A 461,569-nucleotide genomic window follows, 5' to 3' on the forward strand; every position below is an offset into this window, starting at 1 on the left:
GCGACTAATTCCACCGTTTTTTCCGTGCCAAAGTGCCCGGCCGTGGGTGCGTCGTGCAACTGCTGCAGTACCTTGGCGCGAAGTTCATCTCCAGGCACGTAGATGGCCCCTTTACGTAAGAGCAAGCCGTCCCGTATCTGGAACTCGTCGCTCTTCGCCGTGCCCTTGTGCACCTCGGCCATCTTCGCCTGCGCGAATGAGTCGTCCTGCAACGCCCGCCGCACCGCCTCCAGGTCTACTGTGGCTGAAGCGCACGCCCACGCTGTTGGCGCGAAGATGTGCATGGCTGCCGCTGGCGTCGCCTCTTCGAGGTATTGCGGTTTTCGGGACAGTGCATCCGCCATGATGTTGGTGTCGCCTGGGACGTACTCTATTCGGAAATCGAAGTCAGCAAAGAACTCCGCCCAACGTATCTGCCTCTGGTTCAGGAACTTCGCCGTGCGCCAGTGCTCCAGATTCTTGTGGTCCGTGCAGACCTGCACCGTGTGCTTGGCGCCAATCAGGAAGTGCCTCCATGCTTTGAATGCTGCATGAATGGCAAGCAACTCCCTGTCCCAGATGGTGTAGTTCTGCTCCGACTTGCTGAGCTTTCTGGAGTAGAACGCTCCCGGTCTCCAGACCCCCTGTGGGTCCCTCTGCAGCAGGACAGCTCCCACTGCTCTATCGGACGCGTCTGTCTCTACCCGCATCGGTCTGCTGGGGTCGATATGCAGCAGTTGCTCTTCCGACGCGAAGAGACGCTTGAGTGCCTGAAAGGACTGCTCTGCCTGCTCCGTCCAGATGAATTTCTTTTTCTTGGAGCTTAGCGTGTCCGTAATAGCCGCCGTCTGCATCGCGAACCCTTTGATAAACTTGCGATAGAAGTTGGCGAAGCCGACAAACCGCTGGACCTCCTTCCGGTTGCGCGGGCTCTTCCAATCCAACACCGCTCGCACCTTGGCGCTGTCCATGGCTAGCCCCTTGTCCGACAACTTGTAACCCAAGAAATCCACCTCCGTCGTGTCGAACTGGCACTTCTCCAGTTTGGCGTACAGCCTATGCTGCTGCAACCTCTCCAGCACCTCCCGAACGTCTTGGTCATGCGCTTGCTGCGACTCGGAGAATATCAGGATGTCATCCAGAAAGCAGACGCACTTCTTGTAGAGGAGTCCCGCCAACACATGATGCATGAAAGCTTGAAAACAGTGAGAACCGTTTTGCAATCCAAACGGCATCACTCTGTACTCGTAGGTGCCCAGAGGCGTGAACATGGCTGTCTTCCACTCATCGCCCTCCCTCATGCGGATGAGATTGTACGCCCCTCGCAGGTCCAACTTGGTAAACACGCGTCCCTTGCGCACCGTCGCCAGTAGGTCGTCAATCCTGGGCATGGGGAAATCAGAGGGCTTGGTCATCTTGTTCAAGAGGCGAAAATCCACCACCAGCCTCTTTTGGGGCGTGTCCTTCTTCTTCACAAAGAAAACAGGACTGCCCCCTACTGCCCTGGACTCCCGGATGAAACCGCGCTCCAAATTGTGATCTATGAACTGTTTGAGTTCCTGTAGTTCATCCTCAGACATGGAATACAGCCTCCCCTTCGGTAGCGTCGCCCCTGGTAGGAGGTCAATCTTGCAGTCATATTGCCTGTGCGGTGGTAACTTGTCTGCCTCCTTCTCGCAGAAGACCTCCAGAAAGTCTGCGTATTTGTGGGGGACTGCTTGCAACGTTCCCAACTGCAGTTGTGATTCCTCCTCCTCTCCCTCCTGTCCGGGCAGGATGCAGTGTTCTGCACAGTAAGAGGAGCCGAAGATCAGCTGTCGCTGGTACCAAGCCAGTGTCGGACTGTGCCTGTCCAGCCAACTCATGCCCAACACAATGGGTGTGTCCGACAGTCATGTGACGTTAAAACTGATGACTTCCCTGTGGTTGCCAAGGCGCATCACCATTGGCGGCGTTTGCTTCACCACCTGCCCCCCCAGCAACTCTCTGCCATCCACTGTGACGACTTGCAGGGGCAGAGTGGCCGGTAATAGCTGTATAGCGTGCTGCTCCACAAAATCCTGTGCTATAAAGTCTGCGTTGCTTCCAGAATCCACAGAAAGCGGGACTTCGATAGTGACGCCATCGGGCAGCTGGAGAGATGCTGTGAGTTGCACTACTGGTTTGGGTGGGAGGGGGTCTGTGGGTTGCAAGATCGCTGGGGACTGCTTCAGTGATGCGTCTGGCTGGGCCCCAGTGCCTCTGTCTCCAGCCAGACATCGTCGTTTCCCTGCTGGTGTTCGCTGTGTTGCGTGGCCGCTTTCACCGTTGCGGAGGCTGCAGTGTGCTTGGAGCTCCTCTGGGGACACTCTTTCGCCAAGTGTTGAGAGCTGTCGCATATATAACACTTCCTGGTCCCTCTAGGAGGTTTAGTCTTGACTGCCGCCGGTGCAGGGGCTCTGGTAGCTGACTGAGCCCTGGCTCCTCCCACCTCCATAGGTTCCACTCCCCCTCCTGGCGGAGGTGTAGATTGTGCACGCGTAGCGTCCCTGGGAACGAAAGAGAAACTTCTCGCTGCTTCGCGCCCTCCACGTCCTTCGTCTCTGCACCACGGACGTTCTTCCAGCCTCACCCCCACAGTCAGCGCCCTTTGGACCACCTCCTGCGTGCTCCGGGGCCTCTCCCCCCTCGCAATTTCGTCTTTAACAGCACTGCTTAATCCCTCCCAGAAGAGGTCTCTGACTGGGGGCGAATCCCGGTCCCATTCCAAGGCACTGACCAGCGCAAAAAAGCGGGCGTGATACTGGCGTACGCTCGCCCTTCCTTGTTTCAGTCCATGAATCTCCCGTCGGGCAAGATCCACGTCAATGGTAGATAAAAAGCACGCATCCATCGCTTTGATAAAGGCATCTGCATTCTGAAGCGCCGGATCTTTATCCCTCCACAAATTGCGTAGCCACGCTTTAGCATCCCCATGCAAATGGGATAGTATAAACCCCACTTTCTCTTCCTCATCCCTAAAGTCTTTCGCCAGCAGTTGCAGTGCGCACATTACGTCTGCTCGAAAATTGGGGTACTGTTGTAAATTCCCATCGAAGTGAGCCACAAGCCCTCCTGCTCTCCGTGCCAACCCAACCCCCTCCGGTCTGGGTCCTGGCTGCCCATGCTTAACCAATGCTTCAAACCTGGCGTGGAGATCTCTGTAGGCGGCTGCCGCATCCTCCTCCCTTTTCTTGGATGCCTGTACCTCCGCGTTCAATTGGGTCACTGCCTGTTGCAGCGCTGAAATTTTCTCTGCTTCCGTCATCTCTGCCAACCGTTGTGAGCTCGCTCCCAAACACCAATTTCCTCCTCTCGCTGCTTCTGCCTCCGCTGCGAGGTATCAGGTGTCCGAAGCTTAAATGAGACGGGTCTTACTGTCAGGGCTGCCACTCAGTCCCAGCTCACATAGGACCACGTTAGCCAGCGTTCAGGTTAAAAGAGTCTTTATTGGATTACAGCTTCCATTTCCAAACTGCAATATGCAGCCCTACTTCTTCTAGGTCAGACCGGCGAAGACCCGTCTGAGTCTCCGCCTCTAGCACACCAGCTTAATACCCTAGCCTTGCTCCACCTCCTGCGCCTTTCCCTCCGTCTCTGGGTCCTTCTGCCCCCCGGGGTCTCCTTTTTCCTACTCTCTTCTGACGCGGACCCCCCTGACCCTTCCGCCTCCTTGCGGCGGGCTTTGGGACCTGGTTCACTCTCTGGGCTGCTTACTGCGCCAGCTTCCGCTACATTTGAACTTGGCGCGCGCGCCCAACTCTCAACCTTCCTCTTGATCGTTTCGTCGCTCCCCGAGGTGGGCGTAACTACTCCTGACTCATGCCCTCCCTCCTTCTGAAAGCCTCCGGAACCCGATATCTGGTCCCCTTTCTCCCCGCTGTTCCCGTCTGGGTACGTGGGTCCCGATCTCCAACTGCTGCTCTCTGATTCCTCTCTGGACCCTTCTTCCTGGGGTGTCCCCCTGCTTTCCCCCCTTGCTCTGACTGCTGGCGCTCCCTTCTGGGAATCCTCGGACTCACTGGATAAGCTCGGCGATCTCGGTTCGTCATCCCCACTCATCTTTCCTTCGTATTCCTCCCCCTCGCTCTCTGTCTCCTCCCTTCTCTGCGTCTCTGCTTCTGAACCCCTGACAGCACCAAAAATGTAAAGTCATTTTAAGAGTGGTAAAATGAGAAACTGCAGAAAGTTGTGCCATTCACAAGGGTGGGTGTGTTTACCCTCCCCCTGATTAGATTACCCAAGCCTTTTTTGCCTGCACATGTCCTAGGTGAATTAGGGAGCTATTATTGAAATCACAACATCATTGTGGATACACACACTCCATTGCCAGAAATGCCCCGTCTATTTTGATCTGTTTTCAAATGGACACAGGCCGCATTCACACCATATACTATACAATTTTAAACAGTCATGGCTTCCCCTGAAGAATTATGCAATCTTTAGTTTGTTAAGACTGCTGGGAGAGACCCCTTTCAGAATTAGAATTCCCAGAATGGTTTTACACTGTTATGTACTAAGCTTGGGTTGTCTAATGACTCAGAGCTCTCAGAAATCTTTGGGAGAAGCCATGACTTTTGGCGTCATAGAGCTTTAAATGTATGAGTGTGAATGTGGCCTTACTGCAGGGCAATGCAGAATCAAACTGCAAATAAGCTTTTGTTTTTGGAATGAAGCTAGTTTCTCAAGAAACACTTTTCAGGGGCAAAACAATGTGCAATGGATCTCAGTTGTGTGTGGATTGCATAGAAAGCACAAGTGCTCAGTTCACTTTGATTCTAGAATGAAAAGTCTGTATCCAACCCCTCTCTGCCTCCCACATTGTATGGGGGGGAGGGGGCTCATTTAATTTCACTGCACACAGGTGGTGTAGTGACAATAAAGGTTTATTTATTTGTTTGTTTATTATTATTATTATTATTGTTGTTGTTGTTGTTGTTGTTGTTGTTGTTACTACTACTACTACTACTACTACTACTACTACTACTACTACAGGCAGTGCCACAGGTGGTTAATGGCATGCTTCAGCCTGACAATAGAATCCTGGAAGAAGCACTGCAGGATGTGGCAAGCAGTCTCAGAGACATGGCCAGGGTGTTGAAGAAAATGCATGGTAAGCTTGATATTTCCCACTTTCATTCACAAACTATTGCTCAGCCATTCATAGCACAAGGACAGAAAAGGTAGAAAGCTGGAGAAAATAGCATAAAAGTGATATGCACTCTAAAATGGGAGTAGCAAATGCCCTCCAGATGTTGTTGGACACAACTCTCATCATCCCTGACTATTGCCCATGTTGGGTGGGGTTGATAGGAAATTGAGTCCAAAGACCCCTGAAGAACCACAGGCTGGCTATCTAAAAGACAACAGTTGTGTGTGTAGACTAAGATTGTGCAGAAATATGGAAAAGTCTCATGATGTGATCCTGACAACAGAATTCAACTTCCTGAGCATATTACTGCCCTGTGAAAAAGAAAGTGCAGATTCAGCTACTCAAAGTAGTTCCACTGAAATGAATGAACCTAAGTTAGTAATGGGTTTGCTCTGAGTAGAACTAGCACTGGATAGGATCAGCACGGGAAACCCAATGAAGCCACTGAGGGTTGCCTGCTTGGCAGTGACCTGTCCACATGACTTTCTTGGTGAAACGTTCATTTGTGGAATGCCCTCCATTGTGAGGTGTGTCAGTCTCCCTCATTATTAGCTTTTAGGAGAAATTTTAAAACACTCCTGTTTACCCAAGCATTTGAGAGCTGAAAGTCCTGCCCCTGGCACCCCTGAATTTATTAATTTGAGAATAAGAGCAGTTTTTTGGCAGTTTTAGAATATTGTTTTCAACTGTTTCAAGAAATCTCACTAGTCTTGTTTTGGTATTGATGTGTTTTCTGCATGGACTCCTTTGGAGAAAGGGTGTTGTCAGGGGTTCAGGAGCAGAGGCAAGGGCAAGGGAGGAAACAGAGAGCGAAGGGGAGGAGGCAGAAGAAAAGATGAGTGATGACGACGACCCGAGATCTCCGAGTCTTTCCAGTGAATCAGAAGATTCACAGAAAGGAGCACCAGTGGCCAGGGCAAGAGGGGAGCATAGGGGGACACCCCAGGAAGATAGAGCCAGAGGGGACCCAGAGGAGAACAGTCAGGCGGAAAAGGTGGAGCAGGGCTAGGATATTAAGTTGGTGCACAAGGGGCGGAGACTCAGACGGAGCTTTGCCGATCTAACCACTAGACGTAGAGTTGCACGCAGCAGCTTGAGAATGGAAACTGTAACCCAATAAAGACTTTTACTCAATGATCGCTGGCTAGCGTGATCCTCTGTGAGCTAGGATCTGGAAGCAGCTCTGACAGTAAGCTCCGTCTCTTGATTGTGGGCATCTACGGCCTCAAGGAGAGGAGAGAAAACGGGTGCCTACTAGCGAGCTCACGAACGGCAGACAACATGACGGCTGAGCAGCAGATAGCGGAACTCAGAGAAGCAGTGTCACAACTGAATGCCGAGGCTCTCGCATCCAGGAAGAGAGAGGAGGAGGCAGCTGCCGCCTACAGGGATCTCCAGGTCAGGTTGGACATGCTTACGAAGCAAGGGCAACTGACCCCCAAACAGGAGGGAATTGGGTTGGGGAAACGAACAGGCGGTCTGGTCTCTCACTTCGATGGGAACCTGCAACAGTACCCCAACTTTAGAGCAGATGTAATGTGTGCACTGCAACTGCTGAACAAAGACTTTAGAGATGAACTAGAGAAAGTGGGATTCATCATGTCCCATTTGCATGGAGATGCTAAAGCATGGCTGCGCAATTTGTGGAGGGATAAGGATCCGGCGCTCCAAAATGCGGATGCCTTTATTAAAGCGATGGATGGGTGCTTTTTATCAAGCATTGACGTGGATCTTGCTCGGCAGCAGATACATGGACTGAAGCAAGGGAGGGCCAGCGTAAGGCAGTACCATGCCCGCTTTTTCGCTTTGGTCAGTGCCCTGGAATGGGACAGAGATTCGCCTCCGGTGAGAGACCTGTTTTGGGAGGGATTGCACGGCTCGGTTAAAGATGAAATTGCGAGGGGGGAGAGACCCCGGACCACGCAGGAGATCGTGCAGAGGGCGCTGGCAGTGGGGGTGCGGCTGGAAGAACGTCCGTGGAGCAGGGACGAAGGGCGCGGTGGGCGCGAACCAGCCAGGGGCCCCTCCTTCCTTCCCAGAGAAGCAGCGCGTGCGCAATCCACGCCTCCGTCTGGAGGAGGGACGGAACCTATGGAGGTTGGAAGTGCAAGGGCTCAGTCAGCAGCCAGAGCCCTAGCACCGGCAGCAGTGAAAGCGAAGCCTCCTAGAGGGAACAGGAAGTGTTACATCTGCGAGGATCCGCAGCATATGGCGAAAGAGTGTCCCCGGAGGCTCCACCAGCACACTGCAGCCTCAGCAACGGTGACTGCAGCAACGCAGCAGGGAAACGATGGAGTCTGGCTGGAGGAAGAGGCACTGGGGCCCAGCCAGACGTGTCAGTGAAGAAGTCCCCAGAGATTCTACAGCCCATGGACCCCCTCCCGCCCAAACCAGTAGTGAGGCTCACCGCATCGCTCCAGCTGCCCAATGGCATCACCATGGACGTGCCAATCACCATTGACTCAGGAAGCAATGCGGACTTTATAGGGCAGGACTTTGTCGACCGGCACGCTATACAGTTGCTGCCTGCCACGCTGCCCCTGCAGATTGTCACGGTGGATGGCAGGGAGCTGCTAGGGGGGCAAGTGGTGAAGCAGACGCCACCAATGGTGATGCGACTTGGGAATCACAGGGAAATCATCAGCTTCAACGTCACTCAACTATCGGACACGCCCATTGTATTGGGCATGAGTTGGCTGGACAAGCACAGCCCAACGCTGGCTTGGTACCAGAGGCAGCTGACCTTCGGATCTTCCTTTTGTGCTGAACACTGCATCGTGCCCCGGCAGGAAGGAGAGGAAGAGGAGTCACAGCTGCAGCTAGGCACGCTGCAAGCGGTTCCCCACAAGTACGCAGAATTTTTGGAGGTTTTCTGCGAGAAGGAGGCGGACAGGCTACCCCCCCACAGACCATATGACTGCAAAATTGACCTGCTGCCGGGGGCGGTGCTGCCCAAAGGGAAGCTGTATTCCATGTCTGAGGACGAACTGCAGGAACTCAAAGAGTTCATAGATCACAATTTGGAGCGCGGCTTCATCCGAGAGTCCAAGGCAGCGGGAGGCAGTCCTGTTTTCTTTGTTAAGAAGCGGGACACGGCCCAAAAAAGGCTGGTAGTGCACTATCACATCTTAAACAGTATGACCAAGCCATCGGACTTCCCCATGCCCCGAATCGACGACCTACTCGCAAAGGTACGGAAGGGCAGCGTGTTCACCAAGTTGGACCTGCGAGGGGCATACAACCTCATTCGCATGAGGGAAGGAGATGAGTGGAAGATAGCCATGTTCACGCCCCTGGGCACCTACGAATATAGAGTTATGCCTTTTGGATTGCAAAATGGCTCCCACGTTTTTCAAGCGTTCATGCATCACGTGTTGGCCGGGCTCCTCTACAAGACGTGCGTCTGTTTCTTGGATGACATCCTGATCTTTTCGGAATCGCAGCAGGAGCATGACAGACACGTCAAGGAAGTGCTGAGCAGGCTACAAGTGCCAATTCGACGTGACGGAGGTGGATTTCCTGGGCTACAAGTTGTCTGACAAGGGGCTCGCCATGGACAGCGCCAAGGTTCGAGCAGTGTTGGATTGGAAAAGCCCACGCAACCGGAAGGAGGTCCAACGGTTTGTCGGCTTCGCGAACTTCTATCGCAAGTTTATCAAAGGCTTTGCCATGCAGACAGCGGCCATCACGGACACGCTCAGCTCCAAGAAAAAGAAGTTCATCTGGACGGAGCAGGCGGAGCAGTCCTTTCAGGCACTCAAGCGTCTCTTCGCGTCGGAAGAGCAGCTGCTTCATGTCAACCCCAGCAGGCCGATGAGGGTGGAGACAGACGCTTTGGACAGAGCCGTGGGAGCAGTCCTGCTGCAGAAAGACCCGCAGGGGGTTTGGCGGCCGGGAGCGTTTTACTCCAGGAAGCTCAGCAAGTCCGAACAGAACTACACCATCTGGGACCGGGAGTTGCTGGCCATTCATGCAGCGTTCAAAGCGTGGAGGCACTTCCTGATCGGCGCCAAGCACACGGTGCAGGTCTGCACGGACCACAAGAATCTGGAGCACTGGCGCACGGCACAGTTCCTGAACCAGAGGCAGATACGTTGGGCTGAGTTCTTTGCAAACTTCGACTTCCGAATAGAGTATGTCCCGGGGGACACCAACTTCATGGCGGATGCTCTCTCCCGTAAGCCGCAGTATCTGGAGGAGGCAACGCCAGCGGCCGCCATGCACATCTTCGCACCAACAGTGTGGGCGTGCGCTGCGGCAACAGTTGACCTGGAGGCGGTGCGACGAGCGTTGCAGGATGACTCCTTCGCGCAAGCGAAGATGGCAGAGGTGCAAAGGGGCACGGCAGCGACCGACGAGTTCCAGCTGCGAGATGGATTGCTCATCCGTAAAGGGGCCATCTACGTGCCGGGAGACGAACTTCGCGCCAAGGTACTGCAGCAGCTGCACGACGCGCCCACTGCCGGGCACTTCGGCAAGGAGAAGACGGTGGAATTAGTCGCCCGAGACTTCTGGTGGCCCGGAATGAGAGGGGAAGTCGCGGACTACGTGGCGAGGTGCGACACCTGCCAGAGGGCCAAACCAGTGCACAGACCGCCGGCCGGACTGTTAGAACCGCTGCAAACTCCGGTCGAACCATGGGAGAGAGTGGCCCTGGACTTTGTCACGGATCTGCCCAGCTCGAGGGGCAAGACGGCCGTGCTGGTGGTGGTGGACTTGTTCTCCAAGATGGCACATTTCATTCCGTGTGCTAAGGTGGCCATGGCGGAACAAACCGCCAAACTGTTCATAGACCACGTGTTCAAGGTTCACGGTCTGCCACGGTCTATTCTGTCCGACCGGGGGCGACAGTTCATCTCGAATTTCTGGCAGAAGCTGATGGGCTTCCTGAACGTCAAGATCAACCTGGCGTCGGCTAGACACCCGCAGACCAACGGGCAAGCGGAGCGGGTCAATGCCATCATGCAGCAGTACCTGAGATGTTATGCGAATCAACAGCCTGCGACGTGGGTGGATTACCTGCCTCTCGCCGAGTTTGCCTACAACAACACGAAGCACGTGTCCACGGGGGTCACGCCGTTCTTCGCCAACAACGGGAGGCACCCCAGAACCTTCCCGGGACTGGAAAGAATGGGGGAGGGGGAGCCGCAGACAGCAGATGTGTTCGCGTCGGAGTTGCAGGAGGTCCACGATCAGCTGCGGCGGCACCTGGAGCTGGCCAAACACGCATACAAGGTACAAGCGGACAAACACAGGAGGGTTGGCGAAGAGATCCATGTGGGAGACTGGGTCTGGTTAGCAGCCCACGCAGTGCCGGCCAGGTCGTTGGCGAAGAAGAAACTAGGGCATAAGCAACTGGGGCCCTACCAGGTCGAAGAGCAGGTCAACCCGGTGGCTTTCAGGCTGGCGCTTCCGGAGGGTTCCAGGATGCATCCGGTGTTCCACAGATCGGTGCTCACTCCCTACAAGGCACCGCACAGGTTTCAGGAACCAGGAACGGCACCGAGTCCGCTCAGAGAAAGAACAGGGCACGCGGGAGTGGCACAGGAGGAGCGCATCAACGAAGTCACGGAGATTTTGGACTCCAGATGGGGGGAAGAGGGGGTAGAATACCTTCTCGCCAAGGAGGGCACCCCGGCAGGTGCAAACAGCTGGGTGCCGGGCTACGCTTTGGACGAACCTCTGCTCAAAGACGAGTTTCATGCCCTCTTTCCACATAGGCCAATGCCAGAAGACTTTTTTGACGACTGGCTTTTCACGCCCACGCTTTCAGCCAGCACGTTCCGGGGGTTCGACTCGGAGGAGGAACCGATGCGAGACGCCCGTTCCCCGGAGGGGTCACCGGAGGGATCTGCCTCAGAACCCTCGTATTGGTGGGACGATAGACCAGAGGAGCAGTGGCGCAGAAAATGGCTGGAGGGTCCAGGACGAGCAACGCCGCCAGAAGGAAGCGAGGGAGAGACGGACATGGACGTTTTCGGGGACGACCCAGGTTTCGAGCACGGCGGCACAGAGATGGAAGCGGAGGTGACCGTCGTCGACGAGAGCAGGGAGGAAGAACCGGCAGACTTCAGAGGGAGGCCCGCCACGGGAAGCGAACTGTATCCGACATTCGTCCCCCTGACACAGCAGCACCCAGCTCCAGCACCGGAAGGAGGGGAGGGGGGAACGGGGGGCTTCGAGGGGGGGATGGATGTCAGGGGTTCAGGAGCAGAGGCAAGGGCAAGGGAGGAAACAGAGAGTGAAGGGGAGGAGGCAGAAGAAAAGATGAGTGATGACGACGACCCGAGATCTCCGAGTCTTTCCAGTGAATCAGAAGATTCACAGAAAGGAGCACCAGTGGCCAGGGCAAGAGGGGAGCATAGGGGGACACCCCAGGAAGATAGAGCCAGAGGGGACCCAGAGGAGAACAGTCAGGCGGAAAAGGTGGAGCAGGGCTAGGATATTAAGTTGGTGCACAAGGGGCGGAGACTCAGACGGAGCTTTGCCGATCTAACCACTAGACGTAGAGTTGCACGCAGCAGCTTGAGAATGGAAACTGTAACCCAATAAAGACTTTTACTCAATGATCGCTGGCTAGCGTGATCCTCTGTGAGCTAGGATCTGGAAGCAGCTCTGACAGGTGTAATATAAATTTAATAAAATAAATAAATAAACTGACTTCACCAGTTTTGGAAATGTGAAATTTATTTTTGATCCAGTTTTGTTTTTGTTTTTATGCTTCACTTCCTAGATTACGTGGATCCTGCAATATTCTACGGCACAGGTGTCAAACACAAGGCCCGCGGGCCGAATCCGGCCCGCCAGACCTTGTCATGTGGTCCGTGTAGCCGCCGTTCTCGCTGCTGTTCTCGCCCGTCCAGTGCACCATCGCCTGGTTGTGCGCCGCGTCGCCTTTCAGCACGAAGGAGGTGGGGAGCAGAGAGGCCGCCTCCGGAGGTCCCCCACCGGCGCGACCCCGCAGGCCGCCCGGCTCATCCCACGGGCTGCCGCGTCCCTGGCGGCGGCTCTGGTCCGTTGGGCGCACCGCCCAGGAGGCGCCCAGCGCGAGCAGCAGCAGCAAGCGGAGCGGAGCTGCCCGGCCGGACGCTCCTCCGCGCGCTCCAGCAGCTGCTGCTGGCACCATGCTCGGCCTCCGCTGCGCCGCCGCCGCCGGGCAGGGATGTGAGTCTGGCAGGCGAGGCGCGGAGGACGGGAGGGAGCGAGCCGAGATGGAGGCGGGAGCTCGGCGCGGACGCGCGGCGTGGGAAACGACGTCCCAGCAGGGCTTCCACTCCCAGGCGAGGCGCAGCGCCGCCCTCTGCCGGCGGGCCCCACCGAGCCCCAGAGCCCGGCCGGCCGCCTTCCCCGATGGCTGCTGGCAGCAGGGCTGCAGCAGGCGCGCCGGAGCAAGTGGACGGGAGCCCGGCGCCTGGGCAAGCGAACGTCCCCCTCAGCCTCGGCTTACCTCGGCCCGTCGTGGAAATGTGCTTCCTCCACCAGTGCCAGATTTGGGGCCATGTGGGCGCCTCACCCGCCCTGAGCCAAGGGAGCACAAAATAATGATAATGATGCCTATTTATTCTATGGGGGGGCACCAAATTTTGTCCTCACTCAGGGTGGGTGCCATATTACCAAAGTCGGCCCCTGCCCCCCCAATGGGATTTGAAATCCAGGGATTTGAAATCCAATAAATTCCTAGGAGTGCCCGTGTCCGTACTGAGTAAGCCCCTCAGCCCCTAAAAGCGGACGATACCAACTTTTCAACATTGTGATAGTGATGTTGTGATATGGTAGTGTTGAAAAGCAGAGGGAGGAACAAGCAGCATTGGCCCCCGTCAGAAACTGGGGTGCAACCGGCACATCTCCCCCCCCCCCCACCAGCGCCTGGCACAGGGAGGAGGCAGCAACAGGCGGAGAAGGAAGAGAAGGCGCAGACAAGCCCCAGCCACAAGACACAGTCCAGTAAAGGTGCCCTCAGACTGGGCATGCACAATGTTATGATACATCACCACAGGGGCAGACTTTAGTAATCTTTCATAACAGGGGTGTCAGCCTGAATAAAATATTGAGGGGGGACAGGTAGGCCCCACCTCACATCATCATCATCATCATCATCATCATCATCATCATCATCATCATTTATTACTGGTCAAAGACCAGCTCGAACCTCACATCATTTATCACATGCCACACACACCCCATTTAAATGTAAAAGCCCATCAACTTCAGGGGTCTCAGCCTGCTCAAATATTTTAGGCTGATAAAACCCCTGACACGGCCCTTTGCTGATGCGGCCCCCGATGAATTTGAGTTTGACACCCCTGTTCTACGGTGTGATACAGATCTTCTTTTCTGGGTAAGTACAGCATGTATGCTTTTTGCTCTCTAAACGTTTTCCAAGTAGGAGTAGAGGGACAAGCAGGGGTACACTCTTGAGAAAATCCGCGCTCTAGAAACAGCCACACATGCTGCTCTTATTTCTTTATGCATTTGATTCCATTTATGCATCATTTCCTGTAAAATAAGTTGAGGTGAGTTCACAGTGAAAACATCAAGGATAACTTTTTATTTCATTTATGAATTGCTTCCCACAAGGCATCTTGAAATTATTTAAAATGCAATAAAAGCATATGCAAAACAATTGTATGCATTGTATAAAAGCGGCTAAAACATTAAAAACATTAAAACAACAAAATAAAAAAATTCCTTCCAGTAGCACCTTAAAGACCAACTAAGTTAGTTCTTGGTATGAGCTTTCGTGTGCATGCACACTTCTTCAGATACACACACGAAAGCTCATACCAAGAACTAACTTAGTTGGTCTTTAAGGTGCTACTGGAAGGAATTTTTTTATTTTGACTATGGCAGACCAACACGGCTACCTATCTACTATTAAAACAACAACATATACATAAAATCGATTCTAATCCATTACAGATGGATTGCCTCAGTCTTCTCCGATAAAGAAAACAATGCCCGACCTGAAGAATTTGGAGCAAATGATTCAGCAAAGGAAACACAGCCCAGAATAACTAAGGAGATAGTACAAGAATACTTGGCTAGTTTAGATGTATTCAAGTCTCCAGGGCCAGATGAACTGCATCCAAGAGTATTAAAAGAACTGGCAGATGTGATCTCAGAACCACTGGCAGTCATCTTTGAGAATTCCTGGAGAACAGGCGAAGTCCCGGCAGACTGGAGGAGGGCAAATGTTGTCCCTATTTTCAAAAAGGGCAAAAGAGAGGACCCAAATAATTACCGCCCAGTCAGTCTGACATCAATACCAGGGAAGATTCTGGAGCAGATCATTAAGCAAACAGTCTGTGAGCATCTAGAAAGGAATGCTGTGATCACCAATAGTCAGCATGGATTTCTGAAAAATAAGTCATGTCAGACTAACCTGATCTCGTTTTTTGACAGAATTACAAGCCTGGTAGATGAAGGGAACGCAGTGGATGTAGCCTACCTTGATTTCAACAAGGCATTTGACAAGGTGCCCCATGATATTCTTGTAAAGAAGCTGGTAAAATGCGGTCTTGACTATGCTACCACTCAGTGGATTTGTAACTGGCTGACTGACCGAACCCAAAGGGTTCTCATCAATGGTTCCTCTTCATCCTGGAGAAGAGTGACTAGTGGGGTGCCACAGGGTTCTGTCTTGGGCCCGGTCTTATTCAACATCTTTATCAACGACTTGGATGATGGACTTAAGGGCATCCTGATCAAATTTGCAGATAACACCAAACTGGGAGGGGTGGCTAACACCCCAGAGGACAGGATCACATTTCAAAATGACCTTGACAGATTAGAGAACTGGGCAAAAACAAACAAGATGAATTTTAACAGGGAGAAATGTAAAGTATTGCACTTGGGCAAAAAAAAATGAGAGGCACAAATACAAGATGGGGGACACCTGGCTTGAGAGCAGTACATGTGAAAAGGATCTAGGAGTCTTGGTTGACCATAAACTTGACATGAGCCAACAGTGTGACGCGGCAGCTAAAAAAGCCAATGCAATTCTTGGCTTCATCAATAGGAGTATAGCATCTAGATCAAGGGAAGTAAAGTGCCACTGTATTCTGCTCTGGTCAGACCTCACCTAGAGTACTGTGTCCAGTTCTAGGCACCACAGTTCAAGAAGGACACTGACAAACTGGAACGTGTCCAGAGGAGGGCAACCAAAATGGTCAAAGGCCTGAAACAATGCCTTATGAGGAACGGCTAAGGGAGCTGGGCATGTTTAGCCTGGAGAAGAGGAGGTTAAGGTGTGATATGATAGCCATATTCAAATATATAAAAGGATGTCACATAGAGGAGGGAGAAAGGTTGTTTTCTGCTGCTCCAGAGAAGCGGACACGGAGCAATGGATCCAAACTACAAGAAAGAAGATTCCACCTAAACATTAGGAAGAACTTCCTGACAGTAAGAGCTGTTCGACAGTGGAATTTGCTGCCCAGGAGTGTGGTGGAGTCTCCTACTTTGGAGGTCTTTAAGCAGAGGCTTGACAACTATATGTCAGGAGTGCTCTGATGGTGTTTCCTGCTTGGCAGGGGGTTGGACTCGATGGCCCTTGTGGTCTCTTCCAACTCTATGATTCTATGAGATACTAACTGGGATAAAAAATCTCAACCTAAAAGGCTTGTTGAAAGAGGAATGTCTTTAACAGGCCCCAAAAGACTGGTAAATGCCACCGGATTCTTCCTCTTCCCTGCTAGAAAGGGGAGTGGAAAATTTCATACCAATGGCCTTAGTGTCTCCAAACATCCAAATCACTGAATTTATTTATTTTTAAATTTATTTTTATTAATTTTCCATTAAAGGTAAAGGTAAAGGTACCCCTGCCCAAACGGGCCAGTCTTGACAGACTCTGGGGTTTGTGCGCCCATCTCACATCTATAGGCTGGGGGCCAGCGCTGTCCGGAGACACTTCCGGGTCACGTGGCCAGCGTGACAAAGCCGCATCTGGCGAGCCAGCGCAGCACACGGAACGCCGTTTACCTTCCCGCTGGTAAGCGGTACCTATTTATCTACTTGCACCCGGGGGTGCTTTCGAACTGCTAGGTTGGCAGGCGCTGGGACCGAGCAGCGGGAGCGCACCCCGCCGCGGGGATTCGAACCGCCGACCTTTCGATCGGCAAGCCCTAGGCGCTGAGGCTTTTACCCACAGCGCCACCCGCGTCCTTGCAATTTTCCATTAAGAACCTCCAATTTATAACAAATCAAATCATAATCCAATTCAAAAATTAAAATTAAATTAAAAAAACAACCAAATTACAATCTGAATTGTTAATTATTAAATTTCACATGGACTTCCCATATTCTGGACCTCTGAAGAACTCATCTCAGATAGTTATATTTCTTCCCTCTTGTTGTTTTCATATTTTCCACATTCTGATCGTAAACTCTCAAAGTCTTCAGTCCCTGGCTGATCGATTCTCAGTCATGTTAAACAATCATATATCCAGTTTAATTTATGTATGCGTATTTCCTGCTGCCCGCCTGCCACCCACCCTCTCCATCCATGGCCGCACCAGGTTTACCTCAGCGTGCAGACAGCGAGGCTCTGGATTGGCTGCAGGAACTTCCTGCAGCCAATCTGAAGCCGTGCCAGTGTCGCTGCCCTGCTTCCCCATAACAGGCACCCCTTGTGGGCCGACAGTTCATGTTTGTGGGTTGTGTAGCCGGCAAATTCTGGCCTGGGGCTGCTGCTGGGCCATCCCCTCCACACCCAGTCCAGGACCCGGGAAATGACCCTATCTTTCTTGGAATGGTGTGCAACTTCTTGTGCCTGAATGGGGCGGTCAGGAAGCAGCTCCAGGCTCATAACCTCTTGTGCAGGTGCTGGGTCGGGGCCTGTTTCCGGTAGTGGTAGCCTGCTGAGGGCGTCCGCATGGCCCATCGCCTTCCCAGGGCGGTAAATCAGTGCATACTGGTAGCTGGCAAGGAAAATTGACCACCTGAGGACACGAGGAGACAGCACTTGGGGGGGGGGTCTGCTTTTCGGGGGCAAACAAGCCAAGCAACGGCTTATGGTCAGTCACCACGGTAAAGGGCCGCCCGTACAAGAAATCACGGAATTTTTTTACTCCCTTCACGATTGCCAAACCCTCCTTGTTGATTTGCGAGTAGTTCCGCTCGGTTGCGTTGAATGTCTGGGGAAAGTATGCCACCGGTACCTCTCTTCCATCCAGGAGTTGGTGTCTCAGGACAGTGCTGATGCCATACGGTGAGGCGTCGCATTCTAGCACCACTGGCAGCCTCTCGTCGAAGTGTGCCAAGACAGAGTTTGAGACAAGCAAGTCCTTGACTGCCTGGAATGCGGCCTCCTGGCGCTGGCCCCACCCCCAAGGGGCCCGCTTGTCCAGGAGTCTGTGTAGGGGCTCCGCTACCGCCGCCTTGTGGGGAAGGAAGGAATGGTAAAAGTTCAATAGTCCCAAGAAGGCCTGAAGTTCAGTCTTGCTCTTGGGCGCTGGGGCATCACAAATGGCCCGTACCTTGTCCCCAGTTGGGTGGACCCCTTCTGCGTCCACCATAAATCCCAGAAAGTCCACCTGAGGCACTCCTAGTAGACATTTTTCCCGCTTCACCTTGAGACCCGCCGTATGGAAACGGTGCAGAACGGTGCGGAGGCGGTCCTCAAACTCCTCTGGTTTGGGCCCAGCAATCAACACATCATCGAAGAAGGGGGTGACGCCAGGAATCCCTTTAAGGAGAGAGTCCATTAGATTCTGGAATATGCCTGGTGCCACGCTGACACTGAATTGCAGCCGCTTTACCCTGAACGCTCCTCTATGCGTCACAATCGTCTGTGCCTCTGCTGTGGCCTCATCTACTGGCAGCTGTTGATATGCTTGGGCCAAGTCCAGCTTGCCAAAAAAAATTGACCCAGCCAGGGTGGCAAGGACATGGCTGACCACTGGCACTGGGTATGCGTGGGCCGAACCATTAGGCTTGACGGGTGTGATGATTGGGGTTTCCCAGGGGGCATTAGGTACAGGCTCCAGCACTCCTTGCTCCACGAGCCGGTCCAATTCCTCGTCTATACGGGGTTTCAGGGCAAACGGAACCCGGCGAGCCTTGAGCCTGACAGGTCGTACTGCGGGGTCAAGCTGTAGAGCAATGGGGGGCCCCATATACTGTCCCAATTTCCCATTGAAAACCCCCGGAAATTCTTTGCAGATGGTGTCCACGTCCACTTGTAAGCTAGTGTGGTTCACCCCGGTGACGGCTAGCCCCAGTGGTCCAAACCATGCCAATCCCAGTAAGCTAATGTAGGGGCCCTTGACCACGAGCAAGTCCAGTTGCCGCGTCCGCCCTCGATATTGCACCCTGAAGGTCCCCACCCCCATTGTGGGGACCTTACGTTTCTGGAAGTCCCGGAGGGTGAATGGGGCCGGCCTGAGTTTGGGACCTCGAGTAGGACACAGTTTCCTTAAGGTCCTTGCCGAGATTATGGATAGAGTTGAACCCGTGTCAAGTTCCATGCGGCACGGGGCCCCCTCTATCTGTACCTCTACATAAATTTTCTCTACGTTGGGGTGGGGCAACTGGTATACCTGGAAGTCCCTGAGCTCCGTCGAGTTGCCTTGGTGCGTTGGGCCCTGGGATTCTTGGATCGGTCATCTGATGCCTGGCGTCGGGTGGGCTGAGCCCGACATACCCGAGCGATGTACCCCAATTTTCCGCACTGCCTGCACTCTGCGTTGCGGAAACAGCAGGTCCTCCTCTCGTGGCTCTCGCCGCAGCTCGCGCAGTTCCCTCCTTCTCGTCAAGGCAGCCGTGGTCTGTGCGCTGCTTGAGTGTGCTGCTGTACTCGGCGCACCTCCTCCCTGTCAGATCCTGAGTCATCGGTGAGGTCTTCGTGGTGGACCCTTGGTTGGGACGACAGGCTTGGCCATGCCTCTTGCGTCGACCTCTTGGCAGCTTCTCTTACCAGGGCCTCCTCCAGGGCGACCTGGAACGTTAGGTCCTTCTTAGCGTAGAGGCGTCGTTGCAGCGTCTCATCCTTTAGGCCACCGACGAGGCGGTCACGAAGCATGTTCTCCAATTCTGAGAAGTTGCAGAACTGGGCGGCTTGGCGGAGAGAGGTCACAAACCCAGTTATGGTTTCCCCAGGGGCTTGCCACTTTGCGTAGAAGGCATTTCGACAAGCCACCACTGAGGGCTGCGGCGAAAAATGCCCCTTCAGCCGTTCCATTATTGTTTTGTAAGGAACGGTAGCGCCGTCTTCAGGTGCAAGGAGAGCCTGGGCGATTTCAAATATCTCCTCTCCACAGACGCTGAAGAATATCGCCCTCTTCTTGGCATCTTCTTCGTCAGTGACCCCTTTGGCTTCTAGGAGGAAGGTGAAACGGGAGGCATACGCTTCCCAGTCTCCGGATGCTGGGTTGAACGGCGAGAAGCTGCTGTCGGTTGCCATTCTGAGTTCCTTGGGTCCCAGAGCTGAAGCCTGGCTACATGGTGCGAGGCAGCGGTGCGGAAGGTGGCGGTGCTGCAGTGCTGTGTGTGGCAGTCAGCTCAGCGGGATCCCACCTTCGTCGCCAGTGAAATATACTCAGAGTGGATTTCATGCTCTTTATTCAGCTCATAGTGGTGAGGAGGGAATGAAAATCCCCTCAAAGTATCTGCTTTATATACATTATTTACACAATGGGCTCTTAAAATAAACAACTTATTAATATTGAACAAAACTATTAAACTGGCAGTTTTCTTTCTTTCTTTCTATATGCCCCCCCCATTTTGCATACAAATTTTGCTGCGTTCTTCCCTCCGATGTCACTCCAGCGCCTGGTGACCCCAGCACATGCACTTTTACACCCACCCACCCCACTAGCAAATTGTCCTTTATTTGCTCTTCTAAATATGGCAACCCTAACCTAAACTTAAGCTGGCTAGGTTATATAGCAGCCATAAAGATGTCCATACTCCCCCAATTCCTGTTCTTGTTTCAGACCTTACCTGTACTTATCCCCCTTTCCCAACTGTCTCACTGGCATCACTTACTTAACAATTCTATTTTTGGAAGGAGAAGCAGAGTGACATGTCAAGACTTTATATTGTCCCAAGACCAATGGAGGTCTCAGGGCCCCAGGTCTTAGGCAATTAAAGCAAATGGTGCACACAAGCCTTGCCTTTTCTTAAAACTTCCTGTGCACACACCACAAAAATAAAGAATCAATTTTTACAACTAACTCCAAAGAAGCAATTAAATATACGTGATGTTAATAGGAATATCAGCTTCCTAACAATTATAAATCTATTTAACACTGGGTTATCTCCATAATGTACACTCAGGATCACTTAAAACAACGCTTTGCAGATTAATTTTTAATTCTAACTTTTTCTAGCATGGTGTTTGGAAGAGAGAAAAACAGTGATGTTTGAACTCTAAATAAAATGTTCTTTCCCCTGTTAATATTTATTTACATTTTTTTATTTCATAGATTAATTTTAGGTCATTTAAGAACAAAAGAACTGCTAAGTGCTAAAAGTTCCCACAATACAGTACCATTTCACAGTACCATATACATAAAAAAGGTAAAGGACCCCTGACAGTTAAGTCCAGTCACAGACGACTCTGGGGTTGTGGAACTCATCTCGCTTTATAGGCCGAGGGAGCCGGTGTTTGTATGCTGTCAGGGAACTGACATCGGAGCAGAGTGGAGAGGCTAGGCTCCCAGATTCTGCAGGAGAGGGAACTAGTAAGGGAAGAGAGAGAACGTCCTCTGGGGAAAGAAGTCCAGGTGACACCAGGAAGAAGGGAGAGGCAGAGAGCACTTCGGAGGGGAGGCTCCGAGACTCTTCCAGTGAAGTCAGTGAGGAGAGTGGAGGACCACCGCTTGGCACGCCCACTCTGCGCAGAAGGCTTCCGCACAGAGAGGCGAGGCGAAGGTTGTCCGTTAAGGAATTCTTATGCTGGAGGAAATTTAGGAGACACCCACTGACGGATTCTGCCAGCGACTGAGCAGCAGCGCAAAAGGGCTGCTCAGCCAGGGAAAGACGCAACCACCCCAAGCAGTTGGGAACGGCTGGAGTTTTACACACAAGCAACCCCAATTCCCATGATATATGCAGACAGTTTTTCCGGGTCATGTGGCCAGCATGACTAAGTCACTTCTGGCAAAACCAGAGCAACTCATGGAAACGCTGTTTACCTTCCCACCGGAGCGGTACCTATTTATCTACTTGCACTTTTTGCAGTGCTTTCGAACTGCTCGGTTGGCAGGAGCTAGGACCGAGCAATGGGAGCTCACCCTGTCACAGGGATTCGAATTACCGACCTTCTGATCAGCAAGCCCAAGAGGCTCAGTGGCTTAGACCATATACATATATGTATACAAATTTGCAAAGTTTTTACCTTGCCTCTCGTGAACACTGAACTGAAGGGAAATGAGACCCACCCAACATGAAGCAAAAATAAAAGTCAGGAACCAACACTGTATTTCAAGTATTAGAAGAAATATAGTGCTACTTTTAAATAACAATTATAATTACAATAATAAAATATTCTAACTAGAATGAATCCCTGTAGCCCATAGGAAGAAATATAACTTCTGCAGTAAATGGAGTTTTATTATTCTCACTTGAGTGGTCTCCATTTTGCATTTGTGTGGCCTCCATCGAATGAGATTTAAATATTACAGAGCATTGCTTTATCCTCATGCAAATTTATCTTACTTGTTAAAAAGCATAATGGCATCCACTTCCATGAGAAAAGTTATTACCAGATCCATTGCAGTACTTTTCATCAAGCAATAAGATTATTCCCATTCAAACAACAATAATTTTATATAAGTTGGAATGTAGATACAAATGTCTGTAAGTTTCTTATCACAATAAATGCAATAGAAATGTGCTTAAAAATGGGTTGATTTGTTTTGGTTAACTGTTCGTATCTGCTGCTTGGTGAATGTGCTTATATGTAACATTGATGCAAATTCATGATTGCGCAGAAGGGGCTTTGGGTTGCATTCAGGAACATTTCCTTGAGCTTGGTATGGTCAAACATCCACAGATGAAGTTTCATAGATACCCATACATACATACAGGGAACATTGTGTTGACAATGCAATATTGTGAACTGGCCTTTAGAATTTAGAGAAAACACAAAGCTGTTTTCTCTGTGCATGCAAATATCCATGTCAATTTATAATAAAATAGCTGTTTTTCTGCAAGTAGTTTCCATATCCCCTCCCTTAGAAGATGTGATTGTTGAGTACAGAAAGAAGGGAAATCTTTCGACTTCAAACAACATTTGCATATCCTCTACTATTTGATCCACTGCAAGTAGATAGCTCCTTTTCATGAAGCTGCTCTTAACTGTTCTGTGGAAGCAGATTTTCATATTTCCTAAAACTAGAATAAGCCCCTAAAATAAATAAGAAGAAAATTACCATTGGCCATGATAACTGAGGCTGATCATCTGGAGTGAACCATATTGCTTACCCCCATCCTATGCTGTATTTTGCTATGGTTGTTGGGAGTGGGGGGGGGGGAAAGGGCTATTCTTATACCTTGAAATACTGTTAACTTTCACAATAGGTTTATACAGCTCTGGGATCTTCCTCTCGATCATTGGTCTGAGGTTCTCTTTCAACTTCTTGTAGTTCCTTTTTCAATTCTTGTTGATATTCCCTTTGGTCAGCAGTAAGCAGGCACTTATTTTTCCCCATTGCTTCACCACATCTGTTCCCAAAAAATGAAGAAAACAATTCACACTGATAAATTACACCACGGTATTGGACCATAAAGTTTTGTTTTTGTCTGGCACCAAGCGTGACTTAGGTGGGGCAAGTGAAGGAAAAGCCACCAAAATTTAGAGGGTGGATGTGGAATTCAGCATCTGGGTAACCTAGGGTTTCATTTCAACAAAAGGATTCTAGCAAAAGAAGAGCCTTCAAAGCGTGTGCAAAATAACTGATGAAATCTCAGGCACCAGAAAGTGGGTCAGCAACCATGGGGAGGGACTCATAGAATCATAGAATTGTAGAGTTGGAAGGCACCCCAAGGGTCATGTAGTGCAGTGCAGGATTCGCAACTGAAGCTTCCATATAGAATCAATAGTTCTGTGCATTTCCCCATGACCAACAAAAGCAGAATATGGCTGTCGTTTTATATACACTCCTAGGCAAGTCCTACTAAACTTAAGTTTTACTCCTGAGTAAACATGCACTGCAAATCATGTGAATTCTTAATTTATAGAGAAGTTTTTAAAATGTACAATTTGGATTGGAATAAGTGGGCAGCAGAATAGGACAAAGTATTTATTCATGCTGTGCATAATGAATGCATGGTACTAAAAAGCCACAGGATGTGCTCATGGTCACTGGCTTATAGGAGAATCATAGAATCATAGAATCATAGAATCATAGAGTTGGAAGAGACCACAAGGGCCATCGAGTCCAACCCCCTGCCAAGCAGGAAACACCATCAGAGCACTCCTGGCATATGGTTGTCAAGCCTCTGCTTAAAGACCTCCAAAGTAGGAGACTCCACCACACTCCTGGGCAGCAAATTCCACTGTCGAACAGCTCTTACTGTCAGGAAGTTCTTCCTAATGTTTAGGTGGAATCTTCTTTCTTGTAGTTTGGATCCATTGCTCCGTGTCCGCTTCTCTGGAGCAGCAGAAAACAACCTTTCTCCCTCCTCTATGTGACATCCTTTTATATATTTGAACATGGCTATCATATCACCCCTTAACCTCCTCTTCTCCAGGCTAAACATGCCCAGCTCCCTTAACCGTTCCTCATAAGGCATCGTTTCCAGGCCTTTGACCATTTTGGTTGCCCTCTTCTGGACACGTTACAGTTTGTCAGTGTCCTTCTTGAATTGTGGTGCCCAGAACTGGACACAGTACTCCAGGTGAGGTCTGACCAGAGCAGAATACAGTGGCACTATTACTTCCCTTGATCTAGATGCTATACTCCTATTGATGAAGCCAAGAATTGCATTGGCTTTTTTAGCTGCCGCGTCACACTGTTGGCTCATGTCAAGTTTGTGGTCATGGAGGAGTGGTCTGCCCAAAGGAGAAGTGATAGATCCTTGTACAAAGGCAGTATGTCTCTGAATTCTAGTTGCTGGGGAGCAACAATTGGGGAGGGCTGTTGCTGGCTTTCCTGGAGGCATCTGATTGGCTACTGGAGGAAGAAAGGCTCTTGGCTTTTGGTCTGACCCAGCAGGAGGTTTCTTGGCTTCTTATAGCACATAATTTGTAAATCACATTTGCACCCCCAACCCCCCACCCCGGTTTTAGCCTTATTCACTTATTTGGTCTTCTGTTCTTGCTCAAATACTATGTGGTATCTGGCCACCCTACTACAAAGTAGTACTACAAAATCACACATTACAAAGATCACTAATTTTCTATACTGTGTATAGAGATTTATTTATTTGGAACATTTGTGCCTCGCTGTTCAGCCAACAAGACCACCAGACAACTTAAATGCAATCAAAGCAAGATGGTCCCTGGCAGGGAGGGAAGAGGAATATCAAATCTCAGTCACAAATCACTAAACGGTTGTTCCTCTGTTGACCAGCTGGCACAGTTCAGGGGCTGGAGGTGCCTGAAGGAGCTGGGCCTCCAGCAAAGCTCTCCCACTGATGGCTGCCCCAGATAACAGTTGTGGGGAGAGGAGGCCTGAGGGAGCTGTCCTGTCACAGCAGAGCCAGTGGAGGGAGCTCTGCTTCACAGCTCTCACGGAAGTACTGTAGTTTGGATACTACGGGCTCCTCTGCAAAGCTGAAAGCAATTGCTCTGTGAAATAAATAAAAAATTCAGCGTGTAGAAATCCTTTCACTATGTGTCTGTTTTGTATTTAAAGCTTCACAGCCACCAAGTGCTAATCAGCTTGAAGCATGCTACAAGTCTTTCATAACATTATTGATATAAGTAAAGAAACATCTCATGTGGGAAAAATAGACACAATGTTTCCTTAAGAATTAAAAATTCCAGCACTCTCCATATGCAGCAGAATGAGGTGGCCAAATGGACCATACTACTTCAAGATACAGGTGGGGAATAACACTTCTATGCGTAAAAACCAAAGCCTAGCACATCATAGAGAAGGTACTTGTCAATTAAAAAAGCTAGCCTTTCCCCTGCTTTGCTGGCTTTCTAGTTGCAGGGAACTTTTAGTGTGTGAAAGCAATTTTCCATTGCTGCTCTTGCAGTTTATTCGACAGTTTCAGATGTCTTTGTGTTGTTGTAAACAAAATCTGCCCTTATTCCTTTATTGGAGAACCTTGTAGGTTCTCCATCGGCAGGAGAAAATAACAGAGGCCAACCAGAGAATATTGAGAAGCAAAGCAGCTAGTAAGCCTGATCTTTATTAAACTGTTGCAACAGGGTGCTCCTCTCACACGCAGGAGAGGGGAGGAGGACCGCGAACAATGTGTGCTTGCCATTTTGAAATTCCCTGCCCTGGAGCTCAAGACCACCCCCACAAACATCATACCTACATCACAGAAAAGGGAAATTTCTACAATAGAAATTTGAATGTTGTTTTTCCTGTCTGCCAGGTTATCTGATAATGCCTTATCTGATTGCCTTTCCTGGTAGTCTGGCCATTCCTTTGAGATGGTAATTACCCAATTCCTGAGACAATGGGAAGCAAAGACAGACCACTGAATACATAACAGTGAAAATACATTATTCCTTTCCACTTGTGATAATCTTGCCATAAATGCCCAAAACTAGCCTGACTAAGGAGTGGTGGAGAGGTATACTTCTGAATATTCAATAATTCTATAACATTTGCAGTATCAGATTGAGGTCTGCTGCTTCACATCAACAAGCTGAAAGGATTTACTCTATGACTTTATACTTTCCTTAATGGTAAATATTAAGTAGGGTAGACAAATTGCAGCATTGAGCTATTGTAGTTCCCATGCCAATATTGTGTTGTTTAGTCGTTTAGTCGTGTCCGGCTCTTCGTGACCCCATGGGCCAGAGCACGCCAGGCACTCCTGTCTTTCGCCATTTAAAATTCCTTCTTGCTCCCTGTCAGTGGAGGCTCATCCTTAAGGGGGACTGGGGCACTGCTCCACCAAGCTCAATTGCTTCTCTGCTGTCCTCCAACAGCCTGCTTCTTTCTTACATCCTCTCTAGGGTTGGCATGAGCAGTGAGCTCTTTCCTCCTCAGTCTCAGGCTGCCTTTGCAGAACTCAACGAGGGGAGAGGGGCATGCCCCACATGTCCAGGGGAGGAGAGGGGCAGGGAAGCTGCTGCTCAGGCTCCTTGAGTGCGCCAGGTCAGACGTGACCCGGAGGCGGAGCTGCTGCTGTGACTGGGAGCGAGGTGCACTGCGGCCACCCACCCTCCTGCTCTCTTCCCTGGGTCAGGCCTAACCTAAGGACAGAACTCTGGCCAGCAGAAGCAAAGCAGCTTAGGTCAGCTCCTTCTCACACAGAGCCAGGCACCAATGAGGGAGCCTGCTTTGGGGGCACCTGTTTGTGCCCCCTGCCACAAATTTGTGCCCCCACGGCCCACACATGCTACACTGTAGTTGGCTTCATCCATGGGCATAGCCAGCATTTTTGTTAGTGGGGGCAGGCCTTTTGTTAGGGGGTGAGAACCTCAGTTAGCTATGTATTTTTATTTATTTTTATTTAGTTGGCCCCCCTTGGCCACATCCATGGCTCCATCTATCATAACATTTTGGAAATGCCCTGACCCACCCACCCCAACACTGATGTTGATTTTCTGAGATATCAGGCGCTCAAGCACAAGATTCCACCTAAACATTAGGAAGAACTTCCTGACAGTAAGAGCTGTTCGACAGTGGAATTTGCTGCCCAGGAGTGTGGTGGAGTCTCCTTCTTTGGAGGTCTTTAAGCAGAGGCTTGACAACCATATGTCAGGAGTGCTCTGATGGTGTTTCCTGCTTGGCAGGGGGTTGGACTCGATGGCCCTTGTGGTCTCTTCCAACTCTATGATTCTATGATTCTAAGTCAAACATAAAGAATCGCTGCTGTTTCTTTTTGTGTAGCCTGTTTAGACTGGAAATTTGCCTCAGTTTTTTATTCTCTAAGGAAGGTTCTGTAAAGTGCAGGATAAAGTAGTAGCTCACAGCATGGCAGGATGATCCCAAGAAGCTCAGTTAGTTGGGGACATGGGCATAACCAGGGGGTGAAGCGGCCACCCCTAAATCAAGTAAATAAATAAAAATACAGAGAGTCTGATATTCCAGATGCAACCACACTTCTTCCTTAGGGCAGCCTCCTATTCATTTATTTCTTGTTGAAAGATAAAGAAGTGTTTTGCAGTGTAGCAGGAACCCCCCCCACCCCAATCATTCTGTTTGTACAAACTTCACACACACTCACACTCACACACTACATACGCCACATTTCTGTTATAAATTCATAGAAAATCAACCATACATCGGATTTGCACTGTTCCATTTTATTTTACTCCATGTGACAAAGACTATCAAAGGGGGTGGCTTGGTTCTGGTCAGCCATAATCCCTTCACCATCCCAGCACATCCACAGGAGCCCTGCCCAGTTGCTATGTCAACCCTGATAATCCCAGACAGAAGACAATCAAAATCACAAAGAACAGTGGATGGATTCAGCACAGACTGAAACAAAGGACAATAATCAGATTTTCCCTCTGGGGGCAGGAAACTGCAAACTCCCCTTTGTCACCTGGAAAGTACTCATGGGGAGGGGGAAAGGAGGAACCAGCCAGGTGACAGGACACTCAGGTTACCACCACAACTCCTCCTTCAACCCCTCCTTATACATCGGATTTGCACTGTTCCATTTTATTTTACTCCATGTGACAAAGACTATCAAAGGGGGTGGCTTGGTTCTGGTCAGCCATAATCCCTTCACCATCCCAACGTAGTTGGTCTTTAAGGTGCTACTGGAAGGAATTTTTTTTATTTTGACTATGGCAGACCAACACGGCTACCTATCTACTACCCTCCTTTCTGTAATGTATGCATGATGTCAACCCCTTCTGTAATGTATGCATGATGTCAACCCCTTCTGTAATGTATGCATGATGTTTATGGGGGTGGGCTTGACCTAGAGGAGGGGAATTTCAAAAGTTTTTATAGGGTCTTGCAGGCCATTGTTCTGGGTCTTTCCTCTCTCTTGCAAGTGAAGGGAATACCCTGTTGCAACAGTTCAATAAAGGCCAAGCCTACAGGCTGCTGTTTTGCTCCAAGTTATCCTGGTTGGTGTCTTTGCTTTTTGTCCAAGGGAGCCCTCAGATTTTTCCGTTAACAGCAGAAACTAGCAACAACCTTATATATCAAGAAGACACATATAGTTCATAGTAACTGTCTTTCAGGGCAGTTTGTCTAGGAACAAAATCAAGTGTTGCTATGAACAGTGACTAGTCACTAGAATAATAAAATGAAAGCTGGAGGTGGGGTTCGGGGTGGGGTTAGTCTTTCTTTAAACAAACATGTAAGTATGGATGCTAAGCAGAAGAAGAAGTAAGACAAGCGTTTCTGTGGGGGAGGGAGTTTATTGACTGCTCAGATATAAGACTCACAACATCATTTTATAACCAAAGAAAGTGCCTTTATGTGACCATTAAAACAAATCAACTGGAATTACCGGTATATTCACAGAAAGCCTTTAGCAGAATCATTTCCTGTCCTCGGAATCCAGCTGGAAGTGTTGGGCGAGCCAACTGCATAATCAAAAAGGCCAGTAAGTTACTGTGAGACAAACAGAGGAAGCTGTGTTCCTTTTCAAATCTGTCTGTCAACAGTCACAGACACCAAGCAAAAGCCACCCATAACAGACGTTTTCCTTGATAAATGGGAGAACTGTCTGATAATCAACAACCATATCATTTTATCCAGTAGTATTAGTTTGATCTGACGGAAACTGCACATTTCCCGAGAAGCACTGAAAGAATGCTTCATTTAACTACAAAACCCCAAATCTGGGATCCCATCACAACTGATGTTTGGTAAATGTTTTGCAGCAAAACCCCCACATTTTGTAACACCCCATAGAGTAATTGATACATCAAACTGGGGTTCATAATTAATATCCAAAACCCAACATTGTCCGGTTCACTCCAAACTGGTGCCAAAGTCTGGCAAAAGTTTTGTAGCATTTTGTAGAATTTTTTTAGCATTTTGCCCGACAAACCAAGTAAGTGACAGGGGTCATAAGGTCACCCCAAGACCCAACATTGCCTGATTCACTCCAAATCAAGGCCAAAGTCTGGCAAAATGTTTGCAGTAAAAAACGCATGTTTTGCAGTGCCCCCCAAACGGAGTGGTTCCTAGCACATCAGGAGGAAGAGTCAAGACAACCAAAAATGGATAAATAGGTTGTATTTATTAAATATAACAACTTGAGGATCGGCAAAACTAGTCAGATTCGACCAATGTAACCAAATCAAATTACTGGTAAGTCTGGGCAGGTGTGCTTGTTCACCTCCACCCACAAACACGCAAGTGCTCAAACAGAGCTCTTTGCAGATCCTTAAGAATCATGTCACAACCCAAATCAGAAAGATGCATACCACCAGGTCTATACAACTGTGGGGCACAGAACATAATTCTGCCATGAGGGATATAAGCACCCACATTTTCAAACACAAACATCGTTGTAGAATGATTAGCTTTATGTCTTGCCCATCCACCTTCTTAGGAAGGCTGCCCCCACTCCATAAGCACCTCTACAACATTCCAAACCAAACTATGATAAACTCAGGGATGAGGAAGCACAGCTGATATTTAGTGATCTCAACTGAATTTACCTCACCAGATTGTTAGCCCCAAGATGGATGACCAGAATATCAGGGTTAGGGTTAGAGCTAGGGCAGGGGATAGGTGGACGTTCAGGGTTAGGGTTAGTGCCTGGGGTTTTTTTCCCCATGCTTTTTAAGCTTCTAATGATATTGCTTCATTTTTATGAGACTGGATAATTCCAAAAAGTAAGCAAACTACCTGAAACGTAGCAAAACAAAGAGAAATGTGAAAACCAAAAGTGAGATACCAGAAACCCAACAAGGAAGGAATTCATGAAAAAGGAAAATTGCCAGACAGAGACTTTAATCAAATCATTACCAAATTCACCAGAATCCCAAAACCAATTGAAAAGAAGCAGAAATGTGAGAAGCAGAAGAAATACCACCAGAAACCCCCCAAAAGAGGGGGAAAGTAAATTGCGCAGAAACCCCAAAGCCAGTTAAACCTTAGTTTTTCATGGTGTGGGGGTGATTTTGCTTTTCCCTGAGATGTTTACTGCGTGAGTTTCTTGAATTTCTATTCAATTGGTTTTCTCATCTTTGGTGGATGTGGTTTGTTTCTGTTGTTTCTGGTTTGTTTTTGGGATTATGTTGAATTTTTTCGGTGGTTTTCGTTTCATAGATTCTTTTATATAAATTACAATTGTGAAATATACTCAGAGTCTTGTATGTATTTCATGCTCTTTATTGCCCCCCCCCCAACCTCAGGCTTTTATATACATTATTTACACAATGAGTCCCGTCTGACTGGCTAACTCTGCTTCCCTCTTGGAGCCTGATTGGCCTGCAGGAAAAGACCAATCAGTTGTTGCATTCTAGGATCCAAGGTTAGTACATAACAGATTGGGTGCTGGATTTATGGTGAGTTTGCTTCATTTCTAGGTTTTTTGGGTTTTGCACCTTTGAGAATATTAATTTGTATGAGATCTGATAATCCCAAGAATAAAAGGAAAACCACCAGAAATGAAGCAAAACCACCAGAAATGTCTAATGACCATTCCAACAATGAAGTCAACCACTAAAAACACAAAAACCTACTGAAAAGAAGCAGAAGAACCATGTAAAAGCAACATCAATGGAAACTGACAAAGAAGCCAACCAACCCCAAACAAAGCAGATTCACCAGAAACCCCCCAAAGCATTCAAAAGTATTACCACCAGAATGCAAAAACAAGAAAACTTCTCAAAAGAAGCAATAAAGCAAAAGTCCAAAAAACAAGCTAAACCAATGGAAAAGAAATGAAGCCAGCTGCAAACGAAGCACATTCACCAGAAACCCAAGACTAAGTGAAAACTAGTATGCTGTGTTGGTTAATTTCTGTTGCTTGAAGTGCTTTTGGACTCCCACAAATTGCATGCTTGTTGAGTTTCTGGTTTTGCTTTTTAAAAACTGGTTTCCAGTTTCTTGTGGCATTGCTTTGTAATTGGTGGCTTTACTGCTTTTTTGTTTTCTGCTGATTTGTTTAATTTGGGGTGGTTTTGCTTGTTTTTTGCATTTAATTGTTTTGCTTCTTTTACTTTGAATGGTTCTGCGGTTTTGGGTGAGATTGTTTCTTTTCCATTGATTTGGCTTGGTTTTCATGTCTCCTGGTTTTGCCTCATTTTGGGAATATTTCTTGGTTTTTGTGCTTCTGGTGGTATGTCTTCAATTTTTTGGCATAACCAAGCCAAAACACCAGAAACACGGAAACAAATCATAAAGAAGCAGAGCTACCAGAAATCCAAAGCAAATTAATCAGAAATCCAAACAACCTATGAAGATGATGCAATACCAAAAGAAACACAAAAGCCCATTAAAAAACTGCTAAATGAAGCAACACCACAAGAAACAAAGAAAGCCTCATGACCTACGAAATGAAGCAATAACACAAAACACCACAAAAAGAAGCAAAGCGTTTAGGATTAGGTTTGGGTAAAGGTTAGGGTTACAGTGAGAGTTGGGTTTGAGTTGGATTAGGATTAGGAGTTAAAGTTGGGGTTGAGTTACGGTAAGAGAAGAACAGCAGAAGGAGAAATATAATTTTATTACTTAGGGTTAGGGTTAAATTAGGTTTAGACTGAGGCTTAGGTTTGGGTTAAGTTTAGGGTTAGAGTGAGGATTAGGTTTGAGTTAGGGTGAGCACTAGGGTTAAGGTTTGGTATTGGGTTGGATGTGAGTTAGGGTAAGAGAAGAACAGCAGCAGGAGCAGTATAATTTTATTATTTATACTCCACCCAAGTCACTTGTGGCCGCTTTCAATAAAAAGTAAAAACATGAGCGCACTCTAAGTGAATGCTCATGAATGTAGAAACTCTTACTTCCCATAGAATTCCCAAAGAAGACCTGGGAATTGTAGCTCTGAGCTTCTTTGCAGAGGGTTGGACTAGATGACCCTTGGGTTCCCCTTCCATCTCTACTAGGATGCTCCCTGTCTCACTCTCACTCACTCACTCACTCACTCACTCACTCCTCCTCTCCTTTTCCTGGCAGTTTCACCTTTTTCTGCACTCCTAGATCGGAAGGGCAGAAGAGCCTGTGCTGCCGCCATCTTGGGCGAGGGCAGGGGTACCGGAAGGAGATGCCACCGGAGGAGAGGCAAGAGGACAGGAAGGGGAGGGAAACGGGCGGAAGAGCCTGTGCTGCCGCCATCTTGGGCGAGGGCAGGCGTACCGGAAGAAGGTGCCCGGGAGGAGAGGCAAGAGGACAGGAAGGGGAGGGAAACGGGCGGAAGAGCCTGTGCTGCTGCCATCTTGGGCGAGGGCAGGGGTACCGGAAGGAGGTGCCACCGGAGGAGAGGCAAGCTGACAGGAAGGGGAGGGAAACGGGCGGAAGAGCCTGTGCTGCGACGTTGGGCCAGCAGAGACGTGCCGAGCCAGGCTGGCCCTCTCTCTTTCTCCCGCCCACTCTCTCTCGACCCCGCTCTCCCCAGGGGGCAGCCCTGCCCCCCGCCCCGCCCTCACCTGCCTTTCTCCCCCAGTGGCCTTCCTCTCGTGCCCCTTGGCGGAGGGATGGGGCGGGTGGGCCGCGGAAGTTTATATACAAGAATATACATACCTAGATATAGGTGTCCGTTTGTAAATAAATAAAAATAAAACGGATATATGTATATGTGTGTGTATATATGCAGTGCTTCTTTTCTAAAAAAAATGATTGGGGGTACTCTCATTTTGACTCAAGAAAATCGCCATTTTTTAGTTCAAACCGGGAAAAATAAATACAGTAAATGGACAAAAGTACATTCACAAAATGTTTTATGCATTCCTCTGTGCCCCCCCCCCCAGAAAAAAGCACTGTATATGTTCTGCCAAGGGCAGGGTTATTTCTGGATCTGGAGCCAATAAGCACACCAGTGGATGAAGAATAAGCAATGCTTTATTTGCATAAGGTTTTTTTTTGTTTTTTTTTAATAAAAATTTTTATTGATTTTCCATGCAATTATACATTTTTATCCAAAATACAACCAATTATCTCCTTTTTTGAACTTCCTTCAGCGTCTCTGATAATCATCCATATTTATAACTTTAATTACACATTCCCTTCTTTCGTATTGCCATTATACCTCCCTTCCCCCACTATTTCATATTAACAATATTTCTCTATTTTTACAGTGCCTCTTGAAATCCCACTAGAGTTGTGTTCACGCCACATACGTTTTTCAGATAATCTACGAACTTTCCCCAGTCTTCGATGAACTTTTGGTCTTTGGTGTATCTGATTTTCCCAGTTAATTTGTCCAATTCCGCATAATCTGTCAATTTCAGTCTCCATTCTTTTATCGTCGGTATTTCCTCTTGCTTCCATTTCTGGGCCAACAAGATTCTGGCTGCCGTTGCTGCATATTGAAAGAGTTTACAGTCTTTTCTTCTTATGTCCTTTCCTAAGATCTCTAAAAGAAAAGCCTCCGGTTTTTTTGCAAAAGTCAGTGGCGTAGCGTGGGTTGTCAGCACCCGGGGCAAGGCAAGTAATTTGCGCCCCCTAACCCGTGGATTTGCGCACCCTAACCCCCAGATGTTGCGCCCGGTGCGGCCGGCCCCCCCTGCACCCCCCACGCTACGCCACTGGCAAAAGTATATCTTAACAGTTTTTTCATTTTATTGTATATCATTTCCCAAAAGCTTTTCACTTTCTTATTCCCACCACACATGAAAGAACGTCCCTTCTTTTTCTTTACATTTCCAACATTTGTTACACGTCTTATACATCTTTGCTAACTTTACAGGTGTGATGTACCATTTGTAAAACATTTTCATAACATTTTCTTTCAGTGCCGTGCATGCAGTAAATTTTATATTCTCTTTCCACAATTTTTCCCATTCATCAAATTGAATATTATACCCAAAATCTTTGGCCCACTGTATCATTACCGATTTAACCTCTTCATCTTTCGTATGCCATTCCAACAATATCTTATACATTTTTGACCGAGTTTTATATTAATTGTTTATTATGTCTATTTGAAATTTAGATTCTTTTTCTACATAACCCCTTTCTTTTAAGTCTTTATTAAATATTTCATTTACTTGAAAGTAATGCAACCAATCATATACATAATCTTTAACTTGTTCAAATGGTTTCAATTTCCATTTTCCTCCTTCTTTAATTACCAATTCACCATATGTACTCCAATTACCTCTCATATTAATTTTCTTAACACTCATTACCTCCAGCGGAGATAGCCAATAAGGGACTTTTGGCTCCTGTCAGGGCTGCCACTCAGTCCCAGCTCACATAGGACCACGCTAGCCAGCGTTCAGGTTAAAAGAGTCTTTATTGGATTACAGGTTCCATTTCCAAACTGCAATGTGCAGCCCTACTTCTTCTAGGTCAGACCGGCGAAGACCCGTCTGAGTCTCCGCCTCTAGCACACCAGCTTAATACCCTAGCCTTGCTCCACCTCCTGCGCCTTTCCTTCCGTCTCTGGGTCCTTCTGCCCCCCGGGGTCTCTTCTTTCCTACTCTCTTCTGACGCGGACCCCCCTGACCCTTCCGCCTCCTTGCGGCGGGCTTTGGGACCTGGCTCACTCTCTGGGCTGCTTACTGCGCCAGCTTCCGCTACATTTGAACTTGGCGCGCGCGCCCAACTCTCCACCTTCCTCTTGATCATTTCGTCGCTCCCCGAGGTGGGCGTGACTACTCCTGACTCATGCCCTCCCTCCTTCTGAAAGCCTCCGGAACCCGATATCTGGTCCCCTTCCTCCCCGCTGCTCCCGGCTGGGTAAGTGGGTCCCGATCTCCAACTGCTGCTCTCTGATCCCTCTCTGGACCCTTCTTCCTGGGGTGTCCCCCTGTTTTCCCCCCTTGCTCTGACCGCTGGCGCTCCCTTCTGGGAATCCTCGGACTCACTGGATAAGCTCGGCGATCTCGGTTCGTCATCCCCACTCATCTTTCCTTCGTATTCCTCCCCCTCGCTCTCTGTCTCCTCCCTTCTCTGCGTCTCTGCTCCTGAACCCCTGACATCCATCCCCCCCTCGAAGCCCCCCCTTCCCCCCTCCCCGCTTTCAAGGGTGGTTGCTGGGTGCTCCATCATCACAGGAGTGAATGCCGGATACAGTTCGCTCCTCGTCGCTGGCCGCCAACTGAAGATCTCCGAGTCTTCCTCCTCGCATTCGTCAACGTTGAGCTGCTCCGCCTCCATTTCAGTGCCGCCGTGCTCGAAACCGAGATCCTCCCCGCACACGTCCATGTCAGTCTCTGCGTCGGTCGCTTGACCTGGCATCTCCAGCCACCTCTGGCGCCACTGCTCCTCTGGCCGATCGTCCCACCAATACGAGGTGTCGGACGCCGAACCCTCCGGTGACCCCTCTGGGGAACGTGTGCGCTGTGCGGGCTCCCCGTCCGAGTCGAAGCCATGGAACGTGCTGGAGGAAAGTGTGGATGTGAACAGCCAGTCGTCGAAGAAGCCTGCTGGCATGGGTCTGTGTGGGAAAAGGGCATGAAACTCGTCCTTGAGCAGGGGTTCCTCCAAAGCGTAGTCCGGCACCCAGCTATTAGCACTGGCCCGGGTGCCCTCTCTGGCTAGGAGGTATTCCACTCCATCTTCCCCCCATCTGGAGTCCAAAATCTCCGTGACTTCGTTGATGGGGTCCTGCTGTGGCAATCTCCCCGCCTCCGTCCGCTCCTGAGACGGACTCGGTGCTGTTCCTGGTTCCTGGAACCTGTGAGGTGTCCTGTAGGGAGTGAGCACCGACCTGTGGAACACCGGATGCATCCTGGAACCCTCCGGTAGCACCAGCCTGAAAGCTACTGGGTTGATCTGCGCTTCGACTTGGTATGGACCGAGTTGCTTGTGCCCCAACTTCTTTTTGGCTAACGATCTGGTCGGCACTGCGTGGGCTGCCAACCAGACCCAGTCTCCCACTCGGATCTCTTCGCCAACCCGCCTGTGCTTGTCCGCTTGCACCTTGTAAGCGTGCTTCGCTAGCTCCAGCTGCCGTCGGAGTTGATCGTGGACCTCCTGCAACTCAGACGCGAAAGCGTCCGCCGTCTGCGGTTCCCCTTCCCCCACTCTGTCCAGTCCCGGGAAGGTTCTGGGATTCCTCCCATTGTTGGCGAAGAACGGCGTCACCCCTGTGGACACGTGCTTCGTGTTGTTGTAGGGGAACTCGGCGAGCGGCAGGTAATCCACCCACGTCGCAGGCTGTTGATTGGCATAGCATCTCAGGTACTGCTGCATGATGGCATTGACCCTCTCCGCTTGCCCGTTGGTCTGCGGGTGTCTCGCTGATGTCAGGTTGATCTTGACGTTCAGGAAGCCCATCAGCTTCTGCCAGAAATTCGAGATGAACTGGCGACCGCGGTCGGACAGTATAGACCGCGGCAGCCCGTGCACTTTGAACACGTGATCTATGAACAGTTTGGCTGTTTGTTCTGCCGTGGCCACCTTCGCACACGGTATGAAGTGTGCCATCTTGGTGAACAAGTCCACCACCACTAGTACAGCTGTCTTGCCTCTCGAGCTGGGGAGATCCGTGACAAAGTCCAGGGCCACCCTCTCCCACGGTTCAAACGGCGTTTGCAGCGGTTCCAGCAGTCCCGCCGGTGGTTTGTGCACCGGTTTGGCCCTCTGGCAGGTGTCGCACCTCGCGATGTAGTCCGCGACTTCCCCTCTCAGTCTGGGCCACCAAAAGTCCCTTGCGACTAATTCCACCGTTTTTTCCGTGCCAAAGTGCCCGGCCGTGGGTGCGTCGTACAACTGCTGCAGTACCTTGGCGCGAAGTTCATCTCCCGGCACGTAGATGGCCCCTTTACGTAAGAGCAAGCCGTCCCGTATCTGGAACTCGTCGCTCTTCGCTGTGCCCTTGTGCACCTCGGCCATCTTCGCCTGCGCGAATGAGTCGTCCTGCAACGCCCGCCGCACCGCATCCAGGTCTACTGTGGCTGAAGCGCACGCCCACGCTGTTGGCGCGAAGATGTGCATGGCTGCCGCTGGCGTCGCCTCTTCGAGGTATTGCGGTTTTCGGGACAGTGCATCCGCCATGATGTTGGTGTCGCCTGGGACGTACTCTATTCGGAAATCGAAGTCAGCAAAGAACTCCGCCCAACGTATCTGCCTCTGGTTCAGGAACTTCGCCGTGCGCCAGTGTTCCAGATTCTTGTGGTCCGTGCAGACCTGCACCGTGTGCTTGGCGCCGATCAGGAAGTGTCTCCACGCCTTGAAGGCTGCATGAATGGCAAGCAACTCCCTGTCCCAGATGGTGTAGTTCTGCTCCGACTTGGTGAGCTTTCTGGAGTAGAACGCTCCCGGCCTCCAGACCCCCTGTGGGTCCCTCTGCAGCAGGACAGCTCCCACTGCTCTATCGGACGCGTCTGTCTCTACCCGCATCGGTCTGCTGGGGTCGATATGCAGCAGTTGCTCTTCCGACGCGAAGAGACGCTTGAGTGCCTGAAAGGACTGCTCCGCCTGCTCCGTCCAGATGAATTTCTTTTTCTTGGAGCTTAGCGTGTCCGTAATAGCCGCCGTCTGCATCGCGAACCCTTTGATAAACTTGCGATAGAAGTTGGCGAAGCCGACAAACCGCTGGACCTCCTTCCGGTTGCGCGGGCTCTTCCAATCCAACACCGCTCGAACCTTGGCGCTGTCCATGGCTAGCCCCTTGTCCGACAACTTGTAACCCAAGAAATCCACCTCCGTCGTGTCGAACTGGCACTTCTCCAGTTTGGCGTACAGTCTATGCTGCTGCAACCTCTCCAGCACCTCCCGAACATCCTGGTCATGCGCTTGCTGCGACTCGGAGAATATCAGGATGTCATCCAGAAAGCAGACGCACTTCTTGTAGAGGAGTCCCGCCAACACATGATGCATGAAAGCTTGAAAACAGTGAGAACCGTTTTGCAATCCAAACGGCATCACTCTGTACTCGTAGGTTCCCAGAGGCGTGAACATGGCTGTCTTCCACTCATCGCCCTCCCTCATGCGGATGAGATTGTACGCCCCTCGCAGGTCCAACTTGGTAAACACGCGTCCCTTGCGCACCGTCGCCAGTAGGTCGTCAATCCTGGGCATGGGGAAATCAGAGGGCTTGGTCATCTTGTTCAAGAGGCGAAAATCCACCACCAGCCTTTTTTGGGGCGTGTCCTTCTTCTTCACAAAGAAAACAGGACTGCCCCCTACTGCCCTGGACTCCCGGATGAAACCGCGCTCCAAATTGTGATCTATGAACTGTTTGAGTTCCTGTAGTTCATCCTCCGACATGGAATACAGCTTCCCCTTCGGTAGCGTCGCCCCTGGTAGGAGGTCAATCTTGCAGTCATATTGCCTGTGCGGTGGTAACTTGTCTGCCTCCTTCTCGCAGAAGACCTCCAGAAAGTCTGCGTATTTGTGGGGGACTGCTTGCAACTTTCCCAACTGCAGTTGTGATTCCTCCTCCTCTCCCTCCTGTCCGGGCAGGATGCAGTGTTCTGCGCAGTAAGAGGAGCCGAAGATCAGCTGTCGCTGGTACCAAGCCAGTGTCGGACTGTGCCTGTCCAGCCAACTCATGCCCAACACAATGGGTGTGTCCGACAGGCGGGTGACGTTAAAACTGATGACTTCCCTGTGGTTGCCAAGGCGCATCACCATTGGCGGCGTTTGCTTCACCACCTGCCCCCCCAGCAACTCTCTACCATCCACTGTGACGACTTGCAGGGGCAGAGTGGCCGGTAATAGCTGTATAGCGTGCTGCTCCACAAAATCCTGTGCTATAAAGTCTGCGTTGCTTCCAGAATCCACAGAAAGCGGCACTTCGATAGTGACGCCATCGGGCAGCTGGAGAGATGCTGTGAGTTGCACTACTGGTTTGGGTGGGAGGGGGTCCGTGGGTTGCAAGATTGCTGGGGACTGCTTCAGTGATGCGTCTGGCTGGGCCCCAGTGCCTCTGTCTCCAGCCAGACATCGTCGTTTCCCTGCTGTTGTTCGCTGTGTTGCGTGGCCGCTTTCACCGTTGCGGAGGCTGCAGTGTGCTTGGAGCTCCTCTGGGGACACTCTTTCGCCAAGTGTTGAGAGCTGTCGCATATATAACACTTCCTGGTCCCTCTAGGAGGTTTAGTCTTGACTGCCGCCGGTGCAGGGGCTCTGGTAGCTGACTGAGCCCTGGCGCCTCCCACCTCCATAGGTTCCACTCCCCCTCCTGGCGGAGGTGTGGATTGCGCACGCGCAGCTTCCCTGGGAACGAAAGAGAAACTTCTCGCTGCTTCGCGCCCTCCACGTCCTTCGTCTCTGCACCATGGACGTTCTTCCAGCCTCACCCCCACAGTCAGCGCCCTTTGGACCACCTCCTGCGTGCTCCGGGGCCTCTCCCCCCTCGCAATTTCGTCTTTAACAGCACTGCTCAAACCTTCCCAGAAGAGGTCTCTGACTGGGGGCGAATCCCGGTCCCATTCTAAGGCACTGACCAGCGCAAAAAAGCGGGCGTGATACTGGCGTACGCTCGCCCTCCCTTGTTTCAGTCCATGAATCTCCCGTCGGGCAAGATCCACGTCAATGGTAGATAAAAAGCACGCATCCATCGCTTTGATAAAGGCATCTGCTTTCTGAAGCGCCGGATCTTTATCCCTCCACAAATTGCGTAGCCACGCTTTCGCATCCCCATGCAAATGGGATAGTATAAACCCCACTTTCTCTTCCTCATCCCTAAAGTCTTTCGCCAGCAGTTGCAGTGCGCACATTACGTCTGCTCGAAAATTGGGGTACTGTTGTAAATTCCCATCGAAGTGAGCCACAAGCCCTCCTGCTCTCCGTGCCAACCCAACCCCCTCCGGTCTGGGTCCTGGCTGCCCATGCTTAACCAATGCTTCAAACCTGGCGTGGAGATCTCTGTAGGCGGCTGCCGCATCCTCCTCCCTTTTCTTGGATGCCTGTACCTCCGCGTTCAATTGGGTCACTGCCTGTTGCAGCGCTGAAATTTTCTCTGCTTCCGTCATCTCTGCCAACCGTTGTGAGCTCGCTCCCAAACACCAATTTCCTCCTCTCGCTGCTGCTGCCTCCGCTGCGAGGTATCAGGTGTCCGAAGCTTTAAAGAGACGGGTCTTACTGTCAGGGCTGCCACTCAGTCCCAGCTCACATAGGACCACGCTAGCCAGCGTTCAGGTTAAAAGAGTCTTTATTGGATTACAGGTTCCATTTCCAAACTGCAATGTGCAGCCCTACTTCTTCTAGGTCAGACCGGCGAAGACCCGTCTGAGTCTCCGCCTCTAGCACACCAGCTTAATACCCTAGCCTTGCTCCACCTCCTGCGCCTTTCCTTCCGTCTCTGGGTCCTTCTGCCCCCCGGGGTCTCTTCTTTCCTACTCTCTTCTGACGCGGACCCCCCTGACCCTTCCGCCTCCTTGCGGCGGGCTTTGGGACCTGGCTCACTCTCTGGGCTGCTTACTGCGCCAGCTTCCGCTACATTTGAACTTGGCGCGCGCGCCCAACTCTCCACCTTCCTCTTGATCGTTTCGTCGCTCCCCGAGGTGGGCGTGACTACTCCTGACTCATGCCCTCCCTCCTTCTGAAAGCCTCCGGAACCCGATATCTGGTCCCCTTCCTCCCCGCTGCTCCCGGCTGGGTAAGTGGGTCCCGATCTCCAACTGCTGCTCTCTGATCCCTCTCTGGACCCTTCTTCCTGGGGTGTCCCCCTGTTTTCCCCCCTTGCTCTGACCGCTGGCGCTCCCTTCTGGGAATCCTCGGACTCACTGGATAAGCTCGGCGATCTCGGTTCGTCATCCCCACTCATCTTTCCTTCGTATTCCTCCCCCTCGCTCTCTGTCTCCTCCCTTCTCTGCGTCTCTGCTCCTGAACCCCTGACAGCTCCAATATATTTTTGTATCTATCCCATACTTCTATTAAAGAACTCCTGAAAATGTGGTTTCCCGCTCAGGCTTGTGCGATTTTGAATATGACACCTGAAGCTGGAGGATGCCCCATGGCGATTGGTGGAGCTGGGATTGGGCTGAGGTGGGTGATGAAGGTGGGGCTCACACAAGGCACCCCTAAGTGTCCGGGTCAGGAGGGATGACCATTGAGTGCCTCCAGCTCACAACCCTGTGTGGTGGGCTGAGGGGATGGGAATGAATCATCCCAATAACAATTTACACCCAGCTGGGTGTGAACGGAGCTGATTCAGCCCTCTCTTTCTCTCCCGAAAAGTATTTTCTATTTTCTAGGGTGCTAGTCTCCGTCCAGGTGGGCCCCGTGCCACCCGCCTCGCAAGCGAGACTCTTCCGCTACCACTACCAGCTTTCCAGGGAGAAAGTGGCAAGTCAGGGTTTGCTTGGGCCAATGGAACTCCCTGCCAAAGGAAGAGCCTCCGGCACTTGAATCCACTGCCCACCTGACTCTTCTTTTCATCTCTCAGCTGGCACCGAGTTCTGGTTGGGCCTGGCAAGAGGAGAAGCTTCTGGTCGACAGCGGTGGCAAGTTTCAGGCAAGCCTTCTCCGAAAGTTTGGGGGCTGTGGGACTGCCTGCCACTGGAGTTGCTATAATAATGAATTTTCCTTATGTTATTCCTGTTAAACTCCTTTTAAAGGTGACAGTGTTTGTCCACTTTTGGGACTGCCTGCCACTGGATGCCCTATAAAGATATGGGGCTTTTCAGCATGAAAAAGAAATCCCAATGACCCCTTTGGGACTCACTGCTACAGTACCGGGGGGGCTTTGGAACTCCCTGCCACTTTGAAATGCCTCTCTGGGCGAGGCGTTCAGCAGGTGGTGGGTTCGAATTCCTCCCTGGCAGGAATGCAGACTTAAAGCTGCTAGTCTGAACCCGTGTCTTGCGGTGGACAATATAGCGTACGCAGCCGGAGGTGGGTGCGAGGAGCAGTGCCAGGGGAGCAGCAAGGAAGGTGAAGAAGCCCAGCAATTGGTGGATCCAGGGTTTGAGAGACAGTATTTTTGCACGGCTTCTTTCCGGCCAGAGCAAAGAAAAGTGACCATGAGAGTAGAGATAATTTATTAAATTTATCTGCTTTATCTGGTTCAATAATTATAATAATTATAATTATTATTTAATTATATATTCTAATTTTAATAATTACAATTACAATAAGAAAAGTAATCAAAATTACAATAAGAAAAATTGCAATCATTATTATAATTATAATCACGATAGCAATTTTTCTTTCTAAACACACAGACACAGGTAGAAGCCCAGAATGGTAGAGCTAGAAGGGACCCTGGTGGTCATCCAGTCCAATCCCCTGCAATGCATAGACACACAGGCACATACTTTCTGCCCCCAGGGAGCAGAGGCCCCACCCTGCCTTGGGGGGTGCCGTCACTTTGCATTTGTAGGACCGGGTCTGGATTGCGGAGCTGCCCGTTGGTGGACTAACAGGCTCGCTCCCTTCTCCCAAGAAGCCTGCCCAGAAAAGAGAAGTCTGCCTCAGAGATAGTAGTCTGCCCAGAGACAGCCTGTTGGTTGGTTAACAGTAAAGGTAAGGTGAAGTATAATAAGCCTAAAGAAAGCAAAACAGGTTGTTTTGGGTTCCGTCTACATAGAAAGAAGAATCTTGGATTTTGCTTATTAAAAAGTCGTGTTCTTTGGTGTTAATGCACATTTACCCAAAAATCGCAAAGTGAATGTAATGCGACCAAAATAAAGAAACACCATATTTCCTCTTCCATATGCTTCTTCCAGAAGACGAATAAGCTTCGAGAGGGCTTATTTGAATTTGCATGGTGTTTTTTGGGTTTGCACTAGAATCACACAACCAAAGCAAAAAGAATGCTGTCAGAGCTGCTTCAAGATCCTAGCTCACAGAGGATCACGCTAGCCAGCGGTCATTAAGTAAAAGTCTTTATTGAGTTACAGTTTCCATTCCCAAGCTGCTGCGTGCAACTCTACGTCTAATGGCTAGATCGGCGAAGCTCCGTCTGAGTCTCCGCCCCTTGTGCACCAACTTAATATCCTAGCCCTGCTCCACCTTTTCCGCCTGACTGCTCTCCTCTGGGTCCCTCTGCCCCCCGGGGTCTCTTCCTTCCGGGATTCTTCTGACGCCGACCCCCCGGAACTCCCTGTCTCCTTGCGCCGGGCTTTAGGACCTGGCTCCCTTTCCTGGCTGCCTACTGCGTCACTTTCCTGTGCATTTGAACTTGGCGCGCGCGCCCAACCTTCCACTTTCCGTCTGACCGTTTCTTCGCTCCCCGATGGAGGTGTGGCCACTCCTGACTCGTGCCCTCCCCCCTGTTGCGAGCTGCCAGCGCTTGATCCCTGGCGCCCTTCCTCTTCCCTGCTCTCTGGCGGTGACGCTGGTCCCGATTTCCAACTGCTCCCCTCTGAGTCCCCTCTGGCTCTATCTTCCTGGGGTGTCCCCCTAGGCTCCCCCCTTGCCCTGGCCACTGGTGCTCCTTTCTGTGAATCTTCTGATTCACTGGAAAGACTTGGAGATCTCGGGTCGTCGTCATCACTCATCTTTTCTTCTGCCTCCTCCCCCTCGCTCTCTGTTTCCTCCCTTGCCCTTGCCTCTGCTCCTGAACCCCTGACAACGTCTATGTTTGATTTGGGCTGATAACACACATTTCGCTCTGTGATTTTTGGTTGAATGTGCATCTAACCCAAAAAACACCAATGAGAGCATTATCATCTTCTTTTTATGTAGATGGAACCCAGAACACCTTTTTGCTTTGGTCGTGTGATTCTGGTGCACACCCAAAAAAACACCATGCTAATTCCACCTATGATTCTATGAATTGAAATAAGCTCAATCGAAGCTTATTCGTCTTCTTTCTACTCATATGGAAGCGGAAATATGTCGTTTTGTTATTTTGGTCTCATTACATACACTGCAATTTGTGGGTAAATGTGCATTAACTCCAAAGAACATGATTTTGAAATAAGCGAAATCCAAGATTCTTCTTTCTATGCAGATGGAACCGAATACAACCTGTTTTGCTTTCTTTAGGCTTATTACACTTTGCTTTGTTATTTGTGGGTGAATGAACACCGAAAGAGCAATCCAAGCTTATTCGTTCTCTTTCTATTGAGATGAATTTAAACACCTATGGTTGATTTTGGCTGATAAAAAACATTTCACTCTGCGATTTTTGGTTGAATGTGTATTCTTTTTGCTTTGGTTGTGTGATTCTAGTGCAAACCCAAAAAACACCCTGTGAATTGAAATAAGCCTCGAAGCTTATGCGTCGAAGCTTATGCGTCTTCCATATGCGGAGAAAGAAGCGGAAATATGGTTGTCAGGGCTGCTTCCAGACCCTAGCTCACAGAGGATCACGCTAGCCAGCGTTCACTTTATAAAAGTCTTTACTGAGTTACAGTTTCCAATTCCAAGCTGCAGCGTGCAGCCCTACGTCTTATCAGCTAGACCGGCGAAGCTCCGTCTGAGTCCCCACCTCCTGTACACCAACTTAATACCCTAGCCTTACTCCACCTTTTCCGCCTTTCCTTTCTTCTCTGGGTCCCTCTGCCCCCCGTGGTCTCTTCCTTCCGGGACTCTTCTGACGCTGACCCCCCGGACCCTTCTGTCTCCTTGCGGCGGGCTTTAGGACCTGGCTCCCTTTCCGGGCTGCTTACTGTGCCGCCTTCCTGTGCATTTGAACTTGGCGCGCGCGCCCAACCTTCCACTTTCCGCTTGACCGTTTCTTCGCTCTCCGATGGAGGTGTGGCCACTCCTGACTCATGCCCTCCCCCCTGCGGCGAGCCGCCGTATCCCGATGCCTGGCGCCCTTCCTCCCCACTGCGCTCTGTTGGGGACGTTGGCCCCGATTTCCAACTGCTGCTCTCTGAACCCCCTTTTGTCCCTTCTTCCTGGGGTGTCCCCCTAAGCTCCCCCCTTGCTCTGGTCACTGGCGCTCCTTTCTGTGAATCTTCCGATTCACTGGAAAGACTCGGAGATCTCAGGTCGTCGTCATCGCTCATCTTTCCTTCGGACTCCTCCCCCTCGCTCTCTGTTTCCTCCCTTGCCCTCGCCTCTGCTCCTGAACCCCTGACAATGGTGTTTTGTCATTTTAGGCTCATTAGACTCACTTGGCGATTTGTGGGTCAATGTACATTAGAACCAAAGAACACGACTTTGAAATAAGTGCAATCCAAGATTCTTCTTTCTATGTAGATGGTATCCAAAACAACCTGTTTTGCTTTGTTTATGCTTATGACACTTCGATTTGCAGTTTGTGGGTAAATGAATACCGAAATGCAATCCAAGCTTATTCGTCCTCTTTCGATTGAGATTAAGTTAAACAACCTATGTTTGATTTTGGCTGATAACAAACATTTCACTGCGATTTTTGGTTGAATGTGCATTCTTTTTGCTTTGGTTGTGTGATTCTAGTGCAAACCCAAAAAACACCATGCAAATTCAAATAAGCCCTCTCGAAGCTTATTCGTCTACTGGAAGAAGCATATGGAAGAGGAAATATGGTGTTTCTTTATTTTGGTCGCATTACATTCACTTTGCGATTTTTGGGTAAATGTGCATTAACACCAAAGAACACGACTTTTTAATAAGCAAAATCCAAGATTCTTCTTTCTATGTAGACGGAACCCAAAACAACCTGTTTTGCTTTCTTTAGGCTTATTATACTTTATCTTACACCTACTGTTAACCAACCAACAGGCTGTCTCTGGGCAGACTACTATCTCTGAGGCAGACTTCTCTTTTCTGGGCAGGCTTCTTGGGAGAAGGGGGCGAGCCTGTTAGTCCACCAACGGGCAGCTCCACAATCCAGACCCGGTCCTACAAATGCAAAGTGACGGCACCCCCCAAGGCAGGGTGGGGCCTCTGCTCCCTGGGGGCAGAAAGAATCCATTAGTATGTGCCTGTGTGTGCATTGCAGGGGATTGGACTGGATGACCACCAGGGTCCCTTCTAGCTCTACCATTCTGGGCTTCTACCTGTGTCTGTGTGTTTAGAAAGAAAAATTGCTATCGTGATTATAATTATAATAATTGTCAGGGGTTCAGGAGCAGAGGCAAGGGCAAGGGAGGAAACAGAGAGCGAGGGGGAGGAGGCAGAAGAAAAGATGAGTGATGACGACGACCCGAGATCTCCGAGTCTTTCCAGTGAATCAGAAGATTCACAGAAAGGAGCACCAGGGCCAGGGCAAGGGGGGAGCCTAGGGGGACACCCCAGGAAGATAGAGCCAGAGGGGACTCAGAGGAGAGCAGTTGGAAATCGGGACCAGCGTCACCGCCAGAGAGCAGGGAAGAGGAAGGGAGCCAGGGATCAAGCACTGGCAGCTCACAACAGGGGGGAGGGCATGAGTCAGGAGTGGCCACACCTCCATCGGGGAGCGAAGAAACGGTCAGACGGAAAGTGGAAGGTTGGGCGCGCGCGCCAAGTTCAAATGCACAGGAAAGTGACGCAGTAGGCAGCCCTGAAAGAGAGCCAGGTCCTAAAGCCCGGCGCAAGGAGACAGGAGGGTCCGGGGGGTTGGCGTCAGAAGAATCCAGGAAGGAAGAGACCCCAGGGGGCAGAGGGACCCAGAGGAGAACAGTCAGGCGGAAAAGGTGGAGCAGGGCTAGGATATTAAGTTGGTGCACAAGGGGCGGAGACTCAGACGGAGCTTCGCCGATCTAGCCATTAGACGTAGAGTTGCACGCAGCAGCTTGGGAATGGAAACTGTAACTCAATAAAGACTTTTACTTAATGACCGCTGGCTAGCGTGATCCTCTGTGAGCTAGGATCTTGAAGCAGCTCTGACAGGTATTGTCAGGGGTTCAGGAGCAGAGACGCAGAGAAGGGAGGAGACAGAGAGCGAGGGGGAGGAATACGAAGGAAAGATGAGTGGGGATGACGAACCGAGATCGCCGAGCTTATCCAGTGAGTCCGAGGATTCCCAGAAGGGAGCGCCAGCGGTCAGAGCAAGGGGGGAAAACAGGGGGACACCCCAGGAAGAAGGGTCCAGAGAGGGATCAGAGAGCAGCAGTTGGAGATCGGGACCCACGTACCCAGCCGGGAGCAGCGGGGAGGAAGGGGACCAGATATCGGGTTCCGGAGGCTTTCAGAAGGAGGGAGGGCATGAGTCAGGAGTAGTCACGCCCACCTCGGGGAGCGACGAAACGATCAAGAGGAAGGTGGAGAGTTGGGCGCGCGCGCCAAGTTCAAATGTAGCGGAAGCTGGCGCAGTAAGCAGCCCAGAGAGTGAGCCAGGTCCCAAAGCCCGCCGCAAGGAGGCGGAAGGGTCAGGGGGGTCCGCGTCAGAAGAGAGTAGGAAAGAAGAGACCCCGGGGGGCAGAAGGACCCAGAGACGGAAGGAAAGGCGCAGGAGGTGGAGCAAGGCTAGGGTATTAAGCTGGTGTGCTAGAGGCGGAGACTCAGACGGGTCTTCGCCGGTCTGACCTAGAAGAAGTAGGGCTGCACATTGCAGTTTGGAAATGGAACCTGTAATCCAATAAAGACTCTTTTAACCTGAACGCTGGCTAGCGTGGTCCTATGTGAGCTGGGACTGAGTGGCAGCCCTGACAGTAAGACCCGTCTCATTAAAGCTTCGGACACCTGATACCTCGCAGCGGAGGCAGAAGCAGCGAGAGGAGGAAATTGGTGTTTGGGAGCGAGCTCACAACGGTTGGCAGAGATGACGGAAGCAGAGAAAATTTCAGCGCTGCAACAGGCAGTGACCCAATTGAACGCGGAGGTACAGGCATCCAAGAAAAGGGAGGAGGATGCGGCAGCCGCCTACAGAGATCTCCACGCCAGGTTTGAAGCATTGGTTAAGCATGGGCAGCCAGGACCCAGACCGGAGGGGGTTGGGTTGGCACGGAGAGCAGGAGGGCTCGTGGCTCACTTCGATGGGAATTTACAACAGTACCCCAATTTTCGAGCAGACGTAATGTGCGCACTGCAACTGCTGGCGAAAGACTTTAGGGATGAGGAAGAGAAAGTGGGGTTTATACTATCCCATTTGCATGGGGATGCGAAAGCGTGGCTACGCAATTTGTGGAGGGATAAAGATCCGGCGCTTCAGAATGCAGATGCCTTTATCAAAGCGATGGATGCGTGCTTTTTATCTACCATTGACGTGGATCTTGCCCGACGGGAGATTCATGGACTGAAACAAGGGAGGGCGAGCGTACGCCAGTATCACGCCCGCTTTTTTGCGCTGGTCAGTGCCTTAGAATGGGACCGGGATTCGCCCCCAGTCAGAGACCTCTTCTGGGAAGGTTTGAGCAGTGCTGTTAAAGACGAAATTGCGAGGGGGGAGAGGCCCCGGAGCACGCAGGAGGTGGTCCAAAGGGCGCTGACTGTGGGGGTGAGGCTGGAAGAACGTCCATGGTGCAGAGACGAAGGACGTGGAGGGCGCGAAGCAGCGAGAAGTTTCTCTTTCGTTCCCAGGGAAGCTGCGCGTGCGCAATCCACACCTCCGCCAGGAGGGGGAGTGGAACCTATGGAGGTGGGAGGCGCCAGGGCTCAGTCAGCTACCAGAGCCCCTGCACCGGCGGCAGTCAAGACTAAACCTCCTAGAGGGACCAGGAAGTGTTATATATGCGACAGCTCTCAACACTTGGCGAAAGAGTGTCCCCAGAGGAGCTCCAAGCACACTGCAGCCTCAGCAACGGTGAAAGCGGCCACGCAACACAGCGAACAACAGCAGGGAAACGACGATGTCTGGCTGGAGACAGAGGCACTGGGGCCCAGCCAGACGCATCACTGAAGCAGTCCCCAGCAATCTTGCAACCCACGGACCCCCTCCCACCCAAACCAGTAGTGCAACTCACAGCATTGCGCCAGCTGCCCGATGGCGTCACTATCGAAGTGCCGCTTTCTGTCGATTCTGGAAGCAACGCAGACTTTATAGCACAAGATTTTGTGGAGCAGCACGCTATACAGCTATTACCGGCCACTCTGCCCCTGCAAGTCGTCACAGTGGATGGTAGAGAGTTGCTGGGGGGGCAGGTGGTGAAGCAAACGCCGCCAATGGTGATGCGCCTTGGCAACCACAGGGAAGTCATCAGTTTTAACGTCACCCGCCTGTCGGACACACCCATTGTGTTGGGCATGAGTTGGCTGGACAGGCACAGTCCGACACTGGCTTGGTACCAGCGACAGCTGATCTTCGGCTCCTCTTACTGCGCAGAACACTGCATCCTGCCCGAACAGGAGGGAGAGGAGGAGGAATCACAACTGCAGTTGGGAACGTTGCAAGCAGTCCCCCACAAATACGCAGACTTTCTGGAGGTCTTCTGCGAGAAGGAGGCAGACAAGTTACCACCGCACAGGCAATATGACTGCAAGATTGACCTCCTACCAGGGGCGACGCTACCGAAGGGGAAGCTGTATTCCATGTCGGAGGATGAACTACAGGAACTCAAACAGTTCATAGATCACAATTTGGAGCGCGGTTTCATCTGGGAGTCCAGGGCAGTAGGGGGCAGTCCTGTTTTCTTTGTGAAGAAGAAGGACACGCCCCAAAAAAGGCTGGTGGTGGATTTTCGCCTCTTGAACAAGATGACCAAGCCCTCTGATTTCCCCATGCCCAGGATTGACGACCTACTGGCGACGGTGCGCAAGGGACGCGTGTTTACCAAGTTGGACCTGCGAGGGGCGTACAATCTCATCCGCATGAGGGAGGGCGATGAGTGGAAGACAGCCATGTTCACGCCTCTGGGAACCTACGAGTACAGAGTGATGCCGTTTGGATTGCAAAACGGTTCTCACTGTTTTCAAGCTTTCATGCATCATGTGTTGGCGGGACTCCTCTACAAGAAGTGCGTCTGCTTTCTGGATGACATCCTGATATTCTCCGAGTCGCAGCAAGCGCATGACCAGGATGTTCGGGAGGTGCTGGAGAGGTTGCAGCAGCATAGACTGTACGCCAAACTGGAGAAGTGCCAGTTCGACACAACGGAGGTGGATTTCTTGGGTTACAAGTTGTCGGACAAGGGGCTAGCCATGGACAGCGCCAAGGTGCGAGCGGTGTTGGATTGGAAGAGCCCGCGCAACCGGAAGGAGGTCCAGCGGTTTGTCGGCTTCGCCAACTTCTATCGCAAGTTTATCAAAGGGTTCGCGATGCAGACGGCGGCTATTACGGACACGCTAAGCTCCAAGAAAAAGAAATTCATCTGGACGGAGCAGGCGGAGCAGTCCTTTCAGGCACTCAAGCGTCTCTTCGCATCGGAAGAGCAACTGCTGCATATCGACCCCAGCAGACCGATGCGGGTAGAGACAGACGCGTCCGATAGAGCAGTGGGAGCTGTCCTGCTGCAGAGGGACCCACAGGGGGTCTGGAGGCCGGGAGCGTTCTACTCCAGAAAGCTCACCAAGTCGGAGCAGAACTACACCATCTGGGACAGGGAGTTGCTGGCCATTCATGCAGCCTTCAAGGCGTGGAGACACTTCCTGATCGGCGCCAAGCACACGGTGCAGGTCTGCACGGACCACAAGAATCTGGAGCACTGGCGCACGGCGAAGTTCCTGAACCAGAGGCAGATACGTTGGGCGGAGTTCTTTGCTGACTTCGATTTCCGAATAGAGTACGTCCCAGGCGACACCAACATCATGGCGGATGCACTGTCCCGAAAACCGCAATACCTCGAAGAGGCGACGCCAGCGGCAGCCATGCACATCTTCGCGCCAGCTGCGTGGGCGTGCGCTTCAGCCACAGTAGACCTGGATGCGGTGCGGCGGGCGTTGCAGGACGACTCATTCGCGCAGGCGAAGATGGCCGAGGTGCACAAGGGCACAGCGAAGAGCGACGAGTTCCAGATACGGGACGGCTTGCTCTTACGTAAAGGGGCCATCTACGTGCCGGGAGATGAACTTCGCGCCAAGGTACTGCAGCAGTTGCACGACGCACCCACGGCCGGGCACTTTGGCACGGAAAAAACGGTGGAATTAGTCGCAAGGGACTTTTGGTGGCCCAGACTGAGAGGGGAAGTCGCGGACTACGTCGCGAGGTGCGACACCTGCCAGAGGGCCAAACCGGTGCACAAACCACCGGCGGGACTGCTGGAACCGCTGCAAACGCCGTTTGAACCGTGGGAGAGGGTGGCCCTGGACTTTGTCACGGATCTCCCCAGCTCGAGAGGCAAGACAGCTGTACTAGTGGTGGTGGACTTGTTCACCAAGATGGCACACTTCATACCGTGTGCGAAGGTGGCCACGGCAGAACAAACAGCCAAACTGTTCATAGATCACGTGTTCAAAGTGCACGGGCTGCCGCGGTCTATACTGTCCGACCGCGGTCGCCAGTTCATCTCGAATTTCTGGCAGAAGCTGATGGGCTTCCTGAACGTCAAGATCAACCTGACATCAGTGAGACACCCGCAGACCAACGGGCAAGCGGAGAGGGTCAATGCCATCATGCAGCAGTACCTGAGATGCTATGCCAATCAACAGCCTGCGACGTGGGTGGATTACCTGCCGCTCGCCGAGTTCGCCTACAACAACACGAAGCACGTGTCCACAGGGGTGACGCCGTTCTTCGCCAACAATGGGAGGAATCCCAGAACCTTCCCGGGACTGGACAGAGTGGGGGAAGGGGAACCGCAGACGGCGGACGCTTTCGCGTCTGAGTTGCAGGAGGTCCACGATCAACTCCGACGGCAGCTGGAGCTAGCGAAGCACGCTTACAAGGTGCAAGCGGACAAGCACAGGCGGGTTGGCGAAGAGATCCGAGTGGGAGACTGGGTCTGGTTAGCAGCCCACGCAGTGCCGACCAGATCGTTAGCCAAAAAGAAGTTGGGGCACAAGCAACTCGGTCCATACCAAGTCGAAGCGCAGATCAACCCAGTAGCTTTCAGGCTGGTGCTACCGGAGGGTTCCAGGATGCATCCGGTGTTTCACAGGTCGGTGCTCACTCCCTACAGGACACCTCACAGGTTCCAGGAACCAGGAACATCACCGAGTCCGTCTCAGGAGCGGACGGAGGCGGGGAGATTGCCACAGCAGGACCCCATCAACGAAGTCACGGAGATTTTGGACTCCAGATGGGGGGAAGACGGAGTGGAATACCTCCTAGCCAGAGAGGGCACCCGGGCCAGTGCTAATAGCTGGGTGCCAGACTACGCTTTGGGGAACCCCTGCTCAAGGACGAGTTTCATGCCCTTTTCCCACACAGACCCATGCCAGCAGGCTTCTTCGACGACTGGCTGTTCACACCCACACTTTCCTCCAGCACGTTCCATGGCTTCGACTCGGACGGGGAGCCCGCACAGCGCACACGTTCCCCAGAGGGGTCACCGGAGGGTTCGGCGTCCGACACCTCGTATTGGTGGGATGATCGGCCAGAGGAGCAGTGGCGCCGGAGGTGGCTGGAGATGCCAGGTCAAGCGACCGACGCAGAGACTGACATGGACGTGTGCGGGGAGGATCTCGGTTTCGAGCACGGCGGCACTGAAATGGAGGCGGAGCAGCTCAACGTTGACGAACGCGAGGAGGAAGACTCGGAGATCTTCAGTTGGCGGCCAGCGACGAGGAGCGAACTGTATCCGGCATTCACTCCTGTGATGATGGAGCACCCAGCAACCACCCTTGAAAGCGGGGAGGGGGGAAGGGGGGGCTTCGAGGGGGGGATGGATGTCAGGGGTTCAGGAGCAGAGACGCAGAGAAGGGAGGAGACAGAGAGCGAGGGGGAGGAATACGAAGGAAAGATGAGTGGGGATGACGAACCGAGATCGCCGAGCTTATCCAGTGAGTCCGAGGATTCCCAGAAGGGAGCGCCAGCGGTCAGAGCAAGGGGGGAAAACAGGGGGACACCCCAGGAAGAAGGGTCCAGAGAGGGATCAGAGAGCAGCAGTTGGAGATCGGGACCCACTTACCCAGCCGGGAGCAGCGGGGAGGAAGGGGACCAGATATCGGGTTCCGGAGGCTTTCAGAAGGAGGGAGGGCATGAGTCAGGAGTAGTCACGCCCACCTCGGGGAGCGACGAAACGATCAAGAGGAAGGTGGAGAGTTGGGCGCGCGCGCCAAGTTCAAATGTAGCGGAAGCTGGCGCAGTAAGCAGCCCAGAGAGTGAGCCAGGTCCCAAAGCCCGCCGCAAGGAGGCGGAAGGGTCAGGGGGGTCCGCGTCAGAAGAGAGTAGGAAAGAAGAGACCCCGGGGGGCAGAAGGACCCAGAGACGGAAGGAAAGGCGCAGGAGGTGGAGCAAGGCTAGGGTATTAAGCTGGTGTGCTAGAGGCGGAGACTCAGACGGGTCTTCGGCGGTCTGACCTAGAAGAAGTAGGGCTGCACATTGCAGTTTGGAAATGGAACCTGTAATCCAATAAAGACTCTTTTAACCTGAACGCTGGCTAGCGTGGTCCTATGTGAGCTGGGACTGAGTGGCAGCCCTGACAGGTATTGTCACGGGCTGCCTCTGGTCTCAGCTCACAAAAGACCAACGCCAAGCTCTTCTTATATACAAGGATGTTTATTGCAGTTCATTATTGGTTCCACAACCGAGGCGTGCAGCCCCGAGTGTCTAACGTCAGACATTTGAAGTCCCCTCTGACTCGGTCCCGCCCCTGCACCAACTTATGAGGCTTGTGCTAGACCACCGCTTCCTGTCTTTCCTTTTCCGCAGGGTCTTTCTGCCCCCCTGGGTTCCTTCCCTCCTGCTCTCTCCCGAAGCGGATTCCTGAGATCCCTGTTCCCCCCTCCTTCGTGCTTTGGGGCTGGGCTCCTCCTCCGGGCTTTCTCCATTTCCGCGCGCCTCCACATTTGAACTTGGCGCGCGCTCGCTACCCCTGACCTTCCTTTTGACACTGACACTACTCCCTGTACTACTCTCCCCCTCTTCCGGCAGGACGTTCTCCCCAGATCTCCTTCCCCTGTCTCTTTCCTGCTCCGCTCCGTGTGTGACACTGGGAACCCCCCTCTCTTCCCTTCGTTCCTGCTGGGAAGCCGGCCCCGATCTCCCACTCCCGCTCGGGGTTTCCCTGCTGCTTCCCTGCTCCTGGCAGGTCCCCCCTGTGACCCCCCTTGTCCTGACTAGGGGCGCCCCCTCCTGAGAATCCTCCGATTCACTTGAGAGACTCATGGAAGATCTCAAGTCATTGTCATCCTCTTCCTCACTGTCCTGGGATTCTTGCTCGTCGCTCTCCGTCTCCTCCCTCACCTGTGCCTCTGTCTCTGAACCCCTGACATCCATCCCCCCCTCGAAGCCCCCCCTTCCCCCCTCCCGCTGCTCGGGCGCAGGTTCCGGGGGCTCCGTCGTTGCGGAGGTCGCTGCCGGACACAGGTCGTCGACGTCGATCTCCTCTGCTTCCAGTTCATTGTTTGTGTACTCGAACCCATTGTCCTCTCCCAACATGTTCACGTCCTCCCCTCCCCCTGTTGCCTGGGTGGGGTCTGCTTGCCAAGGACCCACCCGCCACCTCATGCACCAGTCCTCTTCTGGTTGGTCGTCCCACCAGTAAGAAGGGTCGGTGTCCACCCCCGAACACGATCCCCTTGGAGGGCTCGACTCTGGCGTCGTCTCCTCTGCGGAGGAGAACCCTCGGAAGGTGCTGGCGGAAAGTGTGGGCGTAAAAAGCCAATCGTCGAAAAACTGTGCTGGCATGGGCCTGTGTGGGAAAAGGGCATGGAACTCGTCCTTGAGGAGGGGTTCGTCCAAAGCGTAGTCTGGCACCCAACTGTTGGTGCTGGCTGGGGCGCCCTCCCTGGCGAGAAAATATTCTACTCCCTCTTCCCCCCATCTTGAGTCCAGAATCTCTGTGACCTCGTTGACTGGTTCGTCCTTAGGTGACCTCCCCCTCTTGGGCGACTCCCTGCTTGGTTCTGGTGCCGTCCCTGACTCCTGAAATCTGTGTGGGGCCTTGTAGGGGGTGAGCATCGACCTATGAAAGACCGGGTGCATTCTGGAACCCTCGGGGAGGGCCAATCGAAACGCTACGGGATTGATCCTGGCCTCAACTTGGTACGGCCCTAGTTGCCTGTGTCCTAGCTTCTTTTTAGCTAACGACTTGGCCGGCACCGCTTGGGCCGCTAACCATACCCAGTCTCCCACCTGGATGTCTTCCCCCTCCCTCCTGTGTTTGTCCGCCTGCACCTTATAGGCTTGTTTAGCTAGCTCTAAATGTCTCCGTAGCTCGTCGTGCACCTCTTGCAATTCTGCTGCGAAATGGTCGGCTTCCTGTGGCTCCCCCTCCCCCGTCGTTACGAGCCCCGGGAAGGTTCTGGGATGCCTTCCATTGTTAGCGAAGAACGGCGTCACCCCCGTAGACGCGTGCTTTGTGTTGTTGTAGGCAAACTCAGCCATCGGCAGGTAATCCACCCAAGCCGCGGGTCGCTGATTGGCGTAACATCTCAGGTACTGCTGCATGATCGCGTTGACCCTCTCTGCTTGGCCGTTGGTCTGCGGATGTCTCGCCGACGACAGGTTGATTTTGACGTGCAGGATCCCTAGGAGCTTCCGCCAGAAACTGGACACAAACTGGCGCCCCCTGTCGGACAGAATGGACCGTGGCAACCCATGCACCTTGAACACGTGGTCGATGAACAGTTTGGCTGTCTGCTCAGCTGTCGCCACCTTCGCGCAAGGAATGAAATGCGCCATCTTGGTGAACAGGTCTACAACCACAAGCACCGCCGTCTTGCCTCGCGAACTGGGCAGATCAGTGACAAAGTCCAGCGCCACCCTCTCCCACGGTTGCAGTGGCGTTTCCAGCGGTTCCAGCAGTCCCGCTGGCTTCTGGTGCACTGGCTTGGACCTTTGGCACGTGTCACACCTGGCGACGTACTCCGCGACCTCCCCTCGCATCTGTGGCCACCAAAAGTCTCTGGCCACTAATTCTGTTGTCTTTTCCTTGCCGAAGTGGCCAGCGCTGGGTGCGTCGTGCAACTGCTGCAGAACTTTCGCGCGGAGATCGTCTCCCGGAATGTAGAGAGCACCTTTACGGGTCAGCAGGCCGTCGCGTATCTGGAACTCGTCGTCCTTCGCTGTGCCCCTCCGCACCTCTTCCATCTTGGACTGTGCGAACGGATCCGCCTGCAACGCGTGACGCACCGCCTCCAGGTCCACGGCGGCTGAAGCGCACGCCCACGCCTGCGGTGCAAAAATGTGTTTGGCTGCCACCGGTGCCGCTGCCTCGAGATACTGCGGTTTCCTGGAGAGCGCATCTGCTATGACATTGTTGTCGCCTGGGATGTACTCTATCCTGAAATCGAAATCCGCAAAGAACTCCACCCAGCGTATGTGCCTCTGGCTCAGTAGCTTCGCCGTGCGCCAGTACTCTAGGTTCTTGTGGTCCGTGCGGACTTGCACGGTGTGCTTGGCTCCGATGAGAAAGTGCCTCCACGCCTTGAAAGCTGCGTGTATGGCCAGCAACTCCCTGTCCCAAATGGTGTAGTTCTGCTCCGACTTGCTGAGCTTTCTGGAGTAGAAAGCACAGGGCCTCCAGTTTCCCTGCGGGTCTTCCTGTAAGAGGACGGCCCCCACCGCTCTGTCAGATGCGTCAGTCTCCACCCTCATGGGCCTGCCAGGATTCACGTGTAGCAGCTGTTCTTCGGACGCGAAGAGACTCTTAAGTCTCCTGAAGGACTGCTCCGCTTCGTCCGTCCAGGTGAACTTCTTCTTCTTGGAGCTGAGAGTGTCCGTGATAGCTGCCGTCTCCTTGGCGAAACCCCTGATGAACTTGCGGTAAAAGTTGGCGAAGCCGACGAACCTCTGGACCTCTTTCCGATTTCGCGGGCTCTTCCAGTCCAACACCGCGCGGACCTTGGCACTGTCCATGGCTAGTCCCCTGTCGGATAGCCTATAGCCCAGAAAATCCACCTCCGTCACGTCGAATTGGCACTTCTCCAACTTGGCGTAGAGCCTGTGCTCCCGTAGCCTCTGCAGGACCTCCTTCACGTCGCTCTCGTGAGCCTCCGGCGATTCTGAGAAGATCAGAATGTCGTCGAGGAAACATACTGTCAGGGCTGCCACTCAGTCCCAGCTCACATAGGACCACGTTAGCCAGCGTTCAGGTTAAAAGAGTCTTTATTGGATTACAGCTTCCATTTCCAAACTGCAATATGCAGCCCTACTTCTTCTAGGTCAGACCGGCGAAGACCCGTCTGAGTCTCCGCCTCTAGCACACCAGCTTAATACCCTAGCCTTGCTCCACCTCCTGCGCCTTTCCCTCCGTCTCTGGGTCCTTCTGCCCCCTGGGGTCTCCTTTTTCCTACTCTCTTCTGACGCGGACCCCCCTGACCCTTCCGCCTCCTTGCGGCGGGCTTTGGGACCTGGTTCACTCTCTGGGCTGCTTACTGCGCCAGCTTCCGCTACATTTGAACTTGGCGCGCGCGCCCAACTCTCAACCTTCCTCTTGATCGTTTCGTCGCACCCCGAGGTGGGCGTGACTACTCCTGACTCATGCCCTCCCTCCTTCTGAAAGCCTCCGGAACCCGATATCTGGTCCCCTTTCTCCCCGCTGTTCCCGTCTGGGTACGTGGGTCCCGATCTCCAACTGCTGCTCTCTGATTCCTCTCTGGACCCTTCTTCCTGGGGTGTCCCCCTGCTTTCCCCCCTTGTTCTGACTGCTGGCGCTCCCTTCTGGGAATCCTCGGACTCACTGGATAAGCTCGGCGATCTCAGTTCGTCATCCCCACTCATCTTTCCTTCGTATTCCTCCCCCTCGCTCTCTGTCTCCTCCCTTCTCTGCGTCTCTGCTTCTGAACCCCTGACATCCATCCCCCCCTCGAAGCCCCCCTTCCCCCCTCCCCACTTTCAAGGGTGGTTGCAGGGTGCTCCATCATCACAGGAGTGAATGCCGGATACAGTTCGCTCCTCGTTGCTGGCCGCCAACTGAAGACCTCCGAGTCTTCCTCCTCGCGTTCGTCAACGGTGAGCTGCTCCGCCTCCATTTCAGTGCCGCCGTGCTCGAAACCGAGATCCTCCCCGCACACGTCCATGTCAGTCTCTGCGTCGGTCGCTTGACCTGGCATCTCCAGCCACCTCCGGCGCCACTGCTCCTCTGGCCGATCGTCCCACCAATACGAGGTGTCGGACGCCGAACCCTCCGGTGACCCCTCTGGGGAATGTGTGCGCTGTGCGGGCTCCCCGTCCGAGTCGAAGCCATGGAACGTGCTGGAGGAAAGTGTGGGCGTGAACAACCAGTCGTCGAAGAAGCCTGCTGGCATGGGTCTGTGTGGGAAAAGGGCATGAAACTCGTCCTTGAGCAGGGGTTCCTCCAAAGCGTAGTCTGGCACCCAGCTATTAGCACTAGCCCGGGTGCCCTCTCTGGCTAGGAGGTATTCCACTCCATCTTCCCCCCATCTGGAGTCCAAAATCTCCGTGACTTCGTTGATGGGGTCCTGCTGTGGCAATCTTCCCGCCTCCGACCGCTCCTGAGACGGACTCGGTGCTGTTCCTGGTTCCTGGAACCTGTGAGGTGTCCTGTAGGGAGTGAGCACCGACCTGTGGAACACCGGATGCATCCTGGAACCCTCCGGGAGCACCAGCCTGAAAGCTACTGGGTTGATCTGCGCTTCGACTTGGTATGGACCGAGTTGCTTGTGCCCCAACTTCTTTTTGGCTAACGATCTGGTCGGCACTGCGTGGGCTGCCAACCAGACCCAGTCTCCCACTCGGATCTCTTCGCCAACCCGCCTGTGCTTGTCCGCTTGCACCTTGTATGCGTGCTGCTCCACAAAATCCTGTGCTATAAAGTCTGCGTTGCTTCCAGAATCCACAGAAAGCGGGACTTCGATAGTGACGCCATCGGGCAGCTGGAGAGATGCTGTGAGTTGCACTACTGGTTTGGGTGGGAGGGGGTCTGTGGGTTGCAAGATCGCTGGGGACTGCTTCAGTGATGCGTCTGGCTGGGCCCCAGTGCCTCTGTCTCCAGCCAGACATCGTCGTTTCCCTGCTGGTGTTCGCTGTGTTGCGTGGCCGCTTTCACCGTTGCGGAGGCTGCAGTGTGCTTGGAGCTCCTCTGGGGACACTCTTTCGCCAAGTGTTGAGAGCTGTCGCATATATAACACTTCCTGGTCCCTCTAGGAGGTTTAGTCTTGACTGCCGCCGGTGCAGGGGCTCTGGTAGCTGACTGAGCCCTGGCTCCTCCCACCTCCATAGGTTCCACTCCCCCTCCTGGCGGAGGTGTAGATTGCGCACGCGTAGCGTCCCTGGGAACGAAAGAGAAACTTCTTGCTGCTTCGCGCCCTCCACGTCCTTCGTCTCTGCACCACGGACGTTCTTCCAGCCTCACCCCCACAGTCAGCGCCCTTTGGACCACCTCCTGCGTGCTCCGGGGCCTCTCCCCCCTCACAATTTCGTCTTTAACAGCACTGCTTAAACCCTCCCAGAATAGGTCTCTGACTGGGGGCGAATCCCGGTCCCATTCCAAGGCACTGACCAGCGCAAAAAAGCGGGCGTGATACTGGCGTACGCTCGCCCTCCCTTGTTTCAGTCCATGAATCTCCCGTCGGGCAAGATCCACGTCAATGGTAGATAAAAAGCACGCATCCATCGCTTTGATAAAGGCATCTGCATTCTGAAGCGCCGGATCTTTATCCCTCCACAAATTGCGTAGCCATGCTTTCGCATCCCCATGCAAATGGGATAGTATAAACCCCACTTTCTCTTCCTCATCCCTAAAGTCTTTCGCCAGCAGTTGCAGTGCGCACATTACGTCTGCTCGAAAATTGGGGTACTGTTGTAAATTCCCATCGAAGTGAGCCACAAGCCCTCCTGCTCTCCGTGCCAACCCAACCCCCTCTGGTCTGTGTCCTGGCTGCCCATGCTTAACCAATGCTTCAAACCTGGCGTGGAGATCTCTGTAGGCGGCTGCCGCATCCTCCTCCCTTTTCTTGGATGCCTGTACCTCCGCGTTCAATTGGGTCACTGCCTGTTGCAGCGCTGAAATTTTCTCTGCTTCCGTCATCTCTGCCAACCGTTGTGAGCTCGCTCCCAAACACCAATTTCCTCCTCTCGCTGCTTCTGCCTCCGCTGCGAGGTATCAGGTGTCCGAAGCTTAAATGAGACGGGTCTTACTGTCAGGGCTGCCACTCAGTCCCAGCTCACATAGGACCACGTTAGCCAGCGTTCAGGTTAAAAGAGTCTTTATTGGATTACAGCTTCCATTTCCAAACTGCAATATGCAGCCCTACTTCTTCTAGGTCAGACCGGCGAAGACCCGTCTGAGTCTCCGCCTCTAGCACACCAGCTTAATACCCTAGCCTTGCTCCACCTCCTGCGCCTTTCCCTCCGTCTCTGGGTCCTTCTGCCCCCCTGGGTCTCCTTTTTCCTACTCTCTTCTGACGCGGACCCCCCTGACCCTTCCGCCTCCTTGCGGCGGGCTTTGGGACCTGGTTCACTCTCTGGGCTGCTTACTGCGCCAGCTTCCGCTACATTTGAACTTGGCGCGCGCGCCCAACTCTCAACCTTCCTCTTGATCGTTTCGTCGCACCCCGAGGTGGGCGTGACTACTCCTGACTCATGCCCTCCCTCCTTCTGAAAGCCTCCGGAACCCGATATCTGGTCCCCTTTCTCCCCGCTGTTCCCGTCTGGGTACGTGGGTCCCGATCTCCAACTGCTGCTCTCTGATTCCTCTCTGGACCCTTCTTCCTGGGGTGTCCCCCTGCTTTCCCCCCTTGCTCTGACTGCTGGCGCTCCCTTCTGGGAATCCTCGGACTCACTGGATAAGCTCGGCGATCTCGGTTCGTCATCCCCACTCATCTTTCCTTCGTATTCCTCCCCCTCGCTCTCTGTCTCCTCCCTTCTCTGCGTCTCTGCTTCTGAACCCCTGACACATACGCACTTCTTGTAGAGGAGTCCCGCTAGCACATGATGCATAAAAGCTTGGAAAAAGTGGGAGCCATTTTGGAGACCAAACGGCATAACTCTGTATTCGTAGGTGCCCAATGGCGTGAACATGGCCGTCTTCCACTCATCACCCTCTCACACGCGTATGAGATTGTAAGCTCCGCGGAGATCCAACTTGGTGAAGATCTTCCCTTTCCGCACCGTCGCGAGCAGGTCGTCGATCTTGGGCATGGGAAAGGCCGCGGGCTTTGTCTTTGAGTTTATGAATCTGAAGTCTACGATCAGTCTCTTTTGGGGCGTGTTTTTCTTCTTCACAAAAAACACAGGACTGCCCCCTACAGCCTTCGATTCTCGGATGAATCCCCGCTGTAGATTGTGATCTATGAATTCCCGGAGCTCCTGCAGCTCCTCCTCGGACATGGAATACAGCCTCACAGGCGGCAGCGTTGTCCCTGGCAAGAGGTCAATAGCGCAATCGTAGGGCCGGTGAGGTGGCAACTGGTCAGCCTCCTTCTCGCAGAAAACCTCCAAAAACCCCTTGTACTTGAGGGGTACTGCTTGCGCCATGCTGAGACGTAGCTGCTGCCCCTCCTCTTGGCCCTCCTCCTCCTGACCGGTCTGGATGCAATGCTGCGCGCAATAGGACGAGCCGAAGGTGAGCTGTCGCTGGTACCACGCCATGGTCGGGCTGTGCCTATCCAGCCAACTCATGCCTAACACTATAGGCGTGTCTGAAAGGCGGGTGACGTTGAAACTGATGACTTCTCGGTGATTGCCAATCTGCATCACCATGGGCGGCGTCTGTTGTACCACTTGCCCCCCCAGCAGCTTCCTGCCATCCACTGTGACGACGTTCAATGGCAGCGTGGCTGGTAGGAGCTCTATGCGATGCTGCTTGACGAACTGCACCCCCACGAAGTCTGCGTTGCTCCCACTGTCAATTGTGATGGGGACCTCCAGGGTGCGTCCATTAGGTAGCTGGAGGGTTGCAGTGAGCTGCACTACAGGTTTGGGTGGCAGGGGGTCTGTAGGCTGCAAAGGCGCTGGGGACTGCTCTATTGACTTGCCTGGCTGTGCCCCAACATTGCTGATTCCAGCCAGGCATTGTCGTTTCCCTGACACAGCTCTTCATGTTGTGCTGCTGCATTTACTGTCGCCAAGGCTGCAGTGTGCTGCCGGAGCCTCTGGGGACACTCTTTGGCCATGTGCGTTGCACTGTCACAGACGTAACACTTCCTGTTCCCTCTAGGAGGCTTCTTCTTGACTGTTCCGGACGCTGGGGCTCCGGCCACTGACTGAGCCTTTGCACTCCCCAGTTCCATAGGCTCCTCCCCTGGCCGCAGCTGAGGGGAGAGACGCGGACGTCCTGGATCTCTGGGAAACAAAGGAGGCACTCTAGACGGTGCGTGAAGCTGGCTACCCCCCTCATTGTGCCAAGGGCGTTCTTCCTGGCGCACTCCAATGGCAAGCGCACGCTGCACCACGTCTGCCAGGGTTTTAGGTCTGTCACCCCTAGCCAATTCGTCCTTCACCGGGCCAGAGAGCCCCTCCCAAAATAAGTCTCTGACAGCCAGAGAATCTTTCTCCCATCGCAGCACATTCAGCAAGGCGAAAAAGCGAGCATGGTACTGACGCACGGAAGCCTTGCCTTGCCTTAAACCATGGAGCTGCTGGCGTGCCACATCCACATCCACACTAGACTGGAAACAAGCGTCCATGCATTTGATAAATTCATCAGAGTCCCTTCGAGCAGGGCAATCCTCGCGCCACAGATTGCGCAGCCAAGCCCTCGCTTCCCCATGCAAGTGGGACACAATGAAACCCACTTTTTCCTCTTCATCTTTAAAGTCGTCGCGAAGCAAATGCAACGCATATTCTACGTCTGCCTTAAAACTGGGGTATTGCTGCAGGTTCCCATCGAAGTGGGCTACTAAGTTGCCCCCTCTTCTGCCCAGTGCTACTCCAGCAGCTTTGGTCCCCGGGAACCCCACTTGGCATGCATGATCCCACCTGGCTTGCAGATCTTGGCACCGCTTTCCCGCCTCTTCCCCCCTCTTCTGGGAGATCGTTACCACAGTGGTAAGCTGGGAGACTGCGTCGCGTAGCTCAGCTATCTGCTGGTCCATACTCATGGCTGCCAAACTTCGTGAGCTTTGCAAAAAAAAAAAAAAAATTGCATAGTTTTGGAGGGGACTTACTGTCACGGGCTGCCTCTGGTCTCAGCTCACAAAAGACCAACGCCAAGCTCTTCTTATATACAAGGATGTTTATTGCAGTTCATTATTGGTTCCACAACCGAGGCGTGCAGCCCCGAGTGTCTAACGTCAGACATTTGAAGTCCCCTCTGACTCGGTCCCGCCCCTGCACCAACTTATGAGGCTTGTGCTAGACCACCGCTTCCTGTCTTTCCTTTTCCGCAGGGTCTTTCTGCCCCCCTGGGTTCCTTCCCTCCTGCTCTCTCCCGAAGCGGATTCCTGAGATGCCTGTTCCCCCCTCCTTCGTGCTTTGGGGCTGGGCTCCTCCTCCGGGCTTTCTCCATTTCCGCGCGCCTCCACATTTGAACTTGGCACGCGCTCGCTACCCCTGACCTTCCTTTTGACACTGACACTACTCCCTGTACTACTCTCCCCCTCTTCCGGCAGGACGTTCTCCCCAGATCTCCTTCCCCTGTCTCTTTCCTGCTCCGCTCCGTGTGTGACACTGGGAACCCCCCTCTCTTCCCTTCGTTCCTGCTGGGAAGCCGGCCCCGATCTCCCACTCCCGCTCGGGGTTTCCCTGCTGCTTCCCTGCTCCTGGCAGGTCCCCCCTGTGACCCCCCTTGTCCTGACTAGGGGCGCCCCCTCCTGAGAATCCTCCGATTCACTTGAGAGACTCATGGAAGATCTCAAGTCATTGTCATCCTCTTCCTCACTGTCCTGGGATTCTTCCTCGTCGCTCTCCGTCTCCTCCCTCACCTGTGCCTCTGTCTCTGAACCCCTGACAGGTATAATATTCAATTTGATGAATGGGAAAAATTGTGGAAAGAGAATATAAAATTTACTGCATGCACGGCACTGAAAGAAAATGTTATGAAAATGTTTTACAGATGGTACATCACACCTGTAAAGTTAGCAAAGATGTATAAGATGTGTAACAAATGTTGGAAATGTAAAGAAAAAGAAGGGACGTTCTTTCATGTGTGGTGGGAATAAGAAAGTGAAAAGCTTTTGGGAAATGATATACAATAAAATGAAAAAACTGTTAAGATATACTTTTGCCAGTGGCGTAGCGTGGGGGGTGCAGGGGGGGCCGGCCGCACCGGGCGCAACATCTGGGGGTTAGGGTTAGGGGGCGCAAATCCACGGGTTAGGGGGCGCAAATCCACGGGTTAGGGGGCGCAAATTACTTGCCTTGCCCCGGGTGCTGACAACCCACGCTACGCCACTGACTTTTGCAAAAAAAACCGGAGGCTTTTCTTTTAGAGATCTTAGGAAAGGACATAAGAAGAAAAGACTGTAAACTCTTTCAATATGCAGCAACGGCAGCCAGAATCTTCTTGGCCCAGAAATGGAAGCAAGAAGAAATACCGACTGTCAGAGCTGCTTCAAGATCCTAGCTCACAGAGGATCACGCTAGCCAGCGGTCATTAAGTAAAAGTCTTTATTGAGTTACAGTTTCCATTCCCAAGCTGCTGCGTGCAACTCTACGTCTAATGGCTAGATCGGCGAAGCTCCGTCTGAGTCTCCGCCCCTTGTGCACCAACTTAATATCCTAGCCCTGCTCCACCTTTTCCGCCTGACTGCTCTCCTCTGGGTCCCTCTGCCCCCCGGGGTCTCTTCCTTCCGGGATTCTTCTGACGCCGACCCCCCGGAACTCCCTGTCTCCTTGCGCCGGGATTTAGGACCTGGCTCCCTTTCCTGGCTGCCTACTGCGTCACTTTCCTGGGCATTTGAACTTGGCGCGCGCGCCCAACCTTCCACTTTCCGTCTGACCGTTTCTTCGCTCCCCGATGGAGGTGTGGCCACTCCTGACTCGTGCCCTCCCCCCTGTTGCGAGCTGCCAGCGCTTGATCTCTGGCGCTCTTCCTCTTCCCTGCTCTCTGGCTGTGACGCTGGTCCCGATTTCCAACTGCTCTCCTCGGAGTCCCCTCTGGCCCTATCTTCCTGGGGTGTCCCCCTAGGCTCCCCCCTTGCCCTGACCACTGGTGCTCCTTTCTGTGAATCTTCTGATTCACTGGAAAGACTCGGAGATCTCGGGTCGTCGTCATCACTCATCTTTTCTTCTGCCTCCTCCCCCTCGCTCTCTGTTTCCTCCCTTGCCCTTGCTTCTGCTCCTGAACCCCTGACATCCATCCCCCCCTCGAAGCCCCCCGTTCCCCCCTCCCCTCCTTCCGGTGCGGGAACTGGGTGCTGCTGTGTCAGAGGGACGAACGTCGGATACAGTTCGCTTCCCGTGGCGGGCCTCCATCTGAAGTCTCCCGGTTCTGCCTCCCTGCTCTCGTCGACGACGGTCACCTCCGCTTCCATCTCTGTGCCGCCGTGCTCGAAACCAGGGTCGTCCCCGAAAACGTCCATGTCCGTCTCTCCCTCACTTCCTCCTGGCGGCGTTGCTCGTCCTGGACCTTCCAGCCACTTCTTGCGCCACTGCTCCTCTGGTCTATCGTCCCACCAATACGAGGGTTCTGAGGCAGATCCCGAGGGTGACCCCTCCGGGGAACGGGCGTCTCGTATCGGGTCCTCGTCCGAGTCGAACCCCCGGAACGTGCTGGCAGAAAGCGTTGGCGTGAAAAGCCAGTCGTCGAAAAAGTCTGCTGGCATTGGTCTATGTGGGAAGAGGGCATGAAACTCGTCTTTGAGCAGAGGTTCGTCCAAGGCGTAGCCCGGCACCCGGCTGTTCGCACTGGCCGGGGTGCCCTCCTTGGCGAGAAGGTATTCTACCCCTTCTTCCCCCCATCTGGAGTCCAAAATCTCCGTGACTTCGTTGATGCGTTCCTTCTGTGCCACTCCCGCGTGCCCGGTTCCTTCTCTGAGCGGATTCGGTGCCGTTCCGGGTTCCTGAAACCTGTGCGGTGCCTTGTAGGGAGTGAGCACCGATCTGTGGAACACCGGATGCATTCTGGAACCCTCCGGAAGCGCCAGCCTGAAACCACCGGGTTGACCTGCTCTTCGACTTGGTAGGGCCCCAGTTGCTTATGCCCCAGCTTCTTCTTGGCCAACGACCTGGCCGGCACTGCGTGGGCTGCTAACCAGACCCAGTCTCCCACATGGATCTCTTCGCCAACCCTTCTGTGTTTGTCCGCTTGCACCTTGTATGCATGTTTGGCCAGCTCCAGGTGTCGCCGCAGCTGATCGTGGACCTCCTGCAACTCCGACGCGAACGCATCTGCTGTCTGCGGCTCCCCCTCCCCCATCCTTTCCAGTCCCGGGAAGGTTCTGGGGTGCCTCCTGTTGTTAGCGAAGAACGGCGTGACCCCGTGGACACGTGCTTCGTGTTGTTGTAGGCAAACTCGGCGAGCGGCAGGTAATCCACCCACGTCGCAGGCTGTTGATTCGCATAACATCTCAGGTACTGCTGCATGATGGCATTGACCCGCTCCGCCTGCCCGTTGGTCTGCGGGTGTCTCGCCGACGCCAGATTGATCTTGACGTTCAGGAAGCCCATCAGCTTCTGCCAGAAATTCGAGATGGACTGTCGCCCCCGGTCGGACAGAATAGACCGTGGCAGACCGTGAACCTTGAACACGTGGTCTATGAACAGTTTGGCGGTTTGCTCCGCCGTGGCCACCTTGGCACACAGAATGAAATGTGCCATCTTGGAGAACAAGTCCACCACCACCAGCACGGCCGTCTTGCCCCTCGAGCTGGGCAGATCCGTGACAAAGTCCAGGGCCACTCTCTCCCATGGTTCGACCGGAGTTTGCAGCGGTTCTAACAGTCCGGCCGGCAGTTTGTGCACCGGTTTGGCCCTCTGGCAGGTGTCACACCTCGCCACGTAGTCCGCGACCTCCCCTCATTCCGGGCCACCAGAAGTCCCTGGCGACTAATTCCACCGTCTTCTCCTTGCCAAAGTGCCCAGCAGTGGGCGCGTCGTGCAGCTGCTGCAGTACCTTGGCGCGAAGTTCGTCTCCCGGCACGTAGATGGCCCCTTTACGAATGAGCAATCCATCTCTCAGCTGGAACTCGTCGGTCGCTGCCGTGCCCCTTTGTGCCTCTGCCATCTTGGCTTGCGCGAAGGAGTCATCCTGCAATGCTCGCCGCACCGCCTCCAGGTCCACTGTTGCCGCAGCGCACGCCCACACTGTTGGTGCGAAGATGTGCATGGCGGCCGCTGGCTTGGCGTCCTCCAGATATTGTGGCTTACGAGAGAGAGCGTCCGCCATGATGTTGGTGTCCCCCGGGACATACTCTATTCGGAAGTTGAAGTTCGCAAAGAACTCAGCCCAATGTATCTGCCTTTGGTTCAGGAACTGTGCCGTGCGCCAGTGCTCCAGATTCTTGTGGTCCGTGCAGACCTGCACCGTGTGCTTGGCGCCGATCAGGAAGTGTCTCCATGCTTTGAATGCTGCATGAATGGCCAGCAACTCCCTGTCCCAGATGGTGTAGTTCTGTTCGGACTTGCTGAGCTTCCTGGAGTAAAACGCTCCCGGCCGCCAAACCCCCTGCGGGTCTTTCTGCAGCAGGACTGCTCCCACGGCTCTGTCCGAGGCGTCTGTCTCCACCCTCATCGGCCTGCTGGGGTCGACATGCAGCAGCTGCTCTTCCGACGCGAAGAGACGCTTGAGTGCCTGAAAGGACTGCTCCGCCTGCTCTGTCCAGATGAACTTCTTTTTCTTGGAGCTAAGCGTGTCCGTGATGGCCGCTGTCTGCATAGCGAAGCCTTTGATAAACTTGCGATAGAAGTTCGCGAAGCCGACAAACCGTTGGACCTCCTTCCGGTTGCGTGGGCTCTTCCAGTCCAACACCGCTCGAACCTTGGCGCTGTCCATGGCGAGCCCCTTGTCAGACAATTTGTAGCCCAGAAAATCCACCTCCGTCACGTCGAATTGGCACTTCTCCAGCTTGGCGTAGAGCCTATGCTGCTGTAGCCTGCTTAGCACTTCTTTGACGTGTCTGTCATGCTCCTGCTGCGATTCCGAAAAGGTCAGGATGTCATCTAAGAAACAGACGCACGTCTTGTAGAGGAGCCCTGCTAACACGTGATGCATGAATGCTTGAAAAACGTGGGAGCCATTTTGCAATCCAAAAGGCATAACTCTATATTCGTAGGTGCCCAGAGGCGTGAACATGGCCGTCTTCCACTCATCCCCTTCCCGCATGCGAATGAGGTTGTACGCCCCTCGCAGGTCTAACTTGGTGAACACGCTGCCCTTCCGTACCTTTGCGAGGAGGTCGTCGATTCGGGGCATGGGGAAGTCCGATGGCTTGGTCACACTGTTTAAGATGCGATAGTCCACCACAAGTCTTTTTTGGGGCGTGTCCCGCTTCTTAACAAAGAATACAGGACTGCCCCCCTAGCAGTTCCCTGCCATCCACCGTGACCACCTGCAGGGGCAGCGTGGCCGGCAGCAACTGTATGGCGTGCCGGTCTACAAAGTCCTGCCCTATAAAGTCCGCATTGCTTCCCGAGTCAATGGTAAGCAGCACGTCCATGGTGATTCCATTGGGCAGCTGGAGCGATGCGGTGAGCCTCACTACTGGTTTGGGCGGGAGGGGGTCCATGGGCTGTGAAATTTCCGGGGACTTCTTCACTGACACGTCTGGCTGGGCCCCATTGCCTCTTCCTCCAGCCAGACATCGTCGTTTCCCTGCTGTGGTCCTCCTTGTTGCGTTGCAGCAGTTACCATTGCTGAGGCTGCAGTGTGCTTGTGGAGCCTCCGGGGACACTCTTTGGCCATATGCCCTGGATCCTCGCAGATGTAACACTTCCTGTTCCCTCTAGGAGGCTTCGCTTTCACTGTTGTCGGTGCTAGGGCTCTGGCTGCTGATTGAGCCCTTGCACTTCCAACCTCCATAGGTTCCACCCCTCCTCCTTGTGGAGGCGTGGATTGCGCACGCGCTGCTTCTCTGGGAAGGAAGGAGGAGCCCCTGGCTGGTTCGCGCCCTCCACGCCCTTCGTCCCTGCTCCACGGACGTTCTTCCAGCCGCACCCCCATGGCTAGCGCCCTCTGAACGATCTCCTGCGTGGTCCGGGGTCTCTCCCCCCTCGCAATTTCATCTTTAACAGAGCCGTGCAATCCCTCCCAAAACAGGTCTCTTACAGGAGCCGAATCCCTGTCCCATTCCAGAGCACTGACCAAAGCGAAAAAGCGGGCATGATACTGCCTTACGCTGGCCCTCCCTTGTTTCAGTCCATGTATCTGCTGCCGAGCAAGATCCACGTCAATGCTTGATAAGAAACACCCATCCATCGCTTTAATAAAGGCATCCGCATTTTGGAGCGCCGGATCCTTATCCCTCCACAAATTGCGCAGCCATGCTTTAGCTTCCCCATGCAAATGGGACATGATGAACCCCACCTTCTCTTGCTCATCTCTAAAGTCTTTTTGCAGCAGTTCCAGTGCGCACATTACATCTGCTCTAAAGTTGGGGTACTGCTGCAGGTTCCCATCGAAGTGAGAGACCAGACCGCATGTTCGTCTCGCCAACCCAATTCCCTCCTGTTTGGGTGTCAGTTGCCCGTGCTTCGTAAGCATGTCCAACCTGACCTGGAGATCCCTGCAGGCGGCAGCTGCCTCCTCCTCTCTCTTCCTGGATGCGAGAGCCTCGGCATTCAGTTGTGACACTGCTTTTCTGAGTTCCTCTATCTGCTGCTCAGCCGTCATGTTGTCTGCCGTTCGTGAGCTAGCTAGTGGGCACCTGCTTCTCTCCTCTCCTCGAGGCTGTAGATGCCCACAATTGAGAGACGGAGCTTACTGTCAGAGCTGCTTCAAGATCCTAGCTCACAGAGGATCACGCTAGCCAGCGGTCATTAAGTAAAAGTCTTTATTGAGTTACAGTTTCCATTCCCAAGCTGCTGCGTGCAACTCTACGTCTAATGGCTAGATCGGCGAAGCTCCGTCTGAGTCTCCGCCCCTTGTGCACCAACTTAAGATCCTAGCCCTGCTCCACCTTTTCCGCCTGACTGCTCTCCTCTGGGTCCCTCTGCCCCCCGGGGTCTCTTCCTTCCGGGATTCTTCTGACGCCGACCCCCCGGAACTCCCTGTCTCCTTGCGCCGGGCTTTAGGACCTGGCTCCCTTTCCTGGCTGCCTACTGCGTCACTTTCCTGTGCATTTGAACTTGGCGCGCGCGCCCAACCTTCCACTTTCCGTCTGACCGTTTCTTCGCTCCCCGACGGAGGTGTGGCCACTCCTGACTCGTGCCCTCCCCCCTGTTGTGAGCTGCCAGCGCTTGACCCCTGGCGCCCTTCCTCTTCCCTGCTCTCTGGCGGTGACGCTGGTCCCGATATCCAACTGCTCTCCTCTGAGTCCCCTCTGGCTCTATCTTCCTGGGGTGTCCCCCTATGCTCCCCTCTTGCCCTGGCCACTGGTGCTCCTTTCTGTGAATCTTCTGATTCACTGGAAAGACTCGGAGATCTCGGGTCGTCGTCCTCACTCATCTTTTCTTCTGCCTCCTCCCCCTCGCTCTCTGTTTCCTCCCTTGCCCTTGCCTCTGCTCCTGAACCCCTGACATCCATCCCCCCCTCGAAGCCCCCCGTTCCCCCCTCCCCTCCTTCCGGTGCGGGAGCTGGGTGCAGCTGTGTCAGGGGGACGAATGTCGGATACAGTTCGCTTCCCGTGGCGGGCCTCCCTCTGAAGTCTGCCGGTTCTTCCTCCCTGCTCTCATCGACGACGGTCACCTCCGCTTCCATCTCTGTGCCGCCGTGCTCGAAACCTGGGTCGTCACCGAAAACGTCCATGTCCGTCTCTCCCTCGCTTCCTTCTGGCGGCGTTGCTCGTCCTGGACCCTCCAGCCATTTTCTGCGCCACTGCTCCTCTGGTCTATCGTCCCACCAATACGAGGGTTCTGAGGCAGATCCCGAGGGTGACCCCTCCGGGGAACGGTCGTCTCGCATCGGTTCCTCCTCCGAGTCGAACCCCCGGAACGTGCTGGCTGAAAGCGTGGGCGTGAAAAGCCAGTCGTCGAAAAAGTCTTCTGGCATTGGCCTATGTGGGAAGAGGGCATGAAACTCGTCTTTGAGCAGAGGTTCGTCCAAAGGGTAGCCCGGCACCCAGCTGTTTGCACCTGCCGGGGTGCCCTCCTTGGCGAGAAGGTATTCTACCCCCTCTTCCCCCCATCTGGAGTCCAAAATCTCCGTGACTTCGTTGATGCGCTCCTCCTGTGCCACTCCCGCGTGCCCGGTTCTTTCTCTGAGCGGACTCGGTGCCGTTCCTGGTTCCTGAAACCTGTGCGGTGCCTTGTAGGGAGTGAGCACCGACCTGTGGAACACCGGATGCATCCTGGAACCCTCCGGAAGCGCCAGCCTGAAAGCCACCGGGTTGACCTGCTCTTCGACCTGGTAGGGCCCCAGTTGCTTATGCCCTAGTTTCTTCTTCGCCAACGACCTGGCCGGCACTGCGTGGGCTGCTAACCAGACCCAGTCTCCCACATGGATCTCTTCGCCAACCCTCCTGTGTTTGTCCGCTTGTACCTTGTATGCGTGTTTGGCCAGCTCCAGGTGCCGCCGCAGCTGATCGTGGACCTCCTGCAACTCCGACGCGAACGCATCTGCTGTCTGCGGCTCCCCTTCCCCCATTCTTTCCAGTCCCGGGAAGGTTCTGGGGTGCCTCCCGTTGTTGGCGAAGAACGGCGTGACCCCCGTGGACACGTGCTTCGTGTTGTTGTAGGCAAACTCGGCGAGCGGCAGGTAATCCACCCACGTCGCAGGCTGTTGATTCGCATAACATCTCAGGTACTGCTGCATGATGGCATTGACCCGCTCTGCTTGGCCGTTGGTTTGCGGGTGTCTAGCCGACGCCAGGTTGATCTTGACGTTCAGGAAGCCCATCAGCTTCTGCCAGAAATTCGAGATGAACTGTCGCCCTCGGTCGGACAGAATAGACCGTGGCAGACCGTGAACCTTGAACACGTGGTGTATGAACAGTTTGGCGGTTTGTTCCGCCGTGGCCACCTTCGCACACGGAATGAAATGTGCCATCTTGGAGAACAAGTCCACCACCACCAGCACTGCCGTCTTGCCCCTCGAGCTGGGCAGATCCATGACAAAGTCCAGAGCCACTCTCTCCCACGGTTCGACCGGAGTTTGCAGCGGTTCTAACAGTCCGGCCGGCGGTCTGTGCACTGGTTTGGCCCTCTGGCGGGTGTCGCACCTCGCCACGTAGTCCGCGACTTCCCCTCTCATTCCGGGCCACCAGAAGTCTCTTGCGACTAATTCCACCGTCTTTTCCTTGCCGAAGTGCCCGGCCGTGAGGGCGTCGTGCAGCTGCTGCAGTACCCTGGCGCGAAGTTCGTCTCCCGGCACGTAGATGGCCCCTTTACGGATGAGCAATCCATCTCGCAGCTGGAACTCGTCGGTCGCTGCCGTGCCCCTTTGCACCTCTGCCATCTTTGCTTGCGCGAAGGAGTCATCGCACCGCTCGTCGCACCGCCTCCAGGTCAACTGTTGCCGCAGCGCACGCCCACACTGTTGGTGCGAAGATGTGCATGGCGGCCGCTGGCGTTGCCTCCTCCAGATACTGCGGCTTACGGGAGAGAGCATCCGCCATGATGTTGGTGTCCCCCGGGACATACTCTATTCGGAAGTTGAAGTTTGCAAAGAACTCAGCCCAACGTATCTGCCTCTGGTTCAGGAAGTGTGCCGTGCGCCAGTGCTCCAGATTCTTGTGGTCCGTGCAGACCTGCACCGTGTGCTTGGCGCCGATCAGGAAGTGCCTCCACGCTTTGAACGCTGCATGAATGGCCAGCAACTCCCGGTCCCAGATGGTGTAGTTCTGTTCGGACTTGCTGAGCTTCCTGGAGTAAAACGCTCCCGGCCGCCAAACCCCCTGCGGGTCTTTCTGCAGCAGGACTGCTCCCACGGCTCTGTCCAAAGCGTCTGTCTCCACCCTCATCGGCCTGCTGGGGTTGACATGAAGCAGCTGCTCTTCCGACGCGAAGAGACGCTTGAGTGCCTGAAAGGATTGCTCCGCCTGCTCCGTCCAGATGAACTTCTTTTTCTTGGAGCTGAGTGTGTCCGTGATGGCCGCTGTCTGCATGGCAAAGCCTTTGATAAACTTGCGATAGAAGTTCGCGAAGCCGACAAACCGTTGGACCTCCTTCCGGTTGCGCGGGCTTTTCCAATCCAACACTGCTCGAACCTTGGCGCTGTCCATGGCGAGCCCCTTGTCAGACAACTTGTAGCCCAGGAAATCCACCTCCGTCACGTCAAATTGGCACTTCTCCAGCTTGGCGTAAAGCCTATGCTGCTGTAGCCTGCTCAGCACTTCCCTGACGTGTCTGTCATGCTCCTGCTGCGATTCCGAAAAGATCAGGATGTCATCCAAGAAACAGACGCACGTCTTGTAGAGGAGCCCAGCCAACACGTGATGCATGAACGCTTGAAAAACGTGGGAGCCATTTTGAAATCCAAAAGGCATAACTCTATATTCGTAGGTGCCCAGGGGTGTGAACATGGCTGTCTTCCACTCATCTCCTTCCCTCATGCGAATGAGGTTGTATGCCCCTCGCAGGTCCAACTTGGTGAACATGCTGCCCTTCCGTACCTTTGCGAGGAGGTCGTCGATTCGGGGCATGGGGAAGTCCGATGGCTTGGTCATACTGTTTAAGATGCGATACTCCACTACCAGCCTTTTTTGGGGCGTGTCCCGCTTCTTAACAAAGAAAACAGGACTGCCTCCCGCTGCCTTGGACTCTCGGATGAAGCCGCGCTCCAAATTGTGATCTATGAACTCTTTGAGTTCCTGCAGTTCGTCCTCAGACATGGAATACAGCTTCCATGGAATACAGCGCCGCCCCCGGCAGCAGGTCAATTTTGCAGTCATATGGTCTGTGGGGGGGTAGCCTGTCCGCCTCCTTCTCGCAGAAAACCTCCAAAAATTCTGCGTACTTGTGGGGAACCGCTTGCAGCGTGCCTAGCTGCAGCTGTGACTCCTCTTCCTCTCCTTCCTGCCGGGGCACGATGCAGTGTTCAGCACAAAAGGAAGATCCGAAGGTCAGCTGCCTCTGGTACCAAGCCAGCGTTGGGCTGTGCTTGTCCAGCCAACTCATGCCCAATACAATGGGCGTGTCCGATAGTTGAGTGACGTTGAAGCTGATGATTTCCCTGTGATTCCCAAGGCGCATCACCATTGGTGGCGTCTGCTTCACCACTTGCCCCCCTAGCAGCTCCCTGCCATCCACCGTGACAACCTGCAGGGACAGCGTGGCAGGCAGCAACTGTATAGCGTGCCGGTCGACAAAGTCCTGCCCTATAAAGTCCGCATTGCTTCCTGAGTCAATGGTGATTGGCACGTCCATGGTGATTCCATTGGGCAGTTGGAGCGATGCGGTGAGCCTCACTACTGGTTTGGGCGGGAGGGGGTCCATGGGCTGTAGAATCTCTGGGGACTTCTTCACTGACACGTCTGGCTGGGCCCCAGTGCCTCTTCCTCCAGCCAGACTCCGTCGTTTCCCTGCTGCGTTGCTGCAGTCACCGTTGCTGAGGCTGCAGTGTGCTGGTGGAGCCTCCGGGGACACTCTTTCGCCATATGCTGCGGATCCTCGCAGATGTAACACTTCCTGTTCCCTCTAGGAGGCTTCGCTTTCACTGCTGCCGGTGTTAGGGCTCTGGCTGCTGACTGAGCCCTTGCACTTCCAACCTCCATAGGTTCCGTCCCTCCTCCAGACGGAGGCGTGGATGCGCACGCGCTGCTTCTCTGGGAAGGAAGGAGGGGCTCCTGGCTGGTTCGCACCCTCCGCGCCCTTCGTCCCTGCTCCACGGACGTTCTTCCAGCCGCACCCCCACCGCCAGCGCCCTCTGCACGATCTCCTGCGTGGTCCGGGGTCTCTCCCCCCTCGCAATTTCATCTTTAACCGAGCCGTGCAATCCCTCCCAAAACAGGTCTCTCACCGGAGGCGAATCTCTGTCCCATTCCAGGGCACTGACCAAAGCGAAAAAGCGGGCATGGTACTGCCTTACGCTGGCCCTCCCTTGCTTCAGTCCATGTATCTGCTGCCGAGCAAGATCCACGTCAATGCTTGATAAAAAGCACCCATCCATCGCTTTAATAAAGGCATCCGCATTTTGGAGCGCCGGATCCTTATCCCTCCACAAATTGCGCAGCCATGCTTTGGCATCTCCATGCAAATGGGACATGATGAATCCCACTTTCTCTAGTTCATCTCTAAAGTCTTTGTTCAGCAGTTGCAGTGCACACATTACATCTGCTCTAAAGTTGGGGTACTGTTGCAGGTTCCCATCGAAGTGAGAGACCAGACCGCCTGTTCGTCTCCCCAACCCAATTCCCTCCTGTTTGGGTGTCAGTTGCCCTTGCTTCGTAAGCATGTCCAACCTGACCTGGAGATCCCTGTAGGCGGCAGCTGCCTCCTCCTCTCTCTTCCTGGATGCGAGAGCCTCGGCATTCAGTTGTGACACTGCTTCTCTGAGTTCCGCTATCTGCTGCTCAGCCGTCATGTTGTCTGCCGTTCGTGAGCTCGCTAGTAGGCACCCGTTTTCTCTCCTCTCCTTGAGGCCGTAGATGCCCACAATTAGGAGACGGAGCTTACTGTCAGAGCTGCTTCCAGATCCTAGCTCACAGAGGATCACGCTAGCCAGCGATCATTAAGTAAAAGTCTTTATTGAGTTACAGTTTCCATTCTCAAGCTGCTGCGTGCAACTCTACGTCTAGTGTTTAGATCGGCGAAGCTCCGTCTGAGTCTCCGCCCCTTGTGCACCAACTTAATATCCTAGCCCTGCTCCACCTTTTCCGCCTGACTGTTCTCCTCTGGGTCCCTCTGCCCCCCGGGGTCTCTTCCTTCCGGGATTCTTCTGACGCCGACCCCCCGGAACCCCCTGTCTCCTTGGGCCGGGCTTTAGGACCTGGCTCCCTTTCCTGGCTGCCTACTGCGTCACTTTCCTGTGCATTTGAACTTGGCGCGCGCGCCCAACCTTCCACTTTCCGTCTGACCGTTTCTTCGCTCCCCGACGGAGGTGTGGCCACTCCTGACTCATGCCCTCCCCCCTGTTGTGAGCTGCCAGCGCTTGACCCCTGGCGCCCTTCCTCTTCCCTGCTCTCTGGCGGTGACGCTGGTCCCGATTTCCAACTGCTCTCCTCTGAGTCCCCTCTGGCTCTATCTTCCTGGGGTGTCCCCCAATGCTCCCCTCTTGCCCTGGCCACTGGTGCTCCTTTCTGTGAATCTTCTGATTCACTGGAAAGACTCGGAGATCTCGGGTCGTCGTCATCACTCATCTTTTCTTCTGCCTCCTCCCCCTCGCCCTTGCCTCTGCTCCTGAACCCCTGACAGGCGTGAACACAACTCTAGTGGGATTTCAAGAGGCACTGTAAAAATAGAGAAATATTGTTAATATGAAATAGTGGGGGAAGGGAGGTATAATGGCAATACGAAAGAAGGGAATGTGTAATTAAAGTTATAAATATGGATGATTATCAGAGACGCTGAAGGAAGTTAAAAAAAGGAGATAATTTGTTGTATTTTGGATAAAAATGTATAATTGCATGGAAAATCAATAAAATTTATTATTAAAAAAAACAAAAAAAAAACCCTTATGCAAATAAAGCATTGCTTATTCTTCATCCACTGGTGTGCTTATTGGCTCCAGATCCAGAAATAACCCTGCCCTTGGCAGAACATATACAGTGCTTTTTTCTGGGGGGGGCACAGAGGAATGCATAAAACATTTTGTGAATGTACTTTTGTCCATTTACTGTATTTATTTTTCCCGGTTTGAACTAAAAAATGGCGATTTTCTTGAGTCAAAATGAGAGTACCCCCAATCATTTTTTTTATAAAAGAAGCACTGCATATATACACACACATATACATATATCCGTTTTATTTTTATTTATTTACAAGCGGACACCTATATCTAGGTATGTATATTCTTGTATATAAACTTCCGCGGCCCAGCCGCCCCATCCCTCCGCCAAGGGGCACGAGAGGAAGGCCACTGGGGGAGAACGGCAGGTGAGGGCGGGGCGGGGGGGGGAGGGCTGCCCCCTGGGGAGAGCGGGGTCGAGAGAGAGTGGGCGGGAGAAAGAGAGAGGGCCAGCCTGGCTCGGCACGTCTCTGCTGGCCCAACGTCGCAGCACAGGCTCTTCCGCCCGTTTCCCTCCCCTTCCTGTCAGCTTGCCTCTCCTCCGGTCGCACCTCCTTCCGGTACCCCTGCCCTCGCCCAAGATGGCAGCAGCACAGGCTCTTCCGCCCGTTTCCCTCCCCTTCCTATCCGCTTGCCTCTCTTCCGGTGGCACCTCCTTCCGGTACGCCTGCCCTCGCCCAAGATGGCGGCAGCACAGGCTCTTCCGCCCGTTTCCCTCCCCTTCCTGTCCTCTTGCCTCTCCTCCGGTGGCACCTCCTTCCGGGTACCACTGCCCTCGCCCAAGATGGCGGCAGCACAGGCTCTTCCGCCCGTTTCCCTCCTCTTCCTGTCCGCTTGCCTCTCCTCCGGTGGCACCTCCTTCCGGGTACCCCCTGCCCTCGCCCAAGATGGCGGCAGCACAGGCTCTTCCGCCCGTTTCCCTCCCCTTCTGTTTGCACCAGAATCACACTACCAAAGCAGAAAGGTCTTCTGCATTCCATCTACATAGGAAGAAGATGAAAACGCTCTGATTGGGCTTATTTCAAATAAGTGTTTTTGGGGTTACAATCCACATTCAACCAAAAATCGCAGAGCAAAATGTATGTTATCAGCCCAAAGCAAGCATGGGTGTTTTGGTTCATCTCAATTGAAAGAGGGAGAAGAAGCTTGGATTGCACTCGGTTTTCATTCACCCACAAATAGAAAATCGAAGTATCATAAGCATAATCAACGCAAAACAGGTTGTTTTGGGTTCCGTCTACATAGAAAGAAGAATCTTGGATTTCGCTTAATAAAAAGTATTGTTCTTTGGTGTTAATGCACATTTACCGCAAAATGGCAAAGTGAATGTAATGCGACCAAAATAAAGAAACACCATTCCTCTTCCATATACTTCTTCCAGAAGACGAATAAGCTTCGAGAGGGCTTATTTGAATTTGCATGGTGTTTTTTGGGTTTGCACTAGAATCACACAACCAAAGCAAAAAGAATGCACATTCAACCAAAAATCGCAGTGAAATGTTTATCAGCCAAAATCAACCATAGGTGTTTAAGTTAATCTCAATCGAAAGAGGACAAATAAGCTTGGATTGCATTTCGGTATTCATTTACCCACAAACTGCAAATCGAAGTGTCATAAGCATAAACAAAGCAAAACAGGTTGTTTTGGATACCATCTACATAGAAAGAAGAATCTTGGATTGCGCTTATTTCAAAGTCGTGTTCTTTGGTTCTAATGTACATTGACCCACAAATCGCCAAGTGAGTGTAATGAGCCTAAAATGACAAAACACCATATTTCCGCTTCCATATGCGGAGAAAGAAGACGCATAAGCTTCGAGGCTTATTTCAAGTCACAGGGTGTTTTTTGGGTTTGCACTAGAATCACACAACCAAAGCAAAAAGAATGCACATTCAACCAAAAATCGCAGTGAAATGTTTTTTATCAGCCATAATCAAGCATATAGGTGTTTAAGTTCATCTCAATAGAAAGAGAACGAATAAGCTTGGATTGCTCTTTCGGTGTTCATTCACCCACAAATAACAAAGCAAAGTGTAATAAGCCTAAAGAAAGCAAAACACGTTGTATTCGGTTCCATCTACATAGAAATAAGAATCTTGGATTTCGCTTATTTCAAAGTCGTGTTCTTTGGTATTAATGCACTTTTACCCAGAAATCGCAAAGTGTATGTAATGAGACCAAAATAACAAAACGCCATATTTCCGCTTCCATTTGCGTAGAAAGAAGACGAATAAGCTTCGAGAGGGGTTATTTGAATTTGCATGGTCTTTTTTGGGTGTATACCAGAATCACCCCCAAAGAAAGCAATAAAGTATTTTGCGTTCTATCTACGTAGGAAGAAGATAAAAACGCTCTGATTTGGATTATTTCAAATAGCTGTTTTTGGGGTTAGAATGCACATTCAACAAAAAAATCACTGAGCGAAATGTTTGTTATCAGCCCAAATCAACCATAGGTGTTTATGTTCATCTCAATAGAAAGAGAACGAATAAGCTTGGATTCCTCTTTCGTTGTTGTTCATTCACCCACAAGCTGCAAAGCAAAGTGTCATAAGCATAAACAACGCAAAACAGGTTGTTTTGGTTTCCATCTACATAGAAAGAATAATCTTGGATTTCGCTTATTTCAAAATCGTGTTCTTTGGAGTTAATGCACATTTACCCAGAAATCGCAGTGTATGTAATGAGACCAAAATTACAAAACGACATATTTCCGCTTCCATATGAGTAGAAAGAAGACGAATAAGCTTCGATTGGGCTTATTTCAATTCATAGAATCATAGAATCATAGAGTTGAAATTAGCGTGTTTTTTGGGTGTGCACCAGAATTACCTAACCAAAGCAAAAAGGTGTTCTGGGTTTGAAATAAGCGAAATCCAAGACTCCTCTCTATGTAGATGGAAACCAAAACAAAATGTTTTGCTTTCTTTCGGCTTTGGAATTTGTGGGTGAATGAACACCTAAGGAGCAATCCAAGCTTATTCGTCCTCTTTCTATTGAGATTAACTAAAACGTCTATGCTTGATTCGGGCTGATAACAAACATTTCGCTCTGCGATTTTTGGTTGAATGTGCATTCTAACCCCCAAATAATCCCAATCAGAGCGTTTTTATCTTCTTCCTACGCAGATAGAACGCAAAATATTGCTTTCTTTGGGGGTGATTCTGGTATACACCCAAAAAACACCATGCAAATTCAAATAAGCCCTCTCGAAGCTTATTCGTCTTCTTTCTACCCATGTGGAAGCGGAAATATGGTGTTTCTTTACTTTGGTCGCATTACATTCACTTTGTGATTTTTGGGTAAATGTGCATTAACACCAAAGAACACTACTTTTTAATAAGCGAAATCCAATATTATTCTTTTATGCAGATGTTAGCCAAAAGACCTTTTTGCTTTGGTTGTGTAATTCTGGTGCACACCCAAAAAACACCACGCTAATTTCAACTATGATTCTATGATTCTATGAATTGAAATAAGCCCAATCGAAGCTTATGTTAACCAAAAGACCTTTTTGCTTTGGTTTTGTGATTCTGGTGCACACCCAAAAAACACCACGCTAATTTCAACTCTATGATTCTATGATTCTATGAATTGAAATAAGCCCAATCGAAGCTTATTCGTCTTCTTTCTACTCATATGGAAGCGGAAATATTGCTGTCAGAGCTGCTTCAAGATCCTAGCTCACAGAGGATCACGCTAGCCAGCGGTCATTAAGTAAAAGTCTTTATTGAATTACAGTTTCCATTCTCACGCTGCTGTCTGCAACTCTACGTCTACTAGCTAGATCGGCGAGGCTCCGTCTGAGTCTCCGCCCCGTGCGCACCAACTTAATATCCTAGCCTTGCTCCACCTTTTCCTCCTGACTGTCCTCCTCTGGGTCCCTCTACCCCCCGGGGCTTCTTCCTTCCGGGATTCTTCTGACGCTGACCCGGACCCTTCTGCCTCCTTGCGCCGGGCTTTAGGACCCGGTTCCCTTTCGGGGCTGCTCACTGCGCCGCCTTCCTCTGCATTTGAACTTGGCGCGCGCGCCCAACCTTCCACTTTCCTCTTAACCGTTTCTTCGCTCCCCGATAGAGGTGTGGCCACTCCTGACTCCTGCCCTCCCTCCTGTGGTGAGCTGCCAGCGCTTCCCCCCTGGCTCCTTTCCTCTTCCCTGCTTCCTGGCGGTGACGCTGGTCCCGATTTCCAGCTGCTCTCCCCTGAGTCTCCTCTGGCTCTATCTTCCTGGGGTGCCTCCCTAGACTCCCCCCTTGCCCTGGCCACTGGTGCTCCTTTCTGTGAATCCTCTGATTCACTGGAAAGACTGGGAGATCTCGGGTCGTCGTCATCACTCATCCTTTCCTCTGTCTCCTCCCCTTCGCTCTCTGTTTCCTCCCTTGCCCGTGCCTCTGCACCTAAACCCCTGACATCCATCCCCCCCTCGAAGCCCCCCAGTCCCCCCTCCCCTCCTTCCGGTGCTGGAACTGGGGGCTGCTGTTGCAAAGGGACGAACGTCGGATATCGGTCGCTTCCCGTGGCAGGCCTCCAGCGGAACTCTTCCAGGTCTTCCTCTCTGCTCTCGTTGACGACAGTCACCTCCTCTTCCATCTCTGTGCCGCCGTGCTCGAAACCAGGGTCGTCCCCGAAAATGTCCATGTCCGTCTCTCCCGCACTACCTCCAGGCGGCGTTGCTCGGCCGGAACAGTCCAGCCACTTCCTGCGGAACTGCTCCTCCGGCCTATCGTCCCACCAATACGAGGGTTCTGAGACAGATCCCGAGGGTGACCCCTCCGGGGAACGGACGTCTCGTGTTGGTTCCTCGTCCGAGTCGAACCCCCTGAACGTGCTGTCCGAAAGCGTGGGCGTGAAAAGCCAGTCGTCGAAAAAGTCTGCTGGCATCGGTCTATGCGGGAAGAGGGCATGAAACTCGTCTTTGAGCAGAGGTTCGTCTAAAGCGTAGCCCGGCACCCAGCTGTTCGCACTGGCCGGGGTGCCCTCCCTGGCGAGAAAGTATTCTACTCCCTCTTCCCCCCATCTGGAGTCCAAAATCTCCGTGACTTCGTTGATGCGCTCCTCCTGTGCCACTCCCGCGTGCCCCGTTCCTTCTCTGAGCGGACTCGGCGCCGTTCCGGGTTCCTGGAACCTGTGCGGTGCCTTGTAGGGAGTGAGCACCGATCTGTGGAACACCGGATGCATTCTGGAACCCTCCGGAAGCGCCAGCCTGAAAGCCACCGGGTTGACCTGCTCTTCGACTTGGTAGGGCCCCAGTTGTTTATGCCCTAGTTTCTTCTTGGCCAACGACCTGGCCGGCACTGCGTGGGCTGCTAACCAGACCCAGTCTCCCACGTGGAGCTCTTCGCCAACCCTTCTGTGTTTGTCCGCTTGTACCTTGTATGCGTGTTTAGCCAGCTCCAGGTGGCGCCGCAGCTGATCGTGGACTTCCTGCAGCTCCGACGCGAACGCATCTGCTGACTGCGGCTCCTCTTCTCCCCTGCATTCCAGTCCCGGAAAGGTTCTAGGGTGCCGCCCGTTGTTGGCGAAGAACGGCGTGACGCCCGTGGATACGTGCTTCGTGTTGTTGTAGGCAAACTCTGCAAGCGGCAGGTAATCCACCCACGTCGCAGGCTGTTGGTTTGCATAACATCTCAGGTACTGCTGCATGATGGCATTGGCTCGCTCCGCTTGCCCGTTGGTCTGCGGGTGTCTCGCCGACGCCAGATTGATCTTGACGTTCAGGAAGCCCATCAGTTTCTGCCAGAAGTTCGAGATGAACTGCCGCCCGCGGTCGGACAGAATAGACCGTGGCAGACCGTGAACCTTGAACACGTGGTCTATGAACAGTTTGGCGGTTTGCTCCGCCGTGGCCACCTTAGCACACGGAATGAAATGCGCCATCTTGGAGAACAGGTCCACCACCACCAACACTGCCGTCTTGCCCCTTGAGCTGGGCAGATCCGTGACAAAGTCCAGAGCCACCCTTTCCCAAGGTTCGACCGGAGTTTGCAGCGGCTCCAACAGTCCAGCCGGCGGTTTGTGCACCGGCTTTGCCCTCTGGCAGGTGTCACACCTCGCTACGTAGTCTGCGACCTCCCCTCTCATTCCAGGCCACCAGAAATCCCTGGCTACTAATTCCACCGTCTTCTCCTTGCCAAAGTGCCCGGCCGTGGGTGCGTCGTGCAGCTGCTGTAGCACCTTGGCTCGAAGTTCGTCACCCGGCACGTAGATGGCCCCTTTACGGATGAGCAAGCCATCTCGTAGCTGGAAACCGTCGGCCGCTGCCTTGCCCCCTTGCACCTCTGCCATCTTCGTTTGTGCGAAGGAGTCCCCCTGCAACGCTCGCCGCACCGCCTCTAGGTCCACGGTCGCCGCGGCGCACGCCCACACTGTCGGTGCAAAGATGTGCATGGCGGCCGCTGGTGTCGCGTCCTCCAGATACTGTGGCTTGCGGGAGAGAGCGTCTGCCATGATGTTGGTGTCCCCCGGGACATACTCTATTCGGAAGTCGAAGTCCGCAAAGAACTCAGCCCAACGTATCTGCCTCTGGTTCAGGAACTGTGCTGTGCGCCAGTGTTCCAGATTCTTGTGGTCCGTGCAAACCTGCACCGTGTGCTTGGCGCCGATCAGAAAGTGCCTCCACGCCTTGAACGCTGCATGAATGGCCAGCAACTCCCTGTCCCATATGGTGTAGTTCTGCTCGGACTTGCTGAGCTTCCTGGAGTAAAACGCTCCCGGCCGCCACACGCCCCGCGGGTCCTTCTGCAGCAGGACCGCCCCCACTGCTCTGTCCGAAGCGTCTGTCTCCACCCTCATCGGCATGCTGGGGTTGACATGAAGCAGCTGCTCTTCCGACGCGAAGAGACGCTTGAGGGCCTGAAAGGACTGCTCCGCCTGCTCTGTCCAGATGAACTTCTTCTTCTTGGAGCTAAGGGTGTCAGTGATGGCCGCCGTCTGCATCGCGAAGCCCTTGATAAACTTGCGATAGAAGTTCGCAAAGCCGACAAACCGTTGGACCTCCTTCCGGTTGCGTGGGCTCTTCCAATCCAACACTGCTCGAACCTTGGCGCTGTCCATGGCGAGCCCCTTGTCAGACAGCTTGTAGCCCAGAAAATCCACCTCCGGCACGTCAAATTGGCACTTCTCCAGCTTGGCGTAGAGCCTGTGTTGCTTTAGCCTGCCCAGCACTTCCTTGACGTGCTTGTCATGTTCTTGCTGCGACTCCGAAAAGATCAGGATGTCATCCAAGAAACAGACGCACGTCTTGTAGAGCAGTCCCGCCAACACGTGATGCATAAATGCTTGAAAAACGTGAGCGCCATTTTGCAGTCCAAAAGGCATAACTCTGTATTCGTAGGTACCCAGTGGCGTGAACATGGCTGTCTTCCACTCATCACCTTCCCGCATGCGAATGAGGTTGTACGCCCCCCGCAGGTCCAACTTGGTGAACACCTTTCCCTTCCGTACCTTCGCCAGGAGGTCGTCGATGCGGGGCATGGGGAAATCCGACGGCTTGGTCACACTGTTCAAAATCCTGTAATCCACTACGAGTCTTTTTTGGGGCGTGTCTCGCTTCTTAACAAAGAATACAGGACTGCCCCCCACTGCCTTAGACTCCCGGATGAAACCGCGCTCCAAATTATGATCGATGAAGTCTTTGAGTTCCTGCAGTTCGTCCTCAGACATGGAATACAGCTTCCCTTTAGGCAGCGCCGCCCCCGGCAGCAGGTCAATTTTGCAGTCATATGGTCTGTGAGGGGGTAGCCTGTCCGCCTCCTTCTCGCAGAAAACTTCCAGAAATTCTGCGTACTTGTGGGGAATCGCTTGCAGCGTGCCTAGCAGCAGCTGTGACTCCTCTTCCTCTCCTTCCTGCCTGGGTACGATGCAGTGTTCAGCACAAAAGGAAGAGCCGAAGACCAGCTGCCTCTGGAACCAAGCCATCGTTGGGCTGTGCTTGTCCAGCCAACTCATACCCAATACAATGGGCGTGTCAGACAGTTGAGTGACGTTGAAGCTGATGACTTCCCTGTGATTCCCAAGTCGCATCACCATTGGTGGCGTCTGCTTCACCACTTGCCCCCCTAGCAGCTCCCTGCCATCCACCGTGACAACCTGCAGGGGCAGTGTGGCCGGCAGCAACTGCACAGCGTGCCTGTCGACAAATTCCTGCCCTATAAAGTCCGCGTTGCTGCCGGAGTCGATGGTGATTGGCACGTCCATGGTGATTCCATTGGGCAGCTGGAGAGATGCTGTGAGCCTCACTACTGGTTTGGGCGGGAGGGGGTTCACTGGCTGTAAAATTTCTGGGGACTGCGTCACTAACACGTCTGGCTGGGCCCCAGTGCCTCTTCCTCCAGCCAGACATCGTCGTTTCCCTGCTGTGGTCCTCCCTGCTGCGTTGCTGCAGTCACCATTGCTGAGGCTGCAGTAAGCTTGTGGGGCCTCTGGGGACACTCTTTCGCCATATGCCCTGGCTGCTCACAGACGTAACACTTCCTGGTCCCTCTAGGAGGCTTCGCCTTCACTGCTGCCGGTGCTAGGGCTCTGGTTGCTGACTGAGCCCTTGCACCTCCAACCTCCATAGGTTCGGCTCCTCCTCCTGGCGGAGGCGTGGATTGCGCCCGCGCTGCTTCTCTGGGAAAGAAGGAGGGGCCCCCGGCTGGTTCGCGCCCTCCACGTCCTTCGTCCTTGCTCCACGGACGTCCTTCCAGCCTCACCCCCACGGCCAGTGCCCTCTGAACGACCTCCTGGGTGGTTCGGGGTCTCTCCCCCCTCGCTATCTCATCTTTAATCGAGTTGTGCAGTCCCTCCCAAAAGAGGTCTCTTACAGGAGCCGAATCTCTGTCCCATTCCAGGGCGCTGACCAAGGCGAAAAAGCGGGCATGATACTGTCTGACGCTGGCCCTCCCTTGTCTCAGCCCATGCACCTCCTTCCGTGCAAGATCAATGTCAATACTTGATAAGAAACACCCATCCATCGCTTTAATAAAGGCATCCGCATTCTGGAGCGCCGGATCGTTATCTCTCCATAAATTGCGCAACCATGCTTTCGCCTCCCCATGCAGATGGGACATGATGAACCCCACTCTCTCCTGTTCATCTCTAAAGTCTTTATGCAACAGTTGCAGTGCGCACAGTACGTCGGCTCTAAAGTTGGGATACTGTTGCAGGTTCCCATCGAAGTGAGAGAGCAGCCCGCCTGTCCGTCTCGCCAACCCAATTCCCTCCTGCCGGGGTGGTTGCTTTGCCAGTACGTCTAACCTGACCTGGAGATCCCTGCAGGCGGCAGCTGCCTCGTCCTCTCTCTTCCTGGATGCGAGAACCTCGGCGTTCAGTTGTGCCACTGCCTTTCTGAGGTCCTCTATCTGCTGCTCAGCCGTCATGTCTCCTGCCGTTCGTGAGCTCGCTAGTGGGCGCCTGTTTCTCTCCCCTCCTCGAGGCTGCAGATGCCCACAATGTGGAGACGGAGCCTACTGTCAGAGCTGCTTCAAGATCCTAGCTCACAGAGGATCACGCTAGCCAGCGGTCATTAAGTAAAAGTCTTTATTGAATTACAGTTTCCATTCTCACGCTGCTGTCTGCAACTCTACGTCTACTAGCTAGATCGGCGAGGCTCCGTCTGAGTCTCCGCCCCGTGCGCACCAACTTAATATCCTAGCCTTGCTCCACCTTTTCCTCCTGACTGTCCTCCTCTGGGTCCCTCTACCCCCCGGGGCTTCTTCCTTCCGGGATTCTTCTGACGCTGACCCGGACCCTTCTGCCTCCTTGCGCCGGGCTTTAGGACCCGGTTCCCTTTCGGGGCTGCTCACTGCGCCGCCTTCCTCTGCATTTGAACTTGGCGCGCGCGCCCAACCTTCCACTTTCCTCTTAACCGTTTCTTCGCTCCCCGATAGAGGTGTGGCCACTCCTGACTCCTGCCCTCCCTCCTGTGGTGAGCTGCCAGCGCTTCCCCCCTGGCTCCTTTCCTCTTCCCTGCTTCCTGGCGGTGACGCTGGTCCCGATTTCCAGCTGCTCTCCCCTGAGTCTCCTCTGGCTCTATCTTCCTGGGGTGCCTCCCTAGACTCCCCCCTTGCCCTGGCCACTGGTGCTCCTTTCTGTGAATCCTCTGATTCACTGGAAAGACTGGGAGATCTCGGGTCGTCGTCATCACTCATCCTTTCCTCTGTCTCCTCCCCTTCGCTCTCTGTTTCCTCCCTTGCCCGTGCCTCTGCACCTAAACCCCTGACAATTGCGTTTTGTTATTTTGGTCTCATTACATACACTGCGATTTCTGGGTAAATATGCATTAACTCCAAAGAACACGATTTTGAAATAAGCGAAATCCAAGATTCTTCTTTCTATGTAGATGGAAACCAAAACAACCTGTTTTGCGTTGTTTATGCTTATGACACTTTGCTTTGCAGCTTGTGGGTGAATGAACACCAAAAGAGCAATCCAAGCTTATTCGTTCTCTTTCTATTCAGATAAACATAAACACTTATGGTTGATTTGGGCTGATAACAAACATTTGGCTCTGTGATTTTTTTGTTGAATGTTCATTCTAACCCCAAAAACAGCTATTTGAAATAATCCAAATCAGAGCGTGTTCATCTTCTTTCTACGTAGGTGGAACGCAAAACACCTTATTGCTTTGTTTGGGGGTGATTCTGGTGCTCACCCAAAAAACACCATATAAATTCCAACTATGATTCTATGATTCTATGAATTGAAATAAGCCCAATCGAAGCTTAATCGTCTTCTTTCTACGCATATGGATGCGGAAATATGGCGTTTTGTTATTTTGGTCCCATTACATACACTGCGATTTCTGGGTAAAAGTGCATTAATACCAAAGAACACGACTTTGAAATAAGCGAAATCCAAAATTCTTATTTCTATGTAGATGGAACCGAATACAACCTGTTTTGCTTTCTTTAGGCTTATTACACTTTGCTTTGTTATTTGTGGGTGAATGAACACCGAAAGAGCAATCCAAGCTTATTCGTTCTCTTTCTATTGAGATGAACACCTATATGGTTGATTTTGGCTGATAAAAAACATTTCTGCGATTTTTGGTTGAATGTGCATTCTTTTTGCTTTGGTTGTGTGATTCTAGTGCAAACCCAAAAAACACCCTGTGAATTGAAATAAGCCTCGAAGCTTATGCGTCTTCTTTCTCTGCATATGGAAGCGGAAATATGGTGTTTTGTCATTTTAGGCTCATTACACTCACTTGGCGATTTGTGGGTCAATGTACATTAGAACCAAAGAACACGACTTTGAAATAAGCGCAATCCAAGATTCTTCTTTCTATGTAGATGGTATCCAAAACAACCTGTTTTGCTTTGTTTATGCTTATGACACTTCGATTTGCAGTTTGTGGGTAAATGAATACCGAAATGCAATCCAAGCTTATTTGTCCTCTTTCGATTGAGATTAACTTAAACACCTATGGTTGATTTTGGCTGATAAACATTTCACTGCGATTTTTGGTTGAATGTGCATTCTTTTTGCTTTGGTTGTGTGATTCTAGTGCAAACCCAAAAAACACCATGCAAATTCAAATAAGCCCTCTCGAAGCTTATTCGTCTTCTGGAAGAAGTATATGGAAGAGGAATGGTGTTTCTTTATTTTGGTCGCATTACATTCACTTTGCCATTTTGGGGTAAATGTGCATTAACACCAAAGAACAATACTTTTTATTAAGCGAAATCCAAGATTCTTCTTTCTATGTAGACGGAACCCAAAACAACCTGTTTTGCGTTGATTATGCTTGTGATACTTCGATTTTCTATTTGTGGGTGAATGAAAACCGAGTGCAATTCAAGCTTCTTCTCCCTCTTTCAATTGAGATGAACCAAAACACCCATGCTAGATTTCGGCTGATAACATACATTTCGCTCTGCGATTTTTGGTTGAATGTGGATTGTAACCCCAAAAACACTTATTTGAAATAAGCCCAATCAGAGCGTTTTCATCTTATTCCTATGTAGTTGGAATCGAGAAGACCTTTCTGCTTTGGTAGTGTGATTCTGGTGCAAACAGAAAGGGAGGGAAACGGGCGGAAGAGCCTGTGCTGCCGCCATCTTGGGCGAGGGCAGGTGTACCGGAAGGAGGTGCCACCGGAGGAGAGGCAAGCGGACAGGAAGGGGAGGGAAACGGGCGGAAGAGCCTGTGCTGCCGCCATCTTGGGCGAGGGCAGGGGTACCCGATAAAATCTGCCACCGGAGGAGAGGCAAGAGGACAGGAAAAGGAGGGAAACGGGCGGAAGAGCCTGTGCTGCCGCCATCTTGGGCGAGGGCAGGGGTACCGGAAGGAGATGCCACCGGAGGAGAGGCAAGAGGACAGGAATAGGAGGGAAACGGGCGGAAGAGCCTGTGCTCCCGCCATCTTGGGCGAGGGCAGGTGTACCGGAATAAGGTGCCACCGGAGGAGAGGCAAGCGGACAGGAAGGGGAGGGAAACGGGCGGAAGAGCCTGTGCTGCCGCCATCTTGGGCGAGGGCAGGGGTACCCGGAAGGAGGTGCCACCGGAGGAGAGGCAAGAGGACAGGAAGGGGAGGGAAACGGGCGGAAGAGCCTGTGCTGCCGCCATCTTGGGCGAGGGCCGGCCTACCGGAAGGAGGTGCCACCGGAGGAGAGGCAAGCGGACAGGAATGGGAGGGAAACGGGCGGAAGAGCCTGTGCTGCCGCCATCTTGGGCGAGGGCAAGGGTACCGGAAGGAGGTGCCACCGGAGGAGAGGCAAGCTGACAGGAAGGGGAGGGAAACGGGCGGAAGAGGCGCTGCGACGTTGGGCCAGCAGAGACGTGCCGAGCCAGGCTGGCCCTCTCTCTTTCTCCCGCCCACTCTCTCTCGACCCCGCTCTCCCCAGGGGGCAGCCCTGCCCCCCGCCCCGCCCTCACCTGCCTTTCTACCCCAGTGGCCTTCCTCTCGTGCCCCTTGGCGGAGGGATGGGGCGGGTGGGCCGCGGAAGTTTATATACAAGAATATACATACCTAGATATAGGTGTCCGTTTGTAAATATATAAAAATAAAACGGATATATGTATATGTGTGTGTATATATGCAGTGCTTCTTTTCTAAAAAAAATGATTGGGGGTACTCTCATTTTGACTCAAGAAAATCGCCATTTTTTAGTTCAAACCGGGAAAAATAAATACAGTAAATGGACAAAAGTACATTCACAAAATGTTTTATGCATTCCTCTGTGCCCCCCCCCCCCCAGAAAAAAGCACTGTATATGTTCTGCCAAGGGCAGGGTTATTTCTGGATCTGGAGCCAATAAGCACACCAGTGGATGAAGAATAAGCAATGCTTTATTTGCATAAGGTTTTTTTTGTTTTTTTTTAATAATAAATTTTATTGATTTTCCATGCAATTATACATTTTTATCCAAAATACAACAAATTATCTCCTTTTTTTTAACTTCCTTCAGCGTCTCTGATAATAATCCATATTTATAACTTTAATTACACATTCCCTTCTTTCGTATTGCCATTATACCTCCCTTCCCCCACTATTTCATATTAACAATATTTCTCTATTTTTACAGTGCCTCTTGAAATCCCACTAGAGTTGTGTTCACGCCGCATACGTTTTTCAGATAGGAACTTTCAGTAGGAACTTTCCCCAGTCTTCGATGAACTTTTGGTCTTTGCTGTATCTGATTTTCCCAGTTAATTTGTCCAATTCCGCATAATCTGTCAATTTCAGTCTCCATTCTTTTATCGTCGGTATTTCCTCTTGCTTCCATTTCTGGGCCAACAAGATTCTGGCTGCCGTTGCTGCATATTGAAAGAGTTTACAGTCTTTTCTTCTTATGTCCTTTCCTAAGATCTCTAAAAGAAAAGCCTCCGGTTTTTTTGCAAAAGTCAGTGGCGTAGCGTGGGTTGTCAGCACCCGGGGCAAGGCAAGTAATTTGCGCCCCCTAACCCGTGGATTTGCGCCCCCTAACCCGTGGATTTGCGCCCCCTAACCCTAACCCCCAGATGTTGCGCCCGGTGCGGCCGGCCCCCCCTGCACCCCCCACGCTACGCCACTGGCAAAAGTACATCTTAACAGTTTTTTCATTTTATTGTATATCATTTCCCAAAAGCTTTTCACTTTCTTATTCCCACCACACATGAAAGAACGTCCCTTCTTTTTCTTTACATTTCCAACATTTGTTACACGTCTTATACATCTTTGCTAACTTTACAGGTGTGATGTACCATCTGTAAAACATTTTCATAACATTTTCTTTCAGTGCCGTGCATGCAGTAAATTTTATATTCTCTTTCCACAATTTTTCCCATTCATCAAATTGAATATTATACCCAAAATCTTTGGCCCACTGTATCATTACCGATTTAACCTCTTCATCTTTCGTATGCCATTCCAACAATATCTTATACATTTTTGACCGAGTTTTATATTAATTGTTTATTATGTCTATTTGAAATTTAGATTCTTTTTCTACATAACCCCTTTCTTTTAAGTCTTTTTTAAACATTTCATTTACTTGAAAGTAATGCAACCAATCATATACATAATCTTTAACTTGTTCAAATGGTTTCAATTTCCATTTTCCTCCTTCTTTAATTACCAATTCACCATATGTACTCCAATTACCTCTCATATTAATTTTCTTAACACTCATTACCTCCAGCGGAGATAGCCAATAAGGGACTTTTGGCTCCAATATATTTTTGTATCTATCCCATACTTCTATTAAAGAACTCCTGAAAATGTGGTTTCCCGCTCAGGCTTGTGCGATTTTGAATATGACACCTGAAGCTGGAGGATGCCCCACGGCGATTGGTGGAGCTGGGATTGGGCTGAGGTGGGTGATGAAGGTGGGGCTCACACAAGGCACCCCTAAGTGTCCGGGTCAGGAGGGATGACCATTGAGTGCCTCCAGCTCACAACCCTGTGTGGTGGGCTGAGGGGATGGGAATGAATCATCCCAATAACAATTTACACCCGGCTGGGTGTGAACGGAGCTGATTCAGCCCTCTCTTTCTCTCCCGATAAGTATTTTCTATTTTCTAGGGTGCTAGTCTCCGTCCAGGTGGGCGCCATGCCACCCGCCTCGCAAGCGAGACTCTTCCGCTACCACTACCAGCTTTCCAGGGAGAAAGTGGCAAGTCAGGGTTTGCTTGGGCCAATGGAACTCCCTGCCAAAGGAAGAGCCTCCGGCACTTGAATCCACTGCCCACCTGACTCTTCTTTTCATCTCTCAGCTGGCACCGAGTTCTGGTTGGGCCTGGCAAGAGGAGAAGCTTCTGGTCGACAGCGGTGGCAAGTTTCAGGCAAGCCTTCTCAGAAAGTTTGGGGGCTGTGGGACTGCCTGCCACTGGAGTTGCTATAATAATGAATTTTCCTTATGTTATTCCTGTTAAACTCCTTTTGAAGGTCCAAATAAAAAAATTCCTTCCTGTAGCACCTTAAAGACCAACTAAGTTAGTTCTGGTATAAGCTTTCGTGTGCATGCACACTTCTTCAGATACACAGATTCCTTTTGAAGGTGACAGTGTTTGTCCACTTTTGGGACTGCCTGCCACTGGATGCCCTATAAAGATATGGGGCTTTTCAGCATGAAAAAGAAATCCCAATGACCCCTTTGGGACTCACTGCTACAGTGCCGGGGGGGGGGGCTTTGGAACTCCCTGCCACTTTGAAATGCCTCTCTGGGCGAGGCGTTCAGCAGGTGGTGGGTTCGAATTCCTCCCTGGCAGGAATGCAGACTTAAAGCTGCTAGTCTGAACCCGTGTCTTGCGGTGGACAACATAGCGTACGCAGCCGGAGGTGGGTGCGAGGAGCAGTGCCAGGGGAGCAGCAAGGAAGGTGAAGAAGCCCAGCAATTGGTGGATCCAGGGTTTGAGAGACAGTATTTTTGCACGGCTTCTTTCCGGCCAGAGCAAAGAAAAGTGACCATGAGAGTAGAGATAATTTATTAAATTTATCTGCTTTATCTGGTTCAATAATTATAATTGTCAGAGCTGCTTCCAGATCCTAGCTCACAGAGGATCACGCTAGCCAGCGGTCACTTGTAAAAGTCTTTTATTGAGTTACAGTTTCCATTCTCAAGCTGCTGCGTGCAACTCTACGTCTTAAGGGTTAGACCGGCGAAGCTCCGTCTGAGTCTCCGCCCCCTGTACACCAGCTAAGTACCCTAGCCTTACTGCACCTTTTCCGCCTGACCGTTCTTCTCTGGGTCCCTCTGCCCCCCGTGGTCTCTTCCTTCCGGGACGCTTCTGACGCTGACCCCCCGGACCCTCCTGTCTCCTTGCGTCGGGCTTTAGGACCTGGCTCCCTTTCCGGGCTGCTTACTGCGCCACCTTCCTGTGCATTTGAACTTGGCGCGCGCGCCCAACCTTCCACTTTCCGCCTAACCGTTTCTTCGCTCCCCGATGGAGGTGTGGCCACTCCTGACTCCTGCCCTCCCTCCTGCTGCGAGCTGCCAGAGCTCGATACCTGGCGCCCTTCCTCTCCACTGCGTTCTGTTGGTGATGCTGGTCCCGATTTCCAACTGCTGCTCTCTGAGCCCCCTCTGGACCCTTCTTCCTGGGGTGTCCCCCTAGGCTCCCCCCTTGCCCTGGCCACTGGTGCTCCTTTCTGTGAATCTTCTGATTCACTGGAAAGACTCGGAGATCTCGGGTCGTCGTCATCACTCATCTTTTCTTCTGCCTCCTCCCCCTCGCTCTCTGTTTCCTCCCTTGCCCTTGCCTCTGCTCCTGAACCCCTGACAGGTGTCATATTCAAAATCGCAGAAGCCTGAGCGGGAAACCACATTTTCAGGAGTTCTTTAATAGAAGTATGGGATAGATACAAAAATATATTGGAGCCAAAAGTCCCTTATTGGCTATCTCCGCTGGAGGTAATGAGTGTTAAGAAAATTAATATGAGAGGTAATTGGAGTACATATGGTGAATTGGTAATTAAAGAAGGAGGAAAATGGAAATTGAAACCATTTGAACAAGTTAAAGATTATGTATATGATTGGCTGCATTACTTTCAAGTAAATGAAATGTTTAAAAAAGACTTAAAAGAAAGGGGTTATGTAGAAAAAGAATCTAAATTTCAAATAGACATAATAAACAATTAATATAAAACTCGGTCAAAAATGTATAAGATATTGTTGGAATGGCATACTGTCAGGGGTTCAGAAGCAGAGACGCAGAGAAGGGAGGAGACAGAGAGCGAGGGGGAGGAATACGAAGGAAAGATGAGTGGGGATGACGAACCGAGATCGCCGAGCTTATCCAGTGAGTCCGAGGATTCCCAGAAGGGAGCGCCAGCAGTCAGAGCAAGGGGGGAAAGCAGGGGGACACCCCAGGAAGAAGGGTCCAGAGAGGAATCAGAGAGCAGCAGTTGGAGATCGGGACCCACGTACCCAGACGGGAACAGCGGGGAGAAAGGGGACCAGATATCGGGTTCCGGAGGCTTTCAGAAGGAGGGAGGGCATGAGTCAGGAGTAGTCACGCCCACCTTGGGGAGCGACGAAACGATCAAGAGGAAGGTTGAGAGTTGGGCGCGCGCGCCAAGTTCAAATGTAGCGGAAGCTGGCGCAGTAAGCAGCCCAGAGAGTGAACCAGGTCCCAAAGCCCGCCGCAAGGAGGCGGAAGGGTCAGGGGGGTCCGCGTCAGAAGAGAGTAGGAAAAAGGAGACCCCGGGGGGCAGAAGGACCCAGAGACGGAGGGAAAGGCGCAGGAGGTGGAGCAAGGCTAGGGTATTAAGCTGGTGTGCTAGAGGCGGAGACTCAGACGGGTCTTCGCCGGTCTGACCTAGAAGAAGTAGGGCTGCATATTGCAGTTTGGAAATGGAAGCTGTAATCCAATAAAGACTCTTTTAACCTGAACGCTGGCTAACGTGGTCCTATGTGAGCTGGGACTGAGTGGCAGCCCTGACACATACGAAAGATGAAGAGGTTAAATCGGTAATGATACAGTGGGCCAAAGATTTTGGGTATAATATTCAATTTGATGAATGGGAAAAATTGTGGAAAGAGAATATAAAATTTACTGCATGCACGGCACTGAAAGAAAATGTTATGAAAATGTTTTACAGATGGTACATCACACCTGTAAAGTTAGCAAAGATGTATAAGACGTGTAACAAATGTTGGAAATGTAAAGAAAAAGAAGGGACGTTCTTTCATGTGTGGTGGGAATAAGAAAGTGAAAAGCTTTTGGGAAATGATATACAATAAAATGAAAAAACTGTTAAGATGTACTTTTGCCAGTGGCGTAGCGTGGGGGGTGCAGGGGGGGCCGGCCGCACCGGGCGCAACATCTGGGGGTTAGGGTTAGGGGGCGCAAATCCACGGGTTAGGGGGCGCAAATCCACGGGTTAGGGGGCGCAAATTACTTGCCTTGCCCCGGGTGCTGACAACCCACGCTACGCCACTGACTTTTGCAAAAAAACCGGAGGCTTTTCTTTTAGAGATCTTAGGAAAGGACATAAGAAGAAAAGACTGTAAACTCTTTCAATATGCAGCAACGGCAGCCAGAATCTTGTTGGCCCAGAAATGGAAGCAAGAGGAAATACCGACGATAAAAGAATGGAGACTGAAATTGACAGATTATGCGGAATTGGACAAATTAACTGGGAAAATCAGATACAGCAAAGACCAAAAGTTCATCGAAGACTGGGGAAAGTTCCTACTGAAAGTTCCTATCTGAAAAACGTATGCGGCGTTGTCAGGGGTTTAGGTGCAGAGGCACGGGCAAGGGAGGAAACAGAGAGCGAAGGGGAGGAGACAGAGGAAAGGATGAGTGATGACGACGACCCGAGATCTCCCAGTCTTTCCAGTGAATCAGAGGATTCACAGAAAGGAGCACCAGTGGCCAGGGCAAGGGGGGAGTCTAGGGAGGCACCCCAGGAAGATAGAGCCAGAGGAGACTCAGGGGGGAGCAGCTGGAAATCGGGACCAGCGTCACCGCCAGGAAGCAGGGAAGAGGAAAGGAGCCAGGGGGGAAGCGCTGGCAGCTCACCACAGGAGGGAGGGCAGGAGTCAGGAGTGGCCACACCTCCATCGGGGAGCGAAGAAACGGTTAAGAGGAAAGTGGAAGGTTGGGCGCGCGCGCCAAGTTCAAATGCAGAGGAAGGCGGCGCAGTGAGCAGCCCCGAAAGGGAACCAGGTCCTAAAGCCCGGCGCAAGGAGGCAGAAGGGTCCGGGTCAGCGTCAGAAGAATCCCGGAAGGAAGAAGCCCCGGGGGGTAGAGGGACCCAGAGGAGGACAGTCAGGAGGAAAAGGTGGAGCAAGGCTAGGATATTAAGTTGGTGCGCACGGGGCGGAGACTCAGACGGAGCCTCGCCGATCTAGCTAGTAGACGTAGAGTTGCAGACAGCAGCGTGAGAATGGAAACTGTAATTCAATAAAGACTTTTACTTAATGACCGCTGGCTAGCGTGATCCTCTGTGAGCTAGGATCTTGAAGCAGCTCTGACAGTAGGCTCCGTCCCCACATTGTGGGCATCTGCAGCCTCGAGGAGGGGAGAGAAACAGGCGCCCACTAGCGAGCTCACGAACGGCAGGAGACATGACGGCTGAGCAGCAGATAGAGGACCTCAGAAAAGCAGTGGCACAACTGAACGCCGAGGTTCTCGCATCCAGGAAGAGAGAGGACGAGGCAGCTGCCGCCTGCAGGGATCTCCAGGTCAGGTTAGACGTACTGGCAAAGCAACCACCCCGGCAGGAGGGAATTGGGTTGGCGAGACGGACAGGCGGGCTGCTCTCTCACTTCGATGGGAACCTGCAACAGTATCCCAACTTTAGAGCCGACGTACTGTGCGCACTGCAACTGTTGCATAAAGACTTTAGAGATGAACAGGAGAGAGTGGGGTTCATCATGTCCCATCTGCATGGGGAGGCGAAAGCATGGTTGCGCAATTTATGGAGAGATAACGATCCGGCGCTCCAGAATGCGGATGCCTTTATTAAAGCGATGGATGGGTGTTTCTTATCAAGTATTGACATTGATCTTGCACGGAAGGAGGTGCATGGGCTGAGACAAGGGAGGGCCAGCGTCAGACAGTATCATGCCCGCTTTTTCGCCTTGGTCAGCGCCCTGGAATGGGACAGAGATTCGGCTCCTGTAAGAGACCTCTTTTGGGAGGGACTGCACAACTCGATTAAAGATGAGATAGCGAGGGGGGAGAGACCCCGAACCACCCAGGAGGTCGTTCAGAGGGCACTGGCAGTGGGGGTGAGGCTGGAAGGACGTCCGTGGAGCAAGGACGAAGGACGTGGAGGGCGCGAACCAGCCGGGGGCCCCTCCTTCTTTTCCAGAGAAGCAGCGCGGGCGCAATCCACGCCTCCGCCAGGAGGAGGAGCCGAACCTATGGAGGTTGGAGGTGCAAGGGCTCAGTCAGCAACCAGAGCCCTGGCACCGGCAGCAGTGAAGGCGAAGCCTCCTAGAGGGACCAGGAAGTGTTACGTCTGTGAGCAGCCAGGGCATATGGCGAAAGAGTGTCCCCAGAGGCCCCACAAGCTTACTGCAGCCTCAGCAATGGTGACTGCAGCAACGCAGCAGGGAGGACCACAGCAGGGAAACGACGATGTCTGGCTGGAGGAAGAGGCACTGGGGCCCAGCCAGACGTGTTAGTGACGCAGTCCCCAGAAATTTTACAGCCAGTGAACCCCCTCCCGCCCAAACCAGTAGTGAGGCTCACAGCATCTCTCCAGCTGCCCAATGGAATCACCATGGACGTGCCAATCACCATCGACTCCGGCAGCAACGCGGACTTTATAGGGCAGGAATTTGTCGACAGGCACGCTGTGCAGTTGCTGCCGGCCACACTGCCCCTGCAGGTTGTCACGGTGGATGGCAGGGAGCTGCTAGGGGGGCAAGTGGTGAAGCAGACGCCACCAATGGTGATGCGACTTGGGAATCACAGGGAAGTCATCAGCTTCAACGTCACTCAACTGTCTGACACGCCCATTGTATTGGGCATGAGTTGGCTGGACAAGCACAGCCCAACGATGGCTTGGTTCCAGAGGCAGCTGGTCTTCGGCTCTTCCTTTTGTGCTGAACACTGCATCGTACCCAGGCAGGAAGGAGAGGAAGAGGAGTCACAGCTGCTGCTAGGCACGCTGCAAGCGATTCCCCACAAGTACGCAGAATTTCTGGAAGTTTTCTGCGAGAAGGAGGCGGACAGGCTACCCCCTCACAGACCATATGACTGCAAAATTGACCTGCTGCCGGGGGCGGCGCTGCCTAAAGGGAAGCTGTATTCCATGTCTGAGGACGAACTGCAGGAACTCAAAGACTTCATCGATCATAATTTGGAGCGCGGTTTCATCCGGGAGTCTAAGGCAGCGGGGGGCAGTCCTGTATTCTTTGTTAAGAAGCGAGACACGCCCCAAAAAAGACTCGTAGTGGATTACAGGATTTTGAACAGTGTGACCAAGCCGTCGGACTTCCCCATGCCCCGCATCGACGACCTCCTGGCGAAGGTGCGGAAGGGAAAGGTGTTCACCAAGTTGGACCTGCGGGGGGCGTACAACCTCATTCGCATGCGGGAGGGTGATGAGTGGAAGACAGCCATGTTCACGCCACTGGGTACCTACGAATACAGAGTTATGCCTTTTGGACTGCAAAATGGCGCTCACGTTTTTCAAGCATTTATGCATCACGTGTTGGCGGGACTTCTCTACAAGACGTGCGTCTGTTTCTTGGATGACATCCTGATCTTTTCGGAGTCGCAGCAAGAACATGACAAGCACGTCAAGGAAGTGCTGGGCAGGCTAAAGCAACACAGGCTCTACGCCAAGCTGGAGAAGTGCCAATTTGACGTGCCGGAGGTGGATTTTCTGGGCTACAAGCTGTCTGACAAAGGGCTCGCCATGGACAGCGCCAAGGTTCGAGCAGTGTTGGATTGGAAGAGCCCACGCAACCGGAAGGAGGTCCAACGGTTTGTCGGCTTTGCGAACTTCTATCGCAAGTTTATCAAGGGCTTCGCGATGCAGACGGCGGCCATCACTGATACCCTTAGCTCCAAGAAGAAGAAGTTCATCTGGACAGAGCAGGCGGAGCAGTCCTTTCAGGCCCTCAAGCGTCTCTTCGCGTCGGAAGAGCAGTTGCTTCATGTCAACCCCAGCATGCCGATGAGGGTGGAGACAGACGCTTCGGACAGAGCAGTGGGGGCGGTCCTGCTGCAGAAGGACCCGCAGGGCGTGTGGCGGCCGGGAGCGTTTTACTCCAGGAAGCTCAGCAAGTCCGAGCAGAACTACACCATATGGGACAGAGAGTTGCTGGCCATTCATGCAGCGTTCAAGGCGTGGAGGCACTTTCTGATCGGCGCCAAGCACACGGTGCAGGTTTGCACGGACCACAAGAATCTGGAACACTGGCGCACGGCACAGTTCCTGAACCAGAGGCAGATACGTTGGGCTGAGTTCTTTGCGGACTTCGACTTCCGAATAGAGTATGTCCCGGGGGACACCAACATCATGGCAGACGCTCTCTCCCGCAAGCCACAGTATCTGGAGGACGCAACACCAGCGGCCGCCATGCACATCTTTGCACCGACAGTGTGGGCGTGCGCCGCGGCGACCGTGGACCTAGAGGCGGTGCGGCGAGCGTTGCAGGGGGACTCCTTCGCACAAACGAAGATGGCAGAGGTGCGAGGGGGCAAGGCAGCGGCCGACGGTTTCCAGCTACGAGATGGATTGCTCATCCGTAAAGGGGCCATCTACGTGCCGGGTGACGAACTTCGAGCCAAGGTGCTACAGCAGCTGCACGACGCACCCACGGCCGGGCACTTTGGCAAGGAGAAGACGGTGGAATTAGTAGCCAGGGATTTCTGGTGGCCTGGAATGAGAGGGGAGGTCGCAGACTACGTGGCGAGGTGTGACACCTGCCAGAGGGCAAAGCCGGTGCACAAACCGCCGGCTGGACTGTTGGAGCCGCTGCAAACTCCGGTCGAACCTTGGGAAAGGGTGGCTCTGGACTTTGTCACGGATCTGCCCAGCTCAAGGGGCAAGACGGCAGTGTTGGTGGTTGTGGACCTGTTCTCCAAGATGGCGCATTTCATTCCGTGTGCTAAGGTGGCCACGGCAGAGCAAACCGCCAAACTGTTCATAGACCACGTGTTCAAGGTTCACGGTCTGCCACGGTCTATTCTGTCCGACCGCGGGCGGCAGTTCATCTCGAACTTCTGGCAGAAGCTGATGGGCTTCCTAAACGTCAAGATCAATCTGGCGTCGGCGAGACACCCGCAGACCAACGGGCAAGCGGAGCGAGCCAATGCCATCATGCAGCAGTACCTGAGATGTTATGCAAACCAACAGCCTGCGACGTGGGTGGATTACCTGCCGCTTGCAGAGTTTGCCTACAACAACACGAAGCACGTATCCACGGGCGTCACGCCGTTCTTCGCCAACAACGGGCGGCACCCTAGAACCTTCCCGGGACTGGAATGCAGGGGAGAAGGGGAGCCGCAGTCAGCAGATGCGTTCGCGTCGGAGCTGCAGGAAGTCCACGATCAGCTGCGGCGCCACCTGGAGCTGGCTAAACACGCATACAAGGTACAAGCGGACAAACACAGAAGGGTTGGCGAAGAGCTCCACGTGGGAGACTGGGTCTGGTTAGCAGCCCACGCAGTGCCGGCCAGGTCGTTGGCCAAGAAGAAACTAGGGCATAAACAACTGGGGCCATACCAAGTCGAAGAGCAGGTCAACCCGGTGGCTTTCAGGCTGGCGCTTCCGGAGGGTTCCAGAATGCATCCGGTGTTCCACAGATCGGTGCTCACTCCCTACAAGGCACCGCACAGGTTCCAGGAACCCGGAACGGCGCCGAGTCCGCTCAGAGAAGGAACGGGGCACGCGGGAGTGGCACAGGAGGAGCGCATAAACGAAGTCACGGAGATTTTGGACTCCAGATGGGGGGAAGAGGGAGTAGAATACTTTCTCGCCAGGGAGGGCACCCCGGCCAGTGCGAACAGCTGGGTGCCGGGCTACGCTTTAGACGAACCTCTGCTCAAAGACGAGTTTCATGCCCTCTTCCCACATAGACCTATGCCAGCAGACTTTTTCGACGACTGGCTTTTCACGCCCACGCTTTCGGACAGCACGTTCAGGGGGTTCGACTCGGACGAGGAACCAACACGAGACGTCCGTTCCCCAGAGGGGTCACCCTCGGGATCTGTCTCAGAACCCTCGTATTGGTGGGACGATAGGCCGGAGGAGCAGTTCCGCAGGAAGTGGCTGGACTGTTCCGGCCGAGCAACGCCGCCTGGAGGAAGTGCGGGAGAGACGGACATGGACATTTTCGGGGACGACCCTGGTTTCGAGCACGGCGGCACAGAGATGGAAGAGGAGGTGACTGTCGTCAACGAGAGCAGAGAGGAAGACCCGGAAGAGTTCCGATGGAGGCCTGCCACGGGAAGCGACCGATATCCGACGTTCGTCCCTTTGCAACAGCAGCCTCCAGCTCCAGCACCGGAAGGAGGGGAGGGGGGAATGGGGGGCTTCGAGGGGGGGATGGATGTCAGGGGTTTAGGTGCAGAGGCACGGGCAAGGGAGGAAACAGAGAGCGAAGGGGAGGAGACAGAGGAAAGGATGAGTGATGACGACGACCCGAGATCTCCCAGTCTTTCCAGTGAATCAGAGGATTCACAGAAAGGAGCACCAGTGGCCAGGGCAAGGGGGGAGTCTAGGGAGGCACCCCAGGAAGATAGAGCCAGAGGAGACTCAGGGGGGAGCAGCTGGAAATCGGGACCAGCGTCACCGCTAGGGAGCAGGGAAGAGGAAAGGAGCCAGGGGGGAAGCGCTGGCAGCTCACCACAGGAGGGAGGGCAGGAGTCAGGAGTGGCCACACCTCCATCGGGGAGCGAAGAAACGGTTAAGAGGAAAGTGGAAGGTTGGGCGCGCGCGCCAAGTTCAAATGCAGAGGAAGGCGGCGCAGTGAGCAGCCCCGAAAGGGAACCAGGTCCTAAAGCCCGGCGCAAGGAGGCAGAAGGGTCCGGGTCAGCGTCAGAAGAATCCCGGAAGGAAGAAGCCCCGGGGGGTAGAGGGACCCAGAGGAGGACAGTCAGGAGGAAAAGGTGGAGCAAGGCTAGGATATTAAGTTGGTGCGCACGGGGCGGAGACTCAGACGGAGCCTCGCCGATCTAGCTAGTAGACGTAGAGTTGCAGACAGCAGCGTGAGAATGGAAACTGTAATTCAATAAAGACTTTTACTTAATGACCGCTGGCTAGCGTGATCCTCTGTGAGCTAGGATCTTGAAGCAGCTCTGACAGGCGTGAACACAACTCTAGTGGGATTTCAAGAGGCACTGTAAAAATAGAGAAATATTGTTAATATGAAATAGTGGGGGAAGGGAGGTATAATGACAATACGAAAGAAGGGAATGTGTAATTAAAGTTATAAATATGGATTATTATCAGAGACGCTGAAGGAAGTTAAAAAAAAGGAGATAATTTGTTGTATTTTGGATAAAAATGTATAATTGCATGGAAAATCAATAAAATTTATTATTAAAAAAAACAAAAAAAACCTTATGCAAATAAAGCATTGCTTATTCTTCATCCACTGGTGTGCTTATTGGCTCCAGATCCAGAAATAACCCTGCCCTTGGCAGAACATATACAGTGCTTTTTTCTGGGGGGGGGGCACAGAGGAATGCATAAAACATTTTGTGAATGTACTTTTGTCCATTTACTGTATTTATTTTTCCCGGTTTGAACTAAAAAATGGCGATTTTCTTGAGTAAAAATGAGAGTACCCCCAATCATTTTTTTTAGAAAAGAAGCACTGCATATATACACACACATATACATATATCCGTTTTATTTTTATATATTTACAAACGGACACCTATATCTAGGTATGTATATTCTTGTATATAAACTTCCGCGGCCCACCCGCCCCATCCCTCCGCCAAGGGGCACGAGAGGAAGGCCACTGGGGTAGAAAGGCAGGTGAGGGCGGGGCGGGGGGCAGGGCTGCCCCCTGGGGAGAGCGGGGTCGAGAGAGAGTGGGCGGGAGAAAGAGAGAGGGCCAGCCTGGCTCGGCACGTCTCTGCTGGCCCAACGTCGCAGCGCCTCTTCCGCCCGTTTCCCTCCCCTTCCTGTCAGCTTGCCTCTCCTCCGGTGGCACCTCCTTCCGGTACCCTTGCCCTCGCCCAAGATGGCGGCAGCACAGGCTCTTCCGCCCGTTTCCCTCCCATTCCTGTCCGCTTGCCTCTCCTCCGGTGGCACCTCCTTCCGGTAGGCCGGCCCTCGCCCAAGATGGCGGCAGCACAGGCTCTTCCGCCCGTTTCCCTCCCCTTCCTGTCCTCTTGCCTCTCCTCCGGTGGCACCTCCTTCCGGGTACCCCTGCCCTCGCCCAAGATGGCGGCAGCACAGGCTCTTCCGCCCGTTTCCCTCCCCTTCCTGTCTGCTTGCCTCTCCTCCGGTGGCACCTTATTCCGGTACACCTGCCCTCGCCCAAGATGGCGGGAGCACAGGCTCTTCCGCCCGTTTCCCTCCTATTCCTGTCCTCTTGCCTCTCCTCCGGTGGCATCTCCTTCCGGTACCCCTGCCCTCGCCCAAGATGGCGGCAGCACAGGCTCTTCCGCCCGTTTCCCTCCTTTTCCTGTCCTCTTGCCTCTCCTCCGGTGGCAGATTTTATCGGGTACCCCTGCCCTCGCCCAAGATGGCGGCAGCACAGGCTCTTCTGCCCGTTTCCCTCCCCTTCCTGTCCGCTTGCCTCTCCTCCGGTGGCACCTCCTTCCGGTACACCTGCCCTCGCCCAAGATGGCGGCAGCACAGGCTCTTCCGCCCGTTTCCCTCCCTTTCTGTTTGCACCAGAATCACACTACCAAAGCAGAAAGGTCTTCTCGATTCCAACTACATAGGAATAAGATGAAAACGCTCTGATTGGGCTTATTTCAAATAAGTGTTTTTGGGGTTACAATCCACATTCAACCAAAAATCGCAGAGCGAAATGTATGTTATCAGCCGAAATCTAGCATGGGTGTTTTGGTTCATCTCAATTGAAAGAGGGAGAAGAAGCTTGAATTGCACTCGGTTTTCATTCACCCACAAATAGAAAATCGAAGTATCACAAGCATAATCAACGCAAAACAGGTTGTTTTGGGTTCCGTCTACATAGAAAGAAGAATCTTGGATTTCGCTTAATAAAAAGTATTGTTCTTTGGTGTTAATGCACATTTACCCCAAAATGGCAAAGTGAATGTAATGCGACCAAAATAAAGAAACACCATTCCTCTTCCATATACTTCTTCCAGAAGACGAATAAGCTTCGAGAGGGCTTATTTGAATTTGCATGGTGTTTTTTGGGTTTGCACTAGAATCACACAACCAAAGCAAAAAGAATGCACATTCAACCAAAAATCGCAGTGAAATGTTTATCAGCCAAAATCAACCATAGGTGTTTAAGTTAATCTCAATCGAAAGAGGACAAATAAGCTTGGATTGCATTTCGGTATTCATTTACCCACAAACTGCAAATCGAAGTGTCATAAGCATAAACAAAGCAAAACAGGTTGTTTTGGATACCATCTACATAGAAAGAAGAATCTTGGATTGCGCTTATTTCAAAGTCGTGTTCTTTGGTTCTAATGTACATTGACCCACAAATCGCCAAGTGAGTGTAATGAGCCTAAAATGACAAAACACCATATTTCCGCTTCCATATGCAGAGAAAGAAGACGCATAAGCTTCGAGGCTTATTTCAATTCACAGGGTGTTTTTTGGGTTTGCACTAGAACCACACAACCAAAGCAAAAAGAATGCACATTCAACCAAAAATCGCAGAAATGTTTTTTATCAGCCAAAATCAACCATATAGGTGTTCATCTCAATAGAAAGAGAACGAATAAGCTTGGATTGCTCTTTCGGTGTTCATTCACCCACAAATAACAAAGCAAAGTGTAATAAGCCTAAAGAAAGCAAAACAGGTTGTATTCGGTTCCATCTACATAGAAATAAGAATTTTGGATTTCGCTTATTTCAAAGTCGTGTTCTTTGGTATTAATGCACTTTTACCCAGAAATCGCAGTGTATGTAATGGGACCAAAATAACAAAACGCCATATTTCCGCATCCATATGCGTAGAAAGAAGACGATTAAGCTTCGATTGGGCTTATTTCAATTCATAGAATCATAGAATCATAGTTGGAATTTATATGGTGTTTTTTGGGTGAGCACCAGAATCACCCCCAAACAAAGCAATAAGGTGTTTTGCGTTCCACCTACGTAGAAAGAAGATGAACACGCTCTGATTTGGATTATTTCAAATAGCTGTTTTTGGGGTTAGAATGAACATTCAACAAAAAAATCACAGAGCCAAATGTTTGTTATCAGCCCAAATCAACCATAAGTGTTTATGTTTATCTGAATAGAAAGAGAACGAATAAGCTTGGATTGCTCTTTCGGTGTTCATTCACCCACAAGCTGCAAAGCAAAGTGTCATAAGCATAAACAACGCAAAACAGGTTGTTTTGGTTTCCATCTACATAGAAAGAAGAATCTTGGATTTCGCTTATTTCAAAATCGTGTTCTTTGGAGTTAATGCATATTTACCCAGAAATCGCAGTGTATGTAATGAGACCAAAATAACAAAACGCAATATTTCCGCTTCCATATGAGTAGAAAGAAGACGAATAAGCTTCGATTGGGCTTATTTCAATTCATAGAATCATAGAATCATAGAGTTGAAATTAGCGTGGTGTTTTTTGGGTGTGCACCAGAATCACAAAACCAAAGCAAAAAGGTCTTTTGGTTAACATAAGCTTCGATTGGGCTTATTTCAATTCATAGAATCATAGAATCATAGTTGAAATTAGCGTGGTGTTTTTTGGGTGTGCACCAGAATTACACAACCAAAGCAAAAAGGTCTTTTGGCTAACATCTGCATAAAAGAATAATATTGGATTTCGCTTATTAAAAAGTAGTGTTCTTTGGTGTTAATGCACATTTACCCAAAAATCACAAAGTGAATGTAATGCGACCAAAGTAAAGAAACACCATATTTCCGCTTCCACATGGGTAGAAAGAAGACGAATAAGCTTCGAGAGGGCTTATTTGAATTTGCATGGTGTTTTTTGGGTGTATACCAGAATCACCCCCAAAGAAAGCAATATTTTGCGTTCTATCTGCGTAGGAAGAAGATAAAAACGCTCTGATTGGGATTATTTGGGGGTTAGAATGCACATTCAACCAAAAATCGCAGAGCGAAATGTTTGTTATCAGCCCGAATCAAGCATAGACGTTTTAGTTAATCTCAATAGAAAGAGGACGAATAAGCTTGGATTGCTCCTTAGGTGTTCATTCACCCACAAATTCCAAAGCCGAAAGAAAGCAAAACATTTTGTTTTGGTTTCCATCTACATAGAGAGGAGTCTTGGATTTCGCTTATTTCAAACCCAGAACACCTTTTTGCTTTGGTTAGGTAATTCTGGTGCACACCCAAAAAACACGCTAATTTCAACTCTATGATTCTATGATTCTATGAATTGAAATAAGCCCAATCGAAGCTTATTCGTCTTCTTTCTACTCATATGGAAGCGGAAATATGTCGTTTTGTAATTTTGGTCTCATTACATACACTGCGATTTCTGGGTAAATGTGCATTAACTCCAAAGAACACGATTTTGAAATAAGCGAAATCCAAGATTATTCTTTCTATGTAGATGGAAACCAAAACAACCTGTTTTGCGTTGTTTATGCTTATGACACTTTGCTTTGCAGCTTGTGGGTGAATGAACAACAACGAAAGAGGAATCCAAGCTTATTCGTTCTCTTTCTATTGAGATGAACATAAACACCTATGGTTGATTTGGGCTGATAACAAACATTTCGCTCAGTGATTTTTTTGTTGAATGTGCATTCTAACCCCAAAAACAGCTATTTGAAATAATCCAAATCAGAGCGTTTTTATCTTCTTCCTACGTAGATAGAACGCAAAATACTTTATTGCTTTCTTTGGGGGTGATTCTGGTATACACCCAAAAAAGACCATGCAAATTCAAATAACCCCTCTCGAAGCTTATTCGTCTTCTTTCTACGCAAATGGAAGCGGAAATATGGCGTTTTGTTATTTTGGTCTCATTACATACACTTTGCGATTTCTGGGTAAAAGTGCATTAATACCAAAGAACACGACTTTGAAATAAGCGAAATCCAAGATTCTTATTTCTATGTAGATGGAACCGAATACAACGTGTTTTGCTTTCTTTAGGCTTATTACACTTTGCTTTGTTATTTGTGGGTGAATGAACACCGAAAGAGCAATCCAAGCTTATTCGTTCTCTTTCTATTGAGATGAACTTAAACACCTATATGCTTGATTATGGCTGATAAAAAACATTTCACTGCGATTTTTGGTTGAATGTGCATTCTTTTTGCTTTGGTTGTGTGATTCTAGTGCAAACCCAAAAAACACCCTGTGACTTGAAATAAGCCTCGAAGCTTATGCGTCTTCTTTCTCCGCATATGGAAGCGGAAATATGGTGTTTTGTCATTTTAGGCTCATTACACTCACTTGGCGATTTGTGGGTCAATGTACATTAGAACCAAAGAACACGACTTTGAAATAAGCGCAATCCAAGATTCTTCTTTCTATGTAGATGGTATCCAAAACAACCTGTTTTGCTTTGTTTATGCTTATGACACTTCGATTTGCAGTTTGTGGGTAAATGAATACCGAAATGCAATCCAAGCTTATTTGTCCTCTTTCGATTGAGATTAACTTAAACACCTATGGTTGATTTTGGCTGATAAACATTTCACTGCGATTTTTGGTTGAATGTGCATTCTTTTTGCTTTGGTTGTGTGATTCTAGTGCAAACCCAAAAAACACCATGCAAATTCAAATAAGCCCTCTCGAAGCTTATTCGTCTTCTGGAAGAAGTATATAGAAGAGGAATGGTGTTTCTTTATTTTGGTCGCATTACATTCACTTTGCCATTTTGGGGTAAATGTGCATTAACACCAAAGAACAATACTTTTTATTAAGCGAAATCCAAGATTCTTCTTTCTATGTAGACGGAACCCAAAACAACCTGTTTTGCGTTGATTATGCTTATGATACTTCGATTTTCTATTTGTGGGTGAATGAAAACCGAGTGCAATCCAAGCTTCTTCTCCCTCTTTCAATTGAGATGAACCAAAACACCCATGCTTGCTTTGGGCTGATAACATACATTTTGCTCTGCGATTTTTGGTTGAATGTGGATTGTAACCCCAAAAACACTTATTTGAAATAAGCCCAATCAGAGCGTTTTCATCTTCTTCCTATGTAGATGGAATGCAGAAGACCTTTCTGCTTTGGTAGTGTGATTCTGGTGCAAACAGAAGGGGAGGGAAACGGGCGGAAGAGCCTGTGCTGCCGCCATCTTGGGCGAGGGCAGGGGGTACCCGGAAGGAGGTGCCACCGGAGGAGAGGCAAGCGGACAGGAAGAGGAGGGAAACGGGCGGAAGAGCCTGTGCTGCCGCCATCTTGGGCGAGGGCAGTGGTACCCGGAAGGAGGTGCCACCGGAGGAGAGGCAAGAGGACAGGAAGGGGAGGGAAACGGGCGGAAGAGCCTGTGCTGCCGCCATCTTGGGCGAGGGCAGGCGTACCGGAAGGAGGTGCCACCGGAAGAGAGGCAAGCGGATAGGAAGGGGAGGGAAACGGGCGGAAGACCCTGTGCTGCTGCCATCTTGGGCGAGGGCAGGGGTACCGGAAGGAGGTGCCACCGGAGGAGAGGCAAGCTGACAGGAAGGGGAGGGAAACGGGCGGAAGAGCCTGTGCTGCGACGTTGGGCCAGCAGAGACGTGCCGAGCCAGGCTGGCCCTCTCTCTTTCTTCCGCCCACTCTCTCTCGACCCCGCTCTCCCCAGGGGGCAGCCCTCCCCCCCCGCCCCGCCCTCACCTGCCGTTCTCCCCCAGTGGCCTTCCTCTCGTGCCCCTTGGCGGAGGGATGGGGCGGGTGGGCCGCGGAAGTTTATATACAAGACCTAGATATAGGTGTCCGCTTGTAAATAAATAAAAATAAAACGGATATATGTATATGTGTGTGTATATATGCAGTGCTTCTTTTATAAAAAAAATGATTGGGGGTACTCTCATTTTGACTCAAGAAAATCGCCATTTTTTAGTTCAAACCGGGAAAAATAAATACAGTAAATGGACAAAAGTACATTCACAAAATGTTTTATGCATTCCTCTGTGCCCCCCCCAGAAAAAAGCACTGTATATGTTCTGCCAAGGGCAGGGTTATTTCTGGATCTGGAGCCAATAAGCACACCAGTGGATGAAGAATAAGCAATGCTTTATTTGCATAAGGGTTTTTTTTTTGTTTTTTTTATAATAAATTTTATTGATTTTCCATGCAATTATACATTTTTATCCAAAATACAACAAATTATCTCCTTTTTTTAACTTCCTTCAGCGTCTCTGATAATCATCCATATTTATAACTTTAATTACACATTCCCTTCTTTCGTATTGCCATTATACCTCCCTTCCCCCACTATTTCATATTAACAATATTTCTCTATTTTTACAGTGCCTCTTGAAATCCCACTAGAGTTGTGTTCACGCCTGTCAGGGGTTCAGGAGCAGAGGCAAGGGCGAGGGGGAGGAGGCAGAAGAAAAGATGAGTGATGACGACGACCCGAGATCTCCGAGTCTTTCCAGTGAATCAGAAGATTCACAGAAAGGAGCACCAGTGGCCAGGGCAAGAGGGGAGCATTGGGGGACACCCCAGGAAGATAGAGCCAGAGGGGACTCAGAGGAGAGCAGTTGGAAATCGGGACCAGCGTCACCGCCAGAGAGCAGGGAAGAGGAAGGGCGCCAGGGGTCAAGCGCTGGCAGCTCACAACAGGGGGGAGGGCATGAGTCAGGAGTGGCCACACCTCCGTCGGGGAGCGAAGAAACGGTCAGACGGAAAGTGGAAGGTTGGGCGCGCGCCAAGTTCAAATGCACAGGAAAGTGACGCAGTAGGCAGCCAGGAAAGGGAGCCAGGTCCTAAAGCCCGGCGCAAGGAGACAGGGGGTTCCGGGGGGTCGGCGTCAGAAGAATCCCGGAAGGAAGAGACCCCGGGGGCAGAGGGACCCAGAGGAGAACAGTCAGGCGGAAAAGGTGGAGCAGGGCTAGGATATTAAGTTGGTGCACAAGGGGCGGAGACTCAGACGGAGCTTCGCCGATCTAACCACTAGACGTAGAGTTGCACGCAGCAGCTTGAGAATGGAAACTGTAACTCAATAAAGACTTTTACTTAATGATCGCTGGCTAGCGTGATCCTCTGTGAGCTAGGATCTGGAAGCAGCTCTGACAGTAAGCTCCGTCTCCTAATTGTGGGCATCTACGGCCTCAAGGAGAGGAGAGAAAACGGGTGCCTACTAGCGAGCTCACGAACGGCAGACAACATGACGGCTGAGCAGCAGATAGCGGAACTCAGAGAAGCAGTGTCACAACTGAATGCCGAGGCTCTCGCATCCAGGAAGAGAGAGGAGGAGGCAGCTGCCGCCTACAGGGATCTCCAGGTCAGGTTGGACATGCTTACGAAGCAAGGGCAACTGACACCCAAACAGGAGGGAATTGGGTTGGGGAGACGAACAGGCGGTCTGGTCTCTCACTTCGATGGGAACCTGCAACAGTACCCCAACTTTAGAGCAGATGTAATGTGTGCACTGCAACTGCTGAACAAAGACTTTAGAGATGAACTAGAGAAAGTGGGATTCATCATGTCCCATTTGCATGGAGATGCCAAAGCATGGCTGCGCAATTTGTGGAGGGATAAGGATCCGGCGCTCCAAAATGCGGATGCCTTTATTAAAGCGATGGATGGGTGCTTTTTATCAAGCATTGACGTGGATCTTGCTCGGCAGCAGATACATGGACTGAAGCAAGGGAGGGCCAGCGTAAGGCAGTACCATGCCCGCTTTTTCGCTTTGGTCAGTGCCCTGGAATGGGACAGAGATTCGCCTCCGGTGAGAGACCTGTTTTGGGAGGGATTGCACGGCTCGGTTAAAGATGAAATTGCGAGGGGGGAGAGACCCCGGACCACGCAGGAGATCGTGCAGAGGGCGCTGGCGGTGGGGGTGCGGCTGGAAGAACGTCCGTGGAGCAGGGACGAAGGGCGCGGAGGGTGCGAACCAGCCAGGAGCCCCTCCTTCCTTCCCAGAGAAGCAGCGCGTGCGCATCCACGCCTCCGTCTGGAGGAGGGACGGAACCTATGGAGGTTGGAAGTGCAAGGGCTCAGTCAGCAGCCAGAGCCCTAACACCGGCAGCAGTGAAAGCGAAGCCTCCTAGAGGGAACAGGAAGTGTTACATCTGCGAGGATCCGCAGCATATGGCGAAAGAGTGTCCCCGGAGGCTCCACCAGCACACTGCAGCCTCAGCAACGGTGACTGCAGCAACGCAGCAGGGAAACGACGGAGTCTGGCTGGAGGAAGAGGCACTGGGGCCCAGCCAGACGTGTCAGTGAAGAAGTCCCCAGAGATTCTACAGCCCATGGACCCCCTCCCGCCCAAACCAGTAGTGAGGCTCACCGCATCGCTCCAACTGCCCAATGGAATCACCATGGACGTGCCAATCACCATTGACTCAGGAAGCAATGCGGACTTTATAGGGCAGGACTTTGTGGACCGGCACGCTATACAGTTGCTGCCTGCCACGCTGTCCCTGCAGGTTGTCACGGTGGATGGCAGGGAGCTGCTAGGGGGGCAAGTGGTGAAGCAGACGCCACCAATGGTGATGCGCCTTGGGAATCACAGGGAAATCATCAGCTTCAACGTCACTCAACTATCGGACACGCCCATTGTATTGGGCATGAGTTGGCTGGACAAGCACAGCCCAACGCTGGCTTGGTACCAGAGGCAGCTGACCTTCGGATCTTCCTTTTGTGCTGAACACTGCATCGTGCCCCGGCAGGAAGGAGAGGAAGAGGAGTCACAGCTGCAGCTAGGCACGCTGCAAGCGGTTCCCCACAAGTACGCAGAATTTTTGGAGGTTTTCTGCGAGAAGGAGGCGGACAGGCTACCCCCCCACAGACCATATGACTGCAAAATTGACCTGCTGCCGGGGGCGGCGCTGTATTCCATGGAAGCTGTATTCCATGTCTGAGGACGAACTGCAGGAACTCAAAGAGTTCATAGATCACAATTTGGAGCGCGGCTTCATCCGAGAGTCCAAGGCAGCGGGAGGCAGTCCTGTTTTCTTTGTTAAGAAGCGGGACACGCCCCAAAAAAGGCTGGTAGTGGAGTATCGCATCTTAAACAGTATGACCAAGCCATCGGACTTCCCCATGCCCCGAATCGACGACCTCCTCGCAAAGGTACGGAAGGGCAGCATGTTCACCAAGTTGGACCTGCGAGGGGCATACAACCTCATTCGCATGAGGGAAGGAGATGAGTGGAAGACAGCCATGTTCACACCCCTGGGCACCTACGAATATAGAGTTATGCCTTTTGGATTTCAAAATGGCTCCCACGTTTTTCAAGCGTTCATGCATCACGTGTTGGCTGGGCTCCTCTACAAGACGTGCGTCTGTTTCTTGGATGACATCCTGATCTTTTCGGAATCGCAGCAGGAGCATGACAGACACGTCAGGGAAGTGCTGAGCAGGCTACAGCAGCATAGGCTTTACGCCAAGCTGGAGAAGTGCCAATTTGACGTGACGGAGGTGGATTTCCTGGGCTACAAGTTGTCTGACAAGGGGCTCGCCATGGACAGCGCCAAGGTTCGAGCAGTGTTGGATTGGAAAAGCCCGCGCAACCGGAAGGAGGTCCAACGGTTTGTCGGCTTCGCGAACTTCTATCGCAAGTTTATCAAAGGCTTTGCCATGCAGACAGCGGCCATCACGGACACACTCAGCTCCAAGAAAACGAAGTTCATCTGGACGGAGCAGGCGGAGCAATCCTTTCAGGCACTCAAGCGTCTCTTCGCGTCGGAAGAGCAGCTGCTTCATGTCAACCCCAGCAGGCCGATGAGGGTGGAGACAGACGCTTTGGACAGAGCCGTGGGAGCAGTCCTGCTGCAGAAAGACCCGCAGGGGGTTTGGCGGCCGGGAGCGTTTTACTCCAGGAAGCTCAGCAAGTCCGAACAGAACTACACCATCTGGGACCGGGAGTTGCTGGCCATTCATGCAGCGTTCAAAGCGTGGAGGCACTTCCTGATCGGCGCCAAGCACACGGTGCAGGTCTGCACGGACCACAAGAATCTGGAGCACTGGCGCACGGCACACTTCCTGAACCAGAGGCAGATACGTTGGGCTGAGTTCTTTGCAAACTTCAACTTCCGAATAGAGTATGTCCCGGGGGACACCAACATCATGGCGGATGCTCTCTCCCGTAAGCTGCAGTATCTGGAGGAGGCAACGCCAGCGGCCGCCATGCACATCTTCGCACCAACAGTGTGGGCGTGCGCTGCGGCAACAGTTGACCTGGAGGCGGTGCGACGAGCGTTACAGGATGACTCCTTCGCGCAAGCAAAGATGGCAGAGGTGCAAAGGGGCACGGCAGCGACCGACGAGTTCCAGCTGCGAGATGGATTGCTCATCCGTAAAGGGGCCATCTACGTGCCGGGAGACGAACTTCGCGCCAGGGTACTGCAGCAGCTGCACGACGCCCTCACGGCCGGGCACTTCGGCAAGGAAAAGACGGTGGAATTAGTCGCAAGAGACTTCTGGTGGCCCGGAATGAGAGGGGAAGTCGCGGACTACGTGGCGAGGTGCGACACCCGCCAGAGGGCCAAACCAGTGCACAGACCGCCGGCCGGACTGTTAGAACCGCTGCAAACTCCGGTCGAACCGTGGGAGAGAGTGGCTCTGGACTTTGTCATGGATCTGCCCAGCTCGAGGGGCAAGACGGCAGTGCTGGTGGTGGTGGACTTGTTCTCCAAGATGGCACATTTCATTCCGTGTGCGAAGGTGGCCACGGCGGAACAAACCGCCAAACTGTTCATAGACCACGTGTTCAAGGTTCACGGTCTGCCACGGTCTATTCTGTCCGACCGAGGGCGACAGTTCATCTCGAATTTCTGGCAGAAGCTGATGGGCTTCCTGAACGTCAAGATCAACCTGGCGTCGGCTAGACACCCGCAAACCAACGGCCAAGCAGAGCGGGTCAATGCCATCATGCAGCAGTACCTGAGATGTTATGCGAATCAACAGCCTGCGACGTGGGTGGATTACCTGCCGCTCGCCGAGTTTGCCTACAACAACACGAAGCACGTGTCCACGGGGGTCACGCCGTTCTTCGCCAACAACGGGAGGCACCCCAGAACCTTCCCGGGACTGGAAAGAATGGGGGAAGGGGAGCCGCAGACAGCAGATGCGTTCGCGTCGGAGTTGCAGGAGGTCCACGATCAGCTGCGGCGGCACCTGGAGCTGGCCAAACACGCATACAAGGTACAAGCGGACAAACACAGGAGGGTTGGCGAAGAGATCCATGTGGGAGACTGGGTCTGGTTAGCAGCCCACGCAGTGCCGGCCAGGTCGTTGGCGAAGAAGAAACTAGGGCATAAGCAACTGGGGCCCTACCAGGTCGAAGAGCAGGTCAACCCGGTGGCTTTCAGGCTGGCGCTTCCGGAGGGTTCCAGGATGCATCCGGTGTTCCACAGGTCGGTGCTCACTCCCTACAAGGCACCGCACAGGTTTCAGGAACCAGGAACGGCACCGAGTCCGCTCAGAGAAAGAACCGGGCACGCGGGAGTGGCACAGGAGGAGCGCATCAACGAAGTCACGGAGATTTTGGACTCCAGATGGGGGGAAGAGGGGGTAGAATACCTTCTCGCCAAGGAGGGCACCCCGGCAGGTGCAAACAGCTGGGTGCCGGGCTACCCTTTGGACGAACCTCTGCTCAAAGACGAGTTTCATGCCCTCTTCCCACATAGGCCAATGCCAGAAGACTTTTTCGACGACTGGCTTTTCACGCCCACGCTTTCAGCCAGCACGTTCCGGGGGTTCGACTCGGAGGAGGAACCAATGCGAGACGACCGTTCCCCGGAGGGGTCACCCTCGGGATCTGCCTCAGAACCCTCGTATTGGTGGGACGATAGACCAGAGGAGCAGTGGCGCAGAAAATGGCTGGAGGGTCCAGGACGAGCAACGCCGCCAGAAGGAAGCGAGGGAGAGACGGACATGGACGTTTTCGGTGACGACCCAGGTTTCGAGCACGGCGGCACAGAGATGAAAGCGGAGGTGACCGTCGTCGATGAGAGCAGGGAGGAAGAACCGGCAGACTTCAGAGGGAGGCCCGCCACGGGAAGCGAACTGTATCCGACATTCGTCCCCCTGACACAGCTGCACCCAGCTCCCGCACCGGAAGGAGGGGAGGGGGGAACGGGGGGCTTCGAGGGGGGGATGGATGTCAGGGGTTCAGGAGCAGAGGCAAGGGCAAGGGAGGAAACAGAGAGCGAGGGGGAGGAGGCAGAAGAAAAGATGAGTGAGGACGACGACCCGAGATCTCAGAGTCTTTCCAGTGAATCAGAAGATTCACAGAAAGGAGCACCAGTGGCCAGGGCAAGAGGGGAGCATAGGGGGACACCCCAGGAAGATAGAGCCAGAGGGGACTCAGAGGAGAGCAGTTGGAAATCGGGACCAGCGTCACCGCCAGAGAGCAGGGAAGAGGAAGGGTGCCAGGGGTCAAGCGCTGGCAGCTCGCAACAGGGGGGAGGGCACGAGTCAGGAGTGGCCACACCTTCGTCGGGGAGCGAAGAAACGGTCAGACGGAAAGTGGAAGGTTGGGCGCGCGCGCCAAGTTCAAATGCACAGGAAAGTGACGCAGTAGGCAGCCAGGAAAGGGAGCCAGGTCCTAAAGCCCGGCGCAAGGAGACAGGGGGTTCCGGGGGGTCGGCGTCAGAAGAATCCCGGAAGGAAGAGACCCCGGGGGGCAGAGGGACCCAGAGGAGAACAGTCAGGCGGAAAAGGTGGAGCAGGGCTAGGATATTAAGTTGGTGCACAAGGGGCGGAGACTCAGACGGAGCTTCGCCGATCTAACCACTAGACGTAGAGTTGCACGCAGCAGCTTGAGAATGGAAACTGTAACTCAATAAAGACTTTTACTTAATGATCGCTGGCTAGCGTGATCCTCTGTGAGCTAGGATCTGGAAGCAGCTCTGACAACGCCGCATACGTTTTTCAGATAGGAACTTTCAGTAGGAACTTTCCCCAGTCTTCGATGAACTTTTGGTCTTTGCTGTATCTGATTTTCCCAGTTAATTTGTCCAATTCCGCATAATCTGTCAATTTCAGTCTCCATTCTTTTATCGTCGGTGTCAGGGGTTCAGGAGCAGAAGCAAGGGCAAGGGAGGAAACAGAGAGCGAGGGGGAGGAGGCAGAAGAAAAGATGAGTGATGACGACGACCCGAGATCTCCGAGTCTTTCCAGTGAATCAGAAGATTCACAGAAAGGAGCACCAGTGGTCAGGGCAAGGGGGGAGCCCAGGGGGACACCCCAGGAAGATAGGGCCAGAGGGGACTCCGAGGAGAGCAGTTGGAAATCGGGACCAGCGTCACAGCCAGAGAGCAGGGAAGAGGAAGAGCGCCAGAGATCAAGCGCTGGCAGCTCGCAACAGGGGGGAGGGCACGAGTCAGGAGTGGCCACACCTCCATCGGGGAGCGAAGAAACGGTCAGACGGAAAGTGGAAGGTTGGGCGCGCGCGCCAAGTTCAAATGCACAGGAAAGTGACGCAGTAGGCAGCCAGGAAAGGGAGCCAGGTCCTAAAGCCCGGCGCAAGGAGACAGGGAGTTCCGGGGGTCGGCGTCAGAAGAATCCCGGAAGGAAGAGACCCCGGGGGGCAGAGGGACCCAGAGGAGAGCAGTCAGGCGGAAAAGGTGGAGCAGGGCTAGGAACTTAAGTTGGTGCACAAGGGGCGGAGACTCAGACGGAGCTTCGCCGATCTAGCCATTAGACGTAGAGTTGCACGCAGCAGCTTGGGAATGGAAACTGTAACTCAATAAAGACTTTTACTTAATGACCGCTGGCTAGCGTGATCCTCTGTGAGCTAGGATCTTGAAGCAGCTCTGACAGTAAGCTCCGTCTCTCAATTGTGGGCATCTACAGCCTCGAGGAGAGGAGAGAAGCAGGTGCCCACTAGCTAGCTCACGAACGGCAGACAACATGACGGCTGAGCAGCAGATAGAGGAACTCAGAAAAGCAGTGTCACAACTGAATGCCGAGGCTCTCGCATCCAGGAAGAGAGAGGAGGAGGCAGCTGCCGCCTGCAGGGATCTCCAGGTCAGGTTGGACATGCTTACGAAGCACGGGCAACTGACACCCAAACAGGAGGGAATTGGGTTGGCGAGACGAACAGGCGGTCTGGTCTCTCACTTCGATGGGAACCTGCAGCAGTACCCCAACTTTAGAGCAGATGTAATGTGCGCACTGGAACTGCTGCAAAAAGACTTTAGAGATGAGCAAGAGAAGGTGGGGTTCATCATGTCCCATTTGCATGGGGAAGCTAAAGCATGGCTGCGCAATTTGTGGAGGGATAAGGATCCGGCGCTCCAAAATGCGGATGCCTTTATTAAAGCGATGGATGGGTGTTTCTTATCAAGCATTGACGTGGATCTTGCTCGGCAGCAGATACATGGACTGAAACAAGGGAGGGCCAGCGTAAGGCAGTATCATGCCCGCTTTTTCGCTTTGGTCAGTGCTCTGGAATGGGACAGGGATTCGGCTCCTGTAAGAGACCTGTTTTGGGAGGGATTGCACGGCTCTGTTAAAGATGAAATTGCGAGGGGGGAGAGACCCCGGACCACGCAGGAGATCGTTCAGAGGGCGCTAGCCGTGGGGGTGCGGCTGGAAGAACGTCCGTGGAGCAGGGACGAAGGGCGTGAAGGGCGCGAACCAGCCAGGGGCTCCTCCTTCCTTCCCAGAGAAGCAGCGCGTGCGCAATCCACGCCTCCACAAGGAGGAGGGGTGGAACCTATGGAGGTTGGAAGTGCAAGGGCTCAATCAGCAGCCAGAGCCCTAGCACCGACAACAGTGAAAGCGAAGCCTCCTAGAGGGAACAGGAAGTGTTACATCTGCGAGGATCCAGGGCATATGGCGAAAGAGTGTCCCCGGAGGCTCCACAAGCACACTGCAGCCTCAGCAATGGTAACTGCTGCAACGCAACAAGGAGGACCACAGCAGGGAAACGACGATGTCTGGCTGGAGGAAGAGGCAATGGGGCCCAGCCAGACGTGTCAGTGAAGAAGTCCCCGGAAATTTCACAGCCCATGGACCCCCTCCCGCCCAAACCAGTAGTGAGGCTCACCGCATCGCTCCAGCTGCCCAATGGAATCACCATGGACGTGCCGCTTACCATTGACTCGGGAAGCAATGCGGACTTTATAGGGCAGGACTTTGTAGACCGGCACGCCATACAGTTGCTGCCGGCCACGCTTGCCCCTGCAGGTGGTCACGGTGGATGGCAGGGAACTGCTAGGGGGGCAGTCCTGTATTCTTTGTTAAGAAGCGGGACACGCCCCAAAAAAGACTTGTGGTGAACTATCGCATCTTAAACAGTGTGACCAAGCCATCGGACTTCCCCATGCCCCGAATCGATGACCTCCTCGCAAAGGTACGGAAGGGCAGCGTGTTCACCAAGTTAGACCTGCGAGGGGCGTACAACCTCATTCGCATGCGGGAAGGGGATGAGTGGAAGACGGCCATGTTCACGCCTCTGGGCACCTACGAATATAGAGTTATGCCTTTTGGATTGCAAAATGGCTCCCACGTTTTTCAAGCATTCATGCATCACGTGTTAGCAGGGCTCCTCTACAAGACGTGCGTCTGTTTCTTAGATGACATCCTGATCTTTTCGGAATCGCAGCAGGAGCATGACAGACACGTCAAAGAAGTGCTAAGCAGGCTACAGCAGCATAGGCTCTACGCCAAGCTGGAGAAGTGCCAATTCGACGTGACGGAGGTGGATTTTCTGGGCTACAAGTTGTCTGACAAGGGGCTTGCCATGGACAGCGCCAAGGTTCGAGCGGTGTTGGACTGGAAGAGCCCACGCAACCGGAAGGAGGTCCAACGGTTTGTCGGCTTCGCGAACTTCTATCGCAAGTTTATCAAAGGCTTCGCTATGCAGACAGCGGCCATCACGGACACGCTTAGCTCCAAGAAAAAGAAGTTCATCTGGACAGAGCAGGCGGAGCAGTCCTTTCAGGCACTCAAGCGTCTCTTCGCGTCGGAAGAGCAGCTGCTGCATGTCGACCCCAGCAGGCCGATGAGGGTGGAGACAGACGCCTCGGACAGAGCCGTGGGAGCAGTCCTGCTGCAGAAAGACCCGCAGGGGGTTTGGCGGCCGGGAGCGTTTTACTCCAGGAAGCTCAGCAAGTCCGAACAGAACTACACCATCTGGGACAGGGAGTTGCTGGCCATTCATGCAGCATTCAAAGCATGGAGACACTTCCTGATCGGCGCCAAGCACACGGTGCAGGTCTGCACGGACCACAAGAATCTGGAGCACTGGCGCACGGCACAGTTCCTGAACCAAAGGCAGATACATTGGGCTGAGTTCTTTGCGAACTTCAACTTCCGAATAGAGTATGTCCCGGGGGACACGAACATCATGGCGGACGCTCTCTCTCGTAAGCCACAATATCTGGAGGACGCCAAGCCAGCGGCCGCCATGCACATCTTCGCACCAACAGTGTGGGCGTGCGCTGCGGCAACAGTGGACCTGGAGGCGGTGCGGCGAGCGTTGCAGGATGACTCCTTCGCGCAAGCCAAGATGGCAGAGGCACAAAGGGGCACGGCAGCGACCGACGAGTTCCAGCTGAGAGATGGATTGCTCATTCGTAAAGGGGCCATCTACGTGCCGGGAGACGAACTTCGCGCCAAGGTACTGCAGCAGCTGCACGACGCGCCCACTGCTGGGCACTTTGGCAAGGAGAAGACGGTGGAATTAGTCGCCAGGGACTTCTGGTGGCCCGGAATGAGGGGAGGTCGCGGACTACGTGGCGAGGTGTGACACCTGCCAGAGGGCCAAACCGGTGCACAAACCGCCGGCCGGACTGTTAGAACCGCTGCAAACTCCGGTCGAACCATGGGAGAGAGTGGCCCTGGACTTTGTCACGGATCTGCCCAGCTCGAGGGGCAAGACGGCCGTGCTGGTGGTGGTGGACTTGTTCTCCAAGATGGCACATTTCATTCTGTGTGCCAAGGTGGCCACGGCGGAGCAAACCGCCAAACTGTTCATAGACCACGTGTTCAAGGTTCACGGTCTGCCACGGTCTATTCTGTCCGACCGGGGGCGACAGTCCATCTCGAATTTCTGGCAGAAGCTGATGGGCTTCCTGAACGTCAAGATCAACCTGGCGTCGGCGAGACACCCGCAGACCAACGGGCAGGCGGAGCGGGTCAATGCCATCATGCAGCAGTACCTGAGATGTTATGCGAATCAACAGCCTGCGACGTGGGTGGATTACCTGCCGCTCGCCGAGTTTGCCTACAACAACACGAAGCACGTGTCCACGGGGTCACGCCGTTCTTCGCTAACAACGGGAGGCACCCCAGAACCTTCCCGGGACTGGAAAGGATGGGGGAGGGGGAGCCGCAGACAGCAGATGCGTTCGCGTCGGAGTTGCAGGAGGTCCACGATCAGCTGCGGCGACACCTGGAGCTGGCCAAACATGCATACAAGGTGGAAGCGGACAAACACAGAAGGGTTGGCGAAGAGATCCATGTGGGAGACTGGGTCTGGTTAGCAGCCCACGCAGTGCCGGCCAGGTCGTTGGCCAAGAAGAAGCTGGGGCATAAGCAACTGGGGCCCTACCAAGTCGAAGAGCAGGTCAACCCGGTGGTTTCAGGCTGGCGCTTCCGGAGGGTTCCAGAATGCATCCGGTGTTCCACAGATCGGTGCTCACTCCCTACAAGGCACCGCACAGGTTTCAGGAACCCGGAACGGCACCGAGTCCGCTCAGAGAAGGAACCGGGCACGCGGGAGTGGCACAGAAGGAACGCATCAACGAAGTCACGGAGATTTTGGACTCCAGATGGGGGGAAGAAGGGGTAGAATACCTTCTCGCCAAGGAGGGCACCCCGGCCAGTGCGAACAGCTGGGTGCCGGGCTACGCCTTGGACGAACCTCTGCTCAAAGACGAGTTTCATGCCCTCTTCCCACATAGACCAATGCCAGCAGACTTTTTCGACGACTGGCTTTTCACGCCAACGCTTTCTGCCAGCACGTTCCGGGGGTTCGACTCGGACGAGGACCCAATACGAGACGCCCGTTCCCCGGAGGGGTCACCCTCGGGATCTGCCTCAGAACCCTCGTATTGGTGGGACGATAGACCAGAGGAGCAGTGGCGCAAGAAGTGGCTGGAAGGTCCAGGACGAGCAACGCCGCCAGGAGGAAGTGAGGGAGAGACGGACATGGACGTTTTCGGGGACGACCCTGGTTTCGAGCACGGCGGCACAGAGATGGAAGCGGAGGTGACCGTCGTCGACGAGAGCAGGGAGGCAGAACCGGGAGACTTCAGATGGAGGCCCGCCACGGGAAGCGAACTGTATCCGACATTCGTCCCTCTGACACAGCAGCACCCAGTTCCCGCACCGGAAGGAGGGGAGGGGGAACGGGGGGCTTCGAGGGGGGGATGGATGTCAGGGGTTCAGGAGCAGAGGCGAGGGCAAGGGAGGAAACAGAGAGCGAGGGGGAGGAGGCAGAAGAAAAGATGAGTGATGACGACGACCCGAGATCTCCGAGTCTTTCCAGTGAATCAGAAGATTCACAGAAAGGAGCACCAGTGGTCAGGGCAAGGGGGGAGCCTAGGGGGACACCCCAGGAAGATAGGGCCAGAGGGGACTCCGAGGAGAGCAGTTGGAAATCGGGACCAGCGTCACAGCCAGAGAGCAGGGAAGAGGAAGAGCGCCAGAGATCAAGCGCTGGCAGCTCGCAACAGGGGGGAGGGCACGAGTCAGGAGTGGCCACACCTCCATCGGGGAGCGAAGAAACGGTCAGACGGAAAGTGGAAGGTTGGGCGCGCGCGCCAAGTTCAAATGCACAGGAAAGTGACGCAGTAGGCAGCCAGGAAAGGGAGCCAGGTCCTAAATCCCGGCGCAAGGAGACAGGGAGTTCCGGGGGGTCGGCGTCAGAAGAATCCCGGAAGGAAGAGACCCCGGGGGGCAGAGGGACCCAGAGGAGAGCAGTCAGGCGGAAAATGTGGAGCAGGGCTAGGAACTTAAGTTGGTGCACAAGGGGCGGAGACTCAGACGGAGCTTCGCCGATCTAGCCATTAGACGTAGAGTTGCACGCAGCAGCTTGGGAATGGAAACTGTAACTCAATAAAGACTTTTACTTAATGACCGCTGGCTAGCGTGATCCTCTGTGAGCTAGGATCTTGAAGCAGCTCTGACAGTCGGTATTTCTTCTTGCTTCCATTTCTGGGCCAAGAAGATTCTGGCTGCCGTTGCTGCATATTGAAAGAGTTTACAGTCTTTTCTTCTTATGTCCTTTCCTAAGATCTCTAAAAGAAAAGCCTCCGGTTTTTTTGCAAAAGTCAGTGGCGTAGTGTGGGTTGTCAGCACCCGGGGCAAGGCAAGTAATTTGCGCCCCCTAACCCGTGGATTTGCGCCCCCTAACCCGTGGATTTGCGCCCCCTAACCCTAACCCCCAGATGTTGCGCCCGGTGTGGCCGGCCCCCCCTGCACCCCCCACGCTACGCCACTGGCAAAAGTATATCTTAACAGTTTTTTCATTTTATTGTATATCATTTCCCAAAAGCTTTTCACTTTCTTATTCCCACCACACATGAAAGAACGTCCCTTCTTTTTCTTTACATTTCCAACATTTGTTACACATCTTATACATCTTTGCTAACTTTACAGGTGTGATGTACCATCTGTAAAACATTTTCATAACATTTTCTTTCAGTGCCGTGCATGCAGTAAATTTTATATTCTCTTTCCACAATTTTTCCCATTCATCAAATTGAATATTATACCTGTCAGGGGTTCAGAGACAGAGGCACAGGTGAGGGAGGAGACGGAGAGCGACGAGGAAGAATCCCAGGACAGTGAGGAAGAGGATGACAATGACTTGAGATCTTCCATGAGTCTCTCAAGTGAATCGGAGGATTCTCAGGAGGGGGCGCCCCTAGTCAGGACAAGGGGGGTCACAGGGGGGACCTGCCAGGAGCAGGGAAGCAGCAGGGAAACCCCGAGCGGGAGTGGGAGATCGGGGCCGGCTTCCCAGCAGGAACGAAGGGAAGAGAGGGGGGTTCCCAGTGTCACACACGGAGCGGAGCAGGAAAGAGACAGGGGAAGGAGATCTGGGGAGAACGTCCTGCCGGAAGAGGGGGAGAGTAGTACAGGGAGTAGTGTCAGTGTCAAAAGGAAGGTCAGGGGTAGCGAGCGCGCGCCAAGTTCAAATGTGGAGGCGCGCGGAAATGGAGAAAGCCCGGAGGAGGAGCCCAGCCCCAAAGCACGAAGGAGGGGGGAACAGGCATCTCAGGAATCCGCTTCGGGAGAGAGCAGGAGGGAAGGAACCCAGGGGGGCAGAAAGACCCTGCGGAAAAGGAAAGACAGGAAGCGGTGGTCTAGCACAAGCCTCATAAGTTGGTGCAGGGGCGGGACCGAGTCAGAGGGGACTTCAAATGTCTGACGTTAGACACTCGGGGCTGCACGCCTCGGTTGTGGAACCAATAATGAACTGCAATAAACATCCTTGTATATAAGAAGAGCTTGGCGTTGGTCTTTTGTGAGCTGAGACCAGAGGCAGCCCGTGACAGTAAGTCCCCTCCAAAACTACGCAAATTTTTTTTTTTTTTTTGGAAAGCTCACGAAGTTTGGCAGCCATGAGTATGGACCAGCAGATAGCTGAGCTACGCGACGCAGTCTCCCAGCTTACCACTGTGGTAACGATCTCCCAGAAGAGGGGGGAAGAGGCGGGAAAGCGGTGCCAAGATCTGCAAGCCAGGTGGGATCATGCATGCCAAGTGGGGTTCCCGGGGACCAAAGCTGCTGGAGTAGCACTGGGCAGAAGAGGGGGCAACTTAGTAGCCCACTTCGATGGGAACCTGCAGCAATACCCCAGTTTTAAGGCAGACGTAGAATATGCGTTGCATTTGCTTCGCGACGACTTTAAAGATGAAGAGGAAAAAGTGGGTTTCATTGTGTCCCACTTGCATGGGGAAGCGAGGGCTTGGCTGCGCAATCTGTGGCGCGAGGATTGCCCTGCTCGAAGGGACTCTGATGAATTTATCAAATGCATGGACGCTTGTTTCCAGTCTAGTGTGGATGTGGATGTGGCACGCCAGCAGCTCCATGGTTTAAGGCAAGGCAAGGCTTCCGTGCGTCAGTACCATGCTCGCTTTTTCGCCTTGCTGAATGTGCTGCGATGGGAGAAAGATTCTCTGGCTGTCAGAGACTTATTTTGGGAGGGGCTCTCTGGCCCGGTGAAGGACGAATTGGCTAGGGGTGACAGACCTAAAACCCTGGCAGACGTGGTGCAGCGTGCGCTTGCCATTGGAGTGCGCCAGGAAGAACGCCCTTGGCACAATGAGGGGGGTAGCCAGCTTCACGCACCGTCTAGAGTGCCTCCTTTGTTTCCCAGAGATCCAGGACGTCCGCGTCTCTCCCCTCAGCTGCGGCCAGGGGAGGAGCCTATGGAACTGGGGAGTGCAAAGGCTCAGTCAGTGGCCGGAGCCCCAGCGTCCGGAACAGTCAAGAAGAAGCCTCCTAGAGGGAACAGGAAGTGTTACGTCTGTGACAGTGCAACGCACATGGCCAAAGAGTGTCCCCAGAGGCTCCGGCAGCACACTGCAGCCTTGGCGACAGTAAATGCAGCAGCACAACATGAAGAGCTGTATCAGGGAAACGACAATGCCTGGCTGGAATCAGCAATGTTGGGGCACAGCCAGGCAAGTCAATAGAGCAGTCCCCAGCGCCTTTGCAGCCTACAGACCCCCTGCCACCCAAACCTGTAGTGCAGCTCACTGCAACCCTCCAGCTACCTAATGGACGCACCCTGGAGGTCCCCATCACAATTGACAGTGGGAGCAACGCAGACTTCGTGGGGGTGCAGTTCGTCAAGCAGCATCGCATAGAGCTCCTACCAGCCACGCTGCCATTGAACGTCGTCACAGTGGATGGCAGGAAGCTGCTGGGGGGGCAAGTGGTACAACAGACGCCGCCCATGGTGATGCAGATTGGCAATCACCGAGAAGTCATCAGTTTCAACGTCACCCGCCTTTCAGACACGCCTATAGTGTTAGGCATGAGTTGGCTGGATAGGCACAGCCCGACCATGGCGTGGTACCAGCGACAGCTCACCTTCGGCTCGTCCTATTGCGCGCAGCATTGCATCCAGACCGGTCAGGAGGAGGAGGGCCAAGAGGAGGGGCAGCAGCTACGTCTCAGCATGGCGCAAGCAGTACCCCTCAAGTACAAGGGGTTTTTGGAGGTTTTCTGCGAGAAGGAGGCTGACCAGTTGCCACCTCACCGGCCCTACGATTGCGCTATTGACCTCTTGCCAGGGACAACGCTGCCGCCTGTGAGGCTGTATTCCATGTCCGAGGAGGAGCTGCAGGAGCTCCGGGAATTCATAGATCACAATCTACAGCGGGGATTCATCCGAGAATCGAAGGCTGTAGGGGGCAGTCCTGTGTTTTTTGTGAAGAAGAAAAACACGCCCCAAAAGAGACTGATCGTAGACTTCAGATTCATAAACTCAAAGACAAAGCCCGCGGCCTTTCCCATGCCCAAGATCGACGACCTGCTCGCGACGGTGCGGAAAGGGAAGATCTTCACCAAGTTGGCTCTCCGCGGAGCTTACAATCTCATACGCGTGCGAGAGGGTGATGAGTGGAAGACGGCCATGTTCACGCCATTGGGCACCTACGAATACAGAGTTATGCCGTTTGGTCTCCAAAATGGCTCCCACTTTTTCCAAGCTTTTATGCATCATGTGCTAGCGGGACTCCTCTACAAGAAGTGCGTATGTGTCAGGGGTTCAGAAGCAGAGACGCAGAGAAGGGAGGAGACAGAGAGCGAGGGGGAGGAATACGAAGGAAAGATGAGTGGGGATGACGAACCGAGATCGCCGAGCTTATCCAGTGAGTCCGAGGATTCCCAGAAGGGAGCGCCAGCAGTCAGAGCAAGGGGGGAAAGCAGGGGGACACCCCAGGAAGAAGGGTCCAGAGAGGAATCAGAGAGCAGCAGTTGGAGATCGGGACCCACGTACCCAGACGGGAACAGCGGGGAGAAAGGGGACCAGATATCGGGTTCCGGAGGCTTTCAGAAGGAGGGAGGGCATGAGTCAGGAGTAGTCACGCCCACCTCGGGGAGCGACGAAACGATCAAGAGGAAGGTTGAGAGTTGGGCGCGCGCGCCAAGTTCAAATGTAGCGGAAGCTGGCGCAGTAAGCAGCCCAGAGAGTGAACCAGGTCCCAAAGCCCGCCGCAAGGAGGCGGAAGGGTCAGGGGGGTCCGCGTCAGAAGAGAGTAGGAAAAAGGAGACCCCGGGGGGCAGAAGGACCCAGAGACGGAGGGAAAGGCGCAGGAGGTGGAGCAAGGCTATGGTATTAAGCTGGTGTGCTAGAGGCGGAGACTCAGACGGGTCTTCGCCGGTCTGACCTAGAAGAAGTAGGGCTGCATATTGCAGTTTGGAAATGGAAGCTGTAATCCAATAAAGACTCTTTTAACCTGAACGCTGGCTAACGTGGTCCTATGTGAGCTGGGACTGAGTGGCAGCCCTGACAGTAAGACCCGTCTCATTTAAGCTTCGGACACCTGATACCTCGCAGCGGAGGCAGAAGCAGCGAGAGGAGGAAATTGGTGTTTGGGAGCGAGCTCACAACGGTTGGCAGAGATGACGGAAGCAGAGAAAATTTCAGCGCTGCAACAGGCAGTGACCCAATTGAACGCGGAGGTACAGGCATCCAAGAAAAGGGAGGAGGATGCGGCAGCCGCCTACAGAGATCTCCACGCCAGGTTTGAAGCATTGGTTAAGCATGGGCAGCCAGGACCCAGACCAGAGGGGGTTGGGTTGGCACGGAGAGCAGGAGGGCTTGTGGCTCACTTCGATGGGAATTTACAACAGTACCCCAATTTTCGAGCAGACGTAATGTGCGCACTGCAACTGCTGGCGAAAGACTTTAGGGATGAGGAAGAGAAAGTGGGGTTTATACTATCCCATTTGCATGGGGATGCTAAAGCGTGGCTACGCAATTTGTGGAGGGATAAAGATCCGGCGCTTCAGAATGCAGATGCCTTTATCAAAGCGATGGATGCGTGCTTTTTATCTACCATTGACGTGGATCTTGCCCGACGGGAGATTCATGGACTGAAACAAGGGAGGGCGAGCGTACGCCAGTATCACGCCCGCTTTTTTGCGCTGGTCAGTGCCTTGGAATGGGACCGGGATTCGCCCCCAGTCAGAGACCTATTCTGGGAGGGTTTAAGCAGTGCTGTTAAAGACGAAATTGTGAGGGGGGAGAGGCCCCGGAGCACGCAGGAGGTGGTCCAAAGGGCGCTGACTGTGGGGGTGAGGCTGGAAGAACGTCCGTGGTGCAGAGACGAAGGACGTGGAGGGCGCGAAGCAGCGAGAAGTTTCTCTTTCGTTCCCAGGGACGCTACGCGTGCGCAATCTACACCTCCGCCAGGAGGGGGAGTGGAACCTATGGAGGTGGGAGGAGCCAGGGCTCAGTCAGCTACCAGAGCCCCTGCACCGGCGGCAGTCAAGACTAAACCTCCTAGAGGGACCAGGAAGTGTTATATATGCGACAGCTCTCAACACTTGGCGAAAGAGTGTCCCCAGAGGAGCTCCAAGCACACTGCAGCCTCCGCAACGGTGAAAGCGGCCACGCAACACAGCGAACACCAGCAGGGAAACGACGATGTCTGGCTGGAGACAGAGGCACTGGGGCCCAGCCAGACGCATCACTGAAGCAGTCCCCAGCGATCTTGCAACCCACAGACCCCCTCCCACCCAAACCAGTAGTGCAACTCACAGCATCTCTCCAGCTGCCCGATGGCGTCACTATCGAAGTCCCGCTTTCTGTGGATTCTGGAAGCAACGCAGACTTTATAGCACAGGATTTTGTGGAGCAGCACGCATACAAGGTGCAAGCGGACAAGCACAGGCGGGTTGGCGAAGAGATCCGAGTGGGAGACTGGGTCTGGTTGGCAGCCCACGCAGTGCCGACCAGATCGTTAGCCAAAAAGAAGTTGGGGCACAAGCAACTCGGTCCATACCAAGTTGAAGCGCAGATCAACCCAGTAGCTTTCAGGCTGGTGCTCCCGGAGGGTTCCAGGATGCATCCGGTGTTCCACAGGTCGGTGCTCACTCCCTACAGGACACCTCACAGGTTCCAGGAACCAGGAACAGCACCGAGTCCGTCTCAGGAGCGGTCGGAGGCGGGAAGATTGCCACAGCAGGACCCCATCAACGAAGTCACGGAGATTTTGGACTCCAGATGGGGGGAAGACGGAGTGGAATACCTCCTAGCCAGAGAGGGCACCCGGGCTAGTGCTAATAGCTGGGTGCCAGACTACGCTTTGGAGGAACCCCTGCTCAAGGACAAGTTTCATGCCCTTTTCCCACACAGACCCATGCCAGCAGGCTTCTTCGACGACTGGTTGTTCACGCCCACACTTTCCTCCAGCACGTTCCATGGCTTCGACTCGGACGGGGAGCCCGCACAGCGCACACATTCCCCAGAGGGGTCACCGGAGGGTTCGGCGTCCGACACCTCGTATTGGTGGGACGATCGGCCAGAGGAGCAGTGGCGCCGGAGGTGGCTGGAGATGCCAGGTCAAGCGACCGACGCAGAGACTGACATGGACGTGTGCGGGGAGGATCTCGGTTTCGAGCACGGCGGCACTGAAATGGAGGCGGAGCAGCTCACCGTTGACGAACGCGAGGAGGAAGACTCGGAGGTCTTCAGTTGGCGGCCAGCAACGAGGAGCGAACTGTATCCGGCATTCACTCCTGTGATGATGGAGCACCCTGCAACCACCCTTGAAAGTGGGGAGGGGGGAAGGGGGGCTTCGAGGGGGGGATGGATGTCAGGGGTTCAGAAGCAGAGACGCAGAGAAGGGAGGAGACAGAGAGCGAGGGGGAGGAATACGAAGGTAAGATGAGTGGGGATGACGAACTGAGATCGCCGAGCTTATCCAGTGAGTCCGAGGATTCCCAGAAGGGAGCGCCAGCAGTCAGAGCAAGGGGGGAAAGCAGGGGGACACCCCAGGAAGAAGGGTCCAGAGAGGAATCAGAGAGCAGCAGTTGGAGATCGGGACCCACGTACCCAGACGGGAACAGCGGGGAGAAAGGGGACCAGATATCGGGTTCCGGAGGCTTTCAGAAGGAGGGAGGGCATGAGTCAGGAGTAGTCACGCCCACCTCGGGGTGCGACGAAACGATCAAGAGGAAGGTTGAGAGTTGGGCGCGCGCGCCAAGTTCAAATGTAGCGGAAGCTGGCGCAGTAAGCAGCCCAGAGAGTGAACCAGGTCCCAAAGCCCGCCGCAAGGAGGCGGAAGGGTCAGGGGGGTCCGCGTCAGAAGAGAGTAGGAAAAAGGAGACCCCAGGGGGCAGAAGGACCCAGAGACGGAGGGAAAGGCGCAGGAGGTGGAGCAAGGCTAGGGTATTAAGCTGGTGTGCTAGAGGCGGAGACTCAGACGGGTCTTCGCCGGTCTGACCTAGAAGAAGTAGGGCTGCATATTGCAGTTTGGAAATGGAAGCTGTAATCCAATAAAGACTCTTTTAACCTGAACGCTGGCTAACGTGGTCCTATGTGAGCTGGGACTGAGTGGCAGCCCTGACAGTATGTTTCCTCGACGACATTCTGATCTTCTCAGAATCGCCGGAGGCTCACGAGAGCGACGTGAAGGAGGTCCTGCAGAGGCTACGGGAGCACAGGCTCTACGCCAAGTTGGAGAAGTGCCAATTCGACGTGACGGAGGTGGATTTTCTGGGCTATAGGCTATCCGACAGGGGACTAGCCATGGACAGTGCCAAGGTCCGCGCGGTGTTGGACTGGAAGAGCCCGCGAAATCGGAAAGAGGTCCAGAGGTTCGTCGGCTTCGCCAACTTTTACCGCAAGTTCATCAGGGGTTTCGCCAAGGAGACGGCAGCTATCACGGACACTCTCAGCTCCAAGAAGAAGAAGTTCACCTGGACGGACGAAGCGGAGCAGTCCTTCAGGAGACTTAAGAGTCTCTTCGCGTCCGAAGAACAGCTGCTACACGTGAATCCTGGCAGGCCCATGAGGGTGGAGACTGACGCATCTGACAGAGCGGTGGGGGCCGTCCTCTTACAGGAAGACCCGCAGGGAAACTGGAGGCCCTGTGCTTTCTACTCCAGAAAGCTCAGCAAGTCGGAGCAGAACTACACCATTTGGGACAGGGAGTTGCTGGCCATACACGCAGCTTTCAAGGCGTGGAGGCACTTTCTCATCGGAGCCAAGCACACCGTGCAAGTCCGCACGGACCACAAGAACCTAGAGTACTGGCGCACGGCGAAGCTACTGAGCCAGAGGCACATACGCTGGGTGGAGTTCTTTGCGGATTTCGATTTCAGGATAGAGTACATCCCAGGCGACAACAATGTCATAGCAGATGCGCTCTCCAGGAAACCGCAGTATCTCGAGGCAGCGGCACCGGTGGCAGCCAAACACATTTTTGCACCGCAGGCGTGGGCGTGCGCTTCAGCCGCCGTGGACCTGGAGGCGGTGCGTCACGCGTTGCAGGCGGATCCGTTCGCACAGTCCAAGATGGAAGAGGTGCGGAGGGGCACAGCGAAGGACGACGAGTTCCAGATACGCGACGGCCTGCTGACCCGTAAAGGTGCTCTCTACATTCCGGGAGACGATCTCCGCGCGAAAGTTCTGCAGCAGTTGCACGACGCACCCAGCGCTGGCCACTTCGGCAAGGAAAAGACAACAGAATTAGTGGCCAGAGACTTTTGGTGGCCACAGATGCGAGGGGAGGTCGCGGAGTACGTCGCCAGGTGTGACACGTGCCAAAGGTCCAAGCCAGTGCACCAGAAGCCAGCGGGACTGCTGGAACCGCTGGAAACGCCACTGCAACCGTGGGAGAGGGTGGCGCTGGACTTTGTCACTGATCTGCCCAGTTCGCGAGGCAAGACGGCGGTGCTTGTGGTTGTAGACCTGTTCACCAAGATGGCGCATTTCATTCCTTGCGTGAAGGTGGCGACAGCGGAGCAGACAGCCAAACTGTTCATCGACCACGTGTTCAAGGTGCATGGGTTGCCACGGTCCATTCTGTCCGACAGGGGGCGCCAGTTTGTGTCCAGTTTCTGGCGGAAGCTCCTAGGGATCCTGCACGTCAAAATCAACCTGTCGTCGGCGAGACATCCGCAGACCAACGGCCAAGCAGAGAGGGTCAACGCGATCATGCAGCAGTACCTGAGATGTTACGCCAATCAGCGACCCGCGGCTTGGGTGGATTACCTGCCGATGGCTGAGTTTGCCTACAACAACACGAAGCACGCGTCTACGGGGGTGACGCCGTTCTTCGCTAACAATGGAAGGCATCCCAGAACCTTCCCGGGGCTCGTAACGACGGGGGAGGGGGAGCCACAGGAAGCCGACCATTTCGCAGCAGAATTGCAAGAGGTGCACGACGAGCTACGGAGACATTTAGAGCTAGCTAAACAAGCCTATAAGGTGCAGGCGGACAAACACAGGAGGGAGGGGGAAGACATCCAGGTGGGAGACTGGGTATGGTTAGCGGCCCAAGCGGTGCCGGCCAAGTCGTTAGCTAAAAAGAAGCTAGGACACAGGCAACTAGGGCCGTACCAAGTTGAGGCCAGGATCAATCCCGTAGCGTTTCGATTGGCCCTCCCCGAGGGTTCCAGAATGCACCCGGTCTTTCATAGGTCGATGCTCACCCCCTACAAGGCCCCACACAGATTTCAGGAGTCAGGGACGGCACCAGAACCAAGCAGGGAGTCGCCCAAGAGGGGGAGGTCACCTAAGGACGAACCAGTCAACGAGGTCACAGAGATTCTGGACTCAAGATGGGGGGAAGAGGGAGTAGAATATTTTCTCGCCAGGGAGGGCGCCCCGGCCAGCACCAACAGTTGGGTGCCAGACTACGCTTTGGACGAACCCCTCCTCAAGGACGAGTTCCATGCCCTTTTCCCACACAGGCCCATGCCAGCACAGTTTTTCGACGATTGGCTTTTTACGCCCACACTTTCCGCCAGCACCTTCCGAGGGTTCTCCTCCGCAGAGGAGACGACGCCAGAGTCGAGCCCTCCAAGGGGATCGTGTTCGGGGGTGGACACCGACCCTTCTTACTGGTGGGACGACCAACCAGAAGAGGACTGGCGCATGAGGTGGCGGGTGGGTCCTTGGCAAGCAGACCCCACCCAGGCAACAGGGGGAGGGGAGGACGTGAACATGTTGGGAGAGGACAATGGGTTCGAGTACACAAACAATGAACTGGAAGCAGAGGAGATCGACGTCGACGACCTGTGTCCGGCAGCGACCTCCGCAACGACGGAGCCCCCGGAACCTGCGCCCGAGCAGCGGGAGGGGGGAAGGGGGGGCTTCGAGGGGGGGATGGATGTCAGGGGTTCAGAGACAGAGGCACAGGTGAGGGAGGAGACGGAGAGCGACGAGGAAGAATCCCAGGACAGTGAGGAAGAGGATGACAATGACTTGAGATCTTCCATGAGTCTCTCAAGTGAATCGGAGGATTCTCAGGAGGGGGCGCCCCTAGTCAGGACAAGGGGGGTCACAGGGGGGACCTGCCAGGAGCAGGGAAGCAGCAGGGAAACCCCGAGCGGGAGTGGGAGATCGGGGCCGGCTTCCCAGCAGGAACGAAGGGAAGAGAGGGGGGTTCCCAGTGTCACACACGGAGCGGAGCAGGAAAGAGACAGGGGAAGGAGATCTGGGGAGAACGTCCTGCCGGAAGAGGGGGAGAGTAGTACAGGGAGTAGTGTCAGTGTCAAAAGGAAGGTCAGGGGTAGCGAGCGCGCGCCAAGTTCAAATGTGGAGGCGCGCGGAAATGGAGAAAGCCCGGAGGAGGAGCCCAGCCCCAAAGCACGAAGGAGGGGGGAACAGGCATCTCAGGAATCCGCTTCGGGAGAGAGCAGGAGGGAAGGAACCCAGGGGGGCAGAAAGACCCTGCGGAAAAGGAAAGACAGGAAGCGGTGGTCTAGCACAAGCCTCATAAGTTGGTGCAGGGGCGGGACCGAGTCAGAGGGGACTTCAAATGTCTGACGTTAGACACTCGGGGCTGCACGCCTCGGTTGTGGAACCAATAATGAACTGCAATAAACATCCTTGTATATAAGAAGAGCTTGGCGTTGGTCTTTTGTGAGCTGAGACCAGAGGCAGCCCGTGACAATACCTGTCAGGGCTGCCACTCAGTCCCAGCTCACATAGGACCACGCTAGCCAGCGTTCAGGTTAAAAGAGTCTTTATTGGATTACAGGTTCCATTTCCAAACTGCAATGTGCAGCCCTACTTCTTCTAGGTCAGACCGCCGAAGACCCGTCTGAGTCTCCGCCTCTAGCACACCAGCTTAATACCCTAGCCTTGCTCCACCTCCTGCGCCTTTCCTTCCGTCTCTGGGTCCTTCTGCCCCCCGGGGTCTCTTCTTTCCTACTCTCTTCTGACGCGGACCCCCCTGACCCTTCCGCCTCCTTGCGGCGGGCTTTGGGACCTGGCTCACTCTCTGGGCTGCTTACTGCGCCAGCTTCCGCTACATTTGAACTTGGCGCGCGCGCCCAACTCTCCACCTTCCTCTTGATCATTTCGTCGCTCCCCGAGGTGGGCGTGACTACTCCTGACTCATGCCCTCCCTCCTTCTGAAAGCCTCCGGAACCCGATATCTGGTCCCCTTCCTCCCCGCTGCTCCCGGCTGGGTACGTGGGTCCCGATCTCCAACTGCTGCTCTCTGATCCCTCTCTGGACCCTTCTTCCTGGGGTGTCCCCCTGCTTTCCCCCCTTGCTCTGACCGCTGGCGCTCCCTTCTGGGAATCCTCGGACTCACTGGATAAGCTCGGCGATCTCGGTTCGTCATCCCCACTCATCTTTCCTTCGTATTCCTCCCCCTCGCTCTCTGTCTCCTCCCTTCTCTGCGTCTCTGCTCCTGAACCCCTGACATCCATCCCCCCCTCGAAGCCCCCCCTTCCCCCCTCCCCGCTTTCAAGGGTGGTTGCTGGGTGCTCCATCATCACAGGAGTGAATGCCGGATACAGTTCGCTCCTCGTCGCTGGCCGCCAACTGAAGACCTCCGAGTCTTCCTCCTCGCGTTCGTCAACGTTGAGCTGCTCCGCCTCCATTTCAGTGCCGCCGTGCTCGAAACCGAGATCCTCCCCGCACACGTCCATGTCAGTCTCTGCGTCGGTCGCTTGACCTGGCATCTCCAGCCACCTCCGGCGCCACTGCTCCTCTGGCCGATCATCCCACCAATACGAGGTGTCGGACGCCGAACCCTCCGGTGACCCCTCTGGGGAACGTGTGCGCTGTGCGGGCTCCCCGTCCGAGTCGAAGCCATGGAACGTGCTGGAGGAAAGTGTGGGTGTGAACAGCCAGTCGTCGAAGAAGCCTGCTGGCATGGATCTGTGTGGGAAAAGGGCATGAAACTCGTCCTTGAGCAGGGGTTCCCCAAAGCGTAGTCTGGCACCCAGCTATTAGCACTGGCCCGGGTGCCCTCTCTGGCTAGGAGGTATTCCACTCCGTCTTCCCCCCATCTGGAGTCCAAAATCTCCGTGACTTCGTTGATGGGGTCCTGCTGTGGCAATCTCCCCGCCTCCGTCCGCTCCTGAGACGGACTCGGTGATGTTCCTGGTTCCTGGAACCTGTGAGGTGTCCTGTAGGGAGTGAGCACCGACCTGTGGAACACCGGATGCATCCTGGAACCCTCCGGTAGCACCAGCCTGAAAGCTACTGGGTTGATCTGCGCTTCGACTTGGTATGGACCGAGTTGCTTGTGCCCCAACTTCTTTTTGGCTAACGATCTGGTCGGCACTGCGTGGGCTGCCAACCAGACCCAGTCTCCCACTCGGATCTCTTCGCCAACCCGCCTGTGCTTGTCCGCTTGCACCTTGTAAGCGTGCTTCGCTAGCTCCAGCTGCCGTCGGAGTTGATCGTGGACCTCCTGCAACTCAGACGCGAAAGCGTCCGCCGTCTGCGGTTCCCCTTCCCCCACTCTGTCCAGTCCCGGGAAGGTTCTGGGATTCCTCCCATTGTTGGCGAAGAACGGCGTCACCCCTGTGGACACGTGCTTCGTGTTGTTGTAGGCGAACTCGGCGAGCGGCAGGTAATCCACCCACGTCGCAGGCTGTTGATTGGCATAGCATCTCAGGTACTGCTGCATGATGGCATTGACCCTCTCCGCTTGCCCGTTGGTCTGCGGGTGTCTCGCTGATGTCAGGTTGATCTTGACGTTCAGGAAGCCCATCAGCTTCTGCCAGAAATTCGAGATGAACTGGCGACCGCGGTCGGACAGTATAGACCGCGGCAGCCCGTGCACTTTGAACACGTGATCTATGAACAGTTTGGCTGTTTGTTCTGCCGTGGCCACCTTTGTACACGGTATGAAGTGTGCCATCTTGGTGAACAAGTCCACCACCACTAGTACAGCTGTCTTGCCTCTCGAGCTGGGGAGATCCGTGACAAAGTCCAGGGCCACCCTCTCCCACGGTTCAAACGGCGTTTGCAGCGGTTCCAGCAGTCCCGCCGGTGGTTTGTGCACCGGTTTGGCCCTCTGGCAGGTGTCGCACCTCGCGACGTAGTCCGCGACTTCCCCTCTCAGTCTGGGCCACCAAAAGTCCCTTGCGACTAATTCCACCGTTTTTTCCTTGCCAAAGTGCCCGGCCGTGGGTGCGTCGTGCAACTGCTGCAGTACCTTGGCGCGAAGTTCATCTCCCGGCACGTAGATGGCCCCTTTACGTAAGAGCAAGCCGTCCCGTATCTGGAACTCGTCGCTCTTCGCTGTGCCCTTGTGCACCTCGGCCATCTTCGCCTGCGCGAATGAGTCGTCCTGCAACGCCCGCCGCACCGCATCCAGGTCTACTGTGGCTGAAGCGCACGCCCACGCAGCTGGCGCGAAGATGTGCATGGCTGCCGCTGGCGTCGCCTCTTCGAGGTATTGCGGTTTTCGGGACAGTGCATCCGCCATGATGTTGGTGTCGCCTGGGACGTACTCTATTCGGAAATCAAAGTCAGCAAAGAACTCCGCCCAACGTATCTGCCTCTGGTTCAGGAACTTCGCCGTGCGCCAGTGCTCCAGATTCTTGTGGTCCGTGCAGACCTGCACCGTGTGCTTGGCGCCGATCAGGAAGTGTCTCCACGCCTTGAAGGCTGCATGAATGGCAAGCAACTCCCTGTCCCAGATGGTGTAGTTCTGCTCCGACTTGGTGAGCTTTCTGGAGTAGAACGCTCCCGGCCTCCAGACCCCCTGTGGGTCCCTCTGCAGCAGGACAGCTCCCACTGCTCTATCGGACGCGTCTGTCTCTACCCGCATCGGTCTGCTGGGGTCGATATGCAGCAGTTGCTCTTCCGACGCGAAGAGACGCTTGAGTGCCTGAAAGGACTGCTCCGCCTGCTCCGTCCAGATGAATTTCTTTTTCTTGGAGCTTAGCGTGTCCGTAATAGCCGCCGTCTGCATCGCGAACCCTTTGATAAACTTGCGATAGAAGTTGGCGAAGCCGACAAACCGCTGGACCTCCTTCCGGTTGCGCGGGCTCTTCCAATCCAACACCGCTCGAACCTTGGCGCTGTCCATGGCTAGCCCCTTGTCCGACAACTTGTAACCCAAGAAATCCACCTCCGTCGTGTCGAACTGGCACTTCTCCAGTTTGGCGTACAGTCTATGCTGCTGCAACCTCTCCAGCACCTCCCGAACATCCTGGTCATGCGCTTGCTGCGACTCGGAGAATATCAGGATGTCATCCAGAAAGCAGACGCACTTCTTGTAGAGGAGTCCCGCCAACACATGATGCATGAAAGCTTGAAAACAGTGAGAACCGTTTTGCAATCCAAACGGCATCACTCTGTACTCGTAGGTTCCCAGAGGCGTGAACATGGCTGTCTTCCACTCATCGCCCTCCCTCATGCGGATGAGATTGTACGCCCCTCGCAGGTCCAACTTGGTAAACACGCGTCCCTTGCGCACCGTCGCCAGTAGGTCGTCAATCCTGGGCATGGGGAAATCAGAGGGCTTGGTCATCTTGTTCAAGAGGCGAAAATCCACCACCAGCCTTTTTTGGGGCGTGTCCTTCTTCTTCACAAAGAAAACAGGACTGCCCCCTACTGCCCTGGACTCCCGGATGAAACCGCGCTCCAAATTGTGATCTATGAACTGTTTGAGTTCCTGTAGTTCATCCTCCGACATGGAATACAGCTTCCCCTTCGGTAGCGTCGCCCCTGGTAGGAGGTCAATCTTGCAGTCATATTGCCTGTGCGGTGGTAACTTGTCTGCCTCCTTCTCGCAGAAGACCTCCAGAAAGTCTGCGTATTTGTGGGGGACTGCTTGCAACGTTCCCAACTGCAGTTGTGATTCCTCCTCCTCTCCCTCCTGTTCGGGCAGGATGCAGTGTTCTGCGCAGTAAGAGGAGCCGAAGATCAGCTGTCGCTGGTACCAAGCCAGTGTCGGACTGTGCCTGTCCAGCCAACTCATGCCCAACACAATGGGTGTGTCCGACAGGCGGGTGACGTTAAAACTGATGACTTCCCTGTGGTTGCCAAGGCGCATCACCATTGGCGGCGTTTGCTTCACCACCTGCCCCCCCAGCAACTCTCTACCATCCACTGTGACGACTTGCAGGGGCAGAGTGGCCGGTAATAGCTGTATAGCGTGCTGCTCCACAAAATCTTGTGCTATAAAGTCTGCGTTGCTTCCAGAATCGACAGAAAGCGGCACTTCGATAGTGACGCCATCGGGCAGCTGGAGCGATGCTGTGAGTTGCACTACTGGTTTGGGTGGGAGGGGGTCCGTGGGTTGCAAGATTGCTGGGGACTGCTTCAGTGATGCGTCTGGCTGGGCCCCAGTGCCTCTGTCTCCAGCCAGACATCGTCGTTTCCCTGCTGTTGTTCGCTGTGTTGCGTGGCCGCTTTCACCGTTGCTGAGGCTGCAGTGTGCTTGGAGCTCCTCTGGGGACACTCTTTCGCCAAGTGTTGAGAGCTGTCGCATATATAACACTTCCTGGTCCCTCTAGGAGGTTTAGTCTTGACTGCCGCCGGTGCAGGGGCTCTGGTAGCTGACTGAGCCCTGGCGCCTCCCACCTCCATAGGTTCCACTCCCCCTCCTGGCGGAGGTGTGGATTGCGCACGCGCAGCTTCCCTGGGAACGAAAGAGAAACTTCTCGCTGCTTCGCGCCCTCCACGTCCTTCGTCTCTGCACCATGGACGTTCTTCCAGCCTCACCCCCACAGTCAGCGCCCTTTGGACCACCTCCTGCGTGCTCCGGGGCCTCTCCCCCCTCGCAATTTCGTCTTTAACAGCACTGCTCAAACCTTCCCAGAAGAGGTCTCTGACTGGGGGCGAATCCCGGTCCCATTCTAAGGCACTGACCAGCGCAAAAAAGCGGGCGTGATACTGGCGTACGCTCGCCCTCCCTTGTTTCAGTCCATGAATCTCCCGTCGGGCAAGATCCACGTCAATGGTAGATAAAAAGCACGCATCCATCGCTTTGATAAAGGCATCTGCATTCTGAAGCGCCGGATCTTTATCCCTCCACAAATTGCGTAGCCACGCTTTCGCATCCCCATGCAAATGGGATAGTATAAACCCCACTTTCTCTTCCTCATCCCTAAAGTCTTTCGCCAGCAGTTGCAGTGCGCACATTACGTCTGCTCGAAAATTGGGGTACTGTTGTAAATTCCCATCGAAGTGAGCCACGAGCCCTCCTGCTCTCCGTGCCAACCCAACCCCCTCCGGTCTGGGTCCTGGCTGCCCATGCTTAACCAATGCTTCAAACCTGGCGTGGAGATCTCTGTAGGCGGCTGCCGCATCCTCCTCCCTTTTCTTGGATGCCTGTACCTCCGCGTTCAATTGGGTCACTGCCTGTTGCAGCGCTGAAATTTTCTCTGCTTCCGTCATCTCTGCCAACCGTTGTGAGCTCGCTCCCAAACACCAATTTCCTCCTCTCGCTGCTTCTGCCTCCGCTGCGAGGTATCAGGTGTCCGAAGCTTAAATGAGACGGGTCTTACTGTCAGGGCTGCCACTCAGTCCCAGCTCACATAGGACCACGCTAGCCAGCGTTCAGGTTAAAAGAGTCTTTATTGGATTACAGGTTCCATTTCCAAACTGCAATGTGCAGCCCTACTTCTTCTAGGTCAGACCGGCGAAGACCCGTCTGAGTCTCCGCCTCTAGCACACCAGCTTAATACCCTAGCCTTGCTCCACCTCCTGCGCCTTTCCTTCCGTCTCTGGGTCCTTCTGCCCCCCGGGGTCTCTTCTTTCCTACTCTCTTCTGACGCGGACCCCCCTGACCCTTCCGCCTCCTTGCGGCGGGCTTTGGGACCTGGCTCACTCTCTGGGCTGCTTACTGCGCCAGCTTCCGCTACATTTGAACTTGGCGCGCGCGCCCAACTCTCCACCTTCCTCTTGATCGTTTCGTCGCTCCCCGAGGTGGGCGTGACTACTCCTGACTCATGCCCTCCCTCCTTCTGAAAGCCTCCGGAACCCGATATCTGGTCCCCTTCCTCCCCGCTGCTCCCGGCTGGGTACGTGGGTCCCGATCTCCAACTGCTGCTCTCTGATCCCTCTCTGGACCCTTCTTCCTGGGGTGTCCCCCTGTTTTCCCCCCTTGCTCTGACCGCTGGCGCTCCCTTCTGGGAATCCTCGGACTCACTGGATAAGCTCGGCGATCTCGGTTCGTCATCCCCACTCATCTTTCCTTCGTATTCCTCCCCCTCGCTCTCTGTCTCCTCCCTTCTCTGCGTCTCTGCTCCTGAACCCCTGACAATACCTGTCAGAGCTGCTTCAAGATCCTAGCTCACAGAGGATCACGCTAGCCAGCGGTCATTAAGTAAAAGTCTTTATTGAGTTACAGTTTCCATTCCCAAGCTGCTGCGTGCAACTCTACGTCTAATGGCTAGATCGGCGAAGCTCCGTCTGAGTCTCCGCCCCTTGTGCACCAACTTAATATCCTAGCCCTGCTCCACCTTTTCCGCCTGACTGTTCTCCTCTGGGTCCCTCTGCCCCCTGGGGTCTCTTCCTTCCTGGATTCTTCTGACGCCAACCCCCCGGACCCTCCTGTCTCCTTGCGCCGGGCTTTAGGACCTGGCTCTCTTTCAGGGCTGCCTACTGCGTCACTTTCCTGTGCATTTGAACTTGGCGCGCGCGCCCAACCTTCCACTTTCCGTCTGACCGTTTCTTCGCTCCCCGATGGAGGTGTGGCCACTCCTGACTCATGCCCTCCCCCCTGTTGTGAGCTGCCAGTGCTTGATCCCTGGCTCCCTTCCTCTTCCCTGCTCTCTGGCGGTGACGCTGGTCCCGATTTCCAACTGCTCTCCTCTGAGTCCCCTCTGGCTCTATCTTCCTGGGGTGTCCCCCTAGGCTCCCCCCTTGCCCTGGCCCTGGTGCTCCTTTCTGTGAATCTTCTGATTCACTGGAAAGACTCGGAGATCTCGGGTCGTCGTCATCACTCATCTTTTCTTCTGCCTCCTCCCCCTCGCTCTCTGTTTCCTCCCTTGCTCTTGCCTCTGCTCCTGAACCCCTGACAGGTGTTAATGCACATTTACCCAAAAATCGCAAAGTGAATGTAATGCGACCAAAATAAAGAAACACCATATTTCCTCTTCCATATGCTTCTTCCAGTAGACGAATAAGCTTCGAGAGGGCTTATTTGAATTTGCATGGTGTTTTTTGGGTTTGCACTAGAATCACACGACCAAAGCAAAAAGAATGCACATTCAACCAAAAATCGCAGTGAAATGTTTGTTATCAGCCAAAATCAAACATAGGTTGTTTAACTTAATCTCAATCGAAAGAGGACGAATAAGCTTGGATTGCATTTCGGTATTCATTTACCCACAAACTGCAAATCGAAGTGTCATAAGCATAAACAAAGCAAAACAGGTTGTTTTGGATACCATCTACATAGAAAGAAGAATCTTGGATTGCACTTATTTCAAAGTCGTGTTCTTTGGTTCTAATGTACATTGACCCACAAATCGCCAAGTGAGTGTTATGAGCCTAAAATGACAAAACACCATTGTCAGGGGTTCAGGAGCAGAGGCGAGGGCAAGGGAGGAAACAGAGAGCGAGGGGGAGGAGTCCGAAGGAAAGATGAGCGATGACGACGACCCGAGATCTCCGAGTCTTTCCAGTGAATCGGAAGATTCACAGAAAGGAGCGCCAGTGACCAGAGCAAGGGGGGAGCTTAGGGGGACACCCCAGGAAGAAGGGACAAAAGGGGGTTCAGAGAGCAGCAGTTGGAAATCGGGGCCAACGTCCCCAACAGAGCGCAGTGGGGAGGAAGGGCGCCAGGCATCGGGATACGGCGGCTCGCCGCAGGGGGGAGGGCATGAGTCAGGAGTGGCCACACCTCCATCGGAGAGCGAAGAAACGGTCAAGCGGAAAGTGGAAGGTTGGGCGCGCGCGCCAAGTTCAAATGCACAGGAAGGCGGCACAGTAAGCAGCCCGGAAAGGGAGCCAGGTCCTAAAGCCCACCGCAAGGAGACAGAAGGGTCCGGGGGGTCAGCGTCAGAAGAGTCCCGGAAGGAAGAGACCACGGGGGGCAGAGGGACCCAGAGAAGAAAGGAAAGGCGGAAAAGGTGGAGTAAGGCTAGGGTATTAAGTTGGTGTACAGGAGGCGGGGACTCAGACGGAGCTTCGCCGGTCTAGCTGATAAGACGTAGGGCTGCACGCTGCAGCTTGGAATTGGAAACTGTAACTCAATAAAGACTTTTATAAAGTGAACGCTGGCTAGCGTGATCCTCTGTGAGCTAGGGTCTGGAAGCAGCCCTGACAACCATATTTCCGCTTCTTTCTCCGCATATGGAAGACGCATAAGCTTCGACGCATAAGCTTCGAGGCTTATTTCAATTCACAGGGTGTTTTTTGGGTTTGCACTAGAATCACACAACCAAAGCAAAAAGAATACACATTCAACCAAAAATCGCAGAGTGAAATGTTTTTTATCAGCCAAAATCAACCATAGGTGTTTAAATTCATCTCAATAGAAAGAGAACGAATAAGCTTGGATTGCTCTTTCGGTGTTCATTCACCCACAAATAACAAAGCAAAGTGTAATAAGCCTAAAGAAAGCAAAACAGGTTGTATTCGGTTCCATCTGCATAGAAAGAAGAATCTTGGATTTCGCTTATTTCAAAATCATGTTCTTTGGAGTTAATGCACATTTACCCAGAAATCGCAGTGTATGTAATGAGACCAAAATAACAAAACGACATATTTCCGCTTCCATATGAGTAGAAAGAAGACGAATAAGCTTCGATTGAGCTTATTTCAATTCATAGAATCATAGGTGGAATTAGCATGGTGTTTTTTGGGTGTGCACCAGAATCACACGACCAAAGCAAAAAGGTGTTTTGGGTTCCATCTACATAAAAAGAAGATGATAACGCTCTCATTGGTGTTTTTTGGGTTAGATGCACATTCAACCAAAAATCACAGAGCGAAATGTGTGTTATCAGCCCAAATTAAACATAGACGTTGTCAGGGGTTCAGGAGCAGAGGCAAGGGCAAGGGAGGAAACAGAGAGCGAGGGGGAGGAGGCAGAAGAAAAGATGAGTGATGACGACGACCCGAGATATCCGAGTCTTTCCAGTGAATCAGAAGATTCACAGAAAGGAGCACCAGTGGCCAGGGCAAGGGGGGAGCCTAGGGGGACACCCCAGGAAGATAGAGCCAGAGGGGACTCAGAGGGGAGCAGTTGGAAATCGGGACCAGCGTCACCGCCAGAGAGCAGGGAAGAGGAAGGGCGCCAGGGATCAAGCGCTGGCAGCTCACAACAGGAGGGAGGGCACGAGTCAGGAGTGGCCACACCTCCATCGGGGAGCGAAGAAACGGTCAGACGGAAAGTGGAAGGTTGGGCGCGCGCGCCAAGTTCAAATGTACAGGAAAGTGACGCAGTAGGCAGCCAGGAGAGGGAGCCAGGTCCCAAAGCAAGGAGACAGGAGGGTCCGGGGGGTCGGCGTCAGAGGAATCCCGGAGGGAAGAGACCCCGGGGGGAAGAGGGACCCAGAGGAGAACAGTCAGGCGGAAAAGGTGGAGCAGGGCTAGGATATTAAGTTGGTGCACAAGGGGCGGAGACTCAGACGGAGCTTCGCCGATCTAACCATAAGACGTAGAGTTGCACGCAGCAGCTTGAGAATGGAAACTGTAACTCAAGAAAGACTTTTACTTAATGATCGCTGGCTAGCGTGATCCTCTGTGAGCTAGGATCGGGGAGCAGCTCTGACAGACGTTTTAGTTAATCTCAATAGAAAGAGGACGAATAAGCTTGGATTGCTCTTTAGGTGTTCATTCACCCACAAATTCCAAGCGTAAAAAAAGCAAAACAGGTTGTTTTGGGTTCCCTCTACATAGAAAGAAGAATCTTGGATTTCGCTTATTTCAAAATCATGTTCTTTGGAGTTAATGCACATTTACCCAGAAATCGCAGTGTATGTAATGAGACCAAAATAACAAAACGGCATATTTCCGATTCCATAATCGTAGAAAGAAGACGAATAAGGTTCGATTGGGCTTATTTCAATTCATAGAATCATAGAATCTGTCAGGGGTTTAGGAGCAGAGGCAAGGGCAAGGGAGGAAACAGAGAGCGAAGGGGAGGAGGCAGAAGAAAAGATGAGTGATGACGACGACCCGAGATCTCCGAGTCTTTCCAGTGAATCAGAGGATTCACAGAAAGGAGCACCAGTGGCCAGGGCAAGGGGGGAGTTTAGGGGGGCACCCCAGGAAGATAGAGCCAGAGGGGACTCAGAGGAGAGCAGTTGGAAATCGGGACCAGCGTCACCGCTAGGGAGCAGGGAGGAGGAAGGGAGCCAGGGGGCAAGCGCTGGCAGCTCACCACAGGAGGGAGGGCATGAGTCAGGAGTGGCCACACCTCCATCAGGGAGCGAAGAAACGGTTAAGCGGAAAGTGGAAGGTTGGGCGCGCGCGCCAAGTTCAAATGCAGAGGAAGGCGGCGCAGTAAGCAGCCCGGAAAGGGAGCCAGGTCCTAAAGCCCGGCGCAAGGAGGCAGGAGGGTCCGGGTCAGCGTCAGAAGAATCCCAGAAGGAAGAAACCCCGGGGGGCAGAGGGACCCAGAGGAGAACAGTCAGGCGGAAAAGGTGGAGCAGGGCTAGGATATTAAGTTGGTGCACAAGGGGCGGAGAATCAGACGGAGCTTCGCCGATCTAGCTACTAGACGTACAGTTGCACGCAGCAGCTTGAGAATGGAAACTGTAACTCAATAAAGACTTTTACTTAATGATCGCTGGCTAGCGTGATCCTCTGTGAGCTAGGATCATCGAGCAGCTCTGACAGTAAGCTCCGTCTCACAAGTGTGGGCATCTACAGCCTCGAGGAGGGGAGAGAAGCAGGTGCCTACCAGCGAGCTCACGAACGGCAGCCGACATGACGGCTGAGCAGCAGATAGCGGAACTCAGAGAAGCAGTGTCACAACTGAATGCAGAGGCTCTCGCATCCCGGAAGAGAGAGGAGGAGGCAGCTGCCGCCTGCAGGGATCTCCAAGTCAGGTTAGACGTGCTTACAAAGCAGACACCCAGACAGGAGGGAATTGGGTTGGCGAGACGAACAGGCGGTCTGGTCTCTCACTTCGATGGGAACCTGCAACAGTATCCCAACTTTAGAGCAGATGTACTGTGCGCACTGCAACTGCTGAATAAAGACTTTAGAGATGAGCAAGAGAAGGTGGGATTCATCATGTCCCATTTGCATGGGGATGCTAAAGCATGGCTGCGCAATCTATGGAGAGATAAGGATCCGGTGCTCCAAGATGCGGATGCCTTTATTAAAGCGATGGATGGGTGTTTTTTATCAAGCATTGACGTGGATCTTGCCCGGAAGGAGGTGCATGGACTAAGGCAAGGGAGGGCCAGCGTAAGGCAATATCATGCCCGCTTTTTCGCTTTGGTCAGTGCCCTGGAATGGGACAGAGATTCGGCCCCTGTGAGAGACCTCTTTTGGGAGGGGCTGCACAGCTCGATTAAAGATGAAATCGCGAGGGGGGAGAGACCCCGGACCACCCAGGAGGTCGTTCAGAGGGCACTGGCAGTGGGGGTGCGGCTGGAAGAACGTCCGTGGAGCAGGGACGAAGGGCGTGGAGGGCGCGAACCAGCCAGGGGCCCCTCCTTCCTTCCCAGAGACGCAGCGCGTGCGCAATCCACGCCTCCACCAGGAGGAGGAGCGGAACCTATGGAGGTTGGGGGTGCAAGGGCTCAGTCAGCAACCAGAGCCCTAGCACCGGCAGCAGTGAAAGCGAAGCCTCCTAGAGGGAACAGGAAGTGTTACGTCTGTGAGGAGCCAGGGCACATGGCGAAAGAGTGTCCCCAGAGGCCCCACAAGCTCACTGCAGCCTCAGCAATGGTGACTGCAGCGACGCAGCAAGGTGGACCACAGCAGGGAAACGACGCAGTCTGGCTGGAGGAAGAGGCACTGGGGCCCAGCCAGACGTGTTAGTGACGCAGTCCCCAGAGATTTTACAGCCCGTGAACCCCCTCCCGCCCAAACCAGTAGTGAGGCTCACCGCATCTCTCCAGCTGCCCAATGGAATCACCATGGACGTGCCAATCACCGTGGACTCGGGCAGCAATGCGGACTTTATAGGGCAGGACTTTGTCGACAAACACGCTATACAGTTGCTGCCGGCCACACTGCCCCTGCAGGTTGTCACGGTGGATGGCAGGGAGCTGCTAGGGGGGCAAGTGGTGAAGCAGACGCCACCGATGGTGATGCGCCTTGGGAATCACAAAGAAGTCATCAGCTTCAATGTCACTCAACTATCGGATACGCCCATTGTATTGGGAATGAGTTGGCTGGACAAGCACAGCCCAACGCTGGCTTGGTACCAGAGGCAGCTGATCTTCGGCTCTTCCTTTTGTGCTGAACACTGCATCGTGCCCCGGCAGGAAGGAGAGGAAGAGGAGTCACAGCTGCTGCTAGGCACGCTGCAAGCGATTCCCCACAAGTACGCAGAATTTTTGGAAGTTTTCTGCGAAAAGGAGGCGGACAGACTACCCCCTCACAGACCATATGACTGCAAAATTGACCTGCTGCCGGGGGCGGCGCTGCCTAAAGGGAAACTGTATTCCATGTCAGAGGACGAACTGCAAGAACTCAAGGAGTTCATAGATCATAATTTGGAGCGCGGTTTCATCCGAGAGTCCAAGGCAGCGGGGGGCAGTCCTGTATTCTTTGTTAAAAAGCGAGACACGCCCCAAAAAAGACTGGTCGTGGACTATCGCATTTTAAACAGTGGGACCAAGCCATCGGACTTCCCCATGCCCCGAATCGACGACCTCCTAGCGAAGGTGCGGAAGGGAAGAGTGTTCACCAAGTTAGACCTGCGAGGGGCGTACAACCTCATTCGCATGCGGGAAGGAGATGAGTGGAAGACGGCCATGTTCACGCCACTGGGGACCTACGAATATAGAGTTATGCCTTTTGGATTGCAAAATGGCTCCCATGTTTTTCAAGCTTTCATGCATCACGTGTTGGCGGGACTTCTCTACAAGACGTGCGTCTGTTTCTTAGATGACATCCTGATCTTTTCGGAATCGCAGCAGGAGCATGACGGGCACGTCAAGGAAGTGCTGAGCAGGCTAAAGCAACATAGGCTCTACGCCAAGCTGGAGAAGTGCCAATTTGACGTGACGGAGGTGGACTTTCTGGGCTACAAGCTGTCTGACAAGGGGCTCGCCATGGACAGCGCCAAGGTTCGAGCGGTGTTGGATTGGAAGAGTCCACGCAACCGGAAGGAGGTCCAACGGTTTGTCGGCTTCGCGAACTTCTATCGCAAGTTTATCAAAGGCTTCGCTATGCAGACAGCGGCCATCACAGACACGCTTAGCTCCAAGAAAAAGAAGTTCGTTTGGACAGAGCAGGCGGAGCAGTCCTTTCAGGCACTCAAGCGTCTCTTCGCGTCGGAAGAGCAGCTGCTTCATGTCAACCCCAGCAGGCCGATGAGGGTGGAGACAGACGCCTCGGACAGAGCCGTGGGGGCGGTCCTGCTGCAGAAGGACCAGCAGGGGGTGTGGCGACCGGGAGCGTTTTACTCCAGGAAGCTCAGCAAGTCCGAGCAGAACTACACCATCTGGGACAGGGAGTTGCTGGCCATTCATGCAGTGTTCAAAGCGTGGAGGCACTTCCTGATCGGCGCCAAGCACACGGTGCAGGTTTGCACGGACCACAAGAATCTGGAGCACTGGCGCACGGCACAGTTCCTAAACCAGAGGCAGATACGTTGGGCTGAGTTCTTTGCGAACTTCGACTTCCGCATAGAGTATGTCCCGGGGGACACTAACATCATGGCGGACGCCCTCTCCCGTAAGCCACAGTATCTGGAGGACGCAACGCCAGCGGCCGCCATGCACATCTTCGCACCAACAGTGTGGGCGTGCACCGCGGCCACCGTGGACCTGGAGGCGGTGCGACGAGCGTTGCAGGATGACTCCTTCGCGCAAGCAAAGATGGCAGAGGTGCAAAGGGGCAAGGCTGCGGCCGACGGTTTCCAGCTACGAGATGGATTGCTCATCCGTAAAGGGGCCATCTACGTGCCGGGAGACGACCTTCGCGCCAAGGTGCTGCAGCAGCTGCACGACGCGCCCACGGCCGGGCACTTTGGCAAGGAGAAGACGGTGGAATTAGTAGCCAGGGATTTCTGGTGGCCTGGAATGAGAGGGGAGGTCGCAGACTACGTGGCGAGGTGTGACACCTGCCAGAGGGCCAAGCCAGTGCACAGACCGCCGGCCGGACTGTTGGAACCGCTGCAAACTCCGGTCGAACCTTGGGAAAGGGTGGCTCTGGACTTTGTCACAGATCTGCCCAGCTCGAGAGGCAAGACGGCAGTGCTGGTGGTGGTGGACCTGTTTTCCAAGATGGCACATTTCATTCCGTGTGCGAAGGTGGCCACGGCGGAGCAAACCGCCAAACTGTTCATAGACCACGTGTTCAAGGTTCACGGTCTGCCACGGTCTATTCTGTCCGACCGGGGGCGGCAGTTCATCTCGAATTTCTGGCAGAAGCTGATGGGCTTCCTGAACGTCAAGATCAACCTGGCGTCGGCGAGAAACCCGCAGACCAACGGGCAAGCGGAGCGGGTCAATGCCATCATGCAGCAGTACCTGAGATGTTATGCAAATCAACAGCCTGCGACGTGGGTGGATTACCTGCCGCTTGCCGAGTTCGCCTACAACAACACGAAGCACGTGTCCACGGGGGTCACGCCGTTCTTTGCCAACAATGGGAGGCACCCCAGAACCTTCCCGGGACTGGAAAGAATGGGGGAGGGGGAGCCGCAGACAGCAGATGCGTTCGCGTCGGAGCTGCAGGAAGTCCACGATCAGCTGAGGCGCCACCTGGAGCTGGCCAAACACGCATACAAGGTACAAGCGGACAAGCACAGAAGGGTTGGCGAAGAGCTCCACGTGGGAGACTGGGTCTGGTTAGCAGCCCACGCAGTGCCGGCCAGGTCGTTGGCCAAGAAGAAACTAGGGCATAAACAACTGGGGCCCTACCAAGTCGAAGAGCAGGTCAACCCTGTAGCTTTCAGACTGGCACTTCCGGAGGGTTCCAGAATGCATCCGGTGTTCCACAGATCGGTGCTCACTCCCTACAAGGCACCGCACAGGTTCCAGGAACCCGGAACGGCGCCGAGTCCGGTCAGAGACAGAACAGGGCACGCGGGAGTGGCACAGAAGGAGCGCATCAACGAAGTCACGGAGATTTTGGACTCCAGATGGGGGGAGGAGGGGGTAGAATACTTTCTCGCCAAGGAGGGCACCCCGGCAAGTGCGAACAGCTGGGTGCCGGGCTACGCCTTGGACGAACCTCTACTCAAAGACGAGTTTCACGCCCTCTTCCCACATAGACCAATGCCAGCAGACTTTTTCGACGACTGGCTTTTCACGCCCACGCTTTCGGCCAGCACTTTCCGGGGGTTCGACTCGGACGAGGACCCGACACAAGACGTCCGTTCCCCGGAGGGGTCACCCTCGGGATCTGCATCAGAACCCTCGTATTGGTGGGACGATAGACCAGAGGAGCAGTTCCGCAGAAAGTGGCTGGAATGCCCAGGACGAGCAACGCCGCCAGGAGGAACTGAGGGAGAGACGGACATGGACGTTTTCGGGGACGACCCTGGTTTCGAGCACGGCGGCACAGAGATGGAAGCGGAGGTGACCGTCGTCGACGGGAGCAGGGAGGAAGACCCGGGAGCCTTCAGATGGAGGCCCGCCACGGGAAGCGAACGATATCCGACGTTCGTCCCTTTGCAACAGCAGCACCCAGCTCCAGCACCGGAAGGAGGGGAGGGGGGAATGGGGGGCTTCGAGGGGGGGATGGATGTCAGGGGTTTAGGAGCAGAGGCAAGGGCAAGGGAGGAAACAGAGAGCGAAGGGGAGGAGGCAGAAGAAAAGATGAGTGATGACGACGACCCGAGATCTCCGAGTCTTTCCAGTGAATCAGAGGATTCACAGAAAGGAGCACCAGTGGCCAGGGCAAGGGGGGAATTTAGGGGGGCACCCCAGGAAGATAGAGCCAGAGGGGACTCAGAGGAGAGCAGTTGGAAATCGGGACCAGCGTCACCGCTAGGGAGCAGGGAGGAGGAAGGGAGCCAGGGGGCAAGCGCTGGCAGCTCACCACAGGAGGGAGGGCATGAGTCAGGAGTGGCCACACCTCCATCGGGGAGCGAAGAAACGGTTAAGCGGAAAGTGGAAGGTTGGGCGCGCGCGCCAAGTTCAAATGCAGAGGAAGGCGGCGCAATAAGCAGCCCGGAAAGGGAGCCAGGTCCTAAAGCCCGGCGCAAGGAGGCAGGAGGGTCCGGGTCAGCGTCAGAAGAATCCCGGAAGGAAGAAACCCCGGGGGGCAGAGGGACCCAGAGGAGAACAGTCAGGCGGAAAAGGTGGAGCAGGGCTAGGATATTAAGTTGGTGCACAAGGGGCGGAGAATCAGACGGAGCTTCGCCGATCTAGCTACTAGACGTAGAGTTGCACGCAGCAGCTTGAGAATGGAAACTGTAACTCAATAAAGACTTTTACTTAATGATCGCTGGCTAGCGTGATCCTCTGTGAGCAAGGATCTTCGAGCAGCTCTGACAGGTGTGATGTACCATCTGTAAAACATTTTCATAACATTTTCTTTCAGTGCCGTGCATGCAGTAAATTTTATATTCTCTTTCCACAATTTTTCCCATTCATCAAATTGAATATTATACCCAAAATCTTTGGCCCACTGTATCATTACCGATTTAACCTCTTCATCTTTCGTATGCCATTCCAACAATATCTTATACATTTTTGACCGAGTTTTATATTAATTGTTTATTATGTCTATTTGAAATTTAGATTCTTTTTCTACATAACCCCTTTCTTTTAAGTCTTTTTTAAACATTTCATTTACTTGAAAGTAATGCAACCAATCATATACATAATCTTTAACTTGTTCAAATGGTTTCAATTTCCATTTTCCTCCTTCTTTAATTACCAATTCACCATATGTACTCCAATTACCTCTCATATTAATTTTCTTAACACTCATTACCTCCAGCGGAGATAGCCAATAAGGGACTTTTGGCTCCAATATATTTTTGTATCTATCCCATACTTCTATTAAAGAACTCCTGAAAATGTGGTTTCCCGCTCAGGCTTGTGCGATTTTGAATATGACACCTGAAGCTGGAGGATGCCCCACGGCGATTGGTGGAACTGGGATTGGGCTGAGGTGGGTGATGAAGGTGGGGCTCACACAAGGCACCCCTAAGTGTCCGGGTCAGGAGGGATGACCATTGAGTGCCTCCAGCTCACAACCCTGTGTGGTGGGCTGAGGGGATGGGAATGAATCATCCCAATAACAATTTACACCTGGCTGGGTGTGAACGGAGCTGATTCAGCCCTCTCTTTCTCTCCCGATAAGTATTTTCTATTTTCTAGGGTGCTAGTCTCCGTCCAGGTGGGCGCCGTGCCACCCGCCTCGCAAGCGAGACTCTTCCGCTACCACTACCAGCTTTCCAGGGATAAAGTGGCAAGTCAGGGTTTGCTTGGGCCAATGGAACTCCCTGCCAAAGGAAGAGCCTCCGGCACTTGAATCCACTGCCCACCTGACTCTTCTTTTCATCTCTCAGCTGGCACCGAGTTCTGGTTGGGCCTGGCAAGAGGAGAAGCTTCTGGTCGACAGCGGTGGCAAGTTTCAGGCAAGCCTTCTCAGAAAGTTTGGGGGCTGTAGGACTGCCTGCCACTGGAGTTGCTATAATAATGAATTTTCCTTATGTTATTCCTGTTAAACTCCTTTTAAAGGTGACAGTGTTTGTCCACTTTTGGGACTGCCTGCCACTGGATGCCCTATAAAGATATGGGGCTTTTCAGCATGAAAAAGAAATCCCAATGACCCCTTTGGGACTCACTGCTACAGTGCCGGGGGGGGGCTTTGGAACTCCCTGCCACTTTGAAATGCCTCTCTGGGCGAGGCGTTCAGCAGGTGGTGGGTTCGAATTCCTCCCTGGCAGGAATGCAGACTTAAAGCTGCTAGTCTGAACCCGTGTCTTGCGGTGGACAACATAGCGTACGCAGCCGGAGGTGGGTGCGAGGAGCAGTGCCAGGGGAGCAGCAAGGAAGGTGAAGAAGCCCAGCAATTGGTGGATCCAGGGTTTGAGAGACAGTATTTTTGCACGGCTTCTTTCCGGCCAGAGCAAATAAAAGTGATCATGAGAGTAGAGATAATTTATTAAGTTTATCTGCTTTATCTGGTTCAATAATTATAATTGTCAGAGCTGCTTCCAGATCCTAGCTCACAGAGGATCACGCTAGCCAGCGGTCACTTGTAAAAGTCTTTTATGGAGTTACAGTTTCCATTCTCAAGCTGCTGCGTGCAACTCTACGTCTTAAGGGTTAGACCGGCGAAGCTCCGTCTGAGTCTCCGCCCCCTGTACACCAGCTAAGTACCCTAGCCTTACTCCACCTTTTCCGCCTGACCGTTCTTCTCTGGGTCCCTCTGCCCCCCGTGGTCTCTTCCTTCCGGGACGCTTCTGACGCTGACCCCCCGGACCCTTCTGTCTCCTTGCGTCGGGCTTTAGGACCTGGCTCCCTTTCCGGGCTGCTTACTGCGCCACCTTCCTGTGCATTTGAACTTGGCGCGCGCGCCCAACCTTCCACTTTCCGCCTAACCGTTTCTTCGCTCCCCGATGGAGGCGTGGCCACTCCTGACTCCTGCCCTCCCTCCTGCTGCGAGCTGCCAGAGCTCGATACCTGGCGCCCTTCCTCTCCACTGCGTTCTGTTGGTGACGCTGGTCCCGATTTCCAACTGCTGCTCTCTGAGCCCCCTCTGGACCCTTCTTCCTGGGGTGTCTCCCTAAGCTCCCCCCTTGCTCTGGCCACTGGCGCCCCTTCCTGTGAATCTTCTGATTCACTGGAAAGACTCGGAGATCTCGGGTCGTCGTCATCGCTCATATTTTCTTCTGCCTCCTCCCCTTCGCTCTCTGTTTCTTCCCTTGCCCTCGCCTCTGCTCCTGAACCCCTGACATCCATCCCCCCCTCGAAGCCCCCCTTTCCCCCCTCCACTCCTTCCGGTGCGGGAGCTGGGTGCTGCAGTGTCATGGGGACGAATGTCGGATACAGTTCGCTTCCCGTGGCGGGCCTCCAACTGAAGACTTCCGGTTCTTCCTCCCTGCTCTCGGCGACGACGGTCACCTCCGCTTCCATCTCTGTGCCGCCGTGCTCGAAACCCGGGTCGTCCCCGAATACTTCCATGTCCGTCTCTCCCTCGTTTCCTTCTGGGGACGTTGCTCGTCCTGGACCCTCCAGCCACTTTCTGCGCCACTGCTCCTCTGGTCTATCGTCCCACCAATACGAGGGTTCTGAGGCAGATCCCGAGGGTGACCCCTCCGGGGAACGGGCGTCTCGTGTCGGTTCCTCGTCCGAGTCGAACCCCTGGAACGTGCTGGCCGGGCACTTTGGCAAGGAGAAGACGGTGGAATTAGTCGCCAGAGACTTCTGGTGGCCCAGGATGAGAGGGGAAGTCGCGGACTACGTGGCGAGGTGCGACACCTGCCAGAGGGCCAAACCAGTGCACAGACCGCCGGCCGGACTGCTGGAACCGCTGCAAACTCCGTTCGAACCATGGGAGAGAGTGGCCTTGGACTTTGTCACGGATCTGCCCAGCTCGAGGGGCAAGACGGCGGTGCTAGTGGTGGTGGACTTGTTCTCCAAGATGGCACATTTCATTCCGTGTGCGAAGGTGGCCACGGCGGAACAAACCGCCAAACTGTTCATAGATCACGTGTTCAAGGTTCACGGTCTGCCGCGGTCTATTCTGTCCGACCGGGGGCGGCAGTTCATCTCGAACTTCTGGCAGAAGCTGATGGGCTTCCTGAACGTCAAGATCAACCTGGCTTCGGCTAGACACCCGCAGACCAACGGGCAAGGGGAGCGGGTCAATGCCATCATGCAGCAATACCTGAGATGTTATGTGAACCAACAGCCCGCGACGTGGGTGGATTACCTGCCTCTCGCCGAGTTCGCCTACAACAACATGAAGCACGTGTCCACGGGGGTGACGCCGTTCTTCGCAAACAACGGAAGGCACCCCAGAACCTTCCCGGGACTGGACAGAATGGGGGGGGAGGAGCCGCAGACTGCAGACGCGTTCGCGTCAGAGTTGCAGGAGGTCCACGATCAGCTTCGGCGGCACCTGGAGCTGGCTAAGCACGCATACAAGGTACAAGCGGACAGACACAGGAGGGTTGGCGAAGAGATCCATGTGGGCGACTGCGTATGGTTGGCAGCCCACACCGTGCCGGCCAGGTCGTTAGCGAAGAAGAAATTAGGGCATAAACAATTGGGACCCTACCAAGTCGAAGAGCAGGTCAACCCGGTAGCCTTCAGGCTGATGCTGCCGGAGGGCTCCAGGATGCATCCGGTGTTCCACAGATCGGTGCTCACTCCCTACAAGACACCTCACAGATTTCAGGAACCAGGAACGGCGCCGAGTCCGCTCCGAAAGGGAACCGAGCAAAGGGGAGTGCCACAGGAGGAGCCCATCAACGAAGTCACAGAGATTTTGGACTCGAGATGGGGGGAAGAGGGAGTAGAATACCTTCTCGCCAGAGAGGGCACCCCGGCCAGTGCCAACAGCTGGGTGCCGGGCTACGCTTTGGAGGAACCTCTGCTCAAAGACGAGTTTCATGCCCTCTTCCCACACAGGCCCATGCCAGCAGACTTTTTCGACGATTGGCTTTTCACACCGACGCTTTCAGCCAGCACGTTCCGGGGGTTCGACTCGGACGAGGAACCGACAATGGACACACGTTCCCCGGAGGGGTCGACCGCGGGATCGGCCTCAGAACCCTCGTATTGGTGGGACGATAGACCAGAGGAACAGTGGCGCAGGAAGTGGCGGGAGGTTCCAGGTCGAGCGATGGACCCGGGAACGACTGAGGCGGAGACGGACGTGGACATGTACGGGGAGGATTTTGGGTTCGAGCACGGAGGCACAGAGATGGAGGCAGAGGTGACCGTTGTCGACGAGCGCAGGGAGGAAGAACCGGAAGTCTTCAGTTGGAGGCCCGCCACGGGAAGCGAACTGTATCCGACATTCGTCCCCATGACACTGCAGCACCCAGCTCCCGCACCGGAAGGAGGGGAGGGGGGAAGGGGGGCTTCGAGGGGGGGATGGATGTCAGGGGTTCAGGAGCAGAGGCGAGGGCAAGGGAGGAAACAGAGAGCGAGGGGGAGGAGGCAGAAGAAAAGATGAGTGATGACGACGACCCGAGATCTCCGAGTCTTTCCAGTGAATCAGAAGATTCACAGAAAGGAGCGCCAGTGACCAGAGCAAGGGGGGAGCCTAGGGGGACACCCCAGGAAGAAGGGTCCAGAGGGGGCTCAGAGGGCAGCAGTTGGAAATCGGGACCAGCGTCACCAACAGAGCGCAGTGGAGAGGAAGGGCGCCAGGTATCGAGCTCTAGCAGCTCACAGCAGGAGGGAGGGCAGGAGTCAGGAGTGGCCACACCTCCATCGGGGAGCGAAGAAACGGTCAAGCGGAAAGTGGGAGGTTCGGCGCGCGCGCCAAGTTCAAATGCACAGGAAGGTGGCGCAGTAAGCAGCCCGGAAAGGGAGCCAGGTCCTAAAGCCCGACGCAAGGAGACAGAAGGGTCCGGGGGGTCAGCGTCAGAAGCGTCCCGGAAGGAAGAGGCCACGGGGGGCAGAGGGACCCAGAGAAGAACGGTCAGGCGGAAAAGGTGGAGTAAGGCTAGGAGGGCGCGAACCAGCGAGAGGGTTCTCCTTCGTTCCCAGGGAAGCTGCGCGTGCGCAATCCACGCCTCCGCCAGGAGGGGGAGCGGAACCGATGGAGGTTGGCGGTGCCAGGGCTCAGTCAGCAACCAGAGCCACAGTACCGGGAGCAGTCAAAGCGAAGCCTCCTAGAGGGAACAGGAAGTGTTACATCTGCGAAAATCCGCAGCACATGGCGAAAGAGTGTCCCCAGAGGCTCCACAAGCACACTGCAGCCTCAGCAATGGTAACTGCAGCAACTCAGCAAGGGGAACCACAGCAGGGAAACGACGGAGTCTGGCTGGAGAGAGAGGCACTGGGGCCCAGCCAGACGTGTCAGTGAAGCCGTCCCCAGAGATTTTGCAGCCCACAGACCCCCTCCCACCCAAACCAGTGGTGAGGCTCACCGCATCGCTCCAGCTACCCAATGGACTCACCATGGACGTGCCAATCACCATTGACTCAGGAAGCAATGCGGACTTTATAGGGCAGGACTTTGTCGATAAACACGCTATACAGCTGCTGCCTGCCACGCTGCCCCTGCAGGTCGTCACGGTGGATGGCAGGGAGCTGCTAGGGGGGCAGGTGGTGAAGCAAACGCCACCAATGGTGATGCGACTTGGAAATCACAGGGAAATCATCAGTTTTAATGTCACCAGACTGTCGGACATGCCTATTGTCTTGGGCATGAGTTGGCTGGACAGACACAGTCCGACGTTGGCTTGGTACCAGCGGCAGCTAGTCTTTGGCTCCTCATACTGCGCTGCGCACTGCATCCTGCCCCAGCAGGAGGGAGAGGAGGAGGAAGCGCAGCTGCAGCTGGGGACGTTGCAAGCAATCCCCCACAAATACGCGGGATTTTTGGAGGTCTTCTGCGAGAAGGAAGCGGATAAGCTACCCCCCCACAGATCATATGACTGCAAGATTGACCTACTGCCAGGGGCGGCGCTGCCCAAAGGGAAGCTGTATTCCATGTCTGAGGACGAACTACAGGAACTCAAGGAGTTCATAGATCATAATTTGGAGCGCGGCTTCATCCGGGAGTCCAAGGCGGTGGGAGGCAGTCCTGTATTCTTTGTTAAGAAGAAGGACACGCCCCAAAAAAGACTTGTAGTGGACTACCGGATCTTGAACAGTGTGACCAGGCCATCGGACTTCCCCATGCCCAGGATCGATGACCTCCTAGCGACGGTACGCAAGGGCCGCGTGTTCACCAAGTTGGACCTGCGTGGGGCGTACAACCTCATTCGCATGCGGGAGGGTGATGAGTGGAAGACAGCCATGTTCACGCCCCTGGGCACCTACGAATACAGAGTTATGCCTTTTGGATTGCAAAATGGCTCCCACTGTTTTCAAGCTTTCATGCATCACGTGCTGGCGGGGCTCCTCTACAAGACGTGCGTCTGCTTCTTGGATGACATCCTGATATTTTCTGAATCGCAGCAGGATCACGACAGACACGTCAAGGAAGTGCTGAGCAGACTACAGCAGCATAGGCTTTACGCCAAGCTGGAAAAGTGCCAGTTCGACGTGACGGAGGTGGATTTCCTGGGCTACAGGTTGTCAGACAAGGGGCTCGCCATGGACAGTGCCAAGGTTCGTGCCGTGTTGGACTGGAAGAGCCCGCGCAACCGGAAGGAGGTCCAGCGGTTTGTTGGCTTTGCGAACTTCTATCGCAAGTGTCAGGGGTTCAGGAGCAGAGGCAAGGGCAAGGGAGGAAACAGAGAGCGAGGGGGAGGAGGCAGAAGAAAAGATGAGTGATGACGACGACCCGAGATCTCCGAGTCTTTCCAGTGAATCAGAAGATTCACAGAAAGGAGCACCAGTGGCCAGGGCAAGGGGGGAGCCTAGGGGGACACCCCAGGAAGAAAGGGCCAGAGGGGACTCAGAGAGCAGCAGTTGGAAATCGGGACCAGCGTCACCAACAGAGAGCAGGGGAGAGGAAGAGCGCCAGGTATCAAGCGCTGGCAGCTCACAACAGGAGGGAGGGCACGAGTCAGGAGTGGCCACACCTCCATCGGGGAGCGAAGAAACGGTCAGGCGGAAAGTGGAAGGTTGGGCGCGCGCGCCAAGTTCAAATGCACAGGAAGGTGGCGCAGTAAGCAGCCCGGAAAGGGAGCCAGGTCCTAAAGCCCGGCGCAAGGAGACAGGAGGGTCCGGGGGGTCAGCGTCAGAAGAATCCCGGAAGGAAGAGACCCCGGGGGGCAGAGGGACCCAGAGAAGAACGGTCAGGCGGAAAAGGTGGAGTAAGGCTAGGTTAGTAAGCTGGTGCACAGGGGGAGGAGACTCAGACGGAGCTTCGCCGGTCTAACCCATAAGACGTAGAGTTGCACGCAGCAGCTTGAGAATGGAAACTGTAACTCAATAAAAGACTTTTATAAGTGACCGCTGGCTAGCGTGATCCTCTGTGAGCTAGGATCTGGAAGCAGCTCTGACAGTAAGTTTATCAAGTGGTTCGCTATGCAAACAGCAGCCATCACGGTTTGTTCCGCCGTGGCCACCTTCGCACACGGGATGAAATGTGCCATCTTGGAGAACAAGTCCACCACCACTAGCACTGCCGTCTTGCCCCTCGAACTGGGCAGATCCGTGACAAAGTCCAGGGCCACTCTCTCCCACGGTTCGAACGGTGTTTGCAGCGGTTCCAGCAGTCCCGCCGGTGGTCTGTGTACTGGTTTGGCCCTCTGGCAGGTGTCACACAATTCTATCGTCTTCTCCTTGCCAAAGTGCCCGGCAGTGGGTGCGTCGTGCAGCTGCTGCAGTACCTTGGCGCGAAGATCGTCCCCCGGCACGTAGATGGCCCCTTTACGGAGGAGTAATCCATCGCGAACTTGGAACTCGCCGGTCGCCACCGTGCCCCTTTGCGCCTCTGCCATCTTGGCTCGCGCGAAGGTGTCGTCCTGCAGCGCTCTCCTCACCGCTTCCAGGTCAACTGTCGCCGAAGCGCACGCCCACACCGTCGGTGCGAAGATGTGCATGGCAGCTGCTGGCGTCGCCTCCTCCAGGTACTGTGGTTTACGGGATAGGGCATCCGCCATGACGTTGGTGTCCCCCGGGACATACTCTATTCGGAAGTCGAAGTTCGCAAAGAATTCGGCCCAACGTATCTGGCTCTGGTTCAGGAACTGCGCCGTGCGCCAGTGCTCCAGATTCCTGTGGTCCGTGCAGACCTGCACCGTGTGCTTGGCGCCGATCAGGAAGTGCCTCCACGCCTTGAAAGCTGCATGAATGGCAAGCAACTCCCTGTCCCAGATGGTGTAGTTCTGTTCAGACTTGCTGAGCTTCCTGGAGTAAAACGCTCCCGGCCTCCAGGCCCCCTGCGGGTCTCGCTGCAACAGGACTGCTCCCACGGCTCTGACTGATGCGTCCGTCTCCACCCTCATAGGCCTGCTGGGGTTGACATGCAACAGCTGCTCTTCCGACGCGAAGAGACGCTTGAGTGCCTGAAAGGACTGCTCCGCCTGCTCCGTCCAGATGAACTTCTTCTTCTTGGAACTGAGCGTGTCTGTGATGGCCGCCGTTTGCATAGCGAACCCCTTGATAAACTTGCGATAGAAGTTCGCAAAGCCAACAAACCGCTGGACCTCCTTCCGGTTGCGCGGGCTCTTCCAGTCCAACACGGCACGAACCTTGGCGCTGTCCATGGCGAGCCCCTTGTCTGACAACCTGTAGCCCGGGAAATCCTGCAAAATCTCTGGGGACTGCTTCACTGACACGTCTGGCTGGGCCCCAGTGCCTCTCTCTCCAGCCAGACTCCGTCGTTTCCCTGCTGTGGTTCCCCTTGCTGAGTTGCTGCAGTTACCATTGCTGAGGCTGCAGTGTGCTTGTGGAGCCTCTGGGGACACTCTTTCGCCAGGTGCTGCGGACTTTCGCAGATGTAACACTTCCTGTTCCCTCTAGGAGGCTTCGCTTTGACTGCTCCCGGTGCTGTGGCTCTGGTTGCTGACTGAGCCCTGGCACCGCCAACCTCCATCGGTTCCGCTCCCCCTCCTGGCGGAGGCGTGGATTGCGCACGCGCAGCTTCCCTGGGAACGAAGGAGAACCCTCTCGCTGGTTCGCGCCCTCCACGTCCTTCGTCCCTGCTCCATGGACGTTCCTCCAGCCGCACTCCCACCGCCAGCGCCCTCTGAACGACCTCCTGCGTGGTCCGGGGTCTCTCCCCCCTTGCAATTTCGTCTTTAACCGCACTGTTCAAGCCTTCCCAAAATAGATCTCTGACTGGGGCTGAATCTCTGTCCCATTCCAGGGCACTGACCAATGCAAAAAAGCGGGCATGGTACTGTCTTACGCTGGCCCTCCCTTGCTTCAGTCCATGTACCTCCTTCCGGGCAAGATCCACGTCTATGCTAGATAAAAAGCAGCCATCCATCGCTTTAATAAAGGCATCCGCGGTTCGGAGCGCTGGATCCTTATCCCTCCACAAATTGCGCAGCCATGCTTTAGCATCTCCATGCAAATGGGACATGATAAATCCCACTTTCTCTTGCTCATCTCTAAAGTCTTTGTCCAGCAGTTGCAGTGCACACTGTACATCTGCTCTAAAGTCGGGGTACAGTTGTAAATTCCCATCGAAGTGAGAGACCAGCCCGCCTGTACGTCTCCCCAAACCAATCCCCTCCGGTTTGGGTGTCAGTTGCCCTTGCTTCGTAAGCACTTCCAACCTGACCTGGAGATCCCTGTAGGCGGCAGCTGCGTCCTCCTCTCTCTTCCTGGATGCAAGTATTTCGGCATTCAGACGTGTCACTGCTTCTCTGAGTTCTCCTATCTGCTGTTCGGCCATCATATTGTCTGCCGTTCGTGAGCTGAGTCGCAGGCACCCTCCTTCTCCTCTGTCCGCGAGGCTGTAGATGCCCACAACGCGAGACGGAGCTTACTGTCAGAGCTGCTTCCAGATCCTAGCTCACAGAGGATCACGCTAGCCAGCGGTCACTTGTAAAAGTCTTTTATTGAGTTACAGTTTCCATTCTCAAGCTGCTGCGTGCAACTCTACGTCTTATGGGTTAGACCGGCGAAGCTCCGTCTGAGTCTCCGCCCCCTGTGCACCAGCTTACTAACCTAGCCTTACTCCACCTTTTCCTCCTGACTGTTCTTCTCTGGGTCCCTCTGCCCCCCGGGGTCTCTTCCTTCCGGGATTCTTCTGACGCTGACTCCCCGGACCCTCCTGTCTCCTTGCGCCGGGCTTTAGGACCTGGCTCCCTTTCCGGGCTGCTTACTGCACCACCTTCCTGTGCATTTGAACTTGGCGCGCGCGCCCAACCTTCCACTTTCCGCCTGACCGTTTCTTCACTCCCCGATGGAGGTGTGGCCACTCCTGACTCGTGCCCTCCCTCCTGTTGTGAGCTGCCAGCGCTTGATACCTGGCGCTCTTCCTCTCCCCTGCTCTCTGTTGGTGACGCTGGTCCCGATTTCCAACTGCTGCCCTCTGAGTCCCCTCTGGCCCTTTCTTCCTGGGGTGTCCCCCTAGGCTCCCCCCTTGCCCTGGCCACTGGTGCTCCTTTCTGTGAATCTTCTGATTCACTGGAAAGACTCGGAGATCTCGGGTCGTCGTCATCACTCATCTTTTCTTCTGCCTCCTCCCCCTCGCTCTCTGTTTCCTCCCTTGCCCTTGCCTCTGCTCCTGAACCCCTGACACATACGAAAGATGAAGAGGTTAAATCGGTAATGATACAGTGGGCCAAAGATTTTGGGTATAATATTCAATTTGATGAATGGGAAAAATTGTGGAAAGAGAATATAAAATTTACTGCATGCACGGCACTGAAAGAAAATGTTATGAAAATGTTTTACAGATGGTACATCACACCTGTAAAGTTAGCAAAGATGTATAAGACGTGTAACAAATGTTGGAAATGTAAAAGAAAAAGAAGGGACGTTCTTTCATGTGTGGTGGGAATAAGAAAGTGAAAAGCTTTTGGGAAATGATATACAATAAAATGAAAAAACTGTTAAGATATACTTTTGCCAGTGGCGTAGCGTGGGGGGTGCAGGGGGGGCCGGCCACACCGGGCGCAACATTAGGGGGCGCAAATCCACGGGTTAGGGGGCGCAAATCCACGGGTTAGGGGGCGCAAATTACTTGCCTTGCCCCAGGTGCTGACAACCCACGCTACGCCACTGACTTTTGCAAAAAAACCGGAGGCTTTTCTTTTAGAGATCTTAGGAAAGGACATAAGAAGAAAAGACTGTAAACTCTTTCAATATGCAGCAACGGCAGCCAGAATCTTGTTGGCCCAGAAATGGAAGCAAGAGGAAATACCGACGATAAAAGAATGGAGACTGAAATTGACAGATTATGTGGAATTGGACAAATTAACTGGGAAAATCAGATACACCAAAGACCAAAAGTTCATCGAAGAACTGGGGAAAGTTCCTACTGAAAGTTCCTATCTGAAAAACGTATGCGGCGTGAACACAACTCTAGTGGGATTTCAAGAGGCACTGTAAAAATAGAGAAATATTGTTAATATGAAATAGTGGGGGAACGGAGGTATAATGGCAATACGAAAGAAGGGAATGTGTAATTAAAGTTATAAATATGGATGATTATCAGAGACGCTGAAGGAAGTTAAAAAAGGAGATAATTTGTTGTATTTTGGATAAAAATGTATAATTGCATGGAAAATCAATAAAATTTATTATAAAAAAAACAAAAAAACCTTATGCAAATAAAGCATTGCTTATTCTTCATCCACTGGTGTGCTTATTGGCTCCAGATCCAGAAATAACCCTGCCCTTGGCAGAACATATACAGTGCTTTTTTCTGGGGGGGGGGGCGCACCGAGGAATGCATAAAACATTTTGTGAATATACTTTTGTCCATTTACTGTATTTATTTTTCCCGGTTTGAACTAAAAAATGGCGATTTTCTTGAGTCAAAATGAGAGTACCCCCAATCATTTTTTTTAGAAAAGAAGCACTGCATATATACACACATATACATATATCCGTTTTATTTTTATTTATTTACAAACGGACACCTATATCTAGGTATGTATATTCTTGTATATAAACTTCCGCGGCCCACCCGCCCCATCCCTCCGCCAAGGGGCACGAGAGGAAGGCCACTGGGGTAGAAAGGCAGGTGAGGGCGGGGCGGGGGGCAGGGCTGCCCCCTGGGGAGAGCGGGGTCGAGAGAGAGTGGGCGGGAGAAAGAGAGAGGGCCAGCCTGGCTCGGCACGTCTCTGCTGGCCCAACGTCGCAGCGCCTCTTCCGCCCGTTTCCCTCCCCTTCCTGTCCGCTTGCCTCTCCTCCGGTGGAACCTCCTTCCGGTACCCCTGCCCTCGCCCAAGATGGCGGCAGCACAGGCTCTTCCGCCCGTTTCCCTCCCCTTCCTGTCCTCTTGCCTCTCCTCCGGTGGCACCTCCTTCCGGTACCCCTGCCCTCGCCCAAGATGGCGGCAGCACAGGCTCTTCCGCCCGTTTCCCTCCCCTTGCCTCTCCTCCGGTGGCACCTCCTTCCGGGTAACACTGCCCTCGCCCAACTTCCGGTCGGTGCCAGCGCTTAATGGCGGTCCTACCTCCGAGCTCCGGAGAAGGACTGCTTCGCAAGTTCGGGTCTTACCCGCTACGGCAAGCGGGGGACCCCTAAAATCCCAGGCGCTGAAGCCTGAGAACAAGGAGACTCGGTGGGCACCTTCGCGCCCCCCGGTACCGTGAAAGAGCCTTTTTAAAGGCTACGGATCGACATCGGGAGTGAGCGCGGTGCTGAGAGTCGCTACCCAGCCTGCGAAGTGAAGCCGCGTCGCCATAAGCGGAGAGCGCCGATTCCTTCCTGAAAAGAAATTCGGACTGATTCCCCGTGAGTAAGAACTGAAAAATAACTGGGACTTTTCTTTTAATTTTAAAAATTGGGCTAAAAACGGGGGAGATTTAAACAAAGGAAGTCTGCCTCCCCCCGACCGCATGAAAGTGAAAGCAACGGAGCTCTAAACCTGCATCCGTTTAAATTCGTCCTTTGATCAGCTAAACCGGACATTTAAACCTTTGATCTCCCCTCTAGCAAGCAGGGCAGAGGGGAGGCGAATCTGAACATTAACTGCATGACTTATTTGAAGGAAAAAACCTCTGCTATCTTATCTACTTGAAAGTCTGAAACGGTCTGCCTTCTTAGTACATTGAGCTGACTTTTCCCTGTGAAGTGACACCTTGATACAAAGTTCCCACAGTGCCTGACTTTTGTACATTTTAAGAAGAAACAGTATAAACAGTATACTGGGCAACTGTGGCAATTGGAAGCTATAAGACTTTAGTAACATTGATTTTGACTGGATTAATCTCCTTTCTTTCTACATCTTGGATGGTCTCCTTTGTTCATGTATTTTGAAATTTCCTTCTATGGCCATTTTGATTTGCTCCCTCTAGAGGATAAAGTGAAGTCCAGCACGGCCTAAGACAGTGGAATTTTCCAAGGGAGAATAAATCCCGTGGGAATTGACCTTGACATGAGTGGGCCACAAGAAGAGATAACTACAAGAGCCAAGACCAAGCAACAACAACAGCAACAGCTGCAGCTGCAACAAGCAAAGAGAAGAGGTTCGATCTTAGGCGTAACAGCCGGACTACCTGGAACAACAGGACAGGACAAAGGAGCAGCCGTTTCTATGGATGCTGTGACAGAAGCTTTGCTTAAGATAAACCAGACTCTGGAGTCTTTGACAAAACAGACTTCAGAGAACACACAAAAATTAACAGAAATATCAACAAGATTAAACCAGAATACAGAATCTATAAATAAATTGGTCGAGGAAAATGCCACCACGCGTCAAATTGCCGAAGAGGCCAAAGCCACAGCTGGAGAGACGCAGGAGAAATTAGAGCCACTTGCCAAGAAGGTCTATGAGCATGATGCAACCTTGGCCTTGTGGGAGTTACAGAGGAAAGAGAGAAACTTAAAATTAAGACTGATTCCGGAGAATGAAAGTGACAACCTTGTGGAATATTTGACACGGGAGTTTGCGGATTGCTGGGACTTGGAGGAAGACGATTTCAAAATCACAACTGCCTTTAGACTCGGCAAAAAGCAAGATAGAAAGACACCAAGAGATTGTTTGATCACACTTAGATCTAAGGAGGAAAGAGATAAAATTTTAGGACTACACTTTGGAAAAGCCCTCCAAATTGGAAATTCAGCAGTACAGATCTTTAAAGACATACCAAAATATATCTTGGACTTAAGAAACTTCTACAAGGATTTGGTGCTTTTGTTAAAGAAAAATCAGATCCGCTTCAGGTGGGAATTCCCACAAGGACTGTCATTCGACTACAAGGCAAAGAAAGTGAAAATAAAGACAATTCAAGATAAAGACAAATTTCTGGCAAGATATCAGGAGGACCTACAGAAGGGGACTGTGGACGTACTTGCAGAACAGAGGAGAGCACTGGACATCCTGAGTCTCTCGTTTGGACAAAAACCACCACCGTCAGAAGAAGAGCAACAACTTGGAGCTGTTGGAGGAGCCTTAAGAAAATAACAAGATGGCTCTGCAATTCCTTAGTTGGAATTGTAATGGACTGAATGGGCCTTTGAAGAGAAGACAAGTATTTCATATTTTGAACAGAGAACAATTGGATTTGATATGTTTACAAGAAACTCACATAACTAGAGCCCACAGGAGATTACTCACAAATAAAAGGTTAGGACAAGAATTTATTTCATCAGACAAAGTTAAGAAGAGAGGAGTGGTAATATATGTGAAGGAGAAATGGGCCCCAAAAATGATATTTAAAGATGAACAAGGGAGATATCTGGCTGTGGAGATACAAGTACAAGGAGAAAAACTTTTAGTTGTTGGAATTTATGCACCAAATGAAGGCAAATCTGACTTCTTTAAGGGACTTCATGAAACTTTGACGGACTATCTGGATTATAATATGATAATCATGGGAGACATGAATGGCGTGGTCTCCACTAATATGGACAAGGCACAAAGACTAACAGTCACTAAAGAAGGGAGACTCCCTAAGACTTTTTTCGAAATGACAGAAAACATGGACTTGATAGACATTTGGAGAACAAGGAACCCTCTGGAGAGAGAGGGAACCTTCTTCTCCCAAGCAATGATGACCTGGACCAGAATTGACCAAATCTGGGTTACTAGTGGATTGGCTCCAAAGATTAAGAAAGTGGAAATCTGCCCAAAAACTTGCTCCGACCATAACGCCGTGAAGATGGAGATGAAACTCACAATAACCGGTCAATTTAGATGGAGAATGAATGACACCCTCTTTCGAGATAAGGAGATTCTCACGAAGGCCCAAAAGACCTTAAAAGATTATTTTGAAATAAATTTGAGGACTGACGTGGAGAAAAGAGTGATCTGGGACGCAAGTAAAGCTGTTATGAGAGGATTTTTGATTCAACAAAATTCAATAAAGAGGAAAAAACAAAATGAGAAAAAAGAGAAGATCTTGGAAATGATAAAGGAAGGAGAGAGGAAATTAAGAACAAAACCAAAGTCTCAGGACATTTTAAGAGAGATTAAGTTATATCAAACTCAATATATGGAATTGATGAACCAAGAGATTGAATGGAAGATAAAGCAAATGAAACAAAAGACTTTTGAATCAGCAAATAAATGCGGTAAACTTTTGGCATGGCAATTGAAGAAAAGGCAGAAACTAAATACAGTTACAAGCCTAGAGGTTGATGGAAAGAGCATATCTAAACCTAATGAAATTAGAAATTGCTTTTTAAGTTATTTCAAAAAACTTTACACCCAAGGCCCGCAAAATGAAGAAGATACAGACAAATTCCTTGGAAGATATGGATTACAAAATATCTCTCAGCAAAGTAAGATGGACTTGAACCAGAGAATCTCAGAACAAGAGATAGAGGCTGCCATTCAGAGTATGCAACTGGGCAAATCTCCGGGACCAGATGGACTGACTTCTAGATACTACAAATCGCTGAAGGAATGGTTGATTCAACCACTAAGAGAAGTTTGTAATGAGATCCTTGAGGGAAAAAGGGCACCTGAATCGTGGAAAGAGGCATATATTTCACTCATACCAAAGTCAGAGACTGAAAAGACTCAACTCAAGAACTACCGCCCGATATCACTCCTTAATGTGGATTACAAAATCTTTGCAGACATTTTGGCAAAAAGATTTAAAAGAGTTTTGATGGAGAAGATTCATAAAGACCAAGCAGGCTTTCTCCCTAAAAGACACCTAGCAGACAATGTAAGGAATGTAATAGACATTTTGGAAAAGCTGGAGGTGAATATAAACACTAAAGCAGTATTGATCTTTGTGGACGCGGAGAAAGCCTTTGATAACATCTCTTGGAGTTTTATGAGGAAGAATCTTCATGGGATGGGGGTAGGCCAGGGTTTTGAGAATGGTATGGCTGCAATATATTCTGAACAAAAAGCTAAGCTGATTGTAAATAATGTCGTGACTGAGGAACTTAAGATAGAAAAAGGAACTCGGCAGGGGTGCCCAATTTCCCCATTACTTTTTATTTCGGTTCTGGAGGTGTTGCTGAATATGATAAGAAATGACCAGCAGGTCAAAGGTGTGCAGGTCGGAGCTAAACATTACAAGTTAAGAGCGTATGCAGATGACCTAGTATTGACTTTGCAAGAGCCAAACACTAGTACGAAAAGGGTTTTAGAAATAATTCAACAATTTGGCCAGGTGGCTGGATTTAAGTTGAATAAGCAAAAAACTAAAGTCTTAGGGAAAAACCTAACAGATATGGAAAAGGAGAAATTTCAGGAGGAAACAGGTTTGACAGTGGTTAAGAAAGTCAAATACCTAGGGGTTTATTTAACACCTAAGAATGTTAATTTGTATAAGGACAATTATGAAAAATGTTGGTCAGAGATTAAAAAAGATCTAGAAATATGGTCAAATCTGAAACTGTCAATGTTAGGCCGAATTGCAGTAATTAAAATGAATGTATTGCCTAGAATGTTATTTTTGTTTCAGACCTTGCAGATTCTCGACAAGATGGAATGTTTTAAGAGGTGGCACAAAGACATTTCGAAATTTGTCTGGCAGGGCAAAAAGCCCCGAATTAAATTCAAAATACTGACTGACGCTAAAGAAAGAGGGGGTTTTGCCCTGCCGGACCTAAAATTGTACTATGAGGCAGCAGCGTTTTGCTGGCTGAAAGAATGGATGCTCCTCGAGAACACGGACATCTTGGATCTGGAAGGCTTCAATAATGCTTTTGGTTGGCATGCATATCTTTGGTATGACAAGGTTAACAGTACCTTTAAAAATCACATTGTTAGAAAAGCATTATTTAATGTCTGGATAAGATACAAAGACTTATTGGAAAATAAAACCCCTAGATGGGTGTCACCAGTGGAGGCTAAAGCAGTGAAGAAACTCAATATGGAGGTCGGATGGCCGAAGTATTGGGAAATTTTAGAACAGGATGGAGACAAGGTTAAACTACAAAGTCAGGAGAAATTGAAGCACAAAGTAGAAAATTGGTTTCAATATCGTCAAATAATGGAAATTTTTAAACAGGATAGGAAAATCGGTTTCCAAGTGGAGAAATCAAAACTAGAGACCGAATTGTTAGAACCCAATACTAAGAATTTATCTAGAATGTATAACTTGCTGTTGAAATGGAACACACAGGATGAAACAGTTAAATCTGCTATGATTAAGTGGGCGCAGGATGTTGGACACAACATTATGTCAGATGACTGGGAATGGTTATGGAACACCGGTATCAAATTTACGGCATGTAATGCCTTAAAGGAAAACATTATGAAAATGGTATACAGGTGGTACATGACCCCAGTCAAGCTGGCAAAAATCTACCATTTGCCCGATAATAAATGTTGGAAATGTAAAGAGACTGAAGGCACTTTTTACCACCTTTGGTGGACATGCCCGAAGATAAAGGTCTTCTGGGAAATGATCTATAATGAAATGAAAAAGGTACTTAAATGTACATTTTCTAAAAAACCAGAGGCCTTTCTCTTGGGCATTGTCGGCCAATTGGTGACAAAGAAAGATAGAAATTTCTTTATGTATGCCACAACAGCAGCAAGAATACTCATCGCAAAGTATTGGAAGACACAAGATTTACCTACTCTGGAAGAATGGCAGATGAAAGTGATGGACTATATGACACTGGCTGAGATGACAGGCAGAATCCGTGACCAACGCAAAGAGATGGTGGAAGAAGAATGGAAAAAATTTAAGAGCTATCTTAAGGACTACTATAAACTTAACGAATGTTAAAATGTTGCGGTTGCCAGAAGTAACAGGGTACAAGGATACAAGGCTAGATAATAAAGGAGGACTAAGATGACAGAGATTAGAAAGTAACAATTGGAAGTTGCTAGTTCAAATATGGACACTGGGATGCAGAGAGGGGGGGTATGGGGAAGTCCAAGAAAAGAGGTTTATGAAAATATCTTTGAAAGTATTTTGTATGTTTGTTTTGTTTTGTGTTTGTTTGTTTTTCTTAAAAATGCTGTAAAACCAATAAAAATTTATTAAAAAAAAAAAAAAAAAACACTGCCCTCGCCCAAGATGGCGGCAGCACAGGCTCTTCCGCCCGTTTCCCTCCCCTTCTGTTTGCACCAGAATCACACTACCAAAGCAGAAAGGTCTTCTGGATTCCATCTACATAGGAAGAAGATGAAAACGCTCTGATTGGGCTTATTTCAAATAAGTGTTTTTGGGGTTACAATGCACATTCAACCAAAAATCGCAGAGCGAAATGTATGTTATCAGCCCAAATCAAGCATGGGTGTTTTGGTTCATCTCAATTGAAAGAGGGAGAAGAAGCTTGGATTGCTCTCGGTTTTCATTCACCCACAAATAGAAAATCGAAGTATCATAAGCATAATCAACGCAAAACAGGTTGTTTTGGGTTCCGTCTACATAGAAAGAAGAATCTTGGATTTCGCTTAATAAAAAGTATTGTTCTTTGGTGTTAATGCACATTTACCCCAAAATGGCAAAGTGAATGTAATGCGACCAAAATAAAGAAACACCATTCCTCTTCCATAGACTTCTTCCAGAAGACGAATAAGCTTTGAATTTGCATTGTGTTTTTTGGGTTTGCACTAGAATCACACAACCAAAGCAAAAAGAATGCACATTCAACCAAAAATCGCAGTGAAATGTTTATCAGCCAAAATCAACCATAGGTGTTTAAGTTAATCTCAATCGAAAGAGGACAAATAAGCTTGGATTGCATTTCGGTATTCATTTACCCACAAACCGCAAATCGAAGTGTCATAAGCATAAACAAAGCAAAACAGGTTGTTTTGGATACCATCTACATAGAAAGAAGAATCTTGGATTGTGCTTATTTCAAAGTCGTGTCCTTTGGTTCTAATGTACATTGACCCACAAATCGCCAAGTGAGTGTAATGAGCCTAAAATGACAAAACACCATATTTCCGCTTCCATATGCGGAGAAAGAAGACGCATAAGCTTCGAGGCTTATTTCAATTCAAAGGGTGTTTTTTGGGTTTGCACTAGAATCACACAACCAAAGCAAAAAGAATGCACATTCAACCAAAAATCGCAGAGTGAAATGTTTTTTATCAGCCAAAATCAACCATATAGGTGTTTAAGTTCATCTCAATAGAAAGAGAACGAATAAGCTTGGATTGCTCTTTCGGTGTTCATTCACCCACAAATAACAAAGCAAAGTGTAATAAGCCTAAAGAAAGCAAAACAGGTTGTATTCGGTTCCATCTACATAGAAATAAGAATCTTGGATTTCGCTTATTTCAAAGTCGTGTTCTTTGGTATTAATGCACTTTTACCCAGAAATCGCAAAGTGTATGTGTCAGAGCTGCTTGAAGATCCTAGCTCACAGAGGATCACGCTAGCCAGCGATCATTAAGTAAAAGTCTTTATTGAATTACAGTTTCCATTCTCACGCTGCTGCGCGCAAACTCTACGTCTAGTAGCTAGATCGGCGAAGCTCCGTCTGAGTCTCCGCCCCGTGTGCACCAACTTAATATCCTAGCCTTGCTCCACCTTTTCCGCCTGACTGTCCTCCTCTGGGTCCCTCTACCCCCCGGGGCTTCTTCCTTCCGGGATTCTTCTGACGCTGACCCGGACCCTCCTGCCTCCTTGCGCCGGGCTTTAGGACCTGGTTCCCTTTCGGGGCTGCTTACTGCGCCGCCTTCCTCTGCATTTGAACTTGGCGCGCGCGCCCAACCTTCCACTTTCCTCTTAACCGTTTCTTCGCTCCCCGATGGAGGTGTGGCCACTCCTGACTCATGCCCTCCCTCCTGTGGTGAGCTGCCAGCGCTTCCCCCCTGGCTCCCTTCCTCTTCCCTGCTTCCTGGCGGTGACGCTGGTCCCGATTTCCAGCTGCTCCCCCCTGAGTCCCCTCTGGCTCTATCTTCCTGGGGTGCCCCCCTTGCCCTGGCCACTGGTGCTCCTTTCTGTGAATCCTCTGATTCACTAGAAAGACTAGGAGATCTCGGGTCGTCGTCATCACTCATCTTTTCTTCTGCCTCCTCCCCTTCGCTCTCTGTTTCCTCCCTTGCCCGTGCCTCTGCTCCTAAACCCCTGACATCCATCCCCCCCTCGAAGCCCCCCATTCCCCCTCCCCTCCTTCCGGTGCTGGAGCTGGGGGCTGCTGTTGCAAAGGGACAAACGTCGGATATCGGTCGCTTCCCGTGGCGGGCCTCCATCTGAACTCTCCCGGGTCTTCCTCCCTGCTCTCGTCGACGACGGTCACCTCCGCTTCCATCTCTGTGCCGCCGTGCTCGAAACCAGGGTCGTCCCCGAAAATGTCCATGTCCGTCTCTCCCTCACTTCCTCCTGGCGGCGTTGCTCGTCCTGAGCATTCCAGCCACTTTCTGCGGAACTGCTCCTCTGGCCTATCGTCCCACCAATACGAGGGTTCTGAGGCGGATCCCGAGGGTGACCCCTCCGGGGAACGGACGTCTCGTGTCGGTTCCTCGTCCGAGTCGAACCCCCGGAACGTGCTGGCCGAAAGCGTGGGCGTGAAAAGCCAGTCGTCGAAAAAGTCTGCTGGCATAGGTCTATGTGGGAAGAGGGCATGAAACTCGTCTTTGAGCAGAGGTTCGTCTAAGACGTAGCCCGGCACCCAGCTGTTCGCACTGGCCGGGGTGCCCTCCTTGGCGAGAAAGTATTCTACCCCCTCTTCCCCCCATCTGGAGTCCAAAATCTCCGTGACTTCGTTGATGCGCTCCTTCTGTGCCACTCCCGCGTGCCCTGTTCTGTCTCTGGCCGGACTCGGCGCCGTTCCGGGTTCCTGGAACCTGTGCGGTGCCTTGTAGGGAGTGAGCACCGATCTGTGGAATACCGGATGCATTCTGGAACCCTCCGGAAGTGCCAGTCTGAAAGCTACCGGGTTGACCTGCTCTTCGACTTGGTAGGGCCCCAGTTGTTTATGCCCTAGTTTCTTCTTGGCCAACGACCTGGCCGGCACTGCGTGGGCTGCTAACCAAACCCAGTCTCCCACGTGGAGCTCTTCTCCAACCCTTCTGTGCTTGTCTGCTTGTACCTTGTATGCGTGCTTGGCCAGCTCCAGGTGGCGCCTCAGCTGATCGTGGACTTCCTGCAGCTCCGACGCGAACGCATCTGCTGTCTGCGGCTCCCCCTCCCCCATTCTTTCCTGTCCCGGGAAGGTTCTGGGGTGCCTCCCGTTGTTGGCGAAGAACGGCGTGACCCCCGTGGACACGTGCTTCGTGTTGTTGTAGGCGAACTCGGCAAGCGGCAGGTAATCCACCCACGTCGCAGGCTGTTGATTTGCATAACATCTCAGGTACTGCTGCATGATGGCATTGACCCATTCCGCTTGCCCGTTGGTCTGCGGGTGTCTCGCCGACGCCAGGTTGATCTTGACGTTCAGGAAGCCCATCAGCTTCTGCCAGAAATTCGAGATGAACTGCCGCCCCCGGTCGGACAGAATAGACCGTGGCAGACCGTGAACCTTGAACACGTGGTCTATGAACAGTTTGGCGGTTTGCTCCGCCGTGGCCACCTTAGCACACGGAATGAAATGCGCCATCTTGGAAAACAGGTCCACCACCACCAGCACTGCCGTCTTGCCCCTTGAGCTGGGCAGATCCGTGACAAAGTCCAGGGCCACCCTTTCCCAAGGTTCGACCGGAGTTTGCAGCGGTTCCAACAGTCCGGCCGGCGGTTTGTGCACTGGTTTGGCCCTCTGGCAGGTGTCACACCTCGCCACGTAGTCTGCGACCTCCCCTCTCATTCCAGGCCACCAGAAATCCCTGGCTACTAATTCCACCGTCTTCTCCTTGCCAAAGTGCCCGGCCGTGGGCGCGTCGTGCAGCTGCTGCAGCACCTTGGCTCGAAGTTCGTCTCCCGGCACGTAGATGGCCCCTTTACGGATGAGCAATCCATCTCTTAGCTGGAAACCGTCGGCCGCTGCCTTGCCCCTTTGCACCTCTGCCATCTTTGCTTGTGCGAAGGAGTCCCCCTGCAACGCTCGTCGCACCGCCTCTAGGTCCACGGTCGCCGCGGCGCACGCCCACACTGTCGGTGCGAAGATGTGCATGGCTGCCGCTGGCGTTGCGTCCTCCAGATACTGTGGCTTACGGGAGAGAGCGTCTGCCATGATGTTGGTGTCCCCCGGGACATACTCTATTCGGAAGTCGAAGTTCGCAAAGAACTCAGCCCAACGTATCTGCCTCTGGTTCAGGAACTGTGCCGTGCGCCAGTGCTCTAGATTCTTGTGGTCCGTGCAAACCTGCACCGTGTGCTTGGCGCCGATCAGAAAGTGCCTCCACGCCTTGAACGCTGCGTGAATGGCCAGCAACTCCCTGTCCCAGATGGTGTAGTTCTGCTCGGACTTGCTGAGCTTCCTGGAGTAAAACGCTCCCGGTCGCCACACCCCCTGCGGGTCTTTCTGCAGCAGGACCGCCCCCACGGCTCTGTCCGAAGCGTCTGTCTCCACCCTCATCGGCTTGCTGGGGTTGACATGAAGCAGCTGCTCTTCCGACGCGAAGAGACGCTTGAGTGCCTGAAAGGACTGCTCCGCCTGCTCTGTCCAAATGAACTTCTTTTTCTTGGAGCTAAGCGTGTCAGTGATGGCCGCCGTCTGCATCGCGAAGCCCTTGATAAACTTGCGATAGAAGTTCGCAAAGCCGACAAACCGTTGGACCTCCTTCCGGTTGCGCGGGCTCTTCCAATCCAACACCGCTCGAACCTTGGCGCTGTCCATGGCGAGCCCCTTGTCAGACAGCTTGTAGCCCAGAAAATCCACCTCCGGCACGTCAAATTGGCACTTCTCCAGCTTGGCGTAGAGCCTATGTTGCTTTAGCCTGCTCAGCACTTCCTTGACGTGTTTGTCATGCTCCTGCTGCGACTCCGAAAAGATCAGGATGTCATCTAAGAAACAGACGCACGTCTTGTAGAGAAGTCCCGCCAACACGTGATGCATAAATGCTTGAAAAACGTGGGAGCCATTTTGCAATCCAAAAGGCATAACTCTATATTCGTAGGTCCCCAGTGGCGTGAACATGGCTGTCTTCCACTCATCACCCTCCCGCATGCGAATGAGGTTGTACGCCCCCCGCAGGTCCAACTTGGTGAACACTCTGCCCTTCCGTACCTTTGCGAGGAGGTCGTCAATTCGGGGCATGGGGAAGTCCGATGGCCTAGTCACACTGTTCAAAATCCTGTAATCCACTACGAGTCTCTTTTGGGGCGTGTCCCGCTTCTTAACAAAGAATACGGGACTGCCCCCCACTGCCTTGGACTCCCGGATGAAGCCGCGCTGCAAATTATGATCAATGAACTCCTTGAGTTCTTGCAGTTCGTCCTCTGACATGGAATACAGTCTCCCTTTAGGCAGCGCCGCCCCCGGCAGCAGGTCAATTTTGCAGTCATATGGTCTGTGAGGGGGTAGCCTGTCTGCCTCCTTCTCGCAGAAAACTTCCAAAAATTCAGCGTACTTGTGGGGAATCGCTTGCAGCGTGCCTAGCAGCAGCTGTGACTCCTCTTCCTCTCCTTCCTGCCTGGGCACGATGCAGTGTTCAGCACAAAAGGAAGAGCCGAAGGTCAGCTGCCTCTGGTACCAAGCCATCGTTGGGCTGTGCTTGTCCAGCCAACTCATGCCCAATACAACGGGCGTGTCAGATAGTTGAGTGACATTGAAGCTGATGATTTCTCTGTGATTCCCAAGTCGCATCACCATTGGTGGCGTCTGCTTCACCACTTGCCCCCCGAGCAGCTCCCTGCCATCCACCGTGACAACCTGCAGGGGCAGTGTGGCCGGCAGCAACTGCACAGCGTGCCTGTCGACAAAGTCCTGCCCTATAAAGTCCGCATTGCTGCCTGAGTCAATGGTGATTGGCACGTCTATGGTGATTCCATTGGGCAGCTGGAGAGATGCTGTGAGCCTCACTACTGGTTTGGGTGGGAGGGGGTTCACGGGCTGTAAAATCTCTGGGGACTGCGTCACTAACACGTCTGGCTGGGCCCCAGTGCCTCTTCCTCCAGCCAGACATCGTCGTTTCCCTGCTGTGGTCCTCCTTGCTGCGTTGCTGCAGTCACCATTGCTGAGGCTGCAGTGAGCTTGTGGGGCCTCTGGGGACACTCTTTTGCCATATGCCCTGGTTCCTCACAGACGTAACACTTCCTGTTCCCTCTAGCAGGCTTCGCTTTCACTGCTGCCGGTGCTAGGGCTCTGGTTGCTGACTGAGCCCTTGCACCTCCAACCTGCATAGGTTCGGCTCCCCCTCCTGGCGGAGGCGTGGATTGCGCCCGCGCTGCTTCTCTGGGAAGGAAGGAGGGGCCCCCGGCTGGTTCGCGCCCTCCACGCCCTTCGTCCTTGCTCCACGGACGTCCTTCCAGCCTCACCCCCACTGCCAGTGCCCTCTGAACAACCTCCTGGGTGGTTCGGGGTCTCTCCCCCCTCGCGATCTCATCTTTAATCGAGTTGTGCAGCCCCTCCCAAAAGAGGTCTCTTACAGGAGCCGAATCTCTGTCCCATTCCAGGGCACTGACCAAGGCGAAAAAGCGGGCATGATACTGCCTGACGCTGGCCCTCCCTTGTCTCAGCCCATGCACCTCCTTCCGTGCAAGATCCACGTCAATACTTGATAAAAAGCACCCATCCATCGCTTTAATAAAGGCATCCGCATTCTGGAGCGCCGGATCCTTATCTCTCCATAAATTGCGTAGCCATGCTTTCGCATCCCCATGCAGATGGGACATGATGAACCCCACTCTCTCTTGTTCATCTCTAAAGTCTTTATGCAGCAGTTGCAGTGCGCACAGTACGTCGGCTCTAAAGTTGGGATACTGTTGCAGGTTCCCATCGAAGTGAGAGACTAGCCCGCCTGTCCGTCTCGCCAACCCAATTCCCTCCTGCCGGGGTGTCTGCTTTGTCAGCACGTCTAACCTGACCTGGAGATCCCTGCAGGCGGCAGCTGCCTCCTCCTCTCTCTTCCTGGATGCGAGAACCTCGGCGTTCAGTTGTGCCACTGCTTTTCTGAGGTCCTCTATCTGCTGCTCAGCCGTCATGTCGTCTGCCGTTCGTGAGCTCGCTGGTAGGCACCTGTTTCTCTCCCCTCCTCGAGGCTGTAGATGCCCACAATGGAGGGACGGAGCTTACTGTCAGAGCTGCTTGAAGATCCTAGCTCACAGAGGATCACGCTAGCCAGCGATCATTAAGTAAAAGTCTTTATTGAATTACAGTTTCCATTCTCACGCTGCTGCGCGCAAACTCTACGTCTAGTAGCTAGATCGGCGAAGCTCCGTCTGAGTCTCCGCCCCGTGTGCACCAACTTAATATCCTAGCCTTGCTCCACCTTTTCCGCCTGACTGTCCTCCTCTGGGTCCCTCTACCCCCCGGGGCTTCTTCCTTCCGGGATTCTTCTGACGCTGACCCGGACCCTCCTGCCTCCTTGCGCCGGGCTTTAGGACCTGGTTCCCTTTCGGGGCTGCTTACTGCGCCGCCTTCCTCTGCATTTGAACTTGGCGCGCGCGCCCAACCTTCCACTTTCCTCTTAACCGTTTCTTCGCTCCCCGATGGAGGTGTGGCCACTCCTGACTCATGCCCTCCCTCCTGTGGTGAGCTGCCAGCGCTTCCCCCCTGGCTCCCTTCCTCTTCCCTGCTTCCTGGCGGTGACGCTGGTCCCGATTTCCAGCTGCTCCCCCCTGAGTCCCCTCTGGCTCTATCTTCCTGGGGTGCCCCCCTTGCCCTGGCCACTGGTGCTCCTTTCTGTGAATCCTCTGATTCACTAGAAAGACTAGGAGATCTCGGGTCGTCGTCATCACTCATCTTTTCTTCTGCCTCCTCCCCTTCGCTCTCTGTTTCCTCCCTTGCCCGTGCCTCTGCTCCTAAACCCCTGACAGTATGTAATGAGACCAAAATAACAAAACGCCATATTTCCGCAACCATATGCGTAGAAAGAAGACGAATAAGCTTCGATTGGGCTTTTCAATTCATAGAATCATAGAATCATAGTTGGAATTTATATGGTGTTTTTTGGGTGAGCACCAGAATCACCCCCAAACAAAGCAATAAGGTGTTTTGCGTTCCATCTACGTAGAAAGAAGATGAACACGCTCTGATTGGGCTTATTTCAAATAGCTGTTTTTGGGGTTAGAATGAACATTCAACAAAAAATCACAGAGCGAAATGTTTGTTATCAGCCCAAATCAACCATGTGTATAATTATGTTCATCTCAATAGAAAGAGAACGAATAAGCTTGGATTGCTCTTTCGGTGTTCATTCACCCACAAGCTGCAAAGCAAAGTGTCATAAGCATAAACAACGCAAAAGAGGTTGTTTTGGTTTCAATCTACATAGAAAGAAGAATCTTGGATTTCGCTTATTTCAAATTCGTGTTCTTTGGAGTTAATGCACATTTACCCAGATATCGCAGTGTATGTAGACCAAAATAACAAAACGACATATTTCCGCTTCCATATGAGTAGAAAGAAGACGAATAAGCTTGGCTTGGGCTTATTTCAATTCATAGAATCATAGAATCATAGAGTTGAAATTAGCGTGGTGTTTTTTGGGTGTGCACCAGAATTACCTAACCAAAGCAAAAAGGTGTTCTGGGTTTGAAATAAGCGAAATCCAAGACTCCTCTTTCTATGTAGATGGAAACCAAAACAAAATGTTTTGCTTTCTTTCGGCTTTGGAATTTGTGTGTGAATGAACACCTAAGGAGCAATCCAAGCTTATTCGTCCTCTTTCTATTGAGATTAACTAAAACGTCTATGCTTGATTTGGGCTGATAACAAACATTTCGCTCTGCGATTTTTGGTTGAATGTGCATTCTAACCCCAAAAACACCTATTTGAAATAATCACAATCAGAGCGTTTTTATCTTCCTCCTACGTAGATAGAACGCAAAATACTTCATTGCTTTCTTTGGGGGTGATTCTGGTATACACCCAAAAAACACCATGCAAATTCAAATAAGCCCTCTCGAAGCTTATTCGTCTTCTTTCTACCCATGTGGAAGCGGAAATATGGTGTTTCTTTATTTTGGTCGCATTACATTCACTTTGTGTTTTTTGGGTAAATGTGCATTAACACCAAAGAAGACTACTTTTTAATAAGCAAAATCCAATCTTATTCTTTTATGCAGATGTTAGCCAAAAGACCTTTTTGCTTTGGTTGTGTAATTCTGGTGCACACCCAAAAAACACCACGCTAATTTCAACTCTATGATTCTATGATTCTATGAATTGAAATAAGCCCAAGCCAAGCTTATTCGTCTTCTTTCTACTCATATGGAAGCGGAAATATGTCGTTTTGTTATTTTGGTGTCATTACATACACTGCGATTTCTGGGTAAATATGCATTAACTCCAAAGAACACGATTTTGAAATAAGCGAAATCCAAGATTCTTCTTTCTATGTAGACGGAAACCAAAACAACCTGTTTTGCGTTGTTTATGCTTATGACACTTTGCTTTGCAGCTTGTGGGTGAATGAACACCGAAAGAGCAATCCAAGCTTATTCGTTCTCTTTCTATTGAGATGAACATAAACACATGGTTGATTTGGGCTGATAACAAACATTTCGCTCTGTGATTTTTTGTTGAATGTTCATTCTAACCCCAAAAACAGCTATTTGAAATAAGCCCAATCAGAGCGTGTTCATCTTCTTTCTACGTAGATGGAACGCAAAACACCTTATTGCTTTGTTTGGGGGTGATTCTGGTGCTCACCCAAAAAACACCATATAAATTCCAACTATGATTCTATGATTCTATGAATTGAAAAGCCCAATCGAAGCTTATTCGTCTTCTTTCTACGCATATGGTTGCGGAAATATGGCGTTTTGTTATTTTGGTCTCATTACATACACTTTGCGATTTCTGGGTAAAAGTGCATTAATACCAAAGAACACGACTTTGAAATAAGCGAAATCCAAGATTCTTATTTCTATGTAGATGGAACCGAATACAACCTGTTTTGCTTTCTTTAGGCTTATTACACTTTGCTTTGTTATTTGTGGGTGAACACCGAAAGAGCAATCCAAGCTTATTCGTTCTCTTTCTATTGAGATGAACTTAAACACCTATATGGTTGATTTTGGCTGATAAAAAACATTTCACTCTGCGATTTTTGGTTGAATGTGCATTCTTTTTGCTTTGGTTGTGTGATTCTAGTGCAAACCCAAAAAACACAATGCAAATTCAAATAAGCCCTCTCGAAGCTTATTCGTCTTCTGGAAGAAGTCTATGGAAGAGGAATGGTGTTTCTTTATTTTGGTCGCATTACATTCACTTTGCCATTTTGGGGTAAATGTGCATTAACACCAAAGAACAATACTTTTTATTAAGCGAAATCCAAGATTCTTCTTTCTATGTAGACGGAACCCAAAACAACCTGTTTTGCGTTGATTATGCTTATGATACTTCGATTTTCTATTTGTGGGTGAATGAAAACCGAGTGCAATCCAAGCTTCTTCTCCCTCTTTCAATTGAGATGAACCAAAACACCCATGCTTGATTTGGGCTGATAACATTTCGCTCTGCGATTTTTGGTTGAATGTGCATTGTAACCCCAAAAACACTTATTTGAAATAAGCCCAATCAGAGCGTTTTCATCTTCTTCCTATGTAGATGGAATCCAGAAGACCTTTCTGCTTTGGTAGTGTGATTCTGGTGCAAACAGAAGGGGAGGGAAACGGGCGGAAGAGCCTGTGCTGCCGCAATCTTGGGCGAGGGCAGGGGGTACCCGGAAGGAGGTGCCACCGGAGGAGAGGCAAGCGGACAGGAAGAGGAGGGAAACGGGCGGAAGAGCCTGTGCTGCCGCCATCTTGGGCGAGGGCAGTGGTACCCGGAAGGAGGTGCCACCGGAGGAGAGGCAAGAGGACAGGAAGGGGAGGGAAACGGGCGGAAGAGCCTGTGCTGCCGCCATCTTGGGCGAGGGCAGGCGTACCGGAAGGAGGTGCCACCGGAAGAGAGGCAAGCGGATAGGAAGAGGAGGGAAACGGGCGGAAGAGCCTGTGCTGCCGCCATCTTGGGCGAGGGCAGGGGTACCCGGAAGGAGGTGCCACCGGAGGAGAGGCAAGCGGACAGGAAGGGGAGGGAAACGGGCGGAAGAGCCTGTGCTGCGACGTTGGGCCAGCAGAGACGTGCCGAGCCAGGCTGGCCCTCTCTCTTTCTCCCGCCCACTCTCTCTCGACCCCGCTCTCCCCAGGGGGCAGCCCTGCCCCCCGCCCCGCCCTCACCTGCCTTTCTACCCCAGTGGCCTTCCTCTCGTGCCCCTTGGCGGAGGGATGGGGCGGGTGGGCCGCGGAAGTTTATATACAAGAATATACATACCTAGATATAGGTGTCCGTTTGTAAATAAATAAAAATAAAACGGATATATGTATATGTGTGTGTGTATATGCAGTGCTTCTTTTCTAAAAAAATGATTGGGGGTACTCTCATTTTGACTCAAGAAAATCGCCATTTTTTAGTTCAAACCGGGAAAAATAAATACAGTAAATGGACAAAAGTACATTCACAAAATGTTTTATGCATTCCTCTGTGCCCCCCCCCCCAGAAAAAAGCACTGTATATGTTCTGCCAAGGGCAGGGTTATTTCTGGATCTGGAGCCAATAAGCACACCAGTGGATGAAGAATAATGTCAGAGCTGCTTCCAGATCCTAGCTCACAGAGGATCACGCTAGCCAGCGATCATTAAGTAAAAGTCGTTATTGAGTTACAGTTTCCATTCTCAAGCTGCTGCGTGCAACTCTACGTCTAGTGGTTAGATCGGCGAAGCTCCGTCTGAGTCTCCGCCCCTTGTGCACCAACTTAATCTCCTAGCCCTGCTCCACCTTTTCTGCCTGACTGTTCTCCTCTGGGTCCCTCTGCCCCCCGGGGTCTCTTCCTTCCTGGATTCTTCTGAAGCCGACCCCCCGGACCCTCCTGTCTCCTTGCGCCGGGCTTTAGGACCTGGCTCCCTTTCCGGGCTGCCTACTGCGTCACTTTCCTGTGCATTTGAACTTGGCGCGCGCACCCAACCTTCCACTTTCCGTCTGACCGTTTCTTCGCTCCCCGATGGAGGTGTGGCCACTCCTGACTCGTGCCCTCCCCCCTGTTGTGAGCTGCCAGCGCTTGATCCCTGGCTCCCTTCCTCTTCCCTACTCTCTGGCGGTGACGCTGGTCCCGATTTCCAACTGCTCTCCCCTGAGTCCCCTATGGTTCTATCTTCCAGGGGTGTCCCCCTAGGCTCCCCCCTTGCCCTGGCCACTGGTGCTCCTTTCTGTGAATCTTCTGATTCACTGGAAAGACTCGGAGATCTCGGGTCGTCGTCATCACTCATCTTTTCTTCTGCCTCCTCCCCCTCGATCTCTGTTTCCTCCCTTGCCCTTGCCTCTGCTCCTGAACCCCTGACATCCATCCCCCCCTCGAAGCCCCCCGTTCCCCCCTCCCCTCCTTCCGTTGCGGGAGCTGGGTGCTGCTGTGTCACGGGACGAATGTCGGATACAGTTCGCTTCCCGTGGCGGGCCTCCATCTGAAGTCTTCCGGTTCTTCCTCCCTGCTCTCATCGACGACGGTCACCTCCGCTTCCATCTCTGTGCTGCCGTGCTCGAAACCTGGGTCGTCCCCGAAAACGTCCATGTCCGTCTCTCCCTCGCTTCCTCCTGGCGGCGTTGCTCGTCCTGGACCCTCCAGCCACTTCCTGCGCCACTGCTCCTCTGGTCTATCGTCCCACCAATACGAGGGTTCTGAGGCAGATCCCGAGGGTGACCCCTCCGGGGAACGGGCGTCTCGTATCGGTTCCTCCTCTGAGTCGAACCCCCGGAACGTGCTGGCTGAAAGCGTGGGCGTGAAAAGCCAGTCGTCGAAAAAGTCTGCTGGCATTGGTCTATGTGGGAAGAGGGCATGAAACTCGTCTTTGAGCAGAGGTTCGTCCAAAGCGTAGCCCGGCACCCAGCTGTTGGCACTGGCCGGGGTGCCCTCCTTGGCGAGAAGGTATTCTACCCCCTCTTCCCCCCATCTGGAGTCCAAAATCTCCGTGACTTCGTTGATGCGCTCCTCCTGTGCCACTCCCGCGTGCCCGGTTCTTTCTCTGAGCGGACTCGGTGCCGTTCCTGGTTCCTGAAACCTGTGCGGTGCCTTGTAGGGAGTGAGCACCGATCTGTGGAACACCGGATGCATCCTGGAACCCTCCGGAAGCGCCAGCCTGAAAGCCACCGGGTTGACCTGCTCTTCGACCTGGTAGGGCCCCAGTTGCTTATGCCCTAGTTTCTTCTTCACCAACGACCTGGCCGGCACTGCGTGGGCTGCTAACCAGACCCAGTCTCCCACATGGATCTCTTCGGCAACCCTCCTGTGTTTGTCCGCTTGTACCTTGTATGCGTGTTTGGCCAGCTCCAGGTGCCGCCGCAGCTGATCGTGGACCTCTTGCAACTCCGACGCGAACGCATCTGCTGTCTGCGGCTCCCCCTCCCCCATTCTTTCCAGTCCCGGGAAGGTTCTGGGGTGCCTCCCGTTGTTGGCGAAGAACGGCGTGACCCCCGTGGACACGTGCTTCGTGTTGTTGTAGGCAAACTCGGCGAGAGGCAGGTAATCCACCCACGTCGCAGGCTGTTGATTCGCATAACATCTCAGGTACTGCTGCATGATGGCATTGACCCGCTCCGCTTGCCCGTTGGTCTGCGGGTGTCTAGCCGACGCCAGGTTGATCTTGACATTCAGGAAGCCCATCAGCTTCTGCCAGAAATTCGAGATGAACTGTCGCCCTCGGTCAGACAGAATAGACCGTGGCAGACCGTGAACCTTGAACACGTGGTCTATGAACAGTTTGGCGGTTTGCTCCGCCGTGGCCACCTTAGCACACGGAATGAAATGTGCCATCTTGGAGAACAAGTCCACCACCACCAGCACGGCCGTCTTGTCCCTCGAGCTGGGCAGATCCGTGACAAAGTCCAGGGCCACTATCTCCCATGGTTCGACCGGAGTTTGCAGCGGTTCTAACAGTCCGGCCGGCGGTCTGTGCACTGGTTTGGCCCTCTGGCAGGTGTCGCACCTCGCCACGTAGTCCGCGACTTCCCCTCTCATTCCGGGCCACCAGAAGTCTCGGGCGACTAATTCCACCGTCTCTTCCTTGCCGAAGTGCCCGGCAGTGGGCGCGTCGTGCAGCTGCTGCAGTACCTTGGCGCGAAGTTCGTCTCCCGGCACGTAGATGGCCCCTTTACGGATGAGCAATCCATCTCGCAGCTGGAACTCGTCGGTCGCTGCCGTGCCCCTTTGCACCTCTGCCATCTTTGCTTGCGCGAAGGAGTCATCCTGCAACGCTCGTCGCACCGCCTCCAGGTCAACTGTTGCCGCAGCGCACGCCCACACTGTTGGTGCGAAGATGTGCATGGCGGCCGCTGGCGTTGCCTCCTCCAGATACTGCGGCTTACGGGAGAAAGCATCCGCCATGATGTTGGTGTCCCCCGGGACATACTCTATTCGGAAGTCGAAGTTTGCAAAGAACTCAGCCCAACGTATCTGCCTCTGGTTCAGGAAGTGTGCCGTGCGCCAGTGCTCCAGATTCTTGTGGTCCGTGCAGACCTGCACCGTGTGCTTGGCGCCGATCAGGAAGTGCCTCCACGTTTTGAACGCTGCATGAATGGCCAGCAACTCCCGGTCCCAGATGGTGTAGTTCTGTTCGGACTTGCTGAGCTTCCTGGAGTAAAACGCTCCCGGCCGCCAAACCCCCTGCGGGTCTTTCTGCAGCAGGACTGCTCCCACGGCTCTGTCCGAAGCGTCTGTCTCCACCCTCATCGGCCTGCTGGGGTTGACATGAAGCAGCTGCTCTTCCGACGCGAAGAGACGCTTGAGTGCCTGAAAGGACTGCTCCGCCTGCTCCGTCCAGATGAACTTCTTTTTCTTGGAGCTGAGTGTGTCCGTGATGGCCGCTGTCTGCATGGCAAAGCCTTTGATAAACTTGCGATAGAAGTTCGCGAAGCCGACAAACCGTTGGACCTCCTTCCGGTTGCGTGGGCTTTTCCAATCCAACACTGCTCGAACCTTGGCGCTGTCCATGGCGAGCCCCTTGTCAGACAACTTGTAGCCCAGGAAATCCACCTCCGTCACGTCGAATTGGCACTTCTCCAGCTTGGCGTAAAGCCTATGCTGCTGTAGCCTGCTCAGCACTTCTTTGACGTGTCTGTCATGCTCCTGCTGCGATTCCGAAAAGATCAGGATGTCATCCAAGAAACAGACGCACGTCTTGTAGAGGAGCCCGGCCAACACGTGATGCATGAACGCTTGAAAAACGTGGGAGCCATTTTGCAATCCAAAAGGCATAACTCTATATTCGTAGGTGCCCAGGGGCGTGAACATGGCTGTCTTCCACTCATCTCCTTCCCGCATGCGAATGAGGTTGTATGCCCCTCGCAGGTCCAACTTGGTGAACACGCTGCCCTTCCGTACCTTTGCGAGTAGGTCGTCGATTCGGGGCATGGGGAAGTCCGATGGCTTGGTCATACTGTTTAAGATGCGATAGTCCATCACAAGCCTTTTTTGGGGCGTGTCCCGCTTCTTAACAAAGAAAACAGGACTGCCTCCCGCTGCCTTGGACTCTCGGATGAAGCCGCGCTCCAAATTGTGATCTATGAACTCTTTGAGTTCCTGCAGTTCGTCCTCAGACATGGAATACAGCTTCCCTTTGGGCAGCGCCGCCCCCGGCAGCAGGTCAATCTTGCAGTCATATGGTCTGTGGGGGGGTAGCCTGTCCGCCTCCTTCTCGCAGAAAACCTCTAAAAATTCTGCGTACTTGTGGGGAACCGCTTGCAGCGTGCCTAGCTGCAGCTGTGACTCCTCTTCCTCTCCTTCCTGCCGGGGCACGATGCAGTGTTCAGCACAAAAGGAAGAGCCGAAGGTCAGCTGCCTCTGGTACCAAGCCAGCGTTGGGCTGTGCTTGTCCAGCCAACTCATGCCCAATACAATGGGTGTGTCCGATAGTTGAGTGACGTTGAAGCTGATGATTTCCCTGTGATTCCCAAGTCGCATCACCATTGGTGGCGTCTGCTTCACCACTTGCCCCCCGAGCAGCTCCCTGCCATCCACCGTGACAACCTGCAGGGGCAGCGTGGCAGGCAGCAACTGTATAGCGTGCCGGTCGACAAAGTCCTGCCCTATAAAGTCCGCATTGCTTCCTGAGTCAATGGTGATTGGCACGTCCATGGTGATTCCATTGGGCAGCTGGAGCGATGCGGTGAGCCTCACTACTGGTTTGGGCGGGAGGGGGTCCATGGGCTGTAGAATCTCTGGGGACTTCTTCACTGACACGTCTGGCTGGGCCCCAGTGCCTCTTCCTCCAGCCAGACTCCGTCGTTTCCCTGCTGCGTTGCTGCAGTCACCGTTGCTGAGGCTGCAGTGTGCTGGTGGAGCCTCCGGGGACACTCTTTCGCCATATGCTGCGGATCCTCGCAGATGTAACACTTCCTGTTCCCTCTAGGAGGCTTCGCTTTCACTGCTGCCAGTGCTAGGGCTCTGGCTGCTGACTGAGCCCTTGCACTTCCAACCTCCATAGGTTCCGTCCCTCCTCCAGACGGAGGCGTGGATTGCGCATGCGCTGCTTCTCTGGGAAGGAAGGAGGGGCCCCTGGCTGGTTCGCGCCCACCGCGCCTGTCAGGGGTTCAGGAGCAGAGGCAAGAGCAAGGGAGGAAACAGAGAGCGAAGGGGAGGAGGCAGAAGAAAAGATGAGTGATGACGACGACCCGAGATCTCCGAGCCTTTCCAGTGAATCAGAAGATTCACAGAAAGGAGCACCAGTGGCCAGGGCAAGGGGGGAGTCTAGGGGAAACTGTAATTCAATAAAGACTTTTACTTAATGATCGCTGGCTAGCGTGATCCTCTGTGAGCTAGGATCTGGAAGCAGCTCTGACAGTAAGCTCCGTCTCAGTATTGTGGGCATCTACAGCCTCGAGGAGAGGAGAGAAGCAGGTGCCTACTAGCGAGCTCACGAACAGCAGCCGACATGACGGCAGAGCAGCAGATAGCGGAACTCAGAGAAGCAGTGTCACAACTGAATGCCGAGACTCTCGCATCCAGGAAGAGAGAGGAGGAGGCAGCCGCCGCCTGCAGGGATCTCCAGGTCAGGTTGGACATGCTTACGAAGCAAGGGCAACTGACCCCCAAACAGGAGGGTTGGCGAAGAGATCCATGTGGGAGACTGGGTCTGGTTAGCAGCCCACGCAGTGCCGGCCAGGTCGTTGGTGAAGAAGAAACTAGGGCATAAGCAACTGGGGCCCTACCAGGTCGAAGAGCAGGTCAACCCGGTGGCTTTCAGGCTGGCGCTTCCGGAGGGTTCCAGGATGCATCCGGTGTTCCACAGGTCGGTGCTCACTCCCTACAAGGCACCGCACAGGTTTCAGGAAGCAGGAACGGCACCGAGTCCGCTCAGAGAAAGAACCGGGCACGCGGGAGTGGCACAGGAGGAGCGCATCAACGAAGTCACGGAGATTTTGGACTCCAGATGGGGGGAAGAGGGGGTAGAATACCTTCTCGCCAAGGAGGGCACCCCGGCCAGTGCCAACAGCTGGGTGCCGGGCTACGCTTTGGACGAACCTCTGCTCAAAGACGAGTTTCATGCCCTCTTCCCACATAGGCCAATGCCAGAAGACTTTTTCGACGACTGGCTTTTCACGCCCACGCTTTCAGCCAGCACGTTCCGGGGGTTCGACTCGGAGGAGGAACCGATGCGAGACGCCCGTTCCCCGGAGGGGTCACCCTTGGGATCTGCCTCAGAACCCTCGTATTGGTGGGACGATAGACCAGAGGAGCAGTGGCGCAGAAAATGGCTGGAGGGTCCAGGACGAGCAACGCCGCCAGGAGGAAGCGAGGGAGAGACGGACATGGACGTTTTCGGGGACGACCCAGGTTTCGAGCACAGCGGCACTGAGATGGAAGCGGAGGTGACCGTCGTCAACGAGAGCAGGGAGGAAGAACCGGCAGACTTCAGAGGGAGGCCCGCAACGGGAAGCGAACTGTATCCGACATTCGTCCCCCTGACACAGCAGCACCCAGCTCCCGCACCGGAAGGAGGGGAGGGGGGAACGGGGGGCTTCGAGGGGGGGATGGATGTCAGGGGTTCAGGAGCAGAGGCAAGGGCAAGGGAGGAAACAGAGAGCGAAGGGGAGGAGGCAGAAGAAAAGATGAGTGATGACGACGACCCGAGATCTCCGAGTCTTTCCAGTGAATCAGAAGATTCACAGAAAGGAGCACCAGTGGCCAGGGCAAGAGGGGAGCATAGGGGGACACCCCAGGAAGATAGAGCCAGAGGGGACTCAGAGGAGAGCAGTTGGAAATCGGGACCAGCGTCACCGCCAGAGAGCAGGGAAGAGGAAGGGCGCCAGGGATCAAGCGCTGGCAGCTCACAACAGGGGGGAGGGCACGAGTCAGGAGTGGCCACACCTCCGTCGGGGTGCGAAGAAACGGTCAGACGGAAAGTGGAAGGTTGGGCGCGCGCGCCAAGTTCAAATGCACAGGAAAGTGACGCAGTAGGCAGCCAGGAAAGGGAGCCGGGTCCTAAAGGAGACAGGGGGTTCCGGGGGGTCGCCGTCAGAAGAATCCCGGAAGGAAGAGACCCCGGGGGGCAGAGGGACCCAGAGGAGAACAGTCAGGCGGAAAAGGTGGAGCAGGGCTAGGATATTAAGTTGGTGCACAAGGGGCGGAGACTCAGACGGAGCTTCACCGATCTAACCACTAGACGTAGAGTTGCACGCAGCAGCTTGAGAATGGAAACTGTAACTCAATAAAGACTTTTACTTAATGATCGCTGGCTAGCGTGATCCTCTGTGAGCTAGGATCTGGAAGCAGCTCTGACACCATGTGTCAGGGGTTCAGGAGCAGAGACGCAGAGAAGGGAGGAGACAGAGAGCGAGGGGGAGGAATACGAAGGAAAGATGAGTGGGGATGACGAACCGAGATCGCCGAGCTTATCCAGTGAGTCCGAGGATTCCCAGAAGGGAGCGCCAGCGGTCAGAGCAAGGGGGGAAAACAGGGGGACACCCCAGGAAGAAGGGTCCAGAGAGGGATCAGAGAGCAGCAGTTGGAGATCGGGACCCACGTACCCAGCCGGGAGCAGCGGGGAGGAAGGGGACCAGATATCGGGTTCCGGAGGCTTTCAGAAGGAGGGAGGGCATGAGTCAGGAGTAGTCACGCCCACCTCGGGGAGCGACGAAACGATCAAGAGGAAGGTGGAGAGTTGGGCGCGCGCGCCAAGTTCAAATGTAGCGGAAGCTGGCGCAGTAAGCAGCCCAGAGAGTGAGCCAGCTCCCAAAGCCCGCCGCAAGGAGGCGGAAGGGTCAGGGGGGTCCGCGTCAGAAGAGAGTAGGAAAGAAGGACCCAGAGACGGAAGGAAAGGCGCAGGAGGTGGAGCAAGGCTAGGGTATTAAGCTGGTGTGCCAGAGGCGGAGACTCAGACGGGTCTTCGCCGGTCTGACCTAGAAGAAGTAGGGCTGCACATTGCAGTTTGGAAATGGAACCTGTAATCCAATAAAGACTCTTTTAACCTGAACGCTGGCTAGCGTGGTCCTATGTGAGCTGGGACTGAGTGGCAGCCCTGACACCATGCAATTATACATTTTTATCCAAAATACAACAAATTATCTCCTTTTTTAAACTTCCTTCAGCGTCTCTGATAATCATCCATATTTATAACTTTAATTACACATTCCCTTCTTTCGTATTGCCATTATACCTCCCTTCCCCCACTATTTCATATTAACAATATTTCTCTATTTTTACAGTGCCTCTTGAAATCCCACTAGAGTTGTGTTCACGCCGCATACGTTTTTCAGATAGGAACTTTCAGTAGGAACTTTCCCCAGTCTTCGATGAACTTTTGGTCTTTGGTGTATCTGATTTTCCCAGTTAATTTGTCCAATTCCGCATAATCTGTCAATTTCAGTCTCCATTCTTTTATCGTCGGTATTTCCTCTTGCTTCCATTTCTGGGCCAACAAGATTCTGGCTGCCGTTGCTGCATATTGAAAGAGTTTACAGTCTTTTCTTCTTATGTCCTTTCCTAAGATCTCTAAAAGAAAAGCCTCCGGTTTTTTTGCAAAAGTCAGTGGCGTAGCGTGGGTTGTCAGCACCCAGGGCAAGGCAAGTAATTTGCGCCCCCCTAACCCGTGGATTTGCGCCCCCTAACCCGTGGATTTGCGCCCCCTAACCCTAACCCCCAGATGTTGCGCCCGGTGCGGCCGGCCCCCCCTGAACCCCCCACGCTACGCCACTGGCAAAAGTATATCTTAACATTTTTTCATTTTATTGTATATCATTTCCCAAAAGCTTTTCACTTTCTTATTCCCACCACACATGAAAGAACGTCCCTTCTTTTTCTTTACATTTCCAACATTTGTTACACGTCTTATACATCTTTGCTAACTTTACAGGTGTGATGTACCATCTGTAAAACATTTTCATAACATTTTCTTTCAGTGCCGTGCATGCAGTAAATTTTATATTCTCTTTCCACAATTTTTCCCATTCATCAAATTGAATATTATACCCAAAATCTTTGGCCCACTGTATCATTACCGATTTAACCTCTTCATCTTTCGTATGCCATTCCAACAATATCTTATACATTTTTGACCGAGTTTTATATTAATTGTTTATTATGTCTATTTGAAATTTAGATTCTTTTTCTACATAACCCCTTTCTTTTAAGTCTTTTTTAAACATTTCATTTACTTGAAAGTAATGCAACCAATCATATACATAATCTTTAACTTGTTCAAATGGTTTCAATTTCCATTTTCCTCCTTCTTTAATTACCAATTCACCATATGTACTCCAATTACCTCTCATATTAATTTTCTTAACACTCATTACCTCCAGCGGAGATAGCCAATAAGGGACTTTTGGCTCCAATATATTTTTGTATCTATCCCATACTTCTATTAAAGAACTCCTGAAAATGTGGTTTCCCGCTCAGGCTTGTGCGATTTTGAATATGACACCTGAAGCTGGAGGATGCCCCACGGCGATTGGTGGAGCTGGGATTGGGCTGAGGTGGGTGATGAAGGTGGGGCTCACACAAGGCACCCCTAAGTGTCCGGGTCAGGAGGGATGACCATTGAGTGCCTCCAGCTCACAACCCTGTGTGGTGGGCTGAGGGAATGGGAATGAATCATCCCAATAACAATTTACACCCGGCTGGGTGTGAACGGAGCTGATTCAGCCCTCTCTTTCTCTCCCGATAAGTATTTTCTATTTTCTAGGGTGCTAGTCTCCGTCCAGGTGGGCGCCGTGCCACCCGCCTCGCAAGCGAGACTCTTCCGCTACCACTACCAGCTTTCCAGGGAGAAAGTGGCAAGTCAGGGTTTGCTTGGGCCAATGGAACTCCCTGCCAAAGGAAGAGCCTCCGGCACTTGAATCCACTGCCCACCTGACTCTTCTTTTCATCTCTCAGCTGGCACCGAGTTCTGGTTGGGCCTGGCAAGAGGAGAAGCTTCTGGTCGACAGCGGTGGCAAGTTTCAGGCAAGCCTTCTCAGAAAGTTTGGGGGCTGTGGGACTGCCTGCCACTGGAGTTGCTATAATAATGAATTTTCCTTATGTTATTCCTGTTAAACTCCTTTTAAAGGTGACAGTGTTTGTCCACTTTTGGGACTGCCTGCCACTGGATGCCCTATAAAGATATGGGGCTTTTCAGCATGAAAAAGAAATCCCAATGACCCCTTTGGGACTCACTGCTACAGTGCCGGGGGGGCTTTGGAACTCCCTGCCACTTTGAAATGCCTCTCTGGGCGAGGCGTTCAGCAGGTGGTGGGTTCGAATTCCTCCCTGGCAGGAATGCAGACTTAAAGCTGCTAGTCTGAACCCGTGTCTTGCGGTGGACAACATAGCGTACGCAGCCGGAGGTGGGTGCGAGGAGCAGTGCCAGGGGAGCAGCAAGGAAGGTGAAGAAGCCCAGCAATTGGTGGATCCAGGGTTTGAGAGACAGTATTTTTGCACGGCTTCTTTCCGGCCAGAGCAAAGAAAAGTGACCATGAGAGTAGAGATAATTTATTAAATTTATCTGCTTTATCTGGTTCAATAATTATAATAATTATAATTATTATTTAATTATATATTCTAATTTTAATAATTACAATTACAATAAGAAAAGTAATCAAAATTACAATAAGAAAAATTGCAATCATTATTATAATTATAATCACGATAGCAATTTTTCTTTCTAAACACACAGACACAGGTAGAAGCCCAGAATGGTAGAGCTAGAAGGGACCCTGGTGGTCATCCAGTCCAATCCCCTGCAATGCATAGACACACAGGCACATACTTTCTGCCCCCAGGGAGCAGAGGCCCCACCCTGCCTTGGGGGGTGCCGTCACTTTGCATTTGTAGGACCGGGTCTGGATTGCGGAGCTGCCCGTTGGTGGACTAACAGGCTCGCCCCCTTCTCCCAAGAAGCCTGCCCAGAAAAGAGAAGTCTGCCTCAGAGATAGTAGTCTGCCCAGAGACAGCCTGTTGGTTGGTTAACAGTAAAGGTAAGGTAAAGTATAATAAGCCTAAAGAAAGCAAAACAGGTTGTTTTGGGTTCCGTCTACATAGAAAGAAGAATCTTGGATTTTGCTTATTAAAAAGTCGTGTTCTTTGGTGTTAATGCACATTTACCCAAAAATCGCAAAGTGAATGTAATGCGACCAAAATAAAGAAACACCATATTTCCTCTTCCATGTGCTTCCTCCAGAAGACGAATAAGCTTCGAGAGGGCTTATTTGAATTTGCATGGTGTTTTTTGGGGTTGCACTAGAATCACACAACCAAAGCAAAAAGAATGCACATTCAACCAAAAATCGCAGTGAAATGTTTGTTATCAGCCAAAATCAACCATAGGTGTTTAAGTTAATCTCAATCGAAAGAGGACAAATAAGCTTGGATTGCATTTCGGTATTCATTTACCCACAAACTGCAAATCGAAGTGTCATAAGCATAAACAAAGCAAAACAGGTTGTTTTGGATACCATCTACATAGAAAGAAGAATCTTGGATTGCGCTTATTTCAAAGTCGTGTTCTTTGGTTCTAATGTACATTGACCCACAAATCGCCAAGTGAGTGTAATGAGCCTAAAATGACAAAACACCATTGTCAGAGCTGCTTCCAGATCCTAGCTCACAGAGGATCACGCTAGCCAGCGGTCACTTTGTAAAAGTCTTTATTGAGTTACAGTTTCCATTCTCAAGCTGCTGCGTGCAACTCTACGTCTTAAGGGTTAGACCGGCGAAGCTCCGTCTGAGTCTCCGCCCCCTGTACACCAGCTAAGTACCCTAGCCTTACTCCACCTTTTCCGCCTGACCGTTCTTCTCTGGGTCCCTCTGCCCCCCGTGGTCTCTTCCTTCCGGGACGCTTCTGACGCTGACCCCCCGGACCCCTCTGTCTCCTTGCGTCGGGCTTTAGGACCTGGCTCCCTTTCCGGGCTGCTTACTGTGCCACCTTCCTGTGCATTTGAACTTGGCGAGCGCGCCCAACCTTCCACTTTCCGCCTGACCGTTTCTTCGCTCCCCGATGGAGGTGTGGCCACTCCTGACTCATGCCCTCCCTCCTGCTGCGAGCTGCCAGAGCTCGATACCTGACGCCCTTCCTCTCCACTGCGTTCTGTTGGTGATGCTGGTCCCGATTTCCAACTGCTGCCCTCTGAGCCCCCTCTGGACCCTTCTTCCTGGGATGTCCCCCTAGGCTCCCCCCTTGCTCTGGCCACTGGCGCTCCCTTCTGCGAATCTTCTGATTCACTGGAAAGACTCGGAGATCTCGGGTCGTCGTCATCACTCATCTTTTCTTCTGCCTCCTCCCCCTCGCTCTCTGTTTCCTCCCTTGCCCTCGCCTCTGCTCCTGAACCCCTGACATCCATCCCCCCTCGAAGCCCCCCCTTCCCCCCTCCCCTCCTTCCGGTGCGGGAGCTGGGTGCTGCAGTGTCATGGGGACGAATGTCGGATACAGTTCGCTTCCCGTGGCGGGCCTCCAACTGAAGACTTCCGGTTCTTCCTCCCTGCGCTCGTCGACAACGGTCACCTCTGCCTCCATCTCTGTGCCTCCGTGCTCGAACCCAAAATCCTCCCCGTACATGTTCACGTCCGTCTCCGCCTCAGTCGTTCCCGGGTCCGTCGCTCGACCTGGAACCCCCCGCCACTTCCCTCGCCATGGTTCTTCTGTTCTATCGTCCCACCAATACGAGGGTTCTGAGGCCGATTCCGCGGTCGACCCCTCCGGGGAACGTGTGTCCATTGTCGGTTCCTCGTCCGAGTCGAACCCCCGGAACGTGCTAGCTGAAAGCGTCGGTGTGAAAAGCCAATCGTCGAAAAAGTCTGCTGGCATGGGCCTGTGTGGGAAGAGGGCATGAAACTCGTCTTTGAGCAGAGGTTCCTCCAAAGCGTAGCCCGGCACCCAGCTGTTGGCACTGGCCGGGGTGCCCTCTCTGGCGAGAAGGCATTCAACTCCCTCTTCCCCCCATCTCAAGTCCAAAATCTCTGTGACTTCGTTGATGGGCTCCTCCTGTGGCACTTCCCTTTGCTCGGTGCCCTCTCGGATCGGACTCGGCGCCGTTCCTGGTTCCTGAAATCTGTGAGGTGTCTTGTAGGGAGTGAGCACCGATCTGTGGAACACCGGATGCATCCTGGAGCCCTCCGGAAGCGTCAGCCTGAAGGCTACCGGGTTGACCTGCTCTTCGACTTGGTAGGGTCCCAGTTGCTTATGCCCTAGTTTCTTCTTCGCCAACGACCTGGCCGGCACTGCGTGGGCTGCCAACCATACCCAGTCGCCCACATGGATCTCTTCGCCAACCCTCCTGTGTTTGTCCGCTTGTACCTTGTATGCGTGCTTAGCCAGCTCCAGGTGCCGCCGAAGCTGATCGTGGACCTCCTGCAACTCCGACGCGAACGCGTCTGCTGTCTGCGGCTCCTCCCCCTCCATTCTGTCCAGTCCCGGGAAGGTTCTGGGGTGCCTCCCATTGTTGGCGAAGAACGGCGTCACCCCCGTGGACACGTGCTTCGTGTTGTTGTAGGCGAACTCGGCGAGAGGCAGGTAATCCACCCACGTCGCGGGCTGTTGGTTCGCATAACATCTCAGGTATTGCTGCATGATGGCATTGACCCGCTCCGCTTGCCCGTTGGTCTGCGGGTGTCTAGCCGAAGCCAGGTTGATCTTGACGTTCAGGAAGCCCATCAGCTTCTGCCAGAAGTTCGAGATGAACTGCCGCCCCCGGTCGGACAGAATAGACCGCGGCAGACCGTGAACCTTGAACACGTGATCTATGAACAGTTTGGCGGTTTGTTCCGCCGTGGCCACCTTCGCACACGGAATGAAATGTGCCATCTTGGAGAACAAGTCCACCACCACTAGCACCGCCGTCTTGCCCCTCGAGCTGGGCAGATCCGTGACAAAGTCCAAGGCCACTCTCTCCCATGGTTCGAACGGAGTTTGCAGCGGTTCCAGCAGTCCGGCCGGCGGTCTGTGCACTGGTTTGGCCCTCTGGCAGGTGTCGCACCTCGCCACGTAGTCCGCGACTTCCCCTCTCATTCTGGGCCACCAGAAGTCTCTGGCGACTAATTCCACCGTCTTCTCCTTGCCAAAGTGCCCGGCAGTCGGCGCGTCGTGCAGCTGCTGCAGTACCTTGGCGCGAAGGTCGTCTCCCGGCACGTAGATGGCCCCTTTACGGATGAGCAATCCATCTCGCACCTGGAACTCGTCGGTCGCTGCCGTGCCCCTGTGCACCTCTGCCATCTTTGCTTGCGCGAAGGGGTCATCCTGCAACGCTCGTCGTACCGCATCCAGGTCAACCGTTGCCGAAGCGCACGCCCACACTGCCGGTGCGAAGATGTGCATGGCAGCCGCTGGCGTCGCCTCCTCCAGATACTGTGGTTTACGGGATAGGGCATCCGCCATGACGATGGTGTCTCCCGGGACATACTCTATTCGGAAGTCGAAGTTCGCAAAGAACTCAGCCCAACGTATCTGCCTCTGGTTCAGGAACTGCGCCGTGCGCCAGTGCTCCAGATTCTTGTGGTCCGTGCAGACCTGCACCGTGTGCTTGGCGCCGACCAGGAAGTGCCTCCACGCCTTGAATGCTGCATGAATGGCAAGCAACTCCCTGTCCCAGATGGTGTAGTTCTGTTCAGACTTGCTGAGCTTCCTGGAGTAAAACGCTCCCAGCCTCCACGCCCCCTGCGGGTCTCGCTGCAGCAGGACTGCTCCCACGGCTCTGTCAGAAGCGTCTGTCTCCACCCTCATCGGCCTGCTGGGGTTGACATGCAGTAGATGCTCTTCCGACGCGAAGAGACGCTTGAGCGCCTGAAAGGACTGCTCCGCCTGCTCCGTCCAGATGAACTTCTTTTTCTTGGAGCTGAGCGTGTCCGTGATGGCCGCTGTTTGCATCGCAAATCCCTTGATAAACTTGCGATAGAAGTTCGCAAAGCCGACAAACCGCTGGACCTCCTTCCGGCTGCGCGGGCTTTTCCAATCCAACACTGCGCGAACTTTGGCGCTGTCCATGGCGAGCCCCTTGTCTGACAACTTGTAGCCCAGGAAATCCACTTCCGTCACGTCGAACTGGCACTTTTCCAGCTTGGCGTAAAGCCTATGCTGCTGTAGCCTGCTCAGCACTTCCTTGACGTGTCTGTCGTGATCCTGCTGCGATTCAGAAAAGATCAGGATGTCATCCAAGAAGCAGACACACGTCTTGTAGAGGAGCCCCGCTAACACGTGATGCATGAAAGCTTGAAAACAGTGGGAGCCATTTTGTAGTCCAAAAGGCATAACTCTATATTCGTAGGTGCCTAGGGGCATGAACATGGCAGTCTTCCACTCATCTCCTTCCCGCATGCGAATAAGGTTGTACGCCCCTCGCAGGTCCAACTTGGTGAACACGCGGCCCTTGCGTACCGTTGCGAGGAGGTCGTCGATTCTGGGCATGGGGAAGTCCGAGGGCTTGGTCACACTGTTCAAGGAGCGATAGTCCACCACAAGTCTTTTTTGGGGCGTGTCCTTCTTCTTAACAAAGAATACAGGACTGCCCCCCACTGCCTCGGACTCCTGGATGAAACCGCGCTTCAAATTATGATCTATGAACTCTTTGAGTTCCTGTAGTTCTTCCTCAGACATGGAATACAGTTTCCCTTTGGGCAGCGCCGCCCCTGGCAGCAGGTCAATTTTGCAGTCATATGGTCTGTGGGGGGGTAGCCTGTCCGCCTCCTTCTCGCAGAATACCTCCAAAAATCCGGCGTATTTGTGGGGGATTGCTTGCAGCGTTCCCAGCTGCAGCTGTGCCTCTTCCCCCTCTCCCTCTTGCCGGGGCAGAATGCAGTGTTCAGCGCAATATGATGAGCCGAAGACCAGCTGCCGCTGGTACCACGCCAACGTCGGACTGTGCCTGTCCAACCAACTCATGCCCAAGACAATAGGCGTGTCCAACAGTCTGGTGACATTAAAGCTGATGACTTCCTTGTGATTTCCAAGTCGCATCACCATTGGTGGCGTTTGCTTCACCACCTGCCCCCCTAGCAGCTCCCTGCCATCCACTGTGACGACCTGTAGGGGCAACGTGGCAGGCAGCAGCTGTATAGCGTGTTTATCGACAAAGTCCTGCCCTATAAAGTCCACATTGCTTCCTGAGTCAACGGTGATTGGCACGTCCAGAATGAGGCCATTGGGTAGCTGGAGCGATGCAGTGAGCTGCACTACTGGTTTGGGCGGGAGGGGATCTGTGGGCTGCAAAATCTCTGGGGACTGCTTCACTGACTCGTCTGGCTGGGCCCCAGTGCCTCTGTCTCCAGCCAGACTCCGTCATTTCCCTGCTGTGAGTCTCCGTGCTGAGTAGCTGCAGTCACCGTTGCAGAGGCTGCATTGAGCTTTTGGATCCTCTGGGGACACTCTTTCGCCATATGCTGCGGACTTTCGCAGACGTAACACTTCCGGTTCCCTCTAGGAGGCTTTGCTTTGACTGCTCCTGGTGCTAGGGCTCTGGTTGCTGACTGAGCCCTGGCCCCGCCAACCTCCATAGGTTCCACTCCCCCTCCTGGCGGAGGCGTGGATTGCGCACGCGCAGCTTCCCTGGGAACGAAGGAGAACCCTCTCGCTGGTTCGCGCCCTCCACGCCCTTCTTCCCTGCTCCATGGACGTTCCTCCAGCCGCACCCCAACCGCCAGCGCCCTCTGAACGACCTCCTGCGTGCTCCGGGGTCTCTCCCCCCTTGCAATTTCGTCTTTAACTGCGCTGTTCAATCCTTCCCAAAACAGGTCTCTGACTGGAGCTGAATCTCTGTCCCATTCTAGGGCTCTGACCAATGCAAAAAAGCGTGCGTGGTATTGTCTTACACTGGCCCTCCCTTGCTTCAGCCCATGTACCTCCTTCCGTGCAAGATCCACATCTATGCTTGATAAAAAGCACCCATCCATCGCTTTAATAAAGGCATCCGCATCTCGGAGCGCCGGATCCTTATCCCTCCACAAATTGCGCAGCCACGCTTTAGCATCTCCATGCAAATGGGACATGATGAATCCCACCTTCTCTTGCTCATCTCTAAAGTCTTTGTCCAGCAGTTGCAGTGCACACTTTACATCTGCTCTAAAGTTGGGGTACTGTTGCAAATTCCCATCGAAGTGAGAGAGAGACCAGCCCGCCTGTTCGTCTCCCCAAACCAGTCCCCTCCGGTTTGGGTGTCAGTTGCCCTTGCTTCGTAAGCACTTCCAACCTGACCTGTAGATCCCTGTAGGCGGCAGCTGCGTCCTCCTCTCTCTTCCTGCATGCAAGTGCCTCGGCATTCAGTCGTGTCACTGCTTCTCTGAGTTCCGCTATCTGCTGTTCGGCCGTCATATTGTTTGCCGTTTGTGAGCTCGCTAGTAGGCACCCGCCTTCTCTCCTCTCCGCGAGGCCGTAGATGCCCACAATATGAGACGGAGCTTACTGTCAGAGCTGCTTCCAGATCCTAGCTCACGGAGGATCACGCTAGCCAGCGGTCACTTTGTAAAAGTCTTTATTGAGTTACAGTTTCCATTCTCAAGCTGCTGCGTGCAGCTCTACGTCTTATGGGTTAGACCGGCGAAGCTCCGTCTGAGTCTCCGCCCCTTGTACACCAGCTTAATACCCTAGCCTTACTCCACCTTTTCCTCCTGACTGTTCTTCTCTGGGTCCCTCTGCCCCCCGTGGTCTCTTCCTTCCGGGACGCTTCTGACGCTGACCCCCTGGACCCCTCTGTCTCCTTGCGTCGGGCTTTAGGACCTGGCTCCCTTTCCGGGCTGCTTACTGCGCCACCTTCCTGTGCATTTGAACTTGGCGCGCGCGCCCAACCTTCCACTTTCCGCCTGACCGTTTCTTCGCTCCCCGATGGAGGTGTGGCCACTCCTGACTCATGCCCTCCCTCCTGCTGCGAGCTGCCAGAGCTCGATACCTGGCGCCCTTCCTCTCCACTGCGTTCTGTTGGTGATGCTGATCCCGATTTCCAACTGCTGCCCTCTGAGCCCCCTCTGGACCCTTCTTCCTGGGATATCCCCCTAGGCTCCCCCCTTGCTCTGGCCACTGGCGCTCCTTTCTGTGAATCTTCTGATTCACTGGAAAGACTTGGAGCTCTCGGGTCGTCGTCATCACTCATCTTTTCTTCTGCCTCCTCCCCCTCGCTCTCTGTTTCCTTCCTTGCCCTCGCCTCTGCTCCTGAACCCCTGGCAGACATAATAATCAATTAATATAAAACTCGGTCAAAAATGTATAAGATATTGTTGGAATGGCATACGAAAGATGAAGAGGTTAAATCGGTAATGATACAGTGGGCCAAAGATTTTGGGTATAATATTCAATTTGATGAATGGGAAAAATTGTGGAAAGAGAATATAAAATTTACTGCATGCACGGCACTGAAAGAAAATGTTATGAAAATGTTTTACAGATGGTACATCACACCTGTAAAGTTAGCAAAGATGTATAAGACGTGTAACAAATGTTGGAAATGTAAAGAAAAAGAAGGGACGTTCTTTCATGTGTGGTGGGAATAAGAAAGTGAAAAGCTTTTGGGAAATGATATACAATAAAATGAAAAAACTGTTAAGATATACTTTTGCTAGTGGCGTAGCGTGGGGGGTGCAGGGGGGGCGGCCGCACCGGGCGCAACATCTGGGGGTTAGGGTTAGGGGGCGCAAATCCACGGGTTAGGGGGCGCAAATCCATGGGTTAGGGGGCGCAAATTACTTGCCTTGCTCCGGGTGCTGACAACCCACGCTACGCCACTGACTTTTGCAAAAAACCCGGAGGCTTTTCTTTTAGAGATCTTAGGAAAGGACATAAGAAGAAAAGACTGTAAACTCTTTCAATATGCAGCAACGGCAGCCAGAATCTTGTTGGCCCAGAAATGGAAGCAAGAGGAAATACCGACGATAAAAGAATGGAGACTGAAATTGACAGATTATGCAGAATTGGACAAATTAACTGGGAAAATCAGATACACCAAAGACCAAAAGTTCATCGAAGACTGGGGAAAGTTCGTGGATTATCTGAAAAACGTATGCGGCGTGAACACAACTCTAGTGGGATTTCAAGAGGCACTGTAAAAATAGAGAAATATTGTTAATATGTGTCAGGGGTTCAGGAGCAGAGGCGAGGGCAAGGGAGGAAACAGAGAGTGAAGGGGAGGAGGCAGAAGAAAAGATGAGCGATGACGACGACCCGAGATCTCCGAGTCTTTCCAGTGAATCAGAAGATTCACAGGAAGGGGCGCCAGTGGCCAGAGCAAGGGGGGAGCCTAGGGAGACACCCCAGGAAGAAGGGTCCAGAGGGGGCTCAGAGAGCAGCAGTTGGAAATCGGGACCAGCATCACCAACAGAACGCAGTGGAGAGGAAGGGCGCCAGGTATCGAGCTCTGGCAGCTCGCAGCAGGAGGGAGGGCAGGAGTCAGGAGTGGCCACACCTCCATCGGGGAGCGAAGAAACGGTTATGCGGAAAGTGGAAGGTTGGGCGCGCGCGCCAAGTTCAAATGCACAGGAAGGTGGCGCAGTAAGCAGCCCGGAAAGGGAGCCAGGTCCTAAAGCCCGACGCAAGGAGACAGAAGGGTCCGGAGGGTCAGCGTCAGAAGCGTCCCGGAAGGAAGAGACCACGGGGGGCAGAGGGACCCAGAGAAGAACGGTCAGGCGGAAAAGGTGGAGTAAGGCTAGGGTACTTAGCTGGTGTACAGGGGGCGGAGACTCAGACGGAGCTTCGCCGGTCTAACCCTTAAGACGTAGAGTTGCACGCAGCAGCTTGAGAATGGAAACTGTAACTCAATAAAAGACTTTTACAAGTGAACGCTGGCTAGCGTGATCCTCTGTGAGCTAGGATCTGGAAGCAGCTCTGACAGTAAGCTCCGTCTCTCGTTGTGGGCATCTACAGCCTCGCGGACAGAGGAGAAGGAGGGTGCCTACAACTCACCTCACGAACGGCAGACAATATGACGGCCGAACAGCAGATAGGAGAACTCAGAGAAGCAGTGACACGTCTGAATGCCGAAATACTTGCATCCAGGAAGAGAGAGGAGGACGCAGCTGCCGCCTACAGGGATCTCCAGGTCAGGTTGGAAGTGCTTACGAAGCAAGGGCAACTGACACCCAAACCGGAGGGGATTGGGTTGGGGAGAAGAACAGGCGGTCTAGTCTCTCACTTCGATGGGAATTTACAACTGTACCCCAACTTTAGAGCAGATGTACAGTGTGCACTGCAACTGCTGGACAAAGACTTTAGAGATGAGCAAGAGAAGGTGAGATTTATTATGTTCCATTTGCATGGAGATGCTAAAGCATGGCTGCGCAATTTGTGGAGAGATAAGGATCCAGCGCTCCAAACCGCGGATGCCTTTATTAAAGCGATGGATGGCTGCTTTTTATCTAGCATAGACGTGGATCTTGCCCGGAAGGAGGTGCATGGGCTGAAGCAAGGGAGGGCCAGCGTAAGACAGTACCATGCCCGCTTTTTTGCATTGGTCAGTGCCCTGGAATGGGACAGAGATTCAGCTCGAGTCAGAGACCTATTTTGGGAAGGATTGAACAGTGCGGTTAAAGACGAAATTGCAAGGGGGGAGAGACCCCGGAGCACGCAGGAGGTCGTTCAGAGGGCGCTGGCGGTGGGAGTGCGGCTGGAGGAACGTCCATGGAGCAGGGACGAAGGACGTGGAGGGCGCGAACCAGCGAGAGGGTTCTCCTTCGTTCCCAGGGAAGCTGCGTGTGCGCAATCCACGCCTCCGCCAGGAGGGGGAGCGGAACCGATGGAGGTTGGTGGTGCCAGGGCTCAGTCAGCAACCAGAGCCACAGCACCGGGAGCAGTCAAAGCGAAGCCTCCTAGAGGGAACAGGAAGTGTTACATCTGCGAAAATCCGCAGCACATGGCGAAAGAGTGTCCCCAGAGGCTCCACAAGCACACTGCAGCCTCAGCAATGGTAACTGCAGCCACTCAGCAAGGGGAACCACAGCAGGGAAACGACGGAGTCTGGCTGGAGACAGAGGCACTGGGGCCCTGCCAGACGAGTCAGTGAAGCCGTCCCCAGAGATTTTGCAGCCCACAGACCCCCTCCCACCCAAACCAGTGGTGAGGCTCACCGCATCGCTCCAGCTACCCAATGGACTCACCATGGACGTGCCAATCACCATTGACTCAGGTAGCAATGCGGACTTTATAGGGCAGGACTTTGTCGATAAAAACGCCATACAGCTGCTGCCTGCCACGCTGCCCCTGCAGGTCGTCACGGTGGATGGCAGGGAGCTGCTAGGGGGGCAGGTGGTGAAGCAAACGCCACCAATGGTGATGCGGCTTGGAAATCACAGGGAAATCATCAGTTTTAATGTCACCAGACTGTCGGACACGCCTATTGTCTTGGGCAGAGTTGGCTGGACAGACACAGTCCGACGTTGGCTTGGTACCAGCGGCAGCTAGTCTTTGGCTCCTCATACTGCGCTGCGCACTGCATCCTGCCCCGGCAGGAGGGAGAGGAGGAGGAAGCGCAGCTGCAGCTGGGGACGCTGCAAGCAATCCCCCACAAATACGCGGGATTTTTGGAGGTCTTCTGCGAGAAGTAAGCGGATAAGCTACCCCCCCACAGATCATATGACTGCAAGATTGACCTACTGCCAGGGGCGGCGCTGCCCAAAGGGAAGCTGTATTCCATGTCTGAGGACGAACTACAGGAACTCAAGGAGTTCATAGATCATAATTTGGAGGGCGGCTTCATCCGGGAGTCCAAGGCGGTGGGAGGCAGTCCTGTATTCTTTGTTAAGAAGAAGGACACGGCCCAAAAAAGACTTGTAGTGGACTACCGGATCTTGAACAGTGTGACCAGGCCATCGGACTTCCCCATGCCCAGGATCGACGACCTCCTCGCGACGGTACGCAAGGGCCGCGTGTTCACCAAGTTGGACCTGCGTGGGGCGTACAACCTCATTCGCATGCGGGAGGGTGATGAGTGGAAGACAGCCATGTTCATGCCCCTGGGCACCTACGAATACAGAGTTATGCCTTTTGGATTGCAAAATGGCTCCCACTGTTTTCAAGCTTTCATGCATCACGTGCTGGCGGGGCTCCTCTACAAGACGTGCGTCTGCTTCTTGGATGACATCCTGATATTTTCTGAATCGCAGCAGGATCACGACAGACACGTCAAGGAAGTGCTGAGCAGACTACAGCAGCATAGGCTTTACGCCAAGCTGGAAAAGTGCCAGTTTGACGTGACGGAGGTGGATTTCCTGGGCTACAGGTTGTCAGACAAGGGGCTCGCCATGGACAGCGCCAAGGTTCGTGCCGTGTTGGACTGGAAGAGCCTGCGCAACCGGAAGGAGGTCCAGCGGTTTGTTGGCTTTGCGAACTTCTATCGCAAGTTTATCAAGGGGTTCGCTATGCAAACAGCGGCCATCACAGACACGCTCAGTTCCAAGAAGAAGAAATTCATCTGGACGGAGCAGGCGGAGCAGTCCTTTCAGGCACTCAAGCGTCTCTTCGCGTCGGAAGAGCAGCTGTTGCATGTCAACCCCAGCAGGCCTATGAGGGTGGAGACGGACGCATCAGACAGAGCCGTGGGAGCAGTCCTGTTGCAGCAAGACCCGCAGGGGGCCTGGAGGCCGGGAGCGTTTTACTCCAGGAAGCTCAGCAAGTCTGAACAGAACTACACCATCTGGGACAGGGAGTTGCTTGCCATTCATGCAGCTTTCAAGGCGTGGAGGCACTTCCTGATCGGCGCCAAGCACACGGTGCAGGTCTGCACGGACCACAAGAATCTGGAGCACTGGCGCACGGCGCAGTTCCTGAACCAGAGGCAGATACGTTGGGCCGAATTCTTTGCGAACTTCGACTTCCGAATAGAGTATGTCCCGGGGGACACCAACGTCATGGCGGATGCCCTATCCCGTAAACCACAGTACCTGGAGGAGGCGACGCCAGCAGCTGCCATGCACATCTTCGCACCGACGGTGTGGGCGTGCGCTTCGGCGACAGTTGACCTGGAAGCGGTGAGGAGAGCGCTGCAGGACGACACCTTCGCGCGAGCCAAGATGGCAGAGGCGCAAAGGGGCACGGCGGCGACCGGTGAGTTCCAGGTTCGCGATGGATTACTCCTCCGTAAAGGGGCCATCTACGTGCCGGGGGACGATCTTCGCGCCAAGGTACTGCAGCAGCTGCACGACGCACCCACTGCCGGGCACTTTGGCAAGGAGAAGACGATAGAATTAGTCGCCAGGGACTTCTGGTGGCCCAGAATGAGAGGGGAGGTCGTGGACTACGTGGCGAGGTGCGACACCTGCCAGAGGGCCAAACCAGTACACAGACCACCGGCGGGACTGCTGGAACCGCTGCAAACCCCGTTCGAACCGTGGGAGAGAGTGGCCCTGGACTTTGTCACGGATCTGCCCAGTTCGAGGGGCAAGACGGCAGAGCTAGTGGTGGTGGAATTGTTCTCCAAGATGGCACATGTCAGGGGTTTAGGAGCAGAGGCAAGGGCAAGGGAGGAAACAGAGAGCGAAGGGGAGGAGGCAGAAGAAAAGATGAGTGATGACGACGACCCGAGATCTCCGAGTCTTTCCAGTGAATCAGAGGATTCACAGAAAGGAGCACCAGTGGCCAGGGCAAGGGGGGAGTTTAGGGGGGCACCCCAGGAAGATAGAGCCAGAGGGGACTCAGAGGAGAGCAGTTGGAAATCGGGACCAGCGTCACCGCTAGGGAGCAGGGAGGAGGAAGGGAGCCAGGGGGCAAACGCTGGCAGCTCACCACAGGAGGGAGGGCATGAGTCAGGAGTGGCCACACCTCCATCGGGGAGCGAAGAAACGGTTAAGCGGAAAGTGGAAGGTTGGGCGCGCGCGCCAAGTTCAAATGCAGAGGAAGGCGGCGCAGTAAGCAGCCCGGAAAGGGAGCCAGGTCCTAAAGCCCGGCGCAAGGAGGCAGGAGGGTCCGGGTCAGCGTCAGAAGAATCCCGGAAGGAAGAAACCCCGGGGGGCAGAGGGACCCAGAGGAGAACAGTCAGGCGGAAAAGGTGGAGCAGGGCTAGGATATTAAGTTGGTGCACAAGGGGCGGAGAATCAGACGGAGCTTCGCCGATCTAGCTACTAGACGTAGAGTTGCACGCAGCAGCTTGAGAATGGAAACTGTAACTCAATAAAGACTTTTACTAAATGATCGCTGGCTAGCGTGATGCTCTGTGAGCTAGGATCTTCGAGCAGCTCTGACAGCACATTTCATCCCGTGTGCGAAGGTGGCCACGGCGGAACAAACCGCCAAACTGTTCATAGATCACGTGTTCAGGGTTCACGGTCTGCCGCGGTCTATACTGTCCGACCGGGGGCGGCAGTTCATCTCGAACTTCTGGCAGAAGTTGATGAGCTTCCTGAACGTCAAGATCAACCTGGCTTCGGCTAGACACCTGCAGACCAACGGGCAAGCGGAGCGGGTCAATGCCATCATGCAACAGTACCTGAGATGTTATGCGAATCAACAGCCTGCGACGTGGGTGGATTACCTGCCTCTCGCCGACTTCGCCTACAACAACACGAAGCATGTGTCCACGGGGGTCACGCCATTCTTCGCCAACAACGGGAGGCACCCCAGAACCTTCCCGGGACTGGAAAGAATGGGGGAAGGGGAGCCGCAGACAGCAGATGCGTTCGCGTCGGAGTTGCAGGAAGTCCACGATCAGCTGCGGCGGCACCTGGAGCTGGCTAAACACGCATACAAGGTACAAGCGGACAAACACAGGAGGGTTGGCGAAGAGATCCATGTGGGAGACTGGGTCTGGTTAGCAGCCCACGCAGTGCCGGCCAGGTCGTTGGCGAAGAAGAAACTAGGGCATAAACAACTGGGGCCCTACCAAGTCGAAGAGCAGGTCAACCCGGTGGCTTTCAGGCTGGCGCTTCCGGAGGGTTCCAGGATGCATCCGGTGTTCCACAGATCGGTGCTCACTCCCTACAAGGCACCTCACAGATTTCAGGAACCAGGAACGGCACCAAGTCCGCTCCGAGAGAGAACCGAGCAAGGGGGAGTGGCACAGGAGGAGCACATCAACGAAGTCACAGAGATTTTGGACTCCAGATGGGGGGAAGAGGGGGTAGAATACCTTCTAGCCAAGGAGGGCACCCCGGCCAGTGCCAACAGCTGGGTGCCGGGCTACGCTTTAGAGGAACCTCTGCTCAAAGAAGAGTTTCATGCCCTCTTCCCACATAGGCCCATGCCAGCAGACTTTTTCGACGACTGGCTTTTCACACCGACGCTTTCAGCCAGCACGTTCCAGGGGTTCGACTCGGACGAGGAACCGACACGAGACGCCCGTTCCCCGGAGGGGTCACCCTCGGGATCTGCCTCAGAACCCTCGTATTGGTGGGACGATAGACCAGAGGAGCAGTGGCGCAGAAAGTGGCTGGAGGGTCCAGGACGAGCAACGTCCCCAGAAGGAAACGAGGGAGAGACGGACATGGAAGTATTCGGGGAAGACCTGGGTTTCGAGCACGGCGGCACAGAGATGGAAGCGGAGGTGACCGTCGTCGACGAGAGCAGGGAGGAAGAACCGGAAGTCTTCAGTTGGAGGCCCGCCACGGGAAGCGAACTGTATCCGACATTCGTCCCCATGACACTGCAGCACCCAGCTCCCGCACCGGAAGGAGGGGAGGGGGGAAAGGGGGGCTTCGAGGGGGGGATGGATGTCAGGGGTTCAGGAGCAGAGGCGAGGGCAAGGGAGGAAACAGAGAGCGAAGGGGAGGAGGCAGAAGAAAAGATGAGCGATGACGACGACCCGAGATCTCCAAGTCTTTCCAGTGAATCAGAAGATTCACAGGAAGGGGCGCCAGTGGCCAGAGCAAGGGGGGAGCCTAGGGAGACACCCCAGGAAGAAGGGTCCAGAGGGGGCTCAGAGAGCAGCAGTTGGAAATCGGGACCAGCATCACCAACAGAACGCAGTGGAGAGGAAGGGCGCCAGGTATCGAGCTCTGGCAGCTCGCAGCAGGAGGGAGGGCAGGAGTCAGGAGTGGCCACACCTCCATCGGGGAGCGAAGAAACGGTTAGGCGGAAAGTGGAAGGTTGGGCGCGCGCGCCAAGTTCAAATGCACAGGAAGGTGGCGCAGTAAGCAGCCCGGAAAGGGAACCAGGTCCTAAAGCCCGACGCAAGGAGACGGAAGGGTCCGGAGGGTCAGCGTCAGAAGCGTCCCGGAAGGAAGAGACCACGGGGGGCAGAGGGACCCAGAGAAGAACGGTCAGGCGGAAAAGGTGGAGTAAGCCTAGGGTACTTAGCTGGTGTACAGGGGGCGGAGACTCAGACGGAGCTTCGCCGGTCTAACCCTTAAGACGTAGAGTTGCACGCAGCAGCTTGAGAATGGAAACTGTAACTCAATAAAAGACTTTTACAAGTGACCGCTGGCTAGCGTGATCCTCTGTGAGCTAGGATCTGGAAGCAGCTCTGACAATATGAAATAGTGGGGGAAGGGAGGTATAATGGCAATACGAAAGAAGGGAATGTGTAATTAAAGTTATAAATATGGATGATTATCAGAGACGCTGAAGGAAGTTCAAAAAGGAGATAATTGGTTGTATTTTGGATAAAATTGTATAATTGCATGGAAAATCAATAAAATTTATTATAAAAAAACAAAAAAAAACCTTATGCAAATAAAGCATTGCTTATTCTTCATCCACTGGTGTGCTTATTGGCTCCAGATCCAGAAATAACCCTGCCCTTGGCAGAACATATACAGTGCTTTTTTCTGGGGGGGGGGCACAGAGGAATGCATAAAACATTTTGTGAATGTACTTTTGTCCATTTACTGTATTTATTTTTCCCGGTTTGAACTAAAAAATGGCGATTTTCTTGAGTCAAAATGAGAGTACCCCCAATCATTTTTTTTAGAAAAGAAGCACTGCATATATACACACACATATTGTCAGAGCTGCTTCAAGATCCTAGCTCACAGAGGATCACGCTAGCCAGCGGTCATTAAGTAAAAGTCTTTATTGAATTACAGTTTCCATTCTCACGCTGCTGTCTGCAACTCTACGTCTACTAGCTAGATCGGCGAGGCTCCGTCTGAGTCTCCGCCCCGTGCGCACCAACTTAATATCCTAGCCTTGCTCCACCTTTTCCTCCTGACTGTCCTCCTCTGGGTCCCTCTACCCCCCGGGGCTTCTTCCTTCCGGGATTCTTCTGACGCTGACCCAGACCCTTCTGCCTCCTTGCGCCGGGCTTTAGGACCCGGTTCCCTTTCGGGGCTGCTCACTGCGCCGCCTTCCTCTGCATTTGAACTTGGCGCGCGCGCCCAACCTTCCACTTTCCTCTTAACCGTTTCTTCGCTCCCCGATGGAGGTGTGGCCACTCCTGACTCCTGCCCTCCCTCCTGTGGTGAGCTGCCAGCGCTTCCCTCCTGGCTCCTTTCCTCTTCCCTGCTTCCTGGCGGTGACGCTGGTCCCGATTTCCAGCTGCTCCCCCCTGAGTCTCCTCTGGCTCTATCTTCCTGGGGTGCCTCCCTAGACGCCCCCCTTGCCCTGGCCACTGGTGCTCCTTTCTGTGAATCCTCTGATTCACTGGAAAGACTGGGAGATCTCGGGTCGTCGTCATCACTCATCCTTTCCTCTGTCTCCTCCCCTTCGCTCTCTGTTTCCTCCCTTGCCCGTGCCTCTGCACCTAAACCCCTGACATCCATCCCCCCCTCGAAGCCCCCCAGTCCCCCCTCCCCTCCTTCCGGTGCTGGAGCTGGGGGCTGCTGTTGCAAAGGGACGAACGTCGGATATCGGTCGCTTCCCGTGGCAGGCCTCCAGCGGAACTCTTCCAGGTCTTCCTCTCTGCTCTCGTTGACGACAGTCACCTCCTCTTCCATCTCTGTGCCGCCGTGCTCGAAACCAGGGTCGTCCCCGAAAATGTCCATGTCCGTCTCTCCCGCACTTCCTCCAGGCGGCGTTGCTCGGCCGGAACAGTCCAGCCACTTCCTGCGGAACTGCTCCTCCGGCCTATCGTCCCACCAATACGAGGGTTCTGAGACAGATCCCGAGGGTGACCCCTCCGGGGAACGGACGTCTCGTGTTGGTTCCTCGTCCGAGTCGAACCCCCTGAACGTGCTGTCCGAAAGCGTGGGCGTGAAAAGCCAGTCGTCGAAAAAGTCTGCTGGCATAGGTCTATGTGGGAAGAGGGCATGAAACTCGTCTTTGAGCAGAGGTTCGTCTAAAGCGTAGCCCGGCACCCAGCTGTTCGCACTGGCCGGGGTGCCCTCCCTGGCGAGAAAGTATTCTACTCCCTCTTCCCCCCATCTGGAGTCCAAAATCTCCGTGACTTCGTTGATGCGCTCCTCCTGTGCCACTCCCGCGTGCCCCGTTCCTTCTCTGAGCGGACTCGGCGCCGTTCCGGGTTCCTGGAACCTGTGCGGTGCCTTGTAGGGAGTGAGCACCGATCTGTGGAACACCGGATGCATTCTGGAACCCTCCGGAAGCGCCAGCCTGAAAGCCACCGGGTTGACCTGCTCTTCGACTTGGTAGGGCCCCAGTTGTTTATGCCCTAGTTTCTTCTTGGCCAACGACCTGGCCGGCACTGCGTGGGCTGCTAACCAGACCCAGTCTCCCACGTGGAGCTCTTCGCCAACCCTTCTGTGTTTGTCCGCTTGTACCTTGTATGCGTGTTTAGCCAGCTCCAGGTGGCGCCGCAGCTGATCGTGGACTTCCTGCAGCTCCGACGCGAACGCATCTGCTGACTGCGGCTCCCCTTCTCCCCTGCATTCTAGTCCCGGAAAGGTTCTAGGGTGCCGCCCGTTGTTGGCGAAGAACGGCGTGACGCCCGTGGATACGTGCTTCGTGTTGTTGTAGGCAAACTCTGCAAGCGGCAGGTAATCCACCCACGTCGCAGGCTGTTGGTTTGCATAACATCTCAGGTACTGCTGCATGATGGCATTGGCTCGCTCCGCTTGCCCGTTGGTCTGCGGGTGTCTCGCCGACGCCAGATTGATCTTGACGTTTAGGAAGCCCATCAGTTTCTGCCAGAAGTTCGAGATGAACTGCCGCCCGCGGTCGGACAGAATAGACCGTGGCAGACCGTGAACCTTGAACACGTGGTCTATGAACAGTTTGGCGGTTTGCTCCGCCGTGGCCACCTTAGCACACGGAATGAAATGCGCCATCTTGGAGAACAGGTCCACCACCACCAACACTGCCGTCTTGCCCCTTGAGCTGGGCAGATCCGTGACAAAGTCCAGAGCCACCCTTTCCCAAGGTTCGACCGGAGTTTGCAGCGGCTCCAACAGTCCAGCCGGCGGTTTGTGCACCGGCTTTGCCCTCTGGCAGGTGTCACACCTCGCTACGTAGTCTGCGACCTCCCCTCTCATTCCAGGCCACCAGAAATCCCTGGCTACTAATTCCACCGTCTTCTCCTTGCCAAAGTGCCCGGCCGTGGGTGCGTCGTGCAGCTGCTGTAGCACCTTGGCTCGAAGTTCGTCACCCGGCACGTAGATGGCCCCTTTACGGATGAGCAAGCCATCTCGTAGCTGGAAACCGTCGGCCGCTGCCTTGCCCCCTCGCACCTCTGCCATCTTCGTTTGTGCGAAGGAGTCCCCCTGCAACGCTCGCCGCACCGCCTCTAGGTCCACGGTCGCCGCGGCGCACGCCCACACTGTCGGTGCAAAGATGTGCATGGCGGCCGCTGGTGTTGCGTCCTCCAGATACTGTGGCTTGCGGGAGAGAGCGTCTGCCATGATGTTGGTGTCCCCCGGGACATACTCTATTCGGAAGTCGAAGTCCGCAAAGAACTCAGCCCAACGTATCTGCCTCTGGTTCAGGAACTGTGCCGTGCGCCAGTGTTCCAGATTCTTGTGGTCCGTGCAAACCTGCACCGTGTGCTTGGCGCCGATCAGAAAGTGCCTCCACGCCTTGAACGCTGCATGAATGGCCAGCAACTCCCTGTCCCATATGGTGTAGTTCTGCTCGGACTTGCTGAGCTTCCTGGAGTAAAACGCTCCCGGCCGCCACACGCCCTGCGGGTCCTTCTGCAGCAGGACCGCCCCCACTGCTCTGTCCGAAGCGTCTGTCTCTACCCTCATCGGCATGCTGGGGTTGACATGAAGCAGCTGCTCTTCCGACGCGAAGAGACGCTTGAGGGCCTGAAAGGATTGCTCCGCCTGCTCTGTCCAGATGAACTTCTTCTTCTTGGAGCTAAGGGTGTCAGTGATGGCCGCCGTCTGCATCGCGAAGCCCTTGATAAACTTGCGATAGAAGTTCGCAAAGCCGACAAACCGTTGGACCTCTTTCCGGTTGCGTGGGCTCTTCCAATCCAACACCGCTCGAACCTTGGCGCTGTCCATGGCGAGCCCCTTGGCAGACAGCTTGTAGCCCAGAAAATCCACCTCCGTCACGTCAAATTGGCACTTCTCCAGCTTGGCGTAGAGCCTGTGTTGCTTTAGCCTGCCCAGCACTTCCTTGACGTGCTTGTCATGTTCTTGCTGCGACTCCGAAAAGATCAGGATGTCATCCAAGAAACAGACGCACGTCTTGTAGAGAAGTCCCGCCAACACGTGATGCATAAATGCTTGAAAAACGTGAGCGCCATTTTGTAGTCCAAAAGGCATAACTCTGTATTCGTAGGTACCCAGTGGCGTGAACATGGCTGTCTTCCACTCATCACCTTCCCGCATGCGAATGAGGTTGTACGCCCCCCGCAGGTCCAACTTGGTGAACACCTTTCCTTTCCGTACCTTCGCCAGGAGGTCGTCGATGCGGGGCATGGGGAAGTCCGACGGCTTGGTCACACTGTTCAAAATCCTGTAATCCACTACGAGTCTTTTTTGGGGCGTGTCTCGCTTCTTAACAAAGAATACAGGACTGCCCCCCACTGCCTTAGACTCCCGGATGAAACCGCGCTCCAAATTATGATCGATGAAGTCTTTGAGTTCCTGCAGTTCGTCCTCAGACATGGAATACAGCTTCCCTTTAGGCAGCGCCGCCCCCGGCAGCAGGTCAATTTTGCAGTCATATGGTCTGTGAGGGGGTAGCCTGTCCGCCTCCTTCTCGCAGAAAACTTCCAGAAATTCTGCGTACTTGTGGGGAATCGCTTGCAGCGTGCCTAGCAGCAGCTGTGACTCCTCTTCCTCTCCTTCCTGCCTGGGTACGATGCAGTGTTCAGCACAAAAGGAAGAGCCGAAGACCAGCTGCCTCTGGAACCAAGCCATCGTTGGGCTGTGCTTGTCCAGCCAACTCATACCCAATACAATGGGTGTGTCAGACAGTTGAGTGACGTTGAAGCTGATGACTTCCCTGTGATTCCCAAGTCGCATCACCATTGGTGGCGTCTGCTTCACCACTTGCCCCCCTAGCAGCTCCCTGCCATCCACCGTGACAACCTGCAGGGGCAGTGTGGCCGGCAGCAACTGCACAGCGTGCCTGTCGACAAATTCCTGCCCTATAAAGTCCGCGTTGCTGCCGGAGTCGATGGTGATTGGCACGTCCATGGTGATTCCATTGGGCAGCTGGAGAGATGCTGTGAGCCTCACTACTGGTTTGGGCGGGAGGGGGTTCACTGGCTGTAAAATTTCTGGGGACTGCGTCACTAACACGTCTGGCTGGGCCCCAGTGCCTCTTCCTCCAGCCAGACATTGTCGTTTCCCTGCTGTGGTCCTCCCTGCTGCGTTGCTGCAGTCACCATTGCTGAGGCTGCAGTAAGCTTGTGGGGCCTCTGGGGACACTCTTTCGCCATATGCCCTGGCTGCTCACAGACGTAACACTTCCTGGTCCCTCTAGGAGGCTTCGCCTTCACTGCTGCCGGTGCTAGGGCTCTGGTTGCTGACTGAGCCCTTGCACCTCCAACCTCCATAGGTTCGGCTCCTCCTCCTGGCGGAGGCGTGGATTGCGTTCGCGCTGCTTCTCTGGGAAAGAAGGAGGGGCCCCCGGCTGGTTCGCGCCCTCCACGTCCTTCGTCCTTGCGCCACGGACGTCCTTCCAGCCTCACCCCCACGGCCAGTGCCCTCTGAACGACCTCCTGGGTGGTTCGGGGTCTCTCCCCCCTCGCTATCTCATCTTTAATCGAGTTGTGCAGTCCCTCCCAAAAGAGGTCTCTTACAGGAGCCGAATCTCTGTCCCATTCCAGGGCGCTGACCAAGGCGAAAAAGCGGGCATGATACTGTCTGACGCTGGCCCTCCCTTGTCTCAGCCCATGCACCTCCTTCCGTGCAAGATCAATGTCAATACTTGATAAGAAACACCCATCCATCGCTTTAATAAAGGCATCCGCATTCTGGAGCGCCGGATCGTTATCTCTCCATAAATTGCGCAACCATGCTTTCGCCTCCCCATGCAGATGGGACATGATGAACCCCACTCTCTCCTGTTCATCTCTAAAGTCTTTATGCAACAGTTGCAGTGCGCACAGTACGTCGGCTCTAAAGTTGGGATACTGTTGCAGGTTCCCATCGAAGTGAGAGAGCAGCCCGCCTGTCCGTCTCGCCAACCCAATTCCCTCCTGCCGGGGTGGTTGCTTTGCCAGTACGTCTAACCTGACCTGGAGATCCCTGCAGGCGGCAGCTGCCTCGTCCTCTCTCTTCCTGGATGCAAGAACCTCGGCGTTCAGTTGTGTCACTGCTTTTCTGAGGTCCTCTATCTGCTGCTCAGCCGTCATGTCTCCTGCCGTTCGTGAGCTCGCTAGTGGGCGCCTGTTTCTCTCCTCTCCTCGAGGCTGCAGATGCCCACAATGTGGAGACGGAGCCTACTGTCAGAGCTGCTTCAAGATCCTAGCTCACAGAGGATCACGCTAGCCAGCGGTCATTAAGTAAAAGTCTTTATTGAATTACAGTTTCCATTCTCACGCTGCTGTCTGCAACTCTACGTCTACTAGCTAGATCGGCGAGGCTCCGTCTGAGTCTCCGCCCCGTGCGCACCAACTTAATATCCTAGCCTTGCTCCACCTTTTCCTCCTGACTGTCCTCCTCTGGGTCCCTCTACCCCCCGGGGCTTCTTCCTTCCGGGATTCTTCTGACGCTGACCCAGACCCTTCTGCCTCCTTGCGCCGGGCTTTAGGACCCGGTTCCCTTTCGGGGCTGCTCACTGCGCCGCCTTCCTCTGCATTTGAACTTGGCGCGCGCGCCCAACCTTCCACTTTCCTCTTAACCGTTTCTTCGCTCCCCGATGGAGGTGTGGCCACTCCTGACTCCTGCCCTCCCTCCTGTGGTGAGCTGCCAGCGCTTCCCTCCTGGCTCCTTTCCTCTTCCCTGCTTCCTGGCGGTGACGCTGGTCCCGATTTCCAGCTGCTCCCCCCTGAGTCTCCTCTGGCTCTATCTTCCTGGGGTGCCTCCCTAGACGCCCCCCTTGCCCTGGCCACTGGTGCTCCTTTCTGTGAATCCTCTGATTCACTGGAAAGACTGGGAGATCTCGGGTCGTCGTCATCACTCATCCTTTCCTCTGTCTCCTCCCCTTCGCTCTCTGTTTCCTCCCTTGCCCGTGCCTCTGCACCTAAACCCCTGACACATATACATATATCCGTTTTATTTTTATTTATTTACAAACGGACACCTATATCTAGGTATGTATATTCTTGTATATAAACTTCCGCGGCCCACCCGCCCCATCCCTCCGCCAAGGGGCACGAGAGGAAGGCCACTGGGGGAGAAAGGCAGGTGAGGGTGGGGCGGGGGGCAGTTCTGCCCCCTGGGGAGAGCGGGGTCGAGAGAGAGTGGGCGGGAGAAAGAGAGAGGGCCAGCCTGGCTCGGCACGTCTCTGCTGGCCCAACGTCGCAGCACAGGCTCTTCCGCCCGTTTCCCTCCCCTTCCTGTCCTCTTGCCTCTCCTCCGGTGGCACCTCCTTCCGGTACCCCTGCCCTCGCCCAAGATGGCGGCAGCACAGGCTCTTCCGCCCGTTTCCCTCCCCTTCCTGTCCTCTTGCCTCTCCTCCGGTGGCACCTTCTTCCGGTACAACGGCCCTCGCCCAAGATGGCGGCAGCACAGGCTCTTCCGCCCGTTTCCCTCCCCTTCTGTTTGCACCAGAATCACACTACCAAAGCAGAAAGGTCTTCTGGATTCCATCTACATAGGAAGAAGATGAAAACGCTATGATTGGGCATAAGCCCAAATAAGCACTAGAATCACACAACCAAAGCAAAAAGAATGCACATTCAACCAAAAATCGCAGTTGTCAGAGCTGCTTCAAGATCCTAGCTCACAGAGGATCACGCTAGCCAGCGGTCATTAAGTAAAAGTCTTTATTGAATTACAGTTTCCATTCTCACGCTGCTGTCTGCAACTCTACGTCTACTAGCTAGATCGGCGAGGCTCCGTCTGAGTCTCCGCCCCGTGCGCACCAACTTAATATCCTAGCCTTGCTCCACCTTTTCCTCCTGACTGTCCTCCTCTGGGTCCCTCTACCCCCCGGGGCTTCTTCCTTCCGGGATTCTTCTGACGCTGACCCGGACCCTTCTGCCTCCTTGCGCCGGGCTTTAGGACCCGGTTCCCTTTCGGGGCTGCTCACTGCGCCGCCTTCCTCTGCATTTGAACTTGGCGCGCGCGCCCAACCTTCCACTTTCCTCTTAACCGTTTCTTCGCTCCCCGATGGAGGTGTGGCCACTCCTGACTCCTGCCCTCCCTCCTGTGGTGAGCTGCCAGCGCTTCCCCCCTGGCTCCTTTCCTCTTCCCTGCTTCCTGGCGGTGACGCTGGTCCCGATTTCCAGCTGCTCCCCCCTGAGTCTCCTCTGGCTCTATCTTCCTGGGGTGCCTCCCTAGACTCCCCCCTTGCCCTGGCCACTGGTGCTCCTTTCTGTGAATCCTCTGATTCACTGGAAAGACTGGGAGATCTCGGGTCGTCGTCATCACTCATCCTTTCCTCTGTCTCCTCCCCTTCGCTCTCTGTTTCCTCCCTTGCCCGTGCCTCTGCACCTAAACCCCTGACAGCAGTGAAATGTTTGTTATCAGCCAAAATCAACCATAGGTGTTTAAATTAATCTCAATCGAAAGAGGACGAATAAGCTTGGATTGCATTTCGGTATTCATTTACCCACAAACTGCAAATCGAAGTGTCATAAGCATAAACAAAGCAAAACAGGTTGTTTTGGATACCATCTACATAGAAAGAAGAATCTTGGATTGCGCTTATTTCAAAGTCGTGTTCTTTGTTTCTAATGTACATTGACCCACAAATCGCCAAGTGAGTGTAATGAGCCTAAAATGACAAAACACCATATTTCCGCTTCCATATGCGGAGAAAGAAGACGCATAAGCTTCGAGGCTTATTGCAATTCACAGGGTGTTTCTTGGGTTTGCACTAGAATCACACAACCAAAGCAAAAAGAATGCACATTCAACCAAAAATCGCAGAGTGAAATGTTTTTTATCAGCCAAAATCAACCATATAGGTGTTTAAGTTCATCTCAATAGAAAGAGAACGAATAAGCTTGGATTGCTCTTTCGGTGTTCATTCACCCACAAATAACAAAGCCTAAAGAAAGCAAAACAGGTTGTATTCGGTTCCATCTACATAGAAATAAGAATCTTGGATTTCGCTTATTTCAAAGTCGTGTTCTTTGGTATTAATGCACTTTTACCCAGAAATCGCAAAGTGTATGTAATGAGACCAAAATAACAAAACGCCATATTTCCGCAACCATATGCGTAGAAAGAAGACGAATAAGCTTCGATTGGGCTTATTTCAATTCATAGAATCATAGAATCATAGTTGGAATTTATATGGTGTTTTTTGGGTGAGCACCAGAATCACCCCCAAACAAAGCAATAAGGTGTTTTGCGTTCCATCTACGTAGAAAGAAGATGAACACGCTCTGATTGGGCTTATTTCAAATAGCTGTTTTTGGGGTTAGAATGAACATTCAACAAAAAATCACAGAGCCAAATGATTGTTATCAGCCCAAATCAACCATAAGTGTTTATGTTTATCTCAATAGAAAGAGAACGAATAAGCTTGGATTGCTCTTTCGTTGTTCACCCACAAGCTGGAAAGCAAAGTGTCATAAGCATAAACAACGCAAAACAGGTTGTTTTGGTTTCAATCTACATAGAAAGAAGAATCTTGGATTTCGCTTATTTCAAAATCGTGTTCTTTGGAGTTAATGCACATTTACCCAGATATCGCAGTGTATGTAGACCAAAATAACAAAACGACATATTTCCGCTTCCATATGAGTAGAAAGAAGACGAATAAGCTTCGATTGGGCTTATTTCAATTCATAGAATCATAGAATCATAGTTGAAATTAGCGTGGTTTTTTGGGTGTGCACCAGAATCACCTAACCAAAGCAAAAAGGTGTTCTGGGTTCAATCTACATAAAAAGAAGATGATAACGCTCTCCTTGGGCTTATTTCAAATTGGTGTTTTTTGGGTTAGAATGCACATTCAACCAAAAATCGCAAATGTTTGTTATCAGCCCAAAACAAGCATAGGTGTTTTAGTTACATCTCAATAGAAAGAGGACGAATAAGCTTGGATTGCTTTTTCGGTGTTCATTCACCCACAAATAACAAAGTGTAATAAGCCTAAAGAAAGCAAAACACGTTGTTTTCGGTTCCATCTACATAGAAAAAATAATCGGATTTCGCTTATTTCAAAGTTGTGTTCTTTGGTGTTAATGCACATTTACCCTGAAATCGCAAAGTGTATGTAATGAGACCAAAATAACAAAACGCCATATTTCCGCTTCTATTTGCCTAGAAAGAAGACGAATAAGATTCGATTGGGCTTATTTCAATTCATAGAATCATAGAGTTGAAATTAGCGTGGTGTTTTTTGGGTGTGCACCAGAATCACACAACCAAAGCAAAAAGGTCTTTTGGCTTCCATCTGCATAAAAGAATAATATTGGATTTCGCTTATTAAAAAGTAGTGTTCTTTGGTGTTAATGCACATTTACCCAAAAATCACAAAGTGAATGTAATGCGACCAAACTAAAGAAACACCATATTTCTGCTTCCACATGCGTAGAAAGAAGACGAATAAGCTTCGAGAAGGCTTATTAGAATTTGCATGGTATTTTTTGGGTGTATACCAGAGACCCCCAAACAAAGCAATAAGGTTTTGCGTTCCATCTACGTAGGAAGAAGATAAAAACGCTCTGATTTGGATTATTTCAAATAGGTGTTTTGGGGGTTAGAATGCACATTCAACCAAAAATCGCAGAGCGAAATGTTTGTTATCAGCCCAAATCAAGCATAGACGTTTCAGTTAACCTCAATAGAAAGAGGACGAATAAGCTTGGATTGCTCTTTAGGTGTTCATTCACCCACAAATTCCAAAGCCTAAAGAAACCAAAACAGGTTGTTTTGGGTTCCATCTACATAGAAAGAAGAATTTGGATTTCGCTTATTTCAAAGTCCTGTTCCAGGGAGTTAATGCACATTTACCCAGAAATCGCAAAGTGTATGTGAGAACAAAATAACAAAACGCCATATTTCCGATTCCATATCTGTAGAAAGAAGACGAATGGTTCGATTGGGATTATTTCAATTCATAGAATCATAGAATCCAAGATGGCGGCAGCACAGGCTCTTCCGCCCGTTTCCCTCCCCTTCTGTTTGCACCAGAATCACACTACCAAAGCAGAAAGGTCTTCTGGATTCCATCTACATAGGAAGAAGATGAAAACGCTCTGATTGGGCTTATTTCAAATAAGTGTTTTTGGGGTTACAATGCACATTCAACCAAAAATCGCAGAGCGAAATGTATGTATGTTATCAGCACAAATCAAGCATGGGTGTTTTGGTTCATCTCAATTGAAAGAGGGAGAAGAAGCTTGGATTGCTCTCGGTTTTCATTCACCCACAAATAGAAAATCGAAGTATCATAAGCATAATCAACGCAAAACAGGTTGTTTTGGGTTCCGTCTACATAGAAAGAAGAATCTTGGATTTCGCTTAATAAAAAGTATTGTTCTTTGGTGTTAATGCACATTTACCCCAACACCATTCCTCTTCCATATACTTCTTCCAGAAGACGAATAAGCTTCGAGAGGGCTTATTTGAATTTGCATGGTGTTTTTTGGGTTTGCACTAGAATCACACAACCAAAGCAAAAAGAATGCACATTCAACCAAAAATCGCAGTGAAATGTTTGTTATCAGCCAAAATCAACCATAGGTGTTTAAGTTAATCTCAATCGAAAGAGGACAAATAAGCTTGGATTGCATTTCGGTATTCATTTACCCACAAACCGCAAATCGAAGTGTCATAAGCATAAACAAAGCAAAACAGGTTGTTTTGGATACCATCTACATAGAAAGAAGAATCTTGGATTGCGCTTATTGGAAAGTCGTGTTCTTTGGTTCTAATGTACAGTGACCCACAAATTGCCAAGTGAGTGTAATGAGCCTAAAATGACAAAACACCATATTTCCGCTTCCATATGCAGAGAAAGAAGACGCATAAGCTTCGAGGCTTATTTCAATTCACAGGGTGTTTTTTGAGTTTGCACTAGAACCACACAACCAAAGCAAAAAGAATGCACATTCAACCAAAAATAGCAGAGTGAAATGTTTTTTATCAGCCAAAATCAACCATATAGGTGTTTAAGTTCATCTCAATAGAAAGAGAAAGAATAAGCTTGGATTGCTCTTTCGGTGTTCATTCACCCACAAATAACAAAGCAAAGTGTAATAAGCCTAAAGAAAGCAAAACAGGTTGTATTCGGTTCCATCTACATAGAAATAAGAATCTTGGATTTCGCTTATTTCAAAGTCGTGTTCTTTGGTATTAATGCACTTTTACCCAGAAATCGCAAAGTGTATGTAATGAGACCAAAATAACAAAACGCCATATTTCCGAAACCATATGCGTAGAATGAAGACGAATAAGCTTCGATTGGGCTTATTTCAATTCATAGAATGATAGAATCATAGTTGGAATAAATATGGTGTTTTTTGGGTGAGCACCAGAATCACGCCCAAACAAAGCAATAAGGTGTTCTGGGTTCAATCTACATAAAAAGAAGATGATAACGCTCTCATTGGGCTTATTTCAAATTGGAGTTTTTTGGGTTAGAATGCACATTCAACCAAAAATCGCAAATGTTTGTTTTCAGCCCAAATCAAGCATAGGTGTTTTAGTTAATCTCAATAGAAAGAGTGAGGCATCAGGCATAAGCCTGCATTTTATTAATGTTTGATCAGGACTTGTATATTAAAGAGGGCTTAGATTTTCAAAAGTAGATTTTCAAATGTTTCATGCCAGGCAAGAAGGCTAGCTGCTTAAGAAAACACTGGTAATGTTTTCCTAGAAAAAGGGGCCCCTTTTGATTGATAGCAGAAAGCAATTCTCAAAGTCATAAAAGCTGAAATTACAGACTGAATAATGACACTGACCCTACATGTTACAGAAGATAACAAAGGCAGAGATAAATATAATTAGGAATGGGCAAATAGTAAAATGATACCATGGGCCTCTCTTAAACCTTGAGCTGTATTTTCTAAGGCCAGAGGCAAATGGGGAGAAGCATCTAGCTGACAGAGAAAGAGAGGCTTTTTTGGGAAGTCTTTTTAAAACTGTTTCTTTCTTAAACTGAGAGAAAAGGCAACTGGCTTGGCTGGGGAAAAAGAAGCTTCTTCCTATTTTATTTTGAGGCTGGAAAGGAGGGTGAAAGGGGGAGGTGTAAACTAAAGAGCCTTCTTTAAAAACTGTTTTTTTACTGAGTTCCTTCCTTTCTACTTTGAGAAGCTTTATTCTTTTAAAAGGTTACCTATGATAATGTATGAAATATATTAGCTTAAATATATTGGCTTAAATGTAATTATGCAAAGGATTTAACAAATGCTAGAAGAGTTGTATTTATCCTGGAATTAAGTCAGCCAGCAGTTTAGCCCCCCTGCCAGACAGGAAGACGCCATCAAATGCTGTCCTGATATATTAGCTGTCAGACATTTGTTTAGAAACCTTCAAATGAAGGATATCTTTCAATGTTGATGTGAAACTCAAGATCCTTGACATATGTTTAAGATAAAAATTTAAGATTAACCATTTGTTTTAGAAGGCAATAGGGCAGGGAGGGCAAGAGGTGAGCTGGTAATTAAGATTCCTTGTTGAGACACATGTAAGATATATTACTACTTATTTGTCATTTATAGATGTAACAATATATAGCTGTTTGTGTTCCATATAAGGACAGGAGGATGTGGGTGTATCTTTTAGGATTGGATATAGCAATCAGCCAATAGGAAATCCAACTAGGCTGATTGGACAGAGGCAGCCACAGGAGGAGCAAAGGGGGCTGGATTAAGGGAATATAAGGGCTGGCCATAATGGCAGGAGCCAGGCCAGAGCTTGGTAACCATATACCACTGTGCCTCTCATTTATTTGTCTGACAAATAAATAATTATTTTAATTTCTCTATTGCTGCGTTGAATATTTCATTCCAGCTAAGCGTTAACCACAAGCAGGGTGCTACATTTTATGGTGCCTGCGACTCGGATAAGTGGTCTGCTGGAACGCAGCTCCTTCGCCTTACTGGACGGGGTACAAGAGAGAAGACAACTGATTGCCTACCCAAGCGCGCACTGGAAAATTTTTTCCAGGGGAACGCAGCAGTCTCGTCTGTCTGATACCCTGCCCACCGACGGCGACGGACCGGGGGGGAACAGAGAAATAAACAGGGAACCAGCTAAGGGTAAGTGCACTAAGGGGTTTTGGCCCTCCAATTAATTGGGAGGAAGAGAAGTCCTGATCAAACTTCTGCGTCTCAGTAAAGGGGAACTGAGTACGCTAGGTGGCTGGGTATATCAGATGGTGATCTGGTGGGGGAAAAGGGAAGAATGGGAGGTAGTGTGTGGTGAAGTATCTGGCGCATTGCATGTGTGAGAAAGTACAATGTGTAGCTGACCTAAGTGTGGAGTGAGTACTACTTCGTTTCCCAGTAAGGTGTGTGTGTGAGTGACTGAGTGGATACTTCACAGGGCCATACAATGGGAGTTGGGGGTTCAAAGGGGGGAAATACACCTTTTGAATGTATGTTAAATAATTTTAAGAAAGCCTTCTCAGGGGCATATGGAGTCAAACTGACGCCAGAGCGCCTGAGAACGTTATGTGAATTAGAGTGGCCGAATCAAAATATTGAATGGCCATCTCAAGGAACCTTTGATATAAATTTAGTAAGCAAACTTTGGTCTAACATCGCCAAAGAAATTGGAGGGTGCCCAGAACAATTTTCATATATAGATTCCTGGCTGAGCACATTAAATAAAAATCCTCCATGGATAAGGGAATGCAAAGTCCAACGATGCAAATTATTGGCTGTAAAAGCCGAAGCTAGGAAAGGAATCTTGCCAAATAAACTCAAACCCATTTTTGAGGGACCAGAGGAAGAGCTGCTTCCACCTCCACCTTATGCTCCACATCGAAGGGAGCCTAATCCAAACACTCCACCAGTTGTAACCCCAAGGCAAGAAAGTGGAATGAATAATGGGGCTGGAGTCACAGAACTTGATTCCTTGATAGATTATGATAAATATCTTCAGGAGGCATTGGAGGCCTATAATAAAGCCCAAGCAGAAGTGGTTATTCCATCTGTGAGTCCCAGTAGAACTCCATCTACAGTCTCTTTTAGTGAAACAACTGATTGCCTACCCCAAACCCCTGTACATCCAAGTCCTAGAGAATTATTACAGAAGTTACAGGGAGACCTTAATCGGTCAGCAAGCAATACAGCCAGGCGTATAAAGCTGCTAAAAGAACGCCTTGGGACAAATACCATCCCCTATGATTTGAGGCCCCTAGAGCAAGGCGAAGAGAAAGATCACGTAGTAGCCCCTCTCAGAAGAGTATTTGATGCACTTGAGGAGCCTGTGCTGGTTAACGGGCAACTCGGACCACGGCCACCTCGAACTTCGACCCTGCAATATATTCCATTCACGACTACAGATCTGATGAATTGGAAAACACACACCCCATCTTTTGCAGAAAAACCTCAGGCTATGATGGACTTGGTGACTTCAATAATAAATACTCATAGTCCTACTTGGACAGATTGCCGCCAGCTCCTGAATACTCTGTTCACCACTGAGGAAAGGAGAGACATAATTGAAAAGGCACAGATATATTTGCGTGAGCAGGCCAGAGTGGGAAATATTTATAATATTGACCGTCATCTCCAAGACAACTTTCCCTTGGAAGATCCTAATTGGGATCCAAACAATGTAATTCACCTGGCCAGACTTACCACCTACCGCCAGACGCTTGTGCAAGGTATCCGCAGGGCATGCCAGAAGCCCACTAATATGTCTAAAGTCTCAGAAGTAGAACAGAAACCAAATGAGAGTCCAGGAGACTTTTTAGAGAGGCTGCAAGAAGCCTATCGTATATGGACTCCTTTTGACCCTGAAGCCCCTGAAAACAGCAGAATGATTACTGCTACATTTGTGGCCCAGTGCGCTTCTGACATTCGTAAGAAAATTCAGAAATCCGAAGGATGGGAAGGGATGCTGATGAGCCAAATTATGGCCATTGCACGCCGAGTTTATCGGAATAGGGATGAGGCTGAGAAACAAGAGAAGAAGAAGTGGCAGAAGGAAAAGATGGTAATGCTAGCCACAGCAGTGAAGCAAGACTACCGCCCCTTAAATGGAGGAAGAGGGCGGGGAAGGAATCCACCACTGGGAAGGAATCAATGTGCAAATTGCAAGAAGGAGGGTCATTGGAAGCGGGAGTGTCCTGAACCCCTGAGGTTGGAAGAAGTACGCCCAGGCCCAGGCCCAGGCTCCGGCCCAAGAAACCAGGGACGGGGACGGGGAATGATCCGAGATGGAAGATATCAGAGACCTGGACAAGGACGGAGTAGGGACAATGTCATTGGACTGGCAGAGGAGGATTTTACCCAAGACTAGGAAAGACCGGACTCCATAAAGTTAGGCTTCCAGGAGCCCACGGTCACGATCCAATTAGGAAGCCATTTAATAGACTTTATGATTGATACTGGGGCTGAATACTCAGTACTCCCAGAACTATTGCAGAAAAAGGCATCCAAAAGTGTAGTCATTAAAAGTGCCACTGGTCAGTCAGCTAAGAGGTCTTTCCTCCAACCTTTGGAATGCCAGATTGGGGGACATCGTTTAACCCATCAGTTTTTGTATATACCTGAGTGTCCAATACCTCTCTTAGGTAGAGATATGCTGTCCAAATTGCAGGCCCAAATCACCTTCACTCCTCGAGGTCCAGAAATGAAACTGCCATCAAAGGCAGCAGGAATAATTTCCCTCTCAGTACCTAAGGAACAATCATGGCGCCTAATGTCAGCCCTGCAAGTCCAACCCACATTGGATACAGAGTTAAACAAGCTCCTCCGAACTCTACAGGTGCCACCGGGAGTATGGGCCGAAAATAGCCCACCAGGAATGGCCAAGAATATAGCTCCAATTGTAGTAACCTTAAAACCTATGGCTACCCCTGTATCTGTAAAGCAATATCCTTTACCCCGGCGAGCAGCAGAGGGCATCCAGAAACATTTGGACCGCCTATTAAAATATGGTCTGCTTAAGCCCTGCCAATCAGAATGGAACACACCCCTTTTGCCTGTTCGAAAACCTGGGACAGATGAATACAGGCCAGTGCAGGACTTGAGGCTCGTAAACCAGGCTATCGAGACCTTGCACCCAAATGTACCAAACCCATACACCCTGCTGAGTTTGATCCCACCAGAAGCAACATTTTTTACTGTATTGGACTTGAAAGATGCATTCTTCTGTTGCCGGCTGGCACCACAGAGCCAACCTATATTTGCCTTCCAGTGGGAAGACCCTTTGACAGGAACAAAAGGCCAGCTAACCTGGACGAGATTGCCCCAGGGATTCAAAAATTCCCCAACTTTATTTGGCACTGCCTTGGCGAAGGATCTAACAAGTTACCCCTCAATACCTGGAGAAAAGGTGGTTCTGCAATATGTAGATGACCTTATACTAGCAGCAAAGGATTTTGATACCTGTAAAGAAGGTACAGAGGAACTGCTCCACTTGCTCTGGGAAGCTGGCTACCGAGTTTCCCAGAAAAAGGCACAGTTATGTTTAGAAAAGGTCAAATATTTGGGCTTTGACATCTCACACCAACAACGAGCATTGAGGCCAGAGAGGAAAGAAGCTATTTGCCTTATCAAGGAACCTACCACAAGGAAACAACTCAGAGGATTCCTGGGAACAGCAGGGTTTTGTAGACTATGGATACCTGATTTCAGCAGTCTGGCCAAACCCTTACATGAAAGCACTCGAGGTGCAGAAAAGGACCCATTCGTATGGGGACCTGAGCAGCAACAAGCCTTTTTAGTTATCAAACAACGACTTATGGAGGCCCCAGCCCTTGGACTGCCTAATTCGGAAAAACCCTTTCAGCTGTATGTACATGAACAGAATGGGATTGCAGTGGCAGTCCTGACCCAGAGATTAGGAAGTTGGAACCGTCCAGTAGCTTATTTGTCAAAACAATTGGACTCAGTAGCAAAAGGATGGCCTCCATGCCTAAGGGCAGTAGCGGCCACTGCCAGCCTTGTCAAAGAAGCTGATAAATTTACCTTCGGCCAGACGATGTATGTGAATGTACCTCATGCTGTTCTGACACTCATGGAATATAAGGGTAGTTATTGGCTAACGAACCCAAGGATGGCTAGGTACCAAGGCCTATTGTGTGAAAATCCCAGGATTCATCTACGAGTAGTGAATATGCTCAATCCAGTGACTTTGCTGCCCCTACCAGAGGTAGATGATGAAGAATCACATGATTGTCTCCAAATAATGGATGAAGTTTATTCCAGTAGACCCGATCTGAAAGATGAACCATTGAAAAATCCAGATGTTGTATATTATACTGATGGTAGCAGTTACCTGCATGAAGGTGCCAGACGAGCAGGATATGCTGTGGTCACCAATGAGGAAGTTGTGGAAGCTGAAGCTTTGCCTGCTGGCACCTCGGCACAAAAAGCTGAACTTATAGGTTTAACTAGAGCTCTGCAATTGGCAGCCGGATGTAAGGCAAACATCTATACTGATTCTAAATATGCCTTCTTAACCCTGCATGCACATGGTGCTCTATGGAAAGAAAGAGGTCTAATAGGAGCCCACGGGAAGGCCTTGAAATATGGACCTGAAGTAGAAATCCTGTTAGAAGCAGTATGGGCTCCAGAACAGATTGCTGTAATGCACTGCAAAGGTCATGGACGAGGAAGGGATCCAATAACCAGAGGAAATCATGCTGCTGACAAAGCAGCTCGAGAGGCAGCCCAAAAGCCTGTGGGAGGATTTATAGCAGCCCTCATACCAGAGGTAGTTCCAGAAGAAGTTAAACCTCACTATACCCCAGAAGAGAGGAAGTGGGCTGAACAGGAAGGAGCAGTTGTGAAGGACGGTTGGATGATCCTGCCAGACAATAGGATTTATGTACCTCATCATCTAGCAGGCACAATTGTAAGAAATTATCATGAATCTACTCACCTTGGCGGTACTGCAACCAGAGAGAGTCTCAGTCGGAAGTTGTATATTATTAACCTATCACAATTAGCAACTTGCATTTCACAGAAATGTGTTCTTTGTGCTAAAAACAATCCCAGGCAGGGACCGGTACAACCTCCTGGAATCCAACATGTGGGATATGTCCCCATGGAAAGCCTAATTGTGGACTTCACAGAGCTGGTCCCTTCTAAGGGATTCAAGTATCTCCTTGTGTTTGTAGATACTCTTACCGGATGGGTTGAAGCTTTTCCCACCCGAACTGAAAAGGCACGAGAGGTAACTAAGAGACTCCTCACTGAATTGATCCCGAGGTTTGGATTACCTAGATGCATTGGAAGTGACAATGGGCCAGCGTTCATTGATCAAGTAGTACAAGAAGTATGTCGAGTCCTACAAGTGAAATGGAGACTGCATGCAGCCTATAGGCCTCAGAGTTCAGGGAAAACTGAAAGAATGAATCGGACTCTGAAAACCCAATTGGCAAAATTAACCCAGGAAACGGGATTGGGATGGGTAGATGTGTTACCCATAACACTGTTTCGTGTTCGGTGTGCACCCACAAAAAGACTTAAGTTGTCACCTTTTGAGCTCCTGTATGGGAGACCGCCCTCCTTTGTTCAGGATATTTCAGCTGATCTTAAACAAATAGGAGACCATGTGACACAGGGACAAGTGCAATCTCTCTCCCGTGTTTTTGTTTCTCTTAACAGGTGGGCCGATTCATCAGTTCCAGGCTGGCGATAGCGTATGGGTGAAAGAGTGGAAACGTGATCCACTTGCACCTAAGTGGTGTGGACCTTACACCGTCTTGCTCTCTACTCCAACAGCGGTGAAGGTAGCTGAGGTGACCCCCCTGGATTCATCACTCCCGTTTGAAGAAGTCCGAAGGCAGTTGGACGTGCAAAGGTGACCCCTCTAATCCTCTTAAACTGACTCTCTCCAAAAACCCCTGTATCTAGCCCTACCGGGAACGGGCTAGGTCACGGGCAACATTAGACGACCGGCCTGCTGCAGCCACACCCTGGAAGCTGGCTGACCTGCGCACGCCTGAAGCTTGAGGAGCGTCTGAACCAGCGACTGTGAAAGGGAAGATTCTCTTATACAATTGCTTGACTGCCCCCTTGTGGAACAATTATCAGGGATATTACACATTGGGGATCCTTGGGATATATGTTTTGGTCTTGGTGGTTCCCCGTTTCTGTCACTGGGGGAATTATATAGGGGCTAATATTTTTATGCTATCACAATAAGGTAATCTTTTGTGGAAGGAATGCATATGCTAGACATCAACATGATTTTATTATTAATCCTGATCCCTTGGGAAGGGGAAGGGTCCTTGAATCTGACCAAATTTGCTAAATATGGATTCCGCTATGACCACAATATGTGGGTAGGTTTAGCTGAAATGGTAGCCAATGTTGCAAATAGGACCAATTGCCTTGTTTGCTCTCTCGGGCCAGATGATTCAGAGGGAGGTATGCCCTTATTACCGATACCATTTGTCAGGGGTTTAGGTGCAGAGGCACGGGCAAGGGAGGAAACAGAGAGCGAAGGGGAGGAGACAGAGGAAAGGATGAGTGATGACGACGACCCGAGATCTCCCAGTCTTTCCAGTGAATCAGAGGATTCACAGAAAGGAGCACCAGTGGCCAGGGCAAGGGGGGAATCTAGAGAGGCACCCCAGGAAGATAGAGCCAGAGGAGACTCAGGGGGGAGCAGCTGGAAATCGGGACCAGCGTCACCGCCAGGAAGTAGGGAAGAGGAAAGGAGCCAGGGGGGAAGCGCTGGCAGCTCACCACAGGAGGGAGGGCAGGAGTCAGGAGTGGCCACACCTCCATCGGGGAGCGAAGAAACGGTTAAGAGGAAAGTGGAAGGTTGGGCGCGCGCGCCAAGTTCAAATGCAGAGGAAGGCGGCGCAGTGAGCAGCCCCGAAAGGGAACCAGGTCCTAAAGCCCGGCGCAAGGAGGCAGAAGGGTCCGGGTCAGCGTCAGAAGAATCCCGGAAGGAAGAAGCCCCGGGGGGTAGAGGGACCCAGAGGAGGACAGTCAGGAGGAAAAGGTGGAGCAAGGCTAGGATATTAAGTTGGTGCGCACGGGGCGGAGACTCAGACGGAGCCTCGCCGATCTAGCTAGTAGACGTAGAGTTGCAGACAGCAGCGTGAGAATGGAAACTGTAATTCAATAAAGACTTTTACTTAATGACCGCTGGCTAGCGTGATCCTCTGTGAGCTAGGATCTTGAAGCAGCTCTGACAGTAGGCTCCGTCTCGACATTGTGGGCATCTGCAGCCTCGAGGAGGGGAGAGAAACAGGCGCCCACTAGCGAGCTCACGAACGGCAGGAGACATGACGGCTGAGCAGCAGATAGAGGACCTCAGAAAAGCAGTGGCACAACTGAACGCCGAGGTTCTCGCATCCAGGAAGAGAGAGGACGAGGCAGCTGCCGCCTGCAGGGATCTCCAGGTCAGGTTAGACGTACTGGCAAAGCAAACACCCCGGCAGGAGGGAATTGGGTTGGCGAGACGGACAGGCGGACTGCTCTCTCACTTCGATGGGAACCTGCAACAGTATCCCAACTTTAGAGCCGACGTACTGTGCGCACTGCAACTGTTGCATAAAGACTTTAGAGATGAACAGGAGAGAGTGGGGTTCATCATGTCCCATCTGCATGGGGAGGCGAAAGCATGGTTGCGCAATTTATGGAGAGATAACGATCCGGCGCTCCAGAATGCGGATGCCTTTATTAAAGCGATGGATGGGTGTTTCTTATCAAGTATTGACATTGATCTTGCACGGAAGGAGGTGCATGGGCTGAGACAAGGGAGGGCCAGCGTCAGACAGTATCATGCCCGCTTTTTCGCCTTGGTCAGCGCCCTGGAATGGGACAGAGATTCGGCTCCTGTAAGAGACCTCTTTTGGGAGGGACTGCACAACTCGATTAAAGATGAGATAGCGAGGGGGGAGAGACCCCGAACCACCCAGGAGGTCGTTCAGAGGGCACTGGCTGTGGGGGTGAGGCTGGAAGGACGTCCGTGGAGCAAGGACGAAGGACGTGGAGGGCGCGAACCAGCCGGGGGCCCCTCCTTCTTTCCCAGAGAAGCAGCACGGGCGCAATCCACGCCTCCGCCAGGAGGAGGAGCCGAACCTATGGAGGTTGGAGGTGCAAGGGCTCAGTCAGCAACCAGAGCCCTAGCACCGGCAGCAGTGAAAGCGAAGCCTCCTAGAGGGACCAGGAAGTGTTACGTCTGTGAGCAGCCAGGGCATATGGCGAAAGAGTGTCCCCAGAGGCCCCACAAGCTTACTGCAGCCTCAGCAATGGTGACTGCAGCAACGCAGCAGGGAGGACCACAGCAGGGAAACGACGATGTCTGGCTGGAGGAAGAGGCACTGGGGCCCAGCCAGACGTGTTAGTGACGCAGTCCCCAGAGATTTTACAGCCAGTGAACCCCCTCCCGCCCAAACCAGTAGTGAGGCTCACAGCATCTCTCCAGCTACCCACTGGAATCACCATGGACGTGCCAATCACCATCGACTCCGGCAGCAACGCGGACTTTATAGGGCAGGAATTTGTCGACAGGCACGCTGTGCAGTTGCTGCCGGCCACACTGCCCCTGCAGGTTGTCACTGTGGATGGCAGGGAGCTGCTAGGGGGGCAAGTGGTGAAGCAGACGCCACCAATGGTGATGCGACTTGGAAATCACAGGGAAGTCATCAGCTTCAACGTCACTCAACTGTCTGACACGCCCATTGTATTGGGCATGAGTTGGCTGGACAAGCACAGCCCAACGATGGCTTGGTTCCAGAGGCAGCTGGTTTTCGGCTCTTCCTTTTGTGCTGAACACTGCATCGTACCCAGGCAGGAAGGAGAGGAAGAGGAGTCACAGCTGCTGCTAGGCACGCTGCAAGCGATTCCCCACAAGTACGCAGAATTTCTGGAAGTTTTCTGCGAGAAGGAGGCGGACAGGCTACCCCCTCACAGACCATATGACTGCAAAATTGACCTGCTGCCGGGGGCGGCGCTGCCTAAAGGGAAGCTGTATTCCATGTCTGAGGACGAACTGCAGGAACTCAAAGACTTCATCGATCATAATTTGGAGCGCGGTTTCATCCGAGAGTCTAAGGCAGCGGGGGGCAGTCCTGTATTCTTTGTTAAGAAGCGAGACACGCCCCAAAAAAGACTCGTAGTGGATTACAGGATTTTGAACAGTGTGACCAAGCCGTCGGACTTCCCCATGCCCCGCATCGACGACCTCCTGGCGAAGGTACGGAAGGGAAAGGTGTTCACCAAGTTGGACCTGCGGGGGGCGTACAACCTCATTCGCATGCGGGAGGGTGATGAGTGGAAGACAGCCATGTTCACGCCACTGGGTACCTACGAATACAGAGTTATGCCTTTTGGACTGCAAAATGGCGCTCACGTTTTTCAAGCATTTATGCATCACGTGTTGGCGGGACTTCTCTACAAGACGTGCGTCTGTTTCTTGGATGACATCCTGATCTTTTCGGAGTCGCAGCAAGAACATGACAAGCACGTTAAGGAAGTGCTGGGCAGGCTAAAGCAACACAGGCTCTACGCCAAGCTGGAGAAGTGCCAATTTGACGTGCCGGAGGTGGATTTTCTGGGCTACAAGCTGTCTGACAAGGGGCTCGCCATGGACAGCGCCAAGGTTCGAGCAGTGTTGGATTGGAAGAGCCCACGCAACCGGAAGGAGGTCCAACGGTTTGTCGGCTTTGCGAACTTCTATCGCAAGTTTATCAAGGGCTTCGCGATGCAGACGGCGGCCATCACTGACACCCTTAGCTCCAAGAAGAAGAAGTTCATCTGGACAGAGCAGGCGGAGCAGTCCTTTCAGGCCCTCAAGCGTCTCTTCGCGTCGGAAGAGCAGCTGCTTCATGTCAACCCCAGCATGCCGATGAGGGTGGAGACAGACGCTTCGGACAGAGCAGTGGGGGCGGTCCTGCTGCAGAAGGACCAGCAGGGCGTGTGGCGGCCGGGAGCGTTTTACTCCAGGAAGCTCAGCAAGTCCGAGCAGAACTACACCATATGGGACAGGGAGTTGCTGGCCATTCATGCAGCGTTCAAGGCGTGGAGGCACTTTCTGATCGGCGCCAAGCACACGGTGCAGGTTTGCACGGACCACAAGAATCTGGAACACTGGCGCACGGCACAGTTCCTGAACCAGAGGCAGATACGTTGGGCTGAGTTCTTTGCGGACTTCGACTTCCGAATAGAGTATGTCCCGGGGGACACCAACATCATGGCAGACGCTCTCTCCCGCAAGCCACAGTATCTGGAGGACGCAACACCAGCGGCCGCCATGCACATCTTTGCACCGACAGTGTGGGCGTGCGCCGCGGCGACCGTGGACCTAGAGGCGGTGCGGCGAGCGTTGCAGGGGGACTCCTTCGCACAAACGAAGATGGCAGAGGTGCGAGGGGGCAAGGCAGCGGCCGACGGTTTCCAGCTACGAGATGGATTGCTCATCCGTAAAGGGGCCATCTACGTGCCGGGTGACGAACTTCGAGCCAAGGTGCTACAGCAGCTGCACGACGCACCCACGGCCGGGCACTTTGGCAAGGAGAAGACGGTGGAATTAGTAGCCAGGGATTTCTGGTGGCCTGGAATGAGAGGGGAGGTCGCAGACTACGTGGCGAGGTGTGACACTTGCCAGAGGGCAAAGACGGTGCACAAACCGCCGGCTGGACTGTTGGAGCCGCTGCAAACTCCGGTCGAACCTTGGGAAAGGGTGGCTCTGGACTTTGTCACGGATCTGCCCAGCTCAAGGGGCAAGACGGCAGTGTTGGTGGTGGTGGACCTGTTCTCCAAGATGGCGCATTTCATTCCGTGTGCTAAGGTGGCCACGGCAGAGCAAACCGCCAAACTGTTCATAGACCACGTGTTCAAGGTTCACGGTCTGCCACGGTCTATTCTGTCCGACCGCGGGCGGCAGTTCATCTCGAACTTCTGGCAGAAGCTGATGGGCTTCCTAAACGTCAAGATCAATCTGGCGTCGGCGAGACACCCGCAGACCAACGGGCAAGCGGAGCGAGCCAATGCCATCATGCAGCAGTACCTGAGATGTTATGCGAACCAACAGCCTGCGACGTGGGTGGATTACCTGCCGCTTGCAGAGTTTGCCTACAACAACACGAAGCACGTATCCACGGGCGTCACGCCGTTCTTCGCCAACAACGGGCGGCACCCTAGAACCTTCCCGGGACTGGAATGCAGGGGAGAAGGGGAGCCGCAGTCAGCAGATGCGTTCGCGTCGGAGCTGCAGGAAGTCCACGATCAGCTGCGGCGCCACCTGGAGCTGGCTAAACACGCATACAAGGTACAAGCGGACAAACACAGAAGGGTTGGCGAAGAGCTCCACGTGGGAGACTGGGTCTGGTTAGCAGCCCACGCAGTGCCGGCCAGGTCGTTGGCCAAGAAGAAACTAGGGCATAAACAACTGGGGCCCTACCAAGTCGAAGAGCAGGTCAACCCGGTGGCTTTCAGGCTGGCGCTTCCGGAGGGTTCCAGAATGCATCCGGTGTTCCACAGATCGGTGCTCACTCCCTACAAGGCACCGCACAGGTTCCAGGAACCCGGAACGGCGCCGAGTCCGCTCAGAGAAGGAACGGGGCACGCGGGAGTGGCACAGGAGGAGCGCATCAACGAAGTCACGGAGATTTTGGACTCCAGATGGGGGGAAGAGGGAGTAGAATACTTTCTCGCCAGGGAGGGCACCCCGGCCAGTGCGAACAGCTGGGTGCCGGGCTACGCTTTAGACGAACCTCTGCTCAAAGACGAGTTTCATGCCCTCTTCCCACATAGACCTATGCCAGCGGACTTTTTCGACGACTGGCTTTTCACGCCCACTGTCAGAGCTGCTTCAAGATCCTAGCTCACAGAGGATCACGCTAGCCAGCGGTCATTAAGTAAAAGTCTTTATTGAATTACAGTTTCCATTCTCACGCTGCTGTCTGCAACTCTACGTCTACTAGCTAGATCGGCGAGGCTCCGTCTGAGTCTCCGCCCCGTGCGCACCAACTTAATATCCTAGCCTTGCTCCACCTTTTCCTCCTGACTGTCCTCCTCTGGGTCCCTCTACCCCCCGGGGCTTCTTCCTTCCGGGATTCTTCTGACGCTGACCCGGACCCTTCTGCCTCCTTGCGCCGGGCTTTAGGACCTGGTTCCCTTTCGGGGCTGCTCACTGCGCCGCCTTCCTCTGCATTTGAACTTGGCGCGCGCGCCCAACCTTCCACTTTCCTCTTTACCGTTTCTTCGCTCCCCGATGGAGGTGTGGCCACTCCTGACTCCTGCCCTCCCTCCTGTGGTGAGCTGCCAGCGCTTCCCCCCTGGCTCCTTTCCTCTTCCCTGCTTCCTGGCGGTGACGCTGGTCCCGATTTCCAGCTGCTCCCCCCTGAGTCTCCTCTGGCTCTATCTTCCTGGGGTGCCTCTCTAGATTCCCCCCTTGCCCTGGCCACTGGTGCTCCTTTCTGTGAATCCTCTGATTCACTGGAAAGACTGGGAGATCTCGGGTCGTCGTCATCACTCATCCTTTCCTCTGTCTCCTCCCCTTCGCTCTCTGTTTCCTCCCTTGCCCGTGCCTCTGCACCTAAACCCCTGACACCCACGCTTTCGGACAGCACGTTCAGGGGGTTCGACTCGGACGAGGAACCGACACGAGACGTCCGTTCCCCGGAGGGGTCACCCTCGGGATCTGTCTCAGAACCCTCGTATTGGTGGGACGATAGGCCGGAGGAGCAGTTCCGCAGGAAGTGGCTGGACTGTTCCGGCCGAGCAACGCCGCCTGGAGGAAGTGCGGGAGAGACGGACATGGACATTTTCGGGGACGACCCTGGTTTCGAGCACGGCGGCACAGAGATGGAAGAGGAGGTGACTGTCGTCAACGAGAGCAGGGAGGAAGACCCGGAAGAGTTCCGATGGAGGCCTGCCACGGGAAGCGACCGATATCCGACGTTCGTCCCTTTGCAACAGCAGCCCCCAGCTCCAGCACCGGAAGGAGGGGAGGGGGGACTGGGGGGCTTCGAGGGGGGGATGGATGTCAGGGGTTTAGGTGCAGAGGCACGGGCAAGGGAGGAAACAGAGAGCGAAGGGGAGGAGACAGAGGAAAGGATGAGTGATGACGACGACCCGAGATCTCCCAGTCTTTCCAGTGAATCAGAGGATTCACAGAAAGGAGCACCAGTGGCCAGGGCAAGGGGGGAATCTAGAGAGGCACCCCAGGAAGATAGAGCCAGAGGAGACTCAGGGGGGAGCAGCTGGAAATCGGGACCAGCGTCACCGCCAGGAAGTAGGGAAGAGGAAAGGAGCCAGGGGGGAAGCGCTGGCAGCTCACCACAGGAGGGAGGGCAGGAGTCAGGAGTGGCCACACCTCCATCGGGGAGCGAAGAAACGGTTAAGAGGAAAGTGGAAGGTTGGGCGCGCGCGCCAAGTTCAAATGCAGAGGAAGGCGGCGCAGTGAGCAGCCCCGAAAGGGAACCAGGTCCTAAAGCCCGGCGCAAGGAGGCAGAAGGGTCCGGGTCAGCGTCAGAAGAATCCCGGAAGGAAGAAGCCCCGGGGGGTAGAGGGACCCAGAGGAGGACAGTCAGGAGGAAAAGGTGGAGCAAGGCTAGGATATTAAGTTGGTGCGCACGGGGCGGAGACTCAGACGGAGCCTCGCCGATCTAGCTAGTAGACGTAGAGTTGCAGACAGCAGCGTGAGAATGGAAACTGTAATTCAATAAAGACTTTTACTTAATGACCGCTGGCTAGCGTGATCCTCTGTGAGCTAGGATCTTGAAGCAGCTCTGACACCATTAGATGCCATTGGTATGGTAAGCGAAATACCACACCAAACAGAAGTACAGAATTTCCCCGGATGGAACTCAACTAAACCATTACGAGTTATACCTGTACAAGGGGAATTCTGTGTACATAAATCATCAAATGCAGCTGATTCTACCATGATAGGCTCTTCTCATTGTCACTATACTTGGGATAATATTAAGAATACCTGGGCACACGATACTACCTATCGAACTCGGGATGCCTTGCCCTGTGCACCTCCTTTTATTCATGCATGGAAAGTGGTATGGAACATAACTGTGACAGAAAAAGGCAATCTAACATACTGCACTGTGAACTCTCTACCTCTTTTGCTATTTCGCCTTCTGTACTCCACGTACCAAAGACCTCAGACACGATGGTTGTGGTGGATATGTGGAGAATGGGCATACAAGAAACTCCCCTCCAAATGGAGTGGGACTTGTTTCCTGGGATGGGTATTACCACCAATGTGGATTATGCCCACTAATTTGGCCAAGCGTACACGAAGAAACGCTGATATTTCTCATATAGCAGGAGGAAGTACCCAAAGTTGGAGCGGTACTGATGATTGGCCACCAGAGCGCATTATAGCCTATTATGATCCTGCCTCCTGGAATCCTGGTGAGCTCATACAAGGGGCACGGGATCCTATTTATAATCTAAACAGAATAATTCGATTGCAAGCAGTAGTGGAACTTGTAACCAATGCAACGGCCAAGAGTTTGAGACTTATTGCACAACAGTTGGATGAAAGTAGAGCCGCCATTTTGCAGCTGAAAATGGGAATGGATTATGTACTTGCCAAGCAGGGAGGCCTATGTGGAGTCTTGAACTTGACAGGGAATGCCTGTTGCTTTAACATTTCAGATAATGGTGAGGCAATCCGTGTGTTGGCCACAAAGATGGAGAATATAGCACATGTCCCAGTACAAACATGGGAAGGATGGGATATGGGATGGCTCACCAATTGGTTACCTAATGTCACAGGACTCAAAGGGATACTATTGTCTTGCTTGTTTTTCTTGACAGTAGTGGTAATGGTTTTATGTATGATGCCATGTATCATTTCATGTTTTAGAAGTACAATTAGCAAGATGGTTTCAAATGAAACTCTACCTCATATCATGGCCCTATACAGAGCTTTACCTCAGGAATATGATGAAGGTCAAGCTATCAAGGACACTTGGGATGAAGGTCCTTGAGCTTGAAAGGGGGGAATGAGGCATCAGGCATAAGCCTGCATTTTATTAATGTTTGATCAGGACTTGTATATTAAAGAGGGCTTAGATTTTCAAAAGTAGATTTTCAAATGTTTCATGCCAGGCAAGAAGGCTAGCTGCTTAAGAAAACACTGGTAATGTTTTCCTAGACAAAGGGGCCCCTTTTGATTGATAGCAGAAAGCAATTCTCAAAGTCATAAAAGCTGAAATTACAGACTGAGTAATGACACTGACCCTACATGTTACAGAAGATAACAAAGGCAGAGATAAATATAATTAGGAATGGGCAAATAGTAAAATGATACCATGGGCCTCTCTTAAACCTTGAGCTGTATTTTCTAAGGCCAGAGGCAAATGGGGAGAAGCATCTAGCTGACAGAGAAAGAGAGGCTTTTTTGGGAAGTCTTTTTAAAACTGTTTCTTTCTTAAACTGAGAGAAAAGGCAACTGGCTTGGCTGGGGAAAAAGAAGCTTCTTCCTATTTTATTTTGAGGCTGGAAAGGAGGGTGAAAGGGGGAGGTGTAAACTAAAGAGCCTTCTTTAAAAACTGTTTTTTTACTGAGTTCCTTCCTTTCTACTTTGAGAAGCTTTATTCTTTTAAAAGGTTACCTATGATAATGTATGAAATATATTAGCTTAAATATATTGGCTTAAATGTAATTATGCAAAGGATTTAACAAATGCTAGAAGAGTTGTATTTATCCTGGAATTAAGTCAGCCAGCAGTTTAGCCCCCCTGCCAGACAGGAAGACGCCATCAAATGCTGTCCTGATATATTAGCTGTCAGACATTTGTTTAGAAACCTTCAAATGAAGGATATCTTTCAATGTTGATGTGAAACTCAAGATCCTTGACATATGTTTAAGATAAAAATTTAAGATTAACCATTTGTTTTAGAAGGCAATAGGGCAAGGAGGGCAAGAGGTGAGCTGGTAATTAAGATTCCTTGTTGAGACACATGTAAGATATATTACTACTTATTTGTCATTTATAGATGTAACAATATATAGCTGTTTGTGTTCCATATAAGGACAGGAGGATGTGGGTGTATCTTTTAGGATTGGATATAGCAATCAGCCAATAGGAAATCCAACTAGGCTGATTGGACAGAGGCAGCCACAGGAGGAGCAAAGGGGGCTGGATTAAGGGAATATAAGGGCTGGCCATAATGGCAGGAGCCAGGCCAGAGCTTGGTAACCATATACCACTGTGCCTCTCATTTATTTGTCTGACAAATAAATAATTATTTTAATTTCTCTATTGCTGCGTTGAATATTTCATTCCAGCTAAGCGTTAACCACAAGCAGGGTGCTACAAGAGGACGAATAAGCTTCGAGAGGGCTTATTTGAATTTGCATGGTCTTTTTTGGGTGTATACCAGAATCACCCCCAAAGAAAGCAATAAAGTATTTTCGTTCTATCTACGTAGGAAGAAGATAAAAACGCTCTGATTTGGATTATTTCAAATAGCTGTTTTGGGGTTAGAATGCACATTCAACAAAAAAATCACTGAGCGAAATGTTTGTTATCAGCCCAAATCAACCATAGAAAGAGAACGAATAAGCTTGGATTGTTCTTTCGTTGTTCATTCACCCACAAGCTGCAAAGCAAAGTGTCATAAGCATAAACAACGCAAAACAGGTTGTTTTGGTTTCCATCTACATAGAAAGAAGAATCTTGGATTTCGCTTATTTCAAAATCGTGTTCTTTGGAGTTAATGCACATTTACTCAGAAATCGTAGTGTATGTAATGAGACCAAAATAACAAAACGACATATTTCCGCTTCCATATGAGTAGAAAGAAGACGAACAAGCTTCGATTGGGCTTATTTCAATTCATAGAATCATAGAATGATAGAGTTGAAATTAGCGTGGTGTTTTTTGGGTGTGCACCAGAATTACCTAACCAAAGCAAAAAGGTGTTCTGGGTTTGAAATAAGCGAAATCCAAGACTCCTCTTTCTATGTAGATGGAAACCAAAACAAAATGTTTTGCTTTCTTTCGGCTTTGGAATTTGTGGGTGAATGAACACCTAAGGAGCAATCCAAGCTTATTCGTCCTCTTCCTATTGAGATTAACTAAAACGTCTATGCTTGATTTGGGCTAACAAACATTTCGCTCTGCGATTTTTGGTTGAATGTGCATTCTAACCCCAAAAACACCTATTTGAAATAATCACAATCAGAGCGTTTTTATCTTCCTCCTACGTAGATTGAACGCAAAATACTTCATTGCTTTCTTTGGGGGTGATTCTGGTATACACCCAAAAAACACCATGCAAATTCAAATAAGCCCTCTCGAAGCTTATTCGTCTTCTTTCTACCCATGTGGAAGCGGAAATATGGTGTTTCTTTATTTTGGTCGCATTACATTCACTTTGTGATTTTTGGGTAAATTTGCATTAACACCAAAGAACACTACTTTTTAATAAGCGAAATCCAATATTATTCTTTTATGCAGATGTTAGCCAAAAGACCTTTTTGCTTTGGTTGTGTAATTCTGGTGCACACCCAAAAAACACCACGCTAATTTCAACTCTATGATTCTATGAATTGAAATAAGCCCAATCGAAGCTTATTCGTCTTCTTTCTACTCATATGGAAGCGGAAATATGTCGTTTTGTTATTTTGGTCTCATTACATACACTGCGATTTCTGGGTAAATATGCATTAACTCCAAAGAACACGATTTTGAAATAAGCGAAATCCAAGATTCTTCTTTCTATGTAGATGGAAACCAAAACAACCTGTTTTGCGTTGTTTATGCTTATGACACTTTGCTTTGCTGCTTGTGGGTGAATGAACACCGAAAGAGCAATCCAAGCTTATTCGTTCTCTTTCTATTCAGATAAACATAAACACTTATGGTTGATTTGGGCTGATAACAAACATTTGGCTCTGTGATTTTTTGTTGAATGTTCATTCTAACCCCAAAAACAGCTATTTGAAATAAGCCCAATCAGAGCGTGTTCATCTTCTTTCTACGTAGATGGAACGCAAAACACCTTATTGCTTTGTTTGGGGGTGATTCTGGTGCTCAACCAAAAAAAACCATATAAATTCCAACTATGATTCTATGATTCTATGAATTGAAATAAGCCCAATCGAAGCTTATTCGTCTTCTTTCTACGCATATGGTTGCGGAAATATGGCGTTTTGTTATTTTGGTCTCATTACATACACTTTGCGATTTCTGGGTAAAAGTGCATTAATACCAAAGAACACGACTTTGAAATAAGCGAAATCCAAGATTCTTATTTCTATGTAGATGGAACCGAATACAACCTGTTTTGCTTTCTTTAGGCTTATTACACTTTGCTTTGTTATTTGTGGGTGAATGAACACCGAAAGAGCAATCCAAGCTTATTCTTTCTCTTTCTATTGAGATGAACTTAAACACCTATATGGTTGATTTTGGCTGATAAAAAACATTTCACTCTGCGATTTTTGGTTGAATGTGCATTCTTTATGCTTTGGTTGTGTGATTCTAGTGCAAACCCAAGAAACACCCTGTGAATTGCAATAAGCCTCGAAGCTTATGCGTCTTCTTTCTCCGCATATGGAAGCGGAAATATGGTGTTTTGTCATTTTAGGCTCATTACACTCACTTGGCGATTTGTGGGTCAATGTACATTAGAACTGTCAGAGCTGCTTGAAGATCCTAGCTCACAGAGGATCACGCTAGCCAGCGATCATTAAGTAAAAGTCTTTATTGAATTACAGTTTCCATTCTCACGCTGCTGCGCGCAAACTCTACGTCTAGTAGCTAGATCGGCGAAGCTCCGTCTGAGTCTCCGCCCCGTGTGCACCAACTTAATATCCTAGCCTTGCTCCACCTTTTCCGCCTGACTGTCCTCCTCTGGGTCCCTCTACCCCCCGGGGCTTCTTCCTTCCGGGATTCTTCTGACGCTGACCCGGACCCTCCTGCCTCCTTGCGCCGGGCTTTAGGACCTGGTTCCCTTTCGGGGCTGCTTACTGCGCCGCCTTCCTCTGCATTTGAACTTGGCGCGCGCGCCCAACCTTCCACTTTCCTCTTAACCGTTTCTTCACTCCCCGATGGAGGTGTGGCCACTCCTGACTCATGCCCTCCCTCCTGTGGTGAGCTGCCAGCGCTTCCCCCCTGGCTCCCTTCCTCTTCCCTGCTTCCTGGCGGTGACGCTGGTCCCGATTTCCAGCTGCTCCCCCCTGAGTCCCCTCTGGCTCTATCTTCCTGGGGTGCCCCCCTTGCCCTGGCCACTGGTGCTCCTTTCTGTGAATCCTCTGATTCACTAGAAAGACTAGGAGATCTCGGGTCGTCGTCATCACTCATCTTTTCTTCTGCCTCCTCCCCTTCGCTCTCTGTTTCCTCCCTTGCCCGTGCCTCTGCTCCTAAACCCCTGACATCCATCCCCCCCTCGAAGCCCCCCATTCCCCCCTCCCCTCCTTCCGGTGCTGGAGCTGGGGGCTGCTGTTGCAAAGGGACGAACGTCGGATATCGGTCGCTTCCCGTGGCGGGCCTCCATCTCCACCCGGGAGTCTTCCTCCCTGCTCTCGTCGACGACGGTCACCTCCGCTTCCATCTCTGTGCCGCCGTGCTCGAAACCAGGGTCGTCCCCGAAAATGTCCATGTCCGTCTCTCCCTCACTTCCTCCTGGCGGCGTTGCTCGTCCTGAGCATTCCAGCCACTTTCTGCGGAACTGCTCCTCTGGCCTATCGTCCCACCAATACGAGGGTTCTGAGGCGGATCCCGAGGGTGACCCCTCCGGGGAACGGACGTCTCGTGTCGGTTCCTCGTCCGAGTCGAACCCCCGGAACGTGCTGGCCGAAAGCGTGGGCGTGAAAAGCCAGTCGTCGAAAAAGTCTGCTGGCATAGGTCTATGTGGGAAGAGGGCATGAAACTCGTCTTTGAGCAGAGGTTCGTCTAAGGCGTAGCCCGGCACCCAGCTGTTCACACTGGCCGGGGTGCCCTCCTTGGCGAGAAAGTATTCTACCCCCTCTTCCCCCCATCTGGAGTCCAAAATCTCCGTGACTTCGTTGATGCGCTCCTTCTGTGCCACTCCCGCGTGCCCTGTTCTGTCTCTGGCCGGACTCGGCGCCGTTCCGGGTTCCTGGAACCTGTGCGGTGCCTTGTAGGGAGTGAGCACCGATCTGTGGAATACCGGATGCATTCTGGAACCCTCCGGAAGTGCCAGTCTGAAAGCTACCGGGTTGACCTGCTCTTCGACTTGGTAGGGCCCCAGTTGTTTATGCCCTAGTTTCTTCTTGGCCAACGACCTGGCCGGCACTGCGTGGGCTGCTAACCAAACCCAGTCTCCCACGTGGAGCTCTTCTCCAACCCTTCTGTGCTTGTCTGCTTGTACCTTGTATGCGTGCTTGGCCAGCTCCAGGTGGCGCCTCAGCTGATCGTGGACTTCCTGCAGCTCCGACGCGAACGCATCTGCTGTCTGCGGCTCCCCCTCCCCCATTCTTTCCAGTCCCGGGAAGGTTCTGGGGTGCCTCCCGTTGTTGGCGAAGAACGGCGTGACCCCCGTGGACACGTGCTTCGTGTTGTTGTAGGCGAACTCGGCAAGCGGCAGGTAATCCACCCACGTCGCAGGCTGTTGATTTGCATAACATCTCAGGTACTGCTGCATGATGGCATTGACCCGCTCCGCTTGCCCGTTGGTCTGCGGGTGTCTCGCCGACGCCAGGTTGATCTTGACGTTCAGGAAGCCCATCAGCTTCTGCCAGAAATTCGAGATGAACTGCCGCCCCCGGTCGGACAGAATAGACCGTGGCAGACCGTGAACCTTGAACACGTGGTCTATGAACAGTTTGGCGGTTTGCTCCGCCGTGGCCACCTTAGCACACGGAATGAAATGCGCCATCTTGGAAAACAGGTCCACCACCACCAGCACTGCCGTCTTGCCCCTTGAGCTGGGCAGATCCGTGACAAAGTCCAGGGCCACCCTTTCCCAAGGTTCGACCGGAGTTTGCAGCGGTTCCAACAGTCCGGCCGGCGGTTTGTGCACTGGTTTGGCCCTCTGGCAGGTGTCACACCTCGCCACGTAGTCTGCGACCTCCCCTCTCATTCCAGGCCACCAGAAATCCCTGGCTACTAATTCCACCGTCTTCTCCTTGCCAAAGTGCCCGGCCGTGGGCGCGTCGTGCAGCTGCTGCAGCACCTTGGCTCGAAGTTCGTCTCCCGGCACGTAGATGGCCCCTTTACGGATGAGCAATCCATCTCTTAGCTGGAAACCGTCGGCCGCTGCCTTGCCCCTTTGCACCTCTGCCATCTTTGCTTGTGCGAAGGAGTCCCCCTGCAACGCTCGTCGCACCGCCTCTAGGTCCACGGTCGCCGCGGCGCACGCCCACACTGTCGGTGCGAAGATGTGCATGGCGGCCGCTGGTGTTGCGTCCTCCAGATACTGTGGCTTACGGGAGAGAGCGTCTGCCATGATGTTGGTGTCCCCCGGGACATACTCTATTCGGAAGTCGAAGTTCGCAAAGAACTCAGCCCAACGTATCTGCCTCTGGTTCAGGAACTGTGCCGTGCGCCAGTGCTCTAGATTCTTGTGGTCCGTGCAAACCTGCACCGTGTGCTTGGCGCCGATCAGAAAGTGCCTCCACGCCTTGAACGCTGCGTGAATGGCCAGCAACTCCCTTGTCTCAGCCCATGCACCTCCTTCCGTGCAAGATCCACGTCAATACTTGATAAAAAGCACCCATCCATCGCTTTAATAAAGGCATCCGCATTCTGGAGCGCCGGATCATTATCTCTCCATAAATTGCGTAGCCATGCTTTCGCATCCCCATGCAGATGGGACATGATGAACCCCACTCTCTCTTGTTCATCTCTAAAGTCTTTATGCAGCAGTTGCAGTGCGCACAGTACGTCGGCTCTAAAGTTGGGATACTGTTGCAGGTTCCCATCGAAGTGAGAGACCAGCCCGCCTGTCCGTCTCGCCAACCCAATTCCCTCCTGCCGGGGTGTCTGCTTTGTCAGCACGTCTAACCTGACCTGGAGATCCCTGCAGGCGGCAGCTGCCTCCTCCTCTCTCTTCCTGGATGCGAGAACCTCGGCGTTCAGTTGTGCCACTGCTTTTCTGAGGTCCTCTATCTGCTGCTCAGCCGTCATGTCGTCTGCCGTTCGTGAGCTCGCTAGTAGGCACCTGTTTCTCTCCCCTCCTCGAGGCTGTAGATGCCCACAATGGGGAGACGGAGCTTACTGTCAGAGCTGCTTGAAGATCCTAGCTCACAGAGGATCACGCTAGCCAGCGATCATTAAGTAAAAGTCTTTATTGAATTACAGTTTCCATTCTCACGCTGCTGCGCGCAAACTCTACGTCTAGTAGCTAGATCGGCGAAGCTCCGTCTGAGTCTCCGCCCCGTGTGCACCAACTTAATATCCTAGCCTTGCTCCACCTTTTCCGCCTGACTGTCCTCCTCTGGGTCCCTCTACCCCCCGGGGCTTCTTCCTTCCGGGATTCTTCTGACGCTGACCCGGACCCTCCTGCCTCCTTGCGCCGGGCTTTAGGACCTGGCTCCCTTTCCGGGCTGCTTACTGCGCCGCCTTCCTCTGCATTTGAACTTGGCGCGCGCGCCCAACCTTCCACTTTCCTCTTAACCGTTTCTTCGCTCCCCGATGGAGGTGTGGCCACTCCTGACTCATGCCCTCCCTCCTGTGGTGAGCTGCCAGCGCTTCCCCCCTGGCTCCCTTCCTCTTCCCTGCTTCCTGGCGGTGACGCTGGTCCCGATTTCCAGCTGCTCCCCCCTGAGTCCCCTCTGGCTCTATCTTCCTGGGGTGCCCCCCTTGCCCTGGCCACTGGTGCTCCTTTCTGTGAATCCTCTGATTCACTAGAAAGACTAGGAGATCTCGGGTCGTCGTCATCACTCATCTTTTCTTCTGCCTCCTCCCCTTCGCTCTCTGTTTCCTCCCTTGCCCGTGCCTCTGCTCCTAAACCCCTGACAAGAACCAAAGAACACGACTTTGAAATAAGCGCAATCCAAGATTCTTCTTTCTATGTAGATGGTATCCAAAACAACCTGTTTTGCTTTGTTTATGCTTATGACACTTCGATTTGCAGTTTATGGGTAAATGAATACCGAAATGCAATCCAAGCTTATTTGTCCTCTTTCGATTGAGATTAACTTAAACACCTATGGTTGATTTTGGCTGATAACAAACATTTCACTGCGATTTTTGGTTGAATGTGCATTCTTTTTGCTTTGGTTGTGTGATTCTAGTGCAAACCCAAAAAACACCATGCAAATTCAAATAAGCCCTCTCGAAGCTTATTCGTCTTCTGGAAGAAGTATATGGAAGAGGAATGGTGTTTCTTTATTTTGGTCGCATTACATTCACTTTGCCATTTTGGGGTTAAATGTGCATTAACACCTGTCAGGGCTGCCACTCAGTCCCAGCTCACATAGGACCACGTTAGCCAGCGTTCAGGTTAAAAGAGTCTTTATTGGATTACAGGTTCCATTTCCAAACTGCAACGTGCAGCCCTACTTCTTCTAGGTCAGACTGGCGAAGACCCGTCTGAGTCTCCGCCTCTAGCACACCAGCTTAATACCCTAGCCTTGCTCCACCTCCTGCGCCTTTCCTTCCGTCTCTGGGTCCTTCTGCCCCCCGGGGTCTCTTCTTTCCTACTCTCTTCTGACGCGGACACCCCTGACCCTTCCGCCTCCTTGCGGCGGGCTTTGGGACCTGGCTCACTCTCTGGGCTGCTTACTGCGCCAGCTTCCGCTACATTTGAACTTGGCGCGCGCGCCCAACTCTCAACCTTCCTCTTGATCGTTTCGTCGCTCCCCGAGGTGGGCGTGACTACTCCTGACTCATGCCCTCCCTCCTTCTGAAAGCCTCCGAAACCCGATATCTGGTCCCCTTTCTCCCCGCTGCTCCCGGCTGGGTACGTGGGTCCCGATCTCCAACTGCTGCTCTCTGATTCCTCTCTGGACCCTTCTTCCTGGGGTGTCCCCCTGCTTTCCCCCCTTGCTCTGACCGCTGGCGCTCCCTTCTGGGAATCCTCGGACTCACTGGATAAGCTCGGCGATCTCGGTTCGTCATCCCCACTCATCTTTCCTTCGTATTCCTCCCCCTCGCTCTCTGTCTCCTCCCTTCTCTGCGTCTCTGCTCCTGAACCCCTGACAACACCAAAGAACAATACTTTTTATTAAGCGAAATCCAAGATTCTTCTTTCTATGTAGACGGAACCCAAAACAACCTGTTTTGCGTTGATTATGCTTATGATACTTCGATTTTCTATTTGTGGGTGAATGAAAACCGAGTGCAATCCAAGCTTCTTCTCCCTCTTTCAATTGAGATGAACCAAAACACCCATGCTTGATTTGGGCTGATAACATACATACATTTCGCTCTGCGATTTTTGGTTGAATGTGCATTGTAACCCCAAAAACACTTATTTGAAATAAGCCCAATCAGAGCGTTTTCATCTTCTTCCTATGTAGATGGAATCCAGAAGACCTTTCTGCTTTGGTAGTGTGATTCTGGCGCAAACAGAAGGGGAGGGAAACGGGCGGAAGAGCCTGTGCTGCCGCCATCTTGGGCGAGGGCAGGGGGTACCCGGAAGGAGGTGCCACCGGAGGAGAGGCAAGAGGACAGGAAGGGGAGGGAAACGGGCGGAAGAGCCTGTGCTGCCGCCATCTTGGGCGAGGGCAGGGGTACCCGATAAAATATGCCACCGGAGGAGAGGCAGAGGACAGGAAAAGGAGGGTAACGGGCGGAAGAGCCTGTGCTGCCGCCATCTTGGGCGAGGGCAGGGGTACCGGAAGGAGGTGCCACCGGAGGAGAGGCAAGAGGACAGGAAAAGGAGGGAAACGGGCGGAAGAGCCTGTGCTGCCGCCATCTTGGGCGAGGGCAGTGGGTACCCGGAAGGAGGTGCCACCGGAGGAGAGGCAAGAGGACAGGAAGGGGAGGGAAACGGGCGGAAGAGCCTGTGCTGCCGCCATCTTGGGCGAGGGCAGGGGTACCCGGAAGGAGGTGCCACCGGAGGAGAGGCAAGAGGACAGGAAGGGGAGGGAAACGGGCGGAAGAGCCTGTGCTGCCGCCATCTTGGGCGAGGGCAGGGGTACCCGGAAGGAGGTGCCACCGGAGGAGAGGCAAGAGGACAGGAAGGGGAGGGAAACGGGTACCGGAAGAAGATGCCACCGGAGGAGAGGCAAGCTGACAGGAAGGGGAGGGAAACGGGCGGAAGAGGCGCTGCGAAAATCGCCATTTTTTAGTTCAAACCGGGAAAAATAAATACAGTAAATGGACAAAAGTACATTCACAAAATGTTTTATGCATTCCTCTGTGCCCCCCCCCCCCCCGCAGAAAAAAGCACTGTATATGTTCTGCCAAGGGCAGGGTTATTTCTGGATCTGGAGCCAATAAGCACACCAGTGGATGAAGAATAAGCAATGCTTTATTTGCATAAGGTTTTTTTTGTTTTTTTTGATAATAAATTTTATTGATATTCCATGCAATTATACATTTTTATCCAAAATACAACAAATTATCTCCTTTTTTTAACTTCCTTCAGCGTCTCTGATAATCATCCATATTTATTTAATTACACATTCCCTTCTTTCGTATTGCCATTATACCTCCCTTCCCCCACTATTTCATATTAACAATATTTCTCTATTTTTACAGTGCCTCTTGAAATCCCACTAGAGTTGTGTTCACGCCGCATACGTTTTTCAGATAATCTACGAACTTTCCCCAGTCTTCGATGAACTTTTGGTCTTTGGTGTATCTGATTTTCCCAGTTAATTTGTCCAATTCCACATAATCTGTCAATTTCAGTCTCCATTCTTTTATCGTCGGTATTTCCTCTTGCTTCCATTTCTGGGCTGCCGTTGCTGCATATTGAAAGAGTTTACAGTCTTTTCTTCTTATGTCCTTTCCTAAGATCTCTAAAAGAAAAGCCTCCGGTTTTTTTGCAAAAGTCAGTGGCGTAGCGTGGGTTGTCAGCACCCGGGGCAAGGCAAGTAATTTGCGCCCCCTAACCCGTGGATTTGCGCCCCCTAACCCTAACCCCCAGATGTTGCGCCCGGTGCGGCCGGCCCCCCTGCACCCCCCACGCTACGCCACTGGCAAAAGTATATCTTAACAGTTTTTTCATTTTATTGTATATCATTTCCCAAAAGCTTTTCACTTTCTTATTCCCGCCACACATGAAAGAACGTCCCTTCTTTTTCTTTACATTTCCAACATTTGTTACACGTCTTATACATCTTTGCTAACTTTACAGGTGTTGTCAGGGGTTTAGGAGCAGAGGCAAGGGCAAGGGAGGAAACAGAGAGCGAAGGGGAGGAGGCAGAAGAAAAGATGAGTGATGACGACGACCCGAGATCTCCGAGTCTTTCCAGTGAATCAGAGGATTCACAGAAAGGAGCACCAGTGGCCAGGGCAAGGGGGGAGTTTAGGGGGGCACCCCAGGAAGATAGAGCCAGAGGGGACTCAGAGGAGAGCAGTTGGAAATCGGGACCAGCGTCACCGCTAGGGAGCAGGGAGGAGGAAGGGAGCCAGGGGGCAAGCGCTGGCAGCTCACCACAGGAGGGAGGGCATGAGTCAGGAGTGGCCACACCTCCATCGGGGAGCGAAGAAACGGTTAAGCGGAAAGTGGAAGGTTGGGCGCGCGCGCCAAGTTCAAATGCAGAGGAAGGCGGCGCAATAAGCAGCCCGGAAAGGGAGCCAGGTCCTAAAGCCCGGCGCAAGGAGGCAGGAGGGTCCGGGTCAGCGTCAGAAGAATCCCGGAAGGAAGAAACCCCGGGGGGCAGAGGGACCCAGAGGAGAACAGTCAGGCGGAAAAGGTGGAGCAGGGCTAGGATATTAAGTTGGTGCACAAGGGGCGGAGAATCAGACGGAGCTTCGCCGATCTAGCTACTAGACGTAGAGTTGCACGCAGCAGCTTGAGAATGGAAACTGTAACTCAATAAAGACTTTTACTTAATGATCGCTGGCTAGCGTGATCCTCTGTGAGCTAGGATCTTCGAGCAGCTCTGACAGTAAGCTCCGTCTCACAAGTGTGGGCATCTACAGCCTCGAGGAGGGGAGAGAAGCAGGTGCCTACCAGCGAGCTCACGAACGGCAGCCGACATGACGGCTGAGCAGCAGATAGCGGAACTCAGAGAAGCAGTGTCACAACTGAATGCAGAGGCTCTCGCATCCCGGAAGAGAGAGGAGGAGGCAGCTGCCGCCTGCAGGGATCTCCAAGTCAGGTTAGACGTGCTTACAAAGCAGACACCCAGACAGGAGGGAATTGGGTTGGCGAGACGAACAGGCGGTCTGGTCTCTCACTTCGATGGGAACCTGCAACAGTATCCCAACTTTAGAGCAGATGTACTGTGCGCACTGCAACTGCTGAATAAAGACTTTAGAGATGAGCAAGAGAAGGTGGGATTCATCATGTCCCATTTGCATGGGGATGCTAAAGCATGGCTGCGCAATCTATGGAGAGATAAGGATCCGGCGCTCCAAGATGCGGATGCCTTTATTAAAGCGATGGATGGGTGTTTTTTATCAAGCATTGACGTGGATCTTGCCCGGAAGGAGGTGCATGGACTAAGGCAAGGGAGGGCCAGCATAAGGCAATATCATGCCCGCTTTTTCGCTTTGGTCAGTGCCCTGGAATGGGACAGAGATTCGGCCCCTGTGAGAGACCTCTTTTGGGAGGGGCTGCACAGCTCAATTAAAGATGAAATCGCGAGGGGGGAGAGACCCCGGACCACCCAGGAGGTCGTTCAGAGGGCACTGGCAGTGGGGGTGCGGCTGGAAGAACGTCCGTGGAGCAGGGACGAAGGGCGTGGAGGGCGCGAACCAGCCAGGGGCCCCTCCTTCCTTCCCAGAGACGCAGCGCGTGCGCAATCCACGCCTCCACCAGGAGGAGGAGCGGAACCTATGGAGGTTGGGGGTGCAAGGGCTCAGTCAGCAACCAGAGCCCTAGCACCGGCAGCAGTGAAAGCGAAGCCTCCTAGAGGGAACAGGAAGTGTTACGTCTGTGAGGAGCCAGGGCACATGGCGAAAGAGTGTTCCCAGAGGCCCCACAAGCTCACTGCAGCCTCAGCAATGGTGACTGCAGCGACGCAGCAAGGTGGACCACAGCAGGGAAACGACGCAGTCTGGCTGGAGGAAGAGGCACTGGGGCCCAGCCAGACGTGTTAGTGAAGCAGTCCCCAGAGATTTTACAGCCCGTGAACCCCCTCCCGCCCAAACCAGTAGTGAGGCTCACCGCATCTCTCCAGCTGCCCAATGGAATCACCATGGACGTGCCAATCACCGTGGACTCGGGCAGCAATGCGGACTTTATACGGCAGGACTTTGTCGACAAACACGCTATACAGTTGCTGCCGGCCACACTGCCCCTGCAGGTTGTCACGGTGGATGGCAGGGAGCTGCTAGGGGGGCAAGTGGTGAAGCAGACGCCACCGATGGTGATGCGCCTTGGGAATCACAAAGAAGTCATCAGCTTCAATGTCACTCAACTATCGGATACGCCCATTGTATTGGGAATGAGTTGGCTGGACAAGCACAGCCCAACCCTGGCTTGGTACCAGAGGCAGCTGATCTTCGGCTCTTCCTTTTGTGCTGAACACTGCATCGTGCCCCGGCAGGAAGGAGAGGAAGAGGAGTCACAGCTGCTGCTAGGCACGCTGCAAGCGATTCCCCACAAGTACGCAGAATTTTTGGAAGTTTTCTGCGAAAAGGAGGCGGACAGACTACCCCCTCACAGACCATATGACTGCAAAATTGACCTGCTGCCGGGGGCGGCGCTGCCTAAAGGGAAACTGTATTCCATGTCAGAGGACGAACTGCAAGAACTCAAGGAGTTCATAGATCATAATTTGGAGCGCGGTTTCATCCGAGAGTCCAAGGCAGCGGGGGGCAGTCCTGTATTCTTTGTTAAAAAGCGAGACACGCCCCAAAAAAGACTGGTCGTGGACTATCGCATTTTAAACAGTGGGACCAAGCCATCGGACTTCCCCATGCCCCGAATCGACGACCTCCTAGCGAAGGTGCGGAAGGGAAGAGTGTTCACCAAGTTAGACCTGCGAGGGGCGTACAACCTCATTCGCATGCGGGAAGGAGATGAGTGGAAGACGGCCATGTTCACGCCACTGGGGACCTACGAATATAGAGTTATGCCTTTTGGATTGCAAAATGGCTCCCACGTTTTTCAAGCTTTCATGCATCACGTGTTGGCGGGACTTCTCTACAAGACGTGCGTCTGTTTCTTAGATGACATCCTGATCTTTTCGGAATCGCAGCAGGAGCATGACGGGCACGTCAAGGAAGTGCTGAGCAGGCTAAAGCAACATAGGCTCTACGCCAAGCTGGAGAAGTGCCAATTTGACGTGACGGAGGTGGACTTTCTGGGCTACAAGCTGTCTGACAAGGGGCTCGCCATGGACAGCGCCAAGGTTCGAGCGGTGTTGGATTGGAAGAGTCCGCGCAACCGGAAGGAGGTCCAACGGTTTGTCGGCTTCGCGAACTTCTATCGCAAGTTTATCAAAGGCTTCGCTATGCAGACAGCGGCCATCACAGACACGCTTAGCTCCAAGAAAAAGAAGTTCGTTTGGACAGAGCAGGCGGAGCAGTCCTTTTAGGCACTCAAGCGTCTCTTCGCGTCGGAAGAGCAGCTGCTTCATGTCAACCCCAGCAGGCCGATGAGGGTGGAGACAGACGCCTCGGACAGAGCCGTGGGGGCGGTCCTGCTGCAGAAGGACCAGCAGGGGGTGTGGCGACCGGGAGCGTTTTACTCCAGGAAGCTCAGCAAGTCCGAGCAGAACTACACCATCTGGGACAGGGAGTTGCTGGCCATTCATGCAGTGTTCAAAGCGTGGAGGCACTTCCTGATCGGCGCCAAGCACACGGTGCAGGTTTGCACGGACCACAAGAATCTGGAGCACTGGCGCACGGCACAGTTCCTAAACCAGAGGCAGATACGTTGGGCTGAGTTCTTTGCGAACTTCGACTTCCGAATAGAGTATGTCCCGGGGGACACTAACATCATGGCGGACGCCCTCTCCCGTAAGCCACAGTATCTGGAGGACGCAACGCCAGCGGCCGCCATGCACATCTTCGCACCAACAGTGTGGGCGTGCGCCGCGGCCACCGTGGACCTGGAGGCGGTGCGACGAGCGTTGCAGGATGACTCCTTCGCGCAAGCAAAGATGGCAGAGGTGCAAAGGGGCAAGGCTGCGGCCGACGGTTTCCAGCTACGAGATGGATTGCTCATCCGTAAAGGGGCCATCTACGTGCCGGGAGACGACCTTCGCGCCAAGGTGCTGCAGCAGCTGCACGACGCGCCCACGGCCGGGCACTTTGGCAAGGAGAAGACGGTGGAATTAGTAGCCAGGGATTTCTGGTGGCCTGGAATGAGAGGGGAGGTCGCAGACTACGTGGCGAGGTGTGACACCTGCCAGAGGGCCAAGCCAGTGCACAGACCGCCGGCCGGACTGTTGGAACCGCTGCAAACTCCGGTCGAACCTTGGGAAAGGGTGGCTCTGGACATTGTCACAGATCTGCCCAGCTCGAGAGGCAAGACGGCAGTGCTGGTGGTGGTGGACTTGTTCTCCAAGATGGCACATTTCATTCCGTGTGCGAAGGTGGCCACGGCGGAGCAAACCGCCAAACTGTTCATAGACCACGTGTTCAAGGTTCACGGTCTGCCACGGTCTATTCTGTCCGACCGGGGGCGGCAGTTCATCTCGAATTTCTGGCAGAAGCTGATGGGCTTCCTGAACGTCAAGATCAACCTGGCGTCGGCGAGACACCCGCAGACCAACGGGCAAGCGGAGCGGGTCAATGCCATCATGCAGCAGTACCTGAGATGTTATGCAAATCAACAGCCTGCGACGTGGGTGGATTACCTGCCGCTTGCCGAGTTCGCCTACAACAACACGAAGCACGTGTCCACGGGGGTCACGCCGTTCTTTGCCAACAATGGGAGGCACCCCAGAACCTTCCCGGGACTGGAAAGAATGGGGGAGGGGGAGCCGCAGACAGCAGATGCATTCGCGTCGGAGCTGCAGGAAGTCCACGATCAGCTGAGGCGCCACCTGGAGCTGGCCAAACACGCATACAAGGTACAAGCGGACAAGCACAGAAGGGTTGGCGAAGAGCTCCACGTGGGAGACTGGGTCTGGTTAGCAGCCCACGCAGTGCCGGCCAGGTCGTTGGCCAAGAAGAAACTAGGGCATAAACAACTGGGGCCCTACCAAGTCGAAGAGCAGGTCAACCCGGTAGCTTTCAGACTGGCACTTCCGGAGGGTTCCAGAATGCATCCGGTGTTCCACAGATCGGTGCTCACTCCCTACAAGGCACCGCACAGGTTCCAGGAACCCGGAACGGCGCCGAGTCCGGTCAGAGACAGAACAGGGCACGCGGGAGTGGCACAGAAGGAGCGCATCAACGAAGTCACGGAGATTTTGGACTCCAGATGGGGGGAGGAGGGGGTAGAATACTTTCTCGCCAAGGAGGGCACCCCGGCAAGTGCGAACAGCTGGGTGCCGGGCTACGCCTTGGACGAACCTCTACTCAAAGACGAGTTTCACGCCCTCTTCCCACATAGACCAATGCCAGCAGACTTTTTCGACGACTGGCTTTTCACGCCCACGCTTTCGGCCAGCACTTTCCGGGGGTTCGACTCGGACGAGGACCCGACACAAGACGTCCGTTCCCCGGAGGGGTCACCCTCGGGATCTGCATCAGAACCCTCGTATTGGTGGGACGATAGACCAGAGGAGCAGTTCCGCAGAAAGTGGCTGGAATGCCCAGGACGAGCAACGCCGCCAGGAGGAACTGAGGGAGAGACGGACATGGACGTTTTCGGGGACGACCCTGGTTTCGAGCACGGCGGCACAGAGATGGAAGCAGAGGTGACCGTCGTCGACGGGAGCAGGGAGGAAGACCCGGGAGCCTTCAGATGGAGGCCCGCCACGGGAAGCGAACGATATCCGACGTTCGTCCCTTTGCAACAGCAGCACCCAGCTCCAGCACCGGAAGGAGGGGAGGGGGGAATGGGGGGCTTCGAGGGGGGGATGGATGTCAGGGGTTTAGGAGCAGAGGCAAGGGCAAGGGAGGAAACAGAGAACGAAGGGGAGGAGGCAGAAGAAAAGATGAGTGATGACGACGACCCGAGATCTCCGAGTCTTTCCAGTGAATCAGAGGATTCACAGAAAGGAGCACCAGTGGCCAGGGCAAGGGGGGAATTTAGGGGGGCACCCCAGGAAGATAGAGCCAGAGGGGACTCAGAGGAGAGCAGTTGGAAATCGGGACCAGCGTCACCGCTAGGGAGCAGGGAGGAGGAAGGGAGCCAGGGGGCAAGCGCTGGCAGCTCACCACAGGAGGGAGGGCATGAGTCAGGAGTGGCCACACCTCCATCGGGGAGCGAAGAAATGGTTAAGCGGAAAGTGGAAGGTTGGGCGCGCGCGCCAAGTTCAAATGCAGAGGAAGGCGGCGCAATAAGCAGCCCGGAAAGGGAGCCAGGTCCTAAAGCCCGGCGCAAGGAGGCAGGAGGGTCCGGGTCAGCGTCAGAAGAATCCCGGAAGGAAGAAACCCCGGGGGGCAGAGGGACCCAGAGGAGAACAGTCAGGCGGAAAAGGTGGAGCAGGGCTAGGATATTAAGTTGGTGCACAAGGGGCGGAGAATCAGACGGAGCTTCGCCGATCTAGCTACTAGACGTAGAGTTGCACGCAGCAGCTTGAGAATGGAAACTGTAACTCAATAAAGACTTTTACTTAATGATCGCTGGCTAGCGTGATCCTCTGTGAGCTAGGATCTTCGAGCAGCTCTGACAGGTGTGATGTACCATCTGTAAAACATTTTCATAACATTTTCTTTCAGTGCCGTGCATGCAGTAAATTTTATATTCTCTTTCCACAATTTTTCCCATTCATCAAATTGAATATTATACCCAAAATCTTTGGCCCACTGTATCATTACCGATTTAACCTCTTCATCTTTCGTATGCCATTCCAACAATATCTTATACATTTTTGACCGAGTTTTATATTAATTGTTTATTATGTCTATTTGAAATTTAGATTCTTTTTCTACATAACCCCTTTCTTTTAAGTCTTTTTTAAACATTTCATTTACTTGAAAGTAATGCAACCAATCATATACATAATCTTTAACTTGTTCAAATGGTTTCAATTTCCATTTTCCTCCTTCTTTAATTACCAATTCACCATATGTACTCCAATTACCTCTCATATTAATTTTCTTAACACTCATTACCTCCAGCGGAGATAGCCAATAAGGGACTTTTGGCTCCAATATATTTTTGTATCTATCCCATACTTCTATTAAAGAACTCCTGAAAATGTGGTTTCCCGCTCAGGCTTGTGCGATTTTGAATATGACACCTGAAGCTGGAGGATGCCCCACGGCGATTGGTGGAACTGGGATTGGGCTGAGGTGGGTGATGAAGGTGGGGCTCACACAAGGCACCCCTAAGTGTCCGGGTCAGGAGGGATGACCATTGAGTGCCTCCAGCTCACAACCCTGTGTGGTGGGCTGAGGGGATGGGAATGAATCATCCCAATAACAATTTACACCTGGCTGGGTGTGAACGGAGCTGATTCAGCCCTCTCTTTCTCTCCCGATAAGTATTTTCTATTTTCTAGGGTGCTAGTCTCCGTCCAGGTGGGCGCCGTGCCACCCGCCTCGCAAGCGAGACTCTTCCGCTACCACTACCAGCTTTCCAGGGATAAAGTGGCAAGTCAGGGTTTGCTTGGGCCAATGGAACTCCCTGCCAAAGGAAGAGCCTCCGGCACTTGAATCCACTGCCCACCTGACTCTTCTTTTCATCTCTCAGCTGGCACCGAGTTCTGGTTGGGCCTGGCAAGAGGAGAAGCTTCTGGTCGACAGCGGTGGCAAGTTTCAGGCAAGCCTTCTCAGAAAGTTTGGGGGCTGTAGGACTGCCTGCCACTGGAGTTGCTATAATAATGAATTTTCCTTATGTTATTCCTGTTAAACTCCTTTTAAAGGTGACAGTGTTTGTCCACTTTTGGGACTGCCTGCCACTGGATGCCCTATAAAGATATGGGGCTTTTCAGCATGAAAAAGAAATCCCAATGACCCCTTTGGGACTCACTGCTACAGTGCCGGGGGGGCTTTGGAACTCCCTGCCACTTTGAAATGCCTCTCTGGGCGAGGCGTTCAGCAGGTGGTGGGTTCGAATTCCTCCCTGGCAGGAATGCAGACTTAAAGCTGCTAGTCTGAACCCGTGTCTTGCGGTGGACAACATAGCGTACGCAGCCGGAGGTGGGTGCGAGGAGCAGTGCCAGGGGAGCAGCAAGGAAGGTGAAGAAGCCCAGCAATTGGTGGATCCAGGGTTTGAGAGACAGTATTTTTGCACGGCTTCTTTCCGGCCAGAGCAAATAAAAGTGATCATGAGAGTAGAGATAATTTATTAAGTTTATCTGCTTTATCTGGTTCAATAATTATAATTGTCAGAGCTGCTTCCAGATCCTAGCTCACAGAGGATCACGCTAGCCAGCGGTCACTTGTAAAAGTCTTTTATGGAGTTACAGTTTCCATTCTCAAGCTGCTGCGTGCAACTCTACGTCTTAAGGGTTAGACCGGCGAAGCTCCGTCTGAGTCTCCGCCCCCTGTACACCAGCTAAGTACCCTAGCCTTACTCCACCTTTTCCGCCTGACCGTTCTTCTCTGGGTCCCTCTGCCCCCCGTGGTCTCTTCCTTCCGGGACGCTTCTGACGCTGACCCCCCGGACCCTTCTGTCTCCTTGCGTCGGGCTTTAGGACCTGGCTCCCTTTCCGGGCTGCTTACTGCGCCACCTTCCTGTGCATTTGAACTTGGCGCGCGCGCCCAACCTTCCACTTTCCACCTAACCGTTTCTTCGCTCCCCGATGGAGGCGTGGCCACTCCTGACTCCTGCCCTCCCTCCTGCTGCGAGCTGCCAGAGCTCGATACCTGGCGCCCTTCCTCTCCACTGCGTTCTGTTGGTGACGCTGGTCCCGATTTCCAACTGCTGCTCTCTGAGCCCCCTCTGGACCCTTCTTCCTGGGGTGTCTCCCTAAGCTCCCCCCTTGCTCTGGCCACTGGCGCCCCTTCCTGTGAATCTTCTGATTCACTGGAAAGACTCGGAGATCTCGGGTCGTCGTCATCGCTCATATTTTCTTCTGCCTCCTCCCCTTCGCTCTCTGTTTCTTCCCTTGCCCTCACCTCTGCTCCTGAACCCCTGACATCCATCCCCCCCTCGAAGCCCCCCTTTCCCCCCTCCCCTCCTTCCGGTGCGGGAGCTGGGTGCTGCAGTGTCATGGGGACGAATGTCGGATACAGTTCACTTCCCGTGGCGGGCCTCCAACTGAAGACTTCCGGTTCTTCCTCCCTGCTCTCGGCGACGACGGTCACCTCCGCTTCCATCTCTGTGCCGCCGTGCTCGAAACCCGGGTCGTCCCCGAATACTTCCATGTCCGTCTCTCCCTCGTTTCCTTCTGGGGACGTTGCTCGTCCTGGACCCTCCAGCCACTCTCTGCGCCACTGCTCCTCTGGTCTATCGTCCCACCAATACGAGGGTTCTGAGGCAGATCCCGAGGGTGACCCCTCCGGGGAACGGGCGTCTCGTGTCGGTTCCTCGTCCGAGTCGAACCCCTGGAACGTGCTGGCTGAAAGCGTGGGCGTGAAAAGCCAGTCGTCGAAAAAGTCTGCTGGCATGGGCCTATGTGGGAAGAGGGCATGAAACTCTTCTTTGAGCAGAGGTTCCTCTAAAGCGTAGCCCGGCACCCAGCTGTTGGCACTGGCCGGGGTGCCCTCCTTGGCTAGAAGGTATTCTACCCCCTCTTCCCCCCATCTGGAGTCCAAAATCTCTGTGACTTCATTGATGTGCTCCTCCTGTGCCACTCCCCCTTGCTCGGTTCTCTCTCGGAGCGGACTTGGTGCCGTTCCTGGTTCCTGAAATCTGTGAGGTGCCTTGTAGGGAGTGAGCACCGATCTGTGGAACACCGGATGCATCCTGGAACCCTCCGGAAGCGCCAGCCTGAAAGCCACCGGGTTGACCTGCTCTTCGACTTGGTAGGGCCCCAGTTGTTTATGCCCTAGTTTCTTCTTCGCCAACGACCTGGCCGGCACTGCGTGGGCTGCTAACCAGACCCAGTCTCCCACATGGATCTCTTCGCCAACCCTCCTGTGTTTGTCCGCTTGTACTTTGTATGCGTGTTTAGCCAGCTCCTGGTGCCGCCGAAGCTGATCGTGGACCTCCTGCAACTCCAACGCGAACGCATCTGCTGTCTGCGACTCCCCTTCCCCCATTCTTTCCAGTCCCGGGAAGGTTCTGGGGTGCCGCCCGTTGTTGGCGAAGAACGGCGTGACCCCCGTGGACACGTGCTTCGTGTTGTTGTAGGCAAACTCGGCGAGAGGCAGGTAATCCACCCACGTCGCAGGCTGTTGATTCGCATAACATCTCAGGTACTGCTGCATGATGGCATTGACCCGCTCCGCTTGCCCGTTGGTCTGCGGGTGTCTAGCCGAAGCCAGGTTGATCTTGACGTTCAGGAAGCTCATCAGCTTCTGCCAGAAGTTCGAGATGAACTGCCACCCCCGGTCGGACAGTATAGACCGCGGCAGACCGTGAACCCTGAACACGTGATCTATGAACAGTTTGGCGGTTTGTTCCGCCGTGGCCACCTTCGCACACGAGATGAAATGTGCCATCTTGGAGAACAAGTCCACCACCACTAGCACTGCCGTCTTGCCCCTCGAACTGGGCAGATCCGTGACAAAGTCCAGGGCCACTCTCTCCCACGGTTCGAACGGTGTTTGCAGCGGTTCCAGCAGTCCCGCCGGTGGTCTGTGTACTGGTTTGGCCCTCTGGCAGGTGTCACACAATTCTATCGTCTTCTCCTTGCCAAAGTGCCCGGCAGTGGGTGCGTCGTGCAGCTGCTGCAGTACCTTGGCGCGAAGATCGTCCCCCGGCACGTAGATGGCCCCTTTACGGAGGAGTAATCCATCGCGAACTTGGAACTCGCCGGTCGCCACCGTGCCCCTTTGCGCCTCTGCCATCTTGGCTCGCGCGAAGGTGTCGTCCTGCAGCGCTCTCCTCACCGCTTCCAGGTCAACTGTCGCCGAAGCGCACGCCCACACCGTCGGTGCGAAGATGTGCATGGCAGCTGCTGGCGTCGCCTCCTCCAGGTACTGTGGTTTACGGGATAGGGCATCCGCCATGACGTTGGTGTCCCCCGGGACATACTCTATTCGGAAGTCGAAGTTCGCAAAGAATTCGGCCCAACGTATCTGCCTCTGGTTCAGGAACTGCGCCGTGCGCCAGTGCTCCAGATTCTTGTGGTCCGTGCAGACCTGCACCGTGTGCTTGGCGCCGATCAGGAAGTGCCTCCACGCCTTGAAAGCTGCATGAATGGCAAGCAACTCCCTGTCCCAGATGGTGTAGTTCTGTTCAGACTTGCTGAGCTTCCTGGAGTAAAACGCTCCCGGCCTCCAGGCCCCCTGCGGGTCTTGCTGCAACAGGACTGCTCCCACGGCTCTGTCTGATGCGTCCGTCTCCACCCTCATAGGCCTGCTGGGGTTGACATGCAACAGCTGCTCTTCCGACGCGAAGAGACGCTTGAGTGCCCGAAAGGACTGCTCCGCCTGCTCCGTCCAGATGAATTTCTTCTTCTTGGAACTGAGCGTGTCTGTGATGGCTGCTGTTTGCATAGCGAACCACTTGATAAACTTACTGTCAGAGCTGCTTCCAGATCCTAGCTCACAGAGGATCACGCTAGCCAGCGGTCACTTATAAAAGTCTTTTATTGAGTTACAGTTTCCATTCTCAAGCTGCTGCGTGCAACTCTACGTCTTATGGGTTAGACCGGCGAAGCTCCGTCTGAGTCTCCTCCCCCTGTGCACCAGCTTACTAACCTAGCCTTACTCCACCTTTTCCGCCTGACCGTTCTTCTCTGGGTCCCTCTGCCCCCCGGGGTCTCTTCCTTCCGGGATTCTTCTGACGCTGACCCCCCGGACCCTCCTGTCTCCTTGCGCCGGGCTTTAGGACCTGGCTCCCTTTCCGGGCTGCTTACTGCGCCACCTTCCTGTGCATTTGAACTTGGCGCGCGCGCCCAACCTTCCACTTTCCGCCTGACCGTTTCTTCGCTCCCCGATGGAGGTGTGGCCACTCCTGACTCGTGCCCTCCCTCCTGTTGTGAGCTGCCAGCGCTTGATACCTGGCGCTCTTCCTCTCCCCTGCTCTCTGTTGGTGACGCTGGTCCCGATTTCCAACTGCTGCTCTCTGAGTCCCCTCTGGCCCTTTCTTCCTGGGGTGTCCCCCTAGGCTCCCCCCTTGCCCTGGCCACTGGTGCTCCTTTCTGTGAATCTTCTGATTCACTGGAAAGACTCGGAGATCTCGGGTCGTCGTCATCACTCATCTTTTCTTCTGCCTCCTCCCCCTCGCTCTCTGTTTCCTCCCTTGCCCTTGCCTCTGCTCCTGAACCCCTGACACTTGCGATAGAAGTTCGCAAAGCCAACAAACCGCTGGACCTCCTTCCGGTTGCGCGGGCTCTTCCAGTCCAACACGGCACGAACCTTGGCACTGTCCATGGCGAGCCCCTTGTCTGACAACCTGTAGCCCAGGAAATCCACCTCCGTCACGTCGAACTGGCACTTTTCCAGCTTGGCGTAAAGCCTATGCTGCTGTAGTCTGCTCAGCACTTCCTTGACGTGTCTGTCGTGATCCTGCTGCGATTCAGAAAATATCAGGATGTCATCCAAGAAGCAGACGCACGTCTTGTAGAGGAGCCCCGCCAGCACGTGATGCATGAAAGCTTGAAAACAGTGGGAGCCATTTTGCAATCCAAAAGGCATAACTCTGTATTCGTAGGTGCCCAGGGGCGTGAACATGGCTGTCTTCCACTCATCACCCTCCCGCATGCGAATGAGGTTGTACGCCCCACGCAGGTCCAACTTGGTGAACACGCGGCCCTTGCGTACCGTCGCTAGGAGGTCATCGATCCTGTGCATGGGGAAGTCCGATGGCCTGGTCACACTGTTCAAGATCCGGTAGTCCACTACAAGTCTTTTTTGGGGCGTGTCCTTCTTCTTAACAAAGAATACAGGACTGCCTCCCACCGCCTTGGACTCCCGGATGAAGCCGCGCTCCAAATTATGATCTATGAACTCCTTGAGTTCCTGTAGTTCGTCCTCAGACATGGAATACAGCTTCCCTTTGGGCAGCGCCGCCCCTGGCAGTAGGTCAATCTTGCAGTCATATGATCTGTGGGGGGGTAGCTTATCCGCTTCCTTCTCGCAGAAGACCTCCAAAAATCCCGCGTATTTGTGGGGGATTGCTTGCAACGTCCCCAGCTGCAGCTGCGCTTCCTCCTCCTCTCCCTCCTGCCGGGGCAGGATGCAGTGCGCAGCGCAGTATGAGGAGCCAAAGACTAGCTGCCGCTGGTACCAAGCCAACGTCGGACTGTGTCTGTCCAGCCAACTCATGCCCAAGACAATAGGCATGTCCGACAGTCTGGTGACATTAAAACTGATGATTTCCCTGTGATTTCCAAGTCGCATCACCATTGGTGGCGTTTGCTTCACCACCTGCCCCCCTAGCAGCTCCCTGCCATCCACCGTGACGACCTGCAGGGGCAGCGTGGCAGGCAGCAGCTGTATAGCGTGTTTATCGACAAAGTCCTGCCCTATAAAGTCCGCATTGCTTCCTGAGTCAATGGTGATTGGCACGTCCATGGTGAGTCCATTGGGTAGCTGGAGCGATGCGGTGAGCCTCACCACTGGTTTGGGTGGGAGGGGGTCTGTGGGCTGCAAAATCTCTGGGGACTGCTTCACTGACACGTCTGGCTGGGCCCCAGTGCCTCTCTCTCCAGCCAGACTCCGTTGTTTCCCTGCTGTGGTTCCCCTTGCTGAGTTGCTGCAGTTACCATTGCTGAGGCTGCAGTGTGCTTGTGGAGCCTCTGGGGACACTCTTTCGCCATGTGCTGCGGATTTTCGCAGATGTAACACTTCCTGTTCCCTCTAGGAGGCTTCGCTTTGACTGCTCCCGGTACTGTGGCTCTGGTTGCTGACTGAGCCCTGGCACCGCCAACCTCCATCGGTTCCGCTCCCCCTCCTGGCGGAGGCGTGGATTGCGCACGCGCAGCTTCCCTGGGAACGAAGGAGAACCCTCTCGCTGGTTCGCGCCCTCCTAGCCTTACTCCACCTTTTCCGCCTGACCGTTCTTCTCTGGGTCCCTCTGCCCCCCGTGGCCTCTTCCTTCCGGGACGCTTCTGACGCTGACCCCCCGGACCCTTCTGTCTCCTTGCGTCGGGCTTTAGGACCTGGCTCCCTTTCCGGGCTGCTTACTGCGCCACCTTCCTGTGCATTTGAACTTGGCGCGCGCGCCGAACCTCCCACTTTCCGCTTGACCGTTTCTTCGCTCCCCGATGGAGGTGTGGCCACTCCTGACTCCTGCCCTCCCTCCTGCTGTGAGCTGCTAGAGCTCGATACCTGGCGCCCTTCCTCTCCACTGCGCTCTGTTGGTGACGCTGGTCCCGATTTCCAACTGCTGCCCTCTGAGCCCCCTCTGGACCCTTCTTCCTGGGGTGTCCCCCTAGGCTCCCCCCTTGCTCTGGTCACTGGCGCTCCTTTCTGTGAATCTTCTGATTCACTGGAAAGACTCGGAGATCTCGGGTCTTCGTCATCACTCATCTTTTCTTCTGCCTCCTCCCCCTCGCTCTCTGTTTCCTCCCTTGCCCTCGCCTCTGCTCCTGAACCCCTGACATCCATCCCCCCCTCAAAGCCCCCCCTTCCCCCCTCCCCTCCTTCCGGTGCGGGAGCTGGGTGCTGCAGTGTCATGGGGACGAATGTCGGATACAGTTCGCTTCCCGTGGCGGGCCTCCAACTGAAGACTTCCGGTTCTTCCTCCCTGCGCTCGTCGACAACGGTCACCTCTGCCTCCATCTCTGTGCCTCCGTGCTCGAACCCAAAATCCTCCCCGTACATGTCCACGTCCGTCTCCGCCTCAGTCGTTCCCGGGTCCATCGCTCGACCTGGAACCTCCCGCCACTTCCTGCGCCACTGTTCCTCTGGTCTATCGTCCCACCAATACGAGGGTTCTGAGGCCGATCCCGCGGTCGACCCCTCCGGGGAACGTGTGTCCATTGTCGGTTCCTCGTCCGAGTCGAACCCCCGGAACGTGCTGGCTGAAAGCGTCGGTGTGAAAAGCCAATCGTCGAAAAAGTCTGCTGGCATGGGCCTGTGTGGGAAGAGGGCATGAAACTCGTCTTTGAGCAGAGGTTCCTCCAAAGCGTAGCCCGGCACCCAGCTGTTGGCACTGGCCGGGGTGCCCTCTCTGGCGAGAAGGTATTCTACTCCCTCTTCCCCCCATCTCGAGTCCAAAATCTCTGTGACTTCGTTGATGGGCTCCTCCTGTGGCACTCCCCTTTGCTCGGTTCCCTTTCGGAGCGGACTCGGCGCCGTTCCTGGTTCCTGAAATCTGTGAGGTGTCTTGTAGGGAGTGAGCACCGATCTGTGGAACACCGGATGCATCCTGGAGCCCTCCGGCAGCATCAGCCTGAAGGCTACCGGGTTGACCTGCTCTTCGACTTGGTAGGGTCCCAATTGTTTATGCCCTAATTTCTTCTTCGCTAACGACCTGGCCGGCACTGTGTGGGCTGCCAACCATACGCAGTCGCCCACATGGATCTCTTCGCCAACCCTCCTGTGTCTGTCCGCTTGTACCTTGTATGCGTGCTTAGCCAGCTCCAGGTGCCGCCGAAGCTGATCGTGGACCTCCTGCAACTCTGACGCGAACGCGTCTGCAGTCTGCGGCTCCTCCCCCCCCATTCTGTCCAGTCCCGGGAAGGTTCTGGGGTGCCTTCCGTTGTTTGCGAAGAACGGCGTCACCCCCGTGGACACGTGCTTCGTGTTGTTGTAGGCGAACTCGGCGAGAGGCAGGTAATCCACCCACGTCGCGGGCTGTTGGTTCGCATAACATCTCAGGTATTGCTGCATGATGGCATTGACCCGCTCCCCTTGCCCGTTGGTCTGCGGGTGTCTAGCCGAAGCCAGGTTGATCTTGACGTTCAGGAAGCCCATCAGCTTCTGCCAGAAGTTCGAGATGAACTGCCGCCCCCGGTCGGACAGAATAGACCGCGGCAGACCGTGAACCTTGAACACGTGATCTATGAACAGTTTGGCGGTTTGTTCCGCCGTGGCCACCTTCGCACACGGAATGAAATGTGCCATCTTGGAGAACAAGTCCACCACCACTAGCACCGCCGTCTTGCCCCTCGAGCTGGGCAGATCCGTGACAAAGTCCAAGGCCACTCTCTCCCATGGTTCGAACGGAGTTTGCAGCGGTTCCAGCAGTCCCGCCGGCGGTCTGTGCACTGCTTTGGCCCTCTGGCAGGTGTCGCACCTCGCCACGTAGTCCGCGACTTCCCCTCTCATCCTGGGCCACCAGAAGTCTCTGGCGACTAATTCCACCGTCTTCTCCTTGCCAAAGTGCCCGGCAGTGGGCGCGTCATGCAGCTGCTGCAGTTCCTTGGCGCGAAGTTCGTCTCCCGGCACGTAGATGGCCCCTTTACGGATGAGCAATCCATCGCGCACCTGGAACTCGTCGGTCGCTGCCGTGCCCCTGTGCACCTCTGCCATCTTTGCTTGCGCGAAGGAGTCATCCTGCAACGCTCGTCGTACCGCATCCAGGTCAACCGTTGCCGAAGCGCACGCCCACACTGCCGGTGCAAAGATGTGCATGGCAGCCGCTGGCGTCGCCTCCTCCAGATACTGTGGTTTGCGGGATAGGGCATCCGCCATGATGTTGGTGTCTCCCGGGACATACTCTATTCGGAAGTCGAAGTTCGCAAAGAACTCAGCCCAACGTATCTGCCTCTGGTTCAGGAACTGCGCCGTGCGCCAGTGCTCCAGATTCTTGTGGTCCGTGCAGACCTGCACCGTGTGCTTGGCGCCGATCAGGAAGTGCCTCCACGCCTTGAATGCTGCATGAATGGCAAGCAACTCCCTGTCCCAGATGGTGTAGTTCTGTTCAGACTTGCTGAGCTTCCTGGAGTAAAACGCTCCCGGCCTCCAAGCCCCCTGCGGGTCTCGCTGCAGCAGGACTGCTCCCACGGCTCTGTCAGAAGCGTCTGTCTCCACCCTCATCGGCCTGCTGGGGTTGACATGCAGTAGCTGCTCTTCCGACGCGAAGAGACGCTTGAGTGCCCGAAAGGATTGCTCCGCCTGCTCCGTCCAGATGAACTTCTTTTTCTTGGAGCTGAGCGTGTCCGTGATGGCCGCTGTTTGCATAGCAAATCCCTTGATAAACTTGCGATAGAAGTTCGCAAAGCCGACAAACCGCTGGACCTCCTTCCGGCTGCGCGGGCTTTTCCAATCCAACACTGCGCAAACCTTGGCGCTGTCCATGGCGAGCCCCTTGTCTGACAACTTGTAGCCCAGGAAATCCACTTCCGTCACGTCGAACTGGCACTTTTCCAGCTTGGCGTAAAGCCTATGCTGCTGTAGCCTGCTCAGCACTTCCTTGACGTGTCTGTCGTGATCCTGCTGCGATTCAGAAAAGATCAGGATGTCATCCAAGAAGCAGACACACGTCTTGTAGAGGAGCCCCGCTAACACGTGATGCATGAAAGCTTGAAAACAGTGGGAGCCATTTTGCAGTCCAAAAGGCATAACTCTATATTCGTAGGTGCCTAGGGTCGTGAACATGGCTGTCTTCCACTCATCTCCTTCCCGCATGCGAATGAGGTTGTACGCCCCTCGCAGGTCCAACTTGGTGAACACGCGGCCCTTGCGTACCGTTGCGAGGAGGTCGTCGATTCTGGGCATGGGGAAGTCCGAGGTCACACTGTTCAAGGTGCGATAGTCCACCACAAGCCTTTTTTGGGGCGTGTCCTTCTTCTTAACAAAGAATACAGGACTGCCCCCCACTGCCTTGGACTCTCGGATGAAACCGCGCTCCAAATTATGATCTATGAACTCTTTGAGTTCCTGTAGTTCTTCCTCAGACATGGAATACAGCTTCCCTTTGGGCAGCGCCGCCCCTGGCAGTAGGTCAATTTTGCAGTCATATGGTCTGTGGGGGGGTAGCTTGTCCGCCTCCTTCTCGCAGAAGACCTCCAAAAATCCCGCGTATTTGTGGGGGATTGCTTGCAGCGTCCCCAGCTGCAGCTGTGCCTCCTCCTCCTCTCCCTCCTGCCGGGGCAGAATGCAGTGTTCAGCGCAATATGATGAGCCGAAGACCAGCTGCCGCTGGTACCACGCCAACGTCGGACTGTGTCTGTCCAGCCAACTCATGCCCAAGACAATAGGCGTGTCCGACAGTCTGGTGACATTAAAACTGATGACTTCCTTGTGATTTCCAAGTCGCATCACCAAAGGTGGCGTTTGCTTCACCACCTGCCCCCCTAGCAGCTCCCTGCCATCCACTGTGACGACCTGTAGGGGCAGCGTGGCAGGCAGCAGCTGTATAGCGTGTTTGTTGACAAAGTCCTGCCCTATAAAGTCCGCATTGCTTCCTGAGTCAACGGTGATTGGCACGTCTAGAATGAGGCCATTGGGTAGCTGAAGCGATGCAGTGAGCTGCACTGCTGGTTTGGGCGGGAGGGGGTCTGTGGGCTGCAAAATCTCTGGGGACTGCTTCACTGACTCGTCTGGCTGGGCCCCAGTGCCTCTGTCTCCAGCCAGACTCCATCGTTTCCCTGCTGTGAGTCTCCGTGCTGAGTAGCTGCAGTCACCGTTGCAGAGGCTGCATTGAGCTTTTGGATCCTCTGGGGACACTCTTTCGCCATGTGTTGCGGACTTTCGCAGATGTAACACTTCCGGTTCCCTCTAGGAGGCTTCGCTTTGACTGCTCCCGGCGCTATGGCTCTGGTTGCTGACTGGGCTCTGGCACCGCCAACCTCCATAGGTTCCGCTCCCCCTCCTGGCGGAGGCGTGGATTGCGCACGCGCAGCTTCCCTGGGAATGAAGGAGAACCCTCTCGCTGGTTCGCGCCCTCCACGCCCTTCGTCCCTGCTCCATGGACGTTCCTCCAGCCGCACCCCAACCGCCAGCGCCCTCTGAACGATCTCCTGCGTGCTCCGGGGTCTCTCCCCCCTTGCAATTTCGTCTTTAACCGCGATGTTCAATCCTTCCCAAAACAGGTCTCTGACTGGAGCCGAATCTCTGTCCCATTCCAGGGCACTGACCAATGCAAAAAAGCGGGCATGATACTGCCTTACACTGGCCCTCCCTTGTTTCAGTCCATGTACCTCCTTCCGGGCAAGATCCACGTCTATGCTTGATAAAAAGCACCCATCCATCGCTTTAATAAAGATATCTGCATCTTGGAGCGCCGGATCCTTATCTCTCCACAAATTGCGCAGCCATGCTTTGGCATCTCCATGCAAATGGGACATGATAAATCCCACCTTCTCTTGCTCATCTCTAAAGTCCTTAGCCAGCAGTTGCAGTGCACACATTACATCTGCTCTAAAGTTGGGGTACTGTTGTAAATTCCCATCGAAGTGAGAGACTAGACCGCCTGTTCGTCTCCCCAACCCAATCCCCTCCGGTTTGGGTGTCAGTTGCCCTTGCTTCGTAAGCATTTCCAACCTGACCTGGAGATCCCTGTAGGCGGCAGCTGCGTCCTCCTCTCTCTTCCTGGATGCAAGTGTCTCGGCATTCAGTCGTATCACTGCTTCTCTGAGTTCCGCTATCTGCTGTTCGGCCGTCATATTGTCTGCCGTTCGTGAGCTCGCTAGTAGGCACCCGCCTTCTCTCCTCTCCGCGAGGCCGTAGATGCCCGCAAGTTGGGACGGAGCTTACTGTCAGAGCTGCTTCCAGATCCTAGCTCACAGAGGATCACGCTAGCCAGCGGTCACTTTGTAAAAGTCTTTATTGAGTTACAGTTTCCATTCTCAAGCTGCTGCGTGCAGCTCTACGTCTTATGGGTTAGACCGGCGAAGCTCCGTCTGAGTCTCCGCCCCCTGTACACCAGCTTAATACCCTAGCCTTACTCCACCTTTTCCGCCTGACCGTTCTTCTCTGGGTCCCTCTGCCCCCCGTGGCCTCTTCCTTCCGGGACGCTTCTGACGCTGACCCCCCGGACCCTTCTGTCTCCTTGCGCCGGGCTTTAGGACCTGGCTCCCTTTCCGGGCTGCTTACTGCGCCATCTTCCTGTGCATTTGAACTTGGCGCGCGTGCCCAACCTTCCACTTTCCGCTTGACCGTTTCTTCGCTCCCCGATGGAGGTGTGGCCACTCCTGACTCATGCCCTCCCTCCTGCTGCGAGCTGCCAGAGCTCGATACCTGGCGCCCTTCCTCTCCACTGCGCTCTGTTGGTGACGCTGGTCCCGATTTCCAACTGCTGCCCTCTGAGCCCCCTCTGGACCCTTCTTCCTGGGGTGTCCCCCTAGGCTCCCCCCTTGCTCTGGCCACTGGCGCTCCTTTCTGTGAATCTTCTGATTCACTGGAAAGACTCGGAGATCTCGGGTCGTCGTCATCACTCATCTTTTCTTCTGCCTCCTCCCCCTCACTCTCTGTTTCCTCCCTTGCCCTCGCCTCTGCTCCTGAACCCCTGACACATGCCCTCCCGCTTGCGGCAAGCCGCCAGATCCCGATACCTGGGACCCCTCCCCCCTACTGCGCTCTGGTGGGGAAGCTGGTCCCGATTTCCAACTGCTGCTCTCTAAGTCCCCTCTGGTACCTTCTTCCTGGGGTGTCCCCCTAGGCGCCCCCCTTGCTCTGACCACTGGCGCCCCTTTCTGTGAATCTTCCGATTCACTGGAAAGACTCAGAGATCTGGGGCCGCTGTCATCGCTCATATTTCCTTCGGATTCCTCCCCCTCGCTCTCTGTTTCCTCCCTTTCCTGTGCCTCTGCTCCTGAACCCCTGACAATAATTAAATAATAATTATAATTATTATAATTATTGAACCAGATAAAGCAGATAAATTTAATAAATTATCTCTACTCTCATGGTCACTTTTCTTTGCTCTGGCCGGAAAGAAGCCGTGCAAAAATACTGTCTCTCAAACCCTGGATCCACCAATTGCTGGGCTTCTTCACCTTCCTTGCTGCTCCCCTGGCACTGCTCCTCGCACCCACCTCCGGCTGCGTACGCTATGTTGTCCACCGCAAGACACGGGTTCAGACTAGCAGCTTTAAGTCTGCATTCCTGCCAGGGAGGAATTCGAACCCACCACCTGCTGAACGCCTCGCCCAGAGAGGCATTTCAAAGTGGCAGGGAGTTCCAAAGCCCCCCCGGCACTGTAGCAGTGAGTCCCAAAGGGGTCATTGGGATTTCTTTTTCATGCTGAAAAGCCCCATATCTTTATAGGGCATCCAGTGGCAGGCAGTCCCAAAAGTGGACAAACACTGTCACCTTTAAAAGGAGTTTAACAGGAATAACATAAGGAAAATTCATTATTATAGCAACTCCAGTGGCAGGCAGTCCCACAGCCCCCAAACTTTCTGAGAAGGCTTGCCTGAAACTTGCCACCGCTGTCGACCAGAAGCTTCTCCTCTTGCCAGGCCCAACCAGAACTCGGTGCCAGCTGAGAGATGAAAAGAAGAGTCAGGTGGGCAGTGGATTCAAGTGCCGGAGGCTCTTCCTTTGGCAGGGAGTTCCATTGGCCCAAGCAAACCCTGACTTGCCACTTTCTCCCTGGAAAGCTGGTAGTGGTAGCGGAAGAGTCTCGCTTGCGAAGCGGGTGGCACGGCGCCCACCTGGACGGAGACTAGCACCCTAGAAAATAGAAAATACTTATCGGGAGAGAAAGAGAGGGCTGAATCAGCTCCGTTCACACCCAGCTGGGTGTAAATTGTTATTGGGATGATTCATTCCCATCCCCTCAGCCCACCACACAGGGTTGTGAGCTGGAGGCACTCAATGGTCATCCCTCCTGACCCGGACACTTAGGGGTGCCTTGTGTGAGCCCCACCTTCATCACCCACCTCAGCCCAATCCCAGCTCCACCAATCACCGTGGGGCATCCTCCAGCTTAAGGTGTCATATTCAAAATCGCACAAGCCTGAGCGGGAAACCACATTTTCAGGAGTTCTTTAATAGAAGTATGGGATAGATACAAAAATATATTGGAGCCAAAAGTCCCTTATTGGCTATCTCCGCTGGAGGTAATGAGTGTTAAGAAAATTAATATGAGAGGTAATTGGAGTACATATGGTGAATTGGTAATTAAAGAAGGGGAAAATGGAAATTGAAACCATTTGAACAAGTTAAAGATTATGTATATGATTGGTTGCATTACTTTCAAGTAAATGAAATTGTCAGAGCTGCTTCCAGATCCTAGCTCACAGAGGATCACGCTAGCCAGCGGTCACTTTGTAAAAGTCTTTATTGAGTTACAGTTTCCATTCTCAAGCTGCTGCGTGCAGCTCTACGTCTTATGGGTTAGACCGGCGAAGCTCCGTCTGAGTCTCCGCCCCTTGTACACCAGCTTAATACCCTAGCCTTACTCCACCTTTTCCGCCTGACTGTTCTTCTCTGGGTCCCTCTGCCCCCCGGGGTCTCTTCCTTCCGGGACGCTTCTGACGCTGACCCCCCGGACCCTTCTGTCTCCTTGCGTTGGGCTTTAGGACCTGGCTCCCTTTCCGGGCTGCTTACTGCGCCACCTTTCTGTGCATTTGAACTTGGCGCGCGCGCCCAACCTTCCACTTTCCGCCTGACCGTTTCTTCGCTCACCGATGGAGGTGTGGCCACTCCTGACTCATGCCCTCCCTCCTGCTGCGAGCTGCCAGAGCTCGATACCTGGCGCCCTTCCTCTCCACTGCGTTCTGTTGGTGATGCTGGTCCCGATTTCCAACTGCTGCTGTCAGAGCTGCTTCCAGACCCTAGCTCACAGAGGATCACGCTAGCCAGCGGTCACTTGTAAAAGTCTTTTATTGAGTTACAGTTTCCATTCTCAAGCTGCTGCGTGCAACTCTACGTCTTATGGGTTAGACCGGCGAAGCTCCGTCTGAGTCTCCGCCCCCTGTGACCAGCTTACTAACCTAGCCTTACTCCACATTTTCCGCCTGACCGTTCTTCTCTGGGTCCCTCTGCCCCCCGGGGTCTCTTCCTTCCGGGATTCTACTGACGCTGACCCCCCGGACCCTCCTGTCTCCTTGCGCCGGGCTTTAGGACCTGGCTCCCTTTCCGGGCTGCTTACTGCGCCACCTTCCTGTGCATTTGAACTTGGCGCGCGCGCCCAACCTTCCACTTTCCGCCTGACCGTTTCTTCGCTCCCCGATGGAGGTGTGGCCACTCCTGACTCCTGCCCTCCCTCCTGTTGTGAGCTGCCAGCGCTTGATACCTGGCGCCCTTCCTCTCCCCTGCTCTCTGTTGGTCACGCTGGTCCCGATTTCCAACTGCTCCCCTCTGAGTCCCCTCTGGCCCTTTCTTCCTGGGGTGTCCCCCTAGGCTCCCCCCTTGCCCTGGCCACTGGTGCTCCTTTCTGTGAATCTTCTGATTCACTGGAAAGACTCGGAGATCTCGGGTCGTCGTCATCACTCATCTTTTCTTCTGCCTCCTCCCCCTCGCTCTCTGTTTCCTCCCTTGCCCTTGCCTCTGCTCCTGAACCCCTGACATCCATCCCCCCTCGAAGCCCCCCCTTCCCCCCTCCCCTCCTTCCGGTGCGGGAGCTGGGTGCTGCCGTGTCAGGGGGACGAATGTCGGATACAGTTCGCTTCCCGTGGCGGGCCTCCATCTGAAAGCTTCCGGTTCTTCCTCCCTGCTCTCGTCGACGACGGTCACCTCCGCTTCCATCTCTGTGCCGCCGTGCTCGAAACCCGGGTCGTCCCCGAACACGTCCATGTTCGTCGCTCCCTCGTTTCCTTCTGGGGACGTTGCTCGTCCTGGACCCTCCAGCCACTCTCTGCGCCACTGCTCCTCTGGTCTATCGTCCCACCAATACAAGGGTTCTGAGGCAGATCCCGAGGGTGACCCCTCTGGGGAACGGGCGTCTCGTGTCGGTTCCTCGTCCGAGTCGAACCCCTGGAACGTGCTGGCTGAAAGCGTGGGCGTGAAAAGCCAGTCGTCGAAAAAGTCTGCTGGCATGGGCCTATGTGGGAAGAGGGCATGAAACTCTTCTTTGAGCAGGGGTTCCTCTAAAGCGTAGCCCGGCACCCAGCTGTTGGCACTGGCCGGGGTGCCCTCCTTGGCGAGAAGGTATTCTACCCCCTCTTCTCCCCATCTGGAGTCCAAAATCTCTGTGACTTCGTTGATGTGCTCCTCCTGTGCCACTCCCCCTTGCTCGGATCTCTCTCGGAGCGGACTTGGTGCCGTTCCTGGTTCCTGAAATCTGTGAGGTGCCTTGTAGGGAGTGAGCACCGATCTGTGGAACACCGGATGCATCCTGGAACCCTCCGGAAGCGCCAGCCTGAAAGCCACCGGGTTGACCTGCTCTTCAACTTGGTAGGGCCCCAGTTGTTTATGCCCTAGTTTCTTCTTCGCCAACGACCTGGCCGGCACTGCGTGGGCTGCTAACCAGACCCAGTCTCCCACATGGATCTCTTCGCCAACCCTCCTGTGTTTGTCCGCTTGTACCTTGTTTTTAGCCAGCTCCAGGTGCCGCCGAAGCTGATCGTGGACCTCCTGCAACTCCGACGCGAACGCGTCTGCTGTCTGCGGGTCCCCCTCCCCCATTCTGTCCAGTCCTGGGAATGTTCTGGGGTGCCTTCCGTTGTTGGCAAAGAACGGCGTCACCCCCATGGACACGTGCTTCGTGTTATTGTAGGCGAACTCGGCGAGAGGCAGGTAATCCACCCACGTCGCAGGCTGTTGATTCGCATAACATCTCAGGTACTGCTGCATGATGGCATTGACCCGCTCCCCTTGCCCATTGGTCTGCGGGTGTCTAGCCGAAGCCAGGTTGATCTTGACGTTCAGGAAGCTCATCAGCTTCTGCCAGAAGTTCGAGATGAACTGCCGCCCCCGGTCGGACAGTATAGACCGCGGCAGACCGTGAACCCTGAACACGTGATCTATGAACAGTTTGGCGGTTTGTTCCGCCGTGGCCACCTTCGCACACGGGATGAAATGTGCCATCTTGGAGAACAAGTCCACCACCACTAGCACTGCCGTCTTGCCCCTCGAGCTGGGCAGATCCGTGACAAAGTCCAGGGCCACTCTCTCCCACGGTTCGAACGGGGTTTGCAGCGGTTCCAGCAGTCCCGCCGGCGGTCTGTGTACTGGTTTGGCCCTCTGGCAGGTGTCGCACCTCGCCACGTAGTCCGCGACCTCCCCTCTCATTCTGGGCCACCAGAAGTCCCTGGCGACTAATTCTATCGTCTTCTCCTTGCCAAAGTGCCCGGCAGTGGGTGCGTCGTGCAGCTGCTGCAGTACCTTGGCGCGAAGATCGTCCCCCGGCACGTAGATGGCCCCTTTACGGAGGAGTAATCCATCGTGAACTTGGAACTCGCCGGTCGCCGCCTTGCCCCTTTGCGCCTCTGCCATCTTGGCTCGCGCGAAGGTGTCGTCCTGCAGCGCTCTCCTCACCGCATCCAGGTCAACTGTCGCCGAAGCGCACGACCACACCGTCGGTGCGAAGATGTGCATGGCAGCCGCTGGCGTCGCCTCCTCCAGGTACTGTGGTTTACGGGATAGGGCATCCGCCATGACGTTGGTGTCCCCCGGGACATACTCTATTCGGAAGTCGAAGTTCGCAAAGAATTCGGCCCAACGTATCTGGCTCTGGTTCAGGAACTGCGCCGTGCGCCAGTGCTCCAGATTCCTGTGGTCCGTGCAGACCTGCACCGTGTGCTTGGCGCCGATCAGGAAGTGCCTCCACGCCTTGAAAGCTGCATGAATGGCAAGCAACTCCCTGTCCCAGATGGTGTAGTTCTGTTCAGACTTGCTGAGCTTCCTGGAGTAAAACGCTCCCGGCCTCCAGGCCCCCTGCGGGTCTCGCTGCAACAGGACTGCTCCCACGGCTCTGACTGATGCGTCCGTCTCCACCCTCATAGGCCTGCTGGGGTTGACATGCAACAGCTGCTCTTCCGACGCGAAGAGACGCTTGAGTGCCTGAAAGGACTGCTCCGCCTGCTCCGTCCAGATGAACTTCTTCTTCTTGGAACTGAGCGTGTCTGTGATGGCCGCCGTTTGCATAGCGAACCCCTTGATAAACTTGCGATAGAAGTTCGCAAAGCCAACAAACCGCTGGACCTCCTTCCGGTTGCGCGGGCTCTTCCAGTCCAACACGGCACGAACCTTGGCGCTGTCCATGGCGAGCCCCTTGTCTGACAACCTGTAGCCCAGGAAATCCACCTCCGTCACGTCGAACTGGCACTTTTCCAGCTTGGCATAAAGCCTATGCTGCTGTAGTCTGCTCAGCACTTCCTTGACGTGTCTGTCGTGATCCTGCTGCAATTCAGAAAAGATCAGGATGTCATCCAAGAAGCAGACGCACGTCTTGTAGAGGAGCCCCGCCAGCACGTGATGCATGAAAGCTTGAAAACAGTGAGAGCCATTTTGCAATCCAAAAGGCATAACTCTGTATTCGTAGGTGCCCAGGGGCGTGAACATGGCTGTCTTCCACTCATCACCCTCCCGCATGCGAATGAGGTTGTACACCCCACGCAGGTCCAACTTGGTGAACACGCGGCCCTTGCGTACCGTCGCGAGGAGGTCGTCGATCCTGGGCATGGGGAAGTCCGATGGCTTGGTCACACTGTTCAAGATCCGGTAGTCCACTACAAGTCTTTTTTGGGGCGTGTCCTTCTTCTTAACAAAGAATACAGGACTGCCTCCCACCGCCTTGGACTCCCAGATGAAGCCGCGCTCCAAATTATGATCTATGAACTCCTTGAGTTCCTGTAGTTCGTCCTCAGACATGGAATACAGCTTCCCTTTGGGCAGCGCCGCCCCTGGCAGGAGGTCAATCTTGCAGTCATATGATCTGTGGGGGGGTAGCTTATCCGCTTCCTTCTCACAGAAGACCTCCAAAAATCCCGCGTATTTGTGGGGGATTGCTTGCAGCGTCCCCAACTGCAGCTGCGCTTCCTCCTCCTCTCCCTCCTGCCGGGGCAGGATGCAATGTTCAGTGCAGTATGAGGAGCCAAAGACTAGCTGCCGCTGGTACCAAGCCAACGTCGGACTGTGTCTGTCCAGCCAACTCATGCCCAAGACAATAGGCGTGTCCGACAGTCTGGTGACATTAAAACTGATGATTTCCCTGTGATTTCCAAGTCGCATCACCATTGGTGGCGTTTGCTTCACCACCTGCCCCCCTAGCAGCTCCCTGCCATCCACCGTGACGACCTGCAGGGGCAGCGTGGCAGGCAGCAGCTGTATAGCGTGTTTATCGACAAAGTCTTGCCCTATAAAGTCCGCATTGCTTCCTGAGTCAATGGTGATTGGCACGTCCATGGTGAGTCCATTGGGTAGCTGGAGCGATGCGGTGAGCCTCACCACTGGTTTGGGTGGGAGGGGGTCTGTGGGCTGCAAAATCTCTGGGGACTGCTTCACTGACACGTCTGGCTGGGCCCCAGTGCCTCTCTCTCCAGCCAGACTCCGTCGTTTCCCTGCTGTGGTTCCCCTTGCTGAGTTGCTGCAGTTACCATTGCTGAGGCTGCAGTGTGCTTGTGGAGCCTCTGGGGACACTCTTTCGCCAGGTGCTGCGGACTTTCGCAGATGTAACACTTCCTGTTCCCTCTAGGAGGCTTCGCTTTGACTGCTCCCGGTGCTGTGGCTCTGGTTGCTGACTGAGCCCTGGCACCGCCAACCTCCATCGGTTCCGCTCCCCCTCCAGGCGGAGGCGTGGATTGCGCACGCGCAGCTTCCCTGGGAACGAAGGAGAACCCTCTCGCTGGTTCGCGCCCTCCACGTCCTTCGTCCCTGCTCCATGGACGTTCCTCCAGCCGCACTCCCACCGCCAGCGCCCTCTGAACGACCTCCTGCGTGGTCCGGGGTCTCTCCCCCCTTGCAATTTCGTCTTTAACCGCACTGTTCAAGCCTTCCCAAAATAGATCTCTGACTGGGGCTCAATCTCTGTCCCATTCCAGGGCACTGACCAATGCAAAAAAGCGGGCATGGTACTGTCTTACGCTGGCCCTCCCTTGCTTCAGTCCATGTACCTCCTTCCGGGCAAGATCCACGTCTATGCTAGATAAAAAGCAGCCATCCATCGCTTTAATAAAGGCATCCGCGGTTCGGAGCGCTGGATCCTTATCCCTCCACAAATTGCGCAGCCATGCTTTAGCATCTCCATGCAAATGGGACATGATAAATCCCACTTTCTCTTGCTCATCTCTAAAGTCTTTGTCCAGCAGTTGCAGTGCACACTGTACATCTGCTCTAAAGTTGGGGTACAGTTGTAAATTCCCATCGAAGTGAGAGACCAGCCCGCCTGTACGTCTCCCCAAACCAATCCCCTCCGGTTTGGGTGTCAGTTGCCCTTGCTTCGTAAGCACTTCCAACCTGACCTGGAGATCCCTGTAGGCGGCAGCTGCGTCCTCCTCTCTCTTCCTGGATGCAAGTATTTCGGCATTCAGACGTGTCACTGCTTCTCTGAGTTCTCCTATCTGCTGTTCGGCCATCATATTGTCTGCCGTTCGTGAGCTGAGTCGCAGGCACCCTCCTTCTCCTCTGTCCGCGAGGCTGTAGATGCCCACAACGGGAGACGGAGCTTACTGTCAGAGCTGCTTCCAGATCCTAGCTCACAGAGGATCACGCTAGCCAGCGGTCACTTGTAAAAGTCTTTTATTGAGTTACAGTTTCCATTCTCAAGCTGCTGCGTGCAACTCTACGTCTTATGGGTTAGACCGGCGAAGCTCCGTCTGAGTCTCCGCCCCCTGTGCACCAGCTTACTAACCTAGCCTTACTCCACCTTTTCCGCCTGACCGTTCTTCTCTGGGTCCCTCTGCCCCCCGGGGTCTCTTCCTTCCGGGATTCTTCTGACGCTGACCCCCCGGACCCTCCTGTCTCCTTGCGCCGGGCTTTAGGACCTGGCTCCCTTTCCGGGCTGCTTACTGCGCCACCTTCCTGTGCATTTGAACTTGGCGCGCGCGCCCAACCTTCCACTTTCCGCCTGACCGTTTCTTCACTCCCCGATGGAGGTGTGGCCACTCCTGACTCGTGCCCTCCCTCCTGTTGTGAGCTGCCAGCGCTTGATACCTGGCGCTCTTCCTCTCCCCTGCTCTCTGTTGGTGACGCTGGTCCCGATTTCCAACTGCTGCCCTCTGAGTCCCCTCTGGCCCTTTCTTCCTGGGGTGTCCCCCTAGGCTCCCCCCTTGCCCTGGCCACTGGTGCTCCTTTCTGTGAATCTTCTGGTTCACTGGAAAGACTCGGAGATCTCGGGTCGTCGTCATCACTCATCTTTTCTTCTGCCTCCTCCCCCTCGCTCTCTGTTTCCTCCCTTGCCCTTGCCTCTGGTCCTGAACCCCTGACATCCATCCCCCCCTCGAAGCCCCCCCTTCCCCCCTCCCCTCCTTCCGGTGCGGGAGCTGGGTGCTGCCGTGTCAGGGGGACGAATGTTGGATACATTCCGCTTCCTGTGGCGGGCCTCCATCTGAAGGCTTCCGGTTCTTCCTCCCTGCTCTCGTCGACGACGGTCACCTCCGCTTCCATCTCTGTGCCGCCGTGCTCGAAACCCGGGTCGTCCCCGAATACGTCCATGTCCGTCTCTCCCTCGTTTCCTTCTGGGGACGTTGCTCGTCCTGGACCCTCCAGCCACTCTCTGCGCCACTGCTCCTCTGGTCTATCGTCCCACCAATACGAGGGTTCTGAGGCAGATCCCGAGGGTGACCCCTCCGGGGAACGGGCGTCTCGTGTCGGTTCCTCGTCCGAGTCGAACCCCTGGAACGTGCTGGCTGAAAGCGTGGGCGTGAAAAGCCAGTCATCGAAAAAGTCTGCTGGCATGGGTCTATGTGGGAAGAGGGCATGAAACTCTTCTTCTCGAGCAGAGGTTCCTCTAAAGCGTAGCCCGGCACCCAGCTGTTGGCACTGGCCGGGGTGCCCTCCTTGGCGAGAAGGTATTCTACCCCCTCTTCCCCCCATCTAGAGTCCAAAATCTCTGTGACTTCGTTGATGTGCTCCTCCTGTGCCACTCCCCCTTGCTCGGTTCTCTCTCGGAGCGGACTTGGTGCCGTTCCTGGTTCCTGAAATCTGTGAGGTGCCTTGTAGGGAGTGAGCACCGATCTGTGGAACACCGGATGCATCCTGGAACCCTCCGGAAGCGCCAGCCTGAAAGCCACCGGGTTGACCTGCTCTTCGACTTGGTAGGGCCCCAGTTGTTTATGCCCTAGTTTCTTCTTCGCCAACGACCTGGCCGGCACTGCCAGTCTCCCACATGTATCTCTTCGCCAACCCTCCTGTGTCTGTCCGCTTGTACCTTGTATGCCGCCGAAGCTGATCGTGGACCTCCTGCAACTCCGACGCGAACGCGTCTGCTGTCTGCGGGTCCCCCTCCCACATTCTTTCCAGTCCCGGGAATGTTCTGGGGTGCCTTCCGTTGTTGGCAAAGAACGGCGTCACCCCCGTGGACACGTGCTTCGTGTTGTTGTAGGCGAACTCGGCGAGAGGCAGGTAATCCACCCACGTCGCAGGCTGTTGATTCGCATAACATCTCAGGTACTGCTGCATGATGGCATTGACCCGCTCCGCTTGCCCGTTGGTCTGCGGGTGTCTAGCCGAAGCCAGGTTGATCTTGACGTTCAGGAAGCTCATCAGCTTCTGCCAGAAGTTCGAGATGAACTGCCGCCCCCGGTCGGACAGTATAGACCGCGGCAGACCGTGAACCCTGAACACGTGATCTATGAACAGTTTGGCGGTTTGTTCCGCCGTGGCCACCTTCGCACATGGGATGAAATGTGCCATCTTGGAGAACAAGTCCACCACCACTAGCACTGCCGTCTTGCCCCTCGAGCTGGGCAGATCCGTGACAAAGTCCATGGCCACTCTCTCCCACGGTTCGAACGGGGTTTGCAGCGGTTCCAGCAGTCCCGCCGGCGGTCTGTGTACTGGTTTGGCCCTCTGGCAGGTGTCGCACCTCGCCACGTAGCCCGCGACCTCCCCTCTCCTTTTGGGCCACCAGAAGTCCCTGGCGACTAATTCTATCGTCTTCTCCTTGCCAAAGTGCCCGGCAGTGGGTGCGTCGTGCAGCTGCTGCAGTACCTTGGCGCGAAGATCGTCCCCCGGCACGTAGATGGCCCCTTTACGGAGGAGTAATCCATCGTGAACTTGGAACTCGCCGGTCGCCGCCTTGCCCCTTTGCGCCTCTGCCATCTTGGTTCGCGCGAAGGTGTCGTCCTGCAGCGCTCTCCTCACCGCATCCAGGTCAACTGTCACCGAAGCGCACGCCCACACCGTCGGTGCGAAGATGTGCATGGCAGCCGCTGGCGTCGCCTCCTCCAGGTACTGTGGTTTACGGGATAGGGCATCCGCCATGACGTTGGTGTCCCCCGGGACATACTCTATTCGGAAGTCGAAGTTCGCAAAGAATTCGGCCCAACGTATCTGGCTCTGGTTCAGGAACTGCGCCGTGCGCCAGTGCTCCAGATTCCTGTGGTCCGTGCAGACCTGCACCGTGTGCTTGGCGCCGATCAGGAAGTGCCTCCACGCCTTGAAAGCTGCATGAATGGCAAGCAACTCCCTGTCCCAGATGGTGTAGTTCTGTTCAGACTTGCTGAGCTTCCTGGAGTAAAACGCTCCCGGCCTCCAGGCCCCCTGCGGGTCTCGCTGCAACAGGACTGCTCCCACGGCTCTGACTGATGCGTCCGTCTCCACCCTCATAGGCCTGCTGGGGTTGACATGCAACAGCTGCTCTTCCGACGCGAAGAGACGCTTGAGTGCCTGAAAGGACTGCTCCGCCTGCTCCGTCCAGATGAACTTCTTCTTCTTGGAACTGAGCGTGTCTGTGATGGCCGCCGTTTGCATAGCGAACCCCTTGATAAACTTGCGATAGAAGTTCGCAAAGCCAACAAACCGCTGGACCTCCTTCCGGTTGCGCGGGCTCTTCCAGTCCAACATGGCACGAACCTTGGCGCTGTCCATGGCGAGCCCCTTGTCTGACAACCTGTAGCCCAGGAAATCCACCTCCGTCACGTCAAACTGGCACTTTTCCAGCTTGGCGTAAAGCCTATGCTGCTGTAGTCTGCTCAGCACTTCCTTGACGTGTCTGTCGTGATCCTGCTGCGATTCAGAAAAGATCAGGATGTCATCCAAGAAGCAGACGCACGTCTTGTAGAGGAGCCCCGCCAGCACGTGATGCATGAAAGCTTGAAAACAGTGAGAGCCATTTTGCAATCCAAAAGGCATAACTCTGTATTCGTAGGTGCCATGGGGCGTGAACATGGCTGTCTTCCACTCATCACCCTCCCACATGCGAATGATGTTGTACGCCCCACGCAGGTCCTTCTTGGTGAACACGCGGCCCTTGCGTACCGTCGCGAGGAGGTCGTCGATCCTGGGCATGGGGAAGTCCGATGGCTTGGTCACACTGTTCAAGATCCGGTAGTCCACTACAAGTCTTTTTTGGGGCGTGTCCTTCTTCTTAACAAAGAATACAGGACTGCCTCCCACCGCCTTGGACTCCCGGATGAAGCCGCGCTCCAAATTATGATCTATGAACTCCTTGAGTTCCTGTAGTTCGTCCTCAGACATGGAATACAGCTTCCCTTTGGGCAGCGCCGCCCCTGGCAGGAGGTCAATCTTGCAGTCATATGATCTGTGGGGGGGGGGGTAGCTTATCCGCTTCTTTCTCGCAGAAGACCTCCAAAAATCCCGCGTATTTGTGGGGGATTGCTTGCAGCGTCCCCAGCTGCAGCTGCGCTTCCTCCTCCTCTCCCTCCTGCCGGGGCAGGATGCAGTGTTCAGCGCAGTAGGAGGAGCCAAAGACTAGCTGCCGCTGGTACCAAGCCAACGTCGGACTGTGTCTGTCCAGCCAACTCATGCCCAAGACAATAGGCGTGTCCGACAGTCTGGTGACATTAAAACTGATGATTTCCCTGTGATTTCCAAGTCGCATCACCATTGGTGGCGTTTGCTTCACCACCTGCCCCCCTAGCAGCTCCCTGCCATCCACCGTGACGACCTGCAGGGGCAGCGTGGCAGGCAGCAGCTGTATAGCGTGTTTATCGACAAAGTCCTGCCCTATAAAGTCCGCATTGCTTCCTGAGTCAATGGTGATTGGCACGTCCATGGTGAGTCCATTGGGTAACTGGAGCGATGCGGTGAGCCTCACCACTGGTTTGGGTGGGAGGGGGTCTGTGGGCTGCAAAATCTCTGGGGACTGCTTCACTGACACGTCTGGCTGGGCCCCAGTGCCTCTCTCTCCAGCCAGACTCCGTCGTTTCCCTCCTGTGGTTCCCCTTGCTGAGTTGCTGCAGTTACCATTGCTGAGGCTGCAGTGTGCTTGTGGAGCCTCTGGGGACACTCTTTCGCCAGGTGCTGCGGACTTTCGCAGATGTAACACTTCCTGTTCCCTCTAGGAGGCTTCGCTTTGACTGCTCCCGGTACTGTGGCTCTGGTTGCTGACTGAGCCCTGGCACCGCCAACCTCCATCGGTTCCGCTCCCCCTCCTGGCGGAGGCGTGGATTGCGCACGCGCAGCTTCCCTGGGAACGAAGGAGAACCCTCTCGCTGGTTCGTGCCCTCCACGTCCTTCGTCCCTGCTCCATGGACGTTCCTCCAGCCGCACTCCCACCGCCAGCGCCCTCTGAACGACCTCCTGCATGGTCCGGGGTCTCTCCCCCCTTGCAATTTCGTCTTTAACCGCACTGTTCAAGCCTTCCCAAAATAGATCTCTGACTGGAGCTGAATCTCTGTCCCATTCCAAGGCACTGACTAATGCAAAAAAGCGGGCATGGTACTGTCTTACGCTGGCCCTCCCTTGCTTCAGCCCATGCACCTCCTTCCGGGCAAGATCCACGTCTATGCTAGATAAAAAGCAGCCATCCATCACTTTAATAAAGGCATCCGCGGTTTGGAGCGCTGGATCCTTATCCCTCCACAAATTGCGCAGCCATGCTTTAGCATCTCCATGCAAATGGGACATGATAAATCCCACTTTCTCTTGCTCATCTCTAAAGTCTTTGTCCAGCAGTTGCAGTGCACACTGTACATCTGCTCTAAAGTTGGGGTACAGTTGTAAATTCCCATCGAAGTGAGAGACCAGCCCGCCTGTTCGTCTCCCCAAACCAATCCCCTCCGGTTTGGGTGTCAGTTGCCCTTGCTTCGTAAGCATTTCCAACCTGACCTGGAGATCCCTGTAGGCGGCAGCTGCGTCCTCCTCTCTCTTCCTGGATGCAAGTATTTCGGCATTCAGACGTGTCACTGCTTCTCTGAGTTCTCCTATCTGCTGTTCGGCCGTCATATTGTCTGCCGTTCGTGAGCTGAGTCGCAGGCACCCTCCTTCTCCTCTGTCCGCGAGGCTGTAGATGCCCACAACGTGGGACGGAGCTTACTGTCAGAGCTGCTTCCAGATCCTAGCTCACAGAGGATCACGCTAGCCAGCGGTCACTTATAAAAGTCTTTTATTGAGTTACAGTTTCCATTCTCAAGCTGCTGCGTGCAACTCTACGCCTTATGGGTTAGACCGGCAAAGCTCCGTCTGAGTCTCCGCCCCCTGTACACCAGCTTACTAACCTAGCCTTACTCCACCTTTTCCACCTGACCGTTCTTCTCTGGGTCCCTCTGCCCCCCGGGGTCTCTTCCTTCCAGGATTCTTCTGACGCTGACCCCCCGGACCCTCCTGTCTCCTTGCGCCGGGCTTTAGGACCTGGCTCCCTTTCCGGGCTGCTTACTGCGCCACCTTCCTGTGCATTTGAACTTGGCGCGCGCGCCCAACCTTCCACTTTCCGCCTGACCGTTTCTTCGCTCCCCGATGGAGGTGTGGCCACTCCTGACTCGTGCCCTCCCTCCTGTTGTGAGCTGCCAGCGCTTGATACCTGGCGCTCTTCCTCTCCCCTGCTCTCTGTTGGTGACGCTGCTCCCGATTTCCAACTGCTGCTCTCTGAGTCCCCTCTGGCCCTTTCTTCCTGGGGTGTCCCCCTAGGCTCCCCCCTTGCCCTGGCCACTGGTGCTCCTTTCTGTGAATCTTCTGATTCACTGGAAAGACTCGGAGATCTCGGGTCGTCGTCATCACTCATCTTTTCTTCTGCCTCCTCCCCCTCGCTCTCTGTTTCCTCCCTTGCCCTTGCCTCTGCTCCTGAACCCCTGACACATACGAAAGATGAAGAGGTTAAATCGGTAATGATACAGTGGGCCAAAGATTTTGGGTATAATATTCAATTTGATGAATGGGAAAAATTGTGGAAAGAGAATATAAAATTTACTGCATGCACGGCACTGAAAGAAAATGTTATGAAAATGTTTTACAGATGGTACATCACACCTGTAAAGTTAGCAAAGATGTATAAGACGTGTAACAAATGTTGGAAATGTAAAAGAAAAAGAAGGGACGTTCTTTCATGTGTGGTGGGAATAAGAAAGTGAAAAGCTTTTGGGAAATGATATACAATAAAATGAAAAAACTGTTAAGATATACTTTTGCCAGTGGCGTAGCGTGGGGAGTGCAGGGGGGGCCGGCCACACCGGGCGCAACATTAGGGGGCGCAAATCCACGGGTTAGGGGGCGCAAATCCACGGGTTAGGGGGCGCAAATTACTTGCCTTGCCCCAGGTGCTGACAACCCACGCTACGCCACTGACTTTTGCAAAAAAACCGGAGGCTTTTCTTTTAGAGATCTTAGGAAAGGACATAAGAAGAAAAGACTGTAAACTCTTTCAATATGCAGCAACGGCAGCCAGAATCTTGTTGGCCCAGAAATGGAAGCAAGAGGAAATACCGACGATAAAAGAATGGAGACTGAAATTGACAGATTATGTGGAATTGGACAAATTAACTGGGAAAATCAGATACACCAAAGACCAAAAGTTCATCGAAGAACTGGGGAAAGTTCCTACTGAAAGTTCCTATCTGAAAAACGTATGCGGCGTGAACACAACTCTAGTGGGATTTCAAGAGGCACTGTAAAAATAGAGAAATATTGTTAATATGAAATAGTGGGGGAACGGAGGTATAATGGCAATACGAAAGAAGGGAATGTGTAATTAAAGTTATAAATATGGATGATTATCAGAGACGCTGAAGGAAGTTAAAAAAAGGAGATAATTTGTTGTATTTTGGATAAAAATGTATAATTGCATGGAAAATCAATAAAATTTATTATAAAAAAAAAACAAAAAAACCTTATGCAAATAAAGCATTGCTTATTCTTCATCCACTGGTGTGCTTATTGGCTCCAGATCCAGAAATAACCCTGCCCTTGGCAGAACATATACAGTGCTTTTTTCTGGGGGGGGGCGCACAGAGGAATGCATAAAACATTTTGTGAATGTACTTTTGTCCATTTACTGTATTTATTTTTCCCGGTTTGAACTAAAAAATGGCGATTTTCTTGAGTCAAAATGAGAGTACCCCCAATCATTTTTTTTAGAAAAGAAGCACTGCATATATACACACACATATACATATATCCGTTTTATTTTTATTTATTTACAAACGGACACCTATATCTAGGTATGTATATTCTTGTATATAAACTTCCGCGGCCCACCCGCCCCATCCCTCCGCCAAGGGGCACGAGAGGAAGGCCACTGGGGTAGAAAGGCAGGTGAGGGCGGGGCAGGGGGCAGGGCTGCCCCCTGGGGAGAGCGGGGTCGAGAGAGAGTGGGCGGGAGAAAGAGAGAGGGCCAGCCTGGCTCGGCACGTCTCTGCTGGCCCAACGTCGCAGCGCCTCTTCCGCCCGTTTCCCTCCCCTTCCTGTCCGCTTGCCTCTCCTCCGGTGGAACCTCCTTCCGGTACCCCTGCCCTCGCCCAAGATGGCGGCAGCACAGGCTCTTCCGCCCGTTTCCCTCCCCTTCCTGTCCTCTTGCCTCTCCTCCGGTGGCACCTCCTTCCGGTACCCCTGCCCTCGCCCAAGATGGCGGCAGCACAGGCTCTTCCGCCCGTTTCCCTCCCCTTGCCTCTCCTCCGGTGGCACCTCCTTCCGGGTAACACTGCCCTCGCCCAAGATGGCGGCAGCACAGGCTCTTCCGCCCGTTTCCCTCCCCTTCTGTTTGCACCAGAATCACACTACCAAAGCAGAAAGGTCTTCTGGATTCCATCTACATAGGAAGAAGATGAAAACGCTCTGATTGGGCTTATTTCAAATAAGTGTTTTTGGGGTTACAATGCACATTCAACCAAAAATCGCAGAGCGAAATGTATGTTATCAGCCCAAATCAAGCATGGGTGTTTTGGTTCATCTCAATTGAAAGAGGGAGAAGAAGCTTGGATTGCTCTCGGTTTTCATTCACCCACAAATAGAAAATCGAAGTATCATAAGCATAATCAACGCAAAACAGGTTGTTTTGGGTTCCGTCTACATAGAAAGAAGAATCTTGGATTTCGCTTAATAAAAAGTATTGTTCTTTGGTGTTAATGCACATTTACCCCAAAATGGCAAAGTGAATGTAATGCGACCAAAATAAAGAAACACCATTCCTCTTCCATAGACTTCTTCCAGAAGACGAATAAGCTTTGAATTTGCATTGTGTTTTTTGGGTTTGCACTAGAATCACACAACCAAAGCAAAAAGAATGCACATTCAACCAAAAATCGCAGTGAAATGTTTATCAGCCAAAATCAACCATAGGTGTTTAAGTTAATCTCAATCGAAAGAGGACAAATAAGCTTGGATTGCATTTCGGTATTCATTTACCCACAAACCGCAAATCGAAGTGTCATAAGCATAAACAAAGCAAAACAGGTTGTTTTGGATACCATCTACATAGAAAGAAGAATCTTGGATTGCGCTTATTTCAAAGTCGTGTCCTTTGATTCTAATGTACATTGACCCACAAATCGCCAAGTGAGTGTAATGAGCCTAAAATGACAAAACACCATATTTCCGCTTCCATATGTGGAGAAAGAAGACGCATAAGCTTCGAGGCTTATTTCAATTCAAAGGGTGTTTTTTGGGTTTGCACTAGAATCACACAACCAAAGCAAAAAGAATGCACATTCAACCAAAAATCGCAGAGTGAAATGTTTTTTATCAGCCAAAATCAACCATATAGGTGTTTAAGTTCATCTCAATAGAAAGAGAACGAATAAGCTTGGATTGCTCTTTCGGTGTTCATAACAAAGCAAAGTGTAATAAGCCTAAAGAAAGCAAAACAGGTTGTATTCGGTTCCATCTACATAGAAATAAGAATCTTGGATTTCGCTTATTTCAAAGTCGTGTTCTTTGGTATTAATGCACTTTTACCCAGAAATCGCAAAGTGTATGTAATGAGACCAAAATAACAAAACGCCATATTTCCGCAACCATATGCGTAGAAAGAAGACGAATAAGCTTCGATTGGGCTTTTCAATTCATAGAATCATAGAATCATAGTTGGAATTTATATGGTGTTTTTTGGGTGAGCACCAGAATCACCCCCAAACAAAGCAATAAGGTGTTTTGCGTTCCATCTACGTAGAAAGAAGATGAACACGCTCTGATTGGGCTTATTTCAAATAGCTGTTTTTGGGGTTAGAATGAACATTCAACAAAAAATCACAGAGCGAAATGTTTGTTATCAGCCCAAATCAACCATGTGTATAATTATGTTCATCTCAATAGAAAGAGAACGAATAAGCTTGGATTGCTCTTTCGGTGTTCATTCACCCACAAGCTGCAAAGCAAAGTGTCATAAGCATAAACAACGCAAAACAGGTTGTTTTGGTTTCCATCTACATAGAAAGAAGAATCTTGGATTTCACTTATTTCAAATTCGTGTTCTTTGGAGTTAATGCACATTTACCCAGATATCGCAGTGTATGTAGACCAAAATAACAAAACGACATATTTCCGCTTCCATATGAGTAGAAAGAACACGAATAAGCTTCGATTGGGCTTATTTCAATTTATAGAATCATAGAATCATAGTTGAAATTAGCGTGGTGTTTTTTGGGTGTGCACCAGAATTACCTAACCAAAGCAAAAAGGTGTTCTGGGTTTGAAATAAGCGAAATCCAAGACTCCTCTTTCTATGTAGATGGAAACCAAAACAAAATGTTTTGCTTTCTTTCGGCTTTGGAATTTGTGTGTGAATGAACACCTAAGGAGCAATCCAAGCTTATTCGTCCTCTTTCTATTGAGATTAACTAAAACGTCTATGCTTGATTTGGGCTGATAACAAACATTTCGCTCTGCGATTTTTGGTTGAATGTGCATTCTAACCCCAAAAACACCTATTTGAAATAATCACAATCAGAGCGTTTTTATCTTCCTCCTACGTAGATAGAACGCAAAATACTTCATTGCTTTCTTTGGGGGTGATTCTGGTATACACCCAAAAAACACCATGCAAATTCAAATAAGCACTCTCGAAGCTTATTCGTCTTCTTTCTACCCATGTGGAAGCGGAAATATGGTGTTTCTTTATTTTGGTCGCATTACATTCACTTTGTGTTTTTTGGGTAAATGTGCATTAACACCAAAGAAGACTACTTTTTAATAAGCGAAATCCAATCTTATTCTTTTATGCAGATGTTAGCCAAAAGACCTTTTTGCTTTGGTTGTGTAATTCTGGTGCACACCCAAAAAACACCACGCTAATTTCAACTCTATGATTCTATGATTCTATGAATTGAAATAAGCCCAAGCCAAGCTTATTCGTCTTCTTTCTACTCATATGGAAGCGGAAATATGTCGTTTTGTTATTTTGGTGTCATTACATACACTGCGATTTCTGGGTAAATATGCATTAACTCCAAAGAACACGATTTTGAAATAAGCGAAATCCAAGATTCTTCTTTCTATGTAGACGGAAACCAAAACAACCTGTTTTGCGTTGTTTATGCTTATTACACTTTGCTTTGTTATTTGTGGGTGAACACCGAAAGAGCAATCCAAGCTTATTCGTTCTCTTTCTATTCAGATGAACTTAAACACCTATATGGTTGATTTTGGCTGATAAAAAACATTTCACTCTGCGATTTTTGGTTGAATGTGCATTCTTTTTGCTTTGGTTGTGTGATTCTAGTGCAAACCCAAAAAACACAATGCAAATTCAAATAAGCCCTCTCGAAGCTTATTCGTCTTCTGGAAGAAGTCTATGGAAGAGGAATGGTGTTTCTTTATTTTGGTCGCATTACATTCACTTTGCCATTTTGGGGTAAATGTGCATTAACACCTGTCAGGGATTTAGGAGCAGAGGCAAGGCAAAGGGAGGAAACAGAGAGCGAGGACAGTCAGGCGGAAAAGGTGGAGCAGGGCTAGGATATTAAGTTGGTGCACAAGGGGCGGAGACTCAGACGGAGCTACGCCGATCTAGCTACTAGACGTAGAGTTGCGCGCAGCAGCGTGAGAATGGAAACTGCAATTCAATAAAACTTTTACTTAATGATCGCTGGCTAGCGTGATCCTCTGTGAGCTAGGATCTTCAAGCAGCTCTGACAGTAAGCTCCGTCCCACTCAATTGTGGGCATCTACAACCTCGAGGAGGGGAGAGAAGCAGGTGCCCACTAGCGAGCTCACGAACGGCAGACGACATGACGGCTGAGCAGCAGATAGAGGAACTCAGAAAAGCAGTGGCACAACTGAATGCCGAGGCTCTCGCATCCAGGAAGAGAGAGGAGGAGGCAGCTGCCGCCTGCAGGGATCTCCAGGTCAGGTTAGATGTGCTGACAAAGCAGACACCCCGGCAGGAGGGAATTGGGTTGGCGAGACGCACAGGCGGGCTGGTCTCTCACTTCGAGGGGAACCTGCAACAGTATCCCAACTTTAGAGCAGACGTACTGTGCGCACTGCAACTGCTGCATAAAGACTTTAGAGATGAGCAAGAGAGAGTGGGATTCATCATGTCTCATTTGCATGGGGATGCTAAAGCATGGCTACGCAATTTATGGAGAGATAAGGATCCGGCGCTCCAGAATGCAGATGCCTTTATTAAAGCGATGGATGGGTGTTTTTTATCAAGCATTGACGTGGATCTTGCCCGGAAGGAGGTGCATGGACTAAGGCAAGGGAGGGCCAGCGTAAGGCAATATCATGCCCGCTTTTTCGCTTTGGTCAGTGCCCTTGAATGGGACAGAGATTCGGCCCCTGTGAGAGACCTCTTTTGGGAGGGGTTGCACAGCTCGATTAAAGATGAGATCGCGAGGGGGGAGAGACCCCGAACCACCCAGGAGGTCGTTCAGAGGGCACTGGCAGTGGGGGTGAGGCTGGAAGAACGCCCGTGGAGCAGGGACGAAGGGCGTGGAGGGCGCGAACCAGCCAGGGGCCCCTCCTTCCTTCCCAGAGAAGCAGCGCGGGCGCAATCCACGCCTCCGCCAGGAGGAGGAGCCGAACCTATGGAGGTTGGAGGTGCAAGGGCTCAGTCAGCAACCAGAGCCCTAGCACCGGCAGCAGTGAAAGCAAAGCCTCCTAGAGGGAACAGGAAGTGTTACGTCTGTGAGGAGCCAGGGCATATGGCGAAAGAGTGTCCCCAGAGGCTCCACAAGCTCACTGCAGCCTCGGCAATGGTGACTGCAGCAACGCAGCAAGGAGGAACACAGCAGGGAAACGAAGCAGTCTGGCTGGAGGAAGAGGCCCTGGGGCCCAGCCAGACGTGTTAGTGCCGCAGTCCCCAGAGATTTTACAGCCCGTGAACCCCCTCCCGCCCAAACCAGTGGTGAAGCTCACCGCATCTCTCCAGCTGCCCAATGGAATCACCATGGACGTGCCCATCACAGTGGACTCGGAAAGCAACGCGGACTTTATAGGGCAGGACTTTGTCGACAAGCACGCTATACAGTTGCTGCCGGCCACACTGCCCCTGCAGGTTGTCACGGTGGATGGCAGGGAGTTGCTAGGGGGGCAAGTGGTGAAGCAGACGCCGCCAATGGCGATGCGACTTGGGAATCACAAAGAAATCCTCAGCTTCAATGTCACTCAACTATCGGATACGCCCATTGTATTGGGAATGAGTTGGCTGGACAAGCACAGCCCAACGCTGGCTTGGTACCAGAGGCAGCTGGTCTTCGGCTCTTCCTTTTGTGCTGAACACTGCATCGTGCACCGGCAGGAAGGAGAGGAAGAGGAGTCACAGCTGCTGCTAGGCACGCTGCAAGCGATTCCCCACAAGTACGCAGAATTTTTGGAAGTTTTCTGCGAGAAGGAGGCGGACAGGCTACCCCCTCACAGACCATATGACTGCAAAATTGACCTGCTGCCGGGTGCGGCGCTGCCTAAAGGGAAACTGTATTCCATGTCGGAGGACGAGCTGCAGGAACTCAAAGAGTTCATCGATCATAATTTGGAGCACGGTTTCATCCGAGAGTCCAAGGCAGCGGGGGGCAGTCCTGTATTCTTTGTTAAAAAGCGAGACACGCCCCAGGAAAGACTGGTCGTGGACTATCGCATTTTAAACAGTGTGACCAAGCCGTCGGACTTCCCCATGCCCCGAATCGACGACCTCCTGGCGAAGGTGCGGAAGGGAAAAGTGTTCACCAAGTTAGACCTGCGAGGGGCGTACAACCTCATTCGCATGCGGGAGGGAGATGAGTGGAAGACGGCCATGTTCACGCCACTGGGTACCTACGAATACAGAGTTATGCCTTTTGGACTGCAAAATGGCTCCCACGTTTTTCAAGCTTTCATGCATCACGTGTTGGCGGGACTTCTCTACAAGACGTGCGTCTGTTTCTTAGATGACATCCTGATCTTTTCGGAATCGCAGCAGGAGCATGACAGGCACGTCAAGGAAGTGCTGACCAGACTAAAGCAACATAGGCTCTACGCCAAGCTGGAGAAGTGCCAATTCGACGTGACGGAGGTGGATTTTCTGGGCTACAAGTTGTCTGACAAGGGGCTCGCCATGGACAGCGCCAAGGTTCGAGCGGTATTGGACTGGAAGAGCCCACGCAACCGGAAAGAGGTCCAAAGGTTTGTCGGCTTTGCGAACTTCTATCGCAAGTTTATCAAGGGCTTCGCTATGCAGACAGCGGCCATCACAGACACGCTTAGCTCCAAGAAAAAGAAGTTCGTTTGGACGGAGGAGGCGGAGCAGTCCTTTCAGGCACTCAAGCGTCTCTTCGCGTCGGAAGAGCAGCTGCTTCACGTCAACCCCAGCAGGCCGATGAGGGTGGAGACAGACGCCTCGGACAGAGCCGTGGGGGCGGTCCTGCTGCAAAAGGACCAGCAGGGGGTGTGGCGACCGGGAGCGTTTTACTCCAGGAAGCTCAGCAAGTCCGAGCAGAACTACACCATCTGGGACAGGGAGTTGCTGGCCATTCATGCAGCGTTCAAAGCGTGGCGGCACTTCCTGATCGGCGCCAAGCACACGGTGCAGGTTTGCACGGACCACAAGAATCTGGAGCACTGGCGCACGGCACAGTTCCTAAACCAGAGGCAGATACGCTGGGCTGAGTTTTTTGCGAACGTCGACTTCCGCATAGAGTATGTCCCGGGGGACACTAACATCATGGCGGACGCCCTCTCCCGTAAGCCACAGTATCTGGAGGACGCAACGCCAGCGGCAGCCATGCACATCTTCGCACCAACAGTATGGGCGTGCGCCGCGGCCACCGTGGACCTGGAGGCGGTGCGACGAGCGTTGCAGGATGACTCCTTCGCGCAAGCAAAGATGGCAGAGGTGCAAAGGGGCAAGGCTGTGGCCGACGGTTTCCAGCTACGAGATGGATTGCTCATCCGTAAAGGGGCCATCTACGTGCCGGGAGACGACCTTCGCGCCAAGGTGCTGCAGCAGCTGCACGACGCGCCCACGGCCGGGCACTTTGGCAAGGAGAAGACGGTGGAATTAGTAGCCAGGGATTTCTGGTGGCCTGGAATGAGAGGGGAGGTCGCAGACTACGTGGCGAGGTGTGACACCTGCCAGAGGGCCAAACCAGTGCACAGACCGCCGGCCGGACTGTTGGAACCGCTGCAAACTCCGGTCGAACCTTGGGAAAGGGTGGCTCTGGACTTTGTCACAGATCTGCCCAGCTCGAGGGGCAAGACGGCAGTGCTGGTGGTGGTGGACCTGTTTTCCAAGATGGCCCATTTCATTCCGTGTGCTAAGGTGGCCACGGCGGAGCAAACCGCCAAACTGTTCATAGACCACGTGTTCAAGGTTCACGGTCTGCCACGGTCCATTCTGTCCGACCGCGGGCGGCAGTTCATCTCGAATTTCTGGCAGAAGCTGATGGGCTTCCTGAACGTCAAGATCAACCTGGCGTCGGCGAGACACCCGCAGACCAACGGGCAAGCGGAGCGGGTCAATGCCATCATGCAGCAGTACCTGAGATGCTATGCGAATCAACAGCCTGCGACGGGGGTGGATTACCTGCCGCTTGCCGAGTTCGCCTACAACAACACGAAGCACGTGTCCACGGGGGTCACGCCGTTCTTCGCCAACAACGGGAGGCACCCCAGAACCTTCCCGGGACTGGAAAGAATGGGGGAGGGGGAGCCGCAGACGGCAGATGCGTTCGCGTCGGAGCTGCAGGAAGTCCACGATCAGCTGAGGCGCCACCTGGAGCTGGCCAAACACGCATACAAGGTACAAGCGGACAGACACAGAAGGGTTGGCGAAGAGCTCCACGTGGGAGACTGGGTCTGGTTAGCAGCCCACGCAGTGCCAGCCAGGTCGTTGGCCAAGAAGAAACTAGGGCATAAACAACTGGGGCCCTACCAAGTCGAAGAGCAGGTCAACCCGGTAGCTTTCAGACTGGCACTTCCGGAGGGTTCCAGAATGCATCCGGTGTTCCACAGATCGGTGCTCACTCCCTACAAGGCACCGCACAGGTTCCAGGAACCCGGAACGGCGCCGAGTCCGGTCAGAGACAGAACAGGGCACGCGGGAGTGGCACAGAAGGAGCGCATCAACGAAGTCACGGAGATTTTGGACTCCAGATGGGGGGAAGAGGGGGTAGAATACTTTCTCGCCAAGGAGGGCACCCCGGCCAGTGCGAACAGCTGGGTGCCGGGCTACGCCTTGGACGAACCTCTACTCAAAGACGAGTTTCATGCCCTCTTCCCACATAGACCTATGCCAGCAGACTTTTTCGACGACTGGCTTTTCACGCCCACGCTTTCGGCCAGCACTTTCCGGGGGTTCGACTCGGAAGAGGACCCGACACAAGACGTCCGTTCCCCGGAGGGGTCACCCTCGGGATCTGCATCAGAACCCTCGTATTGGTGGGACGATAGACCAGAGGAGCAGTTCCGCAGAAGGTGGCTGGAAGGCCCAGGACGAGCAACGCCGCCAGGAGTAAGTGAGGGAGAAACGGACATGGACGTTTTCGGGGACGACCCTGGTTTCGAGCACGGCGGCACAGAGATGGAAGCGGAGGTGACCGTCGTCAACGAGAGCAGGGAGGAAGACCCGCGAGACTTCAGATGGAGGCCCGCCACGGGAAGCGAACGATATCCGACGTTCGTCCCTTTGCAACAGCAGCACCCAGCTCCAGCACCGGAAGGAGGGGAGGGGGGAATGGGGGGCTTCGAGGGGGGGATGGATGTCAGGGATTTAGGAGCAGAGGCAAGGCCAAGGGAGGAAACAGAGAGCGAGGACAGTCAGGCGGAAAAGGTGGAGCAGGGCTAGGATATTAAGTTGGTGCACAAGGGGCGGAGACTCAGATGGAGCTACGCCGATCTAGCTACTAGACGTAGAGTTGCGCGCAGCAGCGTGAGAATGGAAACTGCAATTCAATAAAGACTTTTACTTAATGATCGCTGGCTAGCGTGATCCTCTGTGAGCTAGGATCTTCAAGCAGCTCTGACAACACCAAAGAACAATACTTTTTATTAAGGGAAATCCAAGATTCTTCTTTCTATGTAGACGGAACCCAAAACAACCTGTTTTGCGTTGATTATGCTTATGATACTTCGATTTTCTATTTGTGGGTGAATGAAAACCGAGTGCAATCCAAGCTTCTTCTCCCTCTTTCAATTGAGATGAACCAAAACACCCATGCTTGATTTGGGCTGATAACATTTCGCTCTGCGATTTTTGGTTGAATGTGCATTGTAACCCCAAAAACACTTATTTGAAATAAGCCCAATCAGAGCGTTTTCATCTTCTTCCTATGTAGATGGAATCCAGAAGACCTTTCTGCTTTGGTAGTGTGATTCTGGTGCAACCAGAAGGGGAGGGAAACGGGCGGAAGAGCCTGTGCTGCCGCCATCTTGGGCGAGGGCAGGGGGTACCCGGAAGGAGGTGCCACCGGAGGAGAGGCAAGCGGACAGGAAGAGGAGGGAAACGGGCGGAAGAGCCTGTGCTGCTGCCATCTTGGGCGAGGGCAGTGGTACCCGGAAGGAGGTGCCACCGGAGGAGAGGCAAGAGGACAGGAAGGGGAGGGAAACGGGCGGAAGAGCCTGTGCTGCCGCCATCTTGGGCGAGGGCAGGCGTACCGGAAGGAGGTGCCACCGGAAGAGAGGCAAGCGGATAGGAAGAGGAGGGAAACGGGCGGAAGAGCCTGTGCTGCCGCCATCTTGGGCGAGGGCAGGGGTACCCGGAAGGAGGTGCCACCGGAGGAGAGGCAAGCGGACAGGAAGGGGAGGGAAACGGGCGGAAGAGCCTGTGCTGCGACGTTGGGCCAGCAGAGACGTGCCGAGCCAGGCTGGCCCTCTCTCTTTCTCCCGCCCACTCTCTCTCGACCCCGCTCTCCCCAGGGGGCACCCCTGCCCCCCGCCCCGCCCTCACCTGCCTTTCTCCCCCAGTGGCCTTCCTCTCGTGCCCCTTGGCGGAGGGATGGGGCGGGTGGGCCGCGGAAGTTTATATACAAGAATATACATACCTAGATATAGGTGTCCGTTTGTAAATAAATAAAAATAAAACGGATATATGTATATGTGTGTGTGTGTATGCAGTGCTTCTTTTCTAAAAAAATGATTGGGGGTACTCTCATTTTGACTCAAGAAAATCGCCATTTTTTAGTTCAAACCGGGAAAAATAAATACAGTAAATGGACAAAAGTACATTCACAAAATGTTTTATGCATTCCTCTGTGCCCCCCCCCCCCAGAAAAAAGCACTGTATATGTTCTGCCAAGGGCAGGGTTATTTCTGGATCTGGAGCCAATAAGCACACCAGTGGATGAAGAATAATGTCAGAGCTGCTTCCAGATCCTAGCTCACAGAGGATCACGCTAGCCAGCGATCATTAAGTAAAAGTCTTTATTGAGTTACAGTTTCCATTCTCAAGCTGCTGCGTGCAACTCTACGTCTAGTGGTTAGATCGGCGAAGCTCCGTCTGAGTCTCCGCCCCTTGTGCACCAACTTAATCTCCTAGCCCTGCTCCACCTTTTCCGCCTGACTGTTCTCCTCTGGGTCCCTCTGCCCCCCGGGGTCTCTTCCTTCCTGGATTCTTCTGAAGCCGACCCCCCGGACCCTCCTGTCTCCTTGCGCCGGGCTTTAGGACCTGGCTCCCTTTCCGGGCTGCCTACTGCGTCACTTTCCTGTGCATTTGAACTTGGCGCGCGCACCCAACCTTCCACTTTCCGTCTGACCGTTTCTTCGCTCCCCGATGGAGGTGTGGCCACTCCTGACTCGTGCCCTCCCCCCTGTTGTGAGCTGCCAGCGCTTGATCCCTGGCTCCCTTCCTCTTCCCTACTCTCTGGCGGTGACGCTGGTCCCGATTTCCAACTGCTCTCCCCTGAGTCCCCTATGGTTCTATCTTCCAGGGGTGTCCCCCTAGGCTCCCCCCTTGCCCTGGCCACTGGTGCTCCTTTCTGTGAATCTTCTGATTCACTGGAAAGACTCGGAGATCTCGGGTCGTCGTCATCACTCATCTTTTCTTCTGCCTCCTCCCCCTCGCTCTCTGTTTCCTCCCTTGCCCTTGCCTCTGCTCCTGAACCCCTGACATCCATCCCCCCCTCGAAGCCCCCCGTTCCCCCCTCCCCTCCTTCCGTTGCGGGAGCTGGGTGCTGCTGTGTCAGGGGGACGAATGTCGGATACAGTTCGCTTCCCGTGGCGGGCCTCCATCTGAAGTCTTCCGGTTCTTCCTCCCTGCTCTCATCGACGACGGTCACCTCCGCTTCCATCTCTGTGCCGCCGTGCTCGAAACCTGGGTCGTCCCCGAAAACGTCCATGTCCGTCTCTCCCTCGCTTCCTCCTGGCGGCGTTGCTCGTCCTGGACCCTCCAGCCACTTCCTGCGCCACTGCTCCTCTGGTCTATCGTCCCACCAATACGAGGGTTCTGAGGCAGATCCCGAGGGTGACCCCTCCGGGGAACGGGCGTCTCGTATCGGTTCCTCCTCTGAGTCGAACCCCCGGAACGTGCTGGCTGAAAGCGTGGGCGTGAAAAGCCAGTCGTCGAAAAAGTCTGCTGGCATTGGTCTATGTGGGAAGAGGGCATGAAACTCGTCTTTGAGCAGAGGTTCGTCCAAAGCGTAGCCCGGCACCCAGCTGTTGGCACTGGCCGGGGTGCCCTCCTTGGCGAGAAGGTATTCTACCCCCTCTTCCCCCCATCTGGAGTCCAAAATCTCCGTGACTTCGTTGATGCGCTCCTCCTGTGCCACTCCCGCGTGCCCGGTTCTTTCTCTGAGCGGACTCGGTGCCGTTCCTGGTTCCTGAAACCTGTGCGGTGCCTTGTAGGGAGTGAGCACCGATCTGTGGAACACCGGATGCATCCTGGAACCCTCCGGAAGCGCCAGCCTGAAAGCCACCGGGTTGACCTGCTCTTCGACCTGGTAGGGCCCCAGTTGCTTATGCCCTAGTTTCTTCTTCGCCAACGACCTGGCCGGCACTGCGTGGGCTGCTAACCAGACCCAGTCTCCCACATGGATCTCTTCGCCAACCCTCCTGTGTTTGTCCGCTTGTACCTTGTATGCGTGTTTGGCCAGCTCCAGGTGCCACCGCAGCTGATCGTGGACCTCTTGCAACTCCGACGCGAACGCATCTGCTGTCTGCGGCTCCCCCTCCCCCATTCTTTCCAGTCCCGGGAAGGTTCTGGGGTGCCTCCCGTTGTTGGCGAAGAACGGCGTGACCCCCGTGGACACGTGCTTCGTGTTGTTGTAGGCAAACTCGGCGAGAGGCAGGTAATCCACCCACGTCGCAGGCTGTTGATTCGCATAACATCTCAGGTACTGCTGCATGATGGCATTGACCCGCTCCGCTTGCCCGTTGGTCTGCGGGTGTCTAGCCGACGCCAGGTTGATCTTGACGTTCAGGAAGCCCATCAGCTTCTGCCAGAAATTCGAGATGAACTGTCGCCCTCGGTCAGACAGAATAGACCGTGGCAGACCGTGAACCTTGAACACGTGGTCTATGAACAGTTTGGCGGTTTGCTCCGCCGTGGCCACCTTAGCACACGGAATGAAATGGGCCATCTTGGAGAACAAGTCCACCACCACCAGCACGGCCGTCTTGTCCCTCGAGCTGGGCAGATCCGTGACAAAGTCCAGGGCCACTATCTCCCATGGTTCGACCGGAGTTTGCAGCGGTTCTAACAGTCCGGCCGGCGGTCTGTGCACTGGTTTGGCCCTCTGGCAGGTGTCGCACCTCGCCACGTAGTCCGCGACTTCCCCTCTCATTCCGGGCCACCAGAAGTCTCGGGCGACTAATTCCACCGTCTTTTCCTTGCCGAAGTGCCCGGCAGTGGGCGCGTCGTGCAGCTGCTGCAGTACCTTGGCGCGAAGTTCGTCTCCCGGCACGTAGATGGCCCCTTTACGGATGAGCAATCCATCTCGCAGCTGGAACTCGTCGGTCGCTGCCGTGCCCCTTTGCACCTCTGCCATCTTTGCTTGCGCGAAGGAGTCATCCTGCAACGCTCGTCGCACCGCCTCCAGGTCAACTGTTGCCGCAGCGCACGCCCACACTGTTGGTGCGAAGATGTGCATGGCGGCCGCTGGCGTTGCCTCCTCCAGATACTGCGGCTTACGGGAGAAAGCATCCGCCATGATGTTGGTGTCCCCCGGGACATACTCTATTCGGAAGTCGAAGTTTGCAAAGAACTCAGCCCAACGTATCTGCCTCTGGTTCAGGAAGTGTGCCGTGCGCCAGTGCTCCAGATTCTTGTGGTCCGTGCAGACCTGCACCGTGTGCTTGGCGCCGATCAGGAAGTGCCTCCACGCTTTGAACGCTGCATGAATGGCCAGCAACTCCCGGTCCCAGATGGTGTAGTTCTGTTCGGACTTGCTGAGCTTCCTGGAGTAAAACGCTCCCGGCCGCCAAACCCCCTGCGGGTCTTTCTGCAGCAGGACTGCTCCCACGGCTCTGTCCGAAGCGTCTGTCTCCACCCTCATCGGCCTGCTGGGGTTGACATGAAGCAGCTGCTCTTCCGACGCGAAGAGACGCTTGAGTGCCTGAAAGGACTGCTCCGCCTGCTCCGTCCAGATGAACTTCTTTTTCTTGGAGCTGAGTGTGTCCGTGATGGCCGCTGTCTGCATGGCAAAGCCTTTGATAAACTTGCGATAGAAGTTCGCGAAGCCGACAAACCGTTGGACCTCCTTCCGGTTGCGTGGGCTTTTCCAATCCAACACTGCTCGAACCTTGGCGCTGTCCATGGCGAGCCCCTTGTCAGACAACTTGTAGCCCAGGAAATCCACCTCCGTCACGTCGAATTGGCACTTCTCCAGCTTGGCGTAAAGCCTATGCTGCTGTAGCCTGCTCAGCACTTCTTTGACGTGTCTGTCATGCTCCTGCTGCGATTCCGAAAAGATCAGGATGTCATCCAAGAAACAGACGCACGTCTTGTAGAGGAGCCCGGCCAACACGTGATGCATGAACGCTTGAAAAACGTGGGAGCCATTTTGCAATCCAAAAGGCATAACTCTATATTCGTAGGTGCCCAGGGGCGTGAACATGGCTGTCTTCCACTCATCTCCTTCCCGCATGCGAATGAGGTTGTATGCCCCTCGCAGGTCCAACTTGGTGAACACGCTGCCCTTCCGTACCTTTGCGAGTAGGTCGTCGATTCGGGGCATGGGGAAGTCCGATGGCTTGGTCATACTGTTTAAGATGCGATAGTCCATCACAAGCCTTTATTGGGGCGTGTCCCGCTTCTTAACAAAGAAAACAGGACTGCCTCCCGCTGCCTTGGACTCTCGGATGAAGCCGCGCTCCAAATTGTGATCTATGAACTCTTTGAGTTCCTGCAGTTCGTCCTCAGACATGGAATACAGCTTCCCTTTGGGCAGCGCCGCCCCCGGCAGCAGGTCAATCTTGCAGTCATATGGTCTGTGGGGGGGTAGCCTGTCCGCCTCCTTCTCGCAGAAAACCTCTAAAAATTCTGCGTACTTGTGGGGAACCGCTTGCAGCGTGCCTAGCTGCAGCTGAGACTCCTCTTCCTCTCCTTCCTGCCGGGGCACGATGCAGTGTTCAGCACAAAAGGAAGAGCCGAAGGTCAGCTGCCTCTGGTACCAAGCCAGCGTTGGGCTGTGCTTGTCCAGCCAACTCATGCCCAATACAATGGGCGTGTCCGATAGTTGAGTGACGTTGAAGCTGATGATTTCCCTGTGATTCCCAAGTCGCATCACCATTGGTGGCGTCTGCTTCACCACTTGCCCCCCGAGCAGCTCCCTGCCATCCACCGTGACAACCTGCAGGGGCAGCGTGGCAGGCAGCAACTGTATAGCGTGCCGGTCGACAAAGTCCTGCCCTATAAAGTCCGCATTGCTTCCTGAGTCAATGGTGATTGGCACGTCCATGGTGATTCCATTGGGCAGCTGGAGCGATGCGGTGAGCCTCACTACTGGTTTGGGCGGGAGGGGGTCCATGGGCTGTAGAATCTCTGGGGACTTCTTCACTGACACGTCTGGCTGGGCCCCAGTGCCTCTTCCTCCAGCCAGACTCCGTCGTTTCCCTGCTGCGTTGCTGCAGTCACCGTTGCTGAGGCTGCAGTGTGCTGGTGGAGCCTCCGGGGACACTCTTTCGCCATATGCTGCGGATCCTCGCAGATGTAACACTTCCTGTTCCCTCTAGGAGGCTTCGCTTTCACTGCTGCCAGTGCTAGGGCTCTGGCTGCTGACTGAGCCCTTGCACTTCCAACCTCCATAGGTTCCGTCCCTCCTCCAGACGGAGGCGTGGATTGCGCATGCGCTGCTTCTCTGGGAAGGAAGGAGGGGCCCCTGGCTGGTTCGCGCCCACCGCGCCTGTCAGGGGTTCAGGAGCAGAGGCAAGAGCAAGGGAGGAAACAGAGAGCGAAGGGGAGGAGGCAGAAGAAAAGATGAGTGATGACGACGACCCGAGATCTCCGAGCCTTTCCAGTGAATCAGAAGATTCACAGAAAGGAGCACCAGTGGCCAGGGCAAGGGGGGAGTCTAGGGGAAACTGTAATTCAATAAAGACTTTTACTTAATGATCGCTGGCTAGCGTGATCCTCTGTGAGCTAGGATCTGGAAGCAGCTCTGACAGTAAGCTCCGTCTCAGTATTCTGGGCATCTACAGCCTCGAGGAGAGGAGAGAAGCAGGTGCCTACTAGCGAGCTCACGAACAGCAGCCGACATGACGGCAGAGCAGCAGATAGCGGAACTCAGAGAAGCAGTGTCACAACTGAATGCCGAGACTCTCGCATCCAGGAAGAGAGAGGAGGAGGCAGCCGCCGCCTGCAGGGATCTCCAGGTCAGGTTGGACATGCTTACGAAGCAAGGGCAACTGACCCCCAAACAGGAGGGTTGGCGAAGAGATCCATGTGGGAGACTGGGTCTGGTTAGCAGCCCACGCAGTGCCGGCCAGGTCGTTGGTGAAGAAGAAACTAGGGCATAAGCAACTGGGGCCCTACCAGGTCGAAGAGCAGGTCAACCCGGTGGCTTTCAGGCTGGCGCTTCCGGAGGGTTCCAGGATGCATCCGGTGTTCCACAGGTCGGTGCTCACTCCCTACAAGGCACCGCACAGGTTTCAGGAAGCAGGAACGGCACCGAGTCCGCTCAGAGAAAGAACCGGGCACGCGGGAGTGGCACAGGAGGAGCGCATCAACAAAGTCACGGAGATTTTGGACTCCAGATGGGGGGAAGAGGGGGTAGAATACCTTCTCGCCAAGGAGGGCACCCCGGCCAGTGCCAACAGCTGGGTGCCGGGCTACGCTTTGGACGAACCTCTGCTCAAAGACGAGTTTCATGCCCTCTTCCCACATAGGCCAATGCCAGAAGACTTTTTCGACGACTGGCTTTTCACGCCCACGCTTTCAGCCAGCACGTTCCGGGGGTTCGACTCGGAGGAGGAACCGATGCGAGACGCCCGTTCCCCGGAGGGGTCACCCTCGGGATCTGCCTCAGAACCCTCGTATTGGTGGGACGATAGACCAGAGGAGCAGTGGCGCAGAAAATGGCTGGAGGGTCCAGGACGAGCAACGCCGCCAGGAGGAAGCGAGGGAGAGACGGACATGGACGTTTTCGGGGACGACCCTGGTTTCGAGCACAGCGGCACTGAGATGGAAGCGGAGGTGACCGTCGTCGACGAGAGCAGGGAGGAAGAACCGGCAGACTTCAGAGGGAGGCCCGCCACGGGAAGCGAACTGTATCCGACATTCGTCCCCCTGACACAGCAGCACCCAGCTCCCGCACCGGAAGGAGGGGAGGGGGGAACGGGGGGCTTCGAGGGGGGGATGGATGTCAGGGGTTCAGGAGCAGAGGCAAGGGCAAGGGAGGAAACAGAGAGCGAAGGGGAGGAGGCAGAAGAAAAGATGAGTGATGACGACGACCCGAGATCTCCGAGTCTTTCCAGTGAATCAGAAGATTCACAGAAAGGAGCACCAGTGGCCAGGGCAAGAGGGGAGCATAGGGGGACACCCCAGGAAGATAGAGCCAGAGGGGACTCAGAGGAGAGCAGTTGGAAATCGGGACCAGCGTCACCGCCAGAGAGCAGGGAAGAGGAAGGGCGCCAGGGATCAAGCGCTGGCAGCTCACAACAGGGGGGAGGGCACGAGTCAGGAGTGGCCACACCTCCGTCGGGGTGCGAAGAAACGGTCAGACGGAAAGTGGAAGGTTGGGCGCGCGCGCCAAGTTCAAATGCACAGGAAAGTGACGCAGTAGGCAGCCAGGAAAGGGAGCCGGGTCCTAAAGGAGACAGGGGGTTCCGGGGGGTCGCCGTCAGAAGAATCCCGGAAGGAAGAGACCCCGGGGGGCAGAGGGACCCAGAGGAGAACAGTCAGGCGGAAAAGGTGGAGCAGGGCTAGGATATTAAGTTGGTGCACAAGGGGCGGAGACTCAGACGGAGCTTCACCGATCTAACCACTAGACGTAGAGTTGCACGCAGCAGCTTGAGAATGGAAACTGTAACTCAATAAAGACTTTTACTTAATGATCGCTGGCTAGCGTGATCCTCTGTGAGCTAGGATCTGGAAGCAGCTCTGACACCATGTGTCAGGGGTTCAGGAGCAGAGACGCAGAGAAGGGAGGAGACAGAGAGCGAGGGGGAGGAATACGAAGGAAAGATGAGTGGGGATGACGAACCGAGATCGCCGAGCTTATCCAGTGAGTCCGAGGATTCCCAGAAGGGAGCGCCAGCGGTCAGAGCAAGGGGGGAAAACAGGGGGACACCCCAGGAAGAAGGGTCCAGAGAGGGATCAGAGAGCAGCAGTTGGAGATCGGGACCCACGTACCCAGCCGGGAGCAGCGGGGAGGAAGGGGACCAGATATCGGGTGCCGGAGGCTTTCAGAAGGAGGGAGGGCATGAGTCAGGAGTAGTCACGCCCACCTCGGGGAGCGACGAAACGATCAAGAGGAAGGTGGAGAGTTGGGCGCGCGCGCCAAGTTCAAATGTAGCGGAAGCTGGCGCAGTAAGCAGCCCAGAGAGTGAGCCAGGTCCCAAAGCCCGCCGCAAGGAGGCGGAAGGGTCAGGGGGGTCCGCGTCAGAAGAGAGTAGGAAAGAAGGACCCAGAGACGGAAGGAAAGGCGCAGGAGGTGGAGCAAGGCTAGGGTATTAAGCTGGTGTGCCAGAGGCGGAGACTCAGACGGGTCTTCGCCGGTCTGACCTAGAAGAAGTAGGGCTGCACATTGCAGTTTGGAAATGGAACCTGTAATCCAATAAAGACTCTTTTAACCTGAACGCTGGCTAGCGTGGTCCTATGTGAGCTGGGACTGAGTGGCAGCCCTGACACCATGCAATTATACATTTTTATCCAAAATACAACAAATTATCTCCTTTTTTTAACTTCCTTCAGCGTCTATGATAATCATCCATATTTATAACTTTAATTACACATTCCCTTCTTTCGTATTGCCATTATACCTCCCTTCCCCCACTATTTCATATTAACAATATTTCTCTATTTTTACAGTGCCTCTTGAAATCCCACTAGAGTTGTGTTCACGCCGCATACGTTTTTCAGATAGGAACTTTCAGTAGGAACTTTCCCCAGTCTTCGATGAACTTTTGGTCTTTGGTGTATCTGATTTTACCAGTTAATTTGTCCAATTCCGCATAATCTGTCAATTTCAGTCTCCATTCTTTTATCGTCGGTATTTCCTCTTGCTTCCATTTCTGGGCCAACAAGATTCTGGCTGCCGTTGCTGCATATTGAAAGAGTTTACAGTCTTTTCTTCTTATGTCCTTTCCTAAGATCTCTAAAAGAAAAGCCTCCGGTTTTTTTGCAAAAGTCAGTGGCGTAGCGTGGGTTGTCAGCACCCGGGGCAAGGCAAGTAATTTGCGCCCCCCTAACCCGTGGATTTGCGCCCCCTAACCCGTGGATTTGCGCCCCCTAACCCTAACCCCCAGATGTTGCGCCCGGTGCGGCCGGCCCCCCCTGAACCCCCCACGCTACGCCACTGGCAAAAGTATATCTTAACATTTTTTCATTTTATTGTATATCATTTCCCAAAAGCTTTTCACTTTCTTATTCCCACCACACATGAAAGAACGTCCCTTCTTTTTCTTTACATTTCCAACATTTGTTACACGTCTTATACATCTTTGCTAACTTTACAGGTGTGATGTACCATCTGTAAAACATTTTCATAACATTTTCTTTCAGTGCCGTGCATGCAGTAAATTTTATATTCTCTTTCCACAATTTTTCCCATTCATCAAATTGAATATTATACCCAAAATCTTTGGCCCACTGTATCATTACCGATTTAACCTCTTCATCTTTCGTATGCCATTCCAACAATATCTTATACATTTTTGACCGAGTTTTATATTAATTGTTTATTATGTCTATTTGAAATTTAGATTCTTTTTCTACATAACCCCTTTCTTTTAAGTCTTTTTTAAACATTTCATTTACTTGAAAGTAATGCAACCAATCATATACATAATCTTTAACTTGTTCAAATGGTTTCAATTTCCATTTTCCTCCTTCTTTAATTACCAATTCACCATATGTACTCCAATTACCTCTCATATTAATTTTCTTAACACTCATTACCTCCAGCGGAGATAGCCAATAAGGGACTTTTGGCTCCAATATATTTTTGTATCTATCCCATACTTCTATTAAAGAACTCCTGAAAATGTGGTTTCCCGCTCAGGCTTGTGCGATTTTGAATATGACACCTGAAGCTGGAGGATGCCCCACGGCGATTGGTGGAGCTGGGATTGGGCTGAGGTGGGTGATGAAGGTGGGGCTCACACAAGGCACCCCTAAGTGTCCGGGTCAGGAGGGATGACCATTGAGTGCCTCCAGCTCACAACCCTGTGTGGTGGGCTGAGGGGATAGGAATGAATCATCCCAATAACAATTTACACCCGGCTGGGTGTGAACGGAGCTGATTCAGCCCTCTCTTTCTCTCTCGATAAGTATTTTCTATTTTCTAGGGTGCTAGTCTCCGTCCAGGTGGGCGCCGTGCCACCCGCCTCGCAAGCGAGACTCTTCCGCTACCACTACCAGCTTTCCAGGGAGAAAGTGGCAAGTCAGGGTTTGCTTGGGCCAATGGAACTCCCTGCCAAAGGAAGAGCCTCCGGCACTTGAATCCACTGCCCACCTGACTCTTCTTTTCATCTCTCAGCTGGCACCGAGTTCTGGTTGGGCCTGGCAAGAGGAGAAGCTTCTGGTCGACAGCGGTGGCAAGTTTCAGGCAAGCCTTCTCAGAAAGTTTGGGGGCTGTGGGACTGCCTGCCTCTGGAGTTGCTATAATAATGAATTTTCCTTATGTTATTCCTGTTAAACTCCTTTTAAAGGTGACAGTGTTTGTCCACTTTTGGGACTGCCTGCCACTGGATGCCCTATAAAGATATGGGGCTTTTCAGCATGAAAAAGAAATCCCAATGACCCCTTTGGGACTCACTGCTACAGTGCCGGGGGGGCTTTGGAACTCCCTGCCACTTTGAAATGCCTCTCTGGGCGAGGCGTTCAGCAGGTGGTGGGTTCGAATTCCTCCCTGGCAGGAATGCAGACTTAAAGCTGCTAGTCTGAACCCGTGTCTTGCGGTGGACAACATAGCGTACGCAGCCGGAGGTGGGTGCGAGGAGTAGTGCCAGGGGAGCAGCAAGGAAGGTGAAGAAGCCCAGCAATTGGTGGATCCAGGGTTTGAGAGACAGTATTTTTGCACGGCTTCTTTCCGGCCAGAGCAAAGAAAAGTGACCATGAGAGTAGAGATAATTTATTAAATTTATATGCTTTATCTGGTTCAATAATTATAATAATTATAATTATTATTTAATTATTGTCAGGGGTTCAGGAGCAGAGGCACAGGAAAGGGAGGAAACAGAGAGCGAGGGGGAGGAATCCGAAGGAAATATGAGCGATGACAGCGGCCCCAGATCTCTGAGTCTTTCCAGTGAATCGGAAGATTCACAGAAAGGGGCGCCAGTGGTCAGAGCAAGGGGGGCGCCTAGGGGGACACCCCAGGAAGAAGGTACCAGAGGGGACTCAGAGAGCAGCAGTTGGAAATCGGGACCAGCTTCCCCACCAGAGCGCAGTAGGGGGGAGGGGTCCCAGGTATCGGGATCTGGCGGCTCGCCGCAAGCGGGAGGGCATGTGTCAGGGGTTCAGGAGCAGAGGCGAGGGCAAGGGAGGAAACAGAGAGCGAGGGGGAGGAGGCAGAAGAAAAGATGAGTGATGACGATGACCCGAGATCTCCGAGTCTTTCCAGTGAATCAGAAGATTCACAGAAAGGAGCGCCAGTGGCCAGAGCAAGGGGGGAGCCTAGGGGGACACCCCAGGAAGAAGGATCCAGAGGGGGCTCAGAGGGCAGCAGTTGGAAATCGGGACCAGCGTCACCAACAGAGCGCAGTGGAGAGGAAGGGCGCCAGGTATCGAGCTCTGGCAGTTCGCAGCAGGAGGGAGGGCATGAGTCAGGAGTGGCCACACCTCCATCGCGGAGCGAAGAAACGGTCAAGCGGAAAGTGGAAGGTTGGGCGCGCGCGCCAAGTTCAAATGCACAGGAAGATGGCGCAGTAAGCAGCCCGGAAAGGGAGCCAGGTCCTAAAGCCCAACGCAAGGAGACAGAAGGGTCCGGGGGGTCAGCGTCAGAAGCGTCCCGGAAGGAAGAGGCCACGGGGGGCAGAGGGACCCAGAGAAGAACGGTCAGGCGGAAAAGGTGGAGTAAGGCTAGGGTATTAAGCTGGTGTACAGGGGGCGGAGACTCAGACGGAGCTTCGCCGGTCTAACCCATAAGACGTAGAGCTGCACGCAGCAGCTTGAGAATGGAAACTGTAACTCAATAAAGACTTTTACAAAGTGACCGCTGGCTAGCGTGATCCTCTGTGAGCTAGGATCTGGAAGCAGCTCTGACAGTAAGCTCCGTCCCAACTTGTGGGCATCTACGGCCTCGCGGAGAGGAGAGATGCGGATGCCTACTAGCGAGCTCACGAACGGCAGACAATATGACGGCCGAACAGCAGATAGCGGAACTCAGAGAAGCAGTGACACGACTGAATGCCGAGACACTTGCATCCAGGAAGAGAGAGGAGGACGCAGCTGCCGCCTACAGGGATCTCCAGGTCAGGTTGGAAGTGCTTACGAAGCAAGGGCAACTGACACCCAGACCGGAGGGGATTGGGTTGGGGAGACGAACAGGCGGTCTAGTCTCTCACTTCGATGGGAATTTACAACTGTACCCCAACTTTAGAGCAGATGTAATGTGTGCACTGCAACTGCTGGCTAAGGACTTTAGAGATGAGCAAGAGAAGGTGGGATTTATCATGTCCCATTTGCATGGAGATGCCAAAGCATGGCTGCGCAATTTGTGGAGAGATAAGGATCCGGCGCTCCAAGATGCGGATGCCTTTATTAAAGCAATGGATGGGTGCTTTTTATCAAGCATAGACGTGGATCTTGCCCGGAAGGAGGTACATGGACTGAAACAAGGGAGGGCCAGTGTAAGGCAGTATCATGCCCGCTTTTTTGCATTGGTCAGTGCCCTGGAATGGGACAGAGATTCGGCTCCAGTCAGAGACCTGTTTTGGGAAGGATTGAACAGCGTGGTTAAAGACGAAATTGCAAGGGGGGAGAGACCCCGGAGCACGCAGGAGATCGTTCAGAGGGCGCTGGCGGTTGGGGTGCGGCTGGAGGAACGTCCATGGAGCAGGGACGAAGGGCGTGGAGGGCGCGAACCAGCGAGAGGGTTCTCCTTCGTTCCCAGGGAAGCTGCGCGTGCGCAATCCACGCCTCCGCCAGGAGGGGGAGCGGAACCTATGGAGGTTGGCGGTGCCAGAGCTCAGTCAGCAACCAGAGCCATAGCGCCGGGAGCAGTCAAAGCGAAGCCTCCTAGAGGGAACCGGAAGTGTTACATCTGCGAAAGTCCGCAACACATGGCGAAAGAGTGTCCCCAGAGGATCCACAAGCTCAATGCAGCCTCTGCAACGGTGACTGCAGCTACTCAGCACGGAGACTCACAGCAGGGAAACGACGGAGTCTGGCTGGAGACAGAGGCACTGGGGCCCAGCCAGACGAGTCAGTGAAGCAGTCCCCAGAGATTTTGCAGCCCACAGACCCCCTCCCGCCCAAACCAGTAGTGCAGCTCACTGCATCGCTTCAGCTACCCAATGGCCTCATTCTAGACGTGCCAATCACCGTTGACTCAGGAAGCAATGCGGACTTTATAGGGCAGGACTTTGTCGACAAACACGCTATACAGCTGCTGCCTGCCACGCTGCCCCTACAGGTCGTCACAGTGGATGGCAGGGAGCTGCTAGGGGGGCAGGTGGTGAAGCAAACGCCACCTTTGGTGATGCGACTTGGAAATCACAAAGAAGTCATCAGTTTTAATGTCACCAGACTGTCGGACACGCCTATTGTCTTGGGCATGAGTTGGCTGGACAGACACAGTCCGACGTTGGCGTGGTACCAGCGGCAGCTGGTCTTCGGCTCATCATATTGCGCTGAACACTGCATTCTGCCCCGGCAGGAGGGAGAGGAGGAGGAGGCACAGCTGCAGCTGGGGACGCTGCAAGCAATCCCCCACAAATACGCGGGATTTTTGGAGGTCTTCTGCGAGAAGGAGGCGCGGTTGTCAGGGGTTCAGGAGCAGAGGCAAGGGCAAGGGAGGAAACAGAGAGCGAGGGGGAGGAGGCAGAAGAAAAGATGAGTGATGACGACGACCCGAGATCTCCAAGTCTTTCCAGTGAATCAGAAGATTCACAGAAAGGAGCACCAGTGGCCAGGGCAAGGGGGGAGCCTAAGGGGGACACCCCAGGAAGAAAGGGCCAGAGGGGACTCAGAGACCAGCAGTTGGAAATCGGGACCAGCGTCACCAACAGAGAGCAGGGGAGAGGAAGGGCGCCAGGTATCAAGCGCTGGCAGCTCACAACAGGAGGGAGGGCACGAGTCAGGAGTGGCCACACCTCCATCGGGGAGCGAAGAAACGGTCAGGCGGAAAGTGGAAGGTTGGGCGCGCGCGCCAAGTTCAAATGCACAGGAAGGTGGCGCAGTAAGCAGCCCGGAAAGGGAGCCAGGTCCTAAAGCCCGGCGCAAGGAGACAGGAGGGTCCGGGGGGTCAGCGTCAGAAGAATCCCGGAAGGAAGAGACCCCGGGGGGCAGAGGGACCCAGAGAAGAACGGTCAGGCGGAAAAGGTGGAGTAAGGCTAGGTTAGTAAGCTTGTGCACAGGGGGCGGAGACTCAGACGGAGCTTCGCCGGTCTAACCCATAAGACGTAGAGTTGCACGCAGCAGCTTGAGAATGGAAACTGTAACTCAATAAAAGACTTTTATAAGTGACCGCTGGCTAGCGTGATCCTCTGTGAGCTAGGATCTGGAAGCAGCTCTGACAGTAAGCTCCGTCTCACGTTGTGGGCATCTACAGCCTCGCGGACAGAGGAGAAGGAGGGTGCCTGCGACTCAGCTCACGAACGGCAGACAATATGACGGCCGAACAGCAGATAGGAGAACTCAGAGAAGCAGTGACACGTCTGAATGCCGAAATACTTGCATCCAGGAAGAGAGAGGAGGACGCAGCTGCCGCCTACAGGGATCTCCAGGTCAGGTTGGAAGTGCTTACGAAGCAAGGGCAACTGACACCCAAACCGGAGGGGATTGGTTTGGGGAGACGAACAGGCGGGCTGGTCTCTCACTTCGATGGGAATTTACAACTGTACCCCAACTTTAGAGCAGATGTACAGTGTGCACTGCAACTGCTGGACAAAGACTTTAGAGATGAGCAAGAGAAAGTGGGATTTATCATGTCCCATTTGCATGGAGATGCTAAAGCATGGCTGCGCAATTTGTGGAGGGATAAGGATCCAGCGCTCCAAACTGCGGATGCCTTTATTAAAGCGATGGATGGCTGCTTTTTATCTAGCATAGACGTGGATCTTGCCCGGAAGGAGGTGCATGGACTGAAACAAGGGAGGGCCAGCGTAAGACAGTACCATGCCCGCTTTTTTGCATTAGTCAGTGCCTTGGAATGGGACAGAGATTCAGCTCCAGTCAGAGATCTATTTTGGGAAGGCTTGAACAGTGCGGTTAAAGACGAAATTGCAAGGGGGGAGAGACCCCGGACCACGCAGGAGGTCGTTCAGAGGGCGCTGGCGGTGGGAGTGCGGCTGGAGGAACGTCCATGGAGCAGGGACGAAGGACGTGGAGGGTGCGAACCAGCGAGAGGGTTCTCCTTCGTTCCCAGGGAAGCTGCGCGTGCGCAATCCACGCCTCCGCCAGGAGGGGGAGCGGAACCGATGGAGGTTGGCGGTGCCAGGGCTCAGTCAGCAACCAGAGCCACAGTACCGGGAGCAGTCAAAGCGAAGCCTCCTAGAGGGAACAGGAAGTGTTACATCTGCGAAAGTCCGCAGCACCTGGCGAAAGAGTGTCCCCAGAGGCTCCACAAGCACACTGCAGCCTCAGCAATGGTAACTGCAGCAACTCAGCAAGGGGAACCACAGCAGGGAAACGACGGAGTCTGGCTGGAGAGAGAGGCACTGGGGCCCAGCCAGACGTGTCAGTGAAGCAGTCCCCAGAGATTTTGCAGCCCACAGACCCCCTCCCGCCCAAACCAGTGGTGAGGCTCACCGCATCGCTCCAGCTACCCAATGGACTCACCATGGACGTGCCAATCACCATTGACTCAGGAAGCAATGCGGACTTTATAGGGCAGGACTTTGTCGATAAACACGCTATACAGTTGCTGCCTGCCACGCTGCCCCTGCAGGTGGTCACGGTGGATGGCAGGGAGCTGCTAGGGGGGCAAGTGGTGAAGCAGACGCCACCAATGGTGATGCGACTTGGGAATCACAGGGAAATCATCAGCTTCAACGTCACTCAACTATCGGACACGCCCATTGTATTGGGCATGAGTTGGCTGGACAAGCACAGCCCGACGCTGGCTTGGTACCAGAGGCAGCTGACCTTCGGCTCTTCCTTTTGTGCTGAACACTGCATTGTGCCCCGGCAGGAAGGAGAGGAAGAGGAGTCTCAGCTGATGCTAGGCACGCTGCAAGCGATTCCCCACGAGTACGCAGGATTTTTGGAGGTTTTCTGCGAGAAGGAGGCAGACAGGCTACCCCCCCACAGACCATATGACTGCAAAATTGACCTGCTGCCGGGGGCGGCGCTGCCTAAAGGGAAGCTGTATTCCATGTCTGAGGACGAACTGCAGGAACTCAAAGAGTTCATAGATCATAATTTGGAGCGCGGTTTCATCCGGGAGTCCAAGGCAGCGGGGGGCAGTCCTGTATTCTTTGTTAAGAAGCGGGACACGCCCCAAAAAAGACTTGTAGTGGACTATCACATCTTAAACAGTGTGACCAAGCCATCGGACTTCCCCATGCCCCGAATCGACGACCTCCTCGCAAAGGTATGGAAGGGCAGCGTGTTCACCAAGTTAGACCTGCGAGGGGCGTACAACCTCATTCGCATGCGGGAAGGAGATGAGTGGAAGACAGCCATGTTCACGCCACTGGGCACCTACGAATATAGAGTTATGCCTTTTGGATTGCAAAATGGCTCTCACGTTTTTCAAGCGTTCATGCATCACGTGTTGGCGGGGCTCCTCTACAAGACGTGCGTCAAAGAAGTGCGTCAAAGAAGACGTGCGTCAAAGAAGTGCAAAGACGTGCGTCAAAGAAGTGCTAAGCAGGCTACAGCAGCATAGGCTCTACGCCAAGTTGGAGAAGTGCCAATTCGACGTGACGGAGGTGGATTTTCTGGGCTACAAGTTGTCTGACAAGGGGCTCGCCATGGACAGCGCCAAGGTTCGAGCGGTGTTGGACTGGAAAAGCCCACGCAACCGGAAGGAGGTCCAACGGTTTGTCGGCTTCGCGAACTTCTATCGCAAGTTTATCAAAGGCTTCGCTCTGCAGACAGCGGCCATCACGGACACGCTTAGCTCCAAGAAAAAGAAGTTCATCTGGACAGAGCAGGCGGAGCAGTCCTTTCAGGCACTCAAGCGTCTCTTCGCGTCTGTCAGAGCTGCTTGAAGATCCTAGCTCACAGAGGATCACGCTAGCCAGCGATCATTAAGTAAAAGTCTTTATTGAATTGCAGTTTCCATTCTCACGCTGCTGCGCGCAACTCTACGTCTAGTAGCTAGATCGGCGAAGCTCCATCTGAGTCTCCGCCCCTTGTGCACCAACTTAATATCCTAGCCCTGCTCCACCTTTTCCGCCTGACTGTCCTCCTCTGGGTCCCTCTACCCCCCGGGGTTTCTTCCTTCCTGGATTCTTCTGACGCTGACCCGGACCCTCCTGCCTCCTTGCGCCGGGCTTTAGGACCTGGTTCCCTTTCCGGGCTGCTTACTGCGCCGCCTTCCTCTGCATTTGAACTTGGCGCGCGCGCCCAACCTTCCACTTTCCTCTTAACCGTTTCTTCGCTCCCCGATGGAGGTGTGGCCACTCCTGACTCATGCCCTCCCTCCTGTGGTGAGCTGCCAGCGCTTGCCCCCTGGCTCCCTTCTTCTTCCCTGCTCCCTGGCGGTGACGCTGGTCCTGATTTCCAACTGCTCTCCCCTGAGTCCCCTCTGGCTCTATCTTCCTGGGGTGCCCCCCTAGACTCCCCCCTTGCCCTGGCCACAGGTGCTCCTTTCTGTGAATCCTCTGATTCACTGGAAAGACTAGGAGATCTCGGGTCGTCGTCATCACTCATCTTTTCTTCTGCCTCCTCCCCTTCGCTCTCTGTTTCCTCCCTTGGCCTTGCCTCTGCTCCTAAATCCCTGACATCCATCCCCCCCTCGAAGCCCCCCATTCCCCCCTCCCCTCCTTCCGGTGCTGGAGCTGGGTGCTGCTGTTGCAAAGGGACGAACGTCGGATATCGTTCGCTTCCCGTGGCGGGCCTCCATCTGAAGTCTCGTGGGTCTTCCTCCCTGCTCTCGTCGACGACGGTCACCTCCGCTTCCATCTCTGTGCCGCCGTGCTCGAAACCAGGGTCGTCCCCGAAAACGTCCATGTCCGTTTCTCCCTCACTTCCTCCTGGCGGCGTTGCTCGTCCTGGGCCTTCCAGCCACCTTCTGCGGAACTGCTCCTCTGGTCTATCGTCCCACCAATACGAGGGTTCTGATGCAGATCCCGAGGGTGACCCCTCCGGGGAACGGACGTCTTGTGTCGGGTCCTCTTCCGAGTCGAACCCCCGGAAAGTGCTGGCCGAAAGCGTGGGCGTGAAAAGCCAGTCGTCGAAAAAGTCTGCTGGCATAGGTCTATGTGGGAAGAGGGCATGAAACTCGTCTTTGAGTAGAGGTTCGTCCAAGGCGTAGCCCGGCACCCAGCTGTTCGCACTGGCCGGGGTGCCCTCCTTGGCGAGAAAGTATTCTACCCCCTCTTCCCCCCATCTGGAGTCCAAAATCTCCGTGACTTCGTTGATGCGCTCCTTCTGTGCCACTCCCGCGTGCCCTGTTCTGTCTCTGACCGGACTCGGCGCCGTTCCGGGTTCCTGGAACCTGTGCGGTGCCTTGTAGGGAGTGAGCACCGATCTGTGGAACACCGGATGCATTCTGGAACCCTCCGGAAGTGCCAGTCTGAAAGCTACCGGGTTGACCTGCTCTTCGACTTGGTAGGGCCCCAGTTGTTTATGCCCTAGTTTCTTCTTGGCCAACGACCTGGCCGGCACTGCGTGGGCTGCTAACCAGACCCAGTCTCCCACGTGGAGCTCTTCGCCAACCCTTCTGTGTCTGTCCGCTTGTACCTTGTATGCGTGTTTGGCCAGCTCAAGGTGGCGCCTCAGCTGATCGTGGACTTCCTGCAGCTCCGACGCGAACGCATCTGCCGTCTGCGGCTCCCCCTCCCCCATTCTTTCCAGTCCCGGGAAGGTTCTGGGGTGCCTCCCGTTGTTGGCGAAGAACGGCGTGACCCCCGTGGACACGTGCTTCGTGTTGTTGTAGGCGAACTCGGCGAGCGGCAGGTAATCCACCCCCGTCGCAGGCTGTTGATTCGCATAGCATCTCAGGTACTGCTGCATGATGGCATTGACCCGCTCCGCTTGCCCGTTGGTCTGCGGGTGTCTCGCCGACGCCAGGTTGATCTTGACGTTCAGGAAGCCCATCAGCTTCTGCCAGAAATTCGAGATGAACTGCCGCCCGCGGTCGGACAGAATAGACCGTGGCAGACCGTGAACCTTGAACACGTGGTCTATGAACAGTTTGGCGGTTTGCTCCGCCGTGGCCACCTTAGCACACGGAATGAAATGGGCCATCTTGGAAAACAGGTCCACCACCACCAGCACTGCCGTCTTGCCCCTCGAGCTGGGCAGATCTGTGACAAAGTCCAGAGCCACCCTTTCCCAAGGTTCGACCGGAGTTTGCAGCGGTTCCAACAGTCCGGCCGGCGGTCTGTGCACTGGTTTGGCCCTCTGGCAGGTGTCACACCTCGCCACGTAGTCTGCGACCTCCCCTCTCATTCCAGGCCACCAGAAATCCCTGGCTACTAATTCCACCGTCTTCTCCTTGCCAAAGTGCCCGGCCGTGGGCGCGTCGTGCAGCTGCTGCAGCACCTTGGCGCGAAGGTCGTCTCCCGGCACGTAGATGGCCCCTTTACGGATGAGCAATCCATCTCGTAGCTGGAAACCGTCGGCCACAGCCTTGCCCCTTTGCACCTCTGCCATCTTTGCTTGCGCGAAGGAGTCATCCTGCAACGCTCGTCGCACCGCCTCCAGGTCCACGGTGGCCGCGGCGCACGCCCATACTGTTGGTGCGAAGATGTGCATGGCTGCCGCTGGCGTTGCGTCCTCCAGATACTGTGGCTTACGGGAGAGGGCGTCCGCCATGATGTTAGTGTCCCCCGGGACATACTCTATGCGGAAGTCGAAGTTCGCAAAAAACTCAGCCCAGCGTATCTGCCTCTGGTTTAGGAACTGTGCCGTGCGCCAGTGCTCCAGATTCTTGTGGTCCGTGCAAACCTGCACCGTGTGCTTGGCGCCGATCAGGAAGTGCCGCCACGCTTTGAACGCTGCATGAATGGCCAGCAACTCCCTGTCCCAGATGGTGTAGTTCTGCTCGGACTTGCTGAGCTTCCTGGAGTAAAACGCTCCCGGTCGCCACACCCCCTGCTGGTCCTTTTGCAGCAGGACCGCCCCCACGGCTCTGTCCGAGGCGTCTGTCTCCACCCTCATCGGCCTGCTGGGGTTGACGTGAAGCAGCTGCTCTTCCGACGCGAAGAGACGCTTGAGTGCCTGAAAGGACTGCTCCGCCTCCTCCGTCCAAACGAACTTCTTTTTCTTGGAGCTAAGCGTGTCTGTGATGGCCGCTGTCTGCATAGCGAAGCCCTTGATAAACTTGCGATAGAAGTTCGCAAAGCCGACAAACCTTTGGACCTCTTTCCGGTTGCGTGGGCTCTTCCAGTCCAATACCGCTCGAACCTTGGCGCTGTCCATGGCGAGCCCCTTGTCAGACAACTTGTAGCCCAGAAAATCCACCTCCGTCACGTCGAATTGGCACTTCTCCAGCTTGGCGTAGAGCCTATGTTGCTTTAGTCTGGTCAGCACTTCCTTGACGTGCCTGTCATGCTCCTGCTGCGATTCCGAAAAGATCAGGATGTCATCTAAGAAACAGACGCACGTCTTGTAGAGAAGTCCCGCCAACACGTGATGCATGAAAGCTTGAAAAACGTGGGAGCCATTTTGCAGTCCAAAAGGCATAACTCTGTATTCGTAGGTACCCAGTGGCGTGAACATGGCCGTCTTCCACTCATCCCCCTCCCGCATGCGAATGAGGTTGTACGCCCCTCGCAGGTCTAATTTGGTGAACACTTTCCCCTTCCGCACCTTCGCCAGGAGGTCGTCGATTCGGGGCATGGGGAAGTCCGACGGCTTGGTCACACTGTTTAAAATGCGATAGTCCACGACCCGTCTTTTTTGGGGCGTGTCTCGCTTTTTAACAAAGAATACAGGACTGCCCCCCGCTGCCTTGGACTCTCGGATGAAACCGCGCTCCAAATTATGATCTATGAACTCCTTGAGTTCTTGCAGTTCATCCTCTGACATGGAATACAGTTTCCCTTTAGGCAGCGCCGCCCCCGGCAGCAGGTCAATTTTGCAGTCATATGGTCTGTGAGGGGGTAGTCTGTCCGCCTCCTTTTCGCAGAAAACTTCCAAAAATTCTGCGTACTTGTGGGGAATCGCTTGCAGCGTGCCTAGCAGCAGCTGTGACTCCTCTTCCTCTCCTTCCTGCCGGTGCATGATGCAGTGTTCAGCACAAAAGGAAGAGCCGAAGACCAGCTGCCTCTGGTACCAAGCCAGCGTTGGGCTGTGCTTGTCCAGTCAACTCATTCCCAATACAATGGGCGTATCCGATAGTTGAGTGACATTGAAGCTGATGATTTCTTTGTGATTCCCAAGTCGCATCGCCATTGGCGGCGTCTGCTTCACCACTTGCCCCCCTAGCAACTCCCTGCCATCCACCGTGACAACCTGCAGGGGCAGTGTGGCCGGCAGCAACTGTATAGCGTGCTTGTCGACAAAGTCCTGCCCTATAAAGTCCGCGTTGCTGCCCGAGTCCACTGTGATGGGCACGTCCATGGTGATTCCATGGGGCAGCTGGAGAGATGCGGTGAGCCTCACCACTGGTTTGGGCGGGAGGGGGTTCACGGGCTGTAAAATCTCTGGGGACTGCGGCACTAACACGTCTGGCTGGGCCCCAGGGCCTCTTCCTCCAGCCAGACTGCTTCGTTTCCCTGCTGTGTTCCTCCTTGCTGCGTTGCTGCAGTCACCATTGCCGAGGCTGCAGTGAGCTTGTGGAGCCTCTGGGGACACTCTTTCGCCATATGCCCTGGCTCCTCACAGACGTAACACTTCCTGTTCCCTCTAGGAGGCTTCGCTTTCACTGCTGCCGGTGCTAGGGCTCTGGTTGCTGACTGAGCCCTTGCACCTCCAACCTCCATAGGTTCGGCTCCTCCTCCTGGCGGAGGCGTGGATTGCGCCCGCGCTGCTTCTCTGGGAAGGAAGGAGGGGCCCCTGGCTGGTTCGCGCCCTCCACGCCCTTCGTCCCTGCTCCACGGGCGTTCTTCCAGCCTCACCCCCACTGCCAGTGCCCTCTGAACGACCTCCTGGGTGGTTCAGGGTCTCTCCCCCCTCGCGATCTCATCTTTAATCGAGCTGTGCAACCCCTCCCAAAAGAGGTCTCTTACAGGGGCCGAATCTCTGTCCCATTCCAGGGCACTGACCAAGGCGAAAAAGCGGGCATGGTACTGCCTGACGCTGGCCCTCCCTTGTCTTAGCCCATGCACCTCCTTCCGGGCAAGATCCACGTCAATGCTTGATAAAAAACACCCATCCATCGCTTTAATAAAGGCATCTGCATTCTGGAGCGCCGGATCCTTATATCTCCATAAATTGCGTAGCCATGCTTTAGCATCCCCATGCAAATGAGACATGATGAATCCCACTCTCTCTTGCTCATCTCTAAAGTCTTTATGCAGCAGTTGCAGTGCACACAGTACGTCTGCTCTAAAGTTGGGATACTGTTGCAGGTTCCCATCGAAGTGAGAGACCAGCCCGCCTGTGCGTCTCGCCAACCCAATTCCCTCCTGCCGGGGTGTCTGCTTTGTCAGCACATCTAACCTGACCTGGAGATCCCTGCAGGCGGCAGCTGCCTCCTCCTCTCTCTTCCTGGATGCGAGAGCCTCGGCATTCAGTTGTGCCACTGCTTTTCTGAGTTCCTCTATCTGCTGCTCAGCCGTCATGTCGTCTGCCGTTCGTGAGCTCGCTAGTGGGCACCTGCTTCTCTCCCCTCCTCGAGGTTGTAGATGCCCACAATTGAGAGAGACGGAGCTTACTGTCTGAGCTGCTTGAAGATCCTAGCTCACAGAGGATCACGCTAGCCAGCGATCATTAAGTAAAAGTCTTTATTGAATTGCAGTTTCCATTCTCACGCTGCTGCGCGCAACTCTACGTCTAGTAGCTAGATCGGCGAAGCTCCGTCTGAGTCTCCGCCCCTTGTGCACCAACTTAATATCCTAGCCCTGCTCCACCTTTTCCGCCTGACTGTCCTCCTCTGGGTCCCTCTACCCCCCGGGGTTTCTTCCTTCCTGGATTCTTCTGACGCTGACCCGGACCCTCCTGCCTCCTTGCGCCGGGCTTTAGGACCTGGTTCCCTTTCCGGGCTGCTTACTGCGCCGCCTTCCTCTGCATTTGAACTTGGCGCGCGCGCCCAACCTTCCACTTTCCTCTTAACCGTTTCTTCGCTCCCCGATGGAGGTGTGGCCACTCCTGACTCATGCCCTCCCTCCTGTGGTGAGCTGCCAGCGCTTGCCCCCTGGCTCCCTTCTTCTTCCCTGCTCCCTGGCGGTGACGCTGGTCCCGATTTCCAACTGCTCTCCCCTGAGTCCCCTCTGGCTCTATCTTCCTGGGGTGCCCCCCTAGACTCCCCCCTTGCCCTGGCCACAGGTGCTCCTTTCTGTGAATCCTCTGATTCACTGGAAAGACTAGGAGATCTCGGGTCGTCGTCATCACTCATCTTTTCTTCTGCCTCCTCCCCTTCGCTCTCTGTTTCCTCCCTTGGCCTTGCCTCTGCTCCTAAATCCCTGACAGCGTCGGAAGAGCAGCTGCTGCATGTCGACCCCAGCAGGCCGATGAGGGTCGAGACAGACGCCTCAGACAGAGCCGTGAGAGCAGTCCTGCTGCAGAAAGACCCGCAGGGGGTTTGGCGGCCGGGAGCGTTTTACTCCAGGAAGCTCAGCAAGTCCGAACAGAACTACACCATCTGGGACAGGGAGTTGCTGGCCATTCATGCAGCATTCAAGGCGTGGAGACACTTCCTGATCGGCGCCAAGCACACAGTGCAGGTCTGCACGGACCACAAGAATCTGGAGCACTGGCGCACGGTACAGTTCCTGAACCAGAGGCAGATACGTTGGGCTGAGTTCTTTGCGAACTTCGACTTCCGAATAGAGTATGTCCCGGGGGACACCAACATCATGGCGGACGCTCTCTCCCGTAAGCCACAATATCTGGAGGACGCCACGCCAGCGGCCGCCATGCACATCTTCGCACCAACAGTGTGGGCGTGCGCTGCGGCAACAGTGGACCTGGAGGCGGTGCGACGAGCGTTGCAGGATGACTCCTTCGCGCAAGCAAAGATGGCAGAGGTGCAAAGGGGTACGGCAGCGACCGACGGGTTCCAGCTGAGAGATGGATTGCTCATCCGTAAAGGGGCCATCTACGTGCCGGGAGACGAACTTCGCGCCAAGGTACTGCAGCAGCTGCACGACACGCCCACTGCCGGGCACTTTGGCAAGGAAAAGACGGTGGAATTAGTCGCCAGGGACTTCTGGTGGCCCGGAATGAGAGGGGAGGTTGCGGACTACGTGGCGAGGTGTGACACCTGCCAGAGGGCCAAACCGGTGCACAGACTGCCGGCCGGACTGTTGGAACCGCTGCAAACTCCAGTCGAACCATGGGAGAGAGTGGCCCTGGACTTTGTCACGGATCTGCCCAGCTCGAGGGGCAAGACGGCCGTGCTGGTGGTGGTGGACTTGTTCTCCAAGATGGCACATTTCATTCCGTGTGCCAAGGTGGCCACGGCGGAGCAAACCGCCAAACTGTTCATAGACCACGTGTTCAAGGTTCACGGTCTGCCACGGTCTATTCTGTCCGACCGGGGGCGGCAGTTCATCTCGAATTTCTGGCAGAAGCTGATGGGCTTCCTGAACGTCAAGATCAACCTGGCGTCGGCGAGACACCCGCAGACCAACGGGCAAGCGGAGCGGGTCAATGCCATCATGCAGCAGTACCTGAGATGTTATGCGAATCAACAGCCTGCGACGTGGGTGGATTACCTGCCGCTCGCCGAGTTCGCCTACAACAACACGAAGCACGTGTCCACGGGGGTCACGCCATTCTTCGCCAACAACGGGAGGCACCCCAGGACCTTCCCGGGACTGGAAAGGATGGGGGAGGGGGAGCCGCAGACAGCAGATGCGTTCGCGTCGGAGTTGCAGGAGGTCCACGATCAGCTGCGGCGGCACCTGGAGCTGGCCAAACATGCATACAAGGTGCAAGCGGACAAACACAGAAGGGTTGGCGAAGAGATCCGTGTGGGAGACTGGGTCTGGTTAGCAGCCCACGCAGTGCCAGCCAGGTCGTTGGCCAAGAAGAAACTAGGGCATAAGCAACTGGGGCCCTACCAAGTCGAAGAGCAGGTCAACCCGGTGGCTTTCAGGCTGGCGCTTCCGGAGGGTTCCAGAATGCATCCGGTGTTCCACAGATCGGTGCTCACTCCCTACAAGGCACCGCACAGGTTTCAGGAACCCGGAACGGCACCGAGTCCACTCAGAGAAAGAACCGGGCACGCGGGAGTGGCACAGGAGGAACGCATCAACGAAGTCACGGAGATTTTGGACTCCAGATGGGGGGAAGAGGGGGTAGAATACCTTCTCGCCAAGGAGGGCACCCCGGCAGGTGCAAACAGCTGGGTGCCGGGCTACGCCTTGGACGAACCTCTGCTCAAAGACGAGTTTCATGCCCTCTTCCCACATAGACCAATGCCAGCAGACTTTTTCGACGACTGGCTTTTCACGCCCACGCTTTCTGCCAGCACGTTCCGGGGGTTCGACTCGGACGAGGACCCGATACGAGACGCCCGTTCCCCGGAGGGGTCACCCTCGGGATCTGCCTCAGAACCCTCGTATTGGTGGGACGATAGACCAGAGGAGCAGTGGCGCAGGAAGTGGCAGGAAGGTCCAGGACGAGCAACGCCGCCAGGAGGAAGTGAGGGAGAGACGGACATGGACGTTTTCGGGGACGACCCTGGTTTCGAGCACGGCGGCACAGAGATGGAAGCGGAGGTGACCGTCGTCGACGAGAGCAGGGAGGAAGAACCGGGAGACTTCAGATGGAGGCCCACCATGGGAAGCGAACTGTATCCGACGTTCGTCCCTCTGACACAGCAGCACCCAGCTCCCGCACCGGAAGGAGGGGAGGGGGGAACGGGGGGCTTCGAGGGGGGGATGGATGTCAGGGGTTCAGGAGCAGAGGCAAGGGCAAGGGAGGAAACAGAGAGCGAGGGGGAGGAGGCAGAAGAAAAGATGAGTGATGACGACGACCCGAGATCTCCGAGTCTTTCCAGTGAATCAGAAGATTCACAGAAAGGAGCACCAGTGGCCAGGGCAAGGGGGGAGTCTAGGGGGGCACCCCAGCAAGATAGAGCCAGAGGGGACTCAGAGGAGAGCAGTTGGAAATCGGGACCAGCGTCACCGCCAGAGAGCAGGGAAGAGGAAGGGAGCCAGGGATCAAACACTGGCAGCTCACAACAGGGGGGAGGGCATGAGTCAGGAGTGGCCACACCTCCATCGGGGAGCGAAGAAACGGTCAGACGGAAAGTGGAAGGTTGGGCGCGTGCGCCAAGTTCAAATGCACAGGAAAGTGACGCAGTAGGCAGCCCTGAAAGAGAGCCAGGTCCTAAAGCCCGGCGCAAGGAGACAGGAGGGTCCGGGGGGTCGGCGTCAGAAGAATCCAGGAAGGAAGAGACCCCGGGGGGCAGAGGGACCCAGAGGAGAACAGTCAGGCGGAAAAGGTGGAGCAGGGCTAGGATATTAAGTTGGTGCACAAGGGGCGGAGACTCAGACGAAGCTTCGCCGATCTAGCCATTAGACGTAGAGTTGCACGCGGCAGCTTGAGAATGGAAACTGTAACTCAATAAAGACTTTTACTTAATGATCGCTGGCTAGCGTGATCCTCTGTGAGCTAGGATCTGGAAGCAGCTCTGACAATAGGTGTTTAAGTTCATCTCAATAGAAAGAGAACGAATAAGCTTGGATTGCTCTTTCGGTGTTCATTCACCCACAAATAACAAAGCAAAGTGTAATAAGCCTAAAGAAAGCAAAACAGGTTGTATTCGGTTCCATCTACATAGAAATAAGAATCTTGGATTTCGCGTATTTCAATGTCGTGTTCTTTGGTATTAAGGGACTTTTACCCAGCAATCGCAAAGTGTATGTAATGAGACCAAAATAACAAAACGCCATATTTCCGCAACCATATGCGTAGAAAGAAGACGAATAAGCTTCGATTGGGCTTATTTCAATTTATAGAATCATAGAATCATAGTTGGAATTTATATGGTGTTTTTTGGGTGAGCACCAGAATCACCCCCAAACAAAGCAATAAGGTGTTTTGCGTTCCATCTACGTAGAAAGAAGATGAAAACGCTCTGATTGGGCTTATTTCAAATAGCTGTTTTTGGGGTTAGAATGAACATTCAACAAAAAATCACAGTGCGAAATGTTTGTTATCAGCCCAAATCAACTGTCAGAGCTGCTTCAAGATCCTAGCTCACAGAGGATCACGCTAGCCAGCGGTCATTAAGTAAAAGTCTTTATTGAATTACAGTTTCCATTCTCACGCTGCTGTCTGCAACTCTACGTCTACTAGCTAGATCGGCGAGGCTCCGTCTGAGTCTCCGCCCCGTGCGCACCAACTTAATATCCTAGCCTTGCTCCACCTTTTCCTCCTGACTGTCCTCCTCTGGGTCCCTCTACCCCCCGGGGCTTCTTCCTTCCGGGATTCTTCTGACGCTGACCCGGACCCTTCTGCCTCCTTGCGCCGGGCTTTAGGACCCGGTTCCCTTTCGGGGCTGCTCACTGCGCCGCCTTCCTCTGCATTTGAACTTGGCGCGCGCGCCCAACCTTCCACTTTCCTCTTAACCGTTTCTTCGCTCCCCGATGGAGGTGTGGCCACTCCTGACTCCTGCCCTCCCTCCTGTGGTGAGCTGCCAGCGCTTCCCCCCTGGCTCCTTTCCTCTTCCCTGCTTCCTGGCGTTGACGCTGGTCCCGATTTCCAGCTGCTCCCCCCTGAGTCTCCTCTGGCTCTATCTTCCTGGGGTGCCTCCCTAGACTCCCCCCTTGCCCTGGCCACTGGTGCTCCTTTCTGTGAATCCTCTGATTCACTGGAAAGACTGGGAGATCTCGGGTCGTCGTCATCACTCATCCTTTCCTCTGTCTCCTCCCCTTCGCTCTCTGTTTCCTCCCTTGCCCGTGCCTCTGCACCTAAACCCCTGACATCCATCCCCCCCTCGAAGCCCCCCAGTCCCCCCTCCCCTCCTTCCGGTGCTGGAGCTGGGGGCTGCTGTTGCAAAGGGACGAACGTCGGATATCGGTCGCTTCCCGTGGCAGGCCTCCAGCGGAACTCTTCCAGGTCTTCCTCTCTGCTCTCGTTGACGACAGTCACCTCCTCTTCCATCTCTGTGCCGCCGTGCTCGAAACCAGGGTCGTCCCCGAAAATGTCCATGTCCGTCTCTCCCGCACTTCCTCCAGGCGGCGTTGCTCGGCCGGAACAGTCCAGCCACTTCCTGCGGAACTGCTCCTCCGGCCTATCGTCCCACCAATACGAGGGTTCTGAGACAGATCCCGAGGGTGACCCCTCCGGGGAACGGACGTCTCGTGTTGGTTCCTCGTCCGAGTCGAACCCCCTGAACGTGCTGTCCGAAAGCGTGGGCGTGAAAAGCCAGTCGTCGAAAAAGTCTGCTGGCATAGGTCTATGTGGGAAGAGGGCATGAAACTCGTCTTTGAGCAGAGGTTCGTCTAAAGCGTAGCCCGGCACCCAGCTGTTCGCACTGGCCGGGGTGCCCTCCCTGGCGAGAAAGTATTCTACTCCCTCTTCCCCCCATCTGGAGTCCAAAATCTCCGTGACTTCGTTGATGCGCTCCTCCTGTGCCACGCCCGCGTGCCCCGTTCCTTCTCTGAGCGGACTCGGCGCCGTTCCGGGTTCCTGGAACCTGTGCGGTGCCTTGTAGGGAGTGAGCACCGATCTGTGGAACACCGGATGCATTCTGGAACCCTCCGGAAGCGCCAGCCTGAAAGCCACCGGGTTGACCTGCTCTTCGACTTGGTAGGGCCCCAGTTGTTTATGCCCTAGTTTCTTCTTGGCCAACGACCTGGCCGGCACTGCGTGGGCTGCTAACCAGACCCAGTCTCCCACGTGGAGCTCTTCGCCAACCCTTCTGTGTTTGTCCGCTTGTACCTTGTATGCGTGTTTAGCCAGCTCCAGGTGGCGCCGCAGCTGATCGTGGACTTCCTGCAGCTCCGACGCGAACGCATCTGCTGACTGCGGCTCCCCTTCTCCCCTGCATTCCAGTCCCGGAAAGGTTCTAGGGTGCCGCCCGTTGTTGGCGAAGAACGGCGTGACGCCCGTGGATACGTGCTTCGTGTTGTTGTAGGCAAACTCTGCAAGCGGCAGGTAATCCACCCACGTCGCAGGCTGTTGGTTTGCATAACATCTCAGGTACTGCTGCATGATGGCATTGGCTCGCTCCGCTTGCCCGTTGGTCTGCGGGTGTCTCGCCGACGCCAGATTGATCTTGACGTTTAGGAAGCCCATCAGTTTCTGCCAGAAGTTCGAGATGAACTGCCGCCCGCGGTCGGACAGAATAGACCGTGGCAGACCGTGAACCTTGAACACGTGGTCTATGAACAGTTTGGCGGTTTGCTCCGCCGTGGCCACCTTAGCACACGGAATGAAATGCGCCATCTTGGAGAACAGGTCCACCACCACCAACACTGCCGTCTTGCCCCTTGAGCTGGGCAGATCCGTGACAAAGTCCAGAGCCACCCTTTCCCAAGGTTCGACCGGAGTTTGCAGCGGCTCCAACAGGCCAGCCGGCGGTTTGTGCACCGGCTTTGCCCTCTGGCAGGTGTCACACCTCGCTACGTAGTCTGCGACCTCCCCTCTCATTCCAGGCCACCAGAAATCCCTGGCTACTAATTCCACCGTCTTCTCCTTGCCAAAGTGCCCGGCCGTGGGTGCGTCGTGCAGCTGCTGTAGCACCTTGGCTCGAAGTTCGTCACCCGGCACGTAGATGGCCCCTTTACGGATGAGCAAGCCATCTCGTAGCTGGAAACCGTCGGCCGCTGCCTTGCCCCCTCGCACCTCTGCCATCTTCGTTTGTGCGAAGGAGTCCCCCTGCAACGCTCGCCGCACCGCCTCTAGGTCCACGGTCGCCGCGGCGCACGCCCACACTGTCGGTGCAAAGATGTGCATGGCGGCCGCTGGTGTCGCGTCCTCCAGATACTGTGGCTTGCGGGAGAGAGCGTCTGCCATGATGTTGGTGTCCCCCGGGACATACTCTATTCGGAAGTCGAAGTCCGCAAAGAACTCAGCCCAACGTATCTGCCTCTGGTTCAGGAACTGTGCCGTGCGCCAGTGTTCCAGATTCTTGTGGTCCGTGCAAACCTGCACCGTGTGCTTGGCGCCGATCAGAAAGTGCCTCCACGCCTTGAACGCTGCATGAATGGCCAGCAACTCCCTGTCCCATATGGTGTAGTTCTGCTCGGACTTGCTGAGCTTCCTGGAGTAAAACGCTCCCGGCCGCCACACGCCCTGCGGGTCCTTCTGCAGCAGGACCGCCCCCACTGCTCTGTCCGAAGCGTCTGTCTCCACCCTCATCGGCATGCTGGGGTTGACATGAAGCAGCTGCTCTTCCGACGCGAAGAGACGCTTGAGGGCCTGAAAGGACTGCTCCGCCTGCTCTGTCCAGATGAACTTCTTCTTCTTGGAGCTAAGGGTGTCAGTGATGGCCGCCGTCTGCATCGCGAAGCCCTTGATAAACTTGCGATAGAAGTTCGCAAAGCCGACAAACCGTTGGACCTCCTTCCGGTTGCGTGGGCTCTTCCAATCCAACACTGCTCGAACCTTGGCGCTGTCCATGGCGAGCCCCTTGTCAGACAGCTTGTAGCCCAGAAAATCCACCTCCGGCACGTCAAATTGGCACTTCTCCAGCTTGGCGTAGAGCCTGTGTTGCTTTAGCCTGCCCAGCACTTCCTTGACGTGCTTGTCATGTTCTTGCTGCGACTCCGAAAAGATCAGGATGTCATCCAAGAAACAGACGCACGTCTTGTAGAGAAGTCCCGCCAACACGTGATGCATAAATGCTTGAAAAACGTGAGCGCCATTTTGCAGTCCAAAAGGCATAACTCTGTATTCGTAGGTACCCAGTGGCGTGAACATGGCTGTCTTCCACTCATCACCTTCCCGCATGCGAATGAGGTTGTACGCCCCCCGCAGGTCCAACTTGGTGAACACCTTTCCCTTCCGTACCTTCGCCAGGAGGTCGTCGATGCGGGGCATGGGGAAGTCCGACGGCTTGGTCACACTGTTCAAAATCCTGTAATCCACTACGAGTCTTTTTTGGGGCGTGTCTCGCTTCTTAACAAAGAATACAGGACTGCCCCCCACTGCCTTAGACTCCCGGATGAAACCGCGCTCCAAATTATGATCGATGAAGTCTTTGAGTTCCTGCAGTTCGTCCTCAGACATGGAATACAGCTTCCCTTTAGGCAGCGCCGCCCCCGGCAGCAGGTCAATTTTGCAGTCATATGGTCTGTGAGGGGGTAGCCTGTCCGCCTCCTTCTCGCAGAAAACTTCCAGAAATTCTGCGTACTTGTGGGGAATCGCTTGCAGCGTGCCTAGCAGCAGCTGTGACTCCTCTTCCTCTCCTTCCTGCCTGGGTACGATGCAGTGTTCAGCACAAAAGGAAGAGCCGAAGACCAGCTGCCTCTGGAACCAAGCCATCGTTGGGCTGTGCTTGTCCAGCCAACTCATACCCAATACAATGGGCGTGTCAGACAGTTGAGTGACGTTGAAGCTGATGACTTCCCTGTGATTCCCAAGTCGCATCACCATTGGTGGCGTCTGCTTCACCACTTGCCCCCCTAGCAGCTCCCTGCCATCCACCGTGACAACCTGCAGGGGCAGTGTGGCCGGCAGCAACTGCACAGCGTGCCTGTCGACAAATTCCTGCCCTATAAAGTCCGCGTTGCTGCCGGAGTCGATGGTGATTGGCACGTCCATGGTGATTCCATTGGGCAGCTGGAGAGATGCTGTGAGCCTCACTACTGGTTTGGGCGGGAGGGGGTTCACTGGCTGTAAAATTTCTGGGGACTGCGTCACTAACACGTCTGGCTGGGCCCCAGTGCCTCTTCCTCCAGCCAGACTGCGTCGTTTCCCTGCTGTGGTCCTCCCTGCTGCGTTGCTGCAGTCACCATTGCTGAGGCTGCAGTAAGCTTGTGGGGCCTCTGGGGACACTCTTTCGCCATATGCCCTGGCTGCTCACAGACGTAACACTTCCTGGTCCCTCTAGGAGGCTTCGCCTTCACTGCTGCCGGTGCTAGGGCTCTGGTTGCTGACTGAGCCCTTGCACCTCCAACCTCCATAGGTTCGGCTCCTCCTCCTGGCGGAGGCGTGGATTGCGCTCGCGCTGCTTCTCTGGGAAAGAAGGAGGGGCCCCCGGCTGGTTCGCGCCCTCCACGTCCTTCGTCCTTGCTCCACGGACGTCCTTCCAGCCTCACCCCCACTGCCAGTGCCCTCTGAACGACCTCCTGGGTGGTTCGGGGTCTCTCCCCCCTCGCTATCTCATCTTTAATCGAGTTGTGCAGTCCCTCCCAAAAGAGGTCTCTTACAGGAGCCGAATCTCTGTCCCATTCCAGGGCGCTGACCAAGGCGAAAAAGCGGGCATGATACTGTCTGACGCTGGCCCTCCCTTGTCTCAGCCCATGCACCTCCTTCCGTGCAAGATCAATGTCAATACTTGATAAGAAACACCCATCCATCGCTTTAATAAAGGCATCCGCATTCTGGAGCGCCGGATCGTTATCTCTCCATAAATTGCACAACCATGCTTTCGCCTCCCCATGCAGATGGGACATGATGAACCCCACTCTCTCCTGTTCATCTCTAAAGTCTTTATGCAACAGTTGCAGTGCGCACAGTACGTCGGCTCTAAAGTTGGGATACTGTTGCAGGTTCCCATCGAAGTGAGAGAGCAGCCCGCCTGTCCGTCTCGCCAACCCAATTCCCTCCTGCCGGGGTGGTTGCTTTGCCAGTACGTCTAACCTGACCTGGAGATCCCTGCAGGCGGCAGCTGCCTCGTCCTCTCTCTTCCTGGATGCGAGAACCTCGGCGTTCAGTTGTGCCACTGCTTTTCTGAGGTCCTCTATCTGCTGCTCAGCCGTCATGTCTCCTGCCGTTCGTGAGCTCGCTAGTGGGCGCCTGTTTCTCTCCCCTCCTCGAGGCTGCAGATGCCCACAATGTGGAGACGGAGCCTACTGTCAGAGCTGCTTCAAGATCCTAGCTCACAGAGGATCACGCTAGCCAGCGGTCATTAAGTAAAAGTCTTTATTGAATTACAGTTTCCATTCTCACGCTGCTGTCTGCAACTCTACGTCTACTAGCTAGATCGGCGAGGCTCCGTCTGAGTCTCCGCCCCGTGCGCACCAACTTAATATCCTAGCCTTGCTCCACCTTTTCCTCCTGACTGTCCTCCTCTGGGTCCCTCTACCCCCCGGGGCTTCTTCCTTCCGGGATTCTTCTGACGCTGACCCGGACCCTTCTGCCTCCTTGCGCCGGGCTTTAGGACCCGGTTCCCTTTCGGGGCTGCTCACTGCGCCGCCTTCCTCTGCATTTGAACTTGGCGCGCGCGCCCAACCTTCCACTTTCCTCTTAACCGTTTCTTCGCTCCCCGATGGAGGTGTGGCCACTCCTGACTCCTGCCCTCCCTCCTGTGGTGAGCTGCCAGCGCTTCCCCCCTGGCTCCTTTCCTCTTCCCTGCTTCCTGGCGTTGACGCTGGTCCCGATTTCCAGCTGCTCCCCCCTGAGTCTCCTCTGGCTCTATCTTCCTGGGGTGCCTCCCTAGACTCCCCCCTTGCCCTGGCCACTGGTGCTCCTTTCTGTGAATCCTCTGATTCACTGGAAAGACTGGGAGATCTCGGGTCGTCGTCATCACTCATCCTTTCCTCTGTCTCCTCCCCTTCGCTCTCTGTTTCCTCCCTTGCCCGTGCCTCTGCACCTAAACCCCTGACATCAACCATAAGTGTTTATGTTTATCTCAATAGAAAGAGAACGAATAAGCTTGGATTGCTCTTTCGGTGTTCATTCACCCACAAGCTGCAAAGCAAAGTGTCATAAGCATAAACAACGCAAAACAGGTTGTTTTGGTTTCCATCTACATAGAAAGAAGAATCTTGGATTTCGCTTATTTCAAAATCGTGTTCTTTGGAGTTAATGCACATTTACCCAGAAATCGCAGTGTATGTAATGAGACCAAAATAACAAAACGACATATTTCCGATTCCATATGAGTAGAAAGAAGACGAATAAGCTTCGATTGGGCTTATTTCGATCCATAGAATCATAGAATCATAGAGTTGGAATTAGCGTGGTGTTTTTTGGGTGTGCACCAGAATCACCAGACCAAAGCAAAAAGGTGTTCTGGGTTCAATCTACATAAAAAGAAGATGATAACGCTCTCATTTCAAATTGGTGTTTTCTGGGTTAGAATGCACATTCAACCAAAAATCGCAGAGTGAAATGTTTGTTATCAGCCCAAATCAAGCATAGGTGTTTTACTTAATCTCAATAGAAAGAGGACGAATAAGCTTGGGTTGCTTTTTCAGTGTTCATTCAAACAGAAATAACAAAGCAGTGTAATAAGCCTAAAGAAAGCAAAACAGGTTGTTTTCGTTTCCATCTACATAGAAAGAAGAATCTTGGATTTCGCTTATTTCAAAATCGTGTTCTTTGGTGTTAATGCACAATTACCCTGAAATCGCAAAGTGTATGTAATGAGACCAAAATAACAAAACGCCATATTTCCGCTTCCATTTGCGTAGAAAGAAGACGAATAAGCTTCGATTGGGCTTATTTCAATTCATAGAATCATAGAATCATAGAGTTGAAATTAGCGTGGTGTTTTTTGGGTGTGCACCAGAATCACACAACCAAAGCAAAAAGGTCTTTTGGCTAACATCTGCATAAAAGAAAAATATTGGATTTCGCTTATTAAAAAGTAGTGTTCTTTGGTGTTAATGCACATTTACCCAAAAATCACAAAGTGAATGTAATGAGACCAAAATAAAGAAACACCATATTTCCGCTTCCACATGCGTAGAAAGAAGACGAATAAGCTTAGAGAGGGCTTATTAGAATTTGCATGGTATTTTTTGGGTGTATACCAGAGTCACCCCCAAACAAAGCAATAAGCTTTTGCGTTCCATCTACGTCGGAAGAAGATAAAAACGCTCTGATTGGGATTATTTCAAATAGGTGTTTTTGGGGTTAGAATGCACATTCAACCAAAAATCGCAGAGCGAAATGTTTGTTATCAGCCCAAATCAAGCATAGACGTTTCAGTTAATCTCAATAGAAAGAGGACGAATAGGCTTGGATTGCTCTTTAGGTGTTCATTCACCCACAAATTCCAAAGCCTAAAGAAAGCAAAACAGGTTTTGGGTTCCATCTACATAGAAAGAAATTTGGATTTCGCTTATTTCAAAGTCCTGTTCTAGGGAGTTAATGCACATTTACCCAGAAATCGCAAAGTGTATGTGAGAACAAAATAACAAAACGCCATATTTCCGATTCCATATCCGTAGAAAGAAGACGAATGGTTCGATTGGGATTTTTTCAATTCATAGAATCATAGAATCATATAGTTGGAATTAGCGTGGTGTTTTTTGGGTTTGCACCAGAATCACACTACCAAAGCAGAAAGGTCTTCTGGATTCCATCTACATAGGAAGAAGATGAAAACGCTCTGATTGGGCTTATTTCAAATAAGTGTTTTTGGGGTTACAATCCACATTCAACCAAAAATCGCAGAGCGAAATGTATGTTATCAGCCCAAATCAAGCATGGGTGTTTTGGTTTATTTCAATTGAAAGAGGGAGAATAAGCTTGGATTGCACTCGGTTTTCTTTCACCCATAAATAGAAAATCGAAGTATCATAAGCATAATCAACGCAAAACAGGTTGTTCTGGGTTCCGTCTACATAGAAAGAAGAATCTTGGATTTCGCTTAATAAAAAGTATTGTTCTTTGGTGTTAATGCACATTTACCCCAAAATCGCAAAGTGAATGTAATGCGACCAAAATAAACACCATTCCTCTTCCATATGCTTCTTCTAGAAGACGAATAAGCTTCGAGAGGGCTTATTTGAATTTGCATGGTGTTTTTTGGGTTTGCACTAGAATCACACAACCAAAGGAAAAAGAATGCACATTCAACCAAAAATCGCAGTGAAATGTTTGTTATCAGCCCAAATCAACCATAGGTGTTTATGTTCATCTCAATAGAAAGAGAACGAATAAGCTTGGATTGCTCTTTCGTTGTTCATTCACCCACAAAGCAAAGTGTCATAAGCAAAGCAAAGTGTCATAAGCATAAACAACGCAAAACAGGTTGTTTTGGTTTCCATCTACATAGAAAGAAGAATCTTGGATTTCGCTTATTTCAAAATCGTGTTCTTTGGAGTTAATGCACATTTACCCAGAAATCGCAGTGTATGTAATGAGACCAAAATAACAAAACGACATATTTCCGCTTCCATATGAGTAGAAAGAAGACGAATAAGCTTCGATTGGGCTTATTTCAATTCATAGAATCATAGAATCATAGAGTTGAAATTAGCGTGGTGTTTTTTGGGTGTGCACCAGAATTACCTAACCAAAGCAAAAAGGTGTTCTGGGTTTGAAATAAGCGAAATCCAAGATTCCTCTTTCTATGTAGATGGAAACCAAAACAACCTGTTTTGCTTTCTTTCGGCTTTGGAACACCTAAAGAGCAATCCAAGCTTATTCGTCCTCTTTCTATTGAGATTAACTAAAACGTCTATGCTTGATTTGGGCTGATAACAAACATTTCGCTCTGCGATTTTTGGTTGAATTTGCATTCTAATCCCAAAAACACCTATTTGAAATAATCCCAATCAGAGCGTTTTTATCCTCTTCCTACGTAGATAGAACGCAAAATACTTTATTGCTTTGTTTGGGGGTGACTGGTATACACCCAAAAAATACCATGCAAATTCTAATAAGCCCTCTCGAAGCTTATTCGTCTTCTTTCTACGCATGTGGAAGCGGAAATATGGTGTTTCTTGGTCGCATTACATTCACTTTGTGATTTTTGGGTAAATGTGCATTAACACCAAAGAACACGACTTTGAAATAAGCAAAATCCAATATTATTCTTTTATGCAGATGTTAGCCAAAAGACCTTTTTGCTTTGGTTGTGTGATTCTGGTGCACACCCAAAAAACACCACGCTAATTTCAACTCTATGATTCTATGATTCTATGAATTGAAATAAGCCCAATCGAAGCTTATTCGTCTTCTTTCTACGCAAATGGAAGCGGAAATAGGGCGTTTTGTTATTTTGGTCTCATTGCATACACTTTGCGATTTCAGGGTAATTGTGCATTAACACCAAAGAACACGACTTTGAAATAAGCGAAATCCAAGATTCTTCTTTCTATGTAGATGGAACCGAAAACAACGTGTTTTGCTTTCTTTAGGCTTATTACACTTTGCTTTGCTATTTCTGGGTGAATGAACACCGAAAAAGCAATCCAATCTTATTCGTCCTCTTTCTATTGAGATTAACTATGCTTGATATGGGCTGATAACAAACATTTCACTCTGCGATTTTTTGTTGAATGTGCATTCTAACCCAGAAAACACCAATTTGAAATAAGCCCAATGAGAGCGTTATCATCTTCTTTTTATGTAGATTGAACCCAGAACAATTTTTGCTTTGGTTAGGTGATTCTGGTGCACACCCAAAAAACACCACGCTAATTTCAACTCTATGATTCTATGATTCTATGAATTGAAATAAGTCCAATCGAAGCTTATTCGTCTTCTTTCTACTCATATGGTTGCGGAAATATGGCGTTTTGTTATTTTGGTCTCATTACATACACTTTGCGATTTCTGGGTAAAAGTCCCTTAATACCAAAGAACACGACATTGAAATAAACGAAATCCAAGATTCTTATTTCTATGTAGATGGAAACCAAAACAACCTCTTTTGCGTTGTTTATGCCTATGACACTTTGCTTTGCAGCTTGTGGGTGAATGAATACCGAAAGAGCAATCCAAGCTTATTCGTTCTCTTTCTATTGAGATGAACATAAACACCTATGGTTGATTTGGGCTGATAACAAACATTTCGCTCAGTGATTTTTTGTTGAATGTGCATTCTAACCCCAAAAACAGCTATTTGAAATAATCCAAAGAGCGTTTTTATCTTCTTCATACGTAGATAGAACGCAAAATACTTTATTGCTTTCTTTGGGGGTGATTCTGGTATACACCCAAAAAAGCTCTGAGCTTCTTTCCAGAGGGTTGGACTAGATGACCCTTGGGTTCCCCTTCCATCTCTACTAGGATGCTCCCTGTCTCACTCTCACTCACTCACTCACTCACTCACTCACTCACTCACACACTCCTCCTCTCCTTTTCCTGGCAGTTTCACCTTTTTCTGCACTCCTAGCTCGGAAGGGCAGAAGAGGCTGTGCTACCGCCATGTTGGGCGAGGGCAGGGGTACCGGAAGGAGATACCACCGGAGGAGAGGCAAGAGGACAGGAAAAGGAGGGAAACGGGCGGAAGAGCCTGTGCTGCCGCCATCTTGGGCGAGGGCAGGGGTACCCGGAAGGAGATGCCACCGGAGGAGAGGCAAGAGGACAGGAAGGGGAGGGAAACGGGCGGAAGAGCCTGTGCTGCCGCCATCTTGGGCGAGGGCAGGCGTACCGGAAGGAGGTGCCACCGGAGGAGAGGCAAGCTGACAGGAAGGGGAGGGAAACGGGCGGAAGAGGCGCTGCGACCTTGGGCCAGCAGAGACGTGCCGAGCCAGGCTGGCCCTCTCTCTTTCTCCCGACCACTCTCTCTCGACCCCGCTCTCCCCAGGGGGCAGCCCTGCCCCCCGCCCCGCCCTCACCTGCCTTTCTCCCCCAGTGGCCTTCCTCTCGTGCCCCTTGGCGGAGGGATGGGGCGGGTGGGCCGCGGAAGTTTATATACAAGAATATACATACCTAGATATAGGTGTCCGTTTGTAAATAAATAAAAATAAAACGGATATATGTATATGTATGTGTATATATGCAGTGCTTCTTTTCTAAAAAAAATGATTGGGGGTACTCTCATTTTGACTCAAGAAAATCGCCATTTTTTAGTTCAAACCGGGAAAAATAAATACAGTAAATGGACAAAAGTACATTCACAAAATGTTTTATGCATTCCTCTGTGCCCCCCCCCCCAGAAAAAAGCACTGTATATGTTCTGCCAAGGGCAGGGTTATTTCTGGATCTGGAGCCAATAAGCACACCAGTGGATGAAGAATAAGCAATGCTTTATTTGCATAAGGTTTTTTTTGTTTTTTTTAATAATAAATTTTATTGATTTTCCATGCAATTATACATTTTTATCCAAAATACAACCAATTATCTCCTTTTTTGAACTTCCTTCAGCGTCTCTGATAATCACCCATATTTATAACTTTAATTACACATTCCCTTCTTTCGTATTGCCATTATACCTCCCTTCCCCCACTATTTCATATTAACAATATTTCTCTATTTTTACAGTGCCTCTTGAAATCCCACTAGAGTTGTGTTCACGCCGCATACGTTTTTCAGATAATCTACGAACTTTCCCCAGTCTTCGATGAACTTTTGGTCTTTGGTGTATCTGTTTTTCCCAGTTAATTTGTCCAATTCCGCATAATCTGTCAATTTCAGTCTCCATTCTTTTATTGTCGGTATTTCCTCTTGCTTCCATTTCTGGGCCAACAAGATTCTGGCTGCCGTTGCTGCATATTGAAAGAGTTTACAGTCTTTTCTTCTTATGTCCTTTCCTAAGATCTCTAAAAGAAAAGCCTCCGGTTTTTTTGCAAAAGTCAGTGGCGTAGCGTGGGTTGTCAGCACCCGGGGCAAGGCAAGTAATTTGCGCCCCCTAACCCGTGGATTTGCGCCCCCTAACCCGTGGATTTGCGCCCCCTAACCCCCAGATGTTGCGCCCGGTGCGGCCGGCCCCCCCTGCACCCCCCACGCTACGCCACTGGCAAAAGTATATCTTAACAGTTTTTTCATTTTATTGTATATCATTTCCCAAAAACTTTTCACTTTCTTATTCCCACCACACATGAAAGAACGTCCCTTCTTTTTCTTTACATTTCCAACATTTGTTACACGTTGTCAGGGCTGCCTCAGGTCTCAGCTCACAAAAGACCAACGCTAGGTTCTTCTTATATACAAGGAAGTTTATTGCAGTTCATTATTGCTTTCACAACCGAGGCACGCAGCCCCGCGTCTCTTAGCCTAGACGTTTTAAGTCCCCTCTGAATCGGTCCCGCCCCTACACCAGCTTAAGAGGCTTGTGCTAGTCCACCTCTTCCTGTCTTTCCTTTTCCGCAGGGTCTTTCTGCCCCCCTGGGTCCCTTCCCTCCTGCTCTCTCCTGAAGCGGATCCCTCAGATGCCTGTTCCCCCCTCCTTCGTGCTTTGGGGCCAGGCTCCTCCTCCGGGCTCTCTCCATTTCCGCGCGCCTCCACATTTGAACTTGGCGCGCGTTCGCTACCCCTGACCTCCCTCTGGACACTTACACTACTCCCTGTACTACTCTCCGCCTCTTCCGGCAGGACGTTCTGCCCCGATCTCCTTCCCCTGTCTCCTTCCTGCTCTGCTCCGTGTGTCACACTGGGAACTCCACTCTCTTCACTTCGTTCCTGCTGGGAAGCCGGCCCCGATCTCCCACTCCCACTCGGGGTTTCCCTGCTGCTTCCCTGCCCCTGGCATGTACCCCCTGTGAACCCCCTTGGCCTGACTAGGGGCGCCCCCTTCTGGGAATCCTCCGATTCACTTGAGAGACTCATGGAAGACCTCAAGTCATTGTCCTCCTCTTCCTCACAGTCCTGGGATTCTTCCCCATCGCTCTCCGTCTCCCCCCTCACCTGTGCCTCTGTCCCTGAACCCCTGACATCCATCCCCCCCTTGAAGCCCCCCCTTCCCCCCTCCCGCTGCTCGGGCGCAGGTTCCGGGGGCTCCGTCGTTGCGGAGGTCGCTGCCGGACACAGGTCGTCGACGTCGATCTCCTCTGCTTCCAGTTCATTGTTTGTGTGCTCAAACCCATGGTCCTCTCCCAACATGTTCACGTCCTCCCCTCCCCCTGTTGCCTGGGTGGGGTCTGCTTGCCAAGGACCCATCCGCCACCTCGTGCGCCAGTCCTCTTCTGGTTGGTCGTCCCACCAGTAAGGAGTGTCGGTGTCCACCCCCGAACACGATCCCCTTGGAGGGCTCGACTCTGGCGTCGTCTCCTCTGCGGAGGAGAACCCTCGGAACGTGCTGGCGGAAAGTGTGGGCGTAAAAAGCCAATCGTCGAAAAACTGTGCTGGCATGGGCCTGTGTGGGAAAAGGGCATGGAACTCGTCCTTGAGGAGGGGTTCGTCGAAAGCGTAGTCCGGCACCCAACTGTTGGCGCTGGCCGGGGCGCCCTCCCTGGCGAGAAAATATTCTACTCCCTCTTCCCCCCATCTCGAGTCCAGAATCTCTGTGACCTCGTTGATTGGTTCGTCCCTAGGTGACCTCCCCCTCTTGGGCGACTCTCTGCTCGGTTCTGGTGCCGTCCCTGACTCCTGAAATCTGTGTGGGGCCCTGTAAGGGGTGAGCACCGACCTATGAAAGACCGGGTGCATTCTGGAACCTTCGGGGAGGGCCAGTCAAAACGCTACAGGATTGATCCTGGCCTCAACTTGGTACGGCCCTAGTTGCCTGTGTCCTAGCTTCTTTTTAGCTAACGACTTGGCCGGCATTGCTTGGGCCGCTAACCATACCCAGTCTCCCACCTGGATGTCTTCCCCCTCCCTCCTGTGTCTGTCTGCCTGCACCTTATAGGCCTGTTTGGCTAGCTCCAAATGTCTCCGTAACTCGTCGTGGACCTCTTGCAATTCTGCTGCAAAATGGTCGGCTTCCTGTGGCGCCCCCTCCCCCGTCGTTACGAGCCCTGGGAAGGTTCTGGGATGCCGTCCATTGTTAGCGAAGAACGGCGTCACCCCCGTCGACGCGTGCTTCGTGTTGTTGTAGGCAAACTCAGCCATCGGCAGGTAATCCACCCAAGCCGTGGGTCGCTGATTGGCGTAACATCTCAGGTACTGCTGCATGATCGCGTTGACCCTCTCCGCTTGGCCGTTGGTCTGCGGATGTCTCGCCGACGACAGGTTGATTTTGACGTGCAGAATCCCTAGGAGCTTCTGCCAAAAGCTGGACACAAACTGGCGCCCCCTGTCGGACAGAATGGACCGTGGCAAGCCATGCACCTTGAACACGTGGTCGATGAACAGTTTGGCGGTCTGCTCCGCTGTCACCACCTTCGCGCAAGGAATGAAATGCGCCATCTTGGTGAACAGGTCTACAACCACAAGCACCGCCGTCTTGCCTCGCGAACTGGGCAGATCAGTGACAAAGTCCAGCGCCACCCTCTCCCACGGTTGCAGTGGCGTCTCCAACGGTTCCAGCAGTCCCGCTGGCTTCTGGTGCACTGGCTTGGACCTTTGGCATGTGTCACACCTGGCGACGTACTCCGCGACCTCCCCTCGCATCTGGGGCCACCAAAAGTCTCTGGCCACTAATTCCGTCGTCTTTTCCTTGCCGAAGTGGCCAGCGCTGGGTGCGTTGTGCAACTGCTGCAGAACCTTCGCGCGGAGATCGTCTCCCGGAACGTAGAGAGCACCTTTACGGGTCAGCAGGCCGTCGCGTATCTGGAACTCGTCATCCTTCGCCGTGCCTCTCCGCACCTCTTCCATTTTGGACTGTGCGAACGGATCCGCCTGCAACGCGCGCCGCACCGCCTCCAGGTCCACGGCGGCTGAAGCGCACGCCCACGCCTGTGGTGCAAAAATGTGCTTGGCTGCCGCCGGTGCCGCTTCCTCGAGATACTGCGGTTTTCTGGAGAGCGCATCTGCTATGACATTGTTGTCGCCTGGGATGTACTCGATTCTGAAATCGAAATCCGCAAAGAACTCCGCCCAGCGTATGTGCCTCTGGCTCTGTAGCTTCGCCGTGCGCCAGTGCTCTAGGTTCTTGTGTGTGTGGCTCCGATGAGAAAGTGCCTCCATGCCTTGAAAGCTGCGTGGATGGCCAGCAACTCCCTGTCCCAGATGGTGTAGTTCTGTTCTGACTTGCTGAGCTTCCGGGAGTAGAAAGCACAGGGCCTCCAGTACCCCTGCAGGTCTTCCTGCAAGAGGACAGCCCCCACCGCTCTGTCAGATGCGTCAGTCTCCACCCTCATGGGCCTGCCGGGATTCACGTGTAACAGCTGTTCCTCGGACGCAAAGAGACTTTTAAGCCTCCTGAAGGACTGCTCCGCCTGGTCCGTCCAGGTGAACTTCTTCTTCTTGGAGCTGAGAGTGTCCGTGATAGCTGCCGTCTCCCTGGCGAAACCCCTGATGAACTTGCGGTAAAAGTTGGCAAAACTGACGAACCTCTGGACCTCCTTCCGCGTTCGTGGGCTCTTCCAGTCCAACACCGCGCGGACCTTGGCGCTGTCCATGGCTAGTCCCCTGTCGGACAGCCTATAGCCCAGAAAATCCACCTCCCTCACGTCGAATTGGCACTTCTCCAGTTTGGCGTAGAGCCTGTGCTCCCGTAGCCGCTGCAGGACTTCCTTAACGTCGCTCTCGTGAGCCTCCGGCGATTCCGAGAAGATAAGAATGTCGTCGAGGAAACATACGCACTTCTTGTAGAGGAGTCCCGCTAGCACGTGATGCATAAAAGCTTGGAAAAAGTGGGAGCCATTTTGGAGACCAAACGGCATAACTCTGTATTCGTAGGTGCCCAACGGTGTGAACATGGCCGTCTTCCACTCATCACCCTCTCGCACGCGTATGAGATTGTAAGCTCCGCGGAGATCCAACTTGGTGAAGATCTTCCCTTTCCGCACCGTGGCGAGCAGGTCGTCAATCTTGGGCATGGGAAAGGCCGCGGGCTTTGTCTTCGAGTTTATGAATCTGAAGTCTACGATCAGCCTTTTTTGGGGCGTGTCCTTCTTCTTCACAAAAAACACAGGACTGCCCCCTACAGCCTTTGATTCTCGGATGAATCCCCGCTGCAGGTTGTGATCTATGAACTCCCTGAGCTCCCGCAGCTCCTCCTCGGACATGGAATACAGCTTCACAGGCGGCAGCGTTGTCCCTGGCAAGAGGTCAATAGCGCAATCGTAGGGCCGGTGAGGTGGCAACTGGTCTGCCTCCTTTTCGCAGAAAACCTCCAAAAACCCCTTGTACTTGAGGGGTACTGCTTGCGCCATGCTGAGACGTAGCTGCTGCCCCTCCTCTTGGCCCTCCTCCTCCTGACCGGTCTGGATGCAATGCTGTGCGCAATAGGACGAGCCGAAGGTGAGCTGCCGCTGGTACCACGCCATGGTCGGGCTGTGCCTATCCAGTCAACTCATGCCTAACACTATAGGCGTGTCTGACAGGCGGGTGACGTTGAAACTGATGATTTCTCGGTGATTGCCAATCTGCATCACCATGGGTGGCGTCTGTTGCACCACCTGCCCACCTAGCAACTTCCTGCCATCCACCGTGACGACGTTCAAAGGCTGGTAGGAGCTCTATGCGATGCTGCTTGACGAAGTGCACCCCCACGAAGTCTGCGTTGCTCCCACTGTCAATTGTAATGGGGACTTCTAGGGTGCGTCCATTAGGTAGCTGGAGAGTTGCAGTGAGCTGCACCACTGGCTTAGGTGGCAGGGGGTCTGTAGGCTGCAAAAGCGCTGGGGACTGCCCTACTGACTCGCCTGGCTGTGCCCCAGCATTTGAGCTTCCAGCCAGGCATTGTCGTTTCCCTGAAACTGCTCCTCATGTTGTGCTGCTGCAGTTACTGTTGCTAAGGCTGCAGTGTGCTTTTGGAGCCTCTGGGGACACTCTTTGGCCATGTGCGTTCCACTGTCACAGATGTAACACTTCCTGTTCCCTCTAGGAGGCTTCGTCTTGACTGCTCTGGATGCTGGGGCTCCGGCTGCTGACTGAGCCTTTGCAGTCCCCAGTTCCATCGGCTCCTCCCCTGCCTGCAGCTGAGGGGAGGGACGCGTACGTCCTGGATCTCTGGGAAAGAAGGGAGGCACTCTAGACGGTGCGTGAAGCTGGCTACCCCCCTCATTGCGCCAAGGGCGTTCTTCATGGCGTACTCCAATGGCAAGCGCCCGCTGCACCACGTCTGCCAAGGTTTTAGGTCTGTCCCCCCTGGCCAGTTCGTCTTTCACAGGGCCAGAGAGCCCCTCCCAAAACAAGTCTCTGACTGCCAGAGAATCTTTCTCCCATCGCAGCACATTCAGCAAGGCGAAAAAGCGAGCATGGTACTGACGTACTGAAGCCTTGCCTTGCCTTAAACCATGCATCTGCTGGCGTGCTACATCCACATCCACGCTAGACTGGAAGCAAGCGTCCATGCATTTGATAAATTCATCAGAGTCCCTTCGAGCAGGGCAATCCTCGCGCCACAGATTGCGCAGCCAAGCCCTCGCTTCCCCATGCAAGTGGGACACAATGAAACCCACTGTCAGGGGTTCAGGAGCAGAGGCAAGAGCAAGGGAGGAAACAGAGAGCGAAGGGGAGGAGGCAGAAGAAAAGATGAGTGATGACGACGACCCGAGATCTCCGAGCCTTTCCAGTGAATCAGAAGATTCACAGAAAGGAGCACCAGTGGCCAGGGCAAGGGGGGAGTCTAGGGGGCACCCCAGGAAGATAGAGCCAGAGGGGACTCAGAGGAGAGCAGTTGGAAATCGGGACCAGCGTCACCGCCAGAGAGCAGGGAAGAGGAAGGGAGCCAGGGAGCAAGCGCTGGCAGCTCACAACTGGGGGAAGGGCATGAGTCAGGAGCGAAGAAACGGTCAGACGGAAAGTGGAAGGTTGGGCGCGCGCGCCATGTTCAAATGCACAGGAAAGTGACGCAGTAGGCAGCCCTGAAAGAGAGCCAGGTCCTAAAGCCCGGCGCAAGGAGACAGGGGGGTCCGGGGGGTCGGCGTCAGAAGAATCCAGGAAGGAAGAGACCCCGGGGAGCAGAGGGACCCAGAGGAGAACAGTCAGGCGGAAAAGGTGGAGCAGGGCTAGGATATTAAGTTGGTGCACAAGGGGCGGAGACTCAGACGGAACTTCGCCGATCTAGCCACTAGACGTAGAGTTGCACGCAGCAGCTTGAGAATGGAAACTGTAATTCAATAAAGACTTTTACTTAATGATTGCTGGCTAGCGTGATCCTCTGTGAGCTAGGATCTGGAAGCAGCTCTGACAGTAAGTTCCGTCTCAGTATTGTGGGCATCTACAGCCTCGAGGAGAGGAGAGAAGCAGGTGCCTACTAGCGAGCTCACGAACGGCAGCCGACATGACGGCTGAGCAGCAGATAGCAGAACTCAGAGAAGCAGTGTCACAACTGAATGCCGAGGCTCTCGCATCCAGGAAGAGAGAGGAGGAGGCAGCTGCCGCCTGCAGGGATCTCCAGGTCAGGTTGGACATGCTTACGAAGCAAGGGCAACTGACACCCAGACAGGAGGGAATTGGGTTGGCGAGACGAACAGGCGGTCTGGTCTCTCACTTCGATGGGAACCTGCAACAGTACCCCAATTTTAGAGCAGACGTAATGTGCGCACTGCAACTGCTGAATAAAGATTTTAGAGATGAGCAAGAGAAAGTGGGATTCATCATGTCCCATTTGCATGGGGATGCTAAAGCATGGCTGCGCAATTTGTGGAGGGATAATGATCCGGCGCTCCAAAATGCGGATGCCTTTATTAAAGCGATGGATGGATGTTTTTTATCAAGCATTGATGTGGATCTTGCTCGGCAGCAGATACATGGACTGAAGCAAGGGAGGGCCAGCGTAAGGCAGTACCATGCCCGCTTTTTCGCTTTGGTCAGTGCCCTGGAATGGGACAGAGATTCGGCCCCTGTAAGAGACCTGTTTTGGGAGGGATTGCACGGCTCTGTTAAAGATGAAATTGCGAGGGGGGAGAGACCCCGGACCACGCAGGAGGTCGTTCAGAGGGCGCTGGCGGTGGGGGTGCGGCTGGAAGAACGTCCGTGGAGCAGGGACGAAGGGCGTGGAGGGCGCGAACCAGCCAGGGGCTCCTCCTTCCTTCCCAGAGAAGCAGCGCGTGCGCAATCCACGCCTCCGTCTGGAGGAGGGACAGAACCTATGGAGGTTGGAAGTGCAAGGGCTCAGTCAGCAGCCAGAGCCCTAGCACCGACAACAGTGACGGCGAAGCCTCCTAGAGGGAACAGGAAGTGTTACATCTGCGAGGAGCCAGGGCATATGGCGAAAGAGTGTCCCCGGAGGATCCGCAAGCACACTGCAGCCTCAGCAATGGTAACTGCAGCAACGCAGCACGGAGAACCACAGCAGGGAAACGACGCAGTCTGGCTGGAGGAAGAGGCACTGGGGCCCAGCCAGACGTGTCAGTGAAGCAGTCCCCAGAGATTTTACAGCCCGTGAACCCCCTCCCGCCCAAACCAGTAGTGAGGCTCACCGCATCGCTCCAGCTGCCCAATGGAATCACCATGGACGTGCCAATCACCATTGACTCAGGAAGCAATGCGGACTTTATAGGGCAAGACTTTGTCGACCGGCACGCTATACAGTTGCTGCCTGCCACGCTGCCCCTGCAGGTTGTCACGGTGGATGGCAGGGAGCTGCTAGGGGGGCAAGTGGTGAAGCAGACGCCACCAATGGTGATGCGACTTGGGAATCACAGGGAAATCATCAGCTTCAACGTCACTCAACTATCGGACACGCCCATTGTATTGGGCATGAGTTGGCTGGACAAGCACAGCCCAACGCTGGCGTGGTACCAGAGGCAGCTGACCTTCGGCTCTTCCTTTTGTGCTGAACACTGCATCGTGCCCCGGCAGGAAGGAGAGGAAGAGGAGACGCAGCTGCTGCTAGGCACGCTGCAAGCGATTCCCCACAAGTACGCAGAATTTTTGGAGGTTTTCTGTGAGAAGGAGGCAGACAGGCTACCCCCTCACAGACCATATGACTGCAAAATTGACCTGCTGCCGGGGGCGGCGCTGCCTAAAGGGAAGCTGTATTCCATGTCTGAGGACGAACTGCAAGAACTCAAGGAGTTCATAGATCATAATTTGGAGCGCGGTTTCATCCGGGAGTCCAAGGCAGCGGGGGGCAGTCCTGTATTCTTTGTTAAGAAGCGGGACACGCCCCAAAAAAGACTGGTCGTGGACTATCGCATCTTAAACAGTGTGACCAAGCCATCGGACTTCCCCATGCCCCGGATCGACGACCTCCTCGCTAAGGTACGGAAGGGCAGCGTGTTCACCAAGTTAGACCTGCGAGGCGTGTACAACCTCATTCGCATGCGGGAAGGAGATGAGTGGAAGACAGCCATGTTCACGCCACTGGGCACCTACGAATATAGAGTTATGCCTTTTGGATTGCAAAATGGCTCCCACGTTTTTCAAGCATTCATGCATCACGTGCTGGCGGGACTTCTCTACAAGACGTGCGTCTGTTTCTTAGATGACATCCTGATCTTTTCGGAATCGCAGCAGGAGCATGACAGGCACGTCAAGGAAGTGCTGAGCAGGCTAAAGCAGCATAGGCTCTACGCCAAGCTGGAGAAGTGCCAATTCGACGTGACGGAGGTGGATTTTCTGGGCTACAAGTTGTCTGACAAGGGGCTCGCCATGGACAGCGCCAAGGTGCGAGCGGTGTTGGATTGGAAAAGCCCACGCAACCGGAAGGAGGTCCAACGGTTTGTCGGCTTTGCGAACTTCTATCGCAAGTTTATCAAGGGCTTCGCTATGCAGACAGCGGCCATCACGGACACGCTTAGCTCCAAGAAAAAGAGGTTCATCTGGACAGAGCAGGCGGAGCAGTCCTTTCAGGCACTCAAGCGTCTCTTCGCGTCGGAAGAGCAGCTGCTGCATGTCGATCCCAGCAGGCCGATGAGGGTCGAGACAGACGCCTCGGACAGAGCCGTGGGGGCAGTCCTGCTGCAGAAAGACCCGCAGGGGGTTTGGCGGCCCGGAGCGTTTTACTCCAGGAAGCTCAGCAAGTCCGAGCAGAACTACACCATCTGGGACAGGGAGTTGCTGGCCATTCATGCAGCGTTCAAAGCCTGGAGGCACTTCCTGATCGGCGCCAAGCACACGGTGCAGGTTTGCACGGACCACAAGAATCTGGAACACTGGCGCACGGCACAGTTCCTGAACCAGAGGCAGATACGTTGGGCTGAGTTCTTTGCGAACTTCGACTTCCGCATAGAGTATGTCCCGGGGGACACCAACATCATGGCGGACGCTCTCTCCCGTAAGCCACAGTATCTGGAGGACGCAACGCCAGCGGCCGCCATGCACATCTTCGCACCAACAGTGTGGGCGTGCGCCGCGGCAACCGTGGACCTGGAGGCGGTGCGACGAGCGTTGCAGGATGACTCCTTCGCGCAAGCAAAGATGGCAGAGGTGCAAAGGGGCACGGCAGCGACCGATGGGTTCCAGCTGAGAGATGGATTGCTCATCCGTAAAGGGGCCATCTACGTGCCGGGAGACGAACTTCGCGCCAAGGTGCTGCAGCAGCTGCACGACGCGCCCACTGCCGGGCACTTCGGCAAGGAGAAGACGGTGGAATTAGTCGCCAGGGATTTCTGGTGGCCCGGAATGAGAGGGGAGGTCGCGGACTACGTGGCGAGGTGTGACACCTGCCAGAGGGCCAAGCCAGTGCACAGACCGCCGGCCGGACTGTTGGAACCGCTGCAAACTCCGGTCGAACCATGGGAGAGGGTGGCCCTGGACTTTGTCACGGATCTGCCCAGCTCGAGGGGCAAGACGGCAGTGCTGGTGGTGGTGGACTTGTTTTCCAAGATGGCACATTTCATTCCGTGCGCTAAGGTGGCCACGGCGGATCAAACCGCCAAACTGTTCATAGACCACGTGTTCAAGGTTCACGGTCTGCCACGGTCTATTCTGTCCGACCGGGGGCGGCAGTTCATCTCGAATTTCTGGCAGAAGCTGATGGGCTTCCTGAACGTCAAGATCAACCTGGCGTCGGCGAGACACCCGCAGACCAACGGGCAAGCGGAGCGGGTCAATGCCATCATGCAGCAGTACCTGAGATGTTATGCGAATCAACAGCCTGCGACGTGGGTGGATTACCTGCCGCTCGCCGAGTTCGCCTACAACAACACGAAGCACGTGTCCACGGGGGTCACGCCGTTCTTCGCCAACAACGGGAGGCACCCCAGAACCTTCCCGGGACTGGAAAGAATGGGGGAGGGGGCGCCGCAGACAGCAGATGCGTTCGCGTCGGAGTTGCAGGAGGTCCACGATCAGCTGCGGCGGCACCTGGAGCTGGCCAAACACGCATACAAGGTACAAGCGGACAAACACAGGAGGGTTGGCGAAGAGATCCATGTGGGAGACTGGGTCTGGTTAGCAGCCCACGCAGTGCCGGCCAGGTCGTTGGCGAAGAAGAAACTAGGGCATAAGCAACTGGGGCCCTACCAAGTCGAAGAGCAGGTCAACCCGGTAGCTTTCAGGCTGGCGCTTCCGGAGGGTTCCAGAATGCATCCGGTGTTCCACAGATCGGTGCTCACGCCCTACAAGGCACCGCACAGGTTTCAGGAACCCAGAACGGCACCGAGTCCACTCAGAGAAAGAACCGGGCACGCGGGAGTGGCACAGGAGGAGCGCATCAACGAAGTCACGGAGATTTTGGACTCCAGATGGGGGAAAGAGGGGGTAGAATACTTTCTCGCCAAGGAGGGCACCCCGGCCAGTGCGAACAGCTGGGTGCCGGGCTACGCCTTGGACGAACCTCTGCTCAAAGACGAGTTTCATGCCCTCTTCCCACATAGGCCAATGCCAGAAGACTTTTTCGACGACTGGCTTTTCACGCCCACGCTTTCTGCCAGCACGTTCCGGGGGTTCGACTCGGATGAGGACCCGATACGAGACGCCCGTTCCCCGGAGGGGTCACCCTCGGGATCTGCCTCAGAACCCTCGTATTGGTGGGACGACAGACCAGAGGAGCAGTGGCGCAGGAAGTGGCTGGAAGGTCCAGGACGAGCGACGCCGCCAGGAGGAAGTGAGGGAGAGACGGACATGGACGTTTTCGGGGACGACCCTGGTTTCGAGCACGGCGGCACAGAGATGGAAGCGGAGGTGACCGTCGTCGACGAGGGCAGGGGGGAAGAACCGGGAGACTTCAGATGGAGGCCCGCCACGGGAAGTGAACGGTATCCGACGTTCGTCCCTTTGACACAGCAGCACCCAGCTCCCGCACCGAAAGGAGGAGAGGGGGAACGGGGGGCTTCGAGGGGGGGATGGATGTCAGGGGTTCAGGAGCAGAGGCAAGAGCAAGGGAGGAAACAGAGAGCGAAGGGGAGGAGGCAGAAGAAAAGATGAGTGATGACGACGACCCGAGATCTCCGAGCCTTTCCAGTGAATCAGAAGATTCACAGAAAGGAGCACCAGTGGCCAGGGCAAGGGGGGAGTCTAGGGGGGCACCCCAGGAAGATAGAGCCAGAGGGGACTCAGAGGAGAGCAGTTGGAAATCGGGACCAGCATCACCGCCAGAGAGCAGGGAAGAGGAAGGGAGCCAGGGAGCAAGCGCTGGCAGCTCACAACAGGGGGAAGGGCATGAGTCAGGAGTGGCCACACCTCCATCGGGGAGCGAAGAAACGGTCAGACGGAAAGTGGAAGGTTGGGCGCGCGTGCCAAGTTCAAATGCACAGGAAAGTGACGCAGTAGGCAGCCCTGAAAGAGAGCCAGGTCCTAAAGCCCGGCGCAAGGAGACAGGGGGGTCCGGGGGGTCGGCGTCAGAAGAATCCAGGAAGGAAGAGACCCCGGGGAGCAGAGGGACCCAGAGGAGAACAGTCAGGGGGAAAAGGTGGAGCAGGGCTAGGATATTAAGTTGGTCACAAGGGGCGGAGACTCAGACGGAACTTCGCCGATCTAGCCACTAGACGTAGAGTTGCACGCAGCAGCTTGAGAATGGAAACTGTAATTCAATAAAGACTTTTACTTAATGATTGCTGGCTAGCGTGATCCTCTGTGAGCTAGGATCTGGAAGCAGCTCTGACACCCACTTTTTCCTCCTCATCTTTAAAGTCGTCGCGAAGCAAATGCAACGCATATTCTACGTCTGCTCGAAAACTGGGGTACTGCTGCAGGTTCCCATCGAAGTGGGCTACCAAGTTGCCTCCTCTTCTGCCCAGTGCTACTCCAGCAGCTTTGGCCCCCGGGAACCCCACCTGGCATGCATGATCCCACCTGGCTTGCAGATCTTGGCACCGCTTTTCCGCCTCTTCCCCCCTCTTCTGGGAGATCGCTACCTCAGTGGTAAGCTGGGAGACTGCGTTGCGTAGCTCAGCTATCTGCTGCTCCATACTCATGGCTGCCAAACTTCTTGAGCTTTGCAAAAAAAAAATTTGCGTATCTGGGAGAGGGGACTTACTGTCAGGGCTGCCTTAGGTCTCAGCTCACAAAAGACCAACGCTAGGTTCTTCTTATATACAAGGAAGTTTATTGCAGTTCATTATTGCTTTCACAACCGAGGCGCGCAGCCTAGACGTTTTAAGTCCCCTCTGAATCGGTCCCGCCCCTACACCAGCTTAAGAGGCTTGTGCTAGTCCACCTCTTCCTGTCTTTCCTTTTCCGCAGGGTCTTTCTGCCCCCCTGGGTCCCTTCCCTCCTGCTCTCTCCTGAAGCGGATCCCTCAGATGCCTGTTCCCCCCTCCTTCGTGCTTTGGGGCCAGGCTCCTCCTCCGGGCTCTCTCCATTTCTGCGCGCCTCCACATTTGAACTTGGCGCGCGTTCGCTACCCCTGACCTTCCTCTTGACACTTACACTACTCCCTGTACTACACTCCGCCTCTTCCGGCAGGACGTTCTGCCCTGATCTCCTTCCCCTGTCTCCTTCCTGCTCTGCTCCGTGTGTCACACTGGGAACTCCACTCTCTTCACTTCGTTCCTGCTGGGAAGCCGGCCCCGATCTCCCACTCCCACTCGGGGTTTCCCTGCTGCTTCCCTGCCCCTGGCATGTCCCCCCTGTGAACCCCCTTGGCCTGACTAGTGGCGCCCCCTTCTGGGAATCCTCCGATTCACTTGAGAGACTCATGGAAGACCTCAAGTCATTGTCCTCCTCTTCCTCACAGTCCTGGGATTCTTCCCCATCGCTCTCCGTCTCCCCCCTCACCTGTGCCTCTGTCCCTGAACCCCTGACACACGTCTTATACATCTTTGCTAACAGGTGTGATGTACCATCTGTAAAACATTTTCATAACATTTTCTTTCAGTGCCGTGCATGCAGTAAATTTTATATTCTCTTTCCACAATTTTTCCCATTCATCAAATTGAATATTATACCCAAAATCTTTGGCCCACTGTATCATTACCGATTTAACCTCTTCATCTTTCGTATGCCATTCCAACAATATCTTATACATTTTTGACCGAGTTTTATATTAATTGTTTATTATGTCTATTTGAAATTTAGATTCTTTTTCTACATAACCCCTTTCTTTTAAGTCTTTTTTAAACATTTCATTTACTTGAAAGTAATGCAACCAATCATATACATAATCTTTAACTTGTTCAAATGGTTTCAATTTCCATTTTCCTCCTTCTTTAATTACCAATTCACCATATGTACTCCAATTACCTCTCATATTAATTTTCTTAACACTCATTACCTCCAGCGGAGATAGCCAATAAGGGACTTTTGGCTCCAATATATTTTTGTATCTATCCCATACTTCTATTAAAGAACTCCTGAAAATGTGGTTTCCCGCTCAGGCTTGTGCGATTTTGAATATGACACCTGAAGCTGGAGGATGCCCCACGGCGATTGGTGGAGCTGGGATTGGGCTGAGGTGGGTGATGAAGGTGGGGCTCACACAAGGCACCCCTAAGTGTCCGGGTCAGGAGGGATGACCATTGAGTGCCTCCAGCTCACAACCCTGTGTGGTGGGCTGAGGGAATGGGAATGAATCATCCCAATAACAATTTACACTCGGCTGGGTGTGAACGGAGCTGATTCAGCCCTCTCTTTCTCTCCCGATAAGTATTTTCTATTTTCTAGGGTGCTAGTCTCCGTCCAGGTGGGCGCCGTGCCACCCGCCTCGCAAGCGAGACTCTTCCGCTACCACTACCAGCTTTCCAGGGAGAAAGTGGCAAGTCAGGGTTTGCTTGGGCCAATGGAACTCCCTGCCAAAGGAAGAGCCTCCGGCACTTGAATCCACTGCCCACCTGACTCTTCTTTTCATCTCTCAGCTGGCACCGAGTTCTGGTTGGGCCTGGCAAGAGGAGAAGCTTCTGGTCGACAGCGGTGGCAAGTTTCAGGCAAGCCTTCTCAGAAAGTTTGGGGGCTGTGGGACTGCCTGCCACTGGAGTTGCTATAATAATGAATTTTCCTTATGTTATTCCTGTTAAACTCCTTTTAAAGGTGACAGTGTTTGTCCACTTTTGGGACTGCCTGCCACTGGATGCCCTATAAAGATATGGGGCTTTTCAGCATGAAAAAGAAATCCCAATGACCCCTTTGGGACTCACTGCTACAGTGCCGGGGGGGCTTTGGAACTCCCTGCCACTTTGAAATGCCTCTCTGGGCGAGGCGTTCAGCAGGTGGTGGGTTCGAATTCCTCCCTGGCAGGAATGCAGACTTAAAGCTGCTAGTCTGAACCCGTGTCTTGCGGTGGACAACATAGCGTACGCAGCCGGAGGTGGGTGCGAGGAGCAGTGCCAGGGGAGCAGCAAGGAAGGTGAAGAAGCCCAGCAATTGGTGGATCCAGGGTTTGAGAGACAGTATTTTTGCACGGCTTCTTTCCGGCCAGAGCAAAGAAAAGTGACCATGAGAGTAGAGATAATTTATTAAATTTATCTGCTTTATCTGGTTCAATAATTATAATAATTATAATTATTATTTAATTATATATTCTAATTTTAATAATTACAATTACAATAAGAAAAGTAATCAAAATTACAATAAGAAAAATTGCAATCATTATTATAATTATAATCACGATAGCAATTTTTCTTTCTAAACACACAGACACAGGTAGAAGCCCAGAATGGTAGAGCTAGAAGGGACCCTGGTGGTCATCCAGTCCAATCCCCTGCAATGCATAGACACACAGGCACATACTTTCTGCCCCCAGGGAGCAGAGGCCCCACCCTGCCTTGGGGGGTGCCGTCACTTTGCATTTGTAGGACCGGGTCTGGATTGCGGAGCTGCCCGTTGGTGGACTAACAGGCTCGCCCCCTTCTCCCAAGAAGCCTGCCCAGAAAAGAGAAGTCTGCCTCAGAGATAGTAGTCTGCCCAGAGACAGCCTGTTGGTTGGTTAACAGTAAAGGTAAGGTAAAGTATAATAAGCCTAAAGAAAGCAAAACAGGTTGTTTTGGGTTCCGTCTACATAGAAAGAAGAATCTTGGATTTTGCTTATTAAAAAGTCGTGTTCTTTGGTGTTAATGCACATTTACCCAAAAATCGCAAAGTGAATGTAATGCGACCAAAATAAAGAAACACCATATTTCCTCTTCCATATGCTTCCTCCAGAAGACGAATAAGCTTTGAGAGGGCTTATTTGAATTTGCATGGTGTTTTTTGGGTTTGCACTAGAATCACACAACCAAAGCAAAAAGAATGCACATTCAACCAAAAATCGCAGTGAAATGTTTATTATCAGCCAAAATCAACCATAGGTGTTTAAGTTAATCTCAATCGAAAGAGGACAAATAAGCTTGGATTGCATTTCGGTATTCATTTACCCACAAACTGCAAATCGAAGTGTCATAAGCATAAACAAAGCAAAACAGGTTGTTTTGGATACCATCTACATAGAAAGAAGAATCTTGGATTGCGCTTATTTCAAAGTCGTGTTCTTTGGTTCTAATGTACATTGACCCACAAATCGCCAAGTGAGTGTAATGAGCCTAAAATGACAAAACACCATTGTCAGAGCTGCTTCCAGATCCTAGCTCACAGAGGATCACGCTAGCCAGCGGTCACTTTGTAAAAGTCTTTATTGAGTTACAGTTTCCATTCTCAAGCTGCTGCGTGCAGCTCTACGTCTTATGGGTTAGACCGGCGAAGCTCCGTCTGAGTCTCCGCCCCTTGTACACCAGCTTAATACCCTAGCCTTACTCCACCTTTTCCTCCTGACTGTTCTTCTCTGGGTCCCTCTGCCCCCCGTGGTCTCTTCCTTCCGGGACGCTTCTGACGCTGACCCCCCGGACCCCTCTGTCTCCTTGCGTCGGGCTTTAGGACCTGGCTCCCTTTCCGGGCTGCTTACTGTGCCACCTTCCTGTGCATTTGAACTTGGCGCGCGCGCCCAACCTTCCACTTTCCGCCTGACCGTTTCTTCGCTCCCCGATGGAGGTGTGGCCACTCCTGACTCATGCCCTCCCTCCTGCTGTGAGCTGCCAGAGCTCGATACCTGACGCCCTTCCTCTCCACTGCGTTCTGTTGGTGATGCTGGTCCCGATTTCCAACTGCTGCCCTCTGAGCCCCCTCTGGACCCTTCTTCCTGGGATGTCCCCCTAGGCTCCCCCCTTGCTCTGGCCACTGGCGCTCCCTTCTGCGAATCTTCTGATTCACTGGAAAGACTCGGAGATCTCGGGTCGTCGTCATCACTCATCTTTTCTTCTGCCTCCTCCCCCTCGCTCTCTGTTTCCTCCCTTGCCCTCGCCTCTGCTCCTGAACCCCTGACATCCATCCCCCCTCGAAGCCCCCCCTTCCCCCCTCCCCTCCTTCCGGTGCGGGAGCTGGGTGCTGCAGTGTCATGGGGACGAATGTCGGATACAGTTCGCTTCCCGTGGCGGGCCTCCAACTGAAGACTTCCGGTTCTTCCTCCCTGCGCTCGTCGACAACGGTCACCTCTGCCTCCATCTCTGTGCCTCCGTGCTCGAACCCAAAATCCTCCCCGTACATGTTCACGTCCGTCTCCGCCTCAGTCGTTCCCGGGTCCGTCGCTCGACCTGGAACCCCCCGCCACTTCCCTCGCCATGGTTCTTCTGTTCTATCGTCCCACCAATACGAGGGTTCTGAGGCCGATTCCGCGGTCGACCCCTCCGGGGAACGTGTGTCCATTGTCGGTTCCTCGTCCGAGTCGAACCCCCGGAACGTGCTAGCTGAAAGCGTCGGTGTGAAAAGCCAATCGTCGAAAAAGTCTGCTGGCATGGGCCTGTGTGGGAAGAGGGCATGAAACTCGTCTTTGAGCAGAGGTTCCTCCAAAGCGTAGCCCGGCACCCAGCTGTTGGCACTGGCCGGGGTGCCCTCTCTGGCGAGAAGGCATTCAACTCCCTCTTCCCCCCATCTCAAGTCCAAAATCTCTGTGACTTCGTTGATGGGCTCCTCCTGTGGCACTTCCCTTTGCTCGGTGCCCTCTCGGATCGGACTCGGCGCCGTTCCTGGTTCCTGAAATCTGTGAGGTGTCTTGTAGGGAGTGAGCACCGATCTGTGGAACACCGGATGCATCCTGGAGCCCTCCGGAAGCGTCAGCCTGAAGGCTACCGGGTTGACCTGCTCTTCGACTTGGTAGGGTCCCAGTTGCTTATGCCCTAGTTTCTTCTTCGCCAACGACCTGGCCGGCACTGCGTGGGCTGCCAACCATACCCAGTCGCCCACATGGATCTCTTCGCCAACCCTCCTGTGTTTGTCCGCTTGTACCTTGTATGCGTGCTTAGCCAGCTCCAGGTGCCGCCGAAGCTGATCGTGGACCTCCTGCAACTCCGACGCGAACGCGTCTGCTGTCTGCGGCTCCTCCCCCTCCATTCTGTCCAGTCCCGGGAAGGTTCTGGGGTGCCTCCCATTGTTGGCGAAGAACGGCGTCACCCCCGTGGACACGTGCTTCGTGTTGTTGTAGGCGAACTCGGCAAGAGGCAGGTAATCCACCCACGTCGCGGGCTGTTGGTTCGCACAACATCTCAGGTATTGCTGCATGATGGCATTGACCCGCTCCGCTTGCCCGTTGGTCTGCGGGTGTCTAGCCGAAGCCAGGTTGATCTTGACGTTCAGGAAGCCCATCAGCTTCTGCCAGAAGTTCGAGATGAACTGCCGCCCCCGGTCGGACAGAATAGACCGCGGCAGACCGTGAACCTTGAACACGTGATCTATGAACAGTTTGGCGGTTTGTTCCGCCGTGGCCACCTTCGCACACGGAATGAAATGTGCCATCTTGGAGAACAAGTCCACCACCACTAGCACCGCCGTCTTGCCCCTCGAGCTGGGCAGATCCGTGACAAAGTCCAAGGCCACTCTCTCCCATGGTTCGAACGGAGTTTGCAGCGGTTCCAGCAGTCCGGCCGGCGGTCTGTGCACTGGTTTGGCCCTCTGGCAGGTGTCGCACCTCGCCACGTAGTCCGCGACTTCCCCTCTCATTCTGGGCCACCAGAAGTCTCTGGCGACTAATTCCACCGTCTTCTCCTTGCCAAAGTGCCCGGCAGTCGGCGCGTCGTGCAGCTGCTGCAGTACCTTGGCGCGAAGGTCGTCTCCCGGCACGTAGATGGCCCCTTTACGGATGAGCAATCCATCTCGCACCTGGAACTCGTCGGTCGCTGCCATGCCCCTGTGCACCTCTGCCATCTTTGCTTGCGCGAAGGGGTCATCCTGCAACGCTCGTCGTACCGCATCCAGGTCAACCGTTGCCGAAGCGCACGCCCACACTGCCGGTGCGAAGATGTGCATGGCAGCCGCTGGCGTCGCCTCCTCCAGATACTGTGGTTTACGGGATAGGGCATCCGCCATGACGTTGGTGTCTCCCGGGACATACTCTATTCGGAAGTCGAAGTTCGCAAAGAACTCAGCCCAACGTATCTGCCTCTGGTTCAGGAACTGCGCCGTGCGCCAGTGCTCCAGATTCTTGTGGTCCGTGCAGACCTGCACCGTGTGCTTGGCGCCGACCAGGAAGTGCCTCCACGCCTTGAATGCTGCATGAATGGCAAGCAACTCCCTGTCCCAGATGGTGTAGTTCTGTTCAGACTTGCTGAGCTTCCTGGAGTAAAACGCTCCCGGCCTCCACGCCCCCTGCGGGTCTCGCTGCAGCAGGACTGCTCCCACGGCTCTGTCAGAAGCGTCTGTCTCCACCCTCATCGGCCTGCTGGGGTTGACATGCAGTAGCTGCTCTTCCGACGCGAAGAGACGCTTGAGCGCCTGAAAGGACTGCTCCGCCTGCTCCGTCCAGATGAACTTCTTTTTCTTGGAGCTGAGCGTGTCCGTGATGGCCGCTGTTTGCATCGCAAATCCCTTGATAAACTTGCGATAGAAGTTCGCAAAGCCGACAAACCGCTGGACCTCCTTCCGGCTGCGCGGGCTTTTCCAATCCAACACTGCGCGAACTTTGGCGCTGTCCATGGCGAGCCCCTTGTCTGACAACTTGTAGCCCAGGAAATCCACTTCCGTCACGTCGAACTGGCACTTTTCCAGCTTGGCGTAAAGCCTATGCTGCTGTAGCCTGCTCAGCACTTCCTTGACGTGTCTGTCGTGATCCTGCTGCGATTCAGAAAAGATCAGGATGTCATCCAAGAAGCAGACACACGTCTTGTAGAGGAGCCCCGCTAACACGTGATGCATGAAAGCTTGAAAACAGTGGGAGCCATTTTGTAGTCCAAAAGGCATAACTCTATATTCGTAGGTGCCTAGGGGCATGAACATGGCAGTCTTCCACTCATCTCCTTCCCGCATGCGAATAAGGTTGTACGCCCCTCGCAGGTCCAACTTGGTGAACACGCGGCCCTTGCGTACCGTTGCGAGGAGGTCGTCGATTCTGGGCATGGGGAAGTCCGAGGGCTTGGTCACACTGTTCAAGGAGCGATAGTCCACCACAAGTCTTTTTTGGGGCGTGTCCTTCTTCTTAACAAAGAATACAGGACTGCCCCCCACTGCCTCGGACTCCTGGATGAAACCGCGCTTCAAATTATGATCTATGAACTCTTTGAGTTCCTGTAGTTCTTCCTCAGACATGGAATACAGTTTCCCTTTGGGCAGCGCCGCCCCTGGCAGCAGGTCAATTTTGCAGTCATATGGTCTGTGGGGGGGTAGCCTGTCCGCCTCCTTCTCGCAGAATACCTCCAAAAATCCGGCGTATTTGTGGGGGATTGCTTGCAGCGTTCCCAGCTGCAGCTGTGCCTCTTCCCCCTCTCCCTCTTGCCGGGGCGGAATGCAGTGTTCAGCGCAATATGATGAGCCGAAGACCAGCTGCCGCTGGTACCACGCCAACGTCGGACTGTGCCTGTCCAACCAACTCATGCCCAAGACAATAGGCGTGTCCGACAGTCTGGTGACATTAAAGCTGATGACTTCCTTGTGATTTCCAAGTCGCATCACCATTGGTGGCGTTTGCTTCACCACCTGCCCCCCTAGCAGCTCCCTGCCATCCACTGTGACGACCTGTAGGGGCAACGTGGCAGGCAGCAGCTGTATAGCGTGTTTATCGACAAAGTCCTGCCCTATAAAGTCCACATTGCTTCCTGAGTCAACGGTGATTGGCACGTCCAGAATGAGGCCATTGGGTAGCTGGAGCGATGCAGTGAGCTGCACTACTGGTTTGGGCGGGAGGGGATCTGTGGGCTGCAAAATCTCTGGGGACTGCTTCACTGACTCGTCTGGCTGGGCCCCAGTGCCTCTGTCTCCAGCCAGACTCCGTCGTTTCCCTGCTGTGAGTCTCCGTGCTGAGTAGCTGCAGTCACCGTTGCAGAGGCTGCATTGAGCTTTTGGATCCTCTGGGGACACTCTATCGCCATATGCTGCGGACTTTCGCAGACGTAACACTTCCGGTTCCCTCTAGGAGGCTTTGCTTTGACTGCTCCTGGTGCTAGGGCTCTGGTTGCTGACTGAGCCCTGGCCCCGCCAACCTCCATAGGTTCCACTCCCCCTCCTGGCGGAGGCGTGGATTGCGCACGCGCAGCTTCCCTGGGAACGAAGGAGAACCCTCTCGCTGGTTCGCGCCCTCCACGCCCTTCTTCCCTGCTCCATGGACGTTCCTCCAGCCGCACCCCAACCGCCAGCGCCCTCTGAACGACCTCCTGCGTGCTCCGGGGTCTCTCCCCCCTTGCAATTTCGTCTTTAACTGCGCTGTTCAATCCTTCCCAAAACAGGTCTCTGACTGGAGCTGAATCTCTGTCCCATTCTAGGGCTCTGACCAATGCAAAAAAGCGTGCGTGGTATTGTCTTACACTGGCCCTCCCTTGCTTCAGCCCATGTACCTCCTTCCGTGCAAGATCCACATCTATGCTTGATAAAAAGCACCCATCCATCGCTTTAATAAAGGCATCCGCATCTCGGAGCGCCGGATCCTTATCCCTCCACAAATTGCGCAGCCACGCTTTAGCATCTCCATGCAAATGGGACATGATGAATCCCACCTTCTCTTGCTCATCTCTAAAGTCTTTGTCCAGCAGTTGCAGTGCACACTTTACATCTGCTCTAAAGTTGGGGTACTGTTGCAAATTCCCATCGAAGTGAGAGACCAGCCCGCCTGTTCGTCTCCCCAAACCAGTCCCCTCCGGTTTGGGTGTCAGTTGCCCTTGCTTCGTAAGCACTTCCAACCTGACCTGTAGATCCCTGTAGGCGGCAGCTGCGTCCTCCTCTCTCTTCCTGCATGCAAGTGCCTCGGCATTCAGTCGTGTCACTGCTTCTCTGAGTTCCGCTATCTGCTGTTCGGCCGTCATATTGTTTGCCGTTTGTGAGCTCGCTAGTAGGCACCCGCCTTCTCTCCTCTCCGCGAGGCCGTAGATGCCCACAATATGAGACGGAGCTTACTGTCAGAGCTGCTTCCAGATCCTAGCTCACGGAGGATCTCCTAGCTCACGGAGGATCACGCTAGCCAGCGGTCACTTTGTAAAAGTCTTTATTGAGTTACAGTTTCCATTCTCAAGCTGCTGCGTGCAGCTCTACGTCTTATGGGTTAGACCGGCGAAGCTCCGTCTGAGTCTCCGCCCCTTGTACACCAGCTTAATACCCTAGCCTTACTCCACCTTTTCCTCCTGACTGTTCTTCTCTGGGTCCCTCTGCCCCCCGTGGTCTCTTCCTTCCGGGACGCTTCTGACGCTGACCCCCCGGACCCCTCTGTCTCCTTGCGTCGGGCTTTAGGACCTGGCTCCCTTTCCGGGCTGCTTACTGCGCCACCTTCCTGTGCATTTGAACTTGGCGCGCGCGCCCAACCTTCCACTTTCCGCCTGACCGTTTCTTCGCTCCCCGATGGAGGTGTGGCCACTCCTGACTCATGCCCTCCCTCCTGCTGCGAGCTGCCAGAGCTCGATACCTGGCGCCCTTCCTCTCCACTGCGTTCTGTTGGTGATGCTGATCCCGATTTCCAACTGCTGCCCTCTGAGCCCCCTCTGGACCCTTCTTCCTGGGATATCCCCCTAGGCTCCCCCCTTGCTCTGGCCACTGGCGCTCCTTTCTGTGAATCTTCTGATTCACTGGAAAGACTTGGAGCTCTCGGGTCGTCGTCATCACTCATCTTTTCTTCTGCCTCCTCCCCCTCGCTCTCTGTTTCCTTCCTTGCCCTCGCCTCTGCTCCTGAACCCCTGGCAGACATAATAATCAATTAATATAAAACTCGGTCAAAAATGTATAAGATATTGGGGACTTCCGGGGGCGGCGCGAAACTGTAATGGCGGTCCTCTTCGAGCTCTGAAGAGGGGCTCCGCGGAAAAGGGTCGTTCGCTGCGGCATAGCGACGACCCATCAAGATAAACCACGGGTAGAGGGAGCCCGTGGCCGTGGGACTCGGCGGGCACCAGAAGCTGCTCCGAAAACACAGAAGGGACCCCGTAAGGAGACCCGGAGTGAAGGAGGGGTAGCGGTGCTGTGAGTTCATCGCTCTTTCCGCGGAAGCGAAGCCGCGCGGCTGTTACAGATGAGCGCTGATCCTTCTTCCTAAAATCAACGCTAAACTGCAAGCAACATACCCGTGAGTAAAGGGGTTTTAAATTTGGCAGAAGAAATTCGGTAAATTTGGCTGAAAGCGGGAGACGAGAAAAGGGAAGTCCGTCTTCCGACATTGCTGACAAGATCAAAGCAAAGCTTTTAAAAACGGAAGCGTTTGAAACGGGACTGTGGGAAGCTTAAACTTTTTCGTGCTATAAGATCTGCTTATTTTACTGAGCTGAAGGTGGAAATGGACATTGACTAAAAGAAGTAGTAAATGGTGACTTTCCTCCTATCTTTTTTCTCCTTTGGGCTGTCTTTTTTAAAGAGCCAGATTGTCGGGCTGCCAGAGAGAGAGACTGTGTCAAACTGCGGAAACAGTTGCAAACTTTGCTGAAACGTAACTGTCAGGGGTTTAGGTGCAGAGGCACGGGCAAGGGAGGAAACAGAGAGCGAAGGGGAGGAGACAGAGGAAAGGATGAGTGATGACGACGACCCGAGATCTCCCAGTCTTTCCAGTGAATCAGAGGATTCACAGAAAGGAGCACCAGTGGCCAGGGCAAGGGGGGAGTCTAGGGAGGCACCCCAGGAAGATAGAGCCAGAGGAGACTCAGGGGGGAGCAGCTGGAAATCGGGACCAGCGTCACCGCCAGGAAGCAGGGAAGAGGAAAGGAGCCAGGGGGGAAGCGCTGGCAGCTCACCACAGGAGGGAGGGCAGGAGTCAGGAGTGGCCACACCTCCATCGGGGAGCGAAGAAACGGTTAAGAGGAAAGTGGAAGGTTGGGCGCGCGCGCCAAGTTCAAATGCAGAGGAAGGCGGCGCAGTGAGCAGCCCCGAAAGGGAACCAGGTCCTAAAGCCCGGCGCAAGGAGGCAGAAGGGTCCGGGTCAGCGTCAGAAGAATCCCGGAAGGAAGAAGCCCCAGGGGGTAGAGGGACCCAGAGGAGGACAGTCAGGAGGAAAAGGTGGAGCAAGGCTAGGATATTAAGTTGGTGCGCACGGGGCGGAGACTCAGACGGAGCCTCGCCGATCTAGCTAGTAGACGTAGAGTTGCAGACAGCAGCGTGAGAATGGAAACTGTAATTCAATAAAGACTTTTACTTAATGACCGCTGGCTAGCGTGATCCTCTGTGAGCTAGGATCTTGAAGCAGCTCTGACAGTAGGCTCCGTCTCCAAAATTGTGGGCATCTGCAGCCTCGAGGAGGGGAGAGAAACAGGCGCCCACTAGCGAGCTCACGAACGGCAGGAGACATGACGGCTGAGCAGCAGATAGAGGACCTCAGAAAAGCAGTGGCACAACTGAACGCCGAGGTTCTCGCATCCAGGAAGAGAGAGGACGAGGCAGCTGCCGCCTGCAGGGATCTCCAGGTCAGGTTAGACGTACTGGCAAAGCAAACACCCCGGCAGGAGGGAATTGGGTTGGCGAGACGGACAGGCGGGCTGCTCTCTCACTTCGATGGGAACCTGCAACAGTATCCCAACTTTAGAGCCGACGTACTGTGCGCACTGCAACTGTTGCATAAAGACTTTAGAGATGAACAGGAGAGAGTGGGGTTCATCATGTCCCATCTGCATGGGGAGGCGAAAGCATGGTTGCGCAATTTATGGAGAGATAACGATCCGGCGCTCCAGAATGCGGATGCCTTTATTAAAGCGATGGATGGGTGTTTCTTATCAAGTATTGACATTGATCTTGCACGGAAGGAGGTGCATGGGCTGAGACAAGGGAGGGCCAGCGTCAGACAGTATCATGCCCGCTTTTTCGCCTTGGTCAGCGCCCTGGAATGGGACAGAGATTCGGCTCCTGTAAGAGACCTCTTTTGGGAGGGACTGCACAACTCGATTAAAGATGAGATAGCGAGGGGGGAGAGACCCCGAACCACCCAGGAGGTCGTTCAGAGGGCACTGGCAGTGGGGGTGAGGCTGGAAGGACGTCCGTGGAGCAAGGACGAAGGACGTGGAGGGCGCGAACCAGCCGGGGGCCCCTCCTTCTTTCCCAGAGAAGCAGCGCGGGCGCAATCCACGCCTCCGCCAGGAGGAGGAGCCGAACCTATGGAGGTTGGAGGTGCAAGGGCTCAGTCAGCAACCAGAGCCCTAGCACCGGCAGCAGTGAAGGCGAAGCCTCCTAGAGGGACCAGGAAGTGTTACGTCTGTGAGCAGCCAGGGCATATGGCGAAAGAGTGTCCCCAGAGGCCCCACAAGCTTACTGCAGCCTCAGCAATGGTGACTGCAGCAACGCAGCAGGGAGGACCACAGCAGGGAAACGACGATGTCTGGCTGGAGGAAGAGGCACTGGGGCCCAGCCAGACGTGTTAGTGACGCAGTCCCCAGAGATTTTACAGCCAGTGAACCCCCTCCCGCCCAAACCAGTAGTGAGGCTCACAGCATCTCTCCAGCTGCCCAATGGAATCACCATGGACGTGCCAATCACCATCGACTCCGGCAGCAACGCGGACTTTATAGGGCAGGAATTTGTCGACAGGCACGCTGTGCAGTTGCTGCCGGCCACACTGCCCCTGCAGGTTGTCACGGTGGATGGCAGGGAGCTGCTAGGGGGGCAAGTGGTGAAGCAGACGCCACCAATGGTGATGCGACTTGGGAATCACAGGGAAGTCATCAGCTTCAACGTCACTCAACTGTCTGACACGCCCATTGTATTGGGCATGAGTTGGCTGGACAAGCACAGCCCAACGATGGCTTGGTTCCAGAGGCAGCTGGTCTTCGGCTCTTCCTTTTGTGCCGAACACTGCATCGTACCCAGGCAGGAAGGAGAGGAAGAGGAGTCACAGCTGCTGCTAGGCACGCTGCAAGCGATTCCCCACAAGTACGCAGAATTTCTGGAAGTTTTCTGCGAGAAGGAGGCGGACAGGCTACCCCCTCACAGACCATATGACTGCAAAATTGACCTGCTGCCGGGGGCGGCGCTGCCTAAAGGGAAGCTGTATTCCATGTCTGAGGACGAACTGCAGGAACTCAAAGACTTCATCGATCATAATTTGGAGCGCGGTTTCATCCGGGAGTCTAAGGCAGCGGGGGGCAGTCCCGTATTCTTTGTTAAGAAGCGAGACACGCCCCAAAAAAGACTCGTAGTGGATTACAGGATTTTGAACAGTGTGACCAAGCCGTCGGACTTCCCCATGCCCCGCATCGACGACCTCCTGGCGAAGGTACGGAAGGGAAAGGTGTTCACCAAGTTGGACCTGCGGGGGGCGTACAACCTCATTCGCATGCGGGAGGGTGATGAGTGGAAGACAGCCATGTTCACGCCACTGGGTACCTACGAATACAGAGTTATGCCTTTTGGACTGCAAAATGGCGCTCACGTTTTTCAAGCATTTATGCATCACGTGTTGGCGGGACTTCTCTACAAGACGTGCGTCTGTTTCTTGGATGACATCCTGATCTTTTCGGAGTCGCAGCAAGAACATGACAAGCACGTCAAGGAAGTGCTGGGCAGGCTAAAGCAACACAGGCTCTACGCCAAGCTGGAGAAGTGCCAATTTGACGTGCCGGAGGTGGATTTTCTGGGCTACAAGCTGTCTGACAAGGGGCTCGCCATGGACAGCGCCAAGGTTCGAGCAGTGTTGGATTGGAAGAGCCCATGCAACCGGAAGGAGGTCCAACGGTTTGTCGGCTTTGCGAACTTCTATCGCAAGTTTATCAAGGGCTTCGCGATGCAGACGGCGGCCATCACTGACACCCTTAGCTCCAAGAAAAAGAAGTTCATCTGGACAGAGCAGGCGGAGCAGTCCTTTCAGGACCTCAAGCGTCTCTTCGCGTCGGAAGAGCAGTTGCTTCATGTCAACCCCAGCATGCCGATGAGGGTGGAGACAGACGCTTCGGACAGAGCAGTGGGGGCGGTCCTGCTGCAGAAGGACCCGCAGGGCGTGTGGCGGCCGGGAGCGTTTTACTCCAGGAAGCTCAGCAAGTCCGAGCAGAACTACACCATATGGGACAGGGAGTTGCTGGCCATTCATGCAGCGTTCAAGGCGTGGAGGCACTTTCTGATCGGCGCCAAGCACACGGTGCAGGTTTGCACGGACCACAAGAATCTGGAACACTGGCGCACGGCACAGTTCCTGAACCAGAGGCAGATACGTTGGGCTGAGTTCTTTGCGGACTTCGACTTCCGAATAGAGTATGTCCCGGGGGACACCAACATCATGGCAGACGCTCTCTCCCGCAAGCCACAGTATCTGGAGGACGCAACACCAGCGGCCGCCATGCACATCTTTGCACCGACAGTGTGGGCGTGCGCCGCGGCGACCGTGGACCTAGAGGCGGTGCGGCGAGCGTTGCAGGGGGACTCCTTCGCACAAACGAAGATGGCAGAGGTGCGAGGGGGCAAGGCGGCGGCCGACGGTTTCCAGCTACGAGATGGATTGCTCATCCGTAAAGGGGCCATCTACGTGCCGGGTGACGAACTTCGAGCCAAGGTGCTACAGCAGCTGCACGACGCACCCACGGCCGGGCACTTTGGCAAGGAGAAGACGGTGGAATTAGTAGCCAGGGATTTCTGGTGGCCTGGAATGAGAGGGGAGGTCGCAGACTACGTGGCGAGGTGTGACACCTGCCAGAGGGCAAAGCCGGTGCACAAACCGCCGGCTGGACTGTTGGAGCCGCTGCAAACTCCGGTCGAACCTTGGGAAAGGGTGGCTCTGGACTTTGTCACGGATCTGCCCAGCTCAAGGGGCAAGACGGCAGTGTTGGTGGTTGTGGACCTGTTCTCCAAGATGGCGCATTTCATTCCGTGTGCTAAGGTGGCCACGGCAGAGCAAACCGCCAAACTGTTCATAGACCACGTGTTCAAGGTTCACGGTCTGCCACGGTCTATTCTGTCCGACCGGGGGCGGCAGTTCATCTCGAATTTCTGGCAGAAGCTGATGGGCTTCCTGAACGTCAAGATCAATCTGGCGTCGGCGAGACACCCGCAGACCAACGGGCAAGCGGAGCGAGCCAATGCCATCATGCAGCAGTACCTGAGATGTTATGCAAACCAACAGCCTGCGACGTGGGTGGATTACCTGCCGCTTGCAGAGTTTGCCTACAACAACACGAAGCACGTATCCACGGGCGTCACGCCGTTCTTCGCCAACAACGGGCGGCACCCTAGAACCTTCCCGGGACTGGACTGCAGGGGAGAAGGGGAGCCGCAGTCAGCAGATGCGTTCGCGTCGGAGCTGCAGGAAGTCCACGATCAGCTGCGGCGCCACCTGGAGCTGGCTAAACACGCATACAAGGTACAAGCGGACAAACACAGAAGGGTTGGCGAAGAGCTCCACGTGGGAGACTGGGTCTGGTTAGCAGCCCACGCAGTGCCGGCCAGGTCGTTGGCCAAGAAGAAACTAGGGCATAAACAACTGGGGCCATACCAAGTCGAAGAGCAGGTCAACCCGGTGGCTTTCAGGCTGGCGCTTCCGGAGGGTTCCAGAATGCATCCGGTGTTCCACAGATCGGTGCTCACTCCCTACAAGGCACCGCACAGGTTCCAGGAACCCGGAACGGCGCCGAGTCCGCTCAGAGAAGGAACGGGGCACGCGGGAGTGGCACAGGAGGAGCGCATCAACGAAGTCACGGAGATTTTGGATTCCAGATGGGGGGAAGAGGGAGTAGAATACTTTCTCGCCAGGGAGGGCACCCCGGCCAGTGCGAACAGCTGGGTGCCGGGCTACGCTTTAGACGAACCTCTGCTCAAGGACGAGTTTCATGCCCTCTTCCCACATAGACCTATGCCAGCAGACTTTTTCGACGACTGGCTTTTCACGCCCACGCTTTCGGACAGCACGTTCAGGGGGTTCGACTCGGACGAGGAACCAACACGAGACGTCCGTTCCCCGGAGGGGTCACCCTCGGGATCTGTCTCAGAACCCTCGTATTGGTGGGACGATAGGCCGGAGGAGCAGTTCCGCAGGAAGTGGCTGGACTGTTCCGGCCGAGCAACGCCGCCTGGAGGAAGTGCGGGAGAGACGGACATGGACATTTTCGGGGACGACCCTGGTTTCGAGCACGGCGGCACAGAGATGGAAGAGGAGGTGACTGTCGTCAACGAGAGCAGAGAGGAAGACCCGGAAGAGTTCCGATGGAGGCCTGCCACGGGAAGCGACCGATATCCGACGTTCGTCCCTTTGCAACAGCAGCCCCCAGCTCCAGCACCGGAAGGAGGGGAGGGGGGACTGGGGGGCTTCGAGGGGGGGATGGATGTCAGGGGTTTAGGTGCAGAGGCACGGGCAAGGGAGGAAACAGAGAGCGAAGGGGAGGAGACAGAGGAAAGGATGAGTGATGACGACGACCCGAGATCTCCCAGTCTTTCCAGTGAATCAGAGGATTCACAGAAAGGAGCACCAGTGGCCAGGGCAAGGGGGGAGTCTAGGGAGGCACCCCAGGAAGATAGAGCCAGAGGAGACTCAGGGGGGAGCAGCTGGAAATCGGGACCAGCGTCACCGCCAGGAAGCAGGGAAGAGGAAAGGAGCCAGGGGGGAAGCGCTGGCAGCTCACCACAGGAGGGAGGGCAGGAGTCAGGAGTGGCCACACCTCCATCGGGGAGCGAAGAAACGGTTAAGAGGAAAGTGGAAGGTTGGGCGCGCGCGCCAAGTTCAAATGCAGAGGAAGGCGGCGCAGTGAGCAGCCCCGAAAGGGAACCAGGTCCTAAAGCCCGGCGCAAGGAGGCAGAAGGGTCCGGGTCAGCGTCAGAAGAATCCCGGAAGGAAGAAGCCCCAGGGGGTAGAGGGACCCAGAGGAGGACAGTCAGGAGGAAAAGGTGGAGCAAGGCTAGGATATTAAGTTGGTGCGCACGGGGCGGAGACTCAGACGGAGCCTCGCCGATCTAGCTAGTAGACGTAGAGTTGCAGACAGCAGCGTGAGAATGGAAACTGTAATTCAATAAAGACTTTTACTTAATGACCGCTGGCTAGCGTGATCCTCTGTGAGCTAGGATCTTGAAGCAGCTCTGACAGTAACTGTTATATTTGAGCAGAAAAGACTGAATGGGATACTGTTACAAGCACCTTTCATGAAACTTTGTTGATCTATAAAAAGTGCTTTGGGAAACTTTGAGTTTATGAAGGGACTTTTGGACTAATGAATCTACTGTTTTGAAACAATTTGGAACCTTAATGGCGGATTACTTCCTTCTTTGTCTTTGAAACCTGGTGGTACTCCCCCTACAGGGCTTTCGGATTACAAAATCCTGGGAACTGACTTTTGTTTTGAATTCCATCTCACTGGTTGTTTACTTCTGAATTTGCCTTTCCCATGGAACAACAGACAATTTGACCTTGAACATTGACAGATGTGTAATGAGTGGTGCAGGGAGAACAAGAGCATCTAAAGCAAAGGAAACTAAAGAGGCTAAGGAAAAAGAAAAGGAAAGAAGACAATTTGTACAAACAACGTTGACCCAAGGACGCCGTTCGTCGGTTCCAGCTGTACTGGTGACCCATAGAGAACAAGGGGAAACAACTGAGAAGTCCACTGAGGAAGATATGGCAGCAGGTGGGTCAGATACACTATTAAAACAAATATTGGAGCAATTATCAAGTCTAAACCAGAAGGTGGACGATCAGTCTGTGAAGATAGATAAAGCAACTTCCTCGATTCAAAAATTGACTGACCAAGTTTCCCAGCACACGCAAGCCATAGAGAAATTGCAAGGAGCAACAGCGGAAAATCGGGAATTAGCTGGAGAAGCAATCCAGAAAGTGGGAGTTCTACAAAAAGAGGTTGAAGAAATAAAAGGAGAAGTTAGGCCCCTGCACAAACAGGTGGGTGAACAACAAGTCTATCTGTCAATGGTGGAATTGAAAAACCGCGAGAGCAACATCAAATTGAGAGGCATCCCGGAACTCGAGCAAGGAGACTTGATTGGATACTTAACACAGGAATTCTCGAAGTTCTGGGGTTTAAAGGAAGATACAGATTTCAGGATAGTCTTGGCATATAGACTGGGAAGACTGGTAAGGAAAGACAGATCCAGAGACTGTTTGATAATTTTAAGAACAAAGGAAGAGAGAGACAAGATCCTAGGCCTTCATTTCAAAAAAGCAATTGAAATACAAGACAAAAGGGTGGAAATTTACAGAGATATCCCGAGGCAACTGCTGGACCTTAGAGCCACCTATACAGAATTAGCAAAATTGCTGAGACACAACGCAATTCCCTATAGGTGGGAGTTTCCACAGGGATTATCCTTCACCTACAAAGAAAGGAAGGTTAAAATAAGAACACCTGAAGATAACCAAAAGTTCCTTCACGACCACGGAGAAGATCTCCAAAAAGGAGCGGATTGGCTTCCAGGTTTACCAGCACCAATACTGCCCGGAAGTGGGCCAACGCCTACACCCTCGGGATCTGAGAAAAAGGAAGACACCCCATCTTAAGAACATTTTAAATAAAACAGGATGTCTCTGCAGCTACTTAGTTGGAACATAAATGGCGGGAATTCTCCGGAAAAAAGGAGAAGGATATTTCATATCCTAAAAAAAGAACAATTGGATGTAATATGTTTGCAAGAAACACATGTGACTAGGCTCCACAGGAAAGTATTAATCAATAAAAGACTTGGTCAAGAATTTATCTCATCAGATAAAGTTAAAAAAAGAGGTGTTGTAATTTATGCAAAGGAGAACCTGTCGCCAAAATTTTTATTTAAAGATGATTATGGAAGAATTCTCGCAATTGAAATTCAAACACAAGGAGAGAAGATTTTGATATTAGGAATTTATGCGCCAAATGATGGAAAATCAGAATTCTACAAGAAGCTGCATGAGACAATGATGGACTATTTGGACTATGCTAATATCATTGTGATGGGAGATATGAATGGGGTGGTGTCTACAAATATGGACAAATCCCAAAATCAAAACTTGACAACAGACGGCAGACTCCCTAAAACCTTTTTTGAAATGACAGACAATATGGACTTGATTGACATCTGGAGGACAAGGAACCCCTTGGGTAAAGAAGGAACCTTCTATTCTGAGGCCCACTTGTCATGGACACGAATCGACCAAATTTGGATATCTAGAGGGCTGGCTCCGAAAACGAGAAAAGTGGAAATCTGCCCAAAAACCTGCTCCGACCATAATGCCTTAAAAATGGAACTGAGACTTTTTCCAACTGGATCCTTCAGATGGAGAATGAATGACACCTTGTTAAGAGATCAAGAGATTGTGAAGAAGGCCCAAAAAACATTAAAGGACTACTTTGAAATAAATTTGAACACTACGGTGGAGAAAAGAACAATCTGGGACGCAAGTAAAGCTGTAATGAGAGGGTTTCTGATTCAACAGAATTCGATAAAAAGAAAATATTGGAATGGAAAAAAAGAAAATTTTTTAGAGAAAATAAGGGAAGGAGAGAAAAAGCTGAGAATTAAACCAAAGTCAAAAGAGGTGCTAAGAGAGATCAAATTTCATCAAGCACAATATTCGAAACTGATCAATCAAGAGATTGAGTGGAAAATCAAACAAATGAAGCAGAGATCGTTTGAATCAGCAAATAAATGTGGAAAGTTGCTGGCTTGGCAATTGAAAAAAAGACAAAAGTTAAATACGGTTACAAATTTGGAGATTCAAGGAAAAATAGTTCAGAAACCAGAAGAAATAAGAAAGTGTTTCCACAGATATTTCAAAGAGCTTTACGCACAGGGGCCTCAGAAAGAATCGGAAATGGACCAATTTCTGGAAACAAATGGACTACCTAAAATAAGCCAAGATAAAAGATCAATCCTTAACAGCAAAATAACTCAACAGGAAATTGAAGGTGCCATCCAAAACATGCAGCTGGGCAAATCTCCAGGCCCGGACGGACTCACCTCCAAATATTATAAAACTTTGAAGGATTTCTTGATACAACCGTTGTTGGAGGTTTGTAACCAGATCATGGAGGGGAGAAAGGCACCGGAAACGTGGAAAGAAGCATTCATCACATTGATTCCCAAGTCAGAAAGGGAAAAGACTCAGCTTAAGAACTACCGTCCCATCTCACTCCTGAATGTGGATTACAAAATATTTGCAGACATTTTAGCAAGTAGACTTAAAAATGTATTAAACGAAGTAATTCACAAGGACCAAGCAGGCTTTCTCCCTGGTAGACACATGTTGGACAATACCAGGAACATTATTGATATATTGGAGCTGTTACGAATTAGAAACACAAGGGCTGCTTTAATCTTTATTGATGCGGAGAAAGCATTTGACAACATTTCTTGGATGTTTATGAAGAAGAACTTGAAAGGGATGGGAGTGGGACGGGGGTTTGAAAATGGATTAGAAGCAATTTATGCAGAACAAAAAGCTAAACTGATAGTGAACAATGTGGTATCGGAAGAACTTCGAATTGAAAAAGGGACACGACAGGGGTGCCCTTTATCCCCTCTGCTATTTATTTCTGTTCTGGAGGTATTGCTGAATATGATTAGGGAGGACCAGTTGGTGCAAGGTATAGTGGTCGGAGCGAAACAATACAAACTGAAAGCTTTCGCAGATGACTTAGTCTTGACATTACAGGAGCCAGAATCTAGCACAAAAAGAGTTTTGGAACTTATCCTGGAGTTTGGTCGGGTGGCGGGATTTAAGTTAAACAAACAAAAAACTAAGGTTTTGGTTAAAAATCTGACACCTACAGAGATAGAGGGGTATCAGAAAGAGACAGAGTTAAGTGTGGTTAAAAAAGTGAAATACCTGGGAGTATCCTTGTCCACTAAAAATTTAAATCTTTTCAAAGATAACTATGAAAAATGTTGGTTGGAAATCAAAAAAGACTTGGATATATGGTCAAGATTGAAACTTACCTTGTCAGGCCGAATCGCAGCTATAAAGATGTGTGTTTTGCCAAAAATGTTATTCTTATTTCAAACCCTTCAGGTCGTGGACAGAATGGAATGCTTTGGAAAATGGCAGAAGGATATCTCTAAGTTTGTCTGGCAGGGCAAAAAGCCCCGAATAAAATTTAAAATACTAACCGACTCAAAAGACAGAGGGGGATTTGCCCTGCCGGACTTAAGGTTGTACTACGAAGCTGCAGCCTTCTGCTGGTTGAAGGATTGGTTTCTGTTGGAAAACACCGATGTCCTAGATCTGGAAGGGTTTGACAATGTGTATGGTTGGCATGCATATTTGTGGTATGACAAGGCGAAGATTCACAAACTGTTTAAAAACCATATTGTCAGAAAATCAATTTTTGCCGTCTGGATGAAGTATAAGGATCTATTAGAAAGTAAGACCCCGAGGTGGTTATCACCTGTGGAAGCTAAGATTTCTAAAAAAAGGCCCAATATGGAGGCCTATTGGCCAAAATATTGGGAATTGATTGAAAGAGTTGGAGATAATTGGAAGCTCCAAAGCCAGGACAAACTAAAAGGTAAGGTGCGAGATTGGTTACATTATGCTCAAATTCAAGAGGTATTCAAAATGGATAAAAAAGTGGGTTTCCAGTTGGAGAAATCGAAACTGGAGACGGAGTTACTAGAACCAAGGACTAAGGTACTTTCAAGGATGTATGACTTGCTGCTTAAATGGAACACACAGGATGAGACAGTTAAATCTGCTATGATTAAATGGGCACAGGATGTAGGACACAACATTATGTCTGAGGACTGGGAAAGGTTATGGAACACCGGTATGAAATTCACGGCATGTAGTGCCTTGAAAGAGAACATTATGAAAATGGTATACCGGTGGTACATGACCCCAGTCAAGTTGGCTAAAATATATCATCTTTCTGATAATAAGTGTTGGAAATGCAAGGAGGCAGAAGGGACATTCTTTCACCTCTGGTGGACCTGCCCGAAAGTAAAGGCCTTTTGGGAAATGATACATAATGAGCTGAAAAAGGTATTTAAATATACCTTTCCTAAGAAACCAGAGGCCTTTCTCCTGGGCATGGTGGACCGGAAGGTGCCAAAGAAGGACAGAACCTTGTTTATGTATGCAACCACAGCAGCTAGGATTCTCATCGCTAAGTTCTGGAAAACACCAGATTTACCCACACTGGAGGACTGGCAGACGCAGTTGATGGACTACATGGAGTTGGCAGAAATGACTGGCAGAATCCGAGATCTGAGCGAAGAAACAATGGAGGAGGACTGGAAAAAATTTAAGGACTATTTGCAAAAACATTATAAGTTGTTTGAATGTTAAGATAGCGCACGATTAAGAAACATTATTGTCAGAGCTGCTTCAAGATCCTAGCTCACAGAGGATCACGCTAGCCAGCGGTCATTAAGTAAAAGTCTTTATTGAATTACAGTTTCCATTCTCACGCTGCTGTCTGCAACTCTACGTCTACTAGCTAGATCGGCGAGGCTCCGTCTGAGTCTCCGCCCCGTGCGCACCAACTTAATATCCTAGCCTTGCTCCACCTTTTCCTCCTGACTGTCCTCCTCTGGGTCCCTCTACCCCCTGGGGCTTCTTCCTTCCGGGATTCTTCTGACGCTGACCCGGACCCTTCTGCCTCCTTGCGCCGGGCTTTAGGACCTGGTTCCCTTTCGGGGCTGCTCACTGCGCCGCCTTCCTCTGCATTTGAACTTGGCGCGCGCGCCCAACCTTCCACTTTCCTCTTAACCGTTTCTTCGCTCCCCGATGGAGGTGTGGCCACTCCTGACTCCTGCCCTCCCTCCTGTGGTGAGCTGCCAGCGCTTCCCCCCTGGCTCCTTTCCTCTTCCCTGCTTCCTGGCGGTGACGCTGGTCCCGATTTCCAGCTGCTCCCCCCTGAGTCTCCTCTGGCTCTATCTTCCTGGGGTGCCTCCCTAGACTCCCCCCTTGCCCTGGCCACTGGTGCTCCTTTCTGTGAATCCTCTGATTCACTGGAAAGACTGGGAGATCTCGGGTCGTCGTCATCACTCATCCTTTCCTCTGTCTCCTCCCCTTCGCTCTCTGTTTCCTCCCTTGCCCGTGCCTCTGCACCTAAACCCCTGACATCCATCCCCCCCTCGAAGCCCCCCAGTCCCCCCTCCCCTCCTTCCGGTGCTGGAGCTGGGGGCTGCTGTTGCAAAGGGACGAACGTCGGATATCGGTCGCTTCCCGTGGCAGGCCTCCATCGGAACTCTTCCGGGTCTTCCTCTCTGCTCTCGTTGACGACAGTCACCTCCTCTTCCATCTCTGTGCCGCCGTGCTCGAAACCAGGGTCGTCCCCGAAAATGTCCATGTCCGTCTCTCCCGCACTTCCTCCAGGCGGCGTTGCTCGGCCGGAACAGTCCAGCCACTTCCTGCGGAACTGCTCCTCCGGCCTATCGTCCCACCAATACGAGGGTTCTGAGACAGATCCCGAGGGTGACCCCTCCGGGGAACGGACGTCTCGTGTTGGTTCCTCGTCCGAGTCGAACCCCCTGAACGTGCTGTCCGAAAGCGTGGGCGTGAAAAGCCAGTCGTCGAAAAAGTCTGCTGGCATAGGTCTATGTGGGAAGAGGGCATGAAACTCGTCCTTGAGCAGAGGTTCGTCTAAAGCGTAGCCCGGCACCCAGCTGTTCGCACTGGCCGGGGTGCCCTCCCTGGCGAGAAAGTATTCTACTCCCTCTTCCCCCCATCTGGAATCCAAAATCTCCGTGACTTCGTTGATGCGCTCCTCCTGTGCCACTCCCGCGTGCCCCGTTCCTTCTCTGAGCGGACTCGGCGCCGTTCCGGGTTCCTGGAACCTGTGCGGTGCCTTGTAGGGAGTGAGCACCGATCTGTGGAACACCGGATGCATTCTGGAACCCTCCGGAAGCGCCAGCCTGAAAGCCACCGGGTTGACCTGCTCTTCGACTTGGTATGGCCCCAGTTGTTTATGCCCTAGTTTCTTCTTGGCCAACGACCTGGCCGGCACTGCGTGGGCTGCTAACCAGACCCAGTCTCCCACGTGGAGCTCTTCGCCAACCCTTCTGTGTTTGTCCGCTTGTACCTTGTATGCGTGTTTAGCCAGCTCCAGGTGGCGCCGCAGCTGATCGTGGACTTCCTGCAGCTCCGACGCGAACGCATCTGCTGACTGCGGCTCCCCTTCTCCCCTGCAGTCCAGTCCCGGGAAGGTTCTAGGGTGCCGCCCGTTGTTGGCGAAGAACGGCGTGACGCCCGTGGATACGTGCTTCGTGTTGTTGTAGGCAAACTCTGCAAGCGGCAGGTAATCCACCCACGTCGCAGGCTGTTGGTTTGCATAACATCTCAGGTACTGCTGCATGATGGCATTGGCTCGCTCCGCTTGCCCGTTGGTCTGCGGGTGTCTCGCCGACGCCAGATTGATCTTGACGTTCAGGAAGCCCATCAGCTTCTGCCAGAAATTCGAGATGAACTGCCGCCCGCGGTCGGACAGAATAGACCGTGGCAGACCGTGAACCTTGAACACGTGGTCTATGAACAGTTTGGCGGTTTGCTCTGCCGTGGCCACCTTAGCACACGGAATGAAATGCGCCATCTTGGAGAACAGGTCCACAACCACCAACACTGCCGTCTTGCCCCTTGAGCTGGGCAGATCCGTGACAAAGTCCAGAGCCACCCTTTCCCAAGGTTCGACCGGAGTTTGCAGCGGCTCCAACAGTCCAGCCGGCGGTTTGTGCACCGGCTTTGCCCTCTGGCAGGTGTCACACCTCGCCACGTAGTCTGCGACCTCCCCTCTCATTCCAGGCCACCAGAAATCCCTGGCTACTAATTCCACCGTCTTCTCCTTGCCAAAGTGCCCGGCCGTGGGTGCGTCGTGCAGCTGCTGTAGCACCTTGGCTCGAAGTTCGTCACCCGGCACGTAGATGGCCCCTTTACGGATGAGCAATCCATCTCGTAGCTGGAAACCGTCGGCCGCCGCCTTGCCCCCTCGCACCTCTGCCATCTTCGTTTGTGCGAAGGAGTCCCCCTGCAACGCTCGCCGCACCGCCTCTAGGTCCACGGTCGCCGCGGCGCACGCCCACACTGTCGGTGCAAAGATGTGCATGGCGGCCGCTGGTGTTGCGTCCTCCAGATACTGTGGCTTGCGGGAGAGAGCGTCTGCCATGATGTTGGTGTCCCCCGGGACATACTCTATTCGGAAGTCGAAGTCCGCAAAGAACTCAGCCCAACGTATCTGCCTCTGGTTCAGGAACTGTGCCGTGCGCCAGTGTTCCAGATTCTTGTGGTCCGTGCAAACCTGCACCGTGTGCTTGGCGCCGATCAGAAAGTGCCTCCACGCCTTGAACGCTGCATGAATGGCCAGCAACTCCCTGTCCCATATGGTGTAGTTCTGCTCGGACTTGCTGAGCTTCCTGGAGTAAAACGCTCCCGGCCGCCACACGCCCTGCGGGTCCTTCTGCAGCAGGACCGCCCCCACTGCTCTGTCCGAAGCGTCTGTCTCCACCCTCATCGGCATGCTGGGGTTGACATGAAGCAACTGCTCTTCCGACGCGAAGAGACGCTTGAGGTCCTGAAAGGACTGCTCCGCCTGCTCTGTCCAGATGAACTTCTTTTTCTTGGAGCTAAGGGTGTCAGTGATGGCCGCCGTCTGCATCGCGAAGCCCTTGATAAACTTGCGATAGAAGTTCGCAAAGCCGACAAACCGTTGGACCTCCTTCCGGTTGCGTGGGCTCTTCCAATCCAACACTGCTCGAACCTTGGCGCTGTCCATGGCGAGCCCCTTGTCAGACAGCTTGTAGCCCAGAAAATCCACCTCCGGCACGTCAAATTGGCACTTCTCCAGCTTGGCGTAGAGCCTGTGTTGCTTTAGCCTGCCCAGCACTTCCTTGACGTGCTTGTCATGTTCTTGCTGCGACTCCGAAAAGATCAGGATGTCATCCAAGAAACAGACGCACGTCTTGTAGAGAAGTCCCGCCAACACGTGATGCATAAATGCTTGAAAAACGTGAGCGCCATTTTGCAGTCCAAAAGGCATAACTCTGTATTCGTAGGTACCCAGTGGCGTGAACATGGCTGTCTTCCACTCATCACCCTCCCGCATGCGAATGAGGTTGTACGCCCCCCGCAGGTCCAACTTGGTGAACACCTTTCCCTTCCGTACCTTCGCCAGGAGGTCGTCCTCCCCCAGGGCATGGGGAAGTCCGACGGCTTGGTCACACTGTTCAAAATCCTGTAATCCACTACGAGTCTTTTTTGGGGCGTGTCTCGCTTCTTAACAAAGAATACGGGACTGCCCCCCGCTGCCTTAGACTCCCGGATGAAACCGCGCTCCAAATTATGATCGATGAAGTCTTTGAGTTCCTGCAGTTCGTCCTCAGACATGGAATACAGCTTCCCTTTAGGCAGCGCCGCCCCCGGCAGCAGGTCAATTTTGCAGTCATATGGTCTGTGAGGGGGTAGCCTGTCCGCCTCCTTCTCGCAGAAAACTTCCAGAAATTCTGCGTACTTGTGGGGAATCGCTTGCAGCGTGCCTAGCAGCAGCTGTGACTCCTCTTCCTCTCCTTCCTGCCTGGGTACGATGCAGTGTTCGGCACAAAAGGAAGAGCCGAAGACCAGCTGCCTCTGGAACCAAGCCATCGTTGGGCTGTGCTTGTCCAGCCAACTCATGCCCAATACAATGGGCGTGTCAGACAGTTGAGTGACGTTGAAGCTGATGACTTCCCTGTGATTCCCAAGTCGCATCACCATTGGTGGCGTCTGCTTCACCACTTGCCCCCCTAGCAGCTCCCTGCCATCCACCGTGACAACCTGCAGGGGCAGTGTGGCCGGCAGCAACTGCACAGCGTGCCTGTCGACAAATTCCTGCCCTATAAAGTCCGCGTTGCTGCCGGAGTCGATGGTGATTGGCACGTCCATGGTGATTCCATTGGGCAGCTGGAGAGATGCTGTGAGCCTCACTACTGGTTTGGGCGGGAGGGGGTTCACTGGCTGTAAAATCTCTGGGGACTGCGTCACTAACACGTCTGGCTGGGCCCCAGTGCCTCTTCCTCCAGCCAGACATCGTCGTTTCCCTGCTGTGGTCCTCCCTGCTGCGTTGCTGCAGTCACCATTGCTGAGGCTGCAGTAAGCTTGTGGGGCCTCTGGGGACACTCTTTCGCCATATGCCCTGGCTGCTCACAGACGTAACACTTCCTGGTCCCTCTAGGAGGCTTCGCCTTCACTGCTGCCGGTGCTAGGGCTCTGGTTGCTGACTGAGCCCTTGCACCTCCAACCTCCATAGGTTCGGCTCCTCCTCCTGGCGGAGGCGTGGATTGCGCCCGCGCTGCTTCTCTGGGAAAGAAGGAGGGGCCCCCGGCTGGTTCGCGCCCTCCACGTCCTTCGTCCTTGCTCCACGGACGTCCTTCCAGCCTCACCCCCACTGCCAGTGCCCTCTGAACGACCTCCTGGGTGGTTCGGGGTCTCTCCCCCCTCGCTATCTCATCTTTAATCGAGTTGTGCAGTCCCTCCCAAAAGAGGTCTCTTACAGGAGCCGAATCTCTGTCCCATTCCAGGGCGCTGACCAAGGCGAAAAAGCGGGCATGATACTGTCTGACGCTGGCCCTCCCTTGTCTCAGCCCATGCACCTCCTTCCGTGCAAGATCAATGTCAATACTTGATAAGAAACACCCATCCATCGCTTTAATAAAGGCATCCGCATTCTGGAGCGCCGGATCGTTATCTCTCCATAAATTGCGCAACCATGCTTTCGCCTCCCCATGCAGATGGGACATGATGAACCCCACTCTCTCCTGTTCATCTCTAAAGTCTTTATGCAACAGTTGCAGTGCGCACAGTACGTCGGCTCTAAAGTTGGGATACTGTTGCAGGTTCCCATCGAAGTGAGAGAGCAGCCCGCCTGTCCGTCTCGCCAACCCAATTCCCTCCTGCCGGGGTGTTTGCTTTGCCAGTACGTCTAACCTGACCTGGAGATCCCTGCAGGCGGCAGCTGCCTCGTCCTCTCTCTTCCTGGATGCGAGAACCTCGGCGTTCAGTTGTGCCACTGCTTTTCTGAGGTCCTCTATCTGCTGCTCAGCCGTCATGTCTCCTGCCGTTCGTGAGCTCGCTAGTGGGCGCCTGTTTCTCTCCCCTCCTCGAGGCTGCAGATGCCCACAATTTTGGAGACGGAGCCTACTGTCAGAGCTGCTTCAAGATCCTAGCTCACAGAGGATCACGCTAGCCAGCGGTCATTAAGTAAAAGTCTTTATTGAATTACAGTTTCCATTCTCACGCTGCTGTCTGCAACTCTACGTCTACTAGCTAGATCGGCGAGGCTCCGTCTGAGTCTCCGCCCCGTGCGCACCAACTTAATATCCTAGCCTTGCTCCACCTTTTCCTCCTGACTGTCCTCCTCTGGGTCCCTCTACCCCCTGGGGCTTCTTCCTTCCGGGATTCTTCTGACGCTGACCCGGACCCTTCTGCCTCCTTGCGCCGGGCTTTAGGACCTGGTTCCCTTTCGGGGCTGCTCACTGCGCCGCCTTCCTCTGCATTTGAACTTGGCGCGCGCGCCCAACCTTCCACTTTCCTCTTAACCGTTTCTTCGCTCCCCGATGGAGGTGTGGCCACTCCTGACTCCTGCCCTCCCTCCTGTGGTGAGCTGCCAGCGCTTCCCCCCTGGCTCCTTTCCTCTTCCCTGCTTCCTGGCGGTGACGCTGGTCCCGATTTCCAGCTGCTCCCCCCTGAGTCTCCTCTGGCTCTATCTTCCTGGGGTGCCTCCCTAGACTCCCCCCTTGCCCTGGCCACTGGTGCTCCTTTCTGTGAATCCTCTGATTCACTGGAAAGACTGGGAGATCTCGGGTCGTCGTCATCACTCATCCTTTCCTCTGTCTCCTCCCCTTCGCTCTCTGTTTCCTCCCTTGCCCGTGCCTCTGCACCTAAACCCCTGACAATTATGCTTCTGCATTTTATTTTAAGCAAATGATAAAGTAAGCATTGATGGAAAAAAACAAGACATATTTGAAACAAAATATTATGTTTATTAAGAGTCTTAAAATTAAATTACAAATTTTTGAAATTGGTAACATAATATATTTAAAGGTATAATAAGATGGGAAACAAGATAACAAATTGCTGAACTGGCTAGAACAATGAATGCAATGCTGAGAGGATGTGAGGAGGTCCAAAAGTTGAAGGACTGTTGAAGGACGTTAAGGAAAGTTTCTTAATATTTTTTCTTTGTTTATTTTTCTTCATATACATATATATAAAAAATGTTTCTTGTATGTTGCCATGTAAACAAATTTGTTAACCTGTGAAAAGAAACGCAATAAAAAATCTATATAAAAAAAAAAAATGTATAAGATATTGTTGGAATGGCATACGAAAGATGAAGAGGTTAAATCGGTAATGATACAGTGGGCCAAAGATTTTGGGTATAATATTCAATTTGATGAATGGGAAAAATTGTGGAAAGAGAATATAAAATTTACTGCATGCACGGCACTGAAAGAAAATGTTATGAAAATGTTTTACAGATGGTACATCACACCTGTAAAGTTAGCAAAGATGTATAAGACGTGTAACAAATGTTGGAAATGTAAAGAAAAAGAAGGGACGTTCTTTCATGTGTGGTGGGAATAAGAAAGTGAAAAGCTTTTGGGAAATGATATACAATAAAATGAAAAAACTGTTAAGATATACTTTTGCTAGTGGCGTAGCGTGGGGGTGCAGGGGGGGCGGCCGCACCGGGCGCAACATCTGGGGGTTAGCGTTAGGGGGCGCAAATCCACGGGTTAGGGGGCGCAAATCCACGGGTTAGGGGGCGCAAATTACTTGCCTTGCCCCGGGTGCTGACAACCCACGCTACGCCACTGACTTTTGCAAAAAACCCGGAGGCTTTTCTTTTAGAGATCTTAGGAAAGGACATAAGAAGAAAAGACTGTAAACTCTTTCAATATGCAGCAACGGCAGCCAGAATCTTGTTGGCCCAGAAATGGAAGCAAGAGGAAATACCGACGATAAAAGAATGGAGACTGAAATTGACAGATTATGCAGAATTGGACAAATTAACTGGGAAAATCAGATACACCAAAGACCAAAAGTTCATCGAAGACTGGGGAAAGTTCGTGGATTATCTGAAAAACGTATGCGGCGTGAACACAACTCTAGTGGGATTTCAAGAGGCACTGTAAAAATAGAGAAATATTGTTAATATGTGTCAGGGGTTCAGGAGCAGAGGCGAGGGCAAGGGAGGAAACAGAGAGTGAAGGGGAGGAGGCAGAAGAAAAGATGAGCGATGACGACGACCCGAGATCTCCGAGTCTTTCCAGTGAATCAGAAGATTCACAGGAAGGGGCGCCAGTGGCCAGAGCAAGGGGGGAGCCTAGGGAGACACCCCAGGAAGAAGGGTCCAGAGGGGGCTCAGAGAGCAGCAGTTGGAAATCGGGACCAGCATCACCAACAGAACGCAGTGGAGAGGAAGGGCGCCAGGTATCGAGCTCTGGCAGCTCGCAGCAGGAGGGAGGGCAGGAGTCAGGAGTGGCCACACCTCCATCGGGGAGCGAAGAAACGGTTATGCGGAAAGTGGAAGGTTGGGCGCGCGCGCCAAGTTCAAATGCACAGGAAGGTGGCGCAGTAAGCAGCCCGGAAAGGGAGCCAGGTCCTAAAGCCCGACGCAAGGAGACAGAAGGGTCCGGAGGGTCAGCGTCAGAAGCGTCCCGGAAGGAAGAGACCACGGGGGGCAGAGGGACCCAGAGAAGAACGGTCAGGCGGAAAAGGTGGAGTAAGGCTAGGGTACTTAGCTGGTGTACAGGGGGCGGAGACTCAGACGGAGCTTCGCCGGTCTAACCCTTAAGACGTAGAGTTGCACGCAGCAGCTTGAGAATGGAAACTGTAACTCAATAAAAGACTTTTACAAGTGACCGCTGGCTAGCGTGATCCTCTGTGAGCTAGGATCTGGAAGCAGCTCTGACAGTAAGCTCCGTCTCTCGTTGTGGGCATCTACAGCCTCGCGGACAGAGGAGAAGGAGGGTGCCTACAACTCAGCTCACGAACGGCAGACAATATGACGGCCGAACAGCAGATAGGAGAACTCAGCGAAGCAGTGACACGTCTGAATGCCGAAATACTTGCATCCAGGAAGAGAGAGGAGGACGCAGCTGCCGCCTACAGGGATCCCCAGGTCAGGTTGGAAGTGCTTACGAAGCAAGGGCAACTGACACCCAAACCGGAGGGGATTGGGTTGGGGAGAAGAACAGGCGGTCTAGTCTCTCACTTCGATGGGAATTTACAACTGTACCCCAACTTTAGAGCAGATGTACAGTGTGCACTGCAACTGCTGGACAAAGACTTTAGAGATGAGCAAGAGAAGGTGAGATTTATTATGTTCCATTTGCATGGAGATGCTAAAGCATGGCTGCGCAATTTGTGGAGAGATAAGGATCCAGCGCTCCAAACCGCGGATGCCTTTATTAAAGCGATGGATGGCTGCTTTTTATCTAGCATAGACGTGGATCTTGCCCGGAAGGAGGTGCATGGGCTGAAGCAAGGGAGGGCCAGCGTAAGACAGTACCATGCCCGCTTTTTTGCATTGGTCAGTGCCCTGGAATGGGACAGAGATTCAGCTCGAGTCAGAGACCTATTTTGGGAAGGATTGAACAGTGCGGTTAAAGACGAAATTGCAAGGGGGGAGAGACCCCGGAGCACGCAGGAGGTCGTTCAGAGGGCGCTGGCGGTGGGAGTGCGGCTGGAGGAACGTCCATGGAGCAGGGACGAAGGACGTGGAGGGCGCGAACCAGCGAGAGGGTTCTCCTTCGTTCCCAGGGAAGCTGCGCGTGCGCAATCCACGCCTCCGCCAGGAGGGGGAGCGGAACCGATGGAGGTTGGTGGTGCCAGGGCTCAGTCAGCAACCAGAGCCACAGCACCGGGAGCAGTCAAAGCGAAGCCTCCTAGAGGGAACAGGAAGTGTTACATCTGCGAAAATCCGCAGCACATGGCGAAAGAGTGTCCCCAGAGGCTCCACAAGCACACTGCAGCCTCAGCAATGGTAACTGCAGCCACTCAGCAAGGGGAACCACAGCAGGGAAACGACGGAGTCTGGCTGGAGACAGAGGCACTGGGGCCCAGCCAGACGAGTCAGTGAAGCCGTCCCCAGAGATTTTGCAGCCCACAGACCCCCTCCCACCCAAACCAGTGGTGAGGCTCACCGCATCACTCCAGCTACCCAATGGACTCACCATGGACGTGCCAATCACCATTGACTCAGGTAGCAATGCGGACTTTATAGGGCAGGACTTTGTCGATAAAAACGCCATACAGCTGCTGCCTGCCACGCTGCCCCTGCAGGTCGTCACGGTGGATGGCAGGGAGCTGCTAGGGGGGCAGGTGGTGAAGCAAACGCCACCAATGGTGATGCGGCTTGGAAATCACAGGGAAATCATCAGTTTTAATGTCACCAGACTGTCGGACACGCCTATTGTCTTGGGCAGAGTTGGCTGGACAGACACAGTCCGACGTTGGCTTGGTACCAGCGGCAGCTAGTCTTTGGCTCCTCATACTGCGCTGCGCACTGCATCCTGCCCCGGCAGGAGGGAGAGGAGGAGGAAGCGCAGCTGCAGCTGGGGACGCTGCAAGCAATCCCCCACAAATACGCGGGATTTTTGGAGGTCTTCTGCGAGAAGTAAGCGGATAAGCTACCCCCCCACAGATCATATGACTGCAAGATTGACCTACTGCCAGGGGCGGCGCTGCCCAAAGGGAAGCTGTATTCCATGTCTGAGGACGAACTACAGGAACTCAAGGAGTTCATAGATCATAATTTGGAGGGCGGCTTCATCCGGGAGTCCAAGGCGGTGGGAGGCAGTCCTGTATTCTTTGTTAAGAAGAAGGACATGGCCCAAAAAAGACTTGTAGTGGACTACCGGATCTTGAACAGTGTGACCAGGCCATCGGACTTCCCCATGCCCAGGATCGACGACCTCCTCGCGACGGTACGCAAGGGCCGCGTGTTCACCAAGTTGGACCTGCGTGGGGCGTACAACCTCATTCGCATGCGGGAGGGTGATGAGTGGAAGACAGCCATGTTCATGCCCCTGGGCACCTACGAATACAGAGTTATGCCTTTTGGATTGCAAAATGGTTCCCAGTGTGGTGAGAGCCAGTGTGGTGTAGTGGTTAAGAGCGGTAGTCACGTAATCTGGGTAACCGGGTTCGCGTCTCCGCTCCTCCACATGCAGCTGCTGGGTGACCTTGGGCCAGTCACACTTCTTTGAAGTCTCTCAGCCCCACTCACCTCACAGAGTGTTTGTTGTGGGGGAGGAAGGGAAAGGAGATTGTTAGCCGCTTTGAGACTCCTGAAGGGGAGTGAAAGGCGGGGTATCAAATCCAAACTCTTCTTCTCTTCTTCTTCCCACTGTTTTCAAGCTTTCATGCATCACGTGCTGGCGGGGCTCCTCTACAAGACGTGCGTCTGCTTCTTGGATGACATCCTGATATTTTCTGAATCGCAGCAGGATCACGACAGACACGTCAAGGAAGTGCTGAGCAGACTACAGCAGCATAGGCTTTACGCCAAGCTGGAAAAGTGCCAGTTTGACGTGACGGAGGTGGATTTCCTGGGCTACAGGTTGTCAGACAAGGGGCTCGCCATGGACAGCGCCAAGGTTCGTGCCGTGTTGGACTGGAAGAGCCTGCGCAACCGGAAGGAGGTCCAGCGGTTTGTTGGCTTTGCGAACTTCTATCGCAAGTTTATCAAGGGGTTCGCTATGCAAACAGCGGCCATCACAGACACGCTCAGTTCCAAGAAGAAGAAATTCATCTGGACGGAGCAGGCGGAGCAGTCCTTTCAGGCACTCAAGCGTCTCTTCGCGTCGGAAGAGCAGCTGTTGCATGTCAACCCCAGCAGGCCTATGAGGGTGGAGACGGACGCATCAGACAGAGCCGTGGGAGCAGTCCTGTTGCAGCAAGACCCGCAGGGGGCCTGGAGGCCGGGAGCGTTTTACTCCAGGAAGCTCAGCAAGTCTGAACAGAACTACACCATCTGGGACAGGGAGTTGCTTGCCATTCATGCAGCTTTCAAGGCGTGGAGGCACTTCCTGATCGGCGCCAAGCACACGGTGCAGGTCTGCACGGACCACAAGAATCTGGAGCACTGGCGCACGGCGCAGTTCCTGAACCAGAGGCAGATACGTTGGGCCGAATTCTTTGCGAACTTCGACTTCCGAATAGAGTATGTCCCGGGGGACACCAACGTCATGGCGGATGCCCTATCCCGTAAACCACAGTACCTGGAGGAGGCGACGCCAGCAGCTGCCATGCACATCTTCGCACCGACGGTGTGGGCGTGCGCTTCGGCGACAGTTGACCTGGAAGCGGTGAGGAGAGCGCTGCAGGACGACACCTTCGCGCGAGCCAAGATGGCAGAGGCGCAAAGGGGCACGGCGGCGACCGGTGAGTTCCAAGTTCGCGATGGATTACTCCTCCGTAAAGGGGCCATCTACGTGCCGGGGGACGATCTTCGCGCCAAGGTACTGCAGCAGCTGCACGACGCACCCACTGCCGGGCACTTTGGCAAGGAAAAGACGATAGAATTAGTCGCCAGGGACTTCTGGTGGCCCAGAATGAGAGGGGAGGTCGCGGACTACGTGGCGAGGTGCGACACCTGCCAGAGGGCCAAACCAGTACACAGACCACCGGCGGGACTGCTGGAACCGCTGCAAACCCCGTTCGAACCGTGGGAGAGAGTGGCCCTGGACTTTGTCACGGATCTGCCCAGTTCGAGGGGCAAGACGGCAGTGCTAGTGGTGGTGGACTTGTTCTCCAAGATGGTACATGTCAGGGGTTTAGGAGCAGAGGCAAGGGCAAGGGAGGAAACAGAGAGCGAAGGGGAGGAGGCAGAAGAAAAGATGAGTGATGACGACGACCCGAGATCTCCGAGTCTTTCCAGTGAATCAGAGGATTCACAGAAAGGAGCACCAGTGGCCAGGGCAAGGGGGGAGTTTAGGGGGGCACCCCAGGAAGATAGAGCCAGAGGGGACTCAGAGGAGAGCAGTTGGAAATCGGGACCAGCGTCACCGCTAGGGAGCAGGGAGGAGGAAGGGAGCCAGGGGGCAAACGCTGGCAGCTCACCACAGGAGGGAGGGCATGAGTCAGGAGTGGCCACACCTCCATCGGGGAGCGAAGAAACGGTCAGACGGAAAGTGGAAGGTTGGGCGCGCGCGCCAAGTTCAAATGCAGAGGAAGGCGGCGCAGTAAGCAGCCCGGAAAGGGAGCCAGGTCCTAAAGCCCGGCGCAAGGAGGCAGGAGGGTCCGGGTCAGCGTCAGAAGAATCCCGGAAGGAAGAAACCCCGGGGGGCAGAGGGACCCAGAGGAGAACAGTCAGGCGGAAAAGGTGGAGCAGGGCTAGGATATTAAGTTGGTGCACAAGGGGCGGAGAATCAGACGGAGCTTCGCCGATCTAGCTACTAGACGTAGAGTTGCACGCAGCAGCTTGAGAATGGAAACTGTAACTCAATAAAGACTTTTACTAAATGATCGCTGGCTAGCGTGATCCTCTGTGAGCTAGGATCTTCGAGCAGCTCTGACAGCACATTTCATCCCGTGTGCGAAGGTGGCCACGGCGGAACAAACCGCCAAACTGTTCATAGATCACGTGTTCAGGGTTCACGGTCTGCCGCGGTCTATACTGTCCGACCGGGGGCGGCAGTTCATCTCGAACTTCTGGCAGAAGTTGATGAGCTTCCTGAACATCAAGATCAACCTGGCTTCGGCTAGACACCTGCAGACCAACGGGCAAGCGGAGCGGGTCAATGCCATCATGCAACAGTACCTGAGATGTTATGCGAATCAACAGCCTGCGACGTGGGTGGATTACCTGCCTCTCGCCGACTTCGCCTACAACAACACGAAGCACGTGTCCACGGGGGTCACGCCATTCTTCGCCAACAACGGGAGGCACCCCAGAACCTTCCCGGGACTGGAAAGAATGGGGGAAGGGGAGCCGCAGACAGCAGATGCGTTCGCGTCGGAGTTGCAGGAAGTCCACGATCAGCTGCGGCGGCACCTGGAGCTGGCTAAACACGCATACAAGGTACAAGCGGACAAACACAGGAGGGTTGGCGAAGAGATCCATGTGGGAGACTGGGTCTGGTTAGCAGCCCACGCAGTGCCGGCCAGGTCGTTGGCGAAGAAGAAACTAGGGCATAAACAACTGGGGCCCTACCAAGTCGAAGAGCAGGTCAACCCGGTGGCTTTCAGGCTGGCGCTTCCGGAGGGTTCCAGGATGCATCCGGTGTTCCACAGATCGGTGCTCACTCCCTACAAGGCACCTCACAGATTTCAGGAACCAGGAACGGCACCAAGTCCGCTCCGAGAGAGAACCGAGCAAGGGGGAGTGGCACAGGAGGAGCACATCAACGAAGTCACAGAGATTTTGGACTCCAGATGGGGGGAAGAGGGGGTAGAATACCTTCTAGCCAAGGAGGGCACCCCGGCCAGTGCCAACAGCTGGGTGCCGGGCTACGCTTTAGAGGAACCTCTGCTCAAAGAAGAGTTTCATGCCCTCTTCCCACATAGGCCCATGCCAGCAGACTTTTTCGACGACTGGCTTTTCACACCGACGCTTTCAGCCAGCACGTTCCAGGGGTTCGACTCGGACGAGGAACCGACACGAGACGCCCGTTCCCCGGAGGGGTCACCCTCGGGATCTGCCTCAGAACCCTCGTATTGGTGGGATGATAGACCAGAGGAGCAGTGGCGCAGAAAGTGGCTGGAGGGTCCAGGACGAGCAACGTCCCCAGAAGGAAACGAGGGAGAGACGGACATGGAAGTATTCGGGGAAGACCCGGGTTTCGAGCACGGCGGCACAGAGATGGAAGCGGAGGTGACCGTCGTCGACGAGAGCAGGGAGGAAGAACCGGAAGTCTTCAGTTGGAGGCCCGCCACGGGAAGCGAACTGTATCCGACATTCGTCCCCATGACACTGCAGCACCCAGCTCCCGCACCGGAAGGAGGGGAGGGGGGAAAGGGGGGCTTCGAGGGGGGGATGGATGTCAGGGGTTCAGGAGTAGAGGCGAGGGCAAGGGAGGAAACAGAGAGCGAAGGGGAGGAGGCAGAAGAAAAGATGAGCGATGACGACGACCCGAGATCTCCGAGTCTTTCCAGTGAATCAGAAGATTCACAGGAAGGGGCGCCAGTGGCCAGAGCAAGGGGGGAGCCTAGGGAGACACCCCAGGAAGAAGGGTCCAGAGGGGGCTCAGAGAGCAGCAGTTGGAAATCGGGACCAGCATCACCAACAGAACGCAGTGGAGAGGAAGGGCGCCAGGTATCGAGCTCTGGCAGCTCGCAGCAGGAGGGAGGGCAGGAGTCAGGAGTGGCCACACCTCCATCGGGGAGCGAAGAAACGGTTAGGCGGAAAGTGGAAGGTTGGGCGCGCGCGCCAAGTTCAAATGCACAGGAAGGTGGCGCAGTAAGCAGCCCGGAAAGGGAACCAGGTCCTAAAGCCCGACGCAAGGAGACGGAAGGGTCCGGAGGGTCAGCGTCAGAAGCGTCCCGGAAGGAAGAGACCACGGGGGGCAGAGGGACCCAGAGAAGAACGGTCAGGCGGAAAAGGTGGAGTAAGCCTAGGGTACTTAGCTGGTGTACAGGGGGCGGAGACTCAGACGGAGCTTCGCCGGTCTAACCCTTAAGACGTAGAGTTGCACGCAGCAGCTTGAGAATGGAAACTGTAACTCAATAAAAGACTTTTACAAGTGACCGCTGGCTAGCGTGATCCTCTGTGAGCTAGGATCTGGAAGCAGCTCTGACAATATGAAATAGTGGGGGAAGGGAGGTATAATGGCAATACGAAAGAAGGGAATGTGTAATTAAAGTTATAAATATGGATGATTATCAGAGACGCTGAAGGAAGTTCAAAAAGGAGATAATTGGTTGTATTTTGGATAAAAATGTATAATTGCATGGAAAATCAATAAAATTTATTATAAAAAAACAAAAAAAACCTTATGCAAATAAAGCATTGCTTATTCTTCATCCACTGGTGTGCTTATTGGCTCCAGATCCAGAAATAACCCTGCCCTTGGCAGAACATATACAGTGCTTTTTTCTGGGGGGGGGGGCACAGAGGAATGCATAAAACATTTTGTGAATGTACTTTTGTCCATTTACTGTATTTATTTTTCCCGGTTTGAACTAAAAAATGGCGATTTTCTTGAGTCAAAATGAGAGTACCCCCAATCATTTTTTTTTAGAAAAGAAGCACTGCATATATACACACACATATACATATATCCGTTTTATTTTTATTTATTTACAAACGGACACCTATATCTAGGTATGTATATTCTTGTATATAAACTTCCGCGGCCCACCCGCCCCATCCCTCCGCCAAGGGGCACGAGAGGAAGGCCACTGGGGGAGAAAGGCAGGTGAGGGCGGGGCGGGGGGCAGGGCTGCCCCCTGGGGAGAGCGGGGTCGAGAGAGAGTGGGCGGGAGAAAGAGAGAGGGCCAGCCTGGCTCGGCATGTCTCTGCTGGCCCAACGTCGCAGCACAGGCTCTTCCGCCCGTTTCCCTCCCCTTCCTGTCCTCTTGCCTCTCCTCCGGTGGCACCTCCTTCCGGTACCCCTGCCCTCGCCCAAGATGGCGGCAGCACAGGCTCTTCCGCCCGTTTCCCTCCCCTTCCTGTCCTCTTGCCTCTCCTCCGGTGGCACCTTCTTCCGGTACAACGGCCCTCGCCCAAGATGGCGGCAGCACAGGCTCTTCCGCCCGTTTCCCTCCCCTTCTGTTTGCACCAGAATCACACTACCAAAGCAGAAAGGTCTTCTGGATTCCATCTACATAGGAAGAAGATGAAAACGCTATGATTGGGCATAAGCCCAAATAAGCACTAGAATCACACAACCAAAGCAAAAAGAATGCACATTCAACCAAAAATCGCAGTGAAATGTTTGTTATCAGCCAAAATCAACCATAGGTGTTTAAATTAATCTCAATCGAAAGAGGACGAATAAGCTTGGATTGCATTTCGGTATTCATTTACCCACAAACTGCAAATCGAAGTGTCATAAGCATAAACAAAGCAAAACAGGTTGTTTTGGATACTGTCAGAGCTGCTTCAAGATCCTAGCTCACAGAGGATCACGCTAGCCAGCGGTCATTAAGTAAAAGTCTTTATTGAATTACAGTTTCCATTCTCACGCTGCTGTCTGCAACTCTACGTCTACTAGCTAGATCGGCGAGGCTCCGTCTGAGTCTCCGCCCCGTGCGCACCAACTTAATATCCTAGCCTTGCTCCACCTTTTCCTCCTGACTGTCCTCCTCTGGGTCCCTCTACCCCCCGGGGCTTCTTCCTTCCGGGATTCTTCTGACGCTGACCCGGACCCTTCTGCCTCCTTGCGCCGGGCTTTAGGACCCGGTTCCCTTTCGGGGCTGCTCACTGCGCCGCCTTCCTCTGCATTTGAACTTGGCGCGCGCGCCCAACCTTCCACTTTCCTCTTAACCGTTTCTTCGCTCCCCGATGGAGGTGTGGCCACTCCTGACTCCTGCCCTCCCTCCTGTGGTGAGCTGCCAGCGCTTCCCCCCTGGCTCCTTTCCTCTTCCCTGCTTCCTGGCGGTGACGCTGGTCCCGATTTCCAGCTGCTCCCCCCTGAGTCTCCTCTGGCTCTATCTTCCTGGGGTGCCTCCCTAGACTCCCCCCTTGCCCTGGCCACTGGTGCTCCTTTCTGTGAATCCTCTGATTCACTGGAAAGACTGGGAGATCTCGGGTCGTCGTCATCACTCATCCTTTCCTCTGTCTCCTCCCCTTCGCTCTCTGTTTCCTCCCTTGCCCGTGCCTCTGCACCTAAACCCCTGACATCCATCCCCCCCTCGAAGCCCCCCAGTCCCCCCTCCCCTCCTTCTGGTGCTGGAGCTGGGGGCTGCTGTTGCAAGGGAACGAACGTCGGATATCGGTCGCTTCCCGTGGCAGGCCTCCAGCGGAACTCTTCCAGGTCTTCCTCTCTGCTCTCGTTGACGACAGTCACCTCCTCTTCCATCTCTGTGCCGCCGTGTTCGAAACCAGGGTCGTCCCCGAAAATGTCCATGTCCGTCTCTCCCGCACTACCTCCAGGCGGCGTTGCTCGGCCGGAACAGTCCAGCCACTTCCTGCGGAACTGCTCCTCCGGCCTATCGTCCCACCAATACGAGGGTTCTGAGACAGATCCCGAGGGTGACCTCTCCGGGGAACGGACGTCTCGTGTTGGTTCCTCGTCCGAGTCGAACCCCCTGAACGTGCTGTCCGAAAGCGTGGGCGTGAAAAGCCAGTCGTCGAAAAAGTCTGCTGGCATAGGTCTATGTGGGAAGAGGGCATGAAACTCGTCTTTGAGCAGAGGTTCGTCTAAAGCGTAGCCCGGCACCCAGCTGTTCGCACTGGCCGGGGTGCCCTCCCTGGCGAGAAAGTATTCTACTCCCTCTTCCCCCCATCTGGAGTCCAAAATCTCCGTGACTTCGTTGATGCGCTCCTCCTGTGCCACTCCCGCGTGCCCCGTTCCTTCTCTGAGCGGACTCGGCGCCGTTCCGGGTTCCTGGAACCTGTGCGGTGCCTTGTAGGGAGTGAGCACCGATCTGTGGAACACCGGATGCATTCTGGAACCCTCCGGAAGCGCCAGCCTGAAAGCCACCGGGTTGACCTGCTCTTGGACTTGGTAGGGCCCCAGTTGTTTATGCCCTAGTTTCTTCTTGGCCAACGACCTGGCCGGCACTGCGTGGGCTGCTAACCAGACCCAGTCTCCCACGTGGAGCTCTTCGCCAACCCTTCTGTGTTTGTCCGCTTGTACCTTGTATGCGTGTTTAGCCAGCTCCAGGTGGCGCCGCAGCTGATCGTGGACTTCCTGCAGCTCCGACGCGAACGCATCTGCTGACTGCGGCTCCCCTTCTCCCCTGCATTCCAGTCCCGGAAAGGTTCTAGGGTGCCGCCCGTTGTTGGCGAAGAACGGCGTGACGCCCGTGGATACGTGCTTCGTGTTGTTGTAGGCAAACTCTGCAAGCGGCAGGTAATCCACCCACGTCGCAGGCTGTTGGTTTGCATAACATCTCAGGTACTGCTGCATGATGGCATTGGCTCGCTCCGCTTGTCCGTTGGTCTGCGGGTGTCTCGCCGACGCCAGATTGATCTTGACGTTTAGGAAGCCCATCAGTTTCTGCCAGAAGTTCGAGATGAACTGCTGCCCGCGGTCGGACAGAATAGACCGTGGCAGACCGTGAACCTTGAACACGTGGTCTATGAACAGTTTGGCGGTTTGCTCCGCCGTTGCCACCTTAGCACACGGAATGAAATGCGCCATCTTGGAGAACAGGTCCACCACCACCAACACTGCCGTCTTGCCCCTTGAGCTGGGCAGATCCGTGACAAAGTCCAGAGCCACCCTTTCCCAAGGTTCGACCGGAGTTTGCAGCGGCTCCAACAGTCCAGCCGGCGGTTTGTGCACCGGCTTTGCCCTCTGGCAGGTGTCACACCTCGCTACGTAGTCTGCGACCTCCCCTCTCATTCCAGGCCACCAGAAATCCCTGGCTACTAATTCCACCGTCTTCTCCTTGCCAAAGTGCCCGGCCGTGGGTGCGTCGTGCAGCTGCTGTAGCACCTTGGCTCGAAGTTCGTCACCCGGCACGTAGATGGCCCCTTTACGGATGAGCAAGCCATCTCGTAGCTGGAAACCGTCGGCCGCTGCCTTGCCCCCTCGCACCTCTGCCATCTTCGTTTGTGCGAAGGAGTCCCCCTGCAACGCTCGCCGCACCGCCTCTAGGTCCACGGTCGCCGCGGCGCACGCCCACACTGTCGGTGCAAAGATGTGCATGGCGGCCGCTGGAGTCGCGTCCTCCAGATACTGTGGCTTGCGGGAGAGAGCGTCTGCCATGATGTTGGTGTCCCCCGGGACATACTCTATTCGGAAGTCGAAGTCCGCAAAGAACTCAGCCCAACGTATCTGCCTCTGGTTCAGGAACTGTGCCGTGCGCCAGTGTTCCAGATTCTTGTGGTCCGTGCAAACCTGCACCGTGTGCTTGGCGCCGATCAGAAAGTGCCTCCACGCCTTGAACGCTGCATGAATGGCCAGCAACTCCCTGTCCCATATGGTGTAGTTCTGCTCGGACTTGCTGAGCTTCCTGGAGTAAAACGCTCCCGGCCGCCACACGCCCTGCGGGTCCTTCTGCAGCAGGACCGCCCCCACTGCTCTGTCCGAAGCGTCTGTCTCCACCCTCATCGGCATGCTGGGGTTGACATGAAGCAGCTGCTCTTCCGACGCGAAGAGACGCTTGAGGGCCTGAAAGGACTGCTCCGCCTGCTCTGTCCAGATGAACTTCTTCTTCTTGGAGCTAAGGGTGTCAGTGATGGCCGCCGTCTGCATCGCGAAGCCCTTGATAAACTTGCGATAGAAGTTCGCAAAGCCGACAAACCGTTGGACCTCCTTCCGGTTGCGTGGGCTCTTCCAATCCAACACTGCTCGAACCTTGGCGCTGTCCATGGCGAGCCCCTTGTCAGACAGCTTGTAGCCCAGAAAATCCACCTCCGGCACGTCAAATTGGCACTTCTCCAGCTTGGCGTAGAGCCTGTGTTGCTTTAGCCTGCCCAGCACTTCCTTGACGTGCTTGTCATGTTCTTGCTGCGACTCCGAAAAGATCAGGATGTCATCCAAGAAACAGACGCACGTCTTGTAGAGAAGTCCCGCCAACACGTGATGCATAAATGCTTGAAAAACGTGAGCGCCATTTTGCAGTCCAAAAGGCATAACTCTGTATTCGTAGGTACCCAGTGGCGTGAACATGGCTGTCTTCCACTCATCACCTTCCCGCATGCGAATGAGGTTGTACGCCCCCCGCAGGTCCAACTTGGTGAACACCTTTCCCTTCCGTACCTTCGCCAGGAGGTCGTCGATGCGGGGCATGGGGAAGTCCGACGGCTTGGTCACACTGTTCAAAATCCTGTAATCCACTACGAGTCTTTTTTGGGGCGTGTCTCGCTTCTTAACAAAGAATACAGGACTGCCCCCCACTGCCTTAGACTCCCGGATGAAACCGCGCTCCAAATTATGATCGATGAAGTCTTTGAGTTCCTGCAGTTCGTCCTCAGACATGGAATACAGCTTCCCTTTAGGCAGCGCCGCCCCCGGCAGCAGGTCAATTTTGCAGTCATATGGTCTGTGAGGGGGTAGCCTGTCCGCCTCCTTCTCGCAGAAAACTTCCAGAAATTCTGCGTACTTGTGGGGAATCGCTTGCAGCGTGCCTAGCAGCAGCTGTGACTCCTCTTCCTCTCCTTCCTGCCTGGGTACGATGCAGTGTTCAGCACAAAAGGAAGAGCCGAAGACCAGCTGCCTCTGGAACCAAGCCATCGTTGGGCTGTGCTTGTCCAGCCAACTCATACCCAATACAATGGGCGTGTCCGACAGTTGAGTGACGTTGAAGTTGATGACTTCCCTGTGATTCCCAAGTCGCATCACCATTGGTGGCGTCTGCTTCACCACTTGCCCCCCTAGCAGCTCCCTGCCATCCACCGTGACAACCTGCAGGGGCAGTGTGGCCGGCAGCAACTGCACAGCGTGCCTGTCGACAAATTCCTGCCCTATAAAGTCCGCGTTGCTGCCGGAGTCGATGGTGATTGGCACGTCCATGGTGATTCCATTGGGCAGCTGGAGAGATGCTGTGAGCCTCACTACTGGTTTGGGCGGGAGGGGGTTCACTGGCTGTAAAATTTCTGGGGACTGCGTCACTAACACGTCTGGCTGGGCCCCAGTGCCTCTTCCTCCAGCCAGACATCGTCGTTTCCCTGCTGTGGTCCTCCCTGCTGCGTTGCTGCAGTCACCATTGCTGAGGCTGCAGTAAGCTTGTGGGGCCTCTGGGGACACTCTTTCGCCATATGCCCTGGCTGCTCACAGACGTAACACTTCCTGGTCCCTCTAGGAGGCTTCGCCTTCACTGCTGCTGGTGCTAGGGCTCTGGTTGCTGACTGAGCCCTTGCACCTCCAACCTCCATAGGTTCGGCTCCTCCTCCTGGCGGAGGCGTGGATTGCGCCCGCGCTGCTTCTCTGGGAAAGAAGGAGGGGCCCCCGGCTGGTTCGCGCCCTCCACGTCCTTCGTCCTTGCTCCACGGACGTCCTTCCAGCCTCACCCCCACTGCCAATGCCCTCTGAACGACCTCCTGGGTGGTTCGGGGTCTCTCCCCCCTCGCTATCTCATCTTTAATCGAGTTGTGCAGTCCCTCCCAAAAGAGGTCTCTTACAGGAGCCGAATCTCTGTCCCATTCCAGGGCGCTGACCAAGGCGAAAAAGCGGGCATGATACTGTCTGACGCTGGCCCTCCCTTGTCTCAGCCCATGCACCTCCTTCCGTGCAAGATCAATGTCAATACTTGATAAGAAACACCCATCCATCGCTTTAATAAAGGCATCCGCATTCTGGAGCGCCGGATCGTTATCTCTCCATAAATTGCGCAACCATGCTTTCGCCTCCCCATGCAGATGGGACATGATGAACCCCACTCTCTCCTGTTCATCTCTAAAGTCTTTATGCAACAGTTGCAGTGCGCACAGTACGTCGGCTCTAAAGTTGGGATACTGTTGCAGGTTCCCATCGAAGTGAGAGAGCAGCCCGCCTGTCCGTCTCGCCAACCCAATTCCCTCCTGCCGGGGTGGTTGCTTTGCCAGTACGTCTAACCTGACCTGGAGATCCCTGCAGGCGGCAGCTGCCTCGTCCTCTCTCTTCCTGGATGCGAGAACCTCGGCGTTCAGTTGTGCCACTGCTTTTCTGAGGTCCTCTATCTGCTGCTCAGCCGTCATGTCTCCTGCCGTTCGTGAGCTCGCTAGTGGGCGCCTGTTCCTCTCCCCTCCTCGAGGCTGCAGATGCCCACAATATAGGGAGACGGAGCCTACTGTCAGAGCTGCTTCAAGATCCTAGCTCACAGAGGATCACGCTAGCCAGCGGTCATTAAGTAAAAGTCTTTATTGAATTACAGTTTCCATTCTCACGCTGCTGTCTGCAACTCTACGTCTACTAGCTAGATCGGCGAGGCTCCGTCTGAGTCTCCGCCCCGTGCGCACCAACTTAATATCCTAGCCTTGCTCCACCTTTTCCTCCTGACTGTCCTCCTCTGGGTCCCTCTACCCCCCGGGGCTTCTTCCTTCCGGGATTCTTCTGACGCTGACCCGGACCCTTCTGCCTCCTTGCGCCGGGCTTTAGGACCCGGTTCCCTTTCGGGGCTGCTCACTGCGCCGCCTTCCTCTGCATTTGAACTTGGCGCGCGCGCCCAACCTTCCACTTTCCTCTTAACCGTTTCTTCGCTCCCCGATGGAGGTGTGGCCACTCCTGACTCCTGCCCTCCCTCCTGTGGTGAGCTGCCAGCGCTTCCCCCCTGGCTCCTTTCCTCTTCCCTGCTTCCTGGCGGTGACGCTGGTCCCGATTTCCAGCTGCTCCCCCCTGAGTCTCCTCTGGCTCTATCTTCCTGGGGTGCCTCCCTAGACTCCCCCCTTGCCCTGGCCACTGGTGCTCCTTTCTGTGAATCCTCTGATTCACTGGAAAGACTGGGAGATCTCGGGTCGTCGTCATCACTCATCCTTTCCTCTGTCTCCTCCCCTTCGCTCTCTGTTTCCTCCCTTGCCCGTGCCTCTGCACCTAAACCCCTGACAGATACCATCTACATAGAAAGAAGAATCTTGGATTGCGCTTATTTCAAAGTCGTGTTCTTTGGTTCTAATGTACATTGACCCACAAATCGCCAAGTGAGTGTAATGAGCCTAAAATGACAAAACACCATATTTCCGCTTCCATATGCGGAGAAAGAAGACGCATAAGCTTCGAGGCTTATTTCAATTCACAGGGTGTTTCTTGGGTTTGCACTAGAATCACACAACCAAAGCAAAAAGAATGCACATTCAACCAAAAATCGCAGAGTGAAATGTTTTTTATCAGCCAAAATCAACCATATAGGTGTTTAAGTTCATCTCAATAGAAAGAGAACGAATAAGCTTGGATTGCTCTTTCGGTGTTCATTCACCCACAAATAACAAAGCCTAAAGAAAGCAAAACAGGTTGTATTCGGTTCCATCTACATAGAAATAAGAATCTTGGATTTCGCTTATTTCAAAGTCGTGTTCTTTGGTATTAATGCACTTTTACCCAGAAATCGCAAAGTGTATGTAATGAGACCAAAATAACAAAACGCCATATTTCCGCAACCATATGCGTAGAAAGAAGACGAATAAGCTTCGATTGGGCTTATTTCAATTCATAGAATCATAGAATCATAGTTGGAATTTATATGGTGTTTTTTGGGTGAGCACCAGAATCACCCCCAAACAAAGCAATAAGGTGTTTTGCGTTCCATCTACGTAGAAAGAAGATGAACACGCTCTGATTGGGCTTATTTCAAATAGCTGTTTTTGGGGTTAGAATGAACATTCAACAAAAAATCACAGAGCCAAATGATTGTTATCAGCCCAAATCAACCATAAGTGTTTATGTTTATCTCAATAGAAAGAGAACGAATAAGCTTGGATTGCTCTTTCGTTGTTCACCCACAAGCTGGAAAGCAAAGTGTCATAAGCATAAACAACGCAAAACAGGTTGTTTTGGTTTCAATCTACATAGAAAGAAGAATCTTGGATTTCGCTTATTTCAAAATCGTGTTCTTTGGAGTTAATGCACATTTACCCAGATATCGCAGTGTATGTAGACCAAAATAACAAAACGACATATTTCCGCTTCCATATGAGTAGAAAGAAGACGAATAAGCTTCGATTGGGCTTATTTCAATTCATAGAATCATAGAATCATAGTTGAAATTAGCGTGGTTTTTTGGGTGTGCACCAGAATCACCTAACCAAAGCAAAAAGGTGTTCTGGGTTCAATCTACATAAAAAGAAGATGATAACGCTCTCCTTGGGCTTATTTCAAATTGGTGTTTTTTGGGTTAGAATGCACATTCAACCAAAAATCGCAAATGTTTGTTATCAGCCCAAAACAAGCATAGGTGTTTTAGTTACATCTCAATAGAAAGAGGACGAATAAGCTTGGATTGCTTTTTCGGTGTTCATTCACCCACAAATAACAAAGTGTAATAAGCCTAAAGAAAGCAAAACACGTTGTTTTCGGTTCCATCTACATAGAAAAAATAATCGGATTTCGCTTATTTCAAAGTTGTGTTCTTTGGTGTTAATGCACATTTACCCTGAAATCGCAAAGTGTATGTAATGAGACCAAAATAACAAAACGCCATATTTCCGCTTCTATTTGCCTAGAAAGAAGACGAATAAGATTCGATTGGGCTTATTTCAATTCATAGAATCATAGAGTTGAAATTAGCGTGGTGTTTTTTGGGTGTGCACCAGAATCACACAACCAAAGCAAAAAGGTCTTTTGGCTTCCATCTGCATAAAAGAATAATATTGGATTTCGCTTATTAAAAAGTAGTGTTCTTTGGTGTTAATGCACATTTACCCAAAAATCACAAAGTGAATGTAATGCGACCAAACTAAAGAAACACCATATTTCTGCTTCCACATGCGTAGAAAGAAGACGAATAAGCTTCGAGAAGGCTTATTAGAATTTGCATGGTATTTTTTGGGTGTATACCAGAGACCCCCAAACAAAGCAATAAGGTTTTGCGTTCCATCTACGTAGGAAGAAGATAAAAACGCTCTGATTTGGATTATTTCAAATAGGTGTTTTGGGGGTTAGAATGCACATTCAACCAAAAATCGCAGAGCGAAATGTTTGTTATCAGCCCAAATCAAGCATAGACGTTTCAGTTAACCTCAATAGAAAGAGGACGAATAAGCTTGGATTGCTCTTTAGGTGTTCATTCACCCACAAATTCCAAAGCCTAAAGAAACCAAAACAGGTTGTTTTGGGTTCCATCTACATAGAAAGAAGAATTTGGATTTCGCTTATTTCAAAGTCCTGTTCCAGGGAGTTAATGCACATTTACCCAGAAATCGCAAAGTGTATGTGAGAACAAAATAACAAAACGCCATATTTCCGATTCCATATCTGTAGAAAGAAGACGAATGGTTCGATTGGGATTATTTCAATTCATAGAATCATAGAATCCAAGATGGCGGCAGCACAGGCTCTTCCGCCCGTTTCCCTCCCCTTCTGTTTGCACCAGAATCACACTACCAAAGCAGAAAGGTCTTCTGGATTCCATCTACATAGGAAGAAGATGAAAACGCTCTGATTGGGCTTATTTCAAATAAGTGTTTTTGGGGTTACAATGCACATTCAACCAAAAATCGCAGAGCGAAATGTATGTATGTTATCAGCCCAAATCAAGCATGGGTGTTTTGGTTCATCTCAATTGAAAGAGGGAGAAGAAGCTTGGATTGCACTCGGTTTTCATTCACCCACAAATAGAAAATCGAAGTATCATAAGCATAATCAACGCAAAACAGGTTGTTTTGGGTTCCGTCTACATAGAAAGAAGAATCTTGGATTTCGCTTAATAAAAAGTATTGTTCTTTGGTGTTAATGCACATTTACCCCAACACCATTCCTCTTCCATATACTTCTTCCAGAAGACGAATAAGCTTCGAGAGGGCTTATTTGAATTTGCATGGTGTTTTTTGGGTTTGCACTAGAATCACACAACCAAAGCAAAAAGAATGCACATTCAACCAAAAATCGCAGTGAAATGTTTGTTATCAGCCAAAATCAACCATAGGTGTTTAAGTTAATCTCAATCGAAAGAGGACAAATAAGCTTGGATTGCATTTCGGTATTCATTTACCCACAAACCGCAAATCGAAGTGTCATAAGCATAAACAAAGCAAAACAGGTTGTTTTGGATACCATCTACATAGAAAGAAGAATCTTGGATTGCGCTTATTGGAAAGTCGTGTTCTTTGGTTCTAATGTACAGTGACCCACAAATTGCCAAGTGAGTGTAATGAGCCTAAAATGACAAAACACCATATTTCCGCTTCCATATGCAGAGAAAGAAGACGCATAAGCTTCGAGGCTTATTTCAATTCACAGGGTGTTTTTTGAGTTTGCACTAGAACCACACAACCAAAGCAAAAAGAATGCACATTCAACCAAAAATAGCAGAGTGAAATGTTTTTTATCAGCCAAAATCAACCATATAGGTGTTTAAGTTCATCTCAATAGAAAGAGAAAGAATAAGCTTGGATTGCTCTTTCGGTGTTCATTCACCCACAAATAACAAAGCAAAGTGTAATAAGCCTAAAGAAAGCAAAACAGGTTGTATTCGGTTCCATCTACATAGAAATAAGAATCTTGGATTTCGCTTATTTCAAAGTCGTGTTCTTTGGTATTAATGCACTTTTACCCAGAAATCGCAAAGTGTATGTAATGAGACCAAAATAACAAAACGCCATATTTCCGAAACCATATGCGTAGAATGAAGACGAATAAGCTTCGATTGGGCTTATTTCAATTCATAGAATGATAGAATCATAGTTGGAATAAATATGGTGTTTTTTGGGTGAGCACCAGAATCACGCCCAAACAAAGCAATAAGGTGTTCTGGGTTCAATCTACATAAAAAGAAGATGATAACGCTCTCATTGGGCTTATTTCAAATTGGAGTTTTTTGGGTTAGAATGCACATTCAACCAAAAATCGCAAATGTTTGTTTTCAGCCCAAATCAAGCATAGGTGTTTTAGTTAATCTCAATAGAAAGAGTGAGGCATCAGGCATAAGCCTGCATTTTATTAATGTTTGATCAGGACTTGTATATTAAAGAGGGCTTAGATTTTCAAAAGTAGATTTTCAAATGTTTCATGCCAGGCAAGAAGGCTAGCTGCTTAAGAAAACACTGGTAATGTTTTCCTAGAAAAAGGGGCCCCTTTTGATTGATAGCAGAAAGCAATTCTCAAAGTCATAAAAGCTGAAATTACAGACTGAATAATGACACTGACCCTACATGTTACAGAAGATAACAAAGGCAGAGATAAATATAATTAGGAATGGGCAAATAGTAAAATGATACCATGGGCCTCTCTTAAACCTTGAGCTGTATTTTCTAAGGCCAGAGGCAAATGGGGAGAAGCATCTAGCTGACAGAGAAAGAGAGGCTTTTTTGGGAAGTCTTTTTAAAACTGTTTCTTTCTTAAACTGAGAGAAAAGGCAACTGGCTTGGCTGGGGAAAAAGAAGCTTCTTCCTATTTTATTTTGAGGCTGGAAAGGAGGGTGAAAGGGGGAGGTGTAAACTAAAGAGCCTTCTTTAAAAACTGTTTTTTTACTGAGTTCCTTCCTTTCTACTTTGAGAAGCTTTATTCTTTTAAAAGGTTACCTATGATAATGTATGAAATATATTAGCTTAAATATATTGGCTTAAATGTAATTATGCAAAGGATTTAACAAATGCTAGAAGAGTTGTATTTATCCTGGAATTAAGTCAGCCAGCAGTTTAGCCCCCCTGCCAGACAGGAAGACGCCATCAAATGCTGTCCTGATATATTAGCTGTCAGACATTTGTTTAGAAACCTTCAAATGAAGGATATCTTTCAATGTTGATGTGAAACTCAAGATCCTTGACATATGTTTAAGATAAAAATTTAAGATTAACCATTTGTTTTAGAAGGCAATAGGGCAGGGAGGGCAAGAGGTGAGCTGGTAATTAAGATTCCTTGTTGAGACACATGTAAGATATATTACTACTTATTTGTCATTTATAGATGTAACAATATATAGCTGTTTGTGTTCCATATAAGGACAGGAGGATGTGGGTGTATCTTTTAGGATTGGATATAGCAATCAGCCAATAGGAAATCCAACTAGGCTGATTGGACAGAGGCAGCCACAGGAGGAGCAAAGGGGGCTGGATTAAGGGAATATAAGGGCTGGCCATAATGGCAGGAGCCAGGCCAGAGCTTGGTAACCATATACCACTGTGCCTCTCATTTATTTGTCTGACAAATAAATAATTATTTTAATTTCTCTATTGCTGCGTTGAATATTTCATTCCAGCTAAGCGTTAACCACAAGCAGGGTGCTACATTTTATGGTGCCTGCGACTCGGATAAGTGGTCTGCTGGAACGCAGCTCCTTCGCCTTACTGGACGGGGTACAAGAGAGAAGACAACTGATTGCCTACCCAAGCGCGCACTGGAAAATTTTTTCCAGGGGAACGCAGCAGTCTCGTCTGTCTGATACCCTGCCCACCGACGGCGACGGACCGGGGGGGAACAGAGAAATAAACAGGGAACCAGCTAAGGGTAAGTGCACTAAGGGGTTTTGGCCCTCCAATTAATTGGGAGGAAGAGAAGTCCTGATCAAACTTCTGCGTCTCAGTAAAGGGGAACTGAGTACGCTAGGTGGCTGGGTATATCAGATGGTGATCTGGTGGGGGAAAAGGGAAGAATGGGAGGTAGTGTGTGGTGAAGTATCTGGCGCATTGCATGTGTGAGAAAGTACAATGTGTAGCTGACCTAAGTGTGGAGTGAGTACTACTTCGTTTCCCAGTAAGGTGTGTGTGTGAGTGACTGAGTGGATACTTCACAGGGCCATACAATGGGAGTTGGGGGTTCAAAGGGGGGAAATACACCTTTTGAATGTATGTTAAATAATTTTAAGAAAGCCTTCTCAGGGGCATATGGAGTCAAACTGACGCCAGAGCGCCTGAGAACGTTATGTGAATTAGAGTGGCCGAATCAAAATATTGAATGGCCATCTCAAGGAACCTTTGATATAAATTTAGTAAGCAAACTTTGGTCTAACATCGCCAAAGAAATTGGAGGGTGCCCAGAACAATTTTCATATATAGATTCCTGGCTGAGCACATTAAATAAAAATCCTCCATGGATAAGGGAATGCAAAGTCCAACGATGCAAATTATTGGCTGTAAAAGCCGAAGCTAGGAAAGGAATCTTGCCAAATAAACTCAAACCCATTTTTGAGGGACCAGAGGAAGAGCTGCTTCCACCTCCACCTTATGCTCCACATCGAAGGGAGCCTAATCCAAACACTCCACCAGTTGTAACCCCAAGGCAAGAAAGTGGAATGAATAATGGGGCTGGAGTCACAGAACTTGATTCCTTGATAGATTATGATAAATATCTTCAGGAGGCATTGGAGGCCTATAATAAAGCCCAAGCAGAAGTGGTTATTCCATCTGTGAGTCCCAGTAGAACTCCATCTACAGTCTCTTTTAGTGAAACAACTGATTGCCTACCCCAAACCCCTGTACATCCAAGTCCTAGAGAATTATTACAGAAGTTACAGGGAGACCTTAATCGGTCAGCAAGCAATACAGCCAGGCGTATAAAGCTGCTAAAAGAACGCCTTGGGACAAATACCATCCCCTATGATTTGAGGCCCCTAGAGCAAGGCGAAGAGAAAGATCACGTAGTAGCCCCTCTCAGAAGAGTATTTGATGCACTTGAGGAGCCTGTGCTGGTTAACGGGCAACTCGGACCACGGCCACCTCGAACTTCGACCCTGCAATATATTCCATTCACGACTACAGATCTGATGAATTGGAAAACACACACCCCATCTTTTGCAGAAAAACCTCAGGCTATGATGGACTTGGTGACTTCAATAATAAATACTCATAGTCCTACTTGGACAGATTGCCGCCAGCTCCTGAATACTCTGTTCACCACTGAGGAAAGGAGAGACATAATTGAAAAGGCACAGATATATTTGCGTGAGCAGGCCAGAGTGGGAAATATTTATAATATTGACCGTCATCTCCAAGACAACTTTCCCTTGGAAGATCCTAATTGGGATCCAAACAATGTAATTCACCTGGCCAGACTTACCACCTACCGCCAGACGCTTGTGCAAGGTATCCGCAGGGCATGCCAGAAGCCCACTAATATGTCTAAAGTCTCAGAAGTAGAACAGAAACCAAATGAGAGTCCAGGAGACTTTTTAGAGAGGCTGCAAGAAGCCTATCGTATATGGACTCCTTTTGACCCTGAAGCCCCTGAAAACAGCAGAATGATTACTGCTACATTTGTGGCCCAGTGCGCTTCTGACATTCGTAAGAAAATTCAGAAATCCGAAGGATGGGAAGGGATGCTGATGAGCCAAATTATGGCCATTGCACGCCGAGTTTATCGGAATAGGGATGAGGCTGAGAAACAAGAGAAGAAGAAGTGGCAGAAGGAAAAGATGGTAATGCTAGCCACAGCAGTGAAGCAAGACTACCGCCCCTTAAATGGAGGAAGAGGGCGGGGAAGGAATCCACCACTGGGAAGGAATCAATGTGCAAATTGCAAGAAGGAGGGTCATTGGAAGCGGGAGTGTCCTGAACCCCTGAGGTTGGAAGAAGTACGCCCAGGCCCAGGCCCAGGCTCCGGCCCAAGAAACCAGGGACGGGGACGGGGAATGATCCGAGATGGAAGATATCAGAGACCTGGACAAGGACGGAGTAGGGACAATGTCATTGGACTGGCAGAGGAGGATTTTACCCAAGACTAGGAAAGACCGGACTCCATAAAGTTAGGCTTCCAGGAGCCCACGGTCACGATCCAATTAGGAAGCCATTTAATAGACTTTATGATTGATACTGGGGCTGAATACTCAGTACTCCCAGAACTATTGCAGAAAAAGGCATCCAAAAGTGTAGTCATTAAAAGTGCCACTGGTCAGTCAGCTAAGAGGTCTTTCCTCCAACCTTTGGAATGCCAGATTGGGGGACATCGTTTAACCCATCAGTTTTTGTATATACCTGAGTGTCCAATACCTCTCTTAGGTAGAGATATGCTGTCCAAATTGCAGGCCCAAATCACCTTCACTCCTCGAGGTCCAGAAATGAAACTGCCATCAAAGGCAGCAGGAATAATTTCCCTCTCAGTACCTAAGGAACAATCATGGCGCCTAATGTCAGCCCTGCAAGTCCAACCCACATTGGATACAGAGTTAAACAAGCTCCTCCGAACTCTACAGGTGCCACCGGGAGTATGGGCCGAAAATAGCCCACCAGGAATGGCCAAGAATATAGCTCCAATTGTAGTAACCTTAAAACCTATGGCTACCCCTGTATCTGTAAAGCAATATCCTTTACCCCGGCGAGCAGCAGAGGGCATCCAGAAACATTTGGACCGCCTATTAAAATATGGTCTGCTTAAGCCCTGCCAATCAGAATGGAACACACCCCTTTTGCCTGTTCGAAAACCTGGGACAGATGAATACAGGCCAGTGCAGGACTTGAGGCTCGTAAACCAGGCTATCGAGACCTTGCACCCAAATGTACCAAACCCATACACCCTGCTGAGTTTGATCCCACCAGAAGCAACATTTTTTACTGTATTGGACTTGAAAGATGCATTCTTCTGTTGCCGGCTGGCACCACAGAGCCAACCTATATTTGCCTTCCAGTGGGAAGACCCTTTGACAGGAACAAAAGGCCAGCTAACCTGGACGAGATTGCCCCAGGGATTCAAAAATTCCCCAACTTTATTTGGCACTGCCTTGGCGAAGGATCTAACAAGTTACCCCTCAATACCTGGAGAAAAGGTGGTTCTGCAATATGTAGATGACCTTATACTAGCAGCAAAGGATTTTGATACCTGTAAAGAAGGTACAGAGGAACTGCTCCACTTGCTCTGGGAAGCTGGCTACCGAGTTTCCCAGAAAAAGGCACAGTTATGTTTAGAAAAGGTCAAATATTTGGGCTTTGACATCTCACACCAACAACGAGCATTGAGGCCAGAGAGGAAAGAAGCTATTTGCCTTATCAAGGAACCTACCACAAGGAAACAACTCAGAGGATTCCTGGGAACAGCAGGGTTTTGTAGACTATGGATACCTGATTTCAGCAGTCTGGCCAAACCCTTACATGAAAGCACTCGAGGTGCAGAAAAGGACCCATTCGTATGGGGACCTGAGCAGCAACAAGCCTTTTTAGTTATCAAACAACGACTTATGGAGGCCCCAGCCCTTGGACTGCCTAATTCGGAAAAACCCTTTCAGCTGTATGTACATGAACAGAATGGGATTGCAGTGGCAGTCCTGACCCAGAGATTAGGAAGTTGGAACCGTCCAGTAGCTTATTTGTCAAAACAATTGGACTCAGTAGCAAAAGGATGGCCTCCATGCCTAAGGGCAGTAGCGGCCACTGCCAGCCTTGTCAAAGAAGCTGATAAATTTACCTTCGGCCAGACGATGTATGTGAATGTACCTCATGCTGTTCTGACACTCATGGAATATAAGGGTAGTTATTGGCTAACGAACCCAAGGATGGCTAGGTACCAAGGCCTATTGTGTGAAAATCCCAGGATTCATCTACGAGTAGTGAATATGCTCAATCCAGTGACTTTGCTGCCCCTACCAGAGGTAGATGATGAAGAATCACATGATTGTCTCCAAATAATGGATGAAGTTTATTCCAGTAGACCCGATCTGAAAGATGAACCATTGAAAAATCCAGATGTTGTATATTATACTGATGGTAGCAGTTACCTGCATGAAGGTGCCAGACGAGCAGGATATGCTGTGGTCACCAATGAGGAAGTTGTGGAAGCTGAAGCTTTGCCTGCTGGCACCTCGGCACAAAAAGCTGAACTTATAGGTTTAACTAGAGCTCTGCAATTGGCAGCCGGATGTAAGGCAAACATCTATACTGATTCTAAATATGCCTTCTTAACCCTGCATGCACATGGTGCTCTATGGAAAGAAAGAGGTCTAATAGGAGCCCACGGGAAGGCCTTGAAATATGGACCTGAAGTAGAAATCCTGTTAGAAGCAGTATGGGCTCCAGAACAGATTGCTGTAATGCACTGCAAAGGTCATGGACGAGGAAGGGATCCAATAACCAGAGGAAATCATGCTGCTGACAAAGCAGCTCGAGAGGCAGCCCAAAAGCCTGTGGGAGGATTTATAGCAGCCCTCATACCAGAGGTAGTTCCAGAAGAAGTTAAACCTCACTATACCCCAGAAGAGAGGAAGTGGGCTGAACAGGAAGGAGCAGTTGTGAAGGACGGTTGGATGATCCTGCCAGACAATAGGATTTATGTACCTCATCATCTAGCAGGCACAATTGTAAGAAATTATCATGAATCTACTCACCTTGGCGGTACTGCAACCAGAGAGAGTCTCAGTCGGAAGTTGTATATTATTAACCTATCACAATTAGCAACTTGCATTTCACAGAAATGTGTTCTTTGTGCTAAAAACAATCCCAGGCAGGGACCGGTACAACCTCCTGGAATCCAACATGTGGGATATGTCCCCATGGAAAGCCTAATTGTGGACTTCACAGAGCTGGTCCCTTCTAAGGGATTCAAGTATCTCCTTGTGTTTGTAGATACTCTTACCGGATGGGTTGAAGCTTTTCCCACCCGAACTGAAAAGGCACGAGAGGTAACTAAGAGACTCCTCACTGAATTGATCCCGAGGTTTGGATTACCTAGATGCATTGGAAGTGACAATGGGCCAGCGTTCATTGATCAAGTAGTACAAGAAGTATGTCGAGTCCTACAAGTGAAATGGAGACTGCATGCAGCCTATAGGCCTCAGAGTTCAGGGAAAACTGAAAGAATGAATCGGACTCTGAAAACCCAATTGGCAAAATTAACCCAGGAAACGGGATTGGGATGGGTAGATGTGTTACCCATAACACTGTTTCGTGTTCGGTGTGCACCCACAAAAAGACTTAAGTTGTCACCTTTTGAGCTCCTGTATGGGAGACCGCCCTCCTTTGTTCAGGATATTTCAGCTGATCTTAAACAAATAGGAGACCATGTGACACAGGGACAAGTGCAATCTCTCTCCCGTGTTTTTGTTTCTCTTAACAGGTGGGCCGATTCATCAGTTCCAGGCTGGCGATAGCGTATGGGTGAAAGAGTGGAAACGTGATCCACTTGCACCTAAGTGGTGTGGACCTTACACCGTCTTGCTCTCTACTCCAACAGCGGTGAAGGTAGCTGAGGTGACCCCCCTGGATTCATCACTCCCGTTTGAAGAAGTCCGAAGGCAGTTGGACGTGCAAAGGTGACCCCTCTAATCCTCTTAAACTGACTCTCTCCAAAAACCCCTGTATCTAGCCCTACCGGGAACGGGCTAGGTCACGGGCAACATTAGACGACCGGCCTGCTGCAGCCACACCCTGGAAGCTGGCTGACCTGCGCACGCCTGAAGCTTGAGGAGCGTCTGAACCAGCGACTGTGAAAGGGAAGATTCTCTTATACAATTGCTTGACTGCCCCCTTGTGGAACAATTATCAGGGATATTACACATTGGGGATCCTTGGGATATATGTTTTGGTCTTGGTGGTTCCCCGTTTCTGTCACTGGGGGAATTATATAGGGGCTAATATTTTTATGCTATCACAATAAGGTAATCTTTTGTGGAAGGAATGCATATGCTAGACATCAACATGATTTTATTATTAATCCTGATCCCTTGGGAAGGGGAAGGGTCCTTGAATCTGACCAAATTTGCTAAATATGGATTCCGCTATGACCACAATATGTGGGTAGGTTTAGCTGAAATGGTAGCCAATGTTGCAAATAGGACCAATTGCCTTGTTTGCTCTCTCGGGCCAGATGATTCAGAGGGAGGTATGCCCTTATTACCGATACCATTTGTCAGGGGTTTAGGTGCAGAGGCACGGGCAAGGGAGGAAACAGAGAGCGAAGGGGAGGAGACAGAGGAAAGGATGAGTGATGACGACGACCCGAGATCTCCCAGTCTTTCCAGTGAATCAGAGGATTCACAGAAAGGAGCACCAGTGGCCAGGGCAAGGGGGGAATCTAGAGAGGCACCCCAGGAAGATAGAGCCAGAGGAGACTCAGGGGGGAGCAGCTGGAAATCGGGACCAGCGTCACCGCCAGGAAGTAGGGAAGAGGAAAGGAGCCAGGGGGGAAGCGCTGGCAGCTCACCACAGGAGGGAGGGCAGGAGTCAGGAGTGGCCACACCTCCATCGGGGAGCGAAGAAACGGTTAAGAGGAAAGTGGAAGGTTGGGCGCGCGCGCCAAGTTCAAATGCAGAGGAAGGCGGCGCAGTGAGCAGCCCCGAAAGGGAACCAGGTCCTAAAGCCCGGCGCAAGGAGGCAGAAGGGTCCGGGTCAGCGTCAGAAGAATCCCGGAAGGAAGAAGCCCCGGGGGGTAGAGGGACCCAGAGGAGGACAGTCAGGAGGAAAAGGTGGAGCAAGGCTAGGATATTAAGTTGGTGCGCACGGGGCGGAGACTCAGACGGAGCCTCGCCGATCTAGCTAGTAGACGTAGAGTTGCAGACAGCAGCGTGAGAATGGAAACTGTAATTCAATAAAGACTTTTACTTAATGACCGCTGGCTAGCGTGATCCTCTGTGAGCTAGGATCTTGAAGCAGCTCTGACAGAAATGTTTAAAAAAGACTTAAAAGAAAGGGGTTATGTAGAAAAAGAATCTAAATTTCAAATAGACATAATAAACAATTAATATAAAACTCGGTCAAAAATGTATAAGATATTGTTGGAATGGCATACGAAAGATGAAGAGGTTAAATCGGTAATGATACAGTGGGCCAAAGATTTTGGGTATAATATTCAATTTGATGAATGGGAAAAATTGTGGAAAGAGAATATAAAATTTACTGCATGCACGGCTGTCAGAGCTGCTTGAAGATCCTAGCTCACAGAGGATCACGCTAGCCAGCGATCATTAAGTAAAAGTCTTTATTGAATTACAGTTTCCATTCTCACGCTGCTGCGCGCAAACTCTACGTCTAGTAGCTAGATCGGCGAAGCTCCGTCTGAATCTCCGCCCCTTGTGCACCAACTTAATATCCTAGCCTTGCTCCACCTTTTCCGCCTGACTGTCCTCCTCTGGGTCCCTCTACCCCCCGGGGCTTCTTCCTTCCGGGATTCTTCTGACGCTGACCCGGACCCTCCTGCCTCCTTGCGCCGGGCTTTAGGACCTGGTTCCCTTTCGGGGCTGCTTACTGCGCCGCCTTCCTCTGCATTTGAACTTGGCGCGCGCGCCCAACCTTCCACCTTCCTCTTAACCGTTTCTTCGCTCCCCGATGGAGGTGTGGCCACTCCTGACTCATGCCCTCCCTCCTGTGGCGAGCTGCCAGCGCTTCCCCCCTGGCTCCCTTCCTCTTCCCTGCTTCCTGGCGGTGACGCTGGTCCCGATTTCCAGCTGCTCCCCCCTGAGTCCCTTCTGGCTCTATCTTCCTGGGGTGCCCCCCTTGACTCCCCCCTTGCCCTGGCCACTGGTGCTCCTTTCTGTGAATCCTCTGATTCACTGGAAAGACTAGGAGATCTCGGGTCGTCGTCATCACTCATCTTTTCTTCTGCCTCCTCCCCTTCGCTCTCTGTTTCCTCCCTTGCCCGTGCCTCTGCTCCTAAACCCCTGACATCCATCCCCCCCTCGAAGCCCCCCATTCCCCCCTCCCCTCCTTCCGGTGCTGGAGCTGGGGGCTGCTGTTGCAAAGGGACGAACGTCGGATACCGGTCGCTTCCCGTGGCGGGCCTCCATCTGAAGTCTTCCGGTTCTTCCTCCCTGCTCTCGTCGACGACAGTCACCTCCGCTTCCATCTCTGTGCCGCCGTGCTCGAAACCAGGGTCGTCCCCGAAAATGTCCATGTCCGTCTCTCCCTCACTTCCTCCTGGCGGCGTTGCTCGTCCTGAGCATTCCAGCCACTTTCTGCGGAACTGCTCCTCTGGCCTATCGTCCCACCAATACGAGGGTTCTGAGGCGGATCCCGAGGGTGACCCCTCCGGGGAACGGACGTCTCGTGTCGGTTCCTCGTCCGAGTCGAACCCCCGGAACGTGCTGGCCGAAAGCGTGGGCGTGAAAAGCCAGTCGTCGAAAAAGTCTGCTGGCATAGGTCTATGTGGGAAGAGGGCATGAAACTCGTCTTTGAGCAGAGGTTCGTCTAAGGCGTAGCCCGGCACCCAGCTGTTCGCACTGGCCGGGGTGCCCTCCTTGGCGAGAAAGTATTCTACCCCCTCTTCCCCCCATCTGGAGTCCAAAATCTCCGTGACTTCGTTGATGCGCTCCTTCTGTGCCACTCCCGCGTGCCCTGTTCTGTCTCTGGCCGGACTCGGCGCCGTTCCGGGTTCCTGGAACCTGTGCGGTGCCTTGTAGGGAGTGAGCACCGATCTGTGGAATACCGGATGCATTCTGGAACCCTCCGGAAGTGCCAGTCTGAAAGCTACCGGGTTGACCTGCTCTTCGACTTGGTAGGGCCCCAGTTGCTTATGCCCTAGTTTCTTCTTGGCCAACGACCTGGCCGGCACTGCGTGGGCTGCCAACCAAACCCAGTCTCCCACGTGGAGCTCTTCTCCAACCCTTCTGTGCTTGTCTGCTTGTACCTTGTATGCGTGCTTGGCCAGCTCCAGGTGGCGCCTCAGCTGATCGTGGACTTCCTGCAGCTCCGACGCGAACGCATCTGCTGTCTGCGGCTCCCCCTCCCCCATTCTTTCCAGTCCCGGGAAGGTTCTGGGGTGCCTCCCGTTGTTGGCGAAGAACGGCGTGACCCCCGTGGACACGTGCTTCGTGTTGTTGTAGGCGAACTCGGCAAGCGGCAGGTAATCCACCCACGTCGCAGGCTGTTGATTTGCATAACATCTCAGGTACTGCTGCATGATGGCATTGACCCGCTCCGCTTGCCCGTTGGTCTGCGGGTGTCTCGCCGACGCCAGGTTGATCTTGACGTTCAGGAAGCCCATCAGCTTCTGCCAGAAATTCGAGATGAACTGCCGCCCCCGGTCGGACAGAATAGACCGTGGCAGACCGTGAACCTTGAACACGTGGTCTATGAACAGTTTGGCGGTTTGCTCCGCCGTGGCCACCTTAGCACACGGAATGAAATGGGCCATCTTGGAAAACAGGTCCACCACCACCAGCACTGCCGTCTTGCCCCTTGAGCTGGGCAGATCCGTGACAAAGTCCAGGGCCACCCTTTCCCATGGTTCGACCGGAGTTTGCAGCGGTTCCAACAGTCCGGCCGGCGGTTTGTGCACTGGCTTGGCCCTCTGGCAGGTGTCACACCTCGCCACGTAGTCTGCGACCTCCCCTCTCATTCCAGGCCACCAGAAATCCCTGGCTACTAATTCCACCGTCTTCTCCTTGCCAAAGTGCCTGGCCGTGGGCGCGTCGTGCAGCTGCTGCAGCACCTTGGCTCGAAGTTCGTCTCCCGGCACGTAGATGGCCCCTTTACGGATGAGCAATCCATCTCTTAGCTGGAAACCGTCGGCCGCTGCCTTGCCCCTTTGCATCTCTGCCATCTTTGCTTGTGCGAAGGAGTCCCCTTGCAACGCTCGTCGCACCACCTCTAGGTCCACGGTCGCCGCGGCGCACGCCCACACTGTCGGTGCGAAGATGTGCATGGCGGCCGCTGGTGTTGCGTCCTCCAGATACTGTGGCTTACGAGAGAGAGCGTCTGCCATGATGTTGGTGTCCCCCGGGACATACTCTATTCGGAAGTCGAAGTTCGCAAAGAACTCAGCCCAACGTATCTGCCTCTGGTTCAGGAACTGTGCCGTGCGCCAGTGCTCTAGATTCTTGTGGTCCGTGCAAACCTGCACCGTGTGCTTGGCGCCGATTAGAAAGTGCCTCCACGCCTTGAACGCTGCGTGAATGGCCAGCAACTCCCTGTCCCATATGGTGTAGTTCTGCTCGGACTTGCTGAGCTTCCTGGAGTAAAACGCTCCCGGTCGCCACACCCCCTGCGGGTCTTTCTGCAGCAGGACCGCCCCCACGGCTCTGTCCGAAGCGTCTGTCTCCACCCTCATCGGCTTGCTGGGGTTGACATGAAGCAGCTGCTCTTCCGACGCGAAGAGACGCTTGAGTGCCTGGAAGGACTGCTCCGCCTGCTCTGTCCAAATGAACTTCTTTTTCTTGGAGCTAAGCGTGTCAGTGATGGCCGCCGTCTGCATCGCGAAGCCCTTGATAAACTTGCGATAGAAGTTCGCAAAGCCGACAAACCGTTGGACCTCCTTCCGGTTGCGCGGGCTCTTCCAATCCAACACCGCTCGAACCTTGGCGCTGTCCATGGCGAGCCCCTTGTCAGACAGCTTGTAGCCCAGAAAATCCACCTCCGTCATGTCGAATTGGCACTTCTCCAGCTTGGCGTAGAGCCTATGTTGCTTTAGCCTGCTCAGCACTTCCTTGACGTGTTTGTCATGCTCCTGCTGCGACTCCGAAAAGATCAGGATGTCATCTAAGAAACAGACGCACGTCTTGTAGAGAAGTCCCGCCAACACGTGATGCATAAATGCTTGAAAAACGTGGGAGCCATTTTGCAATCCAAAAGGCATAACTCTATATTCGTAGGTCCCCAGTGGCGTGAACATGGCTGTCTTCCACTCATCACCCTCCCGCATGCGAATGAGGTTGTACGCCCCCCGCAGGTCCAACTTGGTGAACACTCTGCCCTTCCGTACCTTTGCGAGGAGGTCGTCAATTCGGGGCATGGGGAAGTCCGATGGCCTAGTCACACTGTTCAAAATCCTGTAATCCACTACGAGTCTCTTTTGGGGCGTGTCCCGCTTCTTAACAAAGAATACGGGACTGCCCCCCACTGCCTCGGACTCCCGGATGAAGCCGCGCTGCAAATTATGAGCAATGAACTCCTTGAGTTCTTGCAGTTCGTCCTCTGACATGGAATACAGTCTCCCTTTAGGCAGCGCCGCCCCCGGCAGCAGGTCAATTTTGCAGTCATATGGTCTGTGAGGGGGTAGCCTGTCTGCCTCCTTCTCGCAGAAAACTTCCAAAAATTCAGCGTACTTGTGGGGAATCGCTTGCAGCGTGCCTAGCAGCAGCTGTGACTCCTCTTCCTCTCCTTCCTGCCTGGGCACGATGCAGTGTTCAGCACAAAAGGAAGAGCCGAAGGTCAGCTGCCTCTGGTACCAAGCCATCGTTGGGCTGTGCTTGTCCAGCCAACTCATGCCCAATACAACGGGCGTGTCAGATAGTTGAGTGACGTTGAAGCTGATGACTTCTCTGTGATTCCCAAGTCGCATCACCATTGGTGGCGTCTGCTTCACCACTTGCCCCCCGAGCAGCTCCCTGCCATCCACCGTGACAACCTGCAGGGGCAGTGTGGCCGGCAGCAACTGCACAGCGTGCCTGTCGACAAAGTCCTGCCCTATAAAGTCCGCATTGCTGCCTGAGTCAATGGTGATTGGCACGTCTATGGTGATTCCATTGGGCAGCTGGAGAGATGCTGTGAGCCTCACTACTGGTTTGGGCGGGAGGGGGTTCACGGGCTGTAAAATCTCTGGGGACTGCGTCACTAACACGTCTGGCTGGGCCCCAGTGCCTCTTCCTCCAGCCAGACTGCGTCGTTTCCCTGCTGTGGTCCTCCTTGCTGCGTTGCTGCAGTCACCATTGCTGAGGCTGCAGTGAGCTTGTGGGGCCTCTGGGGACACTCTTTTGCCATATGCCCTGGTTCCTCACAGACGTAACACTTCCTGTTCCCTCTAGGAGGCTTCGCTTTCACTGCTGCCGGTGCTAGGGCTCTGGTTGCTGACTGAGCCCTTGCACCTCCAACCTCCATAGGTTCGGCTCCTCCTCCTGGCGGAGGCGTGGATTGCGCCCGCGCTGCTTCTCTGGGAAGGAAGGAGGGGCCCCCGGCTGGTTCGCGCCCTCCACGCCCTTCGTCCTTGCTCCACGGACGTCCTTCCAGCCTCACCCCCACTGCCAGTGCCCTCTGAATGACCTCCTGGGTGGTTCGGGGTCTCTCCCCCCTCGCGATCTCATCTTTAATCGAGTTCTGCAGCCCCTCCCAAAAGAGGTCTCTTACAGGAGCCGAATCTCTGTCCCATTCCAGGGCACTGACCAAGGCGAAAAAGCGGGCATGATACTGCCTGACGCTGGCCCTCCCTTGTCTCAGCCCATGCACCTCCTTCCGTGCCAGATCCACGTCAATACTTGATAAAAAGCACCCATCCATCGCTTTAATAAAGGCATCCGCATTCTGGAGCGCCGGATCCTTATCTCTCCATAAATTACGTAGCCATGCTTTCGCATCCCCATGCAGATGGGACATGATGAACCCCACTCTCTCTTGTTCATCTCTAAAGTCTTTATGCAGCAGTTGCAGTGCGCACAGTACGTCGGCTCTAAAGTTGGGATACTGTTGCAGGTTCCCATCGAAGTGAGAGACCAGCCCGCCTGTCCGTCTCGCCAACCCAATTCCCTCCTGCCGGGGTGTCTGCTTTGTCAGCACGTCTAACCTGACCTGGAGATCCCTGCAGGCGGCAGCTGCCTCCTCCTCTCTCTTCCTGGATGCAAGAACCTCGGCGTTCAGTTGTGCCACTGCTTTTCTGAGGTCCTCTATCTGCTGCTCAGCCGTCATGTCGTCTGCCGTTCGTGAGCTCGCTAGTAGGCACCTGTTTCTCTCCCCTCCTCGAGGCTGTAGATGCCCACAATGGGGTGACGGAGCTTACTGTCAGAGCTGCTTGAAGATCCTAGCTCACAGAGGATCACGCTAGCCAGCGATCATTAAGTAAAAGTCTTTATTGAATTACAGTTTCCATTCTCACGCTGCTGCGCGTAAACTCTACGTCTAGTAGCTAGATCGGCGAAGCTCCGTCTGAATCTCCGCCCCTTGTGCACCAACTTAATATCCTAGCCTTGCTCCACCTTTTCCGCCTGACTGTCCTCCTCTGGGTCCCTCTACCCCCCGGGGCTTCTTCCTTCCGGGATTCTTCTGACGCTGACCCGGACCCTCCTGCCTCCTTGCGCCGGGCTTTAGGACCTGGTTCCCTTTCGGGGCTGCTTACTGCGCCGCCTTCCTCTGCATTTGAACTTGGCGCGCGCGCCCAACCTTCCACCTTCCTCTTAACCGTTTCTTCGCTCCCCGATGGAGGTGTGGCCACTCCTGACTCATGCCCTCCCTCCTGTGGCGAGCTGCCAGCGCTTCCCCCCTGGCTCCCTTCCTCTTCCCTGCTTCCTGGCGGTGACGCTGGTCCCGATTTCCAGCTGCTCCCCCCTGAGTCCCTTCTGGCTCTATCTTCCTGGGGTGCCCCCCTTGACTCCCCCCTTGCCCTGGCCACTGGTGCTCCTTTCTGTGAATCCTCTGATTCACTGGAAAGACTAGGAGATCTCGGGTCATCGTCATCACTCATCTTTTCTTCTGCCTCCTCCCCTTCGCTCTCTGTTTCCTCCCTTGCCCGTGCCTCTGCTCCTAAACCCCTGACAACGGCACTGAAAGAAAATGTTATGAAAATGTTTTACAGATGGTACATCACACCTGTAAAGTTAGCAAAGATGTATAAGACGTGTAACAAATGTTGGAAATGTAAAGAAAAAGAAGGGACGTTCTTTCATGTGTGGTGGGAATAAGAAAGTGAAAAGCTTTTGGGAAATGATATACAATAAAATGAAAAAACTGTTAAGATATACTTTTGCCAGTGGCGTAGCGTGGGGGGTGCAGGGGGGGCCGGCCGCATCGGGCGCAACATCTGGGGGTTAGGGTTAGGGGGCGCAAATCCACGGGTTAGGGGGCGCAAATTACTTGCCTTGCCCCGGGTGCTGACAACCCACGCTACACCACTGACTTTTGCAAAAAAACCGGAGGCTTTTCTTTTAGAGATCTTAGGAAAGGACATAAGAAGAAAAGACTGTAAACTCTTTCAATATGCAGCAACGGCAGCCAGAATCTTGTTGGCCCAGAAATGGAAGCAAGAGGAAATACCGACGATAAAAGAATGGAGACTGAAATTGACAGATTATGCGGAATTGGACAAATTAACTGGGAAAATCAGATACACCAAAGACCAAAAGTTCATCGAAGACTGGGGAAAGTTCGTAGATTATCTGAAAAACGTATGCGGCGTGAACACAACTCTAGTGGGATTTCAAGAGGCACTGTAAAAATAGAGAAATATTGTTAATATGAAATAGTGGGGGAAGGGAGGTATAATGGCAATGTGTAATTAAAGAAGGGAATGTGTAATTAAAGTTATAAATATGGATGATTATCAGAGACGCTGAAGGAAGTTAAAAAAAGGAGATAATTGGTTGTATTTTGGATAAAAATGCATAATTGCATGGAAAATCAATAAAATTTATTATTAAAAAAAACAAAAAAAACTAAAGTATAACTAAAAAATGGCGATTTTCTTGAGTCAAAATGAGAGTACCCCCAATCATTTTTTTTAGAAAAGAAGCACTGCATATATACTGTCGGGTTCAGGAGCAGAGGCAAGGGCAAGGGAGGAAACAGAGAGCCAGGGGGAGGAGGCAGAAGAAAAGATGAGTGATGACGACGACCCGAGATCTCCGAGTCTTTCCAGTGAATCAGAAGATTCACAGAAAGGAGCACCAGTGGCCAGGACAAGGGAGGAGCCTAGGGGGACACCCCAGGAAGATAGAGCCAGAGGGGACTCAGAGGGGAGCAGTTGGAAATCGGGACCAGCGTCACCGCCAGAGAGCAGGGAAGAGGAAGGGCGCCAGGGATCAAGCGCTGGCAGCTCACAACAGGAGGGAGGGCACGAGTCAGGAGTGGCCACACCTCCATCGGGGAGCGAAGAAACGGTCAGACGGAAAGTGGAAGGTTGGGCGCGCGCGCCAAGTTCAAATGCACAGGAAAGTGACGCAGTAGGCAGCCAGGAGAGGGAGCCAGGTCCCAAAGCCCGGCGCAAGGAGACAGGAGGGTCCGGAGGGTCGGCGTCAGAGGAATCCCGGAGGGAAGAGACCCCGGGGGGCAGAGGGACCCAGAGGAGAACAGTCAGGCGGAAAAGGTGGAGCAGGGCTAGGATATTAAGTTGGTGCACAAGGGGCGGAGACTCAGACGGAGCTTCGCCGATCTAACCATAAGACGTAGAGTTGCACGCAGCAGCTTGAGAATGGAAACTGTAACTCAATAAAGACTTTGACTTAATGATCGCTGGCTAGCGTGATCCTCTGTGAGCTAGGATCGGGGAGCAGCTCTGACAGTAAGCTCCGTCTCATAAAATTGTGGGCATCTACGGACTCACGGAGAGGAGAGAAAGCGGGTGCCTACTAGCGAGCTCACGAACGGCAAACAACATGACGGCTGAACAGCAGATAGCGGAACTCAGAGAAGCAGTGTCACGACTGAATGCCGAGGCTCTTGCATCCAGGAAGAGAGAGGAGGACGCAGCTGCCGCCTACAGGGATCTCCAGGTCAGGTTGGAAGTGCTTACGAAGCAAGGGCAACTGACCCCCAAACCGGAGGGGATTGGGTTGGGGAGACGAACAGGCGGTCTGGTCTCTCACTTCGATGGGAATCTGCAACAGTACCCCAACTTTAGAGCAGATGTAATGTGTGCACTGCAACTGCTGAACAAAGACTTTAGAGATGAGCAAGAGAAAGTTGGATTCATCATGTCCCATTTGCATGGAGATGCTAAAGCATGGCTGCGCAATTTGTGGAGGGATAAGGATCCAAAATGCGGATGCCTTTATTAAAGCGATGGATGGGTGCTTTTTATCAAGCATTGACGTGGATCTTGCTCGGCAGCAGATACATGGACTGAAGCAAGGGAGGGCCAGCGTAAGGCAGTACCATGCCCGCTTTTTCGCTTTGGTCAGTGCCCTGGAATGGGACAGAGATTCGGCTCCTGTAAGAGACCTGTTTTGGGAGGGATTGCACGGCTCGGTTAAAGATGAAATTGCGAGGGGGGAGAGACCCCGGACCACGCAGGAGATCGTTCAGAGGGCGCTGGCGGTGGGGGTGCGGCTGGAAGAACGTCCGTGGAGCAGGGACGAAGGGCGTGGAGGGCGCGAACCAGCCAGGGGCTCCTCCTTCCTTCCCAGAGAAGCAGCGCGTGCGCAATCCACGCCTCCGCCAGGAGGAGGGGCGGAACCTATGGAGGTTGGAAGTGCAAGGGCTCAGTCAGCAGCCAGAGCCCTAGCACCGGCAACAGTGAAAGCGAAGCCTCCTAGAGGGAACAGGAAGTGTTATATCTGCGATGATCCACAGCATATGGCGAAAGAGTGTCCCCGGAGGCTCCACAAGCACACTGCAGGCTCAGCAATGGTAACTGCAGCAACGCAGCAAGGAGGACCACAGCAGGGAAAGGACGGAGTCTGGCTGGAGGAAGAGGCACTGGGGCCCAGCCAGACGTGTCAGTGAAGCAGTCCCCAGAGATTTTACAGCCCATGGACCCCCTCCCGCCCAAGCCAGTAGTGAGGCTCACCGCATCGCTCCAGCTGCCCACTGGAATCACCATGGACGTGCCAATCACCATTGACTCAGGAAGCAATGCGGACTTTATAGGGCAGGACTTTGTCGACCGGCACACTATACAGTTGCTGCCTGCCACGCTGCCCCTGCAGGTTGTCACGGTGGATGGCAGGGAGCTGCTAGGGGGGCAAGTGGTGAAGCAGACGCCACCAATGGTGATGCGACTTGGGAATCACAGGGAAATCATCAGCTTCAACGTCACTCAACTATCGGACACGCCCATTGTATTGGGCATGAGTTGGCTGGACAAGCACAGCCCAACGCTGGCTTGGTACCAGAGGCAGCTGACCTTCGGCTCTTCCTTTTGTGCTGAACACTGCATCGTGCCCCGGCAGGAAGGAGAGGAAGAGGAGTCACAGCTGCAGCTAGGCACGCTGCAAGCGGTTCCCCACAAGTACGCAGAATTTTTGGAGGTTTTCTGTGAGAAGGAGGCAGACAGGCTACCCCCCCACAGACCATATGACTGCAAAATTGACCTGCTGCCGGGGGCGGCGCTGCCCAAAGGGAAGCTGTATTCCATGTCTGAGGACGAACTGCAGGAACTCAAAGAGTTCATAGATCATAATTTGGAGCGCGGTTTCATCCGAGAGTCCAAGGCAGCGGGGGGCAGTCCTGTATTCTTTGTTAAGAAGCGGGACACGCCCCAAAAAAGGCTTGTAGTGGACTATCGCATCTTAAACAGTGTGACCAAGCCATCGGACTTCCCCATGCCCCGAATCGACGACCTCCTCGCAAAGGTACGGAAGGGCAGCGTGTTCACCAAGTTGGACCTGCGAGGGGCGTACAACCTCATTCGCATGCGGGAAGGAGATGAGTGGAAGACGGCCATGTTCACGCCCCTGGGCACCTACGAATATAGAGTTATGCCTTTTTGGATTGCAAAATGGCTCCCACATGTTTCAAGCGTTCATGCATCACGTGTTGGCGGGGCTCCTCTACAAGACGTGCGTCTGTTTCTTGGATGACATCCTGATCTTTTCGGAATCGCAGCAGGAGCATGACAGACACGTCAAGGAAGTGCTGAGCAGGCTACAGCAGCATAGGCTTTACGCCAAGCTGGAGAAGTGCCAGTTCGACGTGACGGAGGTGGATATCCTGGGCTACAAGTTGTCTGACAAGGGGCTCGCCATGGACAGCGCCAAGGTTCGAGCAGTGTTGGATTGGAAAAGCCCACGCAACCGGAAGGAGGTCCAACGGTTTGTCGGCTTCGCGAACTTCTATCGCAAGTTTATCAAAGGCTTTGCTATGCAGACGGCGGCCATCACGGACACGCTCAGCTCCAAGAAAAAGAAGTTCATCTGGACAGAGCAGGCGGAGCAGTCCTTTCAGGCACTCAAGCGGCTCTTCGCGTCGGAAGAGCAGCCGCTTCATGTCAACCCCAGCAGGCCGATGAGGGTGGAGACAGACGCTTCAGACACAGCCGTGGGAGCAGTCCTGCTGCAGAAAGACCCGCAGGGGGTTTGGAGGCCGGGAGCGTTTTACTCCAGGAAGCTCAGCAAGTCCGAACAGAACTACACCATCTGGGACAGGGAGTTGCTGGCCATTCATGCAGCGTTCAAAGCGTGGAGGCACTTCCTGATCGGCGCCAAGCACACGGTGCAGGTCTGCACAGACCACAAGAATCTGGAGCACTGGCGCACGGCACAGTTCCTGAACCAGAGGCAGATACGTTGGGCTGAGTTCTTTGCGAACTTCGACTTCCGAATAGAGTATGTCCCGGGGGACACCAACATCATGGCGGATGCTCTCTCCCGTAAGCCGCAGTATCTGGAGGAGGCAACGCCAGCGGCCGCCATGCACATCTTCGCACCAACAGTGTGGGCGTGCGCTGCGGCAACAGTTGACCTGGAGGCGGTGCGACGAGCGTTGCAGGATGACTCCTTCGCGCAAGCAAAGATGGCAGAGGTGCAAAGGGGTACGGCAGCGACCGACGAGTTCCAGCTGCGAGGTGGATTGCTCATCCGTAAAGGGGCCATCTACGTGCCGGGAGACGAACTTCGCTGTCAGGGGTTTAGGAGCAGAGGCAAGGGCAAGGGAGGAAACAGAGAGCGAAGGGGAGGAGGCAGAAGAAAAGATGAGTGATGACGACGACCCGAGATCTCCGAGTCTTTCCAGTGAATCAGAGGATTCACAGAAAGGAGCACCAGTGGCCAGGGCAAGGGGGGAGTTTAGGGGGGCACCCCAGGAAGATAGAGCCAGAGGGGACTCAGAGGAGAGCAGTTGGAAATCGGGACCAGCATCACCGCTAGGGAGCAGGGAGGAGGAAGGGAGCCAGGGGGCAAGCGCTGGCAGCTCACCACAGGAGGGAGGGCATGAGTCAGGAGTGGCCACACCTCCATCGGGGAGCGAAGAAACAGTTAAGCGGAAAGTGGAAGGTTGGGCGCGCGCGCCAAGTTCAAATGCAGAGGAAGGCGGCGCAGTAAGCAGCCCGGAAAGGGAGCCAGGTCCTAAAGCCCGGCGCAAGGAGGCAGGAGGGTCCGGGTCAGCGTCAGAAGAATCCCGGAAGGAAGAAACCCCGGGGGGCAGAGGGACCCAGAGGAGAACAGTCAGGCGGAAAAGGTGGAGCAGGTCTAGGATATTAAGTTGGTGCACAAGGGGCGGAGAATCAGACGGAGCTTCGCCGATCTAGCTACTAAACGTAGAGTTGCACGCAGCAGCTTGAGAATGGAAACTGTAACTCAATAAAGACTTTTTCTTAATGATCGCTGGCTAGCGTGATCCTCTGTGAGCTAGGATCTTCAAGCAGCTCTGACATTCGTGCTAAGGTACTGCAGCAGTTGCACAACGCGCCCAGTGCCGGGCACTTTGGCAAGGAGAAGACGGTGGAATTAGTCGCCAGAGACTTCTGGTGGCCCGGAATGAGAGGGGAAGTCGCGGACTACGTAGCGAGGTGTGACACCTGCCAGAGGGCCAAACCAGTGCACAGACCACCGGCCGGACTGTTGGAACCGCTGCAAACTCCGTTCGAACCATGGGAGAGAGTGGCCCTGGACTTTGTCACGGATCTGCCCAGCTCGAGGGGCAAGATGGCCGTGCTGGTGGTGGTGGACTTGTTCTCCAAGATGGCACATTTCATTCCGTGTGCTAAGGTGGCCACGGCGGAACAAACCGCCAAACTGTTCATAGACCACGTGTTCAAGGTTCACGGTCTGCCGCGGTCTATTCTGTCCGACCGAGGGCGACAGTTCATCTCGAATTTCTGGCAGAAGCTGATGGGCTTCCTGAACGTCAAGATCAACCTGGCGTCGGCTAGACACCCGCAGACCAACGGGCAAGCGGAGCGGGTCAATGCCATCATGCAGCAGTACCTGAGATGTTATGCGAATCAACAGCCTGCGACGTGGGTGGATTACCTGCCTCTCGCCGAGTTCGCCTACAACAACACGAAGCACGTGTCCCCGGGGGTCACGCCGTTCTTCGCCAACAACGGGAGGCACCCCAGAACCTTCCCGGGACTGGAAAGAATGGGGGAGGGGGAGCCGCAGACAGCAGATGCGTTCGCGTCAGAGTTGCAGGAGGTCCACGATCAGCTGCGGCCGCACCTGGAGCTGGCCAAACACGCATACAAGGTACAAGCGGACAAACACAGAAGGGTTGGCGAAGAGATCCATGTGGGAGACTGGGTCTGGTTAGCAGCCCACGCAGTGCCGGCCAGGTCGTTGGCGAAGAAGAAACTAGGGCATAAGCAACTAGGGCCCTACCAAGTCGAAGAGCAGGTCAACCCGGTGGCTTTCAGGCTGGCGCTTCCGGAGGCTTCCAGGATGCATCCGGTGTTCCACAGATCGGTGCTCACTCCCTACAAGGCACCTCACAGGTTTCAGGAACCAGGAACGGCACCGAGTCCGCTCAGAGAGAGAACCGGGCAAGCGGGAGTGGCACAGGAGGAGCGCATCAACGAAGTCACGGAGATTTTGGACTCCAGATGGGGGGAAGAGGGGGTGGAATACCTTCTCGCCAAGGAGGGCACCCCGGCCAGTGCGAACAGCTGGGTGCCGGGCTACGCCTTGGACGAACCTCTGCTCAAAGACGAGTTTCATGCCCTCTTCCCACATAGACCAATGCCAGCAGACTTTTTCGACGACTGGCTTTTCACGCCCACGCTTTCAGCCGGCACGTTCCGGGGGTTCGACTCGGACGAGGAACCGACACGAGACGCCCGTTCCCCGGAGGGGTCACCCTCGGGATCTGCTTCAGAACCCTCGTATTGGTGGGATGATCGACCAGAGGAGCAGTTCCGCAGAAAGTGGCTGGAGGGTCCAGGACGAGCAACGTCTCCAGAAGGAAGCGAGGGAGAGACGGACATGGACGTTTTCGGGGACGACCCGGGTTTCGAGCACGGCGGCACAGAGATGGAAGCGGAGGTGACCGTCGTCGACGAGAGCAGGGAGGAAGAACCGGAAGACTTCAGATGGAGGCCCGCCACGGGAAGCGAACTGTATCCGACATTCGTCCCCCTGCACCCAGCTCCCGCACCGGAAGGAGGGGAGGGGGGAAGAGGGGGCTTCGGGGGGGGATGGATGTCAGGGGTTCAGGAGCAGAGGCAAGGGCAAGGGAGGAAACAGAGAGCGAGGGGGAGGAGGCAGAAGAAAAGATGAGTGATGACGACGACCCGAGATCTCCGAGTCTTTCCAGTGAATCAGAAGATTCACAGAAAGAAGCACCAGTGGCCAGGGCAAGGGGGGAGCCTAGGGGGACACCCCAGGAAGATAGAGCCAGAGGGGACTCAGAGGGGAGCAGTTGGAAATTGGGACCAGCGTCACCGCCAGAGAGCAGGGAAGAGGAAGGGCGCCAGGGATCAAGCGCTGGCAGCTCACAACAGGAGGGAGGGCACGAGTCAGGAGTGGCCACACCTCCATCGGGGAGCGAAGAAACGGTCAGACGGAAAGTGGAAGGTTGGGCGCGCGCGCCAAGTTCAAATGCACAGGAAAGTGACGCAGTAGGCAGCCAGGAGAGGGAGCCAGGTCCCAAAGCCCGGCGCAAGGAGACAGGAGGGTCCGGGGGGTCGGCGTCAGAGGAATCCCGGAGGGAAGAGACCCCGGGGGGCAGAGGGACCCAGAGGAGAACAGTCAGGTGGAAAAGGTGGAGCAGGGCTAGGATATTAAGTTGGTGCACAAGGGGCGGAGACTCAGACGGAGCTTCGCCGATCTAACCATAAGACGTAGAGTTGCACGCAGCAGCTTGAGAATGGAAACTGTAACTCAATAAAGACTTTGACTTAATGATCGCTGGCTAGCGTGATCCTCTGTGAGCTAGGATCGGGGAGCAGCTCTGACATATACACACACATATACATATATCCGTTTTATTTTTATTTATTTACAAACGGACACCTATATCTAGGTATGTATATTCTTGTATATAAACTTCCGCGGCCCACCCGCCCCATCCCTCCGCCAAGGGGCACGAGAGGAAGGCCACTGGGGGAGAAAGGCAGGTGAGGGTGGGGCGGGGGGGCAGGGCTGCCCCCTGGGGAGAGCGGGGTCGAGAGAGAGTGGGCGGGAGAAAGAGAGAGGGCCAGCCTGGCTCGGCACGTCTCTGCTGGCCCAACGTCGCAGCGCCTCTTCCGCCCGTTTCCCTCCCCTTCCTGTCCTCTTGCCTCTCCTCCGGTGGCATCTCCTTCCGGTACCCCTGCCCTCGCCCAAGATGGCGGCAGCACAGGCTCTTCCGCCCGTTTCCCTCCCCTTCCTGTCCTCTTGCCTCTCCTCCGGTGGCACCTCTTTCCGGTACCCCTGCCCTCGCCCAAGATGGCGGCAGCACAGGCTCTTCCGCCCGTTTCCCTCCCCTTCCTGTCCGCTTGCCTCTCCTCCGGTGGCACCTTCTTCCGGTACGCCTGCCCTCGCCCAAGATGGCGGCAGCACAGGCTCTTCCGCCCGTTTCCCTCCTCTTCCTGTCAGCTTGCCTCTCCTCCGGTGGCACCTCCTTCCGGTACCCCTGCCCTCGCCCAAGATGGCGGCAGCACAGGCTCTTCCGCCCGTTTCCCTCCCCTTCCTGTCCTCTTGCCTCTCCTCCGGTGGCATCTCCTTCCGGTACCCCTGCCCTCGCCCAACATGGCGGTAGCACAGCCTCTTCTGCCCTTCCGTGCTAGGAGTGCAGAAAAAGGTGAAACTGCCAGGAAAAGGAGAGGATTAGTGTGTGAGTGAGTGAGTGAGAGTGAGACAGGGAGCATCCTAGTAGAGATGGAAGGGGAACCCAAGGGTCATCTAGTCCAACCCTCTGCAAAGAAGCTCAGAGCTACAATTCCCAGGTCTTCTTTGGGAATTCTATTGGAAGTAAGAGTTTCTACATTCATGAGCATTCACTTAGAGTGCGCTCATGTTTTTACTTTTTATTGAAAGCGGCCACAAGTGACTTGGGTGGAGTATAAATAATAAAATTATACTGCTCCTGCTGCTGTTCTTCTCTTACCCTAACTCACATCCAACCCAATACCAAACCTTAACCCTAGTGCTCACCCTAACTCAAACCTAATCCTCACTCTAACCCTAAACTTAACCCAAACCTAAGCCTCAGTCTAAACCTAATTTAACCCTAACCCTAAGTAATAAAATTATATTTCTCCTTCTGCTGTTCTTTTCTTACCGTAACTCAACCCCAACTTTAACTCCTAATCCTAATCCAACTCAAACCCAACTCTCACTGTAACCCTAACCTTTACCCAAACCTAATCCTAAACGCTTTGCTTCTTTTTGTGGTGTTTTGTGTTATTGCTTCATTTCGTAGGTCATGAGGCTTTCTTTGTTTCTTGTGGTGTTGCTTCATTTAGCAGTTTTTTAATTGGCTTTTGTGTTTCTTTTGGTATTGCATCATCTTCATAGGTTTTTTGGATTTCTGATTAATTTGCTTTGGATTTCTGGTAGCTCTGCTTCTTTATGATTTGTTTCTGTGTTTCTGGTGTTTTGGCTTGGTTATGCCAAAAAATTGAAGACATACCACCAGAAGCACAAAAACCAAGAAATATTCCCAAAATGAGGCAAAACCAGGAGACATGAAAACCAAGCCAAATCAATGGAAAAGAAACAATCTCACCCAAAACCGCAGAACCATTCAAAGTAAAAGAAGCAAAACAATTAAATGCAAAAAAACAAGCAAAACCACCCCAAATTAAACAAATCAGCAGAAAACAAAAAAGCAGTAAAGCCACCAATTACAAAGCAATGCCACAAGAAACTGGAAACCAGTTTTTAAAAAGCAAAACCAGAAACTCAACAAGCATGCAATTTGTGGGAGTCCAAAAGCACTTCAAGCAACAGAAATTAACCAACACAGCATACTAGTTTTCACTTAGTCTTGGGTTTCTGGTGAATGTGCTTCGTTTGCAGCTGGCTTCATTTCTTTTCCATTGGTTTAGCTTGTTTTTTGGACTTTTGCTTTATTGCTTCTTTTGAGAAGTTTTCTTGTTTTTGCATTCTGGTGGTAATACTTTTGAATGCTTTGGGGGTTTCTGGTGAATCTGCTTTGTTTGGGGTTGGTTGGCTTCTTTGTCAGTTTCCATTGATGTTGCTTTTACATGGTTCTTCTGCTTCTTTTCAGTAGGTTTTTGTGTTTTTAGTGGTTGACTTCATTGTTGGAATGGTCATTAGACATTTCTGGTGGTTTTGCTTCATTTCTGGTGGTTTTCCTTTTATTCTTGGGATTATCAGATCTCATACAAATTAATATTCTCAAAGGTGCAAAACCCAAAAAACCTAGAAATGAAGCAAACTCACCATAAATCCAGCACCCAATCTGTTATGTACTAACCTTGGATCCTAGAATGCAACAACTGATTGGTCTTTTCCTGCAGGCCAATCAGGCTCCAAGAGGGAAGCAGAGTTAGCCAGTCAGACGGGACTCATTGTGTAAATAATGTATATAAAAGCCTGAGGTGGGGGGGGGCAATAAAGAGCATGAAATACATACAAGACTCTGAGTATATTTCACAATTGTAATTTATATAAAAGAATCTATGAAACGAAAACCACAGAAAAAATTCAACATAATCCCAAAAACAAACCAGAAACAACAGAAACAAACCACATCCACCAAAGATGAGAAAACCAATTGAATAGAAATTCAAGAAACTCACGCAGTAAACATCTCAGGGAAAAGCAAAATCACCCCCACACCATGAAAAACTAAGGTTTAACTGGCTTTGGGGTTTCTGCGCAATTTACTTTCCCCCTCTTTTGGGGGGTTTCTGGTGGTATTTCTTCTGCTTCTCACATTTCTGCTTCTTTTCAATTGGTTTTGGGATTCTGGTGAATTTGGTAATGATTTGATTAAAGTCTCTGTCTGGCAATTTTCCTTTTTCATGAATTCCTTCCTTGTTGGGTTTCTGGTATCTCACTTTTGGTTTTCACATTTCTCTTTGTTTTGCTACGTTTCAGGTAGTTTGCTTACTTTTTGGAATTATCCAGTCTCATAAAAATGAAGCAATATCATTAGAAGCTTAAAAAGCATGGAAAAAAAACCCCAGGCACTAACCCTAACCCTGAACGTCCACCTATCCCCTGCCCTAGCCCTAACCCTGATATTCTGGTCATCCATCTTGGGGCTAACAATCTGGTGAGGTAAATTCAGTTGAGATCACTAAATATCAGCTGTGCTTCCTCATCCCATAGTTTGGTTTGGAATGTTGTAGAGGTGCTTATGGAGTGGGGGCAGCCTTCCTAAGAAGGTGGATGGGCAAGACATAAAGCTAATCATTCTACAACGATGTTTGTGTTTGAAAATGTGGGTGCTTATATCCCTCATGGCAGAATTATGTTCTGTGCCCCACAGTTGTATAGACCTGGTGGTATGCATCTTTCTGATTTGGGTTGTGACATGATTCTTAAGGATCTGCAAAGAGCTCTGTTTGAGCACTTGCGTGTTTGTGGGTGGAGGTGAACAAGCACACCTGCCCAGACTTACCAGTAATTTGATTTGGTTACATTGGTCGAATCTGACTAGTTTTGCCGATCCTCAAGTTGTTATATTTAATAAATACAACCTATTTATCCACTTTTGGTTGTCTTGACTCTTCCTCCTGATGTGCTAGGAACCACTCCGTTTGGGGGGCACTGCAAAACATGTGGTTTTTACTGCAAACATTTTGCCAGACTTTGGCCTTGATTTGGAGTGAATCAGGCGATGTTGGGTCTTGGGGTGACCTTATGACCCCTGTCACTTACTTGGTTTGTCGGGCAAAATGCTAAAAAAATTCTACAATGTCTGGCAAAATGCTACAAAACTTTTGCCAGACTTTGGCACCAGTTTGGAGTGAACCGGACAATGTTGGGTTTTGGATATTAATTATGAATTATGAATTGATGTATCAATTACTCTATGGGGTGTTACAAAATGTGGGGGTTTTGCTGCAAAACTTTTACCAAACATCAGTTGTGATGGGATCCCAGATTTGGGGTTTTGTAGTTAAATGAAGCATTCTTTCAGTGCTTCTCGGGAAATGTGCAGTTTCCGTCAGATCAAACTAATACTACTGGATAAAATGATATGGTTGTTGATTATCAGACAGTTCTCCCATTTATCAAGGAAAACGTCTGTTATGGGTGGCTTTTGCTTGGTGTGTGTGACTGTTGACAGACAGATTTGAAAAGGAACACAGCTTCCTCTGTTTGTCTCACAGTAACTTACTGGCCTTTTTGATTATGCAGTCGGCTCGCCCAACACTTCCAGCTGGATTCCGAGGACAGGAAATGATTCTGCTAAGGGCTTTCTGTGAATATACCGGTAATTCCAGTTGATTTGTTTTAATGGTCACATAAAGGCACTTTCTTTGGTTATAAAATGATGTTGTGAGTCTTATATCTGAGCAGTCAATAAACTCCCTCCCCCACAGAAACGCTTGTCTTACTTCTTCTTCTTCTTCTTGGCATCCATACTTACATGTTTATTTAAAGAAAGACTAACCCCACCCCGAACCCCACCTCCAGCTTTCATCTTATTATTCTAGTGACTAGTCAGTGTTCATAGCAACACTTGCTTTTGTTCCTAGACAAACTGCCCTGAAAGACAGTTACTATGAACTACATGTGTCTTCTTGATATATAAGGTTGTTGCTAGTTTCTGCAAAACACTTCTTTATCTTTCAACAAGAAATAAATGAATAGGAGGCTGCTCTAAGGAAGAAGTGTGATTGCATCTGGAATATCAGACTCTCTGTATTTTTATTTATTTACTTGATTTAGGGGTGGCCGCTTCACCCCCTGGCTATGCCCATGTCCCCAACTAACTGAGCTTCTTGGGATCATCCTGCCATGCTGTGAGCTACTACATTATCCTGCACTTTACAGAACCTTCCCTAGAGAATAAAAAACTGAGGCAAATTTCCAGTCTAAACAGGCTACACAAAAAGAAACAGCAGCGATTCTTTATGTTTGACTTGTGCTTGAGCGCCTGATATCTCAGAAAATCAACATCAGTGTTGGGGTGGGTGGGTCAGGGCATTTCCAAAATGTTATGACATATGGAGCCATGGATGTGGCCAAGGGGGGCCAACTAAATAAAAATAAATAAAAATACATAGCTAACTGAGGTTCTGACCTCCTAACAAAAGGCCTGCCCCCACTAACAAAAATCCTGGCTACGCCCATGGATGAAGCCAACTACAGTAACTCTGGTTTTGTCCCCACCCAGAAGTGTAGCATGTGTGGGCTGTGGGGGCACAAATTTGTGGCAGGGGGCACAAACAGGTGCCCCCAAAGCAGGCTCTCTCATTGGTGCCTGGCTCCGTGTGAGAAGGAGCTGACCTAAGCTGCTGTGCTTCTGCTGGCCACAGCTCTGTCCTTAGGTCAGGCCTGACCCAGGGAAGAGAGCAGGAGGGTGGGTGGCCGCAGTGCACCTCGCTCCCAGTCACAGCAGCAGCTCCGCCTCCGGGTCACGTCTGACCTGGCGCACTCAAGGAGCCTGAGCAGCAGCTTCCCTGCCCCTCTCCTCCCCTGGACATGTGGGGCATGCCCCTCTCCCCTCGTTGAGTTCTGCAAAGGCAGCCTGAGACTGAGGAGGAAAGAGCTCACTGCTCATGCCAACCCTAGAGAGGATGTAAGAAAAAAGCAGCCTGTTGGAGGACAGCCGAGAAGCAATTGAGCTTGGTGGAGCAGTGCCCCAGTCCCCCTTAAGGACGAGCCTCCACTGACAGGGAGCAAGAAGGAATTTTAAATGGGGAACTACAATATTGGCATGGGAACTAGAATAGCTCAATGTTGCAATTTGTCTACCCTACTTAATATTTACCATTAAGGAAAGTATAAAGTCACGGAGTAAATCCTTTCAGCTTGTTGATGTGAAGCAGCAGACCTCAATCTGATACTGCAAATGCTATAGAATTATTGAATATTCAGAAGTATACCTCTCCACCACTCCTTAGTCAGGCTAGTTTTGGGCATTTATGGCAAGATTATCCCAAGTGGAAAGGAATAATGTATTTTCACTGTTATGTATTCAGTGGTCTGTCTTTGCTTCCCATTGTCTCAGGAATTGGGTAATTACCATCACAAAGGAATGGCCAGACTACCAGGAAAGGCAATCAGATAAGGCATTATCAGATAACCTGGCAGACAGGAAAAACAACATTCAAATTTCTATTGTAGAAATTTCCCTTTTCTGTTGTCAGGGCTGCCACTCAGTCCCAGCTCACATAGGACCACGTTAGCCAGCGTTCAGGTTAAAAGAGTCTTTATTGGATTACAGCTTCCATTTCCAAACTGCAATATGCAGCCCTACTTCTTCTAGTTCAGACCGGCGAAGACCCGTCTGAGTCTCCGCCTCTAGCACACCAGCTTAATACCCTAGCCTTGCTCCACCTCCTGCGCCTTTCCCTCCGTCTCTGGGTCCTTCTGCCCCCCGGGGTCTCCTTTTTCCTACTCTCTTCTGACGCGGACCCCCCTGACCCTTCCGCCTCCTTGCGGCGGGCTTTGGGACCTGGTTCACTCTCTGGGCTGCTTACTGCGCCAGCTTCCGCTACATTTGAACTTGGCGCGCGCGCCCAACTCTCAACCTTCCTCTTGATCGTTTCGTCGCTCCCCGAGGTGGGCGTGACTACTCCTGACTCATGCCCTCCCTCCTTCTGAAAGCCTCCGGAACCCGATATCTGGTCCCCTTTCTCCCCGCTGCTCCCGGCTGGGTACGTGGGTCCCGATCTCCAACTGCTGCTCTCTGATTCCTCTCTGGACCCTTCTTCCTGGGGTGTCCCCCTGCTTTCCCCCCTTGCTCTGACCGCTGGCGCTCCCTTCTGGGAATCCTCGGACTCACTGGATAAGCTCGGCGATCTCGGTTCGTCATCCCCACTCATATTTCCTTCGTATTCCTCCCCCTCGCTCTCTGTCTCCTCCCTTCTCTGCGTCTCTGCTTCTGAACCCCTGACATCCATCCCCCCCTCGAAGCCCCCCCTTCCCCCCTCCCCACTTTCAAGGGTGGTTGCAGGGTGCTCCATCATCACAGGAGTGAATGCCGGATACAGGTCGCTCCTCGTTGCTGGCCGCCAACTGAAGACCTCCGAGTCTTCCTCCCCGCGTTCGTCAACGGTGAGCTGCTCCGCCTCCATTTCAGTGCCGCCGTGCTCGAAACCGAGATCCTCCCCGCACACGTCCATGTCAGTCTCTGCGTCGGTCGCTTGACCTGGCATCTCCAGCCACCTCCGGCGCCACTGCTCCTCTGGCCGATCGTCCCACCAATACGAGGTGTCGGACGCCGAACCCTCCGGTGACCCCTCTGGGGAATGTGTGCGCTGTGCGGGCTCCCCGTCCGAGTCGAAGCCATGGAACGTGCTGGAGGAAAGTGTGGGCGTGAACAACCAGTCGTCGAAGAAGCCTGCTGGCATGGGTCTGTGTGGGAAAAGGGCATGAAACTCGTCCTTGAGCAGAGGTTCCTCCAAAGCGTAGTCTGGCACCCAGCTATTAGCACTAGCCCGGGTGCCCTCTCTGGCTAGGAGGTATTCCACTCCGTCTTCCCCCCATCTGGAGTCCAAAATCTCCGTGACTTCGTTGATGGGGTCCTGCTGTGGCAATCTTCCCGCCTCCGACCGCTCCTGAGACGGACTCGGTGCTGTTCCTGGAACCTGTGAGGTGTCCTGTAGGGAGTGAGCACCGACCTGTGGAACACCGGATGCATCCTGGAACCCTCCGGGAGCACCAGCCTGAAAGCTACTGGGTTGATCTGCGCTTCGACTTGGTATGGACCGAGTTGCTTGTGCCCCAACTTCTTTTTGGCTAACGATCTGGTCGGCACTGCGTGGGCTGCCAACCAGACCCAGTCTCCCACTCGGATCTCTTCGCCAACCCGCCTGTGCTTGTCCGCTTGCACCTTGTATGCGTGCTTCGCTAGCTCCAGCTGCCGTCGGAGTTGATCGTGGACCTCCTGCAACTCAGACGCGAAAGCGTCCGCCGTCTGCGGTTCCCCTTCCCCCACTCTGTCCAGTCCCGGGAAGGTTCTGGGATTCCTCCCATTGTTGGCGAAGAACGGTGTCACCCCTGTGGATACGTGCTTCGTGTTGTTGTAGGCGAACTCGGCGAGCGGCAGGTAATCCACCCACGTCGCAGGCTGTTGATTGGCATAGCATCTCAGGTACTGCTGCATGATGGCATTGACCCTCTCCGCTTGCCCGTTGGTCTGCGGGTGTCTCGCTGATGTCAGGTTGATTTTGACGTTCAGGAAGCCCATCAGCTTCTGCCAGAAATTCGAGATGAACTGGCGACCGCGGTCGGACAGTATAGACCGCGGCAGCCCGTGCACTTTGAACACGTGATCTATGAACAGTTTGGCTGTTTGTTCTGCCGTGGCCACCTTCGCACACGGTATGAAGTGTGCCATCTTGGTGAACAAGTCCACCACCACTAGTACAGCCGTCTTGCCTCTCGAGCTGGGTAGATCCGTGACAAAGTCCAGGGCCACCCTCTCCCACGGTTCAAACGGCGTTTGCAGCGGTTCGAGCAGTCCCGCCGGTGGTTTGTGCACCGGCTTGGCCCTCTGGCAGGTGTCGCACCTCGCGACGTAGTCCGCGACTTCCCCTCTCAGTCTGGGCCACCAAAAGTCCCTTGCGACTAATTCCACCGTTTTTTCCGTGCCAAAGTGCCCGGCCGTGGGTGCGTCGTGCAACTGCTGCAGTACCTTGGCGCGAAGTTCATCTCCCGGCACGTAGATGGCCCCTTTACGTAAGAGCAAGCCGTCCCGTATCTGGAACTCGTCGCTCTTCGCCGTGCCCTTGTGCACCTCGGCCATCTTCGCCTGCGCGAATGAGTCGTCCTGCAACGCCCGCCACACCGCATCCAGGTCTACTGTGGCTGAAGCGCACGCCCACGCTGTTGGCGCGAAGATGTGCATGGCTGCCGCTGGCGTCGCCTCTTCGAGGTATTGCGGTTTTCAGGACAGTGCATCCGCCATGATGTTGGTGTCGCCTGGGACGTACTCTATTCGGAAATCGAAGTCAGCAAAGAACTCCGCCCAACGTATCTGCCTCTGGTTCAGGAACTTCGCCGTGCGCCAGTGCTCCAGATTCTTGTGGTCCGTGCAGACCTGCACCGTGTGCTTGGCGCCGATCAGGAAGTGCCTCCACACCTTGAAGGCTGCATGAATGGCAAGCAACTCCCTGTCCCAGATGGTGTAGTTCTGCTCCGACTTGCTGAGCTTTCTGGAGTAGAACGCTCCCGGTCTCCAGACCCCCTGTGGGTCCCTCTGCAGCAGGACAGCTCCCACTGCTCTATCGGACGCGTCTGTCTCTACCCGCATCGGTCTGCTGGGGTCGATATGCAGCAGTTGCTCTTCCGACGCGAAGAGACGCTTGAGTGCCTGAAAGGACTGCTCTGCCTGCTCCGTCCAGATGAATTTCTTTTTCTTGGAGCTTAGCGTGTCCGTAATAGCCGCCGTCTGCATCGCGAACCCTTTGATAAACTTGCGATAGAAGTTGGCGAAGCCGACAAACCGCTGGACCTCCTTCCGGTTGCGCGGGCTCTTCCAATCCAACACCGCTCGCACCTTGGCGCTGTCCATGGCTAGCCCCTTGTCCGACAACTTGTAACCCAAGAAATCCACCTCCGTCGTGTCGAACTGGCACTTCTCCAGTTTGGCGTACAGTCTATGCTGCTGCAACCTCTCCAGCACCTCCCGAACGTCTTGGTCATGCGCTTGCTGCGACTCGGAGAATATCAGGATGTCATCCAGAAAGCAGACGCACTTCTTGTAGAGGAGTCCCGCCAACACATGATGCATGAAAGCTTGAAAACAGTGAGAACCGTTTTGCAATCCAAACGGCATCACTCTGTACTCGTAGGTGCCCAGAGGCGTGAACATGGCTGTCTTCCACTCATCGCCCTCCCTCATGCGGATGAGATTGTACGCCCCTCGCAGGTCCAACTTGGTAAACACGCGTCCCTTGCGCACCGTCGCCAGTAGGTCGTCAATCCTGGGCATGGGGAAATCAGAGGGCTTGGTCATCTTGTTCAAGAGGCGAAAATCCACCACCAGCCTCTTTTGGGGCGTGTCCTTCTTCTTCACAAAGAAAACAGGACTGCCCCCTACTGCCCTGGACTCCCGGATGAAACCGCGCTCCAAATTGTGATCTATGAACTGTTTGAGTTCCTGTAGTTCATCCTCAGACATGGAATACAGCTTCCCCTTCGGTAGCGTCGCCCCTGGTAGGAGGTCAATCTTGCAGTCATATTGCCTGTGCGGTGGTAACTTGTCTGCCTCCTTCTCGCAGAAGACCTCCAGAAAGTCTGCGTATTTGTGGGGGACTGCTTGCAACGTTCCCAACTGCAGTTGTGATTCCTCCTCCTCTCCCTCCTGTCCGGGCAGGATGCAGTGTTCTGCGCAGTAAGAGGAGCCGAAGATCAGCTGTCGCTGGTACCAAGCCAGTGTCGGACTGTGCCTGTCCAGCCAACTCATGCCCAACACAATGGGTGTGTCCGACAGTCGTGTGACGTTAAAACTGATGACTTCCCTGTGGTTGCCAAGGCGCATCACCATTGGCGGCGTTTGCTTCACCACCTGCCCCCCCAGCAACTCTCTGCCATCCACTGTGACGACTTGCAGGGGCAGAGTGGCCGGTAATAGCTGTATAGCGTGCTGCTCCACAAAATCCTGTGCTATAAAGTCTGCGTTGCTTCCAGAATCCACAGAAAGCGGGACTTCGATAGTGACGCCATCGGGCAGCTGGAGAGATGCTGTGAGTTGCACTACTGGTTTGGGTGGGAGGGGTTCTGTGGGTTGCAAGATCGCTGGGGACTGCTTCAGTGATGCGTCTGGCTGGGCCCCAGTGCCTCTGTCTCCAGCCAGACATCGTCGTTTCCCTGCTGGTGTTCGCTGTGTTGCATGGCCGCTTTCACCGTTGCGGAGGCTGCAGTGTGCTTGGAGCTCCTCTGGGGACACTCTTTCGCCAAGTGTTGAGAGCTGTCGCATATATAACACTTCCTGGTCCCTCTAGGAGGTTTAGTCTTGACTGCCGCCGGTGCAGGGGCTCTGGTAGCTGACTGAGCCCTGGCTCCTCCCACCTCCATAGGTTCCACTCCCCCTCCTGGCGGAGGTGTAGATTGCGCACGCGTAGCGTCCCTGGGAACGAAAGAGAAACTTCTCGCTGCTTCGCGCCCTCCACGTCCTTCGTCTCTGCACCATGGACGTTCTTCCAGCCTCACCCCCACAGTCAGCGCCCTTTGGACCACCTCCTGCGTGCTCCGGGGCCTCTCCCCCCTCGCAATTTCGTCTTTAACAGCACTGCTCAAACCCTCCCAGAATAGGTCTCTGACTGGGGGCGAATCCCGGTCCCATTCCAAGGCACTGACCAGCGCAAAAAAGCGGGCGTGATACTGGCGTACGCTCGCCCTCCCTTGTTTCAGTCCATGAATCTCCCGTCGGGCAAGATCCACGTCAATGGTAGATAAAAAGCACGCATCCATCGCTTTGATAAAGGCATCTGCATTCTGAAGTGCCGGATCTTTATCCCTCCACAAATTGCGTAGCCACGCTTTAGCATCCCCATGCAAATGGGATAGTATAAACCCCACTTTCTCTTCCTCATCCCTAAAGTCTTTCGCCAGCAGTTGCAGTGCGCACATTACGTCTGCTCGAAAATTGGGGTACTGTTGTAAATTCCCATCGAAGTGAGCCACAAGCCCTCCTGCTCTCCGTGCCAACCCAACCCCCTCCGGTCTGGGTCCTGGCTGCCCATGCTTAACCAATGCTTCAAACCTGGCGTGGAGATCTCTGTAGGCGGCTGCCGCATCCTCCTCCCTTTTCTTGGATGCCTGTACCTCCGCGTTCAATTGGGTCACTGCCTGTTGCAGCGCTGAAATTTTCTCTGCTTCCGTCATCTCTGCCAACCGTTGTGAGCTCGCTCCCAAACACCAATTTCCTCCTCTCGCTGCTTCTGCCTCCGCTGCGAGGTATCAGGTGTCCGAAGCTTAAAAGAGACGGGTCTTACTGTCAGGGCTGCCACTCAGTCCCAGCTCACATAGGACCACGTTAGCCAGCGTTCAGGTTAAAAGAGTCTTTATTGGATTACAGCTTCCATTTCCAAACTGCAATATGCAGCCCTACTTCTTCTAGTTCAGACCGGCGAAGACCCGTCTGAGTCTCCGCCTCTAGCACACCAGCTTAATACCCTAGCCTTGCTCCACCTCCTGCGCCTTTCCCTCCGTCTCTGGGTCCTTCTGCCCCCCGGGGTCTCCTTTTTCCTACTCTCTTCTGACGCAGACCCCCCTGACCCTTCCGCCTCCTTGCGGCGGGCTTTGGGACCTGGTTCACTCTCTGGGCTGCTTACTGCGCCAGCTTCCGCTACATTTGAACTTGGCGCGCGCGCCCAACTCTCAACCTTCCTCTTGATCGTTTCGTCGCTCCCCGAGGTGGGCGTGACTACTCCTGACTCATGCCCTCCCTCCTTCTGAAAGCCTCCGGAACCCGATATCTGGTCCCCTTTCTCCCCGCTGCTCCCGGCTGGGTACGTGGGTCCCGATCTCCAACTGCTGCTCTCTGATTCCTCTCTGGACCCTTCTTCCTGGGGTGTCCCCCTGCTTTCCCCCCTTGCTCTGACCGCTGGCGCTCCCTTCTGGGAATCCTCGGACTCACTGGATAAGCTCGGCGATCTCGGTTCGTCATCCCCACTCATCTTTCCTTCGTATTCCTCCCCCTCGCTCTCTGTCTCCTCCCTTCTCTGCGTCTCTGCTTCTGAACCCCTGACATCTGTGATGTAGGTATGATGTTTGTGGGGGTGGTCTTGAGCTCTAGGGCAGGGAATTTCAAAATGGCAAGCACACATTGTTCGCGGTCCTCCTCCTCTCTCCTGCGTGTGGGTGGAGCACCCTGTTGCAACAGTTTAATAAAGATCAGGCTTACTAGCTGCTTTGCTTCTCAATATTCTCTGGTTGGCCTCTGTTATTTTCTCCTACCAATGGAGAACCTACAAGGTTCTCCAATAAAGGAATAAGGGCAGATTTTGTTTACAACAACACAAAGACATCTGAAACTGTTGAATAAACTGCAAGAGCAGCAATGGAAAATTGCTTTCACACACAAAAAGTTCCCTGCAACTAGAAAGCCAGCAAAGCAGGGGAAAGGCTAGCTTTTTTAATTGACAAGTAGCCTGTCTGCCTCCTTCTCGCAGAAAACCTCCAAAAATTCTGCGTACTTGTGGGGAATCGCTTGCAGCGTGCCTAGCAGCAGCTGTGAATCCTCTCCCTCTCCTTCCTGCCGGGGAACGATGCAGTGTTCAGCACAAAAGGAAGAGCCGAAGGTCAGCTGCCTCTGGTACCAAGCCAGCGTTGGGCTGTGCTTGTCCAGCCAACTCATGCCCAATACAATGGGCGTGTCCGATAGCTGAGTGACGTTGAAGCTGATGATTTCCTTGTGATTCCCAAGGCGCATCACCATTGGTGGCGTCTGCTTCACCACTTGCCCCCCTAGCAGCTCCCTGCCATCCACCGTGACCACCTGCAGGGGCAGCGTGGCCGGCAGCAACTGTATAGCGTGCCGGTCTACAAAGTCCTGCCCTATAAAGTCCGCATTGCTTCCCGAGTCAATGGTGAGCGGCACGTCCATGGTGATTCCATTGGGCAGCTGGAGCGATGCGGTGAGCCTCACTACTGGTTTGGGCGGGAGGGGGTCCATGGGCTGTGAAATTTCCGGGGACTTCTTCACTGACACGTCTGGCTGGGCCCCATTGCCTCTTCCTCCAGCCAGACATCGTCGTTTCCCTGCTGTGGTCCTCCTTGTTGCGTTGCTGCAGTTACCATTGCTGAGGCTGCAGTGTGCTTGTGGAGCCTCCGGGGACACTCTTTCGCCATATGCCCTGGATCCTCGCAGATGTAACACTTCCTGTTCCCTCTAGGAGGCTTCGCTTTCACTGTTGTCGGTGCTAGGGCTCTGGCTGCTGATTGAGCCCTTGCACTTCCAACCTCCATAGGTTCCACTCCTCCTCCTGGCGGAGGCGTGGATTGCGCACGCGCTGCCTCTCTGGGAAGGAAGGAGGAGCCCCTGGCTGGTTCGCGCCCTCCACGCCCTTCGTCCCTGCTCCACGGACGTTCTTCCAGCCGCACCCCCACGGCTAGCGCCCTCTGAACGATCTCCTGCATGGTCCGGGGTCTCTCCCCCCTCGCAATTTCATCTTTAACAGAGCCGTGCAATCCCTCCCAAAACAGGTCTCTTACAGGAGCCGAATCCCTGTCCCATTCCAGAGCACTGACCAAAGCGAAAAAGCGGGCATGATACTGCCTTACGCTGGCCCTCCCTTGTTTCAGTCCATGTATCTGCTGCCGAGCAAGATCCACGTCAATGCTTGATAAGAAACACCCATCCATCGCTTTAATAAAGGCATCCGCATTTTGGAGCGCCGGATCCTTATCCCTCCACAGATTGCGCAGCCATGCTTTAGCATCTCCATGCAAATGGGACATGATGAATCCCACTTTCTCTTGCTCATCTCTAAAGTCTTTTTTCAGCAGTTCCAGTGCGCACATTACATCTGCTCTAAAGTTGGGGTACTGCTGCAGGTTCCCATCGAAGTGAGAGACCAGACCGCCTGTTCGTCTCGCCAACCCAATTCCCTCCTGTTTGGGTGTCAGTTGCCCGTGCTTCGTAAGCATGTCCAACCTGACCTGGAGATCCCTGCAGGCGGCAGCTGCCTCCTCCTCTCTCTTCCTGGATGCGAGAGCCTCGGCATTCAGTTGTGACACTGCTTTTCTGAGTTCCTCTATCTGCTGCTCAGCCGTCATGTTGTCTGCCGTTCGTGAGCTAGCTAGTGGGCACCTGCTTCTCTCCTCTCCTCGAGGCTGTAGATGCCCACAATTAGGAGACGGAGCTTACTGTCAGAGCTGCTTCAAGATCCTAGCTCACAGAGGATCACGCTAGCCAGCGGTCATTAAGTAAAAGTCTTTATTGAGTTACAGTTTCCATTCCCAAGCTGCTGCGTGCAACTCTACGTCTAATGGCTAGATCGGCGAAGCTCCGTCTGAGTCTCCGCCCCTTGTGCACCAACTTAATATCCTAGCCCTGCTCCACCTTTTCCGCCTGACTGCTCTCCTCTGGGTCCCTCTGCCCCCCGGGGTCTCTTCCTTCCGGGATTCTTCTGACGCCGACCCCCCGGAACTCCCTGTCTCCTTGCGCCGGGCTTTAGGACCTGGCTCCCTTTCCTGGCTGCCTACTGCGTCACTTTCCTGTGCATTTGAACTTGGCGCGCGCGCCCAACCTTCCACTTTCCGTCTGACCGTTTCTTCGCTCCCCGATGGAGGTGTGGCCACTCCTGACTCGTGCCCTCCCCCCTGTTGCGAGCTGCCAGCGCTTGATCTCTGGCGCTCTTCCTCTTCCCTGCTCTCTGGCTGTGACGCTGGTCCCGATTTCCAACTGCTCTCCTCGGAGTCCCCTCTGGCCCTATCTTCCTGGGGTGTCCCCCTAGGCTCCCCCCTTGCCCTGACCACTGGTGCTTCTTTCTGTGAATCTTCTGATTCACTGGAAAGACTCGGAGATCTCGGGTCGTCGTCATCACTCATCTTTTCTTCTGCCTCCTCCCCCTCGCTCTCTGTTTCCTCCCTTGCCCTTGCCTCTGCTCCTGAACCCCTGACAGCAGCACATTCAGCAAGGCGAAAAAGCGAGCATGGTACTGACGTACTGAAGCCTTGCCTTGCCTTAAACCATGGATCTGCTGGCATGCCACATCCACATCCACGCTAGACTGAAAGCAAGCGTCCATGCATTTGATAAATTCATCAGAGTCCCTTCGAGCAGGGCAATCTTCGCGCCACAGATTGCGCAGCCAAGCCCTCGCTTCCCCATGCAAGTGGGACACAATGAAACCCACTTTCTCCTCCTCATCTTTAAAGTCGTCGCGAAGCAAATGCAACGCATATTCTACGTCTGCTTTAAAACTGGGGTATTGCTGCAAGTTCCCATCGAAGTGGGCTACCAAGTTGCCCCCTCTTCTGCCCAGTGCTACTCCAGCAGCTTTGGTCCCCGGGTACCCCACTTGGCATGCATGATCCCACCTGGCTTGCAGATCTTGGCACCGCTTTTCCGCCGCTTCCCCCTTCTTCTGGGAGACCACTACCTCAGTGGTAAGCCGGGAGACTGCGTTGCGTAGCTCAGCTATCTGCTGCTCCATACTCATGGCTGCCAAACTTCGTGAGCTTTGCAAAAAAAATTTTTGCGTAGTTTGGGAGGGGACTTACTGTCAGGGCTGCCTCAGGTCTCAGCTCACAAAAGACCAACGCCAAACTTCTTCTTATATACAAGGATGTTTATTGCAGTTCATTATTGGTTCCACAACTGAGGCGCGCAGCCCCGAGTCTCTAACGTCAGACATTTGAAGTCCCCTCTGAATCGGTCCCGCCTCTACACCAACTTAAGAGGCTTGTGCTAGACCACCTCATCCTGTCTTTCCTTTTCCGCAGGGTCTTTCTGCCCCCCTGGGTTCCTTCCCTCCTGCTCTCTCCTGAAGCGGATCCCTCAGATGCCTGTTCCCCCCTCCTTCGTGCTTTGGGGCTAGGCTTCTCCTCTGGGCTTTCTCCATTTCCGCGCGCCTCCACATTTGAACTTGGCGCGCGCTCGCTACCCCTGACCTTCCTTTTGACATTTACACTACTCCCTGTACTACTCTCCGCCTCTTCCGGCAGGACGTCCTCCCCCGATCTCCTTTCCCTGTCTCTCTCCTGCTCCGCTCCGTGTGTCACACTGGGAACTCCCCTCTCTTCCCTTCGTTCCTGCTGGGAAGCCGGTCCCGATCTCCCACTCCCGCTCGGGGTTTCCCTGCTGCTTCCCTGCTCCTGGCAGCTCCCCCCTGTGACCCCCCTTGTCCTGACTAGGGGCGCCCCCTCCTGAGAATCCTCCGATTCACTTGAGAGACTCATGGAAGATCTCAAGTCATTGTCATCCTCTTCCTCACTGTCCTGTGATTCTTCCTCGTCGCTCTCCGTCTCCTCCCTCACCTGTGCCTCTGTCTCTGAACCCCTGACAGACGCCAAGTCTCCTCCTACTCTCCCTGTGCGGAAGTCTTCTGCGCAGGGAGGGTGTGGGTAGCGGAGGACCCGTGCTCTCCCCGCTGGTGTCCGGTGAAGAGTCCTGGAGCCCTCTCACCGATTCCCCCATCTGCCCCCCTTTATCCCTGGTGTTGCGCTGATTTGCTTCCCCATCTGCGGAGCTGCCTCTCTCCCTGCTGGGCCCTTCTCCAGCATCATTTGAGAGCCTTCCCTCCGCCTCTAGCTCCGATGTCAGTTCCCTGACAGTTCCCACAATACTCTCCAAAACAGTACCATTTCACAGTACCATATACATAAAAAAGGTAAAGGGCCCCTGACAGTTAAGTCCAGTCACAGACGACTCTGGGGTTGTGGAACTCATCTCGCTTTATAGGCCGAGGGAGCCGGTGTTTGTATGCAGACAGTTTTTCCGGGTCATGTGGCCAGCATGACTAAGTCACTTCTGGCGAAACAGAGCAACTCACGGAAACGCCGTTTACCTTCCCGCCGGAGCGGTACGTATTTATCTACTTGCACTTTTTGGAGTGCTTTTGAACTGCTCAGTTGGCAGGAGCTAGGACCGAGCAATGGGAGCTCACCCTGTCACAGGGATTCGAATTACCGTAAATTTCGCTCTATAACACACAGATTTTTTTCTCCTAAAAAGTAAGGGGAAATGTCTGTGCGTGTTATTGAGCGAATGTGTGGTCCCTGGAGCTGACTCGCCGGAGCGCAGGGGCAAAAATAGGCAAAAATCAGGCAAAAATAAGATCGGGCGGGCGGGCGGAGGGAAGGCGGAAGCTGCTGCTTTCCTGCATTCTGCCTCAGGGTCTTACTGCCCACCCGCTTCTGTTGCTGCGTTTGCTCAAACTCAACAAAGAGCAGGGAATCCCCTGCCCTCCTGGCAAGCAGAGGGTTAAGGAAAGGATCAAGTCCTTCCTTCTAATTCTTTCCTAGTCACACTGCGTGCAGGCTCCAGCCCCCCACCTCCTCCTCTCCGTGCTCTAGGGACTCGCAGGCAGCCGAAAAACATGCAGGTGAGAGAGAGAGAGAGAGAGAGAGAGAGAGAGAGAGAGAGAGCTGGCTTGGGTGGGTGGGGGAACTTTTGCTTTCCTTTCCTCCCCCCCACCCCGTTAAACCCCTCCCCTGCATTCTTAGCCAGCTGCTTCTCCGCACACCCCTCTTGTGCTCCTTGTCCCTTCTGTGTTTTTCCTTCCCTCCCCATTTAAAACGTGGTGACAAAGCACGGATCCACATGGATCCTCAGGATTTTTGCATTGGGTCACCCCAAATTCACCATCAGATCACATTACATGTCCATGGCTACAGTCTGTACCAAAAAAATCACGCACCCACTGTTGCCTGGGGCTGCAATGGTGCAAAAACGTGGTTACAAAGCATGGATCCACAGGATTGTTGCACTGGGTCACCCCAAATTCACCATCAGATAACATAGCATGTCCATGGCTACAGCCTGCACCAAAAAAATCACGCACCCACCGTGGCCTGGGGCTACAATGGTGCAAAAACGTGGTTACAAAGCACGGATCCACATGGATCCTCAGGATTTTTGCATTGGGTCACCCCAAATTCACCATCAGATCACATAGCATGTCCATGGCTACATCTTGCACCAAAAAAATCACGCACCCACTGTTGCCTAGAGTCGCAATGGTGCAAAAACGTGGTTACAAAGCATGGATCCACATGGATCCTCAGGATTTTTGCATTGGGCTACTCCAAACTCACTGTCAGATCACATGAATTTGCTGCCAAGGAGTGTAGTGGAGTCTCCTTCTTTGGAGGTCTTTAAGCAGAGGCTTGACAACCACATGTCAGGAGTGCTCTGATGGGGTTTCCTGCTTGGCAGGGGGTTGGACTCGATGGCCCTTGTGGTCTCTTCCAACTCTATGATTCTATGATTCTATGATGTCTGTGGCCACAGCATGAACCACAAAAATCATACATCCACTGTTTCATTTAGAATATTTTTTTTTCTTGTTTTCCTCCTCTAAAAACTACGTGCGTGTTATGGTCTGGTGCGTGTTATAGAGTGAAAAATACGGTACCGACCTTCTGATCAGCAAGCCCAAGAGGCTCAGTGGCTTAGACCACAGCGCCACCCGCGTCCCTACCATATACATATATGTATACAAATTTGCAAAGTTTTTACCTTGCCTCTCGTGAACACTGAACTGAAGGGAAATGAGTCCCACCCAACATGAAGCAAAAATAAGAGTCAGGAACCAACACTGTATTTCAAGTATTAGAAGAAATATAGTGCTACTTTTAAATAACAATTATAATTACAATAATAAAATATTCTAACTAGAATGAATCCCTGTAGCCCATAGGAAGAAATGGAGTTTTATTGTTCTCACTTGAGTGGTCTCCATTTTGCATTTGTGTGGCCTCCATCCAATGAGATTTAAATATTACAGAGCATTGTTTTATCCTCATGCAAATTTATCTTACCTGTTAAAAAGCATAATGGCATCTACTTCCATGAGAAAAGTTATTACCAGATCCATTGCAGTACTTTCCATCAAGCAATAAGATTATTCCCATTCAAACAACAATAATTTTATATAAGTTGGAATCTAGATACAAATGTCTGTAAGTTTCTTATCACAATAAATGCAATAGAAATGTGCTTTAAAAATGGGTTGATTTGTTTTGGTTAACTGTTCGTATCTGCTGCTTGGTGAATGTGCTTATATGTAACATTGATGCAAATTCATGATTGCGCAGAAGGGGCTTTGGGTTGCATTCAGGGACATTTCCTTGAGCTTGGTATGGTCAAACATCCACAGATGAAGTTTCATAGATATCCATACATACATACATACAGGGAACATTGTGTTGACAATGCAATATTGTGAACTGGCCTTTAGAATTTAGAGAAAACACAAAGCTGTTTTCTCTGTGCGTGCAAATATCCATGTCATTTTATAATAAAATATCTGTTTTTCTGCAAGTAGTTTCAATATCCCCTCCCTTAGAAGATGTGATTGTTGAGTACAGAAAGAAGGGAAATCTTTCGACTTCAAACAACATTTGCATATCCTCTAGTATTTGATCCACTGCAAGTAGATAGCTCCTTTTCATGAAGCTGCTCTTAACTGTTCTGTGGAGGCAGATTTTCATATTTCCTAAAACTAGAATAAACCCCTAAAATAAATAAGAAGAAAATGACCATTGGCCATGATAACTGAGGCTGATCATCTGGAGTGAACCATATTGCTTACCCCCATCCTATGTTGTATTTTGCTATGGTTATTGGGCGTGTGGGGGAAAGGGCTATTCTTATACCTTGAAATACTGTTAACTTTCACAATAGGTTTATACAGCTCTGGGATCTTCCTCTCAATCATTGGTCTGAGGTTCTCTTTCAACTTCTTGTAGTTCTTTTTCAGTTCTTGTTGATATTCCCTTTGGTCAGCAGTAATCAGACATTTATTTTTCTCCACTGCTTCACCACATCTGTTCCCAAAAAATGAAGAAACCAATTCACACTGATAAATTTCACCACAGTATTGGACCATAAAGTTTTGTTTTTGTCTGGCACCAAGCGTGACTTAGGTGGGGCAAGTGAAGGAAAAGCCATCAAAATTTAGAGGGTGGATGTGGAATTCAGCATCTGGGTAACCTAGGGTTTCATTTCAACAAAAGGATTCTAGCAAAAGAAGAGCCTTCAAAGTGTGTGCAAAATAACTGATGAAATCTCAGGCACCAGAAAGTGGGTCAGCAACCATGGGGAGGGACTCATAGAATTGTAGAGTTGGAAGGCACCCCAAGGGTCATGTAGTGCAGTGCAGGATTCGCAACTGAAGCATTTCCCCATGACCAACAAAAGCAGAATATGGCTGTCGTCTTATATACACTCCTAGGCAAGTCCTACTAAACTTAAGTTTTACTCCTGAGTAAACATGCACTGCAAATCATGTGCATTCTTAACTTATAGAGAAGTTTTTAAAATGTACAATTTGGATTGGAATAAGCGGGCAGCAGAATAGGACAAAGTATTTATTCATGCTGTGCATAATGAATGCATGGTACTAAAAAGCCACAGGATGTGCTCATGGTCACTGGCTTATAAGGGAATCAGACAAAATCATGGAGGAGTGGTCTGCCCAAAGGAGAAGTGATAGATCCTTGTACAAAGGCAGTATGTCTCTGAATTCTAGTTGCTGGGGAGCAACAACTGGGGAGGGCTGTTGCTGGCTTTCCTGGAGGCATCTGATTGGCTACTGGAGGAAGAAAGGCTCTTGGCTTTTGGTCTGACCCAGCAGGAGGTTTCTTATAGCACATAATTTGTAAATCACATTTGCACCCCCAACCCTCCACCCCGGTTTTAGCCTTATTCACTTATTTGTTCTTCTGTTCTTGCTCAAATACTATGTGGTATCTGGCCACCCTACTACAAAGTAGTACTACAAAATCACACATTACAAAGATCACTAATTTTCTATACTGTGTATAGAGATTTATTTATTTGGAACATTTGTGCCTCGCTGTTCAGCCAACAAGGCCACCAGACAACTTAAATGCAATCAAAGCAAGATGGTCCCAGGGAGGGAAGAGGAATATCAAATCTCAGTCACAAATCACTAAACAGGTGTTCCTCTGTTGACCAGCTGGCACAGTTCAGGGGCTGGAGGTGCCTGAAGGAGCTGGGCCTCCAGCAAAGCTCTCCCACTGATGGCTGCCCCAGATAACAGTTGTGGGGAGAGGAGGCCTGAGGGAGCTGTCCTGTCACAGCAGAGCCAGTGGAGGGAGCTCTGCTTCACAGCTCTCACGGAAGTACTGTAGTTTGGATACTACGGGCTCCTCTGCAAAGCTGAAAGCAATTGCTCTGTGAAATAAATAAAAAATTCAGTGTGTAGAAATCCTTTCACTATGTGTCTGTTTTGTATTTAAAGCTTCACAGCCACCAAGTGCTAATCAGCTTGAAGCATGCTACAAGTCTTTCATAACATTATTGATATAAGTAAAGAAACATCTCATGTGGGAAAAATAGACACAATGTTTCCTTAAGAATTAAAAATTCCAGCACTCTCCATATGCAGCAGAATGAGATGGCCAAATGGACCATACTACTTCAAGATGCAGGTGGGGAATAACACTTCTATGCGTAAAAACCAAAGCCTAGCACATCATAGAGCATATGAGCACAGACCATATGACTGCAAAATTGACCTGCTGCCGGGGGCGGTGCTGCCTAAAGGGAAGCTGTATTCCATGTCTGAGGACGAACTGCAGGAACTCAAAGAGTTCATAGATCATGATTTGGAGCGCGGTTTCATCCGGGAGTCCAAGGCAGCGGGGGGCAGTCGTGTATTCTTTGTTAAGAAGCGGGACACGCCCCAAAAAAGACTTGTGGTGGACTATCGCATCTTAAACAGTGTGACCAAGCCATCGGACTTCCCCATGCCCCGAATCGACGACCTCCTCGCAAAGGTACGGAAGGGCAGCGTGTTCACCAAGTTAGACCTGCGAGGGGCGTACAACCTCATTCGCATGCGGGAAGGGGATGAGTGGAAGACGGCCATGTTCACGCCTCTGGGCACCTACGAATATAGAGTTATGCCTTTTGGATTGCAAAATGGCTCCCACGTTTTTCAAGCGTTCATGCATCACGTGTTAGCAGGGCTCCTCTACAAGACGTGCGTCTGTTTCTTAGATGACATCCTGATCTTTTCGGAATCGCAGCAGGAGCATGACAGACACGTCAAAGAAGTGCTAAGCAGGCTACAGCAGCATAGGCTCTACGCCAAGCTGGAGAAGTGCCAATTCGACGTGACGGAGGTGGATTTTCTGGGCTACAAGTTGTCTGACAAGGGGCTCGCCATGGACAGCGCCAAGGTTCGAGCGGTGTTGGACTGGAAGAGCCCACGCAACCGGAAGGAGGTCCAACGGTTTGTCGGCTTCGCGAACTTCTATCGCAAGTTTATCAAAGGCTTCGCTATGCAGACAGCGGCCATCACGGACACGCTTAGCTCCAAGAAAAAGAAGTTCATCTGGACAGAGCAGGCGGAGCAGTCCTTTCAGGCACTCAAGCGTCTCTTCGCGTCGGAAGAGCAGCTGCTGCATGTCAACCCCAGCAGGCCGATGAGGGTGGAGACAGACGCCTCGGACAGAGCCGTGGGAGCAGTCCTGCTGCAGAAAGACCCGCAGGGGGTTTGGCGGCCGGGAGCGTTTTACTCCAGGAAGCTCAGCAAGTCCGAACAGAACTACACCATCTGGGACAGGGAGTTGCTGGCCATTCATGCAGCATTCAAAGCATGGAGGCACTTCCTGATCGGCGCCAAGCACACGGTGCAGGTCTGCACGGACCACAAGAATCTGGAGCACTGGCGCACGGCACAGTTCCTGAACCAAAGGCAGATACGTTGGGCTGAGTTCTTTGCGAACTTCGACTTCCGAATAGAGTATGTCCCGGGGGACACCAACATCATGGCGGACGCTCTCTCTCGTAAGCCACAATATCTGGAGGACGCCAAGCCAGCGGCCGCCATGCACATCTTCGCACCAACAGTGTGGGCGTGCGCTGCAGCAACAGTGGACCTGGAGGCGGTGCGGCGAGCGTTGCAGGATGACTCCTTCGCGCAAGCGAAGATGGCAGAGGTGCACAGGGGCACGGCAGCGACCGACGAGTTCCAGCTGAGAGATGGATTGCTCATTCGTAAAGGGGCCATCTACGTGCCGGGAGACGAACTTCGCGCCAAGGTACTGCAGCAGCTGCACGACGCGCCCACTGCCGGGCACTTTGGCAAGGAGAAGACGGTGGAATTAGTCGCCAGGGACTTCTGGTGGCCTGGAATGAGAGGGGAGGTCGCGGACTACGTGGCGAGGTGTGACACCTGCCAGAGGGCCAAACCGGTGCACAAACCGCCGGCCGGACTGTTGGAACCGCTGCAAACTCCGGTCGAACCATGGGAGAGAGTGGCCCTGGACTTTGTCACGGATCTGCCCAGCTCGAGGGGCAAGACGGCCGTGCTGGTGGTGGTGGACTTGTTCTCCAAGATGGCACATTTCATTCCGTGTGCCAAGGTGGCCACGGCGGAGCAAACCGCCAAACTGTTCATAGACCACGTGTTCAAGGTTCACGGTCTGCCACGGTCTATTCTGTCCGACCGGGGGCGACAGTTCATCTCGAATTTCTGGCAGAAGCTGATGGGCTTCCTGAACGTCAAGATCAACCTGGCGTCGGCGAGACACCCGCAGACCAACGGGCAGGCGGAGCGGGTCAATGCCATCATGCAGCAGTACCTGAGATGTTATGCGAATCAACAGCCTGCGACGTGGGTGGATTACCTGCCGCTCGCCGAGTTTGCCTACAACAATACGAAGCACGTGTCCACGGGGGTCACGCCGTTCTTCGCGAACAACGGGAGGCACCCCAGAACCTTCCCGGGACTGGAAAGGATGGGGGAGGGGGAGCCGCAGACAGCAGATGCGTTCGCGTCGGAGTTGCAGGAGGTCCACGATCAGCTGCGGCGACACCTGGAGCTGGCCAAACATGCATACAAGGTGCAAGCGGACAAACACAGAAGGGTTGGCGAAGAGATCCATGTGGGAGACTGGGTCTGGTTAGCAGCCCACGCAGTGCCGGCCAGGTCGTTGGTCAAGAAGAAGCTGGGGCATAAGCAACTGGGGCCCTACCAAGTCGAAGAGCAGGTCAACCCGGTGGCTTTCAGGCTGGCGCTTCCGGAGGGTTCCAGGATGCATCCGGTGCTCACTCCCTACAAGGCACCGCACAGGTTTCAGGAACCCGGAACGGCACCGAGTGCGCTCAGAGAAGGAACCGGGCACGCGGGAGTGGCACAGAAGGAACGCATCAACGAAGTCACGGAGATTTTGGACTCCAGATGGGGGGAAGAAGGGGTAGAATACCTTCTCGCCAAGGAGGGCACCCCGGCCAGTGCGAACAGCTGGGTGCCGGGCTACGCCTTGGACGAACCTCTGCTCAAAGACGAGTTTCATGCCCTCTTCCCACATAGACCAATGCCAGCAGACTTTTTCGACGACTGGCTTTTCACGCCAACGCTTTCTGCCAGCACGTTCCGGGGGTTCGACTCGGACGAGGACCCGATACGAGACGCCCGTTCCCCGGAGGGGTCACCCTCGGGATCTGCCTCAGAACCCTCGTATTGGTGGGACGATAGACCAGAGGAGCAGTGGCGCATGAAGTGGCTGGAAGGTCCGGGACGAGCAACGCCGCCAGGAGGAAGTGAGGGAGAGACGGACATGGACGTTTTCGGGGACGACCCTGGTTTCGAGCACGGCGGCACAGAGATGGAAGCGGAGGTGACCGTCGTCGACAAGAGCAGGGAGGCAGAACCGGGAGACTTCAGATGGAGGCCCGCCACGGGAAGCGAACTGTATCCGACGTTCGTCCCTCTGACACAGCAGCACCCAGTTCCCGCACCGGAAGGAGGGGAGGGGGGAACGGGGGGTTTCGAGGGGGGGATGGATGTCAGGGGTTCAGGAGCAGAGGCAAGGGCAAGGGAGGAAACAGAGAGCGAGGGGGAGGAGGCAGAAGAAAAGATGAGTGATGACGACGACCCGAGATCTCCGAGTCTTTCCAGTGAATCAGAAGATTCACAGAAAGGAGCACCAGTGGTCAGGGCAAGGGGGGAGCCTAGGGGGACACCCCAGGAAGATAGGGCCAGAGGGGACTCCGAGGAGAGCAGTTGGAAATCGGGACCAGCGTCACAGCCAGAGAGCAGGGAAGAGGAAGAGTGCCAGAGATCAAGCGCTGGCAGCTCGCAACAGGGGGGAGGGCATGAGTCAGGAGTGGCCACACCTCCATCGGGGAGCGAAGAAACGGTCAGACGGAAAGTGGAAGGTTGGGCGCGCGCGCCAAGTTCAAATGCACAGGAAAGTGACGCAGTAGGCAGCCAGGAAAGGGAGCCAGGTCCTAAAGCCCGGCGCAAGGAGACAGGGAGTTCCGGGGGGTCGGCGTCAGAAGAATCCCGGAAGGAAGAGACCCCGGGGGGCAGAGGGACCCAGAGGAGAGCAGTCAGGCGGAAAAGGTGGAGCAGGGCTAGGATATTAAGTTGGTGCACAAGGGGCGGAGACTCAGACGGAGCTTCGCCGATCTAGCCATTAGACGTAGAGTTGCACGCAGCAGCTTGGGAATGGAAACTGTAACTCAATAAAGACTTTTACTTAATGACCGCTGGCTAGCGTGATCCTCTGTGAGCTAGGATCTTGAAGCAGCTCTGACAGCTGTCCAGACAGAAAGGTTTAACCAGGCAACATAGCCAGGAGAGGCGGCAACTTATGCACGAGCAACCCATACTCATTACAGGAACTTTTAGCACTTTGCAGTTCTTTTGTTCCTAAATGGCCTAAAATTAATCTATGAAATAAAAAAATGTAAATAAATATTAACAGGGGAAAGAACATTTTATTTAGAGTTCAAACATCACTGTTTTTCTCTCTTCCAAACACCATGCTAGAAAAAGTTAGAATTAAAAATTAATCTGCAAAGCGTTGTTTTAAGTGATCCTGGTTGTACATTATGGAGATTACCCAGTGTTAAATAGATTTATAATTGTTAGGAAGCTGATATTCCTATTAACATCACGTATATTTAATTGCTTCTTTGGAGTTAGTTGTAAAAATTGATTCTTTATTTTTGTGGTGTGTGCACAGGAAGTTTTATGTTGGAAAAGGGTTAAGAAACGCCCACTGACGGATTCTGCTAGCGACTGAGGCAGCCACGAAGTGAAGGGCTGTCCAGACAGAAAGGTTTAACCAGGCAACATAGCCAGGAGAGGCGGCAACTTACGCACGAGCAACCCATACTCATTACAGCAATCCGCTCGTGCACAGCGACAGGCAGGCAGCATCATGAGCAAAACCGGAGAAGCTGGCGCCACGGAGGGAGCAGCTGGAGTGCAAAATCTGGTGGAGAGGAACCGAGATTTGGAACAGCATGTGGCTCTTCTGATGGCGCGGCTGGACGAAAGGCGGGCTCAGGATGCTCAGGTCAGACCCAACCCCGGAGCAAGGAAGGTACCGGGACTGGTACACAAATTTGGAGGGAAACCCCAGGACTACAGTGCGTTCCGAACGGAAATAGAGTACGCGTTGGAACTGCAACAGAATGATTTTGCAGACGATGGGGAGAGGGTTGCCTATATTGTTGGACATCTGCAGGATGGGGCCAGAGAATGGATCAGGCCCCTAATGGCAACGCAGAATGCCACCTTGAAAGACCTGAGGAAATTCTTCCAGGCGATGGATGCGATGTATTCCAGTGATGTGCAGCAAAGTGTGACTCGGCGGGAACTGATGGGCTGCAAACAGGGGAACCAGTCAGTTAGAGACTACTGGTCACGCTTTGCCATGTTAGTCCACCGGCTCGGGTGGGAATTGGACTCTGAACCCATTCAAATGCTGTTCGAGGAGGGGTTGTCCCCAACGGTGAAGGACGAGCTTTCCCGCGCATCCCGCCCGCAGTTGATGGATCAGCTGACAAAGGCTGTGCTTGCGATTGGTGTAAGGCAGGAAGCGCGGGCCCAGGAGAAGCGGGAAGGGAGAGAGCAACGTTACCACGACTACCGCATTCCTGCAATACCAAGGCAGCCTTCCCCACCAGCGGAGCCAATGGAAATAGATGGGGCGCGCGGGGGGGGGAGGTTTCAAACTCCAGTGAAGGTCGCAAAAGAGAGGGAAAGGATGGGGAAAGCACCAAGAAGTGTTTTCTCTGCCAGCGGCCAGGACATTTTGCCAGGGTCTGCCCGCAAAGAAAGGCCTGGCAAGGGATGGTGGGAGCTGCAGGGGGTGAGGAGGAGATGGTAAAGGGGCAGGAGCAGGGAAACGCCAACGCTTGGCTGCCACTCAGCGGGCACAGCAGCCAAGCCAGCAACCAATAGAAGTGCCCCAACCAGACCCCCCCAGGGCGGCTATAGCCATAGAAGTGATGCTAGAACTCCCGAATGGGCACCCAGTCAAGGTGAAGGGGCTGTTGGATTCAGGCAGTTCCTGCAATTTCTTCAGCAAGGACTTTGCACTAGAGCTCCAGCTCCACCTGCTGCCCCTGGATTTCCCCTTGCAAGTAACCACCATTGATGGCAGGGAGCCTCTGGGAGGGGAAGTGACGCACCAGACCCCACCAATGAGAATGAGGGTCTCCAGGCACACGGAGACCATCGCCTTTCACGTAGCCTCACTGGCAGGGCCCCCAATAATATTAGGGATGAGCTGGCTAGCACAACATGATCCAGTGGTGGCATGGCATCAGAGAACAGTCACCTTTGGGTCCGCTTACTGCTTGGAACACTGTCTAGGGGGGGAAACCCCAAGAATGACCGTGGCCAGGGTGGCTGGGATAGCTGTGGAGCCGAAAGGGGAGGTGCCACCACAATATGCTGACCAGCAGGAGGTCTTCAGCGAGAAGAAGGCAGATAGACTACCCCCCCATAGGCCCTTTAACTGCCAAATCAACTTGCTCCCTGGGGCGCAGCTACCGGTGGGTAAACTGTATGCCATGTCGGACAGGGAGATGAAGGAGTTGCAGGAATTTATTGACAAGAACCTGAAAAGAGGCTTCATAAGAGAATCAAAAGCAGTAGGGGGCAGTCCAGTGTTCTTTGTGGACAAAAAGGACACTAATCAACCCAGGCTCGTTGTGGACTATAGGGCAGTCAATTTGGTATCGGAACCAGTGACCTTCCCAATGCCCAGGATTGATGACATTTTAACACGGGTGAGGCAGGGGAAATTTTTTACCAAGCTTGATCTCAGGGGAGCATACAACTTGATTAGGATGAGGGAGGGGGACGAATGGAAGACCACAATGTTCACACCCCTGGGGGCCTTTGAGTACCTAGTTATGCCTTTTGGATTACAGTCGGGCTCTGCCTGTTTTCAAGCTTTCATGCACCACGTGTTGGGGTCCCTGCTGTACAAGAACTGCGTAGCCTTCTTGGATGACGTCTTAATCTATTCGGTCAATGAGGAGCAACATGTCAGAGACGTCAGGGAAGTGCTAAAACGACTGCAGAAGCACCAGTTGTGGGTCAAGCTGGAAAACTGTCAGTTTCACGCCAGAGAAGTTGAGTTTCTGGGGTACAAGTTGTCAGACAAAGGCTTAGCGATGGACCCAAGCAAGATGCAGGCAGTGCTGGAGTGGAAGGCTCCCAAAACCCGGAAGGACGTGCAGAGGTTCCTAGGGTTCAGCAACTTCTACAGTAAGTTCATCAAGAACTTCGCCCACTTGACAGCACCCATCACAGATTGTCTCAGTAGCAAAAGGAAGTTCATCTGGACAGAGGAGGCCCAGCAATCCTTTGAAAAACTAAAGAAGGCGTTTGCATCGGAAGAGCAGCTCCTGCACGTGGATCTGGAGAAACCCATGAGGCTAGAGACCGATGCGTCCGACAGAGCCATTGGGGCGGTTCTTTTGCAGCCAGGGAGGAGCAAGCAGGAATGGAAACCGTGTGCCTTTTTCTCGAGAAAGCTGAACAAGTCGGAGCAAAACTATACGGTGTATGACCGCGAACTGCTTGCGATCTATGCGGCGTTTTGTCGATGGCGACATCTACTAATAGGGGCGCAGCACAAGATCCAGGTTTGTACAGATCACAAGAACTTGGAACACTGGAGGACCGCACGAGTGCTCAACCAGAGACAGATTCGATGGGCACAGGAGTTCTCCAAGTTTTCCTTCGAAATCCGATACGTGCCAGGGGAGGAAAACGTGAGAGCAGATGCTCTCTCCCGGAAGCCGGAGTACATGGAAGGAGAGGGGCCGCCGGAGATACGACACGTGATCCCCAAGGACCGATGGGTGTGTGGGGGAACCTTGGTGGGGAAACGAGAACTGGCTGGACTTACTAGAAACGACGTGTTCGCACAAACTAAAATCCGGGAACTCCGAGACGGAAGAGAAACCCAAGGAAGGTTTGAGGAGAAGGAAGGGGCGCTGTATGAACCGGGGGAGACCCTACGGGGGAAGGTACTCAAACAACTCCACGACAACCCCACAGCTGGACACTTTGGACAGCACAAAACCATGATGCTCGTCACCAGGCAGTTCTGGTGGCCAAGGGTGAGGGAGGATGTACGGGAATATGTACGGGGTTGCGACCGCTGCCAAAGAGCAAAGGGGGAGCGGGCTGCCCCCACAGGATTACTGGAACTCTTACCCACACCGGGGAAACCTTGGGAGGTGGCATCCATTGATTTTATGACCGATTTGCCCAAGTCCCAGGGGAAGACAGCGGTCATGGTAGTGGTCGATCTACTAACAAAAATGTGCCATTTTATAGCTTGCTCACATGCGGTCACGGCAGAGGAAACAGCCAGGTTGTTTGTAGATCACATCTTCAGGTTGCATTTTACTTCAATTTACTTCCCGTTTCTGGAGGAAGCTCATGAGCTTGCTGCAGGTCGAAGTGGGCTTCTCAACGGCGAGACACCCGGAAACCAACGGGCAAGCAGAAAGAGCGAACAGTATACTCCAGCAATACCTACGCTGCTACGTCAGCGAGAGGCAGAACGATTGGGTAGAGAAACTAGCGCTGGCTGAATTTACGTACAATAACGCTGAACATGTGTCCACGGGAATGAGCCCGTTCATGGCCAATTATGGGTGTCGCCCCAGGGCCTTCCCGGGGAGTGGGGAGGAAGGTTGGAGCGTACCGGCGGCAGAGCAATTTGTGGAAGAAATGGAAGACCTGCACCAGCAACTTAAGATGAACTTGGAGCGGGCCAAGGAAATTTACAAGAGGCAGGCAGACAAGCACCGTAGGGAAGGGGAGACCATACGGGTGGGAGATCGGGTGTGGTTGTCAACCCAAGGGTTAACTTTTAAGGGGGGGTGCAAGAAGTTGCTTTCAAGCTCAAATTGCCTGACAGCATGAAGATACACCCAGTGTTCCATAGGTCCCTACTCTCACCGTACAGGGAAGGATGGGGATTCCCGGGGCGAGAGGGAGAAGTCACCACACACCCGCAGGTAGAAGAGAGGGAGCACCACAACTTGGCCACGGAAATACTTGATTCAAGGTGGCGAGGACGCCAGGTGGAGTACTTGGTGGCTTGGGAGGGAGAACCCGGGTTGGAAAACACGTGGGTTCCCGTGGAGGCAATCACTGACGGGTATCTGGTGGAGGAATTCCACCGCCTGTTCCTGGACAAACCCAAACCACTAGTGAGATTCTAGGAGGAGCAATTTGGAACCACAGACGATGAAGAGGATTTTGTGGGTTTTTCTGCCTCCAAAGGGGAGGGAGAAGAGGCTTCGGAGGAAGAAGAATCAGACTGGGAGGCCCATCCCGCGGGAAGGGATCAGAGCGGGTGGGAAGCGGGTTTTGAATCCTCAGAGGATGGCAACAGCTCCTTCCGGGGGTTCCCCGCATCGTCGGCCGAAGAAAGGGACAAAGTTGGGTCAACAGGTTGGGCCGGGGGTGGAGGGGGTCCTGGGGGGGGAGGTGGATGTCAGGGAACTGACATCGGAGCTAGAGGCGGAGGGAAGGCTCTCAAATGATGCTGGAGAAGGGCCCAGCAGGGAGAGAGGCAGCTCCGCAGATGGGGAAGCAAATCAGCGCAACACCAGGGATAAAGGGGGGCAGATGGGGGAATCGGCGAGAGGGCTCCAGGACTCTTCACCGGACACCAGCGGGGAGAGCACGGGTCCTCCGCTACCCACGCCCTCCCAGCGCAGAAGACTTCCGCACAGGGAGAGTAGGAGGAGACTTGGCGTCTGTCAGGGGTTCAGAGACAGAGGCACAGGTGAGGGAGGAGACGGAGAGCGACGAGGAAGAATCCCAGGACAGTGAGGAAGAGGATGACAATGACTTGAGATCTTCCATGAGTCTCTCAAGTGAATCGGAGGATTTTCAGGAGGGGGCGCCCCTAGTCAGGACAAGGGGGGTCACAGGGGGGACCTGCCAGGAGCAGGGAAGCAGCAGGGAAACCCCGAGCGGGAGTGGGAGATCGGGGCCGGCTTCCCAGCAGGAACGAAGGGAAGAGAGGGGGGTTCCCAGTGTGACACACGGAGCGGAGCAGGAAAGAGACAGGGGAAGGAGATCTGGGGAGAACGTCCTGGCGGAAGAGGCGGAGAGTAGTACAGGGAGTAGTGTAAGTGTCAAAAGGAAGGTCAGGGGTAGCGAGCGCGCCAAGTTCAAATGTGGAGGCGCGTGGAAATGGAGAAAGCCCGGAGGAGGAGCCCAGCCCCAAAGCACGAAGGAGGGGGGAACAGGCATCTCAGGAATCCGCTTCAGGAGAGAGCAGGAGGGAAGGAACCCAGGGGGGCAGAAAGACCCTGCGGAAAAGGAAAGACAGGATGAGGTGGTCTAGCACAAGCCTCTTAAGTTGGTGCACGGGCGGGACCGATTCAGAGGGGACTTCAAATGTCTAACGTTAGAGACTCGGGGCTGCGCGCCTCGGTTGTGGAATCAAGAATGAACTGCAATAAACATCCTTGTATATAAGAAGAGCTTGGCGTTGGTCTTTTGTGAGCTGAGACCTGAGGCAGCCTCTGACAGTAAGTCCCCTCCCAAAGATACGCAAAAATTTTTTTTGCAAAGCTCACGAAGTTTGGCAGCCATGAGTATGGAGCAGCAGATAGCTGAGCTACGCAACGCAGTCTCCCAGCTTACCACTGAGGTAGCGATCTCCCAGAAGAGGGGGGAAGAGGCGGAAAAGCGGTGCCAAGATCTGCAAGCCAGGTGGGATCATGCATGCCAGGTGGGGTTCCCGGGGGCCAAAGCTGCTGGAGTAGCACTGGGCAGAAGAGGAGGCAACTTGGTAGCCCACTTCGATGGGAACCTGCAGCAATACCCCAGTTTTAAAGCAGACGTAGAATATGCGTTGCATTTGCTTCGCGACGACTTTAAAGATGAGGAGGAGAAGGTGGGTTTCATTGTGTCCCACTCGCATGGGGAAGCGAGGGCTTGGCTGCGCAATCTGTGGCGCGAGGATTGCCCTGCTCGAAGGGACTCTGATGAATTTATCAAATGCATGGACGCTTGCTTTCAGTCTAGCGTGGATGTGGATGTGGCACGCCAGCAGATCCATGGTTTAAGGCAAGGCAAGGCTTTCGTATGTCAGTACCATGCTCGCTTTTTCGCCTTGCTGAATGTGCTGCGATGGGAGAAAGATTCTCTGGCTGTCAGAGACTTATTTTGGGAGGGGCTCTCTGGCCCGGTGAAGGACGAGCTGGCTAGGGGGGACAGACCTAAAACCCTGGCAGACGTGGTGCAGCGTGCGCTTGCCATTGGAGTGCGCCAGGAAGAACGCCCTTGGCGCAATGAGGGGGGTAGCCAGCTTCACGCACCGTCTAGAGTGCCTCCTTTGTTTCCCAGAGATCCAGGACGTCCGCGTCTCTCCCCTCAGCTGCAGCCAGGGGAGGAGCCTATGGAACTGGGGAGTGCAAAGGCTCAGTCAGCAGCCGGAGCCCCAGCGTCCGGAGCAGTCAAGAAGAAGCCTCCTAGAGGGAACAGGAAGTGTTACGTCTGTGACAGTGCAACGCACATGGCGAAAGAGTGTCCCCAGAGGCTCCGGCAGCACACTGCAGCCTTGGCGACAGTAAATGCAGCAGCACAACATGAAGAGCTGTGTCAGGGAAACGACAATGCCTGGCTGGAATCAGCAATGTTGGGGCACAGCCAGGCAAGTCAATAGAGCAGTCCCCAGCGCCTTTGCAGCCTACAGACCCCCTGCCACCCAAGCCAGTGGTGCAGCTCACTGCAACCCTCCAGCTACCTAATGGATGCACCCTGGAGGTCCCCATCACAATTGACAGTGGGAGCAACGCAGACTTCGTGGGGGTGCAGTTCGTCAAGCAGCATCGCATAGAGCTTCTGCCAGCCACGCTGCCATTGAACGTCGTCACAGTGGATGGCAGGAAGCTGCTGGGGGGGCAAGTGGTACAACAGACGCCGCCCATGGTGATGCAAATTGGCAATCACCGAGAAGTCATCAGTTTCAACGTCACCCGCCTGTCAGACACGCCTATAGTGTTAGGCATGAGTTGGCTGGATGGGCACAGCCCGACCATGGCGTGGTACCAGCGGCAGCTCACCTTCGGCTCGTCCTATTGCGCACAGCATTGCATCCAGACCGGTCAGGAGGAGGAGGGCCAAGAGGAGGGGCAGCAGCTACGTCTCAGCATGGCGCAAGCAGTACCCCTCAAGTACAAGGGGTTTTTGGAGGTTTTCTGCGAAAAGGAGGCTGACCAGTTGCCACCTCACCGGCCCTACGATTGCGCTATTGATCTCTTGCCAGGGACAACGCTGCCGCCTGTGAAGCTGTATTCCATGTCCGAGGAGGAGCTGCAGGAGCTCCGGGAATTCATAGATCACAATCTGCAGCGGGGATTCATCCGAGAATCGAAGGCTGTAGGGGGCAGTCCTGTGTTTTTTGTGAAGAAGAAAGACACGCCCCAAAAGAGGCTGATCGTAGACTTCAGATTCATAAACTCAAAGACAAAGCCCGCGGCCTTTCCCATGCCCAAGATCGACGACCTGCTCGCGACGGTGCGGAAAGGGAAGATCTTCACCAAGTTGGATCTCCGCGGAGCTTACAATCTCATACGCGTGCGAGAGGGTGATGAGTGGAAGACGGCCATGTTCACGCCGTTGGGCACCTACGAATACAGAGTTATGCCGTTTGGTCTCCAAAATGGCTCCCACTTTTTCCAAGCTTTTATGCATCATGTGCTAGCGGGACTCCTCTACAAGAAGTGCGTATGTTTCCTCGACGACATTCTGATCTTCTCAGAATCGCCGGAGGCTCACGAGAGCGACGTGAAGGAGGTCCTGCAGAGGCTAAGGGAGCACAGGCTCTACGCCAAGCTGGAGAAGTGCCAATTCGACGTGACGGAGGTGGATTTTCTGGGCTATAGGCTGTCCGACAGGGGACTAGCCATGGACAGCGCCAAGGTCCGCGCGGTGTTGGACTGGAAGAGCCCGCGAAATCGGAAAGAGGTCCAGAGGTTCGTCGGCTTCGCCAACTTTTACCGCAAGTTCATCAGGGGTTTCGCCAAGGAGACGGCAGCTATCACGGACACTCTCAGCTCCAAGAAGAAGAAGTTCACCTGGACGGACCAAGCGGAGCAGTCCTTCAGGAGACTTAAGAGTCTCTTCGCGTCCGAAGAACAGCTGCTACACGTGAATCCTGGCAGGCCCATGAGGGTGGAGACTGACGCATCTGACAGAGCGGTGGGGGCCGTCCTCTTACAGGAAGACCCGCAGGGAAACTGGAGGCCCTGTGCTTTCTACTCCAGAAAGCTCAGCAAGTCGGAGCAGAACTACACCATTTGGGACAGGGAGTTGCTGGCCATCCACGCAGCTTTCAAGGCGTGGAGGCACTTTCTCATCGGAGCCAAGCACACCGTGCAGGTCCGCACGGACCACAAGAACCTAGAGTACTGGCGCACGGCAAAGCTACAGAGCCAGAGGCACATACGCTGGGCGGAGTTCTTTGCGGATTTCGATTTCAGGATAGAGTACATCCCAGGCGACAACAATGTCATAGCAGATGCGCTCTCCAGGAAACCGCAGTATCTCGAGGCAGCGGCACCGGTGGCAGCCAAGCACATTTTTGCACCGCAGGCGTGGGTGTGCGCTTCAGCCGCCGTGGACCTGGAAGTGGTGCGTCGCGCGTTGCAGGCGGATCCGTTTGCACAGTCCAAGATGGAAGAGGTGCGGAGGGGCACAGCGAAGGACGACGAGTTCCAGATACGCGACGGCCTGCTGACCCGTAAAGGTGCTCTCTACGTTCCGGGAGACGATCTCCGCGCGAAGGTTCTGCAGCAGTTGCACGACGCACCCAGCGCTGGCCACTTCGGCAAGGAAAAGACAACGGAATTAGTGGCCAGAGACTTTTGGTGGCCACAGATGCGAGGGGAGGTCGCGGAGTACGTCGCCAGGTGTGACACGTGCCAAAGGTCCAAGCCAGTGCACCAGAAGCCAGCGGGACTGCTGGAACCGCTGGAAACGCCACTGCAACCGTGGGAGAGGGTGGCGCTGGACTTTGTCACTGATCTGCCCAGTTCGCGAGGCAAGACGGCGGTGCTTGTGGTTGTAGACCTGTTCACCAAGATGGCACATTTCATTCCTTGCGCGAAGGTGGCGACAGCGGAGCAGACAGCCAAACTGTTCATCGACCACGTGTTCAAGGTGCATGGGTTGCCACGGTCCATTCTGTCCGACAGGGGGCGCCAGTTTGTGTCCAGTTTCTGGCGGAAGCTCCTAGGGATCCTGCACGTCAAAATCAACCTGTCGTCGGCGAGACATCCGCAGACCAACGGCCAAGCAGAGAGGGTCAACGCGATCATGCAGCAGTACCTGAGATGTTACGCCAATCAGCGACCCGCGGCTTGGGTGGATTACCTGCCGATGGCTGAGTTTGCCTACAACAACACGAAGCATGCGTCTACGGGGGTGACGCCGTTCTTCGCTAACAATGGAAGGCATCCCAGAACCTTCCCGGGGCTCGTAACGACGGGGGAGGGGGAGCCACAGGAAGCCGACCATTTCGCAGCAGAATTGCAAGAGGTGCACGACGAGCTACGGAGACATTTAGACATTTAAACAAGCCTATAAGGTGCAGGCGGACAAACACAGGAGGGAGGGGGAAGACATCCAGGTGGGAGACTGGGTATGGTTAGCGGCCCAAGCGGTGCCAGCCAAGTCGTTAGCTAAAAAGAAGCTAGGACACAAGCAACTAGGGCCGTACCAAGTTGAGGCCAGGATCAATCCCGTAGCGTTTCGATTGGCCCTCCCCGAGGGTTCCAGAATGCACCCGGTCTTTCATAGGTCGATGCTCACCCCCTACAAGGCCCCACACAGATTTCAGGAGTCAGGGATGGCACCAGAACCAAGCAGGGAGTCGCCCAAGAGGGGGAGGTCACCTAAGGACGAACCAGTCAACGAGGTCACAGAGATTCTGGACTCGAGATGGGGGAAGAGGGAGTAGAATATTTTCTCGCCAGGGAGGGCGCCCCGGCCAGCACCAACAGTTGGGTGCCGGACTACGCTTTGGACGAACCCCTCCTCAAGGACGAGTTCCATGCCCTTTTCCCACACAGGCCCATGCCAGCACAGTTTTTCGACGATTGGCTTTTTACGCCCACACTTTCCGCCAGCACCTTCCGAGGGTTCTCCTCCGCAGAGGAGACGACGCCAGCGTCGAGCCCTCCAAGGGGATCGTGTTCGGGGGTGGACACCGACCCTTCTTACTGGTGGGACGACCAACCAGAAGAGGACTGGCGCATGAGGTGGCGGGTGGGTCCTTGGCAAGCAGACCCCACCCAGGCAACAGGGGGAGGGGAGGACGTGAACATGTTGGGAGAGGACAATGGGTTCGAGTACACAAACAATGAACTGGAAGCAGAGGAGATCGACGTCGACGACCTGTGTCCGGCAGCGACCTCCACAATGACGGAGCCCCCGGAACCTGCGCCCGAGCAGCGGGAGGGGGGAAGGGGGGCTTCGAGGGGGGGATGGATGTCAGGGGTTCAGAGACAGAGGCACAGGTGAGGGAGGAGACGGAGAGCGACGAGGAAGAATCCCAGGACAGTGAGGAAGAGGATGACAATGACTTGAGATCTTCCATGAGTCTCTCAAGTGAATCGGAGGATTCTCAGGAGGGGGCGCCCCTAGTCAGGACAAGGGGGGTCACAGGGGGGACCTGCCAGGAGCAGGGAAGCAGCAGGGAAACCCCGAGCGGGAGTGGGAGATCGGGGCCGGCTTCCCAGCAGGAACGAAGGGAAGAGAGGGGGGTTCCCAGTGTGACACACGGAGCGGAGCAGGAAAGAGACAGGGGAAGGAGATCTGGGGAGAACATCCTGGCGGAAGAGGCGGAGAGTAGTACAGGGAGTAGTGTAAGTGTCAAAAGGAAGGTCAGGGGTAGCGAGCGCGCGCCAAGTTCAAATGTGGAGGCGCGCGGAAATGGAGAAAGCCCGGAGGAGGAGCCCAGCCCCAAAGCACGAAGGAGGGGGGAACAGGCATCTCAGGAATCCGCTTCAGGAGAGAGCAGGAGGGAAGAAACCCAGGGGGGCAGAAAGACCCTGCGGAAAAGGAAAGACAGGAAGAGGTGGTCTAGCACAAGCCTCTTAAGTTGGTGCAGGGGCGGGACCGATTCAGGGGGGACTTCAAATGTCTAACGTTAGAGACTCGGGGCTGCGCGCCTCGGTTGTGGAATCAAGAATGAACTGCAATAAACATCCTTGTATATAAGAAGAGCTTGGCGTTGGTCTTTTGTGAGCTGAGACCTGAGGCAGCCTCTGACAGCGTCAAACAACTTTTATGTTGGAAAAGGTTTAAGAAACGCCCACTGACGGATTCTGCTAGCGACTGAGGCAGCCACGAAGTGAAGGGCTGTCCAGACAGAAAGGTTTAACCAGGCAACATAGCCAGGAGAGGCGGCAACTTATGCACGAGCAACCCATACTCATTACAGGAACTTTTAGCACTTTGCAGTTCTTTTGTTCTTAAATGGCCTAAAATTAATCTATGAAATAAAAAAATGTAAATAAATATTAACAGGGGAAAGAACATTTTATTTAGAGTTCAAACATCACTGTTTTTCTCTCTTCCAAACACCATGCTAGAAAAAGTTAGAATTAAAAATTAATCTGCAAAGCGTTGTTTTAAGTGATCCTGATTGTACATTATGGAGATTACCCAGTGTTAAATAGATTTATAATTGTTAGGAAGCTGATATTCCTATTAACATCTCGTATATTTAATTGCTTCTTTGGAGTTAGTTGTAAAAATTGATTCTTTATTTTTGTGGTGTGTGCACAGGAAGTTTTAAGAAAAGGCAAGGCTTGTGTGCACCATTTGCTTTAATTGCCTAAGACCTGGGGCCCTGAGACCTCCATTGGTCTTGGGACAATATAAAGTCTGACATGTCACTCTGCTTCTCCTTCCAAAAATAAAATTGTTAAGTAAGTGATGCCAGTGAGACAGTTGGGAAAGGGGGATAAGTACAGGTAAGGTCTGAAACAAGAACAGGAATTGGGGGAGTATGGACATCTTTATGGCTGCTATATAACCTAGCCAGCTTAAGTTTAGGTTAGGGTTGCCATATTTAGAAGAGCAAATAAAGGACAATTTACTAGTGGGGTGGGTGGGTGGAAAAGTGCATGTGCTGGGGTCACCAGGCGCTGGAGTGACATCGGAGGGAAGAACGCAGCAAAATTTGCATGCAAAATGGGGGGGCATATTGAAAGAAAGAAAGCTGCCAGTTTAATAGTTTTGTTCAATATTAACAAGTTGTTTATTTTAAGAGTGGGGGAAGGATTTAGATACCTACCATAGTGAGGATCTGAAGGCACATGTAAAAGAGGGGGAAGTGTTGCAGCTCACTACTTCTGCAAGCAAAAGATCCCAGATTCAATCCCCAGCATCTCTTGGTAGGACTGGTAATGATTTTTGCCTGGAAAGCTTCTGCCAGTAAGTGTTCGTAATTTTGATCTAGATGGACTAATGGTTCTGATATGCTTCCTATATTCTAAGAACCGACAATGGATTCCAAAACTGTGGCATGTGCTGTTGTTGCAGAATCCTAGTTCTGTAATTTGAATGACTGCTAAAAATACCAGAAAATTGAAGTTTGGTTCAAATCCCCCCCCCCCCGTTTTGGTTCAATTGCTGGCCTTCCCCTTTCCCCTTACTTAAGATGGGCTGTTCACTTTTTTAAAAAATAATGCTTGTATGTTTATCTTTTATCTGTATGTTTATCTTTTAAATCATTAATTCATCAAATACCTTTCTTAAATGTTTGTGTGTGTGAAACTTCTAAAGTCTGCAAAAGAGCTTTCAGATTAGCCCCACTATAAGATTATGCTTTTCCAAAACTGAATGTGCCTACTTGGGACACCTTCTTGCTGCTTCATCAATTTTGTTCAGATTTTATTTTTAGGGTCTCAGACCCACCTCTAACGGGGGAACAAGTGTATTGGAGGAAAGGCTGTAGCCAGGGTTGCCAACTTGAATAAAATTTGAGGGGCAGGTCAGCCCCCCCCTACTTTATCATTGATGACATGACATGGTGCATGCACATACTAGCTGTGGAATCTAGACTGTAATGTCTAGACTGTAATTCATCTCACCTCTTGTTCAGATCAGATATGAAACAAAAAGCCCTCTCCATGAGAAGACTTGATTAGTCAAACGAAGCAGGGAGAAATCCTTTATTGGGCAATTAAATTCACTTAAAACCAAGAATTGAGAAGAATGGCCTCTGGTTTCATCTTTCAATCTTTCAGGATGATGGATTTATCATGCAAGGAATGTGCAGTTTTCATTCATTTGTTGACTTTAAAATAGCATTTAAATGAGCATTTCCCCTAATATAGGTAATTTCTGCAAGCAATTTCCCCCAATATAATGCATTTCTGTAAGTTATTTTCACAAACACCTTTGTTTTCAGAATACACATTCGTGTATTTTCACAACTTTGTGAAACACATTTTTGTTTGGAGAGTTGCATCTCAAAATTTTGCATCTCGAAATTTAGAGAAGTGTGAATTTTGAAGGATAGTGACATCTCAAGTCCCTTTTTGCTGGCACTTATGGGCTCCCTAGCACCACATGGAGCTTGTTCAGAGCCCTGAAAAATAAAGCAAGGGCTTCTTCTGGTTGCTTGGGAGGCATCTATTTTGGAGGGGGAGGGCAGACACTGCTTTGTGGTGGGGGGCATAGGTATTTTGCTAGCTTTTTTTGCAGGGGTGGGTAGGTCTAAGCATTGCCAGCTCCTCCTGTGAGAAAGTGGTAAACTGTGGCACCCATAATAATTTCTTAGTTTTCCTGATGTGCTTCCAGGGCCAAAAAAGTTGTGCTTTATTTTAAGTAGGTAAAGTCAAGCCTATGTCTGGTTTAAAAAGAAACAGTTGCATCCAGTGTAGAGCTAAGTAACTCATGCTATCAGTGCAAGGACTTTCGCTTGCACAATGGAAACTCCCCCCTCTTCTCACTTCCCCTTGAATTTATTCTAGAGCACACACACACACACACACACACACACACACACACCCCTAGCAGATTTGGAGAGAGCAGGGGTGCACATGGGAGCTGGGAATGGGGGGAAGTGCTGTTGCACAAGCAGAAATCCTTGCACTGCCACCTAAAGGTGGGAGCAGGGGAGGGAGAGAGTTTATATTTGTTCAACTGACAGCAGCCAGGGAGCAGATTGAGCAAGCTCCTAGGTCAATCTGGTGCTGCTGTGATGAGATGTATCCAGTTTCCATTTATATTATAGTAATTATTTGTGGATCGAGGGCCCCGGCCCCGCTAAGTGAAATAAATACACATGGACACGTGGTATAAGGTTAATGGGCAAGAAAAAGGCCACAACTTTATTGATTACAGCAGTGAAAAGGTATTGGCTTAGGCATTGGATGACTATAGGTGGTGGGTTTATTCAACAGTAGGTGGAGCCTGTCGATGCTCATCCCCTGATGTCACCGAGGGTCGTGCCATGGCCTCCCGCCAAGCAGGCATCGGACGGAATACACGACCGCTGGATTCCTTTAACGGAATAACCCACGGTAGATAGCATAGGCGATGGCCACACCTAGCCCTTAACACATCACAACAGATGAATCCAATGCCTAACCTACCCACCAATACCACAAAAGTTGTGACGATTGCTACGAGGTAGGCGAAAAAACCAAAAAGCCGAATGCCAAATGGAAAAATTCCTACCAGGCCCCCCAGCCAACCAGGGCGACCAACCTAAGGTCCATAGCAAGGCCAAAAACCTAGACCCTGAGCTAAATGGGAGTGGAGGGTGGGTGACTCGCTGCGGGTCGACGAGGACTGAGGGGGAGGAGAAGCCGCCGCCGCATTAAGCTGCTGAACACGCCCTTCGGAGGCACCTGGTTGGCTGCCCCCCGGTGGGCGTGGGCGCCGGCCGGCAAGGTAAGGAGGGGCAGGGGCTAAGGCCCCTGCCAGGGCGGAGTCCGGGCTCCCGCCCACAACCACTCCCCTCTCTTGCAGGGAGGAGAGTCTTTGTGGATCGAGGGCCCCGGCCCCGCTAAGTGAAATAAATACACATGGACACGTGGTATAAGGTTAATGGGCAAGAAAAAGGCCACAACTTTATTGATTACAGCAGTGAAAAGGTATTGGCTTAGGCATTGGATGACTATAGGTGGTGGGTTTATTCAACAGTAGGTGGAGCCTGTCGATGCTCATCCAACTATAGGCTCACCCCCTGATGTCACCGAGGGTCGTGCCATGGCCTCCCGCCAAGCAGGCATCGGACGGAATACACGACCGCCGGATTCCTTTAACGGAATAACCCACGGTAGATAGCATAGGCGATGGCCACACCTAGCCCTTAACACATCACAACAGATGAATCCAATGCCTAACCGCCACCCGAGCCGCAAAGGGGCTCGCCGCCAATATCCTCACAGCTGCAACCAATCCCTAATGCTGCTAATGACACTGTCTAACCAAATATCATTCCCAATGTCTGTTAGATGAACTCCGTCATTCCGGTACATGGCTTGGTCGCCGATCCGGATACGGTCATGATAAATGACTTGGCCATTCATAAAGCGCACCCAACGGGCTACCGCCCGGTTCAGGAGTTTCCTGGTTTTTTCAATGGCCATACAGTTCTGCGCACCGCGCCAGACAATTCTTTTCAAAAAGGAGGACCAGAACACCATTGTTCCGGGGCACAAGGCCGCAATCGAGGCCGCACCACAACAAGTCCCCGCTTCTCCTATTAGCTAGGTCATTCTCCCCCAAGTGAATGATAAGGATGTCAGGAGGGCCAAACATGGCAACTTTGTCAATCAGCAGCGGCATAAGCTCGTCCCACCGCATGCCACGGCGCGACAACCAGGCAACTCGTATCCCAGGAGGCAGACCAAGATGATGGGTAAGGCCGGAGCTGATCGCCCGAATGCGGGCCCAATGAACGATGCTGTGGCCGCAAATCCACACAGTGCCCCCGGAAACAGCTG

At 53.1% G+C, this 461,569-nt stretch overlaps 2 long non-coding RNA genes across 7 annotated transcripts; one reads left to right on the top strand and one right to left on the bottom strand.

Annotated features, from left to right (window-relative positions):
- Positions 1-24,486: 24,486 nt before the first annotated feature.
- On the bottom strand, positions 24,487-331,100 carry LOC308597833. 5 transcript variants are annotated; one of them, XR_014013172.1, is made up of 3 exons: positions 330,985-331,085; positions 28,703-28,778; positions 24,487-24,884 (listed from the first exon to the last, which is right to left on the bottom strand). It is a non-coding gene; the product is annotated as an uncharacterized lncRNA (long non-coding RNA). The 5 variants fall into 5 exon arrangements; XR_014013173.1 differs by lacking the exon at positions 330,985-331,085 and adding an exon at positions 32,332-32,441 and having other exon boundaries at positions 28,703-28,806; XR_014013174.1 differs by lacking the exon at positions 330,985-331,085 and adding an exon at positions 32,332-32,431.
- An 88,083-nt stretch (positions 331,101-419,183) lies between these two features.
- LOC308597871 lies at positions 419,184-423,032 on the top strand. Of its 2 annotated transcripts, none has more exons than XR_014013233.1 (2): positions 419,184-419,453; positions 422,845-423,032. It is a non-coding gene; the product is annotated as an uncharacterized lncRNA (long non-coding RNA). The 2 variants fall into 2 exon arrangements; XR_014013234.1 differs by having other exon boundaries at positions 419,184-419,308.
- The last annotated feature ends 38,537 nt before the right edge of the window (positions 423,033-461,569 follow it).

This window comes from Podarcis bocagei (assembly GCF_964188305.1).
Source record: "Podarcis bocagei genome assembly, chromosome: 11".
In the NCBI taxonomy this organism is placed as follows: domain Eukaryota; kingdom Metazoa; phylum Chordata; class Lepidosauria; order Squamata; family Lacertidae; genus Podarcis; species Podarcis bocagei.